General features: G+C 44.0%; 1 protein-coding gene and 4 long non-coding RNA genes across 33 annotated transcripts; all 5 read left to right on the top strand.

The window, feature by feature from the left end:
• The first annotated feature begins 89,297 nt into the window (after positions 1 to 89,297).
• On the top strand, positions 89,298 to 424,393 carry MAGI1 (membrane associated guanylate kinase, WW and PDZ domain containing 1). 28 transcript variants are annotated; one of them, XM_040076077.1, is made up of 25 exons: positions 89,301 to 89,586; positions 257,135 to 257,251; positions 337,704 to 337,823; positions 349,325 to 349,531; positions 352,393 to 352,603; positions 355,958 to 356,040; positions 358,860 to 358,895; positions 363,342 to 363,399; positions 365,714 to 365,802; positions 366,733 to 366,825; positions 369,603 to 369,785; positions 370,961 to 371,581; positions 387,453 to 387,484; positions 394,072 to 394,288; positions 399,981 to 400,058; positions 402,680 to 402,771; positions 403,674 to 403,866; positions 407,037 to 407,330; positions 410,509 to 410,712; positions 415,190 to 415,280; positions 415,399 to 415,459; positions 416,435 to 416,578; positions 417,723 to 417,861; positions 419,840 to 419,928; positions 421,510 to 424,393. In XM_040076077.1, the coding sequence occupies exons 1-25, from the start codon at positions 89,301 to 89,303 to the stop codon at positions 421,564 to 421,566; spliced, it is 3,795 nt and encodes a 1,264-aa protein (XP_039932011.1). In that variant the 3' UTR covers positions 421,567 to 424,393. The 28 variants fall into 28 exon arrangements, with proteins under 28 accessions (XP_039932003.1, XP_039932002.1, XP_039932001.1 ...); XM_040076072.1 differs by having other exon boundaries at positions 358,857 to 358,895; XM_040076070.1 differs by having other exon boundaries at positions 358,857 to 358,895; positions 415,396 to 415,459; positions 416,432 to 416,578.
• A 12,544-nt stretch (positions 424,394 to 436,937) lies between these two features.
• On the top strand, positions 436,938 to 461,652 carry LOC120758281 (uncharacterized). The gene is made up of 3 exons (XR_005702832.2): positions 436,938 to 437,033; positions 459,489 to 459,564; positions 459,931 to 461,652. It is a non-coding gene; the product is annotated as an uncharacterized LOC120758281 (long non-coding RNA).
• Positions 461,653 to 471,853: 10,201 nt separating this feature from the next.
• On the top strand, positions 471,854 to 476,623 carry LOC120758306 (uncharacterized). Its single transcript, XR_005702853.2, has 3 exons — positions 471,854 to 471,964; positions 474,307 to 474,374; positions 476,539 to 476,623. It is a non-coding gene; the product is annotated as an uncharacterized LOC120758306 (long non-coding RNA).
• Positions 476,624 to 485,595: 8,972 nt separating this feature from the next.
• On the top strand, positions 485,596 to 538,058 carry LOC120758274 (uncharacterized). Of its 2 annotated transcripts, none has more exons than XR_005702825.2 (3): positions 485,596 to 485,718; positions 533,493 to 533,549; positions 535,296 to 538,058. It is a non-coding gene; the product is annotated as an uncharacterized LOC120758274 (long non-coding RNA). The 2 variants fall into 2 exon arrangements; XR_005702826.2 differs by lacking the exon at positions 485,596 to 485,718 and adding an exon at positions 532,134 to 532,255.
• Positions 538,059 to 547,101: 9,043 nt separating this feature from the next.
• On the top strand, positions 547,102 to 562,506 carry LOC120758482 (uncharacterized). Its single transcript, XR_005702893.1, has 7 exons — positions 547,102 to 547,386; positions 551,022 to 551,133; positions 553,606 to 553,724; positions 557,300 to 557,409; positions 558,401 to 558,451; positions 559,626 to 559,753; positions 562,204 to 562,506. It is a non-coding gene; the product is annotated as an uncharacterized LOC120758482 (long non-coding RNA).
• Positions 562,507 to 575,585: the final 13,079 nt, after the last annotated feature.

Below are 575,585 nucleotides of genomic sequence, written 5' to 3'. Positions count from 1 at the left end.
GGAGAGCTCCTAAAATGGGCAGCAGTGGCTGTAGCACAGAGCCTGGTGCGGTGGTTCTCACACCGTCCATGGGATGTTCCCCCAAGGATGTCCCAACCAGGAATGTTCCCCCGAGCCAGAGCAGTTCACAGCAAAAGTAATAAACCCTCCCGGCCAGGGTCATCGCTCCTGCCTCTTCCCAAGAGCTCTGCTGGCTCTCCTGGAATGGAAAATGCCATTTTTCACCCGTATCCCAAACGCTTTTACGTTCTGTGTTTGTGTCCCGCTGGCTCTCCCCCTTTCTGCAAAGGGCATTCAATTAATCAGTGGTTCCAAAAGCTGCGGAGAGGATTTTGGCACAGAGTCCTCACACAATCCTCACCCAGCAGGAAACCACACTTGGAATTACGGGAAATGTGATTCTAGAGGAGGAAGAAAGGGTGAATGTTGGAAAGCGCTGCAGTGTGTGCAGAACCAGAAAATTCAGGGAGGCTCCAATTCCAAGATTTCCTTGGCTGCAAGCACATCACTTGGGATGCATTTTGGATGTAGCAGCTGGGAATGTGATGATGCCTCACATCCAGCCCAGCTCCTCTCCATCAGATTGCTTTGGGTGTTTGCAGGTGGGAAGCACTGTGCAGACCTGGGCTGTAATTTCTGCCCACAGCAAGCACCGTGACTGGCATGAAAGTGCCATTGCCAACTCCAGCAAATTCATTACAGCTCTCCAACAATGCTATTTTTTTCTGAGCTGCCTCGGTCCCCAGAGATAGGTGATGTTAGAGCAGTCTTCATTTCATTTAGTTGTCATTTTCATTTTGAGTGAAAAGCTCAAAGCTCAAAGCTCAAATTCTATTTCAAAAACAGAAAGAACCCGAGGGTGTTGCATTTCTGAACCTCCTTCGATTTTTAAGGCAGCTCCTTGGTTTTCTGTCTTTAACTTACAATTTTTACAGTAATCTGGTGGGTTATCAGTACTTTGCTTTAGTTTGGGCTGGATTGTGCTAATTAAGAAACACTTGTTTGTTTCATATCAGGAATGATCAAACAAGTGGACTCCTTTGGCATTACTACCACACCTGTCCCCGGTACGGATGGCTGACCACCTGAAGTCTAAGGCAGGCTGGTTTGCTGTCCTAGGAATTAATTCCTGAAAATTCCCGTGGCAAGGGGGTTAGAATTAGATATTTAAGGTGTCTTCCAACCCAAACCATTCTGTAATTCTACAAAAACTTTGATCCTGGTTCCTGGAAGAAGCAGGAGCCACAGTTACATATTCCAGCTGTAATACAGGGATGACTGGACTGTGAGCAGTTATTACAGTAACACCCATCAGAGCACCTGGCTCTCTGAAAGAACCCTGCTATTTAAACAGAAATAAAAATGATCTGAAATCCACCATTCCCAGATGGTTTTCTATTGAGTGGCTAAATAAACTCAAAAGCTGACAGTTCCTCACTTTCCAGGTCCATGTCTGTCATTAAATTAAGCACATTGGAGCCATATTGAGGGGGAAAAAAAATCAGACATCTGCAGTAAATGAGGCAAGCTTTTGGACTCACTGCTATCCCCCAGAACCCAGCCATGGCAGCACTTAAAACAAGACCTTTTTACCCCCATGTGCCCAGGAGGTTTCTTGATGTAAAGGTTCTTGGGGTCAGAGCGAGCATTCTTCACATTGCTCAGTGCAAAGCTTTCGGATACACTCCGTGGCACTGACTCTTTTATTTATCACCTTCTGTCAGGAGAACTGCTGCTGCATCAGAGAGGTCACAACCTTCTATGCTTCCAAGCCACTGTCCTGTCTTAAATGAACAAGTTCTGCTTAATGCCATAGGCCAAACATCAATCTTTGTGCCAAGTCCTTCAGTGGACTCCCCCCGGCTTGAAAAGTAAATTGAGTGAAGAAAGAGATCTGGTTTCTCACATCCTTTCTTCCCTGCATGAAAATGCTGTGGGTGCTCTCCAGCATCTCTCCACTGCGAGGGAAGAAGATGGGCTCAGCAGAACCTTGCACAGGTAGTGTCTGACTACACCTGAACGGCAGACGTTCATGGTCAATCCTGTTTTCAGCTTCTCCCAAGCCTGAGTCCAGCTGTGGCTGGAGCTCAGGGGCTGGAGGGCAAACTGGGGAGACTGAGGGGCAGCCAGTGGGGCTTGTCCCAGGCGTTGCAGGGGAAATACCCTGAAGCAGAGAAGAGAACAAACATTTATGTTCTTCCTGCTGCAAATATATGCCAGCACCAGAACAGCTTGCTGGCCAAAATTTCTTTGCTCAGCCCCTTCTTTCATCTTCTTTTTCATCTTCTCCTCCATCTCCATCTTCCCTGCTCTTCCTTCTCTGGCCTTCCTTGCCGGTGACTGCCGGTTGGTGAGAACACTTTTAAAAATGGCCATTATGCCTACACTACCTCACCTGCTTCCCTCAGCATTTGCAGCACATAAAAGCCTTGGCAAGACATGAAAAGCCTTTTAATTGTGGCAGGATGAGGAACCTCTGGATGCACTGAGTGGGATGTGAGCTGCCAGCAACACAGCAACCCTCTAGCTTTTGTTCTGCAGAGAAAGAGATTGCAGGGAGTGAGTATCAGCCACTCATGGCTCCTCTTTGTCAGGGCTACTTAAGCACCATTTTGCATTGATTTCACATTATTCCTTCCACTAGTACAATGATGCACATGCCCACAAAAGCCTGTATGTGTGAATATGTAAGCATGTTATATTCTTTGTGTGTATTTCCTCCCCGTTCTCTGGCTGCTGTTGGATGTCTGACACCAGCAGCAGAAGATTTATTGATCTGGTCATAACATATTAAGGCTGCTGAAGAGCAGATGTTAAAAACAGACTTCTTGGCATATATCAGCCCCCAGCGGTATTGGTCTCACACATGTTCCAGTTTATTTATTGAAGCAATTGCTCTCCTCGTTCTCTTCATTATCTTCCTTCTGGGCAATTCAGGCACACCAGAGCCAACCCCTTCCAGTCAGTCAATCCTTCTTGGATCATCATTTTTGCTTTAGCACGGGCAACACCCGACAACTTTTCCTTCCTGAGAAGGAAAAGCCCATCCCACTGTTCATAGAAGCAGATGGAAATTTATCAGCTGCAAAAATTTATCCTGGCATAAATACAGTGAAAATAAAGACTCATGGATCCCCATGATTTGATAATAAGCAGGTGCATAGTGGAGTCAGGGAAGCTATCTGAAGGGGGAACATCAGTGATACACCACATACAGTGCCCGAGGGGCTGTGATGCACCCCAGGAGCATATTGTGGCAGACAGGGAACAAAACACAACCCTTTGACCATAAAAATATTGCTTGTTCCATTTTATTACAAACAGCCACAGACCTGTGAAATTCACGCAGAGCAAAGGGCTCCTCCTGTGCAGGAGAGCAGCGTGGCTCCATGCACCAGAAAGGTGTCACCCTGGTCCTTCTCCAGGAGACAGCATTGTCACCAGCCTCCTTAAACCCCTGGTGCACACTCTGAGGTGAGGGCTCCTTCCAGACTCTTGCAGAAGCACAGGTTTCTATTCTGCAGCTTATTTCTGCCAGGGGTAGGGCAGCAATGCTCCTGGCCACAGCTTTGGTGTGGTAAAACCTGAGAGGCTCTCTGATACCAGGGACAAGGAAGCAGTCGTGTTCCCAGTAATTCCTCCCAGGACTGGCACTTGCCTCCAGCTGCCACCCCAGTGCCCCATGGCCCCTCTGTGTGCTCAGCAGCTTTGCTGCAAACCTCTGCCCACGTGCTTCTGGAGCTGCCTGCTTCAGAAAAGTGAAAATTAACTAAACATTTTCTTAATACCTAGCCAGCAGTGGACAGCTGGACCCGGATGGGCAGGAATTTTTCTAGCTCTCCTAATTTTGTCAGTCTTCCTTTTCCTGCCTTAACCCTCATGCAAACTACAGGCAAGGCTGGTTCAATCTGGATTTTAGATGATTTTTTGCTGCTCCTACACCATTAGCTCCCCCTCATGTTTACAGCAGCGTTCCCTGTTCTTAAGTCTGGCAGGGTTTAGAAATGCTGCTGAAATAGTAATTGCAGTAAATTTTTATGGAAACAGATGGGGGAAGCAGACAGCCATAAATTTAATAACTCCTTTGAGTACTTAGCAGCAGAAACACGAGTCCCCAAATTCATTAAGAAAAAAAAGTGATTAATGACGATATAGATTTTGCATAATGATAGAAAGCCTTAAACTGTACAACTTTTGAATGCTCCTCATTTATTCTGCCTTATTGGCTGCCTGGACAATTGAAGATGAAAGGCCTGGGGAAGAGAGAAAGCACGCATTTTAACTACTGGGTAAAGTAAGTAAAATATCGATCCAGTGGCAATGCAGTGACCTTTACACATGAACACGTTTTTCAGACTCTCTGCAGTTAGTCTTCCAGCACAGCTGAGTTAATCTAATATTTCCATTTTAGCTCATAAGAGAAATGAAGGAAAATCTTAATTACGCCTGTAGTTGTGGTTATAAGCCAACCCCCTGACACAGGAATTACTCACATCTGTTCTCAACTCATTTTGTGGGCCAGTGCAATGGCTTAGTTGACTCAGGAAGCAGAGCTAAGAAAAAGTTTACAACAAAATGTCCCTAAACTGCCCAAATAATTGTGCATTTCCAAATTGTCCCAGAGGAACATCCCCGAAATTCCCATAGAGTGGCTAGAACCAGGAAACTTGGTTTCTTCAGCCACTGATTTGCTTCGGTCATTCTGGTGATTTAGGTCCTTCTTCTTTTTAAAAAAGATTGCATTAACAGGCTCTCCAAAGGCTGTGACTGGAGATGGTGAAATGTGAGGTGGGTGCCTCCTGGGAGAAGGAGTGGATGGAACATTAGTGCTGGACCCACCTTCCCTTCCGTCTCCTTCCAACCAGTGTGGACCAGCACAAGATCAAGGCCATCCTGGTACAAGTTCAGCATGACCCCCTGGGCTATTTCGGTGGTTTTTCTTTGTAAGGGAAGACTCAAGTGGAAGAGGATTTTCTTGACTTTTGTGGGTTTGGAGACCTGGACTCCTCCCTCTTCCATGGGGTTGGATGAGCCCTCCATCCCAATGATGTGGCCCAGCAGGGCTTTGCAGAGATGGTGGCCCTGACTCCTGGGAGAGGTTTGTGGCTCCAACTCAAGGGTGACCCTCATCTCCACTGTTCAGCTCCATCAGCCTCCTGGCAGAAATAAACTGCAATTGTTTCTGGACAGAAAAGGAGCAGTATTTTAAAAAATTAGTTCATTGCCAGCTGTTTGCTCAGCTCAGAGTTTTTAATCCGCTAAGATCCCATCTCCAGCTCCCAGGGAGCGGATGGAAAGTGCTTGGAATGACGTATAGAACAGCCACCATGGCTGAAACAATCCACCTATTGGGAGATGTCACTGAAGAAAGCAGCTAAGGGGTTTGTTTGAACAGCTGAACTTTGGCATGCAAACTACAGCTATCTTTCTAACATAAACTGTAAAAATAATACCGTTTGCTTTAAGAAAAATGAGCTGTGTGTTTGGCGCTCTGTACTTGATATAATTCATTTTTAGTATCATCTAACTCAAAGAAAAGAGTTTCTCAATCCGCTTAGGCTGCTCAGAGAAGGACAAAGAAACCAAAGGACATGGGTGACGGGGTAGGGACAGGGAGCAGAGGGCTGGAGGGAGCACAGACTCTCCATGTGTTGGGGCACATGTTGACTGCCCCAAAACTCCTGCACACCCTTTTTGCCATCACTCCAAACTGCTGCCTATGCCCTGTAAGACCACATGAAATCCTGCTCCATATTCCCTTCTAAAAAGTTGAGGACAAGAGTAGGGTGGATGGAGATGACTGCACCTAAAGAGGAGGTCATCAGTTGGGAGGAAGGTTGTCTAACTTCAGTCTTCCATTTCCATTTCCTGTTAACTGCAAGCCAAACCCAAAGCAAAGTCCCCAGGGAGATGTGAAACAGCAGCTCCAGATGATCAGGGAGCAGGTCTTTGTCCACACCCGGCTGCATCTGCCAGGCCGTCCATACACCACCATCAAACCCAAACTAAACAGCTCTGTTGGTACAGGTGAGTGGCTTTGACAGCTCCTCTCACTCCTTCCAGAAGACTCACGGTGTCTCCAGCAAGCTGAGATCCCAAAGAGAGAACTCTGACCCCCTTGCTTGTTTTCTTTGACACTGTGGAGCACAACCCTTTGGTGAGAGGCAGCCGAGAGGCCCTTCCCAGGACCAGCGGAAGGAGGCTGGTGACAAGAACTTTTTATTCACCTTCCTGTGACTTTCCAGGGCCCTTTTCCTTTTCCTTCTGTTTTGCAGAGGGAAACTTGCCAGTTCTTCACCTCTCAGCAGGATTATCAGAGCTGGCTTCCGATGTGAAGTTTCCCATTGCTGAAAGTTTCTGATGGTCCCTCGCTAGGGTGCCGTGGTGCGAGGCGTTGCCATTCCCAGCCGATAAGCTCTCGGTCGGATCCTGCTGCAGAAAAGCCATTATCTAAGGGAAACAAAGAGCCGTGGGAACGGGGGCTCTTTGTACGTGGGCAAGGAGCAGCGTGTGACATGTGAATTTGCCAGATGTTACCACTCTGAATCTTACTAAAATACGCCCTGACCACAGCTGCCGTGGAAGGGTTGGGAGATAAGAGGAGTTTTTACTGACAGCGCTGTAATGGCCTGACCAGGCAGCCTGGGAGCAGCTCCCTGACACGGCATCACAGTTCCTTGCAGCTATGCCAAATGTTGGATTTTGTGCCGTCCTGAGCACTGTTTCATTTGACAGCGTCCTTCCTTCATGCCTATTCAGACTGAGACTGTTTTCCAGAAAATGAGACCGTCTTCCAATGTGTACATTTGGCTTATAAAGGGCCTTGACATTTTCTGCAGCTCAGTTGATGCCTCAAGGCCTGTTTTAATGCTCTTCTGACAGTGTTTTGTGTTTGTCTGATTGGAAATATTCCAGGTAATTAAAAAAAATTATGCACCAACTGCTGCTTAAAAATCTATTGTGTGTATATTTATTTTGCATATTTTGGCTTTGGAGGAGGCTGTTTCAATTCTCCGTTCCCCCTTTCTGAATCTCCCATGTCAAGACTGAAGCCCAAGCTCTTCTGAAGTCTGCAAAGCCAGAGAATGCCCTCAAGTGATGCCTGTTTATTCCTTACTGCCTTTTATTCTTTACAGGAAACAATATGGGAAGGCTGTGCCAGAAATAGAGATACTGTAATTATTACTTTTATTATTCCAGAGTATGCACAGGAACTTATTATTTTTAAGTCTGGTAATCCCTGTACCCTGCAGTGCCTTAATTTGGAAGTTCACACTTGAAAGGAGAGAGAATTGCATCCATACTCATTGCCTGTCCTTGTCACAGGCGTGGGGCTGCACTGATGAGCTCTAATCACACACGTGAGTCCAAAACAGGGAGAGGCGGCATTTCTCTGTGCACGGAATAATCAAGCCTGAGGTAAATGCAGTGCTTGAAAGTGATTTGTATCCATCCTCACCCCCCACCTTCTCACTCTAATTAACTCCTCTAATAGAATTAATCAGCACACTAAATATGAGACTCACTAACGACTGAAAAAAACACACCACTATCTATTCCAAAATACAATTACACTGACAAACTCAATTACATGCCTCAGTCCCTTCTGAAATTACTCACCACTATTGGACTGCGCACAGTTTAAGTTTCATTGTTGAAAGAAATCATAAACACTTTCTAAATCGTACAATGTTTACAGAAATACACAGAAGCACAGCTCTTATTACCCATGTGGCAAAATTAATTTGACACATTGAAAGCAAATGAATAGAGCTGGAGGACTTTATTCAGGCAGTATTCTTCCCACTGATAGAATTTACACTGGGGGAACATCTAACACATTAACCTTATTAAACTCTGATGTAGGTAAATAGCATTTCAAAGGGAAGGAGAAAGGATCCAAATCAAAATCCTTACTGCATTTGAATGATGAGCAACATCCAGTTCTGCATTTCTAACTGTTCTTTTTGTTTACAACCCTCTTTCACTAAAGTAGGCTTTTCCTCGGGAAGCTTTTGCAGCAGAAGCAGTCCACAATATACAATTATGATTCTGGGTTTAGTCTTTTAAATCTGTGGTGAACTCTACAGCTGAAAATACACTCCAGTCAGATTTGGTTATGTGAGTTTAGGTTAATTTGCAAGTCAAAAGAGGAAGATAAATGCTGCTTGTGTTTTTAATAACTCAAGTTTATCTAAGTTCATCTGGATCTGAAGATACAGAAAGTCTTCCTGAACTTTTTCTTTGTCTAGTCATATGCAGCACCTGCTTCTCAATTTCATTTATTTTCAAACTGTGATACCAGTCAAACAAGAATATTTCTCACGGAAGGGATAGAGCTGCTCTTGCTTACAATTGGGCACAATAGATAAAAATTTGAGCTCCAGGCTGACAAAGTCTGTGTTGGACTTGAAATACCCTCCTCTGACTGAAAGAAACATCCTCCCATCCTTAAAAAGAGCCCACATCTGTGCAGGACCAGTACAACAAACTGGTTTTGAGCCTAAAAATTACAGTGGCACTTGCCTAGTAGGAATTTCTCAGGTCAGTAGAGTAGGTTACTGAAGGAGCTACAGATTGCTCAAAATCCCTTTGGAAAAGAGAGTCCAGCACTTTGAAGAGTTCTCCAAGGAGGCAAGGAACATCCTGCTGGGTCTCACTTCCTGCTGAACCTGAGAGAGACACAGGGCCTGTCAAGGGAAGAGGGTTCAGAACTCCCAGTTTCAATCAGAACATTAGAAGAGTTTGAGCAGATGCATTCAGAGACCTGCTCCACAGGGATGGAGTGGCACTGAGATGACGGTGGGAAGCTGTGTTTTTATGGATGGATCACACGTGGTGTGCTCTGCTGATGTCCATCCCTACGGGCTCTCATCCTCCCCTTCCCTTCCATCCCCTGCTCTAAACCAGGGCAGAAACCAAAACATAGGAAAGGAAGACTGTTCAGTGCAAAATGATGATTGGCCCATGTAATTGAGAAACCCTTCGTCTTTCCACTTTCCTTAAAGATTATGAATTATTGTCATATGCTGGGACAGTAACATTTGAGAAGCAGGGCAACAAGAAGGATCTCCAGAAAAACTATCCCATATCTTCTGGGGGATATTTGTTATATTTTGACTTTTTGCCATGCCCATTTATTTCACAGTGTGCCAGTCACCCCTGTCCTTACTCCTGGAGTTCCTTTTATATGCAGCCAAGCAATTCACACCCACTACTCCTTTCCTCTCCTTCAGGTGTTTAAAGGTTGTTTAAAGCAAAGTATTAAACCAGATTTTATCCTAATCCACGTTTGCAGCTCCGTAGCCGTTCCTGTCAGAATTGCTGTGACACAACCACACAGTTCCTGAGCTGAAGATGCATGCTGGGATAAAGATAAACTCACGGTATGAAACTGGGGCCTCGAGCAAAAGGCTTTTTTGCTGGAATTCAAGAATAAGACTCACTTTGTGAATTAATACATTTTATACTTTCGTCAGTGGAACATCATCCATCAAACCGAAACCTTTCAGGAAGACTGGAGCTATTCCACATCCAGGCACCTTCTTTATTAATTCTGCACATTTCTGCAGTCACCAGTGCTGCATTGGATGACACTTGCAAAGAATTACAGACCTGATACGATATTAGATAAAAATTACAAGTGAGAAGCTATTTTATTGCTATTTATTTTCATCAGCAGAGCATCCCTCTCCTAAATGCCATTCTAGTTTGGTTGATATTGACTTTTCAGGCTGCTGAGAAGTTTTGTAATTCTTTTTTGTTCATAGTTTATGTATAGAAATCAATACCGGTTTGCTATTTGTTGAAACTGAAATGGTCACATTTGGAGTAACATATTCCTGATTTATCCTTGCATTCTGTTCCCGGTCAGAATTGGATTTTGGATTAATTTCTCAGCCCATCTACAATATCTAATAATTAAAAATGGTGATTTCTACATCTCACATGCACTTTTTGTTAACCTCATACTAAAACATAACAGAACAAAGCAAGCAGGAGCATGGGTGTGAATCTTCCAACATCACTGGTCTCAGTGATTGAGCTATCAAGGGTCTGGGTTTGTTTTTTGATCAGAATTTGTGCTCACACCCCCAGAAATCAAGATTTCATTGGTTTTCAGGTAGAGCAGTGATGCTTAACTGCAAAATTATCAGACTCCAGCTCTCCTTTTCTGGAAAACACTTGGAAACTTTCAGCTGCTTACAACTTCCTAACCTAACTGCAAAAAAGTTCGGGTCTGAACAATGTTACCGCATCACAGCTTATTCACCTCAAATTCCGTGTTGCGAGGAGCAAACCCCACTGGAACAGCCACGATTTAATGTGACTGCATTGTCAGACATCACTGAGCTGTTTCTGGACTGACACTACCATCTAGTGCCCCCAGCACAGACTGCAGCTTCTCTGGGGGGAAAATACCTACAGCGCACTTGTTTGTTCACTTCTATAATTACATTATCATAAAGAATTCATCTCCCGAGACACCTGTACAAATAGAAGAGAGACTGAAGGCCACACGATGCCGGCTTCCTTTTCCTCTTGAATTGTAATAGAAAAAGCCAACTAGGCACTCAGTCCTGGGGGAAAAAAAAAACGTGAGTTGATTTAGTAATGGCTCTCACAAGAAGCCTAAGTGATGCGTTTGGTTTCCACGCTTTTCTCCCGACGGTCCAGTAAAATTGAAAACCACATTAATGCTCTTGTAGAACACACAGGGATATTCAGCAAAACTGGCCCAGGTGAAGTGTGGAGCCTCAGTGCCACACAGGGCATCTCTTACTGCCTTAGGAGCATCTTTAGCTTTCCTGGGGGAGGCTCATGGGAGCTCTGCTGCACCAGCCACACTTGAGGACACTTCACATTTCCTGGTGGGGAGTAGTGAGCGTATTTAGAACCTCTCCAGGATGCCAGAAAAGGTAGCTTTCCTCTAAAACAGCTTTCCCAAATCAAAAGCTTCCTTGGAGCCCCAGCACCACTGGTTGTCTCCTTCAGCAAGGGCCAGATGATTTCAGCGATATCAGCCTAATTAAGCCACAGTCTTTGCCTGCTGTGCCCACCCAAAAAAAGCGAGTCTAAAGAGCTATCAAGTGAATTGCAAACCCTACAAAACTGCCTGGGGGGGAAGAGGACTCTGTTCTGGCCAGGTTGCTGCAGGGAGACTGGAAAACACAGTGGAAGCCACGAAACCCTGAACGCTTCTTTTTTTTTTTTTTTTTTTTAAAGAAAAACCTTTTCCAGCTTTTGACATTTATTACACTTTCCAAAACAATTTCGAGAAGTTCCCCCTTTGACCTATGAAAACTCCTGTGCCTAAATACGCTTTACAATCCCCCTCATTCCCCCACTTACAGATCCAATGTGCTGTAACAGTATTTCCAACCAGAAAAATACTGCATTGGGGACTGCTGAGGCAGCTCTGCTTTATTGCAGACACTGAATGAGCTGTGACAGACTGCACCATGCCAGGCTCATTATACACATCTTCCACTGAAATGCTGCAGTTCAGAGAAAGTCTTTAACCTGCTGGTTGCAAAGAAGAGCCATTACATTGCTTTTGATATTGCGGCCATAATGGCACCTTATTTCTTCAAATTATTGACACTATTTCACAATGTTGTGTTGACATCCTCAGGCTGAAGGTATCGATGCTCTTGAACCCTTTTTAGAGCACTAGCCTTTCATTTTCAGCACATTTAAAACATGCTCTCCTGTGGACTGTGAAGAAATCTCAAACTTCTGCGGCTCAGACATCCCAGCTGTAAATCCCCAGCACATCTAACCACCTTTCTCTGATAAAGCCATTTGAAAATTAAAACCACTCAGTTATTTGGGCCAAAGTGAATTTTGTTACTTCAGGATGAAAGCTAAGGAGTCCTTGCTATGGAGATGTAGGGGTAGAGCAAAGGGCTGCTGGATTGCAGAGCCCTCTGCAGCAAGGGACAGGATGGAGACCGTTCCCAGTAGGAATCCCCTGTACTGGAGCCAGGGACAGACATCTAGGCAGGAAACTTGGGGCAGATCTCTGTGTCTCCCCACAGGCCAGAGGGTGCCAATTGCCAGCCCAAGACTGCAGTGTCAGAGAGGGCAGCAAAACTCCCATCAGCCAACACTGAAGAGACTTTCCCCAGCAAAGAGGGGCACAATCCATGGTTTTACCAGAAATGTGATCAGGATTGACATGGAGGCAAGTCCTTTCCCCTAACATTGAAATGACATTGCTGACATCTGGACCTGATAGCTCTTTTCTCTCTCAATGTGAACTGTGTGGCAGCAGCCAAGGAATCCCTTTCAAAGGAAAGTAGTGTCGGGGGATTTCCCCGACATTCAGGTGGTTTTAGAGTCTTTTTGCCCTCTGCAAAGCTCTGTGCCAAACGGATGAAAGAGACGGAGTCTTCAGGTCCTGATTTTTCAAGGTTGCGCACTTTGTTTATTGTTTCTTATCTTACAATTTTCTTAGTGCCCCACAAAGATGTTTGCAGCTGCTCGGGCATCTGGCGACTCCCCGACTCCTCCCCAACTGGGCTGTCATTATCTTTTATACTAATTGCTACGTATTCTTTATTTATCATTACTTGCCAGTGTCTATCACTTATACTAAACAGATCGTCCCTACCTCGACCCAATCTCTTTGAACTACTTTGTGCCACCGTCACTGCTGAAATGGAGTGAGGGAAGAAGAAAGAAGAAGCAGGAGACAACACCCCAAATCCTCCATCTTGCCCCCATTCACTTCAATGCTAGAAACATAAATTTACTGGTTTTTCACCTTGTGATAAGCTAAACTATTATCTTTCACACTCTTGTGGCCTGCAATCCCTCCCGCAGTGCAGGAAGCCTCTCCCATGGACTGAGATCAAAGCCAATGTCCTTCTGAGCTCTGGGCCGGGGTCCCAGACCCCTCTGTCCAGGTCTCTGACCCTCCAGGGCAGCCAAAGGAATGCCTTGGACTCTAACAAAGTAGTTTTATTGATTTAAGAGAAAACCTTATTTGAGAGATTTACCACCAACATTCTCCATTGCCACAGATATCCACCAACCAGAAGAAGAGCGACCATTCACAGACTGTTTCCAGCAGCATGGGAGTGATATCAGTAGACTTCATCCCATCCTTTCTCCCTCCTGCCACCTGTTAGTGCCCTTATGAATTACACAGACACAAACAACCCCCCCTGCTGTGGTTCCCAAGGTCCCCAGAAGCCACATAGCTACTCAGGCTAGGCATGCCAGGAGATTATTTCAGAGCTCAAAACCGACAGGAGATGCCAGGCTGATTGATTAAGAAAATGGATACAAAGGGGAGAGATAGAGCACTAATCCACCTGTGACAGCAGAACCCCTCTGTGAAACAAAGGGGGAAAGAATGCATTCACTATACTGAGGGGAAACGACTTCCCTGGACATAGGAAAATGTGCTAGATGGGTTTCTCAGAGTCTTGAACACCTTGCAGAAAGTCTGGGATACCCAATGTTCAGAGTAACTCCAAAGTCTCAAGGATCAGTATTTGTGTTTGTGTTTAGGCATCCATGAAAATGAGGAAACAAAGATGTCTTACATGAACAACAAAACACAAGCAAAACTAAATTGTGGGATTGGTTGGTAGCAGCAGATTAGAACATTAGAACCCTTTCAACCAAGGAAAATGCTCAGGAAAGGCTTAAGATCAACTCACTGTGCAAGAAGAAACATCAATGCACCAGCTCCTTCATCCTGAAGGTTAATCACTGCAAGAAACAGAGCTCTGCTGTACCTTGATCTTTGAGAGCAAAAATAAAGTGAAAATTCAACTATTTCTTTCCATCCCATCCTATTGCTGTGCTCCAAGAGCACTATACAGAACTCCCCTCAACTGAGAAACCTTTTGGTCTGGAGCAGACGTTGCTGTAGCCCAGCCTGGTGAACCCTCTTTGGGTAACTGTGCTCAGCTTTACCTTTGATGGATCAGTGATCCCTCCCTCCCTCCCTCCTTTGGCTGATGTCAGCCATCTGGGACTCAATCACTGACGTGGCTGGGAGTGACAATCCCATACAAAGGCAGATGGGAGAGTGCTACAGAGGAAGGGTTTTGTATTCCTCCTTTTTCAGAGGGGACTGGGATAGGAGGGAAGAAAGCATCTCCAAATCAGCTGGTTACCAGGCAGTGAGTTAGAGCTGGAAGAACAGTCTGACCCAGGGGGAAGGGAAGGGAAAGCTGGGGGGGGCTCTATGAGAAAATGGGTTGAATAGCTAGAGCAGGATGATGGGAGGGCTTTTTTTGCTTTATGGTCAAATTTGTCTTATTTGAGAAATGCTCTAGGACGTTAACCTATCTCTGCTTGGTTAGCAGCCTGCTGAAGTAGGAGTGTTTTATTTAAGACCATAGATATTGTCCTTGCACTCTGTCGTGTTCTGTGCGCCATCCCTCCAGGCTGTGCCCCTCCAAAATGTCCCTACTGTCAGTCAAGGGCAATTTACTGAAAGCTTTGCAGCAGGGAGTGTCCAGGTCTTGGTCTTTGAACTCACTGAGTGCTCTGAGAAAGCCCTTCAGCAATATTATTCAGAGTTTCAAATCACTTGCCATGCTCTAAATGCTTAAATGGATGCTGGACCCAGTCTTCAATGCGTTTAAAATTGTATCTGAGCTGGAGAGATTGCTTTAACTTTCATAGCTAAGACTTTGGACAGATAAGAAGAGCAATAATATGTTCCAAGAGTCAGAACTAGGTGTTGTGACAGTGTTTCTCCTGTCATTTTATTTAATAATCCATTGCCCCTCAGTTAATAGCTTTCTGCTTCATTAGCCTGTATAAATCAAAACTTCACGGCTTTATCCCTGACATGTTATACATTCTGAGCTGAGGGTAATGAATCGTGCCAGGAGTTGATGTACTCTGCCTTCTGTTTGGAAAAAGTCCTGTGTCAAGGAAGCACCTTGGCTTTCAAATTGAGTTATCAGTATACTGTCAAAATTCCGAGGAGGAAATGCAGAGGATCCTAATGACGTGCAGCCAGGGATTACACAGCCCTGAGCAGAATACCAAGCTGCAGGGACTGCCTTAGCCTGTGCTGGCAGCTCTTGGCTGTCTTCACTAAGGCATGAAACTGCCTGCTCTGCATTTCCTGCCTTTCTGCTCGAATCTCCTGCCCACACTGCTCTTTCTGGAGTGGTGTAGCAGCACCAGCCTGGTTTGGTGGCCGCTGATCCCACAAGCATCCCCTCCAGGCCCTGAGGGCTGCACAAAACCTGCGTCAGGAGGCACCTGTGGCACCTCCAGAACAGGTGTAGTTCGAAACGCTGAGGTGTGATTTTAACGTGAGCTGCTGCTTTTCCTCAGGCAGGATGACTGCTGTCGGGTCCCACTGCGAGCAGCAAGGAGAGAAGCATTATTCCCACTCCTGGATCGGGCTGTTGCTTTTCCTGCCGGGCTGGGCTGCTCCTCCAGAGCCAAGCGCTACTCTCCTTGGCCGCTAGATGCGGCTCACGCTGCATTGCAGTTTGCTTTACAGCGTTCTAGTTATTTGACGTTGAAAATTATTTCCCTTGTTTTTCTGGGTGTGTGTGGTGTGAGGAGGTTGAATCTTTATCCTAAAATCTTCCTGGCTTACTTCTAAGTCTCTTTCCCCCCAAACTTCTCGCTTGCTGCATAAACTGTACCCATTTTGAATGCCAAATTCTCCCTCCTCACGTCTCCGTACAGAAATCTACTCAGCTGCACTGCTTTGATGGACATGCCAGGGTAATGGGGAGGGAAGAAATCAGGTGAGTTAACAGAGAACACGCTGATTTTCAGCCTCAAGATGAGCACTGAATTTTACACTGAGCTTCCCACCTCCTGCCATTTCATTTTCCCAAAGTTTTTACACTGCAGCTGTTGCACATCAATGCTCCCTCTCAGTCACCGGGCATCCAGGGTAAGGAGTCTCCAGCTCCCACTTCCCGTGCGAGGAAAAGCTCAGCTCAGAGCCCAGGAGCACACCAGGGGATGGAGCAGGAGCTCTGCTCTGCTTTTCACCCTGCCTGATGCAGCAGGATGAGAGGGAGTCCCTTGGAGGAACAGGGAGTCTGCAGCCAGCAGCTGCAGCAGTTAGAGACCTGGTTAGGAGCTGTTTGAGGTTGTCGTGAGAAGAGCTGGAGGAGAGCAGGAATTAGGATGCCATTGCAAAAGTCAGAACCACTGAGAGCTAGGGATGGACGTCAGAACGACAAAAGGGCTGAGGAAGCAAAGGAGTGACACTGGGGCGCTCCGTGCCCTTCCAACAGTCCTCAGCTCAGGAGTCACGCATGGGGCAGGGTAGGAGTGCTGGGGAAAGGCTGACTGATGCTGTGGAGAACCAGCTTTGCCTGGGAGACTGTGGGAGCACGGGGCCGCAGTGAGAGACCCCCTCACCTGCCCTAGCACTGCCTCTGAGCGGGTGTTCCAGAATTACATAAAATGTTCCAACTCATCCTCTGCTTAAATGTGCTTCCTCTTGAAGATGTGCCTTTGGTGTGGATGCCTTATTCCTTCCACTTCACCTGCTGCTCATCCCAGGGGTTCAGGTGGAAAAACAGCACCTGAGGAAGCCTGAGTTCTCTCCTCTCGCATGTTTGATCCCTGCTGGCTGTGCTTGCTGGGTTTTCAGCAGAAAGGTACCTGCACAAAAGGAACCCATCACATCCAGGTGGGTGCCAGCCCTGGCTGCCACTGAGGCTGGATCAGCTCTGATTCTCCTGGAACACAGAACGTGCAACTGTGGCTGTCACTGTGACATCAGCTCCAGCTTAGTTTAATACCATTTTCTTACACAGTGAGGCTGCTTATGGTGATGATATTCTTGTACTGTGGCATATAAGGATCCAGGGTGCTAGAAATTACTGGCAGCAGCTGTGGGCTCTTGTAGGTAACAGCTGGGGAGAAGACCTAAAGGGCCTGGTTTCTCTATTTTTCTTTGATGAAGTGAGATATTCCTATTAAGCAATCATCTCCTGGGAGAAGCAGCAAGGTAGCTGCACTGTCATTCCTGAGTTGGTTGGTTGGTTGGGTTTTTTTTAGAAAATAATTTTTTCATAATGCACCAGATGAGATGGCTCAGACCTGCTGTGAAGGAAGCAGAAAGTAATGCTCACAGTTTGTAATATTTCCTTGAGCTTCTGCTTTTGCACTGAAAAATGAGCTTCCTCCCATTAAAACGCTTTTAAATGACAAATCCACAGCTGTTCTCTCCAGCTTGCTTGAACACAGTAAACACAAAGTGATCTATGTGATGGCTGTGGGCTAGCCAGCATGTTCTTCCCTTGCTAGGGGCGTGGGGATGGTGTAGGCAGCTCCTTGGGCTCTCTAAGGCCACACTGCCATCCATCAAGCTCTGCTTTCCATCGTAGATGGGGCTGAACCAAAGGAAAAGCTCCATGAGACTGAGCCTTGGAAAGCAGCAGGGAAATGTGTCCTCCAGCATCAGCCATCCAGAACGAATTCCCCATGCAGACCTTCAGGAGAGGCTGGGGAGCTCCAGGCCTGGGAACAGCAACTGGAGAAGCAACTGGTCTGCCTGAGCACGCTGGATCAAATCCCACAGATCACAGCAGGGGAAGCAGAGCCTGGCTTTAGGAAACCCAGCGCTGCTGGTTTGTGCAGGTGCCACCAAGGCCTCCCCATAGAGCCAGTCCCAGCCCATGACCCTGGCTGTCTGCACAGGGCCAGCCTGCCTCCCCTCCATAGCAAGAGCTTGATTGGTTTCATGTTGCATTGAGGAAAAATACAGCAGAAAAGGAGAAGCAGATGTTTTTAGACCAAGTCTACAGTTCCTGGAGCTTAAAGAGCTTTCCAATTGCACAGGCTTTAAAAAACACATAAAAGAGAGCCTTTGACTGTATTTTCACTAGGGTAAAACCCTCACTGAAATTTGTATCAGGAGAAGTTTTCAGACTGAGCCTATATGGGAAAGTCTTATTGCTCACAAACCGTATTTAAAATCCCTTTCCCTGTTGGCTGGTCCTTTTTTTCTGTCGTGTGCTGCCTTGTCCAACTCCTGCCTGTGCTGGTCATTATGGACAAAGCAAGGCAGGCTTGCAGGTGGCAGAGGGTTTGTTCCCCTCCAAGGGCCACTGCCTGGTGCCACCAGGAGCTGCATCGCTCCCCCTTGGGCAAATGAAGCAGAGGAATTGCAGCTCTACCGAGTTCAGCACCTCAGTGCCTCCCCCTGCACTTCTTTAACCATCTCCTTCAGATCACAGGAAATAACAGTGACCAGAAGGCCAAGTTCTTCCAGATGGGAGCGCAGTTTTCATCCTAAATACAATTTCAGGAGCAGCAGCATTTTGGGAGGCTGGTTGTGTCTCTCTAAGAGCTGGAGGACTGTTGTTACTGCAGGGAGGACATGGAGATAGGCATTTCTTCACGCTGAAAGAGTCTAGGAGATCTTTCAGGGTTTAAATTGAAAAAATTAAAACCCTTCTCTGGCCATTTTGAGACCTTTTCTCCTACCCATATGAGGACCTGAAACAGCTCTGAATGTCACAAAGCAGGCACAGGGACTCTGCCAAGTAAAAGCAGAGATGCATGACTGTCAGAAAATCCCATCATCAACTTCAGATCATTCCTCTGTCCCTTCTGCATGAATCCCACCTGCAGCTCCACACATCCTACATGCTGCAGAGTCCTTCCCAGAGGTTGCCTAAAATGCCTGGATTTCTGTTCCCTTGCCTGGTAAAGGAGGAAGCATTTCTACTTTGATTGCCTTAAGCTTCTATTTCTCATGACTTCTCCAGGAAATGATTTTTTTTTTTTTTTTTTTTTTTTTTTTTTTTTTTTTTTTTTTTTTTTTGCAAAGTTACCTTCTGAGTGAATTTTATTCTTTAATAACAGGAATTCAGTTAAAAGTGGGCCTCCTTATTTCTTACCTAGAGGCTTTGGACCATGTTCTCTGCCTTCTCAGAAGGCTCCTGAGAAACACACAGGGTAACACACAGGGGCTGTGAAGATGCCAGCACTGTGCATCCTTAAACTGGGAATGATGTTCACCTGCACGATTCCTTACCCAGATTGGTGGCCCTGTAATGATCCCTATGCCAACAAACATTCCAGCAGAGGGGAGCACGAGTGACTCTGCTGTCTCCTGGTCACCCTCCTTTCTCATCATTTCCCACTAAACTTCATCTCCCAGCCCCTGGTAGGAGGAGGAGCTTTTCCTGGGGAGCAGCTCACATCCCTGGGCAGCCCCCAGGTGCGAGTTCTGTACTTGGGAGGTTTGACTGCCATGGGCCTCTCTCCTCTGCAGAGGCTGATGAGCACCATGATGCTATCTGAAAGCAGGGTTTTTGTTCAAGCTCTTTATCAATGAGTTAATGAGTAAATGAGCTAATGAATAAAGCACTGTAAGCCCTGCTGAGGGCCCTGTGTCCTTAGTAAGTTGGCCAGGGTTTCAGGGGTTGAAAAGTTCAGGTCAGGTCCAGGCTGGCCTTTCTCTCCATGGCTACCCCAGGAACATCCAACACCAGCAACTCAGGTCCCAAAAGCTGCTTTTCCACTCACTCTTGTTCTCCCAGGGGCTTCTCCTCCTCGGGGTAAGGGCTGCATTTATCCAGGGGGCTCCCAGATGGGGCTGGCACGCAGCAGGGATGTGCTTGGCTGTGCACCCTTCTCTCAGCATTATTGTTTTTGTGCTCTGTGTGTACATCCCATGATTAGGAAATGGGATTTTACACTGGGACAAGGTTTTGAGATTGCCTCATCCCATTGGGAACCTATTCCTTAGTCCAGGGGAGCTTCACACACATTTTGGCTTCAGTGAACTGTTCTTGTCTCCCTGAGCTCGTAGCCAAGAAAATGGACAAATATCTGCCCTGCAGCAAGGCTGAGGTTCCCCAAAGACCCCCTGTTTATAAAAATCACAAGTTTCTGCAGCCAGCTAAAGGCAGATAATGTATAAACACTCCCATATGTCTCACAGGGCTTTCCCTACCCCTTTGCAGAGCCACCTGACACTGCTCTCCCACAGCTCCAGGGGTCCTGTGAGACCACAAGCCTTCAACAGCAGATTGCAGCAAAAATGATAGTTTGGAGCTTTTTCACTCTCAGCATAATTTCTCACAAGCACGGTTTTTAATTTGATTTCTTCTTGGCTTGTTTCCTCCTGTGGTGTACACACATCTTGCAAGCAATGAGGAATTTTGGATGTCACTTCTCATTTCCCCTCAGCCTTCCGGATCCAAGTCCTGGTTATCCTTCTTCCCCTCAATGTGGAGAAACAGAACAGCATGTTGGGAAGCAGCTGTGAAGCTCTCAGCCAAAAGCTGAGCAGGAAGCATCTTAGGAGGAGCACTGGGTACTATGTGTCATCTCTTCCAATAAATGCACCACAACAGCTCTTTGGGTGCCTAGGGAAAAGAAGTTGGCTCTGTTGGCTACCCTTTCCCTTTTTTGCACTCCTGGGAAGAGTCACCAGCTAGAAAACCCGTCTGTTCCTTCTTGCAAGGGACAGCAGCATGCATGACTTCCTGAAGGGGGAGACTTGCTGATCCCCATGTTGAGAATACATCCCTGTCTTCACTCTCTAACTGTGTTCTCCTTTGCCCTGCCTGCACTCTCACCATTTTGCAGCTGGAAGAAGCTGGTAGGAAGCCACTTGTACCTGTGCAGAACCAGCCCTGGCTGCAGGGAATGTTTTGCCAAGGGCAGAGGAACAGCTGATGCAAATCATTGCTAAAGACTGCAGATAAGCTCCGTGCTGCCAGGCTAGCTTTAATGGGCTTACACTGCTGAGCATGAGGATTAATCCTGTTCCTGCATGAAACATTGCAAGGAAAGAGGAATCCGTGTCAGACAGGAAGTCAAAACTCCCAGAAACCTATTTGCAGCTCCTAGGAACGACCGCTCTCTCCTGGTATTCCTCTTGCAGATCTCCCCTGCTGGGATCTGCTCCCTGGGCCATTCTCATCCTGTGGCTCCCTCTGGGATTTCTGAGGAAGCTGTGCTGGTATTTCTCAGTCCCATGATCTCCTATTTTGGGGTTATAGCAAGTTACACAGCCTTGGCTCCCAGGAATGTCAGGCCCTGGCACAGGGTGCCCAGGGAAGCTGCGGCTGCCTCATCCCCGAAGGGTCCAAGGCCAGGCTGGACAGGGCTTGGAGCAACCTGGGCTAGTGGAAGGTGCCCCGGCCATGGCAGGGGGTGGAATGAGATCGGCTTTGAGGTCCTTTCCAGCCCAAACCATTCCATGATTGTCCTTCCAGTCCCATGTTGGTCCTGTCTGTGTTTTGGCAGGCCCAGGGGTACCCTGCAGCGGGGATGAGAAGCACTGAGAGCCGAGATGAGCACTGTGCCTGTGCCATGCACTTGCCTGGCTCATCCTGCTGCCACAGACAGCCACCATGAGAACTCTCCACCACAAACTGAAAGAGGAGGGATGTAGAAGGAGTTATATTTACATTAACTAAGTGCTGGTACAGGGCATGCATGAGGTGATTAAAAAATTCTCCTCTCTGCCTTGCTTAATAATCTAGAGAAAAACCTGGCATACTCTCAGGGACTGCAGAGTTTAATATCGGGCTGATGATGCTAATTTAATTACATACCAGCAGGTGGTGCCCAAGTAGAAAAAGGAGACAATTTAATACAGTATTCCCACAATTTAATATCATATTCTCACTCCAAGTGAGGTTGCAAGTGGCGTTTCATTTTTGAGCCATGATCCAGCCGTTCAGACAACATTTAACAACTCAATAGTCGTGTTTTCTTCTTTTCTGCTTCATCCCATCTCCTCAGACAGCTCCCAGATCTTCAGGGCTTGTGCGAGGGTTGGGAAGTACCAGCTGATAACAAGGAAAGCAGTTCTAAATGCACACCCAGTCTGAAGGGGTTGCTTGGTCCCACTGCAGCTGAAGCTGTGGGAGGGGACAGGTCAATGCAAACCAGTGTCTCATGGCTGGCAGGCTGCAGTTTTTCCCAGGTGCACTCACTGCTTCTAGAGATTTATACAAAAAACAAAGTGCCAAATAATGATCTGGGCACTGCTGAATGTTTTATGCAGGAGAGAGAAGTGGCTTCTCTTTGCCTCCTTTTAAAAATACAAGGAGAGGGATTTTGTGTCATCTGCTTTCTCCTGCAAAAACGACATGAACCTACTCAGCTGGTTCCCACTAACAGCCCATACTAAACAGATGCAAAAATACCAGGTTTATGTATTCTGTAGCTTTGGCAAGTTGCTGATCTGAGTGGTTTTTGCAGGTGCTAAAACACAGAACACAGGCACTGCCTCTGCAGGGCTTGCAAGCTCTTTAAAGGAAAGTACAAACCCTTGCAATTCCCTAACTTCGGTGAACAATGAGAGCGATTTCTCTCTGGATTAAGGACAGGAAACCTGTAAAAAGCACTTTCATGATCCTCCACTGCACCGAGAATAGAGTGGGGCTCTGCCACTTTGCTGTGGTTACACTGGCTGGTGTTACACGATGCTCACACTCAGCTCAGCCCTGGGCAATGGGAGAAGCAGGACAATATCCAGGCAGCACCAGGCATCTCCCAGCTGAAAATCAGCCTTGTTAAAATATAAACTGGACACTCAGGGGAGGGAGTTGGGGTCTTGTTGCTGCTGAAAGAAAAGGCCAAAGAAAGTGGGTAATGCCTGGGAGTGACTCTTCCCTCTGATCAATGAAGGGAAAGGGCATGAGCCTCCTGGGAGCAATCTCTGCTGCAGGAGGCTTTCTGCCGGTTGGAAGGCAGAGCATCTCCCCTCCTTCTTGTTGAAATTCCCGACACGAGCAGACAAGCCTGATTAGAGTCAGTATATACTAGTCCTTTAGGAGCTGAGCAGACAGGGAAGACTGTCAGAGAAGAGTTTGCTTCCAGTGGTAATTTATGCAGTTATTCTCCTTTTTTTCCCCCTATGGAGAACATAAAACATTTCTGCTGGGGGAGGAGATGAGCCACTTGAGCCATCTGCAGGGATCACCAAACACGGATTGTTCAGAGGCCTGGGAGTGGGTTGGGCCCTTTGCAGTGGCACTACCTGTGAATTAGTCACATTTATCTTATTGGAGTGGGGATCGCGGACATTTCATCCTCTAGACAGCTGAATAAAATAAAAGCTAGAACCGTACAGAGTCCAGATACATATCCTGGGAAGGAGTGGAAAGATGAGGGTACTGAATGATGAGCTCTTTTGTTTCACTCCTTGGTAAGCTGGTTTTCTGATCCTTGCTGAAAACATGCAGCGCTCTCATGGATCAAGCCTGGCTCCTGTCAGTGCTGCAGATGGTTGTGCAGCTTCTGCTGTATTAATGCTGACAGCCATGCATCACTGAGAGGCTTGCAGAAAAGGCCCCACATGTTTCGTGTTTGCCCTGGGAAACCAGCGCAGGAGCAGCAGGGAAGGCACGTGGAGGGCTCAGAGGTGATTATTTGTGCTGCTTTACTGGCACACGTATACCAAGAACGTGGTTTCAAACCTTGGTGAGCCTCAGCTTCCCTCATGATGTGCTCTGGATCGCACCAAAACCCCAGGTGCTCCCACTCCTTGTGGAGCCCAAATGCAGTGGCAAAGTGCTGCAGAAAGGCAGAGTGGTTGGGTGGCCTGGAGAACATCAAATTCTCCCAAGTCACAAGAATATCAAGTATAGAGGGGTCCTTTGTTTCGTGCCCACTGCAGCACGTCCCTCCCCAGCTGGTGTTTGCTCTCCCAGTCCAGCACAGCTGTCTGTGAAGCCAGGTCTGCTGCTGTCCCTTGCTCTGCTGTCCTTTGCTCAGCTGCCAGTCCAGGACACTGTACATTTTCTCCTCAGCAGGGAAAGGGACACCTGGACTCCTCTCAGGTGCTCATCTTCAAATCCCCTCTCAGGCAGCAGGGCTTGTGCTGGTGGTACAGGGGCAATACCTCCAAGGAGGTAATTTAATCGTGTACCCTCTCCACTATTTCCCACAGAGGCAGAGGCCAAGAGTTACTGCACAAGTCAAGACAGCCACGCAGTGTGTTCAGCTTATCTGGGAGATAATGTTTTATCAACATGCCAAGAGCTACAGCTAATGAGGCACAGAACAGAGGAAGCCGAGTGCAGTGACTGGTGTGCAGCCTCTTTCCAAACACTGATAGCGGAACCTTGCCGGGAAGAGCACACAAAGAAATAATGAGTAAACACCCAGGATCCAGGCAGAGCCAGCAGCATCCCTAGACATTTGGTCTGTTCTTAACAGAACCTAAAAATTGCTGCTGTACAGCCAGCAAGAGCTTACTGGGTATCTCAATCACCTGTCTTAATTAGTACATAGAATTTAAGGTTTTCTGAACAAAGGCTGGACCTTGAGGGTCTCCAGTCACAAAGAAAGCTGCTGGTGAGCAAGTTTCTGCAGTCAGTCTGTATCATTTTCTTGACACCCTTTCCTTGGCCCGGCCAGGGGGTGCCAGCAGGTCCCTTTGTGGAAATTCCAGTGACAGTGCAAACAGCCAAAGCATTTACAGGCAGCCGAATCAGTCCCTGATACAGAGGGATTAACACATCCCAGGACACCCCTGGTGTACTTGAGAGCAGACATACAGCAAAAGCTCTGGGAAACTTCTGTTCACTTCAGTCTCTTCTCCCAGGGCTGCTCAGGGGGTGCAGGGGGGGAAGAAGGCAGCTCCAGAGGGGAGCATGGCTTACCCTTCAGGCTTGGAAGTACCAGCAAGAGGGAAGCCTCAGCCCAAGAGCAGTGTGTCCTTGACAGGCAAGAGGGAAACATCTGTTTCTGTAGGAGACTCTGCTCTTGCCAGGAGCAGGAGGCTCAAGCAAGAGGGAAGAAAGTGTTATGTGGGCAGAGAGCTAAAATCTCTTTTGTAGTGCATGCCTGAGAGAGAATAGGCTTGAGGTTTAAACATGAGATGGCAGAGTCAAGTCTAGAAAAACCTGCTCTGTTGCACCAATGAACTCCTTGGGTGGACATCGACTTCTTAAAGCTCCTGTTTTCTTGTTGGTGATGTTATCTGAGAGAAAAGAAGAAGAGCCTGATTGCCCAGCTACAGCTCTTTCTTTCCCTCTGGTTTTCTGGTTAAGAAAGAAATTATTTACCACCATTGACTAAATGCTCCACTTCATTACTGGCTGCTGTTTCTCACGAAGAAATAAAGCTGAACATTAGCCATAATTTAGCAAAGCGCTGCAGATTGCCGTGCTGAGAGCAATTAAACAATGCAAGGCAGTCAATCCCTTCCCCATCCCCTCCTGCAGCAGGGCTGGGCCTGATGTGAGACCCCAAACCTCTTCCCACCCTCACAGGGCCAGGACTCAGTGCAATCCACACTCCCTGTACCTGCTCGGAGGAGAGCTTTAGCTCCAGCCTTAAAGAGATTGTGGCTGTGAAAGGAGAGCTGGCTGTATTTTCCAGCACATTTTACCTTGTCAGTGACTAAATCTTTGACGCTGGCAGCTTCCCAAGCCCTTTCCCCTTTCCAATTTAAATAAAACCAGAAAAACAGCGACGCTGGAACGAGAGGCTGCTGCTGTCAGTCTCGCTGGATCTCTCTCTTCTGCCAGGGGTCAGGTAACCATCAAATCACAACCCTCCTCCAGCCCTAGGCCTCAGGTCGCATTTTTGGAAAAATCCAAGCAAGGCTTTGCGCAATCAATCACACCTGGACTCAGACTTTTTTGTAAGTAAATATATTTTGTATTAATATAATACATTTTTAGGGATTTCTTGCCCCCAGGAATTCTGACTGAGGCCAAGAATTTATTTAAGAGGGTTGTTGTTGTTGTTGTTGTTTTTTTAATAAATATATATTTATACCCATAGAAAGGATATCCAGGGGAATAGTTAGCATACACAAGGCTGCAGACTTTCAGAAAAGATATAAACTCAGTCAAACATTAATAAACAATGAGCTGTTTTCAGTCTTTGCTGTTTCTTTCCCACCATACCTACTGATAAGAGGTAAAAGTTTTCATTCAGGGAGTTGGGACAGATGGTTATTGCTCCTGAAAGGAAAGAGTGAACACCAGTTTCTGGTAGAAATTCAGAAAATGTCAGAAACACTTGCAGACAAAATTTACCCTGCTGAAAGTAATGGAAGTAATTTGCCTTAGAGATGGCAAAAATCATGGAATCAGAGAGTGGTTGAGGCTGAAGGCAGCTCTGGAGATTGCCTGGTCCCTGCTCAAAGCAGGGTCACCTACTTTGGTTTGCCCAGGAATGTGTCCCATTGGCCTTTGAACACCTGTGAGGAAGGAGAAACCACAGCCTCTCTGGGCAACCAATTTGGGCGTTCAACCTTGCTCACAGTAAGAAAGTTGTTATGTTTAAGTAGAATTTCCTGTATTTTGGTGTATTTCATTGTTCTTCCACTGGGCACTGCAGAGAAGAGTCTGGTTGTGTCTTTTTTACTTCCTCCATCAGGTATTTGCATACACTGACGGGATTCCAAGCCTCCTCTTCTCCAGTAGTCCCAGCTCTGTCAGCCTCTCCCCATCACTGAGAGGCTCCAGCCCTTCGCTGTCTCTGTGGCCCTTCACAGGACTCACTCCAGCGTGTCCATGTCCCTCCTGCACTGGGGAACCCAGAGCTGCACCCAGCCTTCCAGATGTGCCTCACCAGTGTGAACTGGGAGGCAGGAGCACCTCCTTTGACCCAGTGACAGTCCAGGAGACCCGGGGCCTTCTTTGTCTTTGGTCACGCTGCTGCCTCATGGACGGCTCGGTGTCCATCAGGACGCTCGGGATCTTCCCTGCAGAGCTGCTTTCCAGCCCAGCCTGTCCTGGGTCAGGGGTTATTCCTCCCCAGGCACGGGACTTTGCATTTGTTAGCCCATTTCTCCAGCCTGCCAAGGGCTCTCTGAAGGACAGCACAACCATCTGGCACACCACCAGTCCTCCCAGTTTTGTGTGGACCATGAAATGTCTGTCCCCTCTCATCCCTTTGGCTCCCAGCTTGAACACCCCCAATTTTCATCAAGGGGGGACATTTTAATGCGGCTGCAATGGAAAGAAGCTTTTGACAAACCATTTCTCAGGTGCTGCAGCCCTTGATCCTCCCACAGACTCATCAGTGTTCCCACGTTTCATCACCCCAGGTCCTCTGAGCTCTGATGTACCGGTCTGACAGAAAAAGAACACAGGGAGAAGAGCAAGGGCGAGGGCCGCATAACCAGAGAGGGAATCTGGAGAGTACCTCTAATTAAGTTATTAGTGAACAAAGCCAAACACCTTCACGAAATGAAAAGATCATCTGTGAAGCTGGCACTGAATCCAGCTTCTAAAATTAGTCCAGAGAGGAAAAGACTGATAGATAAAACACTAGCCAAGGAAAAGCCATTAATTGCCAGGACAGGCAGCTGCTCTCTCTGCACTGCAGGCGTTAACTGCGGTGGGAGGCAGGAAGAGTTGGATTAAGGGCACCAGAGATGATAGGAACCACCATCCTTGAGCTGAGAGAACCAAAAGGCCTGGAGGTGAATTAATACTTGCAAAAGGCCTTTCAGCCTGCTTGGCCACCCACTGCTTTGATGAGGCTTAGGGAAACCAAGGACACTGACAATTAAGGGAATAGACACAGCCTGGGAGATGAGCTCTCTCACACAGCACTTGGCCAAGCTCCTTCTTGGACCATGATTCCCAACCCAGGGCCTTGAGAGAACTTCACCTTTCCCTTTCAGGATTTGGCAGTGCAGCTGCTTCCAGTACAAGCAACAGCAGCAAGGAGCACCAGATGAAGTGTCTTTATGTCAAACCTGATGCCTACAGAGCCACTGGCTGGCCAACACCTTTGTCGTGCTGCAGGAGGGCTCAGCATGACAGCTCTTCTTCAGGTGGAGGAGTGAGATTGCAAACCAGCTCAGTGAATTCTCCCATCTACAGTAACCAAAGGATGAAACCTATTTAAAAACCTTCCTGCAGGTCGTTAGCTGAAGATAAATGCCATGCAATTATGAATATATCTGATATTTATTGTAATGGCGCCGATCATAATGAATTAAGCCAGTGTTTAGGTGAGTTATTTCTATAGGTAATTAAAAGTAAGTTAAATTTTCCTTTCCCAGATCTGTTTTAAAGCTTATAACTTTATCTTTAATGCACGATCAATCACTTAATGACAGCTTTTGGCTGTGCATTAGTGAACTCCAGCTGATGCAATATTTCTTCCAGATAATTTTTATAGTAAAGGAAGTACAGCATTTTCTGCAGTTTCAGGCAGGTCTTGAAAGAGGGGCTGAGAGTGAAAGTATAGATGCATATTTCTCTACAGTGGAAGTGAAGATTAATATTTTCAGAGCCTTTAGAGGAATTCTACGACCTCTGTTTGCATGTGGTCATGGCTCAGTGGATTAAGGACCATGGCTGCAAAGCTGGGCTGAAGATAATTCTCCATCAATGTCAGGACTAGTGGTGCTCATGGGTTCTTTCCTGAAATTTAAACAGCACAGAGTGAAACCACGAGGAGAATCTTATTTCTAACAGAGTTTAGGAGAGGATGAGAGAAGGACAGGATTGTGTGACCTTCAGAAAACAGAATTAATCCAAGACTGGGAACCTTATTCATAGCTATCTTCAGTGTAATTAAACTGTGATCAAAGGGACATCAGGAAGTTATATAATTCCTAAAGTATATCGTTGAAAAAATTACCTTTCTTGCTGGCTGCTGAACTTTGGCAAGACAGGCCACAAACACCAGTTATGAGCTAGCTATGGTATGGAATTGAAAATTAAACCATAAAACTGAGAGCCTTCAAATAATAATGAAGAGGGCATTTGGGATATAGAAGCACACAACAGGTGCAGAACAAGCTCTTCAAAAGTGCTTGGAGGGCTTTTCTTGGACCCCATAGAAAAGAAAAGTCACTTTTTCCTGCATTCTGCACACCAATATTTAAGAATACTGAATCGGTTGAACATTTTCTGATGTACTTCAATTTCTTATCAGGAAATAAATGTAGTTTAAAGGACTGCTCAGCTGCAAATGTCTTCTTACAAAGAGATTTAAAATTTAATCTGTTCGGAGGAAGAAAAAATTAAGCTTTTTAGCCTCTGAAGCTACTTTCTAAATCAGTGTGCTGCACCTCCAGATGAAGTTTGCGGAGCTGAGATTTGTGCTTGCTGCAAATTTGTACAGCAAATGCCAGCGAGGTAATGCATTTTGTTAGGCCCTGGTGACAAGAACAATCTATTGGGAAGGCTGGGAAGGTCGGAAGTGACACAGTGAAAACTCCCAGCCTGTCATCTTTTAGCAGCCATAATGCAGCTCCCTGCCTGTGCCAGGGATCAGACACGCCCTGGTGTGCCCAGAGGGCATGTGGGGTCAGGGAATGTGTTCAGAGATGGTGTCAGCCAATCTCGGCTCCCCAGGGAGCTCCCACCCGTTATGTCTAATGAATAACTGTGAAAAAAACTGCTTCAACATTTGATCAGGACCCTGCTCTGCACTCGGGGTGGCCAGCCCAGGGTCAGGTTCAGCTGTTTCTCCCGCTGCTCTGGCTGCCAGCGCCGTGTCCCCTGCTGTCCCTGCCTCAGACAGGTGGAAAGCTGCCGCTGAATTTTGTGCCTCTAAGCTGCTTCTTGTCCCCTGTGCTTGAGCTTCTCGAAATATCATGAGCCTTTTGCAAAAGGAAATGACAGATTCTTGCCAGTGGCTCGTGTTGGTTCATACAGAGCTCCTGATACCATAAAGGCTTTTTGGAATGATGGAATCACAGGATGTTTGGGTTGCACTGGGTGGTAAAGGGCACCTAATTCCAACCCCTCTGCCATGGGCAGGGACACCTTCCACTACCCCAGATTGCTCAGAGCCCTGTCTAACCTGTCCTTGAACACTTCCAGGGATGGGACATCCACAGCTTCTCTGGGCAACCTGTGCCAGGGCCCCACCACCCTCACAGGGAAGAATCACACTAGTCTTACACAGAAAGCCTATTTCACTAAAAACACCACGTAAGTAAAGACACAAAGACCTTCTGCATGGCTTTGGTTCCTGCTTTGGCTCTTCAGCAGAACCACAGTCTCAGTACAGCCCTGATCAGGGCTGGGTTATAGGTTCAGCAGCACAGGAGCACGTCACGATGTAGCTAACGCTTTCAATATGAGGTCAGACCCAGATTATCAGTGAACTCCATCAGCTGGGCTGTTTGTTGGAGATCTGTACTCAGACCAGATTCTGTTTCAACACAAGGAGCCCCAGCCACGGTGGCAGGGTCTGTGGTCCTTCTCCGCAAAGTGGTTCACAAGTGACATGGTTACAGAAATATCCCTGCCTTCTTACCTGCAACCATCTCCCTCATAAAGCAAGGAGGTTTCCACACTGTGGCTCACCATCCTGGTCAGGCTCTTTCTAGGAGTCCTGATTGGCTTTGGGTGTAAAAAAACCCAGGATGTTTGGACATTAAAACTAATGAACAGCTTTTAACAGTGTAAAACATTTTGCACTTGCTGCCAGCCAGAGCTCAGCATGTTTAATTAAGGTGTGTGAGCCTGAAAGAGGCTAATTTTTGCTGGTTTATTAGATAATGCAGTAAAAGACAGATTGAGGCTCCTTTTTTTTTCCCATTTTCTTTTCCTTGTCACCACCGGTAAGCAGGGGGGGAGATAAAATCCCTTCACATGAAACCATTTCAGGGAAGGACCAGAAGCAGCGCCATTAAGCAGAGGCACAGCTGCACACCTCGCCGCGCACGCCAGGTCCCATTCCCCATTTCCCCCGTGAGGATATTTCCAGAATGACTGCTTGGGCTAAAGTTCATAATTAAAGCTGTAAATCTTGGCTCGCTGCTAAATTTGCCTGCACACAGAGAGAGAGAGAGTGGGAGGGAAAAGGAGGAGAGTCTATCTCCCTCCTGGGAAGCCTTGTTTACTAGTGTTTTGTAGGTTTTCTTATGCTGGTGGTGCTTATCAGGTATGATAAGAGGTGGGCACTGAGAGCACCCCAATATGGAGATTTTTTGGGAGCCCTGACAACCATCAGCAGTGCTGGCTGGATTCCTTTTTGCAGCAGTGACTTATCAGTGGAGCCAGATGTCTTCACACAGGGTTCCCATGCTGGCAGTGAGATTTGGGGGTTGATCAGGGACATCCTCATGCCATGAAGAACAGCTGAAAGCCCCAAAGTGAAGATTTAGGAGTTGATCAGGGACATCCTTGTGCCATGAAGAACAGCTGAAAGCCTCAAAGTAAAGATATGGGCATTGATCAGGGACGTCCTGGTGCCACGTAGCACAGCTGAAAGCCTCAAAGTGAAACACTGTGCTCTGAATCATCCCCACTGCCACCCATAAAGCAGCACCTTGGGAAGAGCAGGGCAGAACTGGGACCCCAAAAAAGACCTTAGGAGGTCGTTGGATACCCATGAATGATTGTAGCTCAATTCCAGCGAGTAATCTGCTGCCTGTAATTAATGGCTGGAGTTGCACGTGCTTGCAGCAGAAAGCTGGTGAGCACATCCCTGCTTTCTTGATTCTGCAGCGTGTCCTGGGAGGAGAGGGAGCACAGCTCCTGCCAGGGACAGACAGCTGGCCCAGTTCTGACCCACTCCATCCCCAGCTCAGGCAGAGCTCCCTCAGCTCTGCAAATCCTCCTCTGGAACTATCTTGACCAGCCTCACTTATGGACAATATGAAGTATCACAGCGGTGTATTTACTACATTTGAGGCTGTAACACATTTTCTGATAGACCACCTGAATTTTAGATTTTTTTCCCCTGGAGGAAATGGCATATCTAATTTAGCAGAAACTATGATCCTCTCTCATATACTTCTGATGGGGCTGCTTATATGCAAATCCCTCCTTATCGTTCGTCCATAATCTGTCTAAATGTGGCAGAATAAGGTTTTATTAATAATATTTGCATGCCCGTGGCACAGGGCTGAGTCATTGCTTGCAGTACACAAAGCAAGACAAAGCAGTGGAGCATGTCTATTAATAAACATGATAAATTCATACCTTTGTGAGTAAAAGTTGCACGTCCCCGCTGAAGAGACAGCCCTTTGTTGAAATAGTGATTTATTGCTATTAAAATTGTGTGATTAGCCAAGCTTGGAAAGCAGACCCAGAAAATCTCACGGCTGCCTACTCACATGATGAGCTCCACCAAGCATGGAAATGCAGGAACATTTTATCAAGTCAGAACTTCAGAGGAAAACATTTAATTCCAAGGTCAGTTCCTGATGATATGGTTGTAGCTTTTCAGTCACAAAATTACTACATGATTTATAATGAAGTTTATATTTGAAATGCTAAAAGATTCAGACGCAGACCCCCAAAAAAGGAAAGCCAGGGGAAGGGCTGTGATAAAGCCAAATTACATGGCGTCAATCAGCCATCTGTTGTGCGCTGTGGTTTCTAATGATCAAGGTGAAAACTTCAGTAGGCTGTAAAAATAGAGTTACAACATCCACTCTCCCTGCAGTTAATGCTTCCAGCACAGTCAACAGGATATAATGAGCTCTGGAATTACCAGCGACCTCAGTCCTGGCATGCACAAAGCTGAGCCCCTGATGGCCAGGGTGGGACATTCATCCAGGACACACTATGAGTTGTGGATACATGAAGTAGGGCTCTGTTGTGAAGGTCTGGTGAGTTTTGGGCAGGAAGGGGGAATCCTTTGGGTCAGTGTGAAAATCATCCTCCTCTAAGTGACCCCACAGAGCCCTGGACTGTGAGATGTGCTCTCTGCTAATCTTTAAGTACTCAGTAAATGAACTTTCATTTGGAGACTGTACTTTAAGTGACCACCCACCCCTTGTTAGCTCATTTTATTTATCTCAAATATCTCAATCACAGAGTAATAGGAACCCATCAAAATCCTCATCTAATTAAAATTGAATGAAACCTTTTTGGTGGCTACCTTCATGCACCCATTTAAAAAATCTCCAAAGGCAATGCTTTCTTTACTTTTCCTCCAATAGGGTATTTTCCTTGTCACCTTTGTGCCAAAGTTGAAGAAAATGTCTTTTTAAATTATTATTATTTTACAGAAATGGTTGCTCTTACTGTGTCTTCTCATTGGGGTTGAGCTCATCATTATGGTTTCTTCTTTTGAGGTGATCATGGAGTCAGTTTGGCCATGGAGGAGTGAGGCCCCTCAGACTTGAGAGAAAAGAGCCAGGGTAATGAACAACTCAGATGTGAGAGCAGGCAGACACAACCTCTGCAGTAAGTACCCAAATACATGGCCAGGAGGAGATCTTTCGTGGGAAGATGCAGATATTTTTCATTTGCCTTATACATGGATGATCTTTTCTCTCTATTTTACACAAGACACTCTCTCTGTGAATATCTGATACATACGAGTGGGAACTCATGTGCTGATTCCATGAAGACCATCAAGATGCAATGGATGTATGTATGGATTACCAGCTCTTAGAAAAAGATTGTGATGGATCTGGGAGCCTGAGTTCATTTGACTTGTTGCAAGTCTTGGGGCCAAGGTCAGCAGGTGTAGGCTGGGTCAGATTTCATGAACATAACTGATTAAATGGTGCCAGGCAGCTGCCAGCCAGATCCCTGCAGGAGCACGCTCCTCGTGCCAACTTCTCTGCTTGAAAGCACATTGCAAAGCATAAATCTGAGTCTGTGACAGTCAGCCCATTTCATGGGGGTTGGCTGCAGCTGCTAGAGGAGGCTGCTGTCCTGGTGTGCTGAACTGGGGGTGCTGGGCTCAGCATCTGCTCCAGCACCTGAGAAATAAGAGACTGCTACTAGTGGAGCCTGTGGTATTGCAAAGGCTCCACAGCATCCATAACTTAATGTGGGAGCCTCATCTGCAGCTGGTGAAGGCAGAAATCGAGATCGAGGGGGCTTCTTACTGTCTGTCCCTCCCCTGTCCCCGCTGGACAGCTCTGGACAGCATCAGCCAAGCCAAAGAGCATCGAGGAGACCTCAGTGGTGATACAGAATGTGGGTCTCAGGCTGAGCAGAGTGACCCAGATTGCTCCAACAGGAGCCACCACAGCAGGAGGTCAGCAGTTATCTGCTTCATTTGGCTTGGGCACAAGTGAACAAGTGCAGGCTGCTGGCAGGCAGGGAGTCACAGCTGGTGTGGCTGCTCCAGCCTGACCCAGTGGAGGTCAGAAGATTTGGAAGAGGAGGGAACTGAAGGTTTCCAGGCTGCTGGGGAGAGGTTGTGGTGGTCCCAGTGCTCATGGGCTGATGAACTCTGAGGCTGGGATGAGACTTGTGCCAATTTGCCCAGTGTACAACAAGGTGATCCCAAAACTCTGCACAAAGGAACAGCTGAGGAAGGATGCTGAGCTGGAAGAAACAGAGAGGCAGTTGGTGTTTGATCAGAGCGATGCCCCAGGCTCTCATCCCTGCAGAGTGCTTTGATTTCATCCTTGTTTCTCCCAATACCCTCCAACACAGGCAAAACTGGATTGAGGCCATCAGGCAGGGCAGCATCGCTGTTTGACTCTGCTCTGATCATTTTGTCGTGCTCCTCATCCTGCCCTGTGTCCTTCACAGCGTTCCAGACAAATGGCAACAAGAAGTCAAGTCTGACCCCACGATGTGATGGGGGATCTGGACAGGGATAGTTTCTGTTGGTGTGGCAGAGCATCCTCTGAGTGCAGCATCCTGCAGCTCAGCACCACAGAGAGCCAGGCACTGTTTGGAAAGCCTGCAAGATGTTAGATTAAAGGCAGATGCTCCAGGAACAAAGAGAGAGGGGAACGATTATATTACTGCTTCAAAAGGAGCTGATTCTGCAACTAATTAAATGTTTTTTCAGGTGACAGCTGATTTTTAAATACCTTTTTTTAAGTACTCATGAAAGTTTTGCATTCAAAAGGCCTTGAAAACACATGCAAGGCTCATGAGCTGGCAGAGGGAAAGGCTGTACAAGGTGGGGTTTGATGGTGAATGGTGCATCACAACCACTGCACAGAAATGCAAAAATGCATGCACTGCACTGTCCTGTGCTGGGTCACGGGAAGGGTTTTGAGCTTGGAGCAGTGCTCAGACCCCTGTGTGTGCCCTGACCTTTTCCTGGCTGTGATGGGGTCACACTTAGTGACAGCCCACCAGCTATCTGGCCAGCAAGCAGCTTCTGACCAGAGGCCATGGTAGGTGCCTGCAGGAAGGTGGAACTGATTTTGTTCTTTTCTAGTGAACTGTTGATTTGGAGAGAGAAACTCCCCCCTGAAATCCAGCCATTATTGCTGGAGTCCATCCCGTTTGCTGCCGAGCAGTGGAGCCCAGAGCAGCTCCATGCAGCCTTGCAGAGCAGCCTTCCCTGCAGAATAACACCACAAAGGGTATCCCAACCAACAGCCTCAATGATGGAGCTGTTTCTTTAATGGTCCCTTGCACAGCCATTAGTTCTTAAAGAAGATTTACATTACAGCCAGCTGCTATGAAGATATTTTATCGGTATAGTAAATACAGAGAGAGAATTTGTGGCTTTTACTCTTTGATTGCTCGTGCTTTCCTGCCCTGTAATTCACAACCCTTTGCGTCAGAGGCTCAAATCTCTCTGGGTATGTGTTCTGAGGTGTCCTCCACGTTCCCCCAAGCTGGCCAGTCCTAAACCACCCTTAGGTGCCTCCCACCCCCTTGATCCTGGACTCTCCTGCTTCGGCATGGGTGGCAGAAGGATACCTGGCTGTGTGGGGATGGCCCCAGGCACAAATTAGCGCAGTGAGTGTGCCAGGAGTGCTGTCTGCCATGAGGGCACTGACAGCAGTGCAGCAGCATATGGGCTCTTCTCCCTGCCCGGCCTCTGTGGCCACCGTTTGGCACCTCAGGCAGGAGACTTGGCCCAGGGTGTTCATCAGTGTGGGATGGGAAGCTGAGGCAGGGTTTGAAGTTGTTCCCATTCCCCCAGGGCTTATACACAGAGACCTGGGATAACTGCAGAGGGTCGGCGCCACGTCTGCAGCTCGGAGCAGCATCAGAGGACTCCACAAATGATCCCCAGACACTCCACAGGTGAGGGAAGGCTGAGAGCAGAAGCAGACCTGCAGAAAAATGTCTTCTGTGTCTGCCCACTGAGGTGTGAGCCATTAGAGTAACACAGGATGTTGTTTTCCCTCTTGCAAGTCATGCCTGAAATCTAGTCTCATAAATGAGCTTGTTTTTATTAGAGGGAACTCACCTTCACTGGGTTATAAATCTGAATGTAAATGATGATTTTATAACCCTGCACCTAGAGAATAGCAGCAACACAAGCATTACAACCCAGATAGCATGGCCAAAAGCACAGACTCCACACCCCAGTGTGCTCCTGAGGAATTTCAAGCAGGACACGAGCTCTGCCTCCTCCCTCCCTCTCTGCCTGGCTGCTCTAGATCTGGTGGGGGTGAGCAGGACCTTCCTGGCAGAGCTCAAAGCACACATCAAGCAGTTATGAAGAATCAGCAGAAATAGCTGCTGCTATCCCAGAGTTTAGGTGCTTTTTGGAAATTCCTATGGCGCTTGCTGATGGGGCATGTTATGGCAGTAGGGGAGGTTGTCTCTCATCCCTCTCTGCTGTAGCAGAATCAGCTGCAGCTGCTGGGTTTGGGCATGGGGTGCTGTGGCTGGACCTGCACCGAGCACCGGTGAGGCTGCTGCCATTTCCTGCCTCACAGCTCTCCCACAAGTTTTCTCACCATGCACAAACGAAGTGGCTCATCTCCTAAATTATTTGCTTGGAACATTTTCTTTGATGCGGAGATGCTCTGGCTATATAAACCAAGAAGAAAATGACACCATGTTAGGGCACTGCAAATAGCAGAGTCTAGCACAGAATAAAAGCTCTGGGAGGTACCTTGCCTACCTTGCTGAGAGAAATGATCTCAAGTGTTGTAGATTACTCTGTCCCCAGTGCTCAAATTACAGCTGAGTCTATGCTAGAAACTTCTCCTGGGAAAGTAATGAGAGTTAAGAATTTAAATTTTTTGGCCAACACTTCTTTGCTAGCAAAAGAAGTTTTATGCTGGCATAGCTGCTTTCACATGACTTGTGCTGGCTTGATGTCATGAAAAAAAAATGGTATCCCTAAGGAGCATGGCTGTGCTGGTGGAACTTTTATCTGTAACTCAGTCTGGGAGATAATTTGTGACTGTAACTAGAGTCAGTGTATTTCTTGCTGTAGCTTATGTCATTCCTTTGAATAAACTAAGCCATCATTTCAGTGTTACCTTGGCAAAGCTTTCCAGCACAGACAGGACCTATGTGTTGATTAAGAACAGATACAGGGGCACACAACATTCACTAGAAAGGTATTTTTGTGGTGAATGCTAGGGACGCCGACTAACTCCTCTGGCAAGTGTGAAAGCTGTGAAGTGCACTGACCCTGAGGCAGGCAGGTACCTCAGCAGATGCTGCAGATCAAAGGGAGGAGCAGAGCTGTTCCGTGGTTTCATTACTGACCATGGCAGGCAGCAAAGTGCTGCCTTGTCCCACATGGAAAGTGGCTCAGCCATTAAGCAAGGTACAGATTTGTAGCTGAGTTGTCTCTTGGTATTTATTTCCAAGGCTGATTTAAAGAAACAGCTTATTGAGGCGGTGTTGGTTCTTTTGAGATTAACTTGGGGAAAGAAAAATTTGAGGCAATCACTGCAGCCACGAGCTAAGACAGAAATGGCTTTAACCAAGGTCAAAACTCTGATTGACCTGAGGGGTGTTGTTCCTCCTGCAAGACCTCAGCTGGTCTTGTAGGGCACTTTGCTTTTCCCTCTGAAGACCTGTGTAAAGGTGCCAAACTCCTCTGGGAGAGAATAGTCTGAATGTCCTGGAGACCTGATGATTATGTAACTCACCTCAGAAACCCAGGATAAATGATTTACACTTCCATTTAGAGCCTATTTGTAGCTCCTCATCCAGAGGCTGCCTAAGCCGCCTCCCTCCCCATCTGCACTTCAAACGTCTCAGAATGGAAAAGTGTGTGGAGCAGGATCTTCCTCCCAAGACAGTCCTGAAAGCCATCTTAAATTATGGCTCTTGCATGAAAAAATGAGTCATTAGGAGCCACAACATAATCTGCCTTCTTTGAGTAGTTTCAAGCCAGATTTTCATGGTATTCTCTTCTTATTTCATCTGGAGGTTTGAATGCACGTATTAAAAGCGTTTCCCTTTAAAACGCTGTTTGTGCTCATCACCAGAGTTTAAGTATGTTTAAGGGGAGAGGGTTGGAAGAGGTAACTATAATCTGAACACCTCACAGTGCCAAGTACTTGGTGTCTTGATGGCATTTGCTTCCAAACCCTGCAGTCAAACCAGGGTTCCACCATCCGAGGCATCACCCCAGTCCTGGAGAGCCACTGGGGTGAATGACCACCACCATCCCCCTGTGCCTCCCCCTTGGTGGGGAGGGGGAGCAGCCATTCCAGCAGCTCCAGACTTGGCTGTTGAGCTGATGTGTGGCATGTTCTTATCCTGCTCACCCTTCCCAAGAAGATACCAGGTCTGTGTCGAGTGGGAAGGATCTGCCTTCCCCTCTGCCGGTGCCCAGTTCAGCCCAGCGCTGCCAACTCCTGCCTGGGGGGAAGATCTGAAGAGATCTAAAGATCTGCAGTCCCCCCAGAGTTAGGGGATAGGTCAAATAATTCCTCCAGCCTCATTGGAAGGGAGACTTGTGGTCCAGAAATATCTCCTGCTGGCCTGGTCCATGTGCAGCCACTGGGCCACACAATCCATACATCCAACACTCTTCCTTGGGGGAGGATGCTGCTCCAGGTTCAGCCGTCTGTTCTCAGCCCCGGTTGGCATAGAAACACCTTTTCCAATTAACCTACTGCAAGATGCACGCATTCAGAAACATTCTGCAAACAAATGATCTTCTCTTTCCTTTCTGTCTCTCTTTTTCCCTTTCTTTTTTCCTTTTGGTCTGTGAGAATGAGGAGTCGGGGGTGGGGGGGGGTGTGAATCTGGGTCTTTTTAATTTTAGAGCATTTCAGACTCTCTGCAGGCTGTTGCCAGGCTGTGTAGCTGCTCCCTACCGATAGTAACAGGCAGACGAAATACTAAGCAATCGAATTTCCCCTCTCATTCAGCCCTGTCCTTCTCATGTTTTAGAGAAGAGAATGAGGGCTGGGCCTAATAATTATGCAAATTGCTCAAAGCAGGAAACAAGTGAGGATTAGGAAATCCAGGGCTTTGGAACAGGACAGATCCAATACAAAGGGAGCTGAATTGCTGCCAAATGCCCCATCCTACTGGAAAGTGTCCTGCATACCTGTCACGGCCCATCAGCACCAGACTCTTGATGGGTCATCCTGCCTTTGCCAAAGCTGGAGGAGATGGTGTCCAGGGCCTGCCTCATCTCTTGCTGAAATTGTTGAATTCAGAAGTCAGGAGAACATTCCCCTGGATTACCCATCTTCTCTGCTCCTGCTGCCTCTATCCAATTCCTTTTCAAGGCACATATCCAAGAAGCAACCTTGATATTCCCCTGGAGAAGAAAGGGAATGTGGTTCACCTCCACGCAGTGGTGGAAAGGAAAAGTTCTCATCTCCAGAGGACTGTCCTGAAATCCAACAAGGGAAGGGCTCCCACTGGTGAGCAGAGTTGGTTTGCTGGAGGGAAGGGAGCAGATGAGCACTTTATCCCTCACCCCAGCATCACGCTGCCTTGTTTGTTCCTGTATAGCATTGATCACACCGCTCTTCCTTCGGGTGGAGGCTGCTCCTCCTCCCAGCACGGATTTGGGCACAAGCAATGTCTTCAAAATCCACAAAAAGTTGTACCAGCAGAGCTAAAGTCTAAACCAACTTTTCCTAGGTTGTTCCTAGGACAGCAGCATCTTAACTGAGTAGCATCCAGCTGTGCCTTTGTCTTGAAAGAAGGAAATACTAAGATTAGCCAGGGGATACAGAAAGCAAGAGCGCTCTTATTTTCGCTCCTGTGAAAGTTCAGGGAGGATTGCGGTATCCTAAAAGCTGGGACAGAGGAAAAGGTCAGTGAAGAACATGCCTGCAGCATGACAGCTGAGGATGTGTGCAATGAATTTCATTTCAATACATTGTTTTTAGTTGGTCCTGCACAGAAAAAAATACATGCATCAAATGTGGCTGGTTACTGACTCTGAGGAAAAAAAACCACGCTGCACTTGGTGTCTCTGCCCAATTAACTCTTAGAAAAGAAGATGTATGATAAAACTTGTGTGAGGGGCTTGAAATACCATCTAGGCGATGGCAAGATGCAGTACATGAGTGAGTGACAGGCTTTTTTAACCCAAACACCTGCAGGCAGGCTGCTGACTGCTTTCAGTGCCCATGGAAGGGGCTGAAATTACAGCCCATCATGGGGGTACAGTGACATTCCAGCATGCTGCCATTCTCATTACAGCCTTTGTCAAAAAGATGGATACGGGTTCTGTGTACTGTTCTTGGTATTAAAATAAGAAAGAAATCTTTTTTTTTTTTTTTTTTTTCATCTTCTGTTCTCATCTTAGCATCAGCTCTCAGAGTGAGCCATCAGTCAGATGGCAGTGCTGATAGATCTTCATTTTCACTGCATGCTTTCCCTCACTTTTGTGACAAAGATTGCTAGACTAGAAAAGAGTGTGCCATTAATTCATTCCACTGTGACTATTGGGACTAAAATGGGAGGGGGGAAATGGCACAAGATGTGCCTTTCCAATGAGCAAAGATAGCAGCATGAAAGAATGAAATGACTGGAAAGGAAGCCAGGTTTGGCTGGAAGGTGAAATCCAAGCCATCCTACCATGCTGTGTTACCTGTGGCTCTGCCACTTGGGTCCATCTCCTCAGGTCTTGGCTCTCTGGTCCTTGTACCATGTCCATCACAGTGGGCCACAGACCCAGGCTGTGCCCAAATATGAAAATATGCTGAAAATAGATCCTGGGTAATACATCTGAGCAGATATGCCTGTGTCTCCATGGGTCTGGAGGACCTAACGTGGCTGTAAAATACCTCATGGCAGGCTTTGAAGAGTGTATGAGTTCAGATCGTGTCCTTCCCTCCCTCATTCCCCTAGGGACCTTCTCTGCCCATTTTAGCAAGGTTATCTGGGTTTCCTCACTTCCCTGTCTTCCAGGCATCATTAGACAAGAAAGCACAGCCTGAAAGTGCAGCACAGCACAAGGAACATTTCAGCCAGCAGCTCTAGAGGGGTGCTGCACCAGCCTGGTGTGCTAAAGGCACCATGTGTGGTGTGCTAATGTGCGGGAAACAGACAGAAGCTGCATTACAGTGTCCTCAGCAAATGTGACATTCCTCTGCCTTCAGGCTCCTCCAGAAAGGTCAGGTGTGTGTTCAGCAGGACTGGCTGCTGGCAGGGGCTGGGACAGGGCTCAGGCAGAGCAGGACACATCAGCTGCTGTCAGCACTCCCTGTGAAATCTGCAGCAAGGGGTCTCTGAATTGTAAAGTGTCGTTCTGCTGTTACCAGCCTGTCACTCTACCTTCCTGGCGGTACCCTGCTCTTCTCTCACGGGTCACCTCTCCCCAGTCATTCCTGTAAATGAATTAAATACTGATTCTAATACCGAAGGGGGCTGTAAATTTTCAAAATGGCGTTTTTTAAGGCTCATATCAAAAGACATGTGATCCAGATCTTAGGTCTCCCCACTGAGGTCCAGGAAGAGTTAAGGTTTGGACTCTGACACCCAGAACAGTGAAAGACTCACTTCCCTCTGCGGGTCTGACAGCCCATTCTGTCAGCCACACTGCAGTATCCATGTCTCTCTCCTGCTGCTTTCATAAGGAGTAATGAGGGAATAGTGCTGCTGTCTAATAATCAAATAATCATTACTCTGTATTTGGAGGGAAAAAACAATGTAACAATGAGTAATATCATTGCAATATTCAGTGCCTGAGCTAGAGATAAGCGTGGCTGAGAAATAAGCTATGGCATCAGATCCAAATGCAACCTACATGTTCTTCAGGACCTTTAGACCTGGAGATGAAAAGATCTCCAGCTCTGGAGACATTGGCTGATGATCTTGCTTCCCTCCTGCTTTCTGGATTTTGCTGCCTCCTCTCACCAAGTCCACTGAATTCAGTGCGAATACACACTAGGAAAACCGAGTAAGACTTTCTCTTGATTTGCTCCTCTCCCTTGCTATCTGCTGAATTGTGAATAATGGCACTTTATGGCTTGTATTGCCATCTGCAGCTGCAGAAGGGGCACTCCCCACCCACCTTAAACTGCACCATTGTTCCCCCTGTCTCTACCCACAGCAGCCCCAGCTTTGCCCCACTGGCATTTGAAGAGCTGCTGGGTGGGGGCCATTCCCACCACGCCTGTCCGGAGGGAAGGAGATGCACCAGTGTCCTTAACACATTTCCTTTTCTGGATCATTGGAAACTGCCTCAGGAGCTGGAGCGACATCCAGAGCTGCAAATGGGCAATGTGCTCTCTAACCCAGATACTCTGTGCAGGAACTGAGATGACTGGCTCAAGTTTGGACATCTGTCATGTCCATCTTCCCCTTGCCGCTCCATTTCCCTGCACTGCAGGAGGACCAGGGGCACACAAAAAGGAAGTGACTTTTTGGAAAAAGTTGCAGAGCCAAAGTTTTGATTTTTTTTTTCTTCAAAAGATGGGCAGGCCAGCCCAGAAACAGGTAAAGGCAGTGGGAAATATGTGTATTTTCCTATTTCTAGCTGCCCTAATATCAAAACCCAGCTCACACAAGCAGCCAGCAGACACCTTTCTCATTTGCAGATCCTTCCTCCAAAGGTAAATCTCTATATCCTCATGGGTATAGTTGTGTCCTTCCCTCCAAGCCTCTGCCTTTTTGCATTTTGGCTCTTTACCCACTGGCCTCCAGTTCTGAAGTCAATAAATTTCTTCCTACCACTGGCCTTCAAATCAACCCCTGGGATGGTACATTCTCAGGGGAACAAGCTGGAGAATAATTCTTTATTTTAATGGATGTAAACCCTGGCAAATTTCTAAACTTTGCTTTTTTAAAACACACAGGCTGATAAGAAAGGTTCTTAATGGAGACATACTCATGTGCCTTGCTTACACAAAATCACCCATTATGATCCATTAGTATGTTACCAGAGTGAGGGCTGAAGATCTTGATCTTCTGTCACTTCTCATTCCCAGGCTGCCCTATAGGCTTCTCCAGAGATAATTTGGTAAACACACATGACAGATTGCTGAGGATGTGTATTCCTTGCTTAAATCAGTGCATCCGGGAAGCAATCCCAAGCACAGAGCAGGGCAAGGCTGGCAGGTTATGCTGCTGAAAGCCTGGTGGGATTTCTCCAAGCTCAATACACTTTGTCATCTAATTGGTATGCTGGTAGTGGATCTGTTATAAAGAAATGGGCTTAAACATTTTCAGGCACAATTTCTGTATGTAAATCTCTGCCAGCAATTATCACACGTAACCAAGGAGTTTTGCTAATGATCGAATAAAATAAATGATCCTGTTTATTCCTTTCACTCTGTTCATTATAACGTTTTGGCCTCAAAATCCAATTACAAATAGTTTGACTGTGTGCTAAGTTTTGCTCCCAGCCTCTCTTGTAGGTCCATTCCCAAACCATATTTCAGCACTCTGCTGACAATGCTGCAGTTTCTTCTGGACCACAAATTTATAGGCAAGGAAACAAATGGCTCTTGCAGACAGTGCGAGCAGAAGAGTAAGCAAATCAAAAAAGCAGATGGCAAGTGAAGCACTTAGTGTAATTCAGGTTCTTAAAGAGAATAAGTTCACTGCATTGAGCAATTCCAGTATCTTAGGAGAGGCATCTATCCTGAGCAGAATGTGGGCAGCGCACGGTAATGACACCTGATTGAAATTCAGAGGGAAACAGCAATGCAGGCTGTTACAGCAAAAGCTGGGAATCACTGGGGACTGAGCACAGGTTAGTTTGATGACTAACAATCCAGCTGAAACAAGCTGAGTGTGTTCGGATTCCTTCTTTCATAAATCAAAAGTCCATATCCGAGGCTACTTTTTCCCCATTAAGTGAGGAGGAAGGCGAGAAGTGAAGATCCCCCCAGGAAATCTTGCATCTAGATTCTGTGCAAGGACTCTCAGCTTCTTCAGCCACAGGCTTAGTTAGGGCAGGTGCAGGGGTGAAATAGCAAAGCACTGGGCTGCTACAACTGAAGAGCAGGGGTCACGCTTGCTGTTTCTCCAGAGCATCCGAGTCATCTGCTTATTCCAACCTCTTTGCTGGTCCAAGCACTCCTGCAATTACCCCTGCTCCTCCTGAACAGCTCCATGGTTAAGTAGCCAGGGAGTGAGATGGCAAAGGTGAGCTACCAAATATTCCCTGTAAAAAACCCTATCCTCCCTCCTCCCCTCCTGTGCTGAAGAAAGACAGGAGAGAGGCAGCAGTGAAATACAGGTGTTAGTAGGAAAACAAAAGCATTAATTGTAGAAAAAGAAGAGAAGTGATGGAGAAATGCACACGGTGGAAAATGTGGAGGAGGATGTGAACAGTTTCCAGCCTCAGCGTGTCCCAGGCATCAACACTTGCAATCAGCACATTTCTGTGCATTACAAAATCTTCTTCAAGTCACTGGAGGTATTCCAGTGTTCTGCTCATCACCATCTTCCTTCTTGAACTGGATGTGGCTGGACTCTGAAATAAGGGAGCCTGGCTTCTCACCACAGGTAGAGGTGGGCAGGAATCTCTCACTGGTTCTCATTTAGGATGTGCACAGTCAAGAATGGGGAATCTCTGCTGGAGCCTACTCATCTTTTCAGCTCCATGCCAGCTTGTGACTCTTCCTGCACCATCCACACCTCACCAGGACAGCTCCAGTGCCTTTGGGAGGTCCTGTGAAGGTGACCTGCCCTTGCAATGCCTGCTGAAGAAGAATTTTTATCCGGCCAGAAGAGTAAGAGGGGACAGCTACAGCTCTTTCACTCTTGTAATGAAAAAGGATCCACATCCTGCTGCCACTGCGGTCACCCACAAAATAAGGCTTGTCAGGAAGGAAGCCATGTGGTATGATACTTGAACCAGACTCACTGCACTTTAAACAAGGTTAATGTTAGTTTTTTCTTCCTTTCTTTATGGCAGTGAGGGGGAAATCAAAGTTTTCCTATCCAGAGAGACTTGTTAAAGCAAAAAATCTGTAAATTAGAGAGATAGAAGAGTTTCTCCTTCTTTCTAGCCCCATTTCAGCTCTGGCAATACTGCACAAAAGCTCAACAGCAGTGAGAATCACTGCCCTTGGTGCTGGGCTGTTCAGGACATCCCTTTTTCCTGCTTAACTTGTCTGCAGCTCAGGCCTCTCAGAGGTTATTGATTTTCTTTTTTTCCCCATTCTCTTCTTTCTCAAGTTCTCCCAAGGCAGATGATTTAAACATTGTTTTTAAAAGTTTATGGCGAGACGGTTTTAAAATGTCGTTGAAGGCTCTGATCTCTTGGCAGGGATGGGAGAACTTGCTTATGGCTTCTGCAGAGAAAAAAATATTGGTGTGCTAATCCCCTGAACGACTTCTTTCACCACAGCAGTTGTTTCTCCACAACGACCACCCTGAATGCAAAGCATTGCTCTTCACTGGTGTGGGCAAAGCCTGGAGTCCTCGGGGGTCTGAGGTAAAGCTGTAGGATATGGAGCAATATTAAAGCGATTCTGTTGTTATTACTTAGCCAGTTCCTGTGCAGCTACATTTCCCTGAGCATTTTAGCAGCAAATTCATCAAGTTTAGAGGATCTCAAGGGGTCCCAATGGTTTGGCTGTGTAAGCAGCAGTGGAGAAAATGCTCAAGAGCTTGGTTAGGTCCCGCTGAAGCAAACCCTACTGAGACACATCCACAGGCTTCTCCATCCCTCCTGACGTTCTTTCTAAAATATGAGTCTGTCCACTGTGCTGGCCATGTGCATTTTATTAATATGTCTATTAATATAAAATTAGGCATTCAGCATATCCATATCACACATATCCACCCAGGGTACTCCAACCACGACAGGAATTTCAGAAGTGACCATCAAGGTGCTTTACAACCCTGACAGTAGTTTATTCCAGATAAAGTTGAGCCATACCTGGCCATGGCTCTGTGCTACCCTCAGTCCTGGCAAAAGAGAAGGAGAGTACTGCTTTCAAATAACTTCAAAGTATTGAAATATTGCAGGATTTAATGTTCAGTAGATGAAATTACCCTTTCAAGTGACCTCAAATGTAATAAAGAACCAAGGCTAGTCAGTGCAATGGTTTTATTGCAGAAAATTACAAAATGATGTACTGTAGCAGCATAAACTTGTAATAAATTACCTTGAGTAATGAACCATGAAAAATACCAAAGGCATGTAAACTGTGTATTTCTGAGGGAGGATGGCTGTGGTGGGTGAAACACATACATAGATCCCATAAGAAAACTGTAGGTGTGATTTAGTTGGATTTGTTGTTTCCTGCTTAGACTTGATCATGCTGAGTTGGCCGCAGTGACATCTGTGGCAAAATTCCTCTGAGTGCAGAGTGGCATTGTTATAAATTAATGGAAATGAGCTGACAGTGTCAAAAGGTGTGAGAACCATAAGGGGAGATGGTTTTTGGTTCATGCCTTCTGTATCCTCTACATTTTGGGGGTTTTGCTCTAGTTCAGTCATTTGGAACACATTTCCTTTTCCAAAGTCCTGCTATTTATCTAGAAAATATATTAGGGCTAGCTCCACAAGTGATTTAAACTTGGAGAGTTCCATCACTTCAGCAGAGCTACACTGATTTACATCACAGCTAGGAGATTCTTGGTGAGATTCAACGGTGTAACTGCATCGTATTAACTGGTACAAGGGAGGGTAAAATGCACAGTGACTTTAACTTCGCCGTAAATCATCGATTTTGGGCAGTGGAGCTTCTCACTGAGAGACACATTCTGCATCAGGAGTACATTCAGACATTTCTTTAGGGTTCTCATTGGCCAGGTCAGACTATCCCTTGTATGAGGGGATTTAATCCCTCCTCAAAGGCACAGGAAATGATACAGCTGCCGTAGTGCTGCAGCTGAGGAGTTCTCTTGGGTTGATGTGCACAAGAACACTCGCAGCCTGACTCAACTGCACAAGTGTTGGAGTGACAATGCTGCAAAGCCAAATAGGCTGTGACAGAAGGAAGAGGAGGAAGGGAAAACATCCCATTTGTTCCTTAGGTACAGCTCCAAGCATGGAGAAAGTTCACTGCTGAGCAGGAAGGGTGGAGAACTGAAAACAAGAGATGTTCTCACCAGCCAGTGCGTTCTGGTTGTGCATGAGGGCAGGGTGAGAACATGTGTGCAGCCTGAACCCTTGGGTCTGGGGTCTTGCTCCTCATCTCCAGCTGTGTCCTACAAGCACTGAACTCAGACTGACCCCTTTGCAACTAAGGGAAATTCCCTGCACACACAGGAGCAGCTGAGCAATGGGTATCTGGTTTGGAAAGATCTGCAGGTCACCTGCTCTCCGTGCCACCACTCACCACAGGGAACCGTGCCCTGAACCTGTGTGAGAGCTCAGCTGCAACCCGAGGTAAAGCCCTGGTCAGAGTCCTGGGTGCAGGCAAAAATGCACAGAAAATGCACTGAGAAGCTGCAGAGGAGTTATTTACTTTTCCATGCCTTGTCTGTGTACTTTTGGTGCAAATGATGGGCAGCATGGGAGTTTAGACACGCCGGGTGTGCATGTGTAAAGTGCTCATATGACTCCTGCCCCTACCATTACCCGCTGGGAAAGTGCCAGTGAGTATTTTTGTGGAGCTAAGAGGGCTTACAGCCACCCCCCAGCCCTTTCAGAGGATGTGCAATAATACTCAGAGAGCTGCCTCTTCAATTAGTTAGCTGAAACGAGGATAATTTTGAATGCAAACGTATTGTAATTGATATATTATTTCTGTTTGCAAAAGATGAAGAAACAGTTCTGAACCAACATATCAAATCTGAGTTATCTCACAGATGGGTGGATTTGATGCAGCCTGTTGGTGAGATTAAGTCCAGCATTTGAATTGTTATTAAATATTTGTACAGGTACTAGAAGTCACGGTCAATAGCAAATTGTGAGTGCCATGTATCTGCAGGAAAATCCTCAGCTGGAACAAAGATATGATGGAACCAGAAAAAGCAGACAAAGGATGTGCTGCTGGGGCAGATGACAACAGAGGGAGGCAGTTATTTGCCCAAGGTGACACCGATGGATGGGGCAGAGCTGGGGATTGAAATCAGACCTTAAAGACAGCAAGGGTGTTCAGCTGTGCAAAGCCTGGCCTAAAATGAGTCTGATTTTCTAGTCAATCACTCAAACCCTTTTCAATGGATGTGGTAAATTAACAGTTAACTAAGCTCGGGACAGCTTGTGAAGGGATGTGGAAAATTCTGTGCTCATTGTAGTTAAGGTGGGCTTCTTTCTCTCAGACTTCTCCATCTATCACAAATAACTGGATTAAATCTGTGAAGTGCTGGGTACATTTCAGAGGTCTTGGTACATGAGAGCCTGAGCTGGGTGGCAGTGATGGTGCCTTGGGCCTCCAGATGTGTGAACTGGAGAATCTTCTGAGTCCTGAGCAAGACCCCGAGCATGGGCTGTCTGAACTTCCATTTTCAAGACCTTTGATTTCAGTTTAGGGCTGGTTGCTAACAGTAAATAAAACTTAAATGGATATAATTTCCCATTTTTTCCAATTATAAACCACTGAAATAATAAAGCAAGCTGATATTCTCCAAGATTTCATCTCTTTTGAGAACCAGGCAAAATAATGTACAATTTAATTCCAGTTTTACTTCCTGCGTTAACAATTACTGTGGGTGCCCAAGAACAGACAGCAAAGTTTCAGGCTTGCTAAATCTTTGAGCTTTGCCTCACATCTCTGAGGATGAAGTATGGTAACAGAGACTGGGATATGGACCAGGCACATCACTGCTGCCTGCTTGCCACACAACTATGAAAAGTATTCTTGCTGAATCCTCTAATCCCCACAGCACTTGATGAATTACTGGCATTTATCTATCTGGCCATAACAGCCTCAGAGCTCACAAATCATATGTTCGTGCCACTGCCTCTTGTAAACATATATTTTAATATGCATTGATTGGGTATGCACTGTTATTATTCATCAAAATATACTCATCTCTTAACACAATATTAATAACAATAATAAAGATTAATGCCCAGCTCCAATATGGATAAAGGCTGCATGACTACATATTTATTTTTGTAAGTTTAATTAAGGCTGTTTGTTACAATAAAAATTAATGTTATTGTCTTTCAAGTGCAGCACAGCCAGTATGAAATAATTGGATTTCTCACTGCAGCTATTTGAAATGGCGCTGGGCTGGAATCAGTCAAAGGAGATGATACTGTGCATGTGCTTGTGTTTATATCTTTTTTAAGTGATAAGAAAACAAAATTCCTGCAGTTTTCCTTTGGTGGGGGTACATAGGTGGTCTGAACCACTTTGTTTCATTTGTCACTGAGTGAGTGCCACTATGGGGGACCTCTGGTAAATCACTTACCCTCCTCAGACCTTGTTTACCCTTCAGGAACTTGTTGGATTGGAACCAAAATTAAGGGAGGGCTTTTCAACCGTAAATGAAAGGGGTGAAATTATATTGTGAGTAGCCCTTGAAGTTATTTGAAGCAGGAACCTGGTCTTATGATGGGCTGCAAGCTTGCCAGGCGGTGAGTCAGTGCATTTCTCTTTCCTCTGTATCATGGCAGAGAAGGATGTCCGCCAGTCAGATCCCGTGTGAGGGACGGACACAGAGGTGTTGGCAGGGGAACCAGACCGCCCCTGCAAACCCAGGCAAAAGCGCGTGCTGGGCTTGACCAGTGTGTTCAAGGAGAATCACAGAATCACAGAATCCATCACAGAATCAATCACAGAATCACAGAATGTGTGTATGCTGCCTATTCTTTTTCAGCCTTCTGAGTTTGCATTTGTGTAGTGGAGTTTTTGACCGACTGTAACATAAACAGTGATTGTTTTCACATTCCTATTTGGAGGAGGGACAATTGATGGACTTCTAGTTTGACCAGTGGGGTTGGAGAGGTGGCAACCTCATTCTCCAATCTCTGATCATTGTCCAGAATCTATATAAATCAAGGCTGAGAAATAAACCTCCTTCTTTTTGCTCTTTTGCACTGACAACTGTCTGTGTGAGTGTCGCTCTTTTCGTGTCCGTCTAGTGACATGTGTAATAGGAAGAGACCTTCAAGATCATCGAGTCCAACCCATGCCTAACACCTCAACCAGATCATGGCATCCAGTGCCACATCCAGTCTTTTTTCAAACACATCCAGGGATGGTGACTCCACCATCTCCCCAGGCAGACCATTCCAGTACCTTATTAATCTTTCTGTGAAATTTTTTTCCTAATGTCCAACCTGTATTTCCCTTGATGCAGCCTGAGACTGTGTCCTCTCTGTGTTCTGTCAGTTGGTGCCTGGAGAAAGAGCCCAACCCCCAGCTGTCTACAACCACCCCTCAAGAGGTCATAGAGTGATAAGGCCACCTCTGAGTCTCCTTTTCTCCAGGCTAAACAATCCTAAAACAATCTTCTGCCTCTGGCAGTTACTTCCCATCCAAACTTTGTAATATCCTGATGCTGGTCCCAGGCACTGGGTCATCTAATGATTCCCCAAAACACTGGCATGACCTGGAAGGGATGTGGTCCTTGGCTGTGGTCTCCTGCCACTGCCAAGCCACCATGTGGTTTCAGACAGCTCTGGCAGCCCATGTCTACCCTTGTGATGATTTAGGCTTCTTTTTTCCCTTGCCAAGGTCAGGATGAGTAACACGGGAAATGAAGATGTCAAGTTCGGACTTGGAATGTTCATTATATCTTATCTATTTAAAGTATTTACGGGCTCACAAGCCGTGAGCTTAACTAGCAAGCTTGGGAAACTGCATAAAATGGAGAGCTTCTAACTCTTTCCAAGATCTTTTAGGTGATAATTACCCAATACCAAGGTGACACCTATATTATTTATGGTTTTGACCCAATAATGACCACCCAAGGCCTGCAGTGCAGACCTTTTTCACCTGATTACAGAAAACCACCTAAACCCGTGAGGAAGAAGGAAGAAGAAGGTGAGGAAGAAGGACAAAGACAATATCCAAAATGCTCCATCTTGACTCATATGTATTACTATGCACTAAAACCCAAAATTCTAAGTTTCTAGGACTCCAACACACCCTCAGCAGGATTCCAGCCAAGGCCAGCCAGTGAGGGCTGTCACCCAGGGGCTCCCAGCTCCTCATCCCTCATGGGATTTTGAAGGCGATGGCCTCTGCTCCTGAAGCTTCACATCCAAAAATGAAAAAAACCCTTTGTATTTTCCATATGTCTCTGGAACTGAAGTCTCTGGCCTGTGCCGCCACAAGAAGCAGATGGCACATCCTGTTACTGCAAATAGGCTTCAAAGTAAGATGTATTTGAGTTGCTTTGTTTGAATCAATAACTCAAATATACTTTGGATTTGCCATCTTGATAGGCTCACTTGAAATTGGTGTGAGTATATTGGGTTGCAAAGAAACAAGGACGGTCACAAAAAGAACAGCAGACACAGCCTGACACTTTTCCCATTTTTTTCTGTTTTTTTTTTTTTTTTTTTTTTTTTTTTTTACCAGGTACTGTGCAATGCAATGTCTGTGTCTCCCACTCCCTTAACCCCCATCAGGGCTCACAGACCCACTCCTTCCCAGCCTGTTCAGACCCTGAGTGCAAATTTACAGCTGCCCCAACAGAGTAAGATGGTAACTTTGGAAATATTCATTGGGCTGAACTGTTTTCTAAATGCCACGTTCCCCTTGGCAAAAAAAAATACCTGCTATCAGGACAAAATCAACAAGTGTGGCTTTATCCAGCCGAGGGCAAAGCCACCCACAGGCTGCCCAGGGTGCCAGGAGACCCTTCCCCTTCTCCCCACTGCTTCTTCCCTCCTAAGAAAAACCACTGAACAGCTCAGCTTGGAAAAGACCTTTAAGATCAGCGAGTCCAGCCCTTAGTGAAACATCCCAGGAGTCCAAGGATGGCACAGGGAAAATGCAGTTTGGAGAAGGGGCCCCTTTCCTGGGTGTGTCCCTGCAGGTGGGGTGGGATGTACCCTCGGTAACCATCTGCCATTTATTAGCCTTTTCTCTGAGTGCTGCTTTAAAAGGGCGACATTAAGGACCTTTTCTGTTGTGATAGCAGGAAACTGAGACAGCTTTTGCTGGAAGGAGTTGTGAGGAGAGCAGGTAAAGGGGGGAAGCACAGGGAAGAGCCAAGGGTGCTCTCAAGGAGGAGCTGTGTGTTTCAGCCCTTCTGAAACCTGCCACCCTAAAATAAACCTCATTTTATGGCTCTTTATTGCTTTTTCTCTTACCTCAGTCACCATTATATGGTTGAATATATATTTATGTGTGTGTGTGTGTGTGTGTGCGCGTGTCTGTCTGTGTGTGTGTGTATATATATATATATATATATATATATTACATATCGCATTCACTGTGTCTGCTCACTGAAAGGGGGTCTCAGGGTGGAACTTTCTAGAGCCAGGCTGACCCACTGGTGCCACTGAGATCCACAGGAGCAAAGGATGTCCTGCTCACCACAGAAGTGTTGATTTGTCTGCCATCCATCTGCATTATTAGCATTTGGACAGGCACATGGTGTGATTCTGAAGGTTGCTCTGTGCAGGACCGGGAGCTTGACTTCATAATCCTTGTGGGTCCTTTCCAGCTCAGGAGATTCTATGGATTCTGTGCCAGCTCTGGCTGTGACCAAGAACATTTAGAGAGTGCTTGAGCAAATTGTGCTAGGAGGGTGCTGACAAAATCCTTGCTCCAATCTGAAATTGTCAGGGATCGCCTCACTCTGCTCAGCAGTGGATTTTGATCCTTTCTAAAGCCCCTTGCAGAAAGTGTTGCTAAAAGTTATTCCTTCCTCAAGTCTGTCGAGTTCTTGGCTCAAAAAATGAGATCGTTTTTATCTATGTTTTATAAAGTTATGATCATATTCTAATCAAAACACTAATCCCAAGGTATTTCCAGACGCCTTGCCAATAACTAACAGAGACAGTAAATATGATTTGATACCTTAGAGCTCCTCCGAGTCTGATTCTCATTGAGATGAAAGCCTTCAGGCAACTGAGAATTTGGCTCCTACACTGCTGATGAAAACCTAATCAGATATAGGGGTGGGATTCCCAGCAGTTCCCAGAAGATCCTTGCCTGGCTCTGAAGCGAGCATTTAGAGTTTCATTTCTGGCAGTTGTCTTTTGGAAAAATGAAGCCTGACATTTTAATGTGGGCCTTTCATACAAAAGGAGTTTTTAGAAAGCAGAGAGAGCTCTGCAAAGCCACACACAAAAAGAGGAGAAAAGGGGAAAGTTAGATGGAGGAAACATCTGCTAAAGTTTTCCTGCTATTTCAGGAATGTTTGTATAACTCAAGCATTCCCTACCTCCTTTTATATCACAGACAACATCTTTGCTAAAAGATTATCTCGTGTCCCCCTCCCTGGCTCACAACCCCTCTCCCTGCTTGCATTTGCTTACACAGAAAAGCAATATTGGGAATGCACTTAATGCATCTGAGTTTCGTTTTAATGGAGCAGCTGGGGGCAAGAAGAACACTGCAGCTCGCTCATCTCCTGCTCCTACTGGAGACCCTCCATCTCCTCCTGCAGCTGTTAAAGCACATGGAATTATGTGGTATTCCATAACCTGAGACTAAAGCGCTCTACGTCCAGCGGAGAGCAAACATCCCAAACCTGAGGCAACCTTGTGTTTCTCGTTAGACAGTTAATGCAAAAGGCTGGTCTCGTTAAAATTTTAGTAGCAACTGGGTTTAGATCTGTGCATGAAAAGTGCTGAATACTGGTCTGATTGTTGAATTTGCTCAGACCTTGCTGAAACTGGAATGCATGGAGCGCATTACATTGAGGATAAAAGGTAAAAACTCACTTGGACTGTCCTGGTGCAGTCATAAATGAATCATCACTTAGCTATTAAGAGCCATGCTTGGTCATGCAATTTAGAGCATACCAAAAAGGAGCACTGGGTGATTCATGTGGCAGTATCAGAGCACAGCACATTTCCCTGTGAAATGTCTGCGAGGCTGGGCAGAGTCAGATGCACTTCAGCTGCAAAGCTAGAAGAGTGTTCCTGATGGATGTATCCACCTACCTCCAGGCAGACTGAAAATCTGCCTTCTGGCCAACCAGAAGGAAAAAAAAAAAAGAAGTTAAGGAAAGCTTTAGTTGCACACTTTGGGATAGGCTGTCCCTCTGGGTGATCTGGTACCTGTCATCATCTCCAGCTCTGACTTCTTCCCTGCTGCTGTCACCTGCAATGTGGACACCTGCCCACAGGAATATGGACAGAAACACCAAATTGTCTCAGTTTTAAGAGCAGCTTTCTGAAATAACTCCCCTAGCTGGGTTTACTCAGTAACTTGGGGTCTTGGTTCTGATCCTAATCCTCTAAGAGCTTTCCCCTCCTCCATGCCTGTACAAGAGACAAGAGACATAACAAAATCCACCCTGTAAGGAAATTATTTTTTTCCTTCTTCAATCAGAAACATATGATATTAACCTTTGGAGAAAAATGCATCAAGTTTTATGTTTGCTCCTGCAGTAACATTAGGAATTGATTTCAGGACAGACTACAGCAGTACTAGTTAGTACTTTAGCAGGACTGTGAAATAGGTATCAAATTACTTGTATGAGAATCATTGCCTAGATACCATAATAGCAGGAAATACGGGAAAACCCTAAATAGACAGTGATTGTGTATGTAAGGGAGAGCATGTAATTTTGTGTGGGGGTGGCTGGGCTTAACACCTGTATTTAGTCCTTAAGTTCAGCAAACTAATTTCCAGAAACCTAAATTAATAAACTGTGTGGTGTTTTCTTCTCATTAGAGAGATTTTAGTCCTTGATTCCATTACCTTGATGTGCCAAGTAAGGCACTTCTCTCCCTTGGGACCAAGGGCTGAGTAACAATTTCATGTATAAAGCCCTGTCCAAATGCAGTCTTTCCTCTGGCCCTCCTGCCCCCATTTCCAGAGGGGGGGCAATGGGGTGAAGGTCTCATCCAGAGCTGCTCTTCTGATCATGGGCCTTACAGAGGCTGTGGGCATCAGGCTGTCTGGACAAGGAAGCATGCCAAACATCCTGCTGAGATACATATATATGTATATATACACACACATAAAATTAACGCAGACTTATGCCTCCCTTAAATCCCACATTTCAAACACCAGGAAACACTGTCTGCTAGTAGTTGTAAGCCTCTTTCTAGCACAGACACTGCTCGAACCTTCCATCCTTCCATTTTTTCCCAGCTGTGATATTACCTGTGTGCTGTCTCTCATGCAGGTGAGAGATTCCTGGCAGATCTCCCCAGCTCACACAGTTGCCTTCCCTGTCTCATGTGTAACCTTGGGGCTCTGGTTCCTGTCCCAGCTCCAGAAGGAGCTAAATGCTCTTATATCTATCCTGAAGTGAGGTAGTTTGCCATGCCACCAATTTCAAGGAAACTTTCCACAAATCTCAGTGGTAGCACAATGTGAATGACAATAAACCCTGCAATGTGGGATCAGCCACTTTTGCTGTACTTATGCTGACCATAATGTAAAACAGAGTAACAACTCTCAGTTTCTTCAACGTGCATGTGTGTGGATGTACCAGTGCACATCACTTTGTATTTCTCTTTAAAAAGCAAGTTCTGAGAACATGAATGGAATAAAAGTAGTAATTCACTGGCTGAATTCTAACTTTTGTGTAAACAACGGGGATCTGCTGAAGGCAAAAAGGGCTTGCAAAGTTTTCTCCCCTTTGCATGTCTCTGCACTCTTGTGAAAATGACAGTGTGTGCTAGATATGAAAAGCAATTAACGAGCATAAAATAATTAAAATATTTAATCTAGGAAACATTTTGCTGTATTTATTTTTTCCCATAATCTTTAGGAAGCCGGGTTCTGCTTTCTGTCAGGAGCAAATTAGTGACCTCCATTTCTTCTTCCCTGCCTGAGGAAGGTTTGTGTCAGTAAGAGATCAGAGAACGAGCAGAGGTTTTGGATCAATTTGCAGCTGATGTTTGTTTGCATTGTTTCAGAGTTTGGTCATTTTATTAGATATCCTTTGGCTATCACATGAAATATCCTCTGGAGCCCAGGGGAGAGCTTTGCAGCTTGCCTCTGCAGGGGCTCTGCTCTCCTTGAGAAAGAAAAACCCTTCAGCCAAGAGCTGAGTGACTGTGCAGTGCCTGCCCACGTGTCCTCCTCCAGCTCTTGGCCGCTGATCCCAGTAAGCCTTGTGCTTTTTGACTGCTTTGAAAGATGCAAAGCACAAAACAGGTTGGATCCTTAGTTTAGTGCACTTAGAGCTGTTTACTGCATTGCCCTGCAACTGGGATGAAGGTTTCCAAAAGAAATTGGGGTCTGAAAAAGTAACGGCCTCGCTTATATTCATGAATTATACCCCAGGAACTGATTTACTGCACCTAAACTTTACCAAACAGCAGTTTGGAGAGATGCAGCAGCCTCTTTGGAAGCTGAACACTTCCACACCCCTGGAACTCACCAAGGTCAGGTTGGATGAAGCCCTGAGCAGCCTGGCCTAGTGCATGGCCTCTCTGCTCATGGCAGGGCAGTTCAAACTAGGTGATTTTTAAGGTGCCTTCCAACCCAGGCTTTTCTATGACTTTGTATTTCTGAGGCTGGAGTCTGGACAGGCCAGAGATACAGGAGCAGGAGGAGCTCAGGGGTGCAGGGCTGGCAAAGACGCAGTGTGGCACTGCCCTTCAGAACGGGGGGACAGCGAGGCCCCCAAGCCGCGGTACCACGGGAATCCAGGGCTGGGGCACTGACTTGGTGAAGAGGTTTGGTGTCAGCAAAGCTGCTGAGCAGCTCATGTCACACTCCATCACCAGGCAGAGAAAGAGGAAGGTGTTTGGACATGCAGGAGAGTTAACAGATCGAGAGACAATCGTGTTACATCAGCTGTGACGGCTGCAAATTCTGCTAATTGCTATCGATTGTCAGGAAATTTTATTACACCAGCACGTCAGCTCAAGTTTAGCCATAAAAATGTGTATTTCAGCTAAGATAATAATCGATGGCAGCCTTTAAATGCTACAAACACTTTTCTGATCGAGCAGATTGAACGCTGTGCCACTGAAGTTGCTAATCTAACGCGTTGCCTGGCAGAAATAAATCACTGCCTGCGTGAACACAAACTTCTCAGTCCTTCAGCTAAAGGCAGTGGGGTTTTGGAGGCATATTTGGACACTTTATGCTGATCATTAATAATGCAGAAAACTAAACAGCAATTAAAGACAGAAAAATATATGTTCTGGTTTGTAGGACTGCTGAGTAACTGCAGTCCTAGTTAGAGATAACAGATGTTGTGGGTGTTCTGCCCTTAAAAAATATCCTCCCCATGGTCCTCAGGAAAATGAATGGGCCTAATTTAAATGAAGAGGTTCTGGTTTTGGAAATATCATGTGGGTTCATATTATTGACCCATTAGTAAATTAATTCCTTGAACCTTAAGCTTTTGGATCAATGAAATACATGACCAGGAGCGTTTGAGGGCTTCTATGACTATTAAATTCAGTACAAGGTTTGGGCTGCTTTCGTTTGTTAATGGATATCTTTGCTTTGGCTGTAAACGGGGAACACTTTCCAGTGAGCACAGAACAATTTTGGGGATGTGGGGGAGACAAACAAATCCCCTTGGCCACTTGCACTACAGGTACAGGCACCTTGCAGCTCAGCACATGCCATTCTGTCATCGTGGTGGGCATAGCTGAGCTTGGCCCCTCCTTCTGAACGTCGGGATTTTCTTATTTCCCTCTCCCGTAGCGTGTCCTTGCCACGTGCTTGCCTCCCTTTGCCATTTCAAGCAGCTCTGTGTTTGCCAGGCTGGCTTTTCACAGCAGTTGTGTGACAAAGATGTATGTTTTGCAAAGGTTAGGGTGTTTTGCAAAGGTCAGGATGTCTCTTTTCTCTCTCTGTCGGGCGGCAGCAGAGGCAGCTGCTTTCTCATCCCGTGTAGGTAAAACATGATGGGTCAGGTTCCCTGGTCTAACCCAGCTGCTCTCAGCCCAGATCTGGGAGCAGAGTGGTTAGACTGGTTTTAGGTCACCTTCTCTCAGCATTTCTCCTGGCTCAGCCTTAGTCTGAGCTCTGGCAGGGGTAAGGGGGTCTTGGAGGTTCAGGGGCTGCCAGCAGCCTCAGCAAGGGTGTGGGGTGATGGTCACAGCTCCCAGGGGAGACTGGATGAGCTGTGAGCATTCCAGGCAGCCCAAGGTGACCATTTCTCCCTGCAAGTGTTGTTCCTAGCCTCCCATCCAGGTCAGAGACACTTTACTCCTTTTGTAGACCTTTGGTGTGTGCAGTTCAGGAGTGCTGCAGAGCTTTTGGATGAGATGCAACTCAGTTTCACACACCATTATCTCATTATGTTTTGGACTGGCCTGGAGTGAAGTCTTAGGCATTGGAAAGGCATTAAACTCCCTCAAAAAAAACCAAACCTCCCTTGAGGAGCTCTCTTCATTTCCTGGGTCTCAACCAACCTTAGGACGTTGCAGGTGTTTTGTCTCCTGTAAGGATTTTTGCCTCTGAAGGCTGGGCAATGAATTGGTTTATGCCAGCTTGGACAACAGCTTTACTTCAAAAATGCCCATTTTGTTCTTCCTCATAAGACAACAGAAGACATGGTATCCTGCTTTAGCACCTGGAGTAAAGAAACCACCGCTTCCATTTTTTCCAAACCCAGTGCCCTAAAAAAGGGCTGGCTACACCAATGCCTTCTGCAGACCAATGTCCTGCAGAGCTGTAGCTAACCCAGGCTCCTAAATTTCAGGGAATTTCATGTGATCTCATTTTTTTTCCTTTTGTCACAAGCACTGAGGAAATTGGGTGGACTTAGATAAAACTATGTCGATTGCATTATTTTTTCAGTTACAAATGTTTACTGTGTGTTGGCTGGGATATAAAGTCGTATTTTTTTCTCAGTGTTTCAAAGGTAATGATCAGGAGTACTTAATGCAGGAGGATGGCTCCCCTTCTGTCTTCAAACAGGAGCAACAGTTTCAGGCTTTAATCTGCTTTATTTGGAGATCAGGGCAGAAAACTGGATTGTGCATGTCTGTTGAATGCCGAAGTAAAAGCTGTAAATCTTTGTAGTAAGCAAAAACAAATGATTTAAAATTAGGCAATTCCATAGGGAGGGAGTCCTATGATCTTGCTTGCTGTCCCAGCAGGGTCTGGGAAAGTTTGGTGCTCTTATTCGTGTGTTGTACTGGATAGAATAAAAGCAGCCTCATTAGCTCCATATGATAAATTATACATCTAAAAATACCCATCACATTTAGATGCTGCAATGAAACCAATTTTCACTCAGGAGCTGAAAAAAGAGAGGAATTTGCTAAGAATCAATTGGATAAGACATCTGCTGAGACTGCTGTGCTGTTTCTGCTAAACATTAAGCGCAATTAGTTGCTGGTGAAAAATGCCATTTCAACCAGTCCCACGCCCAGGTGGGCACCAGGACCTGCTCATGATCACAGAGCTGCTCAGACCTGGGGGGATCACAGGGAATTCTTGCTTTCTGCTCAATTTTACACTCTTGTCTTTTCAGAGCAAGCACTACAGAATCCAAGCTGACTGTGGACATATTCTGTGCCTTACTGCAGATATTTCTGGTCATGCATCATAGTTGATGGAGCTAAAGCTCTTCCAGACACTTTCAATTGAATGTGCTTTCGCTGCCAGTGACCTTTAGAGATTTACAAGTGTTGTCATACTTTGCATGTCAGTTCCATTCCTGAGAGAGGGGGTAAGGAGCAGGGAGCTGTGTGCTGTTGGATACCCGGTGCCAAGGATGCCGCGAGAAACTCATGGGGGAAGGCTGGGTGGCCACAGCGAGGCTGTGGAGCCACAGTGTGAGATAAGGACTAAACAGCTCCTGGATTTTGAAAAACCTGCTGAGTCAGACTTCCACCCAGCAGCTTGGTGGACATTGCCAAGGCAATCTCTTGGACTGAAAAGGGCTGAGGAGCTGCAGGCACTTGGAGAATGGAAGTTTACATTAGCTGTGACAGGTACAGCAACAACAAGCTGAGGAATCTCCAAGGTCAGACAAAGCCAGTGAGATCCTGCACCTTGTTCAGGAGCCACATTTCACACCACTGCCTTTGCATAGAGCCCTGATGGGTGCTTCAGCCAGTTCCTGCCATCAGCAGAGGTTTGTTACTACAGACCCAGATACTGACATGGGATCGGCTTTGGGTGGAACTGTCCGTGCTGCTTTTCTTGTATTTATCCATATTAAGAAATGTGTCAGATATCACACCAGGTTCCCAGTCTCACCCTTCAGGCCCACCAGCCATAGTTCCTTAGCTTTATTGACTGTACATGTTATTTTTTGCCCGTGTGCCTCCTGCAAGTAAATGGTTTTGATCTCTCTCTCAGTGATCTCTCTCCCTTTGCTCCAGCCCCATGCTCCCATGCTTAGTGTAAGGCATCAATCAGCAAAATGAATTAAGGATTCTTTGAGAGCTCTAACGCTTCCAAGTCTTTCAATGCCTTCATTTAAACAGTCAAGGATGTGAAATGCTTTTCAAGCCCTCTGAAGCAACGGTGGTGTGTGCATTGTTTATGTGGGTGATGGCAGGTTGCTGCCTTTACAGTTTTACAATCTTCAGGCATTTACTGCAGGCCAGAAGCCGTAATGACAAGGAAAGAAATTTACTCTGTTGCAGACGGAGCTATTAAAAGAAAATTCTTGTCAAAGTAATTCTTATCTCATGACAGGACTGCTGAATTACTGCGTATTACGGGAAAGGGAATTGCAAATGTGTTGGCTCTTCTCCCCATTAAAGCTATTGTTTTATTACAATTGTCATAAGCGCACACGCACATTTTAATAAAATCTTTTAAAATATGAAATCATCCTGCATTAGGTACTGAACATAAGACAGTGTTATCAAAATTAAAGAGCAGATTGCTCAGACAGGTTGGCAGAGAGAGCAATGCATTTCTTTGGCTGTGTAAGTGCATGTCCCAGGCAAAAGCAAGAGCGGGGCACTGAGGAATAACACCTCCATTCCTCTGGGACACCAGAGAGGGAATTCTTCCTAGGAGAGACAGCTCAAACAGTCCCTTGCACTGACCCCTCTCCTCATCCCATCCCCATGTTACCAGGGTGCAGGTCCATGGGCACAGAGCTGTCTGATGTGGGACTCTGCAGGTCAGTCCCATAAGCCCGTCACGATGAGAGTTCTCTGTCTCCAGTTAAGGCTCCTGGATGAAAAGGGATGACAATGCTCAAGGTTTTATGTGTCCCCACAGGCAATAAGGCCTCTTTGGTGCCTTCTCATCTCTGGGCCATTTTGCATTTGAGTTCCAGCCCAGTTCCTGCCTCTCACCACTCAACCCCTCGCTTGCCTTCCCTTGCCCACGTGGCCTCAGTGGATGTGGCAGCCCCATGTGCTGACCTGCAACAGAGCAGCACAAGAAACTGTTTTCACTTACCTCTGGTTTTAGACCAAAATACTAAATCTAAATGTGCTTCAATTTCTATCACAAATGTCCAAGGCAACGGTGTGGAAATAATATGTAGCTTAAAAAAGAAATCAGAAGAAATACTTTCCTCAGCCCCTCGCGTATTACAGAACATTAGTACACTGACACCTTCCTGCACAAGTTGTGCTGGCTGAGCTTTTTTGGTATGGTTCCCAAAGTGTGTCCCAGTGCTTGGGATGTACCAGAGGAGTGGCTGTGGGTCCGTGTCACCCTTCCAGGTGTGTGCAGCAGGGGTCTGGACCTGGAGTCTGCAGCAGCCACGACACTGAAACCTTTTCCTGTTCACCAGGGGCGTCATCATCTCTTCTCCCACCTTTAGTTTCCGTCTCCTGAAGCTTCTGCACGATAACAGGACGCAAATGTGAAATCAGGAAACTGCCTGATACACCCTGGCTGACCAATTAATCACTGGTCCATGTGCCTGTGGTGACGAGTCCTGATAAACAGCAGTGCCACTAACCCTTCCACTTCCCATTGCTTATATCTCCCAAAATCCCTCTCCATGAGCTCACCCTCTCCTTCCCAGCCCGGCACCACACTCCAGCAGCAGCCAGCTCAAGGACACAGTCTGGAGTGTCCCTCCAGAGCCCCTCTGCTAAGAGGATGGGCCATTCTCTTACTGTAATGTGCATTTTTGTCCCTAAATAAACAACCCCCACTGGATCTACAGCTGCTTGTTACCGCCTGGGGCAGGGGCCCCTCCAGCCCTGGGGGGCAGAAACCAGCTGAGGCAAAGTGTGCACCAACCCCTTGGTTCAGGACTAGGACCCAGCTCGGTACAAAGCCTTTGTGCTGACCTAGCCCCTCCTGTAAATGGTGGAGGAACAGGAAACCATTTTCCTCTTCTTTAAAGTTTTGGTGTAACTTGAGAGTCAAGCTTTATGCAGATCGGAACATGTTAGTAATGTCTGGAAAGTAATTATGGCATGTATTATTATTTTAATATTTACCAAGTGCTGACAGAGTAATGCTTTTATTAAATCTTTAGGGAGGGTGAAATACATACCACAAAGCATGGTGAGATGAAGATAGTCTTCTGAAATCATTCATTTAAAATTCAATTTTACAGTCACTTCCCTGTGATCTACTTATAATCATATATTGGTTTCTTTGCATCTTAAATTATATAAGGTGGCTAATAATTCTAACTTAAGGTTCTTTATGGAAGAATGCAAATAATATTCCTGCCTAGTCAAGGCATGCCGTGAACTTCTTACTGAAAAACAATTTATCATTATATTGAAGTGCAATGGAACTTTGCTGCAAGCTTGAAGTCTTTCTTTTCACTCGTTGCAATTGTGCAAGAGCAATATGCTGAGGGTTATCAGCAGATCTCTATGTTTAAAATGGAGACTATGAGATTAAATAACTTTTGGCCTCTCTTTTATTTTTCTCTACAATGAGGAGAATCCACTAAAATAATCATGCAAAATCAGAGAGCCGAATTTCAATATTCCTCATGTCTAAAACTTTGGATAATCCAATCCAATTCAATCCAGATTTTCAACTGTTTCTTTTTGTTCAAAGAATCATTTCGTTGCTTGTATCATAACCAAACATCAGGTTAGACTTTTTAATCCAACTTGCATACTCCTCAGAGAACATACAGTCTTATCTGGCTTGTCACCTAAGGGAATGCATTTATTTATGAAAAGATATTGAGATTAACTCATTAATTGGCTATCAAAGTGATTGTAAGGATTAGTGAACTTGATTTAGATGTTCCATGAATATTTGAGTCACAATGTTGGTGAACCACTGAGGTTGGGTCCTAGAATAAATGTTTGTGATGTGTCAGTCTAGTATTCACTGTAACATTTGGTAACTCAAGAAATTGGCCCTTGACTATTTTAATTTAAAACATGTCCTCAGACTTGAGAGAAAAATCTATAGCAATATAATTACATGAATATATGAACTTCAAGACAGCTGAGGGACATAAAATCACTGAGAAGCCCACAGTCTAAAAGAAATGAGTAGCTGATAGGTGGAGTTCCCTGACATCTGGATTTCACTACATCAAACCATTGTGGAAACCTGACTGGATTTCATTTGCTCATATCCCATGGCTTCAGCTAAAACTCTTAGGTTTTGTACTTTGTTTTAATTCCTGGGTTATTAATTGCCAGTACAGATAAGATGTCTTAATGTGCACGAGCTCTCCTTCCATTGCATTTCATTAGGAAGATATCGTTCCATTTCAGCCACACATCATTAAACATCTCAAAGCACATCCAGAAAGGCAGTTGTATATATGAGACACATTATTACAGGTAATATATTTTGCTGAGCTGCACAGCCCTGCAGATAAAGAGCAGCGCTGCCCTGGCCACTGGCACCGCCGTGTTCAGGGCACACGCAGCATCCATCGCTGCTAAACACAAACTCTATTCCTTTTTCAACTTCTTTTTCTTTGCCTCTCCACTCCCACCCTTCAGACACCGAGGCTGTATGCCTGCCTGTGCAGGGGGAGAGAACAGACTGCAGCCTGAAAGCCAAAACCCACAGTCAATACAAGGATGGATGCTTCACCACCAGACCCCTCGTGCAGTTATTTGTGTGAGAGTGAAGTTCAAAGGCAGCGAGCTGCAAAACACTGCCAACCCCCTCGGTGTGAGAGGATGGGGAAGTGAGCCCTTAATCCACATTGGGCTGTCTGGGCAGCACTCTCATCGATGGATTTCAGCTTTCCCCGGAATTGATCAGCACTGCAGCGCTGCCTGTCTGGGTTTGAGCGAGCCCTGTATCTATTACCAGCCATTCCTATCCTCAGAGAACCTCTCTAGAAGTTCAGCACAATGAAATTGCCCACAAGGCAGCGTTATTCTAGTCAATGCAAATATAATAAAGGCCAGCAGGAGAGTGGCAGGCTCCTTACACTGAACCAAAGCTCAGGAGAGACGTGATTTCTTAGAATAAGCAGCAAATACACAACTGCCCTCAGACACAAAAATCACCAGGCAGTCAGTACCACATGGAAGGTTTGTTTTTTTTTTTTTTTTCCCCAGTACTTGTGCATCTGGGCTTCCTCAGAGGCCTTTTCTGCAGCTGTATGTCAGATTAAACCTAACAGCATTATCATGGTGAAGGCCAGAAGTCTCTATTAAGAGACACCTAGCTGGGCACACGTGCTGGCATACTAATTTTCCAGACACTGCTGTACAGCTGCACTAAGCCACTGAGCTGGCTCAGATATATGAGATCCTCCACAAGTCAGAAGATGCTCTCAGGTGCCTCTTCACTGCGTGGTGCAGCCCCACAGGGGCCAAGGCTCAGTGGTGCAGGGCTGGTCTGGATAATCCCAGCAACAGCTGACTCAGGAGGATGAATCTGTGCTGGCCCGGAGTGCACGTTCATACGGTCATAGCATAGAGAAGGGACAGAGCACAGGGTTATTGGGAATAGCTGAGCAAACTGAGCTTTTTAAAAAGTATTATTCTTTGAGGGAAGGTAAAGAGAAATTTAGTCTTGACTCATTTCTCCCAGTCTCCTTTCCTGTGGTGGTGAAGTAAGCGCTCTGTGCTATTGTGAGCTTTATTAGATGGCTTCTCACACACTTAAACCTAATCCTTCAGACAGGAGATGTCTACAAATCCCATTCTTTAAACATGCTTTGGCTCCTGGTGATTTTCTCGGCCATCCATGGCTGAGAACAGCAGCTATTTTTCATATTTATCCACTTTAAATTGCATTAGCACCAGCACCACACCAGCGTGCAGCTCCCGGTGTGGCTGTGCCCCACTCTCCCCAGCAGAGCATCCTGCTGGCTGCCTGCAGCAAGGAGTCGGATTTAAAGGGGGTTTTTCTTGAGCCAGTTACTGTAGCTGGATTAAAGAACTGACATAACTATCACTGCTTATGCTGGCCTGATAGATTTACTGTGATCCTTTCTCTAAAAGTCACCTGCAGAAGGAGCCAGATGGGATTTGCACATGTCTAGAACTGCAGCTGGTACGGCAACACGGGGTGCTTAAACATGGTGCTCTGGGTGTGACCAGTGTTGGAACAGTTCTGGGAGGAATCTTCTCCTCTTTCCAACACACAGTCTGTTACAGAACTGTCCTTGACCCCATGGGCTATTCACCTGCATCTGATGGACTGAACATCGACAATATCTGAGTCAGAAAACAGGATTTGGATGGGGGAATTGTTTGAGTGGGGCCATCAAATCCTGCTCCCTCTGTCTTTAAAAGCTCTCTCCGTGTCTGCATTATTTCCCTTCCATTTGCAAGTACAGAAGAGCAGCAACAAGAAACTCTCAAACCAAATGGAAAAGGAATAGCATTGACATGAGACAAAGTGTTCACATCCCAGCCCTGCTCTATGCAAAGCAAGGTCTCCCCTCAGCACACAGCCTGGCCAGGATTAGAGAAAACCCCAGGATTCTCTTTTCTAATCCTAAAAGCTGTTACTTGTGTTTGATAAATAAGCAGTTGGTTTTATATACCAGTGAATTGTGTAAATGATAGCAATAACACCCCAAGGTGCTGGCAAACAAATTGCATATTTCAAACTGTGGGTAATGAGGGAGTTGGGGAGGAGCTCCATTAACTCTGCCACTATGCAGCAGCTGAGTTTTGTCAGTCCAAGGCAGAGCAGGGAGGGAAATGCATGCTCCCGAGGGGGAACACAAGATGCTAATAGCATGGCACAATCTGTGTGGCTTCACACCCTGGGCACCATCATCCACCAGGGAAAAACACAAGGGATGGGGGGAAGAGAAGGGACCCACGGAGGAAAGCAGGTGTGGAAGGAAAACTCTGATCCTCAGAGAGATCTTGGAGGCAGCAGAGGGAAGAGGAGCATCCTGGAGAAGCCTGAATGTGGCAGGAGTAGGAGTGGGTTCCATTTCACTCCTGGTTGGATCACACAGGAAGAATTGCTTCGGCACCAGCATCTGTATGGGCAAAGCTGTGTGATGTGTGCAGCTCCCACGGAACCAAGCCCTGGCCACAGCAGCAAGGAGCAAAAACAGGGACACTGGTTTGGCAGGAATTTGGGATACATACCTTATGTAGTTTGCAGCTGGAAGCACCCCATAAAGGCAGCACAATGTGCAGTTTTCGATGGAGCTTCATGATTAGTACTGAATATAGAAAAAAAATCCCTCAATTCCGCCATGAGGTCAGATAACTCACAGCAAGAAAATTCCTCTCCCTCTCTCCTAGAGCAGCTGCTTCATCTAGGTAATTCAGATACCTCCATTCCTGCTCTGTAGGATGCTAATGGATGGAGGTGCTTTGCAGAGGGGCTGAGTCCCAGCACATGCTGAGTGCCACCTGTGCCAGCTCCCCTGCAGGCATCGACTGTGGGTGACTGCCCGGGGAGGGAGATTTGGGAAGCCCAGAAACCTCCCTGCTCTTCATTTGCTCCTCATTTCTGTGCATGCTGCTGCAGAGGAAAAAGCCATCAAGCCTTTCAGAGAGAGCAGGGATCGATGCCACACAGATCAAATCAGCAGCTGGGAAACTTTGGGTGAAAGTGTAATACTGTGAGTGCTTCCAGCTTGGTTTCATTCAACTCCTGAGGTTTTAGTAGGATGCCAATTTTAGCTTGAATTGTCTGACAGCTCCTCTTTGTGAACAGGAGCAATATTGACAGAACGGTACTTTTTGAAAGATGAGTGATTTCTTTTTTTTCCCCAGAGGAAACACATTCCATGTGTAATGGGACGACGCTGTTTCTTCTCCTTCTGAACTAAGGCTGCTTAAAATGAAAGTCTAATAGCTGGCTTTCATTACAGTCATGGCTTTGAGTTTTCTGGAAAAGTAGGTATTAGCTATAGGATCTGAGCCCATACTGTTTTAGGGAGATTCCCTTGGGGTTACTGTTCAGGTGCCTTCTCTGGGAAGCTCGATGGAACATGTGCCCTGGGCAACTCCTGGCTAAATCCCAAGGGTCCCAGGCAAGGAAGGATGAAAATCATTGCATTTTAATGGGGCTCTCCTTAATTATTCTCTTGAGCTGAAGGGGACCATGGTGTATTAAGTGGTGTGAGTACCATAAAGCAGAATGTGACCTTGAGGGAGGTGAAAGAGCCCTTCACATGTGCCAAAGGGATCATTCCCACTTCCTGGCTTCTCAAAACCTGCAACCTAAATCCTAGCCTGCTGTCCCCCGAACAGAGAAAACTGTTTATGCTGGGCAAAAAACAAACTGGCAACTGTAAATTTCTCTGCCAGGCTCCTTTTTCCTTCATCATATTTTTTTTCACATCCTGTCATTCATGTCAGACCATGGCAAGAAGCATCAAGGAATGAGCAGCTATCAATGAGTCCTGAAATCACAGTACAATGGTAAAGGACAAAGGCAGAGTGGCTGTGTCACCTCTGCAGCTTGGGAGGGGCGGGTGAGTGAGTGGACACTCGATTTCCACCCACCCCTTCTGCCTGTGACCTGCCTGCTGCGGGGAACTGCTTCCCTGGTGAGGGGTAGATAATGGGAATACTCGACACCCCGTTACACAATGCTCTGACATCTTCTGCCTAAGCTCAACAAGATCCAGAGACAGAAAAGTCGGCGTCATAGTGAAAATTGTAATTAAAGTTTTGGTCAGACTGAATCCATTACATCTCTCCCAAGTACCCAGTATTGATTTCAGCCCCAGCCCCAGGGATATGTAGTCTGATACCTCTGTAATCCTGTGAGCAGAGGCCTAAGCCCACTGCACATTACATTTGTGTGGCTTAAACCCAAGAAAATGCTTCCAACCAACTTCAGCTCCATAGGATTCCTGTTTTATTGACTCCGAGCAAGCGGAAGCTGTATCTGCCACAAGGAAGATGGCTTTTGAGGCACAAGCTGTAAATAGAAGGGCTATTTTGGCTATATTTTTGTGTTGGCATAAAGCTGCAGCAGATTGCATTATTCAGTGGGTAATGTAATGTTAATGCAGCCTTGTAGCTGGGGGTGAGAGAAGTTAAGGTTTAATCATTTTGTAATGCACTTACATTGCCCATTTTAGATTTGTCAGCTGTCATAAATGAACTGCAGTTTTATCCCGGGACTATATATAGAATTACTATTTATATATATATTTTTTCATCTTTTTCATCTGCAGCTTATGCTGTTTAAATGAGAAAAAAAAAAATAAAAGGAAAAAAAAAAGAAAAAAAGAAAAAAAAAAAAAAGGAAAGAACCAGGATGGAGTGAGGGGGGATGCACTCTTGGCTCTGCTCTGTTCAGAGAATTCCTCAGTGCCTCCCAGCAGGAAAATGCTGCCTTCACCTAAGCCTCAGCTTAGGTAGCTGACATTTTCAATAAAACAATACCCATTTTCAGCAGACTTTTAATGTTGTAGGGAATGAGGCACGGAAACGTTGCATGTGAGAACGCAGCCACATAGAAGCAGCAGTTGGTGAAATTCTGCTCTGTATCTCATGTATCTGTCATTCATAAGAACCAAACTCCAGGAAATCCCCTCCCATGGCATCACTCCTCACCAGTTTCTAGTCAAAAACCGTAATATCCTTTTGCATTCTAAATTCTGACTAAAAGCCACCCACGTTACAGCTTTTTGTACACATATTTTTAGCAACTCTCAAACAAAGACAATTCCTCCTCTTCCCGCCGTGTCCTGCTGCTTTCCCTGCCGTGGCTCCTCACAGCATCACTGGAAATCTCCTGGCGTGTTGCAGACTGCCCCAGTGTTGATTAATATCCTTGCCAAGAAAGGAAAGAAGGGGTTTGCAAACGGATTTGCCACTCCTATCAGCTCAAAGTTCTTGAATGCGTTCGCTTTTTTGGGGCAGGCATTTGAAAAAAAATCCCAGGGAAACTTGAGAAAGTAGAACATCCTGCTGGTCTTAAATTCCAAATATTCCCATTGTCTCTTCTTTTAATCAAATTCTTACTCTGAAAGCGGTTTCTGTGGGGAGTTTTGCCTTGACTGTTCCCTCTGCTGCTACATCCTACAGGCCAAAGGAATTCTTTTCTCCAGCAATAATAATCAATGTTTTTCAAGAAGCAAGAATACCCCTGTTTTCATCCACAGCATTTACCTACAAAGAACATGATAATTTATAGAGCAAATGCAGCCTGTGCTTCCTGCTGGACTGCCTGATTTATCGACTGTGCATCTGTTTCATATAAAGTGCCCTGAGCAGAACAAAAACCTCCATTCTAGCAAAACCAGGACAGTTTCTCCAGTTTTCAATAGATCATGTTCTACCTGTGGGATACCTTGTTAATGACTATACACTAAATCCAGAGGGGGTTTTCCTTTTTCTTTTTCTTTTTCTTTTTCTTTTTCTTTTTTTTTTTCCCCTCTTTCCATTTTTTTTTTTTTTTTTTTTTTTTTAATTTGTAACTAGACATCCCAAATATTCTGAATTTCTGGGGCTATTTTAATACCTTTGTTGCCCAGGCAAAATTCCTCCTCTTTTCTGAGGGGGTTTGGCATCGGTGAACTGGCTACATCAAATCTCTCACATATCTCATAAACCAGCCTTGTAAAACCATAATGCGAAACCTTCCTTCATTCTGCTTGCAGTTTACATCTTTGCCTTTACCTAGCCAACTTTTTTTTCTGCGCAGGATGCGGTTGAATTTCCATGAAGGAGCCTTGTCACCGAGATACACAAAGCAGTCACACGCAGACAAGAGATTTTCACAGAGGTCCTTCCGATCCCAGCTCACAGCTGAAAGCCGAGAGAAGAAGGAGACCCCTTTGTTTATTTTTTACCTTTTATACATTTGTTGGTCTAGCAGAAGATTGGCTTTTTGGGGTTTCCACCCCTCAGCCTCAGTGGCCAGACCAATTGTCAGTTACAATTGTTTTCAGGTTAGAAATATGCAAACAAAGGACAGAGAATGAAAAACAAAGGATGTGTTTATGTTACATCTGTGAGAAAGGTAGAAAACTGCTCTTAATATTGTACAATAACTAAAAAGATCTGACTCCATTTAAGAAAATCAAAAGGCTCAGAACAACCAGGGTAACAGAGCCTGATTTCTATGTCCAAGGAAAATACCTGGATCTCCTCTATGGGAAAAGCTTCTTTAGAATCATGGGAGGGTTTGGGTGGGAAGAGAAGCAGAGGACCGTGGCCTAAAGCAGGACAGTGAAGGAAGTGAAGAGACTGAAAGTTATAGAGGGGTGGGATGAAGTTCCTGCAGAAAATGCTGGAACTGACAGTTATAGAGGAGTGAGATGAAGTTCCAGCAGAAAATGCTGTTCCCCCTTTGAGCCCATGCCTTCCTGGAGGAGATCCCAGCCCCACATCTCCCCTCCCTGCGCCCCTCCCCGAGCACAGCCTTTCCACAGGGAATTGCTCCTCGCTTGTGCAGCCAGCCTCTCACTTTGAATCTTCAGCACCAACTTTCCCCAAACCACCTGAGGTTTTAGGAAGCTGAAGGATGGGAGAAAATCCATGTTCCCAGTGCAGCTCCACTGAAAATGTGTAAGCGCAGCCAAACCAGGCCCAGGGGGCCTGTGTCTATCAAAGGCACTGATACAAAGCCAACATCATCGTTTGAAGCCTTAAATTGATGTAACTGGGAGTAGAAATTGGTTTTTTACTGAGGGCATAATTCATGCATGAGGATGCTTATAGCATCCAAAAGGCTTTAAGCTCGTGTTACAATACTGACAGAGAAGTACAGAGGTGTCTAGGGGAAAGGGAGTGCATTCCTGTAAAACACCACCACAGAGAGCTGTGACAGAGCTGGATCTCATTTCCTGCCCTGTGGGCTGGACCCTCACTGCATCTGCATCCCCTTTATCCCCCAGCCTTGCCTGGTGAGCTCCAGCCACTCCTCAGCAGAGCCCTAAGGGCTTTGCAGCACCAGTCCAGCTGAGATCCACTGGCCCCCAACATCCCAGGCAGAGTCCTTCCCTGAAGAGCCACTGGGGAGCTGGACCTGGAGCACACGGCTCTGAGGCACGCACTGCCTCTCATCTGGGGCTTTTCCTGCACCATGGGGGTCTTGATTTCTGACAAGGCCTCCTCTCCCCACTGTAACTCAAATTGCCATGTAAGAACATCACAGATGGGATGAGCCAAGTCCTTGACCTTGTTTCTTTGCTGCACAAAGCCAGGTGGTGCTTCTGCCCAGTTTCTCTATTGCCAGTCAGGACTCAAACAGTTCCCTGTCATTAAACTGCCAGTCCTTTGTCCCTGGGCACAGTGCAAAACAAAGTCACCTTTCCAAGAGTCTGCCAACTGTTGAGGCACGTTGCTATTTCGGTGTTATCTGCAGAGCTCTTTGCTTTGCCCAGCTGACGTGTCACCGAGCTGCTGGGCCAGCCCTCGGGGACAAACCCTGCAGCCTGCAGGTGACATTGCTCTGCAGGGGACAGGGAGGAGCCCTTGGCCTTGAGGACACCTTGGTTTGGCTGTTGCTCCTCTCCTCAGGAGGAGTGCCCCAGGCTCCACCTCACCCTGTGATGAGCTGCCAGGTGTCCTGGCAGCACAGCATGTCCAGCGTGCCATTTTGGGCTTCCTCCTCCAAGGAATTCTTTCCAAAGCTCTTTGGTCCGTGGTGGTTGCGTCTATCCAGTGTTTTATAAGGACACTTTCTGTTTCAGCCTTTTTTCAGAGGCTTTGTCTGTCTTTCTGATGCCTTTGCCAGTCTGGCCAGGACTGAACTTGGCCCCTGACAGACACTTCTCCATTAAGCAGAGATTTGCCTCAGTGACAGGGTTGTTCTGACGTCTAATTAGGTTTACAGTTTCTAATTAAATTGATTTGAGATCCTGGGGTGGAAGGCCTTTTAAGAGAAATCACATATTAAAAAAATTAAGGTGTTTTTTTTTCCTCCAACAACCTTTTTGTGTAAAACTAATTTTAACATCCAGACGCGAAGGATGAGTAATCCTTTCTCAGGCTTTGGCAATGTTAGCTGAAGCTTTTTCTCCTTCACCTTTATCAGAGAAGCAATAAAAATTTGCTAATCACATAGGTACTCATGTCAGGGTGAAATATACACAAACAGGATCAAAGAGAATAAAATTGCTGGAATGAAGAGATGTGAGAGACCCAAACTGCAACTGTTTTGCCCCTCTTTCTGTGGTAGTTTTTAATCCCAACACCCAGATAAATCATAAGTGGTGTTTGAGGGGGTGTCTCACGTCCCACTCCTGAGCCAGTCACTTCGAACAGGCTGTCACTGTGAGCTGCACACCATCCTCAGTCAGATAAACTTTATAACTTCATTTCTTGAGACTCAATCCACCAAATCAAATATTTCCCGTGGAAGATTTGATTAAATGTCATTAAGATGTGGCAGAGAAACTCTCAAAATGATGAAAATTGACCAACTCACTCTCCTTGCTTTCGTATGTCAAAGTTATCTTAAATCTTAATAAACCCTAATCAATGCCTACTTTATACTCACACATAAAACAACCCTTCAAGGGCCTCCCTTGGGAGACTTTAAAGGGTGTTTGGGGTCAGACCAGGTCCTTAGGTGGTGTTTCCTCCAGGGCCAACTGCACATTTGTTCACTTTCAGTCCTAGAGAGCAGAGAGCCTCATTGTCTTAGTGCCCTGCCTGTGTTACAGCTTTTTGTGAGGGGAGCTGAGCCACCCCATTGTCATTTCGAGGGTCCACTGAGACATCATCTCCCCAGTCCTGTCTTTGGAGAAATGCTGAGGGTTTGACTGACACCTCGTTTAAGATCACTAAGATAATGAGAAGAAGAGCTGTGGATTGAGATGTAAGAGATGCACAACTGTGATGCTCCTGTCCTGCTTCACTTGGTTGTGCTCTGTTCCCAATACCTGGACAGTTAATAAATGCTGTTTGATGGGTTTTATCCTTTAAAGTATCAGAAAACTTGACCTCCTCCAAGGCTCTTGCTTTTAAGGATCAGCATACTATGCAACAGAAAAAGGACTGAGAGGGTCATGGATTTTTAACCGGGAGATTTTTTTCCCCCCCCAAAATAATGATGATTTATTGAAAATGCTTTTTTCACTTTGAAAAGAGATGTTTTAATAGAGCTTTTTTAACACTCTGAAATGTTTTTGATGTTTAAAATGAAATTGCTTTCCAGATATGCAGTCTGAACCATGTTCTTGATGCTGAAAGGTAAAATAATTATAAAATAGAAATATAATAAGGCCAGAGAGGAAACAAGAAACATTTCAAACTAATGTAAGCAGGCTCAGGATGGACCTTGCCAGAATTTTCTTTCACTTTTCAGCTCGTATTCCTTTTGTCCTAAGCTAAAGCAGAGAAATATTTCAGAATCTGCCACGTGCAAAAACATTTCCTTTCCCAGCTCTAATTGCTCGATTGAATTATTTGCAGACAGATCACAACTCCCTTCAATTAATCAGTTCCATGAATGGTTTTTTCCCCCAATCCCTGACCCATAGCTCCTTCATGGAGCCCATGCTAGTGCTGATTTAATTAACCATTTCTCTCCCGTGGCCTGGGAGGGTTTCCTGTTTGCACAGACCCTCACCTAAGCTCAGGATTTGCATACAGCTTCTAATTCTCCCTTAACATTCACCCTTCCAAACCCTTTTCTGCCTCTGACCTCCCATGCTGGGGTCCGTGTGGGAAGCCGATGCACCAGGAGCCTGAAATGCTGGAAGGAATTTTTTTTAAAAAGCTGAGGTGACTTTCACTGAGGTTTTTTTTGGAATTGCTCACCCAGTCCTAATTGTTTGTAAATTTAATGGAGTTAATTCTGTCCACTGGGTGCTGGGTAAGGGGTATAGAGGCAGCACAGAGTCACAAAACTTCATCTCTTGGCACAGGGAAAGTGCTGAGGAGGAAAATGAGCAGGGACAAAACCCCATGCAAGTGAGAATCTGCAATAAGTTGGAGGCCAAGGTGATGTTCCCGGAAATTTTTGAATTTCAACTCCCATAAGCCATCAAGGTGGTAAAGAACTGGGGTTGTTGTTGTTGCTGTTTTGGTCTGCTCCCTTGTTCACAAGAGCTGGTTACTGGAAACTACAAGAAAATCAGGGCTGCCGAGATGTCACAGTGGTTCATGAAAAACTGTCTGATTGAGTCTGGTTGTTTTGTGAGATTTCTGTCTGTGTGTTTCTTGTTTACTTGGTTTTGTAGGGTTACCATAAATTCCAATTTAAGGTAAACCTGTAGCTCTCCTCTTCCTCTGTAGCTGGAAGAAATCTTTAAGTATGTTAAATCTTTCTGCTGCTGATTACTGCAGGGATTTTTACTGCAAGGTAAATCTGCATTTTACAAAGAGGAATGCTATCCAGGTGGATGTTTCTGATATGCTTCAAAGGCTATATCTGATAATGTTCTCCTCAATTGGAGGTGACAATAATTATAGGAGAGAAATTGGTCCACTTCTGTGCATAACCCAGAATATTAATTTCTCCGGTCAAACCAAGGCTCTGAAGAACAAAATACTAAAATTTCTGAAGATGAGGCTTAACACTCAATCAGCCAAATTCCCTTTGTGTCTCTTACCTGCTCACCCACACACGGGCTGTAATCTGCTTTTGTACACGGGTAAGAAGAGCGAGGAGTGGGGTAATTCACAGAAAGGAAAATGTATTTGCAAAGTAACTTTTCCTGGAATGCTGCCCACAGAGTCATGCAAAGTTTAACTGCTAAAGAATCCCTCCAGAGCCTGGCCTGGTGCAGAGGAAGGTTGCTCTGCTGTTGTGCTGCCCCAGGCCATGCACAGGCTCTGCCTCTGGTCTGTCCCCTGCTCTGGTCTCAGTTACTGTAAGCAAACCCCAGCAGCCAATTCACAAAATTACCTTTGGAGAGATCTGGCTTTATTTCAATTTCCTAAGCACCAGGGCTGTTGTTTGACAGAGCTTGTAGTGGATCAGCTCAGACTGGGCTGGGCAGCCCTTGGCCACTCCAGGACAGTTGCAGAGAATAAAGAGCCCGACCATAGCTCAGAGTGCCAAGGAGAGCAATAAAACCTTATCAAGAAGGAATCACAGGCCCCTAATGAGAATCAGATGCAGCATAAAGAGGCCACGGGCATGCTCTTATCCAGATGCACAGGGAATTATGTACACAAACAGTGGATAATTTGGTTTTACCTCTTATTTTTCATCCAAAACTTCAGGGGGAGATGACTTGGTTACTGGAAGTGGTGTGTTAGGAAAGCTGCTGTTAAGCACTCAGAGATTGCTCCTGCAGAGCTTTTAGTGATGGAGCTTCCCTGGGGGACCAGACACCTCCACTCCAGGTGGTCTGGAACAAACACCACAAAGTCCCCTGAGCCAAGTGCCCAGCTCTGGCTGGGACCCTGCAAATGAGAAGCCCCTGGGTCAGGAGGGGCGAGCCAGAGTCCCCCATGGCTGGGGCAGACACTGGTGGTGTGGGGCTGTGGTCCCTCAGCACAGAAGGTCCTGCTGCTGGAGCAGTGCCATGGGCCTTGTGCAGAGGTGGCTTTGGATCCAGTCTAAGGGCTGAAGGAGGGTTCTGCCTGCTGTGCTTCCTGCTTCTGATGTTCTGGTTTCCAGGCTGGAGGCTCAGCAGGCTGCAGTGCATTAGTAGGAGGTTGGCTTCCCACATGAAAAGGAAGGTGCTTCCAGCTTCGCTTGCCTTGTGCTACTTGTGGTTGTTGTGATAAATGCAGGAAACCCTGGGCTTGAATGCAGAGGGAAGGGTGGCTATCAGTCAGCCCAGAAGGGCTGGGAGGCAGATGATCTTGGTGTTAGGTCTTGTTTGGCCTTGGTGAGGTGCATAAAGCTGGGCAAATTGCAGAAAGCCTTTGCCTTTGAAATGAAACACGCCTTGGGCTTCACCTCCAAGTGCAGGGTGCCAGAGAGGGGATTTGTTTGATGTAATGGAACCTTGTCTCCTCTTGTGAGGCCATTTGAGGTTGCCTGACTTGTTCCCAGGATTGATATTCCCGATCTGGTTAAAGAGGGATCAGTCCAACCCCTGCACTGCAGAAGTCATTTCACTCAATGGGACTTGTTCTCCCCACGGATCCAAACCTGCCTGACAACCTCCTTCCTCCCCACCACAGAGCTGACTTCACAAAAACCCTCTCAGATTTGCACCACAGAGCAGGCAACTGCACAGAGCCAAGCCAGAGCTGTGTGTCACCACCAGCCCTCTTGCCAGGGAGGTTTTTTACCACATGCTGATGTCTGTGCTGGTGCAGAGCAGTCAGTGCTGCTTGGAGAGAGGAATCGTGCTTAGGGCAGATCTGCAGGAGTGTAAGTGCTGCTGCTTCTCACCGGGAAAGTGATGCCCTCAGAGATCTGGTCTGTAAATTTTGGTCTGAAATCCTTCCCCAAGGATGCAGCTTCCCAGTGTCTGTGCTCCAGGAGCACCACAGAGCCACCAGCCCCCTGCTGCTGTTACCCAAAGGGGAGCCCAGCATCCAACAGAACCCAGCTCCATTACTGCCAGACCTGCAGCGCTGCAGGAGCTGTGGAGTTGAACCAGATTTGTGTTAATTACCTACTTACCTGTGAAAACCTTAAGGTTCAGGATTAAGGGCAAGGAAATTATACTCAGGGGATATTTTAATGAGCAGAAAAACCCCTACTTTGTTTCACAAGTCACTTTTTTTTACATTAAAACTTCCTGGGCTTATAATTAGAAATTTAATGTTTTGTGAACTGCAGTTGTTCAGAAACTATGGGGGAAATGGTTTATTTCCCAGCTGCCCTCTTGCTTAATGAATCCTCTCAGGTTTGTTTTCCAGTGGTTAATAACACAGCACTCATGCCCACCTTGTCTCACAGAGGAATATTAAATCTGTAGGGCACTTCTGATTATTGTATATACATATGTATAAGTTCAGGCAGTCAGTGAACCATAACTAATGCAAGTGTTTGGCTGTTTGGGGGCAGAGGGAGTGAAGGAAAGGTGGGCAGTGTGGGGACCATGGGCCCCCCAAGGACTGTCACCCTCCTGGCTCATGGGAGCCAGTCTGACGGGCAGGGTGGCGTGGGGGGAGATCCTCAGGGCAAGGACTGTCTCTTCCAGAGGCCATGGCACCATGCAAAACACTTAATAAATGACACAATTTAGAGGCAATTAGGTAATTGTACCTCTCTGCTGTGCTCCTGAGTTCAGCACACTCTCCAAGCTCTCAGGCTTAGGCAGGTGTTACCTTGATCTCTGTAAAGCTGATTTTTTTTGAAAGGGTCTTTTTGTGACATGTTTTTTCCTCTCTTTAAGTCCAGAAACTGTGGCAGGAGAGCTGCTGGCTGTTTTCTGCTCCTCTCAAGGGCACCCAACTACTCTGCCCTTCCTATACCTACAGCCACAGCCCATGCCACACTGTTTTAATGCACGGCACTCCCCATCTGGGGGGTAAATGCACATATGGTGGTGAGGCTTGGGGTGTGTACAACACCTCCATTACTGTGCTGTTGCAGACACCACTGAAAGAAGCTGCACAGGAAAGGAGGAAAGAGTCAGAAATAGCGACCGAGAGGCTGAGTATAGCTTCAGACCGACTGCCTCCTCATTAATCTCAGAGCAAAGTCACTTAAAATACTCCTGACCTTCCATTCCCCATCCATTTGCTGTCTAATTGTCCCTGTTCCATGGCAAAGGACCGTGGGCTGCCAGCTTCTCCAGTGAGCTGGGCTCATAAAGAAGAAAGGCTGATAGGGCTTGGACTTGGCACTTTGGAGCTCAGGTGACTGTTTGGCAGGGGAATGGTGCTTATCTGAGATGGGTGGATTGCAGGAGAGCACAGTTTTGGGTCTGGCTGTGCACACTTTCCCCCCCTGAGGGAAGCAGCTGTAAGGGAGAGGTGTCTAGCAAGAAGGCAGCAGCACAATGAGCCTGAAGGATGCCTGGCTGCAGGAGGAAGCTCACAACCAGAGAAGTAAGTTTCTCCAGTCTGGAAGCTGGGGTTTTGAGTGCAGAAGCTGGCTCCTCAATGGAAGCATTTGGGGAACAGCTGGTATCAGCTATCACTGCTCCTCCTTGTCCGTGGGGATGGATTGCACTGCTGTAAATCATTGTCTTGGCAGCAGTCCCTGTTCACACCCCATGCCTTGGTAAAATCGTAGGCTGGGAGTGGAAGTTGTAGAGCATCAATCCTGGCTCTATGCCACCTGGGAGTGAAAGCAGTCCTTGGGTACCATTGGGTGAACTTTCTAGGAGGTTTTTACTGCCTGAAAAGTGGTTGTGAGGGACAAGAAAATTTAGATCTAACCCACATGATCCACATATAGCAAAAATCCAGATACACCCAGAAGGAAAGAAGGGAAATTAGGACAACAGAAGTTGATGGGCTGAAAACTTAATTAACATGTTGAAAAAATTTGACGTGATCTCAGGACTTTTCCCTTTCTCGTTTCCTTTGTCATTATTGGTTTGGCTTTTAATATTACCGCTTGGGATAAATTTTGCTCTGAAATTAGGAATAATTTATATCAGCAACATGTCAAGCTAATGTGTTAATTCTGTTGCAACAGTGTGGAAACAAGATAAAACAGAATTCCCCCCATGTACCTTCCTCTGGTTTACTCTGAGGCTCATCTGATAATCTTGCAGCCCTGTAGCTTCAAGAAACCAAATAACAACTTAAAAGTTTTCTCTTTATTGCATTCATCTGTTGTGCTGGGATGAGGAGCAGCTCCTTGTGATACACTTGGAATAATACATCTGCTGCTGTGTTATTCTATTCTGTGTTACACCCCAGCCCCTTCCCTTGCTTTCCACGGCAAACAAGTAACAGAATGACAAATAAAGCCATGGCTGCCATTGTCAGTGCCAGCTCCTTGTGCTGCAGGCCGGATGAAATACCCACTCAATCATGGCACCGTCCCATATTTATTTTAAAATATTAAACTATTTATAATGGAGGGGTCATCAGCATGCTGCATTCATTAGCCAGGGCTCCAGGGAAGAGACGGCGGCGCGCAAAGAGCACAAACAGGCTCCGCACAAAAGGAGCAAAGCAGCATCCTCTGGAAATGTCGGTGGAGAGCAGCAATTAAAACCAGCAAAACTTAAAATACGGGCAATTCCAACAGTCTTGAGTACAGCAGCCAGTCCTGACCGTCAGGGAACCTGCGGTGGGATTCCCATGGATGTAAGGATGGATGGTGAGGTCTGTGCTGCGCAGTAAAGCATGAATGGATTTTCTTTATGAAAAGAAGGAATAAACTGCTGCTCATGTGGAGAACCAGCAGTGATGGAGGGAGGCAGGGCTGGGTTCATGCCGGGGTTGCATCCTGCAGGATGCTGAGCTTCTCCCCACACTGTGGGGAGGCTGCCAAGCTGCTCACAGGTGAGTGTGAGGTTTCTGCCAGGAGCAGGCTGGAAAACATCGCTTGAGGGGAAGAGGCTGCTCAGCATGACGTGGTGTGAGTCCAGCATTGGCTCGGGCTGCTCAGAAATGGCCATTTGACCTTGCGAAGCACTTCTGGGCATCTCAGGGCAAGTGGTGTGAGAGTCAATGGATAAAAGGGGAGAGTGGGGGGTGTGCTCTCTTGTGGAGAATGTTTCTGAGCAAACAGGAATTTGTCCAGTTGCCCCATTTGAAGTTACTCTATGCTACTGCAGTGATTTTATAGCTCTTAGCCCCCTTCACTCCATCTCCCTCTGGAATCTGTTCAGGGGGGTGGTTACACCTCGTGCCATCCCTGCTGATTTTGCATGCAGAGAAATGCTGCTGTGGTCTTGAAGCTCACAATTAGGATAATGAACTGAAAGAGGTCAGAAGAGATGAAATATTCATCTTTGGCTCGCCATGCCCTTTCAGGAATTAATTTACACTGGGCAGTTATGTGGTACTTTTCCTTTTATGTTTTCTTTTCTCATTCTTTTTTAAAATAGACATGGATCACATCCAAAACCCAAAGTGCTCGATGGGCATTGGAGCTGTCCCTGGCTTTTTATACTTCCCATTTTCCAGACTGGCTTCTGAAAATGTGTTTTTAGAGGTTTCCCACTCCAATTTTCCCGTTACCTGCCCACAGGATTTTAATGTTTTTAGTGACAACAGAGCTGCATCTGATGCAAAGTGGCCAAAACAAAACCAGGAATTATATTTCCCTTCTATCTCCACCTCAGGGTCTTCCACCTCCCTGATTTCTGCCTTTACTCTTTCTTCCCTCCTGCCCTGAAACTCCACTCAAAATTTCCCAGCTTTTAGCAGTCCCTGCAGGCACAGAAGGAATGATCCTTAATTCCCAATTTCCATTCTGCTGCTGGTCTCAGGGCTTTTCATTTCAATGCAGAATTATGCAGAAATTCCTTGGGGGACTTTTCACATCCATATTTCCTTGTAGCACTGCTGCTGAATCATCTTGGAACTGAAACTTGCTTGGCTGGAGCGCAGTGTGTTTTTATAAATTATCGACATGCTGAAATTGGCCCTGGTCCAAGGCAAGCCTTCTACTTTGCTAATGTGCCTTGGGTCTAATCCCCGTCACACTGAGGAGGATGGAGATGACGCATCTCCAGCCGGAAAGGCTGGATCTAGGACCTGGTGACACATATGGGAGGTGGAAACTGGGAACAGATATGCCAGGAGTGGATTTGTAGCCAACAGAGAACTGCAAACACAACTCTGTTGGTTCAGATGTTGTCTCCAAGGAGTCACCGGGGAGCAACAGCTCCCAAGAGCAATTAATTCACTGCAGGAGCTCTGATGGGGTTTTTTTTCCCCAGTTCTGGATCTCTGCTGGGCAGTGGACTGTATCTGTCGTTGTACAACACAATTCTCTTCCTGTGGATCTAGATCTTCACCTAAAAGCTCATTTGATTCAAGTCAGGAGTTTTAAGACTTTATTCTACAGCAATAAAAAAAAAAAAGGATTGAGCCTGGCAGTAAAAGGGTGTTGAGGGATGTATGGAGATACGGTGTCCATCCATACGTGGTGCTGTATGGATGGATTTATTGCCCAGGGTTCTGCTCAGTGGTCTTGGGATTGTGGAAAGCCTCCATGACGTCACGCTGAGAACTGGGAGTTGAGCTGTTCCTGCTGTGTGATGGGAGCAATATCCTGATTTATCCCCGCTGCCTGTGACAGGTCTGGCAGAGCCGTGCAGGGGATGCCGTGACCTCTGTGGGCAGAGCAGGAAGGTGGAGCTGCTTCCTCTCCGAGCCTGCCTGCCAGGGACATGATTCAGATTTTACAGCTAATTGACTGCACTGATCTTGCTGCCAGAAAGGGATAATATTCAATGAGTCGCTTGTCTTTCAATAGCTGCTGTCCAAAACCCTGCATGCACCTTATAAAACCGGTCCTGTGACTTGGCTGACTGGTTGCTCAGGGGCACAGACTCTCCCACGACCCCCTCTTCCTCTTTTCCCTGCTGCTCAGTGCCCTGCAAGCAGTCTCTCACCTGGGAGGAGGTGGTGGCTATGTGCTGCGTGACCCAAGGACAGAATTTGATGTGATTCTATCTTCCTGTTTCTGATTAAAGCCTCACTCCAAAGAGGCTAATGAGCCTAGTGAAAATTAATGCCATCAGCACCCTGTAGCAGGAGGAGATGGACTCTAAGCCAGCCAAAACTTGCTGGGGGCACTGGTTTGAAACTCCATTAGCCCCAGCCCCCTTGTGCCGAGGGCTGGCTCGCTGTTTTTGTGGACAGCCCTGAGCTTGTAGCTGGAGGGCGCAAGATAAGAAGCTCAACGGGCAGACAAAAAACCCATCAGCCCATCCGCCACTGAGTGCAGCACGGGGAAAGAGATTTAGGAAACTTGTAAATACCATGCAGAGGGGACCAGCATGTGCTGCTGCTGCTGCTGCTTTCTCCTTGCTCCTGTGCCACTGGAGTTCATTTGTTAACACTTCTTCCCCAAGCTGGCTCCCAGCAGAGCCACCACGGAGCTCCCCGTCACCCCCGCCCGCGCTGGGGAGCGATGCCAGCTCCGGGATACAGCCCCTCGCACTTCTGTGCTGATGCTTGGAAAACACGGAGCAAACAATGCCCTAGGAATAACTTAGCCCACGTACACTCTCTGAGAGCCGTTCCCATGATGTTTGCTCAGCCCCTGACTAATTTAGCACGCAGGATGGGCTGGCAGAGGAGGCAGCGAGACGCGCTAATTCGGGTTCGTGTGAAACGACGGCGAGACGGGCCGGGAGACAATGCCAGCTAATATTAGGACGCCAGGCAGGGAGTCAGGAATCCCGATCCCGGCTGCCACCGACCTGCTCCCAGGCCCCAAACCCCTCTTTGGAGCTGCCTGGAGAAAAGGAGCATCTCCCTTTACGTTAGCCCTGGGAGCTGTTTGTCCCAGGCAAGGCTGCTGGCTGTTACTCTATATAAATAGTAATGATGATCACAATCTTTCCACAGGGGGTATGGCAGGGAGGGGCAGCACCTCGTATCAGAGCTGCTGCTTTTGTTGGACCAAGCTCAGCTGTGCAGTAGATGCTGCTTTAACATCAAGATGCTCCTGTGGGACCAGCGAGCGGGAAGCGGACCGGGGATGTTCCTGCGAAGATCCAGCATCAGGCGCCGCCGTGGATTCTTCTGCTTCAGCGCTTCGAAAAGCAAGATGGGGTTTGTATGTCTTCCAAATCGCTGTGATGTCTCGTGGTGTGTTAATTGGCTCTGCTCCTGAGAACATTTGTGCATGCTCAGCCTTACACGTGTGGCTTGCCTGATGCCTGTAAATGACTCTCACGAGCCAAGTGCAGCCAGGCCCCAGATGGCTGCAGCATCGGGCTGTGCTCTCTGTTGCTGCCTTGTCTCTTCTGCCTTTTGCCAGGACTGTAATTCTGACCCATAGAGGGATCTCCCAGCTGCTCCTCACCGTGAAGGAAGAGCATGTCAATACTGCTCCAAAGGAACTCCTCTCCCAGACCTTCAGCTTGTCCCATCACTGTGCCTTACTGCTACCTTTTTATTTATTTCTTTTAATCTTGCTGAGGGTACTTGGGCAAACCTTTTTTGAGGATGAAATCAATTCTCTATTACAGAAATCTTTCCTCAACTCAGTGTTTTCATGAGGGAAAAGGGATTCTTGCTGTTTATTTTGTATACAGAATTGCAATTGATATTCTGTTGTATTGATTCTTTACTTTTGAGAAAAAACAAACCCCTTCAAAGTGGAGCTGGTGGTCTGCACTGATACAACCCCATGTGCCAGTTAGTTCTGGGAAGCTGAGCCTTTGTGGCTAGTTTTATTTTCAAATCAAATTGTGAGATCGACAACTGTACTCAAGTTGTTTGAACCAGACTTTTCTATGGGGAGAGATGGGTTATTCCCAGCTTTTTCCTCCTGATCTTTTTCCATATTTAAACCATTAGACTTTAATACACATCCACCACAAGGGACTACCAACTTACTCAGCATGCAGCACGTTTGAAAAGCTCAGACTTTGCCTCCTCTTTATGGCGCTGTAAAGACTTAAAGCAGAAACCTTTCCTGATACAGCTTTAGTTTTCAGGATTTCGAGGGGGAATGAATAGCAAGTTTTGTGTTGAAAATACCTAGAGAAAATAGAAGGGAGAGGACTGGAGAGGTGAAGCAACAGGGGAAGGACAGGGAACAACATCTCCATAAGCCTCAGCAGAGCAGGGGTGGAGTTTAAGGATGCAGAGAGGCTCTCCCTGTATCTGCAGAGGGAACAAGGAGGATGAGAAAGGAGGAGAGAATGAGGCTCTAGAGCTGAAGTGAGTTTGGGTGAGCGTTGGTGCCTTGGGCAGTTGCACTGAGCTCTTGCAGCACAAATCAGAGGTGAGCCTTTTTCTTTTTTAAGCAGCAGAAGCGGAAAAGTGGAGGTTTATCAGCTGAGCCAGGTGAATTGGGATAGCTTATCTTAGCAGGACACAGCTAGTGTCCACTGAATAGTCTTTGGTGACTCATGGGGGGACGTTAAAATAGCAAAGAAAAATTCCTGGGGAAGGATGTGACTTAAGACTCAATATCTATCAGACTAGGAGGAGGAATTTGCTGCTTCTAGAGTTTTGGTCAAGAAAGTCTAGGAAAAAAACAAAATTTTCTTTTGTTTTAATTTTTTTTTTTTTCATTTCTGAAATATTCCTGTGGGTGCCAGAGACCTCCACTCCGATAAAATCTGTCCCAAATGGACACTGCATTGACATTTCCTTTAAGTTTCTTTCAGAAAGTTGAAGCATATGGCAGGCTTAGTTTCCCTTGCAAAGCCAATCTGATCCCTGCTCTAATCAAGAGGCTTTGCCTGCTCTGTGCCCAACTTCTTCAGAGCTTTTCAAGCCTGGCTCCCTCCACGCCAAAAAGCCCCACTCACAACAACCCTACCCTGGAACAGCACGGCTTCTGCAGGGAAGATGTGCCTGAATGAAACAAATAAACCTGGGAATACAAGTGCTAATGAAATCTACAATTTGTAATTGTGATGGATTTTTTAGAATCTTGCTTTTTTTTAAAATGACTGGGTCCCCTGTGGCTGGCATCCTCACCTCCAGGTGGTCACTCTGACCCTTTGCTTCCACCCAGTAAGCTCAACCACATCCCAACACACCCAGTTTATTCTGTGTTATTTAAGCCATAGGATATGACAGAGCATGTTTTATGGAGCCATTAATTTATGCTGTGGGTGACTTTAACCACCCAAGAAGTATATTAATGGTCCTATAAAATACACCCCAGAGTGTCTTAATATGGTTATGAGATTGATCTTCAGCTTTACATTCCACTATGTGTGATATTATTGAAATAAATTGTAGAGGAAGGTGACATGAAGTCCCAGTAAGGGCTGAGTTTCCTTTTTCTTCCCAGCATCCTGTGGTCACAGACTCACTCTGAGCCAGCCCTGGATGGGTTGCAGGAGGCTGGAAACGTCCTGCACAAGGGGATGCTGCCTTTTGGGATGGACCTTGCTGCCCCAGCTCTGCCACAGACCTTAGGTAGGACCTGTGTGTGCTGGCTGGTCAGTAGCTTTAACCAGAGCTTCTCATGTCCTGGTTTTCATGTCCTGAGAACTTGGGAGGTTTTCTATAAATACAGGGTTTCTTCAGTACCTGGGGTTGGGTCATCTGTTGAAATGTTTGCCAGGGCCAGGACTCAAAGCAGCACCAGCCCATCTCCTCCTTGCTACCAGAGAGCAGTACCAGCCTGCTGAGAAATCCTGGATGCTACACAGAAAATTCTCCTCCAGTAAGAGTTAAGTGGGATTACTATAAAAACAATTCTTGTTTGGGAAATAACCACAATACATGGCTTTCCTACTGACAGATTCTGGGAGTGCGAGCGTGCCAACAGGAAACTTCAATGTCTGAGAAACTGGATCTTGTTTAAAGTCTTTCTTCTCTCTTTTCTTCCAGGATCTATGTGCTCAGGATTTCAAAGCCTTGAGGCCTGTGATATCAAAGGTTCGGAGATTTGGGGTTTATCTGGAAATTAAGAATAATTTCTGCTGTATTAAATTATCTGTACTTTCATTTGTAGCCTTAATTGTTTGTCATCCTTTTTTATGCTCTCTGGTGGGAGTGCATGGCTGTGAACTGCCATAAACCCACAACATTCTCAGTGACTAGACATGGTTTTCCACTCCAAAAAAAGTAAAACTGTGGTTTCCTCAAGTTTCGGTAGGAAAGCTGAGGGAATGACTTGATGCTTGGGGGAGCTTTGACCCATTTTAGAATCTGGGACACAGCACAGAATTACAGAGACGTTTGAGACCAAGACCATGGGTCAGTATCCTATTTGAAAGAACCATTTGAGCTGCTGTGTGTTTGTAGCGGAGCCCAAAGAATGCAGAGCACCTTCTGAAGGAGGAAGAAAGCACCAGCCTTCTCATCCTGACAAATTAGCAGCTGCCAATGCATGGGCCAGAGTCACTGCAGACAAAAGAGCGAGGGAATCCAGCTCTGCTTAAAGGCCTGAGCCCACCTAAATCAGTTTTTACAGTGTTGTCCCGGGCTGGGAGCTGGTAAAGAACATGCAGACCTGCATGAGACGAGGCTGGACCAGCTGCTGCAGGTGAAGTAGGATGGCTGCAGTGAGCCACCCTCGAATGAGGAATGTGCCCTGAGCTTCTCCCTGCCCTGTGTTAATGTTCAGCTGTTCCCCAGCTAGGTGCCCTGTGAGGATTCCATAATTACTCTTTGTGAAGTGCTTAGAGACCCTCACAAAAAGGAGAGTATCATTATCAGATGAAGACAGTCTGTTGGTCATTAAATCCATCCCCTGCAAAGGCAGGACCACTGTCCCCTGGGAGAGCAGCCAGGCTCTGCAGTGAAATGCAATGCCAGGTCTGTGTGGAGTGAAAACCAAATTATCCATCAGCTGCTGTCAGGGACCCTTCTGGGCAGGAGCAGCCTGGCCATTGGTCAAGGGCTCAGTGCTGTTAAGGGCTGACCAAGGGCTTCCCTTAACAGAGGTGGTTGGAGCAGCTGTGCCCTGAAATAATCTCCTGGCAGCAGTCAGGTGCTGGGCAGTCAGAGTCAGCAATCAGGACAACAAAAAACCTTGGCTATGTTTGAGCTGTTCTAAGTGGTGCCAGCTTCCAGGATCTAGGGTTATCCAGACTGGCCACCTGGATGCAACGGGGAGATAAAATGGTAGGAAATGGATCCAGGAGAAAAACTGAAGTGAGAATCTGAAAGTCAAGATAAAGTCCTGGTTGAGGTTTGCTGGTTTTGGTAATTATCAGCAAGAGCAATTTTGGGAACACGGTGGCCCAGACATGAGTACAGCGTTAGGATTACAATGGGGCCAGCTCACACTTTCACTACAGTTGCAGTGTTTGCAAGCAAACCGAAAAGGCCCCTTGGCTGTCTGTCATCTCACAAATTTTACTATCAAAATTTGATTTTCTAAATAGTTCATTTCAAAAATTTTTCCATAAGGCAAGAGTAGTTCTGTAAGATCTATTCAGGGCAACCACAGCTCATGTGATGCTCACATGGATCCCAGATGATTTTTAGCTTAGCAGGGCTGTCACATAAGACATCCTGCAAAATGATGGTGATGAAAATACGTCACACCCAGCTCTCGGCTGTGAACATGGGGGTCCCTGCACCGTGAGCTCACATGTGTGACACAACTATCAGCCAGGGCACAGATGAGAGAGAAACCCTTCCCCACAAGCCCTGCTGCTGCTCAGTAGGGTCTACAGACCTCTGGAGCATTTCTTGCCCCGGGGTTCCAGCCTGCTGACCAATCCGCTCTTTACTGGTGAAGGCACAATAAAAAGTGTGCTGTCATCCTGAAAGTGACAAATTGGGCAGCTGAGCCAGCAAAAGCAGATGTGAGGCAGTTATTGCTCAAACGTAAGGGATCAGCACGGCTTTAAGGATGAAAACAAAGTGTGAAAGTTCCAAATGGAAAGAAACCTCTTGGAGGCAAATGAGGGCTAGACGCAGCAGGTACACTGAACTTCACGTGTCCGCTTCTACCCAAGGAGGCAGGCTCTGCCCCCTCCCTTGGAAGGACTTTCCTGAGCCCTGGCAATCCCATCTGCTTCCCGCGGAGACCTGGAGAGAGGTGCCCGAGGCACAGGGGATGGAGCTGGCTCGCTGCTGTGCTGTGTGACATTGCCCGAGCCTTCCATTCCCTTGCCTGGACGTGGCTGTGCCGCTCGGGCCGGAGACCGCGGCTGCAGAGCAGTGCGGGCAGCGACGGGAGCTCCGCTGAAGAGCCGGATGAGAGATTGCAGCTGGGGAAAGGAGTGACGGCCCCGGGGGGTGAGGGAAGGACAGGCTTCCCTGCTCCAGCCGGGAGAGGTGCAAGAGCAGGGAAAGTGCCCCTGTCACCTCTCTAAGGTCTGGCTAAGCCTGGCTGATCAGCTGGGCCAGCATCAGACGATGCCAGGCTGAGCTTCTTCCCCAAGCAGCGATGCTTGCCGAGCCTGCCGCCTCTCCTGCATCGCAGATCACCGCAGGCTCGGCTGGGAAGATGTGAGATGAAAGAGCGACTCGGGCAGCAGCGAAAGTCTGCGGGCTGTAGTGTCTGAGTACACATTAGGGCAGCACACGGAGCCAGACCAGACTCTTTGTCTCCCTGTGTCACTTCTCAGTCCCGATTAGCAGCAAAATAGGGCACGCACACATCTGACAACTGAATTCCTTGCTGGAAGGGGTTCGGTCATGCATAAGACTGCTCAAAATGAGGCCTGGCTTTCAGGTTGGGAAGCGTGGAGCATGACCTGGAAGGGACAGCTGGTACGTGCGCTCTTCTTCCTTTTGAGTTTTGCACCAGTTCTGGGTAACTTTGAAGAGTTGTGGCCAAGGACAAACAAATGGATGTCTGCTGCTTTCCCCAGCAGCCAGACCTCGCTGTTAGCCTGTACAGCTTCTAACCCATTACACGAGGACAGGACAATTATTAATTATTAATGTCTGAACTTGGAGCACTCAATCAAAAAGTGGAGAGGAGAACCAAGAGCAGGAGCACGACTTTCACTCAGCCTTGTGCAAGCGCTTTGTTACCATTTTAATGACGGGCTTGCGCAAGTTTTTCCTCAGGACTTGTAGTTTGTGTCCTCTCCTGTAACAACCACCTGGAAAAGCGCAGGCAAGAAGCGATCGCAGAGCTTCGCAACTGCGAAAATCCTAGAAACCCTCGGGAGAAAGCAAAGCTCCGCCGTCCCCCGGAACATCAGCATCTCCGGGGGGCGCGGGGCAGAGCGCCCGGAGAAAGATGGTTCCAGCCGGGGTGGTTCACCCTCGCTAGCGCCCGGGGGGCGCCGGCACCGACTCGTACCCCCGGGAAAGTTGTCGGTGGGAGCGGGGAGGAGCCGGGGCCGCCCGCGGGGCAGGGGGGCCGGGCCGTGCCGGGGCGGGGAGCGGGCGGGGGCCGGGCCGTGCCGGGGCGGGCCGTGCCAGGGCGCCTGCGCCGGCGGCGCGGAGCGCGGCGGAGCGGGACGGACCGAACTGGAACAAAACAAACGGCGCTTTGTATCGCCCCGAGGGCTCCGCGCCCCGCGCAGCGCCCGCGGAGAGGGGGGCGGCCACACCGCGCGGCTCCCGGATTTGCCTCTTCTGCGCTTTTAAATTGTTTTGAATTTTTTTTTTTTTTTCTTGATAAGTGGGGAGAAGGGGCGGGCGGGAGGCGGTGCGCGCCCTCCGCGGGCGCGGAGCCGTGCGGGCGGCGATGGCCTGAGCGGGCGGCGGGTCCGCGCCCCCTGCGCACCTGCCGAGCGCGCTCCGCGGGCGCGGAGGGACGCGCAGCCATGTCGCGGGTCGTGCAGAAGAAGAACCACTGGTCCAGCCGGGTGCGGCAGTGCGCGCTGAGCCGCGGGCCCGGCGGGCAGCTGGGCTTCGCCCTGCTCGGCGGCGCGGAGCACGGCGAGTTCCCGTACGCGGGCGCGGCGGCGGGGGACGGCGAGGCGGCGCTGAGCGAGGGCGAGCTGCTGCTGGAGGTGCAGGGGGTCCGCGTGTCGGGGCTGCCGCGCTACGACGTGCTGGAGGTGATCCGGAGCTGCAAGGACCCCATCGTGGTGAAAGCCGTTCGACAAGGTGCGAGGGGGACGCGGCGGGACGGGGGGGGAGCCGCTCCGCGCTGGCCGGGCGGCCGCGGGCGAGTGCGGTGCCGGGGGTGGCGAGCATCAGCCCTTGGGAGGCGCGGACGCGGGTGTCGATGCATCCACGCGTGTGCGCACCTTCTGCGAGGGCGCTGATGCGCTGACATCTCCTCGTCCGGAGCCGCGGTCCCCTTGCCCTGCGCTAAGCGCGGCGAGCGATTGCGTGCGACTTTCCCAAAGGCACCGCGGAGCCGCCAGCGCTCCCTGCGGGGAACCCGCGCTTGTCCGGGGCAGCTCGGGGTCCGGCTGAGCCTTGGAGGGGCTGAGGGAGCTTCACTGCTGGGGGAACGGGGCGGGGATCCCCTCCTCCAGCAGCTGAGCATCCTTTGGAGCTGCCGAGTGATTAGTGGAGTCTCTTTGTAAAAGTGCAGCGTGCGTTTGCCGGCTGCCAGCGTGGGAAGATAAAGCTTGGACCCTCTGGCATCTTCCCTCTCTGGCTGAAAGGCTGCTCAGATTTACCTCTTTTCCCCCTGGTTTGCCCTAGGTGAGGGTACATCCGTGCTGCAGCCCTGCAGCGCACAGGTGAAGGAGCAGACAGGTAGCTCTCCTGTTCGGCTGAGGAAGAGGATAGGAAGAGTCCTCCCATGCCGGATTGAAAAGATGCCACTTCACATCCGTGCACACTCAGCAGTCGCTCAGCAGGTTAGCTAACAGGCCTGGCTAATGGGCTTGTGATTTCCAGGGCAGGACTTCAGTTTAGTGCCAAAAAACTGTGGGTGCTGCCGCAGCCGCCAGGGCTGGTTGGATGGGCAGGAGGAGCAGGACTGCAGCTGGACAGCCGGAGGTGTGAGAAGTGGAGGAGCACCCCGAGGTCAGCTCCAAGTGCAGGAAGGAAGGGGAGTTTTCTTCGTGGTGCCCAAGAGATTCCAGTGGGGAAAGTTTATTTGTCATCCAGATGCCTGCATCCCAAAGGTGGGGGTTTCCCTCTGGCTTGTGGTGCGAGGGTTTTTTTCTCTGTGCTTCGTTCAACCCAGCTGGTAGCTGCAGACAGAATTTCTGGCCAGCTGGCAGGACTGTCACCTGAAGTCTTGTCCCTGGGCTCACTGATGAGCTGAGCTGAAGGGCTGCAGGCGCTTGTTTCACAGCCATCCTTCAAAGCGCCGGAGCCAGAGCAGATCGCAGCGGTGGGGTGTCGCAGACAGCTGAGCCCTGTGCACTTCCCCACCACCTGCCCCGGAGCTGATCCACCAAAGCACAGCAACTTGTCAGTCCCTTCAGGATTCAGCAGCAATATTCCAAGCAAACACTGTCAAACTCTCAAAAAACCCCAGTTTTCCTTAAACAAATGCCTGTTTTCCTTGCTGATTTCACTGGGAAGTGGTGAGGGAGACTCAGCCTGCTGGTTTCCCTGCCCAACTGGGAGGGGGAGAAAAGCATGAAGAAAAGTATGAGGAAATTAGGCAGAGGGGTTTTTTACGTACTGATTGTTTTAGCAGAAGTATTAAAATACAGCTTGTGGTGTTGCAATGTGATCTGTGTTGGTGCATGAAGGAAGGTGTGTATAAAACCCTTCCCGACAAACAATTTGTGATCAAACTTCTTGTTTTGGAAACATGAGTTAGCGTAAATAAAACATGTCCTGGGAATAAAACTGAAAATGACAGAAGTTGGTGGTAAATGTGTCTCAGCTCCGGAATATGGTCAAAAGAACAGGCAGAGAGCTGAGTTTTAGCGTGTTGGTTTGGTTTACCTGGAAAGTGGGAGGAAAGTGTCCAAACGCCATCTGTAAGTCAAGGGACAGACTTAAACCTTGGACTATTCCCAACTAGAGCTGAGAACCAAGCCTTTGGTTACTGTGGGATTGTAGTTTCCTTTTTTTTTTTTTCTTTCTCCATATTTTAAAAAAATTGCTTTATTAGCCAAGAATGTGGAATAGAAATAAATATTTGGTTTTTTAAATCACTAAATATTTTTGTGATCTGGAAAGCAGTTCCCTGTGCCTGTCAATGACAGCCTGGCATCTAAGCGCTGTTCTGTGCAAAGCAGGGATCTCCCTCATGTATCAGAATCATAAGCATAGAAAAGGAGAGTATTTTAATTAAAATGCATTACTTCTGTGTTGATTAAAAATCTGATTATGGAAATGGCAACAGTCATTCAGCAGAAAGTGTGTGGCACTAGAGCAGACAGTGAAGGAGTGTGCTGATAAGATTGTAAACACTTTTTTGCTATAATGAAAAAACTATGGTTTTCCTCCTCTTCCTTCTCCCAGTTTGTAGTCCCTAACTGCTGATTGGGGCAATATTACCCTGGAAATGTATACATTTTATTGCTTGTCTGTTTTGTGTTACGTTTACAAGGCTGGAAAAACAGGAAATTTACTATAAGTCAGTCATCTGCAAGCATGAGCAGAGAAAATAACGATTCTGACCTTGCACCAGAGAAGAGACTGGGATGTGAAATGTAGGTGGAACAGGCTTTATCATTAAACCAGAGTTTGTAAACTTACAGGTCTGTGTGCAATATTTTTTTTTTTTTTTTTGCTTTTGTGTGTGGTAAGTTTGAAAAGTAAGTACCAAAAAGGAGGAACCTCTACGAAATCTCTTAATGGGAATACTGGTACTTGATACTGGTTATATGGGATTTCCTTTGCTAACCCTGGAAGGAAGAGTGAAGAAGGCTAAAGAACTTTAGTAGAGCTTTCCCTTCCTTTTCCCCTTATGCACCCTTTTTTGTTATTACATTTGAGAATGAAACTGTACCGTTATAGTTGCCTGTTTTTGGGGGAGAGAGAGGAAGAATCTTGCTGCCATGTATCTTAGTAACTTTCAGAACTGTCAAATGTGTGAAAAAACCTCAGTTAACATGTAGTGCTTTTATGACTGACTGTTTCCATCTTACATCTGTGCCTGAATTCTGATGAAACTGGCAATTAACTTCTGTGGAGTTAATAAATACATTTTTATTATTACTTGGTCAGAGTGTATGGAATTAATAGATTGAATTATAGGAGCAGTGGTCACATATTCTAGTGTAAAGCTGGCATTGCCTTAGCACAGTGATTTCCCAGCTGTACTGTGAATATTGTAACTTCCTTGAATACGTTTCACATTTGTTAAAATAGCTCACTTTGATGATTCATAACTGATTGCATTGGCTAGATCAGTTATAAAATAGGGTGCACCATTTCTTCTCATGGATCTTGGTTAATAGAGTCCAGCAAAATAGAAGTTTGTTGTGCCATCCTCCAAAGGAGAAGAATTCAGACTGTATCTATAAAAAGTGGACCATGTTTTCTTTGAGGCAGGGTGTCTGGCTTTTCATTCTCCCTCAGTGAGAGATGGGCACATTCAGAGAGGTTTCCAGGTTTTTTTGGTCCGATGACCTGTGCCAAACCACACCAAGCCAGATGCTTGGTATGGGAAATAGTCAAAGTTAATACGCTTGTAAATTTATTTTTAAATTGGTTTTTTTTTTTAGTTCTCATTTCAATGCTTTTCTTCCCTAAAGAAGTCTCAGAATCCCAAGCTCCTAATGACCAGTCACTTTGAAACCAGGAGGTGCTGAGAGCAGTTTATGCAATTAATAATTTTGATAGGACTTTGCAGCTGGGATGATCCCACGGTAGGGAGGAGTTGAGGGTGCTTGTGGGGTTTTTTTTTAGCCCTGTACAGGGCAGACAGGAGCAGGCGTGATCCCAAGCAGAAACAGTCACTGTTTACTCAGCGCTATCAGCTGCATTTGTTTCTTTTCAAACATTAACTTGACCCTAAGATAAATTCTGAAATACAGTGCAGTGACTCAATGCTTCAATGTCAGGCTGGCATCTGCTGTACATGAGATGTTAAACTCAGTTACATATATTAATGTGAACAAAACCAGCTTCTTTCAAAAAGTTTGTGTGAGCCGGTATTTGAATATTTTCCTAAGAGAACTCATGAGATAATTTCTGTTTATTTTGGGATGTTTTGTAAAACATTAAAAAAAAAAAAAAAAAGAGCGGGGAAAGTTGATTCATCTGTAAATTCCTGCACGTTTGGTGGTTTAGCAGGCACAGGGAAGCAGAGTGTCACTTTGTGAGTGGTGATGCTGAACATCCCATGCTAAGTGCCCGTGCCTGGCGTTGCAGAAGCCCACAGTGAGTGCTGGTGCCTGTGTGGAGCAGAGCTTGGCACTGATGTGCTGGGCCAGCAAAGGCAGAGGCAGTTTAGAGACTGAGCTCCTGCAGTTCCCAGTTTACCTCTGCAGCATCATGCATGAGCTCCAAAAAGCGTTTCCCTTAAAGGCCTCTGCTCCCTCGGTGCTTGTCGCTTGCATGGTGAATTCTCTCAGTCATTTTTCCATCTGACCCGAATTCTTTTTGGACCCAGGTGGGTTTCAAGTGGAGAGAAAGTAATCTTGCCATCTGAAAACCTGGGAGATGTTCTTGTATTCTAGATTTGTAAGGCCGGTTTTCAGTTCTGACTGTTGGAGTAGTCATGAATGAAACGTAAAATAAAAAAAGGCAGAATCTCTTCTTCTCTCACTTGGAGGATATTTTGCTACAAATCAGTAGTCTTCCTTCTTTAAAGAAGTACTTAAGGAAGTACTGCACTTAGTAGTGGTGAAATGTGTATATCTTGTATTAAAATGCTGCCTCGAGGAAGACCTTATCTCTGCTGTGCCTGAATTTACGGTGTAGAACTTGCCAGGATTTAGAAGTTGATCCTGCTTGTGGCAAAGCACTCATCCATCCTCTCCTGAGCTATGGAGCAGCACCCCAGAGAGGGACAAGAGAGCCCAAGAGCCACATCGTGCCTGTTATAAAAATTTCCAGGAATTAATGTGATAGTTCTAATGGCATGGAAGGGGGTTATGCTTTCCACAATAAAGTTAATCTTTCCACCCATTGAGATGGGACTCCTGGCTCCCTCTTTATGGCCAGTCAGATCACAGAGCAATTAAATCACAATTACGGTCTAATTATGAGCAGTCATTCAACACCATTGCAAAATAGGATGTTAACACCATCCTGCATGTTGTTCCGTGTTTTTAAGACCGAGTTACAACTCCTGCATGAGTGAATTATTGACCTGCTGTCATGAGATTTAAGATTCATCTTCCATGTTAGAAGTGTAGGGACTTTTTTTTAACAGGTTCGAAAGCCAAGTGGCTCCGTGCATTCCTGGGTTTGGGATTGTCATTTTCTTCTGGTTCAGCTCAGGCTGTGATCATTCCTGCATCTCTTCTGGCTGCTCCTGTATCTCTTGATCTGATGCCTGAGAAACACACTTGCTCCTTTGGCAGTGAATGCGTGCACAGGGAAACGCTTGCCCCAGGGCAGCTGCATTAAGGTGTAAAGATATTCAGAGCAGCTCTTTTGTGGCTGTGCAGAACTGATGGTTTGAGCTCTCTCTCATTAGATTTCAGCAAGGCTCTGTTTGAAGTAACGTGGAAGCTGAGAAGATGCTGCTGCCTCAAGGGCTTTTTCTATAGCATTTGCAGGGTCTGGGCTGTGGGCAAAGGCAGGGTCTTTGGGACCTCTCTTGAGGTTTTTAAAAATAATTGGCCAAGGTTTTTTTTTTTTATTTGCATTCCTTTACTTAACTCCACACACGAGCTATGCCTGCTAGTTATTTCAGGTGTTTGGTTTGGTTTTTTTTTTTTCACACTCCATCTGACTTTGACTGGAACTTGTAAATCAAGGCACTTGGTTTTGATCTTTGTGTGCTGCAAGTGACTTAAATTTCTTGGTGAAAAGCACGGAGTAGCGGTTCTGTAAGAGCAAGTGCTGGGAATTTATGGAGGGACTGTGAAGAATTTGAGGCAAAATGTTAGCTGAAGGTAGGGATCCTTGCTGTGAGCACTCAGTGGTGCTTGGAGGGCTGGTACTCAGATTATTGATGCATCCTGTCTGAGCTCCTTCCTGCTCCACATCCCAATTCCTGGAGCAGCAAAATGCAGATCCTCCTAGTCTGTATTTCTCCAGAGTTTTTCTCTAGCTCAGCTGCAGAAAAGATTTATTTTTGCCTTTTAGAAACCGAGCATGAAGTGACCTTTTTGCACCGAGGGCGCAGGGCTGGGTCATCCCCTGTGATCTGTGAAGATCTTCTCCGCTCCCGTTGCCCTGTCACCCGAGGCATCTCCTGCAGGACCGGGGAAACAGCGGCAGCTTCCCAGTGCTGAGTGACAGTGCTGCTGAGCCTGCAAGACCTGCTCCTGCAGGAACATCGTTTTCACCACTATCATCATTTTCTCTGTCTCTCTCTCGACACTTGATGTTTTGTTTTCTCCCTTCGTGGTTTTGGTCCCGTGCAGCTCGTCCTAGCTCTTGCAGTGGTTTGACAGGTAGGGGCTCAGAGCTGGCAGCCCAGAGACATCCACAGCATCAGTGCCTTTCATCAGTGCCTTTGATGGCTTCACTTTGGGGCTTCCTGCATGGATCTGGTGTTGGGAAACAAGGTAAGCCCAGGCAATCATCCAGCGTTTGTTATCTGCTGATCTGGGAGAGAGCTGTGGAAAAGGCTGCCTGCTTCCAGAGCAGCTTGGCAGATTTTGCATTGGGCTAGTGTGTTGGCAGATTGGGATATTTATTCTTTTCCCCCCTTAATTGTAATTTTTTGCTTTTCCTTCTGAACCAAATAGGTGGGCCAGCATCTCTCTTGGCCCTGCAGGAGCAGTATGGCTCAGGGTAAATGGGATATTTTTGTTGAGATCCACCCTTCAGTTTCCAAAGGTCACACACTCCATCCACCCTTCCTTTTGTGACATTTTAAATGGTTTCCAGAACTAGTCCACTGCTACAAGCTGGAATGATGGCATCATGCTCTCTGTTAGTCCCCAGCTCTGACTCTGGCATCATTTATGCTGAACTGTTTTCTGTTAGTAATATTATTCAAACCTGCAGATTATTGTTTTAGCTGCCCCTAGTAGACCTTGGAGAAACAAAACAGTTTTTTTCTTCAGGTTCTGATGTTTTGGGTTACATTTTTACACATTTGGCTTTTGGTTTAAAACAGTTCCAGTTTTTACAGTTGTGAGGGCTTGTATCGTAACTCAAAAGAAAAATAAGGTTTTTAAAAAAATATTTATTGAATTTCATTAACTGTCCCTTATTAGACTAAACAGTAATGCTTATTACACGGTGTGAAAATAATGCAAAGTGCCCTGTCTTCATAAAGGAACAGGAAATCAAAACAAACAAAGCCTTCGGGATGACTTGCAAAGTGGAACAGATGCCTTTACAATTGCAAGGCATTTGAATAAGGAATCAGTTTTGCATGGTTTGCTAATCCTTCAGTAAAGAGTTCATTGTCTTGGATTACACATCTGTAATTTCGGAGCCCTCAAGTCAGTGTCTCAGTACAATTAGAGTGGGAAGAGACTGACTTCTTTCTTCATATCCTTAATCTCTAGTTTGTTTTTTAAGAGGAAAACCTCAACTCTGGGTTTTTCATTTAGTTATTAACAAAAAAGCCTTTGAAAAAGAAGCTGCCTAAAATCCAGCCACTCCCTCAACACAAACAAAGCTGGGCAGATATTGTGTGCTTAAAGAAAACACCAACTTTGATGTTCAACCTGTCTTACTCCAGCGGTACAGATCCTGCACTAAGTGGGTGTTAGACCAAACTGATGACAGACACAGATGTCTCAGAGTTTTTTGGATGAATAAGAGAGGGAAGTTACTTCCCAAACTGGCTGAACTGGACAGGTGAGAACCTGGGCTGCAGAAGCAAAACGACTTTTCTTAAAAATAGCGAGGAACGTGCCCATCCTCCTCCTTCACCACAGGCACAGCTAGAACTCCCCGTTAGCAGTTTCAAAGGCTGGGGTACTGCTGGAGGCTCCTGGGGCTTGGAGCAATTCACTGCAGCCTTGTGGGAAGCCAGGGATGGCTGCAGGAGAGGTGGAGAGAGTAGCAGGAGATGCATAAAAGACACCAAAAGCTTTGGCTTGGGGAAGAGTTTCCCTGTTCCCTGGTGGTGTGCATGCCGAGGCTGTCTCTAGAAACAGGCTGAGTGTTTTCTGCAGGACCAGCCAGGAGCAGGGGTGTCCAGAGCTCGGGTCCCACAGCAGTCCAGCCCACTGTCATGTGCTGGCCCTCGCAAGAGAGCTGGAGAGGGGCTTTTTGCAAAGGTGTGTAGTGGTAAGGGGGAATGAGTTCAAGCTGGAAAAGGGCAGGGTTAGGTCAGGTACGAAGAAGTTCTTTGCAGAATGAGTGAGGGCTGTGATGCACTGGCACAGGGTGCCCGGAGAAGCTGTGGCTGCCCCTGGATCCCTGGAAGTGCCCAAGGCCAGGCTGGATGAAGCCTGGAGCAGTGGAAGGTGTCCCTGCCCATGGCAGGGGGTGTCACAACTGAACGATATTCAAGGTCCCTTCCAAACAAAACCGTTCAGTGACTCTGATGCAGCTCTGCTGTTGAATATTCCGTCAGGATGTGGTGCCTACAACAGCTCTGCTGCCCCAGGACAGTGTGTGGCATGGGGACAGTGGGGGACGTGTGGCAGAGCACGGCCCTGGGGGAGCTGAGCCCGCTGAGCTGGGGGGATGAGAAAGCTGCAGTTTGGCTGAATTTGGGGAAATTGCTGTCTCCAAGCTGAGTCTCCTCTTGCAGTGCTGCTGCCTGGGGGAAAGCACTGAGGACAGGATACCTGATGGGGCTTTGGCAGCCACTGGTCCAGCCCAGTTGTCCTCTCCCTGTCATGTGGGCGAAAGAGGGATTAGTCTGATGCAAAAGAAAGAATCGTGTCCTTCTCTTTTCCCTGGTATGCATTTTTCCTTAAACAATGAAGTGACTAATATAGAATGTCTTCTCAATGTGCTCTGGTGGTGGTTTGGAGGAGCAGCAACAGCCTGACTGCATGAGCAAGTCCAGAGGTTCTGCTGGCTGCTCAGCAGGGACTCCGAGCATCACAGAATCTGTTGTTTCTGAATAAAATCAGTAAGTTGTTTACTCTTTGGGAGGGGGTGGCTTGCTTTCTTGTTGTTAGATTGTCTTCTGCTGGTACCCCAGCAAACGCTGTGTATTTGTTTGATGTGCAAATAGCAAACTTGCTTAGCAATGGTATTTAGTGTTTTGTTAACTTTTGTGTAGTCTGTGTGCGCTGTGGAGTCCTCCCTGTCACCCACCGTCTGCTTTTATTAATCCGGCTGTTTCCAGGTGGAGATCTGAGCTCCCAAACACTTTTATACATGTACCATAGCTTTCCTTTTCATTTTGTTTTAATGAAGAGATATGGGCATGCTGAGATTGCTCCCCCAATTTCACGTGGAGCTATTTTTGTCTGGACTAAGCTGCAGTCTATAAATCCCTCATGTTGCAGGAAGCTTTGTTGGCTACAGGTGGAGCGAGGCAATTAAACCCCCACTGTCTGTCTCTGGCTTTCAGTGGGAGGTGTGGAACTGCTCTGGGCAAAATCCAGATGGGCACTGAGGAGATCAGGGCTGTGCTGCTCCAAGGGTTGGCTGCTCATAGGTGAGGTTACATATAGGGGAAAAATTGATATCTACACACAGCCTGCACCCAGTCCAAGAGGAGGAGCTTGTGAAAATATTGTGTCACCCATCAAAATAGTTTGAATTCTTGGGTGAGACTCTGAGAATATGGGACTGGTGTGTGTATATATGAATATATATATATATATATTTAACTTTTTCACTTCAGCATCCATATTGTCAAATGCTGCTTCAGTGAAAAACTCAGAATGTCCTTTTCTTGCCTCTTATTTTTTCCTTTTTGATGGAAACTAATGCCACGATTTCTGCAGCTCAGGTTGCTAAACAGCCAGTGCCGTGGATTTTGCTGAGATTTGTTGGCACACACAGCTGTTGGAGGCTGAAAAGGAAGAGTATAAAACCACCACCGTTATGGCTGAGCACAGTTCCCATGCCCTTATCCCACCACGAGATGCACGGGCAGCCTCTGGTCCTGTAAAAACATTGAAAATCACTATTGTGGTGTTCCTGTGGTGAAACTGTTTCGGTGATACTTGTCCTGTAAATCATCTGCAGGAACGTGTTGATTTTGAAAGAGAGTTTGCTCACGAGACCTCCATGGCTTTCAGGTTATGCGATGCAGCTGCTGAAGAAGATTCAGATTCCCTTTTCCTGACAAACGCTGGGGGCAGCTGCTCCCTAGACCTTTGTCTGGCCCCTGTGAGTCATTTCCAGCGTGCAGGAGGGAAATCCAGAGTACACCCATAAACTTTATCTCGGAAAGGTGCCCAGTTTCGTCGCGCACAGAGGTCCTCTGGCACGTTCAAGGCCATAAAATGGCCTTTAGCTCCCTCATTCCAGGGACAGGTGGCTGTTACACTTTAACACAAGGCCGTTCCTTTATGAGGATGGGGAATGTGGTGAATACCTGGGTGCACGATGTCAGTCTGTCAGGCGTGGGATGTCTGCGCCCCTCTGGTGCCAGGCAGTGCATGGACCCCAGGGAGTTGTCCCTGCCTCGGTGTTTGCAGAACAGTGAGGGCTGTGAAGAGCTCAGGTGATGGGTGGAGGGGAGAAAGCCAAGCACAAAGTGTGTGGCTCTGTTGGGATGTTTGTGACAAGGGCGTGGACCCACAAATCTTGGCTCTCTCTTGCTGCGCTGTGGGGTTCTGCTGCTTCCTAGATCCTCATTAAAACAGGCGGAAAGGGTGAATGCCTCAGCTGGAGCAGCTCCCTTGTTGCATTGCCAGGTTGTCTTGCTCAGGTGGAGCTTTGCCACAACAGTGTTTCCATTAAATGTCCCATAGGTTTTTTGTTGGTTTTTTTGTTTGTTTGTTTGTTTTTAATTTGTGCTTATAAACATGTCAGAGGCTGATTTTTTTTTTTTTTTTTTTTTTTTTTTTTTTAATCTGCAAAAGAGATGGCTTAGGCACTAGCCAAGGCGACTTTTCCATTTATTTTTGTTTTCGGTTGCCAATTTTCCAGTTGTATTAGTTGATGCTAGAAATACCCACATATCAGTTTTTCCAGGAGCTAAATACAAAGAGGGTTTTTTTTTACCTAGCTCTGAGCCGGGATAGGATATCTTGGTCATATTGCAGACTGGCAAAATTGGATGTGCTGAAGTTGTTACACATGAGAAAAGCCCCAGTGAAAACGAGAGTGCTTAAATTTAAGCATGTGCTAACGTAACACATTGCAGAGGGCTTTTCATATCTTTTCTGTAAAAGATGTTATAATCAGCACAGAGGCTTGCCTAAACCAGTGTGGAAATTGCTGTTTGCCTAAAAAGCTGGGCAAGTTGTCACAATCCCAACATTAAAAGGCTGCAGGGGATTAACCAAACCCTATTTCCAATTGATTTAGTGGAGCTGAAACTCAGCCTGGTCATCTGTGTCCTGTCAGCCTGTGATGCTTGGAGCTGCTCCGAGTCCCATGAGCCAGTGGCTGAGCTGGCACTGCATCTTGCTGTGATGGCTCTGCCTGCTCTCCCCCTGAGGATGCTGAGGGAACAAGGGAACCCTGGCTCCCAAACTCCCCAAGTGGCTGCTCACAATCAGCTTTTCTTTGCTGAATTCTTCTCTGACTCGGCGCGGCGGCTGCCGGAGCGCTCGCTGCCCGGATGGGATCTGGCCCCTGGCAGGGAGTACAAGCATTTTTCCACGGTGCGCTTGAGTTGGCAGGGAAGGTTCCATCAGCTGCCTGGCTGGAGCCTGGCTCAGGATGTGCTGGATGCAGTAATTCCTTGGTGGATTTCTGACAAAAGAGTGTTTCTGCTGCCTGCAGCACCTCCTGCCCTCCAGGCCCTGGGTGTGTGCTCAACAGGAAGGTTCAAAACTTTTCTTCAAAAAGTTAGGGGCTTTTTTAGCAGCCTTACAGACTTTATTAAAACCGGTGTTCCTCTTCTCCTGTATTAGTTGCAGGTGGAGGTAGATTTTACAAATGATAATCTGGCTTTTGATGCTGTTCTGCTCCGGCTACTCCGTTTTTGTAAACCTCAAGCATCTTCCAGCAACCTGTGGGCTTTGTCAGGCAGAGCCTGCTCTTCCCTGAGCTCTGGCTGAGGAAAGGCTCCCCATTAGCATCACCAACCGATAAACAAAACCAAAGGACAGACCTTTCAAGTACTGGGACACTGCAGCAGCACTGCTGAATGCTGATAGCTGTCTGAACTGGTGGCAGAAACAGTGGTGAATATTTATCGTGTAATTGTTTCTCCTCAGAGTCCCTGGTGTAAAAGAGACATCAGCATTGTGATCTGTTGTAGTGCATCATGTTCAGAGGACTTTTTGCCATAAAAACATTGTTTCTAGCTCAGGTTTAGCTAAAAGGCACTCTCTGTCTCAGCTCTCCTTCAGGTGGTATTGATTCCTTGTTATACCCAGGTGAGCTTTAAGTTGTAACATTTACAGGAAACGTGGCTGAAGCTTCTTCCTCTTGGAGGTAAAGATGCAATATTTGCATTTCTTAGCGCTGGCTCACACAGCTGCCTTGGAATCAAGTTAAAAAAAAATGACAGAATGGTAAATGCATTGTTTTCCCCTTCTCTCAACTCTGCATTTCCTCTGCACTGGTCAAATCAAACAACAGTGACATTTCAAAGTCTTCCTGAATGGCAAAATTAGAAATGCTCCTTTTCTAAGGAGTCTGTGAGAGGTAGTTTAAATGTTGCATGCAGCCGTTCCGGTAGGAAGTTGTTTAACTTGTCGAAATCTCTCTTTTACTGCAGAACCTCTATTGAAAATGACAAATTGCTTAAAGCAGTTTCCATGTTGGACTTTAAAAAATTCAGTTTCTTTCCACCCAGAACACGTGGAAGGCATTTGTTTGTGCACTTGCCTGACTGTTTCTCTGTCCTAAGGCTCTCACTCGGCCGCTTTGGAGTTCATGTAATTTTCACATGCAGCTGCTGGGGTTTGTTGTCCTCAGCTTTCTGTGGGATGAGATTTTCTCCTGCCTTAGCTCAGCTGTGAAAACTCAAATATCTGCCTGGTTCAGACTTTGGGGACCATGGAGTGAGCAGAGGAGAGACACTCCAAAGTCTGTGCTTTCTAGAAGTGATGTTCAGAGCATTATAAAATCCATCATTTAAGCTGGAGAGTCTGGATCCACGGCCAAGTTGTTGTAATGTCCTTCAAAAGCGTTGAGCGGGGTTAATGCTCCACAAAGTGACAAAGCATCTTTTGCTTCAACATTTTCCGCTACTTCTTCTGTAGCTGTCACTGTAGCAAAGGAGATACATGGCAGGTACCAGATACTGAGCCAGGCAGTTGGATGTAACTGCTGTAGAAATAAAAGTTGCTCAGCTGAAAAGGGTTTTTTTGTCTCTCTCTCTCTCTTTTTTTTTTTTTTTTTTTTTTTTTTTTTTTTTTTTTTTTTTTAGGAATATTTCAAGTTGTCATTGTGCTCAGGTGGCCCAGCACAGAGCAGCAGCGCTCTGTGTAGTGTGTGTCCCATGAGGATGCATTGCCAAGCCTTGCATTTGGGCTTTTGGAAGGAGAGAGGGTGCACAAGAGAAGTGGGTCTCCTTAGCAGTGCTCAGTAAATGGCAAGCTCCAGAAATAAAGTGGAAATTATATTTCTGGAGCCTTGACAGGCTGAGGTGAGGCTTTCTGTGCTCCTCCTTTTGCCTGGAGCGAGTTGCACCCGTGTATCAATTTGCAGAGCTGTTTTCTGGTGGCTCTGATGCAGTTCCCGGGGATGGAGATTGCTCCTTCCCAAGGGCCACAAGCTGAAGGTCGTGTGTGTGTGTGTGTCCCCTCGTGTCCTCCTGGCTGAAGGGCAGGCTCTGGGCTGCTCCCAGGTCTGTGCACAAAGGGCACAAAGTGTTCCCTGTCTGACTGGGAAGGTGCTTTACCCCAAATGGCATCAGATGAGAAGAAGTCGGCATTGCCCCATTGCTCTGCTTGAGACAACCCTGTTGCTCAAGAGGGATGATTACCGAGTTAGACAGCAGTCAGGAGGGGATCTGAGGACAATCCAGATGCTTTTTCTGTAACTCCCAGGCATGTCATATCCTGGCATTTCTATTTTTACCCACTTTTCCTCTAATACTTTCTTTTATCTGTTATGATTCCTTCAGTTTTGGCAGGTTTGGGCTGATGTGACATTTTAACTTTCTTTTTGTAGCCATGCCTTTACTTGCAATATAACATCTTGCTACAGTGTTATTTTTTCCTCCATGGTGGTAGTTTAAAGAGTAACAGTTACACATATTCTCTGTTCTGCGTTTGTTTTTGTGAGTGGTTTTGGAAATGACCGCGCTGCTGGATGCTGTTTGGTTGGGTGTAGGATGTCACAGCAGACTCAGGTGAGCTGTCCTCTCAGTTGCTTTCCTGATGCAAATACTGGTTGATATCATCTGTTTTAGGAGATAGCTTTAGAAGCAGGCAGCCGCTGGGAGGAATAACCTGTTCCTGGTAGAGTGCCCTGGTCTCTCCCTGTCAGAGGGCAGTTTATGCCTGGAAGCAGGAAGCTTTATGTACCTTGTTTATAGTGTTTGTTGCCTTTTGTGGAATATCGGATGCTGCCTTCGGCTCTTCTTGTTATGTGAAGAAATGTCTGATCCATTTCTGAACCCTGCAGAGCTCCCTGATACCAGGCATAAAAGATTTTTTTAATGGGCATTAAGCCTTCCTTGCTGGCTGTGGTGTCTCTGGCTAATAAAACCATTGCACCCCAAATACCCTGCAGATACAGATATCTCTTTCAGAACCAGCTTCTTTAGTTATGTAACAACGTGAGAGCTTTAATCCCTTTCCTCTTGCAGCCCGGTCTGGATTGCTCTCAGCTTGTCCAGCAGCCAGGCTGGGCTGCTGCTGTGTTTCCAGGGTTTCATACCCATGGTTGATAATTAACCCATTTCTTTAATAATGGTGCCATGTTTGCCCTGACCTTTTTTCTTTCCCGCTCTCTGATTGTAATCCAGATTAAATTCAGCCTCTTCCCAGCAAAACACTGGAGTTAATATTCCACCAGAGGTGTGCTGGTAAAGCCCTTCATTACCTGGAAAAAAATTAGCTCAGTGTGCTTGATTTAACATCTCAGGTCAAGAGAAAACACCAAAATATAGGAGTAAGTGCCTTTAAAATGCAAGTTGAGCTCACAGTCTCCGTTTCCTGATCAGCAGTGTTTGTCATAATTGTCAATAGCATCAAGTTTTTCTCTTTGAGGGGGTTGTTTGATTTTTAGAGAGTGCAGACTCACTTTCTGTGTGAACTTGCACAAACCAAGAGGAGGGACAGGCTCTGCCTCAGCCTCGGAGTTTGGCAGGGGTCCTGTCCCCCTTAGTTCCCTGTCCCTGACAGGGTGGTGGCATTCAGAGGGTGAGTGACACCAGGGTGCCTGGCTGGGGACGTGGTCCTGGGCAGCTGCTGGAGGTTGGCAAGGGCAGGTCTAGAGGCACAAAGGCAGCGTGCTGCTGCAGCCCACCTCTGGAGCAGGGCTGAGTGAGCAGGACTCGCCCCTCTGCCAACAGGCAAACGCTTCCAGGGTTTGGTGCATTCCTAGGTGTGGGCATGGCAAATCACACAGCATTAAAGTTAATGAACCCTCGTGCAATTTTAACTAGAATGAAAACTGTTGCAAAACTTTTGTACCGAACAACACCAAAGCCTGTTTTACTGGGAAGAGATGGGTGTTTGTGAAGTCGCTGGGGCTTAGCCTCCTGCATTGCTCCCCTTTCAAAGATGACATGTTGTGATTTATCTTCCTTTCCCAGAACCTTCTTTCAGCCTTAGAAAAGCAATGCTTACCATCACTGTTGTTGTGAGACTGTGGAGCAGCTTGAATTACTGCCTTTCCCTTTCTAGTGCAGTGTAAGCCGGCATAAATCTGTACATTACACCAATTTACGTTTGGTGGGATTTGTCCTGACACGTCCAAAGCTTCTCACTCTTGATTCGTTGCATGAGCAACTCCTTTAATATGGAGCCCCGGGGACAAGACCCAATTTAAAATAAAGTTGTGCAGGTAAAGGCAGAAAGGCATGCACTGTACGCCTGTGGTCTGCAGCTGAGCAAGCTGAGGAGTTTAAATCCTGCTCTGCATTTCATCTTGAGTGCTTCACTCCTAAAGGCAATGCCAGCTTCTGGCCTCAGCCTTGCCTTGGCCGGGACAGGAGCTGTCTGGTGTGAGCACCAGGGATCTCACAGCAGGAAGAGGCTGGTAACAGCAATTCCTCAGCTGCTTGCAGGATGAATCTGTGTTGCTCTTCTCATATGTATGCCTTTTATTTAGGTTAGCTTTGCTTTTTGAATTAAAAGATGTATGCACAAATCACTTCAAGCTCTTGTTGATGTGGGTTATGGGTTGTGGTTTTTTTTTGTTTTTTTTTTTTTTTTTTTTTTTACCTGCCTAATGTGCATTTCTCTGTTTGAGAAGAAGGTTTAAGTAAAGTGTAAACTATAAAACTTCCATTAACTCCATCAAGGAGATAGGATAGCAGTGAGCCCCAGCTACCTCACTGAAATACCTTGGCTTGAAAGTTTACTACATTGGCTTTATAAGATTGAAAGCTTTTTGCCCCAGATGAAAGGAAGGCTTTGCTGCAAAACCCTGTTCCGTACTAATCTGGCTATTCTGAAGTTAGATGCAAACTAACTTGCTGTGTGCTTTGTAAACCTCTAAGGGAGAAGTTGGACATGTGTGAATAGCTGAGTTATGTATTAAATAAATGAAGCAAGGAAATGTGCCATCATCACTTGATAGAGACTTCTGTCACTTGGGACTGATTTTTCAAAGGATCTCATTTCCAATTATAATAATGAGATTTTTTAATTTGTACCGAGCCTCTTAAAATCAGTATTTCTAAAAGACCAGATTTTAAGTGACACCTAAAATATACTTATTTTAGTATAAGGTTTCTTATGGAGGATGTTATATATATGCACATAGTAGAAATTCATACCTATAAGAGTCTACAACTAGAAACTTTTGGGGAAAAAATTTAGTCTATTGCCAGTTCTGGGCTAACACTTTATTTTTCTTAGATACTTTTAAAATTCTTTTTATGGGTACTGAATTACTTCTGTGACACACCACATTGCAGACAAGGGCAAAAGTTTAGCAATCTGCCGTGCAGAAGGGCTGATTTCATTGCCAGCTGCTGATTCTGGCTGTGCAGCTCTTGTACCAGCCAATTAAACCACACTCATTACAGCCTTTGTGGTTTGGAAGTGAAGTGTTCCTGCCTTTAACTCGTAGTTTTACAGGATGTTGGTTTAGGCTGGAGGTTTGCAAAGCTTGAAATCTTATATTTTCCTCTGCTGTGTGCTCCCGGGATAGGGGAGGTGAAGAGGGAGAGCTCTGTGGAGAGTGGAGTGGGAAGGTGAGCGCTGTGAACCTGCAGGAACCTCGTAAAATGTTCATAAAATACCACAGTACCTGGTGTGCCAGGCTACAGACAGGAATGGTCTCGGCTGCAGTGTTGGTCTTGGGAAAAAAGTGTCCAGCACTGTAGGAAGTGCTGAGCATCCCTTCATAAGCATCTTCCTTCAGCTCCCCAGCCACGGATTTTTGCCTGCTGCCCTCGTGGGGAAATCCTGCTGTGTTCGCAGGCCAGTCTGGGAAAGCTGCTGGGCAAAGATGAGGAGGAGGCAGGGATGGAAGAAGAATGTGACCCTGTGAGCTGTGACTGGTGGCTGCGCTATTTTAAAGTCAAACTTAATTTTTAGCTCTGCATAAACAAATCTCGGCGCCAGCTTCTTGTGGAGCTCTGAAATCGCTTGTGGCTGCTGCTCCGTGGCTGTGTCCTCCGTGGGTGCCACGGGGAGAAGAGCTGACCTCTCCTTCCCCAAATGCCTGCTGGCACTCCAGAGGACCTTTGGAGAGATGCTTTGCAGAGGGCTAAACCCTCCAGCTCTTCTGGATGTCGCATGACAGCTCCTTTGTCTGGGGATAAACTGATCTAATGGATTGAGTAGGATGCAGGTTACTGTGGGAGCTGGTGTCCTTCACCCGTACATCCCAAGGGACTGTCTTTGCCCCCAGTACTTTCATATTTGACCTAGAAATGCAGTATTTTCCTTGGAAATACCAGGTGCAGCATGGGCAGGGAAGCAGCGGGGATCCTGTTCCTCAAGAGGGTCAGTGATGTTTAGTTTCCTTTCAACATTATTGCCCTGTTGATTTTAACTTATAAACTTCAGCGAAAACCACACACGCTGCTGTGAAAATTCATACTTAGTAACAAGTAAACAAGCGATCCAGCAGTCTGACTGAGTCAGGAAATTCCCTCCAGACCTTGTGGGGAGGAGGAGCTTTGCATTTTTCTTGTCCCTCGTTTATTTTTAGTCTCGCCTCTAACGCTGCTGATAGTGCCATTACAGCCCTGCCGATTAAAGCCCCAGCATGGGGTGGAGTTGAAAGCACGATGCTGCAAAGCAGTCAAAACCTCCAGGATTTTCCAGCAGTGTCATGCTACAGGCAATTAATTTAGTCTATTATTTGCCTGCCTGGGCACAGCTCAGTGCCAGTTCTGTGAAAGTCTTTGATTCCCTTGTGCACCTCCTGTCAGAGGCCATGTCTTCAGTGACTCTGTCCTTGTGACTTGAAAGTGCCGTGGTTGTGATGCTAATATTTGGGGTGCGACAGCTGTATTTTTAGGCCACTTTCTCCCTCAAATATATTTTGACCTGCTCTGAGGGTGTGTTGTGTTTTAGAGTGGAAAGACAAGAGTTTAAGTCCTGTACAGCTCCCATCACTGATAACTTTGGTCTGAAGCTGTCAGTAACCCTCACAGGGTTTTGGGTGTCTTGGAGGAGACAGTCGTAGCAGCAGCACCCATCTACAAGACCAATGATTTACCCAGGAGCTCTTGGCATTTCAAGAAATGCCTGCTTTTCAGAAAAAGAGGCCCTTTTTTGCCATGGCTGACTCTGTTAGTCCGAGTCAACAGAAGGGTGTTTAAGTCAAGTAATGGTGGTTGGGTTTTCTGAGTCTTCATTTGCTGACCCATTAGTCAAAGCCCTCAGACATGGCAGAGGATGTTATTCAGGACTGCCTAGAGCTTGTAAACTCTTAGACTTCTGTGAAGAGCTGGTGTGCAGTCTTGGTTGTATTTCATCCAGTTCATAAGAAGCAGTTTTATCCAAAGTATGAATCCAAGGTCATTTATCTTCTCTAGCACTAGGATTTGTACCTGATCTGCCATGAGAGAGGCGATGGAACAGACACAAATGCTCGCTGTGGAGGTGGGGAAGTGTCACTGCTATTTTGGCAGGGGGAGGCACTGGCAGACAGAGCAGCACCCATGGTGCAGGACCCAGAAGCAGAGCATCTAAAGCTGGGCTGCCTTGGCTTGGAGCGTTCTCATCACCCAGCCAGCCTGGCTGTCTTCTCCCCTGCACAGAGCCCTGCCCTCTGGGAGGGCTGAGAGCTTGAACGTAGCTGCTTAGCCCTCTCCAGCACCTTGTGGATACACCTTAAGGCATATCCCCAAGTAGTTACTGAGGAGCCTGATTCTGGAATGAGGGGCCTGGCTGTGCCCAGGTGCAGTTCTGATGCTGCCTTGGGTTTGGCCAAAATGTCACAAATCTGCTGGATTGTGGAGAAGGAGGCTGGTCTATCACAGGGAACCTGAAGAATGTGTTTGAAGGCAAGACCAGCTGTTTTGCTGTTTGGGGTTTTTTTGTTGTAGGCTTCTGCCAAGCATCTGCAGGCTCTGATCAGCCTCTTTATACCTGAGCAGCTTTAATAAAACCATTTTGTTCTCAGCTGAACTGGCTGTTGGGTTTGCTTTATTTTTAAACAAGGCAAGATCTCTGGGGACTGGTGCCTGTTGAAGTCTCTCTGTGATAACACAGAAAGGGTTCTCAGTTAAAATGCAGCTGAAAAATAATTTAAAAATGCAACAGTGTGTGCAGGGGTGGTTACGGAAACTGGGGAGATCTGTTTCTTTACATGGATGAAAGTCTGTTGTTACATCAAAATCCAAATGACAAGTTTTTTTCAGTCTCCATTATTCATACAGTGAATACCTCTTAGGGCTCCCCATAATTATGTCCTTTTCTAGACTTAAAATGAGTAGACAAACACTATGTGTTTATACCAAATGCTGGAGGATTTACGAGTAACTACTATGTGGTTTGAAGTAACAATATACACAATGTATTGTATATTTTTGTATTTGGCCTATGTTCAATATAACATTAAATAACACAGGCTTTAAAAAAAAAACCCTCTTTCCAATGCTGAAAGTGAAAAGGATGATCTCTAATGAGGTTTTACAGTATATAGAATTTTTAAGGGCAATTTTTAATTTCCTCAATGTATTTCCCATGTAGAAGTGTGTATTTTGCACTTCAAGTGAGATTCTGTTGGTTGCACTTAGCAGCAAACAGCTGGGGATTCTAGTGCCTTAACCACACAGCAGCTGCTAATTAAAAATATATAATTCTACCCTGATTAGCTTATAATGATTATAATCCCCTTAAATTTGATTATTACCACAGCGTGCTAACCTCAGCCACCCCCTGTTTCATTGTGGGACCTGTGAGTAGCAAAACTAGTTATTAGGAGCTGATATCTGGCTCCTGAAGGATTTCTTCCCAGAGAGGAGCACAGGGGAATAAAGGCACCCCGTTCCTGTGTGGCTTGACATGCCTGCTTGGAGTTTGGATTTTTTTATTCATGTGCACTTAGTTCATGGCAGTAGTGAATTTTCTTCAGTGCTGCTTTGGCTCTGATAAATTTTATTCAGTTCGTTCTTGTCTTCTGATCTGATTTTTTTTTTTTTTTTTTAAACACCTGGTCAACTTTGCAAAACAAAAAAAGCTTTACAAAACATAAAAGTCATGCTTTCAGCCCTAGCATTGCTTTGCTTTCATCTTGTGCTCAGCTGCTTATCCTTCGCCAGTTTTTTTTTTTTCCTCAAAATATTTTGTAACTCTGGATAGCAGGGAATGGCCTCGTTCTTTCCTCTGCAGCACCTGGGTGACATTGTAGGGCAGAGCAGTAATAAATAACTGCTGCTGGAGAGCAGTTTGGAAACCCTGAGTTCTGGGCAGTTTTTTCCCCCTCTTTCTGCAGTCCCAAGACATGAAAAGAAGCTGTGTCAGAGACCTGTCAGAGAGATGCCCTAATCTGAAAGTGTCAGAGTCACTTAGAGTTCACCTCTGACTTCAGTGTCTGGTATTAATGGAAGAGCTGAAAGGCCAGTTTTAATACACACAGCAGATAACAGAACCTGTCATTAAAAAAAAAAAAATAAAAAGAAATAACATCTCCCAGAGCACACAGAAGGGACTGCATCAGTGTGCTCATTAGGAAAAAGCGCTTGGGCAGGGGAAGGCTGGTGCTTGTCCCAAAGGTTTGGACAGCAGAGGTGTGCTGGCCACTGTTTCCCCCAAGATTTCTGTGTTGGTGGGACAGCCAGATGGGTCTTAATTATTTTTAAGCCAATTAATGATGAATTATTCTGTATCTTGAATAACAGAGCCTGGGTGTGTTACTGTGTAGCTGTTGTACTTCGTAGATCAGGGCAAGCCTAGGTGCCTCATACAAGAGATAAAGAGTTTTATTTTGTTTCCTTAACATCATTCTGATTACTCCCCTTAGCTTTTTTAGTTGCTTGGTTGGTTGTGGTGTTTTGGATTTCTGTAAATTTATTTATTGAGATTGACACAAGCATTTTGGGGCATTTTTAAAGAAAGTGTATAATTTATGTGAGATTTTGACGCCCAGATGTTCCCTTCCAGTTTCATTCCACCACATATGGACATTTGCATACAAATAAAAGGAGATGTCTTCTCTGTGTGTGGATAATTGATGGCTATTCCTTAGGTAAAGTCAGCTAATATAATGCCTGTTAATTTTAAAGCTCTCCTGTGGTAGGCAAGGAACTGAAGGTATCGATCAGGCCCTGAGAGATGCAGTTTCTTGCAGCTCTGAAGGATGATCTCTGGTCTGAGAATCACAAGTCCACAGTCAACTTGTTCTTGGGTAAAAGAGAAAATTTCAGTGATTTCTGACTTTGGTTACCCCTCTGCCTGAGATGTGAGGTGTCTGTGCAAAACAGAGCAACAGAGATTTATGGTTTTCCTAGTGAAGAGGCAACTTGCACTGCCGTGACATCTTGTATCTCAGAAGTTAATCACAGCTTTTCTCTGTGTTGCTGGGTTACGTTGCTTTGAGAAAAAACAGAAACTGCTATGAGCAGTATGAATAGCTGAAACCACAAGTCCCACTGAGATTACAGCCAGCTCCTCCTAAAGGAAACGGATTCAACCACCAACATAGTTTTTCATTAGATGATTTTTTTTCTGAGTGAACAAAATACCCCTATTGTGGCATAATTGTTTAGTTTTTGGAGATGTAGGCGGACTTGCAACTTTGAAATAATAATTCAACTAGATGAGGGGGGAGGGCAGAGAGACATTTGGCTTTTTATTACATTTTGTAGCGTGTTGCAGACTAATGCAGCAGGTTTTAATTTTCTCGGTTTCTGTGCGTTTTGGCTCTGCAAAGGGGGGAAGGAGGAAAGTCTGTCTTGCATTTCAGGACAAATCTAAATCTGATGGACGAAAGTCTTGGCTATCTGATTGAAACCTTTTTTTGCTGAGACTGAGTGACTCTACCAGGCTGGCAGGGCTGAAGTGATTTCTGTCTCGGATTCAGTGTTTTGATCTGGTTAAATGTATGTACTTGTGGTTAATGGGAAAGTTAACACTTTCATTGTAGCAATATGATAATGGCTCAGAATCAAGCTGAGTTGTAAGTTGTGAAAATGAAGTACAGAAAAACCATGGAAGCAGAGTTCGGACCCATAGATGTAATTTAATAAAAGCAGTTTTTGATTTCTGGTATCTTGACTTTTCCTACCAGAAACACCCAGAGTTGTACCCAGTTCTTCAAGATGTACAAAGTGATGGTGATTTTGATAAACTTAATTAAAGAGAAGATGCTGAAGTTTACCATATTAATGCTTGTCATCTGAAATGACTTCTACGTCTCAGCTGAAGGCTCAGAAATTGGTTTGGTCCATTCTTTTCCTGCCCTTGTATTGACAAAATACATCACTCATCAGCAAAAGATGTTGCTGTTTCATCCAGATGGGCTCATCAAAAGGCAGCATTTACTTAGGGGTTTAGGAGGTGCAGACAGTTAGGAATTTAAAAAAAAATTATCAAAGAATGGGGGATCTTGGATCTGTGGTTGTTGGTGTGAGGAAAAGACAACAGTTTCCAAAAAGTGTTTGAATATCTACCCATTGTAAGCTTGATGATTTAAATAGCATCACATTGGGATGTCCCCATCAGTTTTCGTTTTACAAATCGCTGTCGCGTTCACGTATTGTCTAGGCTAAATGTAGCAACCATGCTTTAGGAGATTTTTAAGTACAGGGTTGGCCAGCCTCTGTTTCTTTGTAGACTTTTCTCATGGGAATTGTCTGGCTGGCTACATCATGACCACCAAACATCAGACAATGCAAGGAACTTCTTCCCCTTGCCCCACTTTATTTCCATCTCTCTTCCCAAAGGCAGTCCCTTGGAGTGGTGGCTGTGGTTTGCTTGGTTTAGTTTTTTTTTTTTTTCTCTAGGAATTTTGTGAGCAACCTCTTGGACTTACTCATAAAGGCCTTTCTATCATCTGATCTTTGCTAGAAAGTTTTCCAGAGAAAGCTGTGCTGTGCACATGTTTTTTCAGAATTCCCTTGGGAATTAATAACAAATAAGAGAGTAAAATTAATTTGTTGATCTTCTTCAAAAGCTGCTGAGCACTTCATGAATGTTTCCGTGGCCATTGCTGGGTGGCTGCTAAAATGACTGAAAACTGCTGGGCTTGAAAACGGCACTGTGAGCCTGCCCATGTTTAGAGCCTTTTTTTAGGTGGGTTCTCATCAGAGCTTTGGAAAGCCGGTGGCGTGCAGTAGGCACTCTTGAAAGTAAAGAATGTCTTTGCATAACTCTGGATTTAAATACTTTCATTTGTTTGGTCTTTAATGTTTTATTAACCATCCAGAGCAGTTTAGATTGCAGCTAGAGATTCAGCAGCAAAACCAGATAAACCAGTATGTTTTGCTCACCTGAACATTTGCTGATAGGAAGATACTCCAAGCACTCCTGCGTGCTCTTGCAGAGAGCTGGCTTGGAGAGGAGCAAGCACAGAGCCAGTGCAGAAGGTGAAACTCCAAAAGAGGTGGAAAACGTCCAGAGAAGACGTGTACTTCAAAAGGAGTTTTTCTAATGAAAATAATCGGTCATGAGGAAATGAGTATGTTTGTGGCTTATTCAGCAAGTGGGAATACAGCTCGAGAAACTGATACCAGTAAACTTTGTCTGAATTGCAGAGGAAATTAATACAGACAGTTGATCAAAAATATGACAGAACTTTGAATTTTAAACTTCATAAAAAGGACAAATGAAACATCGTTTCCACAAGCAAAGACAAACCTGTGAAAGAGAAATCAGAATGGAAAATAGGTAGCAAGCTACTTGTTTAAAAGTGAACAAACCCCTCAAACCTGTTAAAAGCAATGGAAAAAAAGGGAAATTGCTTTTAGACCGTATGAGATGGCTTGTGGCTGTTGGTGCAGTGGCCTGTGGTCACGTGAGATTTTGGAAATTAATTCTGCTGCTGCTTCTGGTCACTGCTGTCATCTGGAGCATGGGGATGTGCATGACCCCAGGTGATCTGAGAGCAGCTGTCATCCCTAAGCCTCTGACTCCTGCATTGCGTGATTTGCTAGAGGGGGGTTGGGGTGAAAATTCAGGGCTGCCAAAAAACCCAAATGTGCAATTTGATGCAAAAATACCTATACAGCCAGTTTAGGCCCTGCCTGGCCCTTTGGTGTGGATTCTTTGGGAGCAGAGATGCCCAGAGTGAGGAGCAGCCCTTCTGGGGCACAGTCCAGCTGTGCTGCACAGAGGGACAGTTTGATTGCTGCCTTTTCCCTGCAGCGTCAGCAGTTCGGAAGCAGGCACTGAGGAAAAAATCTGAGCAAGGCTGTAAGGCACTGCTTCCAAGGGCTTCTGGAAAAGCTCAGCCTCCCTGGTCTTGCCTGGAGTGGGAAGGCTGTGTCGTGACATGAGGTTGGGCAAGCGGGCAAGTTTGTCTCAAGGACAGAGCCAGATACCAGAGATAACTCCCATCCATGCACCTGCAGCAGAACAGTGAGGGGATTTATACAGAGCTCCCTGAAATGGTGCAAAAAAATTGAGAACGATGCCTCTAAGGCTGCTTGGGGCCTGTAGGCTTCTGGGCTTTGTCAAAGCTTGGAAGCAACTCTGATTTATTTGATTTAACTTGCATAATTATGTGAGAGTGCTGGTGTGGGGTGTATTAACCATTGCAAGGCAAGCAAAATTCTTTTAGAATCATTAAAGGTGGAAAAATCCTCCAGGATCATCAAGGCCAACCTTCAAACAAATACCACCGTGCCCACCAAGTCATGTCATGAAGTGCCATGTCTCCTCCTTTTTTAACACTTTCAGGGATAGTAACTCCACAGCTTCCCTGGGGGAGCCTGTTCCAATGCTTGATCATTCTTTCAGTGCAGAAATTTTTTCTAATATGTAAACTGAACTTCCCCTGGCATGCCTTGAGGCCATTTCCCCTGTCCTAAAGGGGAAATGTTTTATCCTGTCTTGTAGCTTTTAATACGGGGGATGTGCATAGCATCATTTTATTTCTATGGATTTTGAGGCAGAAGATTTTTAACCTGCTGTGCTTTGAGGTGCAAACTGATCCCCCATATCTGCAACAAAATCACCCTTTTATGAAAGTGGCCTGCTGGGCACATCAGCAGCAGATGGTGGAGTGGCCAATTACCAGTGGCCCTGGTTCACCAGAGCCAGGTCAATGCAGAGGCTCAAGAATTAACATAGAAAATGCCTGGGGTTTGCAGCAGTGAAGTATTTTTACCTGTGTGTCAAGGGGGTCTGTGAGACTCCTCACATCCACAGCTCACAGTGCTCCTATCATCACGTAGCCTCAGGGAGTGGCAGGGCTATTTGCATTGATAAGGAAATGTTAGCTTGTATCACATGGAAATGTGTTATAGTTTTTATGCACACACAGACACACAGAGGTACATGTGAAATCTCTGTCCTGTTCCTCGGGAACCAGCTTTGTTTTGTTGTGCTGGATGAGGGAAATGTTTGTCAAACTGAAGGTAGCTGTCCCCAAAGCAATAAAAGAAGGTTCAACATACACAGCTGCTCTGAGTGTAATAAATTGTGTCTCAGGGCTGCAGGTGTGTAGCAGTACCTGGGGTTTGGTTTGGGTATTTTTTTGGTTTGATCCAGTTTCTTCACTAGATCTTTAAAATGAATGCGCGTACTCGTCAATGTGCAATGCTTTTTGTAAGTACATGCTCTGGAGGGAAGATGAAGGTGTCTTACAGAATCTAGGTTTGTCCTTTCATGTTGCAGAGGCAATTTAAAAGGTCTGGAGGGCTGCCCCAAGGACAGCACCCATCACCTGGGGAAAACTGAGTTATCACGTGGGAGCTGGGCACCTCAATCAAATGCATTCCTGGTAAATCTGTGCGAAGAAGAGAGATTACCTACTTTAAATGGCAGCAGGCTTTGGTTTGGAGAAGGCTAATTACCATTTGGAAGATAGGATAAATATATGTATCATTTTATCCACTGAAATCTCTGTAGTCTTCCTAATTTTTCTGCTGTGTAAGCACAGCTGAATCTTAGGGAAAATGCTTGTTGAATGGGGGTAGTCTGGTATCTCAGCTCCTGGTTGGCCAGAGGAGGTGCAAAATCCTTCCTGGACAGAGACATTTGGGAATGTTACCCCAGAAATACGTAGTGCTGATTTTTCTGAAGTCGTAACATCATGACAAAATTTTGCCAAAGTTTTTTTCCTAGTGCCTTTACCAAAACCCATTAGTGAAGAAAAACGATCAACCAGCCTTTTCCTAAATACATAAGTGATGGTCTTCCAGCAGAGCTTCCATGTGCAGCAGTCTTCAAAGTTTTATTTTGGTGCCCCATCAGCATCACATGGTCCTGGCTCAGAGCAGGTGTTGGTATTGCCAGTCCCTCCCCAGCTCAGGAAGTGTTTGTTATTTGGAAATTTCTGTTATGTTTTCAAAACATTTTTGAAATGTTTTGTTATTAGAAATCTTATTTGACTCCTTGTGAATTAGAAATTTCGCTACAGAACTTTTCACCAGGTCTGCATTTTTTCTTCTCTTTGCAATCCTTCTTCCCCTCGCTGCATTTTCTGTGTTGCCAAACTGGATTCTCACAAGGTGGTATTCATCCATCTCACCCTGAGGACTGTACTGGGTTAGGCTGGGCACCTGCCAGCACTGGAGATAGCTGGGTTAGGCCCAGCAATCCATTGCAATTTGCATACTGACGGAGGTGGGGCACTGTCTCTCGTTTAATCTTGTGAAGTGAAATAATTATTTTCCCACCCAGTGACCTGACATGGCTTTATAATTAATTTTTGTAATTGGTGGAACACATACTTTCTAATGATACCAGTCAGTTGTCTGCCAGGACACCGTGATGTATTTACTGCCAGATTGCTGCCCTTGACTAAAATCAACAGTTCTACTCTTTGAGCACTGGATGATCCATGACTCTGTGTCAGAGCAGTGTTTAATTGACTTGCAGAGTTTACTCAGAAGTTGTTGGCTAGCCTTGTAAACACCACTTCTCTGAAAAATCACTTATGGTAGCTGGCAAGCTCGGTATAAATTTTGTGTGATATATTTTTTTTAACGTTTGCAGGTGTTTCTTTGCCTGCTTCCCAGGGGAAAGTCATGTTCTTGTAGTGTTTGTGAAGCAGGGTTCTTTCTGCTGTGGGGCACTGTTATGTGCAGGAAGGACTGTTGATGGAGTAAAGAGTCTGTAAGTATGTATATATTTGTATTTTACATCTCCATCTCTGCCAAGCAGAGATGCTTCTGGTGCCAAGAGCTGCTGTGGGGTCACCAGTAGCTCCTCAGGGCAATGTTTACCTCTGCTGTGGGCATAAAAGAGCTGAGCAGAGTGTGGTCATCGTTGAGATGGGCATGAGAAATTAGCACTGATTTGCTGGATAAGGATTACTTTTCCAACAGTTCAAATCTGATAGGGATGAAAAGTTGATTTCCTGAGGTGATTTCCAGGTTTTCTGCTTTGTTGGGAGCTTCTGTTCAAAACTGTTCTTATTTCTAGTATTCATTATCTTTCCCAAGAGGGAAACCACTTTGTGTTTAGCAAAAGGGTGAGGCAGAATCACCTTTGATGAAAATATTGGTTCAAAGCCATTTCATTACAAATCAGTGCAAGTTCCAGCAGCACTTCGGCATTTTGCTTGCAAATGTCAGCAGACAGCCTGAGTGATGTGCACAAACCACTGGAATCAGGCTACAAAAGTGCTTAAATAAGAAAATATTACCTTCTAGGTGAGGACCTTGTGTGGTGGGAAGTAAGTGAAGATGATAAAGCTGCAGGGTCTCCTGGCACAGATGGTATTTTACAATGTGAGAATCTTTTTACAATCCCCAATCTTTTGGGGACTGGGCCCGCATGTACGAGGTCACAGGTCTGTGGTGGCTAGAGATGTCCCTTTCCAGGCCACCAGGTCCATGGGAAGACAAAGGGAGCATGTTCTGGGATGTCAATTTGTCCACATCAATGGGTCAGGCCATTCTGCAGGGTGGGAATTGGTTGCAGGTTGACTTTAGGGGATGTTTCGTCTTACTGTTGTCCCACTGAGCTTGAGTGGGATCTTACACCATCCTGAGTCCTGTGGGAAGCTGTGTGGGTCTGGTTCTGTGCCCAACCAGCCCTGTATTAATTCCAAGGTTTATTTGAGCATTCTGTGCAGACAGCGAGAGACCACAGTTCCTAGGCTGTGGTGGAGGGAGGCTCCAGTCGAAGGGGTGTGTTTGTGTTTTTGCGTTTCCCAGGTTTTGTGGCTGTAAACACCTTCCTGCTGTGTCCAGACTGAGGTGTCTCACAGGGATGGGACTGAGGGAGGCCTTGGGAAAGGCCCGTGCAGACATGACTGTGAGAGCTGTCATTCATGCCCCGCTCTGAGCCGTCCCGAGTCGTTCCCTGTTCCCTCCTGCTCCGAGCAGGAAAGGGGGCCGGGGACTGAGCGGGCATTGCCCCCAGGCAGTGAGTTTGGGGCTTGCCATGTTAGGGGGCTGAGGAAGAGGGGTTTATGTGCTCCCCCTCGGGTGGGATCCTCTCCCACGCTGGCCCTTGTGTTCTCCCAGCGCCGGAGTTTGCTGCCCTGGCCAGACCTGCTCTTACACTCCCCTGTGTGCTGAGCTGCGTTCCCCGCCTGCTCTGCACCTTGCTTGTGTGTGTGGCCGCACAAACATTTGACACCTCACAAACAGCGAGAGGAATGGGTCAGACAGAGCCGGGACTGCTGCTTCCACCCCCCCCAGGGGCAATTTCGGTGTCGAAGCACATCAGACTGCCACCAAAGGGAAGAGGAACAGAGCTGAGAGCTCAAATATTGGCCAATGATACACCACCAGAATGAGGAAATGTACTGACTGATGAGGCTGACTGTGGGAAAATTAGCTGCTATTTCAGATTTCAAGGTGGGAGGAAATTCTTACTTTACCTAGTGTTAATTTGTAAATTGTAACCACATGAGTGTGACTGGTGCAGTTCAGGAATGGCATATACAACGCTCTTGATGGATGCTGTGCGTTTCATTTCAACCACATTACCTGCCTTGGGCTGGTTTTTAACATACGCTTTTTGAGGTGAAATTTTTTTCTGGAGGTCTCTTTAATTTTGGGTGGCCTGCATGGATTGTAGCAACCCAGCACAGTAGGGATGAGTAATGGGAGAGACAGTGTTATTTCTGAATTTCCTTGTCTTTGAAGACTGAGGTTGGATACTTTGTTCTTCTGGCTGAAGTGGAAGCCTACGGTTTAATTTTTCTTGAATATGTGTATGTATTTCAAGTCTGCGCTTTCCCATAAGTGGTTTGTTGGGCTTTTAGAGGTTTTATTTCTTTTAAAAAAATAAAATGAAAATTTTGAGGCATCTTTTAGACTCCAGTTGCTTTCGAAATCTCACTGGGGGGAATGGGTTGAAGAAGAGCTGTGGTGCTACATAACGTGGGAACCTCATCTCAGTTGTATGTTCAGGGTAGCTTTTGCTCCAGCAAAGTGCTCTGCTCCAGTGGTCTGACAGAAACTCAACAATGACAGCTATTTTACTGTCAAGTAAATGTAAAATACAAACAGTTTTTGTGCAAGGGGTCCCCAGTAATGCCAGTCACTCCAAACCTTGCTTTTTTGGAGAATGCTTGGTCCAGGCAAGAAGACTTTACCGAGCAGATGGAGCCCACCTTCTGTTGAGACAGGGCTCTGCTTTGGGTGCTTTGGGAGCAGCTGCAAAGTGCTTGTTGGAAAATTGGAGCAGTTTTCCTATAGACTAATGCAAAAATGTAGAAAATGGACATGTGAGGTGCCTGCAGCAAGAGAGTGCAGGGGATGAGATGTCTCTGTGTGTCTGGTGTCTGGGCAGAAATGCTGGGAGGTGAATCTTGTTCTCACCTTTTTTTGAGGTGCTTCAATTCTCTCCCACATTCATTGCTCTTTACCCCATCCCACTCCTAAAAAGACACAGAAATGCAAGACCATCACACCAGCATCTGTTTGATTATTGCCCGGGCATCTGTGTCACGCTTGAGGAACCTTACTCTGAGCTGAACATGTTTGTATAAACTCTCACGGCTTTGGGACCAACTGCCTGCTCCTGCCACACAATCTCAGCCATTCTGCATCTGCCCTTGCCTTGTGTCAGGAGAGCTCCTTTTGAATTAAATTATATTGAAGGGGGTTGTTTCATTTTGTGTGACAGCTCTTAAATGGGAAATTTCCTTTTCCCCTTTGCTTTTTTTAACACTTCATAGTTACGGTCCTGCTCATCTGGCAACTTCAGCTAAGGCTGCCCAGGACTTTCTGCATCTCAGTGGGGAAGTTGAATTTTTTGAGAGTCAGTTTTGGGAGAGATGAACCTGTTGGTTTGCAGTCCCCAACCTCTTGGAAATGTCTTAATTGCCAAGATTTAAGGAAGGATCTGTGGGAAGAAGCTTCTTACAGATAGTGATTTTGTTTATGGTTTTGCTGCAGTTACATGGCCTTTGATTTTTTTCTATTAAGGAATGAAACTGAATAAAATTTAGTTATATTTCCTTGGCATTTCCTCTGCAACAGTTCATTTATTATATATAAGTGCAGTGTTATGTATTCCAGGTAATTTATATAATTACTGTGTCATTAAGTGTGTCTAGTTAGAATCAACAAAATTAGAAAATGTGAAATTTGAGTGTCTGCAGTAGTGGTTGCCTGGTTATGTTATATCCTGGATGGGATTCCCATGTGAGATCCTTCCTTTCTCTTTTTTTTTGTGTGTGTGAACCTTTAACACCAGCATGAGTTGCATTAACACTAAATGATTAAACAGGAAAAATATTTCATTGGAATGACATATATGTAAAACATGCCTTCTTTAGTGATGTTATTAGAATATTTAATGTTTTCATTTCCTGGCCTCTGGGAATTTAGCTATGCAGCTTTAACATTGCCTTCCAAAGGAAACAGGGAATGGTTTCCCCCTTGTTAATTCACAGAGCTGCTTGCCACGGGGTGTTACTGAGGGCCAAAATTCAATGTCTGAGACGATGCCAATAATTAAATATACATGAACTGTTGGAGCAACTGAGATTAAGGCAAAAATCCACCCAAAACAAACCCCAGACCTCTGAAAGTAAGAATATTGGATGGGATATGTCTTCATGCTTCAGGATATGAATCAATTTTAAGTTTGGATTTGGGAAGAAGGAGGTTTTTCTGAAGCACATCAGGAGGAATTGCTGTCACTGCTCCACCCTGTGTTCTGTGCCTCCTCTGCTCCAGCCAGGATGCTCTCCCTGCCAGCAGAGATGTTTAGCATGAAACATCAGAGCATCAAAGATTTGTAACAGAGAAGGGATATATTAAAAAACGTTTGTTTCCACACTGTGTCTGGAGCTGTTTGCAGCTCCATCCTGGGTGCTGCTGTCATACCAAGACCTGCTTGGTCAATTGTTGGAACCTAATAATCTTTCAGGTCTGTTCCAGCTCAGGTCTTTCTATGATTCTATGATTGCTATCCATCTGTGTTCTCTTGTCCTAGGCCATGCTTTCCACCTAGCCAAAAAGATGTTATTAGGGACTGCAGGGGGATATCTGTTCCTGGGTGGGAAACTCTGCTGAACTGTTTAAAAAATAATAATCTGAAATATTTAAAATATCATTGTCCGTATGGGTTTTATGTGGCCATCAGTCATCGTACTGCTGTGCTTCTGCGTGAAGTCACTGCACTGGGAATATTTCTCAGTGTTTTCAGCCAAGGATTATCAGGCAGCCCATGGATGTCCTGAATTCTCCCACACTTCCCTATCAGCAGTTGTCCAAGACTTGATGGGTCTTCTTTAGTTTATAAAGATTGGAAACATTGTCAAGCCGGGCTTTCCTGAGGTTTGAACATTCTTTTTGACTGTGTTTTCTTTGGAGTTTCTTGTTCCATTAGATTATAAAAACTTGCTGGAAGAAAGAGGTTTGAATTCCAGCTGGCACAAAAGAAAAAAAAAAAGAAGACAAACCAAGAATTGTGATTTTTTTGTTACTTTCTTCCAGGATCTTCCCCAGGTACTGTACTGTTCTTGGTTTTAGAAAACAGTATTTTTCTGCAGGGGTTAGAATTGGTTCATTCAGCCTTCAGGCATTTCTTTGCTCCATAGTGATTTTTATCAGTTCCAGCCTGAGAGCACAGTGCCCTTTTCCTTGTGAAAAAATGTGAAGCTGTAGAGGGAGGGGAAGGAAAAAAAGAGCAACAATGTTATTTCCTCTCTTAAGTCATCAGCTACAGAGTAGGTACCAATGGCATTTTAATAGATGAGGTTTTCCCCATCCAATATTGTGATAGAAATTCATTCTGTGGAGGATCAGAGAAGTTGGGAAATAAAACCCCAAAAAAGAAACAATAAAATATTGATTTGTGCTGGGAAGAAGGGGAAGGGCAAAATGTGTAAATGGGATAGTTAAATATTCAGTGATATAATGGGGTCCTGTCAACCTTATGTAAGAACTCTTGGATCCTAACAAAATAATTCAGAAATGCTGGGTATAAACCAGCTGCTCTTGTCCAGCCAAATTGTAGTCACAGGTTTTTTAGATGCTTGCTTGATTGTACATTCAGTTTTTCTATTTGTTTTTAGAAAAGGGTTTGACTGATATGGGATTGATCTCAGGAAATTAAGGTGACACATCAGTTTTGGGGCAACAATTTGCCTTTCTATGTGGGTGCTTTGCTTCTGTGGAGAGTAATAGATCAGGCTTCAACATCTGAGCAATTGCCTGAGTTTATTACTTAGCTGTGCTGGTTTCTGTGTGTGAAATCTCCATTTTCCCACAGATTCAGCTTGTGGAGGCAGCTTTGGGGAAAGGAATTACTTCAGAGCTTTGAAGAAACAAAAGTGCAACTTTAACAAATTTCATCTTGGCCAAAAGCATTTAATACCAAGAATATTGTAAATGCTTTCTGCTGGAATTACTCCCTCTGGGCTGCTAATCTGGGAGCAATTCAGCCGTTTGCTTCTGACCTTACCCCCTTCCTGGAGAGCCGAGCGCTTTGCTCATGAGAGTGCACGACAAGGGAAGGAGGGGCTGGCAGAGCTGTTGTTTTCCAAAGGAAATGAAGTAATGTCACTTCTGCTTGGAATTACAGCCTCTGCAACGTCTTCAGAAAAGGTGACACTCCTCAGAAAGGAAAAACAGCTGATGAGAGGTCCTTGAAGGTGCCTTGGACGTTTGCATGCTTTCTTCTCTGCCAGCAGTGCAGGCTGGCTGTGGCTTTAGTGAGTTGGTACTTGGTAATTTCATCGCTGTTTGCCTTCCGATGGATGGCAAATGCATCCCTTGGGATTAATTCACCGAGGTTACACCTGCAGGAGCAGGACACAGCCCTGTGAAATCCCCAGGGCGTGGGAAAGATGGCCCTTAGTGTCCCTACCACCTGTGGTGTGTGATGTGGTCCTGCTTTACCTTATCTTGCATAATCTGCATTTTCGTATTATTCTTTGAGAGGATCGTGGTCCTGGCAGAGAGGAGCTCAGGCTGCACACCCAGGCACCTGCATGGGGCTCTTGGATGGGTTCCCACCTGCAGGGCCCTGTTGTTTCTGCACTGTTTAAAGTCCTGAGAGTGTTTAAAAGCCTTTCAGCCTCGGCAGCGATGTGCAGACCATGCCGAAGCCAAGACTGGCCTCCTGCAAATGGCAGCTTTGGGAGCTCTCCGGAGTTTTTGGTATTTGCAGCAGGTCCTTGCTTCTGCTGCAGCAATGTGCTCCTTGGGACTCTTCTGGAGGCTGGGACTCACTGGGGAGAGCTTTTGTTCTGCTGGAGATGACCACACTGCTGTGCCCCCAGCCGATTTAAGTGATCAGCTGCCTTTCGTTGTTGTTATTTTCTCCTTTTTCTTCCCCCATATGGAAGGTTTCAGTGCTAGTGGAGCAAAGCGGTTTTATGTACTTGTTTTTTGGAACTAATAAAAACTTCCAATATTCTTCTCCTGAGCCCACGGCAGCCAGGCAGCGTGGTGCAGCTCCTGGAAGGGGCTGAGTGTGTGGTGGTGCATCTGGGATGCTGGAGTTTGGATGTTTGGATCTCTAAGCCCTCAATTTCCTCCTGTTCCACCAGGTGTAATTTGCATTTTCAACAAGTCCTTGGCCTTTAGATGCAAAGCCTTTGCACACCCCGTGACCCGTGCAGGAGGCACCTTCTGCAGCTCATCTCTTGCAAAGGCTCAGGAAAAGTTAACAGAACTGTTTATCCTTTTTTTTTTTTTTCTCAATTTTTTACTTCTTCCTGCCTTTCCTGTTCTTACCCAGTCACTCAGCCTATGGGGGAGAAAAAAAACACAACAGGTTTCCTTGCAATATTGGTTTGAACGTTCTGGAAAACAGGAATCGTGAGTCATCGGTGCTAAATTAATGTTTGTGTGTGAGGCTGAAATGACATGCAAGAGATGGGTCACCTCTGGAGACAGGAAGAGTGTGGTAACATGCTCAGAACTCTCAAGGCTACAGTTCAGCTCTTCCGTTTATAAAATTCTCATTGGGGCGGCTTGTAAACACCTCTGTGTACATTAGTCTCACTCTTCAATTGAAAATCGAGGCTTTCAGCCTGGGAACGGGTTTTAAAAACAAACACCCCTCTTCTGTGGCGCTTCCACTTTTAAAGTTTCTTTACATGTCCTTGGAGCTTGCAGAGATCAGCAGTTTCTGGAGGAATTTGTTCAGCCAGGTTTCTTTTGCAAAGTGTAAACGCAAGCCACGGGGTTGAGATGGACTTCAGGATTTTGAGTCTTGAGGGTCTCGTTCTCACCTACTTGATGTCTTTAGGAAAAATGGGTTTCTCTGCATCTTCTAGGAAGTTTATGCCAGTTGGAAGATTCTGGGGTCTCTTTTGTTTATCCCTTCTTCCTTTGCTAGACCCTGCCTCCCTCAAAGCTAACAGGCTGTTGTAACTGGACATCATCTCCTCCATTCCTGTCACTCAGGCTGAGTGCTCCTTTAATCCTCTGGTTGGTAAAACTGTCTGTGTAAACGTTCTCCTCTGCACACCGTGGAGCCAAAGGAGATTATTCCAGCCAGCCTTAATTGCCTCCCATGACCAGGAGGTCTGTGAGGGTCCTCTACTGATTTCTGCCCAAATGAAGGGGTGTTTTGGCCAAGCAAGGTCTCTTTCACTAATTCAGTTCTTTCTCGATAGCTTTGCTCAGGTACTGTGTACCATTTTGTACTATTTTTAGGCACTGCTGGCTTCGGCTTTCTTTTTTCTTTTTGACAGAACAAAAGTAGAACAATATTTATGCACCATTTGGGTCCATCCTGAGGTGGCTTTTTTTTTTGGGGGGGGGGGGGGATTGTTTTGTTGTTTTGTGGGGCTTTTTTTAGCACTTGATCTTTCTCATTTTGGTAATCAGCATTAACCTGAAAGGTGTGATTTTATCAAGCCCTGGAGTTCTAATTGCTTGATATTGTTTAAGAAGCCAAAAAAAAAAAGCCCCAGAACCCACCTAGGTTAAAAACAAATATCCTAAGTCAGGATGAAATTCCTCCTTCACTGAACTGTGGTTTAGAAAAATATTTCACCGCTACAATTTCTTTCAAGAGCTTGACCTTGGATTGTTAATCTTAAAAATATGCAGTGCAGATGAGGTTTTTCCTTTTTAGAGGAGGAAGAAATGCCATGTTTCTCAAAAGACCTCCCTAGAATTAAGGGAAACAAAGTGAAAACCCAGAGTTGGATGATAAATGGACTACAGACTAATCTAGGAGTTACAAGAATTTCATGCCATCAGAATCAGCTTTATTTTGTTAATTTGCCTTTTTTTTCCCCTTGCTGTCCCATTATTCCTGCTGCAATTTGCTATCCATCAATGTACACATGCTAGTAAGTGCTTTAATTCTGTGTGAGAAGCTGCAGCCTTGGAAATTAAAATGCTCCATATTTAGCCTCTGCTCATATGCAGATTTCAGATACCCAGATTTCATCCAGGCTGCTCAGCTTGGGTGGGCTGAAACCCTCTGCTGAGCATTTGGGACAGTCCAGTTTCTGGTGTCTCAGAAACTGCTGCTGAGGTGCCAGTTTTGTATCTGCTGCCACACTGACCTGTGGTGGGATCAGGCTGGATCCCTTTGGACCAAGAGCTCAGCCCAGCCTCCCAGCAGTGACGGGTGCAGGAGCAGATGGTCACTTGCTCAGGCCATTAAAGGGACAGGAAAACGCCACTTTGGATGCTGGAGCTGGGCTTTGAGGGTTCAGCTGGATTACAGCTGAAACTGCCCGGGCTGCTTTGAGGTGGTGGAGGGGCTGGGCGTGCCACTGGCTGGCCACGTGCAGGGGAGAGTTCTGCATCCAAAACGCAGTTTGTGGTGAGTGGTTTCAACCATCCAGAGAAGACCAGGCAGCTCTTGGTCAGGCCAGGGTGCCCTCCCTGCTTCGCCTCTGGACGCTCGGCTGTTGCTGCACGCTGTTGGCAGCACAAACCCGCTTTCATCTCTCCTACTGCTCCTGTTTTGGTCATCTGCTCTTCCTAAATACACTTTCTGTAATTATATTTTAGCTCCCCAGCTCTGTGGAACGGGCAGCTCTCTTGAAACTGGAGGAGTGAGACGGGGGCTGCCTGCACTCCTGGGAGCAGGGGTGGTGGTGAGCAGGAGGTGTGGGATACCTGTGTGTCTTAAATGGAGAAATGGAGCTGAAAGCAGCCATGAGCAGACTGGCAGGGGGAGGGTGATCAGCAGGAAAAACAAAAGGTTTTGAAGGCAGGGCATGAAATGGAGGAGAGGTGGCTGCCATGGCACGGCTGTGCATTCGGGGGAAGGAAGATGCTGAGTTCCCAGTCCACCCTGGGAGCGAGGTGTGGGGCTGGAGGGACCCAAGGAGAGGTGTGTGGTGCACCTTGGGCAGGGGTGTGAGTAGGGTCTGCAATCCCCAAAGAACTGTCAGCCACATGGGCTTTGAAATGCTCTTCTTGGGGCTGACAAGGAGAGAGGCTTGTTGAGCATATCAGTTTCGGTTTTTAATTAACAACGACATTGGTGGTTACTGTAAGGTGCTTTTTTTCAGGGGGGGCAGTGTTTGTTTAAGGTTCTTGCGATCATGAAAATTGGAGGTGGACTAATTTCTAGAGCATTTAGTCTTCTACTGGCCAGAGCTATGGCAGGAAGCTGGGCTTATCATAGCATTTGTCACTGGCAGTTCCCAGGTTTTACCCTGTTAAACTGCACATCATTTCCATTTACTTCTTACGAAAGGATGAGGAAAATTCTGTGCCTTAATCAAGGAGTTTTATTCTCCTTTTTTTTTTTTTCTTTCTCAGTTTTGAGAACTGTTTTGCAGGACTGAGTTCCTGTGGAAAAATGTGCTGGGTTTTTAGTAGCTTACAAAGCAGAAATAATGTGACACCGGAGTTGCGGTGTGGGACACCAGGGGTGGTTTGATGCTCTTGCCTTTGTGTAAGGATGTCATGGGAATACAGTACCTGATGCCAAGCGCTTGGCTATGAGCAGGTTGATGTATAACAGGGAAGAGTTAATTTCTAATGAAGGGGAAAACCTCGAGGGAAAGGGAAGAGAATTCCTATAACAGAACAAGTGGTAAAATTTCGTCTCTTGCAGAAAACAGGCAACCAATAGAGAGGTAAAGAGGAGAGGTTAAAACCTTGCAGCTGCAATTGGAAAAGCTGTGTTTGTTGGGGAGTCTGAGGTTAGAAGATGTCCTAAAAGAAATAAATGAGAAACAGAAAAAGGAAACCTAAAAAAATATATTTTTCTTCTCATCTAGCTTGTGCCAGATCCCGGTTTGATTTCTGTGTGCACCTGCAGCCCAGTTCAGGCTGAGAAGGATCTGAGTAGGTCTGAAAGGTCTGCTGGAATGGAAACATTAGGAAATTAGAATTTTTATATTTTACAGAATTATTTGGAAGATTGGTTTCAAGTTTTTTAATGCACAAATGCAGATCTGAATATATATGAGGTGTTGCACTGGCAGTTTCACCTTGGAGTGTAACAGGCATCCATGTTTGAAGGTTTTTCTGTGGTTTATTGGGTTTTATTTCCCCTCTACTTAGAGCCCTGTGCAGCCCCTGCCTTTGTTCTCCTGCCTTGCTCACTCATTAATGTTTGCATCTCCAGGTTATAACAAAACAGTCAAGTGCTGTGGTCATTCATCTCTGAAACCTTTAACGAGTTTATTGGGAAAGAACTATAAATATGTATCTTGTACTTCCCTTGTATGGCGAGATGCTTCCTCAGGCCACGAATAATTAGGTTGGCCCACCTAAGCTAATTACAGACTGTCTCACTATTCAAAATACCCTCTGGGTACCGTTGTTAGGACTCTCTTACCAAGTTAATGGCTTCTCTGTAGCCTGAATGCTACATTGGCCTTTGCTACCTTGATCAAAAATGCGCTGTACGGGACCTTTTCCCATACCGATTTGGGAGTTGCTTTCTGCTAAAAGCATCATCTTCCCTCCTCCTTGCAGGATGATATCAGAGGGACAGGGCAAAGCTTGTCCTGATCAGGCTCTGGGGTCCATCCGTCGGCTCAGCAGCGCGACTGTAAATGCTTCTCTGGGAGTCTGTTGAGTGGCAAGGTGGAAGGCAGCAAGTCCTAAGTGTCCCTGGTAAATCTGATTGTTTGTGCTTCTGCCGTGATTACCTTTCAAATCTGTTCAGTGTTGTGTAGCAAACTTAACTCACCCGCTTATCTTCGGGAAAACAAATGTACCAGTTATTGCCGACTAGAAAGTGCGAGCTGAGCTGTGTGTTTTCAGTGGGCTTGCTGTGATTTTGTTTTGACAGATTGAGCTGTGTTTCACTTTGCTTTCATTTTTCACCCTGTCAGAAGAATTTTTAGTGCATTTCTCTTTTCTTTTTTTTTTTCTCCCTTCCCCAGCCTCTTGCTGTCTGTATGGATCAGTGCACTGAAGCAGTGGCTCCCTCTCCTCTGCATTGCTGGTTTGCAGCTTCTCGTGCCACAGAGGCCTGAGCTGAACCTTCCCCGTGGGAAGCTCAGGTCAAACCTTGGCCATCTCAGTGGGCAGCATCTTCTGCCATGGGCAGGAGGTGCAGGAGTGCTGGTAGGGGCAGCTGAGCCTCCAAGTGGGAATGTCTTAGACAGTCTGAAAGTTTTCTTTATTCTTCACTTGAATTGTGCTGTGTTTCCCCTGACCCACCCCGAGGAGCAGCACGCCTTGGGCTGGATCCCCTCCTCTGCTTGGGGTCAGCTGTGCACAGCCCCTCTGCCTGGGTGTGGAGAGGGAGTAGGACAGCTGTTCCCAGCTGCACAGGGTGGTTTGCTGAAGCTGATGTGTGCAAGGGTGTAGGGGTTCACCTTCCACTGCTGCCCTCAGCTGAGTGATGCCCCTTCATGAGCCCCTCAGCAGTCACTGTGTTAATCTCAGGAAGCTTCATGCCCGGCTCTGAAGTGTTGCCACGTTAGAAGAAAGCTGCTGTGTAATAATCAGAACGTGGGAGGCTTCACACCAAGCTCACTTGCATACTGCCAGGCCTAGACTGAGCTGGTGCTGAGAAGTTTAGTGGTGAGTGAGTGACTGACACTGATTGAAGCCAGGGGATGCTGAAATCGGGTTTAACTTTGCCATCTTCATGGCAGCAGTCTCTGAACAGCCTCTGTAACAGAGCCCTGGGAGAATGGGCTGTGATCAGTGATGTAAATCTCCTGGTGATGCTGCAGTCCCTGCCCTGGGGACCCTCTGCTCCAAGGGGAGCAGCACGGGAGCACGAGCTGCTGCCAGCACTGCAGCATGTGTGCTGCTGGAAAATGAATGCCAGATCCCTCCTGCACTGAGGCCACTCTGGGTGTCACAACCACGTTAGACGCATCTTGGCTTGTTCTTTTTATTAGCAAAGGCCTTGTGTTTGTGCAGGGCATGCACATGGAGCTTTCCCTCCCCAGGCTCCGGGTCCCTGCCGTGCTCCCCACAGCATCAGGTGTGGCTGGTTCCCGTGGGTCCGTGCTGGGACTGCCCTGACACCTTGCTCCCATGGCTCTCTCTGCCTTGGGATGTATTTTCCAGGGACCAGATACTGCTGCTCTGCCTGCAAGGAGCTGAAGTGATCGTGATCATGTATCAAATTCTTAAGTACTTTTTTCTTTTTTCTCTTCTGAGCTTGGATTTCTTTTTTTTTGGCCGCAGTTTCCCTTGTTTTATGGGCTGTATGTGCCATTCTTGCCTGTTTAATACTTCATTTCTTGAGAAATTCAGTCGCAATGCAGTGATCAGCAGGTCTGGCTTTATTGTGAAGTCTTCCAAATTCTCTCTCAGTGTCTAGCAGTGTACTTAGTACAAGCAGAGATTTATTTGCATAACTGGTCAAACAGAGGTTAGTGTGAAATAAAATACATGCATGTGCTTCTCTCGGCCTCCCCCGATGTGAGGTCAAGGCTGGCTTATTTTTTCTGAGTCCTCCCATTGTCAGAACCTCTCAGGGATCTGGGCTCTGGTCCACTTGCTGTCAGTAGTAGTTTACTTTGCTTCTCAGTAAATTGTCCAAGTTTGCAAACCTCCCCCAAGGCTATCGTATGACAGTATCCCTCACGTGATGGGTCTGGTAGCAGGGAAAAAAAGAAAAAAATCTACTTTCTTGTAGTCTAAATATACAGCCCTTTCAATTATGTATGAGTGAAGTGCTCAAAGGATGCAAAACCTTTGAAGCTGGCTCAGGTGTCTCTTCTCCCCCAGTTCTCCAGCCTCCCTGGTGCTTTATCATAGTGGTGGGGTGAATTTGCCATTCACTGGACAGAGAGAGAGAGAGAATGATCTGGAGAAACCCAGCCAGGGCTATACTAAGATAACATTTCTGGCTGTGATGGTCCTGGAGGCACAGCCTCTGCCAGGTGGAGTACTCTTTGGGGAAGTACTGCCCTGCACTTGTCCTCTTTTGGGACTCTTCTCGAAGCAATTGCTGCTGCTGTTCCTTGAGACAGAACTGTGGAATGGGAGGACACGTGTTCTGACAGCCTATGGCCGTTCTTCGTGGACAGAATGAAGCCTTGTAGCAAGGCAGTTCAGTGCCTAAGTGACACAACTCTCTGGGTGGCTGTGAGCCAGTTCAGCTTTTACCCCAAGTCCTGATGCTGAGCTGAGCCCAGGCAATTCCCCTCTCAGATATCCCTAAAACTCGGTTCCCAATGTTTGTTACACCTGGATCTGCTGCATGAGGAGCTTTGGGCAGGGCCTGAGGACAGGCTGAAGGGAGCAACTCACCTCCTAGAAGGTGTCTTCCCTTCGAAATATGGATGGTTATTGGCACGTGCCCCTCCTGCCCGTTCTGGTGCTCTCCTGCCTCCGTAAGTAGTAACCAGAACTGTCCTTGAGCAGTGGGGTGATGCAGGAGAAGGAACTTGCCAACTACGTGCAAGGGCCAGCGTTCACATCCTCTGCATCCTCAATGTGTCCACAGCTTTCCATACCCAAATCTCTCTGAGTCATTGTTTGAGAGATTTGCTACTGGAATTCCCTTCCCTGACGCTGGAGAAGGATCGGAGATGAAAGGAAGGTAGTGTTAACAGTGGAAAATGGCTTTTCCACTCCTTCCCTTTGACTGTAGAATGCTTTATTCTGCCTGGAGTCTAGCTACAGGTTACATCTAAAGTGTTTGTTGAAGCTGGAAGTGGTTAGACAGGTGGCTTTAAAGAAATAAAGGCAGCGACTTGAGACAGTGAGATAGGAGACAGTGGCAGCAGGGTTGTAACTGGTTTATTTATTGCAGCCTTGAGAGCAAGAAATATTGCAGGGGACAGAATTCCTGTAATGTTTATATAAGACTGTAAGAAATTGATTACAGCTCAGGTATGTTTTGTTGCATGCTGCTGGGAGGAATCATAAAAGTCACGCAACAAGGTTTTGAGCATCATGTTATTGCCGGTCTGCTCAAAAGCCCCATTTGCCACAATGAAAACCTTTCATTTGTTCTTTTTGCAAATTTCAGCTGTGTTGGCTTCCAGCTTCTGTGAGTTCTGCTTGCAGGATTCAGCTCTTTCAGGCTGCAATCCTCTGGGGGTGAATTGTTTCTTCTACTCTCAGCCATTTAAAACAAACAAACAAAAAGCTCGGGATTTTGCCGAAGTGTTTCCCCACAGATGTGTTTTATTTTAGTGATTACTTGTAAGTTATTATTTGTAATTTGTATAATTTGTCCTCTTCTGTCATACTAAGAGCTTTGGAAAGGCCTTCCTCATGTTCTCCCCAGTTTATCCCACCCAATCCCATTCTCCCACTGAACCAGGCAGGATTTGATGCCCAAGCACATGGTGCCCAGCAGCAGCTCTGGGAGAGGGCAGCTTGTCCTGCAGCCTTCTGCCCTGGTGGGACCAAGCCTTTCACTTGCATCCTTGTCCTAGAGGATGTTGGGGGTCCACAGCAGTGGCTGGACCCCCCCTGACCATCCCCTTCTTGCAGCTTCAGAGCGAGTGTAAGTAATAGATCTTGTAAAGACTCATTTGGGGTTTGGCATTTATGGTGCTTTACAGCCAGAAATTCATCTCTCTTCTCGCTGTCCTTCCACTTGCCCAAGGCAGTGTGTAATAAATCTCAGTGTCTCTGAGCGTCCATAAGCCTCCACTGGTAAATGAAGTTACTTTCACCTGCTTACGTTCTGATATTCTTTCAGGGAATGTGCATTAAATTGTTTTTCAGGTGGCTCTCCTCTAAATAAATGGCATCTCGTGTCCCTTCAGGAACTGCAAGGAGCAGTAGAAGGAAAGCCATAAAAATAAAATGCATGAATTGCTGGTGGCCAGCAAGACTAAAGACTAAAACTGACGATAAAAGTGACACAGGAGCGCTGTCTTCCTGCCTGCCACCTCACAAGGTCCGTGGTCTCTGCAGCCTGAAGGACGGTGTGGAGGAGCAGGCTGGGTTGCTCATGGTGATGCTGAGTGATTTGGGGCAGGGATTTCCTAGCAGTTACCCTGGATTTGAGTTCATCCCTGAAAACACACTACACGCAGTGCCTCGCCTTCGTTTTTGCTGATGACTTGGAGCTGACTGTAGATGCTGGTTTGGCCTTTTCTTGGCAGAGGTTTGTGTGCAGAACAGACAAGGTGGTTTGAGGTTAGCAAGCCCACCTGCTGTTTGAGATGATGATGGAGGGCGTGTGGGGGCTGAGTGTGCTGACAGACTGTTCCAACACAGGTAAAACGGGTTAGATCCAAACTTGTTAGTCAACAGCTGAGTTCATGTGTTGCTGCAGCTGTTCTCAGCACACCCCTGCCCACGTCCTCATGTTACTTCAAGGAGAAAAGTCTGGTAAGCTGGACACAGAATTTCCAGGCTGCACAGAAGCAGCTCTGGAATTGTTAACCTGTTAATTTTAAGACATTGCATTGCTCTGTCACAGGCATCAATGAAAGCAGCACTTGCCACTTATCTCCTGGCATATGCCTATGATTGAGCAGCGGAGAGAGGGATTTAAGTTGTCATTTCTAGCTTCACTGATGATCTGACACTCTCTGAGCAATCATCCCACCAGATCTCAGAAGATGGAAGTGCAAATCCCACTCAGTCTGTTTGAACCAAGAAGGAAAGTCAATGGAAGCATATCTGAAATAGCTGCAACCGCAAGGAGAGGATTAAATAATACGGCCCCCAGACAAAGGGATTCAGTTGTGTTTATTTAGTCATTAAAAGAATGGGGTTGAATGAGAACATGTGTGGCATTGTTTTCAGCACGTCCAGCATTTTGAGGTGTAGTTTTGTGTGAAAATGAGGTGCAGTCTCTGGTTGCAGAATCTTAAATATGATGATACTTTATTTGAAACTTCTCAAGCAATAGAGGAGATGCTTTCAGGAGGGCTGAGATGTTCACAAATGTTTGTCTATGAAGCTGGATTTCATTTGGATACTAGAAAAAGTGCCTTGACATCTTTTATTATTGTTTTAGCTTTTATTATTATCTTACTGTTAGTTGTTTATTTTATTATTATTTTACTGTTAAGTGCTGACTATCTTTGGGCCTTCACTGACTAGAGGGAGTTGTAAGACACTCAGTACATTTGATACTTCCTATGTACAAGATCCAAGCATGGATTTGAGTGCCTGGGTTCTCTGGTAGGGATCTTAATCTATGTAATATAAAGTTAGAACAACAAAATTGGATTCAGATGCTCCCTCTTTTTTTTTTTTTTTTTTTTTTTTTTTTTTTTTTTTGGGTCCCTGTTGCAGTGAATTGCTTGTTTTATCTCATAAAACAAATATGTCTTTGTTGCTCTTTTGGACTGATCTTTCCTTAGCCTGCAGTAGTGGCTCTAGCTATACCCTTCCTTCCCTCTTGATCTTTTTAATTTTTCTCACACCATGCACAGATCTTGAGTTCGGCCTTTTCTGCTGGCTGATGAAATTGTCTTTGCCAGGCCATAGGAGCCTGCTGCCTAGGCAGTGGAGATATACTGATAAACCCTTTGCTTTTGTGTTAGAATTGGTGTTTTGTTTTGATACAGTATGTATCATTTCCCATTTGAAACCGCTGTTATTGTATGCTTGGAAAAACCCTCTTACTTGGCATTGGCAAAGGAAGCAGAGTTTAAAAAGAAAGAGAAGAAAAAAAAAACAAACCAACCACTTTAATTTAATAAGCAGTATTTCAGGGTTCCTTTTGTTACGTGCTACCTTTTGAACTCTGTGAAGCAGCATGCAGATCTAATCCACAATAGCGTCACTGCGTTGGGCTGCACAAGTAAACACTTTAAATGGGAGGAAGCACCTGCGCATCGCTATTGTCTCTCTTCTCCCGTTAGCAAAAGTCTCGGGGCTGACTCTGCTCCAGCCAAAGCCTCCAGGCAGTGGGAATCCATAGGCAGAGAGCAAACCTCCCTGCCCTGTGCTGGAGCCGTGGGAGCACCCTGGGGGACAGCTGGCCATGGAGGGGAGCGTGGGGCTGCGCGTGGACGCCCGCACACGGGGCGGGTACCGGGCACTCGCCCATCGCCTCGGCAGCGTGGGATGCAGGGATCACAGGAGCCAGCAAGGTGGGTCTGGGCTCTGCCTGGGACTGCTGTGGGGCTGGGGAGGCTGAGGAACCTTGTGCTGTCAACATAATTAATGCTCTGGAGTTATCGCTGTCATGCCACTCGTTGGGTCTGTGTAACTGAGCGCTTGACTTGACTGCTTTCCCGTGGAGTTTGTGGTTTTGCACCGTTTTGCACCGTTCCTTATTGAGGAGCTGGTGAAGTGTGTTACTGGCATAGATAGAACCTGTAACAAGTTTACAAGACACAGTTTAAAGCTGAAAAAACTGGTATGAATATAAGAACGCTAAAGGCTAAAATCTCTTTAATTTACCCAAGACAGGTCAGGACTTATCATGACCCAAAAGTATCTGCAAACAGACATGCTGGTATAAAACTTCTTTTGAGCTAGGAAACCAAAACATTTAAAAAGTTCATTGACTTGAAGCTAAATTTGGGTAAATTCAACTTACAAAACACTAGGATGGGTCTTCTGTCTCCATTTCTGCATTAATGTTATGGCCTGTGCCTAGTGAGAAATAGTGGGGAAGCATAGAAATCACAGGAAAAAGTGCTTAGTGTGATATAGGAAATCTTGGTAGAGTAGCATCACTTTGGGATTTTTAGGTTTTCAGGCTCTATGAGACATTTTATGGTGGTGTAGTACCTGGGGAGCTGGAACTACATCTTAATTTACTGAGTGTTCATTTACTGACGTTTGAGATGCCTTTGGTGAGATATTAGTAATTATTTTATTAATCCTTCTAACATCAGTTTCCATTGAGGAGAAATTGTCTTTGTGCCCTCTAGTGGAAAAACTTTTTACTTGAAAGCTTCTAAATTAGGTGAAGTTTTTGCAAAGAAAGGTGGAATGTGTGAGAAAAGACACAGAGGAGCAGAACGAGGCTGGAGAGATGAAGGGTTGCAAGAGGTGGACGTGCTCTGTGCTTCCTCTGCTTCAGTCCTCCCAACACTGTGACGGTGATGAATGCACAGACTTTCAGACAGAGATAATATTAACCAATATTCACATCAGCTGGACCTGGTGAAATTATTCTAGGGATAATTAGGAGAAAAACCCAATCTCAGCAAGCTCTGAACGCTGGTCAATTGTGGGTGATTGCCATCGATGTTCCCCAGGGGGGTGGTGGAGAGGGAAGAGCAAAGCAAAGCCCAGTCCAGACCTTCAAAGGGAGGAGAAGGAAAGACCCAGAAAATGAAAGATCAAGGAATATGACAGTGGTTCCTCAAAAAAGTTGCAGAGCACTTTGTTCACAGCAGAGAGGATGGGATCCAAAAAAAAAGAGTTGATTTAAAAGCAAATAGGCGAATCTGTCCAACTTCCCTCTTTAGTGGGGTAACTCATGAACGTGTGAGAAGGGCTGCTGATGGGATTGAGGCTTAGGAGCAGGATTTGGATCATCTTGGTGAACAGCAAAACCGGCAGGGCAGCAGCGTGATGAGGACTAGGGGAGAGGAGGGTGCAGATGTGGCTCCAAGGGAGCAGGAGCTGGATGACCGAGTGCCAGGGTGGTACTGCCATGGCCGGTCTAAAAAAACCAACACCGTCCTGAGGTTTGAGGAAAAGACTCAAATCTCTCTCTGAGTCATCCTTACTGAAGCTCTGTGCATTAAGGCAGGGCTTGTAATCCCTTCCTGCTGCACCAAGGGGAGCTGGGCAGTGCAGGCAGGAGGAGAATGGGCACGGTTACAAGTCTGGAGATGAACCACAGAGGTGGGAAATGAGCAAATGAGGCTGGAGAGGGAGTGCTGAAGGAGTGGTATTTGGAAATATAAGCCTGAGTGCAGGCAACACATTTTCTGTTGCATAAAAGATTTCTGTAAAAAGGATGATCATTAGCTCTTAGTTCCCACTGGAGAAAAATACCTTGATTTGCCTGAAAAAAATATTCAAGGTGCAGACTGGGGAAGAGTTTCTCACGAGGAGGTAATGAAGCAAGAGCAAAAGAAATTGTGAATCTGCTTGACTGGAGGATTTGCAGAGCAGTTAAAGCAGTGCCTCTTGCTGATGGTGTGATTTCTCCCCTTCTGTTGCCTTCTGTCCATCCACCCGCTACACAGGGTCTATTTCACTCATTAGCCCTCCAAGCTGGACTTTTTATTTCTGTTGCTAGAGCTGGTTTCAGGGGCCAGGGGTCAAAACCAGTAGCAGTGTAGTAGGCTTTTGCATGGCTTTGGGATATAAATTCTGCTCTCAGTGCACTCATGAAAACTTCAAGCACGGGTGTAGATCACAAGAAGCTGCTGCTGTCCCATATATCTTCCCTTCTCTGTTTCTTTCCGGAGCTGCTCATTTGGGATGCTATGAGAGCAACAGATGTGAACGTGATGGAGTCCCCACACCCCGCTCCCATCACTGTCATCCTCTCTTTCCTCGTACTGGACTGTCGTTCTTGTTTATTTTGGTTTGAATTAGAATTGTAAAAACTCTTGCAGCATTGTTTATGTTCTGTGTGTCATGAGTCACTGTTTGTGTTTGCTACCGCTCACGTTGCCGATCCTCTCCCCGTCTCACGCTTGCAGCCACAGTTCCCCTCCCCGTATCCTGGAGCCTCTTCTATTCTGAGTTTACAATGCTCAGCACTCCTGGGAGTGTAGGGAAAAGCAAGCTGTCAGGGAAGATCCAGGATTAGCCTTTTTTTTTTTTTTTTTTTTTTTTTTTTTTTTTTTTTTTTTCTTCTGGCATTTTGTAAGGGTCCTTGTTCAAATCAAAAGATTCCTTGGAGATTCCTTCCCTGAGATCTCTGTGCTCAATTAGTCTTTTATCATATTTCTACCAGGCAGTGAGATCAATACTGGGTTTTCTGGCTTGAGGATTTCAGGAATGAGGGAAAAATCATGTTAAAAAGACCTTTTTTGAAGTTACTGAGATGCTCGTGTGCAATTCCAGCACTTGCCATCACAGTGGAGGTGTTAATTCCCTTCACGTGTGTTGTCACTAGGGTGGAGACTTTGGCATCCGGCACAAGATCATAAGTTTGGACCAACAGGTGCTGGCCACACTGGCCTCTGAGAGGGGCTGTGGGTGCTCTGGGTGGAGGAGGAAGAGACTCTCCATGCCCTCGGTTCCTTGGGTGATGCCTTGTGCTTCTTATTGCTCCTGGTAAAACGCCATCATCGCTAGCCAAGAAAATCCTACAGCTCCGTGTCTGTGAAATCTGAATGGCGATGGCTCGCAAGTCACTCTGTGGATTTATCAAGGAGGGACAGACAATTTCTTTGTGTCAGCTTGATGGAGATTCAGCTAACAGAGCTCTATGTGGGAGAGTTAAGGTTGGGTCCTGAGTCCCAGGTTGTCTAGAAGCTCAGCAAATGTTTGGTTGTGAATCTACTGTAAAATAGCTGCAAGCTTCCCGTGCCTCAATTAGCAGCCTTGATAGAGAGCGGACAGGTTTTCAGGTAAAAAATGTCCATTTTGACTCTTTGAGTGTTCTCAGGTGGCCCACGGAATGTAAATGTTTTACTCTATTTGTAATGCAAAACCTTTTAATTATCTCCAATTCATAAATCCCTAGTTTGGTACTTTGCTGCTTGTAAGAAAACGCTCATCTTTTAGTGGGTAGTAATCAGTGTCAGAGGAAATGGGGAATAGATGGTGTGTTTTAAATGGTGTCAGTTCCAGCAATAGGAATGTATAATTTAAATCACTTTCATTTAATCATCCTTTAAACACTGAATCCAGCCTCTGCTCCTTGTCTCCCAGGAAGCTGACAGCTTTTTAATGCCACTACGGCAACACTTGAAAGTTCCTTAAACTGCTCTAGGCTGTGATGTGGCTCTGTACCACATGTATTGGTGCATCCAGGGCTGGTTCTCTGAACCTGGATGCAGCTGGCTGCAGGGGTTGGGTGGGCTCTGCTTTACCCCCTCCCAGCCCCAGGTTTGGAAGTCTCAACTGTTTTACCTTTTTAGGGAGCTGTAGCATCTGTTCTAAGTGCCACAGCAAATGTAACAGCTGCTGAGGGTGGGATTATGGATCTGGGGTCTGTGTGTAACAGCTAAACATATTCTAGCAATTCAGCAGGTTGAAAAATAAACCGGATCAAGCTGTGTTCACAATGCTCTGGATCTGTGTGGTGGGGATGTCTCCTGATGGAGTGAAACTGTGCCTGGCTCAGCCTGAGTTCCAGTGCCTGGAAGTGTGAGGCTTTGACCTCATGCATTTCAGCAAGGAAACAGGGCAATGTGGGATGCAGCAGGTCCTGATCCTGCCTGGGGAGCAGAGCAGCAGTGCCCTCGGTGCTTGTGGGACCAGTCGTGACCGTTGTGCGTGGGACTGGTGACTGGTGACAAGACACTTGCTATTCACTTCCGTGACAACGTGCATGACTTCAACCTGCACACGTATATGCTGATATAAATACATGTGCACATAGATAAGGAAGACTGCAGGCACTTTTAAAAAGCAGCTGAGAAGCCCTGTTTGGGATCATGTGGGATTCTGGCCCCTGGCTGCCTCCTCTCTGCCTGCTCCCTCCTTCCTGCCCTCATGGGCAGTCTGGCTGCAGATAAAATAATTTAATGCAATTCTTGCTCCCAGCAACTGGTTGATGGCATTAATGGGTTGAGTGGAATGTCACCCATAAAAAAGGACATCTGGGCTGCTGGGGAGTGAGCCCCACAGCAGGGGTTAGGAGCAAAGGGTCAGTGAGTTGGGAATCGGTCACCTCTATTTGCGATTGCCCGTTGAGATGGCATTGGAGCTGACTGACCATCCACGTGGGCAATAGGGCAATAGGTAGCTTTTGTTGTGCCTGGCGGCCAAATGGCATAGCCTTAAATTAGAAGCTGCCACTTCTGCTTAGAATGAGACTTGCTCTTCCCTGCGTGTCTGAAAATGGGAGCGTTCCGAGCCCGCTGCGCTCCGCGGAGCGCGCACCGCATTTGCAGAGGAGCCCATTAGTGCTTGGAGGTCGAGAGCAGCGGGAAGGAACAGCTTAATGAGGCAGGGCGAGGAGTTGACGTGAGGACACGGAGTGCTCGCAGGACACGGGGACACGGAGCGCTCGGAGCCACCTTCTGCTCTGGGGAGAATCCGGCTGTCGCTGGAGGAGCGGCAAACTCGGGGAGCGGGCGGCTGTCGCCCAGGGGAGGAGGAGGATGTTTCCAAACCACCTCTCCCAGAGCGTCCTGAAGCACTGGAGGTAGTTCAAATGTGGATCAGGAGATGTGGAAGAGCTTTGGTCCTTCCCTGCCCGCAGCCACCTATTGAATCAGCCACAGAGAGGGAGGAGATGCTGCTGACCTCGTTTCCCTGGGGCCCAGGGGTCTCTCAGGGTAGGAGGGTGGCAAGTTCAGCCTGAGCTGTGGAAGGGATTCTGCTCCCGTGTGATAGCCCAGGAAATGAGTGGGAGAGCAGCAAATGGGTGTCAGCCTTGGTCTGAGTCCAACACAGCCCCATGGCAGGGTGCTGGCTTCACTCAGCCTGCACCTGCTTGGAGCATGGGCAGAACTGGCTTCCAAAAAAAACCCTTCAAACACACAGGCTCAGCACCAGCCCTGGTGTGGGCTGGCCTGGGGCTCCCCTGTGCTGGGATTCCTTCCTGGCAGTGCTGCCATGCCACATCTCTCCCCACACCAAAGCCATCCTTGATGGGGACAGATGGTGGGGATGAAGAGACCTCTGTGACCCTCTCTGGTGCCCTGGGAATGACCCATGTCCATCAGAGCACATCCCAGGTTTCTGTCTTGAGGGACCCGCTAGAGGTGTGGTGGAAAAATCTGGTGGAGGAGTGCAGGGGGTTATTTTTTATTAGTATTGCTTAATTTTAGCAGAGCTTCCCTTCCTGGAGCAGCTCAGAGCCGGCAGGTGCCACCAGGCTGTGCTGCGTTGGCTTTCAGTGGCAGTTTCATCTCAAAAATTGGGGGAATTATTGGGTTTGGGGGAGAAGATCTTACACAGGGGAACATGAAGCCTTTTGTCTGTGCCTTTAGAGCTCTCCGTGTTGTATTTAATTTTTAATTTTATTATTTGAAAGATAGAGTACTCTGTAGTGACAGGAGGAACTAAAGGTATAATTGGGAGTTTGTTCTCTTCGTGTCACCTTGCTTCACATCGTTGAAGGAGTGGTAAAAAGCACATAATTTCCTTGAATTTATTCACAGCTCAGAATTACTCACAGCATAAATTTCTGGGGGAGAAAACCCAAGCAAACAACTTAGATGTTAATGCAATTTGTGAGATAAGCTCAAAAAAAAAAAAAAAAAAAAAAAAAAAAAGGCATTTAGCTTACTTAGTGCCCACTCCCCCTGAGATTTAAAGCGAGAGTAACTGTTGAAGGGTTCTTTGCTCTAGGATTTTTCCAGTTTTGTGATATAAAGGCTCATTTTTCTTGTTTCCTGGGCAAAAAGATGATCTAAAAGCCTTTTCCTTAATAAAAAGTGCATGTTTCCTCTTTATCGCATGACTCCAGGAGCTGAGCTTTTTTAGGAAAGCCATCAGATATGTGCGAAAATCATCAGTGTTGGCAGCATTGAAGTTGTTGAGGACAAGTTCAGTGCTGTGTTTGCTCAGAACTGAGTGTGTTGGGACCAGGGAGGTTGCAGCAGTCTGGCGTGCTGAGCAGCCTGGCTGTTTGAAAGCTCCTGCTACAAGCGCCTGCGATTGTATTTTGAAGTTTATTTTCTGCTGCGCTTGATAAAACTTTGTTCACTGCACTGTTCGACTTTAAAAGGCAAAAATCCTGGAGAAGTTCAAGTAGCTTCTTCAGGGAAATGTGGATTTTGCTCTTGGCAAGCTGTTGATGTCCAAGCGCTGCAAGTGGAGGTGTGCTGTGCGCCTTTGGTGTTCCAGGGTCTTGGAGATCCCTCATTTCCCTGTCTCCAGTGACATGTGACTGTCCAGTTGTGTCTTGAGCTGTACGGTGGCTCCAAGAGCAAGTCCTTGTGCAGGAGGAGGCCAAAGCCGTTCTGATGGTGGCTGGTGTGGCCTCTCAGGCTGCCTTTCTGGGTGTTTGTACAGGAAGACCAAGTTTCAGCTGAACGTCTTCGAGGTTATGATTTTGTGAGCTGGACATTGATGTCTCCCTGCTTCATGGTAAAGCATAAGGCTGCCAGGTCCTTTCCTGTTATCATGCTCAGCATCACTTCCCAGCTGTGCTCTGTGGTGACAGTGACCCCTGGGGAAGGTGTGTAGCTCCTGCTCAGGGCTGACCCACACCTGCACCACTCCATCCTCCAGGCCACCCTCCTGTTGCCTTTTCAGGTAGCTTAACCTGTGCTAAATTTCGGAGTAAAGTGAACCAGTCTTGTAGCACAACTGCTGTGAGAACCAGGAGACACCTGAAGAAAGAAGAGGGCAGGATCACGCCTGTGTAAGCTGTGCTCATGCTTCTGTCTGGGTCCCAGATACTGGGAATACTGGATTGGAGTTCTCTGCTTTCAGTGTGACTGAGCTGCTTCTACTCCCCCCGAGACTCAGCTCAACTAAAAGTGCACATTTACAGGTCGGGAAGACCTGGGGAAATGGCATAATTTACAAGGCAGATATGCTAAAACATGGGCATTTCTGTGGCTGGACGTGCACATCAGCATGCCAGCTCAGCCCCAGCTGGCTGGGGGGATGTCAGGCACTCAGGGGAGCCTTGGTCCCTGTCCCAGCCATCTGACCAGTTTGGTACCAGTGTCATACATGGGCAGTACATTTACGAAAAGTTGGCTGCTTTAGGATTTTCACCTGAGGTGCAACATGGACACGTTGCGGGGATCTTGCAGTGGGCACGGCGTTCCCTCCACTGTGCAGACAAATGTGGGGTTTCGTGCTGGAGTGAGGATGACATAAGGAGGCTGTGTGGAAACTGGATCAGGTTCTCCTGCGAGATTTCTGGCAACCTTCAACTCTGGGGAAGCAGTAGTCCCTGAAATCAAACGTGCACTTCCAGCTGTGGGGAAGCAGCCTGCCTTTTTCATCCTTCTGCCCGTTTTCCTTTCTGATCTGTAAGGTTTCACATCTCAACTCCAGCAGCTTTGGTTCTATCGCTGGCACAGTTTGCATACTAGAGGAGACTTTTTTGGCAGTCACTTGGGAGCTGTTCCTTGTTTGCCTGAGCTCTGGGTTTACAGTGATGCAAGCAACGTGATACTATTTAGCAGCTCTAATAGAGGTCAAGGTCCTATTGTCTTAGGTATTGTAAAAGTGCCTTGTAAAAGGCTGTACATTATCCAAATGGGCTACAGGGAAGGCAAGCAGGAGAAGGAGTAAACCAGGCCCTCACAGCTGCTCCTTATAGACGTGAAGCTGAGGCACAACCAAACACACAGGTGTGTTTTGTCAGCACCTGAAATGGGACCCAGATCACCTGAGTTCTGCTCAAAGGAATTTTTGTTCACAGGGGTTGATTCAGGGTTAGTTGTTAAAACAAGCTAAGGCTGTGTGCGCTTTGCTCGTTGCTTTATCCCCTTTTGAGGTGAAATGCTCTGAAACGGATCCTGGATAAAGCTGGGACATCCCTAATCTGCTTTCAGGGAAGCTTTTTTTCCCTGGCCAGGGAGGAAGTGGGAGCGTGCTCAGTGTCCCAGGTATGGAGCAGAGGAGCTCCTGTGGCTGCACCCTCTGCCAGCAGCTCATCTCTCTCTGCCTGGGGATCCCAAAACAGAGGGAGGGAGCGAGAGAAGGCAGCAGGTAAGGAATGCTGAGCTGGCACGGCGTAACTGAACCCTGGGCAGGGTTTGTTTTCTCCCTAAGCTGCAAGGAAGAGGCTTGAGTAAGAGTGAGCGAGCCTGGAAAGAGTTTCCCAAGGTGCATCCCCCAGGTGGCTGCTGCAGGTCTTTGTTTGCTCCTTCTCCCCATCCTTTGGAGCCATATGGAGAGCTGGTTCTCAATTACTGATTGAGATTGGGTTTCTCTCTGGTGAAATTCCTGCTCTGTGGGCTGTCAGGGCAGAGCTTGGGCTGTGTTTGGACATTCAGTGCCACTGTCAGTTTTGGCTCCAGCTTATATTTTTGGAGATTAAGTTTACAAGCTACAAGTTTCATCAAAAAAATCTGTTGGATATTTTTTCTGGTTTTGAAGAAAGAAAAAAAAAATACTCCTCAATTTCTTGCTTCTCTGAAAATAGTAGAATTCTTGCTCTGGCTATTGTTAGGTGGCTGCCAGAAAGGGTGGTGCTCTGATTCTGTCCCAGTGTAGCTAAGGACTTGTGTGTGTTCTTTGCTGCATTGAAAGCCTAAATATTTATGTTACAGTTCTGGTTCCTTGCCATGATCTTTACTTATAGATCATTGTGGTTATAGTTCCTAAATGATTTGAGCTCTAATAAATAATTTATTCTGTTTCATATCAACAAGCCAAAATAATAATTGATCTTTCAGGAGATAAACTCCTTTTATTACTTGAGGTATTGTTTGCTTTTGCGGTTCAAGTTGTTTACAAGGAATTGTTTTTATGCAATATATTGTTCACTTGTGTATTCTGAAAGAATAACGATAAAACGTTATTGTGCTCCTGATTTCCCTTTGAAAAGGCAAAGCAACGCTCCGAGCATGTTGCTTTCCGTGCTGTAATGGTTCTGTGCTCTTTACCATTGTGTTCCTTAAATAAAAAGCACAAGATGATCCTGCCGTCCAGAAACACAACAATTGTTTTTGTAAACAGTGTGTGCTCTGGTATCTGTAGCAAGTAACTAGTTTCTTGTTTAATTTTATCTTCTTAATGAGAAATCAAGTCGCTGATACTTCCTTGTCTTTTTGGAACTGATTGTTCCGTGATTTTAGAAAGCACTTAATATAATTGGGAGTCATTAACTTTTGATACAATGTGATGTAAATGGAGGAAGTCCGTATCTGGAGGGCTCTCCTGGCTCAGACATCCCAGCAAGGATTGCTCTAGCTGTGCCTTCGGTGAATTCCTTAAATTCAAAGTCTCTGTTGCTTAGTGCAGGAGCAGAGGTGGGGACCAGCCTCTCCATGGCCTGTAAAGCTCATGAAATTGGGAAAACTTGTGGCTTCCAGAGCTAAGCATGGGCTAAAAAACCTGGCAAGAATTCAGCCATAGCTTGTTCTCTGTTACTGCCTTGCACCTGTGTGTCCTGGAGATCCTCACAGGGCGTGCTGGGAATGCTTTGAAGGGCTGGTGATCAAAGTCGGTCCCCATCCCCGATTACCTCGTTGGGCAACCTAAATGATTCCCAGGTGATGGAGAAGGGCAAGGTCAGCATTTACAGCCCTGACTGCAGCTGTGGGGGAGTGCTCCTGAAGGGATGAGCTTGTGGGGACAGCACCCCTGGAACTGGGAGAAGCCAGGGGCTGCCAGCAAGGGACCCATCTCTGGGGACAGGAGGAACGTGCCCAACAGGTGCCACGAGCTGGGTGAGGGCTGTAAATCCTTCTGGAACGCTTGCAGATGCTGTGAAGTGCTGTAGGTGGGATGGGCAGCAGGACGGGCAGGATGCAAGGGGCTGGGGAGAAGAGGGCTGGGTGCTGAGCTGTGTTAGTGCTGCCTCTCCCTTGCCTGGACAGGAATGTGGCAGGCAAGTTGTTTTTCTTCATCAGGCAGAAGGGGTTGATGTATTTTCATGTCCAAATCACACCACCAGCTGTGCTGCTCAGTTTGGTGTGTGTCATCCCAGCCTAGGAGCAGTGACTGCTGTCACTTGCTGGTGTGCCCCGTGCTCTTTCCAGCAGCAGCTTTGTCACTGTCTGGTGGTGACAAAAGCACCTGAGGAGGGCATGGGCTGCTTGCCCTGTGAGGATCCCTGGATACTCTGCTGCTCCCTGCTGCAGCATTGCTGGCAGCTCTCCTGAGTTCCTGTGCTTGTCTGTCAGGGGGAGAGCCAGCACAATTCAGGGCAAACTTTGGGTTGTCTCGTCACCCATCCTAATTAGGGGCTTTTTAAGGCAGAATGTTTCCTTTTTTTCCCCTCTTTCTTTCTTTCTCCTTTTCTCTCTTGAAGTTAGGCTGCTGGAGCCCAGAGGCTTTACGTTCCCTCTGCAGAATCTCAAGCAAAGCTTGAGGGATGTGTCCCTGCTGTATAACACTTTCAGATCACTCGCAGAAAAGAGAAGTTACAAACCTCCCCGCTATGTTTTGCGTGCCCACAGCTTGAAACCTTCAAGCCTGGAAGGTGGGCTGCCCAGCCCCTGTCTTCCAGAGAGAGCCTTTGAGACGAGAAAGCTGCTGTCTCTTGCTCCTTCCTATCTCCTGAGGCGTTATCTATCTCCAAACCTGTTTCTCTGTGGATGAATTTAATGGTAAAACAAAGCCTGGCCCTCCAAAACTGAGCACTTTCAGTCTTCTGATCTTGCTGCCTTTTGTCTCTGGGCTGTTCTGACCCATTCATGTCAAGAGAGCAAAGAATCTGTGAGACTCTGATAAATTTGTACAGCCCCTGCACAGTCTAGGAGAAGGTTTAATTTGATCTGACATTTACTAATCTGCTAAGACTTTCAACGATTTGTTTTCATACCAAGTTGGGGTTTATATCCCATAGAGAAATGAGTAAACATACTGCACTAGTAACAACAGCAAGTGTATGGAGCCAAAAATTCTGTATTCATGCACTTGAAAATTCCTTTCTGCTTGCTTTTTAATGGGGATTTATTCCTCTTGCTAATTGTCAGGTTGCTAATTTCATTCACCTGGTAGAGTGCTGGCAGAGGCTTAGCTGTGAATTATGTGAGGCGTTTTGTTTGGTTTAGTCTTGCATTGCACTCATATTTTCCTAAGGCTGGTGCCTTAACGTGCTGGTTGTGAAAGTGATTCCAAATATCACATCGTTTTTCTACCCACCACATGTGACTGGTCTGACAGCAGTTTGTGTATAGATATTATTGAATTTATGTCCTTAAATGGCTCTCACACTACAGTGGGAAATTCTTTGATTATTTATGCGTTTCTCACGCTTTGTGAGGAAATTAGTGAAACAGTGAAATTCTCCAGTGCAGTTTTTCTGTGTTTTGTTGGTTGGTGGGGTTTTTTTCCCCCCCTTTCAACTACTTTCAAATTTTTATTACTTCTTTTATGTACTTTAGGATATCCTGATTAGGTACTAGTAGGAAAAAAAAAATAGATCTGGAATCTGCATTCAATGAAGTCACACTAGGAGTTTACTTGAGCCCCTGGATTAGAAAAAAATAATTTCACAGTTGTAACTGTTGTATCTGAAGCTCAGAGGATGGTGGTCCCTTTTTTGTAAACACTGTTCCCTTACAAAAATCCATAGTGATGGCATAAATGTGGCATGGGAAGTTTATGCATGAGAAAAATCAATTGCCCTTTATAGGAAAAAATAAAACTCCAAGCCAAGAACGTGCACACTGTCCTTACACTGCTGATTTTGACTTGAAGCCTGAACAAGGCATTGCCTGCCCTAAAGCAAAGTGTGGTGCTAGATCTGACTGTGAAGATTGCTGTGTCTGGGACACCACAGGTGCTCATTTGGATTATCCCATTGGTTTTTTAGATTTGTTTTCTTGTTCTGAGAAGTCTGTTGTGAAGTTGAAATGTTAGGTTAAGGTTTCCAGGACTGTGTTTGAAGTTTGTGGGGGGATGCAGCCCCACTGGGGGTGCTGCAGTGCTCGTGCAAGGTCTCTGCTGTCACTGCACCAGTGACTTTGCTGCTCCCTCCAAGTAAAACCCAATTCAGTACCCAGTGGGTGACCTTATGTTATATAAGCTTTTATTGCAGAATTTCCATATCTGTTTCCTTCCTCGCAAGCCCTCCAGGTCCTCACTGGATGGAGCACCGTGGGGACACTGTTCCCAGCTGGGAATGAGGTGAAGGTGCCTGCAAGGACATGTTCACCCTCACCAGGACCATTTCCTAACTCCTGTAACATCCCATTCTGTGGGGAAAGGGCTGCAGCCAGCTCCAGGGCCTTGAGGCAAGTCATCAGTGTCCTTGTTTCATTTCCTCAGATTGTATTTCATTAACCTTTTACCTTGCTTGCTCACTGCAGACCAGTTTCTGATGAGCACACGAGCAAGCTTGGGGATTCTGGCCTCCTGCACCCTGCTGTGCATGCCATCAATACACTCCACCTTTCCAGGGGATGCTTGCAAGAGCTGGCTGAGCTCCTCCACATCCTCCTCCTCACCTGCTGCAGCATCCCTGCCCAGAGAAGGTCATCATTCTTTGTGGAATTAGTAAAACGTTAATTGGCTGCCAGTAAACCTCAATCAGGCACAGCCGCCTGTGTGTTTGGTTTGGTTTAAAAACTATTCAGGATAAAATCTGTTGACAGCTTAAAGCTGTGTAGCACTTTTTTTTGTTTTTTTTTAAATTTCTCACCCTGAGTAAGTTGGCAGAAGATCTGGGATGCTCACCGACCATGTTGCATAGGTTTTGGTATCAGCATATTAATTACACAGTTGGCACTTTACAATTGCAGTGGCTTTGTGTTAAGCAATTCTTTTGATGATAATCAGAGGGATTCTGGGTTGAGAGATGAATTCTTCATGTCTGGATTCTTGCTTAGGGTTTAAAAATTAATACCAAGTTTTGAAGAAAAAGGTTTTTTTTTAGAAAGGCAGCTTGGTTTTTTAGAGTGACTCATAATATCTAACAGAATACTCCTATCTTTTTTCAACATGTAGGAAAATTCTGAGCCACTCTCGACAATAAATCCTCATTCTTCATTACGATTTCTGCTATGTACAAGTCATACTTTAAAAAAAAAAATTACTACTTTTTTTTTGTGGGAGGACAGACAGTGATAGTGCTGAAGGCACTCCTTCCCCTAATGTGTTGCAGCTGTGTTAATTAGCAAAGAGTGGGAACAGCCTTGCCCTCACAGCTGTGGGTGAGAAGAGTGAATTAGCTGGTGGAGTCAGTTGGCCATTCTTCGAGGAGGAAGGGACAGGAAACAGCGAGCTGAAACGGCAGAAGAAGGAGAGAAAGAGCCAGAACTGTGTGGGGTTGTTCACAGAACTGCAACTTAGCAAAGGTATGGGAGACTTTAAATAACGTGGGACTGCAATGTAGAGAAGGTGTTTTAGGTAACGAGGTACTGATGGTACTGATGCTTGGGGCCCCCTGAAGTTTTTAAAGAAGTGGTCTCGAGTGCTGTGGCCATCCTGACAATGATGACACTTTTTTATTTTCTCTCCTCCCAAAGAGAGGTTATTTGTCCATCTCGTCAAATGCTGTGAAGGTAGGTAGGAAAGGCAGCTCTGAGTAGAGCTCTCTGCTCTTAGCAGTGGTTCTGCTGGCTGTCCAGAGTGTCAGGGGAGATGTTTGTCTGCCCATTTTGGGGAACACAGCCCACCTTTGCCTCAGTGTCGTGTGGCATTAGTGGGGATTGATGCTGAAAGCCAGGGTGCTCTGCAGTCAGGTGGAGCAGGCTTTGTAAGGCTGTCTCACAAAACCAGTGTTAATAAATACATTTAAATATGTCAATTGTCAGTATTTTGGACTGTAAATGGATGAGGTAAAGGGGAGTCCCATAATTTCAGCTACTGTTCCTCTTTAGTCCTCTCATCCCTGAAACACACTCCTCCCCTTAACTCCTCTTGTTTTGTGGGGCTGTGGCACATCCACAGAGTGCAGAGGCATCAGCAGAGAACTGGTTAATATGGTAAAGACTCTTTACTGTCCCTTTCATTTCATCATCATCTCCTTTTTTTTTTTTATTTAATTACCTGGCCAATGCACTGTAGAATTTTATTCTGAAAGCCTTAAAAATGCTTGTTCAGGCCCAATCACTTTTATATACCAAGGTTAAGTATGATGTAGGTTTTAAATGTGTCAGAAGCAGCTTATGCATGCATAGCTTGCTTTATGTCTTCAAATATTTGACATATGCAAAAAAAAAGTTGTAACTCTTTGTTCGCTGAGATGCCTTTAAAAGAAGCTTAAAAAGAGAGATTCTTCAGTTGTTTTTGCCATGGTGAATGTTACCTCATTAATAAAACTTGATATTCATCATTAGACGGTACAGCTGGCAAAGTTCATCACCAGGACAGGATGGACCTGGGCAATTAATGGCCAAGTGGAGCTGTTTAAATGTTCTTTGGAGAAGGCCTTCTGCGAAGGAGGTGGTTTTTCATATGAAATATGATCTTGTTATCCTCACCAGGAGGCTCTTTGTTTAAAAGGCAAAGAGCATCACAGGGGTCTTAGTTCTCAGGCCCAGAGCTCATTGTCCAGGGATTCAGCATCTTTGTTAACTGTTTGCTGAACAAAGGTGATTTTAATGCTGTATATTAAGAGAGACTTTCACTGTCAACTGGTACAGCTGGGTGAGTGATCTGGGACGTGTGTTTTTATGGAAAGTCTCTTTAAACATCTCTTACTCATCCTTTCTATACAGTAGTACCTTCCTCTGTGTTTGCTTTTGTTCAAGCAATTGGGAGATTGTTCCCATTAGTCCGCTCTTAAATAGCTACAGATTAAAAAAGGCTTTTTTTATTAAAACTCTGTTGTAATTTTGCAAGTAATACATTGTCAGGAAATCGAATATGTGTTGGGGTTTTTTTTTGGGGGGGGGGGGTTGTGGGGTTTTTTTTTTTTGGTGGGTGGTTTTTTGTTTGGTTGGTTTTTGGGGTTTGGTTGGTTGGTTTGTTTTGTTTTTACCAGAGTGGATAATTAACCACTGCAGCAATTTATCAAATGTTACCCAGTGGGTGCCAAGGAAGGCATTAAGTCAAGGATTGATGTATAGGGAAATGCTCTAGTTAAAGCAGAAGCCAGGGAGGAATTGATTGATACGATGTGGCCTCTGTTACATGGGGATATGGGAATAGATCATCTTGGGATCCCTCAAGGCTATTAATCCATATGGATCTGTTACCTAATAAACACTGATAGGAGGTTAGATCTGGATGTGTAAAATGTCTTTAATTTCTCTGAGTGATGGCGGTGTCGTGTTGAGGCATTGTCCTGGTCCCAGCACGGTGTCACCTTGTGAATTAGTGGGGTGATTTAATGAGCTCTCGGGGCTCCTGCCTCTGTGTGTGCTCACCAGAGTGAGCCTGGCTCAGCTGGAGAGAGGAGGAATCAGGTGCTCAGAGACCAGGATGTCGCTGCAGAAGAGATTTCACAGTGAGAACTATCCTCCTCCACTGTTGGCAAAAAACCCCCTCCAAACTTAAATAATGAAGACCTGTTTTATGCTTCTTTTTTCTTAAAGAAAAGTGTCAGTGTTGAGAAATTATATATATATATAAAATATATGAAGACTAAATGGATTTTTTTTTTCCCTCTGTGCTTTTTTTTGTTGAATGTGTTTGCCTGCTCACTTTCCTTAACAGGAGAAAACCTTGGAGGCTTTCAGGTTTTAGTAACCCTTGGCTTTGAATTCCATTCAGTTCTGGTTGTAAAATGAATCCCCCATTTTACAGCTGAGTAACTTTGGGAAGTGCTAGGAAGCTGCGACCCGATTCACCTTTCAGCGTTGGGATCCTCCACGCGTTTTGTTGGGTTACTGGGAGTGTGCTCAAGAAAATGTTTTTGTTTGTGCACCTCTGCTAGCCATTGGATTCATACTAATGACTGTCTTTACTTTGTATTAGCATTTATATAATCACAGATTTATTGGAGCCTGTTTTGGAAACAATCACTGGCTGAGCAATGGTGTGGCTGTGGTTGGTGCAGGAGCCTGTCCATGAATACTAAAGGCTCATGGAGTGTTATTTTGTGTACTGTGGCTTAATGGAAGGGCAGCTTTGGTCCAAACACTTTGTTATTAAGTGTTGAGAAGGCACGGGGAGTTGAATGGGGGGGTGTGGCAATCTAGTCATGGATTTTAGAATCAAGGTGCTTAGCTGTAAAAACAGATTAAAAAAAGCCCAGAGTTGGTTGTTTACATGGGGTTTTATTGTAAGTGGTTTGTTTTCCAGCAGTGACTTCATATTTACTTCTCCCCTCTTCCTGCAGCTTGGTGTTGATGGGACTCTGCATGTCTCAGTACTTCCCACTGAATGCAGATGCTGGGATTTGGGTTTTCTCTGTCCCCTTCCCTCTGGTGGGATTTGGGTTCCATCCCCACTGCAGCCAGGGCTGTCCCCCTCCCTCTGGGCACTGCCCTGTGCTCTGCACATGGGAAATGCTGCTGGAGCCTTGGAGAACCCAGCTCTGCTTTCATAAAGCCAGGGCAGCAGAGTTGCCCTTAACTGGACTGTCGGCAGTGATGGAAAACCTTCCCCTCTGGTTTTTTTTAAGGGATTTTTATGGTTATGTCCCTGAGCCCTGAGTCAGACCCTTCCTGGGGTTTCAGCTGCCCCCCTCTCCCCATTTCCAGGCAGAGTGATGCAGTCTGGCAGAGAAAGCAGGGATGGGGGAGAAGGGCGCTGCAGAGAGCCTCCAGCGCTGGGTATCTGCTGCAGTCTCTCCATCAGGTCCCACAAACAGATCTGCACCCTGTCTTTGAGACAGCAATTTTCTTGACCAATGGATTCAAAGGTCTGTCTGTCTCTGCTTTATTATTGCTATTTATTGCCTCAGTGTTTGTTTGGCAGAAGGTTTTTGTGTTTAATACCAGCCCTGCTGCCCATTGCCAGGAAATTTAGAACCTGTGAGTGATTTCAAAGGCCATCTGACTCCAAAGCTTCCAGCAGGATTTATGTTTCTGCTGGTGCAGAGTTACAGTGTCATAAGCTTTTTATTTGTTCTTATTATATCATGGGCATCTGCAGACTGTTGAGTCCAGTTTTCTTCAGCTGTTTATGTGTAAATACCTCTCTGATCTTGTGAAAGGAGGTCATTCATTATTTCCACTGACTGCTGCTCCAAGGAAAAGCCTCCCCCCCACCCCACCCCCCAATAAGTCATTAAAAGAAAATTGAATTAGTTGTGCCAAAACCAATGGCTACAAAACACATATGACTCCACTGTTCGTATGAAGGCTGAAAAAAGCTCTCTGTTATTTGGAGTATACTCCTGATTCAGTGTCTGATCAGGTTTTATTCTGGTAAGTCTGGCTTGCTTTCTGCAGTTCAGCTGGCAAATGAACCTGGGGTGTGCTGCCAGGGCTGCAGTGGGATCCCTGAAAGGCTTAATTTCATTTCAAATTGTTGTAAACAATCATTTATTAAACTCCTACTCTGTTTCCTGCCTGGCCAAAACAGTAGCAAGTTCCCTTCCAAGATTAGTTCTACAATTTTGACTTTTGGTGGAATCCAGAGGTTGCAGTGTGCAAGACTTGGGGTCTGGTCCCTTTGCTTGCAAATGACTCAGGAATTCTGAGTCAGGGCTTACTGTTTAAACCCATTTCTGTCTGTTTTCAGAGTAATTATGTTTATTAATGCTGTGTGATTTGAGCAGCTGCCAAATGGAACAGAATAATCAGGGTTAGGTTTTTTAAGGGCTTTTCTGCAGATCTTAGTTTTTTACTTTCTGATATTTCTTTTCTTTCCTAAAAAAAAAGCATGTTTTGCTGACTGATATGTAATCCATCAGGGGAGAAGAGACACATTTTCTAGGTATTGCTCTGGTGCCTGTGTGGGGGTATGTGGTGGGTGCTGGGTCACTGTGAGATGAAGCAATGCAGCCAAGGCATGACCAATCCTGACCCTTTATTTCTGCTTAAAGCTTTAGTTCTGTCTGAGGGTATGATGCACCCAAATAAAGCGCATTTTCTGTGCCACTAATAAAAGGCCTGTAACAGAGGTACAGATCACTCAGTGGTAAAAATCCACTTTTACTCCTCCCCCAAGTTTTAGCCATGTCTTTCAAATGTCATCTGGAGGTGTTGTCATTATCTGCTTGTTGTGCCTTGGAGAGGCAACAGAGATTTGTGTGGGAAAGCAATATCCTCTACAAGGTAATACAGCTGAATGACTCTTTTAGCTTTTGCTAATGCTTCTGCTGAAAAGATGGATATAACTCCTGAGTCCTGGGCTGACAGCACAGTTGGAGTGTGTGCCACACTGGCAGTGTAATCTGTCTTCCCAGCATTTCATCTAGCATACATTTGTTTATCCAAATATTACTTTATTTTTATAGCTGTCACTTGCAATTCAGCTCAGAATAGCAAATGTCAGAAAAGAGTTACAAACAGCACCAGCCAGCATTTTTTTGTGGTGTATTTGTTTGATGGGTCCTCCAATGTAACTATTTGAAAGGTATGGAACAGTGGAATGATTTTGTGAGGGCAGTCAAGGATTTCTGGGTTTGTTTTTTTTTTTTTCATCCTAGGCATCCCTAGCAGGTAGCAAAGATGACAAGTCTTGTCCTGCAGAGCTCCATTTCTGTCTCTTGATGTGTCTTTGTACCCTAGTGTTGATCCTTCTCTGTACAAGGATTTCCAGCATGGCAGGGATGGAGGGGAGCCTGTGCTGAGCCCAGCTCCAGCTGGTCTGGAGGCACAGTCACAACCTGCTCTGGTATTCTGAGGCAGTGTGGCCTTAAGGCAGCATTCCTGGAAATCTCTCTTCTGCATCCTTTGCCAGATGTTTTGGATGGGACTTTTGAAAAATAATCTATATTTTCTTTGTAAGGAAAGGTACTTGTTCTGAAATGTGTATTTCTCACGTAGTCATCTTCCTCCCTGAGAAGATTCTCTTGAAAATGAGCCCTGCTGTGCTTCACTGCTAAAATGATGTCCCCTGGAACCTTATCTGTGAATTTTGGACGTGTTCTTGTTGTTGGAAAGAGTACTGGTGTTGATTCAGATGCACTGCTGGGTTTTCTACTCGGCAGATTGAAAAGGAGCACTGTGGTCTCAATTGATGCTCCATGCTCTGCTGTGAGTAGCTGTGTAGCAATGATTATTAGTGTGTCACTTCATGTCTTAGCATGGATGCAGGTGTGTAATGCTAATTATTGAATACACTAAGGTGGTTCTTTCTAAAGTCAGCATTATTTCCGTTTTCTGTCAGGCACTGGAATAGATGGGGGGATCTTGGATGTTTTCTTTGAGGTCAGTGGGCTGTTGGCATGGCATTTGGAAATGTTTGAGGCTGGGAAGAAGTTTTAGAAAATCTTCAGGAATCCCTCAGTTGTGGTGAGGAGCTGTTGGGAAAACAGGGTGGTCTGGTGGGAGGGAAACTCCAGGCATTGGCCTTCAAGGTGATCATAGCAGGTTGTCCCTGTGAAAGGATGATAATGGTAGCAGCTGATTTCTTTGAGCTTTGCTTGGGAAATTGCTATTTCCATAAGGAAAAGGCCTACAAAAAGCAAGTTTTGTTCTCGTTATTGCTGTTGTTATGAAAGCTGTTTTGATGGTGTTATTCCATTTCTGGGCTCAACCAAAAGCAAAAGTTTCCAGCTTGGTTGTGTGATTTGTACACCCAGAGATGCCATGCCAAGGTCAGGAGCTGGGGTGGTCATGACATGGTCTTTGGGGCTGTAGGAAAGGACTCTGGGGAACCTGAGACTAATTTCAGCCCTTTTGTTTTGTGGGTTTTTTTTTTCCTCTCTTCTTTCCTCACAGTGCAATCTGGCTATTAGTATTTGGGGAAGTTTAATAAAAAACCAAAATAAATATATGGACTATTTCACTTTGCTTTCCCTGTAATTGCCAGGCCATATCTCCCTCCATTATCCTTTCATCTTCTTTTCAGACTGCCTAATAGTTGCTTAGTGATTACATTTAATGGTGTGAGAGCCTTTTAGTTTGGATACCCTGCTTTTCCTCCCCTCTTGCTTATAGAGATGTTTACATTTTTAGCCAGAGCTATGATTTGTCTCCTATATAATTGCACGGAAAGCAACAGTTCACATTCCTAGACGGGCATCCTGAATTTATTTTGATGTCATTCCAATGCCTTTCCCACGCTCAGTTCACCCTGTAGAGTCTCTTGATTAGTTCAACCAACTGTTCCCTATTCCACAGATTTATTTCTTTGCAGTGAATTGCGTCTTTTAGCCTGTCCCATGTGGTCTGTAGGGCTTTCAGAAATTCATGGTAGGCAGGTTGAGGAGGAGGAGACTCTGGTAAAGGAAATATTTCACCAGGTTTTGCTTCATGCAGCTGGAGTCTGTGGAGTCATTGGGATGCTCTCCTTGCCCAGGTGCAGCTGGTGCTTGGAGAGTTTTGCCAGTGAAGGTGCCTCTCAGCGCTGGAGCAAAGCAAGTGCTGGCAAGCTGACCGTGCTTGGACAGTGTGGTAGTGTCATTTAAAAATTAACCACTTCATCAGTGTTATTGGTGAAAATTATCAGGATGGAGCTCATCCAGGAGAGGGGCTGATCTTCCCTCTCAGCTGTGTGGGTGCTGAGGAAAGGGGGGCCCTGAGCACCCTGAGTGTGCCAGCACGTCTCTGGCTGCAGGCAGGGGAGAGGGCTCAGCACAGCTCCCAGAGCTTGGACTCATCCTTCAGCTGCTCCACTTGTCAGGTGGGAAAAGGGGATGGTGTGAACACACGAGGCACAAAGCAACCAGCTCTGGGATGAGAGCTGCAGTGTTGTGTTTGCAGGAAGAACATTCTGTGCAATACAAGGCAGGCGAGGGGCTGGAGCATTGCAAGCCCTGTAAGTGTAAGTGTTCAGTCCCTCCATCTCTTAAGGCTTTTATCTGTCTGTGTATCTCCTGTTCTGGCACCAAGAAATTTGGAAACTTCAGGAAGAATGTCCAGTCTTAGTCTTTGATGTAGCAGCCTCGCTGACTCATCATCGCTTAAGCCTTTGTTAGGGAGCGAGGAATTTTTGCTTTTTTGTTAAAGAGCCAGGAGCTGTCTCTTCTCATCACTGGGCTTGCAATCCTAGCAATTGGAATGAAGCAGAACTCAAAGCTTTGGAGAAGTGGCCGGGGGTGTGTGGAATGAGTAATGATCCAATATGAGGCCTCAGCAGGGTGAAAAATGTAGAACTAGCATCTCTTCTACTGTTAGGGGTTTTTAAAGATAAATTCACTAGCAATGAGAAGTATTTTAAACCTTGCTGTTTTTGCTGATAGGAACAGGCCATTAAATTGCTACAGTCAACATTCCTTTGGGTCCTGGTCATAAGCCAAGCTGCCAACTATTTGTAGATTTACTGACAGTTAGTAAGCAGAATACAATATTTAAACTGTCAGAAAACTAATATTCGCCCGTTTTAGGGAAACATAGCTCTGTTTCTTTTGGGCTCTGGCTTTTCATAGTGTTTGGTTAGAGCTGTTAGTTTCTGCTTCTCTGAACTCCAAGACTGACCCAGGAAAAAGCAGAGAGGAGATGAAGAGGCTGCCTGCCTCCCCTTCCCTGTGCACCCTGTTCTTATCATCCTTAGCAATATCCCATTCCTTTTTGGCAGAGATGCTTGAGATTGCAGCCAAACTCCCGGGCTCCCAGGGCCAGGGCTCTCAGTCTTGCCAGGGCTTGTAGTAGATGCTGTTCCATGTGAGAGAGCTGCAAATATGAAGACAGACATTCACAAGTGCTAACTATAAATGCGCGGTGGCTTCCTGGGGTGTGCGCTCAGAGACAGTGCAGAGCAGCCTGAGAGAGCCTAGAAAATACTTTGAACTTATTTATCATACTGCTAAAATGTTGTGGGAAAAAAATGGCAGAATCATTTGCTTGCTGTTGAAATGCAGGCCTGGTATGAATTACCCACTCAAAGAGAGCTCTCTGTTGTGAGCCAGCGTTGCTCGGAGAAATCTGCTTTTCTCTACCGTACAGCAGCGTCATGGGTTTACCCTGCTGTGGACCTTCATCTGAAATGGCTTTTTTGTGTAACTACCTAGGTGGACATTGATAAAACATGAATCAAGGTGGGTTTTTCCCAGGCCCTGCTGAGCAGTAGCTCTGCTGTCCCATCAGGAGAGTGAGGAGCTGAGCTCTTTGCAGGGGTGGACCTCTCACAGCACGGCAATCCTCCCCTTCCCGTGCCTTGCTGAGGGACTGTGTGTCATTTGCCTCTGAGAAGTGATGATTTCACTGGGCACTGTCGGCTGTGGCCTTGATAAAGCCAGGAGGATGAGTTTGAATGTACTGCTGTGGTGATTAGATTACAGGCAACAACAAAATAAGACACTTCTTTTGTTGTTATTGTTGTTTAATTTAGAGAAGTCTTTTTGTCAGACCTCAGGAAAGCCCTTGTTCCATGTCAGGATTATGCCAAGCCTGAAATATTTGGATTGAGAGGGGAAAAGGGCACAACAGCTGCTCCTTGCAGAGCAGTGGGTGATCCCTGCTGAGGGCTCACCAGACTCCTGGGCTTGAGTTCTGGGTTTCAGCTGGGTGCTGCAGAGCTGGATCCTTTCCCCTTGCATGCCAGAGGAGCAAGCATGCCTCTCTCCATCCTGCTGGTTTTGTCAGATTTTTTTTCCCTGAAAATAAGGAGGTTTCCTCCTCAAAAGCAGCATTCCCCCCTGAGCAGTGCTGGCTTGGGTGAATCATTGTGCTCATAGAAGAAATGTGTTGTAACTCGCTCGCATTCCCTCTGTCTGTGCTCCTGGGGCACAAAGTGTGTGGGAAAGCTGTGCTCTGAATTTCCACCATCACTTCTTTAGCTCGGCCCAGCTAAAAGACACAAGAAATTGGTAGGTGTTGTGTGATCTGCAGTACCCTCGAGCTACAGCTGACATTACCTGGGTGTGGAGAGGCCACTTGTGTGTGCTGTTGCTGCTCAAGTGCAAATAAATATAATATTTATCACCGTGCGCTGTCAGCGTGTTAGAAATTAAGCCCAGAGCCTGCTATACCAATAAGTGTTTTACCAATCATTATAGCATTTGTCAACATTATGAGCTGCAGTCTGGCAGTAATAAATGCGTGGTGCTCCTGCTAGAGCAAATGGCTTTTCCAAGGAGAGGTGTATTTAATGAAGAATGAACAGCACGAGCTGTAAAAGGAACAAGAGCAGTGATTTCTACAAAATGGTTGTAAATGGCACAAATCGAGGTGGCACCCCAAGGGTGCCCTGCAGTGAGCTGGGTTGGGCACCTCCACTCTTTGGAGGATGTGCTGAAATTAAGAAAAAGATGCGTTGAAATGAAGGAAAAAGAAGGCAAGCGGCTGGTTGCTGGCAGTGCCTGCAGGGCTGGGAGTGGGGAGCCAGCCTGGTTTGTGTTGGCAGCACCCGAGGGAAGCCTCATTGCTGGGAGAGATGCTGAGCCAGGAATTCCACCTCCCACCTGCACTGGGGCAGGGATAAGGGGATGGGTGTTCAGTAATGGGTTCAGAAAGGAGGAGGGAGCCTCAAAGGCTGCTCTTCCCTCCCTCCGGCTGGAGCTGCACAGCTTGACTTTGGGTTTCTGCTCCCTTTCCTTATTTCAAAAGGGCAGTTTTGATGTGTGTTCAGTTTGCCAGATGGTGGTGTGTAAAAAAAAAAAAAAAAAAAAAAAAAAAAAAAAAGGCCTGAGAGCACGAGGCAGGAGGGAGAAGCATGTCCCTGCCTGGGACCTGGGGAAACCTGACTTGTGAAATTGCTGTCAGCTGCTGGAGAACCAGAGGGTGTAGTCTGGCCTATGGAAATTTGGATTGTGGTATTCATTAACAACACATCTCCGTCCTACTACAGGGCTTTGATATATGGGGTTTATACCAAGTTTTTTCTCTATTTGTTAGCCCTGTGCATGAACTGTCATGTGAGAAATGACTGCCATTTAGTTCCAGGACTGTTTGTGCTTTGTGTGTGTGAGAGAGAGAGGGTTTGTCTTCCCTTGTGCAAATATCCTTTTCCACAGAGGAACACATTTGCCTTTTTCCCCCCTAATAGTATGTGTCAGGTAAAGGTGGGATAAAAAGCCATGGCATTAGCTGAGATCCAGATTAGCTGATACTGGCTGGGGAAGGAAGGACAAGATGTGGTGAATCTTTTCTGGCTCCATATCCATATTGCTGAAGAGCACTGGAGTGGGACATCCAGGGCTGCTGTAGCACAATGGTGCTGAAAGCATCTAGAAAATGTTGCATTATCAAAATACCAGGAGAGAGGAGAAATGAAGCCCCAAGTCTGTTTGTTTGAGAGACAATGTGATTAAAGATTCACTTGAAGTAACAAAGCTGTTGGATTTAAAATTAACTTAATGTAGTATTTGTTTCCTGAAGAAAAGCTGATGTGTTATCTCCCTAACAAATAGCTTATGCTGCAAAACTGAAGCATGATACCTTCTACAAATCAGACTGTTTGACTTTTATGAATGGCTGCATCACCTATCACTGTGCCAGCAAGATTAAGGGAAGATTTTTCAAATAGTTCAAAAGCATCTATTTTTTTCATTGTGTTTTCCCTATAGTGAATATTCCACTTGTACCCAAAACAGAATAATACTTTGTCACCACTTCTTAGAATTAAATACAATAAATAGTAATATATATGTTGCTCACACTATTGTCTGTAGTGTGTGTGTGTATATATATATCTGTATACATCATATATATATTTGCATTTAAACACTGTATTTATATTTGCATTGAAAATAAAGAAGCTCTAGTATACAGCAAATAGAAAGATTATGCCTATGCAGGTACCAGACATCATGGTTACTTTTTAAATTAATGTCTGTTAGCTACAAGCCAAAACTCAGCTGGAGTAACCTTGAGACCTTAATGCAAAGGTGTCCCGAGGTACAATTACACCATCTGTGCCAGAAATGGCTCTTTTCCTTCTCTTCTGTACCTCATCCCTCCTGCAGTGAAACACTTGAGGTCTTAAGGCTTAATAATGATTCTGGATCACATCTGTCTTCCACAAATGTAGTTCTAAAAAATATTTATTATTCCCTCTAGGGAATAAGGTTCAAGTCAAGGTTCAGAAGATCCTCTGTTACTGTTCTATGCATATGTTCAATTTATAAAATCTTCCTTGGTTAAGGTGGTTTATCAGCTCTAGGTCAGGGGGGCTGTTGGATCATCAAGCTTGACCTGTGTAACTCATTGGATCCCACTCAGCAGATCCTGGCATTCAGCTGCAGCACTGACCCCCAGGCTCTGAGCAGGGCACTGGGAATGTGGCTGTCCTTCTCCACCCAGCTGAGCTGCACAGCTTCTTTTTTATCCTAGGAGGATTTTTTTTATTTTTTTTTTTTTCCCTTTATTTTGAGATGTGGCTGCAAAGCTTGTGTTTTGTGAGTCTGCTCTAGAAGATGATGGGAGTGCTTCGTTAGGCAAAGCATCGCTGCTCTCGTGTAAGACACCAGCATGAGAAGGAGGAGGGACCCAGCCTGGGCTGCACCTTGCATTGATCAGCCTCTCTGGGTGGCCTTGTGGGACTTGCACAGGGGTGTAAGGACAGTTTCACTGTTACAAGAACAGTGCCAGGCTGGGGGGTTTCCATCTGACGTGGGATTACACATCCCAGCTCATCAGCTCGGTGCACTGATTCACCCCTTATGGAAAATGGTGATAGCTCTGTCATAAACTTCAGCCTTGCAGTGAGTCTCATGAAGTGGCAGGCACGAGGCTTCATCACCATCACCTTGGGGAAGGGAGGGAAGGGCAGTCCAAAGCAATATTTACTTCTCACCAGTGATGAGGTCAGGTTTCCAAAGCTTCGGTGCTGTGTGTGGTGATGCCTCTTAACTGTGGAGTTGAAAGGATGAGGCAGCTTCTAAGTGTTGTGCCAAAAAAGACAAAGTGTGTCAAAAGAAATGACCGTTGGCAATGTCTAAAGAGAAGAAGGTTGATATTTTATTTTTATTATTTTTAATCTGGCTGAGGAGCTGATCTGGGAGGGGTTACAGCATGATAGGACTGAGTTCTGAGCAGCTCCTGGCAAAACCCACGTGAAGGAGCTTCAGTTCAGTTAGAGCAGGGGAAGAGATTATCCATATGCTTTATATAGAGGTGCTCCACATTTATGAAGGAAAGCACTGATTTTTTTTTTTTTTTTTTTTTTTCCCCTGTGGCCAACTATGCTGCCTTAAGTAGATTTGCAATCCCCTTTAATTAAAGGGTGTCTGTCAGCCTTTCTCAAGTTTTCTATTATTATAAGCAGCACAGTAATGGGCACCTGGAGAGAACACCAAATACCTTTTGGTGCTAAATGAGCTTTGCAATCTGCAGTTTAGCTGAAACATTTTAATACCACCCAGGTGTTGCAGTGATGTTCCAACTATTCTGGAGTCTTTGCATATCTTGTTTTCACCACGTCCTGTTCCTTGTCTACCCTTATCTCACTTCAGATACTAAGTTTGGAGCTACTGTAAAGGTCAGTTTCAAAAATCTCAGGATTTTAATATTTTTAACCATGGTGACCACACAGAAAGGCATAAATGATCTGCCTGCAGGAAACCGCTTGGTGGGTAATTTTTTTACTATGCGCATATAAAAGTAGAGTTACCTTTGTGTAGCTTAAAAGTCTGAAGGTTTGGGGTTTTTAAAAAGCGTTGATGACTGTGGCATCGCTGGGGAGAAAGTGTTTCGTGTTTCTCAAGTGTGTGCGTGTGGTTTGGTACGTGCCTGGCTGCCTGCCTGGTGTTGCAAACTATAGCAGCGCTGCTTCATGGTGTAAAAAAAAATAAAAAATAAATGTCTTAGAGGTCTTGTCACTGAGCTCTTTGTTTGCATAGGGAAACATCTGTCTGAGATTTAATGTGCTGTTCGTAACACTGCTGTTAGAGAGCTGTAAATCCTTCCCACTTCTTCTCCAGGGATTTGATCATTGTGTTTTTCCTCCCTTCCCAATCAAAGTGCTGTAGTTGAGTGTTGTAATTAGTGAGTATTAATTTATTGATTGTCACTGGTTGTGGTAATATGTGATAATAACATGACAAGATTTTATTAGTTCTATAATAAAATGTTTAAATATTGTCACTTTAAATAACATTAAAGTAGAGCTTTCATATGTTGTTTTTTATCAATTCATTATGATCGACTAATTGCACTTGTTTGCATTGACACCATTCATTCCTGCAAACACAAGCTGTTTAAAGATTTAATTATAATTTTTTTAACTTTTCTCAGGCAGTTGGAGGAGAGGAGAGGGAAGGACCTCAGGCAGAGTTGTATGCAGTAGGTGTGTGACACGTAAAAATAAATTGTGTTTTCTGCTACTTACTCCATTGGTTTGGAAGCGTGCATTTTCTCCTCCCAGACTGACAGCACGCTTTTTAAAACGTGGAGTTGTCATCTCACTTTCTTTGTTACCTGACCAGCACCTCCAGCTTGGCAATTTTCATGGATTGCAGTTCAGTTTAAATTCCTGGTCACAGTGTTAAATAAAACCAGTGCTATTACCTGGAACACTCATGTGGGTGTTTTTGAAGGATGGATCGGCGTGTTGGGTGTTACCTCCTTTCTCATTCTTGTCTGATCTATACCAGCTTGTTTCAATAAAGTGGTGTGAAATTCCCCTCGCTGCAAGCCTCAGAAGGGAGTTTGTGTCGGCAGGGGGCTCAGGGACACCAAACCCTTTTTGGGCTGTTGGAGCCTGTCTTTGGAGATTTTACAGGGCAAGGACTGTCCATTTGTGCAGGGAAGGGAGTTTGGGTGCCTCCTGTTCACCTCTGGGGGTATTTTGGCCCCTCTTATTTTGGCTCTCTGTGGCTTTTCTGGAAGATTAAACAAGATTTTTGTCTGTGGGCGATGCTGAGGGTGTTGGAAGCCACTTGCTGTTTCTTGTGGCTTGGGAAACTTCTGAGCAGTAGCCAACACAGCAGATCTCCTCCTGTGGGTGAAGAGGTCCCGGGGCCACTGGTGGCAGGACATTCAGGGATTCTGCAGAGCTCTGCTGCAGTGCAGGTCAGGCTTGGCTGGGACTGTGTTTGTACTTCTGCAGGCTGCTAGGGTAAAAACCCCTTGCAGAACTCAACCTGAGACGAGGAGGTAGCAGGAAAGGAAGAAAGGTCAGGAGGCACCACCAATTCTTTGTTTCTTGTTGGCCCCTTGCATGTCCCAAAACGTTTGAACCCAAAGGCAAGGTGAGCTTGTGTGGAGGAACAGCTCCAGATGTAAAGAAAAAAGAATTGGTGGCCTGGTCTGGAAGCCTGAAGGGACGAAGATAAAAGGAGTGTCTTCTCCTGTGACCTGAGTAATTGTCAAGTGTAGAATCTTCACAGCTGGAAGCTGAGTGTTTTGGCTCTATCTGCAAGGTGTTCTCCAAAGGTGTTAGTGTCTCTCCCTGGAGGCATTTGTGCCGGAGTGCTGCCAGTCTTTAAACAGAGCACTTGCCATGGGCTGTGCTCTGTTTAATAAAGTGGACTTGGATGTACAAGTAGTGAGTTTTTCCTTGTGAATAAGCACATTTTCCCTGCCTCTTCTAGGAGCACACTTAATGCTACTATAAAATGCGTAAACCTAATAAATGTCACCTCTGTGGATGGATTTGGTGTTTGGTGTTCTTTTCCCAGATTGTGTGCTGGCCCCTCCCGAGCTCTTGTTCCATAAATCAGAGAGTAATGAGTTGTGTTACTGTCAGGGGTATCATCTTGCACTTTGGCAGTGGCTGTGGTCTAACAAATGGTCCCAGCGTGGCAAAGCCCATTTGAAGAGAGCAGAAGGTAGGCTCGTACAGAAGTTTTGCCAGCAACATCCATCAGCAATTTCATCTCTCTCTTATGTCTTTATTATTTTTTTCTGGTGTTATGTTTGCTTTGTGTTTTCAGGAGACAGATTGCTCTGATTTCTAGGGAGAAATGAAAACCACCAAAGTTTGGTCAGAAAGCTTTCACAAATCACTGGGAACTCTGAAGTGTGTTGGTCAGCCCTCTGGGCTGTGTCTAATTGCTCTGTCTCCCTGCTACCATGGGAAATTTACAGTGATTGCTCTGTTCTTTAAAAATAATGAAACTTTTGCCAGACTGTTTTGCCTGTAGATAGTAAAATGTCTTCTGTTTACAGCTGTAGTGTTACAGCTGCTCTTTGCTCACACAGGGAGAGATGATTTAACTTCAGATGCAAAGTGTGGTGGCATTGGGGGAGTTCAAGGCCAAGGCTTCCTACATTTTTGCGTGTTTTCCTTCCATATATACAGACTTTATTTTCTTTAGAGCAGCAACGGTAGCAATGCCTATTTGGTATAAGAAGGGAAGTGAAATGAGTTTTGAAGTTTGAGTGGTATTGAGGAAAGGCAAGGATAAAGAAGGTAAACTTAAATGAACTGTAACATCACACATTTGGAAATATGATAAGCACTACAGTTTATCAGAGACTACCTTTCTCTGGAATTAAGCAAGCAATCCAACATAAAAGCAATTATTTCTGTACCCAAGAGTTTGACCATCTCACTTTTCATTTTCATGTGATCTGCCAAGTAATCACGCCTAATGACATCTCTGCAAACCCAGGGCAGTACATTGCTGCAAACCTCCGAACCCAAACTTTAATTATGAGAAGAATACTTCCTTCCTTTGGAGGGACTGCTTTTCTGCCTTCAGGAAATGAAAAGGAAATTATTTCACTTTTGTATACAGGAATTCAAATGTCAATTTTCTGATGTAATGGGAAAGATTTTAGGTGGGGTTTAGTGTTTCTGGCTCAAGGCTCTGGGGTGGAAAATGGTGCCTTTGCCTGTTAGACCCCTCTTGGCCATGATTTTGAAGTTCTTCATTCTATGGAACCTGTCATAATCTAAAGATGGTTTGTGCTCTGGGGGGAGGAATCAAGCTTTTAGTCATGCTTTGCCCTGTCTTATTTATCAGTTGCAACACGAAGCACAAAGTTAAGTTAAAACACACATGAGCTCTTTGCTGGGAATCAAAACACGAGCCAGTGCCTGGGATTTTCTGTCTGTATTTATGAATGGTCAGATACAGAACATGTATTTCAGCTATTAATATTGCCTTAACAAGTGCCACAAACATAGCAACATCTGGGTGACACCAGTGTGTGAAATGACTCTGTGTGTGTGCAGGGTAAGGCTTGCCCATGAGTTTAGCCTAGGCTTTAGTGACCTGTTAGTAGATGCAGTTTTATTACCTTTTTTTTTTTTTTTTCTGAGGATTAAGTGGCATTTGGAGTACGTCAATTTAGTCAACTGATGCTTTTGTTAATCATGTGCTTTACTGAAGCAGCATGGTCTGAAAGGGGGACAGAACTGGCACTTAGTTATGTGTAGAAAACATGGGGACATTGACTGTATATGTAAACAAAAAAAAAGATCCCAACTCCTTTTTCTGTACACGTAACATCTGTAAGTTCAGGGTTACTGCAATAAGCAAGAGATTAAAGCCAGTAGGAGCTTGGAAGGGATTTGGTTTGTGTTTGCAGTTGGCTCGTGTCTTGACTCCCTACACTTGGGAGTGTGGAGCATGGAGCCAGCTGGACAGGAGTTAAAGCCAGGCTCTGGGCTGGGACTGTGTGCTTTGAAACTCTAGACCAAAGGATGTGAGGGCTTACTCAATGAGAGGGTGTGCAGGATGGGAAAGCCCTGAAACACAGCTTGAGATCGTGCTGCAGGACGTGTGGCAAAAATAGAGCTTTCCCTGTGGGGAAACGTGCACTTCCAGCCCTGCTCCTGCCCACTGGCTCATCAAGGCATCCTGGAGACCTCTTTGGGTGCTGCGGATGCTGAGCTTCGCAGAAGTATGCGGAGTCCCAGCCATGTTTCTGAAAGTCAGAAAAGTCTTTCGTGTCCTGGTAGCTGACAGTCAGCCATATTGCCAGTATATAATTTAATTGCCAGCATATGGGCCATTTGTCTGGCCACAAAAGCTTTTATTCACATGCTTTGAATTTTTAAAGGCTTGTTATCAGCAGAAATATCACACAGCATGAAGGGGTGTCTTCTTTTGTAGCCGCTCAGATGTGTGGCACAGCGACAGAGTGGCAGGAGTGTGCCACCACCATTTCGGCTGCGAGCTCGAGTGTTTGGGGTGGGGAGCACGTGCTGGTGGGCTCCCCTGGGTGTGTAATCAGTAAGTGACTATTAGCCACGTTTGTCCCAAGGAGAGGAGGAGCTGGGCCCAGGGAAGCTGAAATCCTTTGCACATCTTTGTCAGGGACCCTGGCGTTGTGTGGCTGCCGTTGGGGTCGTGCCGTGCACTCAAGCATTCAGGTCGCTTATTAAGAGTGGCATGTGGCATTCTTACAGGTAGTAAATTATTGTGTCTGTTAGACAAAATGGCACTCTGTCATCTCTTACCAGCTTCATTTGTGTAGAGAAGTGCCACCATGGTGTGATGCCTTCTGGTCTCGTCTACTCACGGCATTCTCCTGTTGTTTGTGCGGATCTTCTGGAGGAGAGGCTTCTGAATATTTTGTAAGACTATGGAAATGTGACTGTGAAAGCACTTGAAAGCACTTATGACTTCTCTCCAAGTGATTAGATTTCAAATTAACAATGTCCTTAACAGCAAAAACATGTACTGTCTTGAATTATGAGCAAGGCGAAGCGCATCACACCATCAGCATTAGGTAACTAAAGACAAACTGTTGTTCTTTTGTACAAAGTACTTGAAGTTCATAACTTTGTCAATTGAAACCATTATATTTTCAAATTTGCTGTTTGTTTAAAAGCTGTTTGGGCTGCAAAAGAAATGTTACCTGCTTGAGCTACTAAGGTGTTGCCCCAGTGAAGGATAAAGATAGATCTTGGTGCTTTATTAGCTGCTATGTGGAAGATTCCTCTTTTGCACGTTTGAGATGCAAAACTGCAAGAGACCTGTGGGTCATTTCTTTAAAGCCTTACATGCTAGGAGGGATCATGTCTTTTATAATACTTTCAGAGAATTTAATGACATAATTTTCCTTTTCTTGCCTCAGATGTTCCAAACCTCACTGGCTTGGTGGCTAAAAGCCTTCATAAGGAGCCTTATCCTGTGCCATTGTGGGCAGGTGGGCACAGCAGTGTCCAAAGCACCTGATGGCTCACAGAGAGTGGTTTTAGAGTGAGTGCTCAGGAAAATGCCAGAGATTGCCTCATGCTTTACATTTTCTCCTTTTGTAAAGATGGTTTTCCAGCAATGTTTTTTGGTTTTGTTTTTTTTTTTATCTATACTCAGCCCAAACCTTCCCCCACCCTCTGTTGGAGAGGGTTGTTGTGGGATGCAGGGAGGCTTTGCTGGCAGTGGGCTTGGGGCAGATGTGTGCTCATGCATTTCTTGGGAATATCTGCTAGTCTGGCCTCAGCCCTGATTTGTCTTGGCATAGCATTACCTATTTAGCACTATACAAAAATAGAACATATCCTCCTGTACTCTACAGGCTGTCACTTTTTAATTGCTGTAGAGGCAGCACTTCAAAGAGTTTCCGTAAATGGTTTTCCCCCTTAAATACAAAATTTTTCTCACTTGAAATATCATTAATGAATTAAAGAAGCCTTTATCGTTTCCTTGGGATAGCAGCTAAAAGCTAGTGGCTGCGTTGTTGCAGTGACCAGTTTCTCGGATTATTGTGTAATTAATCATCTCATTGAAGAGGAGAGAACTGAAATGAAAGTTAAATAATGATTAACTTCTTTGTCATCCATCAAAATCCATCAAGGCCTTTTCAGAGCTTATCGACTCTTTCCCAGGTTATGAGTCTGTCTCTCTCCAGCAGTCTCAGCTTTTCCAGATGAGTTGCTCTCCTGGAGGTTGGAGCCTGAGACAGGGCATTGGTTTCTGTGTTAAATGTCACCATAAAGTATTATAAAACATCTTCTGAAGGGGTCTTGGGAATTGAAGTCTTTTGTTACCAGAGAGGATCAACTTCACTTCAACCTGCCTGAGCAGATATTTATTTGATGTGCCCGTTAAAAGACCATGTGAAACAGACATCCTCGCAGCTCTGTCAGGTCACTTATTTCCATGCTTTTTGGAGATGAGAAGAAACAGCCAGAATCTGGAACTTGGGGGAATTTGGGCTTGCTATACGTAAAATTTCTCTCTGCGTGCTTCTCCCTTAATTATCTTGGGTGTGTTTCCTTGTGGTTCTGGTTGCTAATTAACACAGTAAAGATTATTTGTGTGAGTACAGTCAGAGTTATTTTTTGGTTTTTTTTTTTTAAGTTTTATCTGCTGATATTTGTGCACAGACTGCCTGAAAGATTGAATCATTTAATTAAAGGAAGAACAAACAAGAGGATTAATGTAATCTATGGGATGGGGACAGGAGACTGGAAAGGGTCAGGCAGAGCTGCACAGGGTGCACTCAAATGCCTGGTGAAAAGCACGCATGGTTCACTGCCTGCTGAAATTGGTAAATAGAAATCCTTTAATGCTTCTGGCAAATAGCGAATGGCAAAATCTTGGTGTCAAATATGAACGTTCTCATTTACATTTAAATAGTTTAGGTTTCCTTGCGTGTGGCACACGTAGGATAAAAACAGTGCACTATTATTGCAAATATTGCTTGTAGTGAAAGTAAATATCATTGTCACCACTGTTAATCTGCTGCACTCAGGAGTCTGTTTCCAAATATTGATTTCTGGTAAATGACCTTTATCAGTGTTGCAAGATTTTATTTGGAAAATGTTTTCTGTCAAAGCCTGGGAACGTTCACTGGTGACCCAGTTACATTTGTTAATAGCCATCAACATCAGTTTGCCCAGTGTCTTACAGACCTGTGAAGGATAGAGCATGCTCTCCCTCAAAAATTTAGGGGCTATGATGATTTGGAGGCCGGCTGGGGCTTGGTAGCCATCATCGAGATGAAGAGGGATCAGCAGATCTCAAAGCTACAGGATGACACTTTCAGGAACATCAACTTTGTGTGATTTTTGAAGCCCCAGTGTGGATTTGAGTGTGGCACAGGTGTTTAAGAAACCATTCTGGCCTGCAGAGCTGGATGCTGGTCCTTATTTCCCAGCTTGGATTCAAAGCTGGGGACTGACTGAACCTCACCTACCAAGGGATTTTCTGGTTTTAAAATTACTGCAGTTTATCAGATCTGACTTGGAAATAGCTTACTTGTCTACATAATTAAGCTATAAATAGCAGAGAAAATGAACTTGCTTTTCAGCTTTGCAATGAGGTTGTTATTTCTTCTTGAAGTTCAGGTGACGTGTTGCCCAAAACACGAGTGGTTTTCCTAAAATCTTGTCTTTGCCATAATGATGGTTATTCATCCTGGGGTTCCACAGAGTTGGGTGCTATTTGGGAGTAGTTAAACAATGACTTTGAGTTACGGGAGCTTTATGAGTGACAACAGGAGTTAGGAAAACCTCTCCCACTTTTGTGTTCTTCTGTATAAACAGTGAAACTGGAAGGTAGAGAGAGGACAAACAGACAAGTTTTCTGTTGGCATTTTCACTACCTCTGAAATAAAAATGAGATTACTGAGGTCACCAGTTGGCCGTAAGTCAGCGAGTTTGTGTTGGAGGCAGTTATGCCCCTTGGCCAATGTTATTGATAAACCAGATAATAGCTTCTGCCATTGAAGTTTGCACTTAATTTTATTGCAGAGAAAGTCGTGCTGGCTGTTCCTGTAGATGGTTGTTCCTATTGGGATGTGCTCTGACTTTGAGCCAGGATGCTGGCATGGAGAGCGGAGTAACAGCCCTTGTGCCAGCTGCTGGGTGCCACACTGGAGCGAGCCAAGAGCAGCTGATGCAGGGGATTGGGTTACCAGGCTAAAAAGTTTGTTTGCTGCCTGTTGGGAAGTGCTTCCCCAAAAAGGGACGAGAAACTCATGCTTCATTTTCAGACAAAAATCAGCCATGCACAACAAGAAACAGCTTAAACTGGCTTGGAACTCAGTCTCTTGTGATGCCAGAGTAGCAGATGGCCTGTTGTCACTGCCGATGAAAATTATGTTAATTAATATATTACAAAATTGACTCCGGTTGAACATTTGTTTCTTATGAGCATGTGATTATCAGCTTTTCTGGAAGATAAATTTTGGGAATATTTCAACTGATATATTTCCCTGAAATAGCTTTCTGGAGGTTTAATGAGCTGTGTGGTTTTGGTGCTGTAATGGTAAATGGATATCAGTGATTCCGCTGGTGTTAAAAAACTTGGAGATGGTGGAAAGCAGAGTGAGAAAACCTAGAATATACTTTGAGAGTGTGCGCTGTCACCTGCTGCACATGTGGGTGCCCCAGAGATGGCCAAACCATGGCCCTGTCTTGAGCAGCAGCTGTTTTCCATAATTACAGCAGTGATTTTATGGAGGGATGGATTGAGTGAAGATCTGGATTCTTTCCTATTCATGGGCCAAGATGTTTTATGCACCCTTTTTTTTCCTCTAAGGAAAGCTGTAGAAATGCAGGATGATTTCAGGGGACCCTTTGTCCACCGTGTAGATTTCCTGGCTTTTATTAACCACCAGGTTTGAGGATGGATGTTTCCTTTGGTAAATTTCCCAAGTCAGGGCCAGTCCATGTTTTTACAATTAAAAATTAACTTCTACATGGCCCGGTACAATCAAGATTTCATTTCTGTCCCTCTAAATTACTGCAACGTCTTTTGAAAAGCCTTACGTGCTGCCACTCCTTTGTACACAACCTCGAAAGCTCCACATTCCTTGCCTGTAGAAGCTGCTGGCTCAAGCTGAAAGATGGTTTTGACGATAGCAGGCACAGATGCTTCAGAAGGTGTAAATCCTCCCCAGTCGGCAGATGCAGATAATCTGTCCCCTACTGTTAGGCACATCCTGATCTCTAACAGATAAAGACTGATTTAATCCCCAAAGCACGAGCTTTAATATCCTTTACAAAAGCCTCCTCCTAATTCTCAGGGCCCTGCTATGGTTTTCTCCCCCGTGGAGTGGTTGTGAGCTGTTCAGGGCTGTCTGAAAGGCAAAGGGGTGTTTGCTGGGAGGGCTGCTCCCTGCCCCAGAGCTGCTACCAGCATCCTCTCTGCAATTTGCAGAAGCTGCTGCCTTTTATTTACTGTTTATTAATTGTTTAAAACTTAATTTTAATATCCCCTCTTTGACTTGCTCTTTTTCATTTTCTTATGGAAGGAGTTGTTTTCTTGGTGATGCAGCCCTTGCTCTGGTCTCTTTAGTGTGATACAGCCCCATTCCTTCACTTCTGCAGGAAAATGGAGAAGGCACTGAGCATTTCTTTGTTTGGTGACCAAACCAAAGCTGTCTGGGAGCCCTTTCCCATCCCAAAAGGCTGGGATTTGCCTTCCTGCAGGTCTTTGCTAGCTGGTGTGGGCAGCAAGCCCTGGAGAGAGGTGGCTGGGTGGGATCAGGAGCCTCTACAGCTGTGCAGGTCCCAGTGCAGCAAGTGAAACCCAGCCCAACCCTGGTGCCGGTGTGAAGGACAATTTTACTGCCACAATGGTGCTTTTAGTTCAGGAAAGCATCTTGGAAGAGTTCTGAGAAAAGCCAGCATTGGTTTGTGCAGAGAGCTCCATGCCCCTCTTCTACCTCTGTGAAAGTCTGAGCAAATCTGGCTTTCACCCTCAGTGAAACCACGTGTGATGCTGTTCCACCCCAGTGTTTGTTCCCTGGGAGGCAGCAATGACCTGGAACATCTCCACGTGCCTGACTCTGTAAGCACAGGACTGACCCTTCCCTGCTGCACTGAACACTTGTGAAGCCTTTGAGGTCCTGTGTGGAAATTACAGCAGAATATTTAGGTTTCATTTCCTTAGTCACCGTAAGAGCACAGTGCGAGTGCTTGTTGTGGAGGAATCTGGAGGGAGTAATGAGCTTGTGTTGAAGGTTGAGGGGTTCTGATTTTTTTTTTTTTTTTCTTTTTAGGGAAATATGTTTGTTTTAAGTAAATTGCAAAGGGCTCTGAACACTCATGAGAGCAGCTTTTAATTGCTTTGTAGCAAGCGTTATTTTTCTTCACAATCTCACAATTAACCTACTCCCTGTGGCTTCCCAGTGTAAGTTCTGCTGTCGGTACAAATTGATTTTGCCTCTGCCTTTTGTATTGGGAGGAGAGGGGAAATTAATTCCCAGTGCCTTTGGCTCACTGGAAATCTTTTCCTGCCAGGGTCTCTGAATCTAAATGGTGTTCTGGGATTATTTAAGGGCTTGAGCATCTTTGTATTGTCCTGATTTCATTCCCTTCCACCACCTCTCCAGTCTTTATTTTTTCCTGGAATTTAAATTGCATCTCATATTGCGATGAGCAGGATGATGCAGGTGTGAGTGACTCGGTGATAAACCTTGTGTTTCAGTGCCTTGTTAAATTTGCAGAGGGAGCAAGGAAAAATCTTCTGTCATTTTGGGCTGAAAATGTGTATGCCTGAACTAAACCAGCAATTCACTATATTTGAAGGAACGTTTGGACAGGGTTTTGCCTGCCTAATTTGAAATTGTCTTTGAATTACTCTGTGACAATCTTTATATGAAAACTCTGAGAGTTTTATTTTGCTGTCAGTGCCTAATCACTGCATAATGGCAGCTTGAGTTAGTGAAGGGGTAGCAAACGCGTGTAGTTTGCACAGCTTCCAGGGCCATAAATAGGCTCTGGCACACGTTTCTTTTAAAACCTTGATCTGAGCAGCAAATAAGCATGTGTGTAAGCAGTCTCACCAATTCCTGCAGTGCATGGCTCTGGTAGTGAGAAGAAGGACAGTAAAATCCCAACAGAGAGCAGTGGGTGTGCTTGCAAGGGTGCCAGCATGGACATACAGCTGTCTGTGCACATGCTGCTGGCTGTCTAAAGGTTTGGCTTTTTTTTTTTTTTTTTTAAGTGGAAAGGTGTGGGAAAATAATGATATGAGATACTGCTGGCAAGTGCTGTCTGAACTGCCCAGCCCTGTGTCTGTGCTTTGTGCAGACGTGGAATGGTTGCTGGAGGCTGTTGGTCATTGTTTCCTGTGCAGGGTGAATCAGCCAGACCTCACTGCTGGGGAAACTGCCCAGGCACACCCCAGCCTGTGAGTGTGTGCTGAGAGTGTCCCTTGTCTGTGTGTGTCCTGGACGTGTCTTCAGCTGCATCCAGAACGAGCAGGTATCACTGGAGAGGGCAAAACACATCTTATAGTCTGGGAGTGCACAGGAGAATAAGAAATGATCACCACAGGATGTCAGAAATCAGCCAGGAAAGATTTCTGAGAATGTACCCTTAAGCACTGGGAGCAGCTTCCACTGCCAAGAGGCTGCTCGTGACAGGCAAAAAGACAGACTGTGGCTGGGGGTTTGGAGCAGTGCTCAAGTCAGTGAACCAAAGATTTGCAGCCACAACCAGCTCTTCTTAGTAACAGATGGTTTGATCCTGGAACTGGAGGTCAAAAGCAAAAGGCTGGTGATGTTGAGCCACGTTTGTCTTGTCTTGCTCAGCAGCCTGGTGTGGTAGTCTGGGGGAGTGTCGAGTAAAACATCCAGCCTGCTCCTTGGTTTCACCCTGTGGGCTGTGACAACCCTTGTTGGCCCCTGGAGGAGGACAGAGGAGTTCCCTGACAGGACCATGCACAATGACATGGCCATCACTGCCGTGTCACACAGTGCTGCTCCTTTCATGGATATCTTTTAGTCCCGTAAATGCCTGTGGTCATAGTCTGTCTCACCTTAGGGTGTAGGATTTCACGTATGTCTGATTGTTTAGTTGTTGTTAGTGTGCTTTACTCTATAATTTTGGCCCCTTCACTTGAAAAATGGGTCTCAGGTCTGTGCTTTCATTGCTTTGCCCTCTTGTGTAAGTGATGAAAGAGATGTGCTGAGGATGTCAGCCACACTCATCTCTTGTACTTCTGTTTCTAGCAGGGTTTAAAAAAAAAAAAAGTGATCTCATTCTGTTGCAGAGATTTGTAGACAGAATTGCCTTTATCATCTTTCTGTATGTGGTTTTTCTTCCCTTCACTGTCTTTTCTCAAATACATCTTGACATGGAACATGTCCATACAGGGATCTTCATGAAAGCTGAATTAAATTAAGTAGAGGTGTGAATTTAAAAAGGATTATTTAAACCTCATTAAACCTCTCTGTTTGCACACTTTTCAAAATTAAAGTTGTTTTAATTTGATTTCAGTTCACTCCACTTCCTAAGTGGAGTAATCTCAATTTAATTAAGGCAAATTAATTGAGTGAATGTCCAAAGAGAGATTTAATGTCAGGTAGAAAAGGAGCATTCAAGGAAAATGAGTAAAAGGGAAGTCGAGCTTATTCAAAACTAATAAAAGCAGAAACTGTTTCCAGTCTGAGATGTTGCAAGGATTAGACGTGATCTGTGGCAAACGCTTTAATTGTTATCTTGTAAAGGATACTATCAACAAGTGAGAGCCATTTCTTTTGGCTCATATGAGCAAACTCTCATCACTCCTTCTGTTCTGGGCACCCGCCCAATATTGTGAAAGGAGAAAGCTACGTGTATTGCATGTCTTCTCTTCTTTATTCATTCCTTTAGGAACCAGAGTAGATTTATACCAAATAATACCCTGTTTGTTTTTATTTTACCTGCCTGTCTCCTCCATCTGCTTCTTGCACAATATTTTTCTAGTGCTTTTTTTCTTGAGGAGAAAAGAGATTGGGAGGAAGAGGAATGAAAACACACCCCTTCTTTCATGTAAAGGTGCTTATCTCCACCTGTGCAGGAGGTGCTTGGCCAAATCTCATTTCTACCTTGTTTCCAAAGAAATTCAGGTCTGGTCCCTATCTGTCAGTTCTGCAGGAGATTCAACAGCAGCAATGGTGAGAAAAGTGAAGGGGTGTCATTCATGGCAGCAGGAGGGTGGAAGGCAAAGGCAGGATGTTATGTGGTGTTGGAGGTGCTCAGCATGACCTTCAGTCTGATTTTCACCATCTGAGAAATGCAGTATTTAATGAAGAAGCTTCTCTGCTGCAGAGACAGGATTTGACAGCATTAAACATCACAAAAGCAAGGGGAAAGGTGTGATTTACCATCCTAAGACCTGTTACTTCTTTAGGGTGATGCACCAGGGGTGTTATAGCTTTGTTCATGCTTGTCCTCTCGTTGTTGGGTTAGTAAATCCAAGCACATGGATGAAGAGTTCTGTAAGTATTTCCCAGTTTCCTTGCTTTGATTCTGTGACAGAACGAATATCTAGTGAACTGAAGCTCATCCTGGGATAAGCTAGGCTGGCAGTTCGTATTTTTTTTATCCTCTTATGTTGTATCTTTAATGGTGGAAATGAGCTTCTCTGGCTTTCTCCTTTGCTCCCTGCTTTGCAATTGGGTAAATTTTTTTTGGTGTGGGGATTTTGGGTTCTTCCCCATCTCTTTTCTTATGGAGCTCCACACAATGAGCTTTTCTGAAGGGAGCAGAGCTCATGTCTTCTTCCAACACTTCTTCTATCCCTGGAGATGTTTATCAGCCAGTGCCTGCCCCCACCAGCTTCAGAGGCATCTCAGAGTCATTTAGAAGCCGAGTTCTGCCTGCTGGCCTCTTGCAGCAGGGCAGTTCAGAGGTACAAATGGGATGGTCAGAGGGAGAGAATGTAAGTTCCTGCTGTTTCCTCCATGTAGTGTTTATTCATTAGAATCATATTGTACCAAAGTGTTTGTATCTGACACTGGTTCCTTCTACTTTGTTAAACCCAAACCCCAGGTTTCAGGCGTCTCACTGTCATGCAGTGCAAAAGGTACAAATTCAATTTTGGGTTTAATTTTGTCTTTGGGCTGTCAGCTGTGCAAAGAAAGGGAGAAAAAGGACACAGTTAACAAAGATGTCTGTGTAGGGGGTGATGTATGCTAAATTCAGAGACTGTTTAAACAGACTCTTAACAAAAAAGCAAATATAATAAAGAACTTTAGCATTTTCCCTCAAAAGGCTTTTGATGGAAGAGTAATGTGTAGGTAGGCTACTGGTTTCTCTAGCAGCAGTAAATTGCATGATTTAGTTATAACACTTGAAAGAATTTATGAATAGAGACAGGTATTTAGATTGATCTGTGTTAATAAGGCAAAAGTATCTCTGACATGAGTAATTTATGCTTATATTTTATGCAGGCAACTTACTGCTGTGGGATTGATGATACTGGTCCTTAGACACCGTTTAAAACTAAAGTAATAGCTAATGAAGGTTAGTTGAAATTAGTAAAAAAATCTTGTTATGTTTGATTTGCATGTCAGTAATACAGGTCAAAGAACTAAAATGCCATTGGAGAGTTGTCAAGGCAGCTCTTTGGATTGGATATTGCCTTCTAGCAGATGCAAAAATGATTTCTTTGAATTGGAAGCATCTACATTTTATGATCAGTCAGAGCCAGCAACCTTCAGTGTCTGACTCACAGGGCTCAGGTTTTCACAGGCTCCACAGTGAGGCACAAATGTGAATTTCCTCCTGTGGGTGCTCTTCAGTTGAGTGATGGCGAGCAGTTTCCTGAAGATGATGCTCTTTTTGTCAGCCAGTCTCTGATCAGGGACTTTTCTGGGTTCCTTAGTAGTCAGATGAAGTGAAGACATACCTGCTGTCCTCAGCAGTGTTTCTGTCTTCTCCTGCAGAGTGTTTCTGTCTGAAGGATATTGCAGCTAGTGCTGGAGCCCTGGTGTTCCTAGGGAAGGCAACATGGTGTTGCATGAGTATTTCATCAGTGTCAGTGAAATATCTGTAGTAGCAATAAGAAACAGTTAAAAGGAAATATCCAAAACTTCTCTTACTGCCCAAAAGCTTTTGATTGTAATTTTAAATAGTCCCACAAGACGTCTCTAACTTTTTAAAGCTTTTTGAGAGACGGCTCAGAGCTGGGGAGGTCCTTGGCACACGGAGTCGTCCTTTACCCTTTCTGAAGGCGCCGTGTTCCATCAGTAGTGGCTGTCTGGGCTCTCACTGCCCTGCCTCTTTCTTCTGGAGTTACTCAGAACTCTGTGATGGCCTCGGTGAAATCGTGCACTGGGTGAAGGTCAAGGGGGTGATGTTGGGTGGAGCAGCAGCCTGAATTCTGATGTGCTGTGAAGAGGTAAATTAGTCCTACAAACGAAGAAAGTGCCTTCTGGAGGACAGGCTTCTTGTCTGCACACTTGACTAATGGATTTATCTAATGAGGCTCGTCTTGCATGTAGCCCACTGTACGTGTGCTTGCCAGATGTTCAGGACATGCCTCACTGTTGATTTGACATTAGAGGTGCATCAAAAGTTTCTGATTTTAGTCTTCAGAGTTGTTTTCTTTTTTCTACTACACTGTTACAGCTCCAGTGAGAAGCTAATCCTGAGTGAGTTTGGTGTGCCTCTAAACTCTCATTCCAGGGACATTGTTGTAGTGTTTTAATGAACATACCAAAAAAAAAAAAAACAACCCAAAACTGGAAGATTTTTTTCATTAGATCATTGGGTATCATGAGAGTCTTGATGACTCTGGAAAAAAAAAAAAAATCTTTATTTTTACATTAAGATGGTATTTTTCCCACATAATAAAATATCTTCCAGAACTAACTGCAAGCATCATTTTAGTGATCTTCCTGAACTTCATGGGAATTGTGTCTGCTGCTTCCTCAAAAACTGTCTTGGGGAGAGGGGATGCTTGTAAATGTGCTTGTTGCTGTCATAAAGCTTAGAAAGAACACCACAAAATTAAAGCTTGTCTATTCTAAGTCTTGGATATGTTTGGTTTTTTCTTCAAATAGGGTCTCAGATTTACAGTTTTCACTATTGACCCTTACAAGGAAAGGAATTGCAGCATTTGTCAGAATCCTCTGTGTTAATATTAACTTATTTTAAAGAGCTTCTTGATATTAAGGCAAAAACTATTATGTGGTGATTGGCTTATGCCATTTTTCAGTCTTTTACTCTGTCTCAATTTATGGTAGACAGACTAAGCTGGTGGGGAAAGAGAACAGCTTCTTGCTGTGCTTCAGTAGAAGCTCAGTATCTTGAAAAAAACTATGTGCCTTTTCCCATTTCAGTTATAAGACAGTTGAGTGGGAATATACTTGGCAACTACTTTTAAACTGTGTGTAAATTGTTTTCTCTTGCAGTACTTTTAGCAGGGAGAGGTTGAGGCATTCTCAGGAACTTGAACTCTCAGGACAGCAGAAGCCTGTACTCCTGCAGAATCTAAATCAAAAAAGGGAGAGATCTGGGGAACTCAGGAGGAGAGAAGGCAAGGACATGGTGATGGAGAGTGAGATGCTCAGCTGATCATTGGCAAACTTGTCCCAGCTTTTCTGACACCCTTTTCCTTTGGGCTAGATATCCATGCTTTGGCACTCAAGCTGCTGCAAGATCACTGGTTGTTTTGGGGTGATGTACACCTCGACACTGAGCTGGGAGTAGGTAATGACACTACCTGCTGCCACCTCTCATGCTTATGACAGTGCAAGGAGAAGATTTGTTACATGTGAGTAACTGGCTCGCATTTGACCTTGTTTTGTGTAGCTGAGTTAAAGTCCATGAGGGTTTTAATTTATATGAGAAAGGGGCATGTGCAAGATGTCAAGCTTATGTGTTTTTTTTCTTGTTTTGTTGTTTTGTTTTTTTCTTTTTCTTCCTACTACCTGCAAGACCAGGCTGTGGGAAAGGAGAGACAGGGCTGGTTTATTATATGGCATTAGCAAATGGATGTGGTTTTCTTTCCTCTCTGCAGCATCTTGCCTTTTAGTGGGAAGAAGCAGTCAATAGGAAACAGGTGCTGATTGGTGTAAGAGTTTCTGTAGGCTGTATCTACTTATTTGAACTTCAGGTCTTGACATGCTTTCTTGTCTTGCCCAGACTGTGCTGACAGTCGTAGCTCTTTTGAGAAAGCTGGAATGAGCAAACAGTGAAAGCCGTTCAAAATAGGAATTACTTCATCCTTCCATTTCCTATTGTGAAGTCTTCTCATTAGGGTGAATTTCTTACCCCCTGCAAATCAGGCACTGAAATGATGGAAGCTCTGCCTTCAAAGCCTGTTTGCCATACTTTAAAAGCAGAGAATGTCTTCCCTGTTAAGAGCAGAGATCAAAATGTTTCACACACAGTCAGCGCCCAAGTACAAATCCAGCTTTCCCCATGAATCCTCTTGGAAACTCCAGTCCCTGTTCCCAAAGGATGTAGCTAAGCTTCTCTGTTAGTGAGGCTGGGTGGGAAGCAGTGTGAGGATGTCAGGAGCCTGGGTACCTCCCAGCTCCTGGGAAACTGAGCTGGTGGAACAGAGTGGGAATTGTATTGTTGCTCTGTGGGGCTCGTTGACCTTGGGCTGAGCTCTGACAGAAGCTCAGTGATGTGTTGCTGCTTTTCCATCCTACACCAAAGCTTTAATGAAAAACATTTAAGGAAATATTAAGGAAATAGTTGCAATATTTGTGTCTGCTCTACATGGCATAAACTGCATTTTGCAAATTCCACAGTGTAGCAAAGCAAAAAGCTTTTCTCATCCTTAGTTTTGAACTGTGGTACAGCTTATGAATGAGCTAGCATAGTTATCAGACAAATGTTAATATTTAGAGCAAATAACTTTTCTTTTTTTTCCTCAACTTTCTTCTGCTTCATTGTGTAAACTAATTAACAATAAAGCCTTAAACAAGCACTGTAGCAAAGTAACTGTTGTCTTTATGTATATAGTTGTAATTAAAAGGCATTTCCTTATGGTCTTTCAAATCTAAATCCTTATACAACAGGGTCTCTCTACTACAATGATTTTTCGAGGTTTCATTAGTTCTCAGTGTACCAGCATTTATCGCTTTCTGCTCTCTCTCCTGAAAACTTAGTGGCTGTTAAGACTGAGAATTGGATTGTGATGCTGTCTGCGCTAATTAGGTTTTTTTCCATCCTTGGTTTATGCCTCAGAGATGTGCTGCAGAAAAAAAACCCCAGCCAGATAAAGAAAGCTGTTAGAGAACTACTGAATCTGTGCAGCTTGACTGGGAGGTGGCGTGCGCTGATGGCAGGAGGCTCTGGGGCAGGGAACACGTTGGGGACTAAGAGTCCATGTAGAGCCTGATCTCACCCAAGTGAAACGAGACCCTTCTGCCTCATTTCTTTGATTGTAGAACCAGATCAGGACAACCCTGTTAGCAAATAAGAAAGATGCTGCCAAAAGTGCTTTGTACTCTTCTCATAAAATGCTTTGCTGCCTTCCACCAAGAGGTGGGACTGACGCACTGCATGATCTTTCTCTAAAAATGTAGCTGGGGGAGAGAGGTAAGGACTGAGTGGACATTCTGTGGCTTCCTCCATAAAGTTTTCTCCTGTCTGCTGCAAGCACCACAATCCTGTCATGCTCCTTTGTTCTCTGAGGTGGGATGTGTGTGGAAGCCTTATGGTTAGGAGGCTCTGACCAGCCTGAATTGCAATTCAGAGCTCTTCCTTAGAAATGCAGGCTCCAGTTGTCCCCCAGCATGGGCAGTTATGGGCAAAGGAGAGGGTGGGAACCTTGGAGCCATCCTGTTGGACCCAGTGCCAAAGCATGCCGTCCTTTTGGATAAGAACAGTCCTGTTCTCTTGACCCTCCCTTTTATCCTTACTTGTTTCTCCTTTGTTTAAGCAAAAGTGTTGGTGCCAGGATTTTTATTTGTTAAACTGTTTAATGGCCAGGGCTGCTGCGGTTCCTGGTGCCTCTGAGATGGACACAGGTGTAATTCCCTCTCTCATGGAGTACTGGTTAGAAACCTGCTGCTGCAAGTGGCGTCCTTGACAAGAAATACAAACTGAGAGGTGTTTTAAGTGTGGGCTTTTTTGGTGGTGTGGGTTTTTTTCCCCCCATCCCTCCCTTTAATTAGTTTATTTTTTTTTTTAGCCTATGGCTTTCAATCAACCAAAAATAGTGTTGAGCTGTAGCCAGCATTTCTCCCTCTGACATTATTGATGGGAAGGTTCAAATTGAAGATTCCCTGTAGCAGCCTGTCATTTTGCAAGTCCCAGCAGCCAGACTTGAGATAAAGTCCTGGTGGTGAGGACTTATCCTGCTTAGCTCCAAGCTGGGCTCATCAGGGTTCGAGCAAGTCTTAAATCTGCCACATGACAGTCAACTGCAGTGATTCTGCACAGTCAAAGAAATACAATCTTATCTCTTTTATGTAGTAGTGGCATCATGTACTGAGGGTTGTTGTGTGTTTTAGTTTACACGGAGCAGCTCTGGGCAGATAGCTGCCATAATGAGATTTTAGAGAGCATTAACCCTTGGAATGGGGAGCTAATTTGGCTCTAAATCAAGAGATGAAAACGTACAGGATCATCAGAGGGAAAGGGAAAGATTAATCAGAAGCTGTTTTGATAAAAACATTGTGCTTTTGGCAGAAGTCATGCTGAGCACGCTGCATCCAGGACACACAGCTTTCTTGTATTCTCATACTTTTTTTTCTCTCCAATTGACATTAAACACAGCAATTAAAGTGACAGAGATTAACATGTCAAGCCAAGCTTTTCATTTGTCCTCCTTTATTTTTTCTTTTTTCTGTGAGGTACTCAATTTTCCCTTAATTCAGCAGATCGTGTATTTTAAGGAAGGTTGACTCTACAGCATGCTGGTGGCAGAGGGAGGAAAAAGTCTTGCTCTCCATCTGGAATTTCTTCATATAAATACTTTGTAAGTTAATGAAAGAAAATTATCTTTGTAAGCAGCATTTCTTCTGGCAATAAGCTTAACATAGCAGGAGTTTTGAGGCATTAAGAACAGAGATTTATTTCCAAATGACCATCCAGACTGTTCAAAAGGATTTTGAATTTTCATAATTAGTTTTTTCTGCTTGTATGTTTTACTGTCTTTATCTTCTTTGCTTGAGCAATGCAAAGCTTTTCATTTAAACACATGTACTTGCATTTCTTTGATTTTATTCTGCTTAATATAGTAAATATGTCCAGACAGCGTTATAAATCTTCTTCTATGGAATTTCTGCCCAAAATGCTCATTGTGTAATGAGTGTTAGTAGAATCTCAGTGTTGATGGTGTTACATCACAACAGTATTGTGATATGAGGAAAGATAAAGCGATTGATCTGTTCCAGAGCAAAAGAATGCTTGGGGCTGTGGTACCCCACCTCATTGTCTTGCAGAGGGGACCCAGGAATTCTGTAGTGAAAGGAGCCATAGCTCACAAGGTGCTTTTTTTCTGCTCTCTCCTTTGAGAGTAGATCTTTACCTGTGAGCAAACCACATGCAATGCTGAAACAGCCATTAAGTACCTTGTGGAAGGTTTTTCATGGCACAGCACAGAGCTGGGCTGCTGCACTTGAGGGGTGCCAGTGGTCAGCCAGGCTCCCTTTACAGAGCACATCTCCTGGTGAGTTGTTTCTGCTCCCTCAGGACACTCAGTGGTCCGGTTTTGCTCCACTCCCAATTTACCTGCTTTAGCTGCTGGTGAGACACATCAGAAGCTGTGGAGCAGCCTGCGAGCTGTGCTTGCCCTGCGGGGTGTCCAAGGAAGGGGTGAGCATCCCCTTGTTTGGTAGGCTGGCACCTGCTCCTGTCCTGTCCTGATTTGGGTTATAAAGTAGCTGGTGGAGAGCAAAGCTCTGAACCTGCTCAAAGGGCAGAGCAGAGCCACCACCTCCCACCTTATGATGTCTGTGTGGTTTATTAGATTCCTCTTGTGCTTGACCTGGATAGTCAGACTAGAACCAGCTCCTGACGGATGCCCTCTTACTGGGAGGGGCTGGTGCAAACAAGGGCAGAGGTGGCTGAACTGTGGCATGCACCATATTTGCTGGAAGTGAACACCTGGGAGCCTCTCTCCTGCTCTGGGCTCCATTGTGCAGCACGGAATGGGAGCACTCCTTTGGCCAAGTCCTGGTTAGTGAGATGTTAAACATAAGTCCATTAATCTTCCAGTGACTGAGCTGTAGCACAGATGCATATATTATATTTTTTAGTGTTATGCAGCAGGTAGAGTTAAACCAGCCTCTCTGACTTGCATCTCGTTGCTTTATTATCTGCAAAAATGTGCTCTCCTGCTTTGCTGGAAGCCAGAGAGTTTGCCAGCCTGGCTCTTCTGTGTCTCTGGGATTTAGTTTCCACTCACAAAGGCTGACTGCTGCTATGCAGACAGAAAACCACAAAACTTTGATTTTAGTTGGCAGTCGTACTTGGACCACTGTAAAAGAGAAAATGTATTTGGGCTATGTCTGCCCATAACTCGCCCACCCCTCCTCACTTTGACTTCTAAGAAGAGATCAAGGCAAACACTCTGCTCTGGGTTAGTGTTTGAGATAGACCATTCCTACCATAGAGAAAGGATAATGGATCTGGGGAAGCTTTGGGAAGGTGTAGGACCCTGAATGTGTTCCTAATGCAGCCAAGTTACTGCAAGTTATGGAGGTAAAACCGATGGATTTGAAAGTGCAGCTTTTTTGGGTGCTGATCAACGCCTGCTTTTAGAGCTTAGCACTGGCAGTAGCACCTTCTGCGGATCTTGGTGGCCCCTTCAGCAAGCTACCTTGGGTATATCTTAAAAGTGTCAGTGCAATTCTTCGCTGCAGTGAGGATGTTCTTGCCCTCTGCAGGACTTGCTCCCCTGGGAAGCGATGCTCTTGGCTGTGTGCTCTGTCCGTGTCAAGGTGTGTTGACTCGCCTTTCTGACCCTCCCAATCTGCTCATCTCTCATCTGCTTTGTATGACCACAATGATCAGAAGTTGTCCAGCTGAGCACAGTCCAAGGTTAGCACAGTTCAAGCAATTACAAAAGGAGGACTTGTTCTGTTGTTTAACAAGGCAAAAACAACATTACAGGTGTTTGGGAGGAGTTGCGTAGAAGATGCTCTTAAATCTTTTCAACAGACTCTTTTTTACTTTTCCTCTCAATTACCTTTTGGTTTGTCCTTCTCTGGGCTCTTTCCTCAAGGGTGTCTCAAACCCTGAGGGTGTTTTTTGAGTGTAAGCTGCTCTTTTTGTCTGCTATGCACACGTATGGGTGCGCCCACGCTCGCTCTCGTCTGGCAGCACTCAGCTGTTTGTGTTCTCTTTAAAACAATCTGCTTTGTTTCAGTACAATAGCACAGTGCACACGATTGCTCTTGCTTATTGTCGGGAAAGCAGCTTCCTTACGTACTCACCATCGAATGCAGGAGAGACTCTCCCCATACCCTGGCTGCTTTTGCTCTGTGGAGCCTTTGTGGTGGTTCAGCTGTTTTTCTGCGTGCTGGCCCCTTGCTGGCACTGCAAAAGTGAGACAGTGGCTCCCTCTGGAGCCAGCAGCACTGTGGCTCCAGGGACTGTCTCTTGCTGAATCCGTCATGATTTTCAGCTGAATGTTTCAACCCAAGCAGTCTTTAGTTTTGCCATTAAGGGGGCCTGTTTCCTGCCCAGTTGGTATTCTTAGAAAACAGCAATTAGCTCAAAAGTTCAAACAAAATCTGTACAAGGAGGGACGTGGGCTTGATACTCTATAATTATTTTATAACTCCATTTATCTATCATCTTCCATCCTAGAAGTTTCTATAGAGATTCACATAATATCTCTATGAAATGATACCTGTGCAATATTTCTATGGATAAATTTCACTGAATTTGCCTGGCTGTGAGTGGAATTATCCCTTGTCAGGGCAGACCAGTACAGCAGCCAGCATGCAATGAGAGCAGTGCTGTGGTTACTGTGCATGTTCCTGGGTGAAGCGATGGTCCTAAATAGTGCATACCGTTTGCACTGTTGGGTTTCTAAAATTCATTCTTTAGGTAAAGTAGCAATTGTTTGCAAAGTACTACTTTGATTGTTTTCAGTTGTACAGGGCTGTACACCTAGATTTAGCACAGCTGGGTGTTGCTGCGCTGTATAGGCTCCTTAACTGGGCCTCCAACATCTGCGCTGTTTTACAGACATGAGAGTAGGTGACAAATCCTGCCTTGGACAGCAGAAACGTTTGTGGCCATGTGAGCTCAGCCTGAGCAAAATCTGGCTTGGATGATGCCCACCGAAGGAGATGACTGGCATTTTGGCTGGCTGGGATGGGCCCAGGGGAGTTTCTTGGATCTGGGTGGATCCTCTGGCTCTTCCTGCATGGCTGCTCCCGCAGCAAATGGTGCCAAACGTGTCAGGCTGGAGGTGGCTGGGGGATGTCAGCCCTATCCTGACATCATCACTTCCAGTTTAGGGCTGAACAAAGGCTGGGTTGAAAGCTCTGATCTGTATGGGTGCAGTGAAGCAGTGCTTCTCCCTGGTCTGCTGCAGGCCTGGAGTCTGTAGCATTGGTGCTGAAATAGCTTGTGGTCAGTTAAGCCTGAAAGGATGCTGAAAAGGAATTATGGAGAAGGCTGGGGAAGGGGAGACGTGTCTGAGGGATGTTTGGAGCGTGTTGATTAAGACTCACCTCTCGACTTGCTGGATGCTAGCAAGGTCTCCAGCTTGTAACCTGTGCTGGGAAGGAGGTGTGGTCATCCTGGTGGATGTTTGTCTGCCTGAGAGGTTCCTGGAGGAGATGGGGCAGCAGGGGCTGCACTGACTCTGCTATGGACAGTCCTGTAACCAGCCATCGTTTTCTTTCTGCAGTGCCAATCTCTGAAGTGCCACTTCAGATGTCACCTGTGCTATGTGCTAGGGAGATGGCAGCCCCTAAACTAGGACTCCATCTTCTGGAGAGGGTGGATAAGCCCTCTAGTCGTGATGGGGGAATTTTGCTTAATTGTTCTGTTTATACCCTCTTAGAATCAAAACTACTTTATATTTCTATTTGTATCGTTTCTGGCCTCACAAAACTAAGGAAAACATTCATCCTTCCTTTTGAGACACAGGATCCACTAATTTTGATGCATACCAGCTCCTGAAGAGCCTTCCTTAGCTCCTAAGCTCTCTCCAGAGGCATCTCTTGGTATAAGAATGACCCACAGAGACGTGCAGGTTGTGGCACAGTAGTTGAATTCCCTGGGCTCACTTGCGACATTTTTTATTGTGCCTCTGAGGCACAAATGTCCTCTAGCAGCCTTAATTTAAGAAATAACTGAGCATCAACCCTCTGCCTTTGCCAGACAGATTTTTGCTTCTCACGCCCCTTTGCTGCTAGAAAATTTTAGCATAATAGTAGGACTGCTAAGTATTTTGGCTTTCGTTGATTGTTCTGCCAATATGTGTTTGAATGACTGCTCTGGTGCGGGAAGTCCCACTGAATTCATCAGATTTTCTTGCAGGCTGAATTATAATGGTCTCCTTAGCGTTGTACATGGCTATATTTCAATATAAAGAAAGTTTTGACACAAATGCCGAGGGTTTTTTTATCATCAACGGGCTTTGTGGTGGCAAGGAGTAGAAAAGAGTCATTGTAAATTGTTTCATTATTCACAGCCCTGATCTCGGGCTTGTAGAAATCTGAGAGCAAATGAGGAGAGCAAGTTTCCTTTGCAGTGTTTTGAAAAGGTTTATTAGCAGGGAAATTGATGTGGAAAGCCCCGAATGGGATGGCACAGAGTGAGGTATTGGAGCCAGTATTGGCTGCTCCCCTTTTGAACAAGGACTTGCCAAGGAAAAGTATCACTGTTTTGCTTCTAATCAGGAAGGAATAATAACTGGACCTGTGAATGAATTGTGTGTTTTTCAAATAGTTGAATTTAAATGTATTTTTTTTCTTTTAGGTTGAATGTACTTGCTGTATTTCCCAGCAATTTGTTAAACTAACATGTAATCTTATTTTGTATTGGAAAGGGATGTTTTATTTGTAATGCTTTTCATAAAGTTTTGGGAAAGTGCTACTATTTACATTTGTGATAAATACTTTGGTGAATAAGGGAAAATATATATCCTTATAGCACCTGCATTCTAATCCACTACTGACTAAAGCAGGTGATGGGCTTTCTTCTCTGTTTAAAGGATTTGTACCAAGAAAGAAGTCTGAATCTGTACAAGGTGCCTCTACAAACCTGTAATGTGAAATGATGACCTTCCTGCAGATCTGCATTCTCAGCTCACAGGCACCATTTGGAACAGAACGGTGCTGCTGCTCTGCCTGCAGCAGGTTTCCAGCCTGCTCTGACAAATGCAGCCCAAAATCAAGCTGGCAGGGCAGTGTGAGTTATTCTGCAGCTTGAAGGAGAGATGAGTGCTTCTTTTCACAGAATATTTTAATATCAGTACTTCTGAGTGCAGTTTAACCACAAAAAAACCCCATTTGCTTATTGGAAGAGAAGCGCAGCATCGACTCTGGGCACATTCTGAAATCACAGCTGACATTTGAGGTGACAGCAGAGGTGCAAAGTACCTTTGGTGTCCCCACAGCACCAGTGTCAGCAAAGAAATGCTCAGGCTGTCACATGAATGTTTGTCCTGTCTCAAGCCTGAGTGCGCTTATTGACGTTTCACATTTTCAATCTTTATGCTGCCTTTTCTCCGAGCGCTTTCCCACCTCATGCCCCAAACCTTTATTCCCTCTCCGGAATAACATCTGCTCCCAAGTAGGAATTTGCTGCTTTAAGTTTTTAAAACGTGCCCTCTCGTGGTGAGCAGCACTTCGTGCACTCTGAGTTTATTTATTATTTTTTTTTTGTGAAAATCCTGTCGCAGAACGCAGTTGTCATGGTTGTCTCCTAGTCCTGTGGGTAGATGTCTTAAGTTCATACAGATAAATATTCCTCGAGTCATTACAGTGATGGTTTTGCTGAGGCTGGGAGATGTGTCCCTTAAGTGCCCAAGGCATGGTGTGAAATCCTCAGGAATTTGGGGTATTGAGTTTCAGCAGCTTTGAAGGCTGTGGTTATTCACCTTGATTTTGTGGGATATATTAGATTTAAATGTAGGTACTGCAAAGACTGTATCATTGACTTGTTTTGATGGTTCACACCAGGCACTGTCTATCTGTTAATCTATTCATTGGATTGCAAAGGAGCATTAATTTACTTTGAAAAGACAAAAGAGGAACAGTGAGTGTGAAATTTTTATGTGCAGACTGTGACCCTACCACCTCTGAACCTGTGACTGGTACTGTTCCATATGGCTTGGACCCCAGCTTTTAGGAAATGGGGGCATTTTTCTTTATGAAAGACAAGTTGCATCTTCCTATGTCTTTATTGTTATGCCTGCAAGACAGTAATTCTCTTAAAGATATGAATACAAATAGGATTTTGGGGGTGAAGGAGCATCAGTTTGGCTAAAATTTGAGATTTTTGAGTAATACTCAAGTTTAAAAACAAACAAAAAAACCTATCCTAAATGATAATTATTGTTCTTAAAAGCTCTTTTTAAGTGAAACATGTAACCCATTCAGTGCAGACAATTTCTTCAGAATTATGCTAAAGAGGTTTGAACTTCTCAAACTTCGCCTCCAATGCCTTGTTAATTTGTGCCCAAAACCTGTAACTTGACTGACTCATCAGAGAAGATGCTAATCTAGGATAAGACTCTGTTTGCACAGGCTGAACAGTGAATCACCAGTGTCTGAGCTATCAAACTTGAAGCACAAATGCTAGATGGGATAATATTGATTATTGCAGTCTTGGACAGCTAAAAAATTAGAGCTTGCTCTAGACTTTTCTAGAGCCTAGCTGAGACCCTGCAAAGTCAGTTTGAGATGAGTTGAATTAATTTGCTCACACGTAGCTGTAGAGCAAGGCTGTTTGCATTAATAGTGGCAGTGTGATGTGGTTGGTGATGGAAGAGGTCATATCTGCAGTAATGTGTGCTGGAGCATAAATTGAGTGGTTGAGATGAAAGGGAGGCTCAGTAACTTGCTACTGTTGTGGAATTTAAGAAATTTGCACTCCTTCCAGCTATCTATTTAAAAGTCAATGACTGGAAACCAAATTACTCCTTGGCCTTTAAGGCACCTTTGAGTAATTTTTCATGAAGTGATTAGATAAGGGAAGGGGGTGAACAAGAGATGATGATTATTTTTCTGCTTTATCTCATAAATTATACTTGCAAGGTGTAATGCAACCAGAAGTTCCCTTTTAAGGGGAAGCATTTAAATGCCAGTATTACAAATTATCCATTATTATAATGAAGGCTTCTCTCCTCTCAGAAGTTAAGAATAGTGTGGAAGCCAGGAGCCAAACCCATCTAGAGGCTCAAATTAGTGATCACATGCTGCCTCCTTTAATTCTGGCAAGGCTATAACCATAAGGGGTGCTTGGCAAGGTAAAACCTGTATTGCAAACTCAGGGTTAACACCACCCACTAACATTGAAGAGAGTGTTGCTTGGCACATAACTTGATGAACATAGTTGTGCCTCTCTTATCCCAGATGTATTTTAAATGTGCTTACGTCCTGTGCTTTCATGAAGAGCTGCCCATATTTAAACTCTTCCTTCGGGGGGAAAAAGGAGGTAAATCAAAGTAACTTCTACGTCTTTGAAAAAAAGAGATGGGTCTTCTGGTGTTTACTGTGTAAGGACATGGAACAAGTAATATGGAGATTTGTGGTGAATTTCTGTCTTAGAGCAACATTTTCCAGCATCTGTATCCTGGAGCCACTCAGGTCAGGGATTTGGGTGAGGTGAATCATGTACTCCCCATGTACTGGAAGCCTCGTGTAATAAGGACTTTTTCCTGAAGCATAAATCTAAGCTCATGTTTGTATTAAATTCATGAGGAACAGAAGAAGATAACAGCTGTGAGTCGGTGAAGTCCTTGCTGGTTCTACTGGCAGAAGCGAGGGGATCTGTGCTCTTTCTAGGAATGCAGACCTGTGATCTGTGCAGAGCCGCGTCCGCAGCTGAGCAAGGCGCTCAGACGTGCAGCGGTAACAGGAGACCTGCGATTGAAAAAGGGGGTTTGTCAGGGGGATTAAATAACCACTTGTTAACTAATCGCACAAGTGTCTTTCATCTGCTCCTGGCTGCAGGCAACATAAACATGCTTTCTATTAAATCTGTGGTTCCACTGAGGGGCACCAGCTTTCATTGTTATCTTCCTTCCCCCCTGCCTCTCTTTTTTCCCTGTTCTGATGGGTGAAACTGGATTTCATTATTTTAGTGGTATGCGTGCCCAAGTTCTTATGTCTCTGCCAACAAAATTAAATCTTCTTTCAATTTGATATAATTGTAACATATGTGGCGGTTTATATATTGGGGTTTTTTTTAATAGCATCGTTTTATACCTTTTTTAAAAAGAAAATTTTAGTTCTGTAGAACTGCTTTATATGCAGTTTCTTGTGTGGTATATTTATTGGTTCTAAATGAAGATATTGGCCAATAAAATGGATTATCTCAGCGGTATTTAAAGCTGTTCTGCAGATCTCTCATCTTTATGGTCTTTATTGCTTTCATTACTATCACTATATATATGAACAATGCAATAATGTGTATTTCTGTCATACGGTATTGAAACTTTTTGTCTTTTCATCTTGATCTCCCATGTCTAAAATGACAACCCAAATAATATTTTGATTTCATTTTCTGGTCCTTGTCATCTAACTTCATGTGTAACAGCTTGTCCTGGACTTTTGCTCTCAGACTTCATCCTTTGGCCGTACTGTTTGCAACCAAATGAAGGGAGCACCTGATTTGAATGGACAAGATAATTCTGTGGCATACTCAATAAGATTAGATGTTCAGATCTTTGGTTGTTTTTTGCATCAGGGGGTGTAGCTGAAGCCCAGTGATGATCTGTGTTGCAGGCACTGGTCAGTGCCCCGTGCAGTGTGTTCTTGCCTATCTTCCCTCATCTCCTGGGGGACAATGGGGAAGTCTTTTTCACTTTTCTGTGATTTTTCTACTCACAACTCAACGTACAAGGTTAACACAATTGCAAGCCCAGCGAGAAAGAGGCGCATATTTGCTGAATTAAAAGTGCCTCCACATGTGATGGCAGGGAACTTTCCTTAAGGCGTGTTTCTTTACACCATCCAGTCCCAACATTAGCTCAGCAAAATAGGTCTTGTTTGCCTTGGGTGCCAGTTCATCAAACTATATTAAGTAGGTATTTACACTTCTCCCAGCTGAGAAAGGCATTCAAGCATGTAATTAAGTCCTATCTAAATCAGTGGAATTAAAGGACAAGCCTAAAGTTAAACACGTTGAAATGCCCTGCTGAACAGGGAAGGGTTGCTGGGAGGGGGTGGCGAGGCCCATCTGTATTTTCCATTTTGGGCAGGCAAGTGTGATGTGAGAAGCCAGGTGTAAAAGCAGCCCCTTGCCAACATACTCGTGCTGTGCTCTCTGCTCTCGGAGCATTCCCAGTCCTGCCAAAACAGCTGTTTACTTGGGGAGGGGGGAGTGGTTTGGTTTTGGGTTATTTTCCTGGCCCTTTATCCCTTAGTGAAACACAATCCCTGCAACTGGAGTGTGGAGCCAGCCCAGCAGAGGCTTCAGCTGGCACCACCCTGGTACCCTGGAGCCCAGCCTGGGGCTGTGCTGTGACACCCAAGGTTTCCCTGACATGGGTCTGGCAGTCAGTTTGCTGCCTTGGTGAGGAGCAAAAACCAAACTAGAGCATTTTGACTCCATCCAAAATAATGGTACAGTTATTATAAATATACCCCTGCTGTGCCCCAGGACAGGAGGAGCTGCAGGGTGACACCGTGGTTGTACAGCTGGTCCCAGGAGAGATAAGGACTGGACTATTAGCTGTATAAGGCATCTTCCTACCACAATGCCTGTGTTTGCATTAGTAGTTATAGCCAGTATAATTTTATTGATTTAAAAACACCGCATTAAAATCATCCCTCCCTTTGGTATAATTATGCACCACTATATGGAGGCCTTTAAATCAAAGTAGATCTTAAAACTAAAAGTGTTGGGCTTGATCTTTTGTTATGGTTAAAAAATAGAAAAATAAGCTCTTAAATAAGGGAGTGGGGTGGAGCCTGAAAGCAGCTGTGGGAAATCTGAATCAATGTTTTAGATCTTGTTTATTGTTAGCTGTGATTTAACCCTTTGCTGGACATCCCATGTCCTGGTTCCTGACTCTGTTAATGGACTAAGTCTGCTGTTGCTTTTTAGGCCACAAAGGTTGAGAAAAGATGAGTAAACACCATTGCTTTCACAGCAGATAAAAACTCAAGATGGCACAGCTGGAGCTTGCGTTTCCCCTTGGGCTTGTGGTGTCGTGACCTTGTCCCTCTGCGACCTGCCCAGCCTCTCAATCTGCCTCCTGAACAGAACAAGGGGAGAAAATAAGACCCAAGAGCTTGTTGGTTGAGGTGAAGGCAGGGAGATTGCTTACCAGTTACTGACACAGGAATAACAGATTCAGCTTGGTGAAAAGTTACTACAGAGCTGGTTAACTCAGGTTTGGATAGTGAGAAACTAAGCTGAATTCAAGCAGCTTTTCCCCAGGCTCAGCTTCACTCCATCATTCCCAACTCCTCTAAGCTCTGCTCTCCCCAGGGGGATGCTCAGTCCATCACAGCTTTTCCCTGCTGTTCCTTCCTCCCCAGCTCTTGAGGCTCCTCATGGGCTGCAGTCCCTCCAGAGGTGCTGTAGCACGGGTTGATTACAGTGAGCTCATGTTTGCAGTCAGACTGTGCACCCTGCACCTAATCAATGTCTCCCTCTAGGTCAAGTGGCTTCTCATTTTGGAGGTTGAAGCCATGTGCTGGATTTGCTGTTGAGCTTGGCATTACTGTTGGGCCACTGCAGTCCTCGTTATCTACATCCCTGCAGCATTAAGAGCAAACAAAATAAGTTGGAACATTTCAAGTCTTGTGTTTGAAATGGCTTAAATTTTACCCTACATTCAGATAGTAAAATGCTTTGGTATTTCTTTTAATAACAGTTTCTTCCCAGAGTTTCAGCACTTTTCTTTTATCTCCTTTATTCTCATTTTCACCTGCCTTTTGTGCAGCCCTTCCACTCATCAAAGCCCTAATGAGATTTAAAAGTGAGATTGGTTAGCAGGGAATGAAGTAAGTGTTACAGGGGTCATTTGTGAGTGGCTGAACAGTTTTGACTTCAGATTTCTTTAGCAGCTATTTTGAATTACAAATTCAAAGAAGAGGAAGAATTAGAAAAAGAAGGTAGAGAGGCTACAGGGACAGAACAGCTGTCAGATCCTGAGCTGGATGCGTTGTTAGCCTGGCTCAGCCAAGGGGTTGCTGTTCATGCCTGATATGCTCTGGACTAATAGCTCTTTATAAAAATATAGATTATGCCCTCCCCAATTAAGCAGAACAGTAAAAGGAAATTGTATAATTATCTGCTGCCAGTGACTTAGGTATTTTTATTCCCAGCTAACTAGTGTGGAGGTACCTTCTTTTTTTTCTCCAGAAGACTGTGTGGCACAAGACCATTGAGACCTGGAAATGCTTAATAACATCACTCAGCCTACAGTACTGCTTTTTAGCTGAATTTAACTTGCAGCATAAGCTTGTAAACCAGTTTGTGAATATTTCAGTCAGAAGAAGATAGAGCTCTGTAGTAATTTCAGTCACTGGAGAATGACCTACCAAGGAGGGCTGCTTATTGATGAGGTGATGATTTTTTTTCCCCTTTGTTGAAGGAATATTTCCTCTGTTTAATATGGTGCAACTTCAGTTTGCACCTGAGAGATGAGGAGAAATCAGTGTCTCCTCAAATAGTCTCTCCCAGAAGTCAGGAGCCGGCCATGGTTCAGTGAGATAAGTTTTGGAGACATCAGAACCACAGCAATCCTGTTGAAATTGCATCTTCTCTGTGGTGGATCTCGGGGATTCTTCCACTGCTGCAAAGAAGCATTTACCACTTGTTTTTTGTCTCTTCCCTCAAATACTGCCAGTTGCTCCTGACAACAGAGATTCAGCTGCAGAGACAGGCGCTGGGCACTGCCTTGGCTGGCAGCTCAGGATTGCAGCTTTTCATCTGGTGATTAAAATTAATTTCACTGACACTTTGAAGGGGAAGGACATTTCCCAGTGTATAATAAGAGGGAGCAGATAGTGCTTGCCAGGCAGTAAAGGTGTTCTAGATACCTGTGCACTGACCTCTCCAAACCTTTTCCTTAGATATACTGACTAGGTCTGGCTCTTCCATGTAGTTCCAGATGCACACTGTGTATTCTTTTTATCGTTCTTGCTTACGTACTGTACAGATTTTTGGTTTGAATTAATGTTCCCTTTTACCCATAGGTCCTTTTTTTTGCATTTAATGACATGGTTTTGTGCTGGGTTTCTTCTGAATCCTGCTTGCTGATGCTTGAGGGGGCGGGGGTAAGTCATACGGATGGTTAAGCTCAGATTCTTTTTCTGTAAATTTCCTTTAAAATAAGCTGAAGTTGAAGCAAGTGCAGAAAAACTTTGCCTCTTCATCAGCTACATGAGCAGCTGTGTCTTGAGGAACTGGGTTCTGCTGATGTGTCCACTCCTGCTTTCAGGATGAATGATGAGTGGTGAATAACTGAAGGCAACAGCATAAACTCTTTATATTTGGTTGCACTTATAAAACTGTGTGTTATTCCCCCCTATATTTTTGCATTTTGCTGACAGCTCTTGGTAAAGATGATGTCAGTAGGAAGTGAAGGTGCAAACACTGCATCTCTTTAGAATTACATAGAATGAAAGGCAGCGTTGTTTATGAACAAATAACATTGTTCCTCTTTTATTTTGAGACTTCAACGATTCACCCAAATGGGAGAGACTTTGTGTAAACTGTCTTGGGCTGTTACTGACATAAAATAGTGGATTACAACCGTGAACCATCAACAATTTTAGTTATTTGTGACAATGTGAAAGAAAAATATTTTCTGGTATTATGTTACAAGATGTAGTGATTAGGAGTGATAGCCTTGCCATAATTTCATGAGTGTTACCCATGATTATAAACACAAAAATATCCCTGGTGTTGAAGCGTGGGCATGATGAATGTGTGGTAGTGTGCTGGGATCTACCCCAGGGTCCTTTTTGTGTACCCACAGCTGTCTGAGATAGAGGAAAATCAGCCAAATTCCCTTTCTTCCCAGTGTTGCTGCCATGGAATTTCCTACGGATCATGTGTGTATCTGAGGGATGTTTAGCAAGAAAACTCAGACCTTTTCCTACCCGTAGCCACATTTTGTTCTTTTCTGGCTGCACTTCTGTGCTCTCACAGTGTTGGAGATGCCTCTTCAACCCTTCAGAAAACCCCAGGAGGAACTGCTGGCTCAGAGCAAATTTAATAAAGTCTTTCTCCACCTAAAGGTGGGGACCCCCATGCAGATAGACTTTTTGCAGAGAGGGGCTTGTGTTGAGGGAGCAGCCCGGGGTCTGCAGGGGAGGTGGGTGGAGAGAGAAGCTGAGAGGCTGAGGAGCTGCTGGGGCATGAGGACCCTCAGCTTTCACAGGGTGGCAGGAACAGCCACACCCAGAGTCTTGACACCACAGCTTGGTGGCTGGATGCTCTTGTTCTTCTGTTTCTGTTGGCTCCATCTCACTGAAAATATGGGAAGTTAAAAATCCATTAGCTGATTCTGTCATAAACCCAGGCTTTTCCTGTTCCTTGCTGAGTCTTACGCGAGGGAGGCAAAAAAAGCTGCCTGAACTCGGTAAATATCACTTTAATAACACTGTAATAACAAATAACACTATAATTTTATATCGACAATTTATGCTTCTTATATTTTCTAGACTCTGGACCAAGAAAGTATAGTAATAACTGGTGTCAATTTAAATAAAGGAAGGACATAATCATAACCTTTGAAATAACTTTTTATGTACTTTGCAAATATATTCTCTGAAAGGTTATGCTAGTGCTTTAGCTAGACACAGAAATTTGTGTCTTTCTCCCCATAATTTCTTCAGTAACATTTTCTTTTTATTAGTATAATTATTGCAGGTTAGCGCTGCTATCATTTTCTCTTTTCACGGCTCTGTAGCATGCTCTTATTTTCAGGAAGCAAAAAATAGGTGTCTTTAATAGTGCCATTACCGTCCTTCAGCCTTTAAATTTCCTATAAAAAGCTAGTTAAGGGGTATGATCCTAGTGTTAAAATCGCTCTCTGTGGAATGCAATAAGATGATTTATAACATAAATATAAACTCTTAATAGGCACCCAAAATGGCAACCCTCAGAGATTTAGTAGCACCAGTACTAAGCTTTTGATCACTTTAACAGTACATTCCTAGAATTTTTATGCAGAGAAGGAAAATTTATTTCCTTGGCAATGGATCCCTGGGCATCGGCTTGTTCGTGTCTCATTCTGTTGCCCTGGAATTTAGGTAATTTATTGACAGTATTGAGATGTAGGGAAGGCAATCCTGGGGGTTTAGGATGTTGGCAGCAAAAATTCAGATCAGTTTAGAAGGGACTGAAGCTTTTCATGCACAAATGATTTGCTGTTTGATACCCACACCTGTGAATTTGTTGCTGTGAGTGGCACCAGTTGTCAATTCAGTAGCTGCAGCTCTTGGAGCTGTGATGGAGATAATGAGGCAGGCTGAAGCTTTAGGGCTGTGATTTTTGGTGGTTAAAGGCTTCTGACTCGTTGGTCGTGTTTTTCCAATAGTTTTTAGTGGTTGTGCTCACGTCATCCTGCCACCACAGTGTCGCTGCTCTTCCCCTGCAGCTCTGCATGACTTACCCAGTCATCTGCCAGTGTGTAGGGCTCCTTGCTCTCCTGTGCACAAAGGTATCTGGTGAGTTTGCTGCTTTCCCTGCCAAGGATGGGTGTATTTGTTTTAAGTTATTTGGGTTAGCTGACCTTTGTCTGAGGTAAGGTGCAGTAAGGTCGGGGCAGAAGGCCCTTGGAAGCAGAACAGGTGCTCCGTTACCATCTGCCTACAAGCAATGGAGCTTGCCCTGTTCTGAATTGGGTAATAATTAATTCCCAAACTACCTTTCTGTCCTCTCTCAAGTTTCAATGCAGCAACACGGAGCAGAGTCTTTGGTCTGAATCTGAATCCATCTCATTATTTTGAATGCCAAGGAATGTGTTAGTGCTATGTGTTGTGCTTTTGCCCTGTCCATCGACCTGCTCTTCTGCAATATGTAGGGCTGGACACTCATCCCCCAGGGCAGGAACTTGGCAACCAGCAGCTGGGGGGGGGAAAAAAAACCCACGAAGATATGGTTTTACAAAATGTGCGGCAGTATTTTATATGGGAACGTTTCAATACCAATGTTTCCAGATTTCATCAGAAATTCAAATAACTGACCTCATTTGCTGCCAATATTTACTCAAACAGCTGAGAAACTTCTTGTTCTCTAAGCTGCTTGAATATTAATAATTTGACTGCAGATAATGTTCAGTTTTGCTGTGTCCCTTTGGCATTTCTTTATTTGCTACCAGTGCCCCCCTAACTTCCCACCCTTGGCCAGGGCTTAGTACCTAGATGAGTGTTAGTCTATACCTAAGGTTGCAGTCATGACTTTTTTAGCCATGACATTTTTTTAGCCTTTGGAAGAAGCAAATGTTAGGAAACTAATTTTCTCCCCACGCAGCTGTGTTCAGAAAGCTGCTAGTGAAAGCTATTGATGCTAAAATAACACTGAATTTTTAAACAAGTGCTTCATCCTGTTATACACAATATGGTGTTCTTTTAAAGTTATGAAATAATGTGAAGATTCTTTTTCTGCTTTCATTGCTTGCATACCATGAAACCATAGAGACATATAAGCTTGTTTGGCTGTGCCATAATCTTCAAGCTAATTGCTAAGATAACATAGCTGCAATGTAGAACCTGCAGCAGTTCTGCAAGCAAGCCTAATTGTTTGATATTTTAGTTTTCTATCCCATTTCAATTGCTGGTGTTTGTTTCTGCAAGTCTGTGTGTCATATTCATAAAGCCATGTCAGAATATTTTCAGTTTTCTTATAAGAACATTGCTTTTATTACTGTATTTCTGGTATAAACAATGCATCCATCACCAGGATATTCTCATGTGCCAAGTCAAGAAATTAAAAGCATTTGGGAAAGATCAGCTAAATGCTCTGACCTGTCCCTTTCAATTACTTTACCGTTTATATTTTCCAGTATAACCAAGGCCAGAGTCGCATGTATTCAATTTCTAAAGGTTTGTTTTACTCTGAAATGAGGAGAGGGAAGTCTTTTTTTTAAAGACCCACCATTTAACAGTCAAAGCTGGCTTTGTCATTCCTTCCCTGCATGCTGGAAGTGCCTCAGGTGGGATTAGGTGTTTGCTGCTGCAGTCCTGACCTCCCAAAATCAGGTGTCTCTGGGACAGACAGGTACAGAGAGAGGGGTGAGGTGTGGAGTGAGTTGTCCAGGACTACCTGGGATGTCGGCAGCAGGGTCAGGATTGTCATCACTTTCTGTCTCAGCTGAGGTGCTGAATGTTGCGTGTCAGGTGCAGGGCAGTGCCCAGGGAGCCCAGTTTATGGAGCTGATGTCACCAGGACTGGCATTTTGCCCCAAACTCATGGGCACCTCTCAGGGATGGGCCCCTGGAGGTCTCCTCATGCTCCCAATGCCAGCAGCAAGCTGGGAAAGAGTACGACCTTTAAAAATCTCTTGGAAAAACTTCTCAGAAGCGGTGGCAAATATGAAGGAAATGCTAGTGCAAGGTTTTTATTTGAAGCTTTCTCTGGAAAACATTTAGATAATTCCTGTATGATGACGTTGAGCAATTCTGCCAGTTCAACACCAAGCAAATAAGTTGCTCTCTTCCTTGTCCCTAATGTATGCATTTTAAATGGGAATGTCACACTTCAGATCCAGGTCCCAGAACGCTATCAGGTTTCCTGTGACACTGAAGTGTTGCTGTGCAAACAGAGTTGTGTGTCACCATCATGTGTTAATGACACCTCTCATTGTACAGTGACTTCAGACACAGCAGTTCAGTGTGTGGGGATAGCAGAGCTCTGGAGGAAGGAATGGTCCCCTGTACTTAAGGGGGGGATGAGGCAAAATCTCCCCTCTGCAGGGGAACCAAGAGTGCTGCTGAGAACTCACAACTAAGCGTGGGATGTTTCCTAACATCAGAGCCTCTAACATTGGAAGAAATTTTGCTTTTCTTTCTGTGTAATGCTGAGCTGAGCCAACAACATCTGTGTCAAATTTCTATCAAGTATGGTTAAAACCTGTCAGTTTTGAGCCCTCCTGCATCATACATCTGTAACAGGAACTGGTGTTTGGGCTGAACTGAGCCAGGCAAGCAGCATGATCTGTCATTAAACTGAAATGGATAAAGGAGACCCTTTGTTCTCCTCATGCTTTGGGGCACTGCTGAATCCATGTCTGATAAACCCTTTGCTCATTGTTGTGGGGTTGCCTGATGTCCTGCTCTTTGGGAGAGAGTGGCCAGTCATTTGGGTATAGGCTCTGATATTATCTCATGCTGCAAACCTCTGGGGAAAATAAAATGCATCACCTCTGATCAAGCAAGTTCAAGAACATCCTTTGACATACAAGATGGTTTCCTCACAGAAAGAGAAGCGTAAATACTGAAGAACTGAGTGTTTTGCAGATACTTTGATTAGATTGATGGATACCTAGTCCTTTCAGCTTAAGCCAATACTCTTCCCCAAAAGCCCATGGCATGTTTGCATAATTAAAATGCAATTAAAAACTTCCAGGAGAAGAAATTTCATAGAGCTTCACCTGAGAAACCTAGGGAGCCAGGATAGGTTGTTTGGAGGTATTAGATGTTTTTCCTCATCTCTTGATGATTTTTTTATTATGTGCATTAAGAGTTCAACCCTAGGCTTACTAAACATTTCTTCTATTGCCTCTAGAAGCAGAATTGGAAGGTATTTTGAGGAAGAAGAGGGAAGGTAAAAGGGGGCAGTTTTTGTGGAATGAAACGTGGCCATTCTTAGTTCTCATAGTTTCCCGGGCATTTGCACTTCATCTGTTTGATTTGGATGGATTCCCATTGCTGCTTGAAGATGTCAGTAAAGAGCTGTAGTGTTTTACTGATGCTTTCTTTTTAGTGTGGGGTTTGTCCCTTGTGGAAGCTTTATACATTAATACCTTTTTAAAATTAGTATAATCCATCTATGACTGCAGCTGAGGACTTCATGGCAGCTGTATAGATTCTGCCTGAATCCCTGTGGATTTCAGATGATTCCAGGCTTATAGGTTTGTTCCTATTTACTGTGGAGACTTGCACCAAAAACATTTAATTCCTGAGCAGAGCCTCAGGGGTCTGTTCACATCTAATACAAATTGATCCAGATGGAAAGGAACTTACAGATCTGATGTGAGTGCAACATGGGGGAAAATGAAAATGCTCTCTGAAGTTTCCCCTGAATGCTGGTCTGGGATTCAGACCAGAGCCAAGCGACACAAACTGCTTGAGGCTTGCCTGTGCACAAATCCTACCTGTGCCCTCCTGGCAGGGCTGAGTCTTAGATGTGTGAACTGTGTGTGAGACCCCAGAGCAGGGGAGGGTGCTCCAGGAACGTGTGCCATGTGTCCCAGAGAGGTTTCCCTGGGCGAAGGAGGACCCTTAGGTGGTGTGTGCTGGTCGTGTTTTGGGTGTTAGCTCCCCTCTCCTGATGCCTGGGGGGATCAAACGACTTCAGTCCGCGAGCAGAGGGTAATTATGGGAAGTGTTGTACTCTAGTGTGCTTCTGTCTGGTAAGAATGTTAATCACGTTGCTGTATTTGGTATAAATATTTACATCTGAACTGTTTTAATTGGAAACTACTGTTGATTTTAAAAACATTCTACACAAGTGATGTAGCATCTTTGCATGCTTAATAGGAGGAACTGGTTTCATGTGTGATTTAGGGTACTAAATAACATATTAAATTATGCAGAGCAAAATGTAAATGTATGTTTCTTATTTATGTTTTTCAGGTAAGAAATTGCATTCCGTTAAGCAAGGCTGCCTGAGGGAGTTGACAGATGCTGGCTCTGTGCATTCATTTGTAAGCTACCAAATCATGCAAAGTATTCTAGCATTAATCCTGTTTGATATTTTGGCAGCTTTCTGAATTAAATTATTGCTTTTAAAATATCCAAACAAAACATTTCCTCAACATTCTGTTGTTCTTTTCCTTCCCTCTGCGAAACTGTTTTTAAAATACTATCCAAATTAGAGAATAGTTTCTGGTCCTTCCATAGACCTGCATGTTTTTCCATGAATAATATGCAAATTTTACCTGATTACTCTAGATCTTTCTGATATTGCTCAGATAATCAGTTGCATGGGTATTTCTTTAAATAAATGTCATAAGAGGCAGTCTACATCTCTAGTTGTGTTATATATTTAGGTATTCCAAAACAGTATTTTATCTCCACATTGAAATATTCTCCCCCAGGATCAAAGCTTAATCTTACCTCCCCATTTTTTTCTTCTTTTTGGGTCCCTCTCTGCAGTAAGCAATATAAAAGGCATAAAAGTGTTGCTTCCAGTCTCTTACAGCTAGGAAGTCTACCAACTACAATCAATAACTCTGAATTTCTAGGGTAAATTAAATGAAAGCAATATACATGATTCTCCCTCATTACACAGGAGAGGAACAGAAAGCTAGAAACGTGATCTGGTTCTTGTAGATACTTGATGAAAAATAATACAGCTTTGCAGGAAGATAGCCACCAGGAGTCTAAAATTGATTTTCTTCATTATAGCTGCTTGAGATTTGCATTTTTCATATCGAGAAACTTTTACAATGGGAAGCATTTTTCCTTCTGAAGTAGTTGCTTTGGTAAGACAGGAAGAGAAAAGATTTTATGTAGGCAAAAAACCCTCAAGTGTTACTTTAAGAAGGCAAAGCTACCGTCCCATCTCTGCCATGGATAGTGAGGCACAGGTGCAAGAGAGCTAATTCAAGTCATTAATCCTAATATGACTACATTTCCTGGCCTTTCAGCACCAAAAGGGTTGTTTGAAGGGCATCACCATTTTATCTCTGGAAGCAGATTGAGAAACTTGCCTGAAAATTGCGGCGTGGGTCGCCAGTTCTGCATGGGCTCCGCTCTTTAAATACTACTTTTTAATGGTGATTATTTTCATCAGGCCTAATTTAGAGCCTGGCTCATCTCATGGGAGTCAAAGGGGATTTCAGCTGGTGTGTGGTACAAGCTCCCGTGGCTTGGTGGGACTGGGGAGCCTGAAGAGCCTTGGGCAGCACACAGGGCACCATCCCACTGCTACATTGCATTCCCTGACCTGAAACAGCTTCTGAGCTGTCAGTGGTGGTGTTCCTAAGGCCAGCCAGGCATGGCTGTAGTAAAGGGAGCAGCTAGATTGGCCTTTAGACCGAAGGAGCTGTGGGTTAGACACAAGTGAAACCCTCAGCTGCCTATCTAGTTGGTTGCAATCTGTTCCTCTGCAAACAAGGACTTTTGTGGGGTGATGATAACGGCATGTTGAGAATGGCTACCAGTCTTTTGGATTATGTGGGCGAGCCTTATTATTCTTAGCTGAACATAAGGCTGGAAAATATTTGGCAGGAAGGTGCCTTTGCATTTTAATTAATCAGTGTTTTGGTTTGGTTTTTGTTTTTCTTTTTTTTCCTGGAAACAAATGGAACCCTGTGCACTCCGTTGGCTTTGGCAGTGAAGAGCAGTTCCTCAGCAGAACCCACAGTTTGCTTTTTAGTTTCGAAGCAGAGCCCTGGACCTGGGCGAAGAATGTTATATGGGGGTTATGCTGGTTTAGAATTTGCCCTGCATCTTCATTTTGATTCCCTGCATGATGCTTTCAGCCAACAGAGATGTCCCTATAGCGTCATAAAAGGGATGGATGTGAATGTTTTTCTTGCAAAAGTTAAACCCAGATTTATATATCTGGAAAATTGGCTTTGCTATCCAACTGATGCAGTGTGTGAATTTTCAAACTGCAGGCTCTGCTGTAGAGGTTCCTCTTGCCCCTTTCAAACTGTTTCCCTAGAAGAAGAAGTGCCAGCATAATTTGAATATGCATAAACTGTGGAGGAAATGATGATAATTAACAGCAGGGTGGCCAATTTTGAAATACTATATTTATCATTCTTTATGAGTCTTTTTTTATCATTCTTACTTTTCATCAAGCTGGAAAAAAATTCTCTTAGACCACGGCTGAGGGGAAAAAAAAAATCTGAGATTTTCTTGCAGAAAAGAGAGAAGGTGATCAAGGGATCACCTAGTCCTGATATTTGTAAAGTCGGTTCCAAGGCTGACTGTATTTATTTTGTCAGTACTCAGGCTGAACCTGTAGAGTGTAGCTCATCCAGAAATACTCCAGATCTCTGTAGGACAAAATCGGCACAATAGAAATACGTTTCTCTTCTTTCATTGTCCATGCTGCTGCCTTTACATTCAACACAGAATTTCATTCCTATGCTAAGTTTCATATGGAATATTAACATCATTAATTAATTTTTGCCATCATGTAGCATTTAAATCAGCTGGGAACTTCAGTCTTCCAATTCAAAACATAACATAAATCCATAAGGAATTGCACTTGTTGTTAATGACTCTCACATAATTAATTTCTTCATGAAACAGAATGAATGCTTAAGTGTCTCAGGTACTAAATGGTCTGTATTCTTACAATGCAATTTCAATTTTAATTTAATTAAACTGTTGGATATCTCGTTGAGAAACATTATATGTGAAAAAGAACTTACTTAATGTGAAAGGCAAAGTGCTATTATTTTTGCAGTGATAAAACCTAAATCAGATGGAAGTGGAAATCTAAATCAAGTGAAAGACTAGTTCAGAGCCAGTAATCTCTATTTAAAATGAGAACTTTGTAGTCAATAATTTAATCCCATTTGATTTCAGACCAATCTTATTTTAGAAGTGTCTTTTCTTTCATTGCTTTGTCTTCCTCTGAACAGAAAGTCATGGCATCTGAGGTGGCTTGCACAAGGCCCCTGATTTTGTTCATTTATTGCACTTTTGTACAACTGTAAATCTCCTCAATAAGCACTCAGCTGGCCATGATTCTCTTAAATTCAATAGATGGCACTGGTTTACACAGTTCTTGCCTGTTGTCTTTGCCTAGGTGATAACTGTTCTACAAAGGCTCATGAGAAAATATGTGAGCTTTTTTTTGAGCAATGGTCTGTATGTTGTGGGTTTTAACAATTGCACTGTAATTTAGTGTTTTCAGAACATATTGTCTATATAAACTTATGTCCTGTGTACTACTTGTGCTTGTGACAAATACCATCAAATCATTTGGATTGGAAAAATTCCTCGGAGATTGTGCAGTTCAGCCTCCTGCTCAAAGCTGGGACAGCACTGACTTTATACAGCTTGCTTGGGGCTTTGTCTACACCTTCAGGGACAGAGATTCTTCTGGGCTCCTGTACCAATGCTTAATTATACCCAGGGGAGGGTGTCCAGTATAACCAGTCCAGACAGTCTCATTCTCCTTCCTCAATGAAGAGCATGGCTGTGTTCTCTGTAAGCCCTGCCTCAGTACTTGATCACTTCTGCAGGCCCCCCAAAACCTTCTCCTTTATGGGTCAGACTAACTCAGCCTCTCCTCACAGCTTGCATGCTCCAGTGCTGACCATCCTGGTGGCCTCAGGTGGACTTGCCCAAGCTGATCAGCATCTTTCTGATATTAGAGGAGCCTCAAGATAAGAGGTAATTTCCAGCTGTGGTTGAAGGCGAGCTGAAAAAGGGGAATAATGACTTTCCTTGATCAAGTGGGCTTATGCACTTGTTGTTGCAGCCTTTGGATCTTGGCACCCTTCACTGCTGTTAGGGCTCACGTGCTGCCAAGTGTCCACCTGGATCCCAGGTCCCCAGGCAGTGTTTGTACAGGTGTGGTTCTAGGTAAAACTTTGCGGAACACTGTTTTTTTTACTCAGCAAGGAAAACACTGCGCTGATATCTTAAAACTTGAACTCGCATCTGCCCTCTTGCCAAAGGAGTGAGCCACTTGCTATTAATTAAAACCAGCCTACTACAGCTAATGGCTAAAACCAAATTCCGGCCTCTGCCTCTTCTGTTTTAAGCATTCATGTGACTCTCCTGGCATCCTGTTTCTTATAAAGACCAAATTCAATGCTTTCTCTTGACTCCCACAGGCTTTGAGCTGTGCCTAAAACACTTCCTTTCAGTCAAAAGCTGTCCAACTACTGCTTTCTAGACTGCCCACACATGCAATGAAAGAGCCATGTGGAGGCATTAGAGAGTGAATTAGAATGAATTAGAGGAGCCAGGTTTTATAAAGGCAGGAGGAAATGCAATGTAAATGGTAGTGACAGAGAGGAACTGCCAGTTCCTTCAAGCTGAAATCTTGTTTACGTCTTTGTGTGCGTGCTTTTTCCTTTTTCACAGAACGCACTGCCTCTATGCCCTTCCTCATAGCTCGCTGCTGTCTTTGTCTAGCAAGTCACTTGTCCTCACTTGTAGACTATATTTATCTTCATCCAAGTCACCTTTCTCTGTTAATACCAGATTTTCCACTGCTGACGTTAGAGGGACCCTTTCCTCTGTCCTCTCCCGTTCCTAACTTGCAGCTTTTCTTACCAACATAGACTTTAGACCCCAGGCACCATTTTCCTTTCCCATTAGGCAGAGTTTAAAAAAAGAAGCTGTCATTTAAACTCTTGGCTTGTAAAATAACTGTCTGCTAGAAAGGTCCAGCTGTTTTCTAGCACTTGACCTTTTCTTAATATAATTAGAAGTTTAAACACAGGTTTACCTCAAAAACCCAGATCCTCAAAAAAAGGAAGCCCAGGACTGGTTGATATACTACTGCTTGTGATAGCCAGGCTTTTGAATTATTAATCTTCTGACAGTGCTGCAATGAGAACTGAACTTTTTAAATGGTATCTTACTATTTTCAAAGTGCTCTGAAGTACTTTCTGAAAAAGCTGAGCGTCGATAGGGATTGGCATCGTGGCTGCAGGCAAAACTAACAGCTGTTGAAATGGCAGAACTTGGGATGTTTTCAGACAAAGGGTCCTTGGGCCAGCACCCTCTCCTTGGCTGTAGCCTTTCTATTTCATTTCACAGGAGCAACAGTGCAGAGCTGTTGCCGCTTGTTTTCCCCAGTGCCTAGGGAATATTTAACTGTAGGATGTGTGGGTTGAGCTCCTCCTGCACTTTTTTTTGTGTTTTGGGAATTGTTTGATTCCCAGGAGACTGAATGTGCTAGCGCATCCTCTGCTGTGGCCTGCCTGAGTGCTTTCAATACTTCTGAGAATCATCTTTTCTCCATTCATCCTCACACTCCCGGGCTCTGAAGGCTCTGATGGGTGGAACTTGTTCGGGTGCAATTTGCACCACGTTCTGTACAACGTGCCCCAGGTATTTGAAGTCTCTCATTAGCTGAAGAGATGATGGCTGCGTGGATCTGGAAGGAACATGTCCTGGGAGGTGCAGCACAGGGGGTTGTACTGCTGAGGAAACCTCCTTTCCACTGACACCCAACTGGTTTGCCAAGCCACAGCAGGAGAGGGAAGTCTGTGGGTGCACAGCTTACTGCCTTAAGACATGTTTAGGGTTTTTTCTTTGAGCACAGGGAGGCATCTGACCCTGCCTAAGCCTTTTGCTTTGTTTGAGCAGCTGCTGGAGATGTTTGGGGCTGTCAGTGTCCCTCCAAAGGTGTTCTGGTGGTGGGGTGGCTCTTGGACCTGGGAACTGTAACCCTGTCTCTGCTGTCAAGTCAGTGTATAGCCTTGGGGCAGACTGTTTAATCTCAGCTTGATCTCCTCTGAAGACCTGACCTTATTTCCCTACTGTGTAATTTTTACAGCTACATGAGGATTGAGGATTAATTAGTTAATGTCTGTGAAATGTTTTGAGTGTGTTATTTAAGGGTGAAGTATTATCATAGGTCTCTGGGGAAGTGTCATCATGTTTAACATGTGTACTGGTGTCTGTCCTTCCTAGAAACTTGTGACAGATAAATCCCGTTCCAGATCCTTTGATTTCCATGTCTTCATTATTCACTTTGCCCTATTTTGGAATGCATTTTTAATTTGATTTGAATTAGAAATATAGCTTCTATGTGACAGTAGCATGTAGAGTTAATTTCAGCTTTTGGACGTGTTTTAGTTTTAGCAGTATTTCTGGGAAATGTTACCAGAACCACTCTAGTCTATAGAATTGAGGGGGTACTCTTAATTCCTGGGAGTAATTATTGGGGTTTAGGAGTCTTCTTTTTGTTTTCTTCTCTCAGGGAATTTCCTCCCATATGTGCTGCCAGGAGAAAATAGTGACCAGGTACTTGAGAGAACAAAAGAAGCTGCCAAGCACTGGGAGGTGGGCACTTGGCTGCACTCTTCTTATCTGAGGGATTCTCTGGGAGGACCAGAAGTACCTCAAGAACTTGGCTGGGAAAAATGGGTTGGGGCAGCTCTTAGCTCCTTCTTGCTCTTGCATTTGGAAGGGAAGGAGGCTGCAGTTGCTGTGGGAAAAATTCACCACCACTGCAGGGTCCTGTCTTAGGCTGTCTCTGCTTGTGAGAGCAGCCATTGCACTTGGACCTTATTAACACTCATCAAACAGGGGACCCTTCACCGTCTGCTGGGGTGCCTCAGTGGAAACCCCTTTCCCCCCAAGGGTGCCTCTCCTAGCTGTGTTCAGGAGCCGTGTGGCCACTGCCCAGCCCTGCTGTTTCTCTGCCGCCGCTCCATGGTTTCTGTGCTGCACTATAATTGCTGGGACACCCCGCGGTCCCAGCTACAGCTGCCGAATTTCTGATTCATCTCATCTACCACTCCGGGACTTTACTCATCCCTGCCTTCCCAGCTTGCTACTCTGAGGTTGCTGCTACAGCCCCTTTCGCTGTGCAGAGGGGCCCCAGGGCCGGCCGCCCTGTGAGTTGTAAAGGGAGCTCCTTCTCCGTCCATTTCTGCCGGCCCGCCGCCATTACTGTGAGGGAACGTGAGGGCGCCGCAGCGCCCCCTGCAGGCGCGGGGAATCAGCGCAGCCCCTGCCCGGCCGGGAGCCACCAGCGCCCCTGCTGGCTGTGACCGGAACTGCACCAGCGGGGAAAGCGCCAGGGCCCGGAGAGGCTGGCGCTGGGTTTGTGGTTCTGGCCGGTGTAGCTGCTGGGGCTGTCGTTTGTTTGCCTTGTTAGACACATTTATTTACTAGTAAAGAGCTGTTCCTTTTCCCATATCTTCATCTTAAAGCCCCTTAATTTCAAAATTATAATAATTCAGAAGGAAAGGGGTCATATTTTGCATTCCAAGGGAGGGTCCTGCCTTCCTTAGCAGACACCTGTCTTTCATACCAAGACAGTAATTTTAACTGCATGTACTTTTCTTGAATTACTATATCTTTTACAGTTATTTTCATCCTAATACATTTGCACAATACTGAAACAGGGAAGCTGTAATGATTCTCAGCAGTGAGGAGGATGCTCAGAAGGGCACTTACCTTTGTTCCCCCTGTCAGCCAAGGAAATACTCAGAAAAACACAGACACGTGCAATGTTTCCTTGGAGAGCTAGCCATTACAATGTGAGATGGAAAAGCTGGCGTTCCTGCCTCTAAGATAAACTGCTTTATAGATTTCAACTTTGTTTTCTGTCTTCTTCTGTGCAGTTTGTCCTGTGGCTTTTACTGTGCTTCTTATCCCTTAATTCCTTGCTCCTTCCCATCTCTCATCCTGTCATCAACTGTTGTTTAGTGGAAAGCTTGTAAATATGCAAACTAATCATCTTTCCTTCAGCCTGAAGTTTTCTCCCTAGGGATCTTTAGAAGGCAATTTATTTTTTCTGTATTGAGGTGGCAGCAATCACAGACCTTTTGCTTTGCTGATTCCATGCAACACCATTTGGTATTTTTGAGCTCTCCCTCTTCTTGTTAATAATCTGTCCTACCCTCCGAATGTGTATTTTGTTCCTCTCCTCTCCAAGGATTTTTTAGATGTCTTGCTTTCAGAAGAAACACTGTAGATGCTGTCAAGTATGTGATCTTTTAGACAGTTCAGGAATCCTAAGGTGGTGTCTGGGAAAATTTCTCTAGTCGAAGGCAACCCTTGTTGTGGGGCAGGGCAGAAGGACAGCAGGGGACAAAGCCAGACAGGCATCCTGCTGGAGGATGTGTACAGGGAGGACGGAATTAGCCTGGTGGTGCAACCAGCAGCACCTGAGTTGTTGTTGGGAAGGCACAGAACTGTGCCTGGACACAGTGGTGTTTCCCCATCTGCTGTCTTTAGGCTGTTGTGGAAGGCCCCCAAGGGAAGAATTGCAAGTTCTCTGTTTGCTCTTGCTCTTTTGGCCTTGGCACCAACACAGGGACTGTATTTGGCATGGAAACTGCTTTTCTGCGCTGCAGCTTGTCACATAAATGGTGCCTTAGGTCTAGAATGGATTAAAAAGGTCTCCACTCCAGCCTCTGTATATTGTGTTTCTAGATAACTATTCGTTCATCCATATGGGAATTGCTTTCTATTTTTAGCATCTATATAAAAGTCCACACTATATATAAATATGTAGCCATATAAAGACCTGAAACTTCTTCCTGCAATGCTGACGCTTTTAGAGAAGTGGGGGGTTACAAAAATCAAAACAAAATCCAACATTGAGCATCCGGAAGATCTGACATAAAGTGCATTCATTCTCACAAAGGCCAATTTTCTAATCTGCCAATACACTTTTGAATACTTGGGGAGGTCAATGAGCTGGCAATCTAGGTAACTCATGACTAGAAGTAATGGGAAGGCACTCTTACAGAATTGTCAATAGAGAACCATTTGTCTGTCTTGTTCACTCTGAGCTTAATGCTAACAAAATCTTGGCTTAATTTATTTCCATTGTGTTGAGAGCAAACCTTGTGTTGGGTGGACGGCTTTCCACTGCTGCTTCTGGGAGATCTGTGCCAGTCCTTTTTTCATGTCTCCTCTTTAGTAAGGTAGCTCACAAGCTGGCCAGGAGAGCCAAAGAGGGCTGGGCTCTGAGCTGCAAAAACTGGCTTGCACTTGCTCAGCCTTCTGGAAATCATTCCTGTGCTCTGATTTGTAAAAGGAGTGAACTATAACTTTGTATAATTCTTAATCTTGCTTTCTTTTTTGAGTAGTTGTGTAAAATACAAATATCCTGAGATAAGAATAAGTGGTTTGGTCTAATCAGTTTCCATAAATATTTCATTGGTATGATTACCAGCTACTTTAAATTATTGTCTTGCATGGCTTGTGCCTGATTAAAATACAAAATCTAACTCATTTCTGGAACGTCAGTTTGAAATAAATGTGTGAATGTGTTTGTAAAACCTATTAGAGGAAAGTGGGGAAAAAAAAGTCATGCAGGGGAAAAACATTCAATTGCTTTCAGCAAGATGGAGATGAAATAAAAAAATACTCTTCCAAATCTGTGAAAATCACTTGATTAAAAAAGTATTTTGAAATGTAGATTGTAGGAACATATAGAAAAAGAACAAATCGGGTCTGAATACATTTCCCTTTTTTCCCCTTTCTCATTTTAAACACTTGTGCTAGAGAGCTCATATGAAATACTGCAGCAGGTCTGAAAAATCTGTCTTAAACTCCTGTAAAAATTATGATGATCCTTTAGGATTTAGGGACCTTTTTTTTCTTCCCCCCCCCCCCATTTTGTCTTTGCTTTTCCCCTCATCAACTAATTTTCTTTATGGCATGCTCCATTATTTACTGCAAAAGTAGTCAAGGTTTTTCTAAATTATTTTAAAGACAAATTATATCAGAGAGATTTCTTCAGAGTATTTTGCTTCTTTCTGGAAGACTGAACTGAACTGCAGCATATGCAGAAGTTCTTCCTCTTTTGTCCAATTTTTTGAGGTCTTTTCCCCTTTAATTAGACCATGTTTATTGTTCTTAAATCCACACCAAAAAAACCCAGCTGATGTCAGCAGGCTCAGATCACCATGGAGATCTTCCTAAAGTAAAACCTGCTATTAGTTACTATTGGCCAGTAACAAAAAGCATTATGTATTAACAAAAGCAAGCCCTCCAAAATCCCAGATCTTCTTGGGCATTTCATACCTCGTAGAAAGAAGCTGCAAGTTCATGGCCTGATCCCTGATAAACCCCTCTGGAATTGCAAGGGTGTGTTTTCCCAGGATGCCCATGCCTGCACTCTGGGAATAAACAACTGCAGAGGATGGAGCAGTGTTTCATGCATGAGCACATGGCTGAATAAACTTGCATGAAAACAAGAGATTCCTATGTTGGCATAGGACGAGGGATCCGAGTTTATTAACCTTGGGTTTCACCAGGACGATCTGGGCACTATGAGCAAATCCTGCCCTGTGAGGAGAGACTAATTGGTGCCAAAAATGCTCGTATTTGGGTCTGAAAGCAGGCACTGCAGCGAGAGGATCGTTGCTTACACTGAGCAGGGTTGCTTTGTACTTGGAGGCTCCCTAACGCCAGTACCCGGTGGGTGGCAGTGCACAAGCTTTGCATGACTCTGTAGGCTTTTATTATTTTTTTAATTCGCCTGCTAGTTTCCATGGTGATGGCTGCAGCTTTGATGCCTGTGCAAAAGTGGAGAGGGAAAGAGAAATAAGAGGGCGATATTGCGTTAAACTAGGGCTTGAGTAACCCATGGAAGTCACAGCGGTCACTGCCAAGTGCAAGTCCTGCCAGTAAGGCAGTAGTGGGCACAGAGAGCGTGGATTCCTGAAGAGCAGCTTCCAACAAGCTGTTCTGATGGGGTGGTCTAAAGGTGACAATAAACCTGAAAGATTGAGAGGGGACAAATGTGATGTATTTACATTAAGTGAACTAGACTCAGTTCTGCAGTTTTTAGGGGATTTTTGCATTAAATGGGTAAAGCTGTGATAAAAATTATAATACGCAGTAAAATGGAGCATGGATTCTTCTGACAGTAGTTTAAAGGGATACATCTAATTAACAGTGTGGGTTTAAATGCCAGGTCAGAGAAGTGGATTGTTTTGTGGGTGTGGGTGATTTTTTTGTTGTTTTGGTTTGGTTTTTTTGTTTGTTTGTTTTGGGGGTTTTTTGTGTGGGTTTTTTTTTTTGGTTTGGTTTGGGTTTTTTTTGTTGTTGTTGGGTTTTTGTTTTGTTTTTTTTTTTTTAATTGACTCATTCAAGTTTTTGCACTGATTCAATTTTATTTTCTGGTACACGAAATAGTTGTCAGGCCTGAAATTTGGATTTGTGAAAGCTATATCTAAAATGCTCTTTTGAAGCCGTTGAGCCTCCTCTGCAGCAGTGTAACCTCCAAATTACACAGCAGAGGACTTGGAATTCAGGCACTGCAGTAATTGTCAATACTGTTGACTTTGCACCATAATCTTTTGTGACTGCTATGAGACGTGGCTGAATTTAATGCCCACAATCTACAGTTTATCAGCATAGATTGATCCAGGCCTGTTTTGTGTAAAAGCTGCTGATCAAGGAATGCTACAGGTTTGTTTCTCAGGCCTGCTTCTTCCTTGCTGCTTCAATTCAATCAACTTGTCTCCCTTATCTTGAGCATAGTCTGTCAGATGGAGGGGGATCTGCCAGCCCTTGTGAGGGGGCAAAGTCCAAACGTGCACTTCACCATCTGGAACTCCAAAACCACACTGTTTGCTTGGAATTTAGCTATGTATCGAAGTTTTTGTTGCATTGTTTGAGCTCTTTTGGGTTTTGTTTTGAAGAAGAAGAGGAAGGAGTAGTTCAGAGAGATGTTTTACTGGTGCAGCTTTTGGGAGAGATGTGGATCGTGGTGGTCTTTTCTCAAATTTCCCTAAGCCTCTAGTAAAACTGCATCCCTAGTTCATCTTTGGTGATGTTCTAGCTTTTCTTAGTTTTTTTCTTCCCTTCCGACATCTCTCATTACTCCTTGATCAGCAAGCAGACACCAACATGAGTCTCCCTGTCTGAGAGACTGCTTCTCTGAGGATGTCACCACCCCCTGAAGTGATTCTTCCCTCATATTGCTAAGCTCATTTTCAGACTCCTGCCTTCTACAGCAGATCTTGTGGGTTTTTTTCTCCCAAAATGTGCTTCATGTGCAACCACAGGTGGTAGTGGGAAGGCTTGAGCCTGCATCACCTCTGCAGGAGCTGAATTTAAAGCTTCATGTCTGATGTTGGTTCTTTAGTTCCGAGGTAAAGATACGTGTAGCAGGATCTTTAAAACTGTTGTTGGAAAGACAGATTGTTGCCTCTTTGACTGCTAGAAGCAAAACAGGGATGACAAGCCTTGTTCACAGAAATTGCAGCGTGTGTTAATGCTTCTCAGTGCTCAGTTTTCTGAAGGATCAAACAGGAGGAAAATCAGCCTTTTGTGAGCTCTGGGTACCTGAGTGTGCACAGGAGCTACACTGGAGTCTCAGGGTTGAACAAGAGATGAGAAGAAAGTAGCCAAAGAGATTGCTGGGCCTTCTTTTTCTTTTCTGTAGTTGCTTTGCTGTGGATGTACCTTCTTTTTTTCATTCTCAGTGTGAACATTTTTTTCATGAAAGATGATCAGCTGCTTTAGTCGGATGGTTCCTGCTCCTCAAAGCAGCTCTTCTGTATGGGGGGGATATTATGGGCATTGCCTACTATGAGTCTTCAACAAGTGATCTTTATATCAAAGGATGACCAGAGAAGATTAAATAGAATTTCCTACTGTGTTTAATACAGAATATCTAAGGCTCTTTTTCCTCTGTAAAGTTAAGTTACATTTCAGAGAGGTGACTTGGTTAAATTGACTTAATGGGCATGAAACCTTCGCTGTCATTGTGGAAAATCAGCTTACTCAGAGGAGTTGTTTTCTAGACTTAGACAGGTTCTTGCAAGCTGTTTAAGCAACGTTAAATATATTGCAGCCAAGAAAAGCTGACAAAGATCGTAGCTGCCAAATTTCTAATAGCAGCTTTGTAACTTCATTGCTTTTTCAGCAACAACACAAAAAGAGAAAAAATACTGTTAACTTGGCAAAATCGGTTTTCTGTTTCTTGGGGTGTGGGAACAAACCTCACTTAAAATAACTGAATATAAGTCAGCAAAAATATAACCTGCTTTCAACAAAAGTTGGAGCGATGTAACCCTACCAGTATCTAAAACTGGTGTACGACTTCCCTTGTTGAAATTCATCACCCTTCTGCAAACGAATTAGGCAGTCTGAGGCTCAAGACATGAGGATTAGTTGAGGGCTTAATTAAAACATCATCAGTGTTGTCCCTGCAGAATCAAAATTTTGACACTCTGGTTACTGAACTGTATTTGAGCCTTAATTTTAGATGACTGCCCTTTACTTTAAAGAGATCATGACTTGGAAACTTTACCATGGCTTTCTTTTCAGAATCGTTGCCTTATGTGTGTGTGCAGATCAAAAATCATTCTATTTTAATTGGTGATATTATGCTATTTTCAGGTGCTACAATATGCAAGAGTTTTGCCAAGTTAATTATGGCCTATCTCAAAATATTGTATTTTTACAGTTGGACAAAGTCTTTCAGATTTACAGTGTTCATCCTCCCCAGAGGTCCATGTTTCCCAGAAGACTGATATCAGTTTGGCTCTAGCCTGTCAAACAAGCCCAAGAAATGCATGCCAGTCTCAAATCCTAATCTTCAACAAAAAGTCTTCTTTTTCAGTCTTGGCAAGGAACACCGAAGTCGATAAAAATTTAAAATTAAAAATACCGAAGGAGTCCAACAAGTTCAGGCATTTGGTAATAAAGAAAAGAGAGCTTATGTCTAGAGTTATGATCAGGTATCCAAACTGGGGACTAGAAGCCAGAAGTTCTGGATATATTTTGGTCGTTTGGCCTTTCTTTGTTATATATTTGTGTAACAGAAGATGCCCCAGCAATTGGTGTTTGGTGCAGCTTTTGGCAATCTGAGGTAGAGTTCATCTGCCTGTAGCTAAACCAGGGCTTTGTAGATGCTGTGCAAGAGGATTGGGGAAAAGATCTCTGTGAGACTTTTTGTCAGGACTGTAAGTCAGATGTATGAAAAAGAGTGTGCATTAAATGATAGAAAATACTTAATTTTCAAAAGGCTATGATGAATTATGAACAAGCTTAAGTTTGCATATTTTAAGGTTCAAGGAGAACTTGTCTTAGTTCTTGATTTTTTTTTTTCTGAATTGAGAACTGTGCATGTTGCTGTAGCAGGTGGTGAAAGCCTGTTTTTCAAGGAGCTTTAAAATCAATTTTGTTGTTTAACCAACTCAGCTTCCCCAAAATTGTAGGAACCCTGACATTGCCTTTGACCTTTCCATGTTTTCCATCTGGCACATTAAACAGTCTGTGGCTAGCCGTGTGCTCCTAAATGCATGACATTTGTTAGAGGCTTTGCTGTGGTGAGTAATAGTGGAGGGAGAATATATTTTATGGACCTTTGCAGATTAAATGCATTAATTCAAGGGTACCTGCAATTTCAGGAGACTGGATTTGACATTGATGGCGGCCTTCAGACTGATGTTCCTCAAGTGGCTGGGTGGAGATGTGACTGTCCTGAGTTTTTGGGCTGGAATCACGAGTGTTACTTTCATAGAGTTCTGTGATTACCTGAGTATATTCTGTGTTTGCAGTCTGAAATCATATATTTATTAAAAAAAAATAAATTTCAAACACATTTGGAGTAGTTTTTCTCTTTGGGACTTGTGGTTCAGGCTCTTTTGTGAGCTGTGCCAGTGTAGTGGTTGTCATAGAATGGCTTTAAGGAAGTTGTGACCAAGCTGTATCCTAGGAGTGAATGGTTGAAATTTGAAGGTGATGGATTCCTTACAAAACTACTCTGTTTGCCTCTCACTCAAACATGAGTAAATTAGCTGTAATGCCACTTGAATTAGGGGTTCAGGAGGAATGTAAATGGTAGGAGTATGTGTTCTAATATTCCAGGATATACCAATTTAAGGGGTTCAGATAATTTGCAGTCTCAGGTTCAGATCTCTGAATGTCACTTCAAGGTTCTTCCGTATTTTGGGTACAACACATCCTAGTCACTTGCAATTTAAGAAGAACTCCTAGGCACAGACTGCTAAGCCAAAATGACCTATCCATGACTTTTAGAAAATTCAAAAGGGCAAATCTTCTGTGTTATCTCTAAATGTCAACATTGAATCTACTTGATTTTCTGCAATAAAAGCAGGCGCAGATGTAAGCGAAATGCGCATCAGGCTGTGTTTCCCAGTTTGCCAACCAGATTAAAGTCTTTGAGAATTTTCAAATAGCTCTTGGTTAGTAAGGATTTTCTCCACTTTTAGTCTGAGTTTCCCTCTGGGGAGGCACACAACCACTTTGATGGCTGCATGTTTAAATTATTTACTGAGCATTGGTTTTACTTTTTTTTGCGTGGCATCGGCCTGAAGCCACCCAAACAATGGACCAGCAGCAGTACTGGAGACCAGATGTGTAAAGTAACATCTTAGCTGGCTATTTTCGTCCCCCAAGCCTGCAAACCACAAGTGAAAAAGCAGAAACTCTGCCTTTGTTTATGTCCTGGCTACGAATGCAAGGACAAGATTTCCTCGTGCCTTTAGCATTAATATGCTCTAAACTGCTAAGTCAGAGCTCTTATTTTCCCCTTGAGCTGGCAGCTCGGGCCAGCTCCCTTTAATCCACACATTAAGCACACATTTTAAACTGTGTTGTTTTTGGAAAGGTGTTCAGCAACTTCCCTTTTGAATCCAGACGCAGAGGTCCCTTTCCAGAATTGATGGCCTGCACTCAAGTGAACTGCTCTGTCTCTGGGCTTTGTGAAAGACCGAGTCTGTGAGTTCAGGGATCGCCTTTCTAAACGGGGCCTTGTAAAAAGCAAGGTGAAAGGAAGGGCAGCTTGAAGGGAAAAAAAAAAATTAGATGAACCTCTCAAGAGTTTGGTTTGGCAAGAAACAGTGCAAGTTCATTTTGCCTTAAAAACTTTTACTGGACTCTCCCCTGGTTTAATTATACCTTATTTTTATTACTTTCATCATGCATTAATATATGAAGCATATGGATGTGGCACTGTGCAAGTGTGACCTAGTTCCTTGAGCCTTAATTTCTCTCGTGCAGCCAGTGGTATCGGAGGAATGATGTCCTGGTGGTTTTCCTGACCTTGCCCTGCCAGGCTGATGGTGGTACCCAGCACAGAGGGCTCCACACTCACCATGCAGGGTGCAGAATTTGCAGAGCAAACTCACAGCTTTACTCTCCTGAATACTCAGATGCAATGCAGTTGTCCAGCCAGTGCTCTCGCCTCTCACTAACAACTCGCGTCTTGTGAAGAGGATGAGCTGGAGGTGGCAAGGCTGGGACTCCATCCGTTCTCCCAAATAGCAGGCAATAAAACAAGAGGAAATGCCTCAAGTCTCACAGGGAAAGCTTTAGACTGGATTGCAGGAAAAATTTTCTTCACTGCAAATGGCGGTCAGGCGTTGGAGCAGGCTGCCAGGGGAAGTGGTGTAATTGCCAGCTCTGGAAGCATTCAAAAAAGAGTGTGGATGTGGCATTTAAGGGACATGGTTTAGTGGTGAACATGGCAGTACTGGGTTAATGATGGGACTTGATCTTAAGAGGCCTTTTCCAACCTAAAGGGTTTTAGGGTTTTATGATTCTGTGATTCCAAGGTTACTGCGCTTGCTGTGTGCTGGCAGTCATCCTTTTTCACTTGTGACCCATGTAATTAAAGCTGCAGCAGGATCTACTGCTACATCTCATTACTGTGTTCCCTGGGAACATTTTTCAGTGAGGTAGTTTATTTCATTTTATGTATCTAGAAACCGAGGCATTTTTTTTCTTTAGTATTCCTGTACTCTGTCAGAGGAGTTGGTGTTTTTTGAAGGCCTTTCCTTTTGGGGTCAGCAGTTGCTACAAACAAGTTTTGTACTGTCTCATTCCTAAACATTTTGGATATTTCATATAAAGGCTTCCTGTGTTTGCAGTTTTAACAAAAATCTCTTTGTGTAAGCAAGACAAATACTAAGACATTTTGCTTGCAGTCTGCTGATGGCTTTTGCAAACATTGAAAGTATTGCTGTTTCCACTTGATTGATCAAGTGAGGTGCAATGAAATTTAATTTTGCTCTGTCATTTTAAATAGTTCAGTAGAGTCAGAATACCTATTATGACGCAGCCTTGTTGTGAATATTTTTGTGCTTTTGGGTAGATGCGTTATCTCAGAGACTCATATTTAGTGTTGAGAAGCTGGTGCTTGACTGTAGACAGTACCTGCAAGGCAGCATCTACTGTATCTGTGGCATGTGCTTTTTTTTAAATTATTATTCTTAACAAGTCATTTTTCAAGGCATAAATAGCTTACGTCCATCCAGGGCAGGCACATGAAATCAGAACACCCCTTCCAACCTTTCCAAGTCATTAAAATAAAGACAATTTTAATTTGTATCCAGGTGTCTGAAGACATGCTCAGGCAGAAAAGGTATGTGGGAGAAAACTTGTCTTGCCCACTGTGTTATTAATGATCCAGGGAAATATAGCTAGCGTCACTTTGATTCTAGAAGAAAGACATTTGGTTTCAAATTAAATATTTTTCTCCAGGCCTCACTCATTTTTTGAGCAAATGCCAAGTGTCTGAATTGAAAATTCAGTGTTACCCTAGAAGATATGCCAGATTTCCTTTTATCAATGTATATGTCAATGAGGAAAACACCAAAATAAATGCAGTGTTGCTCCTTTCAGTGCGTGTAAATAGACAAAAATCAGGGTCTTTCTAATTACACTCATGAGAACAAATTGGTGATGGAGTCAGGTTTTAACTCATCTTATTTACAAGTGTGTTATACTTTCTGGATATGTTTTTACCTGTCTTAATCCCAGGAACTCATCACAATTGTGCTGGATAGCTAAAGGTGAGGGTTCTAGAAGGTAAATATTGGGACATCTAATAGCTAGTGATCGGGTTATTTTTAAAATTGCTAAGTTTTTTCTACAGGTGTAAAACATGTCCTGATTTTGGAGGGGTGAGGGTGCTGCAGCAATGCTATGTTCCTGTACCCCTGAACCAGCCAAATTTTCATTCCCACCTAAAAGGGCTGGAAAATGTCAGCTGTCAGTGCTGTTTGCTTGTCTCTTCCCTCTACCTTACTTTCTCAACCTCCATCTGGAGGTTCTGGCCAGGCAGGTTTATAATCAACACTGCCCTCTGCATTTCCAGCTTCTTACAGTGGTGTTTTAGTCTCTTTTATTAGGATATAATGACCACCAAATTTTCTTTTCTTGCTCAGTCTGGGTTTTTCAATGGCAGAGCCTGTAGGGCTGGAGCAGAGGCTGCTGGAAATGGTGCAGCTCATCCCAGTTTTTCTGGGGTGCTTGCAATGGGTTTTGCTGAAGCTCTGGGGGTGGCTTTATACTCTTGTCTGCTTTGCTGCAGATCTGCTGTCAAGAATTAAACTTCCTATAGGGAGCCACAACCCTGCCTACATTGATTTTTCTAAACAGTTGCTCCATTTTAGTGCCCTCGAAGGGACTATACATCTTTTTAATTAAAAATAAAGTAAATATCAAACGAGTGATGAGGGGTGCAGTGGGCAGAAAACCAACGGCATATTGACTTTTTGTTCTGGAGATGAGTTCATAGAAACAGCTTACAAGGGACTCCAGAACATAGAAGGGTTTTACCCTTACTAGTTATCTTGTGGGAAACATTCTGGCCTAGCTGGGAAATACAACTGATCATTTACTTTGGACTCTGGAAAGTTCAAGACATTAAATTCCCACAATAGGTTTTTTGAAAGATCTTGAGATTGGTCTTCACTGATGCTGTGGTTTCATCCCTGAAATCTCCACACTTCCACAGCTGTGCATTTGGCTGCATCCTCGTGGTGTTCCACCTCACCAGTGTGATGTGTGTAGTCCCACTGAGGGATTTGTGTGTTTAAGGCTCTGGGCAATCCCAGCATGAGATAGGTTCTTAGGAGAACTTTGTGGAAGTGTTACATTAAATTTCTGTTAGTGTAGTTTATTGCTAGTTTTTCATCCTTATTCAATAGGCTACTTAAAGGTATGATTATCTACTGGTAGATATTTAAAAATAGTGCTAGAAAATTGGAGTTTAGATTTCTGGCAGATTAGGAAGCTGTTCCAAGTTAGGTGATGTTTCCAACAGGATATCTCGTATGCAATTAATTCACAGCTGTCTTCTAGGTCATTCAGTTCCATAGCAGCAAGGCCAGCTGAAGCAACTGAATCAAGCTTGTAGCACCTCTAAAATGCTAGTTCACGAGTTATCATAAACTTTTTGTGCAGATGTCTTAAGCTTCCATTTGCACAAAAACTTCCCAGCAACCACCTGCAACACAGAAATCTTTGCTGGCATCTGTTTAGAGATTTGGAGGCATCAAGGGAGATGAGGAAGAAGGATTTCTCTGATTTGTTCTGCATGCCTTGTGTGTAGTTCATCATGGGCATCAGTGAAATAATAGAAAGAAAAAGGACAATAAATCCAACAAATAATCAGTATCTGAGCATGTTCAGGACAATGTCATTATTTCAGGTATTTAAGGATGTAGAAACAATCACTTTTTGGGGATCCCCCAGGTGGCCCAGGCAGAGCTGGCAGCAAGGATCTGCTCTGCAGAGATCTGCTCTTGCATGCTGTTCATTGGACCATCCTGCAAAAGAAACAGGAAGAATGGAATGTCGCTTTAAAAATCTTCATAGAAAGCATTGATTAGAATTGCTCTTACAATTTGATGGCAGTAAACCTTATTTGAGAGTTGTGTTGTGTTGTAGTGGGAGATGGATGGGGAAGGAGGGCACAAACAATTGATTATGCGTCTAACTAGGCAAGAGCAGGACATGAATTTACAGGAAGAGTAGCAAAGCTGTTTGGGCCAACTAAAGTTTTTAAAAAATAACCTCAGAATTTTCATGTAGAGGTCCTGTCTGGGTATTGGTACAGAAGAGGGCTGACAACACCACGGTGTGCCTGCCTGGGCAGTCAGTGTGGTGAGCTGCAGTAACTCAGCTGTTCTCTGGAGATAAATTGCAAGGACAAGGGAAATCTTAATTTCTGTGGTTTAAATAGTGGTTTAAAGACCACGTTCTTAAAGTGGATCAATAAAGTAATCTGTTTCAGGTAGAGGTGAACAAAACCATCCACATCTTCAGTGTCCTTAGCATCTTGGTGGGCCTGGGCAGACTGAACACGCTTTGTGCTTGCTGGGGCTGGGCTGTATTTTCTCTTTGATGCTGTTTGTTTGGAGACAGTTTCCTTTAAGGCAGATTTGCCAGAGCAACAGTGCATTGATGCACACATAAGCTTGTTTTATAAGAGTAGAAACTAGAAATCTCAGATTACACGGAAAAGGGGAAAATTTTGAAATTCCTTCTGCTTCTCTCCCCTCCCCCAATCTTGTAGACTAGACTTTGTAATGGTCTCCTAATGAGAATTGCCTTTCTAATCCTGGTTTTGGATCTAACTGCGGAATTGAGGCAGCATTGTTGTCTGTGATGCATGTGGTCTCCTACTTCTCCACAAGCTTATGGTCCAGTGGATGCCCACACAGAACTGAAGCAAGTAATAATTTTATTTTTTTTTCTTTCTAAACTATGCTGCTGGATTGTCCACAGCCACACGCATGCAAATTCTAAGAGGAGTGACAGATTGAGGAGAAAAATGTCCCTTATTGCTGGTAACACCAAATTACTATTTTTTATCTGATGGTTACTGTCCTGTGGTGTTTCATGATATCATGTACTTTTGCCTTATTAATAGTGGCTTGTGGAGTAGCAGTATTTCTCACAAAATAATGAAGCAGAGCCTTCGTGGACCAAGGATTTTTTTTCTTTTGCAAGATTCTTGGCAGCAGTCTGCCAGGGAACTGGCCTTCCTAAAACTCAGCTTATGACAGAATATTCTCTTTGAAGCATAGCTACTCTAGCATTTGGTATTCAGTGGCTCTGGGCACAGTACATCTAAAGGAGTTCATCCAATATTGATGGCCTTCCAGTAAAACCAAGAGGGGAAAAAAATCCTATTTCTTCAAGCTCTTATTTTTAACTACTTGTTACCTGATCTTGGTCTGAAAGGTCACAAGGGTGAAGCTGTAGCAGGGTAAATCAAAATCAAAGGACTGTGCTTTGTCTTCTGTAGGTGCTCCTTAATGTTTTCTCAAACTTGCAGCCTTATGGAGAGCAGAATGAGCCTGCTTCTGGGAGCATTGTTCTGCATTGTGGATCATTATCATACTGCAGTGGCTGAAGGTAGATTCAAAGCTGAAGATGTCTTAAGATGTCAGCCTTGCAGATCAGAACCTTGGCACCCAAAACCATGGCTGTGCTGCTGTGTTTGAATGTGGTTTTAAAAGCAGTAGTCCTGCCTCTCATTTGGCCGCAGAGAAAATGAGTTTGGTCTCCTGAGCTGACTTAAGAGAATTACTCTCCTTGGTTTACTGCTGTTGTCTCTTGCACCACTGCTTTGGCATCCCCACACATCTGCAAGTGCCGAGGCAGTGAAGGGCCACAGGAAACTGAAAGGTGCAGGGAGAGGGACTGAGGCTTCTGGCAGCTGTGCTGTCCAGGTCACTTTAGGCTGGTTGAGGTTTTCACCCTTAAGCTGTGTCTAGGTGTCCACAGAGGATGAAGCTGGCACTTCTCAAGGAGTTGCTGACCTCCAGGTGTGCCCCTGTCACTGGCTGTGTGGGGCTGTGCCAGACTGCAGCAAAGGAGGTGTTGCTTAAGCTGATTTATTTTGATTTTTCAAGAAGCCGTAACTTTTCGAGCTGCAATTCCTTGTTGAACAGACTTCACCCTGTATGAGCAAAAGCAGTTCCTAGAGGTGTTGGCAGTGCTGCCAGGATTTGCTGATGCAGAACAGCTGCCTGGGGAGCAGAAGCCTTACCCAGAGCTGCTGTCTGGCGTGAAGGTTTGGGGCGGTGATCCTGGCCTGCAGAGGTTCCCTGACACCACTAACTTCAGACGTGCAGCTGTGAGCTCCTTCATGATCTCTGTGATGTGGTACCAGCTACACCGTGTGCTCTGCGTGCATCTCTGTGTTTAACTTTAAACCTATTAGACAGGATTTTGCATGGTGTGTCTGGGCAAGCCTCGCGCTTTTTTCCATGTACACACTCATCTTGGATACATGAGATAACAGGTTTACAGTGGGGAACCACTGGAGCCATTCTTTGGCATTCAGGATTCGTTCAGGGGTCACGGCCGAGGGTAACAACAGCAAGGCTGGAATTGTGGCAGTCCAAACAAATACGGAAATAAGGCTTTAGTTTACTTAAAATTCTCATATGCCACGGAGAGAATGAGTAAATGTGATTTCATTTCTGATGTTCTTTATTAGTTTTTCATGCGCTATGGGGTGCAGAAACATTTGTATTTCAATTTATTTTACAGAAAAAGCCTTCTTTCATAATCTCTATCAGCTCATTGTGAATAGTAACCTCTGATCACAGAAGGCTATTAATTCTTAATTATCTGCTGGTAATTTACTTGTGCATGAATTTAGCAATCCATTAGGTGGTGATTTATTTTTGAGAGAAATATGTAATGAAAAGTTTTAGGATTTGCTTTCCCTCACCCCCCTTTTGGCTTGCACTAGAATTAGCTGATTGATTAGATTACAGGATTTATCCAAACAACACTCTGTGTGTTAGAGATTGTAGTTAAGTACATTAAGAAAATCTGAAGCAAGACACAGATAAATGTAATAGCATTTTTGATGGGAGTCTCTGAATTAGGCTACTGGCTGAGAAATTGGAAGTTCAATTAACAAACACTGGAGCACTGGTCTAATTTGGGGGTTATTTTTTGTTTTCTTCTAGTCTCTCTTGATTTACGGATATCTAAAAGTTTTTGAGTGGAAATATAAATCCCTCACAGCAGATGAGCTCAGTAGTAGCAGTGATTTGGTTTTGTGCTATGCTGTGGGACTACATCGAGTATGGACTAAAAATTTTGACCTAATGCTGCTTTTTGACACAGCAAGGAGGGATGGAAAGCAAAGCCTGAACCTCCCACTGCCAGCTTAGCTCAGCTGTTGTGTCCTCCCATCTTGGCTGGTGCTGAATGCAGACAGGGAAAAACTTCACTTCTTTTACAAATCATTTCCCAGAAGTGTGGGATTTCTCTGTGTGGGATTTCTCTATATATGGGATTTCTCACCTCTGTCCCCAGGCTCCTTCTGTGGGGCATAAGGCTATCTCAGTTTTGGAAAACAGCCTTCGAGTCACTTTCTCCTCTACCACAAGCTTAGCATTTAATGGTGAGTGTCACCTCACTGCCTTGATACTGGTCTTGCATTTGTGACTGCAGCTCAGCAGCTGAGCTGTGGTAGCTGTCTGCAGAGGCAGCTTTTGGTAATTTCATTTACTGTCACTTGAGGTGCACAGGGTGGGAAGTTAAATCCAGTTACTTCTGTTAACAGCTGTTTTTCCACACCTTATTCTGTGACTTAAAGGCATAACATCACCATTTATACTTGAGGTACTGAAGTATATTGGGACCTACTGTTTTGGGTCTTTTTTCCTGGTAATTTCACGTGCACCAAAACAGATCTCTTTGCTGAACTGTTTAGCTGAGAAGTTAATTAGTCATTAAAAGAGTTAGTTCCTTTATTAGCTGGGGTTAGCTTTAGCGTGTTGTCTGGAAACTGCCTGCTGTAATGTGATTTTTGCAAGGCGAGTGGTTGGTGTTCTGACAGCACAGAGCTGAGAGCAGGGGCTGCTTTTCCTGCCCAATGCCACATCCTCACCTGCTGGTTTCCCACTTGTAGCTCCACTCGAAGCAGTGACAGAGTCTATGGCGCATTTGTCACGTCAAAGATTTTGTTAGTAATTGGCCCCAAGTCTGACAAGATAAATTACCTGGAGGAAGAAGAAGATGTCATTAAATAAGGATGGTTCACATTCCTCCGCTGTGCTGGGCTCTGTCCCTGAGGAGAACACAGGGTGTAGCCTCAGAGATGGCTGGAAATGCTGGATGAGAAACACCCAGGGGTCAGCACCTCGGCCTGGCTGGGTGAGATGGGGTCATTCACCAGTGTCATTCACCTTCCTGGTGGCTGCTGTCCCTCATGCCACACCTGAAGGGACGTCATCCACCTGCATGGCCACAACCCTCTGTAATGCCTGAGAGCAGCAGGGCACAAGTGATTGCTCCTAAGAGACCTGAGCCAGAAACACAGACCCGAAAAGGGCAAGGCAGATCCAACGTCTCTTGAGCCATCTAAGTGGGGTCTCTTGTGTTTCAGCAGCATTTCTGAGAGTGGAGCAGAGGAGGTGCTGTGAGCCTGAGGCAGCGCTGCTGCCTGCTCCTCTTAACTTGGGCTGGATGGGGTCTTGCAGCAGGGTTGGGAAAGCACCAGCACAAGACTGGGGAGGGAGGGCAATGCTGGCAGAGCGTTTTTGGACCATTGCCCATGGTTTTTCTGTCCCACCAGTGCTGCCAGAAATGTTAGCCAGCCCCAGTGGTGGCAGCTGCATGTACCTTAGATGAGAGTTTCCAGGTGTCTGGCCAGAACGACAGGGCTGAGACACAGAAATTACACTTTCACGTAAGCTGTATGCACTCTTCATCGGATGTTGGACGCTGTCTTGCATTTAACCTGCAAATGAACTGGTGCAGTTTGGGCAATTTGTATCCCCTGTCCTCAATCAAGCTCTGGTGGCAGGACAGGAGGGGTTGTGTCGAGTCTTGGCTTCCTTGTGTGCGAGGAGCAAGAGGAGAGGGGGCAGCCAGGAGCAGGGTCCAGAGGTGTCAGCGGTGTGCTGAGCCCAGCCTGGCAGGAGCTGGGCACTGCAAGTGCAGCTGGCTGGTTTTTCCTTCCGTGGAGAGGCTGTTTATCAAGATAAATAATGGTATGCTGGTTTGGGAGAGGGCACTTAATCAGCTATTTCCCCGTAGTTACAGATGCCTTTCCTTCCAAGCCGTGTGCTCAGCAAAGCACACAGCCCACGTTGCTGAAATAGCCACACAACAGCCATTCCCACTGGTCACGAGGCTCCCAAAGCATCATTTGTTTCCAGAGTCTGAGGAAAATACTCAGTGAAGACCTGATGGCAGTACATTAAAAGTTGCTGTGTGTCTTTTAAGCATGCCTAGGGTTGCACATCAGCCCTGCACGCAATCCACAGGCAGAGAACAGTAGCAATTCTGCCTCACCCATCATGTTCAGTAACTGCAAATAGCCTATCTTATTTTGGCAAAGGAAGGAACCTGACTGTGTATCAGAACTCTTTAATAATATAGTATATCCTAACAAATCTCATAACAAAGTAATGGAAAAAATATGGCAATCTTGTCTCCTCTCAGGACTATATGGAACAACCTGATGATTGCTCTGCATTTTCTGATGAGCAGTGAAAGAGGGCTGGGGGGACTTTAATGAGGCTTAATTGTCATTTGGTTTAGTGAGAATTTCTGCAAAGTTCTAAAAGAGCTGGGGCTATTTTAAAAATGTTTAGATATAGTTCAAGTACAAACAACAGTCCTCAGAGAAGAGACTTTCAGTGGCAGCTTCTTAGCATGACAAACTTGATTTTAGGTTAAATATTGCCCTCTGAATGTCCAGCAGTCTTTGGCTGTACATTTTCCAAGGTAATTAACTCAAAATCCTAGGGATGATTGGACTCTGCTGTTTGCAAATGAATTAAGAGTTTTTAAGGACGAGGAAGAAGCCTAAAATTTAGCCTGAACTACTTTGCATATGTCGGCCTTTGAGTTAATAAATTCAAGTTGGGAAAAGATTAAATTTCATTAACAAAGACATAGCTAATCCAAGTTTGAAAAGTTCCAGTGCAACATCCTAACTTTTGAAGGTTTAAGGTCTGAAATGCACAGCAGATACCCTGCTTTTATAGGCAAATTCATTTCCCTTCCAGATTTAGACTCAGGGTGATTTACAGTCTGGTTTTGAAGGTGCTTAGCACAGGCCTAAGCAAAGTCTGTAAGCTGGCAATGAGCACTGCTGAGCCCTACAGCTCTATAAAGCAGTAAAGGAGAGGAGAGAGGTATAAAGCCTTTTTTTTTTTTTTTTTTTTGTCCCTGAGAAACAGAAATAAATGGTGGAATGAAATACTTCTGTTGATTAATATTTCACTTTGAAATGGATTAGGAAGAAACTGTGAATTATGTATATTGATTCAATCCACAGCTGCTTAAAATATAATCTTGGTACAGTTTGCAGTTCTCACTGTGCATTTGAATTTCGCCTTTTTGGGTTTCCAGAACCCAAACTTAATTGCATCCACACAGATGTAAATTCAGTGTCGCAGTGTTGCTGTATAGACCCTTTAATGTTTAACCATCTTTGTAGCTTATTTATATATTTAATGTCACTTAAGTTTCTGAGGCTGCTTTAGATTTTCAGTGAGGTGCCACACTCCCCTCCAACCACACAATCAATGCCTCAATGCCAGCCAGGAAAAATCAGCAGCATTCCTGATATTGGAGTTTGTAAGTGAAGTTCTTTGTATGTTGAAAACATCTGCAGGAGCTGTCCCAGGTGGGACAGAGCTCTCAAGCAAAGAGATCTTCAGGCAGAAGCACCGGTAGAGAGTAAATCTGCCTCAGCTCAGACAGGCAGGATCTGGAGGAAATAGTATTATCTCCATGTTACTAAAGCTGAGGGAGATTAACTGAGCATGAGAAGTCTGAGACAGAACCGACTATCAAATCTACATGTCCTGGTTCATTTATCCAGTTCCTCTAGCAAAAGTTATCCTCTGGTAAGGAGTGCTGGTTTTGCCCAGCCTGGTTTTTGGTAACGGGAGGGAGCAAAGAGGTGGCTCCTGTGAGAAGCTGCTGGAAGCTTCCACCATGTCCAGCAGAGCCAGTCCTTGATGGCTCTGAGGATGGACATGCTGCTGGCCAAAACTGGGCCAGTGAGAGAGGCTGGTAACGCCTCTGTGATAGCAGATTTAAGGAGATCAAAACAAAGGGCACACAGTTTTTCTAGCCACAGAAGAGCGAGGAGGTGAGAACATGTGAGGGAAACAACATGGAGACACCAAGGGCAGTGGAGAAGGAAGGGAAGGAGGTGATCCAGGAGCTGAGGTTCCTCTGCAGACCATGGTGAAGCAGGGTGTCCCTTTGTGGCCCCTGGGGATCCAGGGAGGATGCAGAGATCCACCCAGAGCCCCTGGGGATCCAGGGGGGATGCAGGGATCCACCCAGAGCCCCTGGGGATCCAGGGGGGATGCAGAGATCCACCCACAGCCCCTGGGGATCCAGGGGGGATGCAGAGATCCACCCACAGCCCCTGGGGATCCAGGGGGGATGCAGGGATCCACCCACAGCCCCTGGGGATCCAGGGGGGATGCAGGGATCCACCCAGAGCCCCTGGGGATCCAAGGGGGATGCAGGGATCCACCCACAGCCCCTGGGGATCCAGGGGGGATGCAGGGATCCACCCAGAGCCCCTGGGGGAGCTGCCCAGGCTGGAGCTGGTGATGCCTGGAGGAGGCTGTGACCCAGTGTGGGACCCGGTGGAGGGAGCGAGCCCTGCTTCCAGGCTGGAGCAGCCTGTCCATGAAGGGCTGCACCCCATGGAAGAGTGACCCCATCACAGCAGTTTTGGGAGGACTGTCTGCCCGTGGGAGGGACCCCACAGCCTCCCAGGGGAAGGGCTCCTCTCCCTGAGCAGTGGAAGAAAACCTCGGTGATGAACTGACCCAAACCCCCGTGCCTGGCTCCCTGTGCTGTTGGTGGGAAGGAGGGAGGGGCTGTGGGGTAAAAAGTGTTTTAAGGGCTTCTTCTACTTCTCATTATCCTCCTCTGATTCTGTTAGTAATAAATATACCTTGTGCCTTTAAGTTGAGCCAGTTTTGCCCTTGGAGTGTTTTCTCCCAGTCCTTATCTCAACTCATGAACCCTTCATTAATTTTTTTTTTTTTTTCCTCTCTGCCCAGCTGTGGCAGGGGAGGGTGAGGGAGAGGCTTTCATGGGTGCCTGGCATTGTGCCAGTGTCAAACCACAGCATAAAGCAAAACAGTAGAGGAGTTCATCCCACTGGCAGCAAGACATCATCTTTCCTTTGGAAGAACTATATATTCTCCTCAGTGATCAATAAAGGCAGTTTAAAATTTTTCAGGTTTAAAATAAGCTTAAATGAACTGCTAAAGTTCTTTGGCTTAGAAAGTTAGTGCCAGAAGTCCTTGTGTTCAATCACTGTCAGCAGAAAATGGATGGGTATTGTAATGTGCAATTCAGTGGCAGGTGTAATCACCAGCGCCAAAATCCCCCTTCTTGAGAGCATTTAAGTCTTGCATATCTTTTGGTTTTCCATTAATATAATTTGCTTTTCCAAATTCTGAGGGTTGCAGATGCAAAATCAGCCATTGTTTTGTCTGTGTTATTCAAAGATTTTATTTGTTTTATTTAATGTATAATTCATTGGATTTTACCGATTTTTCACTAGACAAAATAGGAATTTTGGGTAGCAGAAGCAACCCACTGAAACACCTTTCCCCATCTCCAACCTGTTTACAGGAGTAAACATGGAAGTGGATGTGCTTCTGGTTGATTACAACTCCTGCAATTCGCTGCTGAATGCACACGCTCATTAGAAGAAAATTGTTACTCGAGAAACTATGCAGCAGATGAGAAGCTGAGCAAGTCTGAGGTGAAAGGACTGAACAAACAGTACTTCAAATGAAGATGGGCAGTTTTCTTTGTGATTGGAACCCATTAGTCAGAGCGGGGGATCTGTTGATTCATAAATCTTGACAAATGTGCCCGTGGTTCCAATGTAATTAGAAGCTTCTAAATTGAAAAGAGCTGGTACCTAAATGCTGAGGAACATCTTTGAATGTTCAAGCTGAGGGAACTTTAGACAGCTGGAGTTACTGTGTCTTAGGTTAAAAAAGAAATAGTTGGTTTTAATAAGGATCATAAGAAAAAGGACAGACGCTGAGATTTGAAGCCTGGAAGACTATAAAATTCATCTGATTTTACTTAGTTTCTAATTTTGCAGCTCAGAATTTTCCAGTCTGTTTCCAGAGCCTCTTTTTTCCACTAATCCAATTTTCAGATGTGTTGAACATCCTGCAGCTCCTATTGGCTTCTCTGAGAGCCACAGCTCTGAAAAAAACAATAATATTTTGTTAGAGAAAGACAAGATCTGAACAGGACAGAACAGAGACTGCAGTGATCTGGTGAGAAAGGCTGTGGTGTATATGAAGTATTGTACTTTTTTTTTGGTGAGAGGCAGGCAATTGAATTTTAATAAAGAACACTCACATTTTGCTTTGTAAAACCAAAAAGCCCTGTGAAGGCTCTGGTAGCACATGTGACAGCCTCAAAATTTAGACTTGAATAGGGCCAGGAAGGGGGGGTGGAAGTTTGAAATCGGTGAGCTGCAGAAGATTCACTTGTAAAAGCAGAAGTACTTTTCACTTCATACTTTGGCACATAATATCCTCCTTGCTGGCACTAATGATGCGGAGACATTTTTCTATCAAATGGCTTCTGACAGTTCAATTGCCAAAAATACTCAAGTGGCAGAATGCAACAGCAATTACTAACAGTGTGCTTGCCCCAGAGTCTGTAAATTCTCTCATGAAAGCCTAAAAAGCCCATTCACTTTGTCTAGAAATAGCAGCAATAACCATGGTAATAAGTTCTTTTCTTTGTTGCTGTGGTTCAATTCTTTTCATGGGGAGGCTGCAAAAAAGCCATTTGATTTTTCTGTAGCTGCCTCTATTGTAAGATGTTTCTGCTCTGCACCAACAACAGTCGAGCTACTGAAAGCTCTGCAGCAGTTTAGTTTCCAGGTTCAGAAATTTAGCTAAGGAGAAGAAATGTAGGTCCTGTTTCAGCTAAGCCCAAGTTTTGTGTTTGGGCTGTGATCTGGAGGAGAGGATGTGTCCTGAAGGAGGTGCTGAGCGGGAGGCATGCTGTCCTGGGGAGCAGCATGGCCAGGAGACAGGATACTTGTAGGGATCTGAGCTCTTCCAAAGCCACCACGGCAGTTAGTGCGTGTCCCATCACTCCTCTACCACCTCTTACCGCTCTGAAGCAAAACCTGATGGCTTTTACCATCCTGGAGGAGTTTTTCTGCATGCTCAGAGGTATTCCCTTCATTATCCCCCTGAGCTGTAGTGCAGCCCCTATGGAGAATGCAGGATTTGGAGATTCTTTCCATCTCAGAGTAGTTTTACTCAGGTTAATGGGGCCAGATGTGCCGGGGTCCTGCAAAAAACTGCTCCTGGGCAGGTTTCTGCAGGGAGTGCTACTGACTGTAATAAGGTTTATTAAGTTGTAGGATACACTTTATGGACGTATCATGAAGGACTGGGGTACAGGAGGAGAATAAGAAGGAGTTGTGTGAGGCATTTGTGCCAAGTTGCTCAGAGATGTGAGGGTTTGCAGAATTATGGCTCTAAATCCAGTGCTTTAGAGGCTGCTGTTGAGTCACAGGGACACTCAGCTTTGATGCTTGTTAGAAGCAAGGAGCATGAATATAGACTTACTCTCCCTGTTATTAAAGATTATTTTATCCTATAAGATTGTTGTCATGGTATGATGCTCGAACAATTTACAAATGTAGCTTCAGAATATAAATGCCTTTGCTTCTGTAAGCTCTCCAAATCAGAAGCATTGAAGTTTTCAGCAGCTGTTTATCAGTGCACTTAGAATTATACAAGCTTTTTGTTCATTTAGCTTGAATTTCTAGGACATTGCGAGAGGTAAATACTGGGAATGGCTGTCATTGAACACACTCTGAATTTATTTTAAAAAACTTACTAACTTGAAGTGTTGTGAAGTGTCTCAAGAACTGCTGTGGGCAGGAAAAGGGAAACCCCCACAACAACGTTTAGTTTGCAGTTACTGTGATATTGGAGGTGATATCTGAGCTTGTAACTGTGTGCGTGAAAATTTTTGGGCGCTGAGGCCAGCTGGTACAGAATGACCCACATCCATACCATTAAAAGTCTCTTAACCTGCAAAACATTCCCATAGGACTGGAAACTGTGCCAGCTCTCAAACTGTGCCTGGGAGTGCATGAGAAAATTATAGTTGGCACAGGCCAGAATTGTGCCAGGGACTCTTCTGACAGCTTAATAGATGGGCAGTCATGGCCCAGGAGCATCCCTGGGCACTGCTGTGCTCTAAGTTTGGGCACAGCTGCTAAATCAGCTTTTTGGTGCTTTTCAGGCAGCTTATAAGTAGGGTTGCTTTGTTGCAGAGGGTGTCCCCGAATGACAAAGCTGCTTTTGCTGAAAGGAAGATTTTATGTCACACCTTGAAGAATATTTGTGTGGGGTTTTTTTTCTGTGTAACTTTAAAATCTACCAGCAGCAGAATCAGATACGAGTATCCTCTAACATTAAGCTTTAGTTCTTCACAACAGCGAAGATCATTACGTTGACAAAGGGATATTTCTGTGAGCCTTGAGTTTGTTTAGTAAACAGCTATTACCCGTAGATCACTGGGCAACAACAATGTTCTCTGTCAGTTAAACTACGGCCAAGTGTTGGGTGATGTCTGGTCTTATTTTCTCCTTCGTGCACTTCACCTCTTTCACTCCACCAGTACATAGAATCCAGCTTTGATTCCTTTCACATGAGGGCATCTTGGATGGGGAGACCACAGACAGGTTTGGAAATGTTTTAAGGCAAGTCGTTAGTGTAGTTGTTAGAGATGTTTCTGCACTTGCTGTGTCAATGACTTAACATTTCATGAATGCAAAGTACATCAGTTCTCTCGCGTTGCTTGGGTTTAATAATTCTTGATTCTTGGTTAGCGTATTTCATATCTGAAGCCTGAGTTTTTTGTTTTGCATTTGTCAATGATGCAACAATCACCTCATTATGTAGGATGGAGAATTATGTGTGTGGAATTCGGGCTGAGCTTTAAGCTTCTAGGAGAGCAAGAAGCTATTAAGACATCCTGAGACCACACATAATACAATGGCTAAAATTGGGCTCTCTGACAGAGCTGTGCTAACTTATCTCTGTTCTAGCAGATGACAGCTCTGCTCTTCCTGTCCCAGGCTTCTCCAAAGCAGCAGAATATTATTTATTTTGCAAGTATATCAAGTAATAATTTTTTCTTAGTCTTCCTACACAGGGCCTTACAGACTTTGCTGTTAGGGTTTAATTTAATTTGAATTGACAACGGCACCAAATATCAGGAAGTGTGTGTCTCATAGCAAAACCTAGTGGTGAAGCTAATTGGAAACAATTTAAAACAAGTCATATCATGGTTAGTCCAACAACTTGCATGTCACTCTAATCTTGGTTTCCCAGGAACTTTTTTTTTTGCCTTATTTCAGGGTGCAGGAGAGAAAATCTTTCAGAAGAAGATCTTCTGCGTAATACATCTGCCACATTAAGGTCTTTGCATTTTCTAGGATATACTGTGATTTGCTTCTTTTACAAATTTTCATCACGTGATATGATTATTTTGTGATGAAAATTTTGGATTTGAGATCCAGAAAAATCACTGCTGAACAAAATCCTGCCAATAAATTCAGCTTGAAAGCTTATTCAATTTGTTCACAGCCTGTGATTCTTTCGTGAAATGAATATCTGAAAAAAAACTAATTATGAAATGCAGACTGAAGATCCCTGTTGACTTATTTGAGGTGAAATCTTTACTGGGGAAGGGGAAAAGTGACTTTCCATTACGGACTAAGAATACCAACGTGCTTCTAGGCATCTTTATTTCACCCAACCTGCAGTTCTAAATGTTGCATTCAGCAGGCAAAATTCGTAGCATTACTGCATTTGAGTTCCCTATTCCAAGTGGCTTTAGCTGTATTTAAGTTGGCTTTGCAGCAAGTCTATGTCTATTAAAATGAAAATTAAAAGATTTTTAGATAATAATGATTCTAATGAAAAAGTATTGCCAGGAAGCTATCAAAGAGATCAAATGTACTTAGGAGTGCCGTGAAAAGAATATTAAATGGAATAGCAGCGTATGTGCAATGGCAGCCTAGATTCAAACTGTGGTGCTTTTGCTGTTGTAAATGGATGTCACTGCCAGAAACTCTGACTTTATACTCTAACTTTAACCTGCTTATCCAGGAAAAAAAAAACAACCTTACCTTTTGGAAAAGGTAAAAAAGGTTTTGGAAAAACAGTGGTTCTACTCTTGCAACTGGTAATGAATTGGAATGACAACCAAATCATTCTCAGCCTTGCTTCAGTAGGACAAATCCCCTTGCCTACAATAAAGTGAAAGAAATGTGGGAAACTGAGCGTTTGCCCTCCAGAAATTGACAGTTTGCGTTACAGGAAAAAATTGGTGCACGTTTTATTGAAGGCTGTTACAAGTAAAAAAGTCCTTGAGGTGGCTGAACTGTGAATCAATATTTTTAAAGAGTTTGGATCTGTCTTGGCATGTTGTTACTTGGAGAGCTGTCTGAATTCGTTCTAGCAAAGGAGAGGGGATGGATGGCTTTTCTTTAAAAATGCCATGCATTTCTGCTAGCTTGTGTTTAGATAACATGAAGTTACACAATCAATTGGGTCAGGAGCAGTAGAGCAATGCCAGGGTATTAAATCTGACTTCTTGATAACTATTAAAAGATTTTGGGTGACCAAAGCAGGCAGCTGAACCACCTAGAACTTCTCATCTGTGTGCTAAGAAAGATAAATGGGCAGAAATACTGACTTTGCAATAGCTTTCTTTTGTCATAATCATCAATATCCTGAGTTGGAAGGGACCCATCACGATCATTGAGTCCAATTTCTGGCCTGGTACAGGACATCTCAAAAGTCAAACCATGTGCTGTCCAAACTCTTCTTGAGCTCACACAGGCTTGGTGCTGTGACCACTTCCCTGGGGAGCCTCTTCCAGTGCCCAAACATCTCCTGGGTAAGAAACCTTTTCCTGATACCCAACCCAAGCTTCTCTGACTCAGCTTCATGCCATTTCCTTGAGTCCTGTCAGTCAGGAGAGTGAAGGGATCCTCTGCTGCCCGTCGTGAGGATGTTGAAGTCCACAATGAGGTCGCCCCTCAGTCTCCTCTTCTCTAAGCTGAACAAACCCAGTGCCCTCAGCTGCTCCTTGTACAGCCCCTCCAGACCCTTCACCATCCTCGTGGTCCTCCTTTGGATACTCTCTGATAGCTGAATGCCTTTTTTATCTTGTGGAGCCCCCAGGACATGAAGTGAGGCCACACCAGTGCAAAGCAGGGCAGGACAATCCCCTCCCTGGCCCAGCTGGTGATCCTGTGCCTGATGCCCCCCAGGACACACAGAAAATCCTAAATTAACACTTTCAAATTTGTGCCATAGCACCAATTCTGTGCTGCTCTACACCAAGTGGTTCCATAGCTGCCCTTTGTATTCAATTTCTTCCAAGCGAGCTTCATTTGTGGACAGATTCTGAGATTTTTCTTGGTTGCCCTGTGCATTTCAATGCACAGTTCTCATCTTTGGTCTTGAAATAATTTTTAGCATAATGAATCACTCTGGTGCTGTGTGATAAAACCACACTGAGAGAATGGAATCTAAATGGAAGAACGTTCACAAACTCTTCTAGAACTGCTCTGTGTCACCACTGAGTGCTCTCTGTGACCACGGCTGGCCCTGGTGCTCTCTGCAATGGCTCCTCCCTGGCCCAGGGTGTAAGAGCACTTGGTTCAGGCAATCCAGGGGGCTCTTTTCTCCTCCTGCCCTGTCTGCATGCATTCCACAGGTCCTTCTGAACCAAACTTTTCCATATGTAAAAGAAGGAGTTCTTCCCTGCCCTACACGTAGGGATACATCACATTAATGCCCACAGTATATGTTACAGATATAAACCTAACAGGTTTATTACCACAGTATGTGTTCAGTTGTTGTTCACCATATATATTAAAAACTGGGTGCTTAACATAGTGGTGTTATGAGGGTCTTTTGTTTTTTGGGGTTTTTTTTGATCGTTGAAGCAACAGATGTGACTTGAATTCTGCAATCTGGAAAAAGGTTTCAAGCTTGTGTTAGTAATTTTCTGTGTCCTTTCATTAGGAGTATTTTTACTGCAGCTAATAAGGAACTCAAGATGCTCTCAGATCTGGAGTTAGTTACAATGAAGAAGATGCAAGCTTTTCAGCCATTTTACCCACTTACTGCAGTTAAGACTGGAATGCATTCTGCCTTTTTGCCTCAGTTTACATGGCCTGCTATTTTATGTTTATTTTCTACAGCAGACTTTTTTGCTTTCTCTTCATTGTTTTATTAGATGGTTCTACTTTAAATTGCCTTTAATTTCAGAGGTGCTATTCAGCACGAAAGCTGTAATCCTCAAATCATGCTCTCTTCATAGCAAAACTGATGGGAAAGAATTTTGTTCTGCACTTTTCATATGGTAATAACAGTAACTCTTGACATTTGCTCTTTGTGATTATTTTAGGTTCTGTACAACAACGCAAACAAGCTTTTGGGGACCGGGCACTGTCCTCTAATGGAACCATTAAACTGCTTGTGCACAGTCACATGAGGATGCACAGCTGGGCTTATTTGGGTTTCCTAAGATCCTTGTTGTTTCTGAGATATCTGATTATATTTTGGAGAAGTTAGAGTAGATACAGATCTGTGCTCAAAATAAGTCTCTATCCTGAAGAAGAAAATGGCATAACTGTGTATGTATAGCGTGAATAATCTGTATATTTGCATTGTGGACATTTCTACTGGCATCTTATGAGGCTCAGGGTGCTTGGTACTGCAGGAACAAAGTTGGGAGATGCTGATAGCTCACTGAACTTCTCATCTGGGCAGGCAGGAGGGTCGGGTAAGGAAAATAATGGCACAAAAACAAGTATGGTAGTATAATTAGGGGCATTTGAAAAATACCTTGTCTCTTTTAGACAAAAAAAAAGGCAGGGGGAGAAAAGGAGGAAAAAATGGTTAGGAAATAAGTATCCTTTCCATTTAAAGATTGTCTGTCCTCATAATCATGTACTTGTATGTTTCTCACATCTTCTGTCATTTACTTCTCTTATCACTGGGTGCTTAAACAGCACAAATTACTTTTCTCTGAGTTGTAGACCATTATGTCATGTATTAGCAAGGAGAAATCGGCATTTGGAACATACCAGTGAAAGGAGACACATAAGAACAGCAATCACTCATTTGGCAGTCTGGAGCTTTCCAAAAAGGAGCAGGCTGTGAACCCTTGACTAAACTCAGTGTAGTTAAGGCGTTTATCCATCAGCGTTTCTTGCCACTCTGTTTAAACTGAATAAAAAGCACCTTGTCTTCCTAAAACCCCATCCATTCAGTTTCATATTTCTGAAATATTTTCTCAGTGAAATTATGGAAGTGATGACAAGCCATGCTTTTTTCATCTTTTCTATTTTCAGTTCTCCCTTAACACCGTGACACCATATTTGAAGTCAAATCACAAAAAACCCCAAAGTTTCCTGTCATATTTAATTGAGACTCTATTGTGAAATCAGGAATTTGCTTAATATCAAGCCTGCAGCCTTGGTTAGGTGAAGGACTTGGAAGAGGAAAACACTGGGAACAATTTTCAGGGCACACAATCCTCAAATTGGCTTTTGATGTGAGCTGAAGGGTGAGTTTATTTGCACGGAACTATTTCAGTCATTTCTAATGATTTGGCAGCAAGGAAAAGCCAAGGTGGAGCTGGCAAGCTTTATAGAGCTTTAAGCTGTAAAATGCAAAAGAGGAGAAAATCCATTGTGAGGAATTACGAGGAAAAAGTTGTGGAAGACACCATCCAGAGATGTATGATTTCCTAGTGCTGACAACCACAGCAGGCTCCTGTCTTTAATGCAGGCAGCTTACACTGGTGCTCTGACTCTCCTCTGGCTTATGCAGACAACTGCTGTGACATTAATAAATTCCTGGAATAGCTGACAGGAGAATTGAACTGAAACTTGTCATGTATCTTCTTCTGGCTTCTTCTTGAGCACCTGTAGCCTCTCACATTTTATGCTCTTTACCAAGAGACCAAAACATGATCCCAAATAAATGAGTTAATAATTTTGTGTATGTTTGCACGTGTGCATTTAACACTCCCAGGTTAGTTCTTTTTTCAGCCAAGTCATCCTTCTCCTGATACTTTAAATTCTTTCTATTATATGAGCTGTAATGCTTGCAGTACTGAAAAAACTTTTCTTAAAGCAATCTGGCTGAAGCAAAAGGTGAATTCTTACTGAAACAGGCTGTTGAAGGGATGCATAAGTGTCCAAAATCTTCTATTGCAAGTATACTGCTGGGCACGAGAAGAATCCCCAATCCAATTGTTTTCTCTTCAGAAAAGGACAACAACAATTTGTTGTGCTGCTTACGAAAACTGAAATGTGTCAGAAAAAGAATTAGATGTGTGTGCAGACAGAGAGAGCAAAAAGTCAGGTGGGTTGAGAAGTGCACCGTTTGTTTAGCTTGCATTAATGTGCCCATGAAATAAAGCTGGTGGGAGCAGGTGCTTTGCAGGTTGCAGTGGTGCTTTGCAGGTTGCAGTGGTGCTTTGCAGGTTGCAGTGGTGCTTTGCAGGTTGCAGTGGTGCTTTGCAGGTTGCAGTGGTGCTTTGCAGGTTGCAGTGGTGCTTTGCTTCATGTACTTCTATAAAAAGCATTCAAGGACAGAATTATTCATGGCTGCTGGACAGTAAAGCTGCTCAAACCCTTTCAAAATTAAACCTGGTGGTCAAAATTCCAATGTCTTAACCAGATCACTGAATTTCACATAAAAATACAAGTACTTCCTTTTGCTTTGGCTTGGATATATTTATGTCTAGTTTATCATAACAACATTAACTTAAAAGTTTGTAACTGCTTTTTTTTTTGTTGGGGAAGCAATGTGACTTTCCTTGGTTCAAAATATGATATTTCACAGGAAAGCAGTGACGCTTGACAACACTGTTTGATGTGCAGTGCTCAGTTTTTTCAGAGGATGTATTTCTACTCTGTATCTTTTACTGAGGTATGCATATAAGCATCCTTTTTGTGTGCCTTATTTCTCAATTAAATTCTACAAAATGGCTTTGCTATTTTGCCTGGAAAGATAAAGACATTCTCCAGCAGAAAATCTTAATTCAAATTATAAGATCCATATTTCTGGCTTCCTTTACAGTAATGTCTTATTCGTCTTTCTTCATGTTAATGAGTTCCTTAGATCTACCTTTTGATGGAAAATCTTAATGTAAAGAGAGAAATGTTGTTATAAGAGCACTGCAGTAATTGTAGCCCCGGTGTCCTGAACTTGCTTCTCCCCATCCCATTTTGACCCTGTATCAATAGGTCACTGTTGCATTTGCATTTTGACAAATTTCTGCTCTACTTTCACTCTATACAAATGAATTGTTGTAGCCATGAATGCTTTGCATAAATAGCTTATCATTTCATTAAACTCTGCTTTATAGCTTTCACCCTGGAGTGTCTGTGTTCTTCAGCCCTTCTGTTCTGTAGGCACTAATCTGCTAGACAGTGTGATTTGATCAGTTATCAGATATGCTTTGCTCTTGGTTTACCTCAGCTTAGCTGCATTTCAGTTGTATTTTGTTCGGCTGTTAATTCCATTCTCTTTTGTCCTTTTCTGGTTTTTTGTGGTGGGTTGTTTTTTGGTGTTTTTTTTTGTTTGTTTGGTTTTTTTGGTTTTTTTTTTTTTTTTTTTTTTTGTTTTTTTTTGTTTGTTTATTTTGGTTTTTTTTTTACCTTTCTTTCCTAATTTATTTTTAGGTGGATATTTTTGAGTGGCCTTATTCTTTGGTTATAGCAAGTAGTGCATGTATAGGAAATATTGTTTGTATGCAGGTATTGATCATGGATGCTCAGGTTTGAGTGCCCTGTGTCATCCCATGAGAAGATAAATTTGTGTTTCTGCATGTGTTGTTGGGTCTCTAAATAGTTTGGAAACATAGCAGGAGGACTTCTGTGTGTGAGCTCTTGCGCAGTTGGTGGTGACCTGGAGTGTTTTCAGCTTGGGTGAGATAGATGGGCTGAAGGACAGTGTGGAGTTTCCCAGAGCTGCTGGCCATGGGAGGAAAGGCTCAGGGCTCTGGTGCCATGGGGTGACCACATCTGGGACAGCCTGATGCAAACCCCCAGCAGCCAAACTTCCCACACCCATTAACTGGAGCTGTGGGGAGCCTCAGATCCCATCCATCTGCCTCCTGTTGGGTTTGAGTGGAGTAGTGGTGGTGATCAGCACCTAATTCACACTCTTCTGTGGTGTATTGGAGCAGTTTCCTCAAACTTTTAATACCTTTAAACCCCATTTCTTACCTTTTTAATCTCTGTAATTCTACACAATGTTTCCATATGCTGAACACAGTTTAGCTGGGCATGAAGATAATCCACTTGATGGAACTTGGAGCTGCTAAAGCAGCATTATGCATTTCGGGATTTTCCAAAGTAGTTCAAACAAATAAACAAACAAAAAACTCCACAGGGAAAAAACAATGAATACAGATGTTTAGATTTACCCAGCCTTGGCCTTAAAATAATCATGGCATAAAATAGCATAAGGGGAAAAGGATCTTTTGTGTCATGGTTGCTGTGTTTGCAGCTGGCCCTGAAGTCCATGAGCCAAGTCAGACCTGAGACATTTGCTTCACTTTCTCAGCAGTGCAGGATGCCATAGGGACACACATGCCTTAGTGCAATTCATTTTGCATTAAAACTTAATTTAAAATTATTTGTATTGGTAAGCCACACAAACTCTTTGTTCCTATGTTTTCAGGTAACTTAAATTTATCTCCCTAAATTACAGATTTTTTTTTTTTTTTTTTTTGCCATTATATCTTGACTGTCATATCAGTTCAAATTTGGAAGCCAGTCTTCTTTTAATTGATACTTTTTTCCCAAGTTTTTTGTTTGTTTGTTTGTTTTTTGCAGTTTTTGTCTACTTTCTAACAGTGTGTATGAAGCCCCTGAAACAAAGTCCAATCCATTTACTCTTCTTGTCCAAAAAAAATGGAAACTAAACCTTTGAGTTTCTCCTTTCCTTTTTCAGGCCTGGAAAGGTCAAGGCTGAAACAGCAGGATGAAACTACTAAAGTATTAAACCATGTTTTATTGCATCTAAGTGCTGTCTTTTTCCATCCCTACTGGTACTTTTGGAATCTAAAGTGGTCAGACCATGGATTTTGTCCGGGTTTGTTTGTTTTAATTTAAAATCAGTGCCCTAAGCTCCCCTTTGATTTCTGGCTAGGAAGGTTGAAAACCCACTGGTGTCACTGTTCATCATTCAAGACTTTCTGGTTTTTTGCTGTCTCCTCCTGGGATAAATGAACCATTTCCCCCAGACCCTGAATTCTCTAGCTATTAGGATACAAATGAGGTAAATGAAAGAAAAAGCTCCTGCTGCCTGTGCTTTCACACTGGCATGAGAACATGCTGTAGGTGACAAAGGTGTCACACAAAGAACTTCAAAAACCAGTAGCATAGTCTTGCACACCATCCTAAGCAGGAAACTTTTTCACACTTTTTTAGCAAGTGATATAAAAGGAAATGAGAGGAAAAGGTTGTGTGTTTGAACATTGGGAATGTAGCGAGTCTACAAAAGGTTGGTGTCTGTTTTCTTCATGCTACTTGGAGAAACAATGGCAGCTAAATGGGGTAGAATTCACTAGTCTGATGCGGCACGTTAAACACATGAGCGAAAGAAAGCTCCAAGTCTTTTCTCTTTAAATTGCAGCTAGAACACATTAATATTAATTTTTTTCTGTGCCATCAATTCATGCTTCAACCCTCCAGATGATAATTAAGACAATAGAAGATAAAATTTTGCACTGTATAAAATTGCATTCAAGCTTTAACAAATAAGAGATTATTTTGTCCAGTAAACAAAACATAATCATCCTGGCACCCTTACGAAGGAGAGCCTAAAATAGAAACACTACTTTTTATAGGTCATGTAAAATGTCATCATCTCTCTCATTATCTGTACTGTTTGGATGAAAAAGAACTGATTAATTTAAAAGAACATTGGCTTTTTTGCTAACAAGGTTATTTCTTCATTGATTGCTAGGAAGTCTAGTTCCTTTGCAAAGGGTTGCGAATTATGAGTAAATCAATTGTCAGCCTGTGTAGATGCATCTGCCATTTCTGTGCTGGGTAACGTGTCCGTGGTGTTCCTAACAGCAGCTGTGGATGAACCTTGTTTAAATGGAATTTCTGGGTCTGAGCAGATGTGCAAAGGCACGACCAGAGGAGCATCATATCATGAAAGGGTCACGCTCCTTAAATTTCTTTTGAAAGCTTAACAATCAGACTGTGACTCAAAGGGGGAGACCAAACTCAAAGAAATATAAAATTAGACCAATGAATTAATATTTGGAGTCACAGTTTTAAAAAAAAAAACAGGACAGAAGTGTGAAAAAGGTGATGGGTTTACCAGGCCAGCCTGGCCAGACTCACTCAGATACAGCAGCAGGATTTATTTCTAGGAATCAGATGAAGGTTTCACCATGGGGCTTACTAGCAGAGGAATGTGAGTAGCCCAGAGCTGGGGACAGTAGTGCAGCTCCTGTCTGGAGGAGACTTGGGATTTTGAGTTTCTCTGTGAACTGTTTGTCTGGGGCTCCTGGATGCCTTTGTGCATGATGCTCTATTCTGTTTAAAAAGCAACCTGCCTTCCAGAGCTCCTCCTTTGTTCATCTGCCCTGGTTCACACTCTGAAAGTGGGGCAGTGGGACTGTGTTCAAGCAGGAACACTGCATTATTCTGGATTGCTCCTTTGAGAAATAGCTATTCCTTTTGCAGGCTACTTGTCTGACACCTTTGCTTGCCAAGCTCAGAGGTTCTGACCCAAAGTCCTTTTAAGCCAGCAGAAAAAAATCCTGATGATTTAATGACTGGAGGTAGAGCTTTCTGAAATCCTAGAGTAGCATAAAAGCAGAAACCACAGTGACATTCAGTCAGCAGACATGCAAGGCCCATTCTGTGCTCTCTTGCATCTTTTACTGGATCAGTTTAGACCCCTACAACTTGTTTTTCCTCTCCACTAGCAGAGGGAATGTAGGAGGCTCCAGTGTACCTGTGTTGCTTAAAAACTCACTCAGCTTTGCAGAACCTCCAGAGCTTTGACTGTGCACTCCCAAAAGCATCAAATTGAAATTTGAGAGAAGCATCAAATGAATTTGAGGTTAAACTGATTAGAGGTTTCCATTTCAGAATCAGTGTTAGGGATCTCCATCCAAACGCATTGGATTAAATGAGGCTGAAAAATGTTTGTTAGCAAACCAACCGAGAAGGTACAAGAAGAGCTCTCCAAAATTAAAGAATAAAAACTTAAGGAGGAAGAATTGGTACTTAGACAATTAACGCTGATTTTTATTGTTTTCTATTGCCTCTTGTAGTCTTTAGCTGGATCACCAGAACGCTTATCAAAATGATAAAATATAAAGTAGCTGTAGGTTTTAATGGCAGTGACAGTAAAGCTGCTGCTTGAGCATGCAGATTTCCTGGTAGAATTGCAAATTGGTTAGAACCATGTGAGTCTGGAGAGCCAGAAGTTACTGGTAAATATTGGCATAAAGCATGGTCAGGTCTACTTGTGTCCTGTAGAACTGGGAAAATCCCATGATGCCAAAGCCAGCAGTAAAGCCTGATTAAACATTTAATTTCTGCTTTTCCTGTAGTCTTTCACAAAAGGCATTCATGAATATACAGGAAAGCTACCAAAACTGCTGCTGGAAAGAGTAATGTAAGGATAATGAAACCAGTGTTTCTTTCTGCTGGGAATTCTGAGAAACTCTTATTTTGCCCACTTCTGGTCTTGTATTTTGCAGTTAATTGTTTTTAGTGCAAGATGCCTGCAGCTTAAGTAGATGTGCTTACATAAGGGAGGCCCCACTTTCCAAAAAAAGAGTCTATATTTCCATTTCTACCAAACCAGAATCTGTGCAACTTCATTCTGGAGATACCAATTTTTTGTATCTTCACTGAGCTGGTACTTTGGTTGACTTTTTTTTGTTTGCAGTGGGAAAATCAAGCCTGGGTGTCAGTAGCCTTTCATAAGCCCCCTCTTTCAGATGGCTGTGCTGATTCTTATTCCTGCAGTGTGCATTGTCTAAAGGCTGTAAGAAGGGGAAAGAAAAGAAGCACATGGGCAGAGGGGCTTTGCTGACTGAGCTTGGAGCTGTGGCTGGGATCAGGGCAGCCTGAGGTGAGGTGTGAGCTGGAATGGTGCTGTCAGAGCTGTGGCTGATTTCTGCAGAAACATCACCTTCCTGAGGAATGCCTCCATTCTGACAAATGCCACTTGGGGATCAAAAGTGTTACCAGGAACATGTCTAACCTGCCATACACATGAGCTGAGCGTTTCTCTCTTTATTCCAGTATTCTATTTTCATCAAAAGAGACGTGTTTATTCTGCTGCAGGACTGCTCTGCTTTATATCTAAGGAAGCAAGTTGTATGCTGTTTCTTTGTAATTAAAATTCTTATCCCCCAAAACATGTTTTCCATTAAAAATTCCTGCACTAATAAGTCTAAATCTTGTAACTATTGTCTCTGGAAATACACGTTTTGCTATATGCTGCATATAAACATTTATTTCCTGCTTGAGAAAACGTGGCTGTAATATTCATATTTTGTTTCTCAGAGGAAAAAGTTGGGGTGACAGAAACACAATACAGGCACTCCTAAACTCATTAAGAAAACAAGACCTTGTGACCAAGGCAAAGATGTTTGTTACAGACCCTAGCAAGCTTTTTCATGCGCCTTTTTATTTTTTTTTTATTGCCAAACTTGCTTTATATGAAAGATTATATTTATGAGACCGATACTATTCAGATTATTTGATTTTTTTGTTTGTTTTAAATGTGAGTTGTTCAGTATTTTAGCTGTTGCATTTGACCAGACTTTAACGTGAAGGTTACAACAGAGAAGAGTTTCTCTGTGTGATAGAGACAGTCCCAAGAATCAGAGCATTTTTGTTTCCTGGGACTTCATGTGCAGTAGTTAACAGCAAGGTTGCCCTCATTCACTTCTCACTTTTACTTTTGAGTTTTGCCAATAAGATAGAGTGGTACTTGATTAAAACCCACAACTGACTGCCATAGCTCTTGCTTGCTCCAGCCAGCTCATTCATTCTGCCAGTGCTGTAAAATCTGATTTTAGAATTTCAGTTCCATTTCCTGCACAAAAGGGAGGCCCACAATGCTGTGTATTGAATTGCTTTTACAGCAGAATAGCCATGTTAACACTTTCATTTTTCCAGGAAGGTTTTCTCAACTTGCCCAGGCTCTTGATCACCAATTCAAAGGATTCAGCTCATTGCATCACTTCGCTCTGAACTCTTTTTAGATTGCTGTTGCCTTCCCCATTCTTCCAGATCCTTTACCTTTTCAACACTGTCTTCCTAAATCACATTTCCAAGTAATAACTCAGGAGATCAGAGAACTAGTTTGAATCAATTTCTCTTGAATCTTGACTTTTCAAGAAAAATATTCAATGTTGATGTAACGTTTTCCAGGGATGGAAAATATCCTCCAACCCTCAGAAAACACTTCCAATGGTACAATAAAAATAAAAATGTTTGCAGTTGGAATAATTAAGCAGAGCTAGACCAGTTGCTTAGATCTTGTTTTCCCTTTGTCTACAACGTGAAACTGAAAAAAGCTGCAGTCACTTTCCCTATAAGCCAGGTTTGTTTTTTAACCAGTGTGACCTCCTTACTCAATTTTTGTGGCTTTTTGGGCCTCTTGTAAAATGTGCTTCAACAGCTCCCAACTGTTATACACGTTTTTCCATTTAAATGTTTTTTCCCAACAGATTTAGCTCATAATTATATTCAGCTTTAAGAGCCTGATTTTCTAAATCACACAGCATTGTTGCCTGTGTGCTTCCTTTCTGTACTGTATGTTAGTGGTTTGGCATCTATTCTGTATGTACATAAATGTGTAATTATATTTAAAAAAGAAAGAAAAAAAAAAAAAGAGGTCCATCTGAGGTTAAGCTGAGTTGAGCTCTTTGAAAATAACATAGAAGGAGCCAGGACCTTTACTTGCTAAGTTGAGACCACAGCAAGTCTTGTTTCTGGTTTTGTTTCTTGGCAAATCATGGTTCTGGGAGATTTCTTGGGCAAGTTGGAAAATTGTCTGTAGCACTCTGTAAATGGATAGATTGGAGATGAAAAAATAATTTATTTTTCTTTGGTGCACCTGAGTGTGTATCATCCAGCCACACTGGAGAATAGGCAAAAGCAGCTGGAACATGTTTTGGACAGGTCTTCTTCCTGTGGACACATGATTTTCAGCTGGTTTCTTCCAAGAGAGCTAACATTTTGTATGTAATAGAGATACTTGTGAGGGAAAAAAACCCCCTTTGAAAAACAGCATCAAAATTCTAGTGTTCTGACAATCTCTTCATTTAGTCTGTGTTTATAGCCTGACAATCACTGGTTGTCAGCATTAGATTTTATTGATTCAGCACCTCTGGAAATTAGGCTGTTAATATTTATGTGTCCTGGAGCCTGGGAGGTCAGAGAGAAAAACTATAACCTTGTGATCAAAATTCAGAGGTGACCTGGCTGGGCAGTGGGAATTTGTCCCTCCAGCAACCGTGGAAGAGCAAGGATGACTGCCTCAGAATTCTGAGGTCAAGTTTAAAAAAAAAAAAAATGCTCCAAAAAAACCACCAGCCAAAAATTACAGAGAAAGGCAAGCCAAAAAATCAAAGAATATGAAGAGCTATTTAGAATTTCCCAATTCTGGCATATGTGTGGCACTTTTTTTCCCATTCTGGAAGAACCAAATGCTGTATTTAGGGAATGGGTTTCAGGTTTTGCAAATATTTTCCTAGTGCCATTCTAGAAAATGAGTTTGTTGGCATATTGTTACGGGGGGCTTGTTCTGCTAAAGCATTGTAATGCCGTCTGTTTCTCAAGCTGATTTGGCTGTTACAGCTCAAATATTATATCCTACTTTTAGAACATATGGCAACTCCTTTTAGGAGGCAGAGAGAGATGCGCATCTCATTTCCAGAAATGGGTCTTTTCCTTGGAGTGAAAGACTGCAAGTGCTTTTCATCTTGATTCTTCCCATTCTTATTATTTTAGCTAGACTTTCTTCTTCACCCCCTGCCCTACTTCTGCTGCTCCCATCAGCCCCCGCTGCATCCCAAAAAAGACAGAGCTTGCTGGCATCTTCAGAGTGAAGGGAAAGGAACAATGCTCCCTTGTCCAGGTGGCTTCCCAGGGAGGAGTGTGGGTGACAAAGGCGGTTGTGTGGCTCCCAGGCAGGCTGTGCTTTCCTGGGAAGCCTTTCCTGGGCTGCTCACGTAGCACAGCCTGTGTTCATTGACGGAAATGCTCAGAGCAGACGGGGTGGGAGCTCCACGGAATCCTTCCAAGGCTGCCTCCCGTGGCACTCTTACAGTGCCTTTATTCTGCATTCACTTCAGCTGTGTAGGAGGCTTTTTCTCTTCTTACATATTTTTTCTTTCTTTTTTTTTTTTTTGTGTGTGTGTGTTTTTCTTAAAGCCTACGTGGCAGCATCAACGTTTCTCTCCGCTGTTGATGGCTTCATACTCCTCACTGCTCTTCCTTGCTGGGACACCCAGCACAGCAGTGCCTTTGTGTGCGAGGCAGAATGCCTTGCTCAGAGGAATGCCTCTGCTCGCTTCCATTCACCTCTGGGTCTGCCCTGCTGTAGAGCTTTGCAGAGCTGAGGCTTTGCCCTGGGCACTTGGTTTAAGGTCGAGCAGAGGCATTTTTGGACTTTAATGTTACAGCCTGACTGTCAGCCAGTTAACTCTGGGTCAGGACTGATCTGGCCACTGAACTGGATGAGGTGTTTAGCATGATACCAATCCAAATTTCATTGAAAACTGTGGGAAGACAGACAGAGGTAGTGCTAAAGGTAATCTTGCCTCCCATACATTGCAGCTGTGTTAATTATCAAAGATTGGAACCAGCCTTGCCCTCGCAGCTCTGGGTGTGATAAAAGAGTGAATTAGCTGGAAGAACAGTCAGATGGAGTTTGCTGGCTGTGCTGTGAGGAGGACGGTACAGGAGGTCGTGCGAGGGACAGACAGGGTCAGGCGGCCGTGCTAGGGATGGGAAGGGTGAGCTGGAAATGCAGAAGAAAAGTAGAAGAAGGAGAGAAAGAGCCAGAGCTGTGTAGAGCTACTCCTGGGACTGCAACGTAGAAAAGGTAAAAGGACTTTTAGATAATAGGGTACTGATACTTGGAGGCTCCTGAAGTTTTTAAAGGAGCACTCTTGAGTGCTGTGGCCATCTCAACGACAACAGAAAACAAGATCAGAGGATGTTGCATTACTTTGTTCTTTGTCCACATACCTCCTGAGCGTTGCTGTGAAGGCACAACAAAGTTTGTGTGTGTGGCTGTTAATCAGTTTTACAGTTTTATCTTGGAGATTTTTCATTTTAGTAGGAAGATATTCTGCATTTGTCCTCACAGCGGATCCCTTGGCTCACCTAAGCCTTCTCTGCCGTCATTCCCAGAGACCACCTGACAATCTCAATCTCCTTGTCATGTCTCCGTGGATTCTTAAGAGTGAACAACAAAAACAAAAAGCTGAGGCAGGAGCAGGAAGCTTGTAGAGTCAGAGTAGGAATGGTTAATCTCCAGCTTTTACATAGTTGGGCTCATGATTAACTATGGCTACAAAGCACCAGGGCGGGCTCCACATCTGCCAGCACCCATCTGGATGAGGCAACTCATGTTTCTGAAGCTTTGTGCCTGGCCAGCTCAGATGTGTTTTAGAGGTATCCAAGGCCAGGAGTCATTACTGCTGCTGACCTTGCTTTTCCCTCTTCTATTCATCTTAAGCTCTTGTTGCTTGAGCAGCGTGTTTTATCGTATTTTTGCCTCAGGTATATCAGATTTTCTGTTCCTTAGGCTTACCTGTCGTAGGTATGATTGCCACTTTCTCTGGAGAAATGTCATCATTTATCTACTGTCATGATCCCATCGGCTCTGTATGGACACAAATGATACCACTTGATTTAAGAAGAGGACGAGAACTTAAACCTCAGTATTTTGAGGAAGAAAATAATGAAACAGATCCTTTTTGAGGCAGAAAGATCTGATTTGTCTCTCCATGGCAGAGTAGGCTCCCCTTCCTGGGATGCAGTTGTGGCTGTGTGGCCTCCCTGTCTCCCAGGTCAGGATTGTCCTGGGCTGCAAAGATGTCAGAGGGTGAAGGAACTGTTCTTCTCCAGGAGCCACAAGAAATTCAGGGCTGAAACTTTGAGGGCACCAGAAGCTTGGAGGGGCCAAAAAGGGAGAGAGGCTGGGCTTGCTGCTGCATTTGCAATTGTTGCTGATCTGAATTCAGTTGAGAGCAACAGAAGCGTATTTGTCACAAATGCTCAAAATTTTCAGGCCTGGCGTATAAATAATGAATAATGAATTTTTTTTCTTTTCAACCTCAATGACTGAACTCTGTGGGTTATTCTGGCCCTTCTCAGCTGAAAGGTCATTTGTTTTAATTTAGTGTAGAAATATGAATCACTATAAATGCACAGAAAATAAGGTGGAGCAGCCTGTGAATACAGTAGATGAGGTGACATGCTCATAGAAGAGTTTTACCAGGGATTTATGATCTGTTAAGTGCATTTCTGCAGCAGCAAATGCTGAATTACCACCTCAGTGCTGGTTCACTCACCCATGCAGATTGAGAGCGATACCAAAGGTACCGTGCCAAGAAGGCTCTTGCCTGCTCCTGATTCTCAACGTGACCTGAAAGTTTTGAGCGTGAATACGACTCCTTCTGATTCACAGCTTACACCTAAAATAACATTTTAAGAAGTTCTCTCAGTAATAAAGTAAAAAGTGTTATTCCTTCTCCAGACAGGAGTTGCTGGCTGCGCTGATGTGCTCAGTGCTGATTCAGCAGCCAGGCTGCTGCTGCTCAGGTCTTAACCACGCTCCATCAAAGTGGGGTTTTATTGCTGTGCAGGTAGCTCGTCCTGGAACTTTGTGCAATTCTTTATGGCACCACCCTCCAGTGTTATCATAATTTCCTTCCACTGGAAGTCCTTTGCAATGGACGAGGCTTTCTTGTTCAGAGAAGGTTCTAAAGCATAAAAATTGGGAAGTTATTTTACGTTTTACTTCAGGAGGTAGGCAAAGGGTGAGCAGTCATTTTGCTTTTGTTGTTGGTGTGGATTTGTTAGAATAATGGCAGCATCTGGGCTCTGATCGGAGAAGTTCACATGACTGCAGTCTGGTTTTAGGAGGCTGGTGCAAATTAAAGTTATATATTGGTTGGTACTGGGTGTAGCTTTTCCAGCAAAGATCCAGTCTACACCCTCAGACCAGTAGCTTTTGTCACCAGAGATTGTCCACATCGGAATGGAAACAATCACTGAGAATAACAGTTCATTTATGGGGAACATTTAAACATCTGGACTTTATGGTACTAGTATTTGTACACAGCAATAAAAGTTCATTGGTGGTTTTGTTTGTTTTTTAGAAGAAAAGAAGATGAGAAAATGGAATGGGGATCAAATTAGGTGTTTGTTGAGCCATGTTAATTGTTAATCTGAACTCCCCTGGCAATGTTTAAATATCATTTTGGAACACTGAACCATAAAAGGTTTTTAAGTTTACTTGTGTTAGGAAAATGTACTAGCAATTAATTTATCAACATGTTACGTGTTTACAAGGTACCTTCATTTCATGGGTGGCTGAAAGACTGAACATGCTTAGATTGTATTGAATTTAAGAAGCCACATGAATTCTTAAGGCTTTTAAATGAGCTGTTTTCTCTTCATGGTCTTATTTGAACTCTGGCCAACCATGATGAATGTTTTCTCATGTCTTTGACCTCACAAGAGACGTGAAATAACAAATGTAGGTACTGGACTTTATTTACTTATTTACTTAGTAGTTAAAACAAGAAAGCAAACAAAACCATGATGTATTTCACCTCTTCTCCCCGACTCCCCCTTGACAAATGGCTGTTGAAACAGTGCTAAACTGTGACCTTAAAGCCACAGGCGTAATGAAACTGTGATCTGGCAGATGTGACAGACTCATCTTACATAAATCACTCTCTTTTGTCACTGCTGGCATATGGCCAATGAATCTTCTAATTATTGAATGGCTTTTATAGCCCCATTATTTATAATCACTTCTGGACAGCAGCTGGAAGACAAGGATGGGCCAGGATGAAACGATATGGCACAAACTATTATCATTTCCATAACAACTGCGGGGATTAAGAATATTTGATGATGATGTGGCTACCAGTGCAGTCTTGTTAAATGATAAAAATCTTCTTGGCCTTCTAAGATGGGCTGCTGCCTCCTGGACCTTACCATGAAAATTATTCTATTAATTTGCCCAGAAATAGAATGTTAATCTCTCCAAGCATGAACAGAATATATGTGTGAGTATCAGGGCCATCTTTGCCACAGGACTTGAGGGAAATTGATGGCAAGTATTAGTAAGAGATAAAGGTGATGCCCTGGCATTGCTGTTAGAAAAGTTTTAAGAACTGTCTTCTGTTTCCCAGGAGCCCTGTCTACACCCCACTTTATAGTCAGGATTTAACAACAGATTGAGAAGTTTTCTTGAGTTACATTATTAATATTTTAACGTTTCTTTTAAAAATAGGCTGTTGTTTTTAAGGGAGACGTGGATTTATAACCAGCTTAGTTAACACACTTTATAGTTAAGGGGAGCTATTTTGGCTCTAATTATAGATGGGTTTGTGTTGAGTACCTTCTGCTGGGCAGAGCAGGAGCCCTGGAGAGAGGAGCACAAGTGAAGTCCTCCACCCTGTGTAGAAAACACGAGCTGCCAGTTCTCTGCTCATGCCTCTAAATGAGCAGGGTTTGGGGTTTTTTTTTTGTTTGTCATGGTTTCTGTAGGGTTTTTTCCCCCCCCTTATCTGCACTTCTACGTTTTGTAGCACAGAAGTAAAACCCTGCCAACCACAATCACTTACTAGTTAAATACCTTCAGATAGAGATCTTCAGATGAAAGACAGTGCGTTACAATCAGGGGTTTATACTGCAAATCCAACATGTCTTTAAAAAATTGAATCCTTCCCTCTCAATGTAGACATCAACGTGGTGAGAGAGAGTCTTAATCCAGATGACTCTATTGCACTTTTATCCCTTTAGTGAGGCCTTTAACCTTTCATTGCTTCGTGGCCCCGTTGTTTTGAAACGGTCTTTGTCTGACCGCAGAGAATCCTCCGCTAAAGACACCTTTAAACAGGGACCCCGACAGGAGAAAGGGGATTCTGCTGCAATTCAGGAATGGAAAATAGATTTTTCCAGCTCAGATGCTGTCAGTCACTGTGAATGTAGCAATTGGTCGCCTTCCTAAAGAAGGGTAAAGCAAAAAAATATATACTGGTGTAATCTGCTTAGAGGAGTGTAATATAGGTCAGGGACCAGTGTGTCCCAGGCCTGACCCTGACCCATCTTTGCACGAGCATCTATAGGCTCTGTCAGAGTGTGGCCGTTGATCAGGATTATCTGGGACCATCTCAAACAGAAATGGGATCAAACAGCTGCAGTAATTAATATAAATGTAAACTACAAAGCGATAGTTTCCAAACGCGCAACGCACGAGTTTAAAATACATCTTCAGAACACACAAATTGCACAGTCCTGGCATAGACCATCCACCAGCTGGCAGGAAGGTGCTGGCAGCACTGCGATGTTCACACTCAGCCTTTTCTTGGGGAAAAAAATTCCGATTCTGCTTGGTCATTTATGCATTCTGCTTTCCCTGCTGGAGGCCAGCAGGGCGATCAGGCAGGAGGCTCTGAGCCCCAGGTCTGTGCTGCTGCTGGGAGCGCTCTCCAAGAGGTGATGTTCTCACAGCAAAGTCGGTGTTGGATGATCCCACATGCACCTTTCTTCCTGCAGAAGCTGGGAATTTTAGCACCAAGTGTCAGAGCACAGTTCAAAGCAGAGCTTCCCTAGTGACTTTACATCGGCTTACTGTTGGAGGACAAATGTGTGACAGAGTTGTGGGTTTGAAAACATCGTGTTTAGAAATAGTCAATGCTCTTCATTAATCACATTGAGCTACAAAAACCTGGCAGTTTATTGTTTCTCAGCAAACCATATGTCAGTAATCTTTTTTTTTTTTTCTTTTTTTTTCTTTTTTTTTTCTTGCTATGAGAGATGTCTCCGCCTTGGGTTTCTTTCTACTACTAAAATGTTGTTACGATGTAATTGTTGGGGAGGGTGATGGATGTGCTCTAAAATACAATATAATAATTAAGAAGAATAGATTCAACCAGCCATTTTGCTCTGTGTTTCATTCAAAGGACTCAGATAATAAGATGGAAGCATCTCAGATTTGGAGTAGCACTGTGGGGAGTGAAGCAGTGAGAAGTTGCTCCTCTGACTGTATCTTCACATTAAAAAAGGGCATTGATTTTGTTCAGCAGAGAAAAAAGGGAAAGAAAACTGTTGCAACAGCACCAAAAAAAATCTTTGAACGTCCTGCTTGTGAACTATAAGTTTTGGTGAGCTTTTCATTTTTTGTGTGTGTCTGATGATCTAAAGCTACATGTATCAGCCTAATTTTCATTACAGAAATAACAAGGTGATTTTTCTGTGTGCAAATAAACAATTTTCAAGATACCCTACCAGCACAAAGGAAGACTGCTGTTCCTGGGTTGCATCTCCTGTCCCTCCACTATTATCACTGTTGGATCTTTTTACATCCTTTTAGCAGAGAAGAAAAGAAAGTATCTCAAAAGAATAAATGTAAAATCCAGTCTCCATGAGAACAGGGGAGTATTTTGAAGGCCAATATATACTTCTGGTTGACACAGCTCCTCTCTAAAGAAGTATTTTCTTGAGCACAATGACATGGATTTAAATTTTAGAAAGAGGAGGATTCTTGCATAAGATGAGGTGGTTCTGGGTACCTTTCCATCTTTCGGTCTGGCAGTGGCTGGTGCATGAACTGAAGGCATCAAAGGTGAGGTTGGGTCTCAGAGGGAGTTTGCACAAGCCAGCGGTGCCCCGGAGGATCAGAATGTATTTTGCTGCTAAGACTTGCACAGAGGAGGTTGCTTAAATGTCACTGGCATGTTTTTCAGGTTCTCAGAGATGATGGGTGCATAGATTTCGGACTAAGAGTAATAGCAGAGTTTATAAATTTGTGTGCAGCACCAGCCACCCAAATAAAGCCAGTGTCAAGCCCGTGCCCTCTCAACTCAGGGGAGATTTTTGGGAGAGATCAGAGCAGAGAGAAGCGTTTCAAATTGTAAAAAACATGTTCCAGGCTGGATCTGTTTGGCAGCTTCCTACATAGAGTTAGTTTCTGTGTTAGCTCATTTTCTTCTGCCATGCAGTGGAGGGAGTTCCTGAACCTGCTTGTGGCCTCAGTGACTGCTGAGCTGAGAACATCAGAACTGCAAGAAGCCTTCACTTCTGTCAGTATTTCCCTGGAATTTAGGAACAGGAATGTAGTTCAGCAAGCTTTTTGGGGGTTGGGTTTCTTTTTGCCTCTTCTTCTTCTTTCTCTTCTAAAATAAATGTAATAGAAATAAGCATCACTCTGAGCCCCCAGAGGGGACAGGTATATGAGTGTAAGTGCTGCTACAGCCCCTGTTTTTGCAAGTGCATTTTTAACTAGAGCTTCAGTGACTCAGCTGGGAAATCCCAGCTCCTGCATAAACCAAATAACCAAACTTTCCAGTGGGGCCGTAATAGACTGAGATGCTAGATGGAATGGGCACAGAGGGAAGCTAAAAGCAGATATCATCATTAAATTGCATGTATTCTGTGGTCAAACAAGCCCTAGCTCAGCAGAGCCTTTTCACCTCAAGACGTTATTGTGACATAAATCATCGAATCAGGGATCACACAGTATTGTGGAAGAAAGTTTACTTATGTGAGACATGCAGTTCTGTGCATTAATTTCTTCGCTGGAATAAGCCCTTGCATTTTTTTGCCCAGTTTGTCATATTTGTCCTTTTTTTGCTATGAAAATCCACCTTTGCCTTACTCTCTCCTGAGCAAAGAAAAACATGGGCTGTCTAGTTAAAAGATAAAGAACTGCTTTATTATTTCAGCAGATACTCTTTTTTGTGCCTAGTCTCCCTCTGGAATAAAACAACATGGTATGAAATTAAACATCTGGAGTTTGGAAAGTCAACTTTGATATTGAAAAACTGTGGCCCACAAGTCTACCAAACCCTCCATGTGCCTCCTATGTGGGAAACAAATTTTATGGTGTAATAACTGGAGACCATTTGTTAGAAAATGGGTTGGTAATTCGCTCTGGGAGTGAGGGGTGTTGTTGGTGTTGCTCAGGAAAGTGTTTTGAGCCAATTATATCCCCTTTAATTTCAGTGCTGTTGTTTCATTTCTGTAATGAGCATCTCGGTCTTTAAAAATTTCCTTCTGTTAATAGCTGGGCCTGCTGCCTGAGCCTTCCTTTCTTCAATAAGAGATTTAATTAAAAGAAAAAGCTGTCAGGAGGATCTGAATACAAATCACAAAATTATTTTTTTAGATTTGACTTAGTACTTCAGACTGAGGGGAGTTTTTTGTGTCTAGTTTTGTTTTTAAACCAACATTTCTGGTAAAATGCTACAGGGCTGCAATGATTTTATCCTGCCCACAGTCATGTAACAGTCTGCACTCTTTTTTATTTCACTGTTTGCCTGGTGCTGCTCCTGCCTCCCAGACCCACTGTCCGACTGCACTTCATTGCAGTATTATTATTTTTGATTTGCTCTGCAGTGATTCCTAGAGGCTCCAGCCAGGAATCTGCAACTGTGAGGCTGTGTTCGGTGTCCAGGTTTATTGAGATGATCTCTGCATTGCATATTCACAATCAAAAAAATCATAATGCAAATGATAACACTGTGAAAACAGCTGCAGTGGTTCAGCCTGAGGTCCGTGGAGTCCAGCATTTCGGCTCCAGCTGGGGCTATAAATAAGATGTCTGGCAAAGAGAAGGAAAAGAGCAAGATATTTGGTATTCCCCCACTTCTTTCCCAGGTCTCCCAGCCACCAGCAATTAATGTGAAGCCCAAGGGATTTCCTTTTCTCTCTTCTTTTCAAGGCCAGGTTGGATGAGGCATTGAGCAGCCTGGTGCCCTGGAAGGTGTCCCTGCCCGTGGCAAGGAGGTGGGAACAGGGTGATCTTTGAGGTCCCTTCCAACCCAAACCATTCTGTGATTCTGCAGCCCCCGGTGGGTGTTTTACAAGTGCTTTTCCATCTCCCCTTGAATCTCCTCAATCAGCTTCTTGCCCCCACAGTGCTCTGCAGGGAGAGCAGCGCATCCCCTGGCCTCTTGTCTGTGATGATTCCGAGCCAGGCTCCTGTTTAGCTTTCCTTGGGGTGTCCCAGTCCTTGTGCTGGGAGAGGCAAACAGCGCCCGGTCCCCAGGAGCCCTCAGGGCATGTTGGAGACTGATGTCCACAAGCTGCAGCATCCCTCTCCTGGTCCTTGTATGGCAACTGTGCTGCAGGCTTTGATCATCCTGGTTGCAGTTCTTAGAAGCTTTTCCAGTGTTGTGGGGTTGTTTTTTTCTTTTCATTTTAGAACGGAAGAGTTTCAATCCCTGTTTTTGCTCTTCAGTCAAATTAATGTCAGTGTTATTCCAAGCACGGAAGTATTTTTGGTTCAAGACTGCAATAAGTTTCTCCAGTTCATATGTTCTGCTACAAAAAAAGTTTGGTATTCAGTAACTGGCAATGCTCATTAACATCTACATTTATTTTTCTTTTTTTTTTCTTTTTTTTGTACATCTGTTTGTTTTTGTTTTGTTTTCAACTCATTTATCTTCTTTCACACTTCTGAAGGTGTTCAAGCCCGAACAGACAAATAAACAGATTTAAGTGAAAAGCACCGGATATTATTTTTTTGTTTTAAGGACTTTTGGTACTCTTGTTAAGTCAATACTTTTGCAACTCCTGCTGTGTGTTGGGATAGATACCAGTGGAAAGTATAGCACTTGTTTGATTTTTTTGCCATGATCAGCTTTATTAGTAGCTGCAATGGGAGCAGCTTTTGCCTTCTGTCTCTCTGCCCAGCTCACCCTCCAGAGACTTGCAAATGCAATACCTTTGTGATTTTTTTTCTTTTTCCTGTCATCTGTCTGTCTCTATTTGCGCAGACAAATAAGTGATAAACGGGAATGATGATCTGTTTAACACCACAGGAAGAACGATGCATTATGAGACAAGAGAGACCTCTTGTTGACAGCAAGTTATTTTTGGTAATTAGCCATTTGTAGAGGAAGATGAGCCTCTGCTCGTAAAGTCAGCGTGCTGTAATTTAGGGGACTCTGAATAGAAATCTAACGTCCGCCTCGACTGGAAATGGTAATTGTGTGCATTTAGAAATAAATAAATGGCTGTTTTTCCTCTTTGCAGGGAGCAGACTGAACAAAGACCTGCGGCATTATCTCAACCAGAGGTTTCAGAAGGGGTCTCCGGATCACGACCTGCAGCAGACCATTCGAGATAACCTCTATCGCCACGCTGTGCCTTGTAAGTGCCAAAACCCTGACCCGCCGGGCTGCCTGTGGTGGAGTTCCGTCTCTGTTTCTGGGGCAGCCTTCCTGTGGTGGGTGTGCACGGCTCTGGGGGAGACTGTTTTCACTTTGGGCAGACTTCCATGCGTGTCAGCAGATAGGGCTGGAAAGGAAAGTGATTCATCTCTGAATGAGGCTTTTTTGATTACCTTTTTGGAGCGGTTGATGGCGTGATGCAAGCCTTGTGATGCCTGCTTTGGAAAAAAAAAACCTGCTATGAAGTGATTGCTTGGTTTAGAAATAGTCCGTGTTAATATCACAGTGGTGAATGTTGCTTATTGGTTTTGAACCCATGAATAAAAAAGCGGCTTCTATTTTTGTTCCCTGGGCAGAACTTTATTTCTGATGCTTGTTTAATTTGTGGAATTGAGCAGCATTTTATGGCCGGGTGCCATTGTTGAAGGCATCTGCCACTGTTGGAAGGTCATCCTTGATTCATGTAGGCAACATGAGTTAGCAAAGCTGAGAAAGAAATGCTCATTTTCACTGAAAAAAACCAAAGCAGAAAAAAACACAGAACAAAACAAACAAAAAAACCCTGAATCAAAAAATAAAACAGAACCAACCAACCAAAAAAAACCCAAAAACAAACACCAAAACAAATGAACAAAAACCAAACCAAAAACAACAAACCAATTGAAAGGAAAAAGAATACAGCAAAATAAAACCAATCAGAAGAAAAGCTAAGATCTCTGGAGCATGGTAATCTTTAGAAGGTCAGAATCATTACTCAAAATGAGACTGTACTTGGCATTTTGGGAGGACATACAAGAAGTGGAGAGTGATCCTACTTTGTTGCACCTCCGTTTGACATTCTCCATGTGGCAGGGGACACTCTTCTAACAAAAAGGGTTTTTTGCTTAACTTAGCTGAGCTGTGGAAATAATGATATGCCCTTTAGATCAGGCTGGAATAAGAACTAGTAAACATCCTAGTTATAGGATACTGAGATAAGCAGCAAAATAATTTGAAGTTTTCTGTCTCGTTGTAAATCAGAGATTGTTTATCCTGGTAGACTTATATAAATATTGAATAATTATGTTGCAACTCAAAAATCAGTATTTGCCAACAAATATCACAGAGTGGTGCACACAGCAGTAGTAATTTTCAGTCTAAGTGTTGCGTGCAGGAGGGCTGTGTAAGACCAGTTAAAATTGAGTGGTGACACTGACAAATGTTGATTCTTCAAATGGCAGATGCTGTTATAACACCACTGAGTTTATGCTCATTTTATCAGTGAAAAGCACGCAACAAATTATGTTTAAAGAACCTAAAAGGACATAAAGAACAAATATGGATTATTTTTTCCTATTGAACACTTTTATTTGCCATTTTGTCAGCATGAAATACGATTATTTTTCAATCACCTAACTTGACAGGCTGAAGATGTTTAGGGCATGCTGCAAAAAGTGCCTTCCAGGACAGCACGTGCAGTGTTAGGCTTGGGAGATGCAGTGTTGTGATACTAATGTCCTTCTGCTTATGTGTGATATTTCATTTCCTAAAACAGCAAAAAAAGCGAATGAGTGGAAGTTCTGGAGAAACATTTTACACATTACCAAGGTTACATTTTGAAATGCTTCCCGGTGATACTTTTATCTGATTTATTGAACTGGATGGTGAGCTAAGATGCTTGGGCTTGCTTTTGATTTAAAATTAAGAGCAGTGAAAGTGATTTCTGCCTTTTCAAAATAGCTGGGAGAGATGTGGGTTGTGGGTGTATTAATAAGAATAATTAGTAATCAGTACTTAGGTTTCACTTACGAAACAAGTGAAAAACCCGAGAAGTGGTGTTAGTTATTGTGTGACTCCACACTTTCTGAATTGTTGGGCAGGTAGCATTTAATTTTTGCTTCATTTACTGTGGGGATGGTATTAATGGTAGCTTTTAAGAATGATGCTAATATTCATATGTGGCTTGGAATGAGACTGGTGCATGGTGGGTTGGGATGCTTTACAGGTCTGGAGATTAATCTGGCTGTACACTCATATTTTTATTCCTTGGTGCACGTGACCAGTAAATCCAGAGCCCTGGACCAATCTCTAGTGCTAATGGATTATGAAGCCTTGTATTTTGAAAATGGAATTCCCCGATGCTTATGTGGTAAACACAAACAAGAACACAAGGTCACTTGGACTGAGCATGCTTGGCCTGACAGCTGCTTTTTATTGCACTAATATAACGGCTAAATGAAGTGATAATTAGTGAATACAAAATGGAGGAAGGTGCTGTTAACCAGTTCTTTACCAGAAATTCTGGTGAGAATAGCACATGATTCAGCCCTGACTGGTTTGGTACAGGTGGTGAAAAATCCCAGAAGGTTTCTGTTTCCCACACAGACCTGTGCCCATCGTGTGCTTGGCTCTGGACAGCTTTTGTAAAAGACAAAGGTCGAGCAGAAGGGAGGAAAGATGCAGGATTTTGTTAACGAGACATTATTTTGTTAATGACACACAGCTTAAGCATCATTTAGATTTTTTTCTTTAGGAGAGTTGGTTAATAGTTTGGTTTATTTTCTGGTGAACCCTTGAGGATGAGTGGGATGATGTCAGCTCCTGGGGCAATATGAGCATTTGCCTGTATGGATTTGCCATAGGATGGTTTTCTGAGACATCAAAGGATTTGATCCCTAAATGTGGCAACAATCATAAAGAAATGAGACCTTGAAATGGATCCAAAGGTGAAGTATCATTGAATACATTGGTGAACCACAAACACATTCCTGCAAACTGAAGTCTTCCCCTGCTCCCCAGTGCCATCTGCCCCCCCAGCACACTTCCTCTGAGTCCTCAGCTCCCAGCTCCCCCCTGAGCTGAATTTTCCCTGCAATGCTCTGTAGTAAACAACAGCTGTGACAAGATTCCAGGTGGCCTCAAGTTGGGTTGTGATGAGTCGCGAGTGCTCTGCTGTTCCTATCACACCAAACCCACGGGTTTATTTACAACCCCAGGCATTCTCCCCTGAGTTTACAACTTGAGCAGTAGCATAAGCTGGGACCAAGACAGAGAAAGGAAGAGAGGCATGGCACCTATTTATATATTTGGATGTGTATAAGTGGTTATAAAGCTATGCTACAATGGGCAAATCTTTGGAAGAGTTATTGCTGTTCAGCCACTGGTGGATTGGCTTTTACTTCACATGAACCACCACTGGCTTGTTATTTCCTTGACTTTTTTCCTGAGGCTTTCATTTCATTCAAAACTTCACCCAAGCCTTTACTTCAGAATATTTTTTTTTCTTTTGCTTAAGAAAAATCAGGATTTTAAAACTTGAACAAAGTTATTCTTATAGATATTCAGATGAATTACTGTTTTCATTCATAGCGTGTAGTGTCCATTGTCAAAACTAGACAAAAATCCGTCAGTACATCATCCAAATTAGTAATATTGGTTCAATCTCTAACTATCCTTTTCCTTCTTTTGTTTTGAAGTACCACATTTTTCCTGTGTTTGGATGTGCCTAGTGAAGGTGACCAGAAATAATGCTCTGTTCTGGGGTAGTTAGAGGCTCCACTGAGCTTGGACTATATTGTGAGATGGCAACAATCACACAATTACCCCTTGGCCGTGCCTCTACCAGAAGTGCTTTGACTAATGCAAAAACCTGGTCCACACCTTATTTTTAGAGTGGATTTCACCTACTCTAGCTCAATTTTGCCAGCCCAGACACTTGAGAACAAGAGGGAAGGTTTATCAGCCACGTGAGTCACCTTGCTGGGGCACCCTGTTCCACATTCTGTGCTAACAGAAGTTGGTGTGATTTGGGAGAGGCTGATAGTCAGTGATGCAGTGTGTTGACATTCTGGCTTTAGGTTTCAGAGAGTGTTTCTAGGAGCAGGACTTTCCCAAAGAGGACTGTGGCATGTGAAGATTCACCTTGTGGAATTTGTGATTAGTTGGAATTTCATGTAAGGGTATATCCATTAAATAGATGTTTCCAAACAGCCCTGCCTGGGGGTATCTGTACAATAGTGCTTATTGAGAAAGAGATATGATAGCAACTTACTTCAGGGTACTAGTGCAGCAGCCTGTCCAAGCCACTGTTCACAGAAGGCTGAACACACAGGATTGTCTTCCTCTTTTTGAAATGATGGCAGAGAGTATCTGTTTAACATAAACATGCAGTACTGGCTATTTGTCCTAGTTGCTTATGCTCAACAACCTGGCAGCAGTTTTCTTTTCAAAGTGCATCAAGAGGAATCAGAAAGATACTTCCATAAAAGCTTATCTCAGCATGTTGTTTGACTGTAGGGGTTTTTTTTTCCATTTACTCGATTCTCCACTTGTTTCAGTCCTGTGTGACATGCAGAGACAGCTATGGAAGATCTGGTGTCTGCACCTTTACTTGCCAGAGCAAGTAAACTACCTGGTGCAGACATGACTGAAACAACAGCTAATCCTATTTCAGTGCAATTCCTTTCCTTTCCAGGCTGCAGTCTTCAGAAGCAAAGCTCTGGAAGGTGCAAGGTCTTTTTGATGGTAGATGAAAAGGTGACAGTGTAGTGGCTAGCCTAGAGTTAAGTCAGACTAGACACTATGTGGCATTCTTCTTTTTATTTTTCCCCTTTTCTTCACAAAATTGGCTTTTAAAATGTCAGGAGGTCATCATTCAATAGCTGATTGACTTCCTCAAAATAAGTACATGTCCTGGGATTAATTGACTGGAGATCTGAACACTAGAGATTCACCACTTTCATTTCTGCTGTCTGTTCTTTCACCTTCCCAGAGTTTGATCTATTCCTCTGTCTTCAATTACAGAACAGTAGCTCCAGCTGTATTGGTTGGTCTTATAGAGGAACATGGAGCCAAATGTAAAGAAGTGGATAAAAATCAATAGTTGAAAGTGTTGAGTGATCTGTGAGGAGGCTCAGAAAAAGCCAGCAACACTCAGGCACCTGGCTGGCCTGAGCTCTCTCACATTTCAGCGGGAAATTTGGGAATTTCGAGAGTAAGTTTATTCCAAGTGATTTCCTGGTGCAAAGGAAAAGTCTCCTTTCTGAGCAAAACAAATAATATTGAACAACAGAACTTCACAGTTTTGATAGGACAAACTTTAGTAAGTGATTGCGGACTAATACATTGAAGCTTATTCTCTGAATTCAAGGTTTTCAAGGGCAGTCCAGGAGCTGGATAAGCTGTTCTGTGCATAACTACCATCATCTGCAGGTCATGGAGGACTAGAGAGACTAAATGGGCTGGGGTGTGATGAAACTGCTGTCAGATGTGCAGACTTAGTTGATTTCCCAGGATGGTTTTTAAAGTCCTGTAGCTCTGGGTTCCCCCATAAGTGTTTCTGAACTTCAGAATGAATTGATAAAAGGGACACGCAAACCAGCTTACAGAAGTTTCTTTTCTTTAGAACAGAGCATAAAAGTGTATCAGTATACTGGGAGAAATTGCTGAAGTGAAGCATAAAGACCTTTATGTTACAAATGAATGTGTTTTTACATGTGTGGATATTTGAGCTACAATTTCAAAGTTATTTTTAGTTACTAATTTTTATGAAAGATAAACAGAGTCACTGACAGTGCACATTAGTTTCCTTCCCAGGCAATAAATCATCAGTTTATGTACACAAATGTTCTTGAATTATCAATAGCTTTCCAGACTTGCAGATGTATTTATTATCCAAGTATCTTTTTTTGCAGTTCCCTTCCTAGAGGTGTAATTCTGCTTTTGTAATGAGAAATAGTTGCAGGGTCCATGAAATATTCATTTGAAGGCCCATACTGATAAGGTGAGGAGCAGCAGACCCTTTTCTAACATGTAAAAAATAATTAATTGTTTCACAAGATTTATGTTAGGAAAAAAGTTTTAAATACTTCTAAAGCAGTGCCATTATCACTGGGTTGCAACATACAGATACCAGCAGTGTGTAAAAATAATTTTTCTTAAGAATATTTGCTTGGCAGTTTATCTAACTCTGTATAATATGAGGTATGTTTTCCATAGCAGCTAGTGCACACGCATTTCATTTTTCCTGTGTACCCTGAGCACAACCACTGGCTTTAGAAAATCCTTATACCTGTGTTCCAGGGAGTGCCAAATTGCAGCAGTGTCCCCTGCAGTTTTCAGGGATATAATTCTTTCACTTATTAGCGAACCAGATGTGTTTTCACTTTTAAAAGAGGGAAAAATGCCCTCTTTTGAGCAACGGGGCCAATATTTCTTTAGTTTAGTTCCTTTCTATAGACAATAGTTTTTGTTTAATCTAGAAGACTTCAGGACCTTTTCCCCATCTGGTCTGTCCTTCCAGATCAACAGCACGTTTTGTGCCAGTGAAACTATTGTTTTGGGGTGGGTTTGTTTGTTTTGTTCTTTAATTTTGGAAATAAAAGCACTTATGATGGCAAATATTGCTCCATCTGCTTCCCCTTTTGTGAGGAATAGCTTTTTTGTGTTTCACTGTACACCCAGTTGGAATTGCATGAGGCACCAGAGAACAGTACAAAGCAGAGGAGCTCAGCCTTCTCTGCTCTCCCATGCCACTTGCCAAAGGAGATTTGGGTAAGGAGTGTGGGAAGAGATTACACGGCCGGTTTTCTTTGTTTTCTTTGTTAGTCCCCAGGGTACTTAATTTCGCAGGTTTTTCATTGCAGTTTCTTTGTACCACGGCAAAGCAGCTGCCAGTGGATATTTAGGTGCAGCGCAAACGATGCCTGTGCATTTGTTTTAAAACATAAAGGCTTCCAAGGTGAGAGTCTCTGGGAGAGCAGAGAGTAAATCAAGACCTGAGAGTGGGTACTGCTGTTTGGAGGTTGAAGGGATGGAGATGAATTACTCCACATTATTTACTTCAAAACTGGCTCTGTCCTGCCATAGTTTTTCATATGATGTCCCAGGATCCTGGTCAGATCTTTTGTGATGGCTGCAGTGCCACAGCTTTAAATTTGTAGGCAGTTTGATTTCTTTTCAGCTATCACCATGCATCTGTTCAAGGGTTTCAGTGTATTGATTATGCTACAAAGCAAGAGAATGGGTGTTCCAAGCAAAAGGATTGTTTTAAAATGAGGTAAAATTAAGTGTGTAGCTGTTCTTTAATCTGCTTTTCCTCTCACATTTGCATTTGGGCTTCACATTGGATGTTTCATGATTAACTCCCTGCAGAAAGCACCCATCACTGTATAGGTGTGTTTGTGCTTGGACGTGTTGGTGGTTTCACTGTAACAAAAGTCCTGCGCTTTCCGTCAAAGATGTCAGCATTCCAAAAGGAACACCTGTAAATCACATCTCTGTGAGGTTCTTCTGGCCCAGTGTGATACCTGCAGTACAGCCTGGGCAAAACCAGTGGGATTGCAGAGGAGGAGTTTCCTGTGTGATTCCCGGTCTCACATCCTGCTGCCTGACAGTCTCTGAGCCCAGGGGGTAGCGGCAGATGCCAGCTCCTGATGGTTTGATGGGGATGCAGAGTTGTCACATTTCATCTTCAAACAGTTATCCTTTTTTTCTTTTTACAGTACATCCTTCCTCACATAAAGCATGCTGCATTCGTCCTCCAAATCCCTTTTTGTCTTTATTTCAGCAGAGAGGCGATTAGCCGTGTAATCATTCATAAAGCTGTTCAGATTCTGCAAGCTGGTTTTCTTTGGGGAGAAAGAATTTTCTTTTCTTTTTCATATCCAGTACCTTTACTGGGAATAACTCTGTCAATTCATCCTCAATGATTTCCTTCCCCCCACCCCAAGTGAATAAGAGGGTAGAAAAAATTAGAACAAATATTTGTAGTTCTGCTCCTATTGAAGGAAAAATAAATCTTTCTTATTAGTCTTAACAGTCTAGATGTAATTTTTTTTTACAATGTTCTCTTGAATAATTAGAGCTTTGAGTTATGAAGTCAAGATTCTCTGGTCATTGCCAGAACAGATTTATTTAAGGGGGACTCTAGTTCTCTGAATTCCTTTTAAAGGGCTTTGTTAATGTCCCAGACTGCACTTAATTAGTGATTTAAGAGGGAATACATCTGTTTCACTGAGGATTGTGAAAATTTTTATTTAAATGGAAATGTTTAATAAATGGCTCTTTGAAAGGCTAATGTATCTTCAAAATGAGATGTGTATCACAGAGTAATCAGGTGGATAGTGATGTGGCAGTTTTTCTTGCACTTTTTTTTTTGAGCAGAATATGGAGGAAAACCTCATCAAAGATCTTTGAAGTATCATCTGCTATTGAATTATATTTCATACTTCATCATTCATTCTCTACCTGCACTTTTTCATTGAACTTCAGGCTTAACATTTCATTTACCGGGGGAAAAGCAGTAAACAAAAGTTGATATTGGTGAAAGACATAAAGAGGCTTATTAGAGACATTGATGATTGTTTTTTATCTTAGACCATCATGGCAACTCAAGTGCCAAAATTTAAACTTATTAAACTACTTAACAGGACATTTTTCATATGCTAAAAATGTGCAGGTGATCTTTGCTGTATGAGGGATTTGAACTGGCAAACCTCAGAACAGAGGGGCTGGAGCAGATGCTTAGGGAAAGAGGAACTCCACATTTAGAAGCTGCTGCTTTTAGCCACCTCTTCCTTGAATACATGAGGAGATGGTTATTAATAAACCCAGCATTGCCATCTCCTACTGTTCACAGGTCTTTTGAATTAGTAATCACAACCTTGACACACTGGGTATTTTGACTTTTTTCATATAAGCGTTGATTTATGAGCCCTTGCTGCCGTCTTTGTTCATGTTTGTCTAGGGTGTGAATTTTTTAGTGTTTTCTTGTGTTTGGAGGGGGATAACACAGAAGAGCTGAAAATGTGCTTGAATAAGTGAGGTTATTAGCAATTTTCCTAAATCCGGCTATGGAAGGTTTTGAGGAGAGCAGCAGGTGTTGCAAGATGTGAAAGAGGATCATGGAAAACCCAGGAGGACACTACCTGGCAGTGCAGAAGTAGGAAGGCTGGACTGAACAGTGGGACCAGCTCTTCCAGGAATGTGAACATGCCATCGTGTTCATAAATATCTTTCCCGTTTTTGCATTTCTATCCTTTCAAAGATACAGATTCTATATCTATATCTATTCTATCTCACACAGCAATCCTCTGCAAAATGCCCAGTGTTTTCTGGAAGGGAAAAGCTGATGAGATGCAGTAGTGCTGCTCCTGTGTAACTAACCACACTGGAGAATCACACTGACAGACATTCTGCAAATTGCCCACATTATAGAACATTGATGATACCATTAAAGTGGTAAATTTAATATTATAGTTCTATTAGATTTCTCCCTCATTAACTCTGATCTGATAAACAACCTCCGGCATATTTTGAAGGTAATAATCACCTTACAATCACTCCTGCTCCTCTCTATCTGGCATTTCAAGCTCCTATAGATTTACAGCTCTTCTGTCATCTAATCTGTACTTACTCCTTTATTTCTTCTTTGAACTTGTGCTTACAGGCAGACAACCCTGTTCCAGAGGGCCCTGGGCACGCAACTAACACTTCATAGCCAGAATAAAGTCATCCTAAATTCCATTCCTCAGATTTTTAACAAAATGGGTGTGAGAGAATAAAATTACCCCAGCGTTGAGGCAAGCAGGGTGCAGGCCTGCGGAGGTGTTTTAGGACCGAGCACTCTCTAAGGGTCGGTACTGGGGAACGTTGGCAGCAGTGGGTTGTGTTCTTGGCTTTTGCACACAGGTATCAGAGCAGCCTCTGCAAACTCTTGCTGGAAACGTAGGTGATGAAGAGGGGACCATGTGGAAAGAGCAGCCCTGCTGCAGCCTGCAGGAAGATGGAAAGGCTGAAGAAACCTTTGTCAGCCACGTCTGTCTAGCGGAGACAATTTCCTCTCCTAAACATTAATCCTCAAGCAGCAAACCCACAGCTTAACCAAGTAACCTTAGCTCCTCTCGACTGGCAGGAGGCTTCCAAGGAGGTATCGCTTGCCTCTTGTTTTGCTAAGTGAGTCATGGTTTGATTAGAGTGCTGTCTCGGGGAGAAGGTGGTTGTTATACATCACCTATCACAATGTAAAAGTGGAAAGCGACGCTGAAATGCTGACCCTTAATCTGAAGTGCACCATCTGTGTTGTATTTCCACATCTTGCTGAGTTTACAGTTATTTGAATTCACAGTTTGTTCCCCATTTGCTGTTCCCACATGGTAAGTGAACTGGATCCAAAATGTACTGATGAAAGAATGAGAAGTCTGTTGTAGAAGTTTGTTCCTACCTACGAGAGTGCTCTATCTCACACTTTTTCCACCCTGTGAGTTAAATCCCAGCTGTAAAATCTTGTCTCAAGATGGCCTTCTTTCATGGTGGGAAGCTGGGGTTACTGTGAGGACAAAGACTCCTTTCCCCATCCTGAAGTGATTTATGATTTGCTTATGACTTTCAGCTCTAGAAAAGGTAGAAAGTTCTTACATCTGACAAAGTATTTGCTTTGCTGTTCCTGTAAATTTCTGTGGATGCTTATCTGGTAATAAGCTCTTGGTGCAGGAGCACCACTCTTGTTTAGTATTTCTTTTCTGTTCATATGAGCCAAAGGGTTTGATGCTAAACTAAGACTGGGTATAATATAATGATGAGAGCTGTAATTACAACTGTAATAGTTTTTCATGGTGCAACTTTGAACTACTCTGATTTTAGAATGGGCAAACAGCTCAAAAACAGGTTGAATTTAATTTATTCTCCCTTCCTTCTATTTCTTCTACCAAGAGCAACCATTTTCTTAAGACATAACTAACTGTGAAAAAAAAAAGATATAAAATTTAAACATGTCGTATTTCAAAAGCAAGCCATCAAAATGCTGAAGGCTGTATAAACTTAAATACCTTCTTTGGCTTTTGCTGTAGACCACACAAGCTCTGAGAAATTGATTACTCTGGTACTGGAATGGGCTTTCATGATACAGAAACAGAGGTTTGCATTGAATTTCTTTCTTTGTGTGTGGGACTTTTTTGGGGGTTTTTTGGAAAGGAAAAAAAAGCCTTTAAACCCCAGATTAAAAATAAGTCATTTCATTGTTTCCATTTTCCCCTCTTCTAAATCTTATGAAAGCATTTCCATAAACGATTGGGGAGCTGCATCTCTGAATAAATCTAAAGTAAAATGCTCCATTTCTTTTTTTAATAAAGAGGCTTTTTTCTGGAATGTTCCATGTAGGTATTGCCTCATTGAAGTTTCATCTGGTTGTGAGAGTTTCAGTGTGGCTCGTGCAGATTTTTTTATTTTGTGGGCACAAAAAGGAGGGACAAGGAATTCAGAGTAATTTATTTTCATATTGCAGTCTTCAAATTTACTGTGTGCAATATTCCAAACCCAACGTTATCAAAGGCTTTGGAGTTCCTACAGCAACTTTGAGTTGACCAGACATATACCCAAAAACTAGTCTACGGCTCCAAGAGGCCAGTGTTGAAAGATCAGGAAGGTGATCTTGAGCAAAGAATTTTTGTCCTTTTTTGTTTGTTTGTTGTTTTTTAAACACGAGACATACAATGGGCCAGCACCTTGGCCCAGCTGGTGTTTTCATGAAAACACTGATGCCAGATTTAAATTTAAGACTGTTTGTAAGCGGGCCAGTCTCCTGTTAGCGTGTGGCTATGTCTCCTCTAAAGGTAATGCAGGGGTTGCTGGCTCTCAGTGGTGTTTTGCCCCTACCTACTTCAAGCACTTCTGAGGACTGGGTACATCAGCAAGAGCAGTGTCTGGGTTTGCTGCTGGGTTTGGTGGTGGGACAGGAAGATGCTTTCCCTTGCCTGCCCCTTTCACACAGGTGCTGTGACCCTGTGAGCTGTGTCCTGTGCCCACAGCTGCTTTACCAGCGATGGCTCTCGGCTGGCGTGGGTCAAAATTCTGCTTGGTCCAAGATGAGAACTGGTGCTGAACCCACTGGGCCATGGGAACAGTGGCAGGAGTGTCCCTACACGCCCTGTGCCCACCCCAGCAGCGCTTCCCGTGCCACCCTCGGGATTCCCGTGCCCCTGCCTGTCTCAGTGTAGCTGCAGCAGCCCCAGCAAAGCAGCCCTGGAGCTGCAGGGGTGCAGGTTTCCTTGCAAGGCTGGAGTCCCTCAGGATTTCGGAGCTGCATCTAAGCAATCGCGTCCTGTGAGATACGTGGAAAGCATCCAAGACGGACACCTGCTGGCTCTGAAGCAGTCAAGTGCTTCTTACAAAATATCTTTGGCCCCTGTTCTGGATGTTTACGTTTAAAAAGATACAGGCATGAGTTGGCTGTAAAAGAAAGGGGGGAGGGTGGGGAAATCGTTGTTGCTCCTGTCACTGAAATTCCCTGCAGACTTAAAAGGAAGATGAAAGTTGGTACTTTAAGAGAAACTCGAAGCCCTTGGGACAAGCACAGCAGAAAACAGGGAGATGCTCTGTATTCTGTCGAATTGCTTGCAAAAATGAGTGCTGCATCTCCTACAGAGAGAGAGACAGAGCCAGAAACACATATTTGCATCGTTCCCCTGTGCTTGAGCCTTGCTAACTAGGACAATACCATTTTGCACTTCCCTGGGCATATTCTCAAACAGCAGCTCAGTGCAGGTGATAGAGGGGGAAAAAAAAAAGGTGAGGGAGAAAGAAGTGAGGGGGGGGGAAAACCTGCCTTGTGGTATTTCAGATCTCCAGCATACACAGGTGCTTTTTAATCCCTCTGGCCTACATATTCCACAGCCCCTAGGAATAGAGGAGTCGTGATGTAATGCTCTTTTCCTCACACTCGCAGCTTAAATACAGATGGAAATTGTTGTCATGTGTTAGAAATGTCACCAATAATATAAAAGGCAGGCTTCTGCATTCTCCCTTTTGCACTGTCAGCTGCTGCTGCCAGCTTATTCTTCCCTCTCAAACCTATTGTCATGTGGCAGAAACCCTGATGTAAGTAAGCCCTGTCCTCCCCCTGCTTATGATCCCTGCATTTTTTATTCCCCTCTGCTGCAGTGCTGAGGATCATTACATACCACGACTTAAAGACAAGACCTCACAAAGGAAGGATTAATCTTGTATTTGTGCTTGAATTTCGAAGGACTCAGGCAAGTGAGAACGTTCTGTTGTATTCTCTCTCCCTTTCCCCCCCCCCAGCCCTTTCCTAGACGCTAAGGTGCGGGATGAAAAGCAGCAAATGCGCGGAGCCGGGTGCGTGTTCGGGGAGCGAAGGCAGCGGTGGCCGAGCCGCAGGTCGGGCTGCGGGGCTGGGAAGGAGCTGCGGAGCGGGGCTGGCAGCCCGAGCCCGGCCTTGGGAGGACAGATGGCTGGCGCTCCTTTTTAATTCATCAAGCAGGCTTTACGTGAGGCCCGTTGGCGAGCGGGTGTGCTGCGAAAAGCGGGGTCAATGGGCACGAATGGGCTGAGATCAGGACCAGATGCCTGCCGAACAATGGGGCTTTTGAGGGAAATGCGGGAGGAAGCGTGGCGCTGGCTTTGTACTGCCTCCGCATTGCAGGTTGGAATGGGGCAGCTCCGATTTAATGAAGTGCATTCCTAAACGCGGTCGTCAGCCCGGGCTGGGAGACAAGGGGACATGTCAGAAGGGGGCTTGTGGGGCCGGCGCTGGGGACGGGGGGAGCGATCCACTGATGGATCGCCCCGAACAATGCGGTCTTAGTGCTGGACGGGGAAAAAAAAAAAAAAAAAAAAAAATCCATACATCCCTGTGCATATTAATGCGATACAGCAGGTGTTGCTAAATGTCTGTCCCCGCATTGTTCTCCGCCGGGGAGGGGGCAGGAAGGAGAGCCCGCGAGGGATGCGCTCATCCCGGCTGGAAAGGCAGCGGCTCCGGGGCGGGATCGGGGAGAGCGGGGCGAGAAGCGGCCCGGGGTCACCGCCTGGACGAGGTGCAGGGCACCGTGCCCTGTGCTGGCCCTGCCGAGAGAGGGGCTTCAGGCTCAGAGGGGCTGCTCACAGCTTAAAGGCATCGCAGGGCCCGAAGGGTCTTTTTACTTTTATTTTTTTCCCTGTGAATGTTCCCCCAAACTAAGCAGGTGTGAGGGATGGGAAGGGAATCTCCCGAGAGCAGTCTGGGTCACCAGGGCGCAAGGCAAGGAAGGGGGAGGCAGGGCAGGAATAGTGTCTCAGCTGGAATTCAGCAGCGAAAGAGTTAAAAAGGGGGGGGGGGCATGGTTTTTTTCAGCTTCCCCAGAAATTGGGAGTCGATTGGGAATGAGTTGAGGAAGCTGTGTGAGTGGCAATAAACAAGGTGTGCAACGTGCATAAAATCAAACAAAACATCCTTGTCTGCTTTTGTGTGTGTCCTGCTGCACTGGCTGGATGTACCCTTCCTTTAAGATAGTTTTCTGTCTAACAGAAGTAACATCCCTAAACACTCACAGCCATGTTTGCCGGTGTAGTTCTTGAAGGGTTGGGGAGGGGGAGAGTGTACACAGTCAGTCATTATTATATGTATTTCTTGATAAAAATACACCCATTTAATTGCTGTCATTGTGTTGTCTGCTCCCCTTGTGATTTGTGACATGCTATACTGTATTTGTCAGGGGAATGAAAGGGGTCTTTGTTCCTTATTCCTATTATGGCCCACTGCATCTCTCACTGAAAATGGAATATTTGCCTTTAGAGCTAACTTAACTGGTGATTTGTGCCCGCTGTTACACTGGGATGGGGTTGCTTTTTTTTTTTTTTTTTTGCTGGGAGTTTCGGAGGAATTTGCAAGCAAGGCTTGAATTATTTTACTTATTTATTTTTACGTATCAGTGGGTTAATAGTGATGAAGAGTGATCAGCCTGTTTTGACCAGTGGCTGCAACAGCTTCACATTTTGCAGCTGCCTTTCTGTGTATCCCTTTCCTGTGGATGAATGGCCAAGCTGACTATGAACTAGGATCGCTGTGCGCCTTTGATCATTTGCTGCTGTGTAAATTGCCAAAAAAGGTGTCAAAAAATAAACTAAGAGTGTGTAATATGGACGAGCTCATGTGTCTGCTCAAAGGCTGGCCGAGGCTGCAGATTATAAAGGCTGTTAGTGACTGGCCAGCTGTGGGAGTGACTATTCGGAGGTGCCAGTGGCACTTGGAGAGCACTGTGCAGGCACTGCTGAGGTGTGCTGGGTTAGGTTATGTATCGTGTAACATCAACACCTGTATCACTCGTGATCTGTTTGCTGTCCTTGCTGTGCTCTGGCTGCTGGGGTATCAGTCTGTGTGTCTGTTAATGGGAATTGTTTATAGGGCAGCAGCTGGAATTGGCAGCCAAGAAAGATTTAAGGCACTGCTTGCACAGACAATTCATAAGACTCCTAACACACCCACATGGCATGAATGTATGGAGCTTGTTTTTAAATTGAGCTACCAGGTTCAGCATCTTGAGCTTTATGTTGTTAATTATGCCTGTTTTCTACACTGCAGTGCCCAAGGAGAAATGAGCAAAAAATGCAAAGGCTGGGAAGCTGCAGTCTGTGCAAAGGGCTCCTCTGATAGAGGGGCTGGGCCAGCAAAGGGCTGGGCTGTGCACCTGTTGCTTGCTGTTGTGTGCCTCCTTCTGCAATGTGGGAAATGGTATCCAGGAGGAGCTTTGGTCTGGAGAGAGTGAGGAAGTGCTCGGTGGTGCAGGGAGTGTTTTCCCCTTTGCCAATTTGTTTCCCCTCATCTTGCCTACTGCTAAGTCCTGTCAGATGGAAGCAATGATGGATCTGTGTTAGATCCAAGAATGATGCTTCTGCTTCACTTCCTTCAGGGAAACTGCTGTAATGCTTGTGAGAAGGAGCACAGGCAGCTGTTCCAGGAGCACTCCAGCTCCCTGCTCTTGAAGTCGTGCAGAGCCAGCTTTTGCAGTAACAGCAATAACCCTTTTACAGTTGAATGTCTTTATTTTTTTCTTTTTAAATACATTCTTCTAATGCAGGTAACCCAACCTGAAATATGAAACTTAGAGTATCCCTTTTGTCATTACTGACAAGCCCTAGCACAGGTAAGGTTGTCATAGCAGTTGGTGTTGTATAGAGCAAAAAAAAAGCAACAATGAAGCCATTAATTCAGCAGCAGAAGCTGATTGAATGGTGTTGGGTTCCTGACCCTGCATCTGACAGTAACAACACTTGCCTTGAGTTTCAGTTGTTTAAAAGTTCCTGTGCTTCAGGGAAAGCTCTTGCCTGCACTTTGGAGCTGTGTACAGATACATTTTTCCAGCTTTCCATCCTTTCCAGTGCACCAAGTCCTTACATGGCTGCACAAGAAATGGTACTAAAATCAATGCACATCAGCCAAAAGGTGCTGGGTGCTGTGGTATTCAGTAAAGCTTATTCAAAATGTGGTGCTATTTTCAGTCAAATTCTGCTAAATCCTGTCCTGAAATCCTCTGAATGTTTTGCTCTTGAATATTCTGGTAAGCATGATGACTGGTTCACTGTGTTAATCCTATATGGTCTTTCTGTCTGCAGCTAATCCTGAGCTGTTGTTGCTGTTGTGCACACATGAGTAAGACCCTGTCCCCCTCCTCTTGACAGTATACAGTTGAATTCCAGCTGACTGCTAGAAAACAACAGATCAAGGATCCGACTCTTCCTTTTTTCTCATCCTTTACTAGGAGAGTTGAGTTTCTTCTGCTTGAAAGACAAAACCTGGAGAAGTAGGAAAAATATTCTTGGTCTGTTGAGCTCTTATCTGGAGGCATGTACTGGCTTAGACTCTGGAGGATGTCTTCAGGAATCTCTAATCTCAGTAGAAGAAAAAACATGCTTAAAGCAAGTTTCCAAATTCACATAGATTGGACAGAATTTCTATTGCAATTTCACATTAATTAGAGATGAAGCTGGAAGTGATGGCTATAAGTAAATATTATTCCCCTGAAGTAAAATTACTGTAATTTCCTATTTTTATTCTAGTGATTTTTAATCTTTTTTTATTGCTGGACCTACCTGTGGAAAATGGCTCAGCCATCTTTTTTCTGGTGGGGGAAAAAAAAGCCCCTTTTTCATTAGGACAGGTAGTGTCACCTCAAAATTATTACTTGAGCATGTTTCAGGGTTAGTAGAAAAACTTACGGAAGGAAGGAGGATATTTTAACCTTGGGTTGATTCTCCCCACCCCCACTGATTTTATCCATGGACAGACATTGTATCTCCTTATAGTCAGATTAGCATATTTGCATAAATATGGTAATATCCATATGGCCTATATTGACATGGTTCCATGGTATGTATATACCTGGTGTGTGTGCAATACAAATGCTTACACTTGCTTTTAGCTACAAACATCAAAATGTCATGAATGGGAGAGTCCATGATAACTAAAGTCAAACTTTTTTTTAAAAACTGTGTAATACTTAGTTGATGTAAAATATCATGAACACCCACGCTTTTCCTTGGGAGAGATTGATTTTTTTTTTTTTTTCCCCCCCTTCAAAATAGATTTTCAAAGGATTCATTAAGAAAATGAAACCCAAGAAGAAAAATAGTTGACCTAGCAGTTCGAGGTCAATGAGGCAATTACCCAATAAATTTGTGTCAAGTCAGCCCTGAGTGAGCTGTGCCTAAATGACTTTGTTACATATATTTTGTGAAAATGTTCCATATTGAAACAGGGGGAATGAAACCCTGCTAGATGAATAACGTCATTCTGCCAGCAATTGGAATATGGCTGTGGATATCGCTCAACATATAGAAAATAGCTTGTTCCTTTGCCTGCCTAAACAGAGGCGGTGTCCCACCTGGAATTTGCAGTGCTGCCACCTTCTTCGTTTGCCTGAGGAAACACTCAATTCAATGCAGATTGGAAATTTCAGTTTATGGAGGATTTTTTTAATGTGTTTTGTTTTCATCGGGGCACAACACTGCCTGTTAATGCATGTGAAGGTGTGAACGAGGCACAGAAAAAGTAAAAGCTCTGAAAGAACTCTGTAACTGAGATTGTGATATAATGGGGGGGAAAAAAAAAAAAAAAACCCAAGTAGATTTGCTCCTTTTCCCCCCCCTTGTGCTTGCATCTTCTTTGGGCACAGGCTTTCTAGAAGTCTTTGGTAGGTTTATTGCTCACATTGAGAACTCTCTGGCGTTGATTTTTTGTGCTATTTTAAATGAATGGGGAACAGCTGAATAATAGTCATATAGAAGGTGCTGCTGGAAATGCTGTTCTGTCAGCGCTGCCTGGTGATGAAGAGTGTGTCATTGCTGTGATGGCAAGCTGACAACTCAGCACCACAATGCAAGCCCTCGGTAAGAGTGGGGACGTGACTGGGGGAAAAAGAAATCTCTTCTTCCTCTGTTTCTTGCATGGACCACAGCGAAAGCCTGAGTCTTGAGACATCCCCTGAGGCTTAGACTGAGGGATCCAAGTTCTTTTCAGCAGCAAAAGCTGGGAATGGGCTGTAGCAGAGTATGCAGTACTGGTTAAAGATATGTGTTGAATGTAGTTTAGTGGACAAGTATTCTGGTGTTGACAAGGCAATATTTTACCGTGTGATAACATGTCATCCTAAACTCTTATGGGAAATCAAGGGTTCACTACATTTGGATGCATGAGTTAAAACTGTCCTTTGCCTTTTCTTCTTCAAGACTTGAATTTATTTATTTTTTCCTGGTGAAGATGAAGTCAACTCATTTTGAGTCCTAATCAGGAAGCGATTCCGGGTCTGTGCTCATTAAATCCTTCCCTTCACTCCTGGGACTGTCAGGGAGGATGTCACACATTACCTGCTGATGAGATGATGTTTTGTAAAGAAGATGGATGTCCCAGAAAGTATTCGCACAGTGACAAACCTCTGGGAAGCTGGAAGGGGTTTAGAAAGCCGCAGTGAGGCTAGAATATGAGTACTTCAGCTGGTTCTATCATCACTCTGTTAAGCAGCTGCTTACCCATTAGAAGGAACTCATCTTTAGTTACATGTGATTTGAGGCACATGAAGGTTGAGCCCTGCTGTTCTCATTATTTGAAATTTCAGATTTTCTTTGGGTTATTAGGGTAAAATACAGAGCATTTAATTCCCCTTATCAGCTCCTTCAGGTATTGTTTGATTGGATGGACCCTTTTCAATTTTTTTCTGTTTTCTTCTTTCTCATACTTCATGGATTCTATTGTTTTATTAGTTCACTGGCCTTTCTGGGTCATTGCAGTCTAAGTATTCTGACTTTTATAAAGGTCTTGGTGACTAAATATTAGTGACCTCTATTCATCATCCTTTTGCTCCTCCAAGGCAGAGCAGTTTGATTTTGAGCTGCTCTGTGTTACAGTATCAACGAGTTCATCACACCGGGAATCGAACCCCATCTCTTCTCCACAGATGAAAATATCCATTCAGTACACTGAGCTACAGAGTTTCTGTTTCAATGTTTGGATAATAGGATCCCTGGAAAAGGGATGGAGAGAAACTAGCCCGTGGAGCTTTGCCAGCCTAACTCAAATAATGTACCCAACTGAAGGAATATTGCTGAATTCACGGCAATTCTAAGAAAGTCTAATAAGCTGAGCTGATTGACTTGAATTTCCAAATTATATAAGAGGAAACGGAAAAGTTACCATTAGCTGCACTAGGAAACTTGTTATACCAACAGAAGCCTTTTTGGAAAATACAGCTTTGTGCTGGTAGGCTTGTGTTTTGAGGCATTCCTTCTAAGGCACTATCTATGAGGCATTTCCCTAGCTCAGAGTCTGACTGAGGTATGAATAGACACGTCCCTGTGGAGAATTTGAGGTTCCAAGGTTAGGAATGGATGCTGCCATAATTTGAACATTTTACACATCATATTTGCCATTATCTGGGCAAGTCTTATCAAATAGGTGCGTAACATGGGAGCTTTCCTCTTGCTCAGTCTTGCTTTCTCCTTCTGATAACCCTCTGCCTCATTTGTTACTCTCTGCTGCTCCCTAAATGAAGTGAGAAATGGGTTTTATAAAGGAAATAAGAAGGTCCAACTTAAGGATGGAAGAGTTCTTGAGAAATACCTACAGGAGCAAAGTGAAACAAAAACTGTCTGAGCAACCTGAACTGCAGGTTTGGTAGCTCAGAAGTGCTGTAGTTGAGAGACTATTTTAGCAGGCTTTTTTTCTTGTTTACTGTTGTAGTGTTTTTTAAAAGGCAGGGAGGAGCAAAGGAACACCCGAAAATTTCAGAGTTCTACCTTCCTCCCAAAGCCCTGCCTTGAAGCTCTTAAGGAGGGTCAGAGAACAACTGTGGGAGATTCTACCCGCGGTATTTGAAGTTTGGCAAATGGAAATGGGAGTCTCTGAAAGCAGAAGCTGATAATGAATGGAGTGTGTGAAACAGCTTTTCAGGTGTTGCTGCTGGCTGTACCTGATACATACAAAGCTTGCACTTTCAAGCAAGGGGACGCTTGAATGCTGCCCAAAAGTTGCTTTCATACGTAGAACTCTTTGCATCCCTAGCTGCAAATGGCCCACTGGCACCACGGGGAGGTCTTTAAATTGAAGGACCTTTCTCTAAAAAAAGGTCTGCTTCCCTGTAAAAGAGATATTAGCGCTATAGCATCTTGAAGGGCAAGCTGATAAATGAGATATTATTATCTCTGTGTGTTCTTTTAGTGAAATATTTAAAAGTGGCTCACTCCTGGTGAATTACCTGCTGGCCTCATCCTCTAGCAGCCTTATTATATAGTTGTCTGTTGTAACATTCTTTGTAAAATTAAAGCATGTCCCACTGCACTAAGCACTATTTCAGATATCCCCACTATAACAAAAAATCTTTATATAGTTGTAGCGCAAACCAATGGCTCTCGTGGGTGCTTTCATAATGAGGTTTTGTGGTGGCTGTTCTCTGATCCCTTTTCTTCTTTTTCCAATGTATCAAATTTACTCAATTCCTCTCCATATTCACAGAGCTTAACAAATTTGTTCTTCGAACTCCTCCAATGTTCCAAACATCAACACCTCTGATACAGAATGGCTTTATCTAAACAAACAGTGGCAGAAAATAAGGGTATCTTTGCACAGCAAAGTGCTTGGGCTGGAATGGCTTAATGAGCCACTGGAGCCATGTCTGTACTCCTTGCCCTGAGCAAAGGCAATGTGAAAGGAGCTAGTTAAAAATCTTAAAACTTTAGCTATTTTAAAAGCTTGACTTCTGCTTGAGTAGTGGGGCACTCTGTTGCTATTGTATGGCAAGTAGTAACTTGATTTCTTCCGGTCATCTCTCTGCAACATATTTTCAAATACTTCTATTTGCCATTTGGTGGTCAGCAGCTGCCCTTGCTGGTGCTACTTGAGGTTTGTAGTGCTGTTACAGCAACAAAACTTGGGGCTGTGACCAGCACCTGAACAAACAATTACACTTGTGCCTTGTGCTTTGGAACTTTAGTCCTTGGGTATTCTTGGGTGGAGTGGAAGAAATCTTAAACTCCTTTGATGTCATTCCTGGCCTCATATCTAATTACAAATTTTTTTGATAGTTTTCCCTCAGGAGTTCCTTATTTTAAATGCTTTTTACAAATATGCATTCAAATAAGCCTGACACTATTAATTTTTGTAGTCTAGATATTTTGTATTGCTGACCATCCCCTTGGTACTTGAACTCTTCCTACAGACAATATTCACTGTACTTCAAGAACCTATGGTCTCTCCTCACTGAAATAGAAAGGGTGGTTGAGTTAAAACCTTTTTCTTCCTTGACTCATACGCCTTGTCCCAGTTTGACTTGGTCTGATTTTATTTGGATGCATCCAGGCAATAAGAAGCAGAGGAGCTCAGAGACTGCCAGTTTTGGTTCTGTGATTTGTGTAGCAGTCAGGTTTGCCAAATCCCATCTTTGTGCAGCGAGGGTTGGCAGTGAGGGGCGGGAGCTGATGGCCTGGTCCACAGCCGAGCAACAGGCCAACAGGTATTGGTCTAATATTGGTCTAAGCTGGTGGATCTCTGTATATTCTCTGGGAGTCTTCTGTCTTTGTCATTGGCCACCTTCATCTCTGCATGCTACAGGCTCATTGATCAAAAAAGAAAACAAAAAGGTGGGGATTGAGAGAATGACCTGTCCTAAATTACCACAAGCTCTGTTAACAGGAGCATGTTATGGCTGGGTGCCACAATTGACTGTGTGTTCTTCCACAGTTTATCTCAATCCTGACAATTGGTTTTGCCCTCTGAGGAGCTATTTTGCTCGGTGTTGGCTGCATTTCGAGAAAAAGAGGGTTTAAAAAAAAAAAAAAAAGGAAAGAAAAGATAAATTTCAAAATACTACATGAAGCAACAGCAAGGAATAATCGTGGTTTCTGGAAAAATGCTGCAGGAGCTGGTGTGGATGGTCCTTTGGTCTCTGCTGCTGTTTGACACAGCTACAGACTGCCCAAACTATGTGTAGCAGTAGGACTAAAATGATTCCTGTATTCAAAGCTTCTCTAGCTTAAAGTTTTATTAGAAAAGGTCTGTTGGGCTCTGCTTGCAAGCCCATACATCCCACGCTGCGCTCGCTGGCTGTGAGGTCTGATACCATCTCAGTAATTAAGTGCCAGCATCCTACAGCACAGTGGGTTTAAAAGGCTGTCACCAGCTTAAATGCCACCTGATATTAAATTTATCAGTCCAACTTCTCAACATTCTGCAGCTGACCCCCAGTAACAATGACCATGGCAAGTTATTTGTGGCTGGTGCCTGCTGCACCCTCGCTGCTTGGCTGCTTTAATTGCTGATCTCTAATCTTCCTCACAAAGGTGGGAGTGCAGGAGAAGAAAGGCAGCACTACACTTACAGCAGGTTTTTTGCCCAGCTGCCATCAGTGCGTTCTCTGGGAGATTTTTGATTTTTCCCAGAGCATCAGGCTGTGCCGGGCCCCCGGGGCAGTCGTGTCCCCTGTGCAGTGGTCAGCACACACAAAACCTTCACCTCACTTCCAGGTATGCTGATTCCATCGCTTCCCCAGGCAGCCTGTTCCAATGTCTGACTACCCTTTCAGCAAAGAACTTGTTCCTGATATCTAATTACAGTTCTTCATATTCCCCCCAAAATTCAAATAATGGCATGGATTTATCCCTCTCTGCCTTATTTTCTCCCATTGTGAGTTGAGGCTAATGATATGCTCCTTTTTTAAAGCTCTTTGGGATTGTTGGATGAAAAGCACTATGTAATTATAAAAATGCAGCTTTTATGGTGCTGCCTTTGGAAGGAAGGGGAAAAAATATATTCACTTGGCAAAATATTGTGTTGTAGATGCAGCTTTGGAAATCTGACTTTCATTGTTAAAGCTAAAATTAAAAAGGACTGTTCCACTGTAGAGTGTCATACTGAAACCAGGCCTGTGTTGAGGCTGCATGGCAGCTTTGTGTGCCACTGGAAATGTATAAAAAGAAAGAAGAGCAAACTGAAACAAAAGAAGGGCTGGTCAAAAATAGAATAAAGTAAAGCCATCAATGGCTGTGAGTGCCACTTGTGTCTTTGGGGCTCAGAGTTGCTTAGGCAATGTAACATCAAGTTCTCAGCAGTGTAGATGCTTCTGGCCACATCATTTTCATGGTCATTAAGTTCAAATGTTTGTCTGTTTCCTGAGATGAAAGGAGTGAGAGCTCTCTCTCTCTCTCTCAAAAAAAAAAAAAAAAAAAAAAAAAAAAAAAAAAAAAAAAAAAAAAAGCCCACAAATTCTAAAGCAGCTGTGCTGTATGCAATTTGCCTAGGAATTTTACCTCAAAATACCATTTATACCTACTTTGAACAAGGCAGAGGCTGATATGAATGCCTCATTGTTTTGTTTCAAGATTGTTTTCCCAGAAAATATCTTTCAAAATATTTATTTTTTTGGTAAATGCATGTGTATAATTATAGATAAAGGCTAATTTTTGTAGCTGAGCTTTGTGCTGTCAAATGGAAGCTGAGTGGTTTAATACCAAAATGGGACTTCACATTTGAATCATGCCTATGTGCTTTTTATGTTTTTTACAATAGATTCAGTAGCTAATCATCACCTAAATTGGCTTTTCTAAATAACAAGCCATATTAGATAGTCTAATAGCTTACTTGGAAATTGGGAAGCAAAAATGATACCACAGTGAGTCAGGACTGTAATACTGAGGTTAAAAAAGATGACAGAAAATAATGCCCCATTTGTCTGCCCATGTGCACTCAGCCTTGGTGATGTATTTCCTGATCACCAGAATGCTGGAATGTTTGAAGAATTTGACTAATAAGTTGAAAATCTCAAAAAAAAAAGTAATGAAAACTAGCAAGTATGTAAATTTTTTTTTTGGTAGCAATATCCAAAGTTCAGGGTGAAATCTTGCTGAAAATGCCACGGGGCATTCTCAGTACTCAGACCTTAATTCCAGTAAAAGCCCACCTGTGTGCACAAAATGAGAAGGATAAACTCATGACATTGTGACTTTGATGGGAACATCAAAATCATGGAAAGAAAAAGCTGTGGAAATCAATGCATTAATTCTCAAAACTGGCAGAAGCAGAGCATTTCTGGGGGAAAGTCTCTTTTCCAGTGCATTAGCCCAAGTTGTTCATGCTCACCATTTATTTTTTTTCCTTTTTAATATCAGATGTGGCAACATCAAACAGCAAACAGCTCTGTCCATCACCCAGCTGGAATAAACTAATGCACTGCAATACACAGCTCAGTATTTATATGGTCAGCCACATAATGATTTAAATGATCATAAAGCTGTTATTTTTATAATACAAAATTTAAAAAAAAAAAAAAAAAAACCAAACAAAAAACCAAAGAAATTATTTGGTAGGCTCACTAGTTGCCAAACTTTTCAGAATTCTTCTGCTGTGGAAATCTTTAGAAGTTCCTGTAAAATTTGTGTTGTTTATTTGTAAGCCCAAGCAAAAATGTTCAACTAAATATGACCCAAATCAGTTAAAACATTTGCAAGTTACAGAACTGTGGCCAAAAGTCACACATTTGCCAAAAAAAATAGTTAATTTGTACATAGGTCTACAAGTAGTTATTTTTTAATGCAGGCAGGTGTCTTTTTGGTGTTTCAAACCTGTCTTTTATTGGGCAGGAGATTCTGAAAATGGAATAGCTATGGAGAGTTTGTGGAAACTTGTTTTGGACTGAACAGAGCTGCAATCTTAGCTCTTAGTGTTTTTTCAGTGGCTTTAAAAGTGGCTTTATGTGGAGAACCAAGGGGAAAATGTTGGCTTTACAGTCCTGATGCATTCCAGGTACGAGTTTACCAACTGTAAATCATCTGAATTCACTTCTGGTTTTGGAGTTTGAGAGGGAGCAGTTGTGTTCTCTGGGTATGACAGAGAGCACCTGCCTGTGACCTGGTCCCCTTGATCCAGTGGCGAGCACTGGGTCGGGGCTTTGTTGCTTTATTGTGGCTGTGGATGAAGCTTTGGCAGGAGAATCACTTCCAGCTCTGGTGTTGCTGTACAGTGGACACTCACCAGCCTTACAGTTCAGTTTAAACCACTTGCTACCAAATTTCCTGAGCTGTCCTGGGAGGTGAGCATCCTCTGGCTTGAGAGTTAATCAGTCACTTAATTTTTAAAGTGTGCTCATCACCTGGGCTTTAATTTGCTGATTTGTTGTGTTACTGGTTTGATGGAAAATGCTTCTTTGAGGTATACATGTGGTTATTTGTGCAAAGACCTGCTGCACTGACCCCTCAGGACAGCACTCCTCACTCTGGAAATACTTTGGCCTTGTAAATAGGAATTTGCAGCACATGAGCTACAGATTTAAAGGAGCAAAGACAGACTCCTTTTGCCTCTCTTGAAACAATTAAGTACCTTGTCTTTGTTTTATGACATTGCTACATACAAGCTAGGTCCTGACAAACTTCTGAAAGAATAGGGTTGGATTCTTCCAGTCTTTGAGGCATCCAAATTCTTTAAATATCATCTAAAAAGGTACTGTGTTGTTTAAGTGGAAGTCACAGCCATGGTGGAGGTATTAGTGGGTGAAACATTCTTTGCTTGTCTAGAGAGATCAGACTGAATTGTAAGAGTGGTGTTTTCATGTGGCAAAGACTCTTTCGTTTGGATTGTTCTAAACTTGAGTCGTAACGGGAAAAATTCCTCCTGCATCACAAGAGAGGCCGTCTCCTAGTTTAACCTTCTCAGCTGGCATAAATCACTGCAGCTTTTTTTAATGTCAGGTCACAGGCTTGGGTAAGCATATTTATTCATATCAAGCCACTGATTATTTTGAGGTTCATCTATGACTAACTGAAAGTCTTTAAAAATAGACCAATCATCAGAAAGCTCTTGAAATGTTTTGTGATATAAAGTCAACTTCAAATAAATGGTATAGTCTCAATGGTCTCTTACAGCTGGTTCATTTTAATGGATTTTTATCCTCTTTTCTTTCCCTGATGAGACCAAATGCAGCTCACCTCTGGTATGAGGTCGGATGAGTGCTTGATGAGATTTGCTAATGTCCCTGGTTATAATAACAGCCATGGGCCCACCTTACATAAAAGGCCCCTTTGCACTTATCCCAGCTCATCCAGGTCACCTGGCCCTGTGGGGACGGGCTGGGGGAGTCTCTGGGCTCTCTGACACATAACTGGGCATCTTACTACCACCTAGATAAAGAATGAGGTTCGGTATGTGGGTAAATGTTGTCTGTTGAAAAGTTTCTAATAAAAACAAGGCGGTGGGCCACAAGATCCAGTATGGAACAGCTTTTTAGGTGAGGCTTCCCTTTAATTCAGGATCTTCCCCAGGATTAAGAATGCGAGTTCTGTCCTGAGATAATGTTGGTTTGAACATCCCCATTGGTGGGCTTTCAGTCATTGGGATTGTGGTGCTTATGTTGGGATGCTGCTTAAATAAGGCTTGTGGGAATAGATCTTGGATCTGAGCTTTTTGGTTGTGTTTTGCCTTAATAGAAATCAACACCAGTTTGGCCTATAGTTAATTCACATAATTGGGGTGCAAGACAGAAAGGAGACACATTCTGAACATTTTCAGCTGAGGATAAGGGACAGACAGTCCAGGTCCACTAGGCTGTAGAGGTCCCAGAAAATTAAGATGTCACCTTTTGTTTTTCTATTCATTGTAAAGGGGTGAAAAGGTTCCTCTTAAGTTCAGTTATGTTTTTATAATGATATGAATGATTTGTTGGTGCAGACAACTTGAAGTAGAAACTGAATTCAAGAATGAGTCCTACTCTGGGCAAGTAGATTAGGGACCACACACGCAGTCTTGAAAATGTTTAATTTTTAAAATCTTGTTGTGTAAGGGGTCATAAAACAATGTAAAAGACTTGGGACCATACTCGCAGCTGGCATAGATCAGCATCGCACCATGGATTTCAGGGCAGCAACACCAATTTCTGCTGGTTGAGACCCTGGCCTTTAATCTGTCATCAGTCTAATAAAATCGAGCTGCTCTAATTACCACCATGTCAGTCAGAAATATGTTTGCCTGAAATGATAAAGATGAGTTGGATCCTGGAGCCCACACAATTCAGCAAACACTGTGCAAATCTGAGTTAAACCATTTGTTTGCCCACTTAAGGAGAGGTTGTCCACAGTCATGGTATGTGTGGAAAGACAGCGGGGGAGTGAGAGGAGCAACTGAAACATATGGCCCAAGTGAGCTTTCTCTTTATTCCAATGCATCAGGATAAGACAAGCTGTTGAACCGATGAGAAACCTTCCTTATATACCATATTTCAAGATTAAAACTGGGAGAAATTCAGTACCAGTGATCTCACATCTACTTTTGACTAAAGGTATAGAAAACCATCAAACTGAAAGCAGAGGAAAAAAGCCCCCAGGCCCAACCTCTCCTAATCCATAATAGCTGCATCATTATGTAAAAGAAAACAGCAATTTCCCCACCAATGCATCCGTAAATGGAAACCTTATCAATACCTCCAGATGCTCCCTGGCTTTATGACACTATTAAGTTTAATTGCACTGATATAATGGGATTTGTATGGGAAAAGGTCTTTTCAGGATCAGGTCTGGGGAGTGTGCAGGTACAGGACAGGGGTCATGTACATTGAGACATGCTCTTCACTGCACCTCAGCTTAATTTTGACCTTGTGTTTCTTGAAGAAAAGTGTGGAAGTGACATTTTTGCAGTGTTTGTGACCTCTGGAAAGGTCAAGATTGAGAAATTTGTTGCAGCTGTACTTGCTGCAACTTAACGCTCTTGCAGTGGGAGTTAATTTAGTTTTCAGTAGAGAACATTGGATTATTATTTAACATGAACATAGGAGCTGTAATTTTGAGCTATGGTCCTTGGGCCACTTCTCCCCCAGTCAATGGAAAGAAAACTTTTGCCTTTAGTTCCAGGATGAGCAGAGACTAACTTCTACTGGGTCTGAAAATCCCGATTTGTGGTGAATCCAGAGAGAATCTTGGTGTCTGTTCTTGAAGTCTTGTATCAGCAAAGCCCTTCCACCCCGCCCAAACCTAATGTTTGCAGGTTTTATCAACTGCCTTAGCAGGATAAATTCATCTTGTCCATTCCCATCATTAATTCAAAACATCTGCTTTGTGTTATAAAATGTAGCCACTCACCAGTGTTGATGTACCAGTAAGATTTGACAGCATAAATACAGGGAATAAAAAGCAACCCTATTCTCTTCTTGCCTCTCCCCCAGAAAACTCAGACACCTACAGGGTTTTCTTACTTCTAAACAAAGATAGTGCCTCAGAGCCAGGAATGAAAAAGACACAGATTTTGTCATCTTATCATCTTTTTTTAGCTACATGTGTAAATAAAGATACCAGTATGACAACCAGTGACTAAGTGCAGCTCACTGTGAGTAACACCAAGAGGCTGTGCCCCAGCTTTGCCTTTGCAGGACCTTCTGAAATGTTCCCAATGAAGGATGCAAAAGCCAGAAAAACTGTCATTGTTACATGGTTGATATCCCATGGCAGAGGCAGCCACCTTACTTTCAGTGCAAGGGAACAATAGTAGTGACTGGCTTAGTAAGACAGGCAGGGATTTAAGAGCACATCTTCCAGTGCTCCAAGGCTGCAGATGTTTTGCAAGATACATGGATAGGGTTTTTTCCCCCCAAAATTCTTCTTTGAGGTGGTTGGAACAGGTGGTTGGTGGCTGACATGACAACATCAAAGGAATTGCCCTTGGTGTGATATACAAGAAAAGTGAATCTTTTCTGTGTTGAGGGGTTGGTTTTTTTCCTCTTACTCTTTGAGACCCCTTTTTTTCTGCATCATATATGTCTCACTTACGCTATATTACTTAAGCATTTTTGGAAATTGATGGAGTGCCAGCTTTGGCTAACAGCTCTCCACAATCTCAGGGCCATCACCTGCTGACTCCTTCCCAGAGTTGTGTTCCTCCATCAGATACTCTGCCGAGTGTTTTTATTTTTTTTAATGCTGCCTCTCTGAAGTGATAGTTGCTGTCAGAAATCTGGTCCTATATCACTCCTGGTTAAGTCTATGTGGATAAATGCAATGTATATATTTATTTTTCCATTGTTTTGAAAGATTCTTGAAAGTGTTTCTAGGAAGTGCATAGCTCTCTGCTTTTCTTTCTCTGGGTGAACTATTCCCTTTTATTACCATAAGAAAATCTTTATCTCTTCTCCATTACCGTGTCATTTAGTCATCATAGGCAGATGAGTTTATCTTCTAAAAAGTGCCTTTAAGATGTTAAAGTGGTAGTATTACAATTTAAAATCCTTCTGACACTGCCTGTTCCACTGGAGTACTGAATCTTGTCTTCAGTGTGAATGGAAATCAAATAAAGCTTTCACTTGCTTGACAATTGTTGCAAAATAGAAGAAAATGTTCAGGCTTTCATATAGTAATGACTGTGTCATGTCAGTGCAGTTCAAAGAGCAAACCCTTTTATGCACGTAGACAATGTTTACTTCCGAGATCCATCGCTATTTCCAAGACTTTTGTGGCAAAAAAATTAGCAAGGGATTTTGTAGTTGCCATGCTGCGTACCACAGTGTCTCTTAAATGATCTTGCTCATTTGCGTTCTGATACAGAAAAGAAAACTACACTGTCAAAAAACCCCAAAATGTTGGGAACTGATAGACCAGAAACCAGCTGAGAAGCATGGAAGGGTTTGGGCTTTTTTTGTCTTCTGTGCATGATGGTATAGCTGACATCTGCACAGTGCCATATAGGAGGGAAGAAAGAAATGGTTTATCACTAGTCTCATCTCCAAAGTACCAAAGAATGAAAAAAAAAGCAAAATGAAAGCTGTACAGCAGAGGAAGCGAGAACTTCACAAAAGCAAGATCTCTCTTGCATCACAGACTTGTAAACAGAGGAAAATTTCGTGGTTGAAATGCCATCATCAGGGTTGAAAGTGCCATGTGTACTTTTTCTTCAGGTATACAAAAAGCTAATAAGTCTGCATGCTCACTACTTCTGTAATATGCACTGATGGAGATGGGATAATAACAGTTCTTTACTCTTGATGTTGTTTTCCTCCTGCAGTTTCTGAAATTTGGGTTTCCACAGGGTGTTGTGTATGAGTACAGGTAATCGATGCTGCTAACAGCCTGGGCCAGGCTCTACGGTAACAGAGGAACAACTGCCTGCTATGATTTGCCTTTTTAATTATCACTTCAGTCATGGGTGCTCAGCATTTGTAATGGCAATTGATACAGTCATCAAGGCATAACGAGGAAACATTGAGTAGCGTGAAATTCATCACATTTATTTAGCCTTTGTGACCCTTGGAGAAAAAAATCTGGTTTTTAATGAATTATCTTATCCATGAGAGTTAAGGTAAAGCTGGATAAGAGAACATGACTTCTGACACGAGATGCAGTCTTGTCTCACCCTCTCTGCCAGGAGAGAGCAAACCTAGTCAGCCATAACTAATGTAACGGGTATTTTATAGGGTACATGTGGACTGAAGAGACTTGATAGGAGTTTCCACCCTCTGTGTGCCATGGGAATAAATAGGTGCTGCTTGTGCCTGCTCAGATTTGGAGGCAAGATGACAATTTTCATACCCAAAGGAAGGTCTCTTGCCTTCTGCCTGTGCTTATCATCCTTGCAAGGCTGAGCTTCTGCTCTCACTTTACCTGCACACAGATTAATCATATACATCCCACTCCCACCGACTCTGGGATCTGCCTGTACCTTGGAGCAGGACTTGTGGTAGCTGGCTATCTTCTCTCCATGGAGTCTTGCTGAAGCTGCAGCTCAGTCCTGCAGGTTGGTGGTTCTGCTCCTCCCAATCCCACTTGTGTAAAATCCAGATCAGACCATGCTTTTCAATGTGGTGTAGGGACCACTGACCTCTCAAGCTTCTGTTAGCAGATTCTGGGCTTCAAGTTTGAAGAAATGAAAATAGCTCTTTGGGAATTAATACAAGAGTCCTAATGAATCCATATGTGTGTGTCCTTCCCTGTTTTTCCACTGCCTGTGTCAATTAGCCATATGGTAGAATGGTGTATTTGTTGTTACTCATGTGGGGCAACCCGTGACAATTTCTTTCTCAGACTTCAGCAAGGATATTGTTTTCCTTCAAAGCCATTTCAGGATCTCTTCACAGAGACAAAAATAAAATGAAGGGGTCAATTCCTACAGCAGTTATTTTGTAGTAGCTCTGTTGGATAAAACCGATTACTTACACGGCCAGTGAACTTTCATTGCTTGTTTGTCTTGGGTTGCATGGTATGAACTGAAACAAAAACCACATCCAGACTGCTTTGGAGTGGAAGAATTCTGCTATCGGTTCAATCTGTTTTCCTTGTTGTTGTTTCCATGTAATGAAAAGATAAATACGCAAACATATTTACTTCATTAATTTTAAACAGTGCCAGGAAAAAGGCTCTGTCTAGGGATTGTGCAAAAATATTGTGAAAATTATCTCTACATATTTTGCTTTCAGTCAGCTCTCTTAATTAGGATCAAAGTACTGCAATTTTTAAAAGTTCTCACTGTTCCTTCCCACACATTTTCATATTTCAAGAAGATACAGTTAACTAAGTCTGAGACTGTCAGTAAAGCCCATGGGAATGAGGGTTCATGTACTAATAGCTGGGTACCAACATCCCTGAGGCCTTTGAAAATGTCAGAATTAGCTGTGGAGGGAGGTCAGATTGGGTTGCCTGTCCCTTGGGTGACTGCTGGGATGGAAATGGGGCAACTGTTTTCCCTCCCATCCTCAGTGCAGGGTGTTGGAGTGTGGCTTCCTCTTTGCTCTGATAAGACAAGTGCTGTGAGATAGCTGCTTTTACAGGTGTGAGGCATCTCTTTTTGCCTTGAAATGAGCAATCGGGTACTTACAGGAGGAAGGAAAAAAGGAGTAATAAACTGGGTTGGTACAAGGTACTGGTAGATATTGTGGTTTTCCAAATGAGCTCAATACCAAAGAAAGTCCTTAAGCTGGTTGTCTGAAAAGGAAACTTGGACACAGAAAGGTGATGTCCAGTCTCCCAAACCTTCTGCAGGCCATGGACTGAGCTGCCACACAAACAGGAGGTGCTCATGCCACGTTTCATGTGCCTTTCCTCTCAAGCATGAAGACATTTCAATTTTAAGCAGGCGCATAGTTACAAAAGGATGTTGAGTCAGCTTAAAAATCATGCTGAGATAAATAATTTACCTTTATTGGCACTGATAACACTTAAAATTCTAAATACTATTTTTCCCTGTGTTTTGAGGGGGATTCATGACTGTAATTTATGTTGCTGTGTTGCTTTTTCTCAGTTCAGATGCAAGGCTTCTTAGTTTTATGCTTTGATATATATTTTACTTCCCAGGTACTGTGCATTGAAAGATCACAGCATCTGCCTTTAAAACATTGTGTGAACTTCTCTGGGTTCACTGCTGGATCTCCAGCACTGGCCTGTTAAGAGTTTCATTTTTTAAATGCAAATGGTATGTAACTGTTTATAAATCTGACAAACGCCTATACAATGGGCATAGATCTGCCCTAATTTAATCACACTGGAAAAGTGGCAGGAGGTTTATTTTGCCCCCTCTGCAGAAGTGTCAGCTCTCTTCCCCCTGCTGAGAAGCCCTTGGCACTTGGCTGGTCCATTCTCAGTGAGAGAAACCTTGCCTTGTAATTCCCAAGGGCTGGGTGAGTAATGGCACACATCAAACACATGTTTTCCAACCCGAGTGACTGACAACAGCGTATCAGAATGGGTCATGGGTGAAGGATTGTTGCTGCTTAGCTGGAGGTGCCTCCGAGCAGGAATCAGTCTCATTATTCTTTGTTACTACAGCATCTTCCTGAAAGTGGCCCTGGTCTGTAGCTTGGCTGTAAAACAAATCCTGCTGCAGGCTCTCACTGCTCTTGACTCGCTTCCTTGACTGGGAAATGCAAGGGGCTACAGGGCTGCAGCTGCACCAGGGGAGGGACAGAGGCACAGCCAGGCTGGCCTTTTGCAATCCACAGGATGCAAATTCTGCCTTTGGTGCCAGAAACTGTCCTCTTCTGCATCTCTTGAAGCTTCACGCGTGTTTGAACCAATCACGTGTTCCACCTCACGAATGGGTGGCATCATTGTCCCCTGCCTTTCTTTGGGACACTTGCTGGTGATCTAATCTGGCTGGACATGCATAGCAGCTACCAGCCTTCCCATGTTCTCGCTTCTAACAACCATCCTGGGTGTAGCTGCTGATACAAAGCACTGTTGTTCCTTGGTTTTTTGGAGAGGGGGGGTGTGGAGTGTCCAGTGACTCGATGGGGAGATGATTTTCTGGCAAAGCGCGCGGCTATTTGGTTAACTTTTAAGCAAAATTCAAAATCAATCCATTTCTGTCATTGGGCGCAGACTGATGGGAGGCTGGTGTGTGGCATTAATCGTTGCAGACTTCTGCAGTGAGGCTGGGATGCATTTGTATTCAGGCAGAGGATTCCTAGGTGCAGGAGGAGATCTGAGGCTGATTCCAGACGCATTATAAGCAGCGGGGCCATGTGTGCATGCCTCCATCCCCATCCCACTCCTGCCTTCTCCTGGGCTGGAGAGCGTGGCCAGGCCTCCCCAGCAGAGACACAGTCACAGCTGACAGCATGTTTGAGCCACAGGACCCAATCTCAGCCTTGTTTGGCTGCTTCATGTTTGGAAAATAACCGCCCTTCCTCTGTGTCCCTTTGTGCTTGTCTTTTTTAAACAAGTAGGGATGCTGTTGTTTGGTTCTTGTATATTGAATTCCCGACCCTGTGCTCTATTTAAGGGCTGACTATTACTTGTTATTTCACCAAAGTGCAAACAAAAACAATGAACTCTATTTAGACCTTGATGTTTGGTGGGAGAACTGGGGAAAATTACCTTCAGGTTGAAACAATAAAAGAAAGAAAAGACATATACTGCATTTTTCTAACTAATAAAAATTAGATGTGTGGTTTCTAATCCTCAGCCTGATCTCTCCTGCATTCCAATTCATAAGAATAGCTTCTATCACAGAATATTAATTTCAGACAGAATTAAAAGAATTAAGTTTCTGGCAGGTCATCTGTCTGTCTGCAGTAACATGGGGTGGGTGGTAAGCCCGTGCCGTGTGAGCAGTTCAGCGGTGCTGAACTGCAGTGTACAATGGCCTCTTGGGCTGGGGGGCCCATGGGAGTCATTCCAATCCCTGGCAAGGAGAAGGGAGATGGCAGAGGGGCTGGCTGCTGAGCTGGGCAGGTTTGGGGCAGCCCTATGTCACAAAGGAGCAGCAGAACCTCTGAGCTGCTGACAGGACGTGTCTTGTGGCATTTGGTGCATACAGCACAGGTTTGCAAGGTTCAGTCCTTGGCAGAGAAAAGCCTGGTGGTACTGAACCCTGAACGTGCATGGGAAACCCTGGCCTTTGAGAGGAATTCATGAGCGAGGTGTGAAGTTGTGGTCATCAGCTGGGAACAAGGAATTGAGGAGGGGAGCAGTGAAAGGGCTCCCTAATGTGCTCAGAGGAGCATCCTCACTCCTGTGCAAAGGGTCTCAAAATCCTGCTGAGGAGGAGAGATTCTCCCTGTCTGAGGAAATTCCTGGGGCTTTCAGCAGTGCAGCTTGGAGGCTGCAGGGTTTATGGGAAGAGGGCTGGCTCTCACCTGGCAAGAGTGAGCCAGACTCCCATGCTTGTGATCATGAAGGTCTGAAAGGGCAGAATAAGCTGCAACTGGATCACAAGGATTGCAAGCTGCAGCGTTGTTGTTGTTACTATTATTATTATTATTATTATATTTTGTTGTTGTTTATTGAGGCCTGTGCAGATGAGTAGTTTGCTGCCATGTGTCCTTGACTTAAAAGAGGCCAGTCTAAAATGAATGGGATTGTGAAGCTGGTCTGACTGGACAGCTCACCTGGGCAGGCTGGAGGCTGTGATCTGAATTGTGCTGGTTTAGGTTTAAGTCTGGTCTCCTACAGCGCAGCTTTGCAGTTAAAATGAAATACCTGAAGATGGAATAAATTGCATCAAGTGGGCCCTTTGATGTCAATCAGCTGCATGTCTGAGTCTGCCTCATGTTAGCAGTATATCAGGAGGAGCAGACATATGAGGAAGGTGGCATTCCCATGGGTCTGTGGATGGAGGAGCTTCTAGTGTGTGACAAAGTGAATTGTGGCTGTCACTTTTTAAATGTTTGTTTTATTCCTCTGTTTATTTTTTTTTAAAGAAGACATGAAGATGGGGGAGGATTGAGGACAGCTTTGTATTCCTCCTGTATTTGTCAGCTCCTGTCTTTCTAAAAATGTCAGATTTAAACTTTACTGTTTCAGCATTGCAAAAAAAGAAAAAAAAATTATCTCTGATCATTTTGTCTCCCCGGTTTTCCCTGGAGTTTGCATCGCCTAGTTTTTGTTTCAAATCACCCTTTACTTAGGCCAGTAAAGAAATATCAAGGACCAGAACTGCAGCCGTGGTAAATCTGTACAGCTCCCTCAGTGAGGAGCAGCCAGGTCCTGGGCTTTTACAGGAGTTGATGCACATGCATCCATACCCTGCCAGGCCATGGAGCCAGACATAATTTTCCAGTCCTAGAACACTGAAACAATGCTAGGAAGTGATGTAAGGCACGGCAAAGTACAAACTTCCCTCCACTGCAGACACTTGTAGAAGCTCCCCACGGCTCTCGAGGGCTCCAGGGAATGGTCTCTTGCCTCTGTGTTCCTTTGCTCTCATACATTTCCAGTGTTTCCACCTTCTTCTGTCCAAAATCAGCATTGCTGTGCTTAGCACTCAGCCTTTTCAAAGTTTCAACCCAGTTGCTTGTGGTCCATCGCCGTTTGGTGCCCCTCGGCCCAGACGCCTTTTCCCCTCACGCTCGTACAAACCTGTGCGGCTGCTCCGGCAGCGAGGCCTCTTCCCTCCCTGAACCTTAAATGGCATCGCTTTACACACAAGCATCAATTTCTGCATTACCGGTGTCAGTTTCCCTCACGTTGAAGAAATGTTAAGCGCCATTAACATAATCATACATGTCACTGGCAGGGAACATACCTTCAGAGGTGCCTCAGCGAGTGCAACGCGAGCTGCCCTCCAGCTACGCAGAACAAAAGCTTGTGTGTTAACAATATTAATGGCTGCGCGGAACCGGTGCAGATGAAATCAGGCTTACTTTTAATCAGTCTTCAGGGGTTTCATGTGCTGAGGCTATTTGTTTATAGTGGAGGCCAGGTTGTGCCAGGATCTATTAAGCACGGGGAAAACGATCGGTCCATTTTTATTTTTTTTTTTTTTTTCCCTAATGTGAGAAAAGGAGGCACTCCACGGCAGGGAAGCAACCTGAAAGGATACTTTGCAGAGCATCTCTTAGTCTGAGTGGGGCTGGGATACAGAGATAAACACCGTGATGAATCTGTAAAGGATCCTTTTAACATCATTGATTCTCCTTACATCTGTAAGCATCAAAGCTAAATATGTCTGTGGATTCTCTGGGGGAGTCCTCAACCTCTTCAGGGGGCTCTGTCTCATAAAGCAAGGGAGGAATTGTCAGGTATAGATAAATACAGCGTCTCATAACTTGCTTGTGGGTTGTATATTGGTAAAATAGAAGTCATTGACCACTTACTTGGGTGAAACGCTTCCGTGATTCAATACAAAAAGCGCTGCTTCCTTTAATAGAAAGGTAAATTCATTTGGAGGGTTGTTTTCTTTCTGTTCTGTGAATATTAAAAGTGTCATTTCCTATATATCAACTGGAATCTCTTAACTGTGATACTTTTATGGCATGGGGAATGCCCTTTAAGCGTTATTTTTATTATTCAAATCCACAGAGAAGTTTAAAAAGGAGAAGCTTATTATTGTAACACTGAAAGAATTTTAATGCTTCTGCTCTTGCAAAACAAACAAAAATTCATATTGGAATGTACAAGTGTACCAGAATCCAAGTCAAAGTTTCATATTTATATTTTCAAAACTAGACATTTTCAATATATATATTCTGTATACTTATCTGTTAAAAAATGGTGTTCAGATAAACTACAATATATGCTGCCAGACATACTATGTAAGAGCAAGAAGGAATATCAGAACAGTGCAGGTTGGGTTTTGTTTTGTTTGTTTGTTGGGGTTTTTTTTAAGCTGATAATAGTTCTGCAATTTTATCTGTCTGCACTCAGTACCAGAGGAACTAATTGAAATTTTAGGCCTGGTTTTATACAGTGCAGATTAAATATCTGTTCCTAAAATCAATGACCATGAAAAAATCAGTGCATAACAGTGCACATAGTTGATTACAGTTTGCAGATGAGAGTGAATATTGCTGTTCAGAATTGTGCCCTCTTCATGAACCTTTGTGTAGTACTCTGAAAAAAGGCAGCTTTGCTCTCCAAGGACACACACACACACACACACACGTATTCCTTGCTTAGCAGGAGCAAATGTGAAGGAGCAGCTTACAGGTGAAGCAATGACCTGAGATCTTATGACCTTTGTACTACACTGATCAGGCTTTTTGCATTATTCCTTCCTCCCCTGTCTGCCTGAAATAAATAAATATAGCAAAGTAAGTGTCAAATTAGTCTGAGAGAAGTTGGAAACCAACCAGTTGTGCTTCCAGCCAACTTCAAAGAGTGAGGTTGTTTTTTTTTCCTTCCGTACGCAACACAGAATCTTATGGATATGGGCTCCAACTGTTTCTCTGAAGTTAAGTTTTTAGCCTGCTCTAAGATTGCCTCTATGTTTTCCTCCTCCCTTTGTTTCTTTCTACAGTCTTGGCCAACTCCAGGGCTACCCGGTGATCATTATCATTTCAGCAGGAGACAATGAATGGAGAGGCACATATGTCACCTGTTCCTGGGTGACACTGCAGCCATCGCTGCTCTGCGGGGGTGCTTCAGGGATGCTGAGCATCAGGGGGCTGAGACTCCTGGAGAGAAAGATCTGGGGATTTTTTTTTTTAAGAACTAAAATGCATTCCCTTAACGACTGGTCAAACGACACAGGAAGAAAAATGCCTTATAAATCGCTTTATCCTGCTTCAAATTATTTTTTAAGGAATACTAAGTTAAATCCTAGCAATACACTAAGATGTCTTTCAGGAATCAAACGTGACAGCAAAGAATGGACTTTCATTTTCACCTATTCAAGGTGATGAATTGGACCTCTTTTTCCCGCTAATGTTTCACATCCTGCTGCCATTAAAGGACAATGACAAACCCCTATTGACTATAATGGGGAACTGTTTGGCTTTTTATCAGGGCTAAATTCTAATTAAGCCTGACAAAATAGGTCTTCAGCCAACTGTACTTTGCCATGCCAGTATCACATCTGGCCCGCATGTCTCTACACTGTGCATATTCATTCTCCTGTTGCTGCTGGAATTTTCACCGGCTTTGCCCCATGCTATGGGCACCTGGAGTTGCTCTGAGATGCTGAGCAGTGGGTCTTGCTGAAAAGGTGAGGAAAGGTGAGGATGTTCACACTCTGGAGAGGTGCCAGTTGATCCCCAGGGGGTTGCAGCATCCTTCACCTCTCTCACACATTGATTTTGCTCATATGTGGGAAGTCCTTCCTTTCCATTCCTTGGACTAAAGCTATCCCCCACCTGATCCTCACCCTTTCCAGGCCAGGTGCTGCCCTCAGTGCGCTGCCCTGGCTGCTTGCATACACGTGAGCAGCAGCTGTAGCTTTGCTGGCAGTACGGACTGCCCTTCCCCTGGACCGTGGATCATAATTCCCTCTGGGAAGAGGGACAGTGATGTGCCGAGCTTATTAAATAGTCTGTGCTGCGATCCTGAAGTGACTGCGATCCCGCCTCCTGCTTCCTCTCACCTTTCAGGCAGGAGAGGTAATGAGTGAGCAGAGATGAACGGAGGGGCAGTACCAAACCTTCGTGTTCAGACAGGGGCAAATTAAAGATAACAATGCTTTGCTGAGGCTGGAAATTGCAGGCGGGTGAAAGAACAGCGTTACCTTTCCCGATTGTCAAAGACACTGCTCACTCCCTGCTCATCCACTGCATGGATTTTTTGATTCAGTTCTTCCCCTGACTCTGAAATTAATTTATAATGCGTTCCAAGAGCTTTCCACGCTTCAGTCTTACCTTTGTTGCGAAGTTTCTTACTTCCTACAGTCAAATTCGGATAGTGGTCCTGATTAAAGTATCATTTGCTTTTGAGTGTTGCCAGCCTTACAGCATTAGGAGGGTGGGAATGGCACAGGAAGCATGAGGTTTGTTTCTTTATTATTCTTTTTCATTCCTCTGCTTTTTATTATCTTTTCTCTTTTCTTATGCCTCTGAGGAATTTCGGGAGTAAGTTCAAACTTCTCTTTCAGAGCCATAAAGTTCCTTTCCCGTTTCAGAAAAGGAAGAAGGTTTTATGGAGTTTTGTGTTAGTGGCTTGTGTGTGGTGGTTCCAGGAGTCAGGATTTTAACCCAACTACACAGCTGGGTGATGTGATGCCACAGTGTGTTTCTTTTAACCCATTTTTGGATAAACCTGCTTTTATTCAAGCATCAAATTTCTTATCAGTGTTTACCTTTGTTTTATGGGGATGGCTTGCACTAACTTCTAGTTAAGTGCAAATGCTGACACGAAGTAGGCAGCCATCAGGGATCAGCCAGATTGCTTGGAGAAGTCTTCCAATTAACGGTGTTACTTTGCAAAGAGGGAGTTTAGATCACCAAGAGAAGCTGCATTTTATAGGCTATATATATGTGTGTGTGTTTATTTTTAGCTCCATATGCATATTGCTTCCTATGTTGGAGGGGACAAAGAAGGACACTGTTAGTCCTAAAGATATATTGGAGCACAGGGGGAGAGAAAAGGGCTTAGTTCTTCTCGCCTTTGTGCAATGACAGAAAAATTGAATTACTTTCATAAATGTTTCTTCTTCACGTTTGACCCTATGGGTCCTACTCATGAGTGTGTTTAAGGGGAATGTGCCTCCGGCGTGCTGTGCCCACCAGCTTTGCCCCTCACTCTCAAGGATGGCAGTGTGCACTTTATTTTAGTCTCTGTATGTGTGTGGTTATTCCTATATGAATATTTTAAAATGGTTTACGGTGGGGAAAGGAGGAGAAACAAAGGGCTTATCACGTTTTCTTCTTTAAAACAACAAGATGGAAATCGGTGGCTTTGTACGGATCAAGGATGCACTAACTGTGGTCAGCCTCGCTCTCCAGGAATGTATCAGGCTTTATCCAGGATCTCTGTCTGATGCTTTGTGCTTATTATGAGTCTGAATGGCACTTCATTTCAGAGTGACACCTCATTTTCCGAACTGAGTTGATTAGGAGGATCTTACCCATCTTCAAATCTTTGCGTTCAGTTCATTATTTTTATTTTTTTTTTCCTCCTTGGTTGGGAGGGGGACAAAAAAAAAGGGGGGGGAGGAGGGAGAGGAAGGAGGAGAGGGAAGGAGAAAGCAAGCTTTTCCCTTTAAAGTGAAGCCTTTCTTAGGCTTAGCCTTTTTACCCGGACTGGGGCGAAGCGAGAGGTCCAGCGAGCTGATTGCCAGGATCATGTGGTGCGTGCCGTGGGTGCTGTGAGAGCCGTGTTTATCCAGGGCCATGTGGAGGTGGGCGGGTGCCTACCCGGGGACAGGGGGACAGGAGAAGCCGGGCTCCTGCAGCAGCCACGCTGTGAATAGCCCACATTGACTGAACTGTCTAACCGGACTAATTTGCTGTGCCTGTGGGCTTGATAAAAGAAGCAGCTGCTGGAAAGGGCTCGCTCAGATGCATGTAGATGAGGCTGTGGACTGCCAGAAGGATCCAAGCAGCTTTTTTTTTTTTTTTTTTCCTTCTTCCTTGCTGCATTTCTGCTAGAATCCCTACCTTCGGCTCCCGTGAAGTTGCATTGATCAGGTAAACTATTTCAGTTGTTCCCTGGCTTCGGTGCCGGCTGGCCAGCGTGCCAGCCCACGGGATGGAGAGCGGGATGAGCGGGCTGTGCTGCAGGGGTGGCAGGAACAGCTCCCTTTGGAGCAGACACACATTTTCACTGCTCCCTGCAAGCTGGCAGTCGTGAGGCTTTGAAAATTGTGCAGCCATGTTACACAGCCACAGTTATTTCCCCTTCTCCCCCTCTCCTCCCCGTTTAATTTTGCTGTGAATAAGGCTAAGTCTGGTATTCCTCGTTTGCATCTGTCGATGCACCAGCCAGCCATGTTTTTCGTATGATTCTGTGCTGTGCGAGTCTTGCTGGGAATGCAAAGATGTTTGCTGTCCTTTTGGAGTCAAACCCTTTACGTCTCTTCCCGGGGAGGGGAAAAAAAAAAAAAAAAAAAAAAAAAAAAAAAAAAAAAAAGGGAGAATATCTGTAGCATGCTGCATGGATTTCTGTGAGCGCTGGGGACGCGGGTCGGAGGGCTCGTTTGGAAGCAGAGGGAAGATGAGAGCTGAAGGCTCCCCACATCCCCTCACCCACGAAATTTGATTCTTTGTATCAAAAAATAGGTGTTGTCCCATATCATCCCCCCCCCCTCCCCAGTCCCTACCCCCTCCCACATTTTCATCTATTTTTAAGTGTTGATAAAATTAAGCTATGGCTCAGCTGGAGGAAAATGAAGAAGAAAAAAAGGATGAAAGGGATGGCCTTTTGTGTGGAGATCTTTTGTGCGGCTCACCCGCCCCCCTCCAGCTTCCCGGGGTAGTACCAGCAGCCTTTAGTTTAACTGGCTGCTGCCTGCAAAAACAGCTTTGCAGAATTTGGGGAAGGGGCGCGGGGGTGGGGTGTGGGGGGAGCTCCGCCGTGTCCGCTTTGCAGCGTGAGAGAGATGTTAAATGGGAGTGAGAATCTGCAGACTGGAAAACGCTGCACAATTTAACGGAAAGGGTATTACCTGCAGGGATTAACCCTATTTACTGACAGTCTCGTCTCTTTCTGCTTCTTCACTTCTCGCTTGCTGTGTGATAGCTGTTGCGTTTCTGCAGCAGGAGCCTGGGTGCTTTGGAGCACAGGAGTGATTTTACCTGGTACATTTGAGAAATGCCTTAAAACCCGAGTGTTCCATTTCTCCTCGAAGGAGGCGTTTAGAAGGTGTTGTCCCTTCCTCCAAGACCTGGTAATCAGCAGGTTGCACCTTATGAACTTCCGTGAATGAGTTTAGAATTCACTCGCTGTCAATGTTCCCCCACTTTCCCCCACCCCAAGTGCTTCCGCCCCAGATGTGTCTATGTGCAGTCCTTCCTGTAAGTATTGCCACTTTTGGGGTCACAGCTGGTTTGCTGTGGTGGGATTAATGGCTCCTGTGTTGTGGGAGGTGCTAGGTCTCTGAGCATTCCCTTTTCCTTGAGGAGGTGCTATTTTATCCCCACAAAAACATCTAAGTCAAGATCCTGGCTAAAAGGGGATGATTTTAAGCTGTTTGCCTGCACTGGAGGATGGAGCATCTCTTTTCTATTAGACCTGAGTTTCAGGCTCTGCTGTTTCACAGGCATGGGGAGGCACAGTACCTTGAGCACTCTCACCCACTGCAGAGCAGAGCACTCAGTTCAGGGGTGTTTGTATTGCTCTGCTTTCCCTGAGGCTCAGTGCCTCATCCGTGCAAGCTCATACCTGAATTCATAAATTCAGCTCCACAGCCTGACTGCTGTTGGCCCTCACTGCCAGAACTGAGCATGTTGCAAATTGCAACGTGCCAGTGTGGGCTGTATCGAAAACCTGATTTTCTCCGTCTCATTGTAAAAACTGTGATTAGGCTTGCAGCGGGGTAGCTTTGGATACACATCCCTGTGGGAATATGGGGGTGTCATCGTGCAAACATCTTCCAGGGTTTCAGAGAGAGTGGGGTGGGTCCAGGCCATTCCTGGAGGGATCTAAACCCTAACCCAGCAGCCTGAGCTTTGTTGTTCGGGATGTCGCTGCCTGATTAATCCCTTTTCTTGTGGGATGTGGGCTGGGCAGAGATTGGCTATTGTCAATGTGAATTATGGAGTGGATGAGCATGTCATCTGTTGCTTTTAGTGGTATGCACCCTAAAATACTCATGCAGGCAGTTGAAATAAGCTGAAAGGAATCTGAGGGAATGAAAACAGTAGAAATTGTGAAACTTCAGCCTATGGACTGTCTCACCAGGAGGTGATGCTTTGTGATGATTCAGATGCCTCTGCTAGGATCAGCACATGAAAACATAAGTCTGGCTCCGTTATCAGTAGGGTCAAAAAAAATCAACTATCCAATTAAAAACAACAGCAGCAACAACTCATTGTACAGAAAGGCAGTTTTAATTTGCCAGTTTCTGAGTAAATTTCCAACTATGATTTTTATCTACTTTTTGTTTGCCTTTGTTTTTCTCCCAGATGAAAGCAGGTGAACAGAAATGAGACAATGAGATGAACTGCACATAGAATATTGCAAACCAAAAGTGTAAAATATATATATATATATATATTTTTTAATCTCTTTTCTGCTGTCATCTGCCTTGCAGGCATAATGAAAGCTAGGACCAATTTTCAGACAGAGCAGTGATTTTCAGCTTGACGGTGTCATTTTTAAGCCCTCATTGGTTTCCTCACCAGTGACTGGTGTCTGGATGGATATATGGTTGGAAAGGCAGTTTGCAATATGAGGTGCTGTGTTTCTGCTGTCCCTTCACAGTGAATTTGAAAGATTGGTCTTCATGTGTCTTCTAGCATTTCATAGGATGGTGAGGTTATCATACCATTTCCTTAGGTTTAAATTAAAAAAAAAAAAAAAAAAAAAAAAGAGAGAAAGCTTTTCAAGTTTTTGGATAGTAATAAGTAGATAAAAAAACAAACAAACCCTCCATGCGACTACCTAAAAGAATTTCACCCATGATGATGATCTGCTGTATAGGTTGTCACTCTGCTTAAATTCCACAGCAGAACTGTGACACCATCTGTTCCCTTTCACTGTGTGCAAAAAATGGTTTCCTTTCATTAGCATTAAGCTGCATAAAGAGACTGGAGATCTAGAAATATCCCAGTCTTTCCCTGACACATACCTTCTTATGACAGAGTTCATTGCAAACATCACTCCTATTCCTAACGGAATGGGGGGGTTTGAGTTATATTCTATTAAAGATCTTTGAATCGCAGGGAAATAAAATAAAAAATCACCCCATCCATATATTGCAATGAAACCAGAAAGCTTTCTGAGATGTGTTAAGATGATATTGATTCAGAACAGCTGTCTTTACTATTGCATCCCCTGAAGGCAGCAGGGCTGCTGTCTGCCAGTGTTGGTGGTATCTGGACTGCTTTGGAGCCTCTGGGATGCAGTGATTTCCTAAGCCTGGGTCAAACCCCACCGTGCCATCCTCAGAATATGAGATTTCATCATACAGTAGTCATCTTTCACCAAAAATTCAGATCAGGGACCTCTGCAAAGTCTTAGTAAGGTCCTCAGATGTAGAATTCTCCTGGAAGTTATCCATTTTGCTTTCGTTGTCTCTTTTCATTGACCACAGTGTGTTTTAATGTTATTTTAATGCCAGTGCAGTGACTTGTTGGTGATGACAGAGAGATGTGTATTCAGCACTGCTCTGTTGCAGGCTCATCCTCTGGCTACCAGGATAACCTAGTAGATAAATGCTAGGCAGAAGAAATCAGCATCATTCTTCTCTGAAATGCTATCTATATGTAAATCTGTGGTGCGATTTGTTCCCCTTTAAAAGTTGCGAAGCACTTTCAGTTCCTGTTTAGTGGTTGCCCCCTCTGAATTACACGAAGCAGTGAGAGAGGTCAGCCAATGCTGTCCTGTGGGAATGAAACCTCTTTTTGTTGTTGTTCCACTAAGCTGTTGCAAATAACATTGGAGATGCAGCGAACACAGAGCAAAACAAGCCACCAGAATTACACCGCATACCCAGCGGAGCTCAGCATAAAATATTAATCAGGCACTGCAGATCTCAGTTGTCATCTCCTCGTATGGAACAAGGCACGGATCCCCTCTCCGCCCCTTCCTCCCAAAGGTCCCAGAATTAAAATATTTGTTAGCTGTGATTAATAAAGACGCCTGACTGAGACCTTGTTGTCAGGGAAGAGTCTCTCAGCATTCTGGATCAGGTTGAAGGATCAGACTTCAGAGCTTGATGAGCACAAGCCTAAGCTGAAGGGAGCACAACATGCTTGGTTTAAGCTTATGCCAACTGGTGAAATTCAGTTCCCTCGGATGTCACAGTGTTTGTCATGACGTAAAAAATAGTTTGGGCCAATTATCAATAAGTGATTCCTAGTTCCTTTAAACCCCATTAGTTCTTCTCAGTTCTCTTTTTAGGCAGTGAAAAGATACTGTTCAGGTGTGTTTTTAAAACTCAGTTCTGGTGACATCTTCCATTCCAAACCAATTTAATACCACCACAGCTCTTTCTCTACAAGCTGACATGCTGAGGTGAATGAGTTGTCAAGGTTGTAGGAACTTTGCTTGTCATGCAGTGTCAGGGAAAAGTTTCTTAAGAATATATACTCTTGATTTTGGTGGTGTCTGAGCAGCTGGTAATATCTTCTTCACCCATCTAATGAGGGCCTGCTAATTCCTGGTCAAAAGAGCAGTGTGTCCCCATAAAGTATGGTTTGGTTGGTGAGTTTATGCCTTATAAAGAGACTTAGGTCTGTGGGTTGCAGATGTACATGAGCTGTGTTCTTACAGATGGAGCTGGCATGAGCTTTTCTCCACCAGAACCTTCTCTTCACCCAAGCAGCAATTTGCATTAAATGTGTCAGAGCTGAATAAGTTTTAAATTCTTCTCCTGTTGAGAAATAAAAAGTCTGACTTTTACTACTCAAATTAATTGGAGAGAATTTGACTACCAACAATATGACAACAATAAAAGAGAAGCAGGTCTTTGTAACTGACTACACTGTGAAAGTCTTGGAAACAAAGTGAATCCTGTGCAAAGCAGTTCTGATTTGGGGAAATCCCCAGGAATGGCTCCTCTGAATTCTTGCCTGAATCACATTGCTTCAAGTCACAGTTCTTAAGATGGCCTACAAAAATACAGAATCTAATTTGAGGGCAGCCATTTGTGATCTGGTGTATAAGGAACAGATTTGAGATAGAGATGGAGGAGGGAGGACAGTGTTGGGATTCAAAATGCTGGGCTGCAGATTTTGCTCACCATGACACAAAGTTAACACATGTCTTCCACCAGCCTGTCCTGGTACAGAATTCCCCATGTGGAGTCCTGAGGGCAGTTGAGCTTTTTGACCAAGTGAGTGAGCGAGCTGCATCCTGCCACACCAGTGATGGCTGAGTACCTGGGATCCAGTCCAGCCAGTGGGAGAAAAGTTGTGGATAGTAGAAGGAGGCTTAAGAAGGGGTAAAGCCATAATGCTGAAATGTACTGAATATCCCTCTATTATGCTCAGAAAAGAATCAGATCTTCTCCTCAGTGTGTGTTGTTACGTCTTGCAGATGTATTGAAAATCTGTGTTAGAGCTGTGAGCAATTAACACATTTCCTGAGGACACATGGAGAGAAACTAAACTTGCATGTGATCTACCACAGTTCTGCCTTAATAGAACTTGGCTATACCTGTGATTAAAAACGGCTTTACTGACACACAGCCATAATCAAGTGGTGGTGTTCTGGTTGTGTGGAGAGGGTTCAGGTGCCAGTGCAGGCTGCTTACGCCCCTGGTTCAAGTCATTTGCTGGGATGCTGTGAATCTTCCCATTGCAAGGGATACAGGCTTTGATCCAAATTCAGACTGGCAGTTTTCACCTGGAAAAATGTGGTTTGGCTTCTCTTTAGAAGCTTTCAGAAGAAAACATAGGTAATGAGTGCAGTTGAAATGGGAAACAATTTTCTTCCCTAGTAAGTATTTTAAGCAGCAAGAACATTTTTATAAGCTCAAGACCTATTGCATTTTTTTGTTGAACAAGGATGAGACAGAGATTAAAAATAACCCTCACTGCAGCCAAAACACATTGAGGGGGAGACTGTGGGAGAACTGATCTTTAATAAACTGGATTGGTGGGTGCTACCACCATGCTCCTGGAGCATGGTAAGCACATCCAGTTTGTGCACTGCTCAGTGGGGACTAGGTCCATACTGAAAGGAAAAGGACTGGGTGAGCATCTGCATGAGGGGGGAAACAGCAGGTAAGAAGATTTCTTGGAGAAGAAGAAAGGGTGGAGATGAAAAGCAACAGAGCAACTTGTCTGATCTGGGGAATGTATTTTCAGATAGCATGGCATGGAGGAGGAATAAAGATAGTGGATATTTTGGAAGAAGGCTCCCACTCTCAAGCTTCGGAGATTTGAGATTGACTTGAGTTTAAAATTATGTGATCTGAACATATCAGTGACATTTCTCTGAAATTAGAGTTTCTGATAACTCTTGGATGCTGTGCATGTGCTAAGACCTCATTCAAAACATTCAAACATAGGTTTTAGTACTGTTCTGGATTGGGGCCATCATGATAAATAAAAATGTTAATGATTTTCCAGGCTCATACTTAAAATTCAGTGGTGGAAGTTTGCAAACGGATTGTGCAGATTGCCAAATTAGGTCCAATTACTCAAATTTAGATGAGCTTAGCATAAAACATACAAATGTGTTCAATGCAGCATTCTGCTTAGGTCTGTGATTTCATTTCACCAGGCTTATATTTGCATGAGTTCATTAAAATTGGTTCCATTTCTTTTTTCCCTTAGCATCGCTTTGAAAAAGTGGTATTTAAGCTGGGGAAAAATAGTAAAGAACAGACTTGTAATTATAAAATGAAGCTAACTGGAGTCATGCAGCACTGCTGTGATTCATTCTGTCAAAGAGGGAACGGGAGAGCTCATTACTGAGCCCAAAGTTCAAACTGACCACTCTTTAGCAAAGGTTCCTGGTGTATAAGTCAATTAATTGCAACCTTCTACTCCATGGTTACCCAGTTTCTGAAAAAAAAAATTTCCACTTCAGCAGGACTGCTCTTGGTTTGTTTTCTAATTAATATTTATTTTTCTTATTAAAAATAAGAAGTTGGACAAGGAAGCACTGCTCCTCTTCTGTTCATTAATCCTTTGGGACAAAAAAAAAAAAAAAAAAAAAAATTGTCTTAGCCCAAACAAATGAGAAAATCTCCAGACAGACTAAAGGCTTTAATGAGGTTGTTACCTCTCTCTAAAGCCACACGACCCTTTGAAAAGGTGATGGCCTGGCACCTCCTGGCACATGGAGACATGCCTACTTGTCTGTATTAATAGCTTTATTTATTGTTGTGTAAAGTATCAAAATGTTGAGAAAATATTTACGTTTATTTAGAGGTACCACTTAGTGATCCAGTGAGTTATGGATTGTTATTTGGAAGTTATTTTATCTAGTTCGTGCTCCAGATGTGAGAAAGCACACTTACTTTGAATGCAAAACCACTTTTTCAAAAAGAACTGTAATGCAGCTCTACATCCCCCATATGTGTATCTGTATTGGCATAAGAATGAATTATCCATGCTGTGAGTCTGAACACTCTTAAATAGCAGTTTAAACAATAATCTCCAGCAGTCTCAAAGAAGTCCTAATGTTTAATAAATTGGTAATGAGCTCCTTAAAAAGTGTATTATGGTATCATAACAGCAACTCTGTAATGGAGATTGCAGACTGTTTTTCTACTCCGGGTGGGTTCTGACCGTCTGCTCTAGCCCAGCTTTCTCCAAAGAATGGCTTTCAACTTGAAATTTCTTGTGTGTGATGGAAGGGGTTGTTCCACTTCTCCCAGCCCCTGTCTGCTGAGGGTGACTGCACAAAGTGTTTCCTCTCATTCTCCTGTTTTGTCAAGATGTAGCGATTTTGCTTTTGAAAAAAGTGTTCTGGCTCTTAGATAAAAAGGAGTATGGTAGAAATTGTTTTGTAAAGGAGAAAAGAAATATTGTTGTGTGGTTGACTGCCATAACAGTTATGCAGGTGTTTTCAGAATAGTGGGATTGTTTGCAGGATGTAGAAATTCAGGAGACAAATCCTCTCTGACCTCAGTAAACCATGGAAACCTTAGTTACCTCTGGGAGTCGTAGCTTAAATACCTTACTGTAGTCATAAAATTAGCCATGAAAATAGAATCTGATCTCTGGAGAGTCCAGAGTGTCCTATTTCCCCACTGCCTCCCAGTACAACGCTCTAAATAATCTGTGTGTGCTGGATCTGCCTTTGTTAGCGCAGACCCTTTCGGCGTAGGTGCTCCTGTGCCATGTGCTTCTCCAGCCTGGAAGTGGGAACAGTAGCTCCATTATTTGTGGAATGATTCCTGGTGAATGCTAACATTGCAGCCACTTCCTCTGAGTGCCCTGGTGCTGTCAGTGTGAGTTTTCGCAGTGGGAGATGTGAGTTTGTGGGGAGTGCAGTTACATTTTCTGTTTCCACGCTGTCACAACCGAACCAGGCAGGGCAGCCTGGGCAGGAACGTCTGGCACAAGTGGTTCTCAGTTGCTTCCTCCGTGAAAGCTGTTGCTTATTCATTTCATTTGTTTCTCTACTGTATTTCAGAATCAAACCCCCTAGAACGTACAGACCTCCAGGTGATAATCGTGTGAAGTTTTGAGGCTAACCTCAGTGGCTGAGCTGTGAAACAGAGGGTTGTAAATAAGGGGCTGCACTCACCCTTGGACAACAGTCTGGAGTGAATGTTTCAGCATTTCCACTCCGTCTGTCACTTCCAGACACACGCTGATTGTATCAGTCTGAGCTGCCTCATCGTAAAAAGCTATAATGCTGGTTTTTACATGCTTCCTAGGGCTGCAGGTAGACTTGGTGGGACGAGCAGTGTGCCCTGCCTGCCACCAGCCACGTCCGTGGGACGGTCCCGCTGCCCTGGCGCTCAAAGCCGTGATGTATTTGAGTTCGGGGGGAGCCGAGGCATCTGACGCCTCTGAAAAATGTGGTTTTATATCAAATGGACTGTTCAAGCACTTTATAAAAATGAAGTCTTTGGGCTTTTCAGTTTTAAGACAAGACACCAGACTGAGGCACAGGAGGGAAAGCCAAACAAAGAGGCGGCTGCAAAACTGAAGCCTTCCAGTGTTCAGACTGAGCTTGCTCTGCTAGGCTGGTGCCCTGCTAGAGAGGCAGGGGGAACAGTAAAGGTAACCAAAGAAAACTGTCACTAAAAAGAACTTTTAATCTGGAGTCTTCTAATCAGACATGCTTTGGGGCTCCTTGTTGCCTTTGGAGGTCAGAAGGGGCTCCCATCTGCAGGTGGTTTGGCCAAAATTCATGTGATGGAGGGCAGCGTTACCTGAAATCCAGATTTTGTTGTGATGAAGGTATGGGGGGAGATAGGATGATATCTTCTGGGTGTCAACTCCCTCACAGGGAAATACAGGATGTTTCATCTGTGGGGACTGGCTTGCTGTATGTGTCACCCTAATTTGTGTCATGGTGTTTGGTGGTATTCCTCCAAGAGAAGGCTCTGAGCTGATGTGAATGTATTAACTCAGGAATCTCTGTCTTGTGTCTTCCACCTTGAGATTTAGCAAGCATTATCTAAATTTGGATTGTTAGGACTTGAAATATTTCTCGGTCTTCCTGTTTAAGTGAGATGCATCAGGGCCATTTGTATTTCCTCCAAATTTATGCAGAAGTTATGCTACAAGTCCCTGCATTTCTAGAGAGAGAAATCAGGGCCGTCAGTGTTGTGCACTTGGGCACATTAGATGTTGGCCTAATTCAATTCAGCTTAGGAGATAAAGCGCTGTGAGTTCTCTTAGGTTTGTTGAGAAGCCAAGTTAAATGTTTACATAAATACTCAGTCTGTGAAGCTCTAGGAGTGTGGCTTAATGTGCAAAGCACCGTAATTCAGGTATGCAGGTGGTGGTTGCAGAGACATGTTTCTGACCTTCTTCCGTGACCTTGGGAAGCTCTTCCTTTGCTGTAAAATAGGGATAACATCACATCTCTGCTTTAGCAAAGTGCCTTTAAGTGACCTGATGAAGTGCTACATACAACCAGCCCAGGATAAGAGCCTTTATCTGCTGCGTCAGTTATTCCTGTTCTAAGGCTGGCTGCTGGGGGAATAAATAGAACCTGTTCCTCTGTATTACATGAGTGCCCCAGTGCCCATCTGTTCTATATTTAAACATGCAGTTATTTGTTTTAAGACATACTTCCTTACAAGTTTTGTTATTAAGCACATGTGCCTTTCATAGTGTCATCGGGACCATAAAGTTTGAGTGCTGGATGCGGAAAGGGGAGAAGGAGAAAACCTTTTAACCTGCACGTTATTAGAAATCCATTTCAGATGATTCCCAAGGAAATGTTACTGGTAGTTTTGTTTCTGAAGGCAGAAAGTAACTAGTCATGATTTTTCCAGAAAGGAAATGCTATAAACTCTGCAAAGCCTAAATAAAGGGAAGTGGCTGATTTATAGTAAACAGTTATAGCTTTCTGATGCTGCCTGGATTTTATGTTAATCTTGTTGTGTGGACTCTGTGTTGGGAATAATTAAGTAACATGGAGGATTGAGTAGCTTCTGTAGTCCATAAATTATTGCCTAGTGAGTGTAGGCTATCAACTTCAGCACCAGTTTCTTTTATAACTTTTTCCAAAATTTTAGCTACTTTAATATACCAAGTTATGATACATAATAGAGTTCAGAATAGAATTGTGTCCTATAGAAGATTGCTTCAAGGAGGGATTCCTTTAAACCTGAAGAAGAGAGGACAGGAGGAAGTGAAACATTAAAGAAAACCCAGTCTATGTAAAGTGTAAATTCTCTCATTTGAATTCTGAGCATATGTTTCTTTAGATATAAAGACATGCAATGGCAACAGCACTGCTGTATTTCCTGCTGTTGCAGAAACTGGGAATGCCACATAAGACCTTCCATGCTGGGAATGATCAAAAGCGTCCCCCAGGTTTTTGGCTCATCCTTTGGTCTTAAAATGCCTTTTGAAGACAACATATGTGGAAGAAGTAAGAGCAGAGGACAAGGTGCCAAGGTTTCTGCTGCAATGCCTGAGCGCCACTGAATTCCAGGAGCAGCTGGGTGCAGTGGGAGGTGAGCACCCTTGGGCATCCTTTCAGGTGCCTTCCAAAGCCCTGCCTTTGCTGCAGGATCTTCACCAGCCCCTTTTATTTTACTCCAGGCCTTTACAGGGGCAAATGAGCAGTGAATTATGCATGATCCATAGGTTATCTCTCCACATTGACTCCTTGATCAGAAAGAAGCACCTAAATAGCTTTTTTATGGGAGTTCTGCTGCAGTCTAAAAAGGGGGGGTCCCTTTTTAGTCCTTTTTAGAGGGGTCCCCCCTAAAAAGGGGGACCACAGCAGAGTGTACCAAACAAAAACCTGTGCCTGCAACATCTTTCTTTATTAACAGGAATTAACACATTAAAAAAGGACTTTAAAGGTGCATGTAAATCAATCCTAGATTTCAGAGAAGATTGGCCTTTCTGTGTTAAATATGATTTTGAACTGTAAAATATGTGATTTTCATAGAAAGTATGTGGTCAGGATAACTGAGATACAGTTAGCATATATACTTGAATTCATCATCTCAGCTAAACTTTGAGCTTGTGACATCTTCTGCTTCAAAATAATAATTTAAAAAAATCCATGTCCAGCAAAAGAAAGTTCTTTGAAATTTCCTGCTTTCTACCCAGAAATTAATCTTCCACATGACATATTTCTAATACCATGCAGGTAGCTGGGAAATCCTCCTTTTTTTCTTACAAAATTCCGTGTGTCAGAGCTGAGGACAGGATGGGTGTGGATTTATGCTGCAGCTCTTCTAGATGCTGAGATGCTGGGTGTTTAGAAAGGTTTCCTAGAGAGCTCAAGAAACAAGAGCTTTATGGTACTGAAGCATGAAAATTTTTACCTACTTTATGAGAGGGCCACCTCTAGACTTGAGAGAGAGATATGCAATCAGACTTGAAAGCTGTCACACTTAAAAGCTCTTTTTTTTTTAGTGTTTTATTATTTCCTTCTGAGTTTCTGCATTGATGTAAAGACAAGTTCTGTTACAGTGCATGTATTTTGATTAAACCAGAGTCTTTCTAATTTCTCTGTGCACCAGTGCAGAAGAAGGAAAAGCTGCAGGGGGCTTCAGTAGGCTGCTGCTGGGAATGGCCTCTGCATCTCCAGATGGGCTGGGATGAGCAAAGGTTGTGCTTGTTTGTAACAGCTGAGGAGTCCCACTGATGTTGGTTCTAGCATGGCTTAAACTTAAAGCTGAAGAAGACTTGTGCACGTTGGCCAGCAGATTTAAAGCTCTCACTCTGTTTTTTATTCCAAATATAGTGTGGGATAGCCTGACAAGGGTGCATTAGTCACAGGTCAGAGCTGTGCTGGGCGTGTAGACACTCAGCACAAAATCAATATGCAAGATTGCCAACAAGATATGATGCAAACTGATGTTAGACAGGAAAGGATTCTGTAAAACAACCTGTTGGACAGTAGCTGGTGGTGCTGGCACCTTGACAAGCCAGTAGCTGCCAGGAGGGGCCTGGGCTTTTAGACCATGACGGACAAAGAAATCTGGCAAACCAGGGTGCATCATGGAGCTGCTCACCACCTCTGCCCACCTGTGTTACTGTGAGCAGAACAGTAGGATGGATCTGCAAACACTGCTGGTGGCAGGGGGATGGAATGAGATGTCAGTGGATATTCTACAACATAAAATAGCAATATGTAAGAGACAAGGGCGTGTGTTGACTTTGTAAGGTCTCATATTAACTAGTGTTTGAAGAGCTCTCGTTTTAGAAAAGATTTGATTTTCTCAGTGGATTCCCTGTTTTTTCTCAGTCGCCATGATCTACACCTGGGCTGATTTTTACTGTGAGGATGGTGAGGTTCTGGGAACAGGTCACCCAGCGAGACTGTGGATTCCTCAGCCCTGGCAGTGCTCAAGGCTAGATTGATAAGGCCTTGAGCAACCTGGTCTAGTGGGAAGTGTCCCTGCCCATCCTTAAGATGTTATTCTAATGATTGTCGGTTGGACTCTCAGTGAGCTCACCTGTAAACTCAGAAGCAAAGGTAGAAAGAGATTTTGTGCCATAGCTCTACTTGTTCATTCCTTCTGCTTGAGGGAAGTTTGGATTTTCTCCGCCTTTCACCCTTGGCACTCTTCCATGTTGTTTTTAATTTCAAAGCAACATGGTGCTTTTTCCTCAGCTGGAGGAGTTGGCACTTAGTTCTTCTGTGCAACTGAGACAATAAACTGTTGTATTAATCACTTCACACAAGGTAATAAACAATAGGCAAACTGTTGCTTTTACCTCTCAGATTTCTACTAAAATTATCCAACTTCCTGAAGGCCTTAGAAGTGGGATTATAAAACTGGATTTAAATTTGTGTCTTTCTGAACGTCTTCTGCCTGACCTTGCACCATGTGAGATACTAAAAATCTAACTAGCAGTATAATTACTAAAACGAGTTCTTATTTGGAATCAGGACTGTAGACAACCTTTGAGCGTCACGTACCTGGTAAAGTCATGTTTAGGTGTGGGGAAAAGAAGAGTCCCTGACATCCTGAGCCATATGGCTTTCTGTGAGATGCTGCTAGGTGCAAGCTGCCTTTCTTCTCTGCGAAGATTAAAAGGAAAAACGAGCTAGGATTGCCCTTTGGGGATGGTTGTAGATAGGATGTGAGAAGCCCTTCAAAATTCCTCTTCTCAGCATTGCTTATTCTGCTAACAGTACAAAGCACGGAGCACACGCCACAGCAGATAAAGGGAATTTGGAAATCACAGGCCCAGACCAGTTTTTCAGAGTCATGGGTTTTGATCCTTTGAGGCTGACACTCTTTGACTGTCCCTAGCCACACTTGTAAACACCAGCCTGGGAAAGCACAGCAGGAACAAGGATTTCAGAGACACCACATAAAGGTTGCAGGCTGGTGGGTTCCCCCGTGTGCTTGAGGAAGATGTTGTATTCTTTTTTTCTTTTTCTACTGAGGGATGGGAGACCCATGTAAAGCCTTTGTCAAGAAAATGTTACAATTAGAAGCAAACAGGTGAGCTGCAGAAAGCGAGCGTGTGAATGCATTTAGCCCAATGCATAGGCAAGGAGAAATGAGTTTTCCTCCTTTATTTCGCCATTTTTAATTGCACAGTTGGTCTAAGGGGGGCTTTGCAGTGAGGTGCTGCAGGACAGCTGGGCTCTGGTCAGTGCTAAATGGTGGCAGCTGGATTTAAGCACTTGAAAAATCTCAGAAAAACTCACGTTTTTGTTGGTTTATGTTTGAAAGGCACAAGGGTTGCTGGGATTTAACTACACTAGCGATTTTTCAGGTTAACAGTTAGCAATGTTAGTGGCAATATTTCTGTTCAGGGCTGTCTTGCAAGCAAAGCTGAAAGCAGGAGTGCCTGAAAAGCAGAAAACCACAGCATTTAGAGTGGAGAAGGCTGCAGCTTTTCCCTACTGGGACATGGTGCCCATCAACTCAACAGCTGTTATGCTCTGCAAGGACACTGCCAAGGTTATTAGTGTCTACAAATTGAGTGTCTTGCTGATGATCTTTTGTGAAGTATTTAATTTCTAGGTGAAGGAAGAAGGAGTGAATAAATTGCTTTATCCCTTGTCAGAGCTCTTCTTTATGAAGTGCAGTCATTTTACTCCCAGTTTGGGATTGGCTTCCATATTTTTTAATTACAAAATTAAAATATTCTAATGATTAAACTCTGCTCAGGAGCCATAGCAATCTCAAATGTTTAGGAAAAAAAAAAATAAAAGGAAGAAAGAAAAAAGCCCATATGCTAAGTTTTAATGTGGGTCATGTACACATGCCGTCTATTACAATTTGTTAAAAAACAAGGTCATTTCAGTATTTCTGCAGGATTTTTGTGGCCTGGTGTGCAACTGCAAGTTCCCAGATGTACCAATGTTGCTACCATGAGGGAGAGAAAATGCCAGAGCTTCATGGAAAACTGTTAAATTCTTCCAGGACTACTCTACTACTCAGAGTAGAACGGGCTTTGGGGAGGTTTGCTTATAACAGAAGCCTGCATGATACTTATCTCAATGAATTGGGCAGACAGAATTGTAACAGGATCAAGAAGTGATCCTGAGCTGATTCTCAAGTGCTTTGGGTGTTTCTTCACTGTCATAATTTACTCTTTTTTTTCCAATGTGAAACTGTGATTTTCATTTTCTTGAATATCACTCAAAATGCATGAGCTGTGAGCGTAGAGTTGGCTTCCTACACAGTGAGAATTACATATGCTTATGTGATTTTTTCATTACAAAAAAAAAAGGTGGGAAGATTCAAAATTCAAGATTCATAAGAGACTCATTAATAAACACAGATGCAACCCAGAGGAGATTTTCCTTCCAAATTGTATCAGTAGGAATTTTTAAAATAAAAATTGACCTACATTAGCTGTCCCACCTAAAAGAGCACACCTTGCAGGTGATTTCCATGTGGTTTTATTTCCTAGCAGATTAGTGTGCTGATGGCAGAATTTCTTCTTTAATAATGCAACAGAAGTGTAAGGAAGCGATGGTAACCCAGCTGCCAAGGCAGAGCCAGAGACTCGTGGTTGATTCAGTTGTTGGAAGAAACCTGGAGATGGGAAGAGATGGCAGAAGGTGTTGGATCTGTCTTAGGTGGAGGGAGAACTCTCCTGTGGCAGATCATGGATATGTGACTGGGGACAGAGAGGTGATAGAGAATGTACCAGTGAATCTGAAAAAAACCCCAAAACTTACCGAGTTTGAAAGAGTGTACAGAGATACAGGAGCAGAGATGGAGGAGAGAGAGGAGGGTGGATGCACAGTCTCAGGTACAGGATGAAGAAGCTGAGTCTGTCGGGTGAAATACGAAGGGATTTACAGTGATAAGAAGGCATTGACACCAAAATTCAGGGCCACTGAGACAGCCAGGCTGGTGACACTGGGTGTGTTATGCTCTGAGGTAGCATTCATCTCACCTGACTGCAAACATCTACATCTGAGCTAATGCTCTAGGAGGCCTTTAAGGCCAGGGCAGATAAATTGATGCTCCTGGAGCTCACCATGAGGTGGCTGTTGGCCTGAGCAGCGCCCTGGTTTGACTGTGGTTGTGTCTGGCCACTGAGAGGGGAGCAAGGGGAGTCTGAAGCACTGGCTCACCCTGAGGTGTCTGCCCTGCCAGCAGGAAAGCTGGGGGAGATCCATGCCACCCCCAGGATGTGAGCCAAGCTCCACTGCAGCTGGTGACTGGGTGGACACTGAGGGACTTCACCTTTATCAGCAGCAGCAGAGGAGAGATTTAAGTGGCAGCAATAGAAGAGATTTCCAGCAGACAGGGCTGAGCTCCTCGCACGAGTGGCTGCTCTGAAAGCAGAGTTCTTTGGTTGGGTGCCCACTGAGTGCTAATAAGATGGCTTATGTTGCATTATTTCACGAGGTGGTGTCAAAGGCTACAGAAGATCTTGTTAGTAGCTGCAGGAGGACTATGATATATTCTGATTTTGTGTTCTCTTCTCCCAGAGGAAAACAGTAATTTAGTACTTTTCTCACGGGAACCAAATACTGGAATAAACTCTGGGGTCATGAAATCCAGTGACCCTGCTCCCTCAGGCAAACACATAATCCCATTCCTTTCATAAACTGATCAAATATTTGATCTCACAGAAACCCTACAAACTACAGGTTATGCTGACAAAAATAAAACAAGCTTTTGTAGGGGAGAAAGAAGCATTGCTTTGTGCTTTTCCCTAGCTCTTTTGTTTGTTGTTCTATGCTCTGTGGTGTCACTACTCAGGGCTTTACTGAGGCTGTAAATATAGATTTTTTATAAAAGAAGATTTGGATTTGTTTAGTATTTGAACATCTTTGTGCTGTCCGTGGTAATTCTCACCTATCTCCTAGTGGCTTTGAAATGGCAGTTGTGTTTATAAATGGCTTTAAGATAATTGATGAAAGGGGTGATTTGCATGGAGAACAAAGTAGTGCTGAAACTTTGGTGGAGACCTATCCACACCTTTTGGTGCATGGGGAAATATAACATGAAAAGGGGAAAAGGTTTTTTTGTCTTTTTTTTTCCCTCCATTTCCGCTTGTCTTTGTTCCTACCCCTGGAGGATGCCCATGAAGCACAACTGCTCTATTCCCAAGATGATTTTAAATAAGTAATCAGTGGGTCAAAGGGATAAATAACCTGTACCAGATTAAGTAAATGGAATAAGGTCCCAGAATTGATATTCCCCCGTTATTGTAAATGACCTTTCCTTATCACCCTGGAGAGGCAGCTAGCTGCCTTCAAGGGTACAACCTTGCAGGAAGGTTGGAGTGCAGATCCATGGGTAATACAGCTGGATGGTTAAAAACAGACCTAAACTGAGAAACAGGTGTGAAGACCTGCTGAAGGTTTAGAGCTGATCACATAGCTTTCTACATGGGTTTTTGGGTCGGTTGGTGGGGTTTTTTTTATTTTATTTTTAATTGTATAAGAATCGAGGGGTTGCTCACAAAATAGGAGAAGAACTCATCAACTGCCCACAAGGAAATTTAATCAAGTCCTCTATTAATTTTATTTATTTGACGTTAGTTACTGTAAATAGCCTTCGTAAAGTATTCCAAACCTCCCCCCCACCAAAAAAAAAAAAAAAAAAAAAAAAAAAAAAAAAAAAAAAAAAAAAAAAAAAAAAAATACCCAAACTGGGAAAAAGCTCGAGAAGCTGCCAAACTTTCCCAACACCAGCGTTGGCAAGAGGTCTGGCGCTGTGAGCTGGTGCTGGTGTGTTGAGAAGCGCTGCCGCCTATTCCGGAGGGCAGGGATGAGGGTGAGGATGAGGATGAGGATGCTTCCCCTTCGGCAGGCGCTGCGATGGGCGGGGTGCGGGCGGCAGCCGCGGTCCCACCTCCGCATCCCTCCGCGCCCTCTCCGCCGTGGGGCTGCCACCAACGCGCCTTTTCCGGGCAGAAATCCTCCCAGGCACCAGCTCTGCATTGCCCACAACTCGCTCGCGGAGGTTTTTCTCGCCTCGCCTTTCCTTTTTTGCTCGCTTTGCATCACTCCTTGCTCCGAGCGCGGGGGGCTCCGGTCCCCTCCTCCTGTCCCCTCCTCCTGTCCCCCCCCCCGCCACCATTCGGTGCCGGCAGCCCCTGGGTGACCGAAGCTGATGGTTGATGTCAAGGCTGGGAGCAAACAGCTGCTGATTTGATGATTGCTCTTCCATCTCCTAACCTTTTGGAGCGCCACGGGAATTACCTTGTCACGCTTTAATGGCATTCGGTGCGGTGCTTCGCCAGGAACAATGGAGGAGGGGTGTTGTACAGAGGTAGTTTAGAAATTCCTGCTCCTGTTCTTTGTGTTTATTTACAGATATAGGGAGAGAAGCGAAGATCTTGCTGCATGGAGGAATGGAAAATTCATCTGTTTGACTGGGAGCAGTTACAGACATAGATGTGCAATATGTTAATAAAGTAATTGTGCTATGTTGCTATAAAGAGGACGGCTTCATTATAAAATTCTTGGTTTAATACTGTCATTACAGCAGATGTATAGCATATGAACTAATTTGCATGCAGATAAGGAGGCTCTGACAGCTTGGTAGCATAATTACTGCATAGCATACAGCTCACTAGTGCTGGGAGCTGAAGCTGTTACTGGAGGGGTGCTCACGGGACTAATTACATTGGCTTTGTTAAATTTAAAATAGTGTATAGCCAGGAAAGAGACCCTTCTCCTGTGCTCCATGGTGCTGTGCACAGAAAGTTACAGAAGCCTTGAACTGCTGCAGCCATTTTAAGCCATGCAAATGTCTGGATCTCTGCACTCCCCAGTGTAGTGGAGTCATCGGCTTGGATTTAACCAGGGTACCTGTATCAACTTTCAAACAAAAGGTTTGAAAACTCTGATATTTCTCTATATTAAAACTCCAGCTAGGTCCTTTGGATAAGTGAAGAAAGCTATAGCTGCAGGAACTTTGTTTTGTTCAGTAGCTGATGGAAGTGGGTACTGAATGGGTGAACTCAGGCTGGTGAATGGATTCTCCCCCCTCTCCCGAGTGCACCTATTGCCTTGCTTCATCACATCCGTGTCTTTGTGATTTGCCTCCACTTAATTTCAAAAATATTTCTGCTTCCTTTTTCTTGTCTTTGCTTTGACTGTGTCTGCATTTTTAAAGATCTTATTATTGAGGTTCCTTTATGGATTTCAAAATGTTTAATTCATTACTAAGTCATTATAAACTGAAGGCATTTTATTTTCCCGGGGAAATCAAGACAGTGCCACAGGAGATTATTTCCCCCCCTGCTACTGTCAGATGAGCTTGCAGAGAAGGGAGGAATTTGTGAATGCACAGTTGACTTTGATTATGTAAGCTGGAAACTGGCGAACAGTATGGATTTATTTCAATTCCACTTACTTTAAAAAGAAATACACATTAAATTGTGGGTGCCTTAGGGCATCAGACAAATGGGAAGCATTAAGTGCGTATTCCTCCCTGTCCTCTCCTGCAGAGCGGTGGGTGAGGCCAGGTAGCAGGGTGGGCAGAGCTGCAGGTTGGCTGGAGGAGTTGGGATGGTTTTGGGGAGGATGGGAAGGAGACAGGGGCTGGTTTATAGCCAGGACCAGGTTGTCTGCCCTCAGGGAGGGGAGAGGCTGCTGCTGTGTGTGGGGCACTGCAGGAGCCGTGCTCCTAAAAATCATCAGCATCAAGGGACCGCTGGGACACTCAGCAACTCTGTCCCATGCCGTGGATGAGGACATTGTGCTTCATCGCCTGAATACATTCCCTCAAAGTAAATGTTGCACCTCCCACTCATCTGTCTCCGTAATACCCCATGCTAAACAAATATTAACTTACCCTTTTTTTTTTTTTTTTTTTTTTCTTTTGTGCTAAATATTTGCCCAGGTATTTTATTTTGCAAAATTCAAGCTCATCCTTGTATGATCTGCTTGCATTTTGTTAATCTGAGAGTATTAATAGCCTGCTGGCATTACTGCTAATTTGGAGTCTCAGCTGCGGAGTGAATATAGTAACTAATTTTTGGAATGGTTTGTTAATCTTATCAATGTTCATTATGTATTTATTAATAGCAATTAGAGCCAGTCACAGTGAGGCATTTGGATTTTTTTGTATCAATCAAACAAGCATTTTTTGAGAGGATGATCATTTAATAGGAAATTCAGTATGTAAATATGTAAGAAATTAAATATGGTAGGAGAAACAGTACAGGAAAACACTGAATTTATAGTTTTCACCAAAATTCTTTTCTTGTCTGATCTCACCAGACCATCTCCCAAAAAAAATTAAAAAAAGGTGGAAGAAGGAAAAGACCTCATCCCTCTTTCTAAAAAAATTTACTCATTGAACAGTTATAATTGGACTTTTTTCAATGTGTCAGAGATTTCAAGACAATTTTTTGCAGGTTATTCAGACAGTTTTAATATGCACATGCATGTTGAGATATATTTTTTTTCTTTTTCCTTCATTTTTGGTGGTGAACTTGAGTTATTTCAAAGGCCAGAAAGGAGCACAGTTCCTTTGAAATTCAGGGCTGTTTGCTCTCTTGACTGGGTCTCAGCCACGTCATCAAACCAAGGCGTTGGTTAACGCTACAATGTCCTTTTAGCACAAGTCCTGAATGAGTCCTTCAGGTCTCTTGCAATCATATGAACAACGAAAAGAGTAAGAGCATCTCTGAGGAGTCATGATTGGACTTTGTTGTTGTTTCCTTACCAACTCTGCTCCTCCGTTTATGCTCTTTAGGCCTGCTGTTGCCACTCAGGAAACAGATTATCCAGCACTTCTCCATCTTCCAGCCCAATCAGAGATTTCTCCTGAATCAGCAGTGCTTATTATCTCCAACTGTACATAATTATGGTAGAGAGGTTGCACCACCATAACTGGATAATGTCAGCATTTCTATTACAGTGCCATACTTTTAGTGTCCTGAAATGGGGATATAAAATCTCACTTTAGCTTTATAGTCCTTCCAGTGGTGAGAGATAAGTGTTTGCAATCAGCCTTTAAGCAGTTAAAGAAACCCATAAAAAAATTCCTCTTTGAGATGTCAGTTGTGTAAAACCTTGTTACAAACCGGGGTTTAATGCACTTTTGCAAAACTGTTAAGCACCTGAAACTAGCAAACAGCCATGAAAATATCAATAATGCACAAGCGCAGAATGATTTGCAGGTTGCTGCAACAAAAGAAAAAAAAAAAAATATGTGGGCTCCAGTTTTAGCAAGTCTGCCAAAATGTTGTGAATATTTAAGGGTGAGGAATGACTCCTGCAGAGCTGTTCTACTCCAGGAGACATTTGAGTATACATATTTAACAATCTATTAGTGCAGTTGTATAAAAACGTTTTTTATATATTTAATCCTTTATAAAAATGGTACTTGACATGTGAGAGGTCAGCTTTTTGCAGCTGTTTTTCTTTAAGTTTTTAGTGGTATTTTGAGCCCTTTTTCTCACTGCAGACTGCTCTCCCTCCTGTTACCCCCTGCCCTTTTTGCAACGTCATGGATTAAAGGCAGGAGGTTGGCATTAACTAATGGCTTCTGCAGAATGAACCAGCCTGATTTCTTTAAAACATTCAATATGTTCTTTTTCAAACAGGAGAAGAGGGTGATGGTTCATCCCTGTTTAAGAACTTGGGTAGAAGTTCTGCCTCATGCTCTGCTGCTTATCGTATTCATGCCAGCAGAGACCAGTGATGATTGCAGTGCTCTCTTTGAGTTCTGACACACTTCTAATTATAGCCTACACTGATGTAAACTCCAGAGGTGATAATGAAGCCCGGACCCATGTGTCAGCAGAGCTTTGAAAGGGTAATGCATTCCTGTTCTGCACTACTGGTCCTTATTTGTATGTGTGCAGGCACGTAGACTCCAAAAATGATGTCTTGCTTGTTTTCACTGAGCCAAGAGGTGAAACATGCAGTGGAGATGTGTAATTTTATCAAGGTAATTGAGTATTAACTATTTGCATGTCCTTTGAGAGATGCACAAGGAGAGGGGCAAGGGCAGGAAGCTTTTCATACAAGACTTTGTATAAACTTGTTGCCTAGAAAGTGTTGACAGGTCTTTAGCTTTTTGCTGTCTGATGACAAACTCTTCCCACTTCTGAGCACGGGGTGTAGGAAATGACTGACCCCTGTAAACAGGGCTTACTTCTACAGCACAGACTCAGCATTCACAAAATCAGGATGTGCACAGAGTAAGGGAGGGACTGCACTGAAGATGAGTTAGAAACCTGCCCTAGGAAGCTCTTGGTGAGCAATGAAAACTTTTTTTTTCCAAAAGTGAGGAACATAACTCTGCTGCTCTCTTAGGCTTTCCTAATTGAGGCAAACCTTTACATATTCTGCTCATTAGTCTTAGTATGTGAACCAAGCTAGCTCTCAGAGAGGGAGATAACCTATTTTGCCCTTCATTCAGGTTCTCCAACCAGAAAAAAAAAAAAGTAACCTTCCAGGCTTCAGCCAGTAGCAACACCTTCATGTCTGGATGACCTGACAAATAGTCCTGCTTCTTACTGTGGATGAATCAGCACGGTCTGTGTGACAGATTTGGCCTTTGTTTGCTTTGCTGTGACAAGAAGTGTATCTTGAAGCAGATCATGAGGGTGAAGCAACTGGTGTCTTCTGTAGCCATTGCTACTTAGTGGAAAAAGGAGATGGAAATGGCCTTATGGTCCAGTGTGGGAGGGGTGTCCCTATCTGAACTTCTTATCTGTCTTTGGTGAGAAGGTTGGGACCTTATCCCAAGGTCCAAGCTACTCCTTTGAAATACAGAGCCACTTGGCTGTTGTGGATGTGCTACCTGTGGGCCAAGGGTACCAGAAACACCTGTAATGATGCAGTTTCAGTCTCCAGGAGGAACAGGTTATCCTCTGCCTTTGCTGCGGGGTAGAAGCAGCTGAGAAAGAGAGAAATCTAATTTAGCAGAGGTTTAACAGCTAACATGCTCCAAAAATTTTGATACGTGTTGAGGGGAAAATCTGACACAACTGAAATGACACAAAAATCAGGCATTTTTTCTTTCTGATCTTACCTATTTTTGTCCAAGAGAGGGACTGAAACCCTGTTTGTGGGAGAGGGGAAAATGCTAGAAAAGAGAGGGAGAAAGAACGGAAGGATGGATGACCATGGTCTCCTGATGTGCTAAGCCAGAAAACTGCAGCCCTGTACAAAGCTGAGAGTTGAAGAACATGGGCCTTTTGGTTCAACCATCTCTTCTCGTCTTTCTAAATATGTTCTTTCAGTTGTGCGTTACCAGCTTTCATTTGCCTGGACCACGATCGTCACCCGCAGCTGTCTCCAACGTTATACAGAGCATCATTTAAAATTAGTCGGTGGTGTTTAAACCCAAAAGCAGCGTGCTGAGGGCTGCCAGGCGGTGCTGCCCGGAGGGCTGAGTGAGGCTGAGCCAGCCCTGGGAGGTGTTTATATGCAGGGGGATCGGGGAGGGCAGGGGGCACTCGGAGGTGAGCGGGGGCTGGGAGCCGGCGGAGCACATGGCACCGCGCTTATCGGCGTGGAAACGCGACACTTCGCAAACTTTTCAACCTTTAATCCGCAAGGCGAGTTTATATAAGCCTGTGTGCGGAGGTGTGAGGGTCACCGGGCTGCGGCTGCCCCGAGGCTGGAGGTGAGCGGAGCTGCGGGGCCGGGCGGGGGGATCGCGGTCCGCGGAGCTACCGGGACACGGGACACGGAGCGGGGAAGGCGGCGGCTGCCGGAGCAGCGGTAAAACCTGAGTTACGGGGGAGGGAATTTACCTTTTGAGGTGAAAATCAGGTCCTCCTCCTGGGTGCCGGCTCGGACCGTTGGTGTGTTAACTGTGAACGAGCCAGCCCGGACTGTGCCGTGGGGATGGATGCTGGGGTGGAAGCGGGGAGGAAAGCTGGTCTGACTGCGGGAGCGGGGAGGGTGAGCGGGGTCCCGTCGGTCACTGGAGCCGCTGTCGTGAAGGGGCTTCGGTCCCAGCAGCTGTAGTGATCTATAACGAACATATTGATTATAGGGTAATATATGACAATACATAGCAGTTTTATAGAGAATGATTGTATAACGTTATATATAAAATGTATATATTCAGATTATTGAATACAATCCTGGAGTGTGCAGAGCTGGGCGGACCAGTAGTGAGTGCCACCCAGCACCCTCCTCCATCCCTCCTCCATCCCTCCTCCATCCCTCCTCCATCCCTCCTCCATCCCTCCTCCATCCCTCCTTCCATCCCTCCTTCCATCCCTCCTTCCATCCCTCCTTCCATCCCTCCTTCCATCCCTCCTTCCATCCCTCCTTCCATCCCTCCTCCATCCCTCCTCCATCCCTCCTCCATCATCATTCCTCTCCCAGCCCTGCCGGGCTGCCGGGATCGTGGGGGATGAGTTTGGGTCTGGATAGTGCTCTCAGGCACACAGTGGGATGGTTGGGGTGTCCTGTGCAGGGCCAGGAGTTGGACTCGATGATCGTTGTGGGTCTTTCCCAACTCGGTATTCTGTGATTGAGTGTGCAGCCATGTCTGTGCTGGAAAGTGTTGATCACATGTGTGTAAAGGTCCTTGGCTGGATTTGAAGTTGGGTGTTGCTCATAATCCAGACACACGATCTTTTGCCCTTGGTAAGATGCAGCACTTGCCCTGACAAATCCATAAATACTTGGCTGCTGAGCTCTGTCCTCGAGTGGCTGCAGTGTAGATGTGAACTTTGTAAAAACTCATTTGAAAGAGGCCTGCTCTAAATAGATGAGTGAGTTGGCTTGGATACCTTTGAAAAGAAAAATTCTCTTCTATCAGCACACTTTACTACTCTGACATAATTTACAACAACGTTGTCCTCTTGAAAATTCTGCTACATAATTACAGTGCTGCCAGCTCTCCTGATTTGCAAACTTTAAAGGAGACCTTGAAGGAGGTCTTTTAATCCATTCCTCTACCTGAAGGCAAGAGCAGCTTTGCCTTGGCATCATCTGTGAAAGATGTGATAGGAAGAGTTATTTTTCTGCTCTTCATGGTTTCAAAACCACCGACCATTGGGGTCCCTTGTAGATGCTGGTGCAGATCTAGTCCTCCTGCATACTTGAGTTTTTGATATTGAACCCTCACAAAATCTACCTGTAAGTGCTGTCGTTTTTACCTAGTCATTTAAATATCACCCTGGGAATCTGAGGTCCTTTCCATGGGAATATTGTACGGGAAAATAGGATGTCACTAGGTAAACAGGTGACATCAGCAGTCCACAAAGTTCCTGGTCTGTGTAACACAGAGTACACAAAAGAAACTACTCATTTTCCTCTGCACTACTCTTAGGCTTGGGAGGAAGAAAAGAAAGCACTGGATGTCTGAGAATAAGCAGCTTTACAAATCCAGTTCTATAAATATCGTGACCATTGCTACCTGACTAGCAGGTATACCTCTCTAGATTAATTCATTATTCATTATGTGTAAATTCACACATTGTGGTGACTTGTAGTCATGGTTTCCAAACAGATGAGGAGTGTAAGCTAAAGGTCATGAAACAGTGCCACAGATAGCCTGTGGGTACCTTCAGCACTTGAGCTTTTGTTGTGTTTTCTCATGGTCACACACCCCCACTGATCCTAATAGGAGTTGTTTGCACACACCAAGTGGGGAATAAAGCAGGGAATCACTCACTTGTCCATTAGAGAGGGTGTATGTAGCTCTGTGACAGGTAAAAGTCACAGCTGCAGTCACAGCCACAGTCTGCTTTGAAGCATTCCTTCTGAATGACCCTAATCTGTGTGCCATGGAAAATACCTGCTTAGGTCTGTGGTAGCAAGAGCCTCTCATTGATCAGAGCTGGTTTCTCGAAGTTTGACTTTTTAAAAGTGTGTAAGTTCATTGCTGTGCATTTATTTTTCAGAAAAATTCCTAATTCAAGCTGTGGCTGATCAGTGGTTGCATTAATTATGCACAAAAGGGTCAATTCTACCAACCTCGTTCCCTTTGAATGCTGCTTTACCCTGGGAGGAATTGACTTGCATTATGCAGGTTGGACAAATTCACCTCCAGTCTGAACTTCTATAAAAGTCTCCAGGGAAGGTCAAGTTTCTGTTATTTTCAATAATAAATGAGATTCCCATTGAGTAAAATGATCCAGGAAATCAGCTTCAGCTCTCGGAATAACAGTTTTGTGGTCTCTGATGGAGGGCTGGGAGGAACTGATAAGAGTTAGAAGAGAGATGAATGAACCTCTCCAAGATGCAGGTTTTACAATTCTAACATAGTAGAATTGGTTCCCAACACAAGTGTTAATAACTTTTTTATTTATTTTGAAGGTTGTCTCAGAGTTGTGATTTTCAAATGCACTTGTTTACAGTCTTGTCCTATCTCAAGTACAATTTTATAGATGGAAGACAGCTACAACAATAAAGGGTATTTGTGTAATAGACAATGATTTCTCAGCTCACAGGAATGCCTTCCCTTCCACATGTTCTTCTGCCAAATGGATGTTTGGAAGCGTTAATGATTGCGTTTTCCCCTTCAACTCTGGAAGTAGCCTAATTTGGCTGAACGGTCAGAGGGGAAAAAAGAAATAATTAATGGGATTCATTCATCTAGAAAGAGTAAAGCATAACTTACATGGCAATAGTGGTAGAAAAAAATGCTATAGTGAACGTTTCAAACTTCAGATTTTCTGTTGAGGTATGAAGTGATCTGAAAGGAGTGAGGGGCAGTTCATCAAAAGGATGTGTGTTTTCTTCTAATGCTGTTTTATTGGCCCTTTCCAGTTATTAATCTCAGAATTCCTAAAGCTACATGGGATAATGGATGGTTGCTGTTCAGAGCTCTAATTTACTTTACTGCACAGTCACTGTGGGAAAGTGCTTTAGCTACTTTGGCTCTTTTGTGTTGCCTCGAGAAAGAGTTTTCCCCGTGTGTTTTGCTGCAGAAGTCATCTGTTGTTTTTCAGTGTATGCACATAAATTGAATATTGAGTCAGCAGTTCCCTCTGATGAAGCCATCACCAAGGCCTGTCACGTTTATCTGCTCAGATCAGCATCACAGAGCACATAATGCTATTAACTCCCAAACATTGTCTGCTAACCATGGAACTGTGGGACACGAGTGACCTTCTGCTTTTTCCTTCCTAATCAGCTCTGGGCTTGGGCTGCCAGCTTGGCTGTTCTGTGCCTCCATAACCCTTCTGAAAAATGGGCACAGTTTCCTCTTCCCACCTTGCTGGAGGCATTTTGGAGGCAAATGTACTGACAAACGAGACCTGCTCAGATTTTTTCGGTGTATGGTGGAAGATTGGGTTGTTAGTTTTATTTTTATTTTAAATATTTAAAATGCCTCCAATGAAATGATGTCTTATTCATTGGACTTTGGTCACCCTCATCCTGCAGAGGCAGCAGGGATTTCTCTCTTATTTTCTTTTGCCTTTCTGTAGCACGTCCATGGCAGGATGAAGGAATATTTCTTTAAAAAATGGTGTTGGGAGATGGAAATGCTGGCTCTCTCTGCAGCCTTGTCACCTCCACCAGTGCCATGAGCAGCAGGGACCACCTTAAACCAGCAATGTCCTGAGTCAGAACCACAAGACAATTTTTTTTTGTTTGTTTTGTTTTTCTTTTTTATGCACAAAGCATTTATTGCCCTGAGGCTGTTATCCTGCAAAAGCTCGAGCATGTGTTTGACACCAATCATGGAAATTGGTCCTGAAGCAATTGGGATCCTTGTGTGCTTTGAACTGAGCAGGTGATTTGCAGCAAGTCCCATTATCAGTTCTGTACCAGAATGTGTCTGGCAGAGTGGTTTCACCTGCGTCACTCCTCTGAAGGACTCAACACAGCTGTCAAAGGATAAATGCTTCACACTTTGAAAATAAGTGCTGGAGTTTAGATTTAAACTTTATTTTTTATTTTTTTTTCAGTAAGGTCTTATCTGTCATATGATATTCTTGTCCTGAAGAAAAGCAGTCTATCTCTGGTAATCACTCAACTGACCTCTAAGTCACATAACATACAGATACTTCTGAGAGAATATCATCTCAGGGATTTCTAAAGCCTGGATCTGATGGTGTGCTTCCTGGCATTCATTTTCCAGGCATGTTGTGATCCAGCAGCGTGAGGAATCAGATTTCTAGGAAAACTGTCTTCTCAACACCTCACACCCCAACACCCTCCACCAACCATGCTAAGCTGAGGAGGTAACTGGGCTGTTGAGGATTTCTTCCTTATCCTCTGTGTGATGCCAGCACAACTGCGAGCTAAAACCTGGTGGTGTTTTCCTTTGCAGGGAATTGGAGGCAAGACAAGGAACAGCTCATTTGTTTGGGCTGCCAGACAGTTCCATGAGGATAATTACTGTGTGCTGTTTATTTATGTTGGACTCAAAGCAGTGGTGGTGGAGACCTGGAGCTGCTCTGGAATTACTCAACAGCAGTGAAAGTTACAGCTCCATGCGGCACCTCGGGTTGTCTGGTGCCCAGTCAACACCAGCAGGGCATTGATAAACCAGCAGATGAATTTAAAATGGCATTTAAAACTGGGGCACTTGCAGAAAATTATTTGCGAGAAGCTAATAAAATGATGGAGTGTGTAATGCGATGGAATGATTGTTTTGTGTGAACGCAGGGCTGGAAACGACTATGCAGGGACATTTAACAGAGAGAAGGCAGAACTAGAAGTGATCAGATGAAATGAAGCAAAGATCATTTAAGCCAAGCACTGGAGTATCTTATAGGGGTGTTGCTTGGCTTCAGAAAGGCAGAGTAAAGCATCCTGTGAGAGTCTCTCCTATGTAACTCCTAGGTGATGACAGGATTTGTAGGCAACGTTTGTATTGTTTGTGTACAACTGGAAAAGCAATAAAATCAATGGAGAAGCTTGTATACGTTATCAATAACATCACAGTTCATTTTGGACTGCAAAGATGCAGAGTTATGTCCTACCTAACCAGCAGGCTTTTACTGTACCAGGAAATGTTTTAATTAAAAGTGAGGAGAATGTATTGTAACTTGAATTTTCTTTAGTATTCTATTGCACTTAGAAAATTACTACAAGTTCTTTCTGTGTTACAGTGGGTGGGATATGGAATTTGCAGCAAAGAAAACTGTAAATAACAAAATATTGGAATAATTTTTATTTCAATGAGGAAAGAAAATATTTTAAAATTATGTATTTGATTTCTTTTACATTTTAACACTTCCAGTTATCAACAGGATGAATCTGAAACTCAACCACCAATCGGCGTCTCAGTGTTTGGCATTTTTTCAGCATCTTGAGCTGTTATCTAATCAGCATCACAGAGGGTGAACCCAGGAGAGTGTTTTCAACCAGCTGAAGTGATAGCAATCACGAAGGACTAAAGCATGCCTTGCATACAGAGCTACTGAAAAAAAAATGCAGGAATTGGTAGCAGTTAAGAACCGGTAAAATTAAGGGATAGGATCTGTAGGGTATGGTGCCTAAATGTGCATATTGCTGGGTAGATTTGCTGTCTGTTCTAGTCCTACCCTTGAGTTCTACAGCAAGTGCATCCATATGGTTATGTGAGTGCAAATCTCTATAGTCTGCATCCTCCTTGCACAGGCACTTGCATATGTTGGTCAGTGTTGAATGTGAAGCTGGAAAACTGCTAGCAAAGGTCAAGGAGGATTTGTGAGGGAAAAAGAACTGTCTGAACCAAGTGTTGGTGAGTGGGCAGAGCCAAAACTTGAGGAGCCACAGGAGACCCTGTCTTTCCAAGAGTGTGATGAGGTTATCACAGTTTGAAGTCCATTAGTTTTATAGCATTTCATGGCTGTGGGAGAAAGTATTCCATGGAGACGGTGTTTTCAGTGTACGTTGTTCAGGGGAAAAGACTGCCTTTAATAACTATATTGATGTTCTGTGGAAGTGTGGTGGAATGGGGGTAGTGGTGTAGTGGTGTTTGTTGTTTTATTGTGTTTTTTTTAAAGAATGGAAAAAAACCCTCTCTGACTCTTCCTTTTCAGTAGACTGGACGTGGTCACTGAAACAGGCAATGCCTCAGAGATAAATCAGTTTGTTTTCTATGACTTTTTCTTTCTGTGTTGGAATTTTACAGAGATTAGACTAATAAACTGATCTTCCTACTGTTAGGTGAGGTGTTTTATTTAGACTTTTAACTACAGATTAGAGGCCTGGTGCAAGGGCAGTTAAAGTCAAAAGGAGTTTTATATCACACCCAAACGGGGATGACCCACACTGTGTTGTATCTCAGCCATACAAACAGCAAAAGGAGGTAAAGAATCTCTGTTGAGGCAGCTGAGCTGTTGGACATCAAATAATCCGAAATTTAGTACTGTGGCTTTTGAGTGCATATATGTGCACGTATGTATGCAGATGTGAAAAGCAAACACTGTTTTTGAATAAAAGCTGAATTTAAATACTGCAGGTGTTCAATCTGTGTTGGAAATGCCATTTATTATGAGCTTAATTATGGTACCTGATCATAGGGCACGGCTGAAAGCCTTGAAGTAGAATAGAAAATAGGATATCTTGTTTTGTGGAATTTTAAATGTTTTGGTATCCAGTTTTAAAGAAAAGGGTTGCATTTTTTTTTTTCTTCCAATAGTTGTGTCAGCTTGTGTAGCCATGCTGTTGAGGAATACACCTGGTCCAGGTAGCTGGTACAGATTGAGATGGAGATTGAAATGCATGTTGAGCTCTGGGTGGCAGCCCCAGACAAGAGGATGTGAACTGCCAAAATTCAACAAAGGACATGAAGGTCAGGGATTCCAGCCAAGTGAATGGACACTGCAGGAGCCTTCCAGTCCCAGAAATTAAAGGCTCTGGCCTTGGGAGTGTGACTGTCAGGGTATTCTTTTTGTTTGAAATAGTCACACGTATTGTCCAAACAAGTTTTCGTTATTTTTTGATGAAACTGGTCACTGTGTTCTTGTTCACTGTATTTCTGCTTCAGAACTCCCACTGCATGTCTTTCCCCAAATAGGGAAATTCCTCCACTACTTCATGGCAGGCAAAAAGGATTGTATAATGTTTATAAAACCCTTAAATTTTCTCAGGAAAACAGTGAGCTTGACTGATCAGACTTCCCTGGTTTTGTGTCTGTCTTTGCTCTGTGACTTGGCAATTCATCTTGTAAGGGTTTACTGTGTACCCAGTCCCAAATGCTGTCTTGTCCCCTCATCTTTTCCAAAGCCCCCTTCTCCCATCCTTTGGTCTGGAACATCAGGCAGAAGGTTTGAGAGCTGTTTTATTTCTTACCTATTCTGTGGTTCTACTGCTGTATAACCTACTCAAAACTTGTACCAAGCCCTGTGAAGATCTGATAGCTAATGAAATGCAGTTTTTAATGCTACACTGTCTTAATCCAGCCACTCAGCCAAACCTCCCAGGGAGTCAATGGCCGTTTTCTTTCTCAGCAGCTGGATGCTGCTACTGGACCAGTTCAAAGTTTGGTTTAATGCTGTCCTTGAGCTGAGAAGCTCTCAGACTGGGCTACACCTCCTCTTGGCACTTTGGAGAAATCAGACAGCTTTGTAAGCAGCCATGAAAAAAGCAGATATAAAGCATGATGGGTTATGTCTCCTGATAAACAGCTTCCTAAGATGGGAAAGTATAAATAATACAATGAAGTGTTTGTTTAAAAGTGCTGAATGCATGGGAGCAACCCTCCATCCCAGGCCTCCTGTGAGTTCAGGGTATTTTAAGCACTTTCCCACGCACACCTTTGGCCTGTTGTATTTAATACAGATGTGCACATTCATATGGAATTGTCATCTGAGTCCCTGTTGTGCTTTTCCACTGCTGTGCCTCAGCATGGTGAGGCTGCAGGTGACTGATGTGGAAGCACTGCAGGGATCAGGCTGGGCTTGGGTTGAAGTAGCAGAGTGAATGATCTACAGGATTAAAAATAACCAGCTAATCAGGATGCTCTGTAATTATCCAGTGTATCTATTTAATTTACCACCCTCAGCTATGGCCTTTCCCCAAGACAGACATTTCTACTGAAAGTAACTATGATAATTTTTACAAAGTTGAAAGGTGGACCTTTTGAAATAAAGGTGTGTGCCATGGCTGCAGGATTATCTAAGCTTCTAAAATTGTATATATGAGAGAAACGGAATATAAATGCAAGTATATAATCACCTTGCTAATTTACTGTCAGCTAATTTCACTTTCTGTAAGTTGCATCCACACTTAGACAAATGGCAATTTTCATTCATTTCTGAGCCAGTATTTAAAAGCAGAACATTACAGTGCAATGTCATTACTACAGCTTTATTGATTTATAAAATTACGCTTTATTACACTAATCCATATATTAGAATGAATAAAACTGTGCATGGTTACAGCTAAGGTATTCTTGCCAAGGAGGTACACTGTTTGCCTTTTCATCAGTAGTTCACAATTTAAATTAGTGGATATCATGCTGTTGGACTCTAGGAACACAGGATTAATGGCAAACTCATTAGTTCATGAAGTTTAATCTTCTTGGTGGGTGTCCCACCTCGTGGGAAATGAGAGGGATTTGGCTGCAGGTGTCTGGTGAGGTAACAGCAGTCACTCAAAGAAAGGGATCTAGAGCTGCTGCTATTGTGACTATTTATTATTTATGCTTTATTTGGTGCCAGAAAAAAGGAGATAGCAAATAAATGCTCTGAAGGACACACGAAGAGGCTGTGACTGCATTAGCAAGTGCCACATTGACAGTACAACCACTGGTGGTACTTTCCTCAGGTCAGGGAGGGATGCTCTGTTGGAATATTTGGCATAGATCCTTAAATGCGCCCTCTTAAAGTGGCTTTCTTGGGGGGCGTGGCAGGTTTTATACCTTTACTTCTCGTCATCAGGTAATTAGCAGTTTCTTTTAAGTTGATATTACGGTGGAGGGTGAGCCCCTCGTGCTGAACTGGCTCTGCCCAGCCTTGGCGTGGTGTTTCGCAACACGTACAGACGAGCTTGCAAGTTATTTTTGTCCCTTTTAATCTGTTAGGCCCTGATCCTGATATGTTGGGTTTCCTAAATCTCATTGATTTCTCTAGAATTAGGTTCCTGGAGTCCTTTGAGAGCCTGGGTTTGGCTGGTCTTGTGCTATCAACCCAAACAAACCCACTTTCTCTACCTCAGAGCGCTCTGAGCATAAATGTGTTGAATATTATCAGTGTTCTTATTTGGCGGCAGGGAAGGCCGCTGAAATACCAAAAATAGATTTATAAAGGACAAAAATAACTTGCTGCCTGGAGGGTTTACACAGTGTGAGCTGCGCTGTGTGGCTTGGCTGAATCACTTCTCCAGGGAGGCTCGGGGCAGTCCGTGCTTCTTTGAGGGGAAGGGCCGGGGAGCTGCAGCTGGACGCAGCGTCTCAGAGATGGGGAGAAGGGCTTCGGTGTGTGCTGAGGGTCAACTTGCCAGCACTTGTGTGCACGGCTGGCACAGCCCTCTGGGCAACAGTTCCTCGCAAGCTGCTGGTCCTTCTTTGGCCACTTGCTGGAAGGGCAGGTGGGAGAAGGAAATGTGGAAGCTCTTTTGTACGAATCCCTTCCATCTCCCCCATGGAAGAAAAATGGCTTTTTAGGCCACGGCGGTGAAATGCATTTCTCTCTGAAGCGTGTCTGTAGGAAGGCAGGTTTGTCTTGGTCAGCCCTTTGCTGGGTTTAATCAGTTGTTCCTGCTGACCACAGTGACAGAAATTTGCTTTTAGTCCTGCAGTTGTGTGTGTGGCCAGGAAGAGTCAATCAGCATCTGTTCCTGTGCATGCATCATTAACAGGGCTAACTAACAGTGAGGTAATTTCTAGTTCATTTCTTTGGGTTGAGCTTCTCCTTCTCTACCAAGACACTTTGGATGCTTGTCACGTTCTTGGGTGTCAAAGTCTCTGTCTGGAGAAGGGATGGAATTCAAAACCCCAAAATGGGCTTCCTGAGTTTCAAGTTTCAGGAGAAAATTGTATTTATAAGCTGAGCGTGTTTGGTTTGTAACAGATTGGGCCTGTCTGGAATAGTTACAACTATGAATGACCCCTTACCACAAGTACGTGGGGTTACAGTGTATAATGGATTGAACAACAATGCCCAAGTACAGTTCCTTTTACTTCTGTTGGGGAAAAAATAAGGTATCCTTAGTTTGAGTAACTCCAGAAGTCAATAAGATAAGGTGTTCTGTGTACAGCATCTTCTTGCAGACAGGTTACACTTTATTTTTGTGGATGTGGATAAGGCTGTTTTTAGTACTGCGCTGCTGATAAGTTCTGTCTTAGGCTTGGCTGCTGATCAGGTTCCCTCTTCTGGAGTCAGACCGAGTTGTCTCTGTCTTTTCCCTTCTCCATTTGCTATTAACAGATCTGTGAAGTTTGTTCTGCTTTCCAGTTATCTGGCACCATGGGAGACAGATGCAGGAGAGCCAAAGCAGGCTCTCCAAATTACCCTGTGATGTGAAGGAAGAAGGTGACCTCCAAACACAGTGGGAGGGAAAAGGGGCTGTTTTTCCTAGTATGTTTCTTCTTTGGCAGCTGAAGGTTCTTCCGTGTGGGTGATGAAAGCAGTCTCTTCTTGCTGAATGAACAAACACACCAGTTTTTTAGAACAATGGGAAGAACAGCACCCTGCCTTCCTCCCACCCCAGCCTTTCCGAACCTCCCACAGCAGCCCTTGGCCTTGCAGCCTCCTGAGTCAGGAGCATCCCTGCACGCTTCAAATTAAAACCTTGTTTACTGCAGTTCCACCACTGCTGGTAACCACCAGCGGCTTGAGTCTGTGTAAAATACGGTTGTAGCAACTATTATCATTACTTTGAGTGCACAGCTCCCACGTTATCTGTCATTTTAAGAGATGCTGGTCAGTGGAGATGAGGAGCAAATGGCTTGTGGTTCGATGAGAGGTATTTTGGTGGCTCACCAGATTGTCACTGCCAGCCAGTGGAACCGGAGAAGGAGTTTGCAGAAATTACTGCTTTGCAAATGGGAGTTGTAGGTACTCTGATCTTGAGATGGTGACTTCCAAATGACTTGCTAGGGGCTGTTTTGGTGCACGGTAACAGCATTACTGCTCAAGAACAGTTTTTCTTTTAACGTGGAAGCAATTTGAAGCGACTGCAGCCCCATTAAGTCTTATTTTTAGATTACAATAAGCAAGACTCTGATTAATTTAGCAGCAGGGCATCAGTGAATATTAACAGCTTAACTTGAAGCCCTGGTAGATTGATAAAGAACTAAACAGCCCCTGAGTCGTATATTAACAGTCTGGCCATAGTATAATTGAGGCTCGTGTTGGGTAAGCGTCAGCATGGTTGACAGGAAACACAACAGCAGAAGCTATTTGTCTTTTAAATGGCCACTTAAATTATTCAGCGCAGTAGTTGATAGTCATCAGTTCATCTGAGCCACAGCCCAGTTATTCTGGGCGTGTGTGCACCAGCTCTAATGAGTTCACGTACAGCACTGAGCTGTCCTTGGGCAAACTCACCTGTGTCTAGAAGCAGTTCTCAGGTGGGGTCTCCAGCCCGTGGTGAGATCCCCCTGCTGTGGCCCAAGGATTAGGGATGCATGAATAAGCTGGGATGCAGATAGCTTGGGGGTGATAACCAAACCAAGAGCTGGGCAGACGTTTCATCTGAGCCATTCATGTTAGACGTAGTTTTACTTCCCCAGTCCATGAGAGAAGGGAAAAACTGCAGTGCTAACCAGAAGGCTTATTTTTTTGTTTCTTTAAATCTTCTGTGTTTACAGGAAGTTTGAGGAATTCCCCTGTGAATGTAATGTATCCAAGTAGTTGTGTGAGCTGTGGGATATGCTAGCCAAATAAGCCTGAAATCTCATGAACCATTAAATGTGCAGAAGGAGTTGGTAGCCACTCAGTTTCCCCTCCAGTTCCTTCTTGTTGCAGCATTAGCAATTCTGAGGTAGTCACACAATGGACGTAGCTCAGATTAATTAGCTAAATTGGTACCTAAAGGCAGTAAGATTTCATGCCACTTAATATTTCAATGCAAACAAGACAGGCAACTAAACATATTTAAATATGATTGGCTCATCTTCTCGAGTGGAGTATCTTATCTTTTGTTTGGGCTAGATACAGCTCTCATTGTGCTCAATTAATTCTGCCATGAGCAGTGGTCTGACCTGCTATTAGCTCTGATAAAGCATAGTCATCCCCTTCACTGAAGACCATCCCATGGTGAGGATGTTGAAATGCAATTTAAAGGGGGAAGGAGGATACACGCACTTTGCTTTTGTACATAATTAAGCCGTGCTAGCGATGGGAGACTTAATTACAATTGGAGTTGATCAGCAGAGAGCTCCATGGTGGCTTGCAGGCTGTGCTGGTGCTGGCCTGTGCACTCACAAGCTGCACAGCCTTGGAGCAGTTGTTGCAGGCTGTGTAAAGGGTGGAAGGTGCTGATTATTCCCGGTGTCCTGTGCCTGGGAAAAGTCACGGAGTTTGTGCCTCTTGGCTTTCTTTTCTTCCCCCTTTTCTTGCTCCCCCCACCCTCCTTGTGAGGCAGCCCTTCTGGCTTTGTTGTAAGTGTGGTTTGTAATCATTGTACACATCCCAGATGGTCCATGAAAACTCTTTGAAATGCCATCTGCCAGGCGTGTGTCCAGCCGGCAGCCTGTCATTCTGCTACAAGAAAAACGGAGGCGGGTTTTCCCTTCCCCCTGCCTTCCTGAATTGCATTCAGTAACACTTGCTCAGATGTGGAGCAGGATAACAGCCGGAGCATCTGCAAGCAATCTCTGCTCCAGACAGCAACATGGGAAAGTTGTTGGGTTTTTCGCCTTCGCCCAGATAAGATATCCCAGCCAGCATAGTTTTTCTTTTCCCTGGGTTTGCTGCTGAGGACCAGCTGAGGTGACAAATGTAATCTCTGTGGTGCAATGTTTTCCTTTTCCGCGGTGACTTTCCTAATGCTTTCTGCCTGTGTTGCAGGCAGTCGCGCTGATAGCAGGCACAGCTGCTTTTTTTTTTTTTCTTGACTTGAACATATTCAGGAAATTAAGAACACTGAGATGAAACAAATAGATCCATTAAAATGACTCAGAGGAATTATGGCAGAGATATAATTGTCATGTCAAATAGGCACCCAGCACCAGTAAACTGCTGACTGCAATTTCACCGCTAAAAAAATTCAGAAGGAAGGAAAGAAAAATTATTAATAAATATGCTCTGTGGGAAGATAGAGATAAAGAGGGGAAAAAAAGAGGCTTTAAAAGATAAGGTGAAAGCAATCCTGAAGTTCCCTGATCTCTGTGTCTCATCAATGCGTTAGTAGTTATTGGGAAAACACGTCCCGAGCTTTGTCGTTGGGCTCACGCGCCGCATGGCCGGGGGTGACATTTGATTGATTGATGAGCAGTGCTACAGAGTCTAATCCTCACTCCCACTTTGCTCCAGGCACGGGACAGCCACATCATACCACTGGTCACAGTTATTGCTGCGGCTTTTCACCCTCCCTGCTCCCCACTCGCTGGCCGGGTGTAGGGGAATGTGGCAGTGGCCGCCAGGCACAAGGCTCCGGGGAGGATCCTCACAGCCTCAGTGGCAATGTCACTGCTCAGGGAGGAGATGTGACACCTGGGCTGGGATCATCCTGGCTGCTGGGTGTGTGCTCCGTGCTCCTGGCGTGCCAGGGAGCGACCTGAGTGAGCTTCTCTGCCTGCCTTGGGATGGAAGCACCAGCACTGGGGCGGAGAGGGGCACGTGGTGCAGCCCCAGCATTTCTCTGGACTAGATCTGTGAAAGAAAATTGTCTTCTGTTAAAATCTACCCAGTAAAAACTGTCGTAGCCTTACTGTAAGGATTCAGAAACACAAAGAATGCAAGACTGAGTCCTTTCCAAATAGGAAAGAGTAATTCTGCTAGCAGGGTGGAGATATCCATCACTGTTTCCATCCCCTTCCTTACTTTTTCTCCCTCCTTCACCCATTCATACAGCTCCAAGAGGAGGAATGATGGAAAAAAGCACAGGAATTTATAGACTCTCTGAAGGCTGACGGTAAAAAATAAAAAAAAAAAATATAAAGTTTCTATTTTGAAACAAGAAATGGAGGTTGTTAGAGAGAGTGGATGTCAATCAAGGAAATTAATCTAGTGATAGTCTTTCAAGGGTGTCACTCTGTCAAGACTGACCTCTTGAACAGTCTCTCAGATGAATAGGAGATAAGCAGACTTTCCGCTTTCCTGGCACTTGAGGAAAACATTTGCCAGATGCAGGCATGGTAAATTTATGCTCTTTCAACTTCTGAGAACTGGAGTCTTCCCAATTAGTTTTCAGAAGCTCAGCTTCTTTATTCTTTCTTCTGTCCTTTTATAGAGGGTTTAAGAAATTGTATGCACTGAGAAGACACTGCCCAGGGGCCAGAAGAGTCCCTCAGAAGTGAGAAATTATGCTTTGTTGAATGTTAGGTGTGGTTTCCATGTCTCTGAAGTTATTCCCAAGCCAGCAGATTGGTTTCAGCCACAGCATTTGGACACCTCCAACTCTCTAAATCCGGTCTTTCTTCTGAAATTCAGCTTCCTGTACCAGCTGTAAATCTGTCATTTGTATTTAATCTCAGATGTACGGAATCCAGTCACATCCCAGCCTCCAGAGTCATGGAAAATAAAGGCTATTGAGCATAAATTGATCCTTATCAATGAAGCTGTGCTCAATGACCTAAAATGCAGCGTTCCAAGTCATCTTAGGAAAAAAAAGTCATGAAATGACTCATCTTTCCCTGTGCTTCAGAGTGCTGTAAATTGGCCAGAAGGGACAAGAGTTTCAGAGCTGGCAGAGTGGCAGTGATCATTGCCAGTTCTCCATGGGCACTACAGAAATTGTCACGTGCCAGAGAGAGAGATTGTGTGTGACTTATTATTCAAAAGTATTCCTGAACTGGAATGAGCTTGTAGGTGAACATCTGTAGGAAGAGTTGTCAGGTTGTCTCTTCAAGTGAGCGTGTGTGAATGGTGCATCAAAACTGTACCAAAAATGGTACTTCTTAATGCTGAATAAAAAAAATAATAGCATAAACAGAGATAAAACAGTAAGAAGAAACAAGGGAGAAATTATGTTTATGATGTGAGAGAACACTTGGTGAGATAGTGTTACAGAAATAATGGAACCTGGAAAATAGTTGCCTTATCTGGTAATACAGACTGCGGTTTTGGTGAAGTATGAGAGACAATGCTAACAGAAGGAAAATAATTGCTGGCATATTCCCAGGTGCCAAATTTTTCCAGCTGTGTTTCTGGACACAGAGATGAGAGATTGCTTTGCCAGAGTTGTTCTGAGAATACAAGAAATGTCCCTCCATTGTTTTGTTCTAACCAGTTCAACCTGAAATCTATGTCTTGTTTTCACATGGGCTCCTAACTGCAAACTCCTTTTGAGCAGCTCACTGAACTGCGTTTTACAGATGCTGTTTTATCTTTGTGAAAATTTGTTCCCGTCCCTTTTAACTCTTGATAAGAAAACAACTCTAATAATGTTCTAATTTTTCCTTTCAGGCACAACCCGCCCTCCAAGAGAAGGAGAAGTGCCTGGTGTGGACTATAACTTTCTGACTGTGGAGGAATTTCTGGAGTTGGAGCGAAGTGGGACCCTTCTGGAAGTAGGAACTTATGAAGGTATGGAGCTCCAGGCAGTGAAAAAGCATTTCAAATCCCTGTGGTGGGACACCATATTTGCATCACTCTCACTCAAGTTAGGACCTTGCTTTCCATCCCAGTGCTCTGTTTCCCTTTCCTCTGTAACCTGAGAAAGAGAATTCCAGTTTTGCTGTGCTTTTATCCTTTGCCTTCAAGTTAGCTGCCTGAAAAAATCGACGTCAGTAGGCTGGGAAAATCCAATATGTAGTCCCGTAACAGAATACTGGGGCAGTATGCATTTATTCTTTGTATCTGCTAGGGCTCATCTCCTTATTCAGTTTTTCTTTACTCTTTCCCTCCATCTTCCCTAAATACTCTTCTTCCATCACCCAGTTGTGTGTCACTATGAAGCTACGTGATGCACTGCTTTATTTTTTTTTTTTCCTTATTCTTGGATAATTGCTTCTAACTTGGGTCATTGTGTTGAGCTTTTTTACAGCACAACTTTGCCAACAAGAGCGCTGATACAGCCAAGGGGGCACTGAAATGTCACCAGGGTGAGAGCAGGAAAAAGCTCCAGAGAAATACAAGGCAAATTGGCCATTTTTAGGCACACAATAGGATTTGTGTAACTAAATCTGCAGTCTGGTAGCTCCTTTAAATTGAAAGCTCCTCTTAGAGTGGGTTGGGGTTTTTTTCCTCGGGAGGACATTCAAATGTACCTCTCTACAAGACAATGAAAAGAAATACTTTACAGGTTTGAAAGTCCTTTCAGTGTACTTCAGCTCAGTTATTTCGTATTTCCATTTGAAAGAAGCTTAATGGCTCTTTCTGTAAATATGAGAGATTGAAAAAGCATTATTCTAATTATTCTTTAAAAGAAGAAATATGGAATACATTTAAAAATACAACCCACACACAACTAGCCAAAAGTCCTTGAAAAGTAGTCGTCAAACATGAGCAGCAAAAATTATGACATGTGGTTTTGGTGTTCAGGGCCTGAAGAAAGAGTTCTTGAGGTACTATTTGTCTACTTCCTTGAAAACTCCTTTTTAAGGACACCTTTAAACCTTGCACTCATTCCCAACTGCAGACAATTGCAGTGTCAAACCTGGTTTGCATGAAGATGCTAAATGTGTAATTTGGTTTCACTCTTCCACTTCTCCGAGCTGATTAGCTCCATCAGCACCAGGGCTAACGTTCCAGCAGCAGCTCTTCTCCAAAATGAGCTTTTTCCTCTCTGTGTTTCTAATTATAACACCGAATTAGTTTTCTTTGTCGTGGTGTTTGAAATAGATCAGCAAAAGGCCTCGCCATTGCTTCCTGATCTCTTTGTTCTAGCGACCTTTCCACTTGGAAAGACAAAATGGGTAACTGTCTGTAAGCTGGCTCCTGGGACCTGCTGGGAATTAGTTCTCAGGAAATGCTGTATCCATCTGGGACAGTTACAACACGGTTGTTTCATTGCTTATGTGATTATATGCAGCAGCAGCTAAACTGTTTGGGTTTCATGGCTTGCTCTTTTCGGTTGCTGAAGATGAGGTTGATTTCTCATAAGTCAAATGTGTATTTCATTTCTGTGGGTGATAGAACTGCCTGAACTTTAAAGGAATCATTTGTCAGAAGTGCTGAGAAGCTTCTTTCCCCTCTGACATCAGTGATGCTGGTGCATTGTGGTTCTGGAGTGCCGGCCCATGGAAGGAAAAATCAATAAGAATAAAGCAAATAATGATGATGCATGTGCGCACATATGCATCAAGACACATTACTATTTGATTGTAATGTGAAATAAATAGAGTTCATTTTTCACTTATGGCTTAAAGAACTTATTTTGCTGCCTTCCGAGATTTCTTTAATGGCTTTGTTGTACTTTTTTTTGGAAATCTTATTTTACAGCTGTATCGATCAAGACAGTGTTGATCTTGATTAGATCTTGGAAGATCGAGTGATTCAGACTCGCTGCTGCAATTGCAAGCAATTTTGTCTATTAAAAAAAAAAAACTGGCAAAAGCCCAAACCACAAAGCAAGTTACACTTATAATGGCCAAGGCTCTGTTATTGTCCAGCTTTACAGTCTTAGATATTTTAATTATCGCTTGTTTCTTGCTTAGTTTTGTTGCCACATTGTTTTTAATAATTCTTCCATGCTGATAAATTTGACTCTATTTTTGATCAGTGGTGGTTTATTCTAAAGCAGAGAAATAAAACCCAACAAAGGGAAATGATCTTCTAGTTCCACCTGCTGTGCTGTGTCGAAATCTGAACAATTGAAGAGATAGAGTTGCTTGTGATTAAATGCTCTCAAGTGATTTAGAGATGAAGAAAGAGGAATACTATGGAATGGACAGTAGGGATGAGGAATGGGGAAGTTTTTGTGTGCCAGCCAGCCACCAGCTCATGTGTCTCAGGCAGGCTGGTGATTTGGGGTCACTGTGGTCCTAAGCACCCTTCTGGCCTTAATTTGTCAGCATCAGCATGTGGTGGTGGAGAAGATGGACATAAAGTCACCTGGATACTGTCACCGGGAAAGATGTTGCAGAAGAAGAGGGAACTGAAGCATTTAATAACAGTTACTGAAGAGAAGTTCTGGGGAGAAAGATTAGAAAACAGGGAGCCATCAGAAGAGGGGTAATACACAGGACTTTGATGCTGATACAGATACTATTGATTTGGAAAGAATAAAGAGCAAGCAGAAGAGAACAGTTGGAAACCATAAAAAAGGAGAGCGTATCAGGTTTTCAAAGAACAATCTGAGTTTCGAAGGTGCTCTAATTGCAAAAAGACAAAATGCAAGCTGAACAGGAGAAAAGAGGTGTTGCTGACCCACAGGGCTCAGTAATGCCATTTTTATTTCTTCTGGTGCACTGCAAATAGGTTCCTCTGGGCAGCTTTTGATTCACATCCCCGTGAAGGCAGAGCGGGCACGGCAGCTGCTGTTCTGGTCACCTCTCATCTCCCTGGTGTGTTCTGCACCCAAAAGGCTTCAAAATCTGTGATCGGCTGGGAGGGGCCATTGGCAAGCCTTAATTCCTGGGCTTTTTCAGTTGGGCTTTTAACGTCCTGATCTTTACCCTTAAAGCCCAGAAACATCTTCTTTCCCCTCCTGATGAAAGCTGTTGATCACATGAATCCAGCAGCCGGAGCTGGAAGACCAGCCCAAAGCTGCGATGCTGCCCCAGGACTGGTGATTTTGCCCCACGTGTGTGTGCTGCACACAACACATTCCAGCCAGTCAGAAATTCCCATTGACAACACTCATTAGGAAGGAAAATTCTTTTTAGGCTGCACATCGTCTAGGCCTTCTGGTGGATAGGAAATCACTGTAATTGTAGTCTCAGGCATTTATTGACTGCTCCTTCAGGGCAGAAAATACTGATGGATGCATGGAAGTAATTGTGTAGGTTACTAATTATTTAGCAATTACTTCTGCATTTGAATTGCAGGCTCTCACAGGCACCCCAAGGGAGGGCTGTTTTGAGCACAGCCACTGCTTCCAGATTTTATTCCCGTTTTTTTCCCCAGCTGCTGAGCGGCCCTGGGCAGATCAGGTAACTGCTCTATACTTCGGGTTACTGGCCTGTAGAATATTAAAACAACACTTACTTCTCTCTTCATTAATATTTCAGCAGATACCCTGTGCCTGCAGCTATCTGCTGTTTTGGGTAGGAGGGGGAGAGTGGAAGCTGCAGTTTTCTGGAGGGCTGTGCTGGGTTCAGGCAGCCCTGCGGATGGGAGCTGTGCACAAGCACAGGGGGCATGGTGGCTGCATTTTGAATGGGGATGGCTGTGTCACCAGGGTCTGGTGGGGCTGTGTGAATGAGTGCCTGCCCAGCACTTAGTGATCCTCAAAAGAAAAAGTGCTGCACTTTATAACATGTGAAGGGTTATTGCATTACAGAGTATTATTGTCAAGGCATCATCTTTCATTCTCGGGACAAGTGTTATGTGATTGCCAAGAGAAGTAATAAGTAATCTGCATTAGTCTCATGACTAAGATGTAATGGGGTGACTTGCTAACATTTTCAAAGTATATAAAAACTAGCTACTGTAGACAGGGTCTCAGATTGTGGTACTTAATGATTGTAATAAATTACATTAATAGTGCAGTTTGAATTTCAGCCGAAGTAGAGAGGTGTATTCAGCAACATGCTTCAAATCAAGACGCCTTTAGCCTAATTTGTCTGATGTGCTGGCTCTCCCTGGGTTTCTCTGCAGCAGCCACCCTGCCCCTGCTGCTTTAGCAAAGTGGGTGGATGTTTTTCCCAGACTGTGGGTGTCACCAGCTCAGTCCCGCCTGGAAATGAGAGCTGAGCCTGTGGCAGGCAGAACAGGACGGGAAGACTGGGCAAGGAAGGGTGGCAGACGCTGGGGATGCCCGTGCAGGTGAACAACATGTTCCACTTAATAAGATCAGACCTGCTGATTTTTGTCTCCGGACTAGAGATTGGCTCAATAAATCATAATGGCTTCTTTAGCACCAGTGTAATGGGTCACACTGAATATCCACGTGCTGATATCTGTGCACTGCAGAGTGATTCCTCTTCCATTTTTGGCTCTTAGTACTTTGCTTGCTTTTTTTCTTGTTATTTTTTTAAACCACTAGTAGAGAAAAAAAGGCAGCACCTTGTTGTGTATTTGCAGAATTATCAGAGCTAACTAAGCATGAGTGCTGCTGTACTGAAGTGTCATCTGGTAACAGTGCTTCATTCTGCAAACAGCTGAAGTGGTACCTGAGTAACTCTTGTTCTCTAAAAGCAAATATTCAAATACCTGATAGGGGTTTAGAGCAGCTTTGAATTTCTTGTGGCATTCCTGACTGGCTTCTCCCTCTCTCTGCACTTTAGATATCAACTTTCTCAATGTAAACTCTGTCAGAAATGGTTCATTAGCAGTCATGTGTTTTAAAACACAAACCTCAGGGAAAAGGTTCCCAAACACCTCTGGCTAAAAAGAGATACGGCAAATTAGTTGCTTTCTTCTTAAGGTAGAGTTCAGGTTATTTCAGGCATCGTTTACTTTGTGACTGTAATTTGATGAGTTGAAGGGTGTTCCTAGCACTCCAGGCCCATTTTGGCATTGTTTTTTGGGTGCAGGGTGTTCTTGGTCCTCTCCTAAGTGGCTGCTTCTCGCTGGTGTTGCCCAGCTCCTGCAGAGGCAGCCTGGTGTGCACAGACTGCCGCATTTCCCTGCCTGCAGAGCTCACTGCCACTTCCAGAGGGGGAAGGTGCTAATGGGACACATCCTCATGGTGGGACCACATATATAAATATTTGACTATTTGCAAGAAGGGTTTCATATTGCAACGGCTTGACAGGGTATTTTCTTTATTCCTACAGCCCTATGCTAGGTAGGGTGTTTCCAGCTGCTTTTCCTGCTTTCTGTATATACCATACACATTTTTATTTATGTTCCCCATGATTTTTTTTTTTTTTTTAATCTATTTGAAAGTGTATGTAGCAGTTAATATAACACAGCTGGTCTCATGGAACACCCTGAGCCTCCCCGGCCCCCTCCTGGTCCATGCTAAAGAGGTTGTACTGCTTATTTATTACTTTTAGTATCATTGCTTTGTTTTAGGATTTTTCCATGCCTTCAATGTGCTTGGATACACTTGTACATGAGTGCTAACAATAGCATGTGGCAGCACCTAGTGATAGCACAGCAAAAAGCAGAATAAGTAAGAGTGATTTGTTCTGTGGGTGACTTCCTCCCATGCTGCCACTGCCTTGAGGACACTAATTGGAGAATATGTTACATTTCAGACCTAATTGAAATGTGCAGTTTGTTACAGTTTGACTTATTTAACAAGAAACCCAAACTGATCTTTCAGTTAACCTCATTCTTAATAACTACAAAAATTGACAGAGAATCTCCGATTTAAAGCAACTGGATTTATTGTAGGTTAATTTCTCTGAGCTCTCCTTCATTGCCTGTTTTCCTTCCGATGCAGATGCTGTATCCGCAGCCTCCTCCCGGTTGCCTGGATACTCTGAATTTCCTCAAGGCAATTGCTAATCAATGTGCAGTTGCAGCTAGGTGAATCCCACAGACAGCAGCCAGATCTGTCGTCTAAATGTGGAAATCTGTAGCAGAATGTGATCTGGGAAGAGAACAGACAAAACACCATGGCAGGAGCTCTGCTCACAGGAACCAATTCATCCTGTGCTCATCAGACAAGAGCACTCTTGCTGGATTAGATGAACAGAAGCTCTTCTGCTAAAATCAAGGGCCAGAGTTGTTTTGGTTCTTGTACGGTTCAGAGAAGAGGAGCTGAGTCTCAGAAAATAAAACAATTACATTAATAACTGCATTTCAAGTCTTTGTGTCGAGGCCCTGCTTAATTTTGCTGCTTATCTCCAAGTGTCTTTCTCAAAATACCCATTTGCACCAAGACAGAAAGCTATGAAGTGGTTTTTCAAACATGAGCTGTTAATGGAGCCCTTGTTAGCACAGAGTGGTCTCTTTGAAGATCAGATGCACCTCTCATGGACACAGAGCCCTCTGTGCTGCACAGAGGCTTTTGAGTTTCTTGGGATTTCTATAATTGCAAAATTAGACTTCACAAGAAGGCATCAGTAAATTCAGAACTGCATGAACTCTTCCTGGTCCTTTGCTGAGTCACAAATGCACTCCCTGTCCCAGGCATAGACATCTTTCCACCAGAAAGGAGAATAACTGCTGCAGAGTAAACACCTGCTGATTAAAGGAACTCAGATAATGTGGTTTGGGACCACATTCTTCAATTGCTGTAATTGCACCATTAGAATTAATGCTCAAACTCACGTTTAACCTTGCAGTCAGCTACTCTGCCTTTTGCTCCCCTCCATGTCAGCTCCCTGTCCCCAGCCCAGCAGTCTCCATGGTCTCCTCTTCCTTCTCTGCTTTAGTGTCCATTCCACTTTGGAACCTGTTTAAATGTGCCTCTCTTCCTGTGCATTTCTACCAGAAAGAGCATCTTGGCTGGATGGAGTCCTTTCAACCCAAATGGAATTGAATTCATTAGTGTGAATTCAAGGGGTTTATGATTCGTAGATATTTTACTTAAGGGTAGCTAGTTGGTGTATTTTTGTGAATTATATTTTAAATTCCAGGTCACATAAACAATTTAAGGTGAACTTGCTGCCCACCAGGGGAATACTTAATAAGAACGCTCTGTTATTTGAAATACAAGACAAATTTTTCCACTGACACTTCGTTTCTAAAACTTAAAAAGAAAGTTCTCTTTACTGACAGTGTTGCTTTAATTCAGGACAGGGTGGAAGCTGCTGTAGATTGCTTTCATTGATTGTAATCACTGCTTGAATTGGCAGAGCAGGAAGTGTTATGACGATGAGAACTTGTCTTATTGTTGTGATAAGCTGTTACCAAAGTCTAATTACTGGGTGTGATGCTAAAATGTGTAAGCTGCCGACACTTAAAGATAAGGAGATGAAAAGAAACCAACTCATTCCAAGTAGCTCTTCTATTTGGGTTTTTCCATTATTATTGCTATTTTTGTGCACTCTCCTGAGAGGTGCTTTCGAGTGCATGGATTAAGTCATGGACTTGGCTGCAGATGCTGCCATCAAACTTCAGCTGTGGTTAAGTAAGTTTTAAGCACCAAGGGACTGAATAAAATAATGGTTAGTGAAAAGTGATGACAAGGGATTCAGTTAATGGTGTGTGCATCTGTGGAGTGAATGGGTTTTGTTATTAGCTATTAATTCAGGCACTGCAGGCAGGGTCCAAATGCGATTGAGAAGAGGGTAAGGGGTAGAGGCCCAGTTCCCATAGGAATTGGACATGGGAAAGTGCCATTCCTGCCACGCTGGCTGCTTCAGAACTGGCATTTCCACGGAAAGCTGGAGAGTTTCCTGCAGCCTTGTCCCGGAAATCTCCATTGTCTGGGGGACAGGCTGCTCCTCTCCAGCTCAGAGACATCCTGTTGGGGTCAGAATCCTCAGAAGTTTTGCAGAGCTTCACCTGAGCTCAGCACCCCGGGGAGTCCTGCCCTTAGTGCTGTGCTGACTTCAGAAAACGTTTTGGGATCCTCTGGGATGACAGATGCTTGTGTATGCACATGTAACATGCTGTTAATAATTAGAGCTGATTGGATATTCAGTACAAATTACACTGGCTATGAAGTTAGCCCCTTCCTTAGGCTTACAAGTGGCTCACAAAACACTGTTAAAGCCTATTTTTAAATGTATGTTTTTTCATAAACATTGATAGATTTAATTTGAATGAATAATGTCAAGTCTGAGTGTTGTAAAACTCTCGCTGGGCTGTTCACTGTCAGTTGTTAATGGAGCATGTTTGGATTTCTGAGTCACAGTGTAAATATTTTCTATTTCCAGTTTTGAGGATGAAACATGATGGTTGATGATTATTTTTACCAGTCCCCCCTAATAGTGTGTCTGCTCCCACGCCCAGGCCCACATGCCATGTCTTCAAAAATAGCTGCTTAGAGAAGAGAAATAGGGCTGACTGCATCCAGCAAAAATAAGGGAAAGATAGCATTTCCATTTTCTCTCATTTTCCATGGCACCTGGAAGCTGGGTTGGAGCATTATTCTAAAGATTTTCATCATGAGCTGGGTTATTTCCCCAACCTTGTGTGAATCCTTGTTTGTCCTTGTGTGAATCTGAAGGAAGAGCTCTGATTTTTTTTTTTTTTTTTTTGAATATTGACTCAAGCTTAATCTGCCTCCTGTGGTGAAAAAAGAAAAGTTCAGCCCCAGTGGCTACAGTTCCCATAAACCCCACACACGCAGAGCCATGCTCAGTTTCAAATCCATATTTCTTCTTTTCATGTGATCATTTATATTTACAGGGATCCTCTAAGACAGCACGCTGTCTTGGTAGAGAGTAATTATTCACTAATGTTAGTACCAACAACCATGGCTGGTTTGAAAAATGACTAATGATTTTGATGTAAGAAAACCTGAAATACTTTAGAGAAGCCTTTTTTTCTGTTGAGGAACAGCTCTCCGTGGACTGGTAGAAACTCCAGCTTTGCTGTTGCTAGAGGAATTGAAGAGGAACAAAATTTGAAGATATAATCATACATTTCTCTGTAATTGGAGGAGGGATGATACCATCTGTGCTTTGTTGTTGTCCAGGGGAAATAAAACCCACACTATCAACATCTATTTATCCCCTTCAACCTCTGTGTTGCATCCATCCTAAAAAATTTGACTGGTTAAAACAGACCCAAAATAACTTTTGCATAAAATAGTGATGTGCAGTGCTATAAATAAAAGTTGTTTTCATGTGTATGGCACACGCATGGCTCTTTCTGCTTAGCAGTTAATATCCTTAGAAAACACTTCCCCCCCCACCCCTCTCCTGGAAAACCAAACAAAACAACAATCTAAAAACAAACAAACAAAAAAAAACAACCCACAAAATCCCAGAGCAGTGTCGTTCTTCATGAGAAATGCCAAAGAAGGTAGATGGGAGCAGGGTTAATTATCTTCTTTTTTTTTTTTTTCAGCCACCTACGTTTGTATTTCCCTTTGCACTCTCTCTCCCCCGTTCCGCCTCTTTCTGTATGAACCAGCTCTGCAGTATGTAGAGCATAAGAATCATTTCTCTAGCAGGAACTGCAACCTGCCTGCGGAGCCTCCGTGCCCATTACAGGCTCTTTCCAGAAGAAGTAATTTCCTTCTCCCCATAAATTATGCATCAGTGTACATTTAGGATTCTGGGATGACGAGCAGAAGATGAAAGCGTCGCGGAGCGCTGCTGGTCCCGCGGAGCTGGATCCACGCTGTCGAGTGCAGCGCACCTTGTTAGGACAAACCTGCACGTGTTGCTGTCCTACTACTCCAGCTGTAAAAGCGTGGAGGTGGGAGCTGCTCTGGCTTCTTGGGCCTCAGCTCTGTGGGAAATACTTCTTCACCTCACAGGAGGTAGTGATGGGGGAATGATGACAAGTGTTTCCTAAGTGGTCTCCCCAGATGGACTCTGCTAGTCCAAGTCAGGGTGATTCCAGCTCCTGATGGCTCCTGGTGATCTTCCTTCCTGGAGGATCTGCTCCATGATCCTGCCAGGCTCAGAGGTGGCACTGGCTGGCCTCTTCCTGGGTTGTGTTTTTCCTCTTACAGTAAGTTGGAATTTCACCAGGCTGCCGCAACTTCTCAGATATGGTGGAAAGTGATGTAGTAACTCCATCCAGGTTCCCTCAGGACCTGCAGATGCATCTCATCACTTCCCATGGACCTGTGACACCTTCAGGTTCCTTAGATGGTCTCAAACCTGATCTTCTCCTACAGTGGCTGAGGAAATATGTACTGAAAATTTGAAAAATAATGTTTTTGGGTTATGTATATCATGTGGAGATCAATGAAAACTGTAAATGAATGTATGCTTTAGAGAAGGCTTTTGCACTGTTGCCATAATTGAACTATATGGGAGGGCGTCCTTTGTGTTTTGTCATCTTAAAGAGCATAGGGAACATTTTTAAGGCTACTCTTGGAATCTGAAGATGGCAAATAAAAATTAGCAGTAATTCCTGAAGGAAAAATTTGGGATAGTTTTATATAAAACTGTTGTATATAACAGGTCACTGTGTAAAAATTAGAAGACTCACCCTGCAATAGGTGAATTCTCTGTATCTCTTTCTCTCTGAATTCCTGTAATTCCCAGTGCTGTGGGAACAGATTGCAGACCTGAGGCTGCTGTGGAGAATTTTAGGGCAAATCAAGCACTGCTGTGGTGTGGAGGTGAAGTGAAACAGGGCCAGTGAAGTACCCCTGTGCTGTTCTGGCATGAATGAACGTGCACTTACTCTGTGTCTCTCCCATGGTCACTGAAAATGACAGGGAGGCAGCCCAGGCACTTTGCACTGTTTCCATCAGATTGGTGCTGGATTCCGAGCATGTATTGGCGTAACTGGGGCTGTGTCTGTGTCCCTTCAAGTTCAGCTTTCAGGTCTGGTTCTTCACTTCTACCCAAACTGACCCAACTGCTGCATTTCCTCTTCGAAGAAAGCAGTGCCATGTGGTATCTCTCCTTTTCTCTCCCAAGTTTTCTTTCAGAGAAAGAATAGTGTTTGCTTTCCAAATGCAACATCCGCCCTAAAAGAACCTGAGTACTAAAGCAGGCCATCGAGCCTTTCATCACTTCTCTTGGTGATAGCAGTCATGAATTTTTTATTTTCTGCAGGGCTCACTCCAGATCTGCCACAGCATTGTGTGGGTGCACACATGTAAAGAGGCTACTAACTGAAATTCAGATGTAACGAGATGAAGTTTTGCTATTCACCATGACTGCCTTTTGTTTTAGACCGTGTACGCTCAGTGCACCTAAACAATACAACCATTGCTTCTCCTTTTAGATTCGACAAGAATAACTAAACAGGCAGGAAATATTTCTGTGTTGACTGTAGGGATGAAGTATGCACCCCCAAAAATGGGAATGGCACGTGTTAGCTTCTTTATTTACTTATCTGTGGGGAGGGACGGCGATTTTAACAGAACTGTAAAGAAAATGAAATAGAAAACTTTACTGCTGTAAACTGTTCAATTCTGAGGATGCAAATGTGTCTCTATTGCCTAGGTAACTATTATGGAACGCCGAAGCCTCCAAGCCAGCCCCTCAGTGGGAAAGTGACTTCCACCAATGCTTTGCAAAACCTGCAGTCTGGCTCCAAGCAGTCGACTCCAAAGCGAACCAAGTCTTACAATGATATGCAAAATGCTGGCATAGTGCATACAGAGAATGAGGAAGAGGATGATGTACCTGAAATGAGCAGTAGCTTCACAGGTAAAGCAAAAATACCGCTGTCCTTCAGTTAGAATGCATGGGGAAGGCTTTTGAAGGGTATTTTGAAGAGGGGGTGTTGTTTTTTAATTGTTTTCTGTAAAGCTGTCAATGTCAAATGGAACTGGCCGACACCTGAGTGGCAGATGTCCAGGTGTGAACAACCACATGCACAGCTCTGTCTTTCCAAAAAGGCCTTGTGGGATTGAACTGGTTGAGACACAAATGTGGGAAAGTTCAAATCCAATAATTGCAGAAAGGTCAGGGATGAGTTGAGCTATGGTTGACAGTTACAAGCAGTATGAAATGACTCAACCAGGTTTGCATTTGAAATTAATTATTGCTCCTTCCTAAATATGTTGCTGTCCTTTATCCTTCCTTGCATCCAGAGCTGCCCATCACGTACAGTTACTGTCCTGGTTCTCCTCTCCAAGGTACCTCCCAGCCATGGAGTGCTGCTTGCTGCAGGAATGAGATCTGAAGCATGGGTACAAGTTCCGTATTTCATGAAGGTCTTGTGTCCTGCTGAACACAGATCTTGTTCCCACCATGGCTACCATCTAGCCTTGGCTAAAAGATCACTGGAAACCTTTGCAATCTAAATTCAAGTGCTGTGCAGGCAGATTCATAGCAAAACACTCTTGGAGATCCACTGAGTCTTGACAGAAATCAACTGGAAGTTTGTGAAGCTCTGAGGGGCAAGAGCTCTTCCCCATGTCCCCAGGCCTAGTATTTGTTAGTGCTTAGAGCATTGTTAGCTCATTGTTAGCTGATTTCCAGGCTCCTTTTGAGGCAGTATTATCCGCACCTTCAAGTCTTTCCCAGCTGCTTGCCATGGGAGTTCACCATAACTGGCACCAGGTCCTTTGTCCTCTTGATCACTTTCTATCACCATGAAATTTTTCCTTCCCAGGCTCTGATGAGTCGGAGGATCTGTCCTGCCAGTTCCTACCTGCCAATGTCTTGGCTCTAACAGCTGTTTAGAGCTCTAAAAGGCTTTAGGCTGAGATTTAGTTTTGGTCCTCTCTGGGCTGAACTATCAAATGGCTTTTGAGGGTTGTACTCTGGCTGCTAACTGCTACACATTTCCAACTCAAATTGCTTCTAGCCAGCCTAATTTCTCCCAGGTTGGAAGTTCTGTCTCTCCTTACCAGTTCATTGACAAAATTTTGCACTGAGGGTGATTTCTCACATGTTGTGACGTGACAGCAGCCTCAGCCTTCATCACAAGATCTGATTTTGGCAAGAACCTGGTGGGAGATCTGTTATTTGATTTCCTTGCTGCCCGTCTCAGTTTGGTGCCCCTGAACTGCTTGAGCATCATTTCTCTTCCTTGTTTTCCTTTGCAAGATGAAATACTGGAAGACGCAGCTCATTTGTCACAACATTATCACGCCCTGGCCCCTTGCCTTCATTAAATGGGCACAGAATCAAGAGAAGAGCTATTTCTCAGATACCAAAGCGATTCCTTATGCTTATTTCACATGAAAGTGTGTTTGCCATATTAAAATGCTCCTGCTTCCCTAGGAGATCTCTCGGTAACTTGTATTTTCCAGATTTTGGCATGTTTGTGCTCTCAGTTTTAAGCTGGGGATGATTCTTTCACGCTTCTTTATCTTGTCATCTTCTACCTAAAAATATCAAACTCCAGGAGGGCTGAAAAGCAAGCTCTGAGGGTACTGGTATAGTCTAGATGTTTTTCTTCCTGTTTCTCTGTGTTTATTATGTTCGTCTCCTTTGGTAATGGCAGCACACAGACTAGAATAATGAAGGAGCTCTTTCCAGGGCTGTGGGCTGAGGATGGATGTCCATGGTCTCTGGTGTGGAGAACAGAGAAGGTCCTGTCTGTGAAGCTCTTTCAGCCCCGCTCCTTGGGGACTTGGCAGAGGGTGACACTGATCTGTCTTTCTCTCAGTGTGTTGTCTGCGCTTGTACTGATGTTCTCAGGGAATGTGGAAGTAGTGCCATAAATTTTCAACACCTTCAAGAACCAGAGAAAGTCCCTTTGGTAGACACAGGGTAAATTTTAGAATTTGTCCACTGTTGCCAAAACCTCTCTGGGAAGGAATGAGGGCACAGTCCTGTTTACTGGGGACCATTTACTGTGATTAGTGATGGGAGGGGACGAGCAGCAATGTTTCATGGATACAGCTCAAAACTGCATGGATACAAGCATCAGAAATATTTCCTTAGAGGCAGAAGGGTCAGATACAGCGTGAAATACTCCTGACTGACTTTGGGAGGATACTGTGATGACCCATGGAATAAACCTCCTCAGACAGCAAGAATGGGCACTAGTGAGCAGCAACATGTGGATACGTGGTACAGTGCTGACATTCGTTTTAATTTTTAATTTAAAATAACGCACTGCACTGAAGACATTCACCATTAGCTTGTTGACTTTGAGCTTCTGGCAACATTTTGCACTTGTAAAATCTCCTCTTTTGATCATTCTTCAAACAAGAAATTTTATCCTCCTAATCCTGTCCCACAATTGGCACTGCAGGAGTGAACCTGTAAGCCTGCTTGAAAGCTCACTGAACTCCTCTGCAGCAGTAAGCCCTGGCCTCAGACAGCTTGGAGGAATTTGGTACCTCAGCAGGGCCTGTTGGAGGGAACACAGGAGCTGATCACAGCTCCTGATTTCTTTGGCATGGGTCTGGCTGGCAGAGTGTGTGTGGGCAAGGTGAGCTCGCCCCTGCTGCCACAGGGACTGCTGGGGCTCTGCCCTCGCTCCATCTGTTGCTGTGTCTCGTGAATTAAAAGGCAAGGAGAGGAAAACTGGTGAGGATAGACCTGGAGGAGCAAACCGGGGAAGGAAAAGGCTGGTTCTCACTTCTATCTGTTGTGGTTTTTTTCTGCAGCAGAGTCTGGTGACCAGGACGAGCACAACACGCGTATCGTGAGAGAGGCAGCCCCACCGTCCACGATTGAGAGCCACACCCACGTCCCCACCACGGAACCATCTCAGAGCCTCCCTCAATACCTACCTCCTTCTGCCGAGGATAACCTAGGTCCTCTGCCGGAAAACTGGGAGATGGCCTACACGGAGAACGGAGAAGTCTATTTTATAGAGTAAAGCACATTTTTGTTGTTCTAATTCCATCTCTCTCCCTCTCTCCGGGCATAAGCAAACCTCCGTGGATGCGTTTTGTGTGCGTACGTGTGTGCATTAAATATTTAGCGTACACAGTTAGGTTGCAGAGCTGTTAGTTCTTTACTGCATCTGAAGGGGGTTTGCGTTTCCTGATTGGATTAACATCCAAATTACTCCTGAGTTCCAAGGCAGCAGGAATTGCTTGTTTTATGAGGGTAGTTACAAAAGCAACGCACACTTATAAAATACAGGCCTGTTGTTTTCACGGGTGGAATGAAATCTCCTAATTGGAAGGGTCGGGACTTCATTTCTGGTGCCTGTGTCTGTGCATAATGCAGCAGAGGGAATTCCTCCAGTCCTGTGCACAGGCAGCAGAGGCAGGGATGGACTTTCTGTTGTCCCCTCGTCACAGCCAAGGGGCCAAATATGTTAATGTTCTCCAGTGGTTTGCAAAAGGTACAGCTCGGTGCAGGGTAGGCACAGCAGGAACACCAGTACCACAGGCTCTGCAGTCTTTGCCTAAGAGCTGGTTGCTGTCAGCAATTTTATGGTGATACTGATTTTTTTTCATGCCACAGATAATAGTCTCAAATTATACTTGTCTAAATTTATTGAGGTAGGAGTAACTTATAAAATAGGACCTGTTAGTGTAAGAGATGTCTTCCACAGAGTTTAGCTAGACATTAACACTCGATTAGCCTTTGAAACTCAAACCCTTAGCTGCCAGGTAGAAGAGGGGTTGAGGAATTGATTTTGGATTTGATGGTGTGTTTAATGCAGTTGGGGAAACTCTATCAGAAGCCAATGCCCAGTTACTGCAGAAGAACTTTCTCTGTTAATTAGCCCTCTCTCCTGCAGAGGGTTACTCTGGATCAGGGTGTGAGGACAGCAGTCCTGCCTCATCATCAGGAGAGGAGACTTTTGGACAGGGCCAGGGAAAGGTTCAAGAGGAGGTTTTCCCTTGGCTGCAGTGGCAAGGGAGCACAGGAGAGAAGATTGCCAGAAGATCTGAGGAGCTGGGATGGATTGACGGCACCGCAGCAGCCCTTCTTCAGCTGGGAGAGGGCTGCTCTAAAAAAGGCCATTTTCCAGGGCACTCTCAATTACCTGAAGAGGCTCCAGCAGTCCCTGAGTGTAAGACAAGGTCGAGAAGGCAGAATGCAGATTCTCATCAGATGAAACCAAGATGTGTACATTACCCTGAGCACGGCTTTCTGCCCCTCACTGTGTCCTCAGGGTGCCTCGTTATTTGACGTACTCTCTGACCCTTATATATGGAACAGCCTAATAGCACATTCAGCCTGCCATTTTCCTCCTTGGAGGAGGACAGATGATGAGGAATAAATGCTGCCCAAGCAGCTGGTTGCTCCCTTTTCTGACCCCACAGGGGCCCCTGCTGTCCTTCCTTACAGGCGCTTCCATCAGGGGTTCTGCTGCCGGCACCGATTTCCCCAAACCCATGCCCGTGGCTGCTGTGTCTGTGTTCTCTGAACAATGCAGGACTGTAGCACCTCTAAGTCATTTGCCCGGGAAGTGGTGTATGTGTTGGGCCAGCACAGCCTGTACACAGAGGCCTGTGTGATGTGGGTAGCAGCACCCACTCCCTCCCTGCAGTGCATTTTGAGGATACGTTCACGTGGGGCCGATTTCGTGCATGAACCTGTTGGTGTGGATGCAGCACTGAAGGACTGCAGTTATGTTCATTCTAAGGACACCCCGAGCCTAGAAACCATTTAGTTTGATTTGTATCAAATTAAGAAAGTGGACTGATGAGCAGTGTGGACCCAAGCCGACTCAGATGTCCGTTCCAGTGTTTGTGATGCTTTGGGTTTCAAGTCAGCTGCTGAAGGGAGCAGCATGAGCTTATTGCACAGAACCACTGAAGGTCCAGTGGGGCCAGGGCTGTGTGTCAGATAACCAATCCTGATGTAGCTGGAGCAGTTTGGTTCTTGAGATGCGTTTCTCTGGTGCTTTAATTGGGATTTTCATTACACAGCATATCCCAGTCCCTTGTTATCCGTGCACATTACAGGTCTAACACAATCCTTTCTGCCTGAGAGTGTGATCTGAGAGGTGTTTAGCTAAATTTTCTGTGCCTCAGCAAACTACACTGTTGTGAGCCTTTGGTTCGCGAGTACAAGATGGCAAGAAATATGCAAATATTCTATTGCTCTCCTCCCACTGCCCTCCTTCTCAGCTAGACTGCAGACTTGCTTAAAAATAAGGTGGCAAACCCCCTCTGCTTTATTTTTGTTAATTTGCCTGACTTGCTGAATTTCTGCCATTCAGTTTTCCAGGTGCCGATTAATCGCTCCGAAGCACGTATAAGGATTAAACACCTTTGCTCATCCTGCCTTGAGAGGGCTGGGCAGTAGGATGTGTAAAACAAGGACCTTTCATTTACTCCCTCAGATCCTGGGAGCAGGGCTGGCCCCTCTCCTTCCAGTACAATACAAGTTTTCTGCTTGGTTGTTAGTTCCTCGGGGATGGTGGCCCTCATTGCAGAGCCCTGATGAGGCTGTTGTGAGGCTCAGGTTCAGTTTGTAAACCTCTTTGAGACATTGAAGGAGAAGTAAATAGCATTACTACGGTACTGAAACTTAAAATTGTTAAGTAGTGTTTAAGGCTAAGCTAGGTAAGAGATACCTCAGGGACTGGAGGGATATCTTAGCAGGTTGTGTCTAAGATGACACCAGCTTGTAGAAGAGGCATTATATTACCAGATTGTCTGCTTATGCAAATGAAATTGTGGGAGAAAATAACTTCTAGAAAAATGTATTTTAAGCCTGTTTACTATGCAGCCTTCACCGCTGGGACTGGCATCATGAGGCTGTCAGGGGACTCGTGGAAAGGAAGAGTTGAAAGTAAAGCTGTTCAACTTCCATCAAAGGCTTAGACAGAACATTTTTATTTGTGTAATTATAGAGTCTTCAATCAAAACCATTTTTGACTAATGCTTGGGTCAGGTCTAGACATGTCAGAGGTCTTTTGTAGGAACAAAGATCACTGCATAATTTAGTGAGGAAGGGAAACTTCTGCCTTTAAAAATTTGGCAAAAATTTGGAAATAAATACTATAATATCGCAGCATTCACATGACTCTTTCCAGTCAGGAGTATTTGTATATTTTCACGTTATCTTTGTGCTTTCAATGCCAAAATTCTTGTGATCTGGTCGACTAGTTTGCACAACATCAAGTTTTAGTGCTGTTTCTTTGAATCAAAAGTATGCCTTCAGGTCTGTAGAATAATAAAGAGGATATACACTTTACTGTTACAGATGCTTCAACTCTGCTTTATTAACAAAGGTCACATTTCCATTTTTGGTTTCCAGCCATAACACAAAAACAACATCTTGGCTAGATCCACGGTGCCTGAACAAACAGCAGAAGCCTCTAGAAGAATGTGAAGATGATGGTAAGAGACTAAAAATAGTGACATAATACTGTGTCTGGCCCATTCCTAGGTGACTTTTTTCCTTTTTCCTCTCTTTCTAATAACTAGTATTCAGAAAGACTTTTAAAAATTTAAAGAAGATTTATTAGTAAGTACAAAGAGGCAATATCCCTTATGTTGTAAGATCGCTGTGAATGTAACACAGACATTGAGGTGCCAGATCGTTTAATAAAAATCAAGGAGGTGCTACAAGTAAGAGGCCTCTGTTTTTGCAAAGGCATTTGAAAAGTCACTGATGCTGAACAAGACTCAAAGCTGTCTGACATGTTTGCTTCTTGGATCGCTGTGTGGGAGGGAGTGACTGAGTCTCTGCGTGCTCCGCTGTGTTCCGCTTCAACCGCCTGCTTCACACGGATTGAAAGAGTTATGTTGTTATTTCCTTGTTTGAGCAGAAATAACTCAATTGCTTCACTTCTTCTGTTAAATGCTGACAGCCTGCGCAGCATTGTGATTGCTGGAACAAATTCCATTCGAAAGTGGAGCTTTCTGACACTGAAAATTTGCACTAAGTTTTGGTATTCCTTGAGATGTTGGAAATGCAAGCCACTGTCCGATTTAGAGCAGCCAAATGCAGAACTGTTAATGCAGACCCTTCCTGGCCTCCTTTAGGAGATGCTGGAAGAAAAAAAAATTATGAAAATAACTTAAATGTTTGGTAAAACCTGTGAGGGAATTTTGGTCTACTGACTGGGAAAGGTGATGGTATTGAAGTACATAATCTTGGCTAATACAGTGCTGCCATGGTACACACTTCTTAAAAATGGAAGGGTTTCCTTCATCAGTGTTGGTGCTGTCCTTGTAAAATCAGTTTTCAAAATATGGTGAACCTCCTGCTGGTGTCAGTCATCTTAGTAAAAATCACAATTTTATTTCACAAAACAATCAACTCAATCCCTTTTCACTGTTAGGTTCGACTCTGGCCTCCAGCGCTGCTGTTAACTGTTTTTACACATGTAGTTTTTCAACCTCTCCTGTCTTTCACCTGTGAGATTTTGAAGGGTGTGAGAATTCACCTCTGCAGTCTGGGCTGCTGTATTGAAGCAGGTCACCAACTTCTCAGTGCACAGTGCAGGATACCCTCAAACCACAGGGATGTGCCAGGAGAGGAGCAGCCAGTACCCCAAGGCTACAGAGGGTGACTGAGCTCCTCTCTTACAGTTTTAAGTCTCCTTGCAGAAAGGGAAAATCTTTCTCTTGTCCTCTTAGCAATTATAAAGGAAACATTGGAATAATTTGTTTAATTTGGAATAGAAACATACAGCTGGTATTATTGTATTACACTGAGTTCATAATTCCAGAGAGCATTGGCATCTTTGTTTATCAACTCCTTAAATTCAGCTAATTTCATCTTCCCACACACTCCTTCACTTCATTCACCAAGTTGCTCATTAATGGATATTTTTAACATTCAATAGTTAAAGCAGTTGCTTCATAGTTACAGTAGTGCTCTGCACTGCTTTGCTTGGCTGCTCTAATCTTGCTTAGCACGTAAGAATAATTATGTTTCAAAAAACAAAGAGGAGAGAAGGTTAGTTTTTTTCATCATAGAAGCTGGATGTTTTTTGGCAAGGGTCACTGTTTTGTGTCATTCCATAAAAGTCAGTGGGTAACTCCTCTGTTTTGTTTGGTGTGTGTGCATGTGAGTTGCCAAGCTCATCCCACCCTCTTTATGGATTTTATAATTGTTAGATATTGTTTCAGATTTGTTTGGGTGTAGTTTCCTTGTGCTTTTGCTTCATCAGGATATGTGTCCCTAACAAAGGTTTTACTTGATTCCCATTGTTTAGGCTATCAAAGGAAATTGCAATTTGTGTTTCACACTAATGGTCCCAAAAAATTGCTTTGATAGAATATTTTACAACGAGGTCACGGAAGTGGTTTTTTGGGTGTCCAGATGTTGCAACCCTACATCTTCTGCTTGCTTCTGTCATTCATTTATGTGGCTTAAACTTTGCTGTATTGGGTCCAAGGTTGTTTTTACCATCTTTGTTCTGGTTTTGTCACCATCTTTCATTTTCAGACTGCATTATTATTATTTATAGGCCAAGCAATACTTTAATCATCTGTGTCACTGTTAACTTATGAATATGGAGCAGATAATGATAAATGGAGCAACAGCGAATATTGATGGCTTTGTGTCTTTGAAAAATGATGTGATCTTTGTCCCAGGTGCCCTGCTAAAGCTGGTGCATTCCTGTCCGTGCCTCACCAGTGCATCTGGACTGTGGGTCTGTGCCTCCAGTCAGACAAGGCACTTCACTTCACGCCTGTCTAAAATCGTCTGAGTAGGACAGTGAAGTGTGTTGGACCTTGTATGCACATAAATTTAGGTGCTTTCTTGAAAACCTTGCTGCATTAGTCCTTATTTAGGTGCAAGGTTTTCCTCTCAGATTTCTTCCTCAGTATCCAGGTCTGGCCTTCTGATAGATCCATGTGTCTGTAGAACAGATTGCGAAGGTCAGACCGTACGGATCTGAGGGAAAAGCCTCACTACAGTGAGAACGTCTCAATTTCATGACTTTGCCATATCAAACCATGACATGGAAGTTGTCCATTGATGCAGATGTTTTGAGAGTGCAAGAACCAGTTCTTTCATTATTTGCATCAGATCCATCAATATTCTGATCACTGGAGTGTGATAAATGGAAAGCTTGGGCTCGGTGTGTAGAAAATTAGTGCTGGTTCTGCTGTTTGCTGTAGGGAATTTCTTGCTTGGGGCTGGTATCTGAAATTTTCTTTTAATTTTTTCTGTCTCATTTACTGCTCTTCCCTTGGAGAAGAAGGGGTGCACACGGAGGAACTGGACAGTGAACTAGGTAAACCATCCATCTCTCATTTTGATATTTGACTTCAACTGCACTGTTTTGAGTCTTTAATTACTTACTTTCTCCTTTGTATCATTTTGCATCTTTTAGGTTGTTTTTTTTTATTTCAACGAAAGTAATTTATCAGCAAAACTTCCCCAGCACACAGAGCATTTATCTTTCACTAACTTTAGATGTGCAGTGGTTTTCATACTGATTCAGTTTGAGAAAAGCTAGAGAGCCTCAGTTTTGCAAAGTTGTTTCAAAGCTGCTTCCTCCTGGACTCTTGAGAAGCTGAGGTCTTTTCCTTTTGCATCTCTGGCTCCAGGAAAAAGCTTAAAAGATGCCAAAGATAAAATGAAGTAGCTCATGATGTTTTTTTCACTTGGGGCCCAAGACATTTCCCAGACAATTGAAGCTGAGTGTGATTCAGAAAGTTTAAGTATTACATCGGATGCTTCAGCTGAGCTTGTGAATGAAGCAGCTTAAATTTTTCCCTCAGTCAGTGATTTTATAAACAGATGATTTTCAGTGATGTGGTACACTTTTATTTGCTGCATCTCTTTGTGAAGGATGCTGTCTTGATATCTAATCTCAGCGGTGCTCATTGTGTTTGTACTGATGGCAGAGGTAGTTGTTATTTCTGTTCAGCTATGCTCTAGTGCGCTCGCAGAGCTGAAAGGATAAGAGGTTGCACAGGATTTTATTTCCACTAGGACTATTATTGCTTTTAAAAAGGACTGTAGTTACAGTTCGTAGTTCTGCATACTGCAGGAATTGTATTACCAGAGAATTAAGCTCTGGTTTCTGTAATGACTTGCAAGTAAGTCCCTGCTTCTGTGTGATGGATACGGCATCAGCAGCCAGCAGTGGACTTGGAACACTGCTCCATGAATGGTGAATAATATCCTGGAATATCTTCTGAATAATATGCCTGGAATAATATGCCCAAATTCTTATGGAGCAAGAATTTGAAAGAAATGACAATTTAAATAAGAATGCAGTCTCTTTAGTGGTCCATGAGTGTTACGTGCAGCTCATACAAATGATCAGCAGCAGACCAAGTAGCATCAGGAATAGGTGGATGCACATCAGCAATCTGCAAAGGGTTCCCACGAAGGTCTTCACAACCAGTGGCTTAAAATGAGAGGGAAGGTCTAAAAAAGCAAATTTAGAGGCAATATTAAACAGAAATTACCCTTCCTTCAGTCTGCTTTCAGGAATTAGTGCTGAAAAAGTAGATTTATTAAGCTTAGAGCTTAAAAAGTAGATGCAGGAAAGCTCATTAATTGATAAGCCAGACCCTGGATCTGCGGGCACTTTCGTGCACAAGTGTTCTGCTGGAACATCATGAGATGTTCCCTTTGTTTCAATGCAGATGAGTTCTGTGGAGCTCACAGCCCATCAATACGCTATTGAGATGTGCAAATGTTGCAATGTAAAGAAAGACATTTCCAGATTGCTCAATTGGTTACAGCAACGTTAGGGAGGGGGCATGAAAACTTAGTATAGTTATAATAATTCAGGTTAGTAAAGACCAGTTGGCAACAGCTATCTAGCACCTTAACTTATCAACAGTTTCTGTTCTAAGTATAAGGAGGTTAAGACTTGAGGCATTTTCACAACTCTACTGTTTTCCAAAGAGCTGGGGAGTAATAGGTCACTGCATTTTAACAGAAGGTTGTTCTTTGGACACAAAATGTAACTTATAAAGCAGAATTTGATGTGGCTTGGACCGACCCTTCTGGCTTCTCAGGGAGCAGTAAGAGCTGAGTGTGCTGAGTTCCTCTCCAGCTCCTTCACAGTAGTGCATGGCTGCAGCTGAAATACCTGGTGGCTAGAGAAGAAATTTTTTAGGAATCCATCCAGCCCCTCTGTGTGTAGGGCAGGACACTAGAGCATCTCAACAGGAGCCCATGTACTTATCCAAGGCTTAGAGTCATGACATTAGATATTTGTCCATTGAATTTACCCACCTGCTGATAAATGCTCTGAGACTGCATTGGTGCTGCATGGATGGACCAAAATAAAAACCTTACGGCTCACTCAGGCTCCTAATGATGCAAAATGTTTTTTGAAATCTCATCTTTGTGATAAAATCTAATGCCCTGGGTCATCTTTAGCTTGGCAGGAGAGCTAGAGAAAGGAGATGAATAATTTAAAGCAGCTAAGAAGCTAGACTGCAGCATGGCTATGGAGAATATTGCCTTTTATTTTAGAGAACTTCTGGAAGCTTGTACGAATCGAAAAGCACATCTACATAATCAACAAGAAAAGTGTTAAAAGCTGCAGTTTTGTATATTGTTATATGTGAAAGCATGGAGATTTGTTCCTTAAAAAAAGCTGCAGAGATAGTAAACTGGAAAGATTTTGGCACAGTGCCATTTTTGGGGTTATGGAGTGCTGATTTTTTTGTGAAAATACTTTAAAAGGGAAGGAAAAAAAAGAAATTTAATAACAAAATCTTTTGTGAGCAGAAGAAAAAAAAAATTTTTTCATAAACATTAAAAATAAAAAAGCACTTAACAGTCTAAAACAGACAAAAGATATTCAGCATGAAAACTGGTGGAACTCGTTTGAAGGCATTTGTGCATCACTTCTCCTTTGCCTCATTGACTTTTTATTTTTCTTTCACCCCAGCTTGATCTCTTTACCATTCTACTTTCATCACAGTGCAACAAACTAAATGGCTGCAACAGCTTGTGATTTTCCCAACTGCATGCTAGGTCTTAATTGAATCACACTGAAACTCTTGGAGCCAGTCCCATGGTGTTCTCACCTTCTGGGACTCCTGTGCAAACCCAAGAGTTCCCTTTGCAAAAAGACTTTCAAGATTGGCCTCTAGCTTTCTGACTTTTTCTCAGATAAACTTGCAGGGTGTAAAGGAATATCTAATTCTGAAGCGTTCGATCTGCTGATAAAATCACTGAGTTTTTTCATGCCCTTAAGTTAGCATTGGCTTGCATTTAATGGCTTATGTCTCAAGGAATCCAAAGGTGTTAAACCCAATGAGGATAAAATAATTATAAGAATGGAAAACCTACCTTTTATCTGCAAATAAGGGACATGTGGAGTAAAACCCGTGAAAATTGATCTGATCTCCAGCCAATTCTGAACACAAACATAAACTTTGAGTAATTAGTCCATGTGTGTTTGTATAGATTCTGTTCCTCTCCAGTCTTAAGATATTTCTATCCTTATGGCAACGTTATTCTAATTAATGGGCCGGTGTTGATTGTATTGGCTCAGCAATTGATGCCATTAATGGAAATAAATCTCTGCATTTGATAATGAACAAACATAGATTGCTGTCAGTGTTGACAAATTTCATGTTAAATTTTTACAAATTATTTTGCATGGGGCATTTGAACTTGTGTTATCCAACAGTGTTGGGGTTTTTCTGTATTTAAATGAATGTGCAGAGTTGGTGGGACCACATGTGCACAGTCCATAGTGTGATGGAGCCTTTTTCTGAGTTGTGTCACGGTATTACACAAACACACTGCTCTGTGTTGTTAATAGGATGATTATTTTGTTACCCCCAGCCAATGGGAGCACTGTGTTTAAATGAGTGGCACAAGGATCAGGCCTTATACAGCTTTAATAACCCTTAGCTGGATGCTGAAGAGATTGCATTACATTCACTAATTATAGTTAAAGTACTAGAAAAGTCTAGAAAATCAACAGGAACAAAAGTGGACCCATTTCAAAACGTTAATTTCATCTTCAGAACTGTTTTTTTGTGAATTGTGGTAATGAAAGGAAAGAGATCTCTGTTCCATGTGACTACGGCAGTGTGTATTCTTACATGAAGTGTTGTGCAATGAAATACACGCCTGTGCCAGCCCCTCTCGGGTGGGTTCCATGTGTTGGCAAGCATGTTAAATCCACCTTGTCCTGGTTTTGTGTTGGACTCATGGCTGAGCAAGGCAAATCCCAAAGAAAGGAGTGAAATAATCCTCTTTTCTGCACTGGTGAGCATAAATGGCTCGGCCCTGGTACAGGAGGTGAAAGTGGTCTCTGTCAGTGGGCTACAGTTTTTTGCCATAGTCTCACCCACCTTCGTGGGTTGGTGTTAAAATGCCCTGGCCTTTCCTGCATCCATTTCCCCTGCAGTGATCCATCCAGGACCACTGGCCATGGTGGAGAAACCAGGAGGGTACTTGAGGCAGTCCCAGATGGGAAATTTATTGAGCATTTGCTCATTTAATGCAAAAAGCAAATCAAAAATTGACCGGTGTGAGCATCTTCCAGTGATGTGGTGACCCAGCACAGGGGGCACAGGCTGGGATGTTGGCATTGTGCTGTGCCAGCCCTTCAAAGGGGGCTGTGGTCATCCTGAGAAGTACCCAAAGCAAGGTCTGACCTGCTGGTGAGTTTTGCAGGTTGGGCAGGAGCAGCTGCCTGTCAGAAACAAACCTGCCTTGGAGGCTTCAGTAATGCTTTTTCTATTTCCAGAGTTGCCTGCTGGTTGGGAGAAAATTGAGGATCCCGTATATGGTGTCTACTATGTAGAGTAAGTGCTGCTCTCTGTTTTGGTGTGGCTGTTGGGGAGAGGAGCCTTTCCCTGCACCCCACTCTGTGCTTTGCTGGTAACAGCTCAGACCAAGAAGGAGGAGGAGGAGGAGATCTTGGCCTGTTACAGGCAATCCCATATACAGGGATGTTACAGGGTCAGGGAGAGGACAGCCCTGTCTGGCCATTCCCCATCCAGCAGAGTGGGACTGGGCTCAGGGGAGACAGGAGTGCCCTGGGAAGGGGCTGAGCTCCAGGAAGACAGGAGCAGTCCAGGGCTGGGATGAGCAGGAGCCCCAGCACCTCACAAAATACCTCTGTGCAGAGAACATTAACGAGTGTGCAATTAAGTGAGCTCGATCGCCTTTGTGCAGTGCTGTGCTCACAAAATGAGTGTGCGAAGAAATCCTCCAGCCAGCTGTGTCAGAAGACACCCAAAAGCAGGAATGGAGAAGACGGTGTGACCAAACAGCCGTGGCAGAGGCTCTTCCATCAGGCTGTGTGGCTGTGAATGGAATTACAGATTTAATGGGACTCTCTGTGGAATTAGAGCAGCTCCTCCTTTATCAACATGTCAGATTGCTCCTTTGGGAAACCAGAGATCGGAGTTTTGTTTCATCCCTGACCCCATAAAATGAATTTTTAATTATGTGTATGCTCCTGTCTAGTAGGATGGCTTATGATAGCCCTCAGAATAGACATGGAGTATAGTTTCTGTCTGCTTTGGCTCGTTTCTGACCCTACCATCTGTGCCTAGGGAAACAAGGTTAGCAAACTGCGTAATTAAGGCTTGACATTTATTTACCAAAGACATCAGGAATATTTTTTGCCTATTAAATGCCATGCCAAGAGATCTTTACAGGATATTGTCCTGTCACTTTATATACACATGCCCGTTAGTTTTGTGGCACTCCTTACTGATGGAATTAAATCAAAAAGTAACTGCAATAAGACATAATTTTATTTTACTTGCTGTCTCTAAGCTAGCAAGATGGTTATAATGTTAGCATTTGTCTCTGTCCCTTCAAATCAGACACTCTGTTATTACATAATAGTTTTTATTGAGAGACAATTGTATCATTAAAAAGTTTTAGTCATTTTTAAAGTAGTTATCATTTTTTCTTGGCTCTCCAAAGATGTCTTGAAATAGGAAATTCATGAGTGAGTTGGAACTCACTTCTAGTGAGTTCTAAATCACTAACTTGTTTTTTTTTTTTTTAATTTAGTAAGTTAAATATTTTTCTAGTGATTTAATATTGATCTTTAGCAGAAAAAATTCTGAACATAAATCCCTGGAGTGCTTCTGTCAAAATTACTTGAAAATGCGGTTGGTTTTCATGTGGGTTTTTTATAAAGGCATACTGGATAGGAGACAATATAACAGCGAGTTCTTAATGGTAAACTTCGCTTTGCATACAAAGGTAGGCTTTGAGGTAATATATTTTTCTGAGGTCTACCTGTTCCTCTGCTGTCACAAAATCATTACTGAAAATGGCTCTTGAACAGTTAAAGAGCCATTCAGGGAGTCCCAGCCCTGCCCCAGCCACCCCAGCATCTGTGGCTGCTCTTCATCTCTTGGTTTAATGAAATGGTTAGTTCTCTGTTGAGTGCATGCCTCATCTGCCGTGATGGGACTGGGCTGATTTTTTTTCCTTTTCCTGGAACTGGCACGAATTATCGGCTGTCAACATCTCAGAGTGCTGAAAAGCTGCCTGAGGAAAGCAGCTGAAGTTTCACTAAATGCTGGTTTCCACTGGGAGTACTTGCTGGTGGCTGATTCTGGATAGGTTTTGATCCATTTGGAGCCCAGCTCATAGCCTGCATCCCTGCAGGTATTTTTAAGACACCCTGTGTGCATTGATCAGATCACTGACAGATGCTGGGGTTGGTTTGTTTAGCTTTGTTTTGTTTTATTTTGTTTTCTTTTGTTTTTAACTTGGGTGAGCCAGGAAATGACTTCACCTCTGGGAGTCTGATTAAAGCAGGGATGATACAGGCATGTCTTTTAAAATGCAATCAGACAATATGCCTTTCCTGCTTTAATCTCATTTTTCACAGATAGATCACTACTTTAATGTATTTGAAGGAATTAGCCATCCCTACTCGAGACATCATATCAATACCAGAATCTGCTTGTTTTTCTAAGCACTCTTTCTGAGACAACTGGATGAGCCTTGCCCCACGCCCACCGCTGTTGGGTTTGTTTGGTATTTCACTCCTTTCCTCAGAAAGAGGAGTTTCAATGCCTGGCCCTCCTTCCTGCCTGTTGCACAAAGGGTTTCTTTCCCTGATTCATTGCTCTCTTCCACCTCCAGCCACATCAACAGGAAGACACAGTATGAAAACCCAGTTCTTGAAGCAAAGAGGAAGAAGCAGCTCGAACAACAGCAGCAGCCTCCAGAAGGTTGGCATCCTTGAGGGTGTGGTGGGTGGGGTATTCATGGGGGAATGTCCTCCCTGGCAGCACCCTGCCAGTCTGTCTGTCCTTCCCCCCGTGGCCTTAGTGTGTGAAGGCAAAGTGATGTGCGTAGGAAGGGCTCTGTTTGTCCTTCACAGAAAATGCAGCAGAGGAGGAAATCTAAACTGTGTCACTGAAACGTGGAAGGTTTCAGTCTTGTTAAACAGGAGAGATTTTTCTTTGTATGGCCTTTGTTTATGGAAAGTTTCTAGACTTCCCAGAGACGGCTAAAACATGGTTTCCTCTTCAGTCTGCTCCACCAAGTTAGTCCCTGTAGCTGGTGTTGCAGTCTGCAATGGGACTCAGGCTACCAGAGGGGATAAGGAGTGGCACTTACACTAGATAAACCGTGCATGAGAGACTTTCTAAACCAAGACCTTTGTATGTTGTCAGGCTCTAAAATCTGAAGTAATTTCCTTATTTTGAAACACTTTTTGAAAATTATTTTCCTCCCTTATGGTCCCTTTTTTTTCTTTCTTTCTTTTTACTTTTTTTTTTGTTCAAATGCAGCCCAGCTGCAGTGAGGGCCCTGTGGCATTTGGGTTTGTTCTTCTACTTAGGTGCCATGAGTGGCACAGGGAGTAGATTTCATTTAAACACCAAGAAAGTCCACTTAGATGCAAATCACATCCCAAATTTCAGTGTGAGATAGGATGTCCCAGCAGATGGATCGGGTGACCTGGATATAGAGATCCTTCAGAACTGGTTTTTGGACTTCCCATTCATTTCATTCCCTCTGTCTGTGACTCTTGTTTCCTCTCTTGCCATATTTCTCACCTCTCCTCTGCTTGACCCCCACGCTCCCAGCGTGTGCACGTGCAGCAGCTCGTGGTGCCGTTGTGAAACCAGTAACATTTCCCTCTCTGCCCTCTCTAGAATGGACAGAGGAGTGTCCATCTCTCCCTCCACCTGCTGCTCCAAACCATGTTTCTAACAACCAAGAGGCAGTTCGGGAAGCACCAGTACAAGGTAACAGCCTTGTTAAACCAGTTGTAAAAGAGCAACAAGGTTTTCTCCCTGAGAATGAAATTCCTCAGCACAAGGGCAGTATTTCCATGACTGGTGACACACCAGGGCCTGTGCCTGCTTATCTGAATTCCCAGGTTTCGAGAGTAGTTGTTTCAAGGTTACATTTGTTGCTGAATGCAAGAGATGAATGAGATTTTGTGCATCAAAAAGAGGATTGTAGCTATTCTCTGTGTAGCGTTCCAAGTTTTCAAACACAGTGGGCTTACTCAGAAGTTGTACTTTTGTACAGGCACTGTGGGCTGTTACAGCCTTATTTATTGTGTCAGTGGTCTGTGTAGCCAGTTACTCACAGACCAGTTGTTTGCTTTAAATAACTCAGCAGACGGGACACGAGTCATTCCTGAATTTGCAGCCTGAACTGAAGCGTTGGAGGTCAGGGCACCAGCAAGGGCAGGGAGTTCCCCTTGCACCTGTGGCAGTAAAGTGCTCACTGGTTACAAGTGGTTGTAAGTAGGCTCATTTTTGACTACATCTGAATTGTGTAGCAAGTGAGAGGCATTGCCCTGCCCTGCAGGAGCCAGAGCCTGGGGAAGGTGAGAGAGGGAATCTGGCTGGAATGCATCTTCCTGTCAGGGTTGGGAGCAGCTGGGAACTACTCCCATGGTCTCTGACTGGAGTGCTGCTGCCCCAGGCAGCCTTTCCTGCCAGGAAGAGCCAGGAAGTGCTCTCTGCAGCAGGTGGAAGTGGATCAGCCCTTCCAAAAGAGACATGGAATTTCACAGGACCCAAACCCCCAGCACATCCTGAGGGGTATTAGAGTACATTAGAATAATCCAACCTGGTAGCAAGGAGAAAACATGGGAGGTCTGAGGATGGCACGCTGGCCACCAGGCACCTGAGTTTAGAGACGTCATCAGAGTGCCCCAGAAGTGCTGATCTTCCTCTTGGAGGCATTTGTGAATGCCACCTTTGCCTTTTCCACAGCCAGGCTGGAGCAAGGGCTGCCCAGGCATGCACACAGGGCAGTGCAAAGGAGCTGTCACACAGTGATGATGTTGGGAGCCTGCTCAGCCACCAAAGTTGTGCAGCAGTGTTAGAGCAGAGCATTACCCTGTCTCAGCACCGCTCTGAGTGACACGTCCTGGTATCTGCTGGTGACTCCTCCCCTCTTTCATTCCTTCCTCTTCCTTTCTCAGTGCTGCTCCCTCTTCTCTCTCTCCCCATTTGCAGCAGTTTTTTCCAGCTTCCAAGCCCAGAAGTTTCCATCTCTCTCCCTGATGGCACCGCTGGCAGGGACATGGGCACAAGGAGCCCTCCCTGTGCCCCTGGCAATGCTCTCACAGCCTGGGTTTTGTAGATACACTGATTTCACATGTGATACCCTGTTGAATGCTGTAGGTGGGATGTAGCCTGTGGTGCTGCAGTCCTGCTGCTGCAGGGCAAGCTCAGCTCGTGTCTGTGGGCAAACACCAGCAAGCTCTGCTTGTTCTGCTTGTCCTTTGAACCAGAAATGAGCCCTGCTTCACTCTGCCTCTCAGCTGTGTCTGTTACCTGAGACACTGGGTTGCACTTTGATAGTCAGGGCTTTTTTGCAGGCTGGGACTGAGCAGACCATCTGCCCACGATATGCAGGATTACCACGCTCCTCTGCCATCCTTCAAAGGCAGAAAACTGCAAGTCCTCACACTGCCTCCTCATGAATAATCTTCAAATACACATTTTTCCCCCCAGTTAAAGGCTTCCCAGTCTCAAATCCCTGAGGTCTCCTTTCTGAGCACAGGCCCACAGCAGTGCTGCTGAGGTGTTTGAAAGTGAGCCAGCCCTGCTGGCTGTGATACCCACTGCTGATCCTGGAGCTGTCACCAGAGGGCTTAGTGGCACAGGCTGAGCGTTAAAAACAATTAAAAGTGCAAAGGTGGTCAGTGTTAGCACTGTGAAGTGCAGCAACCACAATCCCTTTTCTGAGCCTGTGCAACGTGCTTTGCAAGGATGTGCTTTTGTCCGTGGAGCACCTCTTTCCCTCTTAACTGTGCTCCCAGAGAGCGTTCCCAGCCCTCCAGCACAACTGCTCTGGTCCTGGGCTGCTCTTTAATTCATACTTCACACCAGAAGTGTTCCATCCACGACAGGCAAGGAGCAGGAAGGGGAGAGAAGAGACTTCAAGTAGTGTCTGAAGAACAACATCAGCGTCTTCCCCTTTTTCTCCGGAGGAGGTCACAGGGTAGTGGCAGTGGTGGGGCTGGGGGTTATGCTAAAGGGTATCAGTGTCTTGTCAGAGCTCAGACCTTGCTTTTTGCTCAGTGGGTTGGGAGAAAGTCAAGTGGTGAAAAACATAATGATGCTTCTTTCTGCTTTCTCACTGCAGACTCCTTCTGTAGGAGGCCTCCTAACCCTGCCCCATCCTTCCCAGGATGGATATAACCCCCTCAGAAGCAGAGATAAGACACACATCTAGCCCAGCATTCCCAGCTTTAATATATTCCATTCTTTAAAGCAACACGTTTTCTCCTTTGTAGCCTTGGGGCTTTGGTGCACACGACCACAGCTAACAAAGTGCTGGGGCTTTGTTCACACCTTTTACTGCATGCCTGGATCCAGGGAGACAGGTGGAGTGTGATGAGATGAGAGGGTGCAGGAGTGAAGTGCAGTCCTGTCCCTGCACACTGCTGTGTTTGTCCATGGACTCGTTAGAATGGGGAGGGGCAGAGGAAAAAGAGATCAAACACTCTTGCCTGCCTGCTTATAGGGTTTTTTTCCCCCCCAAACTTCCTACACAGGAAAACCATTTTTTACACGAAACCCTTCTGAGTTGAAAGGGAAGTTCATCCACACCAAGCTAAGGAAAAGCAGCAGGGGGTTTGGCTTCACTGTCGTTGGAGGAGATGAGCCAGATGAATTTCTCCAAATCAAAAGTTTGGTGCTTGACGGTCCTGCAGCGCTGGATGGCAAAATGGAAACAGGTACTGATGCTGTGTATCAAAATCATCACCACCACTTTGATTTGTGTTTTTGCAGCTGGTTTGGAGTGCCATTCATACAGGACTGTAGTGTTCATCCCCTTCTTGGGGAAAGGCATTCAGCTTTCCTATCAGCAAGTAAGGAAGTGAGATACATTGAGGAATATATCCAGAGTCTTGGAAAAGGGCACTTCACGTGTTGGAATTCCATCTCAGTGTCAAAATACCCAACTAGGACACTGCCAGCTCCTGCTCTCCCCACACTGATCTGAGGAGAGGAGCCAGCAGTTGTGTGGTTCCACATCAGACTATGGGTTCCTGCTCCCCACTGTGGCAAGGGATGATGGATTTTTGTAGGGCTGCACCACCATGTGTTTGTGTCTCTGCCATGCTGCTTGCCCCTGTCCAAAGTTACTCCCAAGGAATGGGCAGAGCAGTGGGCTAATCTGCTTTTCCCTGTGTGGAGGCACCAAGGGCAAATTCATTTTGCCAGAGATCAGGTCCACCACAATTTAATGGCAAAATGTGAAATATAGTTTGGTGGTGAACGCGGTGGTGCTGGGTTCATGATTTGACTAAATGATCTTGGAGGTATTTTTCCACCTTGATTCTATGAAATCCTCTTAGGCTTCTTCTGAGGTCACAACTCCTCACTTTTCAGTTGGAGCATCACAACACTTAACATCCCTGTGTTTGCAGCCCCAGTGTTAATAAAATGACTCATAACTTAATCAATATCTGGATTTCAGGCTGAAGTATGAGACATGACATGTGGCACTCACTGTGTTTGAGCAGTTGGTATTTGAAAGCCTTCTGTTACAGCTCCCATGTGCTCTCAATTTTGTTTCTATCATATGTCCACGTGTAACAGTGAGAGCTGGACTTCAAAATAGCTGTGAAACGGGCCATATACCATCATTTAAATTCATTAGTTTTTGCCATGAGCCAATTCCATTTTCCTTTCAAAAACGTTTATGTACATAAAGGCTTTACGCTGTGAACCCACAGAGTTTTTGCTCCCCCAAGCGTCACCACTCCATTTTCTTGTGCTGAAATGCTGCTGTTGCCTGCGAGCGCTCCCTGTGGATGCTGCAGATCTGCTCTCGGGCTCCAAGTCCTCGCCTTCCCGCAGTGCACAAAACGTATTTTCTCGGTCTCTCTGTCCGTGTGCGCTGCAGGGGACGTCATAGTCAGCGTGAACGACACCTGTGTGCTGGGGCACACTCACGCCCAGGTGGTGAAAATCTTCCAGTCCATCCCCATCGGCGCCAGCGTGGACCTCGAACTGTGCCGGGGCTACCCCCTGCCCTTCGACCCCGACGACCCCAACACGAGCCTGGTCACGTCCGTGGCGATTTTGGACAAAGAGCCCATCATTGTGAACGGGCAGGAAAACTACGACTCCCCGGCCAGCCACAGCAGTAAAACAGGGAAGGTGAACGGCACCAAGGAGGCGAGGCCCAGCAGCCCGGCCGAGGTCTCCTCCAATGGACCCCACGGCTACCCCAACGACACGGTGTCCTTGGCGTCCTCGATAGCGACGCAGCCTGAGCTCATAACTGTGCACATCGTGAAAGGGCCCATGGGCTTCGGGTTTACTATAGCAGACAGCCCCGGGGGGGGCGGCCAAAGAGTGAAACAAATCGTGGACAGCCCGCGCTGCCGCGGCCTGAAGGAGGGAGACCTCATAGTGGAAGTCAACAAGAAGAATGTGCAGAGCCTCACTCACAACCAGGTGGTGGATATGCTGATTGAATGTCCTAAGGGAAGCGAAGTCACGTTGCTGGTGCAGCGAGGAGGTAAGTCTTCAAAACTGCTTTAAAACACCTCCTCTTGAAATTAAAAAAGGGGAAAAAAATGCATGTCCTGAAAGATCTGCTCTCCTGATCTTCTGATCCTGATCCTGAGCTTCTCTGTGGAAATGGCTTTTTTTTTTCCTGAGGTGTAGGAACTGCCCCAGGTTGGCAGTTGTCAGGTCACATAGATGGTTAAAATTATTTATTGTGTGTTGCTGCACTGTGGGGGATGCTCAGGTTCCCAAGTGCACACAGAGCTGGTAAGGGGCAGGAGGCTGGTGTGGTTACACGTGTGGTTGCACCTTTGCTTACATAACAGACCTCGGTCTCATGCTCAGGAAACTTGAGTGTTTTAAATAGAACATGGACATTCCTTGAGCTATTCTGAGATATGGAAGAGGCTGGTAATGTATTCTGTAATTTGCAGTGTTCAAAATCAGATACTTAATGACTCTTCACTGGGGAAGGATTATACCTGGGGTACATTCAGAAGCATAGCAGAGAATTTCAATTCCTCCAAGTTGTAAGCAATTGCAACGTGACTTCTGCACATTTGTTTGCCGTGCCATTGGGAGCTGAGCTCATTTTTTGGCAGCATTGCGGAGGCCACCAGCAGGTACAAAACCCATCCCACAGGCAGCCCACATGGAGCATGGTTGGCAAGTACCCTGTGGTCAGTCCAACCACAGGAAATCTTTCCCTGCACACTGTAAGTGTAAAGTAACCTGAGGTAGCACCCCTTTAGCCTGTGGATTGAGATTGCTGGGATCGGGCCAAGCTCACAGGCAAAGTCCGGGTCAGCTGTTGAGTGCAGAATCAAGGGCAGAGGGGTCAGCTGTCCCTCCATCCCTGACACTGGCAGTGGGGCTCTCAGGGGCACAAAGGCCTGTCCCCACTGTGCTCCCTGTCCCCTGCAGGTTTTTATGGACAACACTCACATGGGTGCGCAGTGGGTGACAGCAGTGACCTCGCTGCAGGGGCGGAGTTGAACGGACAAGTAGGTGCTGAACACAGCCCCCAGCCAGCCCTGTGGGGAGTGTGTGCTATAAAAGTACCTTCCTGCTGACCCTCCTAAAGTGTTTTGATTGTAGTAAACACCAAAAGCCAGTCCATGTTAACAAGGGACAAGTTGTTTCCTGAATTTACAAGTCTGGCTTGTTGTTTTCCAAGACCTATTTCAAGGCATTGAATACACTGATTCTGCAATTAATAGCAGCTTCTGGAGAAAGCACTGTGTTTCCTATGCTTCTTTCTTTCCAAGTGCTTACTGTGTTTTTGCATTTTGATAATAAATTAGAAAGTAGAGAACAGAATATATTAAGAATTCACCAATTTTCAAAGTGTGAGCTCCTTAAAGACTTTCAGTACTAGAAAGATTTTAAAAATGCACTTCATTCTCATGATTAATATATGTATTATGGAGAAAATATGGTTGGAAGAAAAATAGCAGCTATTATTAATCCTCCTGGAGAGTGCGTATATATCTAGTAACACCATATATTAATTATTTGAATTGTGCCTGACATTTAATAACACTCCTAAAGCCTTTAAGGCATAATGAAAAGTTCTGATGAGGAAATAAAAGCCTAGCTTTAATAAAATGGTAAATAGTTCCCTGGTAATCTTGTTGAATTTTTTTTTTTTTTAATTTAATCAAGATACTAACCACATCTGCTATCACCTTCCTAGATAAGGTACCATGTCAGTCTCCTTGAACTGCCTCCCTCCCTCCCTCCCTCCTTCCTTCAAGGTCCTCACATTTCCATCTCGGCACAGAGCACTTGCAGTTTCGAATTTCACGCTCTTGTGGTACAGAACGTGGAGATCCTGGTGGCCCTGACCCACAGTTAATCATTGAGACAAGGTTCTCCTCATGTCCAGAGGAAAGCTGGACCAAAATGCGCTCAGGCTATGGCAGGGGAGCAGAGTATGCACAGCAGCAGCCTCAGAACCAAAATCAGTCAGGTTTGTTTAAGGCTTCTGGGGTGATGCTGGGGAACGAGAGGCTGGACATGCCCCACTCACAGCCCAGAAATCCAACAGTGTCCTGGGCTGCAGCCAAAGCACCGTGGGCAGCAGCTGAGGGTGGACTCTGCCCCTCTGCTCCACCCTTGTGAGGTCCCACCTGGAGCACTGCATCCAGCACTGGAACAACAGAGACCCATGGGAGCAAGCCCAGAGGCGGCCACCAGGATGATCAAGAGGGATGAGGACATGAGTAGCTCTGCTGTGAGTACGGGCTGAGAGTTGGGGTTGCTCAACATGAAAAGAGAAAGCTTCAGGGAAACCTTACAGCGCCTTCCAGTACATAAAGGGGCTAAAAGATTGGTGGAGAAAGACTTTTCACAGGGGTGTGTAGAGACAGGACAGAGGGAATGACTTTAAACTGACAATAGGTAGGTTTAGGTAGGAGATTGGGAAGAAGTTGTTCCCTGTGAGGTTGGTGAAGCCCTGGCACAGGGTGCCTGGGGAAGCTGTGGCTGCCCCATCCCTGGAAGTGTCCAAGGCCAGGCTGGATGGGGTTTGGAGCACCCTGGGATAGTGGAAGGTGTCCTGTGCCCAGCAGTGCAGTTGGAACTAGATGATCTTTAAGGTCCTTTATAACCTAAACTATTTAAAAAAACACAAAAGGTGGAACTGGCTAATATCCAGGTGGCACTCAGTGCTGCTGCTCTTGGGTCCTTTCTCCAGTAACTTTACCTCGTGTTACCCCTGCCAAGTCTCCCCAGCAGCACCACCCCCAGACAAGGCGCCGCGATTCATTTTGGTCCGATTGCAGAAATGTCTTTGGCTCGGGTGTCTGATAAGCTCCTCCAGGACTTCTGAAGCTGTTCTTCAGCTTCACTGTCACTTGTCCTTTCCTCCTCCTCCCTCTGGTGTCCACTGAGGAAAGTGCTCAGATGCTGTCAGCATTCTTCCTTCAGCCCAACACTGGCTTTCAGTCCCGCTGTGCAGGAAGCAGCCCTGCAACACTAAGGCTTGTACTCAAGAGCTGTCGATAGGATTTTCAGAAGTGATTACTAATCAAGCAGAAAAATACCAGAAAGAGATGTGCAGTACACAGGAAAAGCTCTGCCTGCTCCAAGCTGCTGGTGCACTCCCAGCAAGGAGGTCTAATTGTTAAAATGCAAACGCAGAGCTGCTGAGAACAGCCTGTAAAATATTTACTGTGAAGTGTGTTCAGCTGAAGCTTATGGGAGAGGGCGAATCCTGCTGCTGCCTCTGAGTGAGGAACACAAGGATGATTTCGGGAGGGATGAAGCTGAAATTCCCCCTCTGCGTGCTCATGTGTCATCTAAAATCGTTTGCAGGACTCCTGCAGGATTGGCACAGAGGGATAAATACTTCAATACAAAGTCAGATCACTGAGAATTTGCTTTCCAGAGGCCTCATAGAAAATTTACCTTGTCTGTGTTCTGGTTTGATTTTTTCTTATTTTCTTCTCCCTCCTCCCCTCCGTAGGATTAATCATACTGCTGTTGTTTTCCTTTTTCCACCTGTATGTGCATAAAACTGGATAAAACTCACCGATCTTGAGGGGTTCAGAAAAGAGTTCAGTCCCCCCAGGGTGCAGAGGGTTGATTGGGCTGCTTGGCAAAGCCACTTTTGCTTAGCAAAATTGAGGGACAGGGGGCAAAATAATTATTATCTCTGTTAGGCAGGAGAGAGATAGAAGGTGCTTAATTGAAGGAGTTGGCTGAACAACTGTGTGTTGTTTGGCTGTGAGTAATTTAAACTGGAAATGAGAAGAGTGCCAAGCCATTAGAGCCTGTAAGTCAAACTGGAGGAGATGTGAAGTCTTTACTGCCTGAAGGTGAAGCTCAGCACGTTTGAAGGGGACAGGACATGGTGCCTGCAACATCAGAGGGGATGCTTGATAACCCAGCAGAACCATTTGAGAGCTCTGCACCTGAAAGTGAACCAGTGCTCCTGCTGCAAAATGCAGAATTAAGCATATATATATATATTTTTTTTGTCCCTGCACTGGAAATTGTGATTACATGCTTTGGTTATTTTAAAGAATTACTGTTAATGTGGCCACAAAAGGTACAACTTTATTTTGAATGTTTGTAGCTGAAAAGGTTCTTTTAACCTTGTACCTACCAAGTACATAAAGTACTTTCCACCAAAAAAAAAATTTAAAAAGCAAAGAAACAAGGTAATATTATTTGCTACTTGAAATCCATTAGTCATTGAAGCCTTGCCTATGCACTGTAATCAACTGAAATAAGCAATTCTCAAATACCTCTCCATTCTGCACAGACTCTTAATAATAAACATTTTGTCAGAACAATGTCCCTGCTTCCCAAGGGACTTTTATTCTGGAAGTTGTGTCTGTGTTGGGACAGGTGGGGGGGCTGTGTCAGAACAAGTTATTCTGCAAAACCGCTCTATTTCTTGGGATCACTAAGATCTAATATTTGTTTCGGTGAAAACTGTCATGTATTTTATATTTTGTGAATTGCCTCTGATTAAAGGGTTTTTTTTTTTTCCTTTATTTCCTGGTTTTTTAGGTCAGTCTTTAGGTTAACCAAAATACATATGTTTAGTTTGTGTTCAGTTCCAAGGATTACCCTGAGCAGTGTTCACGCAGGTTTGAACAGGCAATTTACCTTCAAAGCTCTCACAGTAGTGCTTAGTTGCATCTTTATTCACTGGAAGGTCAAAAATAGCATAAACCTTGAGCATGATCTACGTAATCCCCTGGAAGATGTGTTCCCACTTTGCTCCAGATCAAAGTAAAGGCACGCAGGTGAAATGTCACTCACATGTCTTGTGCTAATCTGTGCCGTTTCTAATTGCTTTCCCTAGTGCCAAACTCAAGTCAAACTGGGGAATGGAAATACACCTTCTGAAAAAAAAAATATATATATATATTCAATGGACATACAGATACACACTAGAGTGCCAAAACTAAGTGTGTTTCATGGGAAGAAGAATCAGTGCAACATCTACTTGTCTAAATGCCCATCACTGGGTACCTGAGACTTACCTCCATGTAAAAGTCCATAGTGAATTCCCTGTTAATGTTCAAGGGAATGAAAAGTGCTTGTTAGGGGCAGTGAGGTTGGTGGAAATGGGGAGGGGTCTGTTCCAACAGTCCTGCTCACTTGGTCCTCCAGTCAGTAGATTCAAGAAGTTCCTTGTGACACGTGTAGCTGCAACAAAAATTTGCAGCAGTGGAGGAAAATGACAAAGCTCTAAAGCAATAAATGTATTGAGTCTCCGTAGCTACATGGTCTTGCTGGAATTCCCACCTGGAAATGAAGTTTTCTCTTCCGTTCTTTGGCTGGAACTGGATCATTGAGTGGTAAGAGCCAAAAAAAAAAAAAAAAAGGAAAAGAAGGGGTGGAATTAGAGCTCCTTTTCATTTGCCATCCCTAATGATGTAAAACCACGGTATAATTAGAGCTGAAATCAGCTATTCAGTGCAGACTTGAACCCTTTTGAACAAGCCACTCACTTCTGTTTACCCTTTAGGCTTGCAGTGAAGAGTTGAAAGTCATGCCACTTAAGCATTGAGCTGCCAGAAAATTTCAAACTGTCTTAGCAGCTGCTGAATTAGAGAGAAAGGGAGCCCAAACTGCGTTTGGGACAAAAGTCACAACCTGCGAGTCATCTGATGGTTACCACAGAGCACGTTTGCCAGTGCCAAAGCTTGTGGAATGGGAAGAAAAGTTCACCATTCCCAGCAGTGTTTCCAGCTCAAGTACAGAGGGACCAGAGCTTTATACTGAGGTCTTTGTGCTGTGTTTGTATCTAGGAACTGCCTGGACCCCATCTGGCCGAGCACAGAGCTGCTGGTGCCAGGCTTCCTTATGGTTGGTTTTCTTGTGGCAGCTCCCTCCCTGGACCCCCCAGAACAGGCGCAGATCTAATTCCTTTCTGCCCTCTGTTCTGCTCTGTTGACTTCTAAACTTTTTAAAAATCCCTTTTCAAATCACCTCCTTTTTTTCCTTTTCTGTCCATCACCATCAGAGCTCCTGGTACCTTCTACTCTGGTATCTTCCACCAAACCTGTTTGTTGAATCTTTCAATTTGTCACTCAGTAGAGGTTGTCTTGAGCTCTGTATGCTGAAAAAAACTTGATCTTGTAGTACAAATAATACCATGCAAACTCATAGGCACTCCTCATTGGTTAGTAAATAATACTAAGGAAATCAGAATTGTAATATGCTTAAAGATATATATGTCCATGTGTAAGGCCAAGATTTATTTTTCAAGTTCATTACTTCATATTTTAGGGTCATTACTTTGTAATTCCAGAGTGATGGGTTTCCTGGTTAAACCTGGCATTTCGTTTGGCAGTTGAAAATCTGTCTTCAGTTGTTTCTTCTTGGGTTTTTTGTTACTGTTTCCTTCAAAGAGTTTTGCCTTGCAAGAAGGGAATGGGGTTTGTGAAGCTGGTTTACAGACTGTGTTAGAAATTAGATGTTTTAAAAAGTTTTGCATTGTGCCTTTTTGCCATTTTCTGAAAACAGACAATCCTAGTAAAAAAGGCATTGCTAAAATTTAGGTGCAGAGAAGGAGCAGGACTGGGGGAACCTCTAGCTGGGAGTAGCTGAATCTCTTTTTTTCCAAACCACCAAGTCACTCTTTGTTATTCTCTTCTCTCTGTTGACTGGAATTATATTCTAAAGCCGGAAAAGCTGTTGAGATTTTAAAGAAAGTTTAAAGCAAGTTTGATGTAACATTTACTATTCTCTCACAGCTTTATTCTGATTAGGCACCAATGTATCAAGGAGCAGATAGAAAAATCAGTTGAAGTCAGGAAAAGATGAAATAAAGGAAATGTTAGGTATTTTCATAAGAAGTTTGAAGTTCATACCCCTCATTAGAATTGCTTATTTGCATGTGATTCAATCCAGTGTGTGAGTTAATTTTCCTGCAGCAGCTCCAGAGTGTTAGATACGCCTTTTTGGGACAATGCTGTGTATTGTTATGCAGCACCATACACTGATCACTGTAATTGGTTTTGTAAAGCAAGCGAGCAGAAACTTGTTTTCTCTTTGTGATAAAAATAAGCCTAACTTAACATTTAAAATCAGGTCGTCTTATAAATAATGTAATACGTTGGGATTACGTGGTGTTTTTTCTCCTTCAAAGTGCTTTACAGGTGTTAATCTTAGTGACATCAGTCGTTTGGTTTTGATGATCTGAATTTGTGAGGTTTGGGGTGACTTTGCTTACCAAAAACACAAAGAGGGAGGGGTTTGGTGGTGCTCGAGTCCATGGCAGAGCTCCCGTTAGACTCCAGGAGGCAGCAGGGTTTCACCCAGGTTTTTCATGCCTACAGATGATACAGCCACTAAGGATACTTGTTGGTAGCTTGCTCAGACACCAAATAGTTTAATGTATGTTACTAAAGTTCATATAAATAATGCATTTGCAGGAACTAATGAATTAACATTTCCGGGTCCTGCTGGAGTTTTTCACTACGAGGCACCCAGCTGAAATAGTAATTGGCAAACTCAAATTGGCAAACTCAAACTCAAAAAGCCCGCATGCGCAAAAATCCTGCCTTAAGCTCCCGAAATTCCAGATTAAAAAAATACCACATCAGAGTTCTTTCTGATTTTTTTTTTTTGCTGTTTTTGTTTGTTTGTTTCTTTTTGTTCCAAGCTTCTGGTGTTCATAACCAATTGCCTTTGCTAAACCAAGAGAGGCCAAGGAACGACAAGGAAAGCACATTGTCCTCTGAACACTTGATTCCAAAACAAGCAGCTTTATAATATTCCAATTCTGATAATGAAGGAGACTGGGCATTGCTGGGGTATGAACATTTTAATTGCCTGCAGAAATTCCAGCTATTGCTGGTGTGATACATGTGAATTGTTGACACTAATCTGTTAGGCATTCGAGGCCCAAGTGTTTTCCCCTCAGCTACCCTTCATTAACTCCATTTGCACTGGTTCTCTCCTAGAAATGAGTAAGCAAATGGAGACATGCCTGTGAAATCTGCTTTTTGGGTCAGCATCAGCTTTACATGAGCTACCCTGCATTTTTGTGGCAGCATGGCCTATCTATGCTATAGCTTGTGTCCCCCAGATATATGTGTCATCTGAGCTCCAGAGCTGCTTGGAAGTGTAAAATGGGATAGAGCAGTTGCTGATTCATTATTCTTTATTTTGTTACGCGTTTTGCATTTATTTCAGGGGTTGATATAATCTTCTAAAGTTTTTTGCTATTTCATGAAGCGTGCTTTAAGGCCAGGAGGAAACCTGTACTTTAATTACCACGTTCGGAATAGGGAAATAATGTCAGTTTTGTATAGTCCTGCGTGCTGACAGCACAATAGCGGTGGTGTGCACGTTACACGCATGGCTGCCTTTCTGTGGCAGGGAATCTGCATCTGCTTTAGCATCAGTAAGAAAACCAAAGCATTCGCTGAATGCTGGAAGGAAAAAAAAAAAGAAAAAAAGCTGAAATCTCCTCATCAGGATGTTTTATTGCCTGAACCATCCTATCTTGCAGAAAGCAGTAGGCTCTGAGATGAGAACTAAACAGGAGGTTGCTTATCAAATGAAAGATGAGAGCTCTGAAACTCTTCCTAAAGAGTTGGGTTTTTTCCCCTCCTTAGCTTGAGGTTTTGAAAGTTCGTGCTTTTTTTTTTTTTTTCCCCCCCCACCTTATGTTGATTTGATTTTGGTATTAAATGCTGAAGTGGTGTAAGTGGAGCAATTTAAGCCCACACAGTGTTGTCTTACATCAAATGTGATGTGATGTAACACAAGGTGGCACAGCAGAACCTAATAATGTGCATTAGATAAGGCAGATTTAGATGGAGATGTGCCTCCCACATCTTTATTGGGATTTGCACGGCAGGAAATGGAGCAGACTTGGAGGTGTGCAGCAAGGAGGGTTTCATTCCACTCAGCTTTTCCTCCTACCCTCACATACGGCCAGGGTGACATTTTGGTGTGCAAGTAAATAATGAGTTTTTATCAGCCACACTGCAGGTAGGTGCAGTAGCTGCTGCCATGATTTGGCGTTATAATAACCAGCCATAACAGAAGTAATGAGGTGTCAGAAATCCAAGAAAGGTCTTTGTTTATCACTGTAATTAAATACATTTGGAGAATCATTAAAAGCAGTAGCAGGTGGGCAAAACTGAGGAAGAAGGATGACTTTGTAATGGACTAGTCAATGGTTTTGTTCTGAAATAGATTGCTTTTAAATATCTGTCTGCAGGTCTTTAAGTCTCTCCATTTTGAATTTAAATGTTTTTCCCGTTCTGCACTGGGATTTTATGTTTATTCATTTTAATGTTTATTTTTGTCTCGGTCAGATTTATTTTTGTCTTGGTGATAGTAATTTAAGTTATACCAGCTTTAAGACTCAGCTAACCCAGTGCCTTTTGTGCCAGAAGACCTGCAGTGCACCACAAGTGGAGCCTAAGAATCTGGCAGGGCTTGTAGGCCAGACATGCTTGGTGGATGGAGACTGAGCTTCAGGGAGGTGACACAGCTGGCTGAGGACAATGGGACAGGTCAGGACTCTGGCTGGGAGCACATGAAGGTGATGTTGGTAGGGATGTGCAGCTAAACACCTCCTCAGAAGTTTCCTTTCCATCCTTCAGGATTAGTTTCTGAGATGTACACGTTACATCCTTGAAAAAATATCAAGTTACTGATCTGTTTTAATAGAAAACTTCAAATTAATGAAGTTGTGTTTTGTGGAAACACCCGTAACACCTCTGTCCTCTAGCAGAGCTTTTTAGCGTGCCATGTGTGCGTGTGCGCTCCCCGGGTCTGAACCTGCCTGAGCATTCAATAAGTGTTAGCTTATTATTAAGGGATGTTATATATTAATAGCAGCATCCAACTAATGCCAGAGAGCCTCTGTGCAGGCTGCTCGCCAGATATGAAACATGAGAATCTGCCATAAGCCGCCCAGTTGGAGCACATGGATTTACACCTTGTAGCAGTGCTGTGGTAAGTCTGAAGACAAACACTCTCGCTGAGCAGGATAAATACAGATGTGACTGTAGCAAAATAGGGTTTCTCCTCTCCAGGGTCCTCTATCCTGAGCTGGCAGTGGCAGTGGGGTTGTCCTGGAGGTGCTGCTGCCCTTTGGCACCTCCGTAGTCATGCCTTTGGACTGGGCAGCTTCAAAACTGCAGCATGCCCCAAAAATTGTGAGAGGGTTTGCAAGAATAAAGCTTGAAGGTCATGGATTTTTTGGGGCTTCTGGAAAAGGATAGATACCCTCTTGGGTAGCCACACAGGTATGTTTATCGATATGAAAAATAGATACATCATACTGTGTGTACACACCCCCCTTATTTGTGTAAGAAGAACATAGGGGTCTGTAATTACTCTTCTATTCCAGTGTTTAGCTCCTGAAATTTGTGGGATTTCAGAAATTTAACGTCTATGTACATATTTGTTTAAATATCAACAAAGGTTTTCATCTAAGCATATGACTCTGACAGCTTGAGCTTTATGATAAGCACTTCATTTAATGAGCTTCAAAATAAAAATACAGGAACTGCTGACATGCTTTCAACCATAGGCTAGATGGGTAAGTGTCACACTAATTCTCAATCTCTTTATTATCTTACTGTCTTGGAATTATCTTATATGTATATTACTGCATAGTTATATTTTCATAGTAATTAAATAGCATTTTATTAGCCTGTATCTTTTTTTATCGCTTCTAAAATCAATTCTCATTTGAGATGCTGAAAATATTACTGAGACTCTAATGGCGAGGAATTGCTCAGCATCCCAACCAAAAATGAGTCTTTGAGACTAATAAAATTTAGCATCTTTGAGGCATCTAGAACTGAAATTCCTCTTAATGGCAGTAATGTTCTATGCCTCATTATGCTTTTCGTCAGTGACAGTGGGTTAATAATGCCCAAGATGATCTCTTCAAAACATTGCTTTCTTGGCATTAGCACTGAACATTAACATTAGAAATGTAGCATTTTTCACTACATTTGGTAGTTACCGAACTTGATTTATGGCAGGGCTATATTACTGCAGTGTAAATTATTCTCTTGCTTAAAGCTTGTATTGCGTAGCTAATTTTTTTTTGCAAGTGCAGTGACACTCTTGTTATGCAAATCACGATGACGAGCAGAAAAGTTTAGCAGGGACAGGTAGGGGATTTCTTCTTGATTTTTCCTTTCTTCTCCTTATGGCTGCCCAGACTTGCCTGTCTTGCTGCTGATTGCTCTGGTCTGGAAAATATGAACTTCCATCTATTCTTTTAAATAGTATTTGTCCTTTATTAGAAATTCTTTGGCAGTGGATCATACAGAATCAAGGGGATTGCTTTGTCACCACCGATCTCCTGTCCCCTGCCTCCCCCAGCAGCACTAATGGCCATTAGCGTTAATTATTTAAAGTTCCTTGTTTTGCACACAGAAAGCAGCAATCAATGTTCAGTGCCAGGTACATGGTTGTGCCCCCCCTGACTCCAGTACTTTACCTAAACCTCATCTTTCAAAGTGTCTATTTTCTTTGATACAGCCTTTGGTTTTTATTCAGCATGGTATAAGTGCTATTTAGAAAGCTTGAAGGTTGGTTTTTTTTTTTTTTCCAGGCAGGAACATTTTCTCTGTAAATGTTAACCTCGGGACACAGTCCAAAAATCTTTATTTTCTTGCGTTTTTCTTCATCTCCAATTAATTTTCAGCACTGGCGCATTCTGGGCTGTGCAGGTGACATAAGGGCAAAACCTAATGGGTGACCTTTCCTCTTAGACTCACCCATGGCTTATTTTCTTCTAGGATATAGATGGTCCACAAGCTGTCCAGGTTTGAAGAGTTAAGGAACTCTGAGAAGTGGAGATCTAGAAATAGTTGTTCTTTTCTTTCATGTGCAAAACCACCCCAAAACTGAAAAACGTTGAGCAGTAGGCAGACACTGTAAGCCCTACATAAGTTGATAGTCAGGCCTCCAGACTGGCTCTTAGCAGTTCCAGGAGCCTTTGTCCTGTGGGTGGGCTGTGCAAACTACTGAATTGTTCCAACTTCAGTTGAAATCCCATTGAAATATATAATTTGTGTGTGGGTGTGTGGTGAAAAGCGAAGCAGTCACAGCAGCTGGCCTCCACGTGTCCGAGCTGTTGGGATGGGCTGCCTGCATGGCTCCTGTAGTGCCTAGAGATAAGTCGTCCTTAGGATTCAGCTTTGGATAATTTTGACCCACCAACTCTAAACCATGGGGCTGTGATTTAGATTTACTTTAGAAACAGCAACACTTGGGGTCGAGTTCTGTCCCATGTCTTTCATGAACTCATCATAAATAGGGTTAGCAACCTTACAGCTTCCCAAAGGTTATACCACTCAAGACTGCACAGTTAACACAAATAATATGAAATAAACTGAATTACGTATTTAATTCATGGGTCACATCACTCACAACACAACACAGTGTCATGCAATAGAAGTACAGCTCCTCCTGTGCATGGAGAGTGCTGAAGTCATGCTACAAAACTTGCTTAATGATTTGCATTTTTTCCCCTATGTTACAAAATGTAGTTGAGCAGATGGATGCAGCCAGCTGTACACAGAGCTTTAGGGAGTACTGGGGAGAAAAGGGAGAGGGTTTTGTTAAGATAAATGTAATAATCTCTGTGATAATTAGTTTAATTTAGATCCCTGCATCTGACTCATTTTTGACTAACCTTGTATGAGGTCTTTCTTGCTTTGCTGATGGGTCTGTGAATTTAGTTTGATTACAATCCCTTTTTTTGTTCTTGTGGATTGCTCACTGATCACTGATATTTTTCATTAAGCAGTTGCTTTATTGCATTGTTATTTAGAGGGAACTAATTTGTGCTTTCTAATTAATTTAATTCCAGGCGCATTTAGTAAGTAGCTACAATGAGCCCATTCGAGGGGTTTTAGGTCATATTGACATTGTTTACCAGATGTGCTCATTTGTTTTCAAACATTGTTAACTCTGTGGTGACAACAGCCCTGTGTGATTGCTCGACTCTTCCATCTTCTCTAATCTGTATCTCCAAAATCCCCCAAAATTAGAAGATGCATTTCAGGTACTAGTGAGAGATGCCCATAGGTATCAAATCACAGGGAAATTACATTGCAATGTCAGTATAAACTATTACTCTTCTGTTACTGGGTTTGAGGGACAAGCTGGACATAGTTTGCTATGCTATTGCATAGCAGGGACAAGGCAGGGATGTAAAGCCATTTATACAACCACCAAAAAGCTGGATAATGCTAAAAAGATGCAAGACTGGGTGTTTAGTCTATGCTTGGCCCGTTTACCTGTGAAAAAGTTGGAATGAGGCTTCAGGAGAGAACGGGGCAGCCAGGAGGATGAGCTTCTAAGCAAGGCATGGCGTGAACAGTGATGGGACATGCTGTAATTCACAGTTGTCACTATCCCAAATTCATGGGCTTGGGAAATGTTTTCACCAGAAGCTTTTTGGAAGAGATCAGCATTTCCTTGCCTAGTGGAGCTCCCAGGATTTGGGGGTTATTCAAGCACTTCATGTTCATCGCTGTTAAATACTGTATCCATTCCATCATCTGAGCGTGAAACTCCCCATTATACCTATCATTTGCTCATTTGGCCTGCTGTGCCAGGAGCTGGAGTTCTAAAATGAGACCCTAATTAGATGAATAAATAATATTTTCACAGGAAAATGTACAGGCAGGTTATTCCCCTGACTACAAGCTTGTCCCATGAAAAACTACCAACATTTGTTAACGTGTTCTGCAGTCACTTATTTTGGTAAGAAGTAAATTATTGCTTGTTCTGCAGCAAAGTCTGGCGCGGAGCAGTGACACTGATTCATTGGCCTCTGAAGGACCCACCAAACAATAGCCTTGATGTGTTCTCCATTATTTTTCAACTGTTTTCCATCTCTGTGGGGTTGGAACAGCTGACATAAATGACAAACTTTGAAGGAAAGGTTTGTTTAGTGGTTCATACTAAATTTTAACGTTTAATGCTTGTGATGCAATAGACTGAATTCTGATACAATTTGACCCAGCAGCCTCACCTGCATTTCTGCTTTATTTTTTTTGAAGGTATCATTTAAAGTGTTGTTAAATCTTTTCTATCTCATGCTGTCTGTTAAGGGTGCGTGTGTGCATGGGGATGTGTTCTCTGTATTGATTTAATACGAAAGATCATCTCTTGGAAAGGGAGAGTAAACGTGAGTGCATGCATGTGAAAGGATGGAGAGAGAGGAGAATATCTGTCTGTTTATCTCTGTGATAAATGATGCCTGTTAAAAATGTGACTTGCCATGAACGTTATGAGTGTTTTCCTCTTTAAGGGCATTATACAAACACAGTCCCCATCAGCAGAAATGAAGCTGCAGTCTTGATTGTTTAGTTCAAAGAGTTTGATGTTTCGTTGTCCCTCAATCGATCAGTGCCTGGAGGGGTATCAGATATTGGCTGAGAATGCATCAGTGACATGCAGAGCACAGATATTCCTCAAAAGCTTGAAAATATTTCATTTAAAATACTCATGGCTGTATGCATCCCAGTCTGAGAGCAGCAGCAAAGTGAGCTCTGATTATCATTTTTAATTGTGGATCTTCCCTATTCAGTGCTAACATCTCCCAAATTACCTTAAAATAAGCATCTTCCTAGACAGATTTGTAATTCACTTGCATGGCTTATTTTATTCTCTGTGCAGAAGTTAGATGAGGGCATGGGGTTTAGAATAAACAAAACGCATAAAGTAGAAAATGTAATGCGGCATAAATGCCACATAAATCACGTCCTAAAGACAAAAGCAGATTTCAAACATCTGAATTACTGAGCACTTAATGTGGAGTGTAATCTGTGTTTTGGTTTATGTTTGTTTCTGGAGTGTCACACAGAGAAAAACCCGGGGGGTTTCCTCTCTCTTCCGACAGTTGGGGGGGAAAGGGAGGTCTTGACCCCAAGAAGGAGCTTTTCCTGAATTGTAGGTAAATCCCCAGACAAGTGTCTCCTTTGCTGCTGGCAGCTGGGCTCTATGCACAAGCCAGTTGATTGAAATCTCACTTGAGTTCTCTTGCTCATCACAGACTGAGTAAGAGGCTGCTTCAAAATGCAAAATTATCCTTGAAAACACCTTCCCTGGTGCCCTCCTTTGTTCCTTTACATCACCTGCAATCTGTGTGAGCCCCCCCTTCTCTGAGCTCCCTAGCATCCCCCCAGGGGTCAGGGCACTGGTAGTGCTGTTCTCAAGCCACAGTTCTCTGAAATTGGACCTAACAGATAAAACCTCAGGCTTCAAAGACTTACACTTAGGATGTACAGGAAGGAAAACGTGTGTTTTTCCAGTAACATTCATCATTTCAGGGAGAAAAGCTTGTTCTTCCTCCTGCTTTTGTTTTCCTTTGCCCAGCCCACACCTCTCTGCTCAAGACCCAATGCACATTTTCCCGTTGGAGGCAAAAAAAAAAAAAAAAAAAAAAAAAATCAATTTCTAGAGAAATACTTTTTCTAAAAAAAATCAACCTGTTTCCCCTGCGCCGCTGCGATTGGTCCGATCAGAATCGCCGAGCCGATCGCGTCAAAAGGAAAGAGCCTGGGCTTAATTGCGAGCTAAGTCTCCTGTAATCCAGGGGAGCGTTTGAGATTCTGCCCAGGCAGGCGCCGGGTTTCGGCAGCCGCTGAGGGCTGTGGGTTTCTCTCGCAGCCTGCCGGCTCTGCAGCACAAGTCAGCATAGCTAATGCAGGGAGAGCTCTCCCCCCGGCTCTGGCTGGCTCTGCCTCTCGCCGGGCTTTGATTCGATATGAACAGACTGGTAACTCCGGCGCGAGAGCCAGAGCTGACATGACTCTGCAGATGGCTACCTTCGGATGATGCACCTAGGGGGTTTTTGTCTTTAAGGGAAGGTGACGCTTAATGCTAATGTTTATTTTTCCCTTGTTGCCATTTTTCAGGACTGCCAGTCCCAAAGAAGAGCCCAAAGTCGGTAAGCACTTTTCAGCTACTATTTCTGTCTGTTTGTCTGCTTTGAAGGAAAAAAAGCATGAGTTTGGCTTGTTTGCTTTCTGGATTGTTTTAAGTTGTCTTTCTGTTGCAACCGTGATTACCTTGCACGGCTCCTGCTGCATGGGGAGATGAGAGGGGGATGCAGTACGGAAGGGGGCTTGTTTGCAAATGAAGCCTCAGGTTTACAAAATTCGCTTCCCTGACAAATGAGCTTCTCTGTCGTTTAACTTACTGAAAAAAAAGCTATTGTTTCCTTTTGGAAGGATGGGAGGCTCCACCTTCTTGCCGGATACCAATTCCTGTCGGGTGCTCATAGGCACCAACCTTCTCCATTAACTCACTGAGTTTTCTTGGGAGCCCTTGGCTGAATTAACAGAACGGGAGAGCATGCACCTTGTTGGGAGAGACAAAGCATGAGCAGAGCATGGTTACCGTTCCCAGGGAATACACTCAGCTGTCCAAGTGCCTGCTCTGGAGGCATTTCCATACTGAGCAGGATTGTCCTGCAGGTATAAGATTCCTCATTTTTTTAAAAAAAACAACAACAGAACAATATTTTCTTGTCCCCTCCGAACGTATTTCCATGTAAAGCTGTTACCTGGAAACATCTTAGCATCTTAGCTAGCAGCACAGACGCTGCGATCTAAAGTATCATTAAAGCTCCGTGAATTAGATTATGGAAGAAATTAATATGTATTTCTACGCAACCATAAGCAATTTTTTATTTTTAAGGGGAATGAAATAACTAAAGCCTGAAAGTTTGCTGTTAACTGTTGAGAGTGGGAGAGAGACAAAATTCCCTGCCAGGAGCTTTGGGGAAGCAAAGCAAGTGAGGCATTTGCCGTGCTGTAAGATGGTGTGAAACTTCCCCAACAGTCCCTGGTGGTGCCAAAACCTGCAGCTGGGCACAGCCCACCTCACCGCAAACCTGGGCAAGAGGTTTAGGGAGCGGCCGAGCAGAAGGCTCTTGCTCTTAATACGAGCTCTCCGCTCATCCAAAAAAGAAAGCCCTGAAATAATTAATGTGATTCTGATGGCTTAGGGCAGCGCTGATTAAAGTCACGTGAGCCCAGGCCTGTACCACTGTCAGCTCGCATTAATGTTGGGAGGCAGAAGTGCGGGGTGTGCTCCTCGCGGATCGCGGCGCTGTCAGCCCCTGCCCGCTCGCCGCTGTCACACGCGGGGTTATTTCAGCCGCCGGTGAACTAGAAGCGAGTGTGTAAAACACAGATGTGCCGGCACGTTCCCGTTCTCTGCCTCCACTTTCTCCCCTGCTCGGGGCAGGATTGGCTGCACGTGATCCGGACTATGACTTCTGTCATTAAACCAGCCCTAATCCATGAGCCTCGGTCTTTCCAAAGCGTGGATGCTCCCGCTTTGCCACGCGTGCCTTTGGCATCGGGTGCAGCGGGATCCTGCTGTGTCAGGCACCTCTCTAGTTAACAGCTATGCACGGTGAAAATCTGAGCAGCGTGAAAATCCCTGTCAGGATAATCCCACCTTGGTGAACAAAGAGGCTGCTTACAAACAGTAGCTGTGCAACAGCAGATTTCCCTCTGCTGTTTGCTCTGAGGAGCCTGTCAGCCTGGGGAAAGCTGGCATTCCTTCGCGTGCCTCTCCCAAGCCTTTTCCAGGGTTCCTTCAGTGTTTTTTCCTACGGTCCTAGGTGGTGCTGTTGCCTCTAAAGCGCAGGATTCCCAAAAAGCAGAGCCTCCTGTTCGCTGGCTGCACGGGGGGTGGTTGGCAGTGGTGCTGTACTCACTGCAGCATCGTGCGGCAGCTTTCGTGAGCGGCCGCTCCTCGGAGGGCAGAGCCAGCGTGGCACAGCCGGTGCAGCTGCTCCTTCCTCCCCAGGCATCGCTGACATGTGGGGATTGAGCATGGAAACCTGCAGGAAAGTGTCTCGGGGCATCTGTGTGCAGAGCAGGAAACTGCTCGGGCTCTCCGGCGTGGACTTGCACCAAGCCAGGGCTCGTGTGGCCAGAGCAGGGAAGTGGTGGTGTCAACAGTGTCCTCCCTCGGTTTGGTGAAGGGTTCTGCTCCACTGCAGGGAGCGTGGAGCCCAGCCTGACCTTCTTGGCCATGAGGATTCCCACTCATGACAGGCAAGAGCCCTGCTGGCATGGTCCCTGTCTGGGATACCATCTCTGAACTCTGCCCCTGTGTTCCCCAAGGATGCCCTGAATCCCAGGCACTCCCAGCTTGCTGCTGCACTGGCAGTGATGGGGTGAACACCCGAGCTGCCATCAGAGCCCTGGGCCAGGGGCTGTCCCCAGCACAGCACAGCCGTGGGGCTGGCGGGGACGTGCTGCCCGTTTCCCCCGTGCACTTTGCTCAACGCACAGGGACTGTTTGCCAGCGTTCCTGGTATAAAAAACAAGCAGCACACATCGAGGCTGGGAGCAGTTGGCTTTGATCTTAGCTTGTGCTTGTTTTTTGTTTCTTCTGCTGCATCAGGGAAGTCACCACTCAGGTGTCCATCCTCTTCTGCTCTGCTCAGGAGATAAATCCTATCACGTTCCTTTCCCAAAGCCCAGACACGTTCCCCACTTACTGCCAGAGAGTGGCTGCTCTTCCTTAAACAAGTCCTAATTTCTCTTCTCAGCCCCCAGTCCTGCATTGCCCAGAGGCCAGCTTCAAGCTGTTGGTACCTCCCGGCTGTGGTGAGGTGTTAAAGCTCTGGAGAGCTTTGTTGATGCTGGGGCTGTGACACAGCCTGGGAGGTTTTATTGCCTTCAGCTCAGTTTTGCTGGGCTGTATTTGTCAGTCTTTGTGTATCTTCTGACAAACTTTGCTCTTCTTGGATTTTAAGGAGAGTTTTTCAACCTTGGTGGAAGAGCTGAATTAGTAGAAAAACCCTTTCTAGCTGCACATGGGACTGGACATTTCCAAGTTCTTTATTCCCTTTTCCCTCACCAAGGACATGTCCCCAGCAGCTCTCTGGGCTGCTCTTTTTTTTTTTCCTACTTTTTTTTTAATAATTTCCCATTGATTATTTTTTATATGAAAATGGATAATATTTTGTATTGAACAACTAGAGATATGCACTCGAAGCGTGAAACTTCTCTAGTATAGAATTTTCCCCTGCAATTATCCTGGTATAACATGAAAGCACACTTCTTTTTTTTTTTTTTTTTTTTTTTTTCCTTGTTGCTTGCATCAAAACACTCCACAAGGGGGCAAAGATTCCCACTTCCAGCTCAGTTTGCTGTCCTGCAAGGACCAGCTTCTCCAAAAAGCTCTACAGCACAAAATCTGTAGCTAGATCATCAGAAGATGGGATCACTGCAGGGGGGATAAAATGCAAAGCGCTTCCAAAAATCTGATTTTTTTTTTTTTCCCTTTTGGATTTAAATAAGTGCATTGTCAGCATAGCTGACTTGTGACGAAAAATGCAATTCCTCTGCACAGCTAGTCCCAGACAAGAGATTTGCCACATTTTTTGGGTGGATAAGCAGCACCAGGGGCTCTGCCAATGTCCTGGTTTTGTCAGGAAGAGAAATTGTTTCCACAGTGAGTTTGTACAAGACATCCCTCTTCATTCAGAGCCCAGGGGCTTGGGTAGGGCATGAGAAGCTCCAGCTTCCCATGCCTTTATTTTGTCATGGCTGTAAAACAGTATCAGGGTGATTATTTTATCCCATCACCTGTATTTAAGTGTGGAGTCTGCCTAAATGGACTCGAGGTAGTCACCATAGCCTTGACTTCTAGCCACTTTCGATGAAGGTCTTTCTGGTGAGCCACTGATGCTTATCAGCAGCTCTGGGGAAGATCTCTCAAGAATCTGGGGTGCTCTTACGGGCTTGGGTAGCTCAGTGCCCCCTGCTCTTCGTAGCTCCTGGCAGAGGTCAATACAGTTCAACTGATCTGCTTTACCTGACACTGGAAACCATGATCAGCACCTCAGGGTGAGGTCAGAACCTCCTGCTCTGTCTCCAGACAGACCCAGTGCTCTTCTCCTGCTTTCCTGCCCATGAGTGTGAAATGAGCAAGCTGGACAGTAAGATTCAGACCCAGGAGGATTGGTCCTAAGGCTGGGCATGAGGCAGGAGATGGCCAAGCCATCCTTCTGTTGGTGTTTGGTCAGCTTGTCCCTCTTGGGAAAGCTCCAAGGCACAAACTTCATCTGAGCAGTGCCCATGGCGGGGACCAGGCTGGTCAGACCCCTGCGATTCCTCATGGGTATGACCTGCTGAAGCTGCTGCAACAAGTGGAAAGAAGCTTTGGCCCCCAAACCATTTTTGGCCTCCTCTGGTGATATGAAAGTCGATAAATATTGTCTTGAATTAATTTAATTACATACATTCCTTATTACCATGGTTACGTTCCCTTTGCTCTGGTCCCCTCTCAGCCTCCTAAATAGAGATGTTTCAGGCTTTTTAAAGGATTTATTTTTTGGAAAACAACAAGTCATGCTAAAGAGGTTATCACCTATTTCTTGAAAAATACCTATTTTTGCAATTGCAAGTCTAGTTTAATTAGAGGTAGTTTTGCTTGAGATATGCTGCCACATCCATTTGCAATCCAAATACAAAACAGGATTCACAGTTTGTTCAGATTTAAACCTTTTTCTATCACAAAGTGAGAGCACTTTTTGAGGTTCAAACTTTGTTTCATTTTAAATCAGAAAGCTTTCAGAGAGTTCTTATTATTTCCCTAAGGGCTGAATAAAGCTTCACATTTTAATCCCTGTCCTTCACATTCTGTAACCAGCTATTTCCAGTGAGATTGGCCTGAAGTTTCACAGGATGCTTGTAGTTATTTTAGTAGTTTGGCCAAACAAACCAATCCAGATGGCTGGATCGAGAGATGTATTTTTTTTTATTATTTTTATTTTTTAAAGTTGATTATCCCCAGCATAACTGTTTCAGAATGGCTTCATTAAAAATTGAAGGACTGCATGTGAATTAGCTTCATTTACCACTTATAAAGCTAAAAATGTTGAAAATTGGTTCAGATATTTGTATTTGAAAGTCTGCAGATGAGTAATCACAGCAGGTAAGCTTTGTTCAAAATTGCTTTAAAGGACAAAGGCAATTTCACATTCTAGTCAATTGAGATACCCTTTAAAAAGATGCTGCTGGTGGATCAACAACTTGAATGCAAGGCTGAGAGGTCAGCATTATTTGGCCTGTTGAAGCTGGGATTTTTTTTCTCAGCATAAACCTGAAGAATGTGCAACTTCATAAGAAATTTACCAGCATTTTTGAGGGTTTTTAAGACTTTAAAAGAGGGCACTTTGCATGGTTACTTTCTCCTCTGGAATGAACTCAGCTGTTCTGTGATGGAGCGTTAGCTGCCTGTGTTCAGAGTGAGCCAAGGGATGCCCAGAGCTGTGGCCAGTGAGTCCCCCATGCTGATCCCATCTGTGTCTGCTGCTGGCTTCTCTCCCTACCCCAGCTTGGGTTCCTAGAGAAAAATACCTGAACGTGTTGCAGTGCTTTCAGATACCCTCTGCCAGCAGGAGGCTTAACGTTCCTCCCAAGGTTTATTGGTGTGAGTAACTGACCCCTTTTAGCTGGGAAATAGTGGATGTTGGAAAAACAGCCTGTGGGATGCTGTTTTTTTCTGGCCACCTTCTGTGTCACAGCAGCCCTGGGAGCACAGTTCCCTGTTCCAGAGCAGCTGGGAGATTGCACTCAACCTCAGTGGCAATCCACGGTTCATCTCAAAAGAGCATTAAAAAGCATTTGCTGCACAGTGTGGTTGTTGAGGATTTTGCTGTGTATTGAGTAGTACAAATCCTGGCAATGCAAATGTGCCTTGTGCTTCATTTGAGCACACAGTTGTGAATTTGAGTTAAGACTGTATACCCTACTTAGCTAAACAGTAAGCAGTCAGAACTCTTGACACTCTACTTTGGAATAAGCCCTGAGTTTAGATGGATGCATTTTTTTCCTATTTTAATATACTTAATTAAAACAAGCCAAACTTCAAACAGACATTTTCATATTTGTTAAGGTCTGCAGAAGTCCCTTAGATGCTCTGGTGAGCAGAGCCATTAAAGGGGTACACTGTTGTCCGCACACCTGTAACATGAAGAGTTGCAAGAACTGCAGAGAAAACGTGATCTTGCATTGTAAGGGCTGTGCTTGAATCTGTTTCAGAGGCACAGTCTGAGTTTTCACTGTGAAATCTGGTAGTTCTTCCATTTTCTTTCAGGTTTGAGTTAGACTTAGATGTAGTCTGAATAGAAGGTTGTTGTGATTTTCTGCCTTAATTCAGGAAAAAATAAGTATGTTGAAACTAGTAACCTGTAATGAGATTTAGATCTACCTTATGTGTGCCTTTTTTGGAAAAATGACTTTTTTTTTTTTTTTTTAAATGGTAAAGTACGTTGTTTTGCGTATCCCTTTCTGTCTGTCTCCCTGTCAGTATCTGTCACCGAGGAATTTAACTGTACCCAGCATTAACTGGCTACCGGCAAAACTGTGACTTATATATTTACTTATGTGCACGCAGAAAAGCCTGATCAAAGAAGGGAGAAAAACTGATAGAAAACACCCACTCAGCGACCAATAACCGTCTGTTCTCTCTCCCTTTTCCACTCGCTCCCTTCCTTTACAGCAACCACTTGAAAGGAAAGACAGCCAAAACAGTTCCCAGCAGAGCGTCTCGAGCCACCGCAGCGGGCACACCGCGTCCCCCGCGCACAGCACCCAGGTGCTGCCGGACTACGCCGCCCCGGAGGCGCCGGCCGCCGACCAGCCGGACACTTCTGGGCAGAAAAAGCCAGATCCGTTCAAAATCTGGGCCCAGTCCAGGAGCATGTATGAAAGCCGACGTGAGTATGAGGCAGGTGTAGTTGCTAAGGCTACGGCTACGGCAGCTGCTCCCTGTGTATTTTCTTTGCGAAGAAACTGAATCTGTTGGGTTTCTGCTGGAGACGCGAGGCTTCCGCCGGTTAATTTGGCGTCTGTCGATGAGATCCGCTTGGTAGAGCCGCAGTTCGCTCTGCCGTGAGGATTGGATTTAGATCATCTCTAGGAAAGGGCACTTAGACCAAGGCTTAATATGAAAAATCCCTTTAAAATTAAAGACCGTCTTTTCCCCTAGATTTTTATTGCGCTTTTAAATTAGGCTGGAGTAGAATTTTTGAGTTTGTTATCCAGATCCTAAACTCTTTTTTTGAGGTTAAGACTCATTATCTGATATGCATAGGAATTTCAGTAAGGAGGGGAAGTATTTAGTTTGCTGAAATTCATATCAGATGCTTTTCAGCCTCACTCTGGGGAGGAGAAAATCCAGCTGAGCCATTTTACTTTGACCGGAGTGGACACTTTAACAATATAGATATTAAATGCATATTGTAAGTGGCTTTTATGGCAATTAATAATCTGCACACTTGGCTAATAATTCAGCAGGTTTTTGACTCTGTTCCAAGACTATAAATGTGGTTTCAATCAGTTTCTTCTCAGGAAACAAAATAAACACATTGGCTTTGCTTTAATTGCACTGCTGAAGATGATCAAATCTTGTAAAAGCTTCTTAAAGAGTTACAGTATTAGGTTCATTTTGAAAGGCAATAGTTACTTCAGCTACAGAAAAGGGAGTTTCATAGTCTTAATGCTCTGAAAGTATCACCTGCAGTTTGATTTTGTTGTGCTAACTGGAAATAGGTAAAACAAGTAAGAAATTAGCCTTTACCTCAGAGTGAAAAATGGTAGAACTCTTTTCTTTTCACTGACTAAATGAATCACTTTGAAGTCTTACATCCTGGAAAAATTAAATCATGAGTCACAGTTTCTTGGCTGAAGATGCATCTCTTTGGATTGAATGTCTCAGCAATGCAGCTTGTAGGTGTCTCTGCTTTTGTGCACTGCTTCTCTTCCCGTCCTTTCCTAGGGATTAGATGTGCTGACCCTGCAGGCTCTCGGGCCAGGTCACACTGATCTGCAGAGTGCAGTGACAGAACTTGTACGTACAGCTCATTGAAATAGGAAAAGGAGCTGGGGGACAGCAGCTCCTGAGCCCTGCAGAGCTCCTCCTTCTCCTCCCTGGGTGGACAAGTGTCCCATGGCACTGGCCTTCCCGCTGCCCAGCCCGCGTGTTTCCCCATTGGCACTGTGCTGCCATTGCCTCTGACCCCTTGCAGCTACTTAGCTAATTTCTAATTAACTGTTTAACTCTTACTAATTAGTCATTAGTGTCAGTTTAGCAGCCTTAACTCCTGCCTGTCTTTCCTGATAAAACCCAAGACTGAGCTGGAGAAACGCTGAAGTGCGCAGGCAGGCAGTCGCCCTTCTGTGCCACCTCCAATACCATGTGCTAAATCCTCCCTCTCTCCTCGATGGCTGCAGTTATCCTGTAGAGGCTTTGTCCTTGCCTGGGACTAGAGCCCTTCCAGAGGCCTTTTCAAAGTCTCTTGACCTGATGGTTTCCCACACTCCATCTATTTCCGTGCCACAATCCTCACTGCTTGGGCCTGTTGCTAGACTGGCATCTGCTACACCCCTTCAGCTTCCCTGTCTCACCTTTCCATAGTCCAGCATCTCTGTAGTGGGGCTGATCCTCTTCTGCTGCTTCAGTCCTTGTCTCCTGCCTTTTCTACCAGATAAGACATGAACATCAGTGCTTTTCTACAAACTTTTCAGCCCATTGCTCTTCCCTTCCAGGAAGGTGGTTTCTGAGATTTCTTGGTTTCATAAGAGGGTTTTTTTGGAGAATGGTGGAAGTGTGATATGGTCATATCTCCTTTTGAACCATTAGAAGTGTCCAAGAGCCTATGAATTTCCAGCTCTAAGCTGGAGTAAAACACATTCCCTGGGGATTAACCTGCACTCTTAGCTAGTGACATGGCTTTGCTGTGGGTAATGAAATGTGAAGAAAAGCAGGAAAGATAAGTGAAAAATTGAGTTGGATATGCTCTGTCTACTTTCGTGGTCTGATCCCAAAGCATGACTGGTGGTTTTACTTTGAGGTCAGTGGTCAGTTCCTACTTCCCTCCCAAGCCCTTATTTATCACCAGTCTCATAAGTGAAGTCTGTGGTTCACTGCTGAAACCCTGGGGGCTTGGGGGGAAGCCTTGTGTTTCTTTCCCTTTGTTGTGGACCTGAATCATCCCTCAGAGTCTCATTCCCAGTGTTGCCCAAGCGTGGCTCTCGGGTCATTTGTAGGGAACTGTGCTGACACTGAGCATCAGAGCGTGTGATGGGAGGAACCGTTCCCTGGGGCCTCCAGATTCGCTGTCTGTCAGCTCCATCCAGGCTGTTCTTTGTGTTTCTACCCAGCTGCAGTTGGGTTTCACTCCAGTGTCACCTTTGTCAGTCGTGTGTTCTCTTTCCCCTTTACTTGGGCTTTACCCATTCCCTCGGGCTTTAGGACTATCATCTCCGACGGCATCCGTATCTTTGGGTGCTGGGTGTGACTCTCTCTGCAACCTCCTGATGGAGGTGTGAGCAGAACTGAGTATCTTAGGCACAGCAGGAGGATGTCACCCTAGTGCCAGAGCTGAGGGTGGGTGACACCTCCAGGAACCAGGGAATTTGGTGGATTCTAGAAGGCTCCATGACCTGAGGAGCCCCAGCACAGCTCTTCTGCCGCTCCGGCCAGGGCTTGCCCTCTGTTAATTGCTGGCCTTAAATTTTAAAAAGCATGAAAAGGGTTCTAAAATGTTCTTTTGAGAGACAGGGTTTTGAATCCTCAACAAGTGGACTGAGAAGTGGCAACAAGCCTTTGTGTTGGAGTATATGATGAATTTAAAAAGGACAGAATTTTAGAGTGTTAGATCATCTTAAGTGTTTTATTTTGTCCTATTTTTGAAATTGTTGAGCATAAAAAGAGCATAGTGCAATTTTTCAAGTGCGGTTGACAAAGAAGATGAATTCATTAGCTCCAGCCCAGACAGATTTATTTTTCTTCTAAAAATCATATTGTAAAGAGGTTTTATTCAATACATGAATTCCTCTTCTCCAAGATATTTCTAAGAAGTACTGAATCTGTAATGAATACCTACTGCCTTTTTCTCTGGGAGTGCATCCCACTGTTACTTACATTAATAATAAGAATGTAGACTCAGAAAGCAAAGGCAACATTTAAATTTTTCAGAACTTGTAAAATTTGTTCTTCCTCTTCAGAAGTTGTCTTTGGATCAGTATTTCATTAAAAAAGACTGTATTTACCTTGTGTGACCTGTCTCACTGAAGTCACTGGTAGAGCACGATTAGGTTGAAAAGCACCAGCTAACCCATAACTGAGTAAAAGCATGTGTTTTTATTATTTGCCGAATGCATCTTAATATCAGAAAGCACTCGAATTCTGCAGGGGAGGGCCACAGACGTTGCTTGTTTAGGGGAAGAAAAAAAAAAGAAATAAAAAATTAAGCTAGAATTAATGATGCAAAGCTAAGAAATGGCTCCATCACTGTTTCTGGACTCTGGCTGAGGGGAAGCAGATTAGAACTGCAACTTTATTCCACAAATGCAGGTTAAAGTTCCTTCATGTGGAGCTCCCTGGTGTGAGGGGATCAGCCCTGCAGGGTGCTGAGTGTTTGGGCTCGGGTCCAAGGGAGCTTATTTCCAAGCTGTAAACCCAAAGGTATGCTTTAAGGCTAAGGCTGAGCTCAGAGGCTGTGCTGCAATCTGGCCCAGAGTCACCAGTCTTTGCTGGATTAAGACGTTTGCGAATAGCCGGCTTTGTGCGAATGTGAAAACAGAGCATTTGGTGGTGGTAACAAATGCACTCTTTGCTGGTGCTGAGCTTTAGCTGCCTGAGCTCCTCGTTATGGGTAACTCATTGCTGCTCGTGGGAGTTGTGTACATGAATCAGAGAGAAGGACAAACCCTTAAGGTTTGAAAGCTGAAGCGGTTCCAAGATCTAGGAATGACACACTCAAAGAGCACTCAGAGAGAGCAACAGCAATTGAACGGCTTAGCAGAGAACCACAATTCAGAAACGTCACACTGTTTTATTGAAATATATTTTTATAATATGCTTTTTACTTTTCAATGTATTATTAAACTTCCTTAAAGATTAACACAATCTGTTGTCAAATTTTTCTCATGTGGCCTGATTGCTTTGCAAAATACCGTATCCTACATATGGCCATCTGTCAAAACAGCAGTGACAAAATGAATTAATCTGAATTGCAGATGTGTTAATGAATCCCTTTGAAGGGCTTAAGCATTTAATTAAAAGTAAAGCAGAACACGATAGAGAATTTTTAAGGCTTTTAAAATATTCAGAGTTATCATTAATATTTGAATTTTATTTTCAGGCACACAATTTGTTTGGGAGAAATTTTCTGTCCCCAGATCTAATTAAAGTAATGCAAACAAGTCTTGACCCTAGCGTGTTCGCTCATCGGCAGTTACATAGAGCTAAAAATATTTGCACAATAACACAAACATAGGATACTTCTCCCTTAAAATAGAAAAGAACACGCTCCTGAAATTGCAGCCAGCTTCTGATCAGACTGAGTTGAAAGATGATGTTTAGTAAAAGCCCTTTGGTAGGGTTATGTCCTTTTATTATATTAATAGTTGACAAACAGTTTCAGTGATACTCTTGGGCACACAGATGTATCCATGCCCTTGGAGAATGTGCTGCTAAAAGGGACCATGGAACTCCCACTACGTCGCGTGAGCTTTTTCGTCTTGTCAAGAGCTCCTGCTGAAACCATCTTTCAAAAGCTTTCCATGCCACCACAAGGAGTTGGTTAAGGGGAAAAAAAAACCAAAACAAACAATTAAATTCTCCTGCAGTGGGATAGTTTAGAAAATGGATTTCTTGCAAATATGGAACCTTATGAGATCTGTGGCTAAATTGCAGGGCTTTTCAACTCTGAAACTCTCCGTCAGCTTCAGTGAGACTGTCCACTCCCAAATTCAGACTTGTCCTCATATACTTTGCTGAATGTGGGCCTTAAACATTTTGTGCTTTGCCAAGCTATGAGTCACTGAAAGTGCTGCTGCCTCAAATGAGCCAGTGACTAAAGCAAACTCACACTAATCATTCTTGAATCCATCTTATGTTGAAACTGATGTCACACGAGGCAGATTTTTATTTTATATAATATGTTAAAATTTGTATGGTAAACTTTGATTGAAATGATCTGTAATTAAGCACTGTGTTCATTGTTCATCACCATGTATTTAGAATTTCTTTTAACATTAGGCAAAGATATTTCCATTTAGAAAACTAGCTCATGTCATGAAGTTGAAAGGTTTTTTGTAGAAAAGTGTATTTAAGGTGTTGTCACAGAAGTTTTTCCTCTAAGGAGAAAAAAGTCTTTTCAAATATACCTGCATGCATGTGCATGAGTGTGTAAATTCATAAATATGTGTATTTTATATCCACATGTGCACAGGCATGTGCAGAGAGATGTGAAATTTAGTATGTCGTAATCCATAGTAGCTAAAACCTTAACAAATTGTGCATGCAAGCCTAACATGACCCATAAAGTCACAATTAATTAAATGAACTAACAAGAAAGCAGATACATTAAGCTTTGCAAAATTGTAAAATTAATATTACAGCTATGTCACCTTCACCTGCAACTGGACTGAGCAAGGGTGAGAGAGAGAGAGAAATCAATTCCACGAGTTTTGGAGAATGTAAGACTGTGCCGAGAATGTATCTGTGTCTTGTGGTGTCTTGTTCTGGTGTCATTGCTGCTCTGTGGCGGGGGGCTCTTCATCACCACGGGACTCTGGCAGGGCCATGTGCCAGGTTTAGCCACCGAGGGGCAAAGTCTGGCTTTGCTGTCCTGGCTGGGTGGCAAAGGTGGCCAGGGGCGGGTGTATCACGTTCCTGTTCTCTTCATGAGTTTGTCCATGTGGCTCATCAGTGGACTTGCATCACCCACCGTTCCTGCCATTCACAGAACTCTTCTTACCACTTTTGCATTGCTCTCCAAATGGTTTAATTTGGGACAGGCAGACTGCTGTTAGGTTTTACCCATTTGGGCTACGTATATGTTTGAGTCAGACGTGCTTGAGATCAGTCAAGGTGCAGGGTTGCAATGAATGACTCCTAGAGGCCATTTTTCATTCATTTTCGACAAAGTTTCAGCAGAACCGTGTTCCTTTTGAGTAAGTGGCTCCTCTGAAGTGCAACTGAATAATGGGAGAACCTAAAATAATTCTCCAGCACAGAAGCACAGAGGGTTTCACCTCTGAAGCTCAGGGGTGGATGGGTGTTCTGGGCTGTGCCGGTGAATCACTGCCCTGCAGAGCTGCTGCAAAAAGTGGTAAAAGGAGCTTTGAACTCATTGTGTGTAAAGGTGTGTTTCTGTATGTCTGTTGTATCTGTGTTCCACCTCACTGAAATCCATCCAGTGGGAGGAGCGCTACGTGGAAGAACTGGCTTCTTTGGGGGCAGACTTGTCTTTTTTTCTTGCTTTGGTCTGACACGGCTGTTCCCTCCAGCGGCGTTAATTGTGTGGCTGGGACCCAAACCAGGGCCATACGGCACCGCTCAGTGACACTGGAGGGGTGACAAATGGGAAGGTGTTGAGAGATGCCGAGGACGCGGGCCCACGCCGGAGCTCTCTGCAGAAGCCACTTTACCTCTGACAGATCCAACACACACTATTAATTGTTTGGGGCCAGCCTTTGCCAAAATAGCCTGCGAAGGGCTGAGAGACGCTCCTGACTGCGTCTGCTTGTCAGGCTCCCCTTGCTGAAGGCAGTGACAAACAGCAATTAATTCATTGTCTGAATTCTGTTGTGCTGCACGTCTGCGTGGCGAGCTGCCTTCAGCCAGAGGAGATGAGCCACACAGACACCCAGCGTGTTCATCACCCCAGCGCTCTGTAATTGTGTCTGGACAAAAATCAGCCTCTAATTCAGTTAGGGCACGGGTGTTAAGCTTAGCTTATAATTGCAGGTAATTAGAATGTAAAAATAGTATCTGTAATGCCAGCTTAAATGGAAATATCAAAGCAGACATCTGTACCTTACCATTCACCTATTTGTTTAATTTTTAGTATTCCCAGTTCTTCAATTCATGTTATATTTTAACTCATTGAAGAGAGACCCTCAGAGGTAACCAAAAGCCTTAACATTGACAAGCACCAGAGCAGACCCAAATTTTTGCACAATAAGCACAGACAGTGTGAAATCCAGTTAGGGTCCAGTCTGACATTCACTGATGCCAATGGAAAACAACCTGTTCATAGATACAGAAAGCTAGATGATGTTTCATTAAACGTGCTGCATCCTGTGTCTGAGTAGGCACTTACTTAAATTGGATTCCTGAACTATATACTTTGGTTTCTTTGCTGAAGTTATAGGCAGCTGACTGCTGAAGCAACAGCTTTTTATTATCATTAATTATAAATTTTGGGAGGGGATCATTACAAAATTAGTCAATGTTACAGATACTATCCAATAAATATTAAATGAACCTGAAGTTGTCTTCTGATAATGTTAGCAATTAGTTATGCATTTTTGAGAAAGGGATGAAAGCAAGCATGAGTAAGTTAATATAAAACATTACTGTTCAACAGCGCTTCAAGGTTAGTACTTCACTGTATGTAATATTCATTGTAAAAACCTTGCTGGTGTTCCATACTAATGAGTAGGTGAGGTTGGGCTTTTTTATGTTTCCAGCTGGTTTTCTCTCTTCAGTGCTTTTGCAGAGCCTGCACACGAGCAAGTGAGAGTCAGGAGAGCTGCATTGTTTTTTGAGTGGAGCCCTTCTGATTTACACCAACTGGGGATCTGTCCCACAGTTATTTAAAGCAGAGTTGGTAGACAGATAGCAAACTATGCTTGGGAAAGTTAATTGAACAGTAGAAGTCATAACAAGTGGCTCTTCTGTCTCCCGTGAAAGAGCAGGCAGCTGTATTGTTTCTGGCAGAGTAATTCTCTGCTGTACACATTTATTTATTCGTGGTTCGGAAGAGGCTCTTGCACTGGGTAATGATGCTAATATTGACAGAAGGAAATATTATAGTGATAGATAAAGGGCAAGTCACAATTAGATACCTAGAAAGTGGAAACCACTGCGTAACTTTTAATAGTGATTTAAATAATCATCCTTTAGTGTTTAAAACTCCAAGTGTCAATAGTTACATCTCTTTTATGTAAAAACTAGGCAGTCTCAAAGCCCATCTCATTTAAAGGTTAAAATTGCATGGCACATCCTTTTATGTACGTCTGAGTAGTCCTGATTTGGGTAAAAAGGGGCGGTATTTTGATTAAAAATGATAGTTTTTCTTCTTTCCCTTCAGTTCCAGATTATCAAGAGCAGGATATCTTTCTATGGAGAAAGGAAACCGGGTTTGGATTTAGGATTCTAGGTGGAAATGAGCCTGGAGAACCTGTAAGTATCATGTTTTAGTTTGTGACATCTTTCAGAAGCACAGCAGTAGAATGCACAGATGTGCAGAACTATGCTGTAGCATCACTGCTAAAATAGTGGACTATATATATCCTGCATCTCCCCACCCTCCCTCCAAAATAACCTCACAACTCCATAACTGAAATGGGTTTGGCTTCTCCTTCTACTTTAATGGTAAACCAAATAAAAACGCATAGGTCCTTGGACACTGAGGACAGGACATCCTGGTCTTGTTAGTATTTTGATCTTAGAATGCCAGGTTCTCAGATCTCAGAACGCTCAGTACTCTCCTTGAATTCAGTTAAATTCTTTACCATAAATCCAGTGCCTGTGGGAGGTTTCATCCTTTCCTGTGCTACACAGGTCACAGCTAGATAGTGGCAGCATGAATTTCCATGGTTTTCCCTGCCAAAATTAATTTGCTCATTTATGGGGAGACCATGAATTCGTCTCATGTTAGAGTAACTCCACAGGACTCACTGAAGATAAGCCACGGCTGAGTTGGTGGACAAGCTGTGGTGCAGAGCTTGTAAACCCTGCAGGCAACTGAAAGGGTAACTCAATCTCAGCTTCCCTGACAAGACCTTCAGTGCTTTTAACCATCTTCCTGTCTGGTCACTGTCTGGTTGAACACTTTTCCCAAGGCTGCCTGTCCTTAGCGTGAATGGGCTGCCTGGAGAAACACGATATCAATTTATTACAGTTTCACAATGCGCTGTATTCACGCAGAACCGCTTTCACAGGAGCGACTTTCCTGACCAGCAGACATTTGTCAACAATTTCATGTCCCTACTAAATGGAGTCTAACTACGAGTGCCCCTTGCTTCCAGCTGCCTGTTGAGCTGGTTCTCATTCACCTCCCTCCTCCTGTGCTAATTCCTCAGATTTACATCGGTCACATTGTACCGCTGGGTGCTGCTGATGCCGACGGCCGCCTGCGATCGGGCGATGAACTGATCTGTGTGGATGGGACGCCCGTGGTGGGGAAATCACACCAGCTTGTGGTCCAGCTGATGCAACAGGCAGCCAAACAAGGCCATGTCAATCTGACCGTCAGGCGCAAAGTGGTTTACACAGGTAGGCTGCACTATCACCCTGCAGGGGTAGATTTTCTTGCTAGGATCCCATCTGTTCAGCAAACGGCCTAAGAAAAAACAAACCTTCTAGTGCTGGGAAAACTCAAGGGAGTACTGTTATCTTTCCTCTTTTGCCTGTTTTTAGTCTTTTTTGTTCTGGTTGAATAAGTTTCATGTATTTTTTTTCCAGTCAAGACTCTCTTAGTTGGCTTTCCCAGTCTTCATAAGGTTTCTGATACAATGGGGAACTATTTGGTTGCAACATAAAACTCTTAGTTTCACTTATGCAGCAAACAGACACTGTGTCCAACTGATTGTGTTTTCTGTATCCTTCCCAAAATAAATGTGCCCTTAAACTGTAAGTGAGGGAAAAGATGATGAAGAGTCCACAGAAAGGGAAGGCAAGGGCAGAGAGCGAGTGAGCGCTCTTGTGTGTGGTGGCTGCTGTCCCAGGCTCAGGGGAAGCTTCAACATGTAGTCGAGTGACCTCAGGATGGGAAACTGTAAACATTGTTGGCTCTGGTAGGCCAGGGGGTGTGTGTGTTTGTTGTCACAGAATCATAGAATGGCTCGAGCTGAAAGGGCCCTTAAAGATCATCCACTTCCATCCCTTCTGCCATGGGCAGAGACACCTTCCACTGGACCAGGTTACACAGGTCTAGAGAGTTTTCTGTATGCTGAGTTATGCTGGGCGTTGTGCACACACTGCACAAGTGTAGCTTCTCACTGCACAAAAAAAGAAACTGGCAGAAAGACAAAGATGCAAAGAGAAGTGACACTGCCTGGTGCCATTTTGGCGCCCAGAGAAGTGATTGAAAACCGTCATGACAGCAGAGAAAATGAAGACACGAGCATGAGCTTTCTAAATAACGTGGCCTTATGTTTAATATTGGAGAGTAACTTTTGAGTGCTGCCTGTCCCTTTGAGTCCCTTTAGGGACTCATGTGTGGGATTTGCTTTAACTCGCTCAAATGGATATTATGTAGCTTTTCAAGTTTAGGCATCATCAGATAAATAGGCAGTGATGTACTTTGATCCTAGAGAGAATCGAAATAACATTCAGGTTGGAAATTAGGTCCTCGGTGGAAGTTAGGACTAGAAGAGTGCCTCTAAAATAGCTCTGTGTTCTTATCCAGGCCTGAGCTCCTTCTGCACAATGATAAATAAATGTTCACTTCTCATTTCTTTGCTTCCTCCCAATGTGGATTAAACGTCAGGTTATGTCTCTCCTCTGACATCTTTAATTCCTGACCAAGGTCTGGTGTGAGAGAAGCTTTGGAAGAGCATTGGGAGGAAGGGGAAGGGTAGCTGCATTTTGGTATTGTATTTGTGTGTAGATTTTCTGTGCAGTTTTACAGCCTCCAGGCTGGAAATTACCATGAAAGATTTAGATGCGTGAGATCTCTCTTGATATTTCATTCAGAGGCATGTTACTGCAGATCGAGCTATTTCTGAATCATTGCAAATGTGGACACTTACTCTAGGATAAATTATTCAGAATCCCTTATTTCACCTTAAATTTGCAGGCTTTTAAATTTCAGCATAACTTTGCGGAGAAGGCTGTTCCTGAATTTTGGTCCCTTTTTCCTCCTGTCATCTGCATGCCAGTAGAAAAAAAATTGTTCACCTAAATGAGTACTCTCTGTCCTGGGATTCATGTAGGAGGAATTTTATGCTCCTGTATTCTTAATATGAAGAATGCTGTATATTTAGTACATACTTTTGAGTATATAAGTGTGGATAGGACTTCTGTCCAAGGATATTTTAAAGTCCTTATTTTTTGCATCATGATTTTACTGGTTTAGATTTTGTTCCCCGTCCATTTTCTTGTTGATGTTTTTAAGATCTTCAACTTAATTTTGATTGGAGAAGTGACCTGATTAGCAGAGCAAGGACAAGTGCTGCACAAATGGGCTGCAGGGAACAGGCTGAGTATCAAGAAGTGGAAGCTATTGTGGGCCATGAGCTTTATGCTGAGGTTGGCTCAGGTGAAGAAGAAGACTGTGCAGGAATGTAGGCAGGGGGGAAACCCTCCTGATTTCCCAGCAGATGATGGCTTAGTGCAATATGGTCCTGCACTTCAAGAAAGACATATTTGAGTTGGAGACAGCCCAGCTGGAGGGAGTCCAGAAGACCAGGGAAAATAAGGAGATCTCCAGGAAACATGGTCTGAAAGGAAATATTGAACAAATTTGGATTCGTTGGCTTAAAGCAGAGGAGAGGGGGGAGGTATTAAACTCCCCAAGTCTATAAGAGGCTGCTGCAAAGAGGAAGGGAATAATATGTTCTCCATATGCCTGTTAGATAGCACTAGAAATAATAGCCTTATGTAGCAGCAGGGAAGATTTAAGTCAGATATTGCAACCAATAGATTGCCTGGGGAGATATTTAACAGCTGATTAGACAAACATCTGTCAGGATTGATATTAGGTGTAGTTGGCCTTCATTTGAGCAGAGTCTGGACTAACCAATTTTTTTGAGATTTCTTCGAGCCTTGTGGTAGCTGATTAGATTTTAAACTAATACCTCTTCCAACTTCAGTTGCTGTTAAACACTTGTTTAATAATAATGTTAACAATGTTTAATGTCCTTATCAGACTGTACAGATGATAGTTGCTGGTTCTTTCTCCAGAAACGTTTGGTTCACAAGTTGTTTTGCTCATGTTGAGAGATTGTTATTACTAAAGGTCCTATTTATCAGAGGTCCTATTAATTAGAGCGCACTAATTGATAGCTTTCAGTTGAAAACCACGCAAAGGGTGTTGTTGTGAGATATTACTGCCTCTCCTTGTGGCTTGTGCATGTATATGTACAATGTACATATGGTTGTACATATGTAAGTGGGGATGCAATAGCTAGAGGAGGCAACTTTTAACTGATGTAATCCAGGTTTAAAATGCCACAGAGCATCCAAGCACACAGCACTGCACTGGTTTAACCAGGCTGCAGCTTGGCAGTGGGCGGCTTTGGCTGCATGACCACACACAGGAGAGGGTGAGCATGTGTGGGCAGTGCCACCACTGAGCAGAGCTGGTGGTGGTGTCACCTGAAATCATGGCCAAGTTGGATAGACTCAAGCAGGTGATTTTCTTTTACCCTTTTCTCAGTAGACAGCTGCTTCCAAGCACTGAACGGTGCAGCCTGCTCAGCCCTTTTTTCTCCCCTCCCCAGTTCCCAAGGCAGAGAATGAAGTCCCGTCCCCGGCCTCCTCCCACCACAGCAGCAACCAGCCGGCCTCGCTGACGGAGGAGAAGCGGACGCCGCAGGGCAGCCAGAACTCCCTCAACACGGTCAGCTCGGGCAGCGGCAGCACCAGCGGCATCGGCAGCGGCGGCGGCGGGGGCAGCGGCGTGGTCAGCACCGTGGTGCAGCCCTACGACGTGGAAATCCGCCGCGGGGAGAACGAGGGCTTCGGCTTCGTCATCGTCTCGTCGGTGAGCAGGCCCGAGGCGGGGACCACGTTCGGTGAGTGCTGCGGGTTTTTGATTGCACCCTGGAGCGAGGCCTGCGAGGTTTGCAGCCCGAGGAGGGCGGTGGGGATCTGTTCTATTAAAAGTCGTGGGCGTGCCACGATTTACGTAGTTAATGGCGCAGTCGGCGGCGAAGGCTTGGTAGGTGTTTGCCTCCTGGGTTTTGTTCAGTGCTGAGCTGAGAACAGAGAAATAAGAAACCCCAATCTGAAGAGCTAAAATGCCACCAGTGGCAGTGCCTGATGCTCACTCTCTGGGAGAGCCTCTCTGGGGTTTTCTCTCAGAGGAGCAGCTGGGGATCCCCCCAGTGATGCTGCCTGCCAGTGCAGAAATGTAGCAGGTGGAATGAAATATGTCTCGTGATGGTGGAATCAAGCCAGTTGATTTAAAAGCAGTAATGCTTAAAGTGATTAACTTCTCTTTGGCAATCAGGGTTATTCTGATCATCATTATGTTGTGAGCACGCTGGTAGCTGGAAAGTTTTAATTAATACTGCTTGATGGTGAAACATAAAATGGGAAATACTGTTAGAAGAACAGGATGTTTCTCTTACCCATTTCACCTCTTCCCAAATGTATTTCTTGAGAGTAGGAGGAAATTAAGTTTAAGCTATGTCACGTGTAATATCCTGACCTAATAGAGGTAGTCATGGTTTCTATCTGAAGACAGCCTTTCTGCTAGGCAGACACCCATTTCCAGGGGTTGCTGCAAAGGGAGATGTACGTAAGCTGGTTTGCCAAATATGCCCAGAACGGCCTGTTCTCAAGCAGAAGTGTCATTGCAAGGAGGAAACCTGTCAGAGATGCTATTTTCTTCCCTTTCCTTCTCCTCCAAAAGGAGACCAGAGGCAGCATCCGCTTGCACTTTGTAAAGGAAGGTGTTCCCTTAGTCTGTGACACCTGATAGGGGTGGAGGTAAAGGAAGGACAGAGCACTGCCTTGGCCATCTTCACAGTACCTCCCACAGCAGTGCTGTGGTTTGCAGAGAACATGCAGCTTGAGTGCTCCTGGGGCACACAGGTGAGAGAAGTGGCCTTTCCCTTGTTCTCCTAGGCTTTTATTTTCTGACATTTCTTGCCATTGCCCGTCAGTGACACCCATAGTAATACATCAAGGGAGCACCACCTCCTGTGCTGGTATTGATGTAGAACAGGCTGTTTCAAGCACTGTTCTGGGCAGTCTGGCAGCAGAGATTTCAAGGGAAAATGTGTAGTGTAAAACTAGTGCCATGAGTTCTGTCAGTTCTCAGGTTCTAGGCTCTCTCACACTGTCCTTGCTGCTGGAAACTGCATTTCCAAGATAGGTGTTTTGGTGCCAGAACAAAACGGTGTAATGTGAAACAGATTAAACTGAACACAGTCTAGAACAGAGGGCGTGCTTTTATCTTCTGAACGGATTTGCAAACGTGTGTAAATAACTTTTACTGTATGAAGACTATGCTGTAACTCTTCTCTGCAGAGAAACCTTGACCTGAGGTTGTAAAAAGTTGTGTTTGCTTTAGCCCAAAATACTTGCTAACTGGAAGTTTTCTGTGCAGGGGCTCCCAAGGAGATCTGTTGATCTGTGACTGTATTTCCTTTAATTTTTTCAAGCATATTCAGTTATTTTCCTAACACTCCGCATGAGATGTGTTCCGTCTGCTGTCTGGTGCTTGCCCTGGACCCTGCTTTGTAGTTTTTTTTCTTTTTTTTCTTTGGGTAGTATTTAGAGATGGGCCAAACTGGTTCTGAAACCCACCTTGATCACTTTTGGTGTGGGCTTTGTCATCTGTGTTTAGTGGATTGGATAGAGTAGAAACTCCTATCCTCAAAACAGCCGGCAAACTGGATGGGGCTTTGTTTTACCAGAAAGAGACACTTTCTAACATCATGGTAAAATTAAAAAAAAAAAAAACTCCCTAATGTTTGTAACTAATATTAACATTTTCTGCCAGTTTTCATCGCATCTTTCCACATATCTTTGTCTTAGCCTTTTCTTCTTTATGGTCTTCTAGTGTTGTCACATGTGTGTATATCTCTAAAACTACTAATCAAATGAAGACTACAGCTGAGATGGGAAAGTGCATCTTGAGGATGAATGTATTGTGGATGCAAAGTGTGAGGTGACCACTCTGTGTACCCCATGGCTTTAACCATGTGCTGTGTGCCCCAGGGCCTCTTGCCCACTTAAAGGAGCTGTAAAAAAGCTCACTGGATTTATCTGATTGATGTTGTGTATCCCCTGTGTCCCAATTCCGCATGTTATGGGCAGCCCTCTGGTTTTGAAACAAAAACTGCATGGAGCAGGAGGAGAATTTTGTCTCCAGAACACATTCATCCTGAAGTGCTATCGCTCTGTGTGTCGGACATCTCAATGGTTTTGTGTGTGGTTTTAGAGGTATTTGAATGAGGAGAACCTTATTCCTTCTTTGTTCCCACCTGCTGCCATCTAAGATCATAAAAGAGGAAGGGTTAGTAGAGGCTGAGGAGGGTGCCAGCCCCAGACCGGTTACTTTTGTCAGTCTTGGCCCATCTGTAGTGGTCCTGTGCCTTCCCTGGTAGCACCTTTATTCACAATGGAAGAAAAACATTTCATGTTGCTTCCCCATGCAGCGCTGATAGAGTGGGTCTGTGTGGTAGAAAGGGAGCCACACTCCCTCCTAGGCCTAGAATGATTTTATCTTTCTAAATTGAGAAAGAACAAAACATTGGCAGAAGCTTGAACAGCGGTTGGCTTTAGAGAAGGACTAGAGAGGTTGACACTGATGTAATCTTGGGGGAGAAAAGTTTAGTTTTCTACAAACAGTTTAAATTTTTTTCTTCAGAAACAAAATCAAATTGGGGTTATGATGGAGCTGCTAAGTGCAGTTGTAGTCAATAAAAATTGCACCATTTATTAACAGAAATCCACTCGGGGGGAGTTTTGAGGGATTAACAAAACGCCTTTTTGTGGAAGAAGTAAAGTGTTGTGCACTCAACTAGTTGATTGCCAATGTTTTGAACACTGGCAGCAAAGCTATCCTATAATAACTTTTGCTTGATGCATTAATTAATTAACCCTTAACCTTCTCTTTCCCTTTTCAACCCTTTTTTTCCTTTTCCCCTTCACCATATTCCCACATACGTAAACAATAAAAAAAAACCAAAACAAACCACAAAAACAAAACAAAAAACAACCCCCAAACCAATACAAAAGCGGGAAATGCATGTGTGGCCATGCCTCACAAAATAGGTCGGATAATTGAAGGGAGCCCCGCAGACCGCTGTGGAAAGCTGAAAGTAGGCGACCGGATCTTGGCCGTCAATGGGTGCTCCATCACCAACAAGTCGCATTCAGACATCGTCAACCTCATTAAGGAAGCGGGAAACACCGTCACCCTGCGCATCATTCCAGGAGATGGTAAAGTATCTGTTTCCTGCTGTCTTACCTGACCCCTCCTCTTGGTTCTGTTCCCCGGGCTTTTTCTGTCACTTGGAGCTGCAAAGACATGGAGGACTCAATTTCCGCTCCCGCTTTGGGAGTTAGCAGGGAGGGAGCTCGTGAGTCTCCCATAGATTTGGGTTTTTGTCTCTTTTTGTGGAGATAGTTGGTTTTTTAACAGGGAGGTGCTGATTCAGCGTTAAAAAAAAGAATATTGCATTCCGCGTATCTGCTTAAAATGATCTTCCATAAATTTGATGCATCTCTCGATGCACTTTGGTTTGATTCTTAGCTTAATAATGCAGCTTTAGAATATTTGGGAATCACTTGTTAGTATCTGGGATTCCTGAAGCTTTGTATAGACACAAGCAGGCTATAAAGAGATCACAGAAAGAGATAAACACTTGGACAAGTTTTAAGCTGTTTTAAAAGCAGATTTGCTTTTATTCTGGGTAAGTTGCTTTGGGGGTGAGCTCAGTACATTTTTAAATGACTGCTTAAATGGTGATGATTCTGAAGCTGCATTTTAAGAGTTATGCTAGGCAGGGTCTCACTGTTTCAGATGAGAGGGAATGTACAGGTTCCTTAACAATAAGGTGACGCTTGGTGCTGATCTCAGGTCACTGAAGTATTTAATAAAAATAAGGATCTGTGTTATATATCAGTTCCATCCAATTAATCCCTAGCTTGATCCCCAGATAGGAGCTGACCAGAAACCTGGTAAAATATCTGCAGCAAAACTAAAATTGCTGCGGTTCTAAATTGTAAGTATTTTCTTTGTTTATTGTGCTTCTCTGCCATGGATGGGTTCAAAGTGAGAGCTTGTTGGGCAGGAGCCTTTCCACATTGCTCCCCACAGACCAGGATGAGAAATGATCTGGTTATAAATTATTTCTGTTTAGGATGATCTGTTTTGCACAAAACCTTTATTTTCCTACTGTCTAGTGGGTGCCAGGTCAAATGGTATATAATCCTCTGCTGCTTGGAGCAAATAGGGTGTTCATGAATAATAAAATGGCTGTGAATCAAGCTAGCATCTGAGCTGGCCTGTGCATGCCTCTTTTGGAGGATAAACCAAGAGAAGAATTTTTCATTACCTGTATTTTAGTATCTGATAAAAAGGAAAGTGAATCTTTAAATAAATAAAGGGCTTATTTTCTAAAAAAGCCAAACCATCTGAGAAATAAGCAACTTCTGAATGATTTAAGATTTTTTTTTAAGAATATAACCTCCTGACATAAATGCTGAGCCAGTCTTGCTCATGCAATTATGTGTCCCAAATATCATGTAAATTGCTTAGGTTGGAGAAACATGTACCTGTAATTGACATCACGTATTCCTGGAGAAGATGGAAAGATGTTCTTTAGGGAAGGAATCAATTCTGCTTTCATAGCAATTCAGGCTTTAAGTCTTTTTATTTACTGTCACTTAGAAATTCCAAGTCAGGTGGCCCATTTTGCATAGTATTACCTGTATTTATTTTCCAAAAGACAGTAAGACCCAACACTCCCAAAATCCCTGACATGTTTGCTCTAAAACCCCGTGAGATACAAGAAATTGGTCTCAGCATTGTTCTCTTTTTGATGTCTTTGTAAGCTTTCTTGAGTTGTTTTTGTTTTTTGTTTTTTGTTTTTTTTCTTTTTGAGAGCTTTTTTGGCAAATATAAATGGTCTGTGTGCTTCAAGGAGGAGGGAGCATAAATCAGAAGCCACTCGTCAGATAAACATGAAACTGAGGTGCATCACAAGACTCACAATAAACTCACACTGCTAATCTCTTCTAACATTATTAAAAACACCAAGAGTTTTTGCTTTGTAAATAAGTCTTGCACGAGTTAATTGCCACAGACGACTGCAGGATTGTATTTGCAATGAAATGATGATGCTTTACCACACTTCCAACAGACTCAAGGATGCAGAATGCTGGAAGAGGACAAGCTTAGATTAGGCATGTAATTGGTGACTGAGAGTTTTAGGGCAGTGCAGGGCAAGGAATCAATGGAATATGTAGGATTTAGAACACGCAATTATAATTGTACTAAAGATAATTTTTGCTGTATTCTGTTCCAGTTTTGCATGGTGGCTGGCATGCATCCTGAAGCAGTGTCTAAAACACTGGCAAAATTATGCACAACTCCTGACTCATGGGATAGGGTGGGCTAAAGATAGATGCAGTACAGTGGTGTGAAGATACATCTGTACCAAAGATGTGTTGTTGCTGTGCTTGGTATTATTAGTGTGACCTACTAAAGGGTAGGAATCTTGCATTCTCTTTGAAGCCCATCTTCATCTGATCTCCAAATATTTGTGGAGGATTTCAGAGGCTTTTGTTCTGGATGAATACAGAACACTTAACCATGTTTTCGGGGCTTTCTTATGTAGGAGACAGATTTTAACCTCAAGGCGTCTTTACAAAATTAATAGATTTATTTCTTAAACCCCAGCAGTGTAACTACACATAGGGACATCTTCTTGCACTAGCCAGCACATCATCACAAGGGTGTGGTTTGGTCATGCCTACACTGAGGGGTGCAGGCAGACCCAGGAGCCTCTCTTGCTCTCTGAGCCGCTGGACACAAGCCAGCTCTGGTCTGGAAGATATTTCAGCTCCATATGCTGAGGGTTTGGGCATGTTAACTTGAGCACAGCACTGCAGGCAAAGGAGCTGTGTTCTTGTTGTACCCATCTGTCTAAGTGGTTCTTCTTTTTCTCTGTCCCTTTTCCTGAATTTCTCTTGACATGGAAATAGCTACAGAAAGGAAAAAGCTTTCCCTTATCTAGACTTCTCCAGAATTAATATAAATCCATTAAGTAAATTAAACTCCAAGGACCAAGTAAGTCCACGACTACCACATCTTAATTCAAGCAAAAACTCTTGCATTACTGCAATTTTGTATTACAGCTGGGCTCTGTTTAATAATGGCAGATTTCTCCATAGCCAGTAAAATGAATTAGTGGATGCCTGTAGCCTGAGAGCAAACAAGGGCAGGGTAGAAGGCCTTGTAATGTCACGATGGAGACCCAGATGTTTCCATCCAGTTTTTGTCACTGTTGTCTTAGTGTCTGTGTATTCAGTTTTAGATTTTTGTTTTGAAAGGTGGATCACGGTCAGTTTCTTGCAATCTGTGGTTCTCTCCTGGATGCAGTGGGTATAGGCACAAAGAGGGGTTCTCCTGTGTACAGAGCTCTTCTGCAAAGTAGCAGGTGCCTGCCACTGCAGTGGCAATGCCATGTCTGGGTGGGTGTTTCTGCTGGCTCTGCCCATCATTCTCCAAGTGCAACCAACATAACTTGAACACTTTGTGTGATTAAGCACCACGAAGGTACAAGGAGCACCACCGAGACTTCCTCTGAAGTCAGACTCCCATGGGAGAGGAAGGGTGTTTTCAAAAACTGTTGGCTTCTGGAGTAGTTCAGCATTTGAAACTCTTCAGTATTAATATCAGTTCAGGCTTGGTACGGTGTATAGTTCTGGAAAATATGTTGAGTTCAATATGGAAGTTACGGGTCTTGTGTGCTAATATTTGGCTAATGGCATTGACATGACCTTAATTTTAGGCAGAATTTTAAGTGAGTTTGGGGTTCAGTCTGGTCCTACTGAAGTCTGTGATGCAGCTCCAGGATGATAAGGGGAGTATTTTGCCGTGCAATACTGTGAGGGACATCTACATAGTCACTTTTCAGTTGCTCCCATCTCAGTTGTGGGAAGCAGGAGCTCTTCTTGGAGCCCCTCCTTCCTTGCCTAAAGAAATCTGCAATTTGCACAGGCTGATGCTGGGCTGAGAGCCCTTTACCATGGCAGAAATTAAGCTTAGAAGTTACTGCTGCTCCCTGCATTCTCTCAGTGCCCCCTTTGTAAGTGCTACCCAGAGTTATTGATACATTTGGTAGAGGTGGCTCCACGTTCCTGTTTTCAGTGCTGAGGCAGCAGTGGGTTGTATTTCAAAGGATTTCAGTAAGTGTGGGGTTTAGCCACATTCAATATCATCTTGTGAGGTATTGGATAAGAGCCACATCTCAATTCTACTGGAGATTGCAGTTTCTGGTGGAGGAAGGACTAATAAATTTATAATCCCTGGAATAGTTATAGCTACTATAAAATTAATCCACCCAACCTACAGTATTTAGAGACTTAATTGATTGGAATTCATGTGTTTAGACAATAGACAAAATATTGTTCAATCCCTTTGTACAAGTGAATCTTCCTGAATGTGTCTGGGGGTTTTCCAATCCAGATTTCCTAATTTAATTTTTTTTCCATTTTCCAGCTGAGTGTACAGTTTCATATACATACCTACTACATTAATTTGGGGAATTAAGAAATTTGATCCCATCTCCAGTTCTATAAAAACAATGTAATGATGCTTTTGAGTGAAATGCTTTTGCAAAACTCTTTCTTTCTCTCAGTGAATAGCCAGTGGTCTTCCCTCGTAATAAAAACAAAATCTATTTTGCAGAATCCTCCAATGCTACTTTATTGACCAATGCAGAAAAAATTGCTACAATCACAACCACACATACTCCTCAGCAAATACCACAGGAGACCAGGTCAGATTGTTTTCCTTCAGGAGGGCATCTTGACATGCTCTCTCTTCGGTTACTTCTTCATCACTTTCACATCCCATGAGCTGTATTTTTCCTCTCTCCCTCTCATTCATTACAGCAGGAACAACACCAAACCAAAGCAGGAATCCCAGTTTGATTTCAAACCACCCCAAGCAGCACAGGTAAGGAGTACCTCTCTAATTGTTTTGCTTACCACAGACTGTTGTTTCCAATCTGCCTGAGGGCTATGTTTAAATATTTCCCTTGAAAATTCCTACTGAGAAGCTGCTCTCCCTCACTCTGCTGAAAAGAAAGAGGAATTTGCTGATTAGTTTCTTAATATGTGTTGCTGTTGTTTCAGCTGAGAAACATTTCCAACACATTCTCATCAAGACTTTGAGGTAGTAAAAATAAAGAAAAGAGCTGACATTTTTAGGGCAGTAATAATTTATGTGTTTGTTTATTGAATTGTCTATTTTGAGGGGCCTCTCCAGAAGGTATTGTTGTGTGCAAACCATAAATTCAGAGAATAAAAAAGAGAAAAACTTAATTGGGACCGATAGCTGGAGTGTTCCAGCTTGCGCAGACAGCATCTTATTAGAGAGATTATCTATCTCACTGTTAACTTTCCTTGCCACTGGCCATCCCAGAAGTAACATCTTCCATTAGGGACTTCAAAACATCCCCGTAATAGCATTTGAGAAAAACAATGCAAGGGCTTCTGAGCTTCTTGCAAAGGAATAAATGATGTGGTAACATGAGAAGCCAGCACCATGGCACAGGCTCACCCCAGGTGCCATCAGGCACTGGAAGGGAGGTTGTCCTTGCCTTCGCTGGTTGGAAGAACCGTAGCCACCTTCCCAAAATGTCCCCTCCTGCCCTGGGCATGGGAGGTGCTGTTAACAGGGGTGTCCAAAAATGAACCACAGGACGTGGCCAAGCCCACACATTCCAGCAGCCCTTCACTAACCACCAGAACTCCAAATGGCAGAGTGGGGTCTGAGGAAGCAGCAAATCCTGCTCTGTGTGTGAAAATTCAACCGATTGTCCATTTTTTAATTATTACTAACAAAACATTGGTTTAATATTCCAACATGAGAGCAGAGCAATATTTGACTTTCTGTTTAACTGGGCACTTGTTGTCTTCTCTCCAGCAGGACCAAGACTTTTACACTGTTGAGCTAGAAAGAGGAGCCAAAGGGTTTGGCTTCAGCCTGCGAGGTGGCCGGGAGTACAACATGGATCTGTACGTGCTGCGCCTCGCTGAGGATGGGCCCGCTGAGAGATGTGGGAAAATGAGGGTATGCACAAACTGACTTCAAAACCACCTTTCTTTACAATAGGCTCTCTGCCCTGCCTCTCCCTTCTGCTGTGCCAGGTAAAAGGGAGATTAAATGTGTACTGAGAGTGGTTCCTGTTTACTTCTGCTGATGGCATCTGTCGCTCTTGGTACGCAGTCTGTAGCAGTGTGTGTTTAATGGAAGACTTCACCCCCTTCTTCCAGCACTGCTTCCCAAACTCCAGTACGTGATCTGTTGTTTAAAGCCTAAGGGGCATACGTGTAGCAGCGAAAATGGAACTGCCACAGTCTTTGCCTGCTAGTGGGCACAGAGGGGACAGAACATGTCTATGGCCCATGGCTTACAAAATTATAATGTAGGTTCTGATTAACATTAATTGTTACCTTCACGTATCAGCTAAATGACTAACATTATAACAAGGGCATGTGTTATAAAATGCCTACTGAAAAAATAATTTGACAGGCTTTGTGTACTCCTTGGACCTCTGTTAGAGAATGCATTATAACTTTCCCACATATGTTGTTGTCTCCAGATATGTCATGTGAAGGGCATTTTCAAAATTCTTGTGCTAGGGGCAGACCTATAGGACCAAAATTTTTGCTGATGATTATATGATGCAAAATCATTGCTGCCCTGCGAAAGTCGATGCTCTGACAAGCTCTTCTAAGCCCCATTTTCTTCTCCTGATAAATGATTTTATTTACAGAATCAGCTGTGCTGGTTCATAGTAATTATCTCTATCCAAGTTAGAAACAGACCTGAAAAATCCCTGTGAACATCCCAGTTGGAGCAGACTGTGCAACAAGCGATCACTTTGACTGAAGACTTTACAAATAAACAAAATTAAATAAAATAGCACCGGTTCTAATACTACACTTACTATTGAGCAATGCAGTAATTGCAACATGATTTTGCAGAACAGCAGTAAAATATTTTGATGCCTCAAGCTTTCTCCACTATCTTCATGTCTCCCAGACTCCTGCACACCGGGCACTGTGGATGGTCACTGGAAGGAGCTGGGCATGTTTAGCTTCACCTGATGCACAGTTGTTCCAGCTTTGCTATGGTCACTGTGTTGTGGTCTGCTGGTAGGGACCCTCATGGGGACTTTTTTCTAATCATAGTCTCTTCATTACATTGGCAGATCGGTGATGAAATCTTAGAGATCAATGGAGAAACTACCAAGAACATGAAGCACGCCCGGGCCATTGAACTGATTAAAAATGGTGGCCGCAAGGTCCGCCTGTTTCTGAAACGTGGAGATGGCTCTGTCCCAGAATATGGTGGGTCAAACTATGAAAACATTCCTTTCTTCCCTGGCATCACTCCATGAATATTTGTCTCAAGATCTGAAGCGGGAATTCTTTTTTATTTTCCTTTCTCACCAGTGTCTTACCAACCTTTGCAACATATAATTGCCTCGCTTGTGCTGAATTTTCTACACATTTCATCCTTTACTTGCTTCCATGGACTTGGGGCGCAGTGTAAGGCAAGATCATCATAGCAGTATTTTTTGGTGATCAGAGAGGAAAGCAAAACAAAACAACCTTATTGTCTTGTCCAGCCAAAAAAGGAATGTCATTGAACTGTGCCAAACTCTTTCTCAGCGGCTGAATAGTTGTTTCACATAGGTCTCTTCCTCTAATCAATGCTAAAACTGGGATCCCAAGTTGCTATTCTGAAGCAGTGATTGATTTTTTTTTTTTGGTTAGGTTTTTCTCTTAGTTTCTGTCTGTATCCATAGACATGAATGCCAAGATGGCTTATGAGATTTTTGCCTTTCCTTAATATTTATGTAAATATTTATAAAGTTATTTGAGAAAAAGAAGGGGAAAAAAAAACTTTACTGCAAAAATATATTGATTTGGCCTCCTGAGCCCTTTTCTTCCCCCTTAAACAATCTGCTGGTTTCAACTAGTTAATTTGTAAGGTCTGAAAAGGTGAGGAGGTTATGAAAAGGTGCTCTCGTGTCTGTCTTGGGGGAAACAGTCAGTCCTCGTTTCTTACTAAGAATTGCATTAGATTTCCTTTTCTTCCCCTGGGGGTTGGATTGCTGGGTGGCTTAACTTAGCACACTATTTAATATTATAATTATGTCTTATTTATTTGAGATAATTGTCAAATATTGTGCCCTCGATGGAGGGCTACTCCCAACCAAAGGTCTTTGAGGTTTCTATAGAAACTGATGATTGAAGGGATGTCCTTTATACTTTCTTCCCCGTATTTGGGCTATTTCTGTGTCCGTAAGTTCTGTGTTTATCATTCTCTCCATGCCCTAACACCAGAAACAAAATCCTTCTGCACAATTTATGAACTAGATTTTCTTTTCATTTACTGTACTATGTTTGAGAGTTTCTGCTCACTCTGCTCATTATTTAACTTAAAATGACCAATTCAGAGTATAACGAACAAACAATTGAAGTGTTTAACGATATGGAAGGGAAGTTGTGGGTTTACACTTCTGTAATATAAATAGCACACCAGAAGGTTCAATGATGGCACTGAAATTCTGTAATGTTCTTTCTACTTTTGTCTTTTCCTATACTCCTTTGGATGTACAGTACTGTATCATATGCTAGACTGCGTAAATACCCTGTAAATTAAGTGCTTCACTTCTCAAAGCATATGTCTGTTGCACTGAGGATGGAAATCCATCACCAATTTCCTTTTGGCTAATGCTAACCACTAAACGTTCGTTCTCCAAGCAAGGATTTAATATACAGGGGTTGCACTACTGTAAAAAATATCCTTGTAACATTTGGGACTCCTTTCTCTCTTTGTTCTGTTCGCTGCAGTCGCAAATGGTTCCTCTAATAATGTTAAGTTCCAATATTTTTCTGACTTGATTGGAACGTGCTTCTCTATGAGGCTGTATATTTTTGTAATGAGTTTTGTACTTATTTTTAATGTTGTGGTCTCTGGTGGACTTTATTTTTCGTTGTTGTTTGATTGTTAATGTTTTTTCTATGACATTCTGTGTCGCTGTTCCAGCTGTCTTTTAGAATGGATGCTCTCGTTGTCTGGGTTATTGAATCACCTCTTAGATGTCTCTTTATGTCACAATAATAACAACTGCTGTCTTTGCAGCCTTATATTTGGGTGAAGCCTAGACAATCTGACTGGAAAAATAAACTTTCTTTATTCTAAGATAAAATATGAAGATTTTTCTTTCTTTCATCTTTATTATAGGGAATCTAAATTTTCTACTTTTCTCTTTCTCTTTCTCTTACTTTTCTTGGTGCTGGGCTCTTCCTTCCTCAGCGATGATACCTCCTAATATCGCTGCATGTATGAGAAATGACAAGCTCGGGGAGTCTTGCTTCTACCTTATGGGCCATAATCAAACTACGGTTTGTAGCTAAAATCAATATTAGGTGTTTTTGTGCTGTGGCCTAATTCCCTCACATTGCTTTTCTGCTTTGCTACATTCTATATGTACAGCAATTCATCCCGAACACCCTGCGTCCCCCAAATTGTAAGTACACACACCACAGGATGTGTTTGAACCTCGCTAGTACCTTGTGTGATAGGCAGATTGCCACAAGCCACGTGCTTACAGCCACAGAAAAGCAGCGTGGTCCCATCCCCAGCTGTGGCAGCCTGGAAGTGCTAATAGAGCAAAACTGCCCACGAGTGAGTTGCAACATGGGTTTCACTCGGAATTCACAAAAATCTCAGCCCATGCACACACCGACCCTCCCAAGCTCAGGAGTGGAAATGACATCAAATGGGAGACACTTGGCATGATGGCAGGGGGAGTGTAGAGTGTTTGGCTTGGTGGGAGGGAAGGCAAAAAGGAGAAAAAGACGAAAAAAAAAAAAAAACCTGTCCCCACAAGTGTGTTTGTGAGGGTTTGCAGTCGTTTCCGTCAAGGCATTCCACCTCAAGGTGGGTGCTGGCGTGCAAGTGTGAGGAAGTGGCTAATGCCAGCCAAGCTGCCACGAAGGAGTTACTTTAAGAAAGAAAACAATAAGCAAATAAAAGCAGCACTTGCATTAAGGCAGCTACTTTAATGTTTTTCATGTTTGTAATGAATCATTCATAAACATCCGTTACAAATGACGGGAGTAATTGTAGCTTAGCTGCAGCGCAGGGCTGGGGTTTAGTTTGGATGTTCTTTTTTCTACTTCTGCTTTGCAGTTTGTCTTGCAGAGGCAGCTCAGCTGTATTTTACCTCAAATAGTACATGAAAAATAATGAACTGGAGATTAGATTTGAATCAAAGCCATCCTACATATTACAATATCTTTCCATTGCTTTGATATGAAAAAATCATAACTACTGTCATTGTTGTTTGAGTCATTGTGGCAAAACCAAAATCTGCCCTAGGACTTTACATAACGTGGTAGAACTAAGTGAGATTAAGCTATGCCTTATATGAAATGGAAATGGCATGATTACAGTCTAATTCTCACACCTTCAAAATGTTATTTTACAAGGTGAAAACTTAATCAGTTCTATTTTCTGTACGTTTTCTGCTATTTGAACCAAGGCCTCCCACACCTGGAAGGCAGTTCTTTATAATATCTTAAAAGGCAAAAATTGTTTCCTAAAGACCCTCTTTATTGGAAGCTATTAAAAAAAGCAGCCAACAACCTGAACTACAATGGTTTTTTTCCACTGGAAAGAACGTAGTGTAACCGAAACATTATGAATTGGGCTTGGGGAAAAATGTAAAGTGCCCCATGCCCAGAAGAGCATAAAGATGAGATCAGCTTGGACCAAAACATGGCTAACGATCAGAGCAGCACCAGTACTAACCTGTAACTCTCGTTGTTCACAGTTAAATTAACAAAAGCTTCGGTTAGCCTTCTCTGACTGCCTTAACAGTTGTTTGTTTTTGTCACTAATGAAGTCTGAAGAGTGCTAAGTGGTGTCACAGCTCCACGGAAGGCATCAATACCAAACCCTTTGCTGTTATTTTCTTTCAGACCCCAGCAGTGACAGGAACAGTCCCGCCACAGGTTCACAAAATGTATCGGAAATGAAACCCGCGCCATCCGACCGACGGCAGCACCCATCATCGGAGTCCAGTTATCCACCAGACCTTCACAAATCATCACAACATGGGGACAAGCGGACTTACGTTAGAGACCTAAAAGGCAGCAGAGAGTTTAGCAGACATCCCAATGAACACCACACTTGGAATGGGACTTCTAAAACCAACGACCACGTGCCAGGCAGGAAGACAGAGAGGTCGCCGGACAGGAGGCACCAAAGGCAGCCAGAGAGGGCGGTGGTGAACGGGCAGAAGAGGAGGTCTCCCGAAAAGCGCAGGGAAGGCACAAGGAGCGCTGACAACACTTTGGAGAGGCGGGAGCGACCGGAGAGGAGGAGAGACCTCTCTCCTGAGAGGCGCAGAGAGCGGTCGCCCGGCCGCCGGCGGCGGTCGCTGGAGAGACTGACGGAGCCCAGGAGGTCCCCTGAGAGGAGAAGAGAGAACTCCCTCGACCGACGGGCCAAATCGTCCGACAGGCGCAGGGAGAGGTCACCCGAGAGACGGCTCAGGGAGGAACGAGTTGGCCACCGGGAGAGGGAAGACCCCGGCTGGAAGCACGAGCCGAGCCGCAGGCACCCGACCGAGCAGCGCAGGCGGCCCTACAAGGAGTGCAGCACCGACCTCAGCATCTGAGGGGCTCCCCTGTTGCCTTCCCCACACCAAGGGAGCAGAGAAGAGAGTGAAACCACCTGGCTTTTGCAGGCGACGAGACATCCGCCACCTGCTAATCCTACAAACCGTTTATGCAGATGAAATCTAATAACAAAACAAAAAAAAAAAAAAGCATTGTGCCTGATGTATAATATTAAAGAAAGTATTTTTCAGTGTATTCTTTTTTTTTTTTTTTTAATTACTTGCCAAATGTTGGTCCTAAAGGATTATAAGATTTTGTTTCTACATTCTTTGTAGATTTCTTAAAAATAATTCCCTTATTGGGCTACTTTCCCCCCCCTCCCCAATATAGTAAGTGGGGGTAGCCAGTAATATAATATAGGCAAAGGATTTTATGACCAAGTTTGAATAATTTGATCCAGACTGTTCTCTAGTGACTCACTGCTACACTGTATGTAGAAAATTTTTTAAGAGTTGGGGGTGGGGAAGGAAGAAAATTGTTCATCTCAGTAGGAATGGAGCGCTCCTGCTGAAGGAATTAAAAAGGAAAGAGACAAATGTTCCTAAAATTGCAAGAACTGTTTGAAGAGACTACTGTTTCAATGAAGGATATTTATAATAATAATAAATAATTAAAAAAAATAAAAATAAAAATAAAAAGCAACCAAACCCACACAGCACAAGATGATTTACAATAAGTAATTTGTAGTTTGTTCCGTGAACAGTTTATACTTTCAGGCCCCCTGGACAGGACGTGCAGAGGCAGAAGGACTGGTCACCACCATGCCTGTGTCACACGCTAACGTGGACTGTTGAGCTCTCATTAGCCTCAGCAACATGTAACGATGACATGTCATTAAGGCAGCAGCCCTGCTCATCTCCCGGCTGTATATGGACAGCAACCCCAGCATGCATGGTATTGTGGATCTGCTTGGAAGCAAGGGGAGGGAATCGGGATTCTGGGACAAGGCACAATGCGGTGGGAGCACCGTCCCCCTGCTCGGAGTAGGTGTATTCCTTCTGCTCAGGCAAAACCGGCGGGCTTTTTTTTTGCCAGATTCCAAAAGCTCTCAATTCTCCTTGCTCTGTATTTAAAGGGTTGGGGTTTTGTTGTCTTACTGGTTCATCCTTACTGAGACAAAAGGAGTGCACTTGCTGGGGAGGAAAAAAAAAAAAGGGAAAAAAAGAAGTATCAAAGGAAATTCACAGGCTAAAAGAGGCAATCAGTGGGACAACCTGGTTGTAGAAGCCTATCCATACCTGGTTATATGCTGTAAATTTGAGTCTAAGAACAGCAGCAAAAGAGAAACCTGCAAGTTTCTAAGTTGTATTTTTTAAATTTGCAAGCTGTGTGGTAAGTCTGCTGTAGCATTGGTCTAAGATTTAATGGATTACTGCCTAGCTGAGCCAAAATGTTTGCCGTTACTGTTGGACCACTAAAGTAAACTGCTGCTTTTTCCAGTGCATTGGTGTGTACATGTATACTGACTCACATCCTCCATATGAACACAAAACCATTGCAAGTCTATCACTGTTGTTGCCATGGTACTGTAAAAACAAAACCAAGAAAGAAGATGGCCAATCATTGTGTGTACAGTTGAAATTGTAATTAATAGAGCCTGTTGGAAAAAAAACAAAACAAAACTGTTGCCTTTTTCTTGTATAAAAGAGGATTTATGACAAAATTTAAGTGTGAGGAATGTGATTAAGTGTTTATATTTCTAAAAATGGAAAAAAATTTGATTCAGGGGATATATTTTAATGTAAACTGAATCAGGTATGTAAAGCTGTTTTAAAATGGGAGACTGTATCAGTAATTCTAAAGCTTTTGTTGGTTTGAATATCATTTCTTTCTTCATGGTGGGCCTGCTTATGTATTATTAAGCACTCGTATGCAGTCTATATTCTCCAGTCATCATTTCTTGCAACATGCTATAGGCAAAATTCTCTTTTCTGTGTTGATGAAAAGCAGTATGTGGGCCAATCTTTTTTATAAAACACTATGCATATATAAATACTACATTGTTCATAGCTTTATTTGACTTAATTGGGTTTTTACATAACACTAGGACGAGTAGATGTGGACTTACCCAGTAAGAGCTTCTTTCCTTGGAACAGACACTATGTATATGATGTAGCAACAAAGAAGGAGAAAGTCTGTGAATGCTATTTTTATTATCAAATAAAGTTTTCCATACAAAGCATGCATGCGAGTGTAGTGATAAGATAAAGGAAGAACCACACCTTAATGTTACTTATTCATCCCTCCCTAAATTAATAAACCTGTAGGTTATGGTCACCAAGGGCCATCTATTAAATATGTATTAATCATCCGTTAAATATGTATTTATCATATGACAAGCCTTGAAGCAAAGTTTCCCAGTCGTCCAGGATAAAATCTCCTCCCCTAAAATAATCAGAAACTAAAGGTTTAGGTGAAGCAGGGTCTGTAATTGTGTCTGAGGTTTGTGAAACTGATTCTTCATAACACATAAGCACGTTTGACCATAGAAAGTCAAAGCAGCAACTGCTCAGTTGCTGTTGTGGAGGTTGTTGGTGCCATATATGTGTGTGCATATGACGGATATGTGTATATGCATACACAAACGTATAAATATATATATGTATGTGTCTGTGTGTGTGTGTATATATATATATACACATATAAATACATGCACACACATCACCAAGGCTATATGTCTCCCATCTCTTAGTTCTTAAAATGTAGAAAGACTTTGAAGGTTGAAAAATACTACATAGATTTTGAAAACAGCTTTTAAATCTTGCATAGTTTAACAGGCTCCACTCATCTGTTTACCTGAAACTTCAGGCAACCTGCTGGGAGTCCTGGCAGCTAGAGAGAGCTGGTGGAGAAGGATTTGTATTTCCAGTCACAGCATCCTCAAAGGGATTTGTCTGCTGCAGCCTGAGTCCTTAGGGGTATGGAAGGGTCACTGAGAAAGTGTTTGGATATTTTAAATTTTAATCTCTTATGACAATCAATGCCTTTTTACTTTGAAACCATTTTGTAGTGGTATACACTGGTTATGCAATTGTACCTTCTGCTGTTGCTGGGATTTTCTTCTCCTTGTTCATGTTATAATAATCTTACAGAGCTGAGTAGGTGAGTCTCAAGCTTTTGAAGTGTTGAATCTCAGCTAAAGATATTACATAGATAATACCAAAATTACAGAAACATTTAATTATAAAAAACACTGCAAGTTAAAAAAAAAAAAAAAAAAAAAGCCTTCTTAGTGGTGGCATCCTTTCTACTGCTTCCAAACCCCTTGAGAGCTGGAGCCCTGCTCTGCAACATGAATATTGCAGCTCCATACTCTGTGGTGCAGCCTTAGTCACTTTAATTAATTCCAGCCTTACTTTTGACCATAAAATATTTTGCAAAACTTCTAAAAATGAAAAGAACCCCTTTTTAGATCGCAACTTGGATCCTGCTTTGTCAAACAACATCCTACAACTGTGAAGCTGCCAAGAAGATGAATTAGAGTCTGTTTCTTATGAAGAACTGGGAAGTTTCTTAAGTGGTACGTGAAAAAGCTCTGCAAATTGATATTGTTAGGGTTTGGGTTTGTTTTGGGGTTGAGTTTCGCACCTTTTTTTATCAGTCAGACGTGATCAAGTTCCTGTGCCATCAGTATGCTCATTCCTGTCATTTGCATTGATTAATTCCTAATTGTGAAAGTTTTGACTGCAGAGGAGGTGTTCAGCCAACATGGAGAATTATGTGGGGTTTGATCTCTTTGATGAGTCTTGCATGTAACTGCTGGGTTAACTGAGCTGCATTCACTGCCTTTATACACTTTTTACTCAGTTCACTCCTTGAATATTCATCCCTTGGCACTGGAGCCAGTGTTTTATTTAATAGTGATCTTGTGTTAAACCATCTGCTGTAATGTGCTTGTTTTATCACTGGAGTAGTAATTATAGATACTGTTCTCCTCCTCACTTTGATACCTTTTGTTACAACAGGCTTTCAGCTCTGTCTCTTGGCTGACTGTTCTGCTGAAGAACATTATAAATGCCTCATAATATGTTCAGGGTTTTTTGGCTCTCATAAATAGTACCAGGAAAATATGTCATTTATGACTCACTGCTGCCATCTGTAAATGTGTGCCTGTTAGGCCTTTGGAGTTGTATTTTCTTAAGATTTAGTTCTAAAAAAGGAAGAGTGGTAACTAAAAAAACTATCCCCATTTACTTTGGAGTTGCTGTAAGTCGCGTGAGTCTGAGATAATGCCAGTTTCTGATTTGGATGTGATGCTAATCCATCAGCATTCCTTCCTGGTATATAATAAAGAGGCAGTAAAATGTCACCCAAATGGAAACATTGGGGTTTCAGGATAGAGAGGAGTATAAAATACATGGTGCCACAAGGACTGCTGCTTAATTAATGTAGGAATTCAGTGGTTGGGACTGACCATGATTGGACAGTCTGACACACAAACATGAGCTTCAATTCAGAGTTTGGGTTGGTTTTTTTTTTTTTTTTTTTTTTTTTGGGGAGGGGGGTCAGAATTTAAGGCATACTGTTTCTGAATTCCTGTGTCTGAATTCTCTATAAATACCCCAAGCATATTCTACAAAGTAGCGTGCAAATGCCACTAAAATCCAGTGAGGTTTATGCATGAGTTCAGGCTCGGGCACTGTTTACCCTCGTATTTTGGCAGAGTTTAGACTTTCATATCTGTGTGTAGAGGTACTAGGAGATGAGGTCTGGCAAGTCAGCAGAAAATAAAGTGTGGCCTGGCCCTTCTACATCAGTCAGACATCTCTGCATAGACCCGTTCTGGTGATTGACCTGAGCTGCAGTGATGTGCTCTTCACTGAAGCAGCAGAGATGAACGCCCACTATCCATGTTGCTGACTGGACAGATGAGGAGGCTCTTATCCTCAGCAAATCTTCTTTTGGCAGCATGTGCATTGCAAATCCTCCACTTCAAGGAACAGTCTGAGCCTCAAGATGCTGAAGTTGAAACGGGGGCGGTTTCATCTCCTTGAGAAATCTCATTAGCTTTAATTTTTGCAGCAAAGAGTTTCTTAAAAGAGGAGTTCTGAGGAGGTTTTGCTGCAGCAGGAGGGAGAGGTCATACTCAAGCAAATCCAAACTGCTGGCATCGTGCCTCAGCCAAGGTTCTTTTGGTCCATTCCTAAGGCGATGTGACTTTTGTGCTGGCTAAGAAAGAGTCAGGATTATTTGGAATGGGAATTCCACCTTGCTTAGGTAGATTTTGTAGACCAGGCTTCATCTCTGCACCCAGTGTCATCTATGACCAGTCTTAAATTTCCTTTCTTTCATTTGCATTTGTAAGAAATTTCGGTCTTCAGGTTTTCTGTCTGTCACTGGCGGTTTGAGCTCCTGTGACATCACCTCACATCTGCTGTGAGCTAAGGGCATATGTGTGCTTATATTTGGATGTATGGCTGAGCTTATCTGCAGCAATTTGTTGAGTCAGGAAAACAGGGTGGTGAGACTGTCCCTGCAAGCCTGGTGGCTCCTGTTCATGTGAATGAGAGCCTTGCTTCTTTCTAAGGATAGTCAGAAATAGGAATGTCTGGAGGAGGAAGTTGGCTGAGGCTCATTCCATATGTGTTAAAGAAAATATTGATTGGATGTGGAAGCAACTTGGAGAGCTTCTTGAGGACTCTTGCTTTTGTTCCTTATAAATGAGCAGGGTTTTTTTCTCATTGTTTCTCAGTAAGAATTCTTCTGGATCCCGTTTTTTCTTTCATGAGACTCCAGTTTGCTTTGGGGACCCACAGGCAACTTCTTTCCTCTCTGTTTGATCCAACAATTGTTGCCACAGCTTTGAAGTGTGGAGTCTGCTGGCAAAGCCTTTGCCTTTGTAACCTCTGAACTGCAGTTGTGTAACACAGGGCTGACTTCCAAGAACACGAGTACTGTGCTGTACGCTACAGCAGACATGGTCAGCATGTCCTGCTCCTACTCTCTGTGGAAACAGAGGTCCTGACCGCAGGCACGGAGAGCTGAGGAAAAGCCAAGAATCACCCTCTGAAGGTGCACCCAAGTACCATGTCCTACTGGTTTCCAGATGTGACATAAAAACTAGAAGAAGTCATTAACTTTTGGGAGCTGAATCACAGTACTTGAATTCATTATTCTGTGAAATGATTTACTGAATGGTTAGAAGATGTTTAAAGATTACTGTGCACATTATTTGCATGGTAACAACAGTCAGAGAAAAAGAAAAGACCATAAAAATATCCATTGCATATGTTTTCTTGTTTCTTGTTGAGGATGCATCAGTCATCAGTCTTCCTTCTCCAGTCCCTTCTCTAGCTGAAATGATAACCTGATGAGACAGGTGTTTTTAGACAACATGCTGGGGATGTCAAAATGAAATAATTTTGCTGGAACCTCAGAGGAAACGTCTAAACCAGTTCTTCATTGGTCCCTGAGAAGTATTGTTTTATAAAAGTGATACTTCATGTCACTTAATACACATTTGCTAACCTGAAAAAGGTTTATTTCTTTATAAAAGAAACTACTGACTGTGTCTTCCCAATGTGCCTGGTTCACATGGGCCCAGTTTGTTTTTTAAAGCTCTCACCGATTACCCAGATTGAAAGTTGACTGCCACTGAATTTTCTTGAGCTCTTGGGACAGCCTGGTCAGAAGTCTTCAGCTTAATTGTGCAACAGCTATGCAAAAATATGCAAATATGCAAACTATAAATGGCTCTGAAGTGCCTAAAGTGACAACACACAGAGTTTTGAGCATAACACAAACCTGTGTGAGGGACCTTGTACCTGCTGGGTGCCCCGCTGCCTGGTGCTTTCCAGCTGCCCACAAAGCTGAAGCATCTAGGGCTTGGGGGCTGCTGGGCTGTATTTATTCCAGCACTCAGTAGTTTGGGCTGGTAGGCACACAGCTCTGCTTTACCCCTGAGTGCATCTCTGGGAGCATCCCAGAGCCAGAAGGGGGATTTCCTCCCAAAGACCTCAAAGTAAGGACAGCTTCCTTTTGCTGAGAGCGGAGATTAACACTGCCATCACCTGTGACATTGCATCAACTCAAGTATTTTACCCTGAAATTCTGCCTATCCTAGAGATTAGTCTTGGTTTGTAACTAATACTAATGATCATAGCTTCCTTTATTGCATTGTTTCAGCATATTGTGAAAATCCACATCCCTCTTCTTACTAAGAATTTCATTCATCTGCCTGACTCTTCTTATTCCAATTATGACTTTAAATAAAGAGCCTCCTAAGACAACTTCATGGCAATTACAGATTATTAGTCCTTTCTATGACTGACATGTTTTACAGTAATGAAGTCTCGTGATTTTTTTTTGCATCAGAATTTCTTTATGAAAAGGATGCACTCGAATTTGTTGAGCCAAAAATAGACACATGTGTCTTCAGGTTTAGGTGTACTTTCCTCCCTGTTCATTGTGGAAAATGATCCATAAGAATAGCTGTTCAGAGGGAAAAATCAAATTAATTTCAAAGTGTTAAGTAATTACACAAATAGACTTGAGAGCTTATTAGAAAGTGTCCATCTGCTAGTTGTCACAGTTCTCTCCAAAATGAGGTTTGGTTTGCAGTATTTTTTTATACATATGCTTTTTTGTTTACCTTGTGTTACTCAGTTTGCCTTCCTACCTGAAATCTCCTCTAGCTGCTAAAGCCTGATGATTTATATCACTGTCTTCTTGTATCTCTTTTGATAAAGTGGCATAAAGTTGATTCCTTTACTTTCAGCATGCTCCTTTATTTCCAGCATACTCTTTGTCTTTATCAACTTCTACTGCAAAGAAGAACAATTCATTCTTTCTCAGTCTCTGGTTCTTACAAGGTCTTTTGCTAAAGGCAGGATGTTGTGAGGTTTGGGGCTTCATTTATCACAGCAGAATTGCATCAACAGTTTTGCAGCAAAATGGAGAAGATGGGTAAACAGTGAAAAGCTGAAGCAGCAGATTTCATACACCAGGCTATTAGCAAAAACTGATTTTCCAATTTTGCACAAAAATGGAGCAACTTTTGTTTGTGTGTAGTCTTGCCAAACCCACATTAACTGTATTTAATTTGATTGCTTGGAGTCCAGATTAAAATGCTTTTCAAATAATTAATTGAGTGTAATCATGGAGATCCTGATTCCGAGGAAAGCATGGAGACGTATGCCTGAGACTTGCAGAAGTCAAGGGACATAATCATTTAATTAAGAGCCTTCCTGAGCAAGGTCAGGAATGTTCATAGGAGTTAATGATCAGCATTCTCTCAACCTATGCCAGAAACAACACCACTTTGTGGTCTGCTGATTAATGGTTTTCGTGGCTTCCTGTCCTTGCTTTTTTTTGCTGAAAACTCTGACAAGGATCTCCACGTCTGGGACTGGTTTTGTGTGTGCTATCAAGTGGCAGTGCCCCTCATGCAGCAGGAGCACATTCAAGACATGGTTGTGGCTTTGTGTCCCGTTACTGTCCTCTTGCTCCACAGGAAATTCCTCCCCAGGAAGACTTCCTCCCATTTCCCTGCTTGCTCTGCTTTGTGGTGCTCGTGTTCTCCAGAGCAGAAAATGGCACTATGCTGAGGATATCCATTCATCCAGCTGTGTTGGATGAGAAGAGCAACTCTCCTCTCTCATGATCCCAGGCAGCAAGTATTTAGAGGATTTCGTTTTTGCCACAGGTTGTTGTGGTCCCTCTGCCAGACAATGCTCCCACTCCTGCCATGGTGGAATTTCATAGCTCAGCCTCAGGTGAGTTCTCAGACTCAGGGGACACATTAAACATCTTTGGTATCACCAGATCCTGGCTGAGAGGCTTCAGTACCATCTGAAGGACGTAACCAGGATGCTGTGCTGCCCTTACCCTCAGTAAAGCCCTCTGCACTGTCAGTGAACACAGTTCTCTATTGAAATTAAGATGATGAAAAACAGAACGGTGTGTGGGTGATTCAAATAACATAGTGTTTCCATAGCAAAGTAGTTACATACTACATAATGATCTCGAGTTAATAAAGAATCAAGAGAAGCTGAAGTGTGAGTATTTTCTATGGTGGAAGTAAACCAGCAATGCTAAGGGAAAGGCAGGTGTTGAAACAAAGATAAAGCCAACTGCACAAAAATCCATTTTCTTAATAAAAAAACCAACACAACAACAACAACAAAAGCCTGTCAGAATGACAGTCAGGCTAGCATTTAGCTCTTGATGACTAAGTTAAGAACAAAAAGACTGAAAAAAAAACCAAGCAAAAAGGAAAGGTAAGCAATTTAAGGGAGATTTCCACTCAAAAAGTTTTCCATTTCTTCTGTAAATTTTGTTAAAATGTTAATCTTTGAAAAATCACATATTCCTATAATCATGTAAAAAGAACCCCAAACCCACCCCAAGCATCCCACCCCTCAAATGTGACCTTGTTTTCCCTCTCTTAGTACACCCATAAGAAGATCTGGCATTGGGCGTGCTCCAATGTAGTGTGAGTATTGAAGATAAAAGTAGCAGGGAATACTCAGGAGATAGGGAAAGCCTTGGACTGCTTTCCCCCACACGCTCTCATGTTCTTTCTTTGCATATTTAGCAGGGTTATAACTAGGTCAGAGTCGCCCTGCCATGTGCTGAAGCTGCGGCCGTGACATTAGCCCGGAGCTGCCTCTGGCTGCTGTCAGTTTGCAGGGCTGGTGGAGTCAGTGAGCCTGATCTTCCTCTCACAGAGAGATCTTCCTCTCACAGAGCATGGCATAAATCACAGTGAGGCTGCAGAGGTGGCAGGGGGACGTGGGGAGGGATGGGGAAAGCCTGGGCCAAGAGCTTCAGGAACCAGCAGGACACTGATGGTGAAGCCATGGCCAGGAAGGAGCAGAGGGGTCTGTTGAAGGAACAGTGTGCATCCTCAAGGCACGAGGCCTGGATTAGAGCAGGGCTTTGGAAAAGGGAGGCTTTCATGCAGCCAAAGCCTCTGTCATTGACATGGACGGGGTGGGGGACAGGATGTGTGGGCAGGGACGTTGGGTTGGGTTAAATGCAGCTCTGCCCGTCAAGCACCTCATCTACCCTTGCTGAAGGGAAAGCAGAACAGATATTCTTCCCCATATGATACTAAGAGCACACCAGCACGCAGCTGCTTGCCATCATTTGGTGCCCTTTTTGCTTGAGCAAGAGCATTGCTGGCAAGGGTCTGAGCCCTGAGCCAAGTGTCAGCATCAGAGGGGATGGAAGGGGTTGTGCTAGAGGCAGCAGCGCCTCAGAAAAGCTGGGCTCCAGCAGTCAGGGAAGGGCTCTTGCCACCAGTGGTGGAGGCAGCCCAGTTCCAGTGGAGGTTCTGAAGGCAGAAGACAGTACCAGCCTGGCTGGGAGCAGTCCTCCTCTCTTGTGCTCTTGTGTCCCTCCTCATTCTGGGATCATGTTGTCTCACTGGTCTAACTGCCAGCATCCTCTCACAGAAAACTGCCCTGTGCCAGCATGTTGTGGCATTTACTCCTTGTAATTACTAATTACAGATTTTTTTATATATACTACAGTAGAATTTAAAGGACAGACCAAAGCCCAGTAACTGCTGTTCCTTGGGTTTCTGAAATGAACCCAACTTTACAGGGAAATGTAAATAATAATATGCTGTGACTGCAGCAAAGTATTTCCCCTGATAAATAGACTTTTACAAATCTGGGTTAATATTGACAAAGTGAGATGTTTCTTTCTTTTTTTTTATTATCATTCAGAAACAAAAAGTCACTGGGAAGGGAAACCATTCCCCAATGTGTGCCTGAAAAACTCCCAGAAAGAAAAGCTTGGAGAGCACACAGGTTTCAGGTCCCGGGATAGCAAGGCAGTAGCTTTTTTATGTTGGGATGTTCTGTTTCATTTTGTCCTTTTTCTAATCATTAATAAATTGAGATAGATTCAGAGGGAAGGGTAATCACAGTATCTTAACACAGACATTTCAGTCAGAAGTGGGGTGGGACGAGCAGCACCTAAATGAAATTTCTGTATTGGATGTCTGGAGAATTTCCTTCCCCATGTTTCTTGTGTCAAGTAGTGCTCTCAAGGACTGAAAATTAAATGGTGTGAAGACTCCAGTTTGGTTTTATTCCTACCCAAGGCAAAATGGTGGACAATAGTAGGATGCAGGGAGAAGGAGGAGGAGCAGGCAGGAAACATGAAAAGGGAGCAATCCACGTGTGTCCCTTGGTTTTGGCCAAGTTGAGCAGTGAAATGAAGGCAGTATATCAGGCAGTACCGTTGTGTAAAGGATGCACGATGCATCTGTCATGCTTCACAGGCTGCAGGAGCTGTGGTTCTTTGTGAGTTCCAGAATATTTCACTGGGAATATTTGAACCATTCTGGTTTTGTTGTAGAAATGGGCTCTCAGGCTTGGTATCCAGTCAGCCCCCAGGCAGAGCAGAGCCCCCCTGGGTGACACACCCTGTGCTGGGGAGAATTCACTGGCCCCAGCCCTGCAGCGCAAACCTTCCCTGGGGCAGTCACACACTGGGAGAACTGGTGGTGAACCTGGGGCCAGGGTCAAGCTGAGCAGGAGCTTTCAGAGATCTTCCAGCTGGGAGCTGAGCAATAGCTTCCAAAAACGGAGGGTGCAAATCTCAGTGCCCTCCCAGCCAGCTGCAGGGTGTGGTGCAGCTCAGGACTAACGAGGTTTGGAGGAGAGGGTTTTCTGCCAGAGCAGATGTAGATGTGACAGTCCTGGGCAGATTCTCACTTGGAATGTGCTGGTTGCTGCCTCAGGAAACGGACACCTACAGTTTGTTTTGTGTGCATGCACACATGTAGGTGGTCCCCAGTTTCCCTCCAGGATTTCCTGCATGCTAAACACGGCCAAAGACTGTTCCACCACCAAACAAGTGACTCTAATGGGTTCCTTGAATCAAGATTTGAATGCATCAGATAAGGTGCCCTCATCTACATGCAGTCTGTTGTGTTCTCCTGGCTCTTGGCAGCAGCTCAGCCCTGGGGTGCCCTTCTCACCCCAGCAGCTCCTTCTGATAAAGGCTGCTTGTCAGATAAATCCAGATAAACTCCTTTGGCTGAGGGTGGTATTCCCACACCATTTGTGGCAGTCCAGCATTTGAAGAGAGTGTTTCAGGCTGGGATTTGGCCATGGGAAGTAGGAGTCAAGTTGAGCAGGAGCTCCTTAGTCACGGGGCATAGAGGAGGGGGAGACAAATGGGCTGCCCAAAGCCCTGGCAGTTCAGTGTGCAGCAAGGCCTTTGGGTGCTCCTGCCACAGGCAGTAGCAGCCAGCACAGCACAGTAGAACCCCTCTGGGACCCCACTGGGGATGGGGGCACTGCAGGATGCCTTGGGCACTTGTGGAAGTCAGAGACACATCTGCACAGAAGACAGACTTCCAGAAGCACAAGAAATTTCTGGTGCTTCTGGAGATGACCTGCAGACCACATCCCTGGGGTGGTGAGGGACAAATCTCACTTTGAGTTGGGGTGGGGCCGGCGTGTTGGATGCTCCAAGGAACATTATAATTGAAATTCTTTATCAAGTGCCCGCATGTTTATCTTGGAGAACTTGAAAGAGCTATGAATCTGCTGAGTGTGTATCAGTCTGGAGTGGAGAGCACAAGAACAACGATCATTGCTGTGGCAGGCAATATATTATGGCTGGCTTGCCGGCTTGGAAAGTGAATGCGATTATTCTTTGTGTTTGCTTTAGCGAGGGTTAAGAGACTGTTTTGCTTTCTCAGGTGTTTTGAGTCTTTCAACTCTGCCTTTGTCTTGCTGGGTTTGGGAATTAGCTTCTACGTGTTTGTGCATTCCTCCTTCTCAAGCTGGAGGTTATTTTTGTGTTTGTTTGGAATGAAGCAGGTCTTCTGGATATGGGATATTACCTCATGCTCTCTTAATTGCTTTGCTGCTGCTGCACTTTTGGAGGGGAAGTAGCACAAAGGCGATGAAGCAGCATTTCTGTTTGAGAGGAACCAAACCCAAAAGCGTGCTGTTTATTTAAGAAGCTGTTGCCAGGCTTGTGAAACCAGGCTTGGTTTGTATAGTTCTCCTACTGCAAGAGAGGAGAATAAAAAGAAAGCATTCCAGTTCAGGTTAAAGGACTAACAGGCAAGACAGGCACCTGAAAAGGAGACAAATAGCTCCAAACACTGCCGTTCAGAAGACCACAGTGGCAAAAATATTGTCCTTTCGTCTTGCATAAGCTGTCACCCTGCTAATGTGGCTCTCTGCTTCCAGGGCAGAATGGTTTTGCATCTGGCCAGCTCAGAGCTGGGGGGTGGAGCACAAGTCTGTCAGTCCTCATCCATGCAGCCATGCCCTTAGTGTGACATTATCTCCACATGTGCAGCTGGTAACAATTTTTTGGGGGAAGCGTTATTGGGTTTGACATTGACGCAGCAAGGATTTTGTAGGATATCTCCAGACTTAGCTCCTGCAGGGACAGGGAACCATGCTGTAATAATTCACCATCTGATTTACCTAGAGATGTCACATAATATTCCCTCTAAATGGCCTGCATGAGTACTGCATGGGTAGAGAGGGTTATTTTTTTGCCTTCTAATTCACTGGGAAGGATTCCTCGGCTGACAGCTGTGCTGGTGACACGAGTGGGTGCCTCCCTCCAAAACAAGCCCTGACAATCCACTCAGCACCCAGCTTGGCTCCACGGCATCTGTGCACTTGTAGGCTCTCTGTTATGCAACCTCTGGGCCTCTACCCACAGTCTGTTGACATTCATTTATTCATTTGATTTCATCTCCACAAACAGCAACCGCTGTCTTTTCCATATTACAAAAGGAGGCTGGGAACATGTTGACACAAGGCTTGGGCTCATGTCTAAGCTCAGAGAGCAGATGGGGAAAGCTCTGTACTCATCAAGGAAAAAAGGGTATTTAAGGACATCTTCCCTTTGTACACAGGCTCTGTTGGAAGAGATGATCAGAAGTGGGACTTGGTTCCTTGAGACAGAAATAAACATTTGGTCCTATTTCTGTAAAATAACATTCCGGTTTATATGGGTGGCAAGAGGCAATAAATGCAATGTTCAGTACAAACATCCCAAATGCTCTGAATATGTGAAACGAAAATGAACCTGAAAGGCTAAGGAGGAAGCAAATATTCTTGCTCTGGATGCTCCAAAGGACCTGGGATCCAGTTTCCCCTGACGAAAATTAGTAAAAACACTGGAGCATTTGAAAATGACACTCCTAGCTCTGCAAAACAGTGAGGAAGCTCCAAAGTCCTCAGAAAAGGCAAGTTTTCTCTTTTCCCTATAGCTTTGCACCCAGAAGCACCCTTTGTTGTCTGAGGAATGGACAGCTTGCAGTAGGCAGACAAAAAAGATTTAGAAGTGATTTTTGGAGTGGATGGCTTCGTGTTTGCCCAGGACCCTTGGGAGTGGACTGGATAGCTCTCACTTGAATTCTTCCTGTACTCATCTGTCCAGCTAATGCTCTTCTATTCAGTCCACATCCCCCACATGTGTCTTCCCCCATTCCCAATTTGATCTGTCAGCTTGACACAAGAAATATAGTGTGAATACATTTCTCATCTGTTCTACAGGATAAAACCTGCTTTTTAATTCTGCCATTTGGGGAGGAAAGGTGGATAAAGCCCTTCAAAAAAGGTGAGACCTGCAGGTGAGATTTCATTTTCTGTGGTTGTCTGCTGGTTCTGGAGAAAGATGGATCTTGGCTGGGAGACAAAACCACAGAGCACCTATTGAATAATATCCTACAGGTGTGAAAGGCTGCAGTGATAAGGGAAAAGACGAGCTTTCTGGAGGCAAAATGCAGGTCACCTGGAAACCCTGACTTTAACCTTAAAATATCTCCATTTGACCTCCTGTCACAAACCAACCAAGGCTCTGAAATGATCAGCTCTATCTCCTCACAGGTAATAATCCTGCCTCCTTGCAATTTTTATCCAAAGTAGTTATGCTGTAAAAATGTGATGACTGCCTCTGCAGCGCTCACTTGCTTCTGTAATGGGATAATTGCAGTTAAGGGTAATGTGGTTTTAATTTCATACTATTCTTGGGTTGCTGGTAGGTAAATATATAGGAGATGGTCTAACAAAGCAATCTGAAATCTCCCACAGTGAGCTGGTGGAAGGGCATATCAACCACGAGCAAACAGCACAGGCTTAATCAATATTTGCAGAATTGCTAGAGAGGAGATGAAGAGGGGAGCTGGAAGGGGATGGCCTGTCCCTCACTTTAGTGCTTTGACAAAAGCTCAGGGCTGGGGCTCAGCCTGGGGCCAGCACTTCTGCTGTGCTGCTGATTCAAGACCCAGGAATTGTGGCTTCCAGTGCTCACTCTGCCAGAGACTCTTGTGTCACCACGAGTGAGGCCAGAATTTTCCACTTCCCTCCTCTCTCAAAAGGCATTGATAAGAAATGTTCTTTGAGCACCTGTAAGTGTTGGGTGCTTCCAAACTCCCTGTTGATGTCTCCTGGGCTCACAAAGGACCAAATCAAGTGCTCAGCAAGCTTGGACTGTGATATCCTCTTCCACTAATGGAGAAAAATATCAATTGCTTGGTGTGCCTTGCATCGTTTGACATAAAAGCTGAGCTGCTGTGCTCCTGCTCTGTGCCTCCAGGCATGAGGGCTGGTGAGGGGCAGTACCTGGTCTCTCCTCTGTGGGTAACTAATCAGAGCAGTTAGAGGAGCTTTCTCCATGCAGGTAAAGCCCTGCAGTAAGAAATGGACTCTCAGTCCTTCACTGGGTGTGTGTTTCATCCATGGCCCTTTCTTTCTGCACAAGGATTTTTCCCAGCACTGAAAGCACAAGCTTTTTTTTTTTTTTTTTTTTCTTATTTTTCAATTTCTGCTTCCCTCCCCTCATTTGGAAAAGAGGGGATACAGAACAATGCTGGATCTCCAGCTCTCTGGCATTCTTTGATTTCCCATATTGTCCAAAACCCCTGTCATGTCAGTCAATAGCATACTCAGCCCTTCAGCCATGCATCAGCTCCCTTGTTAGTCTTCAGCTGCTCAGTTCTTTACGCTGTTTTTGCTTTCCATTTTTATATCTGGCTTACAGCCGTATTTTTCACCTTACAGAAATCTTACCCGGTGTGTTCAGGTCTCACTGGAGATACAGGCTGTTTGTCAAGCAGCCTCTCCAGCTGCTTTCTTTCAATTCATCTCTTCTTAGAATTCAGCCCCTGACTTTCATACCAGGTAGGATTGCAGCAGCCAGATCCTGCCGGGTTCACATGTTGAAATTCTGTATCCCATGTACATGGAAATAATTTATGAATATGAAGGAAGTACAGATTCCTCTGCATAGGATGGAGCTTTGACTCTGATTAAGCTCCTAAAGATAGTGTTACTATGATAATGAAATTTTTTTTGGATAAACAAATTATTTTAGGTTAATATTTGTAAAGAAAGAAGTTCCTTTATTTGTGTTTATGCTTTGTGGCTCAAGTATAGGATAACCAATTCCATCTATCCATTTAATTAATGCTCACAGGGCAGCAGGTAGGGCTGCCCAGCAGTAGGGAATATGACATTTGACTCAGCAAACTGAAAAAGTCATGGTAAAAAGTGATTGTTATTTAAAAATGCAATTACCACTTGGCCCAAGGCAGGTTCGGATCTCCTATGACTGCCGAGGAGATGCAGGCTGGACGTAAAAAACATTCGATGCTGCTTGTTCTGAGTAAACTGTAAATGTTTTGTGACTTCTCTCACCTTAGCAAAAGTTCCCTGCCAGCCTGTTAGGGGAGCACATTTAATTGCTCCTTAACAACAGTTTCATTGTTGCCTGAATATGCGCTGTGGCCCTGCCTTGCACCCCCAGCCCTGCCCTCAGAGCTCTTGACATTAAAAGCTATTGATGGATGAGCTTGTTTTGACGAGTTCTGAATCCACTTGAACGCATTTGGGAGTTCAGTGCTGATGTGACTGAGTTCACGTGCTGAGGAGGAGGATGCTGGCAGAAGGGGAGGGAATTCCAATGGGAAAAACTGTTTAAAGAGAGAAAAAGGTGGTGAGGAGAGGCATCAAGACCCAGCAGGTGGGAAGGAATTAGAGGCAGAGCTGAGAGTGGATAATGTAGTACAGATGGGCAGGGGAGGGAGGCACAGATTTGGCTTATTCCTGAAGCTGTACTTAGCAGTGGATCTTCTTGTCTGAAAAATAACTTAGTTAAGAAAGTGAAATCTGTCTTGCAAGGAAAAATATCTGTTGTACATGTGATGGGCTGAAAAAGATTATGAACTTGATCTTATGTTTCAGACCATGGAAATTTAGGGTTTTGACTTTTTAAAGAACTCATGTGCTCCCTCCCCACCTCTTTCACTCTGCTTTCAGCTCAGGCAGACGGAAGAACAGGATTAGCACAGACACACAATTCTGACCCACATGGAAAAGGCAGTTTTCACCTCAAGGGAACAGAAAAATATCATCAGACACACGCTGGGTTATATAAGGCCAGGTGCTGTGTAAGACCTCACTGATCACTGCCACGTGCTGAGGGACCATCCACTCCCAAAGAGATCAGCACAGGGGGCTTAGACGTTAAGATGACATAAATTAATTCCATATTGCTTTCAGCATCTCTTCCACCAAATGAGCTCCCTCTCAGCACCATTCAGTAGTATTAATACCTGCTCCACTCCTTGCATCACATCTGGATGGCTGACAGGATGTAATAGAGGACAGGAAGGACTGTATTTCTCTGTCCCACTCCACTGGCCAGGAGCTGGGTGCTGTGATGAGCCACGCTTGCTTTGATGGTAATTAGTCAGCCTTTGCTTGAAGCACTGCCACCGAGTGGGTTGTACAAGCAAAGCTGATCTGAAGTCCAAGCCCCTGATAAATCACTTCAATGTTGACCTAATGAGTTCTTCATGATACCAAGATCTCTGCAGTGGCTCATTCAACAAGCTATTTTTTATTTTCTGTACCAGTGGTGAGGACTGAAAAAATGGCTTAACACAGAAAAATGAGGCGCAATGGCACTTTGTGAGATTAATTGGTGACTTGATTGGTCTCACTGTCAAACACCAGATGTTCTGGCTTTAAAAAAAAAAAAAAAATTGCTTAATTTAGATTTACTTCATTAGCTGCTGATGTCACTGCATTCCACCCCATTCAAATAATTGATAAGATTCATATCTTTCCTTCCCAAGGGACTATTTTTCCCTTTGAGTTAATCATAAAAGGTTAGTTTGAGGAAGAGTGGGACAAAAATCCCTAACCTTGCTTGCTTTCTTTCTTGCCTCCTTGTAGAGGAGAGTGTATCAGGGAAGGTCTGGATCCCCATAACTCGTGGATAGGGGAGCAATGCTGCCACTGCCAGCCCTGTGGGGCTCCTCAGCCCATGCCCTGTGCAGAAAACCTCCCTCCTGGAGCAGACCCGAGGTGAGGGACCACCACAGCCTGGAGGGATGCAGCCAGGGCTCCAGGGTGCCCACGTAGCACAGGGGAGCGAGCCTGCAGCAGCACAGCAGGAGTGCTGAAAGCAGTACTCCCAGCACTGTGCTTTAACTGCCTAGGGCTCCAAGTGTCAGTGGCTCTTCTCCCTCATTATGGCAGGGCTGAGGTGGGCAGGCAAAACGCAGCTGCCGGCTCTGTCCTGTTCTTTCCTCCTGGGTTCCCAGCGTGGGATCCTGTTCTCTTGCACTGAGCTTCAGAACCTCAGTGTAACATGCAGATGGAGCCATTTGAGGTCTTTACAAAGTGGTGTCTTAGATGACTAATTATCGTGAGCTGACTAATAGCTAATGCTTCTGGGCACAGCTGTACCTACAGTAGCCAAACATCTTTATATTTGTTAAAAATGAGGAGGGAAAAAGAAAGATAAATTTTGCCTAAGCTGGAACTTTTTCCAGGTCAAGTCTCTTCTTATTTAACTGTTAATCTTGAAGTATTACATAAAGTTTGGGGCTGTGAAAAACTTCTGCGAAGTCAGATCTGAGTTAATTAAAAGGAAACCTTTTCTCTCTGGAGGCTCTGTGTCGATCTGGGCAGCACAGGGCCATCCCATGGGATCTCCCCAAGGAAACACCTCACAGACCTGCTGCTGTGTATGCAGGGCTCTGGGTCTCTCTTTGGGGGAGGATGCAATGACCTCCCTCTGAAATCTCCACAAAGCCCAGCAGGCTCTGCTGAAATAGAAGGTAAAAATCTCTACTTTAAACAAACCGTGGGATTTTGCACTGACACCAGCCCTCTACAGTGAAATTTAAAGTTGTTGTTCAAGCTGAGTGGCCAGAGAATCAAGGTTGAATTGTCCAGCAGCTGCAGGAGTGGCCACAGTTTTTGCTGAGGTGTTTGGCTTCACAGCAGTGGAAGCTTCTCTCATATCTACCGTGTCCTGGCCTGGACTGATGACACCACAGTCTCGCCCAGAAGCAGACATTTCACTGCCTTTTTGGGCCATATTTTTCTGGGTTATTTTTTCCCTTTCTTCCCAAGAAAGTTCCCGTGTTGGTCACATTGGTCAAGACTGGGTTTCTCACTACAGCTTTTGTTTCCCCTTTTCCCACGGGAATTTCCTTGTGCTGCACAAAGACCTCGAATTCTCCGTGGGAGCCTTTGGCAGCCTCCTTCAGGGCTCAGAGAAAGAAAGATGAGGCCGCATCCATGTGCATTTTCCAGCATCCTCCTGTGTCAGCAGTCACCTCTATTTCTGCAGCACCTACAGGAGCTACAGACCATGCACTGTGTAAAGGCTGCAGAGGATGTGTAGCAAGGAGGAGGAGAACCCTCCCTGGCTGCTGCAATTCAGCATTTCTCTGCTGGCTTGTGACCCCAGGCACGCTAACAAATTGTGTGTCAGAGGCAATAAGTGATGTGAAAACAGAAGATCACTGTGTGTCATTTAAAATCACGAAAGGTTTAAAGCATTTGCCAGGCTTCAGTCAGTTTGCACAGGATGGCTTTCTACTTTTATGTGTGGTAATGGGCTTGTGTGCTTGGCAGTAAAAGCTTCCTGAGAGCCACCATTTTAGGATGCTCGTTCCACAAAAGGGTCTCAAAACCAGACTCGTTTTGCCACACTGGCACTTTTACTGGCAGGTGAACTGTGAGCTCTAAACAATGATTTGAAGAAAAGTTTATTGATGTTTCAAGCAAACTCAGGCTGATGGATGTTTTGGGGGCTCTTTAATGGCAAAACCAGACTAAACCAGCAGAGATGGTTTAATTCAGTTGCTTTACTTTCTTTCTGGGCTGATTTAATCTTCTCCACATTTAACCTTTTGCTGACTCAAGCAGGGGTAATCAACGCTTGACACCTGCGTGTCTTTAATTGCAGGCTGGCATCTGATTGTAGGAGCAGTGCATTCATCGTAATAACCAGGAGAAGAAAGATGTGTGACATTTTTGGGAGGGAAGGTGCAGTGCAGGCTAAAAAATTAGGCAACTACTTCAATTCCCTGTTGACAGTCACGACGTGCCTTATCTGCCATCTCATCGTGCCTGTGTTGAGCTATCAACAGCTGTGATATCACAGCTGTCAGCTCCCAAAACCTTGAGACTTATGCTTAACAGGATTTCCTCTTTGGTTATTAAAGTAATAACAAGAGGTGCTCTGTGGGAAGCAGCAGAATCCTCAGCAATCGAATGTGCTGTTTCCCTGAGATTGATCTCAGCTTGTTTGCTGGCAAAAGGCATGGAGCACCACACTTCTAACCCCTGTAGAGCTTTATGGGCTGCAGCTCACCAAAGGTGAGTGGGGTGAGCTCCCTCGATTTCAAGGCAGACCAGTGCTGAGATTTTGGCTCTGTTTCAGCTGTTCAGTGTCTTTTCTCTGGTGGGACCTAGAGTCAGCCCGGGCTCTGGGGTGGACGTGCTGGGGCTTTCCTGTAAACTGACTGCTCTAGGGACATCAAAGGAACTTTGAATTATTAAAGTGGCCTAACATTGGGAGTCTAGAACATGCACTAAATAAGACAACTTTTGAAAAGGATAAATTTAGATCTGATGAATAACTAAAAGGGTTCAGAAACCAATTTCCCCTCAACCTTATATACCCTCAGCAGGACAGACTGTGCCGTCCTGTTAGACTTTGACTACCACCTTCCTGTGGACTCCAGACAGATCCTTCTGGGTCCCTGATGCACCATCCTTCCCATGACCCCTGGAAGGAGCTGGCATCAGCTCCCTGCTGCTTCCAGAGCTGCTGCATCCAGCCCCTCCACCCAGGCTGTGTTCCTGCTGGTGCCTGGCAAGAAGCACACGCTTTCTCCCTGCCATCACATGGGGTGTGACAGCTGTCACAAGCCTTTCTAAGAGGGCATGGATCCCATCATAAGTACTGGGATCACTCCTGAATGTCCTAAGTTTGGCAATCCCTGTTTGACTTGTCAGCCATCTGTACTTCCCTGTGTGTGTTGAACTCGCTCGTGGCAGTAGCCATTGCCACTGAGAGGAATGGCAAGATTTGTCTTTACAAACAAGCCCTGGGTCTGCTGGCAGATAAAACCAGCGCTGAGAGATAAGAGAAACAATGGGAAGGATTCTATTGATTGATGAATGGAAAAGAAGATACTTGCCTTTACACACAAACCATAGGTTTGTTTGTAAATGAAATTGAATATTGAAAGATGAAAGCAACAATGGGGAAAACCCATAAATCCCATAAGAATTAAAAATTAGGAGGGTTATACATTAAAAGGGGAATCTGAGGTCTTAGGCATTTTGGGCAGTCTGTACCTCTCAAGTACCTCAGCCAATGGGGAAAGAGAGAGGGAAATGTGGCCGGGAAATTGGGATAAAAAGGAGGCTGCGTCCTCTGAAAAACTGAGAGACCCCAGGGGAAATGCCCCATGGCCTCTCCCTTTATTCAAATAAAGTAAAAGGACTCCTCTGTCTCCTTTTTGGACATAAAACCTCTGGTGTTCATGGATTAATTTTCCTAACACCAAGAACACCTCTCTCTCCTGCTTTTATTCCATGTGTGTATCACCAGGGCACAACAGCAACCGAAAAGCCAAGCAAATATTTTTCAGCCATTCTTTGGTGTCAACTCCCAAACAAGCCCTTGCTGTTCACCAGTGGAGGTTCTGTGTCATGGCCCCGTGTTTGGGAGTGCTTGAGCACGGGAAGTTCTTTGTCTGGCCCCAGTGGGATTGTAAGGTCTGTAGCTATTCCTTTTCTTCTGTGTCCTGTCTGGAAAATTAAATTACTGCTCTGCCTTTTCTCGAAAGATTCAGGGTGAGCTGGGCCAGAATCTCTGCTAGAGTCAGCTGGGCCTACTAGAAATGATCAAGCAAAATTGAAATGTGGCATTTTGTGGCCCAGCTCCAGTATGGATGGCTGCCTGTCTGTCCATCGATGTGCACAAATGTGTTTGTCTTTCTATCTTGTCCTGTAGCCAGCTACTACACACATATATACAAAATTGCATTTCAGTCCTAATTCACAGAACTATTTAGTGCCTCTATAAATCCCTCTGCAATTTCTTCTTTTTCCTGATATTTTTGGCATAATTCTGACAAACAGAAAAGTCTTTCATTTACTGGCTGCTGTAATCAACCAGCTGTAAGACAAGGTGGCAAAGTTATTTATATTTTTGTTCAGAGAGAGTAATTCTTGTCTCTCTTTCCACGTGGCAGAAGAAATGCTTTGGTAATGTAGGAGCCTAGATTTTCCTTTGAAAGTGCCTCTAGTTAGCTTACAAGACAAACAAATGTGGTTCACTTGCGTTAAAAAATGTTTTACAATCTTTCTATACAATGAAAATGATGCGTGACATGTAAATAATACGGAGGAAAAACTTGCATCCATTAACATTTGTGAAAGAAATAACAAAGGAAAATGATGCTGCGAGCGATTTCCCGCCTGACCTGGGGCTTTGCAGCTCATCAGCTTAGTGCTCCTCTCCTGCTTTCCAGCTCCAGCTTATTTCAGGCCAGCATGCCTCAGTGCCCAGCTGTGCACTCTGGATCCTTAGACTAACACTCAGTGGGGAGTTTCCATTGGAGGTAAACTTTATTTAAGCACCAAGGTCAGAATTCTTCAATATCTGAGATGCCACTTGAGGGACTTGGATGTGCCCCTGCTGGCATCCTCAGGCAGGCTGGTAGGTCCTCTTGGAAATCAAGGAACTCATATCCACTCTTCAGGAAACTTTTCTTAATGTTTCTAAGCTAGAATTTACTGCCAATTTGATTCCTTGCATGGTGGGTATTTTGGACCTCATGCATGTATTTCTACACTCTTTTTCCCCTACAAATTGCTTTCCCATTAAGAGTGAACATTTCCCACAAATGCTTTGTCTTTTGTCCATTTTCTGTTACCTTGAGAAATGCTCATCTTTGTGTGCTTGTTTACTCCGAAGATGAAAAACTACCTTTTCTTCCAAGTCACCGTGTATGAATCTACAATAAAAACGAGGCGTATAAGCCATCAGAGACATAGCTACAGGCAAGAAGCAAAGTGGGCTTAGTGACCTTGATGTGCACGCTGGAGTTGTTATGGCAACAGGCAAGTGAAATGACTGTTGCTAAGGCTCAGAGAAATAAAGCAATCTCAGTCACTTAATGGTCATTATTCTCTAGTAACTTAATTCTGAGTTTGCTGCAAGCTAGGCTGAGAAGTGAATCAGCAAACCACCCTAAATACTTAGGAGAAATATGAATGAGAGGGGTTTTCTTTGCGTTCCTCTTCCCCTGAGCCCCTCGAGTGGCACAGGCAGGAGCAGCCACAGAGGTTTTGGAGTGCTGGGTGAACCAGGGAGATAATTCCCAGTGGCTCTTAAGAGCCATGCTGGGATACAGAGTCCAGGAGCAGTGGATGGCACGTGCTGACTCCCTGGAAGAGCAGGAAGCATTTTTTTTTTTTTTTTTTCATTGAAAAATAGTGATTTTCAGCTCACATTTACAAAGAAATTTACAAAATTATAGTACTATCCCCAACAACACCAGAAAATTTGGCTGTTTTCTTCCTTCCCTCCAATTGACTTACTTGTTTGATGGAAAAGTAGGGAGATGACATATTTTATTCTTGCTTGACCAGAGCTGATTTGGCTATTTCTCTTAGGTGTGTGAGGACTGGGCTAAAGTGTAGTTAAACTGGGTGAAAAATAATTAATTTTATTGTTGATTTTAATAGCTAAAAATAAAGATGCCTTTTAAGCAAGTTAAAAGTTGGAAACCAATCTTTTGGCATGAATTTTGTAAATCTTATGGAGGTTTAAGGGTTTTAGCAGAATAAAATATTGTCAGACTTCAAGAAAACAGCAAGTGTACAAATACCAATGCCAGTTTTCGTTGAAGATGGCAAAATAAAAAAGCCGTGAGAGATCTTAATCCCAGTAACATTCATAGAAATTGAATGCACGGTGGGAAACTGTAGTCGAATTGCATTTTGCTGTGAAAATGAATATCGCCCTACATTTGGAAAATCACTGTTCCTGAATTCTTTCACAGACCAAAGCCAAAAACGAGGAGAGCCTTTCCCTAAAATAAATCCACATCTCCCCATGGATTACACTCACACCACCAAATCCTTCTGAAATGTCACTGAGGGGCTCTGTTGTTCCCTGCTTGTGAATTAGTGAAGATTTTTCCAAAAGCTAATTGCCAACCCCTTTTGATTCACGGTTAATTTCCAACAAGGCCAGATGTGAATTTGCAGTTCAGGCCTCGATATTGTCCCAGAAGAAGCAGTGGCATCAGCAGCTGAAAGCCGTCATTACGCGTTTGTTCCCGCAGCAGACTGATTGCTCATCAAGGGAGCAGAGCCTCGCGCAGGCTGAGCTGGATGCAGAGTTATACATATGTATTCCCTCCTGAAAATGGACACAATCAGGCCACTTGTGCATCCTGCCAAGATGCCTCTTGGTTGCAGATGCCCTGGGTGATTGCAGGAGAGGTTTTCTTCTGCGTCTGTATGAGCTGGCATTTATCGGGATCGGCTCTGTTGAAATCAGCGGTGTTTTACTGAAATGTAGATGCAACTGGAATCTATCCTGAGGATGGAAGCCAGTCCCATGGAGGGCATTAGGACCGGTGCTCCTGAATTCGGGGGAGGTGAGATTGTGCCTGGCCCATCTCAGAGATGCCAGGCTGCAGGATGAGGGCTGGAGGTGCTGTCCTCGGGCACTGCTGCTGCCTCGGCACTGATCCGGGCGCTTTGGCTGCACAGCTGCATTTAGTTAAGGCTGCTCTGTCATAGAAGAGGTGTTCTTGCAGAATTGCTTTCCTGGGGTAGTTCTGTCACAGCTGCACGTTTGGCATGACCCCATTTCTGCCTCAGCCCCGGGAGAGCTGGCCAGGGCAGGAGGACAGTGCTGCTTTCTTCTCGCCTGCCAAGGAGATGCTCCGGGGTTAATCCACCTGCTGTCCCTGTGACCCAAGAGCCAGGATCTCCCCCAGCATCCCCCCTTGCTGGGAAACCCCATGGCCACACTGCTCAGAGTCAAGGAGGGCACACCTGGAGCTGGGTGTATTTGTGAGGTGCCACAGGCACTGCTGGAGAAGCTGATGTCATACTGAATAACAAGGGCACCAGTGCTACCATTTTCTTTCAGAGCTTTACACCTTACTTGATGTAAAAGTTTGCAGAGCAGACTTTCTCTGCTGTGCTAAGGGCTTTGCTGCAATCTGATGTAGGGACTTTAGAGCCTCTCTGACTGCCCCATATCAGTGATTTTATTCCGCTTAGCTGCTAAGGCTCCTCTTGTATCCTGTACTCTTTCATGTGCTTTTTTTAAAACTCAGATCAACAGAATGTTGGCAGGGCCTCCAGCAACTAAGTGTATTGAAAGTATTCATTAAAAAAATTTTGATCATCAACTTAAATTGTTGCTGAGACTGTTGTTGCTGAACAGCCAAGCTGGTGACAAAGCAAAGCTTTTGCACGAATATCCAGAAAGCAAAAGCAATGGTGGAAATGGCCATTGTCCTTGACGTGAACTGCGGTGCATTCCCACTCACTGGGAGATTTCAGTTGTATCAGCAGAAGAGGAAAAGCTGCAAGAGATCAGCCCCAATAGTGTGACACCACGGGGTAAACAAGGTCACACTTGAGATGCCTTGGTGTGATGTGCACCTTTCCATTGACTGTAGAATTATGTGAAAATAGGAGGGTTTGAAGGCTTTTTTTTTTTTTTTCTTATTTTGATGGGAAGAAATGTATTTCAGCTGAACCCTCAACTTGCTGAATTTTCTATTTTCTTCTTTTCACCTTTGAAAAACCTTTTCCCTCTTACTTCCCCATGCATTCTTCAGCAAAATATCCCCAGCCAATGCATCTTTCTGTAGCAGGGACTTTATTTTACTGATGAATGGCATCAGAAAGGCAGCATTTGAAGTTTTATGGCATTCTCTGATTTAGTGGGGTTTTTAATAATATATTGTGCTTGAGACCTGTCTATGTGATTGAAATGTCACTTGGCCTCTTCTTGGGAGAGCAGGAGCAAGAAAGGTCAAACTTGAAAAAAAAGATGGAAAAAACCCAAAAAGCTGGTGATGTCCAACTGCTTGGGAAAAGTTGAAAGTGTCTATGAGTAGTTGTTGGGAAGATCCACACCCTTCCATCACCTTTCCTGATGCATCCCCATCTGCTGCAGCTCAAAGCCAGTAGCAAGTTTTACTGTTCCAAACATTGTGATGTATAGAGGGTACAATTTTTTTTTTTTTTTTTTGCATGCTTATACTAAGTGATGGCTATTGTTTGCAAAACCTTCTTCTCAGTATTAAAAGAAAAAAAGTTAAAAGGTAGCAAAAAGGGCTTAACTTTTTACTGTTAAGATAGTGTGGGTATAACAGCATCATACACTTCCAATTGTGAAGGAAAGCTTGTGGAAGTGGTGGGAGCTCATCCACAGCCTTCTGGATCCATTGAGTTTTGCGAGGTGGTGGGGTTCATTCCTTGAAAAATATAGTTTGATCTCAATAATGCAGTTTCCTTTTTGAATATATTTGGGCAACAGCCTACTAAGGCTGCTGTGCCCACAGCTGACACAATAAACTGGCTGTAAAGTAGAAGCTGGTGTTGTTACTTGTGCACGGTCTGTTCCTGCACATTTAATCAACACCCTTGTTCAATACCTCACTGCTTTGGTTCTTGGCATTGTTATTGCTGTATCAGGTGCTGGAAAGGGCAGCAGAGGTAAATAGAGATTTAATTTTAAAACTGGACTTTGACTTGAAGTAGTGGAAGAATCCATATAAATCAAGCTGGTTTTGTTTTCTGATCACTAGTAGCTGCCAACACATTTTTCTGCATTCTTAATTAATGGTGTCCTGTAAAAGGCCCTTGTGGAAAGCTTGGGTCACCAGAGGGTAGTTTAACTGTCTTATCTATGCCATTTGTCAGAAATTCACTGGGTTATTTCATTTGTTTGTCAGGGTTTTGGATTGCAGGTGTGAAACACAAAAATGGTATGAAATAGTTTTCTTATTTATTTGGTGTCTTTGATTAGGGAAAAATGATCCTTTTGTTCCCAAAAGCAGCATTTTGGGAGAAAATGCTCAGTTTATTGATTTGATACCAAGCATGCTCTAACCTCTGGCTTCACCCCTGCCTGAAAGCAACTCTGGCTGGGGAGGAAAATGTGTTTTATCCCTCTGCATCATCCAGTTTAAGGCTTGAAATAGTCACAAAGGATGTCAGCTCATACCAACCATCAAAGCTCCTGGAGAGGAACATGTCTCTCTCTGTTTGTAAATAAGTGCAGATTTGACTAGAGAGATTAAGGAAGGAGATGCTTACTTCTATTTGCAAATAAAATAATAAAAATAATTTAGGAAGAAATTCTTTACTGAGAGGGTGGTGGGGCACTGGAACAGAGGAGCTGTGGCTGCCCCACCCCTGGAGGTGTTCAAGCACAGGCTGGGCAGACCCCTGAGCAAGGTGGTCTAGTGGAAGGAGTCCCTGCCCATAGCAGGGGGGGAATAGAGATCATCTTTCAGGTCTCTTCCATCTCAAACCATTCTGTTACTCAGATGATGGAGAGTACAGAGGTGCTGGGTTTCTGTAGAACCAGTAAAATTTGCACTATAAATAAGGTTCTGTGGAGTGCTTTTGATGGGAAGGTTTAAACCAAGAAAGAAGGGGAACTTGCCTCCTGTGCCCTCAGCTAGGGTGAGAATGAGACAGCAAACCCTCTCTCCCTCCTCACACAACATATGGGCAGGATGTCCCTGAAAATGTCGTGTGGAAGGAAGAAATGGCTGGGTTTTCTCCACTGAAGATGTGGTGCCTTGGCCACGAGACCTTGGTTGAACCTTACAGCACACAAAATCTCTGGGGCTTCCAGAGCCTCAGACCACTTGAGCACTGCAGTTAGGACGCTAACCTAAACATCTTAAAAACGGCTGATGTGCTGCTGTACCCTTCTCTTGGTGCTTGTTAGCCTCACAACCCAGCTGCCTTGCAGAGCTGTCCAGAGGAAAATGTTTGCAGCACGGGCAATCATGTTGGCAGTCGGTAATCAATCATCTCCCTTGTGTAAGCACAGAGCCAGCCATTGATTGCAGCTCTGCCAACAATTGCTGCACCACCGGGCCCCAGGGCTTTCAGTGGACTAAAAATTCACAGTTGCTGTTTGGATCCGGTCACCTTTCAGCCGACTCAGAAAGTTAAAAATAAATTAGTTTTTTGGTACCAGGATGCTTATAAAATCAACCTGCTTTAGTGAAATCCATAAGGTCTCTCTGGTGAGTGAGAAGGAGAGCTCCTGATGCTGTTTTCATGTTCCTCTGCAACTGCCCTGCCACTGCCTTCTGCACCTGTGCCAAATCTGGCCAGGAGTGAGTGCTACAGCCAGGGGAGAGAGCAGATTTATGCCTGTGTAATTGGTGTCAGGTTTGACTGGAGAGGTAGTGACACTATGAAACCACAGCCTCTGCTCTTTGTGCCAGCTTTATGCACAGCATGGTTACGCTGGAAGCACTTTGGAAAGTTCAAGGGAAAAGATCAGGGAGAAACTCTGGAAGTTTTTGTTGAAGCTCTGAAAATCTTCCCAATTTCCTTCTTGCATGGCCATGCTATGGAATGGTGATGTACTGAGATGCAGGAGAAGGGAATATGTTCAGTTCCTCTCGGTGAGAAGAACGAAGCTTTCAAGGTGACAAAATACATTAATTTTGTTCTATTTGTGTCAATTTGTTGGCAGTTACTCAAACAATTCTAATGTGGCTCTGCCTGCTCTGTGTGGCAGTAGCAATATGGAGACAAAGCAGCTTTACAGGGCAGCATGTACCCTCCTGAACAGTAAGATTACTTGCTTTTTAAATAGTTCCCAGTACGTAAAATGACACAACTGGACTGGAGACAAACATGAAGTAGATCTCTCCACTTCTTTTAAAGATTCATTCTCAATTGAGTGCCTGCTCAAAGCAGATCTATCTTCACTGCACAGTAGTCTGGAAAATGTATCTAATCTCTTCTTCCTCAAAATGTAAAATATTCCCCTCTGTAACTCAGGTACTGTCCTGCAGGACGGCTACTCACCCTGGGAAATCCCACCTCCCGAGGGCTCATACTGGAAAACCCCAGTGGGGCTGCAGGACTTCAGATTTGAGACCAGCAAGAGACCTCTGTGCATTACCAGAGCCCTAAAAACACCCTCTCCCTACCAGAGCCCTTTCCCTCCCCTCCCCACAAATTCCTGGTTCCTCTCCCCCCATGGCTGTTTTGACTTGTGGCCTCTTGGTAGCTAGGATCATTTTTCAGAATGACCTTTAAATTCTCTTTTGCAGTGTGAATGCATTGCCTGCTGGTTACAGCTAAGCTGATGTAACTTTTGCTAAGTTAAATCAAAATACTCCTCTGTGTTGCTTCAATTACCAGGGTGTGTTAACGCTGACATCTCAGTGACTAAGCACAGTCAGCATTTAACTGATTCTTAAAGCAAAGGATTTGTTCAGGGCAAAGCCAAACCCTGTCATTTTGACCAATGCTTTATTGGTTTTGAATGTAAAATTAACATATCGAAGAACTGGCCAGCATCCAGACATTTTAACATAAATTTAATAACATTTATTTAGTATTTTTTAAACATTTCATTAGTGAAACAAACGTGCAGAGAGTATCACAACTCCTCTATCAAACGGGACTTCGATTCTACAAGCTCAGGGAGCAGTGCTGCCCTTCTTACCAAGGCTGGATAACAACTAATTCCTCTAAGATTCCAATGCTACTCAGCTGGACAAAAGGAGCAAAAACCAGATCCAGAAGCACAGTGAAAAAATAGCCTCTTCTGCACTTTGAAGTAAGCCAGAGGTTTAGGAAACCGTTGTTGTCATGCTTTATGTCTCTTTTCAATGCAAAAGGTTTCACTGTGTTAAAGCTGGGGTTTACATGTAAGTCATCCTCAGAACAGACAGTAAATATATACAGGAATGATGCAAGAGGATGCATTGGAGAAAAATACAATTAAACACCAAATATACGAAAACGCACTTGAGGTAATAGGCACAATGCTGGAGTGAGGACATAGGGCTGGGGCACAGGGATCACAGGTGTGCTGCTCTGGCACTGCCTAAGGAATTTTTCAGCTTTGTGCTCTGTTAGACGAGTTTGGTGCCTCAGATTCTTGGACTCCAAGGTGGTGGGTGTGCATATCTGGGACATGTCTGGCTTTGGCTTCTTTGTTGGGTTGAAACACTTCTCAGACTGTGCTGTTCCAGAGAAAATCTCATTGCTGAAGCAGATCTCAGGGATTTCTGCACCTGAGAGTCAATCTGCATTTTCCTGCTGGTTCAGCTCTTCTGGTAGGAGCTGCTTTCTCTCCCTGTGCAACTTGTCTCTTTTTTTTTTTTTTAAAAAGCACATTTCTGTTGGGTGTTAACTTGAAAGAGTTTGCAGTTTTCCCATGAGATGAACCAGTGAGCAGCAGTAAATCAGCAGTCCATGTGTGTGATGGAGGAGACATAGACTGCTCACACTCAGTGTCTTTAAAGACTTCTGACACCTTGTCTCAGCCAGTGAGGGAAGAGTTACTTCACTGTGCCAGGAAAGAGAAAACCCAGTGCAGATATTACAGTTATGTTTCACAGCTCACTCTCCCCAGGGTTCATGCATTCACCTTCCAAAGGGGCTTTGCTCCTTGGCTGCTGCTCCCCAGGGCACAGGAGGAGTGTAGCACCCCATCAAGAAATTATCCATAGGGCAAAAGTGAGGATGGAACAAAAGAGCAGCCATTATTTTGTCTGTGACTCTCCCTGGATTTGGGTGAACAAGAGACACCCGCTGTTGCACGTGAGCTCTCACCCCCTGAACCAGCTTGCCTATGACAGCACTAAAAAACAAGGTGGGCACTGCTCCCACCAGTCAATTTATCCCTTACTGATGGAGGGTAGTGTTGGTGAAGGCCAAAAATCTGGCAATTACAGTCATTCTTTAATTGTAATTCGAGCTGTATTCTCAAAAGGTTAGTCTGGTAGTTTATGGCTGGCTATTTTATCTTTTAATTAAATGCCCATCAAACCTCTTTGATCTGAGGAAGAAGAGCTCATAAAATGCAGAGTCACTGCTCTGCCCAGGTAACTCTCTCTAATCCAGATTGTCTCATCCTGCACCGTGGAGGTAATTTGAATTGAGCCGTGGGTTGCTGTTGGGCTCCTGTCAGGGCCGAACTTGTTGATTTGTATTCTGAGAGGATCTTCCAGAAGATAATGGGATTTGTGAGGAAAGTTGATTTTACCTTGTTATCCAGTGAGGGAATAACGTCATCCTTTGAGCGAGAGGCAATGCAGGATGGTAATTACCCAGATAACAGCGAGCTGGGGAGGCACAGCTGCTTAGCCTGACCAGCTCCGGATTGTTCCCCGTTACAGAAATGCTATCACAGAGTTTCCTTAAGCAATTCCCTGAGGCTAGGAAATGACAGAAAATAAACCTCCAGTCCTCACTTGCAAAAATGATGATACAATTGCAGGAAATCATGAAAAGCCGAGCCTTCATGAGATAAAATTCATATTGCTTTGGTTTTCTTTTGGATGCATTTTATGGAGATTTTGGGCTCCTAGATCTGAATTTAAAGCTCCTTCTGACACCCTAAGAAGTGGGAATTAGATTTTTTTTCTTGAATTTAGTTGTTTTTCTCATGATCACCTGAACTGAAAAGCACAAGAATCCCAAATAACTCATGGCTCATAACAAAATATTTGTGAGAACCTCTCCCCACCCTGTCTGTCCAGTGCCACCCTCGCTGCAGCAGTCCCTGCTTTGAAGGCCCTGGGCCTCATGTTAATGCCCCTGGTGAGGTCTTTGCTTTGAACCTCCCTCCCCTCACATGTGTGTGCCTGCTCTGTACATCCCAGTGGGATGTTCCTGGGAAGCTCCCTGGAGGAGTCCCTGAGGACTAGGCAAAGAGCCAGAAAGGAAAAGTGGTGTAACAAGAGGATGTGGAGTAGGAAGAAAGCAGTAAGAGAGGACAAACCACGGCTCAGCAGCAGGCATCAGGGCAGAGAAGCCCCAGGAGCCGTGGTTTCTGCTCAGTCTATCCCATTCTTTCTCCTCCTCTTGACCAGATGTTTCCAGCCCTACACTACATGGTCACCCCTGCTTCACCTCCTGGACTTTCTTCAGGTACTTGACTCTACTTCTAGCAGTTCCCAGGAAATGCCCTCCCTTTCTCCTCACCTTTCATATCCTCCCAGCTTGGGAATTGCTTCATAAAAATTCATATGAGATGGCAGAGCCCAAAACAAGCTTAGGCAGTGGGTATTTACACACATAAATGTGTGAGTCTGTGTGCCAAGCTTTTCTTCCCATCCAAGCTCTGCACCCCCAAGCTCGCTCCTGGAGGGGTCCCTCTAATAGTCCTTCAACAGGAGCACTGGAGTTCCTACCAAACCTCAGTGCATGCCATTTAATGTATATCCCAAGCTGTTTTGTAGTGATGCTTCACCTCTTCTCTCAGTGCTGGCCCAGGAGGTGTATGAAGGGCTACAGAAGAATTCTGACTTGATAAAAGTCTGATCTGTGGATAAGACCTATCTTAACCACTATCATGGTTGACTCCTCCTGCAGCATTATATACTTAATTTTTTTTTTTTTTTTTGGACTGTTTGCAACATTTCTTTACCATGAAACCTGATGTGTTGGTTTGAAGAATCAAGTGGAGTATCTTGACTGCAAAATAAATTCACAATCAAGTTTGTTCATTCTGAAACCATTGGAGTTCCCTGCGGGTCTCCTGCTTTCATTTGTGTGCAGTAGCTCCTGGATCTTCCTCATCCTCTCAGGGGTAAAGCACAGTTTTCTTGTCCTCAGGAGCTCCCTCGGTTTTTGCTCTAGGTCAGTAGGGCAGGACAACAGTTGCAGTTACATCGGGAGCAGGCCGATGTCATCCACATAAGCATTTCCAGAGCATATCGTATATCACAGTAAGTATTCCTTACATGATAGTTAAACCACTTCACTACACCGTTTAATCTTGCTGTTAAATCATTCATACAGGACTCTATCACCAGAGGCTGTCAGAGGTCAGCTCTTTCCTGCTATCTTGAAAGCCAGAGTCTGAGTTCACTAATGCCTTACAAGGAGACAAGAAGCTAAACCATCGTTTTTTGTATATTTCAGGTGTACTTCAAACTTTACTCCCTCCAAATATAATATTCCTTATTTCTCCCTTGACAGGAACTTTATGCCCTTTATTGCTCGAAAGTAAATCATAGTGTAACTCTCATATGAGGTCTTAACTGGTTTCTACCCTAAAAAATATTCTTGTATATTTTGTAGAAGCAAGCAAATTTTTGATTAGATAAAAAAAACCTCACTGGTTTTTGTTTCTGTTTGTAGACTTTGATTAGACACTACTGGCGAATATAAACATTTGGCTTTAGTCCCCACTTAGAACAAAGATTTACTAATACTTCTTTCAACGAGAAGTGGGAATAAAAGTAAAGTTCTCCTAAAGTCTTAAAACTTGTAGCTAATCTGGAAAAAAAAAAAAAAAAAAAAAAAAAACATAATTTGTGTTGTTCCTGACCTTTCTCATCTTTTCTTTTCAGAGCAGGGAAACTGAGCCTTTAAGAGCTTTAGGGCAGTGGGGTGCAGATATTCTTTGTGCTGTAGCTATTCATTGTGAACTCCAATATTAAAAACTGGTATTAAATGTTAGAGTGACTATCCATAATCACTTATGTTTGTCCCCTAAATATAAACTTATAAGGTATTCTCTACCAAACTCCATGTACAGATTTTGACCTGTCAATTAGCTGCTACGATGCAGCCACACGAAAAATGTCCGACATAAACAAAATCAATTCTATTGATTTCTGAGGGTAAGTTCACTTGAGGGATGTCTCACAAAGCCCTAAAAAGCATGATTTCAGTGCTAAACATTTCTACAGTCAGGGATCTTTTTTCACCAATGCACTGTAGGTTGTTACTCTCATTTGAGCTGAGTCCTTTCAAGACTAATGGGTTTAACCACCACCTTTCATATGGCAGCTCTAAGAGACAGTGAACACCTGCTCCTGCCCTGTGCCCCTCCCTGTCCCTCCTCTCCACACACACACAAAGAACAAAACCAAAAAAACCACCCCAAATTAGTCTTATTTGGGATTTTGAAAGCCCCAGGCTTGGATGGGTGCTCTTTTCCAAAGTATTGTCTGAATGAATTTGCAGAAGAGAGGCACTGAGCCTGGAAATGATGTATGTGAAGGGGAGCTTAGAAAGAGCTTTGGATTCACGAGGCAGGAGCCACTTTCAGTGGTTTGATCTCCTTGTTTGTATCTACAGAATATGGACTTCATGCAGTGGTCACTGCAGTAGAACCACCAAACCCATCAACTTCCCCTTAAATGGCAGGGCTTCTCAGGGTCTGGGTTGTGACCAATTACCCAGGTCAGCAGTACAAGCATTATCAGTGCCTTCTGTGTTGGTATCTGCTCATCACACTGCCTGCTCAATCACCAAGGCCTCTGATGCTGTGGAAAGACACTAAAACCCAAGGAAGACAGCAAATGTCATCACCTATTTTCCCGTGCAGGTGGGGAACAGCAGCGCCGGCTGCCGAGGCACACAAGGGAAGGCTCTGTATCCATATGCACCTGCAAAGAGCAGGCACCGGAGTCAAGGAGAGCTCAGGATGGGCCCTGGGAGAAAAGACCCATCCCCCAGAGAATCCTTTGTGAGTCAAGCCCCTCATGAACTGCTTTGACTGTTTGGAGCTGGTAGCCACATTGGGCGATGCAGGTTATGCCTTATAAAAGGATTTCTTGTTGCCCTGAGTTTTATACAGCTGTAACTCACTGAACAGCTTTTTTCAAATTCTTCCTCTCATAAATGTCATGTCCATTAGCACGACTGAAGGGGGTTCCCAGGGTGGTAGAAACAAAGCATCTTTGATGACAGCTGCCTTTATCTGCAGGTGGCAGAAGAAGCCTTTTGATAACCTACTAAGGCCTTCCATGCCTAACTTTGAGATGCCCAAAGGAAGGTTTAATGCCCTTCTTCATCTCTGGAACAAATGCTGCTGCAAAGGAGTTCTTAAGCTGAGTAATCTGTCCCCAGGAATAGGCACATCAATTCTTTACTGCATGATCAACACAGCTCTGTCCAAGGGATGGAGGTCACTTTGCAGACTTTACTAGTTAAGGTTGGCTGGTTGTTTTACGAGCTTGGCTTAATATTGTACACAAGAACACTTTCTTTTTTTCTTTTTTCTTTTTTTTTTAATTAAGAAAAACCTCTCAGTTGTAGTTATTAATGATTTATAAATGTACTGACCTCAGAGGAGGAGGGGTTTCTGTTTCTTTTTGGAAGCACCTTGATAAATGTAATGTAATTCAAAAGATTGCAAATCCCCGACTCAGACCCCACCTGAAAGGCCTGATTGGAAAGGGATGCCCACATCCTCAGTTTCTCAGGAGCCTGCTGAATTCTTCATGAGCTTCCCTATGAAAGTAACATAACACTATTTCTATTTAAAAGATGCATTTTGGAATGAAGCCCAGGAAATCCCCATGCTTCCCTAGTCAAATACTTGCCCACTTTTTCACAGATTCGGTGCTCTGTGAAAACACCTGCAATTTTGTTGTTGTTTATCTTAACACCTTCTTTTCCTAATTAGGGCTGCACTGTGCAGCTTTCAGTCTGTCACGTTGTGAGATACAACAGAGATGGTGCCTTGCACTGCACAGGCAGTGGCTGCAGCAGGCTGAGACAGGTGATGGAATTGCTTTAGAGGCTCTGCCTTGATTAGCAGCAAGGTTTTAATTGCAATTAGCAAGCAGAGCAGCCAGCATGGTGTCAGCTAACCCAGCTCTTCACACATGCCCACATCCCTAATGAAGATCAACACTTTGGTAGACATCTGTCACGGAATGTTCCATCCTTCTCTCCTGCTCTCTCCGCATGCTGCGATGGACAAAAGCACGACAATAGATATTTGCTTACTGGTCTGACCTTTCCAAGGCTCAGGGCTCTTGAGCTGAACTCGGCAACGTGAGGAAAAATGGGAAAGGTGGGTCAAGCTTTGGACAGGACTCCACATCCAGTGAGGATGGAATTACTTTTCCCCCCCCAGTTATTTCCAGTTCTGGAGCATGTTCTGTCAAATGTGGCTCTGACTGAAAATGGGGGGATCCCATTGGATCCTGGCCTGGGGTACAATATTCCTCTGGTGTTGCTCTGGCTAGTGAGCATGCAGCCCTAAAAACTGTCTCAGCTCTTTGTTCACCTTGTCCTTCGTGACAGAAAGTGACTCCTTAGAGTTCACATGAGGGGAGTGTTTTGTCATCAAAACCTCCTGCTTTAAGATGTCAGTGATGCCTCTCTCTGATTTTTAGAAAGCAATTATGCTACTATGCTGCTTTCTCTCCTCCTCCCTGCTATTTTTTGTTTCTGCATTTTGTGTAGGTTTCTGCTCCTGAACTCAACAGTCTACAGGTTCACGTTTGTAAAGGTAATTAGACATTGAAAAAAATCGGTTGAAATTTGTTCCTTTTGAAAATACTGTGACACTTCTCTCTTCTTCTGTAAGCTTTTAATTACTGATATACGTTTGGCTCTTAAATTGTGTTTTTGAAACCAGATTGAGTTCAGATGTAGCCTTTCTATTATCTAAAGCCTGTGCCCCACATTTTGGCAAATCAATCATTGCTATTCCTGCTTTGGAACTGTGGAACAGGCTGTCAACTGATATTAATCAATCTTTGTCATTGCCTGTTTCCAAAAGTCATTAGCATGCTCAGCCTCACATTACATTTTCCAGCAGAAAAATAACACATTTTCAAGCGTTCTTTGTTATGAGTTACTACGCAAGTGACCTTATTGACTGCACAAATGTAATAGAGGCCTCTATTTACTGAGAACCTTGAAGTCTTTGTGTTCATCTTTATCCTACTTCCACTTTCTCTTTTCTTTTTTTTAATATTACTTTTTTTTTCTTTCTTTCTTTTTTTTTTTTTTTCCCCTTAACAGGCAAAACAGCTGTGCCCAAGAAAATGAAGATAGCTGAGGAGCTGGTATGAGTGTTACAAGTAAATGAAGATATGAAGTAAGTACATCTGACTGTTGGAAATGACTAGGAAATGATTAATGACCCTTTAACGCATTAAAAAAGGTCTGTCAACAAATAGCTATTTTTGTTGTCACATAGTAACACTTTAAATTCCTATAAATGCGTCCATGATGAAGTCGGCCTGTGTGAAAATCCTTCTTCTTGGCCATCAAGGCTTTACAGATGGATTTCTCTTGCTGGTTATCCCTCACAATGCTTGGTGAAGGCTGAACATATGAAGAGACCCCTTTTCTCTTTTTATTTTTCTCTTCTTCTTTTTCAGAGCACAATTCAATTTAGGAAAAAATCTTTGTACCCTGTTACTTGTCTGGCTTAGCTGTCATTTCTCTTTTTGTGCCAAAGGAAAGAAGTGATGTGTTCTCTCTGGGCTGATCCATGATCCACGTTGGGTGCTGCAGTCCCCAAAGTGACGTGGTGGATGGACTCCACCCTGCAGTGAGGGGCTGATCCCCACAGGAGCTGCAGCCACATCTCAGCTTCCCCAGTTCCTGCAAAACCAAAGGGGGCCCAAACCCACACTCTGCGTCAGAACATTTGATAAGGAAAAAACCTTTCCAGGTGCCCGAGCACAAAACAAATCCAGCTCTGACAGCAGGCCTGAGGCCGGAGAAGGTAAAGCTGAAGGGCATCTGCAAGCACTGGTGATAGGTGATTCACCTGGGTCTTCCCCAAAAAGTGAACATAAAAACTGTAGTAGTATGGAAAGTTACACTACTGCAACAAGGATCCATTGGTACCCTGGGCACCTGGCAGCAAAGGAGAGCTGTTTTCCACAGGAAGGAAAGCTGTCCACTACCCTTCCCAACTGACTTAAGTACGACCATAAACAGGACCCTAAACACCACCCCTGGCACTACAGGTGCAGCTATAACCCTAACCTGAACACCATGGCTGCTCCAGACTCAGAAAGTTGTAGGAGCAGCAATGTTGGAACCCGTCATGGATCACATGGGCATTGCTTTTACTGCCCCAGTGTCCCCAGACCTGTAAGTTCTTTAACCCTAACCCTAGGGTTCTCTCAACCCTAACTCTAACCTTAACCTGAATCCTAACCCCAACCCTTACCCTAACCCCAACCCTAGCCCATTTCCAGCCCAGCACCCGCCTGCCAACGATGGCTCTTTTCACAGAAGAAAGCTGTCCATCCCCGTGTCTAGGGAGCAGTGGACAGGTAGCATCCAGCAGTCCAAGGCCAGCCACAGCCCTAGCTCCTGGCAGCTTTTGTCTGGGATAAATCCTCCAACATTTGCAATTTTAGGAGGCAGAACCTTTTGCAGCCACAGGGCTCAGCAAGTGCCATTCCCTGTTCCAATGGCAAGCACACTATAAACCCCTTCCTAAATGAAGCAGTCTTTAATATGAAGTGACTTCCTTGCGAAGCAGAAAGAAGTTCCCGCCCAGGATGCTCATAAAACTATTTATCATTTCCAGAGTACATCCACTCTGGTCAATGATAATAATTTTTGCCCTTTTTGCTGCCTTCTCAATATTTTCTCACAGTCCCCACTGTTGTGAGTGCATTTGGGAAAAATACAAGCACTTGGTATAGGCACTGAAGCACACATTAGTTTTGGGACAGATTTTTTTTTTTTTTTTTAACTTCCTTGAGTAAAAAAATCCTATCATACTTAATAAGTAGGTGTCCTCACTCCTTACCATTGCTAGAGTGCCTTAAGGTGTAGCCTTAGGAAAAATGCATTACAGACTCCAGTCCTGACCAGATGAATGCTGCTCTTGTGAACAAATTCTTTACAGTTCTCACAAGATGAAGTCAGCAGCAAGTAATGGGAAGTATTGCAGGGCATTGCTGTTGAAAAACCCTTTCTATCAGCTGTGGATCCACAAACCCCCACTGTGCAGCTTGTGACATCAAATTATCCTCCACTAGAAAAGAAAATACAATATTAGTCAGGGCTTTAACAGCCCTTCAATATGTCATCAGCTTTATTGGGACTAAATCTCAGGCAGGCAGGTCACTCAGCTCTGTTCTCATCCAATGCTGTGTTTTGGTTTAACTGGTTTATCAGGAGAATCAATCTTGCTGGTGTAATAGGGGTTCTGGTAACTCTGGAAGAAATTCCTGCTCCTGTCTGTCAGAAAAAAACAAGAATGCAGAAGTTTTAAATCAGTTCACACTAGGACACCTAAAACTCTGCCCAGTAAAAGCATCACAAAATAGTTCGTTGGTCTTTTCCTGGGAAGTTTTATTATACTTAGTAGGAGATGCCAACTCTGAAATGTCAAGTTTCCTGGTCAAAAAAAGTTGTATCATCTCTTCTTCTCTAGGTTTTGTTTAGAAAAAAATGCATGCAGGAGTTTCTGACATACCAGATCCTGCCTGAGTCTGTGACAATAGTAGGTAATTGCCAGCAAACCACTTAGTGCATTTTAATTATGCCTGAAGAGCTTCCCAAATCCTCAGCCACATCTCTCCCTAACAGAAACGTTTTCAATATTTAATTTGGGAGATGCAAGGGAAGGCTGCTCTCCCCTTTCTGCCAGCCAAAAAAAAACCCGTGAGCAGGTCCCTCAAACTGGGGGCAAACAGCAAAAATGACCTGCCTCGATGGTGTGATCATCCACTGTCAGCTCTGCTATCACAGCAAGAGGGGAGCAAAGAGCTGGATTTTAAATCCCATTTAGAGGGTTCTTTTTTCCCCCTACAGCTTTGTACTGCAGCAAATGATCTTCATCCTGTTTCAGCCAGCACAAGCTTCAGTGATTACATATTTCATAGGCCATTGATTGAAGTGCTCTTACAGTCCTTTCCCCTTGTGAATGAATGTTTATCCTCCTTCTACAAGGACCCGGGGACAAAGGTCTCAATTTAAGAAAATGTTTGTGCAGGTCCACGTGGGCAGCCTTGCCCTGCATGGCAGGTGAGCACATTAGAGCTCATGTCGTGACAACCCAGTCAAGCCCACGCCTGAGTGTGCAGCTGGAGAGGGACAGGCTGCTCTAAAATCAATTAGGAAATGATGCAGGATGTCCGTGCCTCTGTCTTGGCACCTATTTTATTTTCTCCCTGTGTTTTTCCCCTTCTGCTTATGTAAGTAATCCATTAAATAGCAATACCCAGGAATGAATCAGTGTTGTGTCAGAAAAGGTCCTTCTTCCTTGTAACACTATCAGGTTTTCTTTCTCTTCTGGGAGCATTGTTCCTTCCTTCTCCAGTGAGTTTCTGATGTCTTTCTGCTCCAGTGCTGGCTACTGCACAGTATGCACAGATTTTTGAAAATAAATTTTTGAAGTGACCACTTCTGTCAGGTATGAGTTCTGTCCAAGGCAGGTCTGATAAACACTGAAATGAAATCAGGCCTGATCTATGTCCCTTCTGCAGAAGACACAGCTGATATTTGCAGCCACTTGAAAGGAGCTATAAAAGCACAGGGAGTGCAGTGTAGCTAGAGAGATGGTGCACAACCCTGTGCTTTTACATTTCTGCAGCTTCTCTCCATGGGTTGATCTGTGGGTCCCAGCTTTGCTCTCAGACCAGGAGGAAGGACAGCAGATGGGCTGGGGCACCACCATCCTTCAGGGGGGTGAAGCAGTGGATGACTTCAGGGACGGCACTTCATCTCAGAGGTGTGGCAGTACTACTGAGGTCTTTATCCCCAGCAGAATATAACCAAAATACTGCACTGCCCATCAAACCTCCTGTGATAATAAATGACTAAATGTGTGTCTTGAGAGCTCCCTGCCTGAAGTCTGCTGGAGGGAGAGCTCCAGTCGTGCTATTGCCTATGACTCTTGAGATCTTTCTAGGTAAAACATTAATCATTATGATTTTTTTTTTTTTAATGCTTGGGTTATGTGACTCTACAGAACTAATTTTTAACAGAGTATTAATTAAATGCCAATTTCTTCCATTAACCAATGCTTTAAGAATTTTTACGCAGCCTGTGTGAGGCAAAGTGCTTTCATAACTGTGCAGATTTCTATTTTTTTTTCTCTTCGCCATTTTTCACATGCCTTGAGTTGTGATAATATTGGTATTTTCCCTTTGTTTTTATTACTTTCACCGATCATTCTAATCTCCCAGGAGCGAGTGGATGGGTAGCCTAAGTGTGGGATACCCACACTTTTAGAGTGACAATAGATAGAGATGATCTGGCCTCTTGGGATAAAATCGGCACTGCTTTACAAACAACTGGGTAAAACTGGTTTCATAGATCACCCCTCCCTCTAATTAAAATATGAACCAGTCCCCTCCCAGCACAGGCCCCTTATGTGCTGCAGCACAAGAGGGCAGTGTTAGGTTGGATTAACAGGGAACAATTCATGGCTCATTAATTTTGCCTATCGGTGAAGATTTATGGGGGTGAGGGCAGCTCCCACCCGGGGCTGGGCAATGGTAGAGGTGGCCAAGATCCTGAATCACCTTTTTTTGCCTGGAATGGCATCAGCTGCCATGCAACACTGCTGGCCATGGCATTTGGGGGCACCAGTCTTACTCCGGGGTCCCCACAGCCGCCCTGAGCCCCGTGGGGCTTTGCTGTGATGTCCCAGCCCCCACGTCTCTGATGGAGCTGCTGGAGTCTTTGTGCCATGTAACATCACCCAGCACCTGCAGGAACAAACCCACTGGTCCAACTCAGGGTCTGGCCAGCCTTGATGGTAAAAGACAAGCTGATTGTCAGTCAGTGCCTCTTATGGGGCAATTAATGAGGAAAAGTGAGAAAAGAAGTATTATGCATGGAAACAGCTGTGAGGGTATGAAACTAATGATGTCCTGCCAAGGAGAGGAGGGATGGGAAGAGGAACCTCTCCACAAAACAAGAGCCACATCCCCAGCAGGATACTGGTACCTGATCGTTCACAGCACGGTCCTGTTTTAACCCAGAGCACTCCAGCCTCTGAGGCTCCTTTGTCAGCCTCTGTTTTTTCATTAATGATCTGGGAGTGTGGGTTATCTCTAATTTTTCCCCATTTTCAAGAGAGCCTGATGTTAAAAGCAAAGGTTTTATGTGCGTCTGTGGTGGCTCATCTCAAAATATGTATTGCTGCACATGCCAAATAAGGGTTGAGCATAGTCATACATAACTAATTTGTGCCTGAGGGCTGGTTGCTCTAGCGCTCTCTGTTTTCTGATCGTTGTATCATGCTTGGGAATGATCTTGAGCCATGGACATGAGCACAGTGCTCCAACCCCAAAATAGAGGCCACTGAAGGTTTCTTCAGTCTTCATCCTCTTAGCCAAGGCTGCCAGGCTCAGCTGGTGCAAAGTCCTGGGAGATCCCACTGCAGGCTCAAAGCCTCAGGCACCATTTTTTGATGTACACAAAAGACCTTGTTTTAATAGGAATTAATTAGCAGTTTAAGTACTTGCAGGGTAGGAAATCCCCCACAGGGTACACTCGTTAAGGTTTCTTTACACATTACCTCCCAGGAGGATGCAGACTTTCCCTTCGTTTCCTGCATCACTCTGTGCTTCAGCAGTAACTCCAGTAATTGTGCTACAGCCCCAAAGTACTGCAACTGCAACCATAAATTCCTCCCGGTGCTCATCTGCTCCCCTGTGTTAGACAGGATGGTGATGGGCAATAATTTATCAAAGAGCCCGAGGTTATATAGTGTCACACATTCATGCCCAGGGTGCAATGATGATGTGATAATGTCAGAGTAACCACACATCCTCTTTGCATTATTTATTCCCCTCATGAATGACAAATTTGTATTTTAAAATGACTGAGACATTTATCTGCTGTCCCAAAAAGCCAAATTATGAAGGTGGCATAATCTTATCTCTAGGGCAGACATTCCCTTTTATTATTGGCATTTAATAAGAGAATGTGTAATTAAAGGAAAGTAATTAACCTATTTCTAGGAAGCTTGTATCTTGAATAAACAGGCAGCTGTAAGTGTGCTGCCAGGACTCCTGTCTTCCCAGGCTGTCTACTGAAGGAAGCAGTATGCATTCCAAGGGTGTGGAGAGTGGGCAGAGTTCTCCAGAATGGTACCACAACACCTCCTTTTCTCTAGGAGTTGTTGAAATTTTCGAGGCATTTTGCGTAGGGGTGACTCCTCTTCCTGTGGGATGATCAGATAGTTGGGGCAGAGTCTGGGGTGAGATGAATCCTGGCTGAACCCTGGCATGGCTTTACCACAGAAATGGCAGTCCTGGCAGTTTGGGAGACTCCCACGAGTGGGGTGACTAATGGGACAAAGATCCCAGTGTTTTCCTTCTCTAGTGGCACTCACCAAAGGCTCTGCGGCTCAAGGACAAGGTGCTTCATAGAAGCAGGTGAATGGTTAAGTAAATATTGCTGTTATCCCACCAGCAGAAATCAGTGCTGGCCTCATAGGCTCTCTGTGGGTTCCATGGGATGTGTGACTCTCCTGTGCCACACTTGCTGCAGTGTGGAACGCTTTGCTGGAAGCTGCTTTGCCACATGTATCAGGAGAAGACAATCACAAAAAAAAATCCTCTGAGTCCTCTGTCACTGTTCTACATTTCACCCTTTAAAAAGCTTTCCTGATAGACCATTTCATCTTTCAGTAGCAGAATATATTGTGGAGGTTAAGAGTGCATCCAGAAAGACAACAGGCGTGAGAAGCAGCAAAAGAAATTGCAAGTGGACAAATGGGAAAACATCTTCACAATGGGCGTGAGCAAAAGCTAGGAAGAGAGACTGGGACCCTGGAGATATTCAGATATGGAGCAGGAGGCCCTGAGCAGCCTGATCCCCCTTTGAAGTGAGTCCTGCTTGGGTCAGTGACTCCCAGTGGTGCCTCCCAACCCAAACTGCTCTGGATCTGGAAAATGATCATCTCCCTGACCACCTGAATGACAGGAGGTGCTTGTCTGGCTGCCTGGGCAGCCTCGGGGGAAGCCAAGGATGGAGAGCACTGGCTGAGGCTCAGCCTGCCTCAGACACAGGAGCTTGGTGTGCTTTTGGTGCTGCCAGGCAGAGCAGCCTTTGGTGCGGTTTAATACAGGGAGTCAAAGAAAAGCTATCCCAGAGCTTGTGCAAATCAGGCAGATGCTGGGAAGCTGTTCTGGCACCTAATGAGGCACTGTTCTTCTGCTCTAAAAGTGCTCTGTATCTGCTTATCCTTTGCAAAGTGACACCAGTATGAATGTGTCTGATTTTGTAAAGTGTGGGGTTTTTTTCTGCAGGCATTCTAACTGCTCTGAGCTGCATGATTATGAGAGCTGAGCCTCAGCTCCCGCTCTGCTGTCATCGTCAGCATTCATAACCAGTGCTGAAAGGCATTGGTGGTGACAATCAAGCCCTGGTGCAGCTCCAGGTGACTGCTGCCTTCTCCCAGAGCCTGGGCACACGCTGCATGGATGTCACCATGCAGTGGCTGCCATCACTCTGCTGGACAGCCAGGTAAGAAGAGCTGTGCCTATCATTTAGATGAGGTGCTGGCTCATCTGACAGTCACAGTCCTGCCATGAGGTTAATTCATTTTCTTTAAATAAATATGGTAGGGAAATCATCCGTTCTTTTCTTTGGAATGCTGAAAGAAATTTAAAGAAAAGGAAAGCTGGTAGGAATTTACGCTTCACAATTGCACTGCTGAGCCTGGAAAATATTTGCCTTAGTGCAGATGCAGGTAAACTGGGGTCACAGATGAAACAATGATATGGAGAGCAAAAGGGGATCAGCTTGAACATTTCCCACGTAACCAAAGCTCAATCAAAGCCCTGCAAACTGGAGAGGTGGCCACAGCAGGAAAAAGGTGTATTAAGGCAAATGACCATGACCATCCCCGATGTTTTGGTATTTACAGTGGCTGATCTAAGTTGGGTGTGTGTGGAACAAGGTGTGCGGCACCTTCCTCAGCCCCCCAGCTGCTGCATGGGGTGTCAGCTGGCGGGAGATTCGCAGTTGCCAAATGGGTTGAAGCGTAAATGCAAGTCTTGATGTTATCTCCGGAGACAGCGTCAGAACTATTTGACACCTTATCAATTCATAACACATCTCCTTCCAAACTCTCTGCTTGCAGCAGGAGCTGTGCATGTGGGATTGTGCTGCGCAGGGGGCTCAGGGCAGCTGTCACACACTGCAGATGTCGGATGCTGTGCCTGCTGCCCAAGGCAGAGTGAGGCTGTCCCTGCTAGGGCTGCGTTTTCGGCAATTTGTTCTGACGTTTCCTAAATGAGGGGATCACTAGAGTGGCTCCTCAGCACTGGCTCTTGAGACCCTCTGCCCTTTCCACCTTTGTGCAGAGGTCCCTGAGCTGGAAGCCAGCCCCTGATCTAGTGGCTGGTGCTCCAGCACAGCTGCAGGAACAGCCTCCTGCCTTGCCAAGGAATAAAAAAGGGAGCGAGACTGGTTCTCTGCAGTGAGCTGATATTCTGAGAATGGGCCATGGCAGCTCATTATTAGCACATGCAGTGCTAGACCCCATCCACAGGCAGTGGGGGGCTGCTGGGGACTGCCTGCAATCCCAAACAAAGCAGGAGAGGTTCAGGCAGGGGGTGACAACATCAATTGCACGTCTTGGTGATGCAGAGATCAGACACCAACTGGCCGGGTATTAACACTGTTTTAACCAGTCATGGAGCTTTGAAGTGTTTTTCTGAGCTCTGAGTGTATTTCCTCAAAGGCTAAAGTACACTTTGAGTGCTGTGCTGTCACTGCAGCGAAGGATGGGCGGCTGTCTCAGAGGAGAAGGCTGATACACATTTCTGTCCAGATTTAGCTGCTGAATTGGTGAAGCATCGAGCAATTGCCATAAAGCTTTTCTCTGAGTAATACTCTTGTCCTTCTAGATTTGGGTGGCTATCTGACACACTCTGTGTTGGCTGAAGATCAAAGGGTAGAAGGAGTCTGTGCCTCCGTCTGGCTGCAGTTTCCTTCCACCCTCTGGCAAAACAAAGCAAAGGCAAACGTGACATCCCCTGTGAGCTGGGTCTGGGGGTGATTTGGGGGTTCGAGGCAGGAGGGCTGGGGGGTGCTGGGCTGTGCTGCCCTCCCTGCCCTCAGTGCACAGGAAGGAGAACACAGCAGGAACTGAGCTGTGTCACACAGGGATCCTGGTGGAAAGGCCGGCAGAGCATCCTGAGAATTTCCTGGGAAACACCATACAGCCTTTGGAAAGCTTTTAGGACACGTTGGACTAACATGCATTGAGACAGTTGAGGTGGAGCTGATTCCTGGGATAGGGGGCTGCTACGGTCATAAAGTGCTCAGCTGAAGTTCCTTCCCACACTTCTTGCCCCATGATCTCCTTTTGCTCTGAGCTCCTCTGTCCCAGGGAAAGGCACCCCAGGGAGCAGGACGCTGTGGATTTTGGGAGCTGTCAGTGTATCCCAGGAGCCACATCCCCATGCACTTCAGAAGGTAGGCAGTGGTGAAGCCAGAAAAGTAGGGAAGTAAAAACCAGACACTGTTTATGCCTAAAGAGCAGACAGAATCAATATGCTTCTGTGGAAAGTATTGCATCTCATCAGTGTTTTCTGGTGAGAGACTTCTGATCTACTTGAAACCTAGGTCTGAATTTATTTGCCAATGCTTAGTGAGTGATAAGAAGGTGATTAAATGCAACATTTGTCCTGATGGGAAATATATATTAACACTGGTGTGATTTTTTTTCCTGCGATATTGGGAATGGGGAATGCCCAACAAGTAGTGGCAGAAGCTGTTTCTGCCAGGAAAAAAAACCATTGGTCTCTTTCCTTTTGCAATGCTGTTGGTTGTAACTGGGAGAGACAGCCCAGAACTTCATTCCAAGGTCTTTCCTGGCCAGGAATTTCTCTGTTGAGATGCCCTTCAGGGATGATCTCCCTGTGGTGGCCTCGCTCATGAGACCAAGACCTTTGGAGTGGTGGGAAGAATGTGTCAGGAGGAGCAGGGACAGGGCACCTCCTTTCCATGTTCCCTTTCCTTCCACTGATTGCCTGGCACCATCCTGCTCTGCATCTCACCTTTGCTTTTGCAGTGAATTATAGAATCTGGGGGGAGGAGCGCTTGTTTTATACCACAAGGGGAGAATAGCACTTGGAGCTAGCTCTAAGCCTAAATCCAAATTGTACATCTGCCCCGAGACTTTTCCAGCCTGCACCTAAAAGCTGCTGCAAAGAATCCCATCCCCTCCACGATGCAGGGAAAGCTGTGCATCCTTCTGCAAGAGAGGGGTGGCAAATGGAAATCATTGGTGGTGCCCCAGCCCCGCTGCCAGCCCGGCCCTGAGCACTCAGGGGCAGCTCCCTCCAGGGCTGTGCCGAGGGGTTTGATGTGAATGGTCCATCTGGGTTCTTTGGCAATGGGATGGGCAAAGGCTGAGCCCACACACAAGCTCCTGCCTCCTGCTCTCCCTACCACCACCCTTCACAGGATTCCAGTGAGAGGTCAGGTCCAGGGCCGTGATGAGGCTCCCTGTGCGTGGAGGGGCTCGGGCGCTTGATTTCCACCAACAACACCCACCTGAGAGCCTTGGCCATCTGCAGGATGCCTTTGGGACAAGCCCCTTGGCCTGGTGGGAGAAGCTCTTCTCTCTACAAGCCTCAAAGTGTGCCAGTGCTTGAGAAATCTAATTCGGCCCAAATTTACTTCCAGAGACGGTCTCTTCAGGAAAGGGCGTTCATTTTCCTCCTGGCAGTGACCCAGCCACGTGGGGCTCAGGTTGCATAGAATTGCAAGTGCGGTGTATTAAATTATTGCTGCTCCTTCGACTGACACGCAGAATGGAAGTTACAACTGATCTGGTTTTCCATGAAAAACTTACTGCGTTTAAGTGTTTCTAATTGAGTAGATTTTATTTGTATGCAGGGACTGCTTGTCCTATTGCCTCTCTATCACTCTGGAATTGTATTAAGGTCTCTCATGGTGCCCAGAGTCTGTAGCCCTATAGACCCTTGTGAGTATCCCCTCCCAGCAACATTTCTGTCATCTTTTCAGCCAACCTCCTCCAGGCTGTGCCTACCAAGAAAAAAAAATACAAACCCAGCCTCCATCCAGCTATCAGCTCCAAGCCTTAGTGTAGGCCCCTGAAAATGCAGCTTTTACCTCTTATTCCAGGCAGGCACTAGTCGGTTGATTGCTTTCTGCATAGAGCCGTCTCTTCTACCAATTACTGCGACTGTTGGAGCTTTAAAGTTGATGATTGTGTGTTGTTGGAATACAAATTGATCATTAGAAACATTAATAACGGCTGCTTGACTTTATAATTAGCCATGTATCTGTATTGCATTCAGGAGCTGTTAGTCTTCAATGAACACATTCCAAATAATCCATTTATATTTAAATAAATTGACACACAATAGCTATCTTAATCAATCTAAATATAATTCCTATTTAAGAGCCTCTGCTTTACCACTCACATTTTTTTCTTAGGATAACAGCTGCTGGGCTTGGTGGGATTTGGAGCTCCAGGAGGGTTGAGCTGGAGAACAAGAAATGGTCTGCTCCCTTGCAGCTCCCCAGTGCAGCAGGTACAGGCAAATTCAGATCATGATAGTGGTGGTAGCACTGGTGGGGCCGGGGTTTGGATCTTCCATCACTTGTGTGAATTATTGGATGTGTCCAGCAGTGTCATGGTTTCACCCCAGCCAGCAGCCAAGCCCCAGGCAGCTGCTCACTCACCCCACCACCAGCAATGAGGGAGAGAATTGGAAGGCTAAAAGCCAGGAAACTTGTGGGTTGAGATAAAGACAGTTTAATAGGGAGCACAAAACCTGAGCACACAGGCAAAGTAAAACAAAGAATTAATTCACTGCTTCCCCTGGGCAAGCAGGTGTTTCGCCATCTCCAGGAGGGCAGGGCCCCATCACAGGTAACAGTGACTTGGGAAGATAAATGCCATCGCCCCGAACTTGTCCCCTCCCTTCCTCCTTCTTCCCCCAGCTCGATGTCACATGACATGGAATATCCCTTTGGCCAGTTCGGGTCACTTGTCCTGGCTGTGTTTCCTCCCACGCACCCCCAGCTTCCTCACCACCAGCTTCCTCACCAGTGTGGCCCTTCAAAAAACAGAAAAGGCCTTGGTTCTGTGTAAGTCCTGCTCAGCAACAATGAAAATATCTCTGTATGATCAACCCTGTGTTGCCCGAAAGAGAGCCCTGCACCAGCCACTGTGAAGAAAATTAACTACCCCAGCTGAAACCAGCACAAGCAGCAGGTTTCCTTAGATCTGGGATCATTAAAAATTAACTTCCATTTTTCTATCCACAAAATCTTTTGAATTTTTTTTATTAAAAATGTTTATTTAAAATGACTTGATTCAAGTTTGTTAGTCACTTTATAGATTTGATAAGGTAAAGACTCGCACAGCTCATTATTCCACCTGGGCAAATTCCAGGTAATTGGCATCTAAGGGAGGCCACAGCAGTCACCAGTGATATCCAAGTGAGATGATGGAATACAGCTGGGATCTTCAGGTTGAGTTTGCACTGCAAAGTTTGGATCCTGCCAGTCCTAGACACGTGAGTTTTATAATTCAGTCTTCTACTCATGATGTGAAGGTTTTAATTTTCTGGACCCTGAATCATCTAATTTACCTTTTTGGTGCAAATATTTGAATATGGCTGAGCAAGGAACCACATATCACGCCTGCTAAAAATCACTTATCAGATTTTATTGGGAGATGGAATTGCATTTTTATGTCTGTTTGGACAGTCAACATTAATCGTTCCTTGCTCATTGGTGGGGGTATTTAAGACTGCATTGTTTTTGAGACCATTCCTCAGCTGGTGGACACTCCCTGTGACCTTGCTTAAGCCACATTGGCACTCAGGGAGTGAGGATCACAATGCTGCATTTTTTTCTTTTGGGGAGTTGTTTTCTTTGACGAGTAAAAAAGAAGTGTCTTCTTTTTTATTGAGCACAGTCAAACCCAGAGGAAATTATCTCTCCCTAGAGGACCAGAGTGAGTGTGAGTATCTGAGCAGTGAGCAGACTCTTACACTCCACCAGGGAGTTCCTGAAGGTGATAGAAATACTGTTTTCCCCTGTTTTGCAGTAGGCTTTTATCCCCATGCAGCTCCTATGGAAACAACCTCACAAAGCCCCCACGTGTCACTGCAGACTGATCTTATTTCTCCGTGTCGTCCTCTTTGTGAGAATAGATAAACAAAATAATAACAGGGGAAAAAAAAAAACAAACAAACCAGCCTATGATACTGATGCAGATTCTTAAACCCTTCACTGTTTGGGGTGGTCAGAGTGTGTTGCACACGGTGCCAGGTGTGTGTCACACTGTCCCCAGCCCTGAGCACTCACAGCAAGACAGGTCAGGTGAAGGAAAGAGGAATGGGGATGTCCACGTGCATTTGGCTGGTTGGTCACCCCCAGCTGAGGTCTGGCTTAGCTGGGGTGGTGGGAGACCTGGGGGACGTTGTTCTACTAATTACAGGTGTTTGGCTGCAGAGGTTTGTGTGGCTGAGGTGACTCATGTTCAGGGACACCCCAGCAGAGAGACAGGGCTCTGTCCTTCCCCAAAATAAGGGAGTTTCCTTGCTGGGCAAGGCTCCCAGCTCCCAGGAATTCCGTAGCACAAGCAGTGCTGGAGTTGCCAGAGGAGCTGAAAAGCTGCCAAAGCTCAGCTGGGATGAGGAGTGGGGCTCTGTTAATAGGGATAATAGGGAGCTGTTAGGGACTGCTGAACAAAAGGACTTGTCCTGCAACACTACAGTAGGCAGGGAGAGCTTTTGTTTATTTGGCTGTGTTTCGTCCAGGTCTGATGGGGTTTTTTTCCACTTTGAAAATTCCTTTTATCCTCCTTTGTGTTTGCACAGAACAGCTGTAGCATTTCAGGGCTCCTGGGGTGTTTTTGTGCACACCGTGGAGAGGGGTCCAGACCAGTTCTGCAATGGGTTCACATCACATTGCAGAAAACTTCCCCTGGCCCCATCCAGTGAAGTTTAAACCTCCCATAGCCCAGATCAACACCTAAAATCACTGCAAGATTCCACAGTAGGACAGCAGGGAGGACAAAGTGCAGAAAATGTTTGATACAGCTTTACAGGTAGAGAGAACTCATTAGGTGAGAATGGCCAGGTGGAAAACCCCCAGTAGCTCTGCCAAATTTAACCCTGGCATGAGAGCGGCCCTGGAATAATGCATGTTTTATACAAGTCAGCTTTTCCCAGAAAGATTCTTTATCTGGTGGAGGTTTTTTTTCACTGACGCTCTTTGATGCTGCCTTTCATTTCCCCCAGTAATTCTTCCTTTCCGACGGCCCGTTGTTGCCCATCCTCACTATCTGGAGCCATTTGGATGGCATCCATTTTCGCTTCTTCCAAAAAAATTCCACTATCTTTATTAAAGGCTGCATCACATCCTATTTAAAATCAACAGAAAGATGTCAATGAGCCCCAAACTGGACCTGAAATTGTTGCTTCCCTTCAGGTTCCTCAATGTGATATTCGCCTCCTAGCAACCACCGTTTGCAGGCAGGGGTACAGCAATATTAAGCTCTCAGCTGAGTGCCCCAAGTGGCATCCCAGGGACCCTGCAGAGCCTTACAAGGCCCTCAGTAGTGTCAACTCACCCCCCCTTGCTGTAAGAGTCATTTGCACACAGGATTATACAAGAGCCTGAAAAGCAAAGGGAAGTTCTGCCCTGCAGAGGCTGTGAAAGGAGGGTGGGGAGTGCTGCAGGCTTGATTAATGCTCCAGGTGGAGGGTGTTTGGGGATCTCCTGTGCTTTTACAGCCCAGAGTATCCCAAGCTCTGTCTAAGCCTGTGCATCATCTCATCCCGGGTACGCTTTTGCAGTCCTCCTCTTTGACAGCTGATTTGGTGCTTTTTTCATTCTTTAATTACAGCAATTTATCACACTCCCTCCCAGCTCATCCCCTCGAATATACCATGATGGTGAATGTCACTTGTTCAGGTAGGACAAGGTGAAGTCTGCCTGCTGGGAGCGGTGATTTTTCCTTAGGGAGCTGGAAAATGCTCTCAGCTGAGAGAAGTCTGTATCTTCCTGGCCTCCTTATGCTTCTTTTCCTCCAATTTTTGCACATCCGTTCCATAAATTCAGTTTCTCAGATTAGCTCAATCGAATCAATTTCAGATCTGTTTGGGGAAACTACCTTCAGCTCTTTAGGAAGAAAGTTGTGTGTTATTCCAGTGGGGCTGGAGAGCCAGCCATGATCGTGCAGCTCCATCAGCAGGACATTCCAAGGGCATTCCTGGCTCAGAACAGCCTGACTTCTTCAGTTCTTTCTTAGGAAACAGTAACAGACATCTCAAAGGGTTTGGATGAATAACCTCCCTTCTGGCGTATCCTATTCAAAAGTTGCCAGTGTCTCTTCCACGTTTGGAAGTTAGTCCCTAATGTAAGATCTAAAGGACTTTCTGGTCTTGGGGGGGCGATATGAGGTTATTTAGTTGTGGTGCTTCATAGAATCTCAGCTTTCATTAACAGATAGGGTAGGAGTAAATATTTAGTGCACTAACAGACTCCAAAAAAAAAAAGCTGAACATGCAAAGCTGCGTGGCCGAAATTTAGAAGGCAATTTAAGAGTCTGCCACCTCATTTAGTAATTATTTTTAGATGTCATGATGTTTTTAATGAACTCTTGAATTTTTAGAGCCTGGAGCAATTCAGCTGGGAGGAATTACGTTTTAAAGCTGCAGCAAACCTTTGGAATCTTCTCTGGTTTAGCTGAGAGGGATGGGGATGCACAAGGGATCTGTGTATGCCTGTGGGGTTTTGTACAGTGCACATAAACTTATTATCCCGTCCATTTTATTTTAATTGCACCTATCTTGCTAACTGGACAGTTTGCAAGGACCACATCAATAATCCAGGAAGATAAAAAGTTTAAGAGCAATGGCATAAATATACTGTGCACTTTACTGGTTCACCAGTCATAATATCTGGATCATATAAAAATAGCTATTTAACAACAACTGTTTCTCCCACAGCAATTAAGAACCTGTGAAAGTTGAAAGATGATGAGCATCATATAATTGGTTTCTGCAGAGCCTAATGAGACTGTCTTTTCTCAGTAAAGAGAATATTCTCTTTCTTGAGAATAGAAGAAATAAATGATGATAAATATTTATAAGTGACTCTTATCTTTCTCCTGTCACAGAGTTTTCATCAACAAACTACATTAAGAAAGAAAAAAAAAAAAAAGCTTACATTAGAAATTCATGTTTATTGTTATTTGCTACTGTTTAGTATTTGTACTGCAGTGGTGCCCAGAAGACCATGGAGTGTTCTGGGCTCCAGGCATCACCTCCCCAGCCTGCTGCCCACTGGGTGCAAGCATTACTATTTTGGGGAGAATTTGGGAAATGGGAACCGTCCTAAATAATGCACCATCTAGTCACTGCCTTGTGTTGTTTCTGCAACTCCACTTAAGGTTCCTTGCATGGCTTTGGGTTTGGCATTTTCTGTAGTAATTCCAGGCACTTCTGGGGACTCCTCTTGAGAGCCATCCTGGCCATGGTGTGAGCTGAGCACGTGCAGTCTGAGCCTGCTTTCCAACATGGATTGTTCAATACACTTTTGTAAGATCTCTTGGCCAGCTCAGTTGACATGTACTACAATAATGGCTTGGCTGCAAGTAAAATAACGTGAAGATATATATTGATATTTCAATTATGTTTTAAATTGTACTTGCTGAGATCCCTGTGCCTGACTTGGGTGTTAAAGCATGGATTGTACCTGGTTCTGTGAACACATCATTTTGTCAAGGCATATAACAGCTTGTATTTCCATCCTTGAGTAATCACCTCTGCTTTAAAGAGCGACCCTAAATTGTATTTACACAATAAATTCATACTCGGTTCTTACAGAGAAAAAATTGCTTCAAGGAATCTAAGTGCAATTTTCTCTGCTCTTCCTCCATGATCTCCATCATAAATAAGTAGCTGTGAGTGCTCATGGGACAGTGCAAGAGCTTCTTGCAAGCAGTTGCTTTTACAGCTATTTTATGGCTAGGGTGTTGAGGAACTAACAGTTTGAAATTAAACCAGTGGTGGTTATAAATATATCTCTTTATGTGGCTATGTCTTCATTTTTTTTTTTTTTTTTTTTTCCCAAGAATGAGGTGATGGCAGAACACAGATTCCTGAAGAGCCTCTTTTTGAAGGCAAAGGTGACCTCTTATTAGCTGCTGTGACTGCAAGGCAAGTTTTCTTATTTAAGGGGGAAGAATTCATACTTGTCAGCAGGGAAAATTTTGAATGCACAGGAAGTGTCTCATGTAGCATGAAATACTATTTCACTCTTTCCTGAGGCATATGCCTACACAGGATTTTCTCCAAAAAAAAAAAGGGTGAACATCATGTGCCAGGTGCCTTCTTAAACATACTTGCTAACCAAGGTTGTGTTTATTCTTCTGGGTTCAAAACAACTTCACATACTGGATCAGGGATTAATATTTAAAGGACACACAATAAAAGATTCGGGTCTAAAAAGCAAAAGATTATTTTATTTTTTACTGGTAATCTGAATGGAAATTGTATTCTCTTCTTAGAGGAAATCAAATGAAATAAAGCATCACGAGTGCTGCTGACCTGTTCATCTGCTGAGACCAGGGGCATGGGAGAACAGGGAATGAATGGTTTAACCTTCTCCTACTCTGTTGTTGTGGTGAGACTGCAAATGCAAATAGACTGCAAATGTGGTGGAATAGCAAACGCAATTCTGCCTCCCACATCTCAGAAAGGAGGTTGCAAAACTTGGAAAGGACACTGCAAAGAGCCATAGCAAAGATCTAAGGGCAGGAAAGTGTGTCTCTTATGGTGTGAGATTTACAGAGCTCAATCTGTTTGGCTAACCAGAAAGATTGCAGCCTTCATTTGATTGCAGGACTTGCATACGTTCACAAGGAATAAATATTCTAAAAGTAGTATTCCATCTATGCCTATAAGCGTAGCAACATCCAGTGTTTAAGAGTTAAATTAAGAACAATTTATGTTTTAAATAGCACACACAGTTTCACTGATGTCATGGTTAGCCACCAAGAAAAGAGGAGGAAAGTCAAAAGAGGTAGTAGTAGTCTGTTTTGATGCCAAAAACTATGATAATGTGTGCCTAGAAAGCATTAAAAGGGATTATTTCAGCCAATGGAGCCGCCAGACGTGAGTCTCCTTGCACCATGTGGCTCTCAGCTGAGCTGTGTGTGTCCGTGTCCGTGCCTGGTGTCTGTGCCTGGTGTCCAGGTGTCCGTGCCCGTGTTTGCACCCGTGTCCAGATGTCCATGCCTGGTGTCCAGATGTCCGTGCCCACGGCATGGTGTCTGTGCCTGTGTCCGTACCAGCGTCTGGGTGTCAGTGCCGGTGGCGGGGCGCTGTGCCCATGTCCAGGTGTCCATGCCGGTGTCCGGGTGTTGATACGTGGTCTGAGTGTGTCGGTGCCTGTGTCCTGGTGTCTGTGCTGGTGTCCATGCCTGGTCCAGGTGTCTGTGCCCCTGTCCAGGTGTCCATGCTGCTGTTGGTGCCTGTGTCCTGGTGTCCGTGCCTGTGTCCGGGTGTCTGTGCCCGTGTCCAGGTGTCTGTGCCTGGACCGGGTGTCCGTGCCTGTGTCCGGGTGTCTGTGCCTGGTCCAGATGTCCATGCCCGTGGCCGTGCCGGTGCCTGGTCCCGGTGCCGGTGCCTGCTCCGTGTGTCCGTGCTGGTGTTGGTGCCTGGTCCAGGTGTCTGTGCCTGAGCCCAGGTATCCGTACCGATGTTGATGCCTGGTCCTGGTGCCGGTGCCCATGTCCAGGTGTCAGTGCCTGGTCAGTGTGTCTGTGCCAGTGTGGGTGCCTGGTCCAGGTGTCCGTGCCCGTGTCCGGGTGTCCGTGCCCATGTCCAGGTGTCGGTGCCTGGTCCCGATGCCAGTGCCTGGTCCGGGCGTCCGTGCCTGTGTCCAGGTGTCGGTGCCTGGTCCGGGTGTCTGTAGTGGTGTCAGTGCCCGTGTCCAGGTGTCGGTGCCTGGTCCGTGCCCGTGTCTAGGTGTCGGTGCCTGGTCCGGGTGTCCGTGCCCGTGTCTAGGTGTCGGTGCCTGGTCCGGGTGTCCGTGCCCGTGTCTAGGTGTCGGTGCCTGGTCCGGGTGTCCGTGCCCGTGTCTAGGTGTCGGTGCCTGGTCCGGGTGCCCGTGCCCGTGTGTCAGCGCCGGGTCCCGGAGCCCGGTCCGTGTGTCCGTCCGTCGGTCCGGTCACGGCAGAGGGTGCTGTGCTCCCGCCGTGCGGGGCTGTCCCGCTCCGTGCGCGGCGCTCCGAGGGCCGCCTGCTGCTGCTGCTGCTGCTGCTGGGGCTCTCAGGGCTGGCGATGGAATCGCTGCCAAACTGCGGGGCCCTGGGAGCTGTCGCTGCCCGCTCTCTGGGCCGGGAAGCTGGAGCAGCGCCGGGTGCGCGATTCCCACCGAGGGTGGTTATGGAAATACCGCTCTCACGACAGCTCTCTAACAGAATTAACTCGGCTGGGAGGCACAAGCAACGCTCCTCTAATTTGTCTTCCACGGTCCTGTCCCCACCACGATGCTGGGAAAAAGATCTTCTTTTATCAAAGCTCTAACAGGACTCGTAATCAAAATAATCCATTTTACAATAAAGTCTCACTTATGCTTCCTGTTTCCTTCCCTCTATCTTTCTCTCTTCCATTTATTATTTTTTTTAAAACTCGCCTCACTGAAGAAAAAGGGAAAAGGGCAATTAGGAACACGGGGGAAAAAAATGCACTACTCATTTCCCAGTTTTGTTTTCTAAAAGTTTCAAAACCTCTGAAGCCCTGCTTATGAAAATTTCCTATTTCAAAACCAGGGCATTACTGGGGCCTGGGAGAGAAGGCCTCCAGCCCAATCCAGCTAGTTCTCCTATAATTTTAAAGGACTATTACTATTCAAGCTGAGGGTGAATATCCAAGCACATCCTTCTTGAGAGACAAAGGGGAACAAGCTTGGGTGACATGGCAAAGGAGCACGGGGGAAGCAAATCACTGCTTATTTTCTCTTCCTGACAACCCACCCTGCAATGTGGGTTTGGAAATGTGATGCCTTGGGAAGGCTGACCTGAAACAGAGACTGGACAGAGCTAGAGAATAAAGGTATTTATTGAAAGGCCTCCAAGACACACCTTGGCCAGGTCAGGGCCTGACCAGGGCTACACACAAGGTGGACCTAAAATGGTCACCAAAAAATGGCTGGCCAGTCACAAAGTCTTACCTTTTTATAAGTTTTGGTCCATTTACATATTGGGGTTTATTGTCCAATTACAGCTGCAGGTGGTGAGGTCCCATCCGTCTTGTTCTCCCTTCAGCCACCTTTGTTTGTGCTTTTGGGCCTGAAAGTTGTCCTTGGTCTTCAGCAGGAAAAGGATTTGTTTTGTGTCCCTGCTGTGTGCAGAGAGCTGAGTGACACTGAATGTGAGCTCAGAGCTGCACCCTGGGCAGCACAGAATCTGAAATACATGAAAGCTAAAACTTAAGGCATCAAATGGAGGAAGGAGAAGGGATCCTTGCCCCAGATGTTGCAGAAAAATCAATGGTTTGGGACAAGAGAAAGCCATAGCTGGGCTTTGGGGGTTGTCTCTGATGGCATGAGGCTGCCATGAGGAGAGACCAAAGTCCTGGGGGAGCAGTGCCACGAACGTGCTCCTTGGCATTTGAAGCTGGCACGCTGTCGGCTGTGGTTTGTTACCCATACCGGGTTCCCTGCCCCTCCAAATCTTCAAGGAAAGGCTTGGTATCTACTCTCTGACAATTTATTTGCCAGAGGACTGTTCTTAAGATATTGCGGTTTATGTTCAAAATGTCGTTTATGTATAAAATAGCACTGAGGCTCTGTTGGGTCCTGAGCTGACCTCTGCCCAGCCTGCAGATCCTTCAGCTTCTCATTTGATGTGCCCAGTGTAAGACACGCTGCTGCCCCTCTCCCATCCACACAAAGCTGCCTTCCCAGTACACATACCTAATTTGTAGCTAATACTCTCATTGTGGCTACTTTAATAACAGTACAGATTTTTTTTTTCCAAATGAGATACACATGTGGCTCCCAAGCCAGCATTTTTCTGTTTCAAATTAAGCATAATTTTTTTTCTCAAGAATGCCACATCATACATAATTTTCTATAATCTTTTCTATTGATTTCATTCTTAGCCTTCATCAAAACAGCTCTGGAGCAATCGAGGAGCAGATTGCAGAGAAGAAAAGGGCATGAGGAATCTACTTACACCATTATATTGACCTTCTGCTTTGTGAGTAATAGCCCTGGGTCAGAGGAATAATATTACTGAAGAATGCTGCTTCCAAGAGTGGGAGTCCTGGCTGTTTTCTCCCCTGCTAAGACTCCTAGAAAATGTATCTCACCTATGGGACACAGAGCTTCTAGGCGGTGCCCCTTCCTTCCAGGACAGGCTGGAAATTCACAAAATGCCTGTGACATTTTTGCAAGACCACAAGCAATGAGCACAAAAAGGAGAAGCCTGAATCTCAAAGGGGAACAAAGTTATAACTCAACAAGCTGGAGCTGAAAAAGGTGACTGGCTCAGCTCTAGAAAGACTTGTGTGTTTTGATGTTTGTGGGATATCCTCAAGTTTCTTACCAGGACACACTGCTGGGACGAGATCATTCCAGAGCAAGTTTTATGATGCTGAGGCATCTCCTGGGTTTGACTGCAGCAGAAATACCTTGTGGTTTCTCAACATCTGCGTGAAATTAGTAAGTCCTGGAACACATGAAAATTAGTAATAAAAATAAAAAGCTTTCCTTCCACCCCCCGTCACCTCCTCCCACTGACACAATTTAAAGATTTAGAATCAGTTTGTATCGTGGCCAGAGATTGAAGTTACGATTGTAATGTTTCCACTTAGGACAAGGAAATTGAAGTAGAGCAATTAATCAATAAAAATATGGGAAAGTAAAGACTGAGACATTCACTTAGGGCTTGCATGCTTAGCTGCATAAGGGGAATTTTAGAAAATTTCTGTCTTTTACTGCTCTTTTAAGTTTTATATTACCAGCTTTCAAGAACAGAGAGAAGTCATGCTTTGTGCTGCCCTACTTCACCCAACATTAGAAACCCATTCATTTGCAGGGAGCGGATATTTAATTATGAATAATCCCAAAGTGTTTCACTGAGTGTTGTACAAACCGTGCACTCAGGCCCATTTCATACGGTCATGAAATGCCATCATCCCTCAGGTGAAACAAAGCAACTCTTCAGCAGCACAAAGCAAAGCTGCACAGCAATTTGGGGAAGGAAGTGAGCAATAATAATTTGAAACTGCAGGGGGATTTTAACTATGCAGAATGCAATTACCAGAACTGGAGTTTGTCCAGGACACTGGGGTTAAGACCCTATCTATTACAAAAGATGCCACAGAACTTCCAGCATCCTTCCCCTCATTTCCTATGTGTTACTCACTGGGCTTCTAAGCACACATCGAGAGAGGCCAGTCCTGTTTGGATTGTGAAAAATGATGGGACCTCAGGGCAAGGTGCAGAGGAAAAACTAGTATTTCTTACTGATCAGAGCTTTCTCTTTGCACATAATGCAAAGGGCTTTGTACTGGAGAGAGAAATGAAGAGCTTCTGGGTGTGTGACACTGTCCAGAGCCACCTAACCAGGGCAGCCACTGGTCTGTGGTGTGAGCCATGGGCTGCTGAAAGAGCAGGGTGGCTTTGCAGCCTAAAGCTGGTCATCAGTACCTTAAGACAAAAATGGACCATTTCCTGACCAAGTTTACATGAGTTAGGCTGAATTCATTTAAATATCTAAGTCCTTCTTGACTGGGGTTGGAAATCCCATATTTCCATGGAGGCAATAAAACAAGGGCAGTATGTCTAATATCCTGGTGAGAAGCACAGAGCAGCACCACAGCACAGAAGGAAGACTTAAACCTCATTCATGTGGTGCCTGCTAGGAGCTTTCCTGAACTGTTTTGGTTTTGGAGAGTTGCCTGACCTACTGAGCCCAGCTCCCCTCTGCCACCTCTCCATTGTAAACACACAATCCCTCGAAAAATAACCAGACACCTTTCTCCTGGAGCATTTACACTCCAGAATAAAATCAGCTGCCACAAGCTGGTTTATAAAGAATAGAGGAGCAGGGAGGAGCAGAGCAGTAAAGCTTGGCCCAGCAGGGGTTGAGGGGCAGAGATGTGGCTGCTCCACAGAGACCCAGGGCTGGCCCTGCCTCCCCTCTCACCAAGGGCCAACTGGCAGCGTCAGGTCTGCATGGGAGGAGGAGAGGAAATATTTGTTCAAATATGTATTTATTTATTTTTAACTCCCACAAAAATACCAGTCTTGAAACTCCAGGAGCAATATTTTTTTTTATGTTAATATGAAAGCTAGAGCATATCTGGAAAGCTTTCAGCTGATTTGTGAGGTACAAAAGTCAGCATTCAACTCTTCTGTTTCTGGACATTTAACTGATTACATGAAAAGTCAATAAGGCCTGTGTCTTTTTGCATAGAGAGCCAGGTATTAGGTGTGCTCAGTGCTGGAAACACCTGTCTTCCAATTACTGCTGAGAGTGTTTTGGTCTTATATAAATGTATGTAGTTCAATACCCATAACAATTGTTATTCTCACGTGGCTGTTGAAAACAGACAAGTAAATAAAACAAGCAATCATCCAAGAAAATGCCTAACAGAATCCTCTTGCCTACTCACAGGTGCTGGTGGAAAAATTACCAATTACCAGTGAAGCTCCAATAAATAATTCTTCAGTCTTGTAACTGCAAATCCTTCCAGCAGAATCTGGCTATTTCATGCCTTGGATCATAAATCAGTGCCCCCAATGAGTGGGCTCTGAATGGCTGGACAAAAATAATTAATCAAGATTAAATCAAAAGCAGCATGATGCACGCAAAGGCAGTGTTATCCAGGATGCATTCCTAGGAACAAAATCACTCAGAAATGGCCTATAAATCTGCAGCATGCCTGAGCTGAATGTGAGGAAATGTGACTGGTATGGATTTTCAGGTTTTATGCTGCATAGATATTGCATATGATTAAGCTTTGCTGCTGCTGCAACAGCATCAGATTTCAGGCCATGAGTACTTTGTACCTTTACTAAATGCAATGTGTGACCATGGTGGGCTGAAGACCCTCTCTCATACCCCTCCTAAAACCATACAATCATAGAAACATAAAATGTGCTGAGCTGGAAGGGACCCATCAGGATCCTGGAGTCCAGCTCCTGGCCTGTAGCAGTGTCTGCCTGATAACACAAATACAGCAGAAATACAGGAGGGCTACAAAAACCAGAAATAAATCTGGTGAGATCAGACACTACTGATGGTTTTACTGAGTAGATGAAGGACATGTAAAATCTAGAAAAATAAGCCTTGCTGGGATAATTTTGCATCATTATCTGATGCTCTCACTCGTGGTGTATGAGTTTGGTGTTGTGTGTATTCTCAAGCAGATTGGAAGTGACAGTGTTCTGATAGCCACAGTGCTGGCAATTGGCCCAATCATTCAGGTCCTATCCAGTTTCTCTCCTGTATTTATTGACCATTAATGAATCAAGACTTATTCCTCAGAGAGACTGAGCTAAAGCTGCATCTCTGATAAAACCAGGAGTAATACTCAGAAATACAAGAATATCAGCAGGAAAATTAAACAGGCATCAGAGGTGGTCTAAGTACCTAATGCAAAAGAATGCCTTATTTCAAATTTATCCTTAATAGCCTCTCTTAAACCAGTCTAATATATTTTTAACACGTAAAATTCCTGTCTGGAATATTTTCTTTCTTATTTCTCCAACTCTTCTCCGGGGGAGCAAAGATTTGCATAACATTAGGTCAGAAGCCAATTGAGGGTATACTACGCAGAAATTTTGTAAAGAACACTCATTCCCTGTCTGTGAAGGGGAACCAGGCTCAGAGCAGCTTTACAAAGGCACCAAAAGCCAGGCAATGCCCAGAGGTTCTGCTTGATACCAACAGTACCTGGCAGGAAATGTGAAGGCACTGAATGGTTAATAGACCCATCACTATGGTACATAAAGCAGACAGTGCCAGGGCAATATAAAATTTCCCCAGAAGAATGATAAGGTGGTTACTGGAGAGTGATTATGATTTATAAGCTCAGAGAAAGGACAGGGCTGGTGTTGAATGTCCCAACATGGCTGAGTCACTTTTAGTGTAGTGGCTGTACACCTGCTGCTCAGTAATGCCTCGTTATCCACAATTCCCGTCCCTCAGCATAGATAAAAGCTTCTGCTTGGGATAATTTTTAACTTTTAAATATTGAATAATATACATTTTCTTGGAACTCTACCTTTCAGTAAAAGAACAATAACTTCAAAAATTTTAATAGCCTTTATCGTTCAGCAATCATGCCTATAAGATTAATAATAACAGCCATATTTTTAAATTTTTTATAGCAGGTTGTAGAGGAAATGCTTTTTGGTTTCTGTGTCAAGCGAAGGTCACTCTGACCACCACTTGTTCTAGGGCAACTTCTGTGCAACTGGTTCTATAGTCCAAGTTTAGAAAACATCATTACTGAAGGAGGCAAAAAAAAAACCCTAAAAATTCAGTACACAAAAAATCTGCAGTGCCTGAAGAAAATCAATAGTACAGTATGAAAAAGAGCATAGGAAGTAAAATAGCTGATCTGCTGGCTGATTGAGAAAAGTTTCATTCTGACCTGAAGTTTCAGCTAAAAAAATTACAAGTTTTGCACCTCAAGGTGTGTTCATATTTTAAATGAACTCCAGCCTGACCAAAAAGGGACCATTTCTGGGCCTCATTTTGAGGCGGTTCCTCACATTAAATGTCTGTGAAAGATTTTGGCGTCATTTTCCTTGTTCCAGTCCATAAAATCATTTGGGTGGGAAAAGACTCCTAAGATCATCAAGCCCAGCCATTAACCCAGACTGCCACACCACCATTAAGCCATGTCCCTAGGTGCCACATCTACGTGTCTTTTAAATCCCTCCAGGCATGGTGACACCATCACTTCCCTGGACATGCAGCCTTATGGGCAGAGTACTGTGGTTTTTTGTCGTAGTTTGTTCTGAAAACGTGTGGTTTTGCAGCCTGAGTCAACCTGGCTCCTCAGCTGAAGACAAGATGCTTGAGTTAACTCCGCTCCCAAAGCCCCCAGGTGCTGATAAGAAAAAGGGCCACAGGAGATTCTCCTGAGTGCCCAATGCCCACCTGATCAGCAGCTTTTAAACAGAAGGAGAAAGGAAGCAGGTGGATGTAATTCCTTCACTCTGAGGGAGCTGGGAAGGAGGTGAGGACCTGCGTGGCGCTGCCAGCATCATCTTCCTCAGCAGGACGGTGAGTGAAGGCTGCTGCTTGTGCAGCCCCTCCTTTGTACCCAGTATCTGACCAGCTTGAACTGCGTGGGGCTTAGTCTGGGATGAAATCAGGGAAGGTTGTGGCTGTCAGCTTTGGGCTGTGCTCCAAAAACCAGGTCTTCCCTTATCAAGTATGGTTTATCTATGCTGTTACCTAGCATTGTTATAATAGACCCTGCTGGATCATAGGAAATATAGCAACAATGTAGTGGGCGTGCAAGAATAGAAATGATCCTTAAATACATTGGGGTGAAATGAGGATGGGAAGAGGATGGCAATTGTCTTTTTATCTGCGAGAGTTTTCCCCACCCAGAATCAGAATCCTGCTTTTTTTCAAAAATAAAGGCTCCCTTCTATCCAAAACACTTCAGAGTTATTTCATCTCCTGTTTAACTCCTGGCTAATAATTTCATCTTTCATTTCCTCCTATTGTTCAGCCTGGCACATATCCCATCTATTATAAGCCCCAGATATCAGAAAGTATTTTTTTCTTTTTTTTAGGGAGAGGAAAGTAAGAGTCAGCTGGTTTGAAGTACAGTTTTTTATAGCAGCACAAGTTCTGGAAGCATTGTACAGAGACTGGTATTAAAGAAATAGCTCTATGGAGTGAGGAGACAAAGCTTTCTCTAAGAGCTGTATTACTGCCAAAGCAAGGGTAATTGCTCCTGTTTAGAACTCTAATACAGAACTGAGTTTTGCAGACACTGAGGAGAGATATGAAGTAGCCACTAGATAAACACTCATGGGAGCTGGCCTTTTCTGAAAATCTCCAGTTAATTACTTTACTGAAGCAGCTGGCTGCAAAGCAGCCTTTTAAGAAAATTAAGATCTCTGTAAATGGGGCTTTTGCCTCTGTGTCTGCACACGTGGAGGCACAAACTGCAGAGTCCATCAGCTGGCCCAGAGTACGTGTCTCATGTCAGGGATTGGGCTCAGCCCAGCGCATCTCTGCTGCTGTGCTGCTTCCACACCTTCCTCCCTTCCGCTGAGAGAGGCTGCTTCAAGGCTTTATGTCTTGTCTTGTGAAGGTGGGTCAGATTCCCAAAACTACCAGCAAATCCTGGGTGGTAAGTCCTGTCTGAGAGTGCTGGGTGTAGCCTTGCAGCTCTGCTGAGGAACCCATCTTGCATCCCTTTTCCCTCCTACACCCGTACCAGAATGCTTCACCTACCAGGATGCACAAAGGTGTGTGAGTGCTCTTTGGCCACTCAGGCAGGGCAGGTTTATGGGGCTTTCTGGAGGACACATAAAACTGATCCTTCTGGCAAATCTACGGAGGAAGTGGGTGAAGGAACAGAAGGTGCATATATTGGTGTTTTGTTTGCACTCGTGGTCCTCGATCCGTGAAGAAACAAAATACATGACATGTGGGGGGTGAGATAGTGCATGACAAAGTTGTTCAAGGAGTCCCAAATCCTAGAAGAGACTCTAAAGATTAGATTAGGAGCAGGATATCCAGCTACTGTCCTGGACTGGCAGACCTCTCATTCACTGTGAGTTTTCTTGCCATGAGATGTAAGGGATACTTTATAACCTGTAATGCTCATTGCTAGTTATGCTTCGATGTGTAGAACTCGAGGTTAATATTCCTGTAAATCACAGCTTTTCACTAAACTCTTCATCTCCCCTGCCTCAGATTCCTGAGCCAGAAGGTAGGACTGATGCTTTGCAGGCATCTCCTGCTGTTGTAGGTTTGAACATTATCAGAGTAATTCTGCCAGTCTCAGGGAGCCTGATGTTGTTTTTAAGGCTATGTCTCAGAGGTCACCCTACCTCCTGCACCATAGGCAGCCCTGGCAGGAGCTGAAAGTCAAAAAATTTCAGTTTGCCTTTTCTGAAGACTTTTTTGTGGAAAGGCTGTAGGAGAGCTGCTAGCTTTAGAAAGGGAATAAGGATAATAAGGATAAGCAGTGGCTCTACCAGGTCAGTCCAAGATCCAGCTCATTTGAACGTGGGATATCAATACCAGATGTAAAGATGAAGGCATCAGAAAAAGGTGGAAGGTGCCTCAGGAAGTGTTAGGAAATAAACAAAACATGATGTGTGTTTGCCCGTAGCTAATCCACAGCACAAATCTTTCTCTCATCAGTCCAAAATATTGACAATAAATTGAACCCTGTTGCAGCTTGGCTTAAACGAATATTTTCATACAGAACTACCAAGGGGAAAAATGTTCTCCTCTTCCTGAAGGATTATTAGGGCTAATAACAAAGGAGGTGTGACCACTCTGCTTTGCTCCAGTTTTCTGAACCTCTTGGAGCGATACAGGAATAAGTTTTCTTGTGCCACATGCTGTGGCAGCTTACAGATTGATGGCTCATTGTGCTAATGCACTCTGTGCTATTAATGACCTCTATTTCCAGCAGGTCCCCAGGACTTGCACTCACTGCATTGTTCAGATGTGATCCAAAATCTCTAGAATCTTCCAGCACTTCCAGTGGCTCTGGTGGGCTTAAGATTAGTGTGCCAGGACATAGGTCTGGCCCCACAGATGTCAGTTTTTAAATACTATACTGTTTTGCATTAATTATTGTTCACCTGTAGCTGCGTTTTGGATTTGATGAACAGTTATGATGATAACCAGGTTCTCACCCTTTATGGAACGGCAGCACTTCATAAATACTGAACTGCACTCTTTCTACGTCAGGGCTGGTTTCCTACAAACCTAGAAATGGAATTACATGGCTGCTGTCTGAAGGGTGTAACTTTTGAACAGCTATTGCTAAGAGCTCATTCTGAAATACATAAATAAGGAGAGGAATTCCATATGGTCCAGAAAAACAATTGCCACATGGTGTTTCTGAAGAGGCAGAAAGTGTGTTTGCTTTGTTTCTTGTGGTATAAAGACAGAGCAGTGCCTGGTGAGAGGAGCAAGAATTGGTGGATTATCCCCATCTGGGGCTCCCTAAAAATCCTTGGGGTCAGAGAAGATGTGGATATGCTGGTCTGAAGGTTCACTGAAGCTGTTACGTGGCTCTAAATGGTAGTGGGAAGAAGTCACTGCTAAACATGTAGAGATCCAGAAAGGTCATTAGAAGTCAATATTTTCCTTTAACTCTTCCAATAGTAGTCTGTTATAAAGAAGTGGCTGGTATAAGGCAGCAAAGAGTTAAAAACTACAACAAAATCTCTAGACAGATTAAACATTAAATTATTCTGGCACTCACATTAAACAGTTAATTATTTACTAGTGGCACTAGAGAAAGCACATGAATTCTCTAGATTGGAACAAATGCAGTGATGCAGTCCAGGCTATTTTTAAGAGCAGAGCTTTGGACACAGTGTGCTGGATCTGCTGTGTCCCGTCACTATGTGCAACATTAAAAGCTTTTATAAACAGCCATGTTTTCTCAGGAGTCAGATATTAGGCAAGCACTCAGGCAGCATCACGGAGGAGCGACATAGCAGTGTCATAAACATTCACAGAGATCCAAGCAAGGCCTTGAGATGGCTAAATGTTTGGGAAAACAGATTATCTGGGCAGGACGGGTTGTTATGGGACTTGGAAGGCTGCACTGGCTGTGCCAGCGATGTGTAGAAAGCAAATTCTCTCAAGCTTCCAGATTCCCAGAATCCTTCTGAGGTCTGTGTCATCCAAAAGAGCAGCAGTTTTCTGGAGAACCCTTTCAGCCAAGGGTAATGTGTTTCCTCTGCTCCCTGCATGAACGTTCTAATAGCAGAGGAAACTCCTGTGGATATCAGGAGGCAGATGTGCAAGGCAGGATGCCACTTCCTCCTGCATCCCAAGCCGGCTCTGTGGAGATAAATGGAACTTCCAAGTGCAAGAACTTCCTCTCTCCTGCCAGGCTGCTGCACTCAAATTGTGCATGCAGCAGTGATGGCATGAAAATCTTGTCAGAGTTGTAGAGGGACTGTTTTTAATGTACAGGATGTTCTCGTGTGTGTAACCCTGCTTTTTAAGTAGCTGCGCCTCTTGTGTAACAGCAGGGCAGCTCAGAACCCATTTCCTTGGAAACACTGCATTGCCAGCAGCTGCCTGTTGCTTTCCTGATGTAGAAGGAGGTGTGGGTATTTGGGAAGTATAGTGGAGGTTTAGGTGCCCTATTTTTTATCTGAAATGTGAGTTCAGGAACTGACCTGCAATACAATACAAAGACGAGCTGTAAGGAACTAGTGCAGCTGATGTGAGACCCTGTAAATGTGACCTGGTTTTTGGGAATCTAACTGCTGCGGATCCTTGGCAGAGAGGGTGTCCTGTAGGGAGGGAGTGCATCGGAATAGGGAAGAGCGTTTTGTGTATGAATGGGACATAGGCACCCCGTCACCTCTGTGCAGGCTGCAAACCCTTTAGAGCTGGGATGGGCTTTTGCTTGGTTTGAATGCAGTGGCCAGTGGAGCGGACCCTTATCCCTTCTTGAATTAGAGAGACAAATTGGATATGAGTGAGATCAGAAATTGTGTTATCTAACTGACCTTCAAATGACATTATTTAACAGCAGTGACAAATGCACTGCCAAACCTCTGGGAAAAACCCCTAAAACGTAAGCAGTAACCGTATTACTTACACACAAGAGAGAAACGCAGAGCTGATGTTCAGAGCCTGTTCCCCGTGCTGTACACCCGTCCAACTGATGCAATTCCCATGCATGTCTTGGCAGTACTTGTTAAATCCTGCCCCAAGGGAGGCGACCCTTGCTTCACTGAGAGGGGAAGGAGCCCATCCCTCCCAGATTGAGCGGCGCAGTTCCAGTCTGACCCTGTGCTTTGCGGTGACTCGCTGAGGTCTTACGCGTTTACTTACCCAGCTCCTGCGTAATAAAAATTGGCAAACCTCTTTGTGGAGAGCCCATGACTCTGCACTTACTGAGCAGCATCGGACTGCTGAGCAGTGCCTCAGCTTTTGACAGCTCACGATGCTGTGACTTATTTCCATGTGCAGGAGCAAAGAGGGATCTGAGGCAGAGAGGCCCAAATGGGGCAGGGAGAAGCTGCTAGCTCTAGCCACGAAATAGCTGTCCTAAACCATTTGTCTGGGATTAGAAAGGTCACACTGTGGAGTCATCACTGACAGCAGTTCTTTCCTACCAGCAGGAAGAAAGAGACCGTGTGTTCTTGAAGTGTGTGTCATCACCAGTAAGGGGCTGGTTGGTGAAAGTGGGGTTTATAGCTGTACCCTCACAAAATGTAAAGGTCAAAACTATGGGGAGAGAGAGTGAGAGATTATTACCTCAATCTGTTGGGAACACTGATGGTAATGGAGTAAAGAGAAAGAAAAAAAAATCTGAAATTTGACTGCATATTAGCACAGCAATCAGAAAAATCTCCTTCATATTTTTTCCCAGATGAAAGTTATGGAGAAAAAACCTGAAATATGTAGTAACTAAAAATTCTTTCATGTTCTGCTCCCCAAATAGAGCCTTGCACAATGTCACAGGGCCATGCCTGTATCTTCTTTCTAATGACTTATAAGCATATGTAGTGCGAAACACCTCCACAAAAGTCAAAATGTGAATTCCGCGCACCTTGTCATGGTTTTGTTTACACACAAGGAAACAGGAGCTTACACTGAGAGCTTTGCTACTGCCCTCAGTCCTTGAAGCAGGTTTCCCTTCAGCTGACATCTTTTGCTGCTGCTTGATGGATCACATCAGATTCATTGGCAGAGAAACTTTTGCAAAAGCATTTCAGACGTGGAGAGGGAAATGGATAATGTGGTAGGCTCAGAACCCCTGAGGAGGCTGGCTTAGTTCTAGGAACCACCGATTATTTGCACCTCTTAGTGATTTAAAAAGTGTCTTTTCTCTGGTGTCACGGAAACTGTGGCAGCATTTCAGAGGGGAAGGAGGAGCCCTTGGCAGTGGGATCTGCTGGCTGCCCCAATGAAGCTGCAGGGGCTGGTTCATCATAGGGCGCTGCCACCTCAGTGTAGAAGTGCCGAAGGACAAAAGGGGTCTTGCAGCCTCCAGCAAAAAGAGTGTGAGGACAGAGTGATGGAGTAGTGGGGCAGAAAAGGGAAAACACAGAAGGCCCACAGGAAAAGCAAGCGAGGTATTTTCTGTCTGGATATACACTCTGGTAATTGGCAACAGCCCTTTTGAGATTGAATAAATCCAAATACTGAGCGTGATAGAGGTTTTGAGATCTCTCTTCTCTTAAAGTAAAACTGTTGATTTTTTTTTTTTTTTTAATGAAACCCTCAATTATAAAAACAGAGTTTTGTTTGCCCTGCCTCTGGGATAACTGCTGATATATTAAACCTGGGACAGAGCAAAGGACTTGCATTTCATTTAAAAAGTGCTAGATGGGAGATGAACATAACAGAACCTAGGTTTGCTCAAAACCCAGAGCACTCAAAAATGCAGCATGTCCTCTCCTTGCCTATCCTCCCTGTTTTGATATTCATCCACAGCTCTATATTCCCTACTGGTTTCATTTTGCCAAATTTAAAAGCTTTGGCATTGCAAAACTACCAATGTACACTAGGACTCTAAAATTAATCGTTATTTTTCGGCTGCTCTGAAAAGTCCATAAACTAAACTTGACTTTCTCCATATATTAAGCTCAGCTGCTGCTTCCCTTTCTGATCTAATCTGCAAGAAGTGGTTGTGATATCCTGAATACTTCTCCACCTGGACCTCTCTGTGGTTTCCATAAAAAGTCAGGCATTCTTACAGGAGAAATGCAATATGCACATAAATCCAGCATACCATTTTTTACAGAAGGCTGAATCTTTTATCATCAGTCCCATGACAAAGCCTGAGTGGTTGCAGCAATGTTCCCTCAGAGATCAAGCACCACAAACTTTGCACTTCCTGGAATAAACACCACTGTTCAGATGTGAATATATTTCTGCAGCTGCTGCAGTGTCACTGCAGTGAAGAACAAGCGGTGTTACTGATTCAGCTGAAATGCTTCTTGCAGAGCAAGCATCAAAGCAAGGCTGTTTTATCAGTTTACATACTTTGAGCAAAGAGTTTATTTCTTGTGTAATCCTCCCTGAGGCGCTCCAGTGGCTGAGCAGAACTGTTGCAGAAATGTCTGCTTCCTGCTTTGCAAATGTAATTTCTGATCCCTTCCCTCTATTTTTGGGCCAGCTTCTGTGAGTTCTTTGTATGTGCTGTTGCTGGATCTGAGAGAAATCTGTTTTATGAAGAAAACATGGATTTGGGTTTTTAAAGGATTCCTGGCTTTAGACAAAAATGGCTGATTTGCTTTGAGATCAGCTTCATCTCACTGTGAGAGTGAACTGAAACAAACAGGCTGGAACAAGAGACGATTTTTTCCATGTGCAGGGATCACACCAGGACTGAAAGCTACTGCTGTTGCTCAGCCACAGGTCTGCAGCATTGCACTTGAGCCATCTGTTCCTCAGGCCCTCTGGCTGTGAGAGTGCCTTGGTGAAGTCAATGATCTGTGAGCCATGTGAGATAGGTTGTTTTCTACCAGCCAGAAGTGACTGTAGACAGTGCACTTTAATGCAGGGCTCCTGCAGCCTTGGAGAACTCTCTCCTCCTGGTATTAGGATGGGCATCTTACAAAGGTAACTTAACCAATAGTGTAAAAAGCAGCTTATTAGCTGTATCTTTTCATTGATTCCAGCTCAGGGAATCTTCTTTGTGTGAGCTTCATGAGAGACCTACCAAGAAAAAGACAGAACCATTTTAGGATATGGGTGAGGTGGGTCCATTGCTTTCAGGGGTGATATACCTGTCTTGAGTGGGAAGCCCATTGAAGCTCCAGCCAAGCAGGTGTTTAGTGTTTAAGGCTTTTCCCCTGATAATATTCAGCAAGCATTGAATAGCTGGATGTTTCTGCTGCTTACAGTAAAACCTGGGCAGTGCCGATCAAGCCACACCAAGAGATAGGCTTCAGCACCAAGCAGTGTGTATCTCCTCTTGTTTCCTGCATCCATGCCCTGCTTCCAAAACCAGGTTGATGTTCTTCTTGGAAGTTTTGGTTTACACACTGTTAATGTAGTGGCTCCCAGGAAATAATGATGCTGCCTAAACTGAGAAATAATGTGAGACCCGCTATTGACTTAATTTCCTTCTTGTGTTGAAGTAGGACTTGTGTTTGATGGTTGGACTTGCTGATTTTAAAGGTCTTTTCAACGTTAAAAAAATCTAAGAGGACCAAGCCTTTGGTTGCTGTGGGACTCAACCATAATCAGGCCCCTCTGGCTCTGCTGATGATGGATTTGGGAGGTGGGAAGGGTCCTTAATCCCCTTCTTGGTCTGGGTTCTGTTTTCACCTCTGCTGTTCTTCTCACCCCTATTGCCACCTGTGCTGTGTCTCTTCCAAATGAAGCTGCCAGCACCAGCTTTGCTGTGCTGGCTAAACCCAGGTGGCAGTTTTGAGGAGGCAGAACAGGCACAGGAATTCTTTTTTTTTGAGGCAGTTTTTTCCTAAGCACAGGAAGTTGTAAAATTGCTGATAACGAGTCAGTTCATTCATAGCTGATGCCATAAATGACTGCCTTCTGTCAAGGCAATGCCCTAGTGAAAAGGAGCAGTGATGAGTAAAGCAGGGAGTTGTCAGTTCTTTTAGTTGCTGTGGATGCTTTTTTGCCTAGAAGTTGGTTGCCTTCAACCATTTCCCTCAGAGGAGTAGTCAGTCTTTATCGACGTTGGACTCTGTTATTTCTAGTAATTAACAATGCTGCTCCAGTGCCATTTCTCTGTTGTGGTTTCTACTGACCAAATGCCAAAGGTTATTTTCTGAGCTGTTGTAAATTGTTGACATTTCAGCTCCTGTATTGTTACTGAGACCTTCTCAGAATTATTTTCTGAATGTATTTCCCAGCATCACACTAATGCTATATTTACTTCTCGAGATGTAAGAAGGTATCAATCCACAGAAGAAAACATGCCGAGACTGAAACATGATTCCTGGAACTACATAGCCATGCTACTTTTATGCTTATAGTTCAAATCAGATGAAGTTATGGACAAGTGACAGGATGGCTCTTGTTTCAGCGAAAACTCATTTTGTGTTTTGTTTTGCATTCAGCATAGAAGGACAAAGATTAATTTTGTTGAAGAGTTTCCTATTTCATGTTCTCAACGCACTTGTGGAAAAACAAATGATCCTAGGGGGTGGATTTTGGTATTAATTCCATTTTCCTGTCTTTGGTTCTACCCGATATCTCTGGAACATCAGGAGATATGTCATGACTGCAGGGAGGACGGTTCATGGCTGTTTCTGGTTGCAGTCACGTCCAGGAATCCAAACAATATTACAGCACACAATGGAGCACGGATTATTTGCTACAAGGGCACATTGACCCAAACGTTGTTTTTTGTTACCACTTTTATTTTTTGTGGGCATTTTTTAGGTGTGACCTTGACTACAAAATGCTGCTAGTTCATTCCCCCTCTGGTTTGTGGCTTTCCTCCTGAGGCTTGCACTGGGGATCATGATTACTTTGGCTGAAAGACTCACAAAGGGCGGATGTTGTAAGGAGGTGCCTCTGCAAGTCAGTCTCTTGCCAGGGTCCTGTGTCCTTGCTCCATAAGGTATCAGCTAAAGTTTCATGGGAGCATCTTGAGAAATGCATAACCCTGACTCTAAATCCTACTGCTTCTCTATTCACATAGACCTGTTGGGGAAGAAGGCTTGGGGGACTTGAGGGCAAAATCATTCCCGACACTCATTCTGGTAGTCTCTTTGCTGCCTAGAAGAGTCCTGGATAAGCTGTGAGAGAAGTCCAACTCAGTGTGACTGTCCCCTACATCTTGTTCCCTCTACCTTTCTACCATTGGTTTTAGATTGATAAAGAATTGTTCTTCAAGGCAGATATCCCATATAAAGGTTTTTCAGCCAGACAAAAAAGAATTTCTAGTCTTTCCAACCAAGCTAAGGTTCTTATTGCCCCAGATTTGTTACTGCAACAGTTCTATTTACCACTCTGCCTTTGGGATGATAAATGGCAGCGAAATCGTAATGGCTACTTTAAATCCTGCCATGTTGATTTGGTAAACACAATGTATGTAACTCTATCCAGGGCCATACTTGATGGGATACAATCTAGGAATTCAGTGTTTAGACACCACAATATGTTGGCTTCATTGTTCTTACCCCTTTTTATTTACGCAGGAGCTTTAGAAGACAATTTTAAAATACCTGTGGCTCTTTGTGTCACTGAGATAAAAGGGTTAGAGGAGTTCTTCAGTTTAAAAGAAATTGTAGTATTCTTGGCTGCTCTGAAGGGTCTGAAGTTGGGGTATGCTTTAGTTCTCTCCTTCCCTCTGTGTTGCTTTAGAAGTAGAGGCAGAACAGCCAGCCACTGTGGGAGAGGGAAATCTGCTGTCACTCCAGCAAACTCTGAGAGACTCTGGGTCCTCCTACAAGCTCTTACTGGGTGCCTGAAGTTGGTTTCTACTTCTAAACAGACATATCCAGCTATGTTGCAAGAAGTGAATGGCTCTTCACCCCTAGCAGTCTGCACAGATAAGGACTGTTTGCTACCAGAGAACCTGTTTGTCCGAGTAAGGAAGTAAAGCCAACTGGATTGGTGATAAGGGCTTGCTTTTCCTAGACAAGATTCATCCCAGGAGAGCATGGTGCAAAGTAGTCAACAGCTCCAACACTGCTGCAGCAGAATAAACCTTCATCTGGGGTGCTTTTTGGCTTGTGAGTACTACAGAGATTTTTTTTGGAGCCTCTAGGAATGGCTTTTTAGATGGAGTCATTAGATGTGGTGCAAGTAATTTAAGGGTAAAATTTTACTAGCGTGTGTGCATGCTATACTCTGGTTGAAAAAGGGATACAATCCTTATTATTACACAGGGATTTGAAATCCTCCTAAATGTGCCTTGCATATGTTTTTAAGAGAATTAAATTGCAGGACTGGATTATCCCATGGAGAATATGTCTCTGCTCAGAAAATAAATCGGGGTGTAATGTTACACGTACTGTAGGTCTTGAGTATGTAGAGTTTGTGCCTCTCGTGACAAGGCTGTTCAGTTATGGGCAGCTTTCTGAATAAATCTCACTATGTGTGCCACCAGAGCCACATGCTTCTCTGGTTACATTTGCTGGGTTGTGTGCTGATATAAATTTAAGCAGGATTTGTCTGCTCAGAAAGGAAATGTGTTCGTATCTAATCAAATTCCACCTTGTTTTATGCTCCTGTTCAGCTCTAGTGATTCCTGCAAAGATATGATTAACATCAGCTTTGGCTCCGCTGCATAGTTTTGCAGGATGTTTCAGCAGAGCAAGAATCTGCCATTACTCATTACAGAATTTCTGTCACTGGTAAAAGCTGTTGTATTCATGAAGGGAAAGGCTCCAGTTAGAAGCTGGTTATGTTTCTGTTGGGTTTATGTTTTTTGTGATGTTCAGAGCAACACAGTTCACAGAATTAACTGTCCCCCTTTAATGGAATGTGAGTGTGAAGCTGCTGAAAGCAGCTGAAGGACCAGGATAGCTGGAAAATCTGCAGCCTATTGGCGGCACTAACAGTGCTAAGAAACATCTGCCCTGCCAGTCTCTCAATTCTGCTGGTTCCACTTCATTATTTAGAGCAGAGAGAACACTTGAGTCTGTTTTTTTTTTTTCTTCCTCAGATAGAGGATGCAGTAACATTCTTCCTAGTGATTTGTACAGATAAGATAGTGATTCCAAGTGTTTCATGATGCAAGAATTGCTTTTGGAGACATCCAGATAATTAAGTGAAGAACACAAAGTTGTCTTGCTATTTCATCAATCTGTAAAATGCTGCCTGTGATTAACATCTCCATTAAAAGTACTCTCTTGAACTGCTCAAAAAAATGTTTCAAGTGTGACATATTGGTACATTAAAAAGTACCGAGCAGTGCAATGTAGTGCCACTGTCAGTTTGCAGGTTTGATAGTTACAGTGTAGATCAGGCTGGGGATAGTGCTGGACACCAGAACCACTTTTTTTCTGTAATTGTAAAGAAGCAAGAATGTAGAAAATGGTGCATTTTTCTGGTTAAAACAACTCCTATATTTATAGACTTTGTGCAGTGGAAACTAAAGCTGTTTGTCAGACTGAATGAAGAATAATGAAATGCATATATGAGAGTAACATGACATTCCATAACTTATTAAGTATTTCCAATAAGCCATATACAGATGCATAATATCCATTAGAGGGCAGGAGCTTCAGGGGGTTTATTCCCTGAGAGGGCAGTAATCTTATTTTGCTTGGAGTAATTGTTTTAAATTTTCCATTGTGTTATTGGTTCTAGGGGTGACTTTCTTCCCTGACGCTACTGTTGTAAAGACCATTCCATGTCATTCTGCAGAGTTAATTAATGAACAAAGCTACTACAGGAGTCAGGTACAAACAAATGTTGTGTATTTGAAGCACATGCACCAAACAGGGCTCTTCAGACAATAAAATGTGCTGAAGTGTCATCAGTCACACAACTTTGCACACCCCCAGAAGGGCCCTTGGAGGTCAGCCTGTATTGCTCTGGGGAAGCACTGACCCGACCAGGTTACAATACAAATCCGCTCAAGGTGAACCATATGACAAGAAACATGGCCATGGCTAGAAATGGCAGCATACAAAGGAAAGGTTGTACTCCATTGCTCTGTTTTCATCTTTGAGAGGAATCAGCGGTAGATTCTCTGCCAGTGTGCTCTCCTGCTCTTCTTCAGCAGAGCAGCTGCCCTGTGTTGATGCGCTCTAGTTGGAGGATGTGACTGGTCATTACTTTCTGGGAGTTTGGGATGAGGAAACCCTTAGGGCATTCGCATCTTCCCGTTAAATACAAGGTACCACACTCCTGACTGACTCCCCTGAAATCACCCATGCCCTAGGCTGGTTCTTCAACAGCTGAGCAAGTTCTTCGTGCACTGGTTACCTGTATAGGAGCATTCATAATGGACAAAATGCTGATAGTTTGGGAAACTTGGCACAGGATGATGGAATAAGTGGTGGATCCAGCTGTTTTGAGCATCATGGAAAGTTTGTGTCACCTGAAGGCCTGGTTCAGAGCCTGATGGTACCAATAATGCAATGTTGTGAATGTATCTCCAGCTTTGCTTATTGGTTCACAATAATGTGCTGAATCTTAGCTGAATCACAGCTGAGGAGCTCTGTCACCCCTTGGATTTGTTGATCTAATCCAGCATGTTTGTTTTACAAGGAAAATGCAGGTGAGGCTTTGTGTAACTGTCTTGGATAATTGAATGCTGGAGGGAGCATTACTGGCTGGAGTGTCCCCCGAGGTGTCAGTGAGAGAAAGCACAACGTATTTCATACAAAAAGCTATGGTGACCAATAACCATGGAAATGGTGTCATTGGAGCCTGCCAGGTGGTGCTAATAGGCCCTTCCCCACACCTTGCATCATCACAGCCCCTGTGTGGTGGGAGGAAAGCTGAGGGGACCTGGACACCCGTGGGGTGTGGAGCAGCTCAGCTCTGTGAAGGAAAGGAGGTGCTTTGTGGCACTGCTGTTCCTTCTGCACCCAGACTGTGGAATGGGCCATGCCCAGAGGATCAGGGCCACTTTTCCAGCACCAGCAGAGAGGGGGTGATTGCATCACTCAAGGATGTTCACTGCTATCCAGGCTTGCGAGGATGGCTTAGCCAAAACCTATGTATGGGAGCAAGTGCTAGAGGGGGAAATAAAGCAATTTTAATGTCCTGGGCATTATTAGATGAGTAAAAAGGACTCCATTCTTCATTTGCCTGGTCTTATTAATAAAGTGTATTATCAGGAAACCTGAAGATCTCCTAACCCATTCATTGGCAAAAGAGCTCTCATTAAAGCTGCAATCAATTATAGAAGTACCCTGGATGTTGAAAATTAATTTCGCTGGGGGTTGACCTTCAAACTTTCTTCTTTGCCCTGAAGGAGACTAGATCAGAGAAGAGTAGGGTAATAACTTTATAAAAAAGAAACAGTTACAAACTAAATAATTAAGGTACAGCTCTCCTCAGACACAGGACAGCTGACCAATTCAACGGGGAGAGCACACGCAGGACTGAAGGTGTGCCAGTCACGAAGCCATCAGGAGAGCTGAAGAATAGGATATTTTAGAGGGTGGACACCAAAGGCGCATGGAGATGTCCTCAGGAAGGTATGTAATTCAGGAGAAGAGCCTAGATGGGACACATTAGAGAAACTCTCAGGTTTCAGGCAAGACACCAAGAGCAGGTACTGGCGAGGTACCTTAAGGTGCCATCAGTGGAAAGATGTGGTATGAAACGTCTACCAGAAGGAAGAGTTCTGCTGCTCACCCCAGCTCTTTTCTAAGCAACAAATTTAGTGACATTTAGTTATGCTTGCTTGGTTTCCAGGTAGATTTTTTGTGTTTGAGTATGGGAGAAAGAACAGTGTTGGTAACAGGCTCTATTTTCTCTCCTGCCGGTCTTCCACGCACATGTTTCCTCCTGCATTCAGTATGTGAAGGCTTTGGAAGGCTTTCTCCTGATGTCCATAGAGTCTTTGGGCTTCTCTATTATTTAGCAGTTTGTCTTGTGCAAGGCACAGCAGCCTTTGCAACATTAAGCCAATGGCTCCAGCTCAAGTAGAAATGTCCCACTGCATTGGTTCCAGACATTGCAAGAGGCTGACTTCAAAAGGCTTAAAAAGGGCAAATTTATAAATAGTTGGACCTGGGAAAGGCCTACAGGGACAGAAGGGAGAAAGGCATTTAAGGAAAGAGCTGTTAAAGTAAGATCTCAATTTCTCTGTTTAGAAGAAGCCAAAATTTCGAAATGGAATTGTTTTGGATTAAATATTGTTTCTGATTAACCTGTTCCTCGATATCTATGTCCAGAAAAAGAAAAAAAAAAAAAAAAAAAAAAAAAAATCTGTTTAACTCTTTTGAGTGATATTAGAAAATAAATATTCCAATTTGATTTGAAGGAGTTAAACAATGTGGTCACACTTGAAGACACTATATTAAAGTGCTGACAGATGTCCAGGTCCACTTTCCTCCATAATGAAAGCCCTACTTGAATAAAACCCGAAAGGTTGTTGCCAGATCTCTTCTTTCAGCTTTCTTTCATTACATTTGAGGTTCAGGTTTTGTACAAACTTTGGCAGAAACTTGAGAACCACAGTGAAATCCAGACTATATATGACAAATAGAAATAAGCATGGCTAGGCACTTGTGGCCAAGTGCATTTTGAAGCTTTATGACTCTCTGCGATGGAGATTTCAGTCATCAGTTGTGGTGTTCTCTGAAAATTAGTTTGTCTCTCTTTTTGTCCTCAGAATCAGAATATTTGCAATCTAAAATTCAGATATTTCTATTTCTGTTGCAATATTGTACCCAAAGTTTTCAACACAAATATTTTACTTCTCATTCATTTGTTTCTCACTCAAAAGTGGAAACATTTTGCTATATTTGCTTCAAAGCAGTTGTTTTGAAGTAAAGCCTCGATTATTTTTTTATGGGTGCTCATTGTTACAGCATGGTCAGGCTGATATGCTTTGTTCATGACCACACTTCACAAAGTCTCACAAAGAAATCTCTCTTCTACCACAACTAGAATCTCTCACACTTTTTCTGCTGCATGGCTTTGTAGCAAGTTCTTATCAGCCAAAGCTGTGCTCTTCTATGATTATTATCCTCCATGAAATCCCTGGCTGAGGTTTATTGATCCTTGCCTCCTCTTCCAGCTCTGTCAGGAGCAGGGCCTCCGTTTACCCAAAGTGCTCCTAGCAGTGGAAGGGGTAGGTCTGAAGAGCTGTTCCTAAGCAGTTACTGTGCTGTGTGTTAAATTAGCTGTGACATCCTAAGTTTTTGCACTGAGTGAAAGGTATTTGCAAATGTGCATTAGGTACCTCGTACATGCTCTGTTCCTTGGGGAATGCAGACGACATGTCCTCTTTGGAAGGCCAGGTAATAATCACTGAAGTCAGGTAGAAAGCTTGTTTTATCTGCTGAGCTGAAGGGTGTCTCAATGACTTCCTTACTGCTCAACACCCCAAGGACAAGAAACACAGGCAGAGTGCCGTGGCAGGGTGGGGAAAGAAGCTGAGAACAAGCCTTCTGCGCGGATCTGAAAAAAATCTCCAGGGATTTGTGATCGGCCTGAGAGTACACAGCTCTAAAAATATTGCTGGGATGGACTGGGGGTCTTTGCTGTGATACCAAATCGCTGTGGGATACCTGCAGCATGTGATTATCTCTGTGTCGCCTTTTATTAAGACTGTAGAGTCTCCGCTCTCCTGAGATGAAATTTTCCCTTGGCTGTCTCAGAAGGCATAAGCACGAAGCAGGCTGGGCTGAACACTTTATCCTGAGCTGAACTGTGCTCTCAGGAAACGCCCCTGTAATTGTACCCGGCCCAGGCTGGGTTTTGTCTTGTTGCAGTGATGCGTGTCTATGTTTTAGTGTAACTGGGTGAGGGCTGTAAGAGTTGGTAATGGAACACTTATTGGGAGGGGGTGCAATTATTTAGCAGTTTTGAGAACCTGATTTGCTTGCTCTCAGGTATTCACCTGCTACTTTTGAAAGAGAACTATTTCTGCTAGAAATTGCTGTGTTATACAGTTATTTTAATCCCTGTGCTTTCTTAGTACTTTTAAAGAGAAAGGACATAGTCTTTCCTTACTTTTCATTCATTAAAATCTTACTTCTAGTTGTGGAAGAGTGGTTGAATCATGAACAGGTTGAGGCTACTTTAATGCAGCTGAATATCTATATATCTATATACCTATATCACATTTTCTGCAAAACCATCCACAGGAATCCTAATAAATGAGGCTGTACCTAAAAACTGATTCCTGACTGTAAAAGGAACAAACCCAACTGCCAGTCAACAGACATAGAAAAGGAATATTGACAAAAGCAGGGCATTAAGCAGTAGCAAATTTCAGACTTTGTCCTGCAGGGAAATGTGGATGCTCATGTGAGGGAAAGGGGTTTCCAGCTCAGTGAGGCTGATGGATGTGGGAGGGACATATGCCTTGGAAAAAGAGCAGAGCAGACATCTGGAACCAGGAAATGGGATCCAAACGGGAAAGAACTGAATCTGAATGAGTTTTGACACCTCAATACTTGGGTCTGGTAAGGAGCACCCACAGGCATTTATGTAAGAAGTTGTTATGCTGAGTAATTAAATAAAAACTCAGTGTTTAGTCCTAACACATTTCAGTTAGACTTCATCTCATACTGTTATTTTAGAAATACTATAATGTTAAACCATGCTTGAAGTTGTTTTAAACTTAAAAACACAAACCCCCAAAAATACTTGATGGCAGTGCATTACCTAAATTTACTCTTGTGTTGAGCACTTTAAATTTGCTTTATTTTAGCTTCACTGCAGTTTTATTTTTAGTTAGTTGCTAGAGAGAATGAATAAATAGAAAGCCATATCCAAGATTTCTACATAGGTTATCTTAGACTTTTTTTTCCCTTTGCTGCATGTAATAACTCCTAAGTAAGGCTGTAGTTACTCCACAAAATAAATAGTGCATGTTTAATTTTAGAGGAACTATATAAATATAGGAAAATAACTAGAAAGCAGCAGAGGAAAAAAGGTTGCTTGTTCAGATGTTGAAAGCAGAATAGGTGAGACACTGAGGCTAAGCAGGGAGACAAAGCCCAACAATTTACCAAAACAGGGTTTGTAGGGCGTGACTTTATGCCATTTTTTGGACCTAGGTTGTCCAGGCAGAAGCTAGGCTGAGCCTAATTCCCTGCTCTGGAGGAATGCTGAGCTGCTGCAGGGCATCCTGCAGGCTGTTCTGGCAATCCTGCTTTCTGAGAGGAGCAAGCATTTTGCAGGCATGCCAAGCTTAGCTACATAAATCTCCTCTCAGGAAAGCAAACACCCACAGCTACCATGTATTTAAATTTCCAATCTGAAACCTCCAACACCACTCAATTTTTTTTCTTTCATTTTAATTCAGACAATCATCATGTTGCAAATGGAAGCTATTAAATCTTTGCACAACAGGAGCATCTAAGATTGAAGTTTCTTCTGATCTGTCCCAGCTGCAGACAAAAAGCCAATCCTTACTGGAAGATCATTTTCTAAGTTCCTGTGAGTGAAGGAAATAATGCAAAGGGTTGAGTAGCCCAGTCTGTGGAGTTCCTAGAGGAAGTATTGGGAAGCTGGAGAGCCTCACTTGCTTTAAAATGGTCATTTCTCTGAACAGGCCTCCTGACATGTGTGGAGTAGTGTCAGCTTGAAATGTAGTGTCAGAATTTTCCAGGCTTTCTCTTTTTGTGTGCACTGCTTTAGTGTCACTTCTATATAATATTTTTGTTTGGCACCATGTGGTTTTTATACTGCTTCAAATGCTTTTTGAATGTCTGTTCTCTGTGCTTCTTTTGACTTTTTTTTTTCTTTTAATTAACTTAATCTGCATGCCAAAGCTCTATTTTTGAGGTCAAACCTATTCTGCTGGTCACTTTATGGGAATTCATGAAAAAGAGTCAGTTGTAAGTCAAACAAAGAATTTGTTTCCTGGTACTGTGATTATGTTCTTGTTCAAAAACTTTTGCAACTTTTTTGATGACAGTGTTCTGATTTTTCTTTACAGATGACTCAGGGCTCTGCTGCAAAACTTGTACAGATCTAATTGGATAATTTACAAATTGTCCTTCTGGAATAAATAGAGTCATTTGGCCTTTGGGGGCTTATGCTGGGGAAATGATTTACATTTTTGTTTGTAAGGCTTCAGATTAGAGGGAATGCTGAACTTTAGTAGATGTGGAAATAATTCTTTGAATGTTTTAATGTGTGTTACAATATTGCAGTGGGAAGATATTCACAACTTCTGTAAGAAATGAAAGAAAGAGGTTTTTCCATAGTGAGCTTCATTGTCTTTTATAAACCCATGAGCTGAAAATTTCTCTCTCTGCAGTGCCTGACTGGCATAGATTGCCATTTCACACTAAATATTTCACACAAAATGACTTGCATTTAGATGGCTGAGGGTGGGGGGATTCCTCTCTGCCTCTGCTATTCCTGGGCAGAAGAAGGAGTTCAATTGCAAAGGAAGAATGATGCTCAACAGGATGGAGAAGGGTAGCATTAGGATATAGAGTATATTCTGGACTGACCATTGAAAGCCACAGGGATAAAATTCTGGTGATTTTACTAAGGTGCTGTTCTCCTTTTAAGTCTGGCTAACTTCAGCTGAGTGTAAGGAGGTCACCTTCCAGCTAGAAGATGTCTGTGGAAGGGAAATGGTGCCCTGAAATGGAGGGAAAAGATCCTTACCTTGAATAAATGTGCAATAAGTAGGACTAGGAGTGCCCCACAGCTGACTCCAGACTTTCATGTGTGCAGCAGACAGAAGAAGCTGAGCCAAGGTTTGCTCAGGGCAGGCACATATTTGAGAGGTAAACCAGGATTTAACAATGATGAAGATTGAACACCGCTGCCCCTCACTTTCTTCTGTCACAGCATGATGAAGTTTACACTTCTATAGTCTGCTCTTTCTGTGATTTAAAATCAGCTTCCTCCACCTCCCCTCCCTCCTCTCTGCTGTCAGCAGTAGCATTTTCCAGATCCCTTCCCAGGGCTTAAATCACATTCTGAGCCTGAGCAGTCCTGGCTCTCGGGCCTTGGATGGAGATGTTGTACAGTAGTCTGTTTTATTTACAGGAATGTGTCTGTAATGAGAAATGCCCTCTAGAATTTCCCTCAAAGAATAGTCTGGCTGTTGATGCATCCTGTTCTCTAGGAGACTCACAGAGAGGGAATATGGATTTTTCACTGCCTTGAGTGAAAATTATTCCTGTGAATGTAAATTTTCTTCTGAAGTTCTTAGAGGTATATTGGGATCTGTGGTCCTTTTGTGTGGTTTGGAGTGCTGCTCTGCTCTTTGCCCTCTGGAAGAGGGGGTTGTGATTCATAGTGGTTCTCTGTGAGAAATGGTAATGTGTGATTTATAATGGTATACACATAACAATTATTATACAGCGCACAACAATTATTTTCCAAGTGTTCATTTAAGGAAAAAAAAAAAAAAACCCTAGAAGTGCAGGGGGATGCTTATGCTGCCTGATAGATTCAAGACAGTCTCCATCATGCCCAAAATACTCTGTGGGTGCTGGTGGGAAGATCCGGAAGAGACGTGCGGCTTTTTTACTGCAAAATTTGACAGGGGCACCCTATAAGCAGTGCAAGAATCCTTGGGAAAAGCTGGAACCTTTTATATACCTTCCTGAAAGGACTGTGCAGGCTGTTGGGCTTCCCCCTACGTTGCCCTCCCTAACTGTGGGAGTGCCTGTGAAATTCAGACCTGAATCACAGCACCTGTGCTCCAGCAGTGGGTTTGAGCTGGCCTTTGCCTATGGAAGCTGCAGCTTGCTCAGGTCAGACAAAAAGAGTGCGGAGCTGGCCTGTAACACTTGAGCACTCTGAATGCATTATGTCCTGTGGCTTCAGAATGCTTCTCCTCCTGGATAAAACCAGGTGTCTTCTTAGGTCTGTGAGTGGTTTTGGGGTAGCTTTGCACCTGACTGCCAGATCAAACGGTTTGGGGCCTCTGGGCATTGCTTGGGTGTGGGAAGAGCTGTTGCACACTGATGTCTTGGTGTTGATCAGTAATTCTCGCATTTCTGATAAGATCTCTTTCCCTTTTCACTTAATCCCCTTCCCTTGGTGTGTGAGCTGTAGTGTCAGAACAGAAATGTATAGGTGCCCTTTACGCTGTCTCCTTCCTGTAAGCTCAGTTGGTGCTAACGCCTTGTCTAAGAGAAACAGACCCCTTGGGGGAGATAAATACCTTTTTAATAAAGGGAAAAAATATTTTACTCTCCTGGTGCCAAAGGGCTTTGCTTGCAACAGCAGCAGGCAGTCCCAGCCTGGTTCTCTGCCAGCCCCTCCTTAGCCCAGGGTTTCCTAGAGGGGAGCTTTTGGCTTCAGTGATGTATTTCTTGCAAAAGTAAGGAATTGTGGCCTTTACTGACTAGGCATAGCAAGTTTCTCTTGTTAAGAATATCCCATTAAAACTTTATCCCTGTGTGCTGTAAACTGCTCTTGTAACAGTGTCCAGATGTGTATTTAAAGTTGTCTGTATCCATTGGTACTGATAACCTCCCTTGGCAACTTACCCTCTGTGCTGAACACTATTCATTATCATGAGAAGTTCTGTTTGAGTGCCTGGGTCTCTCCTGGTGTGGTTTTTCCTTTGTTTTGGTTTGGAATTTTTTTTTTTTTTTTTTTTAAGTGAGAGGCTCAATAAACTCAAACTTGTTCTGTGCTGGCAAAGGCTTTAGAGTTACAGTTCTCTGGTTGGAGACCAAACAAGCTAAAACAAACCCCAGTCATTTTGCCTTATCTCACTGGTGGATCTCTGTCGGCAGGAGCTGAATTCATCCTCTTGTTTCTGCTGGTTTAGCTGCTCGTTATTCCCCCTGCCTTTTCCATTCAATACATCCCAGCCTCCCAGCACAGCACAGTTCTTCTTTCCCATGCTTTGATTGAAACTTCCTCCCATTTCAGCTGCGCTTCAGCAAGAGTACTTTGTCCTGGGCAGTAAAGGAAAGGCGCAGCTCCTCCATGCTGCCTTGTGAAGCCCACGCTGGGAATTCTTGTTCCCATACAATGCCAGCCTTCCCAAGGCAGGCAGAGGGAATGGCACGCACATGTCATCCTTACCCTGGCAGGCAGTGGCATCTCTGGGGCTGGGATGATTCTTCCTGCACTCTTTGGACCTATTTGCATTCATACATACACTGGGAAATTGTAAGGACTTCATGAGAGCTATAACTAATAATGCTTCTCAGGAGGAGGTTCCGGGGGAGCAATGTTCTCTCCAACTTGGGAGGTTTGCATTTTGTCTTTTTGCTTGCAAATACTTTACATCAGTCTTGCATTTTTGGGGTTTTTTTCTCTCAGTTGAGAAGGCACATTTTGAATTCTCAGCAGGATTTTTCTTCATGGCACTCTAGAGTCACAGCCACAGATAAAAAAAACATTGAATCTTCAGTTTCTAAGTTATCAGCAGTCTTTGATGTCTTATTTTCCTTTTCTCCCTATGATGTACAAATCTATAAAAGGGGCTTTTCCTGATTTTTCATTTATAACCTTTCACCAGTGATTGCTACTGCTTTTGACCACTTCCTTCATCCTTGCAAGTGAGACAGTTTTCTGCCAGGGTATTGGTTTGAGTGACCTGGATGTTGACATCCCTCTGGTACTGACTGGACCTGGACTTACAACCACAATCTGTCTCAGTAATGACACGTATCAGTTTCAGGAGAGTCCTTAAACTGGGTAATTTTTGCATCCTCTGTCACCTCACATATGTGGCTTGCAGCTATGCCAAGGGGAGCTAAGTTCAGCAAAACACATGCTCAACTTCATCCTTGTGTATTTGGAGAAGTGGTTTCTGGGTGTTCTTGTCTCCTACTCTGCTTCTCTGATTAAGTCTTCCTCTTGAAAATCTATTTATGATGCAAGTGATACCCTCTTGCATGTGTTCTTGACTATTTTTCCATCATTAATTTTCAGTTTTATCCAATACCAGGCCTGCTGCTGAGAATTCAATGCCTAGAGATGTAAAATAAGTGAATGTGAAGGTTTCAATAGTAATGTATAGCATAAATCCTTGAATTGACCTTTTATTTATTTATTTTCCCTCTTCCTTGGCAAGAAAAGATTACATTAGGTAGGAGTAGAATTAGGGAGTTACAGTTCTGGCTTACTTGATGCATAGAAGATAAGAATTTCAGAAATTCCCAGATTTCATTATCCCCTGGTCTATCATTTGTCATTTCAAATGGATCAGCGTCCTGTTGATGGTGCAGTTTTGCTCCATTATTGTGAGAACAGCATGAGTCAATATGAGTTCAAGCAGATAAGCAACACTTCAGTAGAGTCAGCAGACAGAAACAGCAAGTGCTGCTTGTGCCAGCCCAAGGCTTGGCTCAGCGCTGCTGGTTCCAGCCTCTTGCTGCCCTGAAAACCAGACTGACCCTTTGCACGGGCGCTTGACATGTTGCCAATGTCCAAAAATGACCAAAGTTCCATCAAAACTTTGTCATCACCAGAAAATAACTGTTTTGTTACCTACGGAAAGATTACAAGTTAAAGAATGCACTACGCTTAGCTGTGGTCTCGCCTTTGCTATGTGAAGTAACTTTCTAGTTTCTTGTAGTTTTATTTCCAGCTGAAGTGGAATTAAATGTGGGTTAAAAAAAAAGAAATAGGCACTTTTGTTTTCTGATGATTACAGTATAACCATTGCATAATACTCTAAAATTTCCCCAGGAGTAAATGGTGCTGTTGCTGTGAGGCAAAAGTGCCTCATGCTCTGGATTGAACCTTCAAGTGTCCAGCACAGGAGAGCCCCAATAACCTCATAGAGCAGGGAGGAGGAAAACTGGGAAGATAAATCCTTGGGTTGCCCATGCTAGTGGCCTCTACCTTCTGCATGCCTTGCAAAATGGTAAACCCTGTGCATCCTTTTTTCTAAATGACAAAAGAATCTGACCCTTTAATCCTCTTTCTCTAATTACCTTACATCTGTACCTTGCTTGATTTCAGCCTTAATGCAGCAAAGCTTTTAAAGCATGTTAAATAGTTTGCCTTAATCAAATCCTTGAGTTCTAAGTCAAATACTCCCAGAGGCCTTTTCTGGTTGGGACTGTGTTTCCACATTTCCAGACAGAAGCAAAACATGGTAAAATTTTTGCCTCCTTGGCGTGACCCACAGAAACCTCTTATCAGTGTTTGAAAGCATTTGGGCTTTTTTTCTCTAAGTAGAGGCAATAAAATCGGCCTGATATGAAGGTACAGTCAGGACAGACCTTTCCACAGGGCTCAGGAGCTGCTGCTCACACAGCTGAGTGTGCTCCAGGGTGAGCAGCAGACACACAGCTGTGTCCCCCTGCCCATCCTCACTGTTGGGGTCTCCCCAGGGCTCTCCACATCCCACTGCCTGTGAACTGGCAGCACCTTACATTTGCAGCTACCTCCCTTTCTTCCTCTTCCAAGGCAAAGGACTTGGAATCTGTGTGCTTCTAGGTTGGTTTTTTTTGGTTTTTTTTCACACCACTCCAAATCCACTGCAGGAAGTCGATTTGCTGTCTTACCCCACCCAAAGTTTGTTCCCACCATCCTCCTGTGACACTACCAGCAATGGTAGCTCCTCCCCTGTTCTCCAACACCTCCACTTATATTTGGTGCCAGACTGGGTTCTGATAGACCTTGTTAGTTCTCACTGCAGGCAGGTGTAAGAACATTTAGCCTCCCATGGCCCTGCCCTTCCTCATCATCTCTTTCCTTGGTCTCCTTCTCCAGCTAATTTGCTCCTAAGACTTGCATCCACTCCCACAAGGAATACCAGACAGGATGCACAGGACTCCTGGCACCTGCAAACTGTTCTTGTGTTGTCACTGCACTAAGCAACATTTCCCCCACCTTCATCTCTGTCTTCTCTACCGAGGCTGCAGGGCAGAGATCCCTTCTCTCTTTTCAAAGATGATTGTGGTTTTGGCTGAGCCCTGCAGGATTCTGCACAATTCAGAGTAATGTTTGGTCTAATTTAGTTAACTGTTAGTATTCTCTTGATGTGATGCTGTCTACGCTGAAATTTTTGTGTTGCTATTGCCAAAAAATCCTGGTGGTGCTGAAGGGCAGCCCCATACCTGTTAAGAGGGGTAGTTCAGGCAATGCTGAAGAGTGTGTCATGATGTGAAGCATATTCCTTCTACGGTGAACTGGACAATTTATGCACCTATAGATCCCCCTCTATGAGAGTCTGTGTGCTTTTAAAAGGAGTTTTATGACTCTGCTCAGGTTATATAGAATTGTATGGGCGTTTTCCAAGTTTAAAATTTTATTGGTCATCTTCACTGTGACAGAAAATTGAGTTTCTCTTTTATTGGTGTATAATGGTGGCTGGTATATGTCACACCACTCGCAGTAAAAAAAAAAAAAGGAAAAACAACCAAAAAACAAAGTCTACATTAAAGCAGGAGACTCTGCTGTATTTCATATTTCCACTGCCCCAAGGAAATAGCTTAGCATTGCTTTACTGCTTTTGAAAGAAAAATGTTCTGGCTGGATTTGGAACCGGACTGTTGTATCCCTATTTCACATTAAAGAAGCTAAACTGTGAGGAAGAGCTGCTTCCATGCTTGTCACAAATCTGTGGCAGAGAGCCACGGGTTATGAAGTGCAGATGAATACTGTGGAAGTCTCTCTCTAATAAAAAGTGTGGAAGCAATTTCACCACCTCTTTGTCCATAGGATGGTTAGCGGGCAAACAAGACAAAAGGCATCCTGAGATAATTGTGCAGGTGGAAGGAGCACCAGGAGTGACAGTGGCGTGGAAGAGACGCCCCACAGCTGACATGGCACACACCCAGATTTGCAGGCTGCAGCTCCAGAGAGCAATTCTTATTTTTCCCCTTGTGTTCAGATTCCCTTGTTCACCTCGGGTCCTGTTTCAGCTTGTGCTGAAGTGGAGAGCAAAGCCCTGGCTGAAGGCCACAGGGCAGGTTTCATCCTTCAGCTCCCCAGCCACTGGCTCTGGGGTTGAAGGGAAGGGGTGGTTTTTTCCCACTAGTATCCTCTTTTCTAGAGTGCAGCAGGCACTCTGGAAGTCAGGCAGGCTTGGGTTATCCATATCTTGATGGTCGGCTCTGCATCTCTGCTGGAAATTTGAAGTGTAACTGTGATATTATCATAATCATCACAGGTAAATGGGCAAAGGATTCTTGGTTCAGTAGAGGTTTCCTCTTGGGTTTGGCCACTGGCATCCCCTGCGTGCGTTCTCTTGCCATAATCTCACCTGAGCACATCACAAGTGCCCAGAGTTTATTTTTGGGATTCATCAAACACATCATTAAATTACTTCGGCAGGTTAATTGAAGGAGCTACATGAGTTCAGGCAATGAACATGAGTTAGGATGAGCTGAGTGCTAATCCCCTCAGTGTGCTCTGAAAGCTCCTCTCAAAATCAATAAGTACGCAGTCATTTTTCCCTCTTTGATAAATATTGCCACACAGAGCCCTGTCCTTGCAGGTGGAGACAATGCTTCTTGGACAGTTGTGTGAAGCTACCTTTTGGAGGAGGACACAAATGGGCAAACATTAAACCCAAAGGAAAACACTTTCATAGAGCAAGCCAGATTTAAATCAAGCAGGTTGTGGAGGAAATGATGCCGGGTTTAGTGTACTTTAATTAATCTACTTTAGGTTTGCATCACTAATTAATCTCTTTTTATGGTCCACATTACTGCATGCAACTGCATATTTCCAATGTGATAGCTTGTCCTAACTGCTATCATATCCTTGTAAAATAAATAAGAAGTCATTTCTGCCTGGAGTTGTTCTCTGTGGATTTCCAGAGAAGCCTGCCAGTACCTCTCCTGAAATGCAGAGTAGCTGTGGTGGGAGACAGGGACCTCTGCATGATCAGAAATAACTTTTAAGAGCAATAACTTGAGCTTCTGGCTATTTGAAGGATGTGATCCAATAGCATGCCTGAGCAAAAGACTTGCTTTTGGGAATTTTAACTCCTTTTAAAATCACCCCTCTCTGATGACTGGTATTTGTGGCAGAGTCAGTGTAAGGTGACCAGGGCAGAGGATATGTGATGGAGACACCATGGTGCAAGTCAGAGTGAACATGGAAATGCCAGAACTGGCTCTTCTCTTGGATGTTGCTATGATAAAATCCATCTCCCTGCAGTCAAGTGTTTACACAGCCCTAGGAGGATCCAGGGTTGGACAAAGAGCTTTAAAGTTGATTCATATGCTTTGAAAACAAAACCCTCTTGCTTCAGCTGCAAATCTATTGGGTGTCTCTTCTTCCACTCCCAGCTGCGGTATCTGGTGTGAGGTGCAGGAGCAGACTCAGTCTGTAAGCACTGCAATAATCTAACGTCCAAAAGCAAAGGCACTGATGATCACACATCACTTCAAGCCTACTCTGTCTCCATGCCAGCAGATGAATGGGACTGTGGTTGGCTGATTGCTGGATTAAAAGACTCTGACACCCAATATTTTATCAAGAAGGGAGGAATGAGATTGATCAGCCTGGGTAATCTGAATGCAGAGGCTGTGTTTAACTGAGCAGTAGGAAAAAGAAGGCTTCCATGTTTCTGACAGGGTCTTAAAGAGGCTTTGCAGATCCTGAGGAATCATTGATATCTGGCTGGAGAGAAGCTGAGAAAAATTAATTGCTGCTGCGTGAAGGGAGGCCCTTTCACTGCCAGCAGTGTGCAGCATGCTGCCTCTGGGAAAGAGAAAGTGAAGAGGGAAACAAAGCATGAGAGTGAGATGCATGACAAATTAAACCTCTGGATAACCCCCTGTCAGTAAATCACTCGCCTCAAACACCAGTACTTCATTCCTCAACATGCCATGAAATCATGTAAAAGCAGGGCTTCGCATCCTGTGTGTTTGAAGCTGAAGCTTTACTGAAATGCAGAAAATTGTGGATTTTGGGAAAACCCTGCGTGCCTATTGCATACCACAGGGTGTACCTGAAAGTGGTGTTGGAGTCAAAACATCCATGGTGTTAAGGTGGAAGTGGGGAAATACCTATGCTGTAGTATTCGGGAAAATGGAAATTTGGACCTGTTGTCTTAAATCTCCACATAAAATCAAACCAAGCTTCATCCACATGGGACCAGCCTAAGTTCTGTACATTTGTGGCAAACTGGGACCTGTCTGTGCAATGTAATGTTCCTTTCCAAACCCTCATACATGAAAGAAATCATTTAATTGTACAAAACGCTTTGGTTGCTAAATAACCAAGATAACTATTGCTATAGTTACTAATGGCAACGCAGCATTCCCAATTAAATTATATATGTGCTGGAACTGGGCCAGAAAGAGCAGTTTGGGCAATCTTTCCTCTGCCTGCCTGTGCTGTCCCCACTGCACAGCCCCCAGAGAGCCCAGGCCAGATGTAGCCCACGTGTTTGGATAGATTTGCTCCTTTGCAGTTCCTTTGGTAGGCAGGGCAGAAGTGGAGAGGATCTCTGTGTGTGCACATGTATTTTCAGGCACATGAAGGAATTCAGTGCCTTTGTTAATGCTGTTTTATTAGAGGACTTATAACACAATGACGAGCTCTCAAATGGGCTCAAAAATGCAAATTCTTCTGCCTCTTGCATCTTTTTGTGACAGTGGCTGCTCAGAAATCTTGTGATTAAGACAGTAAAATGTGGCTCCCAGCTGAAGCTGAATTGCAGTGTAATACTGCTGCAGACTCCTGGGTGTTGCTTCATGGAAACACAGTTCTAGGTGACAGCCCGTGTTTCCTAAATGGTGTTAAATCTCAAATCCAGATGCCACTTCTGGTAATGCCCACTGTCCTTCAGGCTCCAGCAGAACCACCAGCTGCAGCCAGTTGTGGCCACACATAAAAGCAAATGGTGCAAATAGCTGTGTTATGTGTCGCCTCTCCAGGAAATGTTGACATTTGGATGTGTTGGTGATGCAGGGACGCTGGCAGGAAGGAGAAGGGGTGGAGTGGGTGGGCAGAGTGTTGGGCAGCTGCCCCTACACGACTGACTGCACTCAAGGGTGACCCACTGTAGGCACGGGGAGTTGAGCAGAGGGGTATCCCCACTGTGAGTTCAAGGAAACTGTGGTTTGGGTTTGGTTTATTTCAGAATGAAAGTTTGGCTGTAAACTGGATAAAGTCCACTTTGTGTTCTACCGGTAGCATCCCAGAATCTGCAGGGACAAGGCAAACAGGACAAAAATGAGAATACAGAGGGCTCTCTCTTACCAGAGGCTGTAGATCAGCAGAAGATAAGTGCAGACTGTTTTGGAGGGTTTGCTTTTGTGCAGGAGAGGCAAGTTCTCATCCCTGGATGTCCCTGCCAGGCTGTAAGCTGAGAGCTCAGAGCTGCTTCTCCAGAATGTCCTCAAGCAGCCTTCCACCAGGAGTAGCTGGCTGGGGCTGTGCCTGGAGAGATGAGACTCCTGACCTTCAGCTCAGCTCTGGGGTTTGATCTCCTCTCTACTGTGGAGGAAGCTTTGTCTGGTTTGTTTTACTCAGTCAGCACGGAAATGTGCACATCTCTTTTTTTCCAGCCTGAGACCGTTCTCATCTTTAAGCCTTGCTGAACAAATGAGATATTGCTCACTAGTTCTGAAACCTGTTTGTTAGTTAAGGGAAAAAAAAAAAAAAAACAACCAAAAAAAACCCCACCTCTGTTTTCTCTTGTAGCAGAGAAAATTAATTGTAGTAACAACTGGGTTTACACTATCTTGTTTAAAGAAAATTCTAATAAATGTTTAACACATTAACAAAGTCAATACACGCTCCAGCAGCAGTGCATCTGTGTTTCCTGTGCTCTTTTTTTTTAAGCTTGGCATACAAAGCACCATTTAAATACCATGGTGAAAAGGGCAAGCATTCGATTTAATGCCTTTGAAATAATTCTGGAATTAAATCCTGGGCAATATATCTCAGTCGAGCAGTGTTGCATGTAGCCACATGCAGCTAATGAGCCATCAAAGGCAATGCTTTAAATCCCCATGCATACAGTACACAGATCCTTTATTTCTGCTGTCATAACACAAATGATGAACCTTGATTCTAAATCAAACACAGGTAAAAGAAAAAAAAAAAGGCGGGGGGTGGGGGGAAATAGGACAAGAAGGAAAAGGAGGGAGTAACTTCGCGGCTAATTGGAAAGAAATTTGAAACAATGGGGGGTTCTTTCAACACCATTAATCACCTCTGCTGGAACATCCTTCACGACCCAAGCCTTTCTTGTCCCCGTTGCTATTTTCCCTCTCTGACATGGTACAGAATGTACGTAATCGTTGTTGCTCTTGAAAGCCATTTCTCTGGCACTGTGGTGCAAAGGCTCAGAGTACAGACCTGTCACAGATCCGTCAGGCTTGGCAGGACCAAGGTTTCCTGCCTTCCTCTGGTGCCCTGAACTCACCAGTGAGGACACGGCTGCTCCTGCCCCGAGCAGGGGGAAGATGCTGATGTTTTCTGCCCAGCTGAGACACCAAGGATGTAATGCAATGAATGTAAGAATCTGGAATGGGAGGTGGGAGGAGGAGGATATTTGTGTACAGAGTCAAGCCGTGGGTCCTGCCAGCACTTCCCTTGCCTTGTTTTCCCCCAGGCAAGGTAAACATGAGCAGCAGCTTTAGATCCATGCTGGTAGCCTCCAGGCTGCTTAATGGCCAGTGCAGAATGAGTGATGGCTGCTAGCCAGCTCCATAACCATGAGCACTCACCTTCCTAAATCCTTGAGATACCTGCGAGGAGGAGGAGGAGGAGGCTCTGCTGAGGGCTGCCCGGGGCTCCTGCTGCCCTGGAGCAGATGATCAGCACTGGCAGCGCATGGAAAGACACACCAGTGACCTTGGCCACCTTGATTTTCACAGGGACTGTGGGGACATCAAAGTAGGTTATTCCCACCCTGTTTTCCATTTGGTAAAGCTACTTGCCAGCAAGACAGCTGCATGGGCACTCAGACTGTATAATTACTACTACTTCTATTACTATGATATATTATTATTATTTTAAAGGTGAGAAGTCGCTGCACCTAAGCAGGCTGGTAGCTGTGAAATGAGGGGCTGTGAACTCCACATGCCTCGTTCCCAGTGTCTTTTCTTGGCTGGTTTATGTTTTGAACAGCTCAATGGGGAGGGGCTTTAGTGACTCATGTCAGAGATCCTTTAATTGCATGATGCTGATGGAAGCTGGAAAATGAGCAGCTGTAAGAGGCACCATTGTGTTGGGTGAAAGGGGTTTGAAGGCTCACAGGTAGTGCTTGCCTTAAAATGCCCAGGGTGAAAAAGGAGGGAGGAAGGAAAGGGTATTATTGCTGGCACAGCTGCATCAGTGTGGCACAGAGGAATTAACCCGTGCTGAGATGTCAGGGAGGGGATCAGTCAGACCCCTGGAGTTGTGCTGGAATGCTGTGGCTCAGCGTCCCCATGCTGCTCCCACGTGCACATGTGGATCACATTCATGTGTGGAAAGGTGTTCCCTTGCAGTATTCTCAAGTGCTGAGTGAAGAAGCCTGAGTGGGAATTTGTAACTACAATAATCCTTTCAAAAATAATTAATAATCTAGTAAGCAATAATGAAAAATACTTAAGAGAATGGAGGAGAGATCTGCATAAGTTCTTTAGCCTTCTGTGTTAACCAGGGTATTCCCAAGCTCTTACTGCTTATCTTTGTAATGTAGTTTTTGAGCAAAATAATGTTTTTACATTCTTATTTAAATGTTATCAGCAGCTCTCACTAATGGAGTGGTTAAGAGGTTATAACATTTTAGCAAACTTTGCATTTTCTCTGGTTTTGATCCTCAGGCAATATGACTCAGATTTTTGTGAGATGCTTAATCTTCTGGCAAAAGAGGTTTGGAAAATAAATCAAGCTTTACCATTGTAATTAAAATAGCATTTTCTACTTTAAAGCATTTTTATCTATGTGTTTATACAGCACATACAAATTCTGTAGGTTTTTTTTTTTTTTTTCCGATAGTGGAAATTCTATTCATGTCTTAAAAAGACTGGTCTTCTGTATCCAGCACACATTAATGTGATCAATAGAGATATTTTCCACATTCCATTGCAAATATTTATAAACTTTACACACCAGTGCAACTTACTCTGAAATGTATTTTCTCTCACAAGGGTTTCCTGTTTGTCATGGTATTTATCCAACTGGAAAACACTGAAAAATGGGAATGTGTTAACAGAACAAGATAGAAAGGTACAAATCATCCTCTTTCTTCCCCTCAGTGGGAATAACGTGAATATTTATAGATCTGGAGTCTGTAATAAGTAAGAGCCAAGCCATTCTTTGTGCTGATGCCATTTCTTGCTTTGACCTGAACATCCATCACTTAGGAGCTGTAGCACCAAGAAGACTGAATCAAATCAGTCATCAGTACTTAAGCCAAATTTGTGGGTGTGTTTTCCATTAAAACTGCAGTAGAACAGGAACAAAGTTGCAGAGCCCCACAAGGGTGAAGCTGTTTGCAGCACATGGCAAAAAAAGACACTTCAATGCCATTGTCCTGGGGAGGGGGAAGAAGGTGGCTGCTTGTTTTCAGACATTGCAGTGAAGTTGCCTGGGTCAAACACAACTGCTTGTCTAGGGCAGCCAGCGGTGCTCCCACGTGGAATTTAGCAGTGTTCCCAGGCCTTGGAAGCCGTCATCTTTTGCCAAACTGTTTTATGTGGAAGGTGGGTAGGGTTTTATGAGAAGTGAAAGCATGCTGATAACACAAAAGAGGAGGTTCCAGTGAGCTCCTCTCGCTTATTGAAGCCAACTGATGGAGCGGGGAAAGGAGGAGGGTTAACACAATCCAGTGGGAAAGCAGAGAGCAGAAAAAGCACTTCAAAGCAAAGGCTGAGCAGGGGTCAGGAGCAGTGTCAGGTCCAAAGAGAAATGGAGAGGGGAAAACCTGAACTCCCTGCGACTTCCCTGACAAAGAGAGCAGTGTCGGGTACTAGAGGGAAGAGGGGAGGCTGGCTAAAATGGGCACACCACAGGGAAAAGATTAGAGAAATCTGGAAGAAAGAAATCTCATGGTGATTTTAAAAGTAGGGAAAGGAAAAAAAGACAAGTAGGGTATCTCATGAAAAAAACAGTGAAAGCTGTCATGTTGTCTTGTCTCTTCTGGGTTTCCAGGAAGCAGATAGGAGCAGAGCTCCAAAAGTGAGTGGGAATGTGCACATGTCTTGTAAGAGGAGATGCAAGTTTCGGGTTTAGCCTAGCTCATTCTTCATGCAACTCTGTCATGCAAAGGTCACTTTGGAGTTTGTTGTTGTTGGCTTTAGGAATGGAGGCCTAATTCTGACTGGGACAGAAGTCATTCTGCAATATGCAGACAGCCTAAGTTAAAGCTGCAGGATAGATCCTCAGTTCCTTGTTCATATATAGCCAAAACTGATCAATAAAATATATTTAAAGACACACTTGGGATCATAGGTCTTATAAAAGCCTTCTAGAATGTTTGGCTTTTACCGAAGTGTTTTGCCCGAGGATGATGCATGGGCACAAAGCAGCTGCATCCTATAGCAGTAAATGGTCATAGCAGAACTGGGAAGCTATCTGGTATAAAATGTCCTCTGTAAAATTATATGTTATCTCAGGATGGAAGCAAAGCAACCTCAAGCAAAGAACATAGGGCAGGAAGAATGGATTGTGTCAGATCTGGCTCTGGAAGGGGAGAGGAAATAAGTGTCAAGCGTGACACAAGATGCGCTGAGGTCACATCCCCACAACAGACTGCTGTGTCCACATGCAAGGGCTGGTAGGAAGTGGGGTCTAGGGCCACACATGCAGCTTCCCAGCAGGAATGACAAACATTCCCTTCAGGAGAGGTCTGACTAGCTGATACCAAAGCAGAGAGGAGGTTCCTACTGACTCGTGCTGAAGCACTGGCCCTTTGCCTGGCTGCTGGCAAGCTGCTTGACAAGCTCTCGGGGAGTCTGGGTTTCCAGGGCCTGCTGGCCCAGTGCCTCTCAGCCATTCAGGCTGCTCCTGGCTCCGGTATCTGCAGGTTTAGGAGAGATGTGTCCCAGCAGCTGCCTGGGTTGAGGGTACCCAGCTCCATGGTTTCCATTTGGAGAAGCCAGCAGTTTGGCAACCTCCGCTGCGCCCTTCTGACAGCCTGGGAACGGGCCTGGGGACACCTGGCTCCCTCTCGGGTTACTGGAAGGAGAAGATGAGTGCCTGGCAGCTCAAGGGACCAAAAAATGGGAATCTCAGCTGTTGTCTAATTTGGAAAAACTCAATATTGTTTTGATGGGTTTTCTCTCTCATTTCCTGTCTGTAAAGAATGCTCTAATTTCTGGTCTTTTCTCCAAAACAGAATGATGATAATTTTATTCCAAACTTCCCATGGACTAAATTTCAGCCATTCTGCCCTCCAGATTAATGAGATTTTTCTCTTGCATGTCTGTTGTCCAGACCACAGTCTCTGTTTTTCTGTGCTTGTCCAACTGATCCCTCTGGCCTAGAACAACCCCAAAGTACAGTAAGATTTTATGCTTAAGAGAAAATTCCAAGCTAGGGAGCAAATTAACAGAGAAAGGTTCAGTGTCTGAGAGCATCAGCTGTGTTAAGAATTATTGGAGGAGGAAGGATCGGTATGGGAGATTGTGGCTTCCCCTCTCATTGTGATGATTTCTGGGCCAGAATCTCAATGATGAGGTCCTACTGTCCCCAGTGAAAAGCTGAAATACAAAACATTTAAGAGAGTAGCTGTGCACCAGTGTTTTGCAGTGCATTGGTTATTAAGAAATCTTCAGCTACAAGACAGTCAGGAAGGACTTTCTTGGTTTGTTTTTAATGTTGTGGAGTGCTAGATACCTGCAGGAGGAAAACATCCTGTGTGCTCAGAGCAAGTGCATGGATCTTAGAGATTGCTGGGTGTCTTGACCCTGGGAATAACACCTAGGATAGCATTTCCACCGTTCCTGTGCAGAAAATAGCCTGTACAAAATCTTAAATTGTCTCATTGCTGGTGTGGGTGTCTTGGCTCAGGTCTCTTTGCCTTTCCTTGCTACCAGGGCAAGTGGTAACATGCTCAAGAATCCCATCTGTGCCCTGGGTGCCATGTCTTGTCCTGGAATTGCCAGTCTGGTGCCCGCAATAACTCTCAGCAATCTTAATCTGTGGCTTTTGGGATCTGATGAGATTTGCACCTTAGACGTGCAGCACCTTAGGCATGCTCTGGAGAGGATGCTCTGGAGAGTCTCTGCTGTATCAAAACCAGAAAGGATTTGATTCAGTAATGCCTCTCCACATTAAGAAATCCAGTTATTAAATGCCCTTCATTTCAGGAGGTCTGTGACAGAGCTTTTGGAAATTTCAATTAGTAAGTCGGGTTGGCGTGTCATGAGTGCCCCTTCTCACACTGCAGTATTACTTTTAATCAAACTGTTAAAAAAGAATTCTTTTAAAAGAAACAAAAGCCACTTCAGGAGAAGGTTGTGTCCTGAGGTACCCCGAACAATAACACTGCTCCAAATTCCTGCTCGGTGTGTGGTGAGGAGAGCAGGACAAGCTTGGGACTTTCTATTATGAGACCCGAGCCACCGCCACTGGTGAGAAATGGAGTAAGAAGGGTGGAAGGGAGTCTGTAACAGCACAGAGGCAAGGCTGCTGTCTGAAACTGGCCCTTTGCATAACCTGGGGTGTCAGCAATACTTTTGCTGGGGTTTATTTTAATGGCTCTCCGTAGTTAGGGCTGACTGGCGGCGGCGGGGCTCACACCCTGCCTTGGAGGAGCAGCCTGGAGCGGGCAGCGGCACTGGGAACCTCCACACCCTGCCGCCAGCACGCCCAGCCCCAAGGGGACTGTGCCCCGCTTGTCCCCCCTCACCGTGCCCTTTGGCTCCTGCTCTCCCTGCTGAGCCTGGCAAAAAGGCCTCCAATTACTTCCAATTGCAGTGATGGCTCTGCGCGAGGTCGGACACCGGCCCTGCGGCCGGGAACCATCGGCCACCTCATTAGGCCACTGCTGCCTGTCAGAGGCGGCTGCTCTGTCACAGCAAACAGGGCTCTGTGCTGCACAGAGCTGCATCCCCACCACAGCTGCACGGAGACCAGCACCCAGAGGTGGGCAGAGGCCTTTGGGTGGCCCCGTTTCACCCATGTGCTCCTCAGTCCTGAGGTTTCTTTGCTTGAAAGGGAGCGGCGCTGTAAAAAATGGGGTGGTCCAAGGACAGATCCAAGTCAAATTAAGTTGTAACCTCTGACGTGGTGAGGAAGCACTCCCCTTTTCATTTTTGTGTTGTAGCTGCGAAAAAGGCTTGTGAACGATGCAGTACAGATTGAGTTTGTTCCTGTTAGAAGAAATCTGGGGATTGGTGGGCTATCTGAGGGATGGATACGCACACGAACAAACAAGGGTTGTAGAAAGGTGGGCAGCTGGACAAGAAGAAGAAAAATCGTGTGGAGGACAGTTGGGCTGATCTCCCATCCCCAGGAGAAAGAACGGTTCTCTAGTTCCCTACAATTACTGCACCTAAAATCATGGCTAAATAGTCTCAGAGGAGCTAGGAGAGGGAGTCAGAGGAGTGTAAATTATCCATACCTTCAAAAATCTACAGTTCTTGAAAGAATAGCATGTCCTACAGAGAATGGCAGCACTGAGAAGAGCTCTCTTCCTTTTGTGCAGCATACCTAAACAGGGATGATTTTTGTGATGTAGGATTTGGAGTCACATGCTGAAGACCGAGATGTCCAAAAATGAATGGGGTTTATGCATCTGATTTCAGGAGCAGGATTTTGCTCTCCCTAAGACCAAATATTCCTTTCAGAAATGGTTACTCAGGAAAAGTATGATCTCATGCCTCGTGCTTGCAGAAGTTTTAGTTGCATGTCTTTGTCAATTAAGAGTTTCAGAATGCAAACACAGCTTTGTGATACCCAGCTATGAGCTCTGTGTGTCCCGACACACAGGAATATGTTAATTCTATTTCTGATGGCCTCTAAGCAATTGTGTGCCTGCTTGCAGCAGCTTCCTAAAATGTAGTTACAGAGATGTTTCAGGAGTCTCCCCTGTTCTTCTGAGGCATTGGATAACAAAAATGCCTTTTACAATGGTCTTAAATATCCTTGAGCTCACTGCTTTGCAATTCAAAAGCAGGCAGTAATAAAACACTCCTGGAATGCAGAAGTTCTTTCTCCACCCTGACAATAAACCCTTTAATTAATTGCACATTGCATTTAATTCTTTTATTGTAACAAAAAGAAAGTTCAGCTGATGTGCTCATTTAAGCAAGATGTTAGTGTCACTCTTTCCTGCTCTGCAGTGCTGCATCCATCCTCAGTCTCCAGGAATTCGCTTCTCAGTGCAATTGGATTTGGGTTGTTTGCTGGTTGGTTTTTATAACCTTCCTTCTCTTCCAGCAGTTTGGTTCCTGGGGGCAGCAGAAGGCTTTCTCTGGAGACAGGTCATTGTGACATTCTGCCTGTTCCCTTCTCCCTTCTGTCATTGCCTTCTGCTCTCTCTTCTGCTTCTCCTTCCTTTGCAATGGCTGTTCAAAGAGGAAGGGTCCATTGGTGCTTACAATACACTGGACCTTCAGCCTGGATAGTTGCTCTTCAGTTTCTAGAATTGCTGTGTAGTGCTGAAAGAATGTGAGCAATATTTATGGTATTGTGTATTACAATAGCAGCCAGAGGCCCAAAGCAAACCCAAGGCCCTTCGTGCTTCCCACCATGCAAATGGAAGTCCTACACCATGAAACATCAAAAAGCACAAGACAGGCACTGAATTGGGGAATGTCCAGTCACTGGGAGCTTCCCACTTCTTAACCAGTCGCATTTTAAGACTGAGATTCTCTCTGTAAAGACGGAATAATAATTTCCTCTGTCCATGTTGCATTTAAATCTTTATTATATGTTAAATGTTTGTCTGTTCTGGTGTTGGGCAACCATAAACAATATTTCCTTTTTCTTTTTATATCTCCCTTTCTCTGAAACTGTATTTCCAAACATTCACTTTCACCTCCCTCTCTTTTGTTTAAGCACAGACACACAGCAAATCCATCAATCTCAAACCAGCCATTCTATCTTTTTTCCCTCTTGAGGGACGCATTTATGTGTGAAGCAAGGTCACCAAGCTCGCTAAAGACTGCTTTTTTAAAAAATCTGTGTGATTGCTCACATTTGCATCACCAGATATAAAACTGGCTGAAACACTTTTCAAACCATCATGGAAACCAGTGCTTTACCTTCTCTGGTTTTTTTTAGGGAAACCAGACTTAAAAGATTGTGTTCTCTTCCTTTGGAAAGGTTTTGCCTTTTATGTTGTGCTAAGCTGAGGTGTACTTTTCTTGAGGGTAGGTTAATGCACAGTAGGGCTTGGGACAGCCCAAAGCTCTGGGGGTCTGGAAAAGTCAACCACGGACTCATGAATTTTACCTCTACAAAAAGCTTCTCAGTTCTCAACAGACTCAATAAGAAGTATTTCATACTGCAGAACTTGGACCACAGGAGTAGAGAGTGAAAGATTAAGTCTTGGAGAGACTGTTCTAAGCAGGCAAAGAACAGTTTCTGAGATCATAGAAAATAAAGGATGTCTCTAATGGGGTGTTAGTCAGCCTCCCCTGCACATTCTGAATCTTCAGCTGCCAAAATCTAAGGAAGCTGAAAGTATCCACATCCTGAAAACCTGAATTGCAATGAAAAAAAAAATCTCTATCCTTAACAGAGGAATTCACAACTCTTACACTGATCGTTTTCTGTATTATATTATGAGCCTTTTACATCTCTCAGCTGTATTGAGGTGACCACAATGAAACAGTTGAAGTGTAATGACATTTTATAGTTCATCTGGTGAGTTGAAGTTGTGTTGTCAGCTTAGTGATAAAGCAAAAAAGCTGAAACACTGTCTTTCTTTTCTGAAGAGACCAGTTTTGCGTTTAAATGAATAAAGAAGTCTCGAGATTAAAGTAGGAGACTGGAGGCACTGTAGTACGTGCAGATATTGGGACCATGTGCTGCCCTGTGTAAGAGCAGGACCCTCTTGCCCTGAGAATTGGGCATAGCCTACCAATAATGCATATTTGTATATTTGACCTTTACTTTTCTGGAGACCAATGATGACAAGGGGTACTCAGGGTTCCCATTCCAAGCACAGCCTTGTTCAAGAGTCTGTGGGTGAATATGAGACATAATCAACAGTTTTACCTGTAAAATAGCTCAGCAGAAGAGTAGATTCTTGGCTTGGCTTTTTCCCAGCCTAGGGGGTACAGTTCACTTGAGGTAAAGAACATCAGTCATTGCTCTCTACCAGCAGAGTGCCTGGGAAACAGGTACACCTGGTTACCAGAAATCTTTGACAGATCTTTTCCATCAGTAAAAGACTTCACCAAGATCTGCAATTTTCTAAGTCTGCTATAGAAAGTGAATGAAAAACATTTGAAAAGGGCTACCTGGCAGTTAATGCTGGTAAGCTTCATTTTGAAGCCTTTGGTAAGGGCTCCAATGTTGCATTAGTTATAGATGTCATGAGGACAAAAACAAACGTCAACAGGTTCTTAGGGTAAGGCAATAAAGCCTTAGGTACATTCTGTTACCTTAAGGTGGATTTTTGTCTTTGTGGCACGCTTGCACAAACCGGAAAGTCAGATCTTGAATAGGATGTGATGCTCATATTAAAAAAAAATAATAAGAAGGAACCAGCATCTACAGCAGATATAACAAGCGAAATGTTTCTCCCTTTCCGCATTTTTGTTTCTGGAACTGTGGTTTGTTTTTGTTGTTTGGTTGGGGGTTTTTTTGTTAGGTTTGTTTGTGAGGGTTTTGTTGGTTTTGTTTGTTTGTTTGGGTTTTTGCAAAAACATAGCAAGAGAATGCTTGTCAAAAAACTTAGTCTTGTACCCCAAACATATATGATGAACTCCAATAAGTTGTAGATGTATTTGACTATGAGTAAAGTTGCAGGGTGAGCCCCAGGTTAAGCAAGCAACACACTTTGGACAAAAGCAATATTTAGAAATGGAACTTTCAAGGTCCTCCTGAGCTTTTAAATCCTTTTGTCTCTGACAGGTGTGTTGACACAGAACATGCTTATTGAAAACTTGCAAGGTGTAACAATATTAATATTCGTTAGGATTTTGTAGAAAAATATTATATTGCTGCCTAACAACTGGTATGGGAATATTTATTCCCTATATAGTAACATGAAAAAAATGGCACTTCAGGAAATTATGAAAACTCCTCCTTACCACGTTTTTCCATGGCTGCAGTTTCATTTCACATTGGACATAGGAAGAACCCACATGATTAACTAATGGAGCCAGAAGAACACAATCCTCTTTTACCTTTTCTTGCACTGTTAATGGTAAAGTGTGAATCACAGTTACTGCTGGGTACACCTTCCTAATGATGTATGGTGGTTCGGACGTGCGTATCTGTAATTAATGAGAGGGAGTTGCATGGCTAATTCCCTGTGCACTGCTGACATCCTGTCTGCAGCTTTGTCCCTGATCTTTTACTTACGTGCCTCCAACAGCCGGTTATTGCATTACATCCTTGTATTATATAAATAAAGCCTTGACCTTTGTCCTTTGCAATATTGGTTCAGTGCAGTCTTAATTCAATTTAGAAAAGAAGCCTGAGCATTAAAACCTTTTGAATTTTCTTAAACACCTCAAACATTGATGGGACTATTTCTGCTTAAGAAAAAGCACTAAGGCTGAGAAATTGCCTTCTAGTTTTTTGTCGTTGACAAATGAATACGTGTTCGTTCACACTGAAACTATGCAGGAAGCCTTCTCTGGGCAGGGAGTACACATCCTCCTCTGCACTGCAAGGCAGCATGGGTCTACAGAAACTATTAGCAGTGCAACATTTTGTTTATTATTTCATCAAACAATTCTGAAACAATAACCCTTCTGAGGCAAATAACCCTCTCCCTGCTGCAGGCAAATCTCCAGCACTTCTCTTATTTTTCCCCACTACCACATTCTATAAGTTATTTAAGGCTTGTGCTTCTGCATCTTCCCTGATAAAGTCAGAAATATTGCAGTGCATTAAGATAGACAGCAGCTCATGGGTGCTGAAAGCTCAGGTCCTATCCAGGAAAGGTCTGATCTCTTTTCCCTGTCACTATCCACGTGACTGTGTTGGTTTTTTTTGCGATGTGTTAAAAATGGAGGTAAGCAGGGTGCTTATGTCTCTGAGTGTCTAAACCCTGGTACTGCTGAGCTTCAGTTCCCCACTGATTGGCAATGGGCATAAAGGTGCTCAGTTTTCTTCCATGGATATTGTGGGATAAATTCATTAAAGATTTGGAGCTAGACACAATCTGGCTTTTATTAAAATTATCGTGACTGTAATGCTGTTAGTACCTCTGTGCAAATCTTAGCAAAAGTAATTTTTTTTATAATGATGGAGATACAGATTCTCTAATTATCCAGGACAACTCAAATTAGCACCACAAACATCTGCTATAAGTTGAGACTGCATGATGTGAAGTATAATTGATTTTTAATATGGTAGGGCATAATTGCTGTTAAGTTATGTGCAATGTCATTTTCTCCTGTTGGATGTTTAGCAGTGTTCTGAAGGAACCTGCATGTGATTTATATCATTGCTAGAGATTTGGGGTGAGCAGAAGCCTGGGAGAAACAAGAAAAAGAAAATAAACAGTTTGCTTGAATTTTTCATCCATTGCCACTTCTGCTTTTTCTTGTTTAATGGGAATATTATATTATTTGTAGATTTTAAACAGGATGCAGTTAAAAAAAAAAAAAAAAAAAAAAAAAAAAAAACCACAGAACTAAGAAATTTTATCTTATATTTTATTCTTTATTCCAGATTTTTACATTTAGTAGAGAAAAAAGCATTCCTAGTAAACCTATGCTTCTCCTCCTTTGGGAGAAGTAAAACAAACCTTGAGCACTGATAAGCTGATTTATTCCCCCTGCCCTTCACTTTTGGGACAATTATATGTAATCAGTGATTGCATGAAGCTGCCTGGATTCCATGTAAATGATACATCTTTGGCATATGGGAGGTTTTGTAAATCATTTAAAGCAAGGCATTCTTCTGTGCTTGCCAGAGGAAGGATACAGAGAGCTTTTGTACCTCGGTTGCACCAAATTGAATATTTCTTTAATCACCCTGGAGAGGAATGCACTTGATTGCATTCTGTGAGTTGTGAATTATTGTTTTGGGGTAGATCTGGTGGGTAATGAATGACCTGACTCCTCACTGCCACTGCCCAGCCACCCCCTCGAATCCACCAGCTCCTCTCCCTTGGGCAAGACCCGCTCTACATTACTGGCAATAGTGCAATAGTCAAAAGAAAAGAATGTGAGGGAATGTCCATTCATAACAAAGGTGGCAGCCCCCTGTGAGGAGAGCTATTTTCACATGAAAATCTTCTCCAAAGTAATGAGCCTTGCTTCATTTGAAGTCTTGACAGGTAATTGCACAGAAGGTGATTTCCAGGTAAAGATTTTTCTTCCCCTGAATGAAGGGCGAATACACTCTACTTAAAAACAGAAAAAAAACCCCAAACTGTCAAAAAATTATCATCTAGTGCATAAGTTTAATGCTTGCAGCTTTTCCCTAATAAGATGGTAAAAAGACAGTAACTCTTACATGACAGATTATTAATCCTCCAGAAGAGGGAAACTGATGAAACTTGTGACTGTTTCTGCATATGGCTATGTGATAACATACTTAATTTTGAAGTCTATCGAATCTGAACCTTTCCCTCCCCTTCTTCATTTGCAGAAAACAGTGAAGGTAAGGCCAGGACTAAAAGAGATATTGTGCTGTCATCAATTTAGATATTTTCCTGGGAAATATTATGAAAAATATTAAGGGGAAAAAACATATTCCTCCATTTTATTATGCTCAGTTTTCACTCATAAACTCCAAGATTAAAGGAGTCATTTTAATTAATCTAGTCTCAATCCTCAGACAGAAACAGTAGAGAGGAGCCCTGCTCTGCTGGGGTGTTAAATTGACAGTCAGAGTGAGTACTAGAAAGCTCAGAGGAATCACAATCCTTGGCCTCGCTTTGTGAGCTACTTGGCAATTTGACAAATGTAATGCCAATTTGACAAATGTAACTTTTTCAGTGAAGGGCTCATTCTGATGCAATTGTGTTTTCTGACAGCGGGGAGAAAGGAGTTAAACCGCTGCTGCTGCTTTCCCTCTGAAGACAGAGCAGTGATGCATCTGCAGCCAGCCTTTCCCTGGTGCTGGGCACAGAAGGGATAAGCTGCTCCCAGGAGGCACACAGGGTAATGCTATTAGTCAGGAGCAAGCAGTGCTCATCCCGTGTTTGGAGCAGCTACTAGAAAGCAATGCGTGACATCCTAAACCAGCAGGATGAACACATCTCATTCCTACTGAGCTCCACAAGCGTGTGGGGGCAGAGCTTTGCCCATCCTATTTTCATTGAAGCCATGTGTTAGAGGCTTTATTTTCACAGTGGTCAGCAAAATCTCTCCATACTCGTCTGCACAGCACAGGTGCAAGCGTTTGGTTTATCATCCCCAGCTGGAAGCGAGGCAGCCCGGGCTGGGAGCTGTGCTCTGTGCGCTGAGGAGCGGAGCTCGGCTGGGTGACGCAAACAAGAAGGGACTTCCCAGCTGCAAAGCCTTCACATCTGATGGGACCCAAACCAGTGCAAGGCTGCCTCTGCACATATGTGTAGATATATCAAATGTAAACATGAATCCAGTTAATTTTCACACACTTGTTACAGCTTCCCCTGTCTCAGCGGAGGCCTCCAAGAGCCCTCCTCCTTCTTGATCTTGCTGGGAAAGCCTGGATTTATGACAGCTTAGGCTGTTCCTTGGACGCACACTGGGGTGCCAGATGTGGGACAGTGGCTTCATTGCGGCATCAAGGAGAGAGATGAGCCAGGCTGGGGGCAGAGTCAGCCTCATCAATCCATATTGTCATCTTCGTTTATCAGCCACAGAGAACAGGGAGCCAGACTGATAGAAAGGAAAGGCTTCTTCGAAGAAAAGACCCAGGAGGTCATAAAATGTCTTAAATTGGGAGGAAGGGCTTAGTTGTCAATCAGTGCTTTCCTGCTCACAGTGTTCCTGGCATGGCTTTCTAGATAAGCACATCACTAAATACAGTATCTGGGATGGGAAGTGATTTGTCTTCCTGGTTTGATGCTTGCCCTTTTAACCAGAACCAGGGAAGAGGAAAACGTCACTGATTTCTCATGCGTGTACTAAACATTTAGGCTGTAATTATTTATTTTTTATTCCTGTGAGTATCTGGGATCCATTGGAAGCAGCAGCTCAGTGCTCTGCTAGTGCAGCAGGTAGTCAAATATCAGGGGAGGAAAGCAAAGAAGGGGAAAGTTGTTTGGCTGCGCACGGGGATCTGTGAGTCCCACCGAGGTTCGGGGTGCCAGGATGTGGTGCTGTGCCAGGGTGTGGTGCTGAGCCAGGATGGTGGCCCCAGGTGCTGGGACCAGGCTCTCCTTCCTGTGCATGGCTGTATGGGACAATGGCCCCGACCTGGCCAGTGAATCAGAGCCCAGACTCGCCCTGCAATCAGCGTCGCTGAGCTCGGGAAATGCGCCACCTGCCCCGCTTCCTCTCATTTAGTGGATTTATTTTTAAGTGGGAAAGGCTATGAGATTTGTTCCTTTTTCTTAGGGACTTCATGTCCTCTGGAGGTCCCTGACGAATGGGGTGAGGTATGAGCAGCCTCAGGGACCTTCCTTTGGGAACAACGTCTTGGTACCTTCTCTCAGCTCCAGGCACCAAAGCCGGGGCTGTTCATGGGATACACAGGAACCAGTCTACCGAGAGCATGGCAGAATCTCCTGATGCTGTCTGAGCTTCCTTCCCCCATGCTCGCAAAGACAGCAGTGGAAACTGCTGCTAAACAAAAAAAACCCCAGGTCTTGGCTCTGCTGAGCCTGTGTTGTCCACATCTGCATCTGGTGACTGTCACGGTGGTCCTGGTGAGCAGTGAGGCTCTCAGGCTGGGAGGCAGCTCCATTGCAGTTAGTTTGGTCTGGGCTTTTGCTGAGATCTACAGAATTTTAGATGGTAAGCCTGCCTCACTGCCCATTTGTGACCGTGCACTCTGACACTTTTACTGGACATTTTGTGTGAGGAAAACTGAGGTCTGTCTGTGGAGCAGTGGATCTTCCTCTCATAGACAACATTTGAGATGTTGCCAGACTCTCAACTAGCACAAAATAATCCATCTCAGACACCGTGAATCTGATTTTCAAGAGTATTCCTTTGTAAAACAGGCCCAGAAACATCAAGGCAATCTAACGTGGTAGATGTTTATTTTCCATATTTTGAAGAAATGTGTTGTGTTTGTGCTCTTCTATTCAGTGTTTTCTCTGTCTCCATCCCACACTTGGTTTCCCTGTGGGAAGACATGATCTAAGTGCTGCCTGGGTGCTGCAGGTGGATCTGGTGCTGTACCCAGATGAGATGTCTCTATGAGGTGATGCTCTCCTGGGGACCTGAAGTGGTTAGTCTGGCTCAGGTCTGCTCTGTGCAGACGTGCTGGTTTCCTCATCTATCTGCCTTGGGGATCTCCAGCACACCTCTGCATTGCCTGGTGCAGGCATGCCTATGTTTGCAAAACACCAGCAATAATTAATGATTAAGTAGGAAACAAAGGAATGCATCTAAGATCCTTTCTTAGAGCAGTTCAAGGTCTATCCATGCTTACAGCCCCCTCCTTTTATTCTACTCTCCTCTCTAGATATACTAATTTACTTTAGCACCAATTAATCCATGTGTTTCAACCTGCCTGCCCATCCTGGTTTTTTTCTCCAGGTTAGAATAGCTTTGGGAGGTGGTTCTTTGACTCTCGCTGAACTTTTGCCAAACCAGAAGAGTTCTCAGAGAGGAATGTCGAGTGCTTAACTACAATTAATTTTAGTCAGAAAGAGAATAAATAGCACACCACCACATGTGTCAGGACAAAACCTGCCTGTGTGGTGTTTGGGTAGGTTTTAACCATTGCTCCACTTAAAGGATTGCACTCCTTTCTGTGGGGAAGGGGATTGTCCCAAAGCTGGAAATGATGCACAAAATTTCATTTCACCTCTACACAGGCATGAGTGTAGGTAACTGGAGAAATTGGTCTTGCCTGCTTGTCCTTCACTTTTACCTGGTTATCACCGTTTACAAAACAAAGCTCTGCAGATACAGAAGTAAAGGCAGACTGGACAGAACCTAAAATACCAAAAGTTCTCACTTCTGTGATCTCAGAAGCATAGAAGGGTTCGGGTTGGAAGGGACTGGAGGATCATATCATTCCAACCCCCTGCCATGGGCAGAGATACCTTCCACTAGACCAGGTTGCTCAAAGCCCCATTCAAGCTGGTCTTGAATGCTTCCAGGGATGGAGCACCCTCAGATTTTGGGGTTTTCTGGGTAATCTGTGCCAGGGCCTTACCACCCTCCCAGTAAGAATTCCCTATCTGCTGTGACTAAAGCCTTGGTGGGGTTTTCTTACATTTAAATCCTTCTACAAGTCCTGAAATTTTCACCAAAGAACAAGGCATAGATCTGTAGACACCCATCTAAACTCTAGGTAATCTGGATTTCTGATCTTCCCTCTCTCCACCTTTTCACTCTATTTTTAAATATCCTTATAAATCCTTATTTCAGCCATTGTTCAGGAAGTAACTAACAATATTAACACAAACCATTTAAACAAGGCAGCATTACACAACAACGTCTGACAATATTCACTGATATTTCCAGCTATGATAATTTCCTTCTCCTTTCTTGAATTTTATTTTGTTTGGACTGTACCCATTCTTTCCTTTCTAGTGGGTTGCTTTTTTTTCCAGTTGATGAACATAGGATTCATTCTCTTTCTTACAGAACATGAACCAGCCTGGCCTTTGTCATTAACTTCCTTATTACCATAAGCACCACCACCTGTAAAATTCATCACGTGAGCAGCAGCATGATGCTGGGAGCTCCATATATTGGACAACCCATATTCCTTCTTAGAGTTAAATGCCAGGATGGAAAGATATTGCAAGTTCAGCTTTCAGAACAGGGTTTAAGGTTTTTTTAATTTAATTATTTTGCAGCAGTGCAACAAAAAAAATTGTTAAAAAAACTATTTTTGAGAAGCTGAAATCTGGAGGAGATCAAACTGGCTCATTTGGCACAGGAAAGTCAAGCAATCACGCAGGACTGGAAACTTCTAGTTGGTAAGATTGGTTAGAGTTAGATCAAAGAGGACAGTCTTTTAGTCAAAGTCATGCAATTTATTACTCCACTACAGGTTCTCCAGAAGAATATAATACCTTGCTGTAATGGTAACTAGGAAAATACTTTGAGGTTTTAAAGCAGGATGTGCAGTTCTTGCTGGTTACTGAGTGATAAATGATACAGGCTGCACAGAAAAACCATACAAACACATTATTTCAGCTAGCACAGCAAAGTTCTTCAGATATAAATTAAAAATAACTGCAGTCTTGTGGTCCTTGTCAGTTATTTACAAGCCTCTTGAAATATTTCCTTATCTGCCTTTCTCATAAGAAATTAGGCAATTATAGTATAAGTCTGAAGCCAGAGAACATCAAATAGTGAATCATTATGGCATCATTACATGGGAAGTAGGAACAAGGGGAAGGCCAAAAGAAAACCCAAAGGTTTTTCATTTTCAGGAAATCTATTTTAAATTAAATTGAAATAAGGGCCTTAAATAAGTTTAACGTAATTTAGAGGAAAAGGCAGTTGCACAATGAAGAGGTATTTGCAGTCTGAAATTCATGTTCGGGATATTTCTAAGCAGGAAAAAAAAAAAATTTCCTGTCATTGAACTAGTCACAGATCTTTGTATAGGGGAATCTTTCATGAAAGAGAAAGATAAATGTGGTCTGGAAGTCCAGTGACTCAGGAGTTTCTTAATAACGGGGAAAAAAGGAAATACATCAGTGTATATATGTTCCTTCTTAACTCTTAATGGCATAGTAAATGTATGATCTATATTCATGTACCTATGAAAATGTATTGTTGTGTAACCACTATCAAAAGAAATTCTCTCAGGACAAATATAGCCGGATTTTGAGTCTTGTGGATATTCTTGTTTTGGTTTGTTTTTTTCATCATTTGAATATTGACTTAATTTCTTCTCTTCTGATTCAGCAGTAGAGCACATTTCAAGATAATCAATGTGTTTTGGTTTTCTTTTCTGGGTCAAAATTCCAGCTTGGTTTAAAAAACATTGCATTCCTTACAAACCAAATCATGCATTCAAAATATGTCCCACTCCCCTGAGCATCAAAAGGAGGAGGGATCATCAAGTCTCAGGCTTGATCTTAGTTTGACCATTTTGAGGTAAGATCTTTCGATAATTGTCCATAGCAGATGCAGATAAAATGAGCCAGTGGTCTTCAGGAAAGGAGTGGTTGATACCCTATTCTGCTTGTGTTTTATAAACAGATGAAATCAGGAAACTGATCCCCACACTCACCAGAAATTGCAGTCCGATCATGACAGGTAGGACTGGTGGCTTTGATTGCTGAACTCTTCCCACAGTCCTCTCCTCACTGCTATTCACTGGAGAAATGGGCCATCATATTTGGGAAATATACTGTCATCTAAAAAAAAAAAAATTAAAAATCCATTTAACTTTTAAATTCAATTATTTCTTCTTTTAAATTAATTGTGTCAAGGCATGGCAAATCGTGTGGAAAAGGCACTCTTTGAACAGACTCAGATTTGCTAAAACCCAGTGACTCTTTTAATGACACCTCTGTATATCCTGTATTTAGTATTGGTCAGTCCTAAGAACGTGATTATACTTCAGTTTGCACCTGAGTACCCACCTAATATTTTTTCCTGACCTCAAACGTGCTGTAAGGCAACAAATGGCTAAAATTTCATTTTGCAAAGGACGAGAATGATCTGAGGTAGTTAATGTAGTTCAAGCTATGTCATTCCTGATTTGGGAAATGGCAGGGCTGAGAACTGATTATTTTGGGTAAATGGAGCAGCACGTCTACATGAAATACAGCTGAAAAATGTATAGGTAACAATGACAGCTGGCAATGATACGCCACTGTTCACAAAGGACAAGCCAGAGCAAATTGGGTCAAGGAAAGGAAATCCTTGCCGTTACTCTGAAAGAAATTACTAAAAGCAATTTTAGGATATTCAGCTGGGATTCAGAGCAAAACTTATTACTTCTAATAAGGATATCAGCATTTTAACATCAGTATTTGACCCACCCTTTGCTTGGGCTCACACCGCTTAAAAAAATGGTGAGGAACCATCCTATTGAGAGGTGAAGGACACAGAGATCCTGAGCAAGAGGACTTGCTGAGCAAGTTCATTTTCCAGTTTAGAAACACCAAACAGCTTCTCAGAGCAAGCGTTAGTTACGTTCTTTCTTGTGTTGTGCCTGTCTTTGAATCCTTTCCTCTCAATAAACACGTAGGCTTCGCTGTTTGTTGTCTGGAAAAGTCTAAGCCACGAAATGTGAATAATACTGACTTACACTTTTCTAAGGGCCTGAGAGAGAATGAGGATCCATCACGCAAGGTGCTGTCTAAACATGTAGCCAGTACTTAGAATCTGAGTAAATAAAACAGGAACAGAAAAGTTCAGTGACTCGCAACAATCCATGAGAAGAAGCAACAGACTGGAGCCAGTCCAGCTGCTCTGACATCTCGTCCATTGCCTTTTCCACTGGATATTGCTGTACTGACATCTTGGATGGTGCAAAAAGTACTGCGTGATATATACCACATGGGAGGCTTATCACAGTTATCTCTGCAATGTCTGGCACCAGAAGGATTTAAAAAACAGACATCAAATTACAGAGGCATAGGTCTATCCCGAGCGTGTCTGTTCAGTGCAGTAATGCATAACTGCTTGATTATCGTCAATGAAACCCTCATGCTGCTACTCATCTCTACCTGTCTCCAAAAACATTGAGATCAGTGTCTAGATTTATTTCTTGCTCTTGGTCTCAGGTGTAGCAATTAAAGAAATGTTCTGTATTGCTGAGAGCACCAGATGTGTGCAGTGGAGCATCCTATACTGACAAGCATTTTGCTTTTAATAGTTCCTTTGGGTACACATTGGCGTCTGGTTTTATTTTTCTGTTTATACTTTGTTTTTCTGTTTTATGGCACTATTTCCTTGATGGGGTTTTTCTGTTTCTTGCCTTGGAGAATGGTTTGGGCTAGCATGGATTATGGCACAGCAGCATCAAGAGTTGTCTCCTGTTTCTGTTTTCAGCTTTTTAAGGTCATTCCAAGTTCTCCATTTGACTGCTCCTGTATGGAATAAACAGAGAAAAATATCCACTGATTCTGAAAACTGAATTGTGAATCATGCTGATGTCTTCCTGGACCTTCTTGATGTCTCTCTTGTCTTCCTGGACCCAGGACCAGACTTTACATATATATGACAAGATTCCTTTGGGAGCAAGGATGAGGGACAAGGCTTTTTAGTCACAGAAGCTGCAAACCCTCTTTCACCTGCACACTAGAAACGGTGCATACCTAGAAGGTGGCAGGTGATTTTTCCTCAAAGTCTAAAATTGTCTTCCAGTCTAACTTTCAGATGGTTCTTCACTGCAGAGTGGAACAAGATGCTGAGTTGCAATCTCAGTGCTAGGGCGCAGCAGCCAGCATATTCTGATTTAGAGAAATCGGATCTATTTTCCTCTGAAATTCTTTGTACCAAATTGAGAGTGCTGTGATGGATATGACAAGCTGAGAAGAGCCACAGACTATGTTTATTCCTATAAGTAGAGAAGAAAGTCTTTCCTGACTTCTGCAAGTGGTTACCTTTACTTTCTAAAGAGTGGAATTTGACTGCTTTGACTACAGAATGAGCAGCGTTAAATGTTACTCAGTGTGGTGAGTGCTATTTCTCCAAACTAATACAGTCAGTCAAAAAAACAGATCTTCACGCACTTATTATTTATAAAGAATGTCAGGTGAATCATGACACCATGACCAATGGTATCAGGGTCTAATATTGGATTTTTTTTATCTCACCAAAACCTCATTTATTTAGTTTTTAGAACAACAGTTCAGGTGAAACCATGATAAGCAAAAGATGAAAGCTCTGTCAGATAAACAGCAATCCTGTACTATTTCAACTATCCTAGTTTCCAAAAGGGTATGAAATATGCAGTAATTCACACAAACATAAATATTGAATAACCATGGCAGTGGATTGCATTAATAGATACATAAGATGAGTAAAAACATATTTGATTTAGTCCTCTGCTGATGGTGCCAGCAGATTACAAGGACTAACCTGTCTACTGCAATGTTACCCATCAAATAGCTATGATTCAAATCTTTCCTCTTTTTTTTTTCCTCTCAGATAGCCAGGATAAATAACAGCCTTTATATCATTTTGGAGACTAATCCTGATCTTACCCATCCAATTTCATGCACATGAATATTCCTGTTGATTAGGGTAGGAAAGTTTTTCACATCCACAAATCATTGTGGAATTTGGAGCCATAATGTGTCAAATTAATTCCTGACCTCACTCAGCTACCTGTGCATCCACTTGGCCTGACACTACATGACAGAATTTGGGCATAAATTTGGTGTGAGAACTCCTGAAGCACAAATAGGAGCCAGGATCCCACTGATGGTTCCTTGAGATGGGTCCCATTCAGCCCTCTCTCCTCCTGTCTTGTAGGGATGAGCATTTCAAGGGTGGAGGCTAACAGGCATTCCTAACTATGCATGGCATCCTACTCCTTAATGCTGACACGAATAGACTGTTTCCTAGGAGATAGCTCAAAATCAAATAAATTATTTGAGAGATATTCATGTTAAAAGATTCCACGGGGTTCATCCTTACATAAAACTCCTGTTACTAATTAGCTGGCTACAGATCAGGGCTACAAGACGTGGCAGATACGATCCATTTCCCTCTTCACTGTGTGTGACAAAAGCTGTGTGTGGTCAGACCCCCAAGCCCCTTTTCCTGTGTCATGCTGCCAGTTCAGTGCTCCAGAGCCCCTGCATTCCTGCCTTGCTCTTCAGGGCCTCTGTTTGCCCCTTGTTCCCTCGCAGTAACATCTCCCACAGTCTGAGGATAAGTGTGAGTGATGTTAGTTGGAGGATTCCTCTTTCTGTCCTCATGGATCCAGGGTGGTGCATGTTTCAAAGCCCAAAGCCTTGAGGCTGCGGTTTGTTGTTCCCCCACCTTGTGTTTCAGAAGTGATAAATCAGACATTCTGCTTTGATTAGCTTTCCTCCACCTCCAGTGGCTTTTCAGATTGCATCTAGTGAAAGAATCGCCCATGAGCCGGTGTTAAAGGTGTGCCTCTAGGAAATACATTACCTGAATAAAAATGTTCTCATTCAGAAATACCTTTTCCACCTTTTTGTTGCCCTTGTTAGGGGAAAATGCTCCACTTGAACCTCCAGCAAACTGATTACCTGATTCTGATGCTGTGCTCAGAATTAACGTGCTCCAAATGCCAACAGAGATGACTTGTGTTTGGGCACCTCATGGGAAAATAGGGAGATGAAAAGCCTTAGGAAAACTTTGACAAACAACTTGGAGTGTTTGACCAGCTATGCACAGCTGCTGCGGAGTGGAGAATGCAAGTAACATGCCAAACAGAGACAAAAGGGGATCAGCAGGGAAGGCAGCTTTGGTATCAGCACTGGACATTTTATTCTCATAAAAGGAGAGGAAATAACCTGAATTACCTGTAGGAGGTGTGCCTGCATGGTTAATGAATTCCTAACCAACAGATCCTGTACCAATGTATGCTGGAATTCTCTCAGAGGTCATTGGAGATACATCCATGCACAGCACCTTAATTTGACTGATTGCATCCCACCCACCTAAAGCCTTAAAGACTTGTTTGCAGAGCCACAATCTCTCTGGCCCCTCCAATTCCCCGTTTGAGGCGATAATGTCTCCTCATAAATCCTGGATGCGATAGCACCAGCATGACCCATCACTTCATTACACCAGAGCTGTGCAGTGCACTGAGGAGGAGTTTATCTGGACAGAATGGACCTGGTCCAGGAACAAATAAAGGAGTGAGGAATCTGATTATTTCTGGGCCAATTCTGTATGAGTTACAGCTTCTCAATTTTCCTGATGTCAGCTAGTTTTGCTTGTTTAGTTTTCCTTCCTCACACAGGAGGTGAAATATTTAGCTAGCACAGACATCTTGATGAGCTGCTGGTGTCAGGAAAGCCAACCCGAAATTCGGATCAGGTTAGGGTGGAATGTATCATATTCAGTGTCATTTGAGCATTGGCTGTTCTGGTGCGTGCCAGGCTTGGTCCAAAATCGGGGATCACCTCACTGTCAGGAGCAGGAGTGTGGTGCTTCCTCAGACACCCCTGTCTGTCTTATCCAGGGCTGTCTGGGAGGAGCAGCCTAATTTCCTCAGCTTTGTGCAAGTGAGGAATCCTTGTACAGAGGCAATTTCTTGATGACCAGAACAGTGGACACAGTACAGCATCTTTCACTGTCAGCATGAAGGGATTAAAGGAAAATTATATGCCCAGCTCAAGGCTGCTCTGTACTGCCTCAGACGTGAGTGGTAGGGGAAAAGAACTATTTCTTCTATTTTATTTATTATTTCAAGTGTTTCTTTATGATTACTTCCTAGTGATTCCAGAGATTGCTGGTCTATCATGGCCTTGCACTAGGTTGTTTAGTCTGATGCCATATATCATTTGTTTATTTCTTCCAAGGCACTACTTTTTCTATTTACTTAATGGTTTATATTTGCTTAATGCACGTCTTTCAGCAAGACCTTCAGACTTCATTCGATGATTGCTGGAATTTCCTATGTGTTCCAAAGCATAAAAATGACATCTGTTTGTTGAGCCTCCCCTCGCAAAATTCCTCAGTGATTCTCCTGTGCAAGTTTTGTGAACTTGATGGGCTTAGCAGATGTAACTCTTGCAGGTACCCACTGAGGTTTTAAAGTATTTAATTGGTCTTGGATTGGTACAGTGCAGTTCTCCAAATATAGGACTGAGGTTTTTACTGATCCCTATTTTCTGTTCTGCACGTTGACAGAGGAATTGTGAACTATGGTGGTTTTCAGCAGAAAAGGAGATGTTGCTAAGGGGAACTCGTGGGTGTATGTCCTTAACTGCAGCACAGTGACAGCACTTCACTTACTGCTTTTGGCACCTCTTTTTAGTCTGAGTCTGCTCTGAAGTTTAGAGTAAGCAAAAAAAATCTTATTCTGCAGAAATGCTTTCACGCTTTTGTAAAATTTTTGTTTACTTATCAAATTTTCATTTGAATTTTATTTTTCACTCAGGTTTCAATTTGACTTGGAAATACTTCTGCAAGGCCTTATGGAAAAGTCACCTGGGTGTTTTTCCTGCTTCCTCCCAGGTGAGTGCCTGCCTATTCCCAGTGCTCCCACACCTTTTGGGTGAGCATATTCCTGTGCTGCACACTCAGAACTGGTGAAAAGCCAACTAGCTTGCTTGTTTAATTTAGTTTCAAATTCTTACCATACTGGGGAATTAATTTTTTTCTAGGACCTAAGCACCAACACAGAATTCTTCCTGGTATTGGTTAACACCAGTAACTAAATACCTGGTGGTGTCTTCAGCACCTCATGCAGAAATTAAAACAAATGTCTCATATTTCAGAGAACTGATTGAAAATGAATATAAGGCTCCATGTTCTGGGGGCTGACCAAGGTATGTAAGACTTAATGTAAACCCCCACTGCAGACTGCAGTCTGGACCTCTCTTATGTGATCTCTCTTACACCACAGATTTTTGGGCCACAGAACATTATTTCCTAATTCCAAATAGCAAGAATAGCCTGGGGGGAAATAATTACCCAGCTCCAGTGGGCATTTGCCCAGAGGTGGAATTGTGTAGACCCCAGCCCTGCCCTCCTGCCAGCCTGAGCAGTCAGTGTTGATGCCCTGCTGCTGCTCATGGGGATGGGATTCAGAGAATCATTAAGGTTGGAAAATAATTCCAAAATAATAGTGTCCAACCTTTAGAGTGAGTCCACTGAAACAAGTCATTTTCCCAAGACACTGTGCTCTAAACTTGCATGAAGTAATTGAGTGGGAAAGCTCTCTTACCCATCAGCCATATGAACTTAGTTAACTAATTTCTGATCAGGTAGAGGTTTAGATAAAACTGAGAATAAGTATTTGGATTAGGAAAGGACACTTTGATTTTAGAGCTGTGCCTTTTCTGCCATGTTGTGTGAGGATTATGGTGTGGGGAGAGTTCATTGCCCAGCGTTTTCCTTGTGGGGAAGGGAAGAATTTCAATCCAGCTGCGAATGTTAAAAATCATACTTTGTGAATTGAGGGCAGGAGAAAAATCCTCTAGAAAATAAAAATCTACTGTGTTTTTGTTATATTTCCTTTAAAAATAGATGGCAATTAGTCCATTCACCTTGTCCATTTTTGTCCTTTTTTCTGTGGTTCCTTAGTGCCAAGAAATCCACGTGTGTTTTTACAACACACATTCATTCATCTTTGAATTTTTTAATTAATATTTTTGTCTTCTGAAAATACAACTTGAAGTCATGCATTCTGAAATGATGACAGCTTAAATTTCTTATAAACACCCAAAATAAAATTTTATTTTCTTATTAATAACCTCTTTCATAAAAATAACAACTGAGTATATATTCATTGCCAAAATTATGAAGAATGTCAAATCACTAAAGGGGAGAAATTACTAACTAGACACCTGGAATTGGAGTTTCTTGAGTAATAAACTAGTTTTGACAGCTGCAGCCTCTTTTTGCAGGTGCAAAAATAACATTTTCTTCTTTTTGTTTTATCTGCTTTACATTACTTAATAACTAGAGTATTCCAAGTTGGGGAAAAAAAAATGGTAGTTGAAAGAACAGGAAAATTTGCTTATCCTTTCCCATTTTATGAGTAAAGGGGTGGGGAGGAGGGAAGATCTGAGGTCAGCCAGGTCTAATCTTGAAGAACAGGGAGACAAGGAAAAAATAGCTCAGCTGATTTATTGCTGTTGATATTTGTGGTCTTCAGTATAGCAGCTGCCTTGAAATGCAAGGAGTATTTTGATAATATTTCCTAAAATATGCAGGACACAATGTAGTTCCACTTAAATGATTATGTTCTTCTGGATATTTTTGTTCAGAAGCAGCATGACACAAAGAACACATTAAAGAGTGAATCAGGTGACTAAAAACGCCATGTCCTGTTTTCTCATAAATCAAACATAAAAATCAACCCCCAAAATAAATGCTTAGATATAAAGTGACAAGTGATATTCGTGTATTCTCTAGGTTAACAAAAACAAATACTAAATACCAGGTCAGAGCTACCCTTCTTTGCAATTAAGCATTTTTATTATTTGTCAGTCTCTGAGAATAACCCTTTGTCATGAAGAGCTGCTAGAAAGCACAACAGCAATGCAAATTAAATTATTTAAATTGTGATTTAAGTCACAATTAACAAAACTGATTTAAATCAAAGTGATATGAATTGGTCCATCCTTCTTTAAAATTAATTAAGGATGTGCTTTGAAGGCATGCTCCTATCAGTGCTCTGATTCAGTGGGTTCCCCATATCACTCCAGTTTTAATAAATCAGAGCAAGGGATGGAATTTTTATTTAGTTTAACAGTCTCTATCTCTGAATTTAAGGCCACTGAAGAATAGATTAACATTTATAATTGCTAGGTTGATCAGTAATGCAAATTAAAAATGGGGATTTCAAAACAAATTAACCTTTGCGGTACATCATGTGGAGACAGACGAGACAGTGGTATCATTGAAAAGGTTCCACTCATCCTTGAAGTCACAAATCACTGTATTCTTCATGGAGCCTTGCTTCTCTGCAGCCTCTGGAGCCTCAAAGTCCAAAAAATAAACTGTGATAACTGAAAGAACAACACGGACTCTTTGAGGCTGGCAAGTGCCTGCATGGGCTATCGCTGCTTTGTGTCGCGCCAGGCAGACTTGTGTATGTTGGGGCTAAGATTAGGATGTTTAGGCTAGGGGTAAATGGGTTTATAATTAGATATGTCGAGCCCTTAACCTATTAATTGAGGCTCATAGTTCCCTCCACCTGTAATGAGGCTGTGATTTAAAGCAGTTGAGGGAAAATGGGCCTTCTGTCTCCACTTCAACGTGCCGGTCCTGTGCTCTGCTGAGAGCCATTCTGTCCCTCTTTGAGATGTGAATAGAACAGGACACGGTGGCAATATGGCCTATGCTGTATTTATTTATTTACAAAATTAGGAGCTTAGATCCCATCTGGAGAAAACCACCCTATGTGTTCAGCACCTCTGCATTTGGCATGTTTCTCCTCAGGCAGGAAAGCAGCCAGAACCGCAGAAGCTGGGGTGGGTTTTGATGGCACCAAACAGAATCTGGGGAGGTCCAAGACTGTTCCTTCCATGCTGAGACATCCACGGAGGTGGGAGATGCAGACCCCTGTGGGGTGTTGTGTGGGGAAAGAGTGGGGCAGTCTAAGGATGACCATGGATGGAATGGAAAGAGTGATCATCTGTGAGAGCAAACAGCTTTGGTCTCTCCCACTGCAGGTGCACCAGCTCCTGGGAAATCCTTGCCAGTCAATGCAGCTGATGAAGGAACTCCAAGCCTTCTGTGCAGTGGTGTCCCAAGGAGCAGAAGACAAGCTAACCACACTTTGGGTGTAGGCAGGTATGATGAGTTTCTCATGTGGCTAATAGGCTCCCAAAAAATTGTTGTTTTCACATCTGCAGTGCTTTGCCCAAAATTTAGGACAACCTTTCATACCTTCAATGCACATCACAGAATACGCTGATGTGGAAGGAATGCACAAGGATCATCGAGTCCAGCTTTTAGCCCTGCACAGGACACCCCAAGGGACACATCAGAGTGCTCTCAGGGTGCCTGAAAGAATTGTCCAAACTCCTCCTGAACTCTGCCAGGCTTGGGGCTGGCACCACCTCCCTGGGGTGCCACCACGGATAACTGAAGTTGAATACAGAAGAAATATTCCCTATTTCTCATAATTTGTGCGCTTCCACAACTGAGCCCTTAGAAACTAATGCAGAGTACATGACCCATTAGTCTGACCCTGTGGAAAATATTACATTATGCAGATGTTTATGCCTATCCTTTGTGAAATGGCAGAGCTATTGTGTAACTTGCCTTTATTTTCCTATGAGCACACTTACACCAGGGGAAGCTGGTAGTACTATCTTCTGATCACAGAACTCCAGAAGGATATAAATAGGGAATGAAAAATGAACAGTGGTATTAAAAGCTTGCTCTGAATGGATTTTTTTTTTTTCTGAGCTTATAAATAGAAATAAAACCTAAACAGCCTAAACTAAATAGACCGGAATAAACACAGAACCGTGGCAGGTATTGTCATCAGCGCTCACACGAGTGAGTGGTTTTTTGGTTAATGAGAAAGCAAAGCCAGGAAGGAACCTTAAAGATGTCCAAGTCTGAGCAGTGGAAATGCAGAATATTTTCCTAGGAGGCAGAGCACAGATGAGGAGCCCGACCCCTGATCTGGTGGCACAGGGTGTCAGCAGCTCTAGGCAGGGCTTGGTGGTGCACACACGTGCATCGGGCGTGGGAGGTGGGGACAGACCTCTCCTTCCACCAGCCTCTTCCAGCTGAGATGCTCCTGGCTTCTGGCATCCAGAGGAGGGCAAAATGTGGGTGGTAGGGGAAGAAATGCTGATGAGGGGGATATTGATGAGGCTACTGAAGAGTCAGCCAAATACTTGGAATATTTTTCAAAATTTTTGGCAGTCGGAACAGGATTGCAGTCTGGAAGAAAAAGCCCTGTGTGTGTTGTTCAGTAGATGTTTCCAGCTGCTGGTAATGGTATTGGCAATAGGAGTTAATTAATAACTGGAAATTTATTGCTTTTTAATGCATGAAAATGTTGTGCAACTGCCACCGATGTTCAGCTAAACATGCCCTACTTTGCATGTCTCATTTTTTGTCATCTAGATAAATTGCAGGTTGTTGAACAATCTCTTCCTTTCCCAACACTATATTATTTGCTAAACAATTTTTCTTTTTTTTTTCTTTTTTTTTTCCTTTTTTTTTTTCTCTTTTTTGGTTGTTTTTTTCCCCCCTCTAAGAAGAATGAAATATTGCACATGGCTTTTCTCCAAAGTCAAAGCTCTTGAGTATGGTTAGCCTTTCTAGTCTATCTTATTGCTGATATTTCTGCAGATGTACTGGCAAACACAAATTTATTGCAATATTTATTGGGCTGAATTTGAGGTTATTTATAATGTGGTTAGACAGCTATTTATTAGCCATGTCACAGTAGCTATTTAACACTTCTATATCTGTCTAGCTGGAATTAGGACATAAACCAGAATTTATTGTATTTTATCCAGAAAATGTTTCACAAAGAGTAAATTCTGAGAAAGACACAACCGTCAGAGTAATGAGGGGACCAGGAAGAAAAAAGTAGTTTTAAACAGCAATTCTCAGCCAAACTGAAGGAGGGAAATATTTAGGATGTGAGGAAGTCCAGGTGCAGATTTCAGGTTCTCTAAAGTGCACCAGCACCCTGCCTAACAGCTGACCTTTCCCTCATGAAATGGACATTTTTCATTTAGGAAAGGAAATGAGAGTCATCTTCTTTGATTTGTTTTGTACTGATTAAGTAGAGTTAAAAAGCTCTATGGGACCATTTTCTCAAGGAACAATTTCATAAGGATCAAGCATTTCGCAGACAGGTGTTACTTCAGAGTTTTTAATGTGTTGTGTTAAGGTGGTATTGACATAGTGTATTTCACTGTGATGCATTCAAATGACTTTTTTTCCATATTAATGTTTTTTAAGTCAGCATTTCACTGCTGTGAAAGCTTCTTGCAGCATCAGGACAAAAAGCTTTATTTTCTATTAATGTCTATGGGGTTTGGATATTTTCCTTATTTTAAGCAGAAAATGAATGCACGTGTTGAATGTCCCATGAAGGAACGTTGATGAGACTTACCTGCAAGTGAGAGACTGTAAATGCAAGAAAAAAAAAAAAAAAAAATCAAAAATACTTATGAATTTCCTTTAAAAGTAGTTTCCTCTAACCTTTAGAAAATGCAGATTCTTTAGGAAAGTAAGTCCCCCATTTTCATATACGGACACAGACCATCTTAAAATACTTTGCCAAAAGAAGTCAGTCTTTCTGTTTAACAAATAAAGCCATTTCTGTGAGAGGATGTGGAGGAGGGAGGAAATGAGGCCATGGAAGGATTTGCAGGTGCGAGGGTGAAGCTGGGCAGCCACTGCTTCCCACTGCTTGTGAAGGTGCAGTGGAGGCAGGACGGAGTGAAGGGAGCTGTTCTCCTTTTCCTTGTGCCTGCTTTTGGCACTTTTTTTGGGCAAAGGAGTGTTTGTGCACAGTGCCACTGCTGTGCAGAAGCACCAGACCCCATCCCAACCTTTGCTTTTCCAGCCTAATTCAAATTGCCCGCCCCAGGTCCCATGGGAATACCCTCCTTGCATGTGCCTAACTATCTCATCACAGGATGGCAGCTGTTGTGGACCAATAAATACATATTTAGCCCTTGACTCTTGCAGGTGGAGGAACCCAAATACTCCAGCCTTCAGATACTACAGACTTGAATGGGATGAGATGTTGAGCAACACTGGGGCAGCGGATCATGGAGGGAAACCTGCACTGAGATAAGTTATAATAATGGCTTTTTTAGAATGTAGCTGCCAGCTAAGCTGAAGCTAATGCAGGTGAGAAACTACAGTAGGTAATTCAAGGAGACCATACATTTTCTTAAATTCTTTAGCTGCCCATTGAGGGTTGAAGAGAACATAACTAAAAATAATTACATATGAATTATGAAGTCCAAACAGAATGTGTTACTTTGCTCACACAAAACTACAAGGGAGGCAAATCAGAGGGCTGTATTAGCATATTCTACTTTTCCCACAAACTTTACAAGGAAGGGAAAATATAATGATGTGAAGGAGTTGAAGATTCATGTTTTCATAACAGCTGTATCTGCACTATCCTACCTGTGAAATTTATTCTCTGTGGGTGGTGATGCTACTGAACAGTTTTTATTTCTCAGCCTTTTTTTTTTTTATTTTTTTTTCCCTTTAAGCAGTTCTTTTGTGCATGTCTATTAACCTGCAATCCTCTCCTACCTAGAACTTTCTTCAGCTGCATTACACCTGAGCACCAGGGGTCTTGCAGGGAGCAAAGGGCAGCGTGCAAAACTGATCATAAATACACTCCCAAAAATTCATTTTGATTTGAGCTCATTCATTCTAGTTGCTCTCTCGAGGCTTGATTTGGAGCACGGAGAAACCCAAAGGGGGCTCACCGGGCTGTGGGTCAGGTTTTCAGGTCACCTGTACATGGCAGGTGGTGGATAATGAGCAGCACAGTGCCAGCCCCTTAGGCCTGACCCTGAGGATGGAGATAAGAATTTGGCCGCTGATCTCATCAAGTGCAGTCTCAGGGATGGAGGAGAGCTCAGCCAGCCACTCCTGCAGCAAAAAGCAGCCACAGACCTCACTGAGCAGCAGGCTGGTGTGTCCCAGTAGTGCAGCTGACCATGCCCTGATTAACTGGTGCAAACTGTGCCCCTGAATGTTTTCTCCGTGGAATTAGTTCTTTTGTTGATGGCAATGGTCCAAGAAGTTGTTAGTCACTGCTGGGACTTGATATGATTACAGATATATTTCCATGTTTGATTATGAGTGCTGTGATGACTGATTTGTCCCTTCCACTGGTATGAACAGGTTAGGATTAATACACATATTTTACAAACCAAACTGCATACATCAAAAATTGTTTAGGGTAGATTTTTTTCTTCTCTTTTTTTCTTATTTTTGTTCATTTGTGGGGTGGGGTTTTTCACTTTTTTGTTTTTGGTGGATTTTTTTGTTTTATTTTGGGGGGGGGTTGTGGAATTTTTTGTTTGTTTGGGGTGTTTTGTTTTGGAGTTTTCTGTTTGTCTGTTTTATTTTTTGTGTTTTGGGGGGGCTTTTGTTTGTTTGTTTTGGGGGGGGTGAGTTTTGGGGATTGGTGGTGGGGTTTTTTGGTGAGTTTTTGTTTGTTTGTTTGTTTGTTTGTTTTCCTAAACAGAATCTTTTGAGCCAGGTTAAAAAGTTTGTTGTTGCAGACAGAAATGTTCTTTTCTTGGATTAGGCATTTGCATGGGAAATGGAATGTGGAGGTCCCGGCTCAACTTTCTGTGCAACCACATGTGAACAAATTCATGCTGTGGCCCCTTGTTGCCCTTTACCCTACTTTGCTTGGTTTAAAGCCTGTGGGAGGTGGTTGACATCTTCTGTCTTCTGTAGGGACATCAGCATGTATGATCCAAGACCAGGGATTCTGGACATCACCACAGTAATCATGATAAAGGTCAGAGAGCCTCTTGGTCCGTTCCAAAACTCCCACCTCTTTCCACAGTGTTAGAAACTGGTCCCTGCTGAACTGCTTTTAGTTTTTATCATCTTTGATAAAGCTTTTAGCACTTAGCATCTCTGTCTCCATGGGTGCTCATTCCTGGTGTCCTGTTGCTTTCCATACACTGATTTCTGCTGTTGTCACAAGGGATATGGGAATAGAAATGTGAGCACCAAGTGTAAGATAACTGCATGGCAGAAAAAGGAGCGTTCAAGCCTGGAAACAAAAGAGTTAAAATGAAGTTAATTTTTCTTACCCACTTTCCAAAGATGCCAGCTTTTATATATAAACTCCTCTGTCATTAATCTAATAAAGCTCTACTTCGTTCATAATTTACTACACTCCTGAATAAGCCATTCTAATATTTGTGCAGGGCAAGTGCATAAATCATTGTTGCCCTTCTCTATTTTTTTTACTTGTCTGGTTCTTTCAAGGTCAATAACCTACCTTACAACCTTCATCTGGTTTAAATATTCAGCTGTTGCCTTTTACACCTCTCTTCCTTGTTCATGTCCACCTGGATATCTGCAGCTGTATCTTCTCAAATAGCTATTGATCACGTCTCCTTGCTAAAGGTTGCTAACTTCATCAGCAGTAATGATACAAATTACATCTGTTAGGGTTCACTCACACCTCTCTTTTAGAAGGAGAGATTGCCTTCTGACTTTGTTGTTATTGGCCATCTTTTCTGCCTAGGATATCTAAAACTCAGTGAGAAAAATTATATGCTGTAAAATACCCTCATTCTGACAGTGTAGGCTTTCAGTGCCCAGGTCATGCAGAGAAGCTAATCAATCCCTACTGACCTCCAGGAGCCTGAAATGTAGCTGGGTAAGGCCCCAGTCCAGCAATGCACTTAAGGATATGCTTATGTAAACATAGGATCCATCCCATTTCCAGTGCAATTTGGTGAGAAGTGCATTTCAGAGCGGAGCATCTCCAAGGATGCTCCTTTTCGCAAGGGCTGTGCAGGATGAGGCTGTACCAGCTGCCAACAGGAGCACATTCCAAGGAATCTGGGAATCCTGCACAGGGCAAAGTAACTCTCTTTGTCTTACTTGTGGGGAGGCTGCTGAGGCGCCACTGCTTTGGAATCAGTGTGTGAGTGTGAACACTTGTCCTCTGCAGAGTCGATGTGCTCTCAGGAGCTTGGGTTCCTCTTGCTGACTGTTTAAGAGAAAATTAAATTATTTAGGATTAGGCAGAATAATTGAGTGCTGCAGGACCTTCCAGCTATGCCTGTGGTGTGCTGTCTTCTGACTTCACGCGTTCCTTCACACAATTGTGTTGCTGCCACAAGATTGCCAACTTGTACCAAAACCCACAGGAGTGGAGTTTAGTCGTGGTTGTCTGCCAAGGAGTGAGGCTGGAATAGTTACCACCATGGTAGAGAAGAAAGTGGCTAGAAAGGACCTGAAGAGGTCACCTCATCCACCCCTACACAAACCACTCCTGACCCGCCGTCTGAAGTGTTTTTTTAACCCCGTCAGCCGTGGAGATCCCCCAGCCTGCCCAGGCAATCCCCTCCAGTGCCCAATGACCCTTGCTGCAGGGAAGTTATTCTAGTTCTGCACTCAGGTCTCCCTTGCTGCATTAAAACCCATTACTTTTTTTCTGCTTTCCCTGTGGATGTGGATAACAATTTATTGCCTCCCTCTTTGCATAAGCCATTTGTATAATTGAAGACTGTTATCATGTCTCCTCTCTGTCTTCCCTGCTCTAGACTAAATAGCCCAGATAGGATGAAAGCTGGAATGGGGTGTCAGGGAGAAGGAGTTAGAGGAGGAAATCAGAGAGGGATTAATCCTGCTTTCAGTCCCTGTAGAAATGGACTTTTCCTTTTGAAGGATGGGGATGTGGGAGGGGGAAACAGGATTCTCAGTGCTGCTGATTCCCTAACACAGCTCTGTGAAATGTGTATCTGAGTGATGGGCCACTGCCTCACAGGCTAAGGAAGAGGGGCTTGGACTGAGCATCTGCTGAGCTGTGGCCCTGCTGTCCAGCCTCTGTGCCCGGAAACGAAGGCTTCAGTTTCTTACGTTGGTGAGGAGCGTATCCAGCTCACACGTCAGCTCCTGTGAGATGTATCTGGTTGAGCTTCTGTGCATCACTAAAGCTCTTTCCAGGTGCTGTGTGTGTTACACAATCAGCCAACGTGATGATGCAGCACCACCACCATCCAGACTGCCCACCACGAGCCCTGCCAGGGAGCAGGAGTCCTCTCCTCTGATGGCAAGAGGAGAAACAACAAAAGTTGTTCCCACCCATGGACAGCATGGGAAGCCACTCACCACACACGCTGCCTACGTGTGTTTCAACTGCCTACATGTTTACAGCCGGATCGCTGTTGGTAAAACCAGCACGTGGAACAGGCAAACACCGTCTGATCCAGAAAGCCCTGGGGCACGTTATGTCAATGTCACACGCGTTAGGAAACTACAGCCAGCGCTCGGAGTGGCTTCTCGTGCTCAGAACCCTTCTCCATTATTCACATCCGCTGTCAGAGCTGCAGCACTGATGTCACAACCTGAAATAAAAATACCTCCCAGCCTGGAGACTTCCAAAAATGCAAGGTGGGGGAAGAATTGTTTCCTCACTACTTTATGCTCCCAAACAGCTTTCGGTGACAGTTTTGCCGCGCTCCAAGAACAGCACATAAGGTGGAGCTGTTTTCCCTAGGCTCCTGGTGACATGGGATCACAGGATTATCTACATCAGAAAAGGGCTGGCCTTGAAGAAAGCAAAATATTAGATGCAGTCTGGGACAGCAAGAAAGTTCCCTGCATTTTGAGTGCACTGCAGACTAACTCCAGCACTCCCAGTCTCTCTTCCTCCCCACTGGCTCATCAGTCAGCTGTTAAGACTTTCCAGCTCAATTTCACAGCTAAAAAAATCTTGACAAATTGCAATCCAATTGTTTGGTTGGGTTTGGGTTTTTTGTTTGTTTTTTATTTCTCTCCCTTTCCCCCGCCCTTCCTTCTCAGAGTGACTTTGAAGATGACATTTGTATTTCTGAATTAAAACCACATTTGCCCAATACTGCAGAGGGGGGAGGCAGGGGCAGAAGAGAGAAGAAAAGCTTTTGTTCTCCTCCTCACAGTGACCCCTCACCTGCCAGGGCCAAGCTCCAAATAATTTCTAACAGCTGAGGTTAGTCAGGGACACCTAATCCCGGAAAGCTGGCTCTGAATTCCAGCACCAGCACACAGTGTTTGAGTTTCATCAACAGCCATTTACATCTAATTCTCCCAAACCTCTGAAGTGTGAGTATATGTACAGGTGTGTGCTTATTTAATTTAAAAATATATATATTTTTCATAAATCTGAGCCCAGATGACATCAACAGCAGTGACAACAATATGTTTTTTAAAGCTAAGCAAGCCCAGGAACTGTTTTGAGGATGCACTGGGGTCTTTTGGGTGTACCCTAAAAAGCTATGTCTATAGGATGCCCAAGAATTGTGATTCTGAACCAAAGGGTGGGCTGACTCCTCATTCCCTGATTTCCTGTAATGGAAAAGGAGTGCTCTGTGCAAATGGAACTGAAGATGTCTTGCTGAGTGTGCTGAGACCTGTCCTGTGTGTTTACAGAAGGGGCGTAAGGAGCACCCCGGCAGCACAACAGAGAGAAACCTCCCAGGGTTCAGCTGAGGGGTGGATGTGACAGCAACGGGCTCACTCTGAAAGCAATGCACCTTCCCAGGTATGAACAGGGACCAGATGGGATGTGTTGGGTACAACTGCAGTTTTTTCTTCTTTGGAGTCAGCCAGCAGGAATAATGAGAGAGTTTTATTTTTTTCAAAGATAGTCCCCTGGCTGACCCTAAGTATTGGTGACCCAAGGATAAAACTCCAGTTCTGTTGCATCCCTTCCCAGAAAGGAAATTTCCAGCAACTTTTGTCTTTGTGGTGTTTCCTTTAGGACCATTCTCTTTTTATTAAGGAAAAATCTTTGGTTTTGCTGTTTAGCCAGTTGAAATGAGTAACGAAAATGTTATTTACATGGGACAAAGGAAATGTTTTCTTTGAAATTATTTCACCTTACTAATTGATTACAATGGGACTGCTTGGATGTGTGTAGGATACAGCATCCAGTCTCACAGTTAGAGCAGGTCTTCAGCCAACCTGATATAAACCATCCCATGGGAGAAGAAAAGAGTAAAACATGTCAGGTATTCAAGGCTCACCATCCCATGGATCCAGGTCAGTCTCCACAAGGAAATAATTATGGTGTCTGAAAAGATGTCCTAAAAATATTGGAAGTTTCTGTGGAAGACCAAACACTAGAGAATATTGTTAATTAAAAACATAGAATAGAAATAAAAAAAATTATCTAGAGAAAACTCCTCCAAGGAATATGTATTTTCTGTCATTCAGTGCAGACTTCACTGAGAGCCTGCTAGCATGGAAAGTACTTGCTATTGATGAAAAGTAATAATATAAATCCACAGTATGTCTGAATTAAATTCAGAAAGGGAAAAAATTAATATAAAGGATTTAAGTATTACAGCACAATACCCTCAGGAAGAAAAAGAATCTCATATTTGGAAGTGATTTAAATATAATAATCTTCAAATATTCATGGCTGAAAATGTTTCCTAAATGCTGTTTCCAAAATGTTGTGAGACAAAAACTGTTCCTGAGCTGATTTCAAAACCATGGAAAATAATATTGTTTCACGTAAACACAGAAGAAAATGTGATATCAACAGAAATGAAAAGGGGAAGTTTGTCCAGGTCTGTGTGTCAAGAATGGTGAAAAACAGAGAGAAAAGCCTTCAACAGGAAAGCTGGAAAAGCCAGCATGGAGAGGCAATGTCATTCCCAGCTCACCAACACATCCATGTGACTTGTGTGGTTATTATCTATTCCCCCTCGGCTCCAGCTGCCAAGAAGTAGGTCAGAAGCCTATTTTTGTCCCTGTTCTTCTGTGGCCACGTCGTGGTCCCTGCACCAGTGAGAAGAAGGGAAGGTGTGGCTGGTGGCCGAGGGTCTGCCCTGTGCTGGGCTGAGCAGGGTGCCCTGGAACCCCTGACAAGGGAGAGTCATGATCCCTCCAACAGCAGGGGTGCTCCTGGCAGTGCCAGTGGAGAAGGATTTTAAGGGAATTAGAGACTTAGCCTGTGGTTAAATGCCTAAACTAAACAGGATGAATCTGAGCCGGAACACATGTGAAGTGCCAGCCCCATCCAGTGATGCTGCACCCAAGCAGTGCAGGAGGGTTTTGTGTGAACTCAGGTCTTACAGGGGGGCCTTGCAAGCCCTTGTGCTGATGTGGGGATGGAAGGGACTCAGGCAGAAGCAGGAAGCTGGGGATGAAGCAGAAGGAATTGTGTTGTGACAACATTCAGTGCTCTGCGGCTAAAAGCTGCCTGCTTCTCCTGCTGTCCCTTAGGGCTAGTGATTTTATCACTTCTGCTCCTCACATCCTTCTTTTCTTTCCATATATCAGCTGCTCTTTGCCCCCTGCCCCCCTCCTCTAAATTTATCCAGCTGATTAACATAATTCAGTAAAATTTAGTAATTGTTTTCAACTTTTCCTTCCCTTTGAAGTTAGCTAGAAAACATGTCAGGAAGCTGCTCTGATTCTCCCACAATATCACCTAGATATTATAAAAACTTCAATAAAATTAACCTGAAGATACTATCTCTACCATCCTTATGGAGCTGCCTTATTTGTATCTCTGTGTCATAAGTGCCAAAATCCTCCTCTTGTTCCTCACTCCTCTCTTGTCAATGCCAGGGAAAGGCTGCTGGGGACAATTGTTTTGCCACCCCGGCGTCCTGTGACCTTTGGGGGACGAGTGATCCGTCTCCCTGTGGGAGATTTGGTGTTTTGCCACTGGTCAACAAAATACTGTCCTCAAGTGAATAGTTTTACAAGTGGCAAACACAGTCAGTGCTGCTGCCTCAGGGCCTGGCACCGCCCCAAAACACAAGGGTTTGTCACCACGGAGGTGACTGCAGGAGATGCCAAGTAGGAGAGTTAATTGTAATGTGTGCTACTCGTGAAATTTCCTTAAAATATCTACAGCGTGCAGTCCAACGCTGCATTTTTTTATCTGAGGCAATTGTGTTCCCTCTGACGTGAAACAAACTGCAAAGCCGTTGCCTCATCATTCTGCCTCTAGCAGGTTTGAGTCCAGCTTTTCAAACCGATTTTTCCCTTTTCACAGTGCACCTGTCAAGAGCCCACTCTGGAACAGAAGATCAGAGCAAACGGGGACTGAGGAGAACAAAAGCTGACCCAAACCTTTGACCTAAATTTAACATAAAGCCAAATGAAACCTTAGAGGTTTGTAAATGTTCATGGAACATTTCCACCTCCTGCTCCCCTCTCCTTTATCTTTGGTTTCTTTATACTTCTACACTTAACTGTTCCTAATTGAAAGTCTAATGTAAAGCTCTCCTAAATTAATGGAAAGGCTCTCACTGATTTTAGTGCCTTCTGATTCAGCCCCCAAAGAAAGGGAATAATTTCTTTAATGAAAGTGCCTTTAAACTTCAGAGAAAATAAAACCTGAAAAGAGATAAGGAAAAGCAGAGATCAAATGCAATTTTCCAGCTAGCAGCACATCCTTGTTCAGAACCCCGCCCATAAAATTCCTATGGATACTGTTATCCCAGGAAAAAATATCACTGTACAGAAACAGAATTGCTGAGACAATGGTGAATTGGTTTAATAAGCTTCAATGTCTTCTTATAAGAATGGTAAAATTTCAAGTTTTTGCAATCAGGTTGTGCTTTAGAAGCAAACTGCTGGTAATCAGCTGGCATTTGTCACATGAAATTTCCATTTATATGTGTGAGAGATTCCTTTGTACCAATATTGCAAAACTGAAACACATGAAAACTTAATCGGGAAAATAACTCTGCTACTCATACAACTTTTAGCTTGCTAGGTGACTCTTTTCAGAAGGAGGTTGTGATAGTTTATGGGGCTTAGTTATACCTGAATTTCCCTAAACAATGCATGAAATGGTCAGAATAAGCATGTTCTTGTCCAAGTTATATTCTGGATTCACAGATGAGTGTCTTGAGGACGGCTGGTGAAAGCAGCCCAAACAGAAATCAAGACATGGCTCATGTTGAAAGATTGTTACACTGTCTTTTGGCAAAGACAGGTCCTGACGGATTGCTGCTGCCAGTTCAGAGCTTGGTCTCTGTAGTACTGACCTGCCTTGAGCTCCTGCTTGGCTCATACAAATGGAGAGTTTTCTGTGCACACACTGGTGTGGCTGCATACTTTACTTGTGAATACATGCACAGCTTATCTAGGGAATTATTCCCCAATATCTGTGTAGCAGACAGTTTTGGTGTTCAGTCACAGGACAGATGCACACAGAACCCACATGTGCTCCAGGGGCTGCTACTTGGTGTTAATGGAAAACACAGATGTGCAAACTGGTCCTAGGATGATGTTGTTAATAACAAGCGCTGCTTGTTCATAATGTGCCTATAATTGAGCATTATTTTAACATTATTCCTATGCAAATTTTACACAGCATAAGGGTTTTTTCATTCTCTCTCTCTCTTTTTTTTTTTTTTTTTTTTTTTTTTTTGTCTCATATTTGTGGGGTATTTTTCCCCTGACTACTCCTAGATTTTCTGCTTCTGAAGTCCTTCCCAGTGTCAGGGCTGGACTCTGATGTGTGCCAGCAGCAGCACACTCACTGTCCCTCTCCCAGTGCCTGGCAGCAGTGATGGCACCTGGTTCAGACACCCCTGACCAAAATGCCTTCAGAGTATCTGCTGTGTGCCTTTGTCTTTGGAGGTTTGGATAGTCCTGTCCATGCACTAACCACTATTCAACTCCTGAAAGAAAATAAGGACTGTGACAGAAAGGTGCTGACTTTGGAGGTCCATGGACCATGCAGTGCAGGGGTAGCAGTAGTAGAGCAAAACCACTGGACAGAGAAACCACGCACAGAAGAAATGAACTTATTTGCCTTTTTCGGCCCAAGTTGGAAGGGGAAAATTCTGTGTGTTGACCTAGTGACAAATCTATTTTGACTGTCAAAACTTAGAAAACTTTTTTTTTTTTTTTTTCTCTCTCACAAATTGTCTTGGATCCATTGGTGTGGATTTTGTAAATATTTCATCTGTTTCTAGAAACATACAGAGCAAGAATTACTGGAAATGAAGCAAAATCTACCAGACATAAACTCAGCGCATCCTCCATAGCTCATATTCTCTGAAGACTCATTTGTCCTTTTCCTCTTTTTAGATATTTCCTCTCTTCTCTCTGGCCTGTTCTTGTTATTTGTTTCATCAGCCATTTGTTATACAACTCTTGGCAAAATATCAGGGAAATCTTCCTGCCTGAACAGGGCTGAGCTTTCTTAAGGGAACAACACTGGTTTGTTAACTTGGGAGAGCAGAAAATACAAGTCAAGCCCAAATACTGTCTTTGCTGAGATAAAGTTTGTGAGGACAGTGATGTGCACCACTCAGGTGTGACTGATGAAGCTTGTTCTGTTTCCATTTTCTTTGGTTTTTTAAAAGGTTTGAGGTGTTACTTCTCCCTGTGAAACTTGCCTCACTGCTGTGCCAGTGGTCAAGTAGCAGTGATGGAGGGATGGACTGAGCTTCTGTCTGGTGGGACCTGAGCTCCCTGTGTGCGGCTCCGTGGGGGTGGTGGCTCTTCTCATCCAGGGGTGGGGTTGCCTTTCTGGCTACAGGCATTCCAGACAGCCATTAAAACAAGCAAACTGCGTGCTTTCATCTCTCCTGGATCCACAGCTCCCTCAGCCCAGATGAGATGGCCTTAGACCCAGTCCGAGCCTCAATAAACTTCCCATTTTGCAGTTTCACCCAAGGCTTTGCATTGGGATTATCCTGAGAGTCCTCTGCTTCAGGCCTGTTGGGTTCCTCTCTTTCTCCTCTCCAGCTACAAGTTTATAGCAGAGCTGCAGAAGCATGTCCTAAATTCAGAGCAAACTGAAGGAAAGGCGTCTCCAGCTGCAGCTCACAGCCTGCCAGAGAGACTCCCCTGGCAGGTCTCCGACGAGCCTGTTACTACAAGTTCACTCCAACCGGCAATTCCGCCAAAGCAAAATTTTGCATGAAGTTCATATTAGTTCATATTAGCTCACGTTGCCAGCAATTCAGTAGCTCCTTCTCAGTGCTTGAACCTCAGTTGAAAGATTTATGTGCACTTGCCATTGCAGCCTCTCTGGGAAAGTCATGCAGGTGGGCAGGCATTTCGTTTTCCCAAACACTATGGTGCAAGTGAGTAGTGTAATACCTTCTGGAAGGACTGAAGATTTTAAGTCCTAATACAGAGCTGTCATCTCTGCAAGATGTAATAGCATCTACATTGACTTTCAAAGCAGCAAAGGACACAGTAAAAGTAGTTTTATACAGTCATTTTCATTTCTACTCACTGAATCAGTGAGGTCTTACATCTATTGAATAACCCAATATTTATAAAGCCTTTCTTTTAAAAGAGTTTCTATGACTTTGACTGCATGCATTAAAACTCATTTTGCGTGTTTTAAATGAATTATAATCTATTCAAAAGGACTTTCTCACCTAAAGCACTCTGTGCATTATAGTCTCTGTAATACCTTCAGCTGCTACAGAGATCTCACAGAGATGAGGATGTTCATGATATTTTTTTTTCAATGTTCATTTCATTCCGTACATTTGCCAAAAGATTTTCAAAAAACAAAAAAATCCATGTTATTCAAATTTTGGAGAAGAGTTGGTTGAAAAAAAAATCTCTGATTTAGTTCCTTTTGGGTCACATTTCTGGGGGTTTTTAATGAAGGGAAGTATGCAAATATTAGCTACATACCTAAGATTTTCCGTCACCTCCTGACCTATTGTAGATTAACAGGGATGAATTATTCTCACCCTTTGTGTTAGGTGAACACTGTGTGGTCTGCACTAGGAATAATGAGCCAAACTCAATCCTCAACTGGACCTGGAGTGAGGCAGTGGCTTCTAAGCTCCCCACCAGTTACAGCAGTGCAAAGGTAATGCTGCATGCAGTACCTCTCACACACTGCTGGGGATGTACCCTCAGCTTCTGGAGCAAAGCCCACTTCCGTCCTGCTGGAAAGGGCTTTGCAAAGAGGAAGCAAAATCCTGCCCAGTGCTGTGAAGGACAGGCAGAGGCTTTTTAGGGGTGTCCATGGGAAGGGGCGTTTGCTCTCCCCAGGAATGGGAGGCATGTCCACAGTGGGAGGCAGCGCTCACGGGGCTCGCCACTCTCACCATTGAGCATTGTTCAGAACAAACATAGATGCTGTATATGGATGTAAAGCTTAATTTGTGGGTTTTACACCCACCACATTTCTTGGAGTTGACAATTTCTAGAATCTTGGGAGTTTTTATCTCCAGGCTGTTGTTTTCTTTGAGGTTTTTTTCTTCATTTTACAGGAAGCTAGCAGCCCATCTTTTTTCATAATGAAACAGCATGCAAACAAAGGAACCCACACTTTGACCAAAGCAGCTGTGTAATGCTGCGCTCCTCTCAAAGGTGTACAAATCTGCAGGGCACTGGGGACACGTGTTGCGTTGGTGTAACACAGTACAGCTGCACCATGACATTGCTTGGTGGATGCTGAGAAATCCATAGGAATTCCCTGGGGAAATGTGGAGTTGGGGAGAGAAAAACCTGCTCTACCCACCGTCCCACTTTGCTGGAACATCCAACATCTCACTGCCCAACAGTGAGAACAGAGTGACTTATTTTTCAGAAATGCCTTGGGTCAGCTGTGACTGAATGGTTGTTTCTTGCTCCTGATAGTTCCCAAAATGTTCAGGGCATTTTCCAGGTGGAAGAAAGTTAGAGCTAAAGAGACACAGAAGAAAGGAGGAGAAGATTCAATTCAGCAGTTGTTTAGTATAAGTGGAATCTCATTCATTCTAAAATTTCAGCCCTTTCTGATGACTCCACAGTTTTAAAGATAAAAATATTTTTGTGCTCTCCTAAGAGTGCTGAAAAGCTCATTGCTCCTCCAGCTCTGTGTCAGAAGATGCTGCATCAGGATTTGTACAAGGCTTTGACAAGAGGTACGTAAGTCTCACCCCTGAAAATCAAACTAATGTTTTCTCTGAGAATGGAAAAAGGATGGGCCAGTCACCCTTTCTCTGGGAATTTCCAACCAAAGGGAGTAGTTATGTACTTCAATTCTTTGGTGAGTGGGGCAGCAGCATGGATTGTTGGATCCTCTTGTTGGGCATGGAGTGAGAGACGTGGAGATGGCAGGACTGCTGTCACCTTGTGTTCTGCCATCATCAGGAGTGTGGCTTCTGCAGACATCATGAATCAAAACCATGAGGGCTCTTTTCAAACCCTACTATACCCTGACCTACCACAATCCTTCTCTCAAAGCGGTCCCTTCCTCCTTTACCAGCCAGAATGGTGGATTTGAGTACATGAGGAAACAAAATCACACAGAACTGGCTGGAAAAATACCTGTAGTCCCAGCTTGGTGTTGATGGACATTCTCCATTGGCTGAAAGTTTCTTATCTACCTTCAAGGACACTTTTATTTTTAAACCTCTTTTCTATTGGACATGTACACGTGAATTCAGGTAGCAGATACAGATGCTGGTTCAAGAAAACCCACAAGCTGCCTGATTTCTGTCATATACCGTAATTACAGTAGCATACACTTTGGACTGACAGCATTTCTCAGCAGCAGAGTACTTTAGAAATATTAATCTCACATCAGCTATTTGTGTTGAATATTGGCTTATTCAGCAGGTGATGTTAGCCAATATTATCATACTTTTATAGACAGCAAAACAGAGAGAGAAATAAAGATTAAGTGACCCACCTAAAGTCAAGCAGTATGTCCAAGAGAAAATCTAGTTAAGCTTGGGGATTACTGCCTCCCAGTGATCAGGAAATGTCTGCAATATTTCTGAGAAGCTAGCACATATATATATATACCTACAATAAATTAGAAATTGTACTGGCTTAGGTTAGTCAGTCACTAGTCTGAGGGACATGTTCATTGCATGGCATTGCAAAAGCTAGCAGACTTGGTGCTTTAGACAGCAACAGCCTGGATCCTCCAAAATGTCACCGCGTTCCTCCATGTGCAAGTCCCACAAACTTAAGTTTCTTAAAGGAGAGCCGAATCTTTATCTGGTGATTAATATAAGCTGTGATTAGCTTGTGATTTGGCACAAATGGCCAAAGGTTTGATTCTTTTAACCTTGTCTTCTCACTATTCAGCATTTCCCATTCCATGAGCTGAGAGGGACCCGTACAAGATGGGTCTGTTGCTCAGTTATGGGGAAGGGCTACATGATGAGGAACAGAAGTTCTGTGTCCATGCAACTTGTACAGCATTAAGTCTCAAGGTAATCGCATCTCTTAAGTTGCACACTGGTGTTCAATTGAACCACTGGTGTTTAATTGAACCACTGGTGTTGTGGGAATTTTAGGAAATTAATTATCCTGTGAACAGTTGAATAAACTTCAGAACAAAAAGGTTTACATTGAGAAATTGTCTAATAATAGGGATAATGTAATTGTACATAGGAGGAAAAAAGCCAAACCTTTTGTTCCTGGGCTTTCTTCTCTTACATCACATTATGGATGTCATTCAAGGAAGCAACATCTGCAGAATAATTCTAAGTGTTAACTAATTATGCTTCAACAAAAATGAGCAGGGTCTCAGATTTTACTTGGCTTGGATGTCTAAAGGCAAATTATAAGTTACGTAATAAAACAACAGAATCATTCAACATTGATTTACTTGTTTATTTTGCTATAAGGAATGAAATTTTTATTGGAACGAGATTAAACAAAGGTTTATGTGCCTGTGTTCCCCATAGCCTTTTATACAGTACTAATATAGTAATATTCATAAATCATATCAGAGTTTTCAAATTTCCTCAGCAGTGACCTAGACAACAAATGCTAATAACTTTCTGAGAGACTTTGAAATTAAATTCAGCTGTAATATCATCATGACTAATTTATGGCAAGTTTGGTTGCTACAAAGATACACTTAAAGAAACTGAAGTATGAAGTACATGGTGAGGCTAAGATAAAACATGGGTTTAGTATCATGTAGTTATTCCACTAGAAAGATTTTTTCCATGTTTCATTACCTTACTGAATATGGCAAACCAGTGTGTTCCTTGGGAGAGAGGAAATCTTAGATAATTAAACATGTAAATACCAGGCCTTCAACCAAGTAAAACATGGAACACACTAGATAAGAAATTAAACCTTTATAGCTATTGAAGGAGTCTTCCCCTTGACATTTGTTAATATGAGCATTCATGTAGACACATGGACTCTCTATATCAATGTGTATCTATAAATACATACGTGCTTACACATGCATATAACCTCTACTTGAGAACGGGCATAATAGTAAAATATTATTTAGGGTAACACACACATTATCTGGCGCAGTTGGAATCATGTTTCTGAATTGCCCAACATCTCTTAAGCCCATTTTTGTCCCGCTGCAACTTTTGAACTTTCTGCAAGGCTCATTACGGGAAATTGAGATTGATGACAAAGTGCAGCATTTTAAAATTATTAGCATTTTAAATTATTAGTAATAGAAACAAGCACAGCATTTTCCTTTTCTCATTGCTGCTGCTTGGGAAAAGCCTCAGAACTGCTCGGCTTTTGAAGGTCCTCTCCCTGTCCTTTCTCACCCATTCTAAGGAACTAGCTGGCCAATTAAAACAATCTCTCCTTTGGAAAGCAAGCATTTGTCAGAGTTAAGAATGAAGGCTTTCTTCTACTACATCTATTGTCCCATTCATTCATTTACATAACTACTCCAGTGTTAATCAAGTGCCTGTAGGCATATCTCTAGAAAAGTGTAAGGCCATAAAAATAAAGGCAGACATATCTAGTTATAGATGAACCTTCCATATGCTGCAGATCTTTTCTCACACACTTATCTTGGTTTATCTCCACCTCTTTAAATTGGAAAACTCACAAAAATCCATCTCCTGTGAGATTTCCAAGGTTTCTTGATTTCATTTGGGTCAGAACTGACACAAAAAGATGTATGTCTCAGAGCACTTCTGAGCTGCAGCCAGGAACAGGGAGTGCTGGACTGTGCCACTAAAAAAAGAAAAAAAAAAAAAGAAAAAAAAAAAAAGTTTTTTTGAAAACTCACCACATTTTTTAACCCTTAAAAATTCGGCCTAGTTCAGTCTTGGGTATGATTAAAAGAGCTGTCCTGATTTATTGGTGCCAAACAAAGTATATTAGGGTAGAACACTACTTCGTAATGGAAAAAATGTCAGTGGAAGCACTGCCCATCAGCACTGCTTGGGCTGGGTGAGGCCTGAGCCTTAAAATGTGTCTCTAACACTGGAGAAAAAGAGTATTAAAAAAAGGAAGAATGCTTTACCTGGAAGGCCATCTCTTAGCATCCCAGATAAAGTTGGTTGTGAAGTCAACCTCAGGATCAGGAATTCTGCTGATTAAATTATCACAAAAAATCATGAAATATACTGAGCTGGAAGGGAACCATCAGGATCATCTGATATTTGCTTTGCGCCTCACCCTGGCTCTGCGAAGTAAGAGGAAACAAGTTTCCCATTCCTATCCCATCAGGAATGCTAAGCCACAAATATGGAGTGATGCTTTGGGGAATGTTTCACAGAAGAAGCTTTCCATACACATAAATTTAATAAAAAAAACCAGTATTCTCCAGTTGGTAACATAGTTGCTTCCTGCTGTCCTTTAATTTTGCACTCTTTCTTTTCTCTTGTAAATGACAAAGTAATTTTATTTTGACTGTGTTCTTGTTCTTGCACTTTGTCTTACCCAGAGCAATCTTCTATTAGAGCACTGTCACAAGGACATGCCCAGAGACAGATGGAAAATGAAATGTAAGTGATGCAGGGGAGCCAAGCCTGCTGTTAATAACCCAGCCCGTTTCAGACATACTTGTCCCCCCATCATCCTTCTGAAGTATTTTAACAGAACCCCTATGCAAAGGGAGACCCTCATAAGATGCCTACTCCTGCCCTTCCTGAGACCACCATGTTCATTTTTCTTCAAAACATTCAGCTGTGGCAGCTTTTGGCTTTTAATCTGATTTATGACCCTTTGAGATGCCGTTGAGGTTATAGTTGAGGTCCTTAAACTGGACAACATTAGTAGCAAATATAAATTTAATTTGGTGAATTTATGATAAGAATTATATAGAAAAATCAGTACTGACAGGAAAATCCTCACATGAAAAAAAATATAATGGAATTAGCAGAGTCCTCTGCACCTATACACATTTCTTCTAGCAGCATATTCTGCCTGTCCTACTTTTGGGCAACTACTTTTTATCAAAATGCTGCAGACTAAAAAAGGTAGTCCTCATTTTGTAGTGCTTGTTTTGGGTGAACAAAATTGTCTTCTGTCTTGAGATGTTTAATGATTATTTGAAAGCAACTTGATGAATAGAATACCGTGTACTCCCACTCGGGGCAAATGTATTTTTTAGTGATTCATAATAATTAATCTTTGTCTACGTGGAATGCATTAATTTCTCCTACTGGTGGTGACTGCACTTCTGTTTCTTTTCCTAAGTTAGATGGTTCTGCTCTAGAGGCATATTTGCTGATTAAATTGGACTGCAACTGGGCACTTAGGTTATGTCACTGTTACCCAAATGATCTTTTAAAAAACACAGAGTACTTGTTTTGCTGCTCTTGCGTGCTCCACATTCAATCACAGATCTTTGTAGCTTGTTATTTCTAAAATTCAGATTACTGTGACTTAAAAGCCTCTCTGTCCTTGCCAGTGCTTGGTGACATAAAATAAACCCACATATTAAGAAAAGAACCACAAAACTTGTCAAGTTGCACTGAGGAATGGAAAGAAAAAGCAAGAACGCTTCACAGCGATTTGAAAACGCCGTCTGCAGCACGGCTATAAAGGGAAACGCTATAATAAGTTGATATTATCCATGTAGCCAGAACCGTGTTTCTGAGAGCGCTGTTGCCCACAGCAGTACCCCTGGGGCAGGGGGTCCCTGTTGAGTGTGGGGTCCCAGGGCATGGGCGAGGCACTGACACCCAGCAGCAGCGGGTTCACGCCCCGAGGAACGTGCAAGTGCCGCCGGGCCGCAGGAGCGGGCCGGGGGGAACAGAGGAACAGATTCCCCACGAGTCTCCTGCTGCTCCTTGGCCAGACCCGCCACCAAAACCCGTTTGTTTCTCCCCACCCTTCTGTGGGTTTGTCGAGACCTCGGGCTCACTCGCGGCTGGCCCTGAGCCGCCAGCACAGAGCAGTGTCTGTTGCCATTTTCCTCCCACACCCTCCTCCTCCTCCTGGCCGCCGGGGACTGCAGCGGGATGGAGACGGAGCTGGCACGGCCTCCATGCTTGACGGACTGAAGTGCTCCAAGTTCCTTTTTTAGTAAAATTGCTTTGTCTCAAAAGTGCTGCAGAGCAAAGCCCGCTCACCCAGTGCCTCCCTCCTTGCTCTCGGCCTGCCGGAGGGTGCCAGGACGATGTGCCAGAAATATTCCTCTTCCCCAGAGATGGAGCACCCCGGGGTCCTGAGCCTGTGTCCCACACCCCAGTTGGGTGCTAGGTTTCCCCAGGACAAGTGGCCTGTCCTCCAGCCCCAGCACGTCCCTCTCTGGTGAGGCCTGGTGGCAGCATTGCTCCTTTGTTCTTTTAAAACATGGCATCTAAGGAATGGACAGAAACCAACAATTCTTTTTTTTGGCCTGGGATAACAAATAGCTTGTGAGCAGCTGTAAAACACTGCGCTCGGGCAACGTTTCACTGGCTGCAGGATGAAAGGCTCTGCACATCTTCATTAGTCCTTCCATAGCCGGTTTTGCCTTTTCCTTGCTGCTCCTCCACAGCCCACGATGGTGCTGCTGGGGCATGGCCAGGGTGCCAGGGAGGAAATTTATACCAAGTGGTGATGGGGCCAACTACCTGTCTCTGAGTTTGGTTTTGCTCCATTCCCAGCCCTGATGCCTTCCGATTTCAGACAGGGCTTTGGCCCTAAGTCTTTGCCAGCATTTCACCACATGAATTATTTCTTTGCCCACACCTTCCAGGTCAGATGATAGTTTGGGATGGGGATGACTGATATCAAATTAGGCATAGTGGAGATGCCCAAGGAAGGCAGTGTGCATGAGGGTTGTGAGGAGTGGGTGGGTGGACAAGAACCAGAACCAGGTAAAAAGGGCTTTGGTTAGGATATGGGAGTCAGGGAGACAATGGGAGCTAATGAGCTGCTAACAAGGCTGATAAAGAAAGTGTGGAGATAAATAGGGCAAGAATTAAGCAGAAGAGATGGTTGGAGACTGGGTGCAGGGATCCACAAGGACAAAAACAGTGAATATAAAACAGGACAAGCTTACCTGAGATGAGGTTGCAATGAGGATCTGCAGGTAAGAAGGGACAGACTTACATTCAAACATTTAATGAACTGCTGTTACCTTTTAGGATGATTTTTTCCCCAGTGTATGTTTGGAGCTCAGTGCTCCTGGTTCAGCTGTGAGCTCTGGCAAAGGCTCCCTGCCTCTCCCATTCCAGAGGCCACCTGCATCTCTGACAGAATATAGAGCAGGTGTCCGCACATGCACTGTCTGTGTGGTTGCATGAGAAGTGAGTGAGAGTGACTGTGGTTTGGGGGAATCGTGTGCTGCACAGTGATGCCATCCTTGGTAACATGACAGGGTACTTCTGGGTGTTGAGGCAGGTTTGTATTTTTATTTATATTTTGTTTATTTATTTCTAAATAAATGGTCTCCTGCCTTGCTGGGTGGCTCTGCTCTAGTGCCAGATCTTCCAGATTCCTTTTCCTAGGTGATGGGAGGTGAGTGTAGGACTTCAGGGCAAGGCAAGATGGTCCGTGATTAAGGTCTCATGCATTTGAATGCCCTCACAATGAACTGGGTTCAGTTTCCTCTGTTACCCAAATTAAACTCGTTCAGGATGGTTGCTTCTGTGGTTTTGGCCAAGGATTGGGGTTTCTTGCACATGTTGCATATTCCCAGTTGAAAGAGATATTAATGATAGCTGAGTCTTACATGTACAATGTAAAGGCCCTTGTAAAGTTTTTTTGACAGTTTGGACAGCCCACCGTTTCTGAAACATTTTTATTATTTCCCACCCCTCCCTGTTCTCACAACATGTGATTTAGCTGGAGGAATACTTTTGTTGGTTTTGCATGATCCACTTATGAGAAGTACAGAAAACCCATAAGGATACAAACAATTTTCTCTTATGTGCTCAGGCAACAGGCAGCAAGTAAGGCTTGGTTCAAGGCAGTAAACAGCAAGTAGAGAACCCAAAGTAAAATCACTAACATGTATCCTCCACACTGTGCAAATGAAGGACAGAAAACTCCTAGAACAATCTCTGGGAATTTAGCTGCCCTTGCTTAACTCCAGTTAGTGTGAAGATGGTGTTCATGTGAGTCCTTGTACTTCTGTGTAGGTAAGGTCCCATTTGAACTTCTCATTTGACATTGGATCATATTTATTCTGACACAAGGTGTTATGTTGCACTGTGAATATAACAGTCTGTTACTGACAGAGTAACTTCTATGTGCCTTGAGGGATGGTGATGTTACTGGCCTGTGCATTAGAGGCTGAAGATGGCTATTCAGTTTCTACATCTCTGAACCCTGCTGGGAACCTGAACTGTTCACCTGAACACTCATTTTTTATGTGTTTTCTACTAAAAGAGTTTTAAAGCACCTCTGAATTCTTGGTTGTTTGCCATAAAGGAGGAAAAACCACCAAATGGGAATTAAAAAAGGATTTTCCTTGTAACTTCAGCTCCTCATTAGGAGGTTTATGATCAGGCTTGGGGAAAGCTTTCCTTGAATTATTTTAAGGTTCTAATGATAAAAACCTTGGGGAGGTCATGCACATGAGGGATTTAATACCCATTCAGAACCATCTGGCATTAGATTACATGCAGGGAAAGAACAAAATCTGGCAGTAGTACTTATCTCCATTAACCCAGAGTACAAGCTGATATGATTGTAGCAGAGAAAATACCCTCACTCTTTCACCAGGAAGAGCTCTTAATAGACCTGGGCAAAACTGGCTTATAAAACCAAAGACTTACTGAAGCGTGGATCTGCCATCTCATTGAATGCATTTGCTTTGGCTTTTAATATGCATTTCATATCTTTTTAACCTTGACAACTGATATGTTAAGGTATTACATATTGCTGGGATGAAGGACTGTGTTTGCAGCTCCTAGCTTACTCTGTGAGAGTAATGTAATCACAATGCTGAAGTTGACCCTGTTGCCATGTTGCTCCTGCCTCTTCTCTAGAGCATCAGAGAGTGCACAGACCCAGTGACATCCTCAGCAAAGCTCCTCCTGATGTCAGATGTGACAGATAACCTCCCCTCCTCTCTGAACTACCTACGTGCTGAAGCATGTGCTTGGCCTGAAGCAAACTGACCAGTGAGTGGTTTGGTCCAAACCCAGCTGAGAGAGTGAACAATGCCAGGGAGATGATCCTTTCTCATCCAGATTAATTGCCTTTCACCCCACCTGCTGGGCAGGCTCTCTTCAGCTTCCTGAGCTGCTCGTTACTGCTGCACCATTTTCATCTTGTCATACTCCATCAGGATCCTCCATGGAGGGTTTCTCTCTGCCCTCCAAATTTTTCTCGCCTCTTCCCTCCTTTCCCAGCTTGGTGCAGTCTGATAGCTGCTCTCTTTCAGCCAATGTTATGATTCACTTACTACATGGAAAGCAAAACCATATGGAAGACAAGATAAAGGCCATTTATCTTAAAGTCTACTGAGATGTGAACATCTCACATTAAGGCTGCAGTTCAGCCAGGCTGTCTTGCACATGTTGCTGTCATCTCTTTCCACCAGAACAGAGATGGACTCCTGCGTCAGCCAAAACAATCTTCTTAGCTTGTCATCTGCTTTGTACTTAACACAGCCTTGCATGCAAAACATACAAAGGAAAAAAAGAAAAAAAAAAATTCTTATGTCTTTTCCTTTGTTCTGAGAAGCCACCTGTGCCAGCTTTCCCTTTGAAAACTGCTGTCTGGTGAAGAAAATTGCTATCATCCTGAGATAGAGCTGAGTTTCATAAATGCTTAGTGCATCAAGCTTGGAAAAGGAAAGTTTGTTCTATATCCATTAATAAATGCCTCTCCCTGAGTGGCTGAAAGAAAATCATAGAATGACTTGTGTTGGAAGGAACGTAAAGATCATCTTGTTCCACCCCCCCTATCATGGGCAGAGACACCTTCCACTAAACCAAGCAGGTCAAAGCCCCATCTAGCCTGGCCTGGTGTTATTATAATGGATGGTATTATTCAATTAATAGCTGACTTAAGGAAGGGAGACCCAGCAGGGTGATGTCCCAGTGATGCTGGCTGTGCAGCCAGGTGAGGGGCAGCAAGAAGGGCATGTGACCCAGGATGCTGCTCTGAGGTGCCCCGGTGCCTCCTCAGCTGAGGAGGGGCTCAAAGATGTAACCAGGTATGTAATGCTCCTGATCTGACTCTGTGTCCCTGCTTCCTTTCTACTGGGATAAAATGACAGCTCATCTAGTCTGGGGTGAAAGCCTCCATCTTTCCCACTTCTGGAGAGTTGATAGGGTGCTAGTGGATGTCCCACTGTGTCTGCTGGTACCCTCCTGCTTTCTTCCCTGCGGTTCTAACACATTCACTGATGGTTTTATGCTGCAGCTGGAGAACAGAACCCAGGACAGCTTTTTCCTTGGCTTCATGTTATAGACACATATAGACTCCCACTCCCAACAGCCATTTGTATCTGGTTCTTTCTCTCAGCACAAGGGTTTTATTACCTCTCTAAAATGGTGCTGAAGGGGAGCAAAAGACTGGCAACAAAAGGAAGGGCTGGAACAGGAACACAAAGGAGCAAAGGGCAGGAGGCTGCCATGAGAGCAGGAAATGAATGGCAGGTATCAAAGAGGCTGTTTGGAGCCGCCAGTTTTCCTATGAGGGCTCATCTTTTGAGTAGGAGCTGCTATTGGATCACATCAGGGTCACTCTGGTCTGAAGTGCATTTTTAACAGGAAAAAAACTTTCTCCCAACTCCAGTTTTGAACTTCGCAGAATGACCTTGCAAAGTTAATGTCAGGCCTTAAAAGAAGTTCATGTTGTGGAGCAGTAACGTGAAAAAAAAGATGCAAGCAATTATGTTTTAAATTAACACCCACTGTGTTATTAGAAACTACCTGAAAAGATACTTCAGCAGTGTAAAATCCATCTTTCAAACATGTTATCCCAGCTGTCTTGTGTGAGAAACTGTGAATCAGAGGCTTTGTGAAGTGTGGGAATCACTGAGTAATTCCATGCAGGCAGTACCAAGCTCTCAGCTGCTTTCCCAGACTCCTCACAAAATTCTCATATTCAGGTCCCAGTTTTGTTGTTACTTTGCCCCTAGTGTGCTGAGAGTCTTCTGCCTATGCAAGAACCCTCCTGCTGAGCAAGACAAGGCAAATGGGAAGGTGGGCGGGGGGGGGACAAAAAATGATTGAGAGGTATAGCAGATTATCACTCTGCTGTCTACTGATTCTGGACTGAGCTGAGAGTAAATACCTTTCATATCCTGTCAGTCACAGTCATCCTGAAACAGTCAGAGTACTTCACTTGCGTAAGCAATGCTACTGCCACCTTTCAATCACTGCTCTTGGAGAACTGCTCAAGCTCTCATACTTTGAATGATTCCAGCTGTTCTCTACTCCCTCAGAGCTACCATGAAAAAGCATTCCCTTACACTGAGATTACTTTAGTGATATCAAAGGGTGTGGAAGAAGGCTGCTAATTTCTAAACCCTCAAGGTATGAAGATATAAATAGCCCTGGAGCAGTGAGAACAGATACAAATCTGCAAACTAAGATTATCTTGGGATGAAAGCATTACATTTAGGCTGATTCCACTAGAGAAAAGTGATTGAACATTCCTGTTGAGGGCTTGTTTTGATTGACAAATCTCCTTGTTGGATTGCGCAGCATATTACCAATTTATTGAGCCACCTGCCAAGGCAGAGCCAGGAGCAGCGGTAGCAAGAACTTAGTCTGGGATGAGCAATCATGAGGGAAATTTCTGGCTTGTATTTTTACTTAAATAAATTAATAAATACATACCTCAATTCCCTTTGCCAAAATTCAAAAATCCTTTGGGGGTCCAGATAAAAGGCAAAAAAAAAAGTGATAAACAGCTGACATTCATTAAGGGAGCATTTGCTAAAAAAGTGATCTTATCCTACCCAATGTGCTTGTGGCAGAAGCACAGAATGTCAGGGCTGGGAGAGATGGAAATCACACAATTGCCTGTTCTTGATCTCTTTGCATACTCAGGAGCCACATCCCTCATCTCATAGCCCTGGTGACAGTGTGTTCTCTCTTCATCCCAGCACAACTACAACCAGCAAACCAGTCAGCTGCTCTTTAAATGGCTTGCCTGCATTTTGACATAATTTACTGCACTCCTCCACACTTCCCATAGGGATTACTTATGGGGATTTTTTAGTCTCCTACGCTGAGTGTCTTGAACATTACACAAAGCAGCCACTTGCAGTGGCTTGACAGCACTGTCGCCCTGTGCTAAATGTAGAGATCTTGGGTTTAAAGTGAAGACTATCTTAAGGGAAAAGAAGAAAAAACACATAAACTAAACCAATCTTCCCTTCAAAATACCAGCCCAGCTGTAAGTGTGGACTTGCACAGCTGTTCCCAAGGGGAGGATTGGAGCACTGCGCATCAGGAGCATTTCTGTAGGACCACACAAGTTTACTGCTGTTCTTAAATCCCAGCCTCGCAACTGGTAAATTCCTGCCAAGTTGTTTGAGATGGGGGTACCTGGGAAGTATTAGATGAGTCTGCATTGCATCATGAGAACACTATTTGCACTTAGTTATGCATATCCCTTCCGTCCCAGCAGACAGATGCTGCATTCACAAAGTGAGAAAGAAACACAGTTCTCAAGTGGAATCTGACAGCAAGAAGCCAAAGACCAGGCTTCAGACAATCCCAGCGATGGAGATCCTCACGGTATTGCACAGTTCAGACCAGTGGATGTTGTTTTTCTCTTCAGCAACAATTCTCATCTATCCCAGTCCAGCTAACATCTTAATTCAAACAGGTTGTCTTGCACTTCTGCCTCCCTGTGCTGGAATGCTGGTGGAGAGGTCCTGACCTCCCTTCTCTCCCTTGGGCCCTCTCTGTGAGTCCGTCTTTCAGCCAAAAGTCTGGATGTTATCTCCTGCCAGGTGTTCTGGATGGTGCTCATCATAACAGCCTTGCCCAAAATATGTTAAGGTCCCTCACCATGACTACCCTGCCTCCGTGTCTGAGGCAGTAGCTTAATAGGCACCAACTGGGCTAATTCATCTTTTAAAGCAGATTGGTCTTCCAGGAATGGATGATGGGCAGGCAGTAAAGCCTCCCATCAGTTTTGCTGGCCCACAGCACAAACTGCAGCATCACCCTGCTGTGTTTGAGCAGAGCAGATGCCCTGTAAACAGACACAGCTGGTAGGTGAACACAGATCCATCACCAGCCAACACCAGCCTGAATTAAATCCCCGTCTGTTTATTCCTTGGAACGGCTGGAAGACAAGGTATTTCTCCTTCACAGGGCAATCCCAGGGTGTACTTGCAACAAATGTGCAAACCAGGCTTTTGGAAGCAATTCACTGGAAGTGTGGAGTCTCCAGTGGCATTTCTAACTTGGGCTCATTACTCACAAGCCTGTTGTTGTGTGTAGGGGTTTTACCCTTTCATCCTCCCCTCATTTACACGTCAAATCCTCCATCCCCTGATCCAAGACAGGAAATTTCTTTTCTGTTTGCATCAAGCCATGGTGATGCAGACACTAATCTGGCACAAACCTGGGCTGCTGTATGGAGGTGGTGCTTTTCTCACCATCTCCCTCACACTGGCTCTACAATCTATGGGTTTGGGCTTTAATTCTGTAGGTAATGTAAAGAAGTCCCAGAAGGTGTGATGGAAAAGTATGTTTATCAGACATGATACAGCTGAGTGAATAAAGTGGATGATCCTCTATGCAAGAAATGCAAATTTATCAAGGAAATTTTCAGTTTACCTTGTTCAACAATTTTGCAGATAGGGATTATTGCCTTGGCCATATTTTGTCCTGACTGTTCTTCTGCATGGAACCCCTTGACACAAAGCTTGAGTTCCTGCAGCTGCCTCAGCCCTGCTTCTCTGTAGGATGGCTTTCTGCACAAAACAGGGTCTCTGCTGCAGTTTCACTTTAAAACTTAGTCTAACTAAACCTGTCACTTATTTGGGCACATTCTGGATTTATGAACAGGAGAAGGAAAATATATGTGAGCAAAGTGGCACTTTGACACTCTTCAAAATTTCAAGTGTTTTCAGGTGGGTGTGTGAATTCATTCTGTAGATGAATCAACACTTTTTCATATATATTCATTTTAATATGTATTAGGGCTCCAATAAAACATCGGGATGCTTAAAAATTACCAACAAAACCCCACAACAAACAAAAACACACCCCAACCAATAGTTTAGTTTTCCTGTTTACTTTGGCATGTGGTTTAAACACATTCTTCCCAATACACCAAGGCTAGTTGGTGTCTTGCTTATTTGACACATTCAGAAAACATATGTGTCTAGCTTTGCAGCTGAAATGTGAGATATTATTGCAATTAAATGTTTATATGCTGAGAAACACAGTGTCTTTATACAGCACAAGGCACTGTGTACAATGCATATTAAATACTAGGTACTCAATGCATACTGGATAATGTTAGGCGGAAAATGTTTCTTTTGCTACAACCGTAATGGTTTTCTTTATAGTTCTAGGAAGTTATCCCACACTCTCTGTTTTACATATGTTTCCAAATTTAATTAAGTGTTTGGTTTAATGATGTGTCTGTTTTAATGATATAGGAATCCCAGTCAGAAAGCTTCATTATGTGAAGATGAAAAGAGGAGTGTTTTCATCCCAAATCCCATTCCCTTATGCGGCAATAGCTCAGGTTTCCTTCTGTTCTGGAAAAAGTACCACAAAGATGATCTCATGGATATCACAGCTTTTCAGCTTTCTCCAGAACATGGCAAACTGGACAGTAGATGGAAGTTTTCATGATTAAATTCCTTTCAGAATTGGGAAACTGATATTCATTCACATTCAAGGCTTCTGAATCTGATTGTGTGTCATCTGGCCATTTAATTATTCAATAAGCAGTGCTGGCCAAGGAATGTAAAGTGAAATTGCTGTAAATTAGCTGCGGTAGAGACAGTCCCTATAATTGATGTTGCTTTTGCACAAACTTTCTCACAACTTTTTGGCATTGAATTAATTCTGTTTTTCACATTAGTAGCCAGTTAATATTCAGTAGTGCGAGATCTCTTACCTGCATTAGGGGTATTTTTTGCTGGGGTCGGGGGGGAATATGCTGTACTTCAAAGTGAGTTTAATTCAGCTGCTACATGGGCAGTGACTTGCCAGAATGAAAGCTATTTTTGCGGCTTGAACAAAAGAAAAGCAATTGAGATTTCGTGGAAAACTGTTTGGATCCCGCTGCAGCTGAGAGGCTGGAAGTGTCTGTCTCTGCAGGACTCCTTCTGGACGTCCCATCTGGTTACACATGTGCCTAAGTATTCTGTGGAACCGGGCCCTCAAAGCAAGCAGAAACACCCACACACTTCCACAGACTATCCAGGGACACAAACACTTTCCAATCTTCCTCCAGAAAAACTCGCCTGGTCCTTGCCTTGCTGAGAAGCTCAACCTCAGCAGGAAAGACAGCCCTGCCCAGATCACCCAGCACTGCTGGTGTGGGAGGAACAGATCCCCGTGCATCTCTCAGGGAGCATCTGAGGTGCTGGGTTTTCCTCTGGCTACATCTCTGCCTGATGCAAATGAAGGACTTCTGCATTCTTGTTTTATTAGTGTTATTCCAGCCAGAATCTGCAGGCATCTCCTCCCAAACCAGCTGCATACAGCCAGAGCAATGCAAGGCTACACTTAGAGGGCATAAGCTTTTCTTAAAGCAAGAATAACTGTTAGTATTCTCTGAGCTAGGAGAAATATTTATTAGATGTGCTTAAGCATGTGTGTTGCTCTAGGATCAGGCAAGAAAATGAGCTGTGACTCTTAACTCATGTTGTAGGTATGAGGAAGGATGGACAGCAGCTGGCTCCTGCCTGCATACTCTGACTGAACAACAAAAAGGGTTAGGTCAGGGTTTTCCTCACTCACGCTCTTGCTGGGTCACTCGGTCAGGGCTGGCCTGCTGCCCTGCTCTCTCCACTGCAGCATTGAGAATGGAAGTGGAGGTTTTGCTGCTCAGCAAGCTGGGGACGTTTCTGCCTGGCCAGCAGGACAGGAAACCTTCTGTGGCACAGCGCTGCCTGCTGAAAGCCTCATCGTGAAGCAAAAAGCTTAGAAGATATTGTTTATTTGCTTGCTTAAATTTGCTCTCTCTATTGTGTCAGACAGACTGTGCCTGCAGGGCATGAGGAGATGTCTGGAGGGAAGGATGTGCCTCCGACTGCCCAAAGCCCAGGATTTCTCCATGTGCAGCACCTTCACTTCTGTGTGGCACTGAATCGATGCCACACTTCAAGCCTGGCCTGAAACCCCTGGTCTCCACTGCTGGGTGAGCTGTGAGTGTGGCTCTGAAACAGATTGGTTAAAGCAGATTGGAGGGCCAAATCTCCCTGAGTGCCAGGCCAGTGGTGCTGCTCCAGGGCTGCAGGTGCAGCAAAGGCACCGTGCTCTGCCAGCCCAAACAGCGGCCTCACCGAGCTGGGAGAACCTGGACTGGCCAAAGAAACTACCTTTGAGCATTTCCAGGGAGGATCCTGTGCACCCACTGAGTTTCTGCCTGCCTGCTGGCCAGTGTAACCTGAAGGCTGATGAATCCAACTTACATTGACTTGAATGGCTTTTTGCTTAAAGTTTGTCAATTTTTTGAGGATGCCTGGGTGAAATTTCTTTTTTCCATTTGAAAGATAAGAATAATGTGCGCATTGAAAGATGCAAAAGGCATTCAAGAAGTGCACAGATCATCATTTCAGGCATTCTGAGAAGTGGGATTGAGTGAATTCATCTATAGCATCTGTTCTGATATTAGAGTGGTTTTAAATCATAGTTTCACTAAACAATTTTCAGTAAAATTTTTTTTCTTAGGCAACTTTTAATCTGTTCCATTGTTTTCTCAGTCAGTATTGCTATGCTCTGCCAAACATCAGTTGTGTAACTACAGCGAGATACTTTTAGCTGGATAAACCAATGCTTTCTCATAACACTGCAAAAAAAGAAATATGTACAAATAAATAAATTCAGGGTCAATTTGTCCAACAATAAGCTATAGCACAGAGGGGACTTTGGAGTCATCTTCAAAGTATATGTTGATGTTCTTAAAATGACCTACGAACATCTCTCTGGTCTGTAAGGAGTCCAGAGAGATTTTTGATATAATAGATTTGGGTTATTAAATTACGCTTGGAAACGTGGAGCTGACCTCCAGTGGCAAATATTTCTGTGAGAACATTGGCAAACATTTAAGTTGGTGAATTTCCCCCTAGTGTTTCTTTCCCAAAATCAAAATAAACAATAAAAATATATTGGCCGGGGCAAGGAAACACAGGAAGCCTGTTTTGTTGCATTTTCTGATGCACGATTCTCTGTAACTGCTAATAACTAACATCTACTTTTAGCAGATACTCCAAGCTCAAGATGCCTTTGAGCTTGTAAAATGGGATGAAATCACCATATCCCTTTTGTGCTGATTTAGCCTAGAGCTGGTGAGTAACCTCAGCTCCCTATTGCTCAATGCAGACGGACAGGAACGTGCCGGGCTCGGCAGTGCTGGGATGGGAAGGGATTCCTGGGGACAGATTTTTGGCTCAGAGAGGCAGCAAACGGTGGGGGGTGACACGGCAGAAGAGCACTCAGAGCAGTGACGCTCTCCTGAAATGAGCCCGGTTTGGTTCCCACCTCGCAGCTGCCACCCCGACAACCAGATTATACTGGCAGGAGATTTAATCTGATGAATTTTTTATACAAATTAAGCAATTCCAGCAAGAGGGAGGGAAACAAAAAAAAAAAAAAAAAAAGCCTGTAATGACCAGGAAAAGGACTTGAACCTGAGCCTCTCTCCTGCACTGAGTACTTGCATGTGTATTTTTTAAATTAAAAAGACTGTTTTGATTTTGATGATTAATAAGCCCAGCTCAAAGAG

This window comes from Hirundo rustica, chromosome 12 (genome assembly GCF_015227805.2).
Source record: "Hirundo rustica isolate bHirRus1 chromosome 12, bHirRus1.pri.v3, whole genome shotgun sequence".
NCBI classification, from domain to species: Eukaryota; Metazoa; Chordata; class Aves; order Passeriformes; family Hirundinidae; genus Hirundo; species Hirundo rustica.
This window is presented reverse-complemented; position numbering and strand designations above follow the sequence as displayed.

What these genes read in the sequence shown, in the direction of transcription:
- MAGI1 (XM_040076051.1), top strand. Translation starts at nt 89,301, where the DNA reads ATGTCGCGGGTCGTGCAGAAGAAGAACCACTGGTCCAGCCGGGTGCGG. An exon ending in CTATCGCCACGCTGTGCCTT is followed by an intron (nt 257,252 to 337,703) that starts GTAAGTGCCAAA and finishes TTTTCCTTTCAG; the next exon opens with GCACAACCCGCCCTCCAAGA. An exon ending in GAAATGAGCCTGGAGAACCT is followed by an intron (nt 402,772 to 403,673) that starts GTAAGTATCATG and finishes CTAATTCCTCAG; the next exon opens with ATTTACATCGGTCACATTGT.